The following is a 427975-nucleotide window of genomic DNA, read 5'->3' as shown; positions in this document are numbered from 1 at the left end:
CCAAGAACAAGTCTTTCTGAATTCTCATTTCTGAGATTTAATTCTGGATCTGCATCCACGTGATCCTTCCCCTTTTGAGGCCCGAGACCATCCCTGCTCTGCTGTGATCCAGCCCTCCATCCCACATGCTCTTTCTCTGAAGAAAGCCCCGCTCACTCCATGGAATTAAACACCCAGGAGACTTTCCCAAAATAAGCTCAGGGCTGTTATTATGCAGCTTTAAAAGGTTCATTGCAGTAATAAAACGGGGCTGACCTGTCCTGCTGATGTCACCCTCCCAGGAACAGCAGGCTGGTTCCATCTCTCAGCACCATCTGATTTTCCTGCTAAGAAGGAGAAATAAATTGCAGCCCCCCCTGCTCGTGCTGTGCCGTGCTGGGAGGGGATGAGGGAACGTCCCCGGGGTGTGTGGGGGCCACACGTGGGGTTTTCTGTGCCCAACAGCACCGGGGTCCCCCCTGCCCCACTCACTGCAGCTCACACAGTGATCTGGAACAGAAATAACTCCTCCAGCATGGAGAGGAACCGAGCAATAATGGAAATAATAAATAATAATAACAAGGCATTTTGACTCCTTCCCTCTGCACTGTTCCAGGAGAGTGTGGTGTTCCCCTCAGCGCTGCTGCTCTGCACGTGGAGCCACACCAGGCTGAATTCTGCTCTTTTTAGCTGCAAACTCTGGGCTTTGCCTGCTCCTCCCTTGTTGTTTTTTACTGTATGTTCCCATTTTCCAAGGACAGCCCCCATAACTGCTGCATGTGGAATGCAGAGAATATGGCTTTTATTTCCCCCTACGAGTGTTGATAATCATGATAATCATGCTCAAACTTTTATCACTGCTGGGCTGTGGTACAAAAGTACAAAAGCCAGGTACAGTTCTTGCTCTCAGGGGATTGCTTTCTTCTTCCCTTAGTTGACGTAATTCTACCTTATTTTACTTTTTTCATTATTTAGTGCACTCTGAGTCACGTCATATTAAAGGCAGGATCTTCATGGCCACGCTGATTTCACAAAAGCTGAGGATCCAGATCCCCCAGCACTTTGAAACGTCAGGATGAACATCCCAACAGCTCCTTCCTCTGAGGAAACTGTTATATTTATTAATATAAATATACACTGCGAGTGCAGTCCCCCAGGTGTGCAGAGGGACTGACAGACACAAACAACCCTGACCTGTCACCCTCAGGGGAGCACGGTGCTGGAGCAGAGGGGAAATCATCCCAGAGCATTCCTGTTCCCATAGAAGAGTGAGTTCTAACGCTTCCCACTCCATCAGATCCTGCTGTGTAGAAGGCACCAAATCCTCCCGGCGCCGTGGGAAGTGATGTCTCCCCTCCCTGCCCGCAGGGATCTGGAGCTGTGGATCCCCAGCCCTGTGTGTGCACAGGAGGCAGCGGGAGCAGGGCAGCCTCCCCTGGTGCCGTGATTCACATCCTCAGGAAGGGACCTCATCCTCCCCAGGAGCTGCTCGGGGCAGGGGGAGCCGGGAGCAGCCGCGGGACTCGAGCTGGAGATGCGGGAGTCGGGACAAAGAGCCCAGGAACCTTCCCAGCAAAATCGCTCACCCGAAATACCGGGGCACAGGACAGCTCCAGCCCCGCAGCCTCACCACACACCACAGCCAGCCCCAAAGCCCAGCAAAGAGACACAAACCCCAAAGCCAGGCGGAATTCTCCCATTTCCTAGGAAAGCTCTGCCTCCACACCTGCCGGGGTGTGTGGGAGCGCCCGGCGAGCGCTGCAGCCTCACCCCGCCCTGAGGGGGGATGCTGCTCCCCTGCTGCCCGCACCGCCTGCCTCTGGAGAATTCAAAAAGCCTGGAGAACAGATTTGTCCCTTTTTTAAAAAATTTCTTTTTTCTTCGGGACCCAAATCTGCCGCAGGAAACAGGTGGAGGAAAAGTCCAGCTGTAATTAGATATAAAGGTGGCTCAGCAGCCTCCACATCCGTTTGTCGTCCTGTTCTCGCCCAGCATGTCAGGAGGGACAAGGCAGGGACAGGGATCCTGCAGCAGGGACAGGGATCCTGGAGCAGGGACGGGGATCCTGGAGCAAGGACAGGGATCCTGGAGCAGGGACAGGGATGCTGGAGCAGGGACGCGGATCCTGGAGCAAGGACAGGGATGCTGGAGCAGGGACAGGGATCCTGCAGCAGGGACAGGGATGCTGCAGCAGGGACAGGGATCCTGGAGCAGGGACAGGGATGCTGGAGCAGGGACGCGGATCCTGGAGCAAGGACAGGGATCCTGCAGCAGGGACAGGGATCCTGGAGCAGGGACAGGGATGCTGGAGCAGGGACAGGGATGCTGGAGCAGGGACGGGGATCCTGGAGCAAGGACAGGGATCCTGCAGCAGGGACATGGATGCTGCAGCAGGGACAGGGATCCTGCAGCAGGGACAGGGACACTGGGATCGCGGGCTGGGGCATCCCCGGCTGGGGTCGGGGCATCCCGCTGGGGACGGGGCTCTGCCCCGGGTTCCGCGGGGACACCGGGGACGGACGGGGTGACAGGCACCCCCCGCGGAGGGGTGGCATCAGCTGCTCTGGTTTTTCCCTTTCTGCTTTCACAGCTTTCGCATGTTCCACGTCCTCCGTGCAGCGAGGATGGAGCGGGGAGAGAGATGCTGCGTTCATGTGAGGAGAGACCCAGTTCCCCACCCACCGGCGGCAGGAGATCCTTCACAGCCGCCGCTGGGCGAGAAAAAGCCCAAATGTTGGAGCCTGAGCTTACATAAAATAAACCCCGGAGTGGCCGGAGCGAGGGGACAGCCCGGGGACAGGAGACAGTCCAGGGACACCGGGACAGACCAGGGACACCCGCAGGGTCATGGGGACAGCCCGGGGACACGGGGACAGCCGCAAGGACACAGGGGCTGTACACCCTTTGCTCCCTGCAGGAGGGACAGAGGGACACGGGGAGGCTCAGGCTCTTCGGGTGCTCGCATGGCTCAACACATGCCAAACATGTTAGGCTATTTAAATATTTCATATTCCTGGCTGCTGGCTTTCAGGGAGAACAAATTAATTCTGTTTTATGTACCCAGGAACGGCCCACATCAAACCGCCTTCCTGCACAGTTGGTTGAGCAAAGTTTGTGGTGAAATCCTTGGGGCTTTGTTGCTTGGTTCCCAAACCATCTGATCAATAACTGGTTTCCATGTCCTGTAACTTTACAGGAAGATGTTGTTATTCCTTGCTATTGATCCAACTTTTTGGTTTCCCTCTGTGCTCCTCCCTGGGTTGGTGCATGGTGAGGTCAGGGTGCTGGCAGGGGCAGAGTGGCACTGCCACCTCCCCATGTCTCACCAGGGTGCAGAGAGGAGCTTCAGGCTTGCGACAGCCAGGCACCAGCACAAAGAGTCAAGGACAACACCCAATTTTTATGCTGGATAAAAAAGCAAGACTCAAACTCAACAGCAACAAGACTGAACTGGTGCTCAATGAAGAGAGGGCTCCAGGGAGAGCTCAGAGCCCCTGAAGCGCCTGTGGGATTTCCAGGAGAGCTGGAGTGGGGCTTGGGACAAGGGATGGAGGGACAGGACACAGGGAATGGCTTCCACTGCCAGAGGGCAGGGATGGATGGGATATTGGGAAGGAATTCCTGGCTGGGAGGGTGGGGAGGGACTGGGATGGAATTCCCAGAGCAGCTATGGGTGCTCCTGGATCCCTGGCAGTGTCCAAGGTCAGGCTTGACGGGGTTTGGAGCAGCCTGGCGACACAGCCCGGCTCTGGAGACAGAGCCAAGGGGAAGCAGGAGAGCAGCAGAGCCACCAAGAGAGCAGCAGAGCCACCAGGAGAGCAGCAGAGCCACCAAGCTCTGCCATCGCCTGGCCGGGCTGCAGCACCTGCCCCCTCCGGGCTGCACAATAATTTTGCTTGTGCCGTGGCAAACTCCAGCTGCTCTCCTCCAGGAGCTGAATTTCTCTGCAGCTTCCTTCTCCCGAGGGATGGCTGGTTTTATATCCATCGTTCATCACAGCGCTCAGAAAAATCATCTCATAATGAATTCTTCACCCAGCCCTTCCAGGAGCCTCATTTAAATAACAACGAGGCTCATTAACGGCGCAGGGCTGATCCCTGCACAATGATTTCTTCATTAAGCTTTGCCTGGGAGGGTTTTCCTCCCAGCCGAGCCTGTAATCCCTTCCCTCCCAGCTCTGCTGCTCCGTGCTCCCGGATCCCATCGGGTCCAGCTCTGGGGCAGGGATGTGCCGGCTGCTCGTTTTCTCAAGAACCCGATTACCTGAGTGTCCCAAATGCTGGGATGTGGAAATCCCCACGTGGATGTTCCTGTGTGGTTTTGGCCTTTGGCCACTCCCAGCTTATCCCGGCCTGGCCCTCGGTGCGTAAATCCCTGCACGCAGATGCTGCACAGAAAATCGGGCTTGATTCAAGCGAGCCCGGGGCTCATTCCGTTCGTGCCCTTGTGGGTTCGTGCCCTTTTAGGTTTGCCCCTGTGGGTTCGTGCCCCTGTGGGTTCGTGCCCCCGTGGATTTGTGCCCCCGTGGATTTGTTCCCCTGTGGCACCGCGCTCTGCTCCTGTCCCCAGCAGCTCCAGCCCCGCTGCTCCGGGCATTTCCCAGCACAAAGGCTCCCGCGATGGGGCACAGACCCCGTGGACGTGTCTAGGGTTCTCTGTTTCTCACTTCCTTTATCTCCTGTATTACCCACTGGTGATTATTCCAGCGCGAGGGCGGGCAGGGAGTGTCCCCCTGGTGTCCCCCGGCCACCCTCTGCAGTGCCACAGCGCATCGAGTCCCTTCAGCTCCTCACCGGGAGGAAAAACTACGAAAAAAAAAAATTGCAGACAGAGGACAACCTACCTGTCATGAATTTCCAGAAATATTTTGAAAAGGGTTTCATGAAAAAAAAAAAAAAAATAAAGCGCCCCCCCTAAAGACTTGGGGCTTAACCGGTTTAGAAACCAGAATAATTTTTGAATGACTCGGGCTGGTTTTGCAGCGGTGCCTCGGCTGTTCCTGGGTTCCTTGGCCCCGAGGGCAGCCCTGGGGCAGCAGGGGGAAGGATGCTGTCCCCCTGTCCCCTGGTGTGTCCCCCTGTCCCCTAGTGTGTCCCCCTGTCCGCTGGGGTCCTGCCGCAGCAGGGATGGGGAGCCCGGCGCTGGAGTGGGAATTTTCTGCAGTAAATCTCAGCAGGTTCTCTTACTCCACGAGCCGCGAGGTTTATTTATCCCCCCCTCACGCTTGCTCATCTGTGTTTGTCAGCCAGATCGTACCGGTTGCCATCTGCAGGAAGCTGTAAATTGTTTTCTGGCCTTTCCTTCTCCACTGCAGCTCCTGCAGCTCCTTCCTGCTCCTCTCGGATCCGCAGCACCGGGAGCAGGCAGTGCCTGACCCCGGCCCGGCATCTCCAGGGGGGCACAAAGCCCCCGAGAATCTCCTGTGTCCAGAGTTTTTCCTTGGCACCAGGCCCAGCCCGGGGCTGTGGTGTGCTCAGGTGAGCCCCTGTCACTCTGCTGGCAGTGACACACGGCGGGGGCTCGGAGTTCCCAGCTTTCCCTCGCTATTCCTTCTCCCAAGCTCCCCAGTTGCTTCTGCACCCCAGGACAACCTGTGAGATGTCACCCGGGCCCCCCAGGCATCCTCCCTGCTCCAGGAACAGGGAGAGTGAATTGTCTGTAACCCCAAATCATCCTGGGTCCCATCCATCAGGCCACGCGAGCTCTTTTATTAACAAACATTTGGGCACTAAGGGCCATCCCCTCACCCCACCCCTGCTCATTCCAGACGGAATTTCCTCCTCTGGAAGGACTCGCTGGGCTGGCAGTAGGGACTCGGATGTCATTAAATCCCGCTGCTCTTTCCGCTGGGAAAGGAGCGCTCCAGGGGAATTCCCTCCCCGGGGGGACCTCCCATCCCCGGGATCCCGCAGCCGTGGGACCCCCGCCCGTGTCCGGGGTGGCCCCGGGCAGCCGCGCTCCCTCCGCTCCGCCCGGCTCGGGATGTCACCGTTCCCACGGCAACGGGAGGGCTGCAAAAAATAATTAAAAAAAAAAACAAGGACGAAAGGACCTGAGGGAAGAGCGCGGAGTGGGAGAGGGGGCTGGGAGAAGGGCAGCCCTGGGGGGTTCAGTGTCCAGAGGCCACCCCCGCCCCAAAGAGACGTCCCGGGCCGGGGGATGCTCAGGGCGAACCACGGCGGGGACCAAACGGGGACCCTGCGGCCACGCACCGGCCCAGGAGGAAGGGACGCGGGCCCGGGAGCGTCGCGGCACTGCTGGGGCAGGGGACAGCCACGGCCCCGGCACCGCCCGGTGTCACCCCCTGAAATCCATCCCGAGAGGGGGAGCGGCCCTGGCAGCACAGCATCCCCCGCACGGCCTCCCCGGGTCTCCTTTGGCTGAACCCCGGCACGGCCGAGCTGCCAAACGCCTCGGGTGCTGCCCGACACCGGCACCGCGCTACGGCCAGCAGCGCAGCCCCGGCCGCACCGAGGTGCCAAATCCTCCTCCTCAGCAGCCCGAGGATCCCTTCCTCCGCCCCGCGCTCCTCTCCACAGTGTTGATCATTCTGATGGAGCATTTGTTTTAATTTCCCAAATGAGGAAGCAATCTTGTAAATATTGTGCGGTAATTAAAATGGCTATTTATTGTGCGGCGTTCTGGCTGCTGCCAGCGCAGAGCTCGATCAGCGCTCCCCTTCCGAGCCCTCTGCGGCAGCCGCCCCGCGCTCCCCACGGCTCCGCGCCGGCTCTGGCGCTGCCACGGCGGTGCCACCCAGCTGCCACAGCGGTGCCACCGAACTGCCACTCCTGCGGTGCCACCCAGCTGCCACGGCGGTGCCACCGAGCTGCCAGAGCGGTGCCACTGAGCTGCCACAGCGGTGCTACCCGGCTGTTACACCTGTGGTGTCACCGAGCTGCCACAGCGGTGCCACCGAGCTGGCACTCCCGCACTGCTGGTGACAAACAGCTGAGGAGCGCGGTGAGGAGCGAGAGGATCCCCGATGTCACCCCGGACTGCCACTCTCACTGTATTTGCATGAGCACAAACGAGCTCTCTGAGGCTTTCCCTGCTGTGGTTTCTGTCTGTTATTTCTTCTTCACAAACATTCAAAGTGGTTAAAAGCCGAAAAAAACCCATAACGTTTGCAAGTAAATGTCTGTGTAAATCCATTCTAAAACCCCTTTAAAATGTAAATCCTCGGGCTGGAGCAGTGCTGGGCACTGAAAGCCTTCGGAGATGGGGGAAGCCAGGCTGGATGTCGGGATCCAGGCATCCCCCGGGGACACCTCTGTGCCAGCTCCTCTCCGGGGAGCCCGAGTGGGTGGCCGATGGCAATGAGAGGAATTGAAAGATCGGTGGAGTGAGTAGAAGGAGAAGTGGGGTGGAACAGGGGGAAAACCCCTCTTCCCACATTTCCTTTCCACCAGCCTCCCTCCAGGGCCTTTCCTGCCCTGCTGCAGGGAGCAGCTGTGGGACCAACTGGCCTGGCCCCAGCGCTGAGCTGGGAATGTCCCCAGGAAACATCTCCAGGTCTCTGGCAGGAGCTTTGCAAGTGGTGGGGAGGGTCCATAGGGCTCTTTGCAGCGATGGGGCTGCCCTGGCCCTGGACCTTGTTCTGGGGGACCACAGCAGGGACAGTGCTGGGGCTGCACGGGACCAGGGAGGTGGCACAGGGCTGGGGGACATGGGACAGTGCTGGGGGACGTGGGGCACTGTTGAGGGATGTGGGGCAGTGCTGTGGGATGTGGGGCATTGCTGGGGGACGTGGGACAGTGCTGGGGGACGTGGGGCAGTACTGGGGGACATGGGGCAGTGCTGGGGGACATGGGGCAGTGCTGGGGGACGTGGGACAGTGCTGGGGGACGTGGGACAGTGCTGGGGGACGTGGGGCAGTGCTGTGGGATGTGGGGCATTGCTGGGGGACATGGGACACTGCTGAGGGATGTGGGACAGTGCTGTGGGATGTGGGGCAGTGCTGGGGGACGTGGGACACTGCTGAGGGATGTGGGGCAGTACTGGGGGATGTGGGGCAGTGCTGGGGCACATGAAGCAGTGCTGGGGGATGTGGGGCAGTACTGGGGGACATGGGGCAGTGCTGGGGGACGTGGGGCATTGCTGGGAGATGTGGGGCAGTGCTGGGGGATTTGCCATGGGAGCAAGGGACACGGTCCAGCAGCGAGGGCCATGTCACGGTGTTGAGGCCATGGCACACCCCTGGGGGGTGGCACAGCGGTGAGGGACGCTGCCCAGCCTCGGGGCCGGAGCCCATCCCCGCTCCTGCTCTCCCCAGAATCCCATCCCCACTCCCACTCCTCCGTGCTCGCTCCCAGCTCCTCCAGGCAGCTGCCAGCTCACGCGCAGAGCTGGCTCCGCGCGTCATCGCCACCTCCGCTGTCCCCCGTGCCGCGCCCACGCAGCCACCCAGCCCCTCCTGGCCCGAGGAGCACCCTTGAAGCCCCCTGGCACCAGCCTGGCCACGGGCTGGGAGCTCCCAGGGCTGGCACAGACCCCAGAGGGGAGCTCGGGGTTCGCCCCCTGCAGCCGCTGCGGCTCTGCCTGATGGGCACAACGAGCTAAAAGGGTGAATTCGCCTTTTCTTTCAGGCTGTAATTTCTCCAGCTGCAGAAAACCTTTGGAGCTGAGCAACAGGAGAATTCTCAGCTGCCCTCACGGGGCACGTTATAAAAATGTTCATCCATCCCACCCCCCAGCACATGCTCAGTGTGCTGCCTTTGCTCCGGAGCTGCTATTTTAAGACCAGGCTTTGGGGGACCCCACTGCCAGACCCTTCCGACCCTGCTGAGGGGCGGATTTGGAAGGGAAAACGTTGGGAGCTGATCCTTTCCCAGACTGCAGATGAGAGCTGGTGAGCAGCAGGCACAGGGAAGAGCCTGGCATTGTTCTGCAGCACTCTGATTGTTTTTCCTGTGCGCCCAAAGTGCTGGCACCAGGCACAGCTGGTGGCACCTGGGCGTCTCTCCCAAGTGCCCTGAGCTCATCTCAGTTTTCCATCACACAGGGCTGAGTGTTGGTGCCTCACCAGCCCCTCATCTCAGCAATGAGCAAACCATGACTGCCTGTGGCATCAGGACCTGCACCACCCGAGCAGCACCTCCATCCCTACAGGAGCCCTTCCCATCCCAACAGGCACCAAGAACCTGGAAAACACCAGGCAACATCCCAGCAGATCCATGTGCCGATAAAAACTCAGAGCAGACCCATGTCCAGGCCTGATGCAAACCTAATTGAATGGGAATGAGATGTATTTTATGTCCTTAAAGCACATTAAGTGCTTGGAAGTTAATTGGTATTTAATTAGCATAAATCAAGCACTTTAATAATACTCAAGGAAAAACAACGTGGTGTTACAGAAGCTTTATCAAAAGTCACCCTGAGAAACTGAAGATGAATGTGCCCAACACATCAGCACATGAGGCCATGCACTGTCCCCTGCTGTCCCCCTGCTGTCCCCTGCACCCAGGGACTACAGGCAGTGGCACCTCTGCCCTGGAGGGACCTGCTGAGCCCCCCCCCTCTGCACCTCTGGGGAGCTGCCTTGAAACCGGGGTGCAGCAGGGAGATGGGGTGGGGGATGGACCTGGGATGCAGGATGGATTTGGGATGCAGGATGGATTTGGGATTCAGGAGGGCTCTGGGATGCAGGAGGGCTGTGGGATGCAGGAGGGCTGTGGGATGCAGGATGGATTTGGGATGCAGGATGGATTTGGGATGCAGGAGGGCTCTGGGATGCAGGATGGATTTGGGATGCAGGAGGGCTCTGGGATACAGGATGGATTTGGGATGCAGGATGGATTTGGGATGCAGGAGGGCTCTGGGATACAGGAGGGCTCCGGGATCCAGGATGGATTTGGGATGCAGGATGGATTTGGGATGCAGGAGGGCTTTGGGATGCAGGATGGATTTGGGATGCAGGAGGGCTCTGGGATGCAGGATGGATTTGGGATGCAGGAGGGCTCTGGGATACAGGAGGGATTTGGGATGCAGGATGGATTGGGGATGCAGGATGGATTTGGGATGCAGGAGGGCTCTGGGATGCAGGATGTATTTGGGATACAGGAGGGCTCCGGGATGCAGGATGGATTGGGGATGCAGGATGGATTTGGGATGCAGGAGGGCTCTGGGATGCAGGATGGATTTGGGATGCAGGATGGATTGGGGATGCAGGATGGATTTGGGATGCAGGATGGATTTGGGATGCAGGAGGGCTCTGGGATGCAGGATGTATTTGGGATACAGGAGGGCTCCGGGATGCAGGATGGATTGGGGATGCAGGAGGGCTTTGGGATGCAGGAGGGCTCTGGGATGCAGGATGTATTTGGGATGCAGGAAGGCTCTGGGATGCAGGATGTATTTGGGATACAGGAGGGCTCCGGGATGCAGGATGGATTGGGGATGCAGGATGGATTTGGGATGCAGGAGGGCTCTGGGATGCAGGCAGCACCCGCGGTGCAGAGCCTGCCGGCTGCAGGAGGCTGCCAGTGCAGAGGCAGACGCAGCCGAGCGCGGTTCCTGCGGGGCCGAGCATCCTCTCGAAAGGGGAAGGTGGGAGCCCCGTCACGGCCCGGGGGCCCCAGCCCCGCTCCCCCCTCTGCGCCCCGAGCAGAGGCGGGGACACGCTGGGGTCCCCACGGGCTCCCTTTGGGGAGGAAACAGCGATTCTGCTCCGTGTTTGCTTCGGCATTTTTTTGTGGCGTTGCCATGACAACCGTCCCAGTGACATCTTCATGCTATTTGTCTCTTTCTGGGGGTTGCAGCGTTCTCCTCCCCGAATGAGCAGCTGCCGGTTCCCGGCTCACCTGGAGCCGCCCGGGTTTCTCGGCTCCTGCCCGGCCCGGGGAGCTGCCCCCCGCCCCGAGCCAGGGATGCTCCATGCCCGGTTCCCTCACCCCAGCACCTCTGCAGCATTGTCCTCCCCCAAAAACACATCTCTGCGTGCTGTACCCGTGTGTGTGTGTCACCTCGGGCATGGGAAAGCAGAGAACGAGCTGAAAATAGAGAGGTGACATTGGCAGTGCCCTGCCAGCCCCACGGGGACAGCGGGGAGCAGGGAACTGCCCTGTCACAGCAGCTGTGAGAGCCACCAGCAGAGACAGGGGGAGGCGGCTGCCTGGCCCGGGGCACCTCCAGACCCGCTGCAGCCGGAGCCAGCCCCAGCTCCTGCCCGGGAAAGGTGCTAGAACCCTGCTCAGGGCAGCCAGGTCCTGTCCCCTCCTGTCCCGCTCCTGTCCCAGCCTGTCCCACTCCTGTCCCCCTCCTCTCTCCCTTCTGTCCCCCTCCTGTCCCCTCCTGTCCCCTCCTGTCCCCTCCTGCCCCCAGCCCCATCCCTGCCCTGCTGCCCTGGAGCTCGGCGGGGTGGGCAGCCCAGTTTTGGGGCACAGCTCTCCCAGCCCAGCCCCTGCCCCAATTCACCTCCGAGCCACGCTGAGGAGGGCTAGGGCAGCAACAGGCATTTCCCAAGTTAAAATTTCACAAAATTCGGAGTGACTTAACCCCGGGAGCAGAGGGGTTTCTGTCTGGCGCTGGCAGTGACTGCCGTGTGCCAGCGCAGCCCCCGGGCGGGGCTCGCAGCCCGTGAACCCCCCCAGGGGCGGCTGGAGGCCGCAGGATGAGTCAGGGCAGCGCTGCAGGAGGGGATGGATGCCCAGCTGACGCACAGCTGCTGTGCTGGCTCCTCTCCCCCTGCCCACACAGCTCCATCCTCCCCTTCCGCTGACTCTCCTGCCTCTGGCAGCCCCCAGCACTCCTCCTCTGGCAGGGCAGGGGTGGCCCACCCTGGCACTGGGTGAGTGCCTCACCCCCTTGTCCTCCTGATGCCTGGAGGGACCACAGACAGGACTGTCCCCAAAGCTCCCGTCTCCTGTCACCCCCTGAGGCAGCACCGTGGGGCAGGAGCTGCTTGGCCAGCTGGAGTGGGGGGCAATGTGCCCACCCAGAGGGGCTCCCTGGCTCTGTGGGTGCCCAGGCACAGCTCTGGGGTCAGATCCTGTGCGTGGCAGTGCCAGAGGAGCCTGGGGCAGCACAGACACCGGCAGAGGATGCTCCTGGTGAGCCGGTGCCATGGCAGGGGCTGGCAGAGCCCTGGCACCGTGGCTTGGCTGGGAGGTTCCAGTTTCCATCCTCCTCCCTCCAGCAGCAGAGGAACCAGGGCTGGCCCACGGGTGCCAGGGAGATGCTGAGGGGTCCAGGATGAAGGGGCAGGGCAGGGGCAGGAGGTGCCACACGGGCTGTGCTGCCCACGGACGGGGCTCTGTGCCCACTGTCACTTCAGGAACAGGCGGGTGGCCTGGTCACCCATCAGGAGCCTTTGGGGAGGGAAAAGAGACAGAAATTCAGGTCAGTGTTTCTGCCATGGCAGGGATACAACAAGGACACGGGGACAGCACTTTCCAAAGGCACAGGCTGGACCTTTGCTGCCATCCTGTCCCCATGGGAAGGAGTCTCCAGCCCTTGGACACCCCTTTGGAAAAGCATCTGCTTGGAGGAGGCAGCAGCACAGGGACAAAGGGAGGCTCAGCCTGCAGGGTCCCCCAGGCAGTGTCACTGCAGGTGTCACATACCTGAGCAGCGCCCCGACCAGCAGGGCAGCCACCGTGGGCCCTGCCCAGTACACCCAGTGGTAGTCCCAGTAGTTTGCCACGACAGCTGGCCCAAAGGCTCGGGCTGGGTTCATGCAGGCTCCAGACACACCACCCCTGGAAGGGGAACAGAGTGGCTGTGCCATCCCAGGGGGACACGGGAGCAGCCCCTGTCCCCTCAGTGCTGGGATGGAGCAATCAGTGGGGTGGGGCAGCAGCTTCCCCATCCCACGGCTCCTTCCCAGGGCTCTGGCCTGTCCCATCCCATCCCATCCCATCCCATCCCATCCCATCCCATCCCATCCCATCCCATCCCATCCCATCCCATCCCATCCCATCCCACCCAGGACCTGGGCTCTGTCTCCGCCCTGGTGCAGGGTGCAGCTGTTTGGGCTGGGATTTGGGGTGCCCCCACATAGGCTGCTCAGAGCTGCCCCCAGCTCCACCCCACAGCCCCTGGTCCCCCCTGAGCCCCTGCCTGGTGCCAGCAGCCCCTGGAGCCGTGGCCCTGTGTGGCTCTGCCTGTCCCCAGGGACAGAGACAGAGGGGACACGCAGCTCACCCCGCCAGGACGCCCACGGTGACGGCGAGGCCGACGCACAGCGGGGCCAGCGGGGTCCTGGTCCTGCCATTGATGGTTCCCATGCAGACCACCAGCAGCAGGAAGGAGCTCAGCACAATCTCAGCCACCAGGGCAGCAGGGACCTGCTCGTCAGCCGTGATGGCACCGAGGGCTCCCCCGCTGGCGTTCCTGAAGCTCTCACTCGGTGCCACAGCCTGTGGGGAGAGCCACGGTGCCCAGCGTGCTCCAGGCTGTGCCCTGGGCCAGCAGATGGGCTCGCTGTGGGGGCAGCGTGGGCGGCAGGAGGGTTAAAGAGGAGCTAAACTCAGCACTTGGGGAGGGAAGCCAGCCCCAAGCGCCTGGCAAGCACAGAGCTGTCAGGGAAGGCTTTGGGCACATCCTGGGATCATGAGCTGGGCACTGCTCGGGGGCTGTGAGACCCCCAGGCTGCCCAGGGGGCCGTGGTGGCCAAATGGGAAAGGGTAGCACTGAACCCAAATGGCCCAGAGGGCTCAGGGCTGGGGGAACCTTGGCATGGGGAAATGCCCTGTGTGAACATGGCAGCTCTGCAGAGGCACCCTGAGACCTTGTGTGCCTCGTTAGTGGGCACAGCAAACCTCTGGAGAGCAGCTTGGGACAGTGAGCCTGGCCCAGAGCACACAGCAGCCTGGGGAGCCCAGGCCAGCTCTGGTAGGGCAGGGGCAGTCCCTGTGCCCAGCCCTGGGCAGTCCCTGGCAGTCCTTGGGCAGTCCCTGTGCCCAATTCTGGCAGTCCCTGTGCAGTCCCTGTGCCCAGCTCTGGCAGTCCCTGTCCCCCAGCCCTGTGCAGTCCCTGTGCAGTCCCTGTGCAGTCCCTGTCCCCCAGCCCTGTGCAGTCCCTGTCCCCAACCCTGTGCAGTCCCTGTCCCCCAGCCCTGTGCAGTCCCTGTGACCCTTCTTTGCCAGTCCCTGTCCCCACGCTCTGTGCAGTCCCTGTCCCCCAGCCCTGTGCAGTCCCTGTCCCCCAGCTCTGGCAGTCCCTGTCCCCCAGCTCTGGCAGTCCCTGCCCCCAGCCCTGCACGGGGACACCCCCAGGCCCGTACCTTTGCCAGGCCAGCTCCGATCATCCCTCCACAGAGCTGGGAGAGCCAGTAAGGGATGAGCATGGCCACGTGGAGCCCCCTGACCAGGCACACGCCCAGGGACACGGCGGGGTTGAAGTGGCCTCCGCTGCGAGGAGAGAGGAGCATCAGCAGGGGTCAGCCCAGCACGGGGCTCCCTCACCATGGCCTGGGCCCACCGATGCTTTTGCAGTCCTTCCATGGTGCAGAAGAGCAGGATCCAGCTGTTTCCCCCCTCTCTGGGCACTCCTGCAGCGCTGGCAGGGCAGTGTGAGGGGCAGGACCTGGGGATGGGGCACTGGGTGCTCCCAGGATCGGCTGCAGCACTGCCAGGGCAGCTGTGGGCAGAAGGGTCCCACAGAGCTGCAGGAATTGCTGTGGGGCTGGCAGCCAGGCTGGCAGGACACACATCCCCCAGGGGACAGGGACCAGGGCAGGGCAGCTGGGCCAGGCCCTCAGCTCCAGACCTAAATCCTTCACCTCAAAAAGCACAAGCAAGACAGACACAGAGACCCTCTAATTAAAACTGATTACCATGAGACACAGGTTAATGAACAGGTTTCATAACTGATCAGCCTGATAATTGCTGGTGATGAGTCAGAGAGTCTGGGAACGATAACCACATCTGACTGCTCACTGGGATTAAACCCAGCAGGAGAGCAGGGAGCTGTGCCTGGGCTGGACAGGGCTCCACTGCCCACAGCCCAGGCTGGAGGGAGACTGGGGGCTGGGGGAGGACCTGGCTGCACACAAACCCCACCTGGGGCAGGACCTGGCTGCAAACAAACCCCACCTGGGGCTGGGGCAGGACCTGGCTGCACACAAACCCCACCTGGGGCTGGGGAACCCCTCCTGAGCAGGGCTCCTCTCCAGCCTCCCTGGGCACATCCCTTCCCTGTGAGGGTGGGCAGGCCCTGGCACAGGGTGCCCAGAGCAGCTGTGGCTGCCCCTGAATCCCTGGCAGTGTCCCAAGCCAGGCTGGACAGGGCTTGGAGCAGCCTGGGACAGTGGAAGGTGTCCCTGCCATGGCAAAGGTAGAATTTGGGATTTAAGGTCCATTCTAATCCAAATAATTTCACCAGGATTCTGTGTGCATTTAGGCTAAACCATCCTGTGCAGGATCCTGGCTCCTCCTGGTTTCAGAGCAAATGGGGGACCCCCAAGACCCTCTCTGCAGCCCCTCACCACAAAGCCCCCCTGTCCTGCTGCCCTGGTTTCACCATGCCAGGGTTTGGGGTGCAGGAGGGATATCTCAGCTCTGCCAGCACCATGGGGCAGGAGTCCCCACTGCACAAACCTCACCCTGGGCTGTTTTCTCTCCTATCAGACAATGATAAATTATCAACCCCATTGCTCTGGACTCTGGGGTTTGCCCATGATCTTGGCCAAGCCTCCTGGGACAGCCTGAGAATCCCATCCCTGGGCTGTGTGGAGCTGACACAAGGGAAGGGAAGGAAATTCCCCAGGGACTCTTTCAGCTTCTTCCTTGGGGATAAATCCATATCTCAGCGCCACACAACATCCTTTTTAATGAGCACTTTTGTCTAAATGTTGCTTTTGAGTAATTGAAACCCCATTTTTTTTCCACCTGAGAATACCCAGAGGAGGAGCACAGTTGGGTCAAAATGCTTTGCTCTGACATCTTTGTGAAAGGAATCAGTTTCACAGAGAATCATAAAATCACAGTGTTTGTGCTGGAAGGGCTCTTAAATATCTCCTAGTTCTAGCTCCCAGAAGAGAATGTTCCTGCTTCAGTTTGACCATTTTCACTAAAAGGGGCTAAAAATTGAAACATTGCAATCCAAAGCCATGTGAACACCCCCAAACCCACGGTGTTACAGGTGCCCCAAAGATGCCACCAGCGCTGCCAGCACCCCCAGTGTGCCACACTGCCAAAGAGGGGCTCCATGGCAAGGCAGGGGGGCTGCAGGCACCAGGATTTGGGCAGGGAGGGCCTGAAGGCAGCAGCAGAAGCAGCAGCATCAGCAGCAGCAGCAGCAGCATCATCTCCCCAGGTGCAGCTGGTGTCCCCTAAAAGCTTTGCCAACCCTCTGTTGGATGCACTGAATTAGACAAGGCACAAATACTATGATTACTATGAAGACAATTAGTACATACATCTTATTTTTAAAAGTTATTTTTATAATGGTGTCTGGCTTAGTTAATGAGACAGATTATTTAACTACGATTCTTTTTCGCCTTTGGTTATATTTTTTTTTCAATTATTATATGCTCTTATCATAGATACCGAATGATTAGAAAGGTTTATGCAGCACATTCCACCAAAACCTTTGCATTTATGTTCATGCACCAACAAAAGCTTTCAGGGTTCCAACATCCCTTACCTGATACCTCTTATGCGTAGATACTGAATTATCAGAAAGGTTTGTGCAGCACATTCCACCAAAACCTTTGCATTTACGTTCATGCACCAACAAAAGCCATCAGGGTTCCAGCTCCCCTTACCTGATGTCCCCCAGGACGGCCACGGTGACGCCCAGGGCCAGCCCGTGTGCCAGGGCAGGCTGCAGCCTCCCCGTGCCCTCTGAGTCCTGCAGCACAGCCAGGCAGCCCATGAAGGTGAAGAGGGCAGTGCCCAGCAGCTCTGCCAGGCAGGGCTGCACGTGGCGCTCGTACCAGTGCGGCCGGGACGGTTTCTGGGTCACCTCCATGTCCAGCACCAGGCAGGGACCAGCCATGGGCACAGCAGGAGCCAGCCCAGCTGGGGGATGCTGGATGGGCAGGACCCAGAGCTCTCAGCAGGGTCCCCAGCAGGCTGCCAGGCTCCCCCTGAGTGTCTGAAGAGGCAGCTCTAGATGGGAGGCTCTAAATACAGATTGGATTTGCATTGCTAAGAAAAAAAAAGGGGTCATAAAAGCTGTCGGGCCGGCCCCCAGGGATATCAAAGCTCGTTATCACGGCCAAGCCTTGGTTCAAGGCTTGGGGGATTTTTCCTTGGGTTTTTCCTGCTGTTGATGGTGTAGCTTTAGAGGATTCTGCCAAGATTCAGGATGTGGTTCCTGCCATGCACACCTGGAGTGTGGCACCTGTGCCCAGCCCTGGGGTCTCTGTGCCTGCTGGAGCTGATGCTGCCATCCCAGCATCCCAGACTGATTCAGTTGGAAGGGACCTCTGAGAAACTGGGCATCCAGTGCCACCCCCTGGGCAGGGACACCTTCCACTGTCCCCACCCAGCCTGGCCTTGGGCACTGCCAGGGACCCAGGGGCAGCCACAGCTGCTCTGGGCCCCCTGTGCCAGGGCCTGCCCACGCTGTGAGTGAAGACCATCAGTAACAATTCCTCTAAACCTCAGCCCACACCCTGCCTGGAGATCCCAGTGCTGGGGGATCACGTCCCTCTTGCACTGCTCTCAAATAAAGATGTGGGCCAGGGGGCCAAGGGATCCACCAGCCACTCCAAAAGCTGGCATTGATCAAACATTGATTAAATCTCCCTAAATCCTGCTCATCCCAGCAGGGATCACTGCCTGGCACAGATTCTGACAACCCACAGCTCCCAGCACGAGCAGCAAGGGTTCCCTTGCTGGAGGGAACTGGGGAACCCAAGGGAGGGGCTGTAACTGGGGCTGGAGGAATCCAGATGTAAGTGATCTTTGGAGTATTGATTGCCAGGGATTGGTGGAACACATCCCCAGTGCCCAGGTGATCCCAGTGCAGCTCCTGGAGCAGCAGGAATGTGCCCACGATGCAGGCAGGGATCAGCCCAGCCCTGCAGGGATGGGCCCTGCAGCCTTGAGCAACCTCCTGCAGCACAAAGCTCCTGTTTGTGGTGGCTGATTGAGGATTGGGGTTTATAGGAACTCTTCTCCCTCGTAAGCAGGGTAAAGAACGCCACGGTGGTTTATGATGTTGTCACAAGGCACTGGGGATGGGAAGGAAATTTCCACTTGCTGTCTCTGCACAGACAAGGGTCAGGTAGGATCCCAGTAAAGGCACCTCTCAACGAGCCTCCATCAGCCCTCTGCCCCTCCCAAGAGCTTGCTTCCTACAGCCAAGAGGTCTTGGCACCAGCTTAGAGGTATCACTGGGATGTGCAGGGTGAGGGCTGTGTTTGCCTGGTCTTTGGGGTCCCCATGAACCCCTGGGGCTGTGGGACAGGGAAATACCTGATTCAATCCTGTCAGCTCACAGGGCACCATCTCCCAGGGCCAGCTTCCAACAGGTGGAATCCATCTGTCACCAGGGCTCCCAGCATGACCAGCAAGTTCCTCTGGGAAAAAAATTAACTTGGGCAGAAGGAATCCAGATTTCATTTATTTTTGGGGTGCTTATGATGAGAGATTAATGTAACACATATCCAGATTTCAGCTGGTCCTTCCTTGCAGCAGCTCCCACGGCGCCACGCAGGTGTCCCAAATCCCAAACCCCAAATTCCAGATCCCCAGTGCCAGCAGCAGCATGGGTGAGCCCCAGGACACCTCCCTGGGCAGGGAAGAGGCAGCAGGGTGGCCAGGGCAGGGTGCTGCTGGCACAGGAGCCCTGCTGAGGGTGGTGCCACCCTGTCCCTGCTCTGTCTCCCAGCACAGTGGTGGCCTCAGAGCACAGGAAGGTCACAGCTCCAGCACAAGGATTAACCCCTGTCCTTGGCTTTTAAACATTTACCATTCTTGAGGGAGCAGGGATGTTTGCCTGAGCCTTGCAGAGGAAATGCTCCACATTCAAAGGCATTGATCATTCCTGAGCACAGGCCTGAAACAGGATAAAACCAAAGCACAGCCCTGAGGGAAGGCTTTCCCTTTGGTGGGAGCCTCAGCCTCACACACTGCCTGGTGTTCAGAGGTGCCAGGCACATTCATTTCTCTTTTAATGCCCTTCTCTGAGCATTAATGCCCCTCAGGGAGATGAAATCCTCGGCACCAAGGTTTGCTCAATGAGACACACGGAGACTCTGCCCGTGGGAAAAGGCGTGGGGATGAGAACAGATAAATCTGTTCGTATCAGCAGACACTTATTTTTGTCCTTGTTTGGGCTTGCACCGATTTGTTAGATAAGTGACAATAGCAACTGTGTCAATTAGTACAGGAAGTGGTGGCACCAAACAAGCCAGGGCTTCCAAAAATACTTTTCAGGAACCACAGAGAACGTTTTCCTCATGCATGTACCTGTGCAGGAAGGCCAGAACAGCCCTCCTCTATCCACCCCCTGTGTTTCACTCCTCTCATTTCACTGTGCAGATCTGCCACCTTTCCTTTGCTTTTCCACACAAACCAAAGCACCCAAATGAGGGTCTGTAGAGAAAACCAGACTAGGGGGTTGGATGATCTTGAACGTCCCTTCCAACCCAAAGCAGGCTGGGATTTTAAACCCAACCACCTAAACTCCAAAAAACCCTTGGGCAGATGCTAAAGAACATCATCAAATAGTGTTAACACTCAGAATCCCAGACCTTTTGGGTTGGGACACTGAAACCCACCTGTTCCAGGGTCTCCCCACCCTCCCAAGGAAGAATCTCATCCTAAAATCTAATCCAAGCCTCCTCTCTGTCAGTTTGAAACCATTCCCCTTTTTCCTGTCACTCCATGCTCTTGAAATGCTTCAAGTGCTCTCTGTGAATTGGTGCTGGTACATTTTAAAGACCAGAATTCCAGCTGGTATATCTAAAAAAGCTGTGACAAAGTATTCTGGTGCTGCACAACGTGGTGCTCTGAGGAAACACCCCAGCAAACCCAGCACGGGGGTCAGCTCTTTTAAAGAGCCATAAAGAAGCAGAGCAGCTCCTCTGACACTGCCTTATCTCCTGTGTTTATCTTGGAGTCCCCAGATTACACAACTGGAGCTGAAAGAGAACTTGCAGAATGATTTGCAGCTCGTAGCTGTGGCACAGGTGAGGTGACCTCTGCCCCTTCACAGAGCCCACGTTGTGTAAGTTTTCCTCCCAGTCACTGCCTCAGTGCAGATGGAAATTTCCAGGGATCCTGAATGCAGACTGAGCTGGGGAACAGGGACAGATCTGTCAGTTCTGCACGCCCAGACTGGTGTTTGAGCAGGGAAAATAACCCTCCAAGTAGGATGAAGCCATTTAGACCTTAATTCTGGTATTTCACATTAATTCTGGTGGTTAGCATTAAAACCCAGCAAGCTCCCTCAGAAGGGATGGATGCTCCTGGTCCCACACAGCCCTGCACATCTTCTCTGCAATGATCTGGCCCCTGGCTGTCCTGTCAGCCCATCCACATTTCCACCCTCAATAATCACACTCTCCTGTGCCCCAGCAGCCCAGGGACCTGAAAAATTATGTAAACTCAAAAAGGGGAGCTGCTAACTCTGCAGAGGGGCTGAAACACTGCACTGAGCCAACCACTGCCTTTCATTCAGCTGCTAAAGATGGGCAAGCCCTGCCAGGAACTAAATAATTTAACTTCCTGGAAGGCAACTTCTTTTTTCCATCTTTGAAGAGTGAGCAGGGATGCTCAGGGATGGATGGGTAATGTAAATGGAACACAGCTGCAGGGCTGGGCCATCACCCAAAGCAAGGAGCAACAGCCAGCACTGAGTGGGGACAGCCAGAGGAGCTCCTGGTGAACAATCAGTGCCAGGCAGCTCCCAGCAGGGACCACTGCCTCATTCTGCCATGGACACAGGACCCAGCCTCCTCCTCAGCAAAGCCTCCCATCCCATTCCCCATTCTGGGGAACCCATCCTGGGCAGGGCTCCTCTCCAGCCTCCCTGGGAGGTGGGCAGGCCCTGGCACAGGGCACCAGAGATCCCGTGGAAGTGTCCCAGGCCAGCTTGGACAGGGCTTGGACCACCTTGGGACAGTGGAATTGTCCCTGCCATGGCAGGGGTGGCACTGGATGGGCTTTAAAGGCTCCTTACGATCCAAACCATTCTCTGACTCTCAGGGATGAGTTCTGTCACCCAATCCCCAGGAGAAAGGCCAGGCTGGAGCAGGAGGGAGAGGCAGAGACCAGGGGCAGCTGCAGGGATCACACATCCCACAGCAGCAGAAGGCAGAGCCTGGAATTTCTCCTGCCTGGAAAAGCCTCCTGAGCCAGCAGCTGCTGCTCCAGCAGCACCCTCCACATCCAAACACTCCCTGGAGAGAGGGGGAAGATTTATTTCTCTACTTCAGTCAGCACAACCCTGAGCACTGGGCTGCCCACCCTGTCCTCCCCCAGAGGATCCAGGGATCCCAGTTCCTTTGATCCTGCTGGAACCCTGGAGCACAAGGTGACCCAATTTCCTCACCACTGCTGCCAACACCCAGGAGACACTGGGAGAGTTTTGCAGGAGTGATTTCCCTTCTCCCAGCTGGATGCTGAAGGGCTGGGAATGGAAAGGCAAACTGAGGCACTGTGGTTTCTCACCCCACTGCAGCAGCTCTGCTCCAGGGCCACATTTTCCCTTTGGGGGAGCAAATTACACAAAACAGAACTGATGAGCACCAGGTCTGCCTCATGCTAGCATTATTCCCAAACACAAAGGGATGAAATTGTGATTAAAAAGACACAAAAGACTGATGGAGCCCAGGACATCTCTGCAATGAGCCATACTCTAACCTGCTGAGATGAAAAGCTCAGGGGGAGCTTCCCAGGTGGGAGCAGCTCCAAAGGAACAGATTTGGATGTTGCAGGGCAGGAACAGCTCCAGCTTGACTCCCACAGAAAGATGCTACAGGAGGAACATGGTCCCAAAGGGGGTCTGGCCAAAATTAAACTGATAGTAGAGATAGGCTTTCATGCAACTCTGAATTCCTCTCTTAATTTCCAAGAAATGAGCAGGGCAGTGCTGCTGCCTCTGGCATTAGTGACTGCTCAGGAAGGCTCCTGCAGTGCAGAGGGGCTGTGGGGCTGGGGCTGGGGTTTGGGTTCATTGTTAATCCCTGAAGGAAAGGTCATTTCACAGGAGAATATTTGGGTTGAAGGGACCTCAAAGCCCATCCCTGCCACAGGCAGGGACACTTCCACTGTCCCAGGCTGCCCCAAGCCCTGTCCAGCCTGGCCTTGGGCACTTCCAGGGGCAGCCACAGCTTTCCTGGGCCTGCCAGCAGCTGCTTTAAAAAAATACTCCTGGGTGAGAAATTGGGTGAGAGAAAAAATGTCACAAAACCAGATAGAAACCGCTCATTTCTAGCAAGTAAAATGAGACAAATTATAAATACTAAACATTTATTATTTTTCTCATAGGAAGGTTGCAAGATTCAATTTCAAACAACAGGACAAGGGCTTTCATTGCTGTTGGGGTTTTGTTTTGCTTCTTTTAAGGGGAAAGAGAGAAGGAGGAACTGGTGTAAAGATACTACCAAAAGCAGTGCAAATTGAGATTAATTTCTTTCTTCAGCATCCCAGTGCTGAAACCACAAGCTAAGCCCTTCCCAGTTAAATTGAGTTTATTTTCCAGTTCCTTGTACCTCAGTGAACACAGTCAGGGCTCTCCTTCCCCTTCCCCTTCCCCTCCAAGAGCACCCAGCAGTGACAACCTTGCATGGCACTGAAGCCTGGAGAGGCCAACACAGTGACACTTCATCCAAATGAGACCTGAACAGAACAAAAATGCACAGAATTCCCTCCCTGCTCAGCCAGTGCTGCAGCTCCCCAGGCTGTGTCACAAACACTGTTACACATCCACAAAAACACAGACAGGGAAACCAAAGAATCCAAGAACACTTCACTGTCAGTTTGAAACTAAGGAAGGCAAGCTTGAAACAGGAGTTACTGACACCTTGTGCAAGTCCTGCTGACAAAAAATATTCCTTGGAAGCACCCAAAGGCACCAGGCCTGTGCCAGCAGCAGCAGCAGGAGCTGTCCCAGCCACAGCCCAGGGCTGCCTCCTGCAAATCCCATCCCTTCCACGTCCTGCCTGAGCCAAGGCAGTCACAGGGCTCCCAGGGCTCCCCTCCCTGCAGCACTCAGAAGTCAATGTTTGCCAGACCTGTGTGAAGAGAAAGAGGGATTTGGGGGAAGAAATTATTTATTTATATATACATATTTATATATACATATTTATATATATATATTTATTCTTACCCTCCCCTCACTGAAACCAGCTCAGTTATATACAACAAGAAAGATGCTTTGAGAGTTTGTTTCATTTTTAAAAAATTTAAACAAAAGGGATTTGGTGTGAGGAAAGTAGGAAAAGGTTGGGCTGTACTTTTTTAACCCTTTTTTTGATTGTGATGCAGCAATTAATTTGAGGAAGTCAATTTGCAGGAGCTCTGGAGCTATTCATGGCAGAAGGAACCTCAGGGTCTGCCCATGAAATCATGAAGACAAAGCAGGGGAAAATGCCACTAATGAGGGTAGTAGATTCACAGTGGATAAAACAACCCTGCCTTAGATTAAGGCATATCCATGCCATGTCCATTGGACAGTTGATTATCACCTCTGAGATCACTGTCTTTTGTAACTTTGAAGACACCTTGCTGGTGGAGGTTAGGTTTTTCTTTTGCTCCTTCTTACCTATGAAATTTTTCCCATGAGTTGCTGGGAAACTGCTGGTACTGATGGGTACTTGAGAAAACAAAGGTTTGGCTGGGCCCAGGTAAAAGGAGGCAGGGGCAGCTGCTGGCTCTGCCCCAGAGCTTTGTGAAGCAAAGTCTCCCCTCCATCCCTTCCTGTCTCAGCCAAACAGGCTGGCACAGAGTCCCTGGTTCTGTTTGTTATAATCCCATAGCTGTTGTTGTTTTATTTGCCTTGTTATACATACTAGTAAAGAACTGCTATTTCTATCCTCCTATCTTTGCCTGAGAGCCCCTTAATTTCAAAATGTAAATAAATCTGAGGGAGAAGGTTTACATTCTCCAATCCACTGCCTTCCCTAGCAGACACCTCTCTTTAAACCAAGACACCTGCATCCCTCAAGATCAGCACCCCAAACTGTCCTAAATCCTTCTCTAATCCCAGCACAGATCCTCAAAACAGGGGCTGCTATGAACAGGGGAACTTTTGGGCCTTAGCTCCTCTAAAAATAAGTTGTTTTAGTCACCACTTTTTAGCCTGAAGAAATCCAGTGCAGAACATGGGTTTTGGGCTCAGAACTCTGCAGGATTCAGGAGAGCACCACCACAAGGCAGCAGCTCAGTCACAGCAGCAGCAATGGGGTACTGAAGAGCTCCTTTTACCAGCTTTTATATCAAAATTTCTTATTACCAGCTGTCAGAGGCTTTGCTGCCCAACCAGGCTGCAGAGACCAAATCTATTCCCATTTGCTGAGGAGCAGTCAATAAAATAACAGCAATAAAATCTGCTCTTGGTACTCTGTCAGGAGCAGGGAAAGGGCAGAGAGGATGAAGAAATTATACAAGTGGCAGGCAGAGGTTTTCTGGAAAGACTGAAGTCCCTGAAATTGCAGCCACAAGTTGAGACAAAGTGTGACTGCAACAGAGCTGTCCTAATCTGGGCAGACACAGGCTGTGGCCATCCATCCTCCAGCCAAAAAATTCCCCTCATTTTATCACTTCTTGAACAGCAGCAACATCCAAATGCTAGAGAAAGCCTAAATCAAGTCTCTCTCTTTCACAGAAATTCCAGCCCAGAAGAGACAGAATTTTAAGAACAAAAGGAACATGTATAAAAGTTCATGTCAGAGGGAATATTTTTCCCCAGGGAGAAAGCAGTGTGGAAAACTTCAGTGTCAGATGGCTGCAAATGGGGACAGTGCAGAGAAGCCTGGGATAAGTAATACAAATTTATTTTTGTGTTGTCAGGACACTGTGCCTTCATATACCATGTGCCCATATGGCACTTCCCATGCATGGGATTTGTAAACCTTTCAATTAGCACTGATGGGATAAAGCAGGCTGTTATTTAAAGTAACCCATACGGCATCTTCTGGAGGAAAAATTCCAGCTCCCCTCTACTGGACAGGCTCCCCCTTGGATGCCCATAAAGCCCCCAAAGGCTGTGGAGGGACAATCCCCAGCTGGGAGGTGTTTCTGGACCTCTGAGTACAGCTGGTGTGACATCCCAGCCCTCCCACAGGACATTTCCAGGGCAGGATCACCCCCAGGTGCTGGAGAGCCTTACCCAGGTTGCTGCTGTCCTTGGAAGCCCAGCAGATGCAGTAGTGCTGCATCAGTTGTTCAAACAGTTCCTTTTCATCCAGGAATTCAAGGGCTTCTATTCTGTAGGGATAAAAGAATAGTCAGGATTTGAGCTGGACTCTCAGCAGAATTGTTACTGAACTGTTCACTCCATGGGAGTGAAAACCATGGCCAGAAAGGCAGTTACCCCTCCAGGGAATAATTAGAATAATTACAGGTAATTATCCATGATGCCACCACTGCTCTCATCCCTGTCAATGCATGGAACAAGTGACACACAGGCTTTCAACTCTTCATCCCTGCAATTCCCTGTTCCAGGGCTCATCTGTGTAACTCCTCACAATACCTGGGCTGCTGCTGAGGATCTAAAGGGGCAAAAGTTCCTAAATGCACTCCCAGGTGTGAAGGGCTGCAGAGGAACACTCTGGGAAAGACTTTTCTAAAGAAAAAGCATTTTCCTCACTGATACTGGAGGACAGAGTTTACATAACCCTGTTTCCTGGCATGTGGAACAAGTGCAAGGAGCTGAACAGATCCAAGGTAGCCAAAAATGCTGCAGAGAAAGCACGAGCTCTGTGTCTCCACCAGTGCCATATGGTCCCACCACACATCCCTGTTCCTATTTAAACCACCTCTGATTGCTACTCTCACCTGTTCAGTTCCAGGCTTTGAGAAACCCCCATACAGGAATATTTTGACCAAGGTAACTTGCTCAGCTAATTCCAGCTATGAATGACTCACAGCAATTCACATTTCACATTATATCCCTAAGAAGTTATTCCTTAAAATTTCCCACTGTTTAGCATTTAATGCAGAAATGTTAACAAAATCCATGCAGATTAGTGACTGTTAATAGCCTTTAGTCCCTGCTCTGTGCTCTGAGGTTTGCAGACCCAGCAGTCTCCCCCTCATGATTTCAACGTGTCGTGGTTTAACCCCAGGCAAAATTTTCACAAGGAACATCTTGGGGACCACAAAAAGTCAACACAGAATCTTTGCAGCATCTTCCATCTGCAAATTTCTGTCATGAGATGCCTTCTGTCACACCCAAATAAGCCATCACTACTTCCAGTCTGCTCCTGGCAGCGTTCACCCTCTGGATCATCAATGCAGGCACTACCCTGGAGGCTCTGCAGAGCTTCAGGCTCAGGAATTTGTGTCTCCCTGGGCAGCACCTGCCTGCAGCCTCCTGTCACACCAGGGACACATGGATGGGAAAGAGCCAGAAATGGCATCTGAGGATGACTCTGGGGTCCCAGGTGGTACCTTCTGACATCAGCCTGTGGCAGGAAGCTGTACACCTTCATCATATCGATGGCACGGGCGTCCTCCCAGCCATTCGCCAGCAGTCGCTCCCTCTGGAAAACAAAGGGCAGCACAGCTCTGACAGCATTCCAGGGAAAATCCAGAGCACAGCTTCTTCCCCTCAGGATTTCACTGGGCAGCTGATTGACCTGTCCTCTGAAGAGCTCCCAAGCTCTTCTCTAAATGTCTGCTGCTGATCTCTGCAGGGCCAGGCAGGGCTGGGCTCTGACCAGGAGGTTTTGTGCAACCACTGACATTCAGCTATCAAAGACAAGCTCTGGGGTGACCTAACTGTGACCTGCCAGGACCTGAAGGAGCCAACAAGAAACGTGGAGAGACTGTTTACAAGGAATGGAGGGAGAGGACACAGGGAATGGCTTCCACTGCCAGAGGGCAGGGCTGGATGGGATTCTGGGCAGGAACTGTTCCCTGAGAGGGTGGGCAGGCCCTGGCACAGGGTGCCCAGAGAAGCTGTGGCTGCCCCTGGCAGTGCCCAAGACCAGGTTGGATGGGGCTTGGAGCACCTTGGGACAGTGGAAGGTGTCCCTGCCATGGCAGGGGTGGCACTGGATGGTCTCTCCAGCCCCTTCCACTCCAAACCATGCCCCCAACAGAGGGCTCAGAGACTGCCCCACGCTGCCCTGCTCCCTGCTGAGCCCCACAGGGCACACTCAGAACTCAGAGCCAGGTTGGCAAAGCCCAGTCTCAGCCCCCCAGCTCTGTGGCCTCACCTGGGAGTCCAGGGAGCTGCAGAGCTCCACCCCAGCCAGGTTGCACTGCCGGCGCTGCAGGTTCTCGATCATGATCTGCCCGAAGCGATCCCCCATGTTCACCTTGGGGACACAAGAGACAAAAGGGTTCCTTCCCCCTGCCCACCACAGCAGAACCATGGGGAAAAGCAGGAGCCTGCTCAAACCCTGTGATTGCCTAAGTCACAAAATGCTCAGGATGTCAGGGAGTGGCACATCCTCACAGCAGCTCTCACTCCCCACTGCCTCCTCCTCCTCCTCAGGAGCAGCCCCAGTGCCAGGGGACACTGCCACTGCCCTCATGGGCACCAGAACTGCCTCTGCTTCCAGCTCTCAGCAACTTCCTTCAGCTCTCCAGCAGTGATTTACAGCTTGGAAGATCCTCTTACTGATTCCTGGAGGCACCCAGCTCCCCCAAGGCAATGCTTTACTTCCACAGGGAGAACCAGAGTTCCTGCTGATGTGATTTTTGCTCCACTTTGCCAAAGAACACAGAGGTAATTATGTAATGTTATACACCCAGAGCCAGCACTCAGCATCATTGCTTTTCCCTCTGCTTCAGCTAAATCAATATTCTATGGTTTTTTCCACGTATGGATTAAGTCTCAATTATTTTGCTTCAACATAGTTCAGAAATTGTCTTTCAGAATAGCTGCATTTTCTCTACAATGAGCTAACCAAGCTCCAAGTTAAAACACATTACTACAGAAATTCAGCAGAAACTGCTGTTTCTACAAAAGGACATGGCCCACTCTCATTCCTCAACAACTCCCACCTACGAGAGCCATTTTAATGGCAACAATGCAGGTCTAAAAATGCCCCTTTGCTTTTACCTGCTCATAATTGATAACCATGGCCACAGGGAAGGTGCTTGCTGCCCACCTGAGCAGGTTTGCAGACTGCTGGGGGGTCATGTAAACCAGCACACACTCGGCCACCAGCAGCGTTGGCAAACTGCAAAACAAAACCAAAGCAGAACATGATTTCCAGCAAAGGAACAAGAAAAATCTGCTAAGGATTGTGAGCAAGCAAGTCACTTCATGTTCCCTGAATTTCCTGAAAGAGCTCCATTTTTTATCAACTAAACACTGAAGATTGAATGAAATCTCTTCACCACATTGACTAAACTGGGCTTTCTGGCAGCTGAGAATTAATGAACCACAGGAGACTCCTGTGGTTGTGAACCAGAGATTTTAGGGATCAACCTCCCCAAAGGCAGCCCTGAGCACAGAACAGAGTGCATTCTGTGACAGCAGGAACTGAGGTGTGTTAAAATTCCCTTTGCAGGACAATTGTGCCCTGTTCACACAGCTCACACTCTTGTAGAGATCAGCGAAATCAGGCATTAATTACAAACTGGAAAAAAAGTTCTCTTTAAAAAAAGTTCTGAGAAGAATTTTAATTAGACAAATTTGTTCAGTATCTGTAAAAACAAATCTTCATATATTATTATCTAACAAAATGTAATCTATAGTTTGCACGTTGCCTCTTCCCCCTCCATCCACAAAACAACAAAAATAGACATCGACACAAGTGATTTTCTTCACAATTATTGAGTTTGCTTTTAATTGCTGGAATGAAAGGGGAAAAAAAGTCACTAGAAACAGGAGAAATTCCACAAGGAGCAGCAATGTAGGCAAGCAAGGCAACATTTCAGAGGATGGAAGTGTAAAGAATTAAATGGCAATTTGATGCATTCTGCTTCCCCATATGCTCTCTCCCACCCAGCCAGATCGCTGCTATTTATATTGCTTACATTTGAAAGGTCTGTCCATCATCCACTCAGAAACTCAACTCCTGCCCCCCCAAAGCCTCATGCTGAACGAGAAAACCCCAGTGGAGCTCTGGGATTCAGAGCCCAAGGACTCCATTGCAGTCCAACCAAAAGGTTTAGGGAACAACAGGGGGTTAAGAGGAGGCCACAGAAAGTAATGACAGAGATAAAACTCAGAAATCACAGAATCCTGGGATGGTTTGGGTTGGGAGGGATCAGAGAGCACCCAGTGCCATGGGCAGGAACACCTTCCACCATCCCAGCTCCAAGCCCTGTCCAACCTGGCCTTGGACAAGCAAGGGCTTCCATAAGCCCCCATTAAAAAAAACCCAATTAGAACTCTATATATCTTACTATATATATCAATATATATCTCAAAACCCTATAATCTTACTGTACATCCAGGCCATGTTTCTTTAGCTTTTCCTCCAGGTCTGCTGAGCAGCGGAGATCTGCTCCTACTATGGAATACCGACTGGAGTCCAGGCTGTGGGAATCTGCAAGGCAAACATTTGGAGACACTAATGGTACCAATGAGAGAGCTGCTGGAGCTGGGAATAAAAAAAACTACACAGGAGCACAGGAACTGGGAGCCAAAGTTCAGTCTGTTACACCCAACTGTGAGCAGCAAACTCCTTTTTTAAAAGATGCATTTTCCCTTCCTGGCTGTGTTTTGCAGAGCTCCATCACCAGCAGACCCTGCACTGAGCTCCTCTCCCTCTGCAGCCACACTGAAGCAGAGAGGTTATCCCAGCTGTTACCATGGTTTCCAGGAATGCAGAGAGAAGAAAAATGGGAAGATTAAAGGCAGGATTTTTGTTTTGTTTGGAGAGTCTTCTTAGATGGCCCAATGTATGTACATAGGAACTACACAAAAGTACATCAATTTCTGAAAAATGAAGCTAAGTGACAATATTTCAAATATTAACATCAGATATAGCTATATAAATTAACTATATATGTATTTATATAATAAATATGGGGAACAGACACAGACTTGGGGCCAAAAAAATGTTATGATTTAGCCTTTTGGTATGATTTAGTGGTGGTATTTAAGGAAAGAATCAAATTAGAGAAGGTATTCTGAGCAACAGATATTCCCCTGGGATAAAACAGAATCCTGTGGATTCCTGTGGATGCTTCCCAGCACGAAGGAGGGACAAACCCCAGAGGCCAAGGAGCCTCTGGCACAGCTGGCACAGCTGGCAGGAAGCAGCAGAGCCCCCTGCCATCAATAATTCTGACACCCAGCAGCAATGAATGCACCCAGAGGAGCCCAGTGCCCACAGGAGGCACTTCCCAAGTGCTCCATCAAACCCAGTCAGAGCCAAAGTCCTGCAGGAACACTGGGATGGCTCTGGAATGCCTCAGCTTTTCTGGAGGGCACTCTAAATCTCCCTGGGCAGCCCTTCCAGTGCCTGGCCAACCCTTCCATGGAGAAATCCCTCCTGATGTCCAGCCTGAGCCTCCCCTGGCACAGCCTGAGTGAAGAGACGAGTAAATCCAAGTGGCTAAAGGGACAGAATGAAAGGGGTTTCCATTTCAGGAGAGTGGAACAAAAAAACTGGGGATAAGTGTGGGTTTTCCCAATTATCACATCAAGCAGTGAACCTCTGCTTAGTTTTCAAGTGACCAGCTCCTTGAAAGTAGCACTAGCCACAATAGCTGCCATTCCAGCAACACTTGGGACCAGATCCAGGAATCAGGAACAGTTCAGAAAGAGAGTTATAAGGCAAGAAAAGAGAAAAAAAAAAAAAAAAAGTTGTGCAGTATGTTGAATGATTCAACATTTTGAGTCAAGCCTTTTTCCATGTGCATGTTCTGTAATAGCTTTACTACTTCCCACACCCTTCTATTTAAGTGATTACATCAAGGCCATGATAATGGCATCAAAAAAAGCCACCCAAAAACCCCACCACACACAGGGAAGTGTTTAAATAGGGCTTGGTTTCTGTCCATGGATACGGCACAGCGAGCGTCAGCCACCACAATTAGTAGGGAATTAATGCCAGCTCCCTGTCCAGCTCTGGAGCCTTGGACACACAAATACAGCAAGAAAGAACAGAAATAAAAGCCAGAAATAAACCACAAAACTTTTTAAGTGATCCAGGAGAGATGGAGCACAGACTCCAAGGAGGAAGTAAACGTGCCTTTGCTCACACCACATTAATTCAATATTTTTGTCATAAAACCCTGAATTGGTTTGGATTGGAAGGGACCATAAGGACCATGCAGTGCCACCCTTGCCATGGGCAGGGACACCTTCCACTGTCCCAGGCTGCTCCAACCTGGCCTTGGACACTTCCAGGGATCCAGGAGCAGCCACAGCTCTCTGGGAACCTGTGCCAGGGCCTGCCCACCCTCCCAGGGAAGGATTTCTCCTCAGGGAAGGATTTCTCCTGAGTACCTCACCTCAATTTCCCCCTTCTCAGTCTGATCAGACTTAACCACGCAAACTTCAACTGCTCCATCATCTTCCCCTTAGGGAGCAAACAATCCCTGACTGCAGGGCAGTGGCAGGGACAGCTGGAACTGCCACTGTCCCCAGCCTGGAGGACAGAAATCCACCCACAAACATCCCCAAAACTGCTGGGCCATGGTCTGGCACCAACTCCTACCTTACTGCAGAGCTGGAGATTCTTGGGGCTGTGCTGTGCAGGGATGTTCCCTGTGGGTCTCTTCCCACTCAGGACATTCTGTGCAGTATCAAAGTGAGCAATCTGCTGCCTTGCTGCAAATGGATTTTACAATTCCTGCCCATCCATAGGGCAGCTGGGAAAAGAAAATCAAGTTCCAGCCTGGCAGCACGACCACGTGGTCCCCATTGATTTCTTCTGAGAAACAAGAGTTTGTTTTAACTGAATTGATTTTTTGTGTGTGTTTAAACCCCTCTGCTCATTCTTACTGCAGTGCTGTGACTCAGACCAGCTGCCCTAATGCTGGCACAGCCACTTGGTGGCTTAGACCACTGAAAATCCCAAATTCCGGGCACTAATCCCTACCCAGGCACCACCACCTCATGTTTTTAGTGAGGTTGTCCTGGAGATTTGTGTGATGCTTACACCCAGCCATGTACAAAGATCCTCTCTGTACTTGGCTGGAATGAAGGTTTGAGAAGCACCAAACACAGATTTCATTGGAGAAATACAAGGGAGGGGATGGAGAAGGGGAGAAGGACGAGCCCTCACCCGGGCTCTCCTGGCCCAGGCACAGGGCTCAGCTCTCCAGGAATAATCAATAGAGAATGCTCTGCCCTGGGCACACACTTGTGTGTTTATTTTCCATGACTTTGGCACAGAGGTAACAACACAAGTGGTTCAAATTTCGCTGTCACAGAACAAGATAAGCTTGTAGTAACTGAGCAGTAGCAGGAGCTGCTTATAGCTGCCTTTTGACCTCAGCACATTGAATCTTTTCCTCCCAGCACTGTTGGGAGAAGCAATTGCAGGGCTGGAGGGAGGCCCCAGGCCCTCCCTGCTGCTGGGGCAGCACTGCAGCCTCCAGGCACACCCAGCTCTTCCTCTGCCACTTGCCTCTCTTACTCTCTTCTCACATTAGTGCAACAATTTCCTGGAGGTTTTCCAAGAGACAGCATGCAGATACTATTGACTCAAAGTGATTTCATTAGGATTTTCATCCTAAGGTACCTCTCTGGCAGCTTCACAAAGCAGCAGCCCCTGCAGCCTGCTCTGCATGCTGCTCTCCCCCAGCCCAGCAGGGCAGTGCCACACACTCAGCCTGTCCTGCAAGCTCAGGGCCAGCCCCTGCAGGTCCCCCTGACACCCACACTGGGTCACAAGGAAGTCTGGGGATGGAGGAGGCTGAAACAACCAAGGGCCCAAGCTGGCCCAGGACAGAAGGTGTGAGAGGCACACAAAGGAACAGTTCACCAGGTGCAGTTTGTACCTGCCAAGGTCACAGAGGTGCAGCGCTGCCCTCCCAGCATGAGCAGCACCCACCAGGTAGTGCCAGTGAACTTGGAGAGCAATGTCTGGGTGTTGCCACAGGGATGTCCCTGGGGCTGTCCAGTCACCCCCTGCATTCCTGGGCACCAGCTCTGTCCTGGCCCTGCTGGACAGTGCCCAGCTGCCCTGGTGCCAGTGAAGCTGTGCCAGCACAGGTGTGTGCCAGCAGCAGCTTTGTGCCATCACAACACTCAGGGTGAGTAGAAAAGCAGTGAGAGAACCTGAATTGTGTCAATCCACACCAGCACAACTCAGAACCAAAATCCCAAACAAACTAAACTAATCACTGCTGGTGCACCAGAGACAGAAGTGTGAACTGGTGTGGGGAGGCAGGCACAGAGAGGGACAGCATTCTGAAATCCTGCTCCACATCCCCACAGAAATGTGTAACATTTCCCCACCTGGCAGTGCTGCTCCCCTGTGCCAGGGAGTATTCCCAGGATACTGCACAGCCTAACAGCAGAACCAGGTCAGACCAAAGGTCTCCCCAGGATGATACCCAGCCTTCCAGAGGCCAAGAGCAGCTCCAAAGGGAAAAGTCTAAGAGAGGAAACACCTACCAACACTGGCATTTAAGTTGTTCTCTAGCTTTTTCTCAAAAACACTTAAAATTGCTTTGTATTTCTAGACCATTACTGAGCTCATGCTTTCATCCATCTATTTATTCTAATACCCAGATCCTGCAGGAAGGCAGCAATAATCATTTACATGTGAGGCACAAACTGTTTTTCCCCCCATGTGCATCACTTTCTATTAATCCACATTGAAATCATCATCAAGTCACTAATTTCACAAGATACTTCTACAGTTCTTTACCACTCTTCAGAGTTTGGATTTGCCAACAAGCTGCCACTTACTAATCACTATTTTCCCAATTTTTTCTTAGTGTTGAACAACAACATACCCTCAAGCACAGATCTCCATCTCCTCCATAACAAAAATTAACAACATATGCTCGCCCTCCATCCCAGCTCTCATCCATATGAGAACCATTCCTTCCCCACAACCACTGTGCCATTTCTCTGGCACACTTTAGCATGGGACACAGTCAAAACACATCTTGAAATCCAAGCACTGTACTGATGTCCTTTTCCAATAGATGTGTGGGCTTAGAGAGCTCCAACAGATCTGGGAAGCACAACTTACCTTTCCAAAAGCCATGGTGGCTCTTTCTCAACACATCCTGTGATCCCTGTGCTCCACTAAGTGTGTCTGTCAGGGCTCCTGTGATTTGTTCAGCACAGACATCAGTCCTAGTGCCTTGGGGTTCTCTGCATTTCCCCTGGAGCCCACCTGAGTCACAGCCACCTTCCAGCTGGAGACAGCTGAGAGGGCACAGACTCAGCAGCTGAGTAAATTCCTTGTCAAGTGAAGACCCTTTAGATCTGTAAGAACTCTCTGCTCATCTGTTTGATTTATCACTTATTCCAGCACCTCTTCTGCTGGCACTCCCTCACACAGCAGTTCCACTCATTGATCCTCAAACCAGAGCTCACAGGGATCTCACCTGTGCCTGGGGGCAGCTCAAATTGGAATTCCACAAACCTCCACATGTCCTGGACATGCTGCTGCATCCCAAAGACCTTGGAGCAGCAGAGCTACACCAGCAGGGTTGTGACTGAAGTTTTAACACCCAGCACTGAGAAGGATCCAGAGCAGCAGCTCCAGAGAAACCAGTCTCACCAGCACAGCCCAGTGCTGTTCACTGGCTGTGAACAGATTACAGCAGTGCAGGCTGCAAGGTCTGCAGGTGTTTTGCTGCTCCAGGTGTACCTGCAGCTCTTCAGGAACACAGAGCCAGGGGTGCCTCTGGGACACTGCAGAACTCCCTGGGCTCAGGTGTGCCCCAGGAGGGCCTGCCTGGACTGGGACCCACGGTCCCCAAGAGCCTTTTTCTCACCTGGGGCTCTGGGCTTTCATCTTTGGAGGCCTGAGGGTACAGGGAGAACTCTGCCCTTCAAAGGACAGGGCTGGGAAGTGAAGAGCCAGGCATGTGCAGCAATAAAACCTGCAGAATGTGCCAGGGGCCTGGGCTAGCACTGTGCCCATGGAAGGGGACACAGGTGGGCACACAGGGTCACACTGCTCACACAGAGCAGCTCTGTGCTGGATGTGGAATTACTGCCCCTCCTAAATTGTCCAAGGCAGCTGCAACACCTCAGCATCTGCAGAGAACACAAACTCAATGGAACCCAAGGAACTGTCCAAAAGTAAAAAGGTTTTCAAGTGCAGTCCTGACACAAACACACAATTATAGAATGGCTTGGGCTGGGAGGGACCCTAGAGATCACCCAGTGCCACCCCTGCCATGGCAGGGACACCTTCCACTGTCCCAGGCTGCTCCAAACCCTGTCCAGCCTGGCCTTGGACACTGCCAGGGATGGGGAATCCACAACCTTCTGCTCCATAATAAAGTCAGAAATCAAGACAGTACAATCACACCATACCACCTGAAATTATTATCCTTTGAATACCAAAATGTAACAAACAGCATTGGCTCATGAGCTTGGACTGTGCAGGCTGTGTTTCTGCTGTGGAAAGTCTGCTAAATGTAAAGATCTGTGTTCTTAATGAGACAGAAAGCAGATAAACACTCAACAGATATTTTCATCCAGTATCCATGCCTCTCTGTAGCACTTTTTCCTTTCCTGTGACAGAAAAGGAGCTACATATGAGAGAAAAAGAAAAAAACCCAACAACTTTCTGCCAGAACAAAACCATTTAAAGAGAAGACATTTCTAACATGACACAGAACAAATGGGCAGGAGTCTGTAAGAGAAGAAAAAAGCCTCTTTTCCCTCCCAATTCTCTGTCCAAACACCATTTCAAACATTAAAAGCCTGCCCACATAGCAGAACAAAATGATCAGAAAAGTTTTAAAAGTGCTGCAGTACATCACTGACTGAGTTTGAAGATGACTCACCTATTAGAAGAGAGTCCCCTGAATGGGATTCCATAATTGGTTTTGACAGGGGAGGTTTTGATCTGTGGGAAGAAGGAAGAAGCATCTCAGAGCAGTTAAGCCTGTTTAACAGTGTGCTTAGATTTTTTTCTTAACATATATATATATATGTGTGTGTGTGTCTGTGTGTGAGTGTGTGTGTGCCAAAAGCAGCTGAGGGAATGTCTCTGCCCTCTGCTGGAAAGGAAAACCTTTGCAAGTTTGAAGTTGGTGAAGTTGGAGCTGAGTTTTATACACAATTTATTCAAGTTTTGAGAGAATCTTTCAAGAGAAATCCAGGTACTCTATAAAGTGTCCTCAACAAGCCTTAATGGATGCATTCCAACAGGATATTCCCATGCAGCAGCAGCTGTTCTGCCTCCAGCTGAACAGGCACATCTGGGAATTCAGTGCTGTCTTCAACAGTAAGAGAAGATTTCATCACCTCTAATTGTCAGGAGAGTTTCCCTGCACACAGCAAGCTCTGCTGGGCTCCCTAAAGCAATCACACATCACCTTCTCCAGCCTGGGACCCTGCAGAGCCTGCCTGCAAAATGAACCTTTATTCTACTTACAGCCCTGCAATGGTTTGGGAAGGACATTAAATCCCACCCAGTGCCACCCCTGCCTGTTTAGGGACACCTCCCACTGTCCCAGGCTGCCCCAAGCCCCATCCAGCCCAGCCTGGGACACTGCCAGGGATCCAGGGGCAGCCACAGCTGCTCTGGGCACCCTGTGCCAGGGCCTGCCCACCCTCCCATCCCAGAACATGCAGAGTTTCTCAGCAGAGATGAAACTCAGCAGAGTTTCTCAGGCCAGCTAAACACAGGCCTCTCACTTACTTGATATTATGGATTTTTCTTGCAACAATCATTGGAAAATCCACTTCAAAATATTTTTTAGGGAGAAGATTTTCATCCTGGGAATTGGAGGAAGACACTAGAATTAGGGACATTCAAGTTTCACTTGTACAGGACAAGACAGAACCTCCAATCCAGAACATATCTGGTTTGGCTTATGCTGGCATTTGTAACAGTGGTACAATATTGTCCCACAGCTTAAAACCCTAAAATCCAACAAAAAGCAGCTGAGAGACATCAGAATGCTCTCTAAGAATTAAAGAAATTATTTAACATTTTATGTAATCACAGAATCCGAGGATAGCTGGGGTTGGAAGGGACTTTGGAGCTCACCCAGTCCAACCCCTCCCCAGGCAGGGTCACCCAGAGCAGGCACAGAACCTGTCCAGGGTGGGTTGGGATGTGTCCTGAGAGGAGAAGGACTCTGATCCCAAACACCAGATCCCCAAACACACTCCAACCATGTTCTGGGGATGTGGGAGAGCACAGCACCAGGACACTGCCACAGCATTCACCATGATTTCCAGCACAGCCTTCCAAGGTAAGAACCAGGAATGTTTTGCACAGGTTCTTCCAGGCAGTGACCACATTCCAGCTCTCCTCCAGCCCACAGCCAGAGCACAAGCACAGCCTGCCTGCACTACAAGAGGGGAAAGCTCTTCATGCCATGTTGGCACAATTTCCCAGCCTGCTGGAGAAGCTGTGCCAAGGCTCTCCCTGTGCAGCAGTCCCTTTGTGATGGATGCTGCTGCCTGTTCTGGCTGTCAACCCGTGGGTTTCTGAGCTGGAACCAGCACTCAGAGCACTCAACACCCCAGTACCTGGCTCCCAGCTTCTGCACATTCATTACACCACACCTGCTCTCTGCAAGGAAAAATAATTGGAATTACAGGCCCCACTTCAGCTGTTAAAATCACTGTTAGAAAACAGGGTACTGGCAGAGCTTTTACAGGAATGCACATAAGATAAAAGCTTCACATCTCAGAAAAAAAATAATCAGAATTGTGTCCCTTCCACTGATGGAATACAATGAATTGTGACCAAGCAAAATGCTCCTCAGGCTTCCCCCCAGAACCCAAAATTAGCAATGTAAATGCTAATGAGAAGACAATTCACACAGGTGAATTCACACAGAATGATACCATCATAAAACACCTGAATAACCGAATTTCTGTGAATTCACACACACAAACACTCCCACACATGGAACAGGCTGCCCACAGCAGCTCTGGCTGCTCCTGGATCCCTGGCAGTGTCCAAGGCCAGGCTGGATGGGGCTTGGAGTACCCTGGGACAGAGGAAGGCGTCCCTGCCCACAGCAGAGGGTGGGACTGGATGATTTTCCAGATTCCCTCCAATCCAAACCACTCTGTGATTCCATGATTTACATAAACAAACTCACAACTGGAATCCCAGTGGGGAAAGTGTGGCAGCAGGCCAGGGAGTGACCCTGCTCCTGCTCTCATCCTGGTGAGGCACAGCTGCAGGGCTCCAGGAAAGACAAGGAGCTGCTGGAGAGGGTCCAGCAGAGGCCACAGAGATGGTTTGGGAGCATCTCTGATGAGGAGAGGCTGCAGGAGCTGGGCCTGGTCAGTCTGGAGAAGGGAAGGCTGAGAGGGGATCCCCTCAATCCATACAAATCCCACCAGGGGTGTCAGAGGATGGTGCCAGACTCTGCTCAGTGACAGGACCAGGAGCAGTGGCCAGAAACTAAAACACAACAAGTTCCACCCCGACATGAGGAAGAACCTCTTTCATGACAGAGGGAGGAGCAGAGCCCTGACATGGCAGAGCCTGGAACAGCTGCCCAGGGAGGTGTGGAGTCTCCTCAGGAGACATCCCAAACCCACCTGGGCACGTTCCTGTGTCACCTGCTGCAGGTGACCCTGCCTGGGAAGGGGGCTGGTCTGGATGAGCTCCAAAGGTCCCTTCCAAGCCCAGCTATCCTGGGATTGTGTGAGAGCTCCTGCTGAGCTGCCCCCTGCCCTGTGTGACACAGCCAGCCTGGAGGAGCCCAGAGCAGCCTCCCAGCCCCTGCCCCAGCCAGGCTGTCCCTGCAGCTCTCATTACCTTCAGTCTCCAGAACAGGGTGTCCATGCCAGCCCCAAGATTAACAATCTGACAGTTGCACTCTGTCTTCTCCAGGAAAGCCTTGATCAGGTAACTGACCCCGTGCACACGAGCATAATAACCTGCAACACACACAAACCCTGGGGAGTTATTGCTGTCACATAATACTCCATGTTTAACACTCATGGACATCTTTAGGCAGTCTGTAGGAAGAATACTGCCCTCTTTTTAACATACCTAAGGGCTTTTGGTTTTCTTTTCTAATTACAAACAAAACCTCATGCACTGATAAAACTCAGCTCCTTGGGTAAATAGAATTTTTAGTGAAGTTCCAGCTCAAGCCCAACAGAATAATTCTACACTTGCAGAGGCCCAACTGTCCTGGGCCAAACCAACATTTCTGACTGCTTTGAGGAGATCTCTACACTGGGACACACAGAAACAGCCCACTCAGAACACAGAAAGCAAAGGAAGAGAGTTTTGATTCACAGATTGATATTTGAAAGATCAAATACAGCATGGAATTACTGCTGTGAAGAAACCCTGTCTCATTGTCTGACACACTCCCTCCCCTCCCAGTGTGCAGGGGTTTTGTCAGGACAGGTGAGGTATCCCCACTCCTGTTCCAACTTGCCTCTGTTGATCTCAGGTGCTTTCCTTTCTTTGGCTTGTCTCACAAAATATTGGATGTAAGGGTCCTTCCAGTAGCCAACACTGACAGCAAACCTGTGCAGCAGCAAGGAAAAGAGAGAATTATGAAATAAGGCCATGAGAATTTACCCTAAAAGATACACAGGCTGGAAAGGTCCCTCTGGCCTGGGTGTGCACATGCAGACATGGTTTAAAAACCTGCTCCATGTGTGGAACTATTTGAATTAAAAGATAATATAAAATTTAGTTAGAAATTTTAACTGTTGCCATATTCAACAGGCATCTTTTTAATGGCTTCTTCACTATTGGACAAAATTTTGTGAGCAAAAACCCAAATCTCAAATATTCCCTCCTGGGGGGACCCAGAAGATGAACTGTCTGTCTCCAGCTCCTCAGACACACAGATCAGGCTTTACTTCAACACAGTTATATGACAAGGTGTTCACACTTGTTTCATAGCTCCTACACATCAGTTTAGCACAGTGTTACTCTGTTTTAACAGAGCTTACAAGTTTTACAATTGATTCCAAATAGGAAAACTCTCCAGTCAAACTCAACCACCCAAGGATCTGCCCGACTAACCAGCAAGAACAGAGGTTAAATTAATATCCAGGCACAACAGAGCAATGAAACTCATCCCCTGGCAGAGCCCGTCCTGCAGGGGGAGAAGGAAGGTGAAAAACACACAACACCCCGACGGTTCTTGGCTGAGATATCAAAACCCACCCAGCGTCATTAGCTGTGGGCGCTGGTTTGTAGCCAAGGCCCGGGCAGGGTTTAGCGCACGGGGGAGGTTCGGGAAGCAGAGCGGATCCCCGGTGCTCGGAGCATCCCCGTCCCGACCCCAACTCGGGGGTTCACCCGCGCACACACCGGGACCAGCTCCGAGCGGGACCCCAGCCGGGCCACAGGCACGGAGCCACCGGGACAGCCCGAGCCTCGCCCCCGCCCTGCCCAGCCCCGTGCGGAGCGACACCGGCGGGCGCGCCCCGGCCCGGCTCCGGTACCGTTTGCAGACAGACGCGTCCTCGCAGGTTCCCCGCACCGCCTCGTCCGCCTCGTCGGGGCCGGCAGCGGCCGCCATGGAGCGCGCGGGGCCCGGCCGCTGCCGCCGCGCTATGGCCCGCCCCCCGCCGCCCCTCATTGGGCAGCGCCCGGCGGAGCGCGGCTGCCATTGGTCCGTGCGCTCATCGCTATGCGCAGCGCCCAATGAGAGCGCGCGGGGCGCAGCGCCCCGCCCAGGAAGCGGCGGCGGCAGCGCAAGGCGAACCGGGAGCTGTAGTCCAGGAGCCGCTCCGCGGCACCAGCGCGGGATGCGGGGTTGGGGCTCTCCGCGGACGGGCGATCCCTCCCGGGAGCGCGGTCCGACTGCCCCTCATAGACCAGCAGCACGCGGCGGCACCGGGACAGCGGCGCGGGAGGAGCCGCGGCCCCGAGCAGCGGCGCCATTCGCGCTGCGGGCGGGACATCCGGGCCGGGCTCCGGTCACGTGCGCCGCGGACGGAGGGGCGGGGCCGGAAGCGGCGGGGGCCGGGCCGGGCCGGGCCGGGCCGGCGGGCGGTGCTGGGGCGGAGGCGGCGGCGGCGGGGCCGGGGGCGGCCGGGGCAGAGCGGCGGGGCCCGGGCAGCCCGGGGCAGCGGCCGCCGCCATGAAGAAGCAGTTCAACCGCATGAAGCAGCTGGCCAACCAGACCGTGGGCAGGTGGGCGGCGGCGCCTCGGGCGGGTCGGGGCGCGGGGGGCTCCGCTCCGCGGTCGCGGCCCCGTTCGGGGGCCGAAGGCTCGGTGGGATCGCGGGGAACGCGAGGGGCGGCGGCGTTGGGGGCTCTGCCTCGCCGGGGGTCCCGGAGCCCTCGGGGGTCCCGCAGCGCCATTTGCATCGGGCGCTCTCGGCTGCGCTTCGGCGGCTTTCGCTTCCTTTCTTTGAGTATTTGCTTTATTTCTCGCTTTCTCTTACATCTCAGAAGACTTCGGAGAGCGCCTTCTCCAGGACTTCATGTGCCTTTCCTAGACTTAATTTTAACAAAGCTAACAGGAGCCCTGTAGGTATAATTGCCACCAGTTTCCAGCTGTCGGAGTCCGGGAAGATTTTTAACTCGGTTTAGGTAGTAACAAATCTGTGCCCAGACAGGGAAGTGTCCTGCAGCAGCAGCAGCTGTCTCTGAGCTAAACATGCAAATGTCACCGCACTGCTTTTCTAGCAGAAGTCAGTGCTTCCCTGCAGGAACTTCCTTCTGCTTTCAGTAGAGATTTAAGCTGAAAATCAGTTCCTGTATTGAGAATAAAAAATTGGAAGTCTGCACTGATACTGAAAGGATAAACTTATTATCTGAGTTTATGACTTGGTGTCCTCTTTTCCAATAACTCCCTTTATGGGGTGTTTATTTTCCTTGGAGCCCACACAACCCAGGGCAGGTGTGCCAGCTAATAAAGCCCAAGGAGGAGATTTTTAATAGGTTTGTTTTGCTATTAAAGAGGGAACAACTTCCCAACCAACCTCCACTCGTTCCCATTTCATATGAATCAATGGATTTTTTATGTTGTTGGAGGGATTATTGGCATTGCCTGTTTGCACGTGTCAGCCCCACAGCTCCAAATCCTGAGTGGAATTTGGAGTAATCCGGGTTGTACTGAGCAGGATCAGCAGCTTGGGGTGCTTTGTGCTCCCAGGGGCAGCGGTGAGTGGAATGTGGAGCAGTGATGAGGTGTGGGTGGGGAGGCTGCCACTGACCTTTGGCCTCTGGTGCAGGTGAGGGCTGCGGGGAGCTCGGGTGTGGTGTCTGGGCAGGTTCCTGTCACACACCTGTGCCCTGGCAGCCCAGGCATGCACACATGGCTTCCATTGAATGCCCACACTGCTGTCACTGGTTCTCATTAAAAACTGTATAAATGACACTGAGCCATTTGGTCTTATATGTTTGATTTTCATTAATTGTGATGTTTCATCTTGCTCAAATTTCATGTGCTAGTGAAGCATTCCTGTAGTCACCAGCAGCTGATTTTGTTACAAAAAGTAAAATCTCATAGTAGGGATGGATTTCAACAGGTTTCACTTTCAGGTATCAGGGCTGAGGCTCTCAAGTTTGGTTTTGAGAAGCACTGCAGGACTCACAGAAGACATGGCAGACACTCAGCAGGATCTCACAGGCAATGCTATACATTCTGTTGAGTTGTATTTTGTTCTGTTGAGTTGGTGCACTCATTCATTAGTTTTTTTCTCTGGGACCGAATGAGAAGACGAGTCCTGCTCAGGAGGATCCCTGTGGTTGTGTGGATGCCTGGAGAGGTGATGGCTCCTGGACCGTGGGGAGCCTGCAGGGGAGGAGCTGCTCTCCAGGAGAAGCAGTGCTGGAGATCTGTTCAGGATCTGTGCTGGGGTCACATCCCCTGGGGTGATCCCTGCCTGGCTGCTGTGTTCCTGGTGCTGTGTTTGGGAGGGGTTTCTCCTGCTCTGCTTTTCCCTCTCTCAGAGGTTGCTGGGTGTGGGAGAGCAGCCACGTTCCCCTGAGGTCAGCAGGGCTGGGCATGTGTCAGCACCAGGGTTGTTGCCTTAATGAGGCAGGAATGGCACTGCCCTTCTTCCAACCAGCTTCCAGGGGTGCCATCCTTGGACCCCAAACATCACCTGGCATCAGGGGAGTGACACCTTCATATGGGAAATTACAAAAGATGGGCAAGAGCTCCATCAAAGCCAAGCAACAGCATTTATGAGAAGTCTGAGTCCACAGATGGAATTATATGGAGTTATGAAATACATGTAGGAAACTAATTAAAGAGGGGATTAGCTCAGTGGAACAGGATTCCACAATAATTAATAGATGTGTTAAATATTTTGCATCAATTATCTCATGGATGTTCTTGGCTGCCTTAAGTGTTCAATCTGCTGCTGAGGACTTTATATTTCATATATTGGACAGATTTGTTGTCAGTGCTGCTGAGAGGAGCAGCACAAGCTCTGGGAAACCTAAAAAAGTGAAGTATCAGAGCTTGGGCCAGATGACTGAGGCACAACTTGGCACTGGAGGTGGCATCACAACGTTCTCAGGGCAGTGTTAGCTGGAGGAGGGAACTGGGAGTCCCAGTGTGTGCTGGTGCTCATGGCATCCTAAAGGCCCTCCCATCCAGTCAGGATAATTCCCAAAGAGCAGGGCTGGGACCTGAGGTGAGCAGAGGAAGGGCTTGCCAGGAAATCATTAGTTGAGCTGAATTAATGCATTGCCACAAAGTGGCATCTTGCCCACAGCAGGCACAGGGCTGATCATCCAGAGAAACAAACTCAGAGCTGACTTTATCTTCAGCTACATCCTGAATCCAGCTGCAAACAGCTGGGGAGCTTTAGTATGGATAAAAAAAATTAGTTGGGGGGGGAGTGGAGAAGAAAGGGATGACTTTAATTCTGAACTTCATGAATTTCAGGTGGCCTGTGATTCCTTAGAGGGCATGTGCTGGGATTGCTTTTCATGGGATTTCTGTTCTAATTCCTCTAAACCTTCATTTCTTTGGATGCCCAGGGCTTGTACCCACTGGGAACAGCTCTGTGTGTGCTTGGCCTGGGCACAGAGCCCTAGGCATGGCAGCTGGGGGCTGGTTTAGGACATGCTGTCTCACAGATTTGGGGAGGTGAGCTTGTACTCCTTGAACAGATCCTCACTCCAGCACAGCACCTGAGTGTTAGGCTCAGGAATTCAAATGTTATGTTTGATGTTAGCAAAGTAATTCTTCACGTATCTACAAGGGCTTGTCTTGGTTTCCATACCCTTTTGTAAATTACAAAGGAGACAGATTTGATTAGAAGCTTGGGAATATTCTCCTTTATGGCTGCAGTCATCCCTAATGAAAATAAATGTTCAGAGCTATTGTCATCAAAGCTTTGCACTGATACACTAATAAGCATTTGAACTACAGAGCTGAGTAATTTCCATGAGGAATGAGCCCATGGAGAGGTCTGGATCGTGCTGTTGGTTTACAGAGCTCAGGTTGGTAATTAATGACATTTCAGGCTGTGACAATCTCCATGAGTTGAGCTTCCAGCCTCTGGGGACCAACTGCTGCTGTTGTTGTTGCCATCAGGTTCTTTCTTCATCCTTTAGGTGCAATCCCTGAGTACCATTCTGACTAAAAATGATTCCAGACAACTGCTGGGGAGGTTTGGGTCTGCTGAAGTCACCCAAGATCAGACAGGTGGATTTTCTTACTGCTTTTGCTGGGAGAGATACTCGATCTGCCCTGAGGCTCTTGCAGTAATTTAAGCCAGGGACAGGCAGCTCTGACTAATTAGAAATCTGGAAGAGCCCACAGAGTGCCTCAGAAGGCTCTGGTTTTGTGCAAGAAGCTGACTTGCTGTAGCTTCTGTGCTTGTTTCCCACTGCTCAAACACAGCTCCTTGTGTACAAATAGGTTTTTCCAGGCCCTGTACTCATGGCATTGCTGTGACTCACCAGGAGTTTTGGAACATGACTTTTAATAGCTCATGTCCTGCATAAAAGTTACTGTGCTGAACTATATTTAGTTTTCTTCAAGCCCCTTGGCAATGTGCGAGTCTTGAGTTGGAACTGGAGTTGTAGCATAATTATTATATTAAAGCAAGTTATGTTAAAATGCCTGTTATCAAAATATTGTACAAGGAGGAGCTGCCTGCTTTTATCTGTACATGGAAAACCTGCTGGAAAGCAATAATTTCTAGTAATACTTCATGGAAAATGTGGATGGTCCAAATAATTCCTTTCTTTTTTCCTGCTAAAGCACTATCCATTGAGTCTTCTCTTTCCCAGAGTTGTTCTGTGTATTATTACTTAAGGAAGGTTTTTCAGCTTCTTCATGTTGTGTTGAAAGTACTTTGAAACTTGTTTTTTCGAGTGTCCAGCACGGTAAAACAAGAGTGCATCCATCTCTCTCAATGCTTCTATCAATATAACATTAACCCTACAGTGCCTTTTAATATAAAAGAATTTCTTCTTTAATGTTTTTTTCTGGTTTTGTGAGGGGGAAAAAATTTAGTATGACCCCAGTACATGAAAATTTCTGGCTCAGCCAAACATCCTTTAATAGAAGTTAAATCTGCTGGGTGTTATTTATTTGCACTGCTTGTTGTGTTTGGCAGAGATATTTGAAAAAGTGGTAAACAGTGTTGAAATATTTCATATTTACTGGGAGGTTGCAGGTTGGCATTTGTCTCCATCAGAACGCTCATGAAAAGAAAAATCTCATTTCAGTGTTTATAATCGTTATCTTAAGCATTTCCTGTTTATCTCCAAATGAAGTTCCAGGTCTCTAATTAGGAAATTGCATTAGATCTTTCTGGATGGCAGCTGAATCCAATGATGGGTTTCAAGGAGTCTGAGTGGATTTAATTAGGGGCATGTTTAATTAGGGGGATGCTGTTCCTGAGCAGGGGCAGGGTTTGGGGCTGCAGGTCAGGCACTGGTGGGGAATGGCAGCCCAGGGATCAGTCAGAATAAACATTTGTGGCTGGGGGATGGGGAGCATGGCTGGAGCTGCCTGGGCTGAAGGGACCTGGAGAATATTCCTTACCTGGCTGCCCTGGGGGTTCTGCACAGACCCAAAACTCAGCAATGTGGAGTTTCCATGCAAGGAAAGAGCTCAGTTACCCCAGCAGGGTCAGCAGAGTCTCTCTGTTGGTATCAGTGCATTTATCAGTTTCCTGCACCCTTTGGGGATCTCTGACACAATGTAATGGCTTGTGCAGCTTGGGAGTTGGATTTTTCTGCCAGGACAAACTTCCAATTTTAGAAAAACAGGCAGCTATTATGTGTTCTGTTTGGGGCTGCTGCTTGTGGCAAGACTTGGCACTGGTGGGGGTTTTGGGACTGTATTATCACAGTCATAAACCAGAGATTATAGAAATAATTCCAGAAATGGATGTTATAAACTGGATCCAAGCTGTGATCTAGATTGAATTTTGTGAGCATATCTATTAATCTCATTGATTAATGTTGCCTTCAAAGCAGTTTGCTGAATCCAAAGGAAAATCACCTTTAAAATCCCCTGAATTTACTGAAGGTGAGGGCTTTGTAGTGAGTTTATTCCCCTGTTCAGTCTCAGTGAGGAGCTTGGCAGCTGGGGAGACCCTTGAGGCTGAACTGGATTGCTCAGCTGCAACCCCTGCTAGGATCAGAGGTTCTGGCTGTGAACAGGAAAGAAAACAACATAATCTGGCCTAGTTCTGGTGTTTCCTTTAGGTTTTGTAAAGGCAGTGAGTTTATCAGGATCTCTTAATTCCTCATAGGCCAAGGTGATCTCATGTTTAAAGTCCAGGTCATCAAGAATCCTGAATATTAGGCATTAAGAAATTACGTTGTGTTTTTGAGAAACTTCTTTCTCGTGCCCTTACAAGGGCAGCACCAGGTTTGAAATCAATGAGTAAAAAGTTGCTCAGCCCTGAGTTTACAAGCCTCATTGCTTGTGATCTGCTTCCAGACCACATGAAACCTGGGAATGCCTTGCCTGGGCTGCCTGTGCCCTGCCCAGGTCCAGAAGCGTTGACGTGGGCAGGGTGTGATGCCCAGGGATCCCGTGGGTGGCATTTCCCACCTGTGTGCTCCCAGCTCTGAGCTGGCTTCTGACAGCACCAGCTCTGCCCAGTGTCCCACCTAACCTGTCCTGTGGCAGTGGCAAGCCATTCCCTGTGTCCTGTTCACTCCTTGGGAACATCTCCCCATCTTCCTTGTCAGCTGTTTCAGGTGCTGGAAGGCCACAATTAGGTCACCCCAAAGCTTCTCTTTCCCAGAGAAAACTAAACAACAAGTTAAATTTTGTTGATGTGAATAATAAACGTTGTGAATTCCAGTAGGAACCAGCTAAAGCCAGTTGGTGAAAAGAGAAAAGTAACTATATAACTCTGTGTCCCACTTGTGTGTCAGGTGCTGAGTGGGCAGTGGGTAAAATACTTGAGATTTTTGTTGCAGAAAAAGAAATGAAAAGATTCCAGGCTGAGGGATTGAGGTAGTATTAATTGCCTTCTTGCATGTGTGTGTCCTCTTCTCCTTTGACTCTGCTGGAGCTGCTGCTTGATGAAACAGATGAGAGGGCTGATAAAATATTCACAATCCAGACAGACACCGTGGCATCTGCTCTGGCTGGATCAGCTCGGGCTCGCTGTTCTGCCGGGGGTCAGGGCTGTGTGAGGATAAAGGGAGCCTCTGTCTCGAGAGAGCCTGGTCTTACAGTGCCTTAAAATGAAGAATCAAGTGTCCTGTTTCTGTGCAGGTGACTCTCAGGTGGTTTCAGGAGGGTTTGGGGTGAAGGGCAGTGCCAAAGCTGGCACAGCATGCTGGTGTCACAGCAGGTAACCAGAGCCTGGCTCACCATTCCCAGCCAGAGCTGCCCGGGGCAAGCAGAGGGAGCTGCAGGAGAGGGAAGGATATTGTCCATAGGGGTGAGGTGCATCCAGGGTGCAGCTTTTGGTGTCTGACATAACAGCAGGACAGGGAGGTAAAAGTGTACCTAAATCTGCTTTAGTGGCAGCAGCTCAGCTGAAGGTGCTTTTTTTCCTCGTGATATTTATTCATATAAACAAAGTAATTCCCGTCACAGATGATTCTTTGATTCTGACTTGAACTGATGGAGGTTCTTCAGAGTGAGTAACTTTAATATCAGGTTATGCCCAGAGTCAAAATCTTGAAATAGTAATGATTTGATCTGCTATAATAGCCAGCAGTGATGTAACAGTCTGTTTCAGCCTGATGCTGTAATGGGATACACTTGGAATTGAAGAAAGCAAATGTATTTCTTAGACACTTGCATGGTATTTTTAGGTTATGATAATGGATCTGTGGCCAGAGCTGCTTGTTAGAGGTCATTGTGTTAGCAGTGATGAAATGACAAATAACAGGATCTTTTTAGGAAGGGGTTAAATAAAAAGTTGTCTGTGTGTTAGAAGTGTTTTCTAATATTCTGCACAGATTCTAGAAAGGAAGGAATTGTAGCTTAAATGAAGTAGCTACAGTTTTTGGCATTTAGGAGAACCTCCAGCCCATGATACTGGGCCTTGTTTAAGGCAGCAGCTGGCCATGGCACAGCTCTGATCTGGAACTGTGGAAGTTGGATTAAACACCAGTTAAACTAGGTAAGGAAGTCTGATGTGATAATTTGGAATCAAGTGCCTTACAGCAGTTGGTGACATACCAAGTGATCTGCACAGATTACTCTGCTGGATCCCTCATTTTTCAGGCTGTTTGACTGCTGTAAGCACCAGTCTTAACCTCTGTCTCTTCCAACCCAAACCTTTCCAGGATTCTGTGGTTTTGATTAAAATCCATTCCTTAGGAACAAAACAGCCTCAGAACCTTGGAGTTTGAAGTTGCTATTCCATGGCTGATCCATAGGACAGTCGGGATTCTTGTGCAACTTCTCCTTGGCCAGAGCTGCTTCTCACCAGGAAACAGCTCCTCCAGGCTGGGCCAGCTGGGTGAGGTCACAGTGCTGCTCTGCCCGAGGTGGAGCCTGTTTTCCTGGACAGGGATTGTTGTCTGGAGCTAATTGCACTGCAGAGTGACAGGGACATCCTGGAGTGACTGCAGGGGAGTGAATCAAAGGGGTGCAGAATGGCCACATGGCCTTTGGGTCAGAAGGATCAATAGAGGAGGTTTTCCTTCTGTCTTGCAAATTGTCCTGTGCTCCACATCACTGTACTGAAATTTTTGTACACATAACCTCAGTGATCCCAGTCATCAGATCTTGATTCTCAAGATCCCAGTGATGCTTCCAGAGTGAAATTTAAAATTAATTAAAGGATTAAGTGATAGTTTGTACCACTGAATATTGCACAGACAAGGTAGGTCACTGGTGAGAGCTGTTGATGCTGTTGTACACACAGGTAACCCTTCCTCCATGTTTAAAGCTGAGAAAGCTACTTTAGCCAGTGACAGGAAAATTAATTTCAGAGGTGGGCTGGTTTTATAAGATAAATTGTCCTACAGGCAGTTTTAAAAGTCACAGCTGAGATATGGCTGTGGAAAGCACAGCAGTTATTCAAACACAGACTCTTCACATATATAAATATCAAGCAAATGTTAGGAAATATCAATCCCCAGATTAAAAATTCTATTTTCTGTAGGAAATGAAGCTGATAAAATACTGATATTCTCACACAGAGAAATCAGTGTGTGAGCTGAGCTTGCAGCTTCTGTTTGGGTTGAGCATTCAGCTGCTCTGCCCTGCTGCAAAGCGATTTCACACGCAGATTAAGTGTTCTGAGCTGCTGGTTTTTGTAGGAACAGAGCAGCGAGCTAAAGTAATCCTGCTTTTGTACCAGCAGGTCCAGGCGTGTGTTGAAGTGCAGGATCATAAACCTGGATTAGAGCAAGGCTCCTGATTCCTGGTCAGAAATGCAGTGATTGAACTTTCAGTTTGGTGCTGGCAGAGCAGAGCAGCCGTGCAGGGTGGGGATGGCCCAGCTCTGAGTGCTGGATGCTCTCCTGTGCTCTGTGTGTGCTGTGTCCAGGCAACAGCAGAGCAGGAGCCGTGGCCAGGCCGGGATCCTGGGCTGCTCCTGCAGAAACTCAACCAAGGGCTCAGCCATGAATTGTTAATCGCGGCCACGTCAGGAAATCAGCGCAAAGGCTGCTTGTGAAATCCTGGCCAGAGGGAATAATCCCTGGTTTGTCCCCAGCTGATTTTATATAACTTCAGATCCCTGAATTCCCTTACAGCCTTTTTTTTGCTGTTATTTCAATGATTCCAGCTCCTTTTTGCAGCCTGACTTTCTATTCCTGCTTCATTGTTCTGCCTTTTCTGCATTTCCTTGTTTTGCTTCTTGTGTTGATTCAGTTTGGTTCCTTCTCCAAGACTTTCTCTTGCCAGTTTTGTGAATCCTCAAACTTAAAATCAGATCAGGCTGGGCAATACATTAAAAGAGATAAATGTTACCTTTGGTGAAATAATCACTTCTGGACTGGAGCTTTTTGACACTTATGCAAGACTGAAGCCATTGAATCCCTGGGTGTCCTGTGCCAGGGCCTCACCCCCTTCACAGGGAGGATTTTTTAATATCTGATTTAAACCTACTTGCTGTCAGTGTGAAGCTGTTCCCCCTTGTCTTGTCAAAGTTGGAAAAAAGCAACCAATTATGCAAAAAACACCCAGGGTTTGTTCAGCAGTTCAGTGAATTTTGTTCATTCCTGTAGGGCATATTTTTCCTATTCAGACATGTCTGTCCTGTAAAAAGCTTGTCTATGGAAAAGGCAGTGCTGCTTTTTGGGGTCCTTTCCAGCAACTGACAACACAAGACTTCTGGGAAAAGAAATCATGGAGCTTAAAAATGTCTTGAGTTGCTGCTAATCCACCTGTCTCATAGCTGGAGTGGAAATCAGGATCTGTTTGGAAGCTCAGGAGATGTTGGAGGGTGTTTTGGTAATTTTTAAATTCCCTTTTCACATGTGGAGGAGTTTCCATGTCAGCAGGTGGTTTGGCAAGGGGACTGCACTCACTTGGATGTGCAAGCTGCCAAAGCCACACTCAGGGAATATCCCTGAGCCCTCCTGTTCTGCAGAGCCCTGGGCTGTGCTGAGAGCTCACCCTGCTTCTGAGCTGCCCTGCTCTGCTTCCCAGCCCCTGGGGCTCACACCTCTGCTGAGTGACTGGGAATGCCTTTTCTGCCAGCCAGGAGGGTGCTGGGCCAGGCCAGCCCTTGGAGCTGCTGAGTAGGATGCTCCTGTCAGGCCAGGGAGATGCAGCAGGAGGACACAGCCACTTCTGTCAGGAGCTCTGCCAGCTGATGTCACCTCATGGGAATGAAATGCCCCAGGGTGCAGTTTCCAGATCAGTTTGAGCTGATCTCAAGCAGCTGCTGTTGCTGAAAGGGACAGATTTCCCTGTCCCTATCCAGTACTGGTGCCACTTCCCCAGCCCAAGGAGAAGCCAAGGCAACTGGGAACCAGTTTCTTTTATGGGATATATTGCAGGGAGGGCTGTGAGGACATACAGCTGATATTTGGGAAGGGGAGTGTTTCAGGCACTGAAACTTCCTTCCTGGAAGGAGGAATTGTAGGGAATGGAGCAAGGGGGAGTCCAGCACCTGCTGTGTGCCCTGGGTTTGGCACAGGATGATGGGGCTGGCACTGACCTGGGTGCCCGGGGGGGCTCAGGTGAGCAGCCCTGGGCAGGTGCTGGCCCCAAGGTGCTGCAGGATCATGTCTTGCTCCTGGTGCCCAGGTTAAATTTCACCTGGAGCTGCTGCTGTGGCCCAAAGCACAGGAATCCCTGTTCTTGCAGCACCACTGTTGTGTTGGAAAATTACACCTGGCATTCAGAAATAACAATTCAGGAATTATTTAGGTTGCTTTCTGCTGGACTGGGTCTTATAGCAGAACTGCACCCAGCTAATTTTACATAAATAGTTCTGCTTAAGTAAGAGGTGGTTGCTTGCTTGGGAGGGAGGGAGAGACCTTGTGTGAGAATAAAATTTAAATGTAAATAAATACCTGGCAGTTAAATATTAAAAGCAGTTACCAAGACATGGTGTGGAAGGTGTTTGTGTACTTTTTTAAAATAAATTATGTTAATAAACTGACATGTTTGGAAAGCTCAAGTTCTGTAGTAAAGTATACCATAATAAATGTAGATTGTAATACTTCAGGGGGAAAAAGCAAAGCATAGGAAATACATCATCATTTGATAAGCTCCACCAGAAACTTTTTAAAAAAGTTTTTCTCAGGTTCTTTGGGATTTTTTTGGTCACTAATTTATGACAGCTTGTCATAGGAGATTTTTCTTTGGGGAACAGAACATGAGACCGCTACTGGATTTGACCTTGCCTGGATTTTAGCAGTTAGAATGTTAATCCCCTGCAGCAGCACTTTGCCTTTCCTTCAGAAGCTATTAATAGTTTCACCAATCAAATGCACTTTTAAAAAGAAGTCACATTGAAAAACCCCAAACCTCTGTCAGGCAAATAACAAAGTCAAAAAAACCCAAAATGGGAGAGCTTTAATAGCTGTGACTTGGTCCCTGGTGTGAAATAGCAGGTTAGCAGTCAATGTTTGATTTGCTGGGGTAGCAGGTGATTGTAAGCACTGAATTGTAAATTTTTGTTTGTACCCAGGAAGCTTTCAAGCTGTTGGACTCATCAGGCTGCTCAATGAAACATTGCTTCCTTCCCTCCTACAAAACTGCTGTAAATGGCCTTCTACTTTTAGACCACAATTGTATTTTTTTGCCTGTAGAAAGTTCAGCTTAAATTCATCTCAAATTTGCAGTGCTGTGGCTCAGAGTGATCTCTGCAGCCCTGTTAGCCTGGAGCTGACAGTGCTTTTGTTGAAGTGCAACATGCTTGGTGGAATTCTCAAGATGTGATATTAAAACCACTCAGTGTTTTTAGGAGGAGCTGTGCAGGGCTGTGCTGCACTGCCTGTCCCTCTGAGAGTGGCCTGAAAATAGGATTTGGCTTGAGCTGTTTGTTCTCCAGAGCTAAATTTACAGCCTTGCTCCAGAGCCCAGCCTTGGATCCATTTCACAGAGGCAGGAATTTCAATCCCCTCCTGTGAGGAGGCTGTCATGGGTTTCCCTGCTCTCCTTCCAAGATGCTGCTGATGTCCCTGCAGCCTGCTCTGCCTCCTCAGAGCAGCTCCACAGCCAGGGCTGAGGTGGAAGAGATCAAAGCTGAGCTTGGAGAGCAAGTGCCCAGGCACAGTGTGATGGGGAACTCAGTGGAGATCATGAACAAGGAAGGCAAAGCAGCAGAAATCTTTCTTTATCTGCTCACTGAGACCTGAACTGTGGTTGTGCAGATCTGAGCTGGATCACTGAAATTCTTAAAGCACTTCTCAAGGACTGGAAGCACAGGGTGAGTTCCAAAACAGCAGCCTTTGGTGGGATTTCTGCATCACTGAAACATCTGTGGGTCATCAGATTTACAATTAAATCGATTGTAATGCATGTACAAAAGCTTACATTTTTAATTCAGGTAAAAAATGAGGATAGGAGGCAAACTAAAAGTCGTGCTGATGGCTGGTAGTGTGTGTGTTCCCTAAATACTAATACTGAAAGTGAGTGGTGACTAACACCTGACAGTGTTCTCTGAGTTATTTTTGAACATTTGAAACACACTTCAAAATATTGATGCTTACCTTGAGTCATGCTGGTTTCCTTTCAAAAATCAGCCTAAGGTCAAACAGGCAGGAGTGGCTTGGTGGTCCTGAAACACCTTGGAGTTGGATTTTCTGTGGAGTTTGTCTCGGTGAGTGTTAGAAAAGCAAACCTTTTTAAAGGGAAAATTGTCATCTAATTCTAGATTCCTTGTTTTGGAGCAGAGCTGCTGATTCTTTCATTTTTCCTGGCAGCAAGTGCTGCCTATTGTATGTGGGAAACAGGCAGGATGTGCTGCCAGCCCGCCAAGGTGCTCGGTGTTACCTCAGTGAGCTCAGCTGCTTACTCCTGGTAACAAACACAGCCTTTGTTTGAGGAGAAGCCACCCAGCAGGCAAGGCTGCCTTGAATTCTGTCTCCAGTTTGGGGTGGATGTCTCCTTGCTTCCAGTGAAACCTTTCCAGGGTTGTGGACTTGTCCCTGCCCTGCCATGGCATCACCCCCGCCCAGCTGCTGGGTGAGTCAGGCTTGGTTTCCACGGTGACATTTCAACTGAGTCACTTCTTCTGCTGGCAGTGGCCAAGTTTTTATGGCTCATGTGTCAGGTTTGCTCTCGTTCCTTCCTGGTCAGCCTCTCAGGAGTGTGGATTTCATGGAATCCTGGAATGGTTTGAGTTGGAAGGGAATTTAAACCCATGGCAGGGATGCCTTCCACTGTCCCAGGCTGCTCTGAGCCCCATCCAGCCTGGCCTTGGGCACTGCCAGGGATCCAGGGACAGCCACAGCTGCTCTGGGCACCCTCCCAGGAGCAATTCCTTCCCTGTATCCCATCCATCCCTGCCCTCTGGCACTGGGAAGCCATTCCCTGTGTACAAAGTCTCTTGCAGTGGTTCTGTATCTTTGTCCTGCCTTGGAGATCAGCCCTGCTTCAGTACTGATGGCAGGACCAGGGGGCTCTCAGATACTGTTAGATGAATAATTATTTATTTTAAATCCCTGGTGGCAGGTTTAATAGACCCTCTTTATTTTATACATGGGAATGTAAATTCTTTCCTGATGGAAGATAAACACGTTTATCTCAGGAATTCCCATCTGCTCTTTCAAGATGTACAGGGAAGACTTTTGGCCTGGAAGTGTGAAGGAGCTGCAGAATGACCAAGTGATGGGATGAGTTTGTAACCTGTGGGGTGGGAGCTGTTCTGCCCACCCTGCCTGGGCTGAGCCAGGCTTTGTGCTGCAGCAGAGCCCTGTGGCTCCACTGGGCTTCAGGCTAGGTCAGAAAGAAGGGAAAAAGTAAAGGGAATTAAAAGGAATTACACCATAAAACACTCTGACAGGAGTTCAATTAGGAGCATATGGAATGCATTTTTAAAATGTCACTGCAAGCCAAAGTATTGTGATTAACATGTCTAGAATAAAAAAAATACAGTCTTTCTCTGTAAAACCAATTGGCTTTTTGCTTGCAGTGAGTTAAGGCCATGCCACCCTCAAGTAGGAAATGGCACCAGCATTTCTGTTCCATATCCTGTTTCATACTAAGTACTGTATTTGCTGCCTTGGAAAGAAAATTTGCTTGAAGAAGCAACAGTTTTGTTTAAAATGACACTTTCTTAGTGTCCTGGGACCATGGAAGGCAGTGCTGGCTCTGCTCAGGGTTTTGGCTGGAGCTGTGCTGTGCTCAGAGCCTGCCCTTTGCTGCCTGCTCCCAGCCTGGAGCTGTGTCAGGGAGGCTGTTTGTGCAAAGGGTGAGCTGGGGGAGCTGATCTGGCTGAGCAGCAGCTGTTTCTGGATTTGTTATGTAGTTACTTGTACCAGGGGTGGTGTCCATGCAGGAGAGGGGCAGTGCAGCCGTGGGGAGAGCACATGAAACTCTGCACAGTGGGCAGGATGTTGTGCTAATTGTGGGAAAGTTCTGATTGCAGAGAATTCAGTAGTTTTATCCCCTTTTGTCATTAAGAGGATTATTAGAGCCATAACAAATGATGGCTCACTTGTGTTTTTACAATCAGTCTTTTAAAATGCACTGCTGAATTAGGACCTCAGTTGATCCATGTCAAGGTTCTGGTGGTGTAGCAGAGAATCTTCAGTTCTCAGAAACTCCTTTCCCAGGGGAGCAGCTCTGTTCTGCTCCAGTGGAGCACTGCCAGGCTGGCAGATATTTCACATTTGGGCAGCTGTTGTGCTGTTGCTGTGCTAGGTGAGGTGCCAGCCCTGTGTGCCCCAATCCAACATTCCCAGGCTGCTGCCTGTGCCCTGCTCTGCCCCATCTGCCAGCACCACCTCTGGGACTGCCACCTCTGTCACCAGAGGTGTGGTGAGGCTCCAGGTCCCTGTTCCCCTGTGGCTCCTGCCCTCCCCAGGCACAGGGACAGCTCCTGCAGGACCATCCCAGGGCAGGGTGTGCTGCCCCCATTAGCAGTGCCTTGGAGGGACCTCATTTTGCAACCCAGATTTAACAGTTTGGACTGTGTGGAGTTCAGCCCTGGGAATGTAAACAGCCCTGGCTGCTGCAGCCTGGCCTTCAGAGGCTCAGCCTGGGCTGGGCTGGGCTCAGGGTGTCCCATGGGGGAAGGAAACTCCAGTGCAGGGTCTCCAGGCTGGTAGCCAGTGACCAGCACTCTGGGCTTGGGGAAGCCCTTGGGAGCACTGCAGCTCAGGCTTCCAGTTCTGGATTCCAGAAGGATTTCTTCATTCCTTCAATTAGATAAGCTACAAATAAGCCCTAACAAGGGCTGAGGACAGAAGTTTATCAGTGAAAAAGAAAATCTGTTATTTTTTAGAAGTTTGCTTGCTTCCCTGATTAGTTGGCAGAAGGAATAAGCATCCCTCGAAGCTGCAGTTGGATGTAAACTTCAAACTGGTCATACCTGTAATTCCAGGGGAGACAGAGGTGAATTCCAAGGGAGACAGAGGTTAATTCTGAAGCAGCCAGGTTCCTTTGATGGTTTGCTGCTTTCCCCTGTGCAGAGAGGAGGTGGCTGTGCTGCTATCACAGGCTTGTGTTTTCTCTTTCATGGTTGTGATCACTGAAAAACAACATTATTTAGTGGCTCTTTCTTGGCTTCCTTATTAAAGGTGGAATGTGGGCCTGCAGGAAGGGTGAGGTCTTCCCTCCCTGCACTTCCGAACCTGACATCATCACCAGGGGCTGCTGTGGCTCTGCCTGGCCTGGCCAAGTCCTGCTGCCACCCAGGGCTGGGGACAGCATCCCACAGGGACATCTGGATCATCCAGCTGGGGCTTTAGTGCTGGAGAAACCAGTGTGCAAAGAGTGCTGAAGAAAAATGAGTAAAATTATTTTGCACTTCACATAATGATCCCTAGTATGTGGGTAACCACACTTAAACTGGGAGTGCTCTGCTAGCACTGAGCCATCATTGCTTTTCACTCCAATGGATAGAATGTCCCAGGAAAGAGGGAGGGAAGGAGAGGTCAAACTTTGTATTACTCTGAAGTTATATGGAATCTCTATTTTAATATTTGAGGGAGTTTGAATTAAAGTTGTGGCTACACCAGAATGGGTTTTGCAGGGATAAAAAATATATATAAATAATAAGTATAAATAATTGCTCTCTAACAGGATGTAATTTCCATCAGAGAAAATATTTCTGTTAGGGTGGGAGAAAAGTTTATCAATCTTGTCTGTGTTTTCCTCAACAAATAAATATTCCAGTGCTGTCAGAGTGTTTCAGTTGCCTTTGTCTGAGTCTGGCTGAGGTTTTGAGCTTTTACTTTATTCTGGCATTTAATTATTAAACACCTTATGGTTCACAACTAGTTCAAGCAGATAATGTGCTGTAAAATTGAATTCAAATAAATTCTTTAAAAACACCAAACCAAAGCTGGAGGAATCTTGTCCTTGGAGGCTCTTGGCACGTTCAGCTGCTGAGGCCTGAGCAGGAACACGAGCTTTCCGTGCGTGCCCAGGTTTGCTGTGGTTATTTGACAGATTGCAGGATCTGATAAATCTGGAGTAGCTGAGGGACTCTGGCAGCAGCAGGGGAAACTCTCTGAACAGGAAAAGAGTGTCCTGGAATCCCTCCAAGTGCTCCATGGTGTAGATGTGTAGTAAGGGTGAGCAGCAGAGAGGGAGAACGCAGGGTGAACTGAATTTATCTTTATTTTATAGGCTTGGCAAAGGGAGAATCAATCACTGTTACAGCCAAAGAGCCAACAACAAAAACCTGTGTCAACATGAAACAATTAAAAGTTTGTGTAAACTGGGATGACAAAAGGTGTGGAAGTGTGTACAGACAGGAGCATGGCTGTGGAAGCAGTCAGGGGTTTTCTACTGAAGGCAGAATAGATTTCTATTTAGAATTAGAATAGAATTTCTATTTCCTGGGAATACCATTCACTTCTGATGAGCTTTTCAAGTGCCAAGCCCTCTGGTTTAATATTGTGGGGTTCAGCAAGATGAGGTGATGGGAGGTTTCTGGTGAAGGCTGTGTGTGTGGAGGGGGGTTAAGGGAATCTCCAGGCTGCCATTCCCACTGCTCTGCAGTGCTCCAGTTCCAGGAGATGCTGGTGGCTCTCCTGCTCTTCTCATGGTTTTATATTCCTTAATATTCAGGTGCATTGATTCCAGCTGGCTTTGGGTTAGTCCATGTGCTGTTGGAAATACCATGTGGAGTTTGGTGCAATGGATTTGTGCTGTGTGCTGGGCATTCCAGGGGTGTCAGGGCTCCCTGTGCTGGGAGCCAGGGCTGCCTGTGACATGGTGAACATGCTGGTGTTTGCAGCAGTGGCAGGAATGGGGTTAGAGCTTGGAGCTGAGCAGGTTTTGTTGAGGAAATCTGTCTGACAATGGTCTTTTTTCCTCCCTTAGGGCTGAGAGGACAGAGGTGCTCAGTGAAGACCTGTTGCAGGTATTGTAATGTGCTTCATATGTATTTTTTTTAATGTGGTGATGTGTGAGCCTTCTGAGGTTTGTGGGGGGGGAAATACTGCACATGTCAGGGATGGAACTCTGGATGTCTCTGACTTTTTGGCACATGAAAAAAACAGGGCTACATTTTGAGTAGAAAAACTCAGTTACTTCTGTTTGTGAGCCCAATCACGTGGCTTGGTGCAGTGGAGGAGGAACCATTTTTGTTTTTAATGAGATGAACAGACCTGATAAGCCCAGAAACCATTGGTGCTGATGACTTGCCAGTCTGAGGAGCATGAAGAAACCCTGGCTGGGCAAAGCTGGTTTCTGTCCTCACTGCTTTCACCTGAACAGGTCAACTGGGCCTTAAGAGAAGTGGCACAGAAATCATTCCAAGTGCTCACTAATAAAGTCTGTTATTGCTTTAAGTAAGGGTACAAATGTTTCTTGTTTAGCTGTGATACTTGTTCTCAGATTTGTCATGCTGACATCGATTTGTTTGCAGACTTGTCATCTTTGTGCAAATTTATCATCTCATCAAACACGACTCTCATGGTGGAATTCAAACTGCAACTGTCACATTAGCAAGGGTGACTGATTCCATGGAGCAAATTTGCCTGCAGACTTGTCCTACATAGTTCCTCTGGTTTCTTTATGAAAAAGAGCACAAATTGATGAGGGAAGACAGACTGGCTGCTCCTGGGACCTCCAGTGTGATGGTCATTTCTGATTAATTGCAAAAAAAAGGCATCTGATCCTGCTGGAGGTCAGGGGCTGTAGATGGAGCAGGGAAGTCAAGCAGATGATGGAAGAGCTTCTGGTTCAGAGCTCTGCAGCTGCTCAGCTTCAGGTTCAGGGAGTGTGTCAGCCTTCAGACATGGATTCAGCACAAATACATGGAACTACAGAGTCCCAGACTGGTTTGGGTTGGAGCCCAAACAAGCCCAGTGCCCTGAAGTGGCAGGGACACTTCCACTGTCCCAGGCTGCTCCAAGCCCCATGTCCAGCCTGTCCTGGGACACTTCCAGGGATCCAGGGACAGCCACAGCTTCTCAGAGCAGCCTGTGCCAGTGTAATGCTGACCTGAAACATTTCACCCCGATTTCAGGGGGTTGCTTTATTTAAACTAAAAACTCCCTGGTTTGACAGTTCTGTTCTTAATTTCTGGGATTTTTGCAGCTCAGTGACACAAAGGATGTTAAACACCTTGATAGCCTCTGAGAGCCCATCTGGTTTCTTGCTCTGCTGCAGAATAGTAACAAGAAGTGAAAGCCAAAAGCTCTGCTGCTCGTTGCCAAAAAAATTTTGCAAGCAAGGCTTTCCCAGGCCCTGAGCAGCCTGGCTACACCCAAGTGGAAGAATTTACTCACTTGTTTGTTTGCTCTTGGGGGCTTGTGCAGGGGCAGGAGGCTCTTATCTAACCCAAGAGTTTGGAAATGTGGTGCTGCTCACTTCACAATCATGGTTCACTCTTGGGCTTTTTGATATTGGGCTCCAGCTTTGCCACAGGATTGTTGCAGCTTTTTTTGTTCTGTTTTCTGAAGGGTCGTGCTCCATTTCAAGTGTCTGTTCAATGTGTTTCATCTGAAGACAAGGGCTATAATTCAGTGCTCCAGAGGCCTTTACAATAGCCCTGCTTTCTGGCAGATAATAAAGCAATTGTGTGATGTTCTGTATTCTGGGGATGGCCTGAGGGGACAGACAGCATGGCCTGTGGGTCACATTGTCACTTCAGAGGTGGCTTGAAGGAGATTAATGCCCCTTGTGGTTTTCTTGCCATCTTTGCACTAGAAAGCAGATGAGAGAGCAGAGGGTGTGACTGTGAAGTTTTGGGGTCGTGTTCTCCTGCCAGTCCTGCCCTGGCTCAGGTTCAGGGTGCCTGGAAGGAGCTTTGGGAATGTGTGAGCTGCAGACCTGAGCCAGCAGCAGGGCTCTGGGATGTGCCAGGGTTTCAGTGTCCCCCAGCAGCAGGGCTCTGGGATGTGCCAGGGTCTCAGTGTCCCCCAGCTCCAGGGCTCTGGGATGTGCCAGGGTCTCAGTGTCCCTCCAGGGTGTCACCTTGTTTCAGCTGTGGGAAAACCCTGTGCTCAGTCTTAGGGATTTGAACTACCTGACCATGCAAAAATTGAATTCTTTTGTAACAAGGGCATGGCTTAGAATGTGGGTGATGTTTCCATCAGTGAGGCTGGGCAGGCCCTGGCACAGGGTACCCCTGGATCCCTGGCAGTGCCCAGGGACAGGCTGGACAGGGCTTGGAGCACCCTGAGATCATTTTAGGTGTCCCTGCCATGGCAGGGCTGGCACTGGATGGGCTTTAGGGTCCTTTCCAACCCAACCCATTCCAGAATTTCATTTTGATGATAACAAAAGAGAAGTGAAATAATCCTAGCTGTAACAATAGACCACAAACAACACCTGCTTGTTCATTGATCTCCAAATGGATTTTTTCCACCTGGACCTAATTTTGAATTTGTTGCTCCATGCTCTGTAGATAAAAGGCAGAGCCTTGAGCTCTCAGAGCAATCTCTGGGCAGTTTCTCTGCAGCTTGTTCTACCCTAACAGATTTTTATTGAGTTTTTTGAGCACGTCAACTTGGGTTCATTTTACCCTCCTGAAAATATAATAAAAGTGATTTTAGAGCTGTATCGAAAACTGGAATCTGTTCAGATTATTTCTACAGATGAAATCTGCTTTTTTTCCCCTTGCTTTTTAAATAGAATCCATTCCAAAGGGCCTCCTGTTATTCTTGGTGAGTCATCAAAATGCAGATAAACAGCATTCTTTGGGTGCTGTGCACAGAGAGCACAGTGCCATGAGCAGTTCTGTCCCACTGCTCATCACTTTGTTTGTTTTTGGTGTTCTTTGAAATAAAATAGTCCAAATTCCTTGCTTAAAATCCCTTAAAAGAACAGTTTATTGTGTATATATTTGTCCTGTTCACAGGCTGTGTATTAAGCCATGTTTGAATTAGATGCTGATAAACAGAACTCTTGTTTGGGCTTTGACTCCTATTTTTTAATGCTATATCCCATTAGAATCCCAGTAGTGTCTCCCTAAAAGTACTGTTTTGCTCAGCATGTGGGAGCTTTGTCCTTGTATTCAACTGCCAGGGAAGGACATGCAGGAGGAGCCTGGAGTACAGGTTTGTGCAGTGGGAAGGAGCTGTCAGATGTGTCTTCAGCACCTACATTACAAGGTCACAGTGAAAATTACAGGTTTCCCCACAGTTTTCTCCCAAAATTAGTGGCTTAGATACCTGCATGTGCCATTCATCTCAGATGGCAAGTGTCACCCTGATTGCCTTCTGCTGAGATGCCAGGCAGGGCAATGTTTTTTCCTTTTCCCACCTTCAGTGCCGTGAGCTCTGACTGAATTTCTGTGCCACTGAAGAAAAAACCAATTTCAATCTCCCCCCGAGCATTTTTGCTGTCAGGCACTTCTGCTAAGCAGCTGCACTTCTTGTAAGCTGGAGAATTTGAGAAATCTGCAACCCAGAGGGATGTGTGGTACAGGGGGGGAAGGTTTTCTGCTGAGGCCAGGGAAATAACTTCTGGTTTTTGTGTTGTTTTGTGTCCCTCCCCCGGGGCTGCCAGATCGAGAGGAGGCTGGACACGGTGAGGTCCGTGTGCCACCTGGCCCAGAAGAGGCTGATAGGCTGTCTGCAGGGCCAGCATGGCACTGACCCTGACAAGAGACACGTGAGTACCTGTGTCATGTGGCTGGCTGTGTGTCTGTCTGTGTGTCTGTGTGCCCTGGCTGCCACCCTGCTGCTCCTGCCACTGCAGCTCAGCTCTCACAGGGCACCAGAGCTCTCAGAGCAGCTCACTGCTGGGACCCTGGTGGAACACCAGTGAAATGCCAGTGGAACTTCAGTGGAACCTCAGTGAAATATATCAGTGCAAGCCCAGTGAAACACTAGTGAAACCCCAGTGGAACTGCAGTGAAACCCCAATGAAACACCAGTGCAACTCCAATGGAACCCCAGTGCAACCCCAATGAAGCACCAGTGGAGCCCCAGTGGAGAACAGTGAAACCCTAGTGAATCCCCACTGAAATCCCAGTGGAGCCCTAGTGAATCCCCACTGAAATCTCAGTGGAGCCCTAGTGAATCCCCACTGAAATCCCAGTGGAGCCCTAGTGAATCCCCACTGAAATCCCAATGGAACCCTAGTGAATCCCCACTGAAATCCCAGTGGAGCCCTAGTGAATCCCCACTGAAATCCCAGTGAAACCCTAGTGAATCCCCACTGAAATCCCAGGGGAGCCCTAGTGAATCCCCAGTGAAGCTCCAGTGGAACCCCATCAGCAGCACAGCTCAGGCTGGGAGCACCCCAGCAGTGCCAGGACACTTTGTGTCCCTGCAGTGTTGGAGCTGTTGGAGCTCTCCTGACACCCAACTGGGGAAGAGAATCTGCAGCTCTGACCCAGCTCCTCACATCTGGAGTTGCCCTTGGACACTGACACCGCCCCCTGGCTAGAAATGGTTTTCTGTACATATTTGATTTCTGGCCCTCCTTAGCAAAGCCACAGGTGTATTTTCTTAAGGCATCAGAGCCAGAAATAATTCACATTGACACTTTCTCCCTTTATTGAGTAGCACAGACCTGAGAGCAGGGCACACAGGGAGAGAGATGTGACAAGCTGCTTGCTTAAATCACAGCTTAAAGCTGTTTATCTCTTCTTGGCAGTAGTTGAGATTTGCTTTGGGCCATCATTCCAGCTAAAACTCAGAAGAAAGTGCTTTTCAGAGTGTCTGAGAACAGGAGTCTTGGGGCTTGAAACTTTTTGTGACTTGGCATTTTCTTTGAGTCCAAGAATGAGCTGTGTTTGTGTAATAGAAACCATATGGAAGAGCAGCAAAACCTTAGAGGGGATGTGCTGGGGAAGCTGGAAAGAGTGAGCAGCACTAAGCTAAGCTCTGTTCCTTCTGTTCCATAGAAAAAACTTCCTCTAACAGCTCTGGCTCAGAATATGCAAGAAGGATCCATCCAGCTGAGTGATGAAACTCTGCTGGGGTAAGTGTTTGCCTTTTTTCCCTGACTTGCTGTCTGACATCTTATTGCCTGCAGGGCTCTAATTAGGGCCTCTGAGTGCACAAAGGCTGGTTTCAATCTAATAAAACTTAATATTTCTAGATTCTTTCTTTAATCCAAAGGGAGAAGCAGTGAGCAAGCAGTTTTTCTGGAATGATTTGGGGACAAGTTTTAGGCTGAATTGCATTCCAGAGGATTCTGATTCTCTGCTGTCATAAAAACTTTTAAAATGGTTTTTTTTTCCTTTTGGGTTAGTAGAATTATCATCTCCATTTGAAGTTTAAAATGTTGTGTATTCTACAATTAAACTGCCTTTTTATTTTAAACTGCATTCTGCAGGTTTGAATTGATTACTTAAAATAATATTAATTTGTATTAATGGCTCCTAGTTCAAGGTAGCCCCAGTTTATCTATCCTGGCAAAGAGTTATTAGCAGTTTACAGGAAAGTGGCTGAAACAAGTGAACCTCCATGTGCTGAATTCCTGGAGCCAAGTAGGTTTTTCATTGCAGGTGGGAATTCTTATGGAGACAGTGCAGAATGACCTTAGAAACCTTTGAGAACGTTTCTGAGCCACTGCAGGAGATTTAAACCTGGATAAAATCTTACAGAATAGGGGTTTTCCTTATAACCAGCATAAATTGAAGGTCAGGCCATGGGTTTAGAGCCTGAGACTGCTGGGAATGGGATTGCTGGGAATTGAGGTGTTAAGACCTTCACATTAAAGGGGCTTAGGAGAAAATGAAATACTACATTGAGCAACTTTTCCTGCCTCTGTGAGATGGGCTTGGAAATAAATACTGCCTTCTGTGGCCTCAGGGCTGGTATAATCACCTGCATGTCTGAAAGCCTCCAAAGTGTTGTCATGGCTCAGGAATTCACAAGACAAAGGTTTAATAACACCACTTGCCCATCCCAGGTTTCTCCAGGAGAGCACAGAGCAGTTGGGTTCAGGCCATGAAGGGATGCTTTGCTTTCCAGAGCTCTGCTCTGCCTTGAATCCTTCTTCTGCAGTAAGTGGAAACTCCCATTACAATATCCTGTGATTCTTGCAGGAAAATGCTGGATACCTGTGGGGATGCAGAGAATAAACTGGCAATGGAGCTCTCCCAGCATGAAGTGCAGATTGAGAGAGAAGTTATAGACCCACTGTGCCTGCTGACAGAGGTGAGACAGCTCAGCCTGAGAGGAGAAACACATCTGCATTGATGCAAAAACTGAACAAAAGTGGTTTATCTCAGTGCTGGTATTAAAAAACTGCTTTAGGGAGCCCTGTGTTAGTGGTGGAAAGAGGGTATGAAACCTACAACATGTAATTTGTTACAAAGCAGAATTTAAAATTCAATGTAAGCCCCTAATTCTCATTTCAGACAGAGATCCCAAACATTCAGAAGCAGAGGAAGCAGCTGGCAAAGCTGGTGCTGGACTGGGATTCTGCAAGGGGAAGGTAGGAGAGCATGTGAACTCCTTGTTGGCATCTCATGGCACCTGCTCTGATCTGCTGCTTGCTGCTGAAATGCTGCTGTGAGCAGGCAGTAGGTGAAAAAAGACAAACTTACATTTAAGTTATACCAGAAGTGTAACTGCTAGATCCAAACAGAATCAAGATTTTGGAGTTCTTACATTCCTGGATACAATTGGAAAAATGTTGGAAACTCATCCAGTTTCCAGTTCATACAAGTGTTTAACTTAAATAAGGAATCACTGAAATTTCCAGCTTAAAGAGGGAGCAGGAATCTCTGTGTAACCACAGCAAGGGCTTTTACAGCCCTGTGTGGAACCATCTCACTGGGAGGGTCCTGGGTTGTTCATCTCACCCTTGAGTGCCTTTAAATGGTTTTACACTGTCCTGAGAATTGGTGGAGCCATTTTCAGCATGTTCTACACCCATGTAACAGACTGGGGCAGATGCAGGATTCCTGGTGATTTTTATAGCTGCTGCTGGATTATGTCAGCATGTCATGAATAGTTTTGAACCTTTTAGTTCTGTTGGAAAACCTCTGGAAGTGTGGGTTTGTTTCCTGTTGAAAGACACCAATTCCAAGGAGGCCATAAATGCAGATCCATGTGCAATACTGATTTTCACCAAATGAAACTTTTCTTCCCCAGATATAACCAAGCCCACAAGACTTCAGGAACAAATTTCCAAGTGCATCCTTCGAAAATAGAATCTCTTAAAGAAGAAATGGATGAAGCTGGAAATAAAGTAGAGCAGTGCAAGGTGAGGACAGGATGAGTGTCCCTTCTACACCTCCCATGGAATTGCCCAATTGTGCAGCTGCAAATCATGTGGCTGTGACAGTGTCTGTCCTGGGGATATTTTCATGCCAGCTGATCTCTGGATTGCTTTAGTTCAATGAGGAACTCCATCCAGGCTGTTTCTAAGTTGGGTATTTAACATTTTTTTCAGTTTCAGTGTGAGCCAACCATGTCCTGGCCATGAATGAATGTTCAGGGTGTCTGGGTGCTCCAGGCCATGGAACAGCTGTGCACTAGGAGGCACTGGAGGAAAATGAAGCTGGGCCATCCCAGGAGCTGTCACAGCTCTGAGCAGTTCCCATTCATTTTCACTTCTCAACAGCAAATGCTCCACTGAGTACTGAGAACTGAAACCATTTTTATTAGTACTTGTCCTTGAGTGCTATAAATAACTGGACTGAATGGCAGTATGTTCTTGGCTGAAGGGGCAACTGCTTTACTGGATAAACCAGAGTTGATTTTGAAATCGTTTTGCTTAAAGAACACTTGGAGCAGAACAGGTGCATTAGAGCTTCTTAGTTCAAACTTCCTGCAGTCTAAATAGACCCAATAAATCTGTCTGTCTGTACCATTTGAGGTGAGTAAATGTGCTCTCCTGCCTCTTTCCCAAAGGACCAGCTGGCTGCAGACATGTACAGCTTCGTGTCCAAGGAGGGCGAGTACGCTCGCTGCTTTGTCACGGTGAGTGTTGGCACTGGGCTCTGCTGCAGCACAGCTGGGCACACACACTCAGTTCTCAGAGATGACATTTTGTGTGCTAAACCTTTAGTCTTGTCTTATGTGCCATTCAGAAGCTAATGCTCTTTTTGTTTTTAAAATGTGGCTTCTGTTCTCAGTTATTAGAAGCACAAGCAGATTACCATAGAAAAGCATTAGCAGTCATAGAAAAGGTCCTACCCGAAATTCAAGCCCATCAAGGTAAAGTAACCTGTGCTCTGGCTGATGCTTCTCCTTGCCTGTGCCACCTATGCACAATATTCTCCTCCTCTATCTTGATTCTCTTGCATGCAGACTGATTTAATAAGGCCATTTTGATCTGCTTAACAATTTTACATTCCCAAGCATAATTCCATCTTCGTTCTCCGGAGTTCTCCAGCCATATTTAACACACTAATAAAATATTAATTAAGGATCTCTCTGATACCCAGGAGGGTAAAGGAAGGATTTTTCTGTTTGCTCACCTGTTTTTCTTGTGCCCTTTTTCTGGCTTTTCAGGCCAATGAAAGTGTCGTTGTGATTTGGTTCTTGAGTGATTACAGGTGACTATCAGGAAAACTCCATGGATTTTAAGGAGCTTGATTTCTTTTTTCACCCTCATTTTGTGCAGTCCTCTTTCCCAGTGTGCACTGCATGCTGGGAAATGAAGAGTTTGGGTTCTTGTGCTGATTATCAGCTGTTAAAAAAGTGAATTGTGCAGCTTAGTTTCTTCCCTAAGAAGAACTGGAACTGCTGCTAAGCTTCCATGTCAGGGGATTTCAGGTGCATCACTGATGACTTGAGATGAAGATGCACTGTGTTTTGGAAACTACTCTCCGAAATACTGGCTGTGCTGTCCCTGAATCTTTGGAGAAATAGGTGAACAGAGTCTGAGGGAAAATTCAGTCTGAGCTGAGGAAGGCTCAGGTATCTTCAGGTGATGAAGGTTGTAAAAGATGTAAACCAATTCAAGACATAAATCAGTAGGAGCATTGTGGAAAATGCTGTGGGATGTCTGTACTCAGTGTGGGACAGGAGGGAATGCAGAGGTGATGCTGGGACAGCAGCAGGGCTGTGCAGAAGGTTCTTTGTGGATATGGCTGCTTGAAATTTGTTATTGTGTGGAAGGTTTGTGCAGAGCAGCTGAATGTTTCAGAACAGCCTGGCCTGCCTAAAAGGTGGCCTGGAGCTGTGGTGGCCAAGGGGCTGAATGGGGGGAATTCCTTACCTTATGTTTCTAGCTGCAGTGTAAATTAGAATCCCATAAAGGTTTGGGGTGGAAGGGACCCTAAAACCATCCACTGCCACCCCTGCCCTGGGCAGGGACACCTTCCATGAGCTCAGGGTGTTCCAGGCCCTGTCCAGCCTGGCCTGGGACACTTCCAGGGATGGGAGCTGGGGCTTTGAACAACTACTGAGGTTTCTTGTCCTACTGTTTGCTGTAATTTGCAAAGGTTGGGAAATGCCATGTGCATCTCATGGTGTGGTAATGAATGAGAGGGACTAAAACCTGACATGGGAGGTGATTGATGTGGTTTTGTAAAGAAAAGGGATGAATTAAATCCTTTGCAGAAACTCTTTGCCTTCAGAGCACTCTTTGAAGTCCTCTGAAGTTTTTGTCTTTCTTGGCCTCTTTTCCACATGAAAGAAATAACACATCTATACTAACAATAACCTTTTACATCTGCATTTTTTCAGTTAAAGTAGCAGAAATGGGTCAGAACATAAATTGTAGGAAAGAAGAAATTCACATTCAATTTGGAGAAATTTGGACCAATCAGAGTTAAACAAGAATTGAAGAATTAAATTGAAAATTTGAATGTTACAATGCTGGGCTGTTACCATGGTAGTTCTGATGTGATACACTGGGGCTGTTAACATCCATTGTAATTTGCTGATTTAAGGAATAAACTTTTTAATTACAGCTCAGTTTTTATTCACCATAAATACAGTTTAAAAAAATCAGCTTAGGTCATGCAGTCTGGACAAAATTTACTCAGATTCTTGCAGACTGGACCCAAATCAGTGGTACTGGAATGTGCAGCCTTGTGCTGGCACTTGTTGAGGTTTGTTACTTATAATTCCAGTTATACACATAATTTGTATGTGATATTCTTTTCAAAAAGATGCAGAAGTATTTTTTTTTTTCTTGACCACCAGCAGCTTCATTTTCTCTTTGCTCATGATCCAAGGGACTTTACCAATCAAGGGCTATAAAACTCCTGCTGTAGTCTGAACGTTTCTGTGCTGTACTAGAGGCTTTCTTCTCTTCTTGGCTGGGCTGTAATTCAGGGGTTTGGTAGTTATCCTGCTCAGTGTTTTGATACTCTCCAACTTAGACAAATGGACTGAAAAACCAGCTTTTGGAACTCCCCTGGAGGAGCATCTGAAGCGCAGCGGGCGGGAAATCGCGGTTCCGATCGAAGCCTGTGTCATGATGCTCCTGGAAACAGGGATGAGAGAGGAGGTGAGTAATTCCAGATCTCCCAGGAAGGGGAGGGAAAGGGCCCAGTGCAGCTCATGAGCTGCTGCCTGTTTGTTGATGTTGCTTAACCAATTTCTTCATTAAGTAGTTGGTAAATGTTTTGCGACAGAATAACCTCAGCACTGTGTGAAAGATGCACATATAGTGAGAATTAGGGATGGGCCAGAACTGAGCCATGGTCAGGGGGCAGTCACAGGACACAGGAGGGGCCAGCTGAGCCCTGTCAGGGGAATGCACCAAAGCTGGAATGTCCTGAAAGAGGCTGTTGTAAAACTGGAGCTGCTCCATGCTTGTGCCAGTGTGTGGTTACCAATCAATTCCTTTTTACTTCTGTTGTGCAGGGCTTGTTCAGAATTGCTGCTGGAGCCTCCAAGTTAAAAAAGCTGAAAGCTGCCCTGGACTGTTCCACTTCCCAGCTTGATGAGTTTTACTCAGATCCCCATGCTGTTGCAGGTATTGGGAGTGTTTTGAATCCAAATCAGATGTAAATTGATAGAACACAACTTTGTGCTGTTCAGGTGCTGATCTCCACAGTTTAACTGGGAGAAGTGACAGTCAGTTGAAAGTTCAGTGCACAGTTTGACACAGGAAAGTGTGGGGTGCCTGTGCTGATCACACCTGATGGATTTGTGACAATGGTGTGTAAAATTCAGGTGATCATAATGACCCAGCTGTCACATCTCTCATGATAAGAATGTTAACATTCAGGTCAAGGTAGATTAGAGCCATGTGTAGACCTTCACTAGATCTTATAAGTCCTTTGTCCTGAAGAGATGATTCACAGTTTTATAGCATATTGCACTAATTACTGACAGACCCTTTGTGTTAAAATCTGAGCTGTTCCACTGTGCAAGTGTCAGGTCTTGCCGCTTTCCCCGGTACTTGGAATTTATTGCACAGATAAGACTGCAAATGTGAAGGCAGAATTTTCCCAGAAGTCTGAAAGCAGTGGCTGAGGAGCCAACCTGTCCCTGTCTGCATTGCAGGTGCCTTGAAATCCTATTTAAGGGAGCTGCCAGAGCCTCTCATGACCTACAGCCTGTATGAGGAGTGGACACAAGCTGCAAAGTAAGCATGCTACAAATAGCTAGAGAGGAAGTCATGCTGCATATTTATATTCCATTTGATTCTTCATTAATGAGTTCAAAAGAAACAGCCAAGCTCACACAGTTATTTATTATTTCATTAACAGGTATTTCATGTAACAACTTATTTTAAATAATAAATAGTTTAATACAAATTGCACAAAATGTGGTGAAATATCTAATTTGTTTAACTGTTAGGGCTGCTCCAGGCTGCTGGCTGCACAGTATTGATGCTCAAGCAGTTTTGTTGCAAGTAGAGATAATTCAGGGATCTGACAAGCAGGTTACTGAGTACAAAATATTTATTTGGCATAAATGGAAGTTTATACCATCATCTCTTTGTCACTGCAGAAACAACTAATTTCTGCCCTGAAAGTGAATGTGACATTTTTTGTCCTTTTAGTATTCAGGACCAGGATAAGAAGCTCCAAGAGTTGTGGAGGATTTGTAACAGATTACCTGAGCATTACCGAGTTAACTTCAGGTAGGTGTGGGCATCTCTCAGCTCAGCAGCTTTGCACCTCAAAGCCAGTCAAACTGAACTCTAATCCAGGTGTGCTTTTCTTGGCCAAAATCAGTGAGATTTATAAAAATATTTCTTACTCCATGCACAGGTGGTGTCCTCAAATTCCCTGCTGTCAGGAAATAGTGATGCACAGAGCCTTTCTATTTATGGCTCATGCTCTGCTCTTTGCTGTTGTTTCCAGATGTAAAAATCACCTGGATCTATTCTTAAACATCTCATTTTTCCTTTTAGTTTTGTGTTTTGGAGATGAACCAGAGCAAAACCAGCTCTGGTGATTCCTAGAAGCATGGAATTTCCATTACAGGATGTGAAACTAGCTGCAACTAAGTGTTTTTCTCTGGAAGTATAATATTTTTCTGGTTCTCTTTTGCTAAGATGAGAGCTTTTCTTTGCTACCCAGTTCAACTTCTATGATTCAGGAGCAGAGGCTTTGGGCAGCTGCCAGGCAAGAAGGCTGCTCATCTCATTTCCATGTTATTGGGAGCTCTCTTTACAAGTTCTGGAATTCTTATTTACTTGCTTTCAACAAGAAATGCTCATGGTTCCTGCTGTTTAATGATTTTTTTTTTTTCCTTTTTGAAGGTATTTAATCAAATTTTTAGCCAAGCTTGCCCAGAACAGTGATGTTAACAAAATGACACCAAGCAACATCGCCATAGTCTTGGGCCCCAACTTGTTGTGGGCAAAGAATGAAGGGTGAGTACTTTTAAAAAGCTACAAAGCAGAACTGGGTGAGGCTGTAGAATTGATAGGTTTAAATCCTTCAGTCTATTCACAGCAAGAAACTGTTTACCTAAAAATTATTTCAAGTGTTTTTTCAGCCCATGCTTCCAGGTTCTCTGAGGCAGGAAGGGTTTTAGGGGTGTTTCCAAAAGCTGTGACTGTTACTGACTAGTCTGGAGTCCAGCACAGTTGCTTTTTTTCTGGTACTGAGGAGTTGATCCATCATGTCTATCCTAAGTTGTTATTTAGGTAGTCAGAATTGATTTTCATTTTCTTGCTTTGATGGAGCACTGAAGAAAATGTTCTTCAAATCTCTCCTGCAGATCCCTTGCTGAAATGGCAGCAGCCACTTCAGTGCATGTGGTAGCAGTTATTGAGCCCATTATTCAGCATGCAGACTGGTTCTTCCCTGGAGGTGAGTTCCTCCTCAGCTCAGCAATTTTACATCACCCTGCAGGTCACCCTCAGTGCCTTGTGCAGTGAGGCCCCCCTTGGATGTGTGTCTGAGGAGGCATTCTGTCTGTCCCTCTTGCAGATGAAGATTTCAATGTGTCTGGGGCATTTGTGGCTGTTCCTGCTGTTAATTCCAATCACTTGTCACACACTGGGAATGACTTTGAATGTGGCACCCTGGAGAGGAAGAGGCCTCTGAGCATGACTGTGATGGAAGGGGATTTGCTGAAGAAGGAGAGGTAGGTATAATTCTCAGTTTAGGGGTCCATTACAGCCCTCTTCCAGTGAGGCTTCAATCAGACACCTTCACTGGTGTCAGGAGAGGAATTTCATGGAAATGCTGTAGGTAACAATGGTGATTTATTTCCTGTTGTTGCAGCCTGAGGATGGCTCAAAGGTAATGTGCTGTTACTTCCTTCCAGTTACACCCCATGCATGATAAATCCCAAGCAGATACTGCTGCTCCCAGTTTCCATTCTGGTACAGATTGGGGGTGGTCTGAGATTCACTGGAACAGAAGTGTCTGCAGTGGCATCTCTCAGTCTCTAACTCCTGGTATTCCATGGCTTCTCTTTCAAAGCCCATAAGCTGAGGTGGTGTTACCTGGTGCCTTCATGATAAGACTTCTGAGTTGATGATGGTACAGTATTGCCACAGCAAGCATAGAATGCTAAAAAACCCCAGTAAAACGTGCTGTGTCCCATATAACATGTAGTGTAACGTTCATTCTTATCACTCATCATGAGTATTCAAATGATGTGCTTGTTTTTAGCTGTTGATGCAAATGTTGTTACTTGTTAGCTGTGACCAGCCACATGCAAATTTGTCAGCACTCACAGAGGAAGAAGAAAATCAGTTGAAGATTCAAGTGTTTAACACAACAAGAATAAAATAATTTCTAGAATGAATGTGCTGTATGTATTCTAAAATCTGTTAGAGTTGGGGTCTGTTTCTCCACTGTTCTCCTTGGAACACAAATAGAATGATTTGGCTTGGAAAGGACTGTGAAGATCTCTCATTCCAGCCCCCAAATCACAGCCTGTATCCAGTAGCTTTTTTTGAATCCCTTCTGCAACTTAGTGTGTGATAGAAACAAAATTCATGTGGCAAAGTACATTTAGTGAGGAGCTGCTGTGGTGTGTAAGGAAACGTCTGTATTTCCATGTGAGATTCTGAGTGCTCTGACCTCATTGTCATCAGTGTTTGTCTCCAAATGTAATTGAGTAGTTTGTTCACTGACGTTTAGCTTATCCTCCTGTGGGGATAAGCCAAATCCTGTTGCATGTCTTAACATTGCTGGTGTTCTGCAGGCAGTGGAAGCTTTAACCTCGTGGTGTTGTGCAGCCAGCGGAGCTTTCCTCGTCGCTGCTTTGCATGTCGGGGTTGGTCTGGGGGTGGGACCCCCAGAGTCCTGCTGCCACAGCACCTGGGGGTGCTGCTGCTGTGTTCACTCTCTCTTCTCTCTGTAGCTTTGGTGTGAAGGTGCTGGACTTCCCCTCGACCCCGCGGCGGTGTGGCACTGTAAACAGAAAGCTCACATCCCCCGCCTTCCAGCCGCCGCTGCCGCCCTGCGAGCCCCCGGGCGGGGCGGAGCAGCCCTGCCCGCCTGCGGGGGCTGAGCCCGGCCCCGGGGCCGGCCCTGCTCCCTCTGCTGCCCCCCCAGAGCAGCCCCAGGCTCCAGGCACTGAGGATGCCAGGTAAGAGGCACAGCTCGCGCTGGCAGCGGCTTGGCAGCGGCTCTGGCAGCAAACTGGGCATCCCTGCCCAGGGATGTGCCCTGGCACGTGTGGGCAGCATCTCCAGCAGCAAACCGGGCATCCCTGCCCAGGGATGTGCCCTGGCACGTGTGGGCAGCATCTCCAGCAGCAAACTGGGCATCCCTGCCCAGGGATGTGCCCTGGCACGTGTGGGCAGCATCTCCAGCAGCAAACTGGGCATCCCTGCCCAGGGATGTGCCCTGGCACGTGTGGGCAGCATCTCCAGCAGCAAACTGGGCACATCTGCCCATGGGATGTACCCTGGCAGGTGTGGACAGCAGGAGCTCTCCTGTCATGTTCACAGTTCCAGAACTGGGCTTCTGAAATAACACACATGATTCTGGGTGTTCCAAAATTGGTCTTATAACATCCATTGCTCTGGGTGTTCCAGAATTGGTGTTACAACATCCATGGTTTGGATGTTCCAGAATTGATCTTATAACATCTATGGTTCTGAGTGTTCCAGAATTTGGCTTCTGAAATAACACACATGATTCTGGGTGTTCCAGAATTCATCTTCTAAGATGACATACATAGTTCTGTATGTCATATTGCATTTATGTCATAAACTCTGTTCTGGAGTTTATCTTCCAAGATAGTAGAATTCTTAGGGGAAAAAAATGATGATGAAAAATGCAAATATGGACTCTATTTCTACAGCCCACACTGACCTTCCCAAGTTATGTTCTAGAGATGTGCACACAGGTGATACCAGTTTGCTGCTGAAGCAAAACCTACAGTGGCAATGCCAGAAACCTGTTGGTCTTGTTTGTTGTTTCTTGTACACGTTATCTGGCTATGTCTTGTTTTGTTTATTTGTCTGCAGCAAGTGTTAGTGTTGAGCAGACTTGCATTCAGTTTATCATATTTCAGGATTAGTTTCTTTAGGACAAGGAGGTACACAGGCTCTTTGCTGTTTAATTTCTCTTGAAACTCTGTGGTTTTGTCCCTGGACTCCAAAGCTATTTGCAGCAGCCTGACTTCCTCCAGTGAGGTGGAAGCAGCACTTTGCTCTCAGCTCCTCAGTGGTCTGAGAGCTGTGACAAACCACGTGTGAAGCCTGCAGTGCTGCCAAATGTCAGCCTTGGAGTCTCAGGGTGAAACCCCACCGTGGGGTTTGATGCAGCACTGACTCTTGGGCACAGAGCTTGTTCTCAGGTGATATGTCTACAAAACCAGCTCGTTTGGAAATCCCCTGCAGACCAGTATTTCCTCCACAGATGGCTTCTGTGGCAGAGGCAGCTGAAACAGAGCCTTGGGGGTCGTGTCTGAAAGTTGCATGTAAAATCTGCACAGCCTCTGTGCAAGCACTCACAATTTATTAACAGCATCTGGAGAAGTGGGGATTGCAGAGTGCCAGTGAGTAAAGTCAGTCCTTTTGGGGACTGAGTTGCTGCAGGTGACTCTGTGTGTGGAGCAGTAGAGAAGCCTGCAGGTGCACAGCCAGGAGGGGACCCTGCCCAGAACCACCTCAGGCTCATCTCCATCATCACCCAGCACTGCCACAGCTTCACACTGAGCCTCAAATGCCACACCCACATGGTTTTGAGCACTTCAGGGGCTGTGACTCCACCACCTCCCTGGGCACCTGTGCCAGGGCTTGACAACGCATTCCATGAAAATTGTGTTCAGATATCTGATCCACATGGGGCAGCTCCACTGAGCCAGGCAAGGCACGTGACAAGCACCTCTAACGTGAACTTTTTCATTTGCAGTACCTCGAAATCCAAGGACAGCACATCTGCAGCCACTCCTCCTCCGGTGAGGAACGGCCAGGCCAGCCCTGCCTCAGCCCCCAGCACCTCCCAGCTCTCTGTCACCCAGCCCCAGAACGCTGCTGGCCCCAGTCCCCACGCCCTGAGGAGAGGTGTGTGTTTATTTGCTTTTCAAGCCACTGTGTTCCAAGCCTTGACGCAGTGCAAAATGCTGCTAAAATAACTTTATCAGCATCTCTGCCCTTACACAGACAGCAGTTTAGTCTGTTGGCTTGTCCCCAAGGCCTGGCTGTAAAGCAGCTGTGACTTTTGGACTCTGAATGGTGATAGTGTCACCAGTGCTGTTTAACAAGCTCTCAAAAGCTATTGATCGGTAAATGCTTGGATTTGACAATGCACTGTTTTATTTTGATAACATACATGTGGATTTTTTGTGCCTCTAATTGTTTTCTTTGGGAGCTTGGTTTGGAATCACAGAATTACAAAATGGTTTGGGTTGGAAGGGACCTTAAAACTCATCTTGTTCCATCCTCTGTCCTGGGCAGGGACACCTTCCACTATCCCAGGCTGCTCCAGCCTGGCCTGGGACACTTTCAGGGATCCAGGGACAGCCACAGCTGCTCTGGGCACCCTTTGCCAGGCCTGCCCACCCTCACAGAGAACAATTCCTAGCCCCACTCTCTGTCAGTGGGACGACATTCCCTGTGTCACTGCATGTCCCTGTAACCCCCCAGTCTCTGATGCTGGACTCTCTCCTCTTCTCTCCACAGCTGTGAAGAAGCCAGCACCAGCCCCCCCTAAACCAGCCAACCCCCCCCCGGGGCAGCCAGGAAGCCAAAGCTCTTCCCCAGCTGCTCAGCCACCTTCTGTCTCTCCAAAACCCCCAGCCAGAAGTTCTTCTCCTCCTGCTCAGCACGCAAACCAAGGAGCAGCCCAGACCTCCTCCCCTTCGCAGGTTTCCGCACCTCGGAGATATTCCAGCAGCCTGTCCCCAATCCAAGCTCCCAGCCACCCACCCCCCCAGCCCCCAGCACAGGCAACTCCTCCCCTGCAGCCCAAAGGCAGCAGCCAAGCATCTCCCGGCGAGCAGGGAGCCGAGCAGCCCTGCCCCCTGTCCCTGTCCCAGGCGCAGACCCCCACTCCCCCCGACACGCCCCCGCTGGGGAAGCACGCGGGTGCCGCCCCGGCCGTGCCCCCCGAGCCCTGCCCGGCGCCCGGCCTGGCTCAGAGCGGCACCCTGCCCCGGCCCCGGCCCGTGCCCAAGCCCAGGAACCGGCCCAGCGTGCCGCCCCCGCCCCACCCTCCAGCTGCTGCCGACGGCGCTGCAAACCCCGCGCCTACAGCCTCCAAAATCGTCACAGGTGAGCGCCTCCTCCCTCCTGCCGGCAGCTGGGAGTCGTGGGGGGAGCCTGGAAAGCACAGATCACAGTTAAAATAGCTCATTTCCAGTCAAATGCCCACCCAGCTGCTCTGCACACGAGGGTGTCGTTCCTGGGGCTGGAGTGTTTGGGGACAAGTGGAGATGAACTTTTGTTGGTTTTTTTTTTTTCCTGTTTGGAAGCTGAACACTGTGACTGCAGCTCACTGTGGCTGTCTCCAGCTCAGCATCTTGGCAGTCAATTCTGCTTGTACATCTGTTGCCAAAAAGCAAATATTTAGAGGAGGAAGATGTAGCCAAGGATGGTGGATTTCAGCACATACTGAGATAAGAAAAGGGCACACGTGGTCACTGACACGTGTTCTAGTAGGCAAAACATGCAGGGAATGTTTTACCTTATGAGAGCAGAGCCTTCTGATGTGCATTTAAGTTGAGCATCCAGAAGCTGAAGAATCACCTGTATTAAACTCTTAGGTCAATATTTATAGAGCCTCACATGTTTTAAAACAATCATGAAGAAAAACTTTCGTCTTCTCACAGAAACTTCATGAAGCTTGTAGTTACCAATTTGATTGGGACAATGTTTCTTTAATAGAAATAGTTAATACAGTTTATTTTTTTTAAATGTAATTGCTGAGGCCATTCAAAACCAGCAGATTATGGAATGTTTTCCTGCTGAGTCACTGCTTATTCTGGGAAATTCTGAAGGAAGAGATACTGAATGTGGGAGACTAATGCTTTTAAATCTACTTATAATTAATAATGGTCAAAATTTCCCATGACACTGCAGCTTCTCTAGAATTACACTAATGTATTGGAATGCAGAGTATCAATTCTGTTGCCTAACAGCTGTACCCCAATGCCTTCACAGGTGGGGATGGTTACTGCGAATAAGGTTTGTACTCACAGAAACTGCAACTGCAGCTAAACTGCTCCTGTTTGTAGCTTGAGTTTGGACATGTGCTTGGAACTGTGCTCTGCCAGCCCTGTGTGCCCATCCCTGCACAGAGCTGTGCTCTGCCAGCCCTGTGTGCCCATCCCTGCACACGACTGTGCTCTGCCAGCCCTGTGTGCCCATCCCTGCACAGAGCTGTGCTCTGCCAGCCCTGTGTGCCCATCCCTACATAGGAACTGTGCTCTGCCAGCCCTGTGTGCCCATCCCTGCACAGGACTGTGCTCTGCCAGCCCTGTGTGCCCATCCCTGCACAGAGCTGTGCTCTGCCAGCCCTGTGTGCCCATCCCTGCACACGACTGTGCTCTGCCAGCCCTGTGTGCCCATCCCTGCACACAGCTGTGCTCTGCCAGCCCTGTGTGCCCATCCCTGCACAGAGCTGTGCTCTGCCAGCCCTGTGTGCCCATCCCTACATAGGAACTGTGCTCTGCCAGCCCTGTGTGCCCATCCCTGCACAGGACTGTGCTCTGCCAGCCCTGTGTGCCCATCCCTGCACAGAGCTGTGCTCTGCCAGCCCTGTGTGCCCATCCCTGCACACAACTGTACTCTGCCAGCCCTGTGTGCCCATCCCTGCACAGGACTGTGCTCTGCCAGCCCTGTGTGCCCATCCCTGCACACAACTGCTCTGCCAGCCCTGTGTGCCCATCCCTGCACAGAGCTGTGCTCTGCCAGCCCTGTGTGCCCATCCCTGCACAGGACTGAGCTTTGGGGTTTTTGGTAATTGGAGGAAGAGGTTGCCCAGAGAAGCTGACCCTGTATCCTGGGAGTGTCCAAGGCCAGGTTAGATGGGGCTTGGAGGAACCTGGGACAGTGGGAGGTGTCCCTGCCCATTATGGGATTCCATGATGAAACCAGCAGTAAATGAGCTGCTTAAGCAACTAAAAAGTAGCTTGGTTTTTTAAAATCACTGACTTCTGATTGTGCTTTTGTCAGTATATTTAAAATTCCCAGGCTGAAGTCAGGAGTGAGTCTGGGCTCTGAATCTTGACAGCACTTTACAATGAAGTTAACAGCAGCAGCTGTGTAATGAGTCAAACTTCAAGGAAACAATCTGAATTTCCAAGTGTTTCATAGTTTCACCATATTTATTTTCATTTTAGAGTTTTTTTGGTTCTGAGGGAATTGCTTCAATGGTAGCAGACAGGGAGGGTTTGTTTTACCCCAGTGTGATGGGAGAAATCCTTGTTTTGTAATTAACATCCAGCTGGGACTGCTTCATTAGAATTGGGCAGGGCAAGCAGCTGCCAGAGGGGCCTGCAGAGCAGAGCTGATAGCCCAGGTGTGTGCTGCAAACACAGCAAAACTGGGAAAGGAAAGGAAAGCTGCTGAGGCAGGATTCTCTCCAAAGCTGCTTGAAGGGACCTGGAAGTTCCAGCCTGTTTAGCTAAAATCCCCTTGGGGAGGGGTTCAGTGACACTCAGGCTCACCTGCAGCAGCACACTCCATGGTGAAGCATCACCTTCTCCAGATCAATGTGTTTTGAAAGGATTTATAATCTGAATTAACACCACCACCTGTCACATGAGAGTGTCTGCTCTAATATTCACACCTGCACATACAAGCACTTACAGACCCACTAATTCACAATGTGCAACTGCTGTTTTTAATTTCAACCTTAACAAGTGGAATGAGGGAACAAAACTCAAATAATCCCTGAACAGGAATTCCAAACTGTTCTCAGGGTACTGTTGACTCCTTTGTCCATGTACTGGACTTAAGTAATGCCTCAAATTCTACTTATGGTATTAAAGTAAGAAGCCCTAGAATATTCTAATCGAAGGTTTTATTAAATAATCCAGATGTTTGACCAGCATTCAGTAGGAACTGTATTGGCAAGTGCAATGGTAAGGAAAAGGCCCCTGATTGGCCGCCACTGTTGCTAATTGCTAATTGCTAATGATGTGTGTGCTAACCACTAACCCAGTGCCCTGCTGTGTGTGTCCCTCGGGCATGGCCAGAGAGGGGCTGCTGCTGCTGCTCCCATTAACCCACTAAAGCCTTGGAGAGCAGAATGGCAAGCTCTCAGTGTCTCCTGGCCACTCTCAGCCTGTGCTGTGTCCATGTACAGAAAATGCAGAGGCTCCTCCTGTGTGCAGTGTCACTGCCTGTCCTGTGTCACAAACGCTCCCTCCCCTGTCACAGTGTCCAGAGGAGCTGCTCCAGGGGCTTGGGCAGCTGGAATGTCCCTGCCCATGGCAGAGGGTGGGATGGGATGGGATTTAAGGTCCCTTCCAGCCCAGTTCTGGGATTCTGTGCCTTAACTTCCATCAGTGCCAGGCCAGAGCAGGATGGGGTTGGGGCTGCTCTGAGCAGGGTCCCAGGACACAGATCCCTGCAGCTGGGGGGTCTCAGGAGCAGGGGGGCTGCACTCAGGGGCTGCTGTCCCCTCTTGCAGCTCATTTAGCTCAGGAAGCTTCAACTTGAGTTTTCTGCAGTAACTTCTGGGTTAACTTCAGGATTTCATGCTTGAGTTATGAGTCCCAGTCTCTCTAGGATGCCTGTCTGCACCTCCTGTGCTTGAAAACAAGGCATTTATTTGGATTTTTTTGTTGATTCAAGTGATCTGAATTACTTCCTATGTGGAGCAGCTGCTGGACTGCAGTCAGGGATGTCATGGCATATTGTAAATCAGCTTTCCAAAATCCTGACAAGATTTTTAGTTACCTTTTTTTGAGCTGCTAGGGATTTTTCTGGTCTGATAATTCTAGCTGCCAGGGCAGACCAGAGATGCAGCATTTTGTGGTCCTTGGCTTCAACAAAATTCTCTCAGAAGAGGCAAAGACCATGACGTGCCCTGTTTACACACAGGAGAGAGGTTTAACCTGCACTTGGTGTAAATAACTTGACAAAGTTCTTCTGACACCATCCACGTTCCTGTTGCTTCTCAAAGTCACAGGTGCTGTTCCCTGGTGGATGATTTAGGTGCTAAATTACTTTGCTGAGTGTTTTGACATGAAAGCCCAGAGTAGCTCACCGGGGGCATTGAGGAATCAGATCCTAAATCACACTGTCCTCCCTCCTTCAGGAAGAAGTGGGGTCTGTTCCTGTGCCCAGGACTGGCCCAGGGTGTGTAGGAGGAGCAGTCTGAGCTGTTCAGTTGGGCTCAGCCCTTTGTGCCCACAGCTCTGTCCCAAGAGCCTTCGTTGATCTTTGCTTTCCCTTCTCTGTCTAAGGAAGTGCCCAGGAATTCCCGGGTGAATGAGTGAACGGCTGCTAAACTCGCTGTTCCCTTTTTGTGCAGACTCTAATTCCAGTATTCCAGAACCACTTGCAAACCCTCCTCCAGAGCTTCCTGCAGAGGCAGCGGGCAGAGAGCTGCACAACCACGTCCTGCTGGACATCGACACCGACACGGAGAGCACGGCGCTGTGAGCGGCTCCCCGCCTCCTCTCCTGGGGGAAAACCTCAGACCTGACAGGGAACAGCTTCTTCTGGCAACCTGGCACAGCTGGCCACAGCTGGGACTGGAGCCTCCTGGGGACACTCATCTCCAGCAGGGCTGAGCTTGGAGAAGACCTCTCCCAAAATCGAGCCCAACCTTTGGCCGAGCCCCGGGTTTCGCCCTCCGAAGAAGTTTAATGATCTGGGTCTGGACAACGGTTTTCAAGCTCTTGGATGGAAGGAAGGAAGGAAGGAAGGAAGGAATTTCTGCAGGAACTCGCCTAGGAAGCGTGGTCAGTGCTGATACAGGTGGTATTAGCAGAAATTCCAACAGAATAAGAAGCAGAACATTAGTTATTTAAAGTGCATGTCTGTATTAGGGAAATAATCCTTCTCTCAGCACGGTTAGAGGTTCTTTGTAGTTCTTAGCCCTACCAGGAGCTGCCTCCCAAGGGCCATTCCCTCTCGGATTTGCTGCAGATTCCCCTGAAGCCATGAACCAAACCCCTGCCCCAGTGCTGGTGGTGACTGCTGGTTCTCAGTCACCCTTTGGAACTGTGGATGCATCCAGTGCCTTGAAGGACTGTCATGCTGTAGGAGGAACTTCTGTCTCTTTAATCATTTCATTGCTACTTAGGATCAGTACTTACCCTGATTTCATAGTTATTTGTATTAACCTGCTTTGTTCATGTGCAACTGGCAACTGTTTCACGAGGAAACCGTGGAAATGGGGTTTGTGCTTTTGTTGAAAATGGTTGAATTTTGAAAGAACTTTGAAACAGCTGTTTGGATTCAGCAGTTGAGTGAACATTTATAAAATTAAAGATTGTTTTTTGTCAACTTAAGGCATCTTTATTCTAGTTTTGTTGCTTCTGCTGGGTCCTGAAGGTTACAGTGATCCCCTGGACTGTGTAGCTTGGTTTTTCCTTGAGGACTTCAGTGGGAACACTGTGGGACCTTCCTCTGTCACACCAGCCCTGTAACAAATCTTTGTAACTCTAAATTCGGTTTGATGAGCCACAGACTCCAGTCCTGTGACTGATTTTGATGTTTATCCCCCCACACTGTGCAGTGCCTCTCTCCCCCAGGGTTTCCAGCAGTGTTTCACATGCTCAGGAGGGATCCCCAAGTTCCAGTTCCCTTTATGTGGTTTAACCAGAATATTTTCTGGTTCTGTGGGCTGCTGCAGGTTTCCAGGTGTTCCTGCTGTCAGTGCTGCACACCCAGCTCTGTCAGCTCTGGGGGTGAGGTTTGCTGGGACCCCAGCAGCCCGGGGAGGGGGATCAGCTCTGCAGGGAGCGAGGGCAGGTGAGGGGCTCCAGGAGGAGCCTCCTGAACGTGGCCTCAGAGGTGTTGGCAGCCCCCCATCCCCACAGACTCCAGGCAGGCAGGCAGGGACCAGCTCTCACTCTTTAATGTTTCTGCAGCTGCACAAGGCCCCGGGGCCAGTGGTGGTCCCAGAACAGCTGTGGGTGCCCAGGCCATGCGGAGCAGCCCTGGGCACTTCTGCCCTGGCACTCGTGGTGGGTTGGGCTGGTTTAGGTCCTTCAGGTGCCCCCAGCTGCAGTTTTGGGGCAGTTTCCACGCTGGCTGCTGGTGTTGGTGTTGCCATTGGAGTGTCAGTGGTGGTAACTCAGCCAGAGCTCCCAGGCAGGCACAGGGGAAGGAGCTGAAGGGGCACAGCAGAGCCCAGACACAGCCCTGGGCTCTGCTCCAGGCACTGAGGTGTCACTCCTGTCCCTCAAAGCCAGAGGAGCTGAACCAAAGGGGACCCAAGCTGGTTACAGAGGCATAAATAGGAAGAGAATCCAGGCTTCCTGAATTCCAGGCAGTGCTCTAAGGCCAAAGAGCAAAATTAAATATTTAAAATAACCAAACCAACCTTCCTCAGCTGGTTGGTGCCAGGTGGGGTCTGACAGTGCCAAGTGCTCAGCCCTGGGCACAGCCAGGCCCTCATTAGAAACAAGGAAAATATTATGTCTTTAAAATGTCTTAAATAAAGAAATAAAATTTAGAAAGCGTTAAGAATTACATTAACCCTCTGCTAATCATTAATATTTACACCAATTAGGATTAGTTGATGTTGTGTGGGCTGGCAGCCCCCTGGCTATGCAAAGTAAGCCCAGAGGAAGACCCCAGCACACACACACAGGAGCAGGTTGATGTTCAGGATGTGTTTCACCAGGGGTTTCTCCTCCAGGGAGGCCACGGGCAGGGGCTCAGCCTTGGGCACGTTCTCAGCACCCTCCTGCCTGCGCTCCATCCCACAGAGCCACAGGAAGGTGCTCAGCAGCTTGGAGCTCCCCTTGGCCTCAGCTGCACCTGGAACAGCAGGAGAGCAGAGGGGTGAGCCAGGGACTGCCAGGAGTGCTCTGTGCAGGGCTTGGTGCACAAACACCAAAGGGCTCTGCACGAGCACTGCACTCCTTTTGGTCACTGTAGGACCAGCTCCATCCTCCCTGAAGCTCTGAGCTCAGCTTCTGCTCTTCCCAGCATTTCAAACCACAGTAACCATAAACTAGACCCAAAACCCACAATAAACCAAACCTAAGAACAGCTGTAGCTGCTTGGTGCCCCTCAGCCTCCTCTGCTCTAGTCCAGCCCTGCCACACCCCCAAACTGAACTGTGGGACACACATCATTTAATGCTCATGTCCAACAAGTGTGAGACTTCCCAGCAGCAGGACAGCTGCACTGTAACTCATTAACTCCACTCATTAACTCCCACCAGCTCGTTACAGATCAAAGGAACAGGCAGCAAGAGCTGCAATGTTACATAAACAGAGCCCTGAGCCTGGCAAGAACAGGATGGAATCAGCACAGGGAGTCTGCACAAGGCTGTGCCTGATACCAGGTACAGGCTGTAAAAAATGCTCATCCTCCTTCACTGATCTGCCAGGAACTCAGCCCAGGGCTCGGGCTTCTCCCTGCAGCTAGAGCTGATCAGAAAACACTGCTGAAAAACAGAAAGGGAATTTCATCAACATGATTGTGTTTTCCTCCACCTTCCCCTTTTCCAGTCAGTTCTGGCAGCAGGTGCCACGGCCAGTGGCCACAGGATGGTGTCCATGGTTCTGTATCCCATCCAGCTCCTTGCTTTCAAGCTTTTGTAATGCCATTGAGAGCTGGAAAAGAAGCTGAACTCCTGCTTAGGTAAAATACCAGGTGAACCCTTTTTCCCCTGGACAGGAGGAGATGGAGGTGAGACCTCACTGTGCTCTGCAGCTCCAAGGGACAGGACCCAGGGCACAGCTGGAGCTGACCCAGGGCAGGGTTAGGTTGGATTTTGGAAAGGTTTTTCCCCCAGAGGGTCCTGGGCACTGCCCAGGCTCCCAGGAAATGGGCACAGCCCTGAGGCTGCCAGAGCTGCAGGGCTGCCCAGGGTGGGATTTTGGGGTGTCTGTGCAGGGCCAGGAGCTGGGCTGGATGATCCCTGTGTGTCCCTCCCAGCTCAGCATATTCTCTATTCTTTAATTCCACATTTATTTCAGCACACCCCGAAGCTCCAGAACTCCAGAGGAAGGAGTTTTAACATCCCTTGTCTTGCAGGAGCTCCAGGGGCTGTGGGTGGGGGTCTCCACTGACCTTTGGCTCCATCAGCAGGGTTCTCAGCAGCGGGGCTCAGCTCGAGCTGCAGCGTGGCTGTGTCCTTGGCAGCAGGGCTGGGGATTGCTGCCAGCTCCTGCTTGGGCACAGGGTCCCCACGGGTGAACCAGGTGAGCCGGCTGATCTGAGGGCAGGGAGAGAGAGTGCTGAGGAAACTGCTGTTCTGGGGCTGCCTCAGCCAAAATCCACCCTGCTGGCTGGGGCAGCAGCCACGGGCTCTGCTCTGTGGGTTCTGTGGGTCAGGAAAAGCAGCTGCTTGTCCTCCACCCCAGCACGGTGGGTCTGTAAGGTCTGGACTGAGGGGACAGCTCAGTGTGGGCACAGACTGGCAGCAGGGCAGGAGGGAGCAAAAAGAACAGAAATTGTGGCCAGGGAGGGCTGGCTGGAAACGAGGGAGCTGAGAGAAGAGACAGCAGGTGAGGAACAGGGGTGTTTTCTTCAAATATCTAAAATATCATTATAGAGGGATGTTCTCAATGGCAGTGTGGATAGAGAGGGATGAGCACCACTTAAAACTGGAAAATTCAGGTTGGAGATGAGGAAAAGCTGTTACAGGGAGGGCAGGTGAGCTCTGGACTGATCACACAGCTCCAGGTATCTCCCTTGCTGGGGATCTCTGAGTTCAGGGTTAGTCCTGTCTCAAAGCAAGGGGATGGGCAGCTGTGAGAGCTCTGAGCCCCCCAGCCCCTCCTTTCTGCTCTCAGTGCCTTCCTGCAGCCTCAGCACCAGGACATCCACTGAAAATAGCCAAACTGGCACAAGCCTATTCCAGAGAGGTGCTTTCTGCACTGGGTTTCTCCTTTCTGTGAGTAAAAATGTTTCCTCACTAATTTAGTAAGAGAGGAATTTAAGCTGGAATTTCTTGGAAAATAAAGGAGAAAAGGTTAATTTGTCATGGATGAAACACAGAATCTGTGTTGGTAGAATCTACTGCTGACCAATCTCCAGGGTGGGATTTATGGGCAGCAAAGGGAGAGGTCACTGCCGCAGGTGTGACCACAGATGAAGAAGGAGCAGAGCCTTGCACCTGCAGCTGGATTCTGCCGGGGGTGCAGCGTGGGGCAGGGAGGGGGGCTCACGCACCATTTGGGGGGCCGGGGGCTCGGTGGCCAGGCTGACCACGAGCACGGTGAGGGTGGTGACGGCCCCCAGCACCATGGAGAAGTAGAGGTAGTGCATGTACTTGAGCACAGCGGGCCGGGCGTCGGGCTCGCCGCACTGCGGCTCGGGGTAGATGAAATCCAGCACCAGCCGCACCGCGCCCAGCAGCAGCCCCAGCAGCAGCCCCCAGAAGGCGCCCTGCGAAGGAAGGGAATGAACTGGTGCTGGAGCTGCTCTCAGCAGGGCTGCAGGGCTGCGCTGGGCTCGGCAGGGTCGGCACCTTCTCGTTGGCTCTCCTCCAGAAGCAGCCCAGGATGAACACCACGGCCACGGGCGGCTGCAGGTAGGAGCTGATGGACTGGATGTAGATGAAGAGCTGCCCGCCCTGGCCAGCCTGCACCAGGGGGATCCACAGGATGGACACCACGGTGAGCAGCAGCACAAACACCCTGGCGAGACAGAGGGCCCTGCTGTGAGCTCTGCTGCTCGCGGTGGGACTCTGCCCCCGGCCCCCAGCCCTGCTCTGCAGCCCTGCCTGTGCAGGGGGTGCCAGCTGTGCCCAGATGTGTCTGCACCTGGCTCTGAGCCAGCCCATCCCGTTCTCCCCACCTGCCCACGATCATCAGCTCCCACTCGGAGCAGCGAGGACGGAGGTGCTTCCAGAGGTCCATGGTGAAGATGGTGCTGGAGCTGTTGAAGATGGAGGTCAGGGAGGACATGAGGGCTGCGATCATCACTGACATCATCAGGCCCCTGAGCCCTGGCAAAAGGACAGGCAGAGCACCCTGAGCATCCCTCAGTGGCAGCATGGCCCCGAGGTCTCCTGCGGGCTAAAACTGGTTTTAGCTCCAGTTTCAAATGGCAGTGATCATGTTTGTCCCACACAAACCCCACTAAATGACAGATCCAGACTATTTTCCTCTCTGAACTTCCCTCCCAGCCTGTGGCTGCCATGTCCAACCCCACCAGGGCCAGAACCCTCACCAGGCTCTTACCTACAGGCAGGAGCTCCAGCACCAGCTTGGGATAAGCAATGTCAGAGCAGCCAGAGGGGTTGCCACAGATCTTTTTGCAGATTTCCGGCTCTGCACAAGCCACCAGATCTGAAACAAGCAGTGGGGAGTGAGAGGCAGCATTCCCAGCCACAGGACACCAGTGTCTCCTCTGCTGAATGGTGGAAACTGCTTTCTAAGGGAAATTCTGAGAGCTTGGGAGGATTCCAGCAAGTGACACAGGGCTGTCTCAGCACAGGGTGTCTGGGGCTGCTCTGCATCCTCCAACTCCTAACTGGAACAAAATTTCTTCATGTGTTAGGCATTTGATGCTTTGGAACCTCTCAACTTATTCAGGAAAGGCTTTTCCAGCTCAGTGGAGTTGGCACAGGCAGAGGGAGAGGAGAGATCTCTCCCTCAGCACTTACCTGGAAAGAGAACCCGGCTGATCATGCCTGGCATTACCATCATAAAGAGGGGCAAAATCTTCAAGTAGGAGGTCATCAAGGAGCCTCCTTTGGCGTGGGAGAGGTTTTTGGCAGCGAGGGACCTCTGAACAATGACCTAGGAATGAAGGAATGGGTTTGGTTGGCTGCCAGCAGCAGGAGCTGGCTGGGATGGAGCCACCCCGACTTTGATCTCCAGTGAACTCTGCGAGTCTCAGAGGGTGATCACAGAGCTTGGCTGTGCCTCTGGAGCTGGTGCTTTGGATCCTGGCTCCTCTCAGAAGCACAGGCACTGCTTTGAGCCTGGGAGGACACTGTGCCTCAGGGCCTGACCCTCACCTACCCCTGCCCAGGATTTTCCTTTCTTCCTGCACTGGGGACTTCCCTGAGCCTGTGGAGGAGCCTGGCCAAGGAGCAGGACAGAGCCTGAAATGGGCAGAGTTAAACAAGAGAGCAGAAAGCACAGCTGGAACAGCAGGAGGTGTTTTAGGGTTTGGGTCCCTGGCTCTGGTGGGGTCACAGGGAGGGATGGGAGCCAGACCTGGGAAAGGTAAAAGAAGAAACTCACAGGTGGTTCAGGAGCAGTGAAAGGATTAAGTTAAAAAGCAAGCAAACAAACAAAAGACTTCTTTGTAGACTGGGATTAACACACAAACACATTCTTACCCCTTTTTCCATGCAGATGATTACTGTGTGCATATCAGGTTTTCCTTCTTTAGGACTTAACCATCTGACATTACTGATGGTAAAATAAAATTTTACTGATGGTTCCCCTCAAAATCAGTCCAGGTGAGGTCACAAGCCCCAGGCTGGTAATTGGATTCACCTAAGCACAGGAACAAGACCCACCTGATCTGTGCACCAGTACCACAGGGATGGGATGGTCATTCCCACCAGGACTCCTGGCCAGGGCAGGTCAGAGCTCACAGGGTCCCGGAAAATGTGGAAAGCATCTTCCCTGGGCAGGCCACAGCTGCTGTTCTCCTTGCGGATGCTGGGAATGGCATCAAAGTATTTTGCCTGTAAACCTTCAAGGCCACCAACTTCAATAAAACCTGAAATGGGGCATGAGAAGCTGTTACTGCATCCCCCCAGGTCAGGACTGGTTCCAGTCTCTGGGTCACTGTGGGTGATGCTCCACAAGAATTCCTTCAAAATCAGAGCTCTTGATTCTCACACTGGGCTGGGAGGAGCAGGCACTGCTGGTGCAGCAGGAGCTGCCTCTGCTGTGGAATCACAGAATCCTGGCATGGTTTGGGTTGGAAGGGACCTTAGAGCCCATCCAATGCCACCCCTGCCATGGCAGGGACACCTTCACTGTCCCAGGCTGCTCCAGCCTGGCCTGGGACACTGCAGGGATCCAGGGGCAGCCAGAGCTGCTCTGGGCACCCTGTGCCACCTCCCAGGGAAGGATTTCTCCCTAATATTTAACTTGATGGTGCTTCTGTCACAGGTTAAGTGACCAACCCCCAGGAGAACACTCACTGAAGACCATGAGGGACAGGGCCCCGATGAGCATGATGAGAGTCTGCAGGGCATCAGTGTAGATCACAGCTGCCAGGCCACCTGGGAGGGCAGAGAGCACAAACTGGGATAAACTGGGTTTGTTCTGTCACAGCACTTCACACTTTGTTCCTGCCCAGCAGCACAAGCTGAGCCCTGAGCCTGGCCAGGGAGTTCTGTCCATGCTGGGGGCAGCTTTGGCCAATGACACTTTGGAATTTCTCAGGATTTGAGTCATCATGAGTCACCATTTTGTCACTAAAAGCCAAAAGCAGAAGTAGTTCTACGGGAAATACATGGAAAAGCTCTAAAACAAATCCCAAGCTGAAAAAGGAGGAGAAAAAAAAAAAAAAAAGGGTTGGGATTTTACATCACTGGGGGTGAGCAGTGGGAAAGGAATAACCTTTATTTGTTTGGGATTTCTGTGTGGCTGTTTTCCATTTGGCCACTCCTAAGCCCTGAAAGGGCGTCCAAGCCTGGAGTCTTTCCTCATTACAGGGCTCATTGTGGTGCAAATCCCTCACACCTCCGGAGAGCCCAGGAAAACAGGGAGAATGTACCCTGAAAATGCTTGGTCTGCACCCACCTGGGGTGGCCTCTGAGGAGGGTTCACTTACTCTCATCTGGCAATTTTTTCTAAAAAGGTGAGTTTGCAACTGCTTTCCCACCCCAATATCCCTACTCATGCCAAAACCAGGGTGCTGGGGAGGCAGGACAGTGCCAGGTGTGAGTCATGGGGTGCTGGAATGGCTTGGGCTGGAAGGGACCTTAAAGCCCATCCAGTGCCACCCTCCATGGGCAGGGACACCTCCCACTGCCCCAGGGTGCTGCTCCAAGCCCCAGTGTCCACCCTGGCCTGGGACACTTGAATGTCTCAGGTGACTGCCAGACCAGGGGCAGGGTCAGTGACAGGGTCAGGGTAGGGGCAGTGGGGCCAGTGGCAGGGACAGGGCAGTGACAGGGGCAGGGCAGTGGGGTCAGTGGCAGGGACAGGGCAGTGACAGGGGTGTCCCCAGCACGCACCAGCCACGGTGTACACGGCAGTGATGGCCAGCAGCCCGGCCACGGCGATGTACAGGTCCCAGTGCAGAGCCTGCTGGATGAACAGAGCCCCGGCGTACATGTCCACCTGCAGGGCACAGTACAGCACAGTGACAGCCTGCAGGGCACACAGTGACAGTCTGCAGGGCACACAGTGACAGCCTGCAGGACACAATACAGCACAGTCACAGCACAGTGACAGCACAGTGACAGCCTGCAGGGCACAGTACAGCACAGTCACAGCACAGTCACAGTCTGCAGGGCACACAGTGACAGCCTGCAGGACACAATACAGCACAGTCACAGCACAGTGACAGTCTGCAGGACAGCACAGTGACAGCACAGTGACAACCTGCAGGGCACAGTACAGCACAGAGACAGTCTGCAGGGCACACAGTGGCAGCCTGCAGGGCACAGTGACAGCACAGTGACAGCACAGTGACAGCACAGTGACAGCACAGAGACAGTCTGCAGGGCACACAGTGACAGCCTGCAGGGCACAGTGACAGCACAGTCACAGCACAGTCACAGCACAGTGACAGCCTACAGGGCACAGTGACAGCACAGTACAGCTCAGTCACAGCACAGTCACAGTCTGCAGGGCACACAGTGACAGCCTGCAGGGAACAGTGACAGCACAGTACAGCACAGTCACAGCACAGTGACAGCCTGCAGGGCACAGTACAGCACAGAGACAGTCTGCAGGACACAGTACAGAACAGTGACAGCACAGTGACACTCTGCAGGACACACAGTGACAGCCTGCAGGGCACACAGTGACAGCACAGTCACAGCACAGTCACAGTCTGCAGGACACACAGTGACAGCACAGTCACAGCACAGTGACAGTCTGCAGGACACACAGTGACAGCCTGCAGGGAACAGTGACAGCACAGTGACAGCACAGTCACAGCACAGTGGCAGCCTGCAGGGCACACAGTGACAGCACAGTGACAGCACAGTGACAGCCTGCAGGACTCACAGTGACAGCCTGCAGGGCACAGTGACAGCACAGTGACAGCCTGCAGGGCACAGTACAGCACAGAGACAGCACAGTCACAGTCTGCAGGGCACACAGTGACAGCCTGCAGGGCACAGTGACAGCACAGTCACAGCACAGTCACAGTCTGCAGGGCACACAGTGACAGCCTGCAGGGCACAGTACAGCACAGTCACAGCACAGTCACAGTCTGCAGGGCACACAGTGACAGCCTGCAGGGCACAGTACAGCACAGTCACAGTCTGCAGGGCACACAGTGACAGCCTGCAGGGCACAGTACAGCACAGTCACAGCACAGTCACAGTCTGCAGGGCACACAGTGACAGCCTGCAGGGCACAGTACAGCACAGTCACAGCACAGTCACAGTCTGCAGGGCACACAGTGACAGCACAGTGACAGCACAGTGACAACCTGCAGGACACACAGTGACAGCACAGTGACACCCTGCAGGGCAGCACAGTCCCAGCCCCTCCCAGTGTGAACCCCTTTACTGGGAACCAGCCTGGTTTGGACACAGCCCCCCAGTCCCCCACAGCATCTCCCCTCACAGCACATCCCCCTGCAGCCCCAGCTCGACCAGCACATCCTTCAGACAGTTTATCATTACTCTGGTCACAGGTGGGGGGTGACAGGGCTGCCACAAGATGGGGAGCACTGGGGTGGGCTGAGTTTCTCTCTTTCCCCAAGCCCCAGGGTGGGGGGGCTGGGCAGAGACTGGGGAACCTGCCCTGCAAACCCCCCCCCTGCCCAGCTCCTGGGCTGCCACAGCCCCAGCTCCCCCTGGGAATTGTCCCTACTGCCTGGGGACAGGGTGATCAGCAGGAAAAGTGTCCCCAGGGCTGGGCCCAGCCCTGCCCAACCAGCTCTGCAGCTACATGAAAATGCAGCGGGTTCAGAGAGCTCCAGGACAGGCAAAGGGAGGACAGACAGCTGTAAAAGCATTCAGGTGTAAAAGCACCCTGAGCACAGGGGCTGCACTGCCAGAGATCCCCTCCAATGGGCACTTCAGCCTCGGGGAGAAGCTGAGCCCTCCCCAGCACTGCCATCTGAACCTGGGGCTTGCATCCATTGCTACAGCCCTGCAGTGGGTTGGAATGGAAGGGATACTAAAGCCCACCCAGTGCCACCCCTGCCACCTCCCACTGTCCCAGGCTGTTCCAACCCCATCCAGCCTGGCCTTGGGCACTGCCAGGATCCAGGGGCAGCCACAGCTGCTCTGGCACCCTGTGCCTCACATCCCTCACAGAACAGCTCCTGCCCGACATCCCATCCCTGCCCTGAGGGAATCCATCCCTGTGTGCTGGCACTCCAAGCCCTTGTGAAGAGCTTAGGGAGGTTCAGAGGCAGGGTCAGACACGGTGTCCCACCCTGGCCCTGTGTGCAGGAACATCCAGCAGGGATGTCTGTCTGTTTTCACAGTCTGTGCCCGGGCTGGCAGTTAATGAACAGCCACCGAGCTCTTGTGCAAGGCTTGATTCAGTTATTTATTCAAACAGGTGCAATAAAGGAATGAAGATTTTTCTTCTAACCCTGTCCCAGCTACTCCATCCTTCCATAACAGCACCTGGTGTCTGCACAGCAATAAATGTGCAAGGGGGAGAAACTGGGGGGAGCTGCCAGGGGTGCAAAACTAACAACCACCTCATCCAGCCTCAGAGCCCCAGCTTTCCATCAGCTTTTGCTCAGGACACTGACACGAGCTTTACCTCCTGCTCTAACCAGCATTCAGGTGCTAACTGAACAGAAAACAAAAAGGAAGCTACTCCTTTTTGTGTAGGTTCTCAAAAAAAACCCAAAAAAAACAGTCTCTCTTCCTTGGGTGTTCTGGTCACAAACCCTTCTGTGCTCATCCAGGAAGAGCCACTCATTGCATTTCCCAGCCTCACTGCTCAGCACACATTTCCAAAGTGAATATTTTTTTTTTTTTTTTCCTACTTACAGATATTTTGGTGAAGATGTAGATGAACAAGTAGAGAATGGCCAGGAATATCTGAATTCTTTTGCCTCCGAAACGTCTCTGCAAATACTCAGGCATGGTTGTAACCTGTGGAGAGACACAGTGAGGGAAGAAGGGACAGTCCCTGGGTCATTCCCAGAGCTACCAGGGCTCCCCAGGGAGCTGGGGGGTGTTTGCAGTGGGACAGGAGCAGGAGGGCCCTGGGGGCTGCCCTGGGCTGGCATTTGGCTCTGCTCCTCACTCTTTAAGCTTTTAGCTTTCATATTTTCCCAGATTCTGCACTGCATTTGTGTGTGTCTCTGAACTTCATATAAAGTGTTACAAGTTCTCCTCACAGTCAGTCACACAAAACAATCCTTTTCCAGCCACCTTTACAACCTCAGGCCCAAAAAGTGGAAACATTGAGGAGAGAATCTGGGAGGATGGGACTGCAGAACCTGGAATTGGACAATTAACCCCAATACAGAAATGGATCAAAACTTATAAAAGTGTGAGAACTCATGACTCAGGGTCCATCTCGGGTGTAGCCCTGACCAGGCTCTTGTACTGCCCAAGGTGAATCTTTTGAAAGGATTTTAATAAATCCCCACTTTTTTCCTTTAACTCTGATCCAGGTCAGCCTCTCCAGGCATCACTGCCCAGCTGGCACAGCTGGCTCAGGACTTTCCATAAAGCACAGCTGGGGAGTCTCCATCCCCTGCCAGGACCTGGAGGGACTCTGCTCCCTGCAGGGGGTGGGAGCACTCTGAACAGGAGGGAGGGAATCCCACGGACACACAGCCCACACCTACCCCCGAGGCGATGTAGATGGGCAGGAAGAGCCAGGCCAGCACCAGGACACAGAACATCCCCTGTGAAGGGAGCGGAGGGTCAGGCCAGGGGATGGGAAGATGGGACGGGAAGACGGGGATGGGGTTGGCAATGGGACTGGGGATGCGGGGTGCCAGCAGCGGGAAGCAGAGCTCGGGATCTGCCGGGGCTGCGCCGGTGTCCCCGCAGGGCAGGGCAGGGCAGGGCTCCCGCTGGGAATGCCGCACTCACATTCCACTCGTAGGCTGTAGCAGCGATTCCCGAGGCAGCTCCCGAGCCCGCCAGGCCGATGAAGTGCCCGCTGCCCACGTTGCTGGCAAACAGGGACGCGCCCACCTGCGGAAAGGGAGAAATCAGGTCTGGCTCTGGCACGGGGCATCGTTCTCAGCTGTTCCCCATTCCTGGCTGCAGAGGACGTGAAATCCTTGTCAGCCTCTCTCATCTTCTTTTCCCTACAGGTTCAGTGACATGGGCACCTCTCTCCAGCCTCCTTCACCATTCACTGCCGATTTGTTTGGGACCATCCTGCTTCCAAAGCACCAAATCTCTTGTGAGTGAGCAGGGAAGGTGGGGGAGCAGGTTCTGGCATCAGCACCTACTGAGGGACCAGCCCAGCCCAGGCTCAGCACAAAGCTGTGTCCATGCTGGGGATCCCCAGGGAATTCTGGAAATCTCCAGAATCAGCCAGGTTTTGTGAGGCATTGGGCTGGTCCTCACCTTGCAGTCTCAAAGCCGATATGAAACTGGCAAAACACAGGAGCAGCTTTTGTTTGTTTGTCCTGTTCGGAGAAGCGTTTGCCAGCATGGGCAGGGGAGGACGGGGCTACTCACAGGCCACCAGACCATCTGTCCCCCGGCGAGGAAATAGCCCTTGACCGTGCTGCGCTGCGTCTTCCACATGGACTGCGGGCACAGAGAGGGCCGGGCTCAGGGTGCTGCCAGCAGGGACCCTGAGCTGTCACCAGGGGCTCCCTGAGGGACCCGTGCTCTTTGGAAATCCTGGGGGCTGAGGGATGTGCCCTGAGCCACACACAGAGCTCGCCATCGTGGAATTCCTGACGGAATGTTCCGTGTAACAGCAAACTCTCCGGGGCAGAAAGGAAGGGAAGCAGTTTTGGACAAGAACTGCTGAAACTCTGTGTTTTAGGAGTGTTCAGGAGGAATTCTGGGCATTGCTCGAGGGCTCCCCTTCCCCAGAGATGATCCATGCAGCACCCTGAGAGTCGTGCATCCCATCCAAAGGGAGCAGCTGCTCCCCTCTGCCTCCTGACAGCCAGGCTGGGCTTCTGCTGTCACAAAAGCCATGCCAAAGGATGTCCTTCTGCCTTAATTATATATAGACAATGTTAAAAATGTAAGGAATCTGCTGTCAGGACCCCTGTGGACAAGCACAGGTGATTTATAGGAGAGCAATTCCTTCCTGGATGAACAAAACATCATTGTTAGCAATATCTGTGCTCAGACAGCCTCTTCCTCACCAGGGCTCTCAAAAGCTTGGCTAGCACAGGCCTGGCCAGCCCTCCCCAGGGACACTGAGGACACTTCCCAGGCTGAGGAGAGGAGAAAGATCTGTAAATTCCTCCCTCCACTTGTTGAGTCCAGTGAAAAGCAGCTCGATTCCAGCCCCAGATAAGATTTTAAGCAGAGTCTGCTCACCCAGAGCCCCACGGCGAGGACGAAGAGGAAATAGAGCACGAGCACAGCGATGTCCACGGGCTCCAGCCCCTGCTGGGGGAACACATCCCACGAGGGGGTCACAGAGGCCGGGGGGAGGCTGGTGGGGTCCATGGCTTCCTGGGCAGGCTGAGCACTGCTGTGTGCTGATGCATATACCTGTGAAAGGATGGGGGAATGGCCAGGGACAGCCCCAACCAGCTGGGGACTGCTCTGGGAGGATTCCAGGCTCCTGAGCTCTGGGGAAGGCTCCTGTCTCTGTCCTGTGATGTGGAGGTGCTGCCAGCAGGCAGGCCAGGTGGGAAGGTGGGATTTTCTAACTGGTGAGAAATGAGGGCATTGGAGAGAAGGTGGAAACAGCTGGAACAGGCAGAGGGAAGGAGCAGAGCTGGGGGTTACAGCCTGGTGGTCCCAGGGTGGCAGCACTGCAGGACCAGCCCCAGTGAGGAGCTGCTGCCAGAAACATGTCCCTCACAGGCCAGCAGAAAGTCATGGCCCATGAACAGCCCCAGCAGTGCTGGCATTTTCCTCCTTTGCCTCCTCTGCAGAGCACCTGGGTCTCCTCCTAGCCAGGTAACTGTCCCTGCTCCTTATCAGGAACAGAGACTGTGTCACCAAGGAATATAAAAACCCATTTTCTTCTCCTGATGGTGAGGTGTGGCATCACTGCAGGCTCCCTGGAAGGGCTCCCTGGAGCATCCCCTGGTGCTGCCCCTTGGCAGAAGGGGCAGGATAGAGTCCAGGCAGGGAGGTTGGTTTGGTTTGAATTAATGCAGTGCCTTCCCAATTCCTCCTTCCCTCATCTCAGCCCCACTTCGAGAGCAGGACAGGAGGTGAGGAGCAGCCAAGGAACCCTCAGGGCCACACAGAGCAGGTTTGGGATGGTTCCTCTTACCCTGCAGAGGCGAGGAGAGGTTCCCCCGAGAGGAGCAGTCACAGCCTGGCACAGCCCTGCTGGCACCACACACCTGTGCCAGGTGGCTGCTGTCCCTGTCCTGCACGTCTGGCCAGCTCCCTTGGCCTCTCCTGCACTTGTAAGGGGACACTTATAGGCTGGCCCTGCCACAAGGTGCAGAAGGAGTGGCGAGGGTGCTGGGACACCCAGCACGGGTGACAGGCGGTCGGACGAGTTCTTCCCCTGAGCTCCTGGGCTGGGGCAGCCCCGGTCCCAAGGATTTCACAACACCTTTGTCCAGGTGTGGAGCTGCAGCTGACCCTGCCCTCAGCTCACCCAGAGTGTGACCAGCTACGCTCCTGCTGCCCAGGGGGTGAGCCAGGAGACTGGAGGGGCTGGAGTGTGAGGAGGGCAAGGCCTGCCCTGTGTCCTGCAGCACTGCTGGGCTCATCCATCTCCCGATAAATAAGGAGTTCCCAGCAGCAGGAACCATCTCAGCACCTGCCTCCCACAGCTGGGAGCTGCATCCTGACTCTGCAGCCCCCAGCACAACTCAGAGTCAGTAGAGAGCCATGGTGTGGTTGGAGGCAGGAGGCACCAGGCTGAGACTGGGGACACTCAGCACCTCAGCAGAGCCTTTTCCATGCTTTAGAACCCCCCTGGATCCCTCTGGATCCCCCGTGAGCTCCCTCCTGGCAGGGATGCAGGGCACTGATGACCAGACCGCTGCTATCTCACCTCTTAAAGGGCCAATGTGTCTTGGCTGCTGCCGAGTTTTTATTGGCACGTTTAACCTCTTAAGTAGGAAAGGAAAAACAGGGTTTGGTATGTCAGCCTGGGGAAGCTGCTCACCCCACTCCCACACCTCCAGCTTCCCCTGGCACCGCTGTTTCCTTCCATCCTGGGACACTTCCCACCTCAGGATCCCAGAATCACAGAATCGGGGAATCTCTTGTGCTGGGAGGTACCCACAGGGATCACCCGGGGTCACAGCGTGGGACAGGGACCGGCACTGTGTCTGTCTGTCTGTCCCAAAGCTGTGCGGACCGCAGTGTCTGTCTGTCTGTCTGTCTCTCCCCAGGTGTGCGGGCTCTGCAGCACCTGCCGTGCCCCGCAAAGGGAGGGGAGGCGGTGGCTGCCGCCCTGCCCTGCCCTGCCCTGCCCGGACATCCCCGCGCCGCCGCAGGTGCCGCTCCGGGACCGGAGAACGCCGCAGATTCCCCAGATCCCGCCTGCGCCCAGTGGAAATTTTGCCCGTTTTGTGAATTCAGCTCACAGCCCGCTGTCCCCCGGTGCCTGGCACAGGCGGCGGCGCTTTCCTCGCCAGAGATTGTGAGGAAGGAACATCCGTGGCATGGGAATGAAGCTGCTGGAGCCGGCCCTGTATCAGCGCGCCGGGGGACGCCGCACACACACGTGGCTCCCGATACCCCGGCTCTAAATTCCTCCTCGGGGGGTTTTTAAAGCATTCCCAGGTCCATCCACCTCCTCCAGCCACCGCCGGGGCCCAGGGCAGCCCAGCAGAGCCCGAACCCCACGGAGCTCCCGACTCGAGGTAGAAGCTGAAAGGGAACTTACTGCGCTCAGCTGGGTCTTATTCTGCTCCCCGCGCCGGGCACCAGCAGGGCTCTGCCAACTGACAGGCAGCTTAAATATTGCCAGAGAATCGGGGTTTGCCAGCGGAGCTGTTAACAGGGTCACAAGGAATGAGAAGGAATATTTATAGTCAAAGTTAAACTAATTGACCGAAGTTACTCTTTTGGTCTCCCGTGGCTCTGGTGAGCAGTGCATTATTTTCACTATCAGGGCTCCCGGGTCAAACTCCACGGAGTGCCATTCTCTTAAGCAATCTGTGCGGCGATACAAGGGACACAGAACAATAAAAAATCCGGGCTGATGTCCTCTGGAGCTGACAGCCCGTGGCACAGGGAGGAGCTGACAGCCAGTCCTGTCCCCGTGTTTGTGCCTGAGCCTCGCAGAGCGCAGGATCCATCCGTGGGCTGGGATTTGTAACACTCTGCTGAGGCTGGAGGTTAATCCCAGAACCGAGTCCCTCTCTGGGAACAGGCTGGAGCTTTGTCTTCAGCATCACCTGTCTGAAAACCCTGACAAACCATTAGGGCCAAAACACACAGAGGGTGATGCTGAAGAGGGACCTCACAGTGGCTGACAGGAGGCAGCCCATAAATCCCTGGGATTGAGGTGCACAGATCCCCAGCAGCACCACTGAGAAGCCCCTTACTGGGCAGGGGACCCATGATGGACAAAGGGCACTGTGCCCTCACAAGCCTAATCCATGTCCCAGCCTTGAAGTTACCAACAAGGATTTTACTGTAGGTGCCTGCTAAGCATGAGTTTTAACCTGCCAGGGGCAGGGTTCGCTGGGATATTGGGAATTAAATCTTCCCTGGGAGAGTGGGGAGGCCCTGGCACAGGGTGCCCAGAGAAGCTGTGGCTGTCTCACCCCTGGAAATGTCTAAGGCCAGGTTGATGGGGCTAGGAGCACCCTGGCACAGTGGAAGATGTCCCTGCCCACAGCAGAGGTTAGGGTTGGATGATCAAAGTCCCTTCCAGTGCAAATTTGATGATACCATGGGAAAAACAGTGTCTGTATTTCATCTCATTCTTTCCCGGTCACAGCTCTGATGAACAGAACTGTAGCTCTTTGAATCTTGCAATTGGAGATGCGTTGATTTGACCTGCTACGATTTGGAAACCCCAAATTTCCCTAAAGGTGGATCCTCAAGGGCTGCAAATGCAGCACCAGGTGTCTTGGTGCCACCTTTCCCCTGACTTACAGTCCCTCCAGCCTGAAGCTGAGATCTCTCTGTGTCCCTTTGGCATCTTTCATGGCACCTGGAGAATAATTACAGGTGGTGATTAGAGAGAGGGCTCCCAGGGGGTTCCACTTTGCCTTGGAGGTGCCTGGTACAAATGTGTCCAGCTGTGATCCACCCTGACTGTGCTCAAGCTGCTCATTTCCTCTCTGAGATCGTTCTTGCTCTGTTTCTTGCAGGAGAGAAGGAAATCCCTAAACCACCTGAGGTTTGGAATGCAATGTGGGATTTTCAGGGACCCTGTTTCCCGGTGTGTGTCAGAGGATGGAAGTGGCACCCGTGGAGCAGGAGCAGCCAGGGTTGCATTCCCTGCTCTTTCCTTCCCAAGGCCAGGCTTCCCTGAGAGGATGATCCCGTGGCCAGGGCTGACCCAGGAATTCTGTGTGAGGCTCAAAGGTGCCGGCTCTGGGCAGGAATTCCCTCATTCCTGCAAAAAAGTTACCAGAGCCCAGGAGAGCGGGACTGTGCAGGGAATGTGTGGGACGTGCTGAATGCAGGCTCTGGGACATCATTCCAGCTGGGAATGGGCTCAGCCCCAGCTGTGGGGCTGTGACTGGGTCCCTGGGGCTGGTGCGTGGGGCAGGAGGAGTTTGAGCACTTCAAATGGAATTCCAGGACCGCTGGAGGTCACCTAATGCACCCTCCCTGCTCCCTGGAGCATCCCTGGGAGCCCTGCAGGTGCTCAGTGTCTGCAGGGCGGGAGCTGCACGTGCCCAGCAAGGGACACTGTGGTGGCTCTGCACGGAGCTGGGACCCAGCTGAGCCACAGCACCTGTGGGGAGCTGCTCCCTGTCTGCTGTCACGGGAGATAAATCGCCCCGGGACATAAACAGCCCCAGCCAAGAATTCTTTTTCAGAGGGAAACAATTCACTGGTTCATACAGTTCATGAAATGTTTTCTTCTGAAGGCTGGAGTTAAAAATCCATACTATTTTAAGAATTTGCAGCTCATTTTGATCCTTCTAGCCTGGATGCTGTGGTGCAAGAAGGTTCTTCTCCAGGCCAGGCCCAGCCCAGCCAGGTGGGATCCTGCAGGTATCAGGGTCAATATTTATAAGTGTAGAAGTGCCAGATGTAGAATTCCTCACTCCATCAGCAGCAGCAATTCTGGACAGAAAACACAGTTCTCTGCAGGCAGGAGGCAGAAGGCAGTAGCTTTATTTTAGGGATAGCACATAGGCATTGGGTAGAGACTGAAATGCAAATATACATCGTCCCATTATCAAATCATATCACCAGAAGTTCTGGCTCTTTGAAAATATTCACATAAAAATACCAAAGGGATTGGTGTTCTAACTATTTCAGAAAGTTACAACATGTAGCAAAATCTATGTACAGCATCTTCTGTCAGACAGTTTCAAAAGAACCTCTGGTGGTTTAAATATTGGATATATTTAAAAAAGAAAAAAAAAAGAAAAAAAAAATTCAACGGAATGCAGTGTGCAACATCCAAAAGGGAAAGAGGAGCAGAGGGAGCGTGGCCCTGTCCTGGACCTCTGGGAACAAAAGGCTACCCACTACCTGGCACTTAAAGCTGTATAAACGGAGAACACTTGTGAAAATATACTTCACTTTCTACAGCAGGGTTTAAAAAAATACCAAAACCCGGAGATTTGAGGGTCGTAAGGTCTGCCATGAATAATGCACCGGTCGGTGATCGTGTCCTGGCTGCGGGAGGAGCCCTGGCTCTGGCGTTGTGTGCAGGGCTGACCTCCCGGGCGTTCGCTGCGGGCTCCAGCGCCGGGAGAGGCAGCGGGCGGGGGTCGGGGGCGCTCTGCACCAGGAGATGCTCACAAAGCTGTGCACGGTGGGGCTGAGCTCCAGGGAGCCCCGCAGGAGCAGGCACTGCCCAGGGAATGGTGTCCCTCCATCCCTGGGAATGCTGCAGCTCCATCCCGGGGAATGGTGTCCGTCCGTCCCTAGGAATGGTGTCCCTCCAAACCTGGGAATGGTGTCCCTCCATTCCTGGGAATGGTGTCCCTCCATCCCCGGGAATGCTGCACCTCCAAACCTGGGAATGGTGTCCCTCCATCCCTGGGAATGGTGTCCGTCCATCCCGGGGAATGGTATCCGTCCGTCCATCCCCGGGAATGGTGTCCCTCCAAACCTGGGAATGCTGCACCTCCAAACCTGGGAATGGTGTCCCTCCATCCCTGGGAATGGTGTCCGTCCATCCCGGGGAATGGTGTCCGTCCACCCCGGGGAATGGTGTCCCTCCATCCCTAGGAATGGTGTCCCTCCATCCCTGGGAATGGTGTCCCTCCAAACCTGGGAATGGTGTCCCTCCATCCCCGGGAATGGTGTCCCTCCATCCCTAGGAATGGTGTCCCTCCATCCCCGGGAATGGTGTCCTTACATCCCTGGGAATGCTGCACCTCCATCCCTGGGAATGCTGTCCCTCCATCCCTGGGAATGCTGTTCCTCCATCCCTGGGAGTGGTGTTCCTCCATCCCTGGGAATGCTGAACCTCCACCCCTGGGAATGCACAGGGGGAATCTGGGCAGCTGGGAGACAGGCGGGCCTTGGGGAGAGAAGGATGTGCATGGTGAGAGGTGTGTGTGCAAATCAGGAGGTGGATGTGGAAATCAGGTGATGGGTGTGCAAATCAAGGAGGTGGGTGTGCACATTGAAAGGTGGGTGTGCCCATCAGGAGGTGGCCACAGACACTTCTGGAGTTCCCTGGAATATTCACCATGAGAACTGCAGTGAAGGGACTCTGAGCACTCCAGACTGGAGCAGGGCAGGGGATGGGATTCCCACTGTGTGCCTTGGAGCAGCACTTGGGGCTGCAGAGCACTTCTGCTTGTTTTTAGGCTCTCTGCTTTGCAAGGAGGTATCAGAATGCTCAGGGCTGTCTGCTGGCGAGTCCCAATAACCTCGTGCTGATGGTGCTACGCTCTTGGGAAGGTTTCAAGACCCGTCAGCCTCTGGCACAGCTTTAAGCAGAGCTGCAGCCAGGAAGGAGCCATGAGCTGGGAAGGACCAGACCAAATCCATCCTTGGGACCACAGGGATGTGCCAGGAGGGTTCTGCAAGGTCCTGGTGCTTCCCATTGCCACTGGCTGGCAGTGGAAGGGAGCTGAAGCCCCCAGGCCACCTCCAGTGATCTCTGCTGCACTGTTACCCTCAGGTCAGGTGCAGCTCCAGCCCCATGTGCTCTGCCCAGGGCAGAAGGGCTTGGAGAGGGACTGGAGAGGACTCTGCAGCATCCTCAAGAGGACGGCCATCCTGCTCATCCCCCCATGCTCCTTTCCCTGCTGACCTGCTCTGGCTTCCCAGGGACTCTGGCTGGGCTGTCCCCCACCCCAAGGCTGCCTGGGCAGAGCCCCCCACGCTCGGGCAGTGGCTGTGGAGGTAGGGAAAGGTCTCCAGTGGCTGCTGATGCCACTTACAGGAGTTTGAGAAACATGGGATTTACCAAATGTATGCAAAAGCCTTGGCTCAGTGATCCCCTGGAAATGCAGGGTGCTAAGGAAGCTCTGCCAGGACCAGTGCAGGGCTTGTCTTCGTGTCACCCCCACGCCACCTCTGTCACCTGTGGCGCTTTCTCAGTGTCACCTGCCCCGACCCTCTGTCCGTGACTCTGCTGGCTGGTAGCAGGTGGCAGCAGCGTATTTACAACCAGACTGGACAGGAGCAAATTGCACTTTGTTGGCAAGGAATTGTTGCACCTCAGGTGGCCAGGGGCCATCACCAGGCGAGGGGAGAGGTCATCCTGGGGCTGCGCTGGCTCTCGCCCACCTGCACGTCACTGAGAGCCCGCTGTGGGACAGAAAGGGAGAGCTGAGTGTGGGGCTGCTGTGGCAGGAGCAAGGGCAGGTACTGGCACAGGGTGCCCAGAGCAGCTGTGGCTGCCCCTGGATCCCTGGAAGTGTCCCAGACCAAGCTGGACATTGGAGCACCTTGGGATAGTGGAAGGTGTCCCTGCCCATGGCAGGGGATGGAACATGGGGTGACCTTTAAGGTCCCTTCCAACCAAAACCATCCCAGGATTCTATGAACAAATGCATCACTCTCCCCTGGGGCTGGTGCTCCATCAGTGTCCCACCCTGGCCAGGTGATTTGTATGCTACAAGAAAAATTGCCTCTTACTCAGGTGCAGCTGCTCACAAAACCCCATCCTGCTCCCCACACTCACACACAAATAACACACCCCACTGAGATAACACACTGCCTTGGGAAGGTTCAACTCACCTCAAACTTGCTCATGAATTCTGCAAAAATGCCAAAGAAGGCTTCAGAAGTTGTCATTTTTGAGTCTTCCCCAAAGAAGGACAACACCTTGCTGAACTCCTCCATGGCCTTGTGCTGCAGGTCGTCCAGGGAGCGCATGGCAGGCTGGGCACTCTCCAGGAAGGACTGCAGGAATTGGCTTAAGGACAAAGAGCTGCTCCATGCTGATAGGGATCAGAATCCCTTATCAATCCCTTATCAAATGGCTGGGATCCAGCCCAGCTGGCAGCAGGGAGCTGCTGCTCAGGCACGTGGGGAGCTGCTGGCACATGGGGAGTGCTGGCAGGCTCAGCAGTCCCTGACAGCACAGGTCACAAGGACAGATGTCCCAGCACATTACCTGGGGCTGTGGCACACAGGGCCACCACCAAAACCTGCTCCCCATCCTGGCTGAGAGCAGGGGGAGCTTCCCAGCAGAGCTGAGCCGGTGCAGACACAGCCCTGGCTTTGCAAGGAGCCACCAAGGCAGAGGCAGGGTGGGGGATGTCCCCTCTCACAGAAGGATACAGTCATGACAATGGCAAACCTGTCCTCGGCGCTGGCTGGCATGCTGTGACACGCCTTCTGGATGTCACTCACCGTGCTGTGCAGGTCCTTCAGGTCAGCTGTCAGTGTCCTCTGGTTCACTGCAGGGGAAGAGCAGGGTGGGGACATGCAGGGCTGGGTTTGTTCCCGTGGCACACTGGGTCAGGGGGTCAGTCTGTCTGTCCACACTGCTCTGCACCAGTATCAACCAGACTGTGCTGCTGGGACCAGCAGGGCACCAGGAGCTCCTGGTGCTCACACCTAGAGAAGCCAGGAGTGTCAGAAGGAGCCTGGAGCAGGACAGGGAGCACACAGGACTCGTGGTGGTGGGCAGCCAGGTACCTGGGAGGGGACAGGAGGGACACAGGACAAAGAGGGGACACAGTGGCAGGAGTTTGGGCAGCTGGGAGCCTCCAGTGACGGAAGGGTTATTTGAGAGTTAGGCCAGATACAAATTCCAGCTGGGAGAGCTCCAGGTACAGACCTTCCTCAAGTGGAAATTTACAGCTCCAGGCCGGAATTTGCTCCTTTATTTATCCATGGCAGCACTAATTCCCAAGGGAATTGCTCACCAACAGCAGGGGATGGTGTGCAAGGGGAATGCAGCTCGTGATTTGTAGAGATTCAATGCATCATTTAAAATCACAGAATCGTTGAATCATTTAGGCTGGGAAAGCCCTTTAAGGTCATCCAGTCCAAGTGTTTCCTTAGCTCTGCCAAAGCCACCACTCACCCAAGCACTGTCCCCAAGTGCCACATCCACACAGCTTTTAAATCCCTCCAGGGATGGGGACTCCATCCCTGCCCTGGGCAGCATTTCCAGGAAGGCGTTTTCCCTAAAATCCCACCTGAGGCTCCCCTGGCCCATCCTGAGGCCATTCCCTCTCCTCCTGTCCCTGTTCCCTGGGAGCAGATCCCAAATCCCCCCTGGCTGTTCCCTCCTGTCAGGGAGTTGTGCAGAGCCACAAGGTCCCCCCTGCTCCCCCTTTTCTCCAGGCTGAGCCCCTTTCCCAGCTCCCTCAGGAATTCTCCAGCCCTTTCCCAGCCCTGTTCCCTTCCCTGGACACCCCCAGCCCCTCAGTGTCCTTGTGAGGGCCCAGAGCTGCCCCAGGACTGGAGGTTCCCCAGCAGTGCCAGCACAGGGATGGGCACTGCCCTGCTCCTGTGTCACACCCGAGCAGCCTCCTGTGACACCACCAGCACCAGCGGATGGAGAACAGCCCCAGCATGTGTGTGACTGGCTTTTATTGTAGAAAATTGAGCTGTAGGGTCCTTATTCAATGTGGCACAGCTGTGACTGAACTGTGACCCCTCCCCAAAGTGCTACACAGGTGCAATGCTGGCACCTGCACACCTGGATGGAGGCTGGGGCACCATCTCCTGGCACTTCCATTTCCTGGCCTCCTCTGCACTTCCAGAACTTGGGAATCAGGGTTTCAAGCCAGAAGGGAATACCAGGGAGGGGACAGAGCCTTGTGTAGGCACTGCCAAGTGTGGCAGTGTGGGGTGGGGGGCACCTCACTGTCACTGACACTAACGCTCTCCTCTTGCTCAGGACCATTCCTCACTCCTTCTGGCCCCATCCTGCTCCTGCCCAGGCTGACCCCAGACTCAAACCCAGCCCAGAGGCAGTGCAAGGACACACAGCTGCCTCTGGTCCTTTACCTTTGGCAGCGAGCGGCACCGTCGGGAGATCCTTGGCAAAGCCCAGGAGCTCTGGGAAGTGTTGGCTGAGGGATTTGGCAAGAATGTGCAGGAAGGTGGATTTCCCATCGACAGTCTTGGTTGTGTTCAGCTGCAGCAAAGCAGAACAGTGAGGAACCCCTGCAGAGGGATGGGGCTCACACACACTCGGGGTCAGTGTTAATCATTAAACTGGACATTGAATCTTCACACACCCAGGCCAGTGTGTGGAGATGCCCCTCCTGCAGGGCAGGGCTGTCCCCACCCCTCAGGAGTCCCACTGCAGCCCCTGTGGGTTCTCCCACCCACTCCTGGGCAGGATTCCCAGCACTGAAGCACCAAAGCAGAGTCTCTCCAAGATCCCCCCTGTGGATGCCCCTCCACCCCTCTGGCACCCCAGGGTCTCTGATGGGAAAAGCCTTGCTGGACACAAGGAGCTCCCAATCTCAGTGCCTCCTGGCTCTCCTGACCTCAGTGAGGAAGTTGATTTTAAATCCTGTTGTTTTGCTGGTCTTGGGCTGCCCGTTGTTCAGGTAATTTCCCATGGCCAGCACGAACTGCAAAGAGGAAACCAGGGAATGAGAGGCTGGGGACCTGCACCCGTGTCCTCCCATCTCCCAGCTCCTGGGACTCTGGAATTTCTGCTCACCACCCATTAATGTGCAGACAAACATTGTCTCCATGGATTTAAGGAATTGTTGGGGGGTCACTGGCCAGGAGCTACTAAGGACTTTCATCACTTATCTGGAAATGCCTTTGAGCACATGGCAGCCTCATTTGTCCCACCTGCTTTTTTTTTTTAAAGCAAAACCAAATGAATTAACAGCAATTTGGGACAGCTCATCTCAGGAGGGTCATGGAGGAACTGCAGTGGAATTTGTTCTGCGAGGTACAGCCCATTCCAGGACCCCAAAAACCCTTCCTCAGGGGGATGGGCAGTGTGGGGGTGTGCAGGGACCAGCCTGGAATGCTGCCCCAGTGTGGGACACATCACAGGGCTGGAGCTGCCCGTGGGTGCTCCCTGGGAATGCTGAGTGCCATGGGTGACTGTCACAAGGAGAAAGGACTGCTCTGACCTCCAGGATCTTTGCCAGCTTCTTGCTGCTTTTCAGCTCCAGGGAGGCCTTGCAGATGCATTCATAGCTGGCTTTGATCTCCTCAGTCTTCTCCTGCAGGGTGGTCTTGAAGTGCAGGCTGCGCAGGCGGATCTTGTACTCGGGTACCGACAGCATCTGGGGCACAAGGAGGGCAGGGTCAGCACCTCCAGGAGCCACAACCCCTCCCACATGGGGATGGAGTGGCTGGGAGTGGCTGGGCTGGTTTGCTGCCACGGGATGGGCACTTCCACACCAACATCCACGGGTGACTTTGTCAATAGGAAATAAATCCGAGTTGGGCGAAGTCACCATCACCACTGTCACTGTATTTTCACCAAGAGAAAATAAATCAGAGTTGGGCAAAGTCACTGTCAGCAGGGAGCAAACACGGTGGTGGCTCTGCAGTTCTAAACCAGCCACTGGGAGCTGCCAGAGCCGTCAGGAACCGAGCATCACTCCCCTGTCCCAATGCCACCAGCTCCTCCCATCCCCCAGGTGTGACACGGACAGGGCACACACAGAGCCAGGTGTGAGTGTCCTGCTGGCAGGGACAGGGCACACAGCATCCCCAGGTGTGAGTGTCCTGCTGGCAGGGACAGGGCACACACAGCTCCCCCAGGTGTGAGTGTCCTGCTGGCAGGGACAGGGCACACACAGCATCCCCAGGTGTGAGTGTCCTGCTGGCAGGGACAGGGCACACAGCATCCCCAGGTGTGAGTGTCCTGCTGGCAGGGACAGAGCACACACAGCATCCCCAGGTGTGAGTGTCCTGCTGGCAGGGACAGGGCACACACAGCATCCCCAGGTGTGAGTGTCCTGCTGGCAGTGACAGGGCACACACAGAGCCGGGTGTGAGTGTCCTGCTGGCAGGGACAGGGCACACACAGCATCCCCAGGTGTGAGTGTCCTGCTGGCAGTGACAGGGCACACACAGAGCCAGGTGTGAGTGTCCTGCTGGCAGGGACAGGGCACACACAGCATCCCCAGGTGTGAGTGTCCTGCTGGCAGGGACAGGGCACACACAGAGCCAGGTGTGAGTGTCCTGCTGGCAGTGACAGGGCACACACAGCATCCCCAGGTGTGAGTGTCCTGCTGGCAGGGACAGGGCACACACAGAGCCAGGTGTGAGTGTCCTGCTGGCAGGGACAGGGCACACACAGCTCCCCCAGGTGTGAGTGTCCTGCTGGCAGGGACAGGGCACACACAGCATCCCCAGGTGTGAGTGTCCTGCTGGCAGGGACAGGGCACACACAGAGCCAGGTGTGAGTGTCCTGCTGGCAGGGACAGGGCACACACAGCATCCCCAGGTGTGAGTGTCCTGCTGGCAGGGACAGGGCACACACAGCATCCCCAGGTGTGAGTGTCCTGCTGGCAGGGACAGGGCACACACAGAGCCAGGTGTGAGTGTCCTGCTGGCAGGGACAGGGCACACACAGCATCCCCAGGTGGGAGTGTCCTGCTGGCACACCCAGCCCCTCTCCCAGAGCTCCCCCTGCCCGAGCACCTGCAGCACGAACTGGTCGGGCTCGCTCAGCTTGCCCGGGTTCTCCTTGTAGCTCTGGAAGCGCTGCACCTCCTCCCCGTCCGGGGCGTAGAGCAGCAGCTGCTTGATGTGGGACGGCTCCAGGCGATCCGTCTCCATCGTCATCAGGATCTGCCGCAGCTCGATGTGCGACAGCTTCAGGTGTGCGATCAGGATGGCTGGAGGGAGGGAGGCACGGCACTGTCACTCGGGGGAAAGGAGGGGACAGCATGGGGACATCAGCCTGGGCTTTCCCCTCCCTGGGACCCCCAGAGGCTGCCTGGGGACCCCACGGGTGGCTCTGCTCCTGCAGCACCAGGGCACACCCCACCTGTGGAAGGAGCTGAATCCCTTTCAGGGCCTCCCTGGAAAATCACCTCTTAGATAAGAAATTGCTTCCTCAGAATGACTAATGCTAGAAACATCTCACCCCCTCTGCAGACCCCCTGTTATCTATTTGTGCTCTAATCAGTCCTTTCTCAATCCTTTAAGTAATTGGTCACTTCTTAGCTAAAACCTTTAAGTAGTTGGATAGTTTTCAATCCTTGATATCATTGGTTCATTTTCTAAGGCACCCTAACCCTGTAAAAGTCCCTTTAATACCTTATGTACTCAGACTGCTGCCAGACCCCTTCGTGGACAGAAATAAAGTTGCCTGCAGAACCTCTGGGCAGCTTTCTCAGATCTCTTTTTCTCTTAGCTGGCTAAGAAGGTCTTGCAAGCGAAGATGATTTCACAAAAGAGCTGACAGCCTAACCTTTAGGCATTGCTTGCATCTAAAGACCTCGTGGCTGCAGTCTGCCTGAAGCAGCCAGGAGAAGCTGTTCCACAGGGAACGTTTTACCCGTTTGTTGTGGCAGCCTGGGGCAAAACCCAAGCCCCGGCAGCTACAGCCAGTCCTGCTGCAGGCTGGGTGAGCCCTGGGACCAGCCCTGCTCCCACATCCATCCCCCATAGCCAGGGAGGGATCCCTGAGGGTCCCACCGAGCCCTCCCACCCTCCTCCCTACCAGCACTGCCCCACTTCACCCCTCCCCAGGACACTGAGGCACAGCCCATCTCCATCCTTCCCCAAAAAGTTCCCTCCTTCCCCCTGCCCAGGGCTGAACACAGCCTGGGGCAGCTCTGGGCTGCAGGAAAAGCCAATCCCAGCTGAGCTGTGCTCATGGGAGCATGCCCATGGGATTTAGCTCCCTTTACCTTTCCAGTTCTCTACACCCCTTTTGGGGGTACCTTCACCGTGAACTTCACTTACATGTGTTGTAGGCCTTTTTGTGGGACAAAATTTCAACCACGTCTTTCTTTTTAAAGTTTTCAGGCATGAGAGTTGGCTCTGGAAGAGAAACTGAAAGATTTAATGACGGGTAAGGACAGGCTCAGGCAGCTCCAGTGGGAAGAAAACTATCCTGCAAACAGTGAAACCATGAATGAAAGAGAGGAGAACGGATGCTTTGCACACAGCAATGGCTCCAGGAATCCTTGAATTCTGCAATTCAAAGATCTCCCCAATGGAGGACTCAGTTCTGAAAAAGGTAAAACAAGAGGTGAAGCACACAGAAAATCCCAGACTGCTCAGAAACATCCTAAAAACAGTGTCCCCTGAGATGAGTCCCATTTCATCCCACTGCCAGCTGGGCATCGAGGCCCTTGCAGGAGAGCTCAGACATCCCAATTCTTTACTGGAATGCCTCCCACCAGCATCACCAGCACTCCATACCCCCAGCCTGGACCTCACTCTGGGTTTGTGGCACCCAGAAACTTGGAGATCCCAATGGGTCTGTGGGAGATCCCAGCTGAACAGCAATGGGGGCTGCACAGCACAGAGCTCCAGACCCATCACAGCTCTTGGGGGACATCCCAAGATTATTTGTGTAAAAAGCAAAGTGCTGCTGGTGATGATTTCTTTGGACACAGGAATGTTTTCATGGCTTTTTCAGCATTTCCAGAGTTCTCAAGCACTGGAGTTGCAATTGGTGAAAGCCTCCAGCCGGGTTTCTGTGCCCAATGAAATGTGGAGAGGAAAGAGATCATGGCAGCAGAGATAATTAAGGGAGATCATGAAACCATCTCCACCTTAAAGATCCACTGTGCCACCAGCTACAAAATCCTGAGGATGAACAAATCCATGCCACGGGTGATGTCACAGACAGGCATTGCCTTGCTGCCCATCAAACCCCAGTTCCTCCCAGTTCCTCCCAGTTCCTCCCAGTTGGCACAAGCCTGTGCTGGTACCAGGACCTATTTTGGGATCAGTACTTACTCGTGGGCTTCTGAGTCCCAAAGTGCAGCTCCAGGTCAAGGTATTTGACCATGTCACTCAGCTTGTCATAATCTGAGTCTTCCCCAAGCTGTGGGAGAGGAGGAGTCAGGAGCTGTGCTGGCACAGGGGCAGCCCCACAGTGCCCACCTGTGCTGGCACATTCCCTGTCCCCACACTAAGCTCCATGCCCCCAAAAGAAACCAGGACAGGCTGGTGGCACTGTCCTGTGACTGCCCTGCAGATTCACTCAGCTCCTGACACAGCTGAAATCCTACAGATTCTGTCTTCACGTGCTCCTTAGACATGATCCCTTGGATGAAGGATAAAATGGAGCTTCAAGAATTTTTCTGCACACAGAAAAATCACTGTGAAGATTCCTGGAGTGCTGTGGAGAGGGACCTGAGGGATTTGAAGTGCTTGTGGGACTGGAAGATGATCCCACAGTTCCCCTCTGGCTGCTCAGGGCATGGAGAATATGGCACGGGGAGCGTGGCACATCCTGAACACTGGGAGAGGCTGGGAGTTAAACCCCAAGAAGGGATCACATCCACCTCAGAGCTCTGCACCACTTCATGTCAAAGGATTGTCATTCTTGTCTCAGCCCTCAGCTCTGCTGTCCCCTCCACTGCCCTGCCCACCCATCCTCATCCTTTCACTGACAAAATGCCCCACTATGGCAACCCCTCAGGGCAGGGAGGTGCTCCCCAGGATGCTGTAGACACAATCAGGATCTCAGATGATTTCCAGGGCCTCTCCCCACCCCAGCATTTTGCTCCAAACAACTGGAAGGACGAAATGAAGCCCTGCAGAGCCTCAGCACAGCTCACTGCTCCCCAGGGCGCGGCTGGGACCCCCCTGCCCCACCCCACTCCCCTCTCCCGGGCCGTACCTGCCCCCAGATGGTCCCTTCCGAGTTCTCCACCTGCTCCCAGCGCAGCCTCTTGACGCTCATGTGGTTGGAGTCGCTCCTGCGGTGCAGCAGCCCGCGGTGCAGGGGCGGCGCGCAGGGCACGGGCGGCGGCGGCGGCGGCGGCGGAGGGATGGGGTGCAGGTGGCTCACCAGGGACTTGGGCGCGGCTGCCACGCTGCCCTTGGTGGCCTCTGCCTTGGTGGGGCCGGTCTGGGGGTCGTGGAACTGCAGGGGGGGCGGCGGGGGCGGGGGGCTGAGCGGAGGAGGGGGGATGTGGTCCGAGAGAGTGGAGTAGGTCAGGGAGCTGCCCTCGTCGCTGCTGCTGATGTACTCGCTGCTGCTGACATCGTTGGTGACATAGCTGCCCTGGTCATCCTGGAAACTCATCTGGGTGGGCACAGAGCACAGGCCGAAGGTGGCACCTCGTCCTACGCCCAACATCCAGCACCTCGCTGAGTCCTGCCCCTCCTTGTCACCTGCAGAGCCCTACCACATGTCCCCTGAGCCCCAGCACGTGTCCCCTGAGCCCCAGCACATGTCTCCTGAGCCCAAACACTGTCCCCTGAGGCCCAGCACGTGTTTCCTGACCCCCAGCACGTGTCTCCTGAGCCCAAACACTGTCCTCTGAGTCACAGCATGTGTCCCTGGAGCCCCAGCACGTGTCCCCTGAGCCCCAGCACGTGTCCCCTAACCCCAGCACATGTCCCCTGACCCCCAGCATGTGTCCCTGGAGCCCCAGCACGTGTCCCCTGACCCTACCACGTGTCCCCTGACCCTACCACGTGTCCCTGGAACCCCAGCACGTGTCCCAGGGCGCCAATGACGAGGCTCTGAGCTCCCAGCCCGCGCCCACCTCCTCGTAGTCGTTCTCGGGGGTGAGGAAGTCGTCGCCGATGGTGACGCGGTGCCCCAGCTGCTCGCTGAGCGCGTCCAGGAACCGGTCGGTGTCGCGGCTGCGCGGGGGCCTGGAGAAGGTGAAGAGCTTCTTGCGCCGGGCCAGCGGCGAGTACTGGCGGTGCTTGGGCGACGGGGCCGGGCTGCTGTCCAGGCTGACGTAGGGGTTGGACTCGGTGCTGCACGGCGAGGCCACGCTGCTGTGCAGCCGGTAGTAGCACGGCTGGCTCGCCAGCGGCTCGCTCGGCCACGCCAGCCCCGGCTTGCGGCCACCTGCGGGACACAGCCACGGGTGATGGGGGCAGCCTGCAGCCCCTGGCCACCGGGGAGAGGAGCCACGGGGGAGGAGAGGGAGAAGAGATGGAGAGGACAAGGAGAGGACAACGAGAGGAAAACGAGAGGGCAATGAGAGGGCATCAAGAGAGCAACAAGAGGGCAAGGAGAAGAAAATGAGAAGAAAACGAGAGGAAAACAAGAGGAAAATGTGAAGACAAGAAGAAGAAAACAAGAGGAAAAGGAGAGGAAAACGAGAAGAAAATGAGAAGAAAACAAGACGACAAGGAGAAGAAAACAAGAGGAAAATGAGAGGAAAACGAGAAGAAAACGAGAACAAAATGAGAGGAAAACGAGAAAAAAATGAGAAGAAAATGTGAGGACAAGGAGAAGAAAACGAGAGGAAAACGAGAAGAAAGCGAGAAGAAAACGAGAGGAAAATGAGAGGAAAACGAGAAGAAAATGAGAAGAAAACAAGACAACAAGGAGAAGAAAACGAGAGGAAAACGAGAGGAAAACGAGAAGAAAACGAGAAGAAAATGAGAGGAAAACGAGAGGAAAACGAGAAGAAAATGAGAAGAAAACAAGAGGAAAACGAGAGGAAAACGAGAAGACAAGAAGAAAACAAGAGGACAAGGAGAGGACAAGGAGAGGAAAACGAGAAGAAAACAAGAGGACAACGAGAGGACAACAAGAGGACAATGAGAACGGCAAGGACAGCACGAGGAGAAGGAGCTCGCCAGGCAGAGGCTGCAGTGACAGCAGCTCGCTGTGATCCCATGGGATGCCCCATCCCACCCAGGCCACTGCTCTCCAGCAGCCACAGCTCTGCAGAGCCAGCACGGCTTACCAATAAAATGGCACCAAGAGGAGCTTGGCTTCTCCTCCAGCTGCCTGGCCAGCACCCCCATCTCACCTGAGATGCCCCAGGAGGTACCTGCAGCGTGTGGCAGCTCGGGGGCGGGGGGTGATGTCCTGTGCAGGGCAGCACTGCCCATCTTGCCAGCCAAGCCCCCGATCAGGCGGTTCTCCAGCTCCGCGTACACTGCCGACATCTGGGCAAGGACAGAGAGCTGCTGCCAAGCCCAGAGCGACCCCTCTGCACCTCCAGAGACCTGCCACGTCCTGGGGACAGGACAGTCCCCACAGACCGGGCTGACCAGAGCAGCTCTGGCTGCCCCTGGATCCCTGGGACTGTCCAAGGCCAGACTGGACATTGGGCTTGGAGCAGCCTGGGGCAGTGGGAGGTGTCCCTGCCCATGGCAGGGGTGGCACTGGATGGGCTTTAAGGTCCTTCTAACCCAAACCATTCTGAGACTCTCTGGCCCACCAGTGCTCATTTTCTACTCTTTAAAGGGGAGCTTCACCCCAGCCCAGGCTACTCTGCCTTGTCTGAGCCCCCACAAGAGCCTGTCACTGATGAGGCTGCAGGAAAACATTGGCAGCCATGAGCCTCATTAAAGGTGACTAATTGCCCAGGGAGGTGAGGGCTCAGGGGACACCATCAGTCCCCTGCAGGAATTCACCCACAGCCACACCAGTGCCTTTTCCCTGCTGCCCTGTGCTCACAGGAAAGGAACCAAAGTGCTTTCCTGTGGCCACACCACCCCACCCACGTGGGCAAAGCCCTGCCAGAGGTGTCCAATGCCCTGTCCCACCATTTTGGGGTTGGGTGTCTCCGGGAGGGACGTGCCATCACCAGCCTGCCTCTCTCCAGGGATCAGGCGAACGGGGACCTCCACGGTGTCACTGCCTGCAGGAGGGAGAGACAAACCAGTGACTCCTCTGTGCCCCCAGACCCGACCCACAAAGTGCCCCTGTCTCCTGCAGGGACCCAAAGTGACCTCCCTGCCCCAGCTCCCGGCTCTGGGGCTCCCCAGGGAGCACTGCAGGCTGGGTTTAAGATCAGCACCACAGTTCCAAGCTGCTCCACTCTTCCCTCGGGGCAGCTGAGGACAGGGCTGCTCCCCACAGCTGGCCAACATCTGCCCAGACACAGCTCCCCTCCAGCTGTCGGCTGCTCTCTGTGCTCTAATCCCCACCAGAAAAGCTCCTTGGAGCCAGGTTAGAGGATCTTCCCCCGGGAAATGTCTCAGACCCCCCTGACAGCTGAGGAGCACCATCAGGAGGGCCTTAGGGAGGTCATGGGGAGGTTGTGGTCAGGAGCACAGGTCAAGAGCAATGGGAACAGGCAGGTCTGTGTCCCCTGAAGGGAGGGAGGCTTTGTACCACAAATGGGGTTTGTCAAGAGTCTCAAAGTGGCCCTGAACCGTGATCTCCTTCCTCACATGGATTTCACAGATGTGGATTTCCCTGTTAATTTGATGGAATCTGAGAATGATCAGAGGGAAGCCATAAATTTTGCACTCCCAAAAGGGAGGGCCCAGACCAGCAGGACCAGTTCACATCTGAGTAATGGAAGGGGCTGGAAACAACATCCAGCCTTATGATCAAGTGGCCTCTTCTTGAATTGGTTCTTTCACTGTGGAATTGCTGCCCTTGGAGGTGTCCAAGGCACCCCTGGATGTGGCAACATATGCTCTGGTGAGGATCAGTCACAGGTTGGACTCGATGATCCTGAAGAGCTTTTCCAACCTAAATGATTCTGTGATTCTATAATTCTGTGATTCTATTTCTGAAAACATGAATTTCCAGCCACGCCTCAGTGCTGGCTCTACTCTGACCTCCACCTTTGCCTGCCATCTTTTCCCATCCTGTTCCTATTCAGGCATTGGTCAGGAATTTGACTTGGGGCAGAGCAGGACACCACAGGCACAACCCCCAGCCCCCAGTGACCCACCTGCTGCCCCCTCCTCGGGGCGGGGGGTGCGGAGGCTGCCCCGGCACAGGGAGGCCCCTCGGACGGAGCTGCGGTACCGCTCCTCAGCCTCTGCCTCGGCTGCAGCAGGAAACACCTGGGTGAGCCACAGCCCAGCCCTCCTCAGCCCAGCACAGGTACCCCCAGAGCTCCCCAGGGCTCCCTAGGCCCATGGCACTCACAGCTGCCGTTCCCAGGTATGGCATTCCCAGCTCGCTCCATCCCCAGGGAGCTGAGCAGGTTCCAGGTGGGCAGGGATGGATGCACAGAGATGGGGCATCCAATCCATCTTTCCAGCAGGACTGGCATCCACCAGCTCATGGCCCACATGGAACTCCACCCTGAGCTGGGCTGGCCCCAGTAAACCCTTCCTGCCCTCAAGGGAAAGGAAGGGAGTGGGGCCAGCCCTGGAACGCTGCCTGGAAGGAGCACATGGTCCATGCATCGTCCATGTGCAGCTCAGAGAGGCTCAGGCTCACAGCAGGATGGAGGGAGCAGAGGTATCTCTGAGTATCATCCATCTCTGAGGTACCTGACAGACAGCACTGGGACATGGCAGATCCCCAGAGTTTGGAAGCCCAGGGGAAGGACCAGCCCAAACCCAGAGATCTCTGGCCATGGTGCTTCCAGGCACAGACACACAGAATGGACCAGAGCAACCAAAACTGCTCATGCTCGAAGACTGCCCATTCACCTGAGACACTGAGAGGAGCCAGGGACCAGCCTGGAGCTGGGAACAGCCTGGCACAGGGAGATTTGCTCCTGTGCTTCCCTCCTGCCCCAGCTGGGGATTGATTCCTGCTCTGCACTCCTGAATGAGCTTTTAGGTTAGACACTCATTACAGAGCGTGAATTCTCGGGAATGCACAGCCCATGGCTGAGCTGTGATTCTGCACACACAAAGCAGAGGTGGCTGAGTGCAAATCCAGAGAGCAGATCCAGTGTGCAAGGAGCACAGGATCCCATGCACAACAGCACTTGGGGCTGTTTCTGTTTCCTACTAAAATCACTGTTGTTGCTCCAAAGGCCTCTCTTCAAGCAACACTTCTTTCACCTTTGCTGAGTTTAAAATTAACACATCTATGTGAGTAGCTGAGAATAGGAAAATTGGAAGTGATTAAGACTGCAAACAGAGAGATTAGGACATTTCCCTTCAAACCTGCTCTCCCCAGCCCATCTGTGCTGCCACAGAACCAGGTGAGGGTGATGGTGAGGGGAGAGGGGGACCAGGGACAGGGGGGATCACTGACTGCCTTTGTGTCTTTCTGGGAGAGCAGCACCACCTTTTCCAGCCATGGATGTTTCTGTCACATCCCAAGGGATGCTGTGTCACCCTTATTTTACCTCTCTGATCTGAATGCTGCCCTTAACCCAGCTGTTTCCTTCCTGGATTTCCTCACCTCTAACAACCTGAGCAGCTTCCAAAAACCTTTTCTCCCAGAGTCAGGTACCAGCTCTCCTCTCAATGCAGCTCCATTCCAAAACTCCCCCAGCACAATGGACTGAGCTCCCAGCACCTGTCAGGACACCAAGTGTCCATGCTGGAGCACAGGGACTCCCTCTCACCTGCCAAGGCCTTGTACCCCAGAAACCTGTCAATCTTTAGCTGGCAGTGCTCCTGCTCCTCGTAGGTCAGCAGCTGGTAGATAAACTGCCAGAGGACTTGCTTGGCTGGTGTGTCCAGCACCGGGTACACATCCACAATGAGAGTGTCAATGTTCCTGCAAAACAGGAGGAGAGGGCTGGGCAGTGAAAGCATCCCTCCAGCACAGCCCCTGCTCCTCCTCCTCCTCCTCCTCGCTGCTGTTTCCCAGCCTCGGCTTTGGCATGGACTGATTCCTTCACTGCAGAGGTGCAGGGATTAAAAACCACGTGTATGTGACACTGGGGACGTGGTCAGTGGTGGCCTCAGCAGTGCTGGGGGAATGGTAGGACTCGATGGTCTCAGAGGGCTTTTCCAGCCTAATGGATTCCATGATTTTATGAGTAAGAGGGGTGGGGGATCACCAGAAAGCAGAGAGAAGCCCTGGAAAGGCTTGAATTTCAGCAGATAAACAAGCTGAGGGAGAAATACACTGGGGAGGGTGGCTGGGCTGGCAGCTCCTGGGGCCAAAGTCTCCATCTGATTTTGGTGTAGAGGCGGGAAAGGGCTGTTGGGAATAGCAGGGCTGAGCACCCCATCCCACAAGGATAGAACAGCTTGAAACAGGATGAAATTCTGCCCTGGCACAGTGTGCCCAGAGAAGCTGAGGCTGCCCCTGGATCCCTGGAAGTGTCCCAGGCCAGGCTGGATGGGGTTGGAGCAGCCTGGGACATTAAGGTGTCCCTGCCCAGGACAGGGGGTGGAACAAGAAGTTTTTTAAGGTCCCTTCTAAACCAAATCATTCCATGATTCTGTGACAGCCTCTGATAAAACACTGCTGAAGACCAAGCAAGGGCAGGAAATGAGGTCACTGATGACATCTGGAGTGTGCCAGGGGATGTGGTTGGATCCCTGCACAGGACAGGGGGATGTGCTCCATGGCAGGATGAGGCCTCTGCCAGCCACAGCTTCCCGTGCAGCCACCAAGGAATGCTGCAGCCAAGACTGTGGGAACAGTGAGGAGACAAGGATGGAGCATGGAGAGATTTATTGAAAAAGGTGGAACAGGATCTGTGGCTGTCAGAGGCAGCCAGGTAGCAAGACAGCCTGCACTGGGGGTAAGGGATAAGAGGTGACCAAATTAACCTAAAGGAACCAAAAACTAAAGGATCTGCCCTGTCCCCAGGCAGGACACCTCGACTGAGAAGAGCTTGTGCACAGGGAACACCTGGGCTAGGGAACCTGGAGAGCACAGGGACAGCAGAGCCCCTGGGGGACAGCAGAGCCCCTGGGACAGCCTCCCTGCCCAGGTCTGCCTCTGCCTGGCACTGCCCCTGGCACGGGCACTGCTCCAGGCCAGGCCGCAGAGGCCAGTGGAGCTGGCAGCAGCAGCAGTTACCGATGTTGGAAGAAGCCCTCCAGAGCCTTGCAGACGCTGAAACGCTCGGGTGGGGTCAGCAGGTGCTCCAGCTGCTGTGTGAACGTCCTTCCTTGGATCTTGATGCTAGAGGGGAGAATCTCTGCAACCCACTGCAGGGAGGTGAGGGCTGAGGAGCTGCTCGGGGACTCAGCAGAGTCAGAGTCTGCAAAAAAAATATTCCATCTTTCCTTGGTTTCTTTTGAGGGCAGTGGAGCAGTCTGAGTGCCACTGGCTGTGTGCTTTGAAGTAGGGCGGGCTGGATGGGGTTTGGAAGAACCTGGTGTGGTGGCAGGAATCCCTGCCCAAGGCACAGGGGTGAAATGAGATCATCTTTAAGGTCCCTCACAATCCAAACCTTTGCAGGCTGCTGTGGCTCTGTGCAGCAGGGAGCTTCTGGGGTTGGTTTGAGTGCACCTGCCAACGAGTTGGGGCATCCCAGGGCTTCTAAAGTGGGGCTGTGGGGAATCACTGCTGCTCCAGAGGGAAGAGCCAGTCCCTGACTCCCAGGTCTGAGCTTTATGGAGCAGCATAAAAACAGGGACCCTGCAGCCCCCACAGAGCTCGGGGACTGCGCTGTGCCCTGGGCTCCTGCCCTCCACGGGCACCCAGACACCCTCAGCTCTCCTCCCCAGCAGCACCATCAATTATTGATCCCTGCAGCAGGAGAACAGTCCTGCACAGCCCCTGGAGCTGCAGGATTTGCGCAGCCACCATGGGTGCACGGGGTTGGATTACTGCAGACAAGGACAGGCACACACTGCACAGCAAGGACACTGGCAAGGGACACCAAGGACAGGCACACAGCAGGATGAGCCCTCCTGGAGAGCAGCCAGGCCTGAGATCCAGCCTGATCCCACAAAGCAAGGGGCCACGTGCCCTGGGGAGAGGAGCATCACCCCCCCAGGCAGCGTCCAACCTGCTCAGCCTGTGGAGGAGCTGGGCAATTCCCTCCTGCAGGAATTCGGAAGCTGGGCTGGGGGTTCTGCTCTCCAGACCCTCCTCCCTGCACTCTTACCGTTGGAGAAGTTGACAATGCCCTCTTCCACCACCAAGGTGGGCATTGCCCCGCTGCCCTGCAGCATCGACACCACCTTGTCGTGGGAGCAGTTCCTGCGGGCAGAGCAGTGAGCACACACAGCTTTATCTTGGAAAAGCCTCCTGGTGCTGCTCAGAGCCACAGGGGTTTGGGCCCCACTGTGATTCCCTGGATTCTCTCCCTCTTTGCTTGGTTTTCCCTGTGCTGCACAGGATGCTGCCCCATGAGTTATTCCCCACCAAGGAATAACCACGGGAATGCCTGTGGGCATTCCCTGAGGAGTGTCACAGAACAGGAAGGCAGAGTTGAGCTACATCCAGACCCAGAAAATTATTTTTCCTTTAAATGACAAAATGCTGCAGGTCTGTCCTCGCCTGTCCTAATTCTGCATGAAAAGAAAATGCAAGGTGAATATAAAGTGTAATTTTGTAGGTGAAAAAAAATCTTGGGATGTCCTTGGAGAAGGGTATGCGCCAGGCTGGGACAATGCCTGCCAAAAACACAGCTCAGAGGACAATCCTCAACTCAGTCTCTTTTTTTCTGGCAGTGCTGCATCAGCCAACAGTTCGCTGGATCAGCTGAAACGTGAGAACCTGAGCCCTGGCAGAAGCAGCATCAGTTTAACCTTTAAATATTCATCACTCTCTCTTGTCCTGTAGCCTCTCCAACCCTTTGCTCTTGGCTTTTATGCAGAAAGACACACCCGAGGACACGGGGGCTGCTGCTCTGCACAAGTCCCTCTGGTCCCATTGCTTTAGAGCACAAACAATACACAGAATTGACTTCTGGGTACACATGGGATTCCCACGTGGCTTTAGGCTTATGGTCCCGTTGTGGGAGTGATTCATGGGCTGGATGGGGCTCTGCTACTCCCTAAAGCAGAACCTCAGATGTTTAACACACACAGATTAACTCAGAGTGGCTGAAGTTGGGGTCTGGGGGTGGGCTGCACTCAGAACCCAGGTTATACAAACTGTCCTGCACAGAGAACTCAGAGGATGAGCAGGGAGGTAGAAAATGCTCCTCTTAGAGCCAGACTTTGTACAGAAGCACTAAAGGAGCTGTCCCCAGCTGTCCCCACAGGGCAAACCCCTGTGCATGGCAGCACCAGGGCCAGCACCTCCCATTTCCCCTGCCCCAGAGTGACCACAGAGTGACCTCAGCGTGTGCTCAGCCCCTGCCCCAGCCCTGGGTGCCCTGCACAGCCCCTACCTCATGTCCAGGCCGTTGAGGAACAGGATCCTGTCTCCAGCTTTGAGGGCAGCCTTCTCTGCTGGGCTCCCTAAGGACAAAGGGGTTCAGCTGCAGCACCTCTGGCTGGGATGGGGGTCCAGGGCCACCCCCAGGCAGGGCACCCCCTGCACCTGGCTCATCTGGGTGGGCTGGGACTGTCCACCCAGCTGGGTGCAGCACCCAGCCTGCACTGGGAACACTGGTGTCATTTCAGGATCGTCACTGAACACATTTCCCTCTTCTCAAAATAAGGAGTGATAAAACCAATCCAAATTATGCCAAAAATACTCATTATTCCACGGGAAAAACTCCATCACTGAGCCTTGGAAAAGTCCCTTTTGCTCTTTTCAAGCAAACACTTTAAGATTTCAAGTTCAGACCAGGGATCAGTAAGTGATGCCCCAAATCTCATGTTCTTACCTGGCAGGACAGACTCGATCCACACCGGGGCATGGCCACGGAGTGTGAAGCCAAAGCTCCTGTTGCCTTTATAAACTCGCACAGTTCTGTGGGTGAGAAAGGCAAACAGGACATCAGAGCAAAAGATCCAGCCCTTGCTTCCTTCCCCAGCCCCTCCACAACCCTGCTAGCCCAGGTTCTCCTGGGTGCTCAAGTCCCCAACGCTCCCAATGCCCCCACAAAGTCTCCTTTGATAGCAAAGTGTCTTTCAAATGTGGAATGTTAGATAAATATATAGATTTAAAGAATACATATGTATATATATATATATATATATATATATATATATATATATATTCTTTATATTCTATGTATAAAAGCTAAAAATCATCTGGTTCCAACTCCTCATTGCAGGGAGTTGGAACTTGATGATCTTTATGGGATCTTCCAACCCAAACCAGTCTGTGATTCTTTATTACAGAGAATTAGAGAGACAATGTGATTCAGGGACCAAAGGTCTCATAGGCTGATGAGGGAGGAATTCAATTCCTCTAGGAAATTTTGGAAGGAGCATTAGGAAATCTCCCTGCTGGGAGGCTGATTGAAGCTGGGAGTTGATCCCCAGCAGCATCACTGAGATCATTTCTAACCAGCAGGATCCTGTGCTGGGAGTGGATTTTGGACAAGTCACAGGGAAGATCAGCCTGGCAGGAAGGTGACAGGAGCTGGACACCCTGGACTGCCCAGGCCCTGCTCTGCTGATGTCTGGGGCAGGATCTGCAGGGCAGAGCTGTTGTGGTCTGGCCATCTGGGCATGGGAAGTGGGTTAATCCCTGTGCTCCAGGGATTGTCCCTCCTTCCTCCACAGCCTCAGACACCTCCTGGGGCCGGCCAGGGCCAGACACAGGAGAACCTGGAGAACCAGGGAATCTTAGGGCTGGAAAAGACCTTGAAGATTATGAAATCCAACTGTCACCCCCGTGTTCACCACTGACCATGTCCTCCAGTGCCGTATTCACCATTTCCTCATCACTTCCAGGATTTGGGACCCCACCACTGCCCTGGCAGCCTGTGACAATGCCTGGCTGTGAAGGAATTTTCCCTGCTATCCAAACCAAATCTCCCCTGCTGCAAATTGAGGCCATTTCCTCCCATCCTGTCACTTGTTACCTGGGGAAAGAGACCGAGCCCAACCTGGCTCCAACCTCCTTTCAGTCTGCTCTGTGCCCAGGTACCCCAAAGCCTGCCGGCACAGCTGGGTACCCCGAATCCTGCTGGCACAGCTCAGTACCCCAAATCCTGCTGGCACAGCTGGGTACCCTGAATCCTGCTGGCACATCTGGGTACCCTGAATCCTGCTGGCACAGCTGGGTATCCTGAATGCTGCTGGTACATCTGGATACCCCAAATCCTGCTGGCAGAGCGGGGTACCCCAAATCCTGCTGGCACAGCCTGCATCCCACCCAGCAAGGAGCAGACAACCCATCTCAGCCTACACGTGCCACTTCAGCTCCTCAGCTTGTCCCAGCTCTGCAGAGCTGAGGGGCACAGAGGGTGCCCCGGAGCTGGGACAAGGGGCACAAACCTGCCGAAACTTCCAGAGGGAGATGTCTTTGTTCATCCTGATCCCAGGAGAGTTTCACACCGAATGCCCCTCCCTTTTCCTGGTACCCCTCCCGCATTCCATTGCATTCCATTCCACAGACCCCCTGGCCCCAGGGCAGGTGTTACCTGCGGGCAGCCCCCGAGGCCACATTGCTGGTGACGAGCGAGGTGGTTTTGCGCAGGCTCTTGCTGAGCTCCTCGTGGCTGCGGGGCACGGAGCTGGCGCGGGTGGACACGAGCAGCCGCTCCTGGTGGTCCTCGCTGCGGCTGCGGCGCAGGCGGTTGCTGTGCTCGCTCTTGGAGCGGCACAGCTTGCTGATGAGGCTCTGCGACACCACCTCGTCAAAGCGCTGCCGGTGCTTCTTGGGGATGAAAATCCTGGGGAAACGAGGCCAGGGAGGAGGGTGAGGAGCGGGGCCAGGGCAGCTGTGGCACAGGGCTGGGCATGCATGGAAAGGCAAGATCTGAATTCGTGTGCGCTTGGCCTCAGTCCTTGCAGAGCTGCGAATGCCGGGGCTGGGGACACCCGGGGGATGCTGGGGACACCCAGAGGTGCTGGGGACACCCGGGGGATGCTGGGGACACTAGACACACCAGCTGTATCCCTTCTCCCATCCCCTGCACCCCTTCTCCCATCCCATGCAGAGCTCTGCTGGAGCAATGATGTCGGACCCCTCCTCCAGACCTGCTTCTTGCCCAGCACCTTCTGGGACCCCCAAAATGTCACTTCCCATCTCTTGCCCCAGACTTTGCTCTCCTGGGCTCCAGCCTTGAATATTCCCACGTTCCAGCTCCCTCCACTGCCAGGCAGGAGCCTGGTGCCCCCTGGGAGATGATGGTGCTGCAGGGACAGGCACGGTGGTGCCACAGGCGAGGGGACACCCCGGGAACTCGCTCTGTTTTGGGTCACCTCCCCTCTGCCTGGTAGGAGCAGCCAGGTGGCCTCTGTGACCCTGCAAGGACCCCCAGGACACTGAGGGGATGCACAGGGAGTGCACAGCAGGATCCCAGGAGGGAGGGAGGAGGCTGGGCCGGGGTGAGCTCCATAACCCTGGGACACACTTTATCTTTTCCTTTTCCTTCTGCCATGACAGCAGCCAGACCCCAACACCTGCTCAGCTTCCTCTACCCTCTGCTCGCACATTTAGGGTTTCTGGAGGAGCTGTCATCACTGAGTGTTTCTATAGCAACTCCTGCAGCTGCAGCCGCTCTCAGGCAGAACCATCTCTGGGGCTCGGCAGCGCGGCTTCGTTAGCGCCCGGCACCTCGCGGGGTGTGAGAATGCCGGTGTTAGCACAGCCCCGAGGGGTGTGAGCTCAGCCTGGGGAACACGTGTTCCACCGCAGCAGGAACTGGGCCAAACTGGTGCCAGAGCACCCGGAGGAAGCTGCTCCGAGGGGTGAGACACAGCTGGGGCTGGCAGGGGATCCCACAGGGCTCCCTCGGGCAGCTTCACCAAGGGAACACAAAATCCTGGGTGGAGACACGGGAGGAGAGGCCTCAAATCCCAAATCTACCGGGACCAGGACATCTCTATTTACCCCAGCCAAAGGCAGAACTCAAAACAAGAGTTGGTGCAGGCAGAAACAGACCACAAGCCACCCGAAGCTGGCAGATGCTCACGCAGAGCATCTGGTGACAACTTAAAAAAAAGTAACGCATTGGTGCAATTCACAGGCGATTTGTGACTAAGCAGCAACTAGAAAAGAGTGAAACTGTGCTAATAAATAGTTCACCCTGTGGGACAGGGGAGGATGTGGATCCCTCAAGCCTGTGCCCCAGGCTGGGCACCCACCAGGGAGAAGTCCAGGCAAAATGAGCACAATCCCATTTAATTGGCCAAATTACATTGTCTCTGCTCATTCCAGCAGAGCTGTCCCACTTTGCACGAGCCTCTGCTTCTCCACTGGGCAGAGGAGCTCAGCTCCAGACCCAGCCCAGGCTGCAGCACTGCTCTGGGACTGGCTGGGTGCTGGAGCACAGCAGTGCCCAGACAGGAGAGATCCGACTGACTGCTACAAACAATCCCACCAAAGCAGGCAAAGCAGCTCCCATGGCTGTTCCTGCAGTGTCCTGCCATCCCACAGGATAAACCTGCCTTTGTCCATTGCCACGGCACCAAGGAGCAGCAACCAGCTGGGGTTTCCCTGTCCCAGCAAACCCCACCAGGTTTCACAAAGCATGCATGTGCCCACTCAGTCCGTGGAGATCAAGCAGGGGGAGGCTCGTGCAGTGCTGGCCTCGTGCCTTCTGCTTCCTTCCCTCTTCCTCCTCGGGTGCTCCAGGACAGCCCTAGCTCTGTTGATGGGGATGGGATGGGAAAGGCTCTCCCATCCCTGAGCCCTGTGCCCGCTCCCATGCCCGGTGCCACTGAGCTCCAGGGCACCAGCTCTGGGTGTCCCCTCCTCTGCAGCAACTTCTGCACTCACTCGGGAGAACTCAGCCTGCTCCAAGACATGGATGTGAACTCAGGGCATTTTCCAGGCCAGGAAAGCTCCCACATGCTCCAGACTGCTTCACCTTCACGCCATCTCCAAAGCAGCCCGGCCAGGATGGTGGCAGAGTGCCACTGCCCTCAGGGGAGCCTTGGCATATTTGGTACCTCTCAGCCTGTGCCACGCTCCCATTCCACAGCTCCCAGGTGGTCACTGGCCGCCCTACCCTGCACAGACAGTCCCATTCCTGCAGCCCACCCTCGCTGGGAGCTGCTCCCCATTTCCCAGCCCTGTCCCACATGCAAACGTCCTGTGAGGGGCTGCCCCGGACGGTCCCAGCCAGGACGGGGCTCAGCGGGACAGGACGTGTCCCCTGGGGAGGGCAGCAGGGCGGGGGAAGCTGCCGCAAGTTTGCTCAGTTTGGAGCGAGGGGACACCGGGCCTCGCTCCATCACCCCCCCAGCCCCACATCCTCATCCCCCCGGGCTGGCCTTCAGTCCTGGAGACAAAGCAGTCCCAGGCGGGCTCTTCCCACGGCTCCCACCCCAATTCCCCGCCCGAGTTTCGCCCGCCTCCCCCAGCAGCCGCTGCCGCGGTGGGCACGGGGCACTGGCAGGGCTGTGCGGTGGCAGCGCTGTCCCGGGGGACACAGCAGGGTCCCCACAGCCCCCAGGGGCAGCAGAGCCATCCCAGGCATGCCCATGGGGCGCAAGGCTCTGCCAGCGCCCCCACGGGCGGGCACCCGCGGGGCAAGGGACACGTACCGAAAATGCCGGGAGAAACTCCGGTCCTTTCCCATTTGTCAGGGTGCGGCGGGAACAAAAGGGAGATGCTTCAGATCCTCATGCAGCTGAGCCCCCAGGCTCGGCTCACGCCCACGACAGCCCGAGCGCCAGCCGGTGCCGCCCCGCGTGTGGCACCCCCGCCGTGCCCGGGGAGCGCCGGCACCTCCGCCTGGCACCTCCGCCTGGCTCAGCCCCTCGGCCCTCCCGAGCCCAGCCCCAGCTGCAGCTTCAGCATCGGCCGAGAGCTCCAGCGCCAGTTCTGCCCCGGCTGCCCAGCTCTGCCCCGGCTCGCAGCCGCCAAACCCTCCCTCTTCCCCTAAAAACTGCCGCCGCTGTAATTTCCAGCTGGAACGATCTCGTAACAGAAAGGAGGGCACGGCTCGGAGCCCAACTCCGGGGGGGATGCCTCCCTGGTGCTAATTAGTTGACTTCTAAAGTGCTTGTGTTTAAATTACGTGCTGCAGTAAGGGGTAAGAAACCTTAAAGGCAAACGGCATCAGGGGTGCGGGTTTGGGGCGGGGAGGTGGAGCCGCCAAGATGCACCAGGATCAGGACCAGGACCAGAGTCACGGGCCCAAACCCCGCATGGACCATCCTTTACCCATCCTTTACCCATCCTTTACCCCCAGGGCAACGCAGCAGCGCTTTTCAGCAGGAATAAAAGAGAAAACTTCTTGTTTAAGTAACGCCATATTTAAGCACATCACTGGCGCTTGATGAAGAGGATGTGAAGCTTCCCAGAGCTGCCAACATCACACACAGTCTCCAGGTAGCAGCAAAGGAAGGACACATGAAAAATGTACGGTTTAGCCCCAAAACAACCAGCAAAGACCTGACCTTGAGTCTGTGGGTTGTGCGGAAAAACACGTCCCGGGGTGGATTAAAACACTGAGCTACACTTGGATTATATCTGAACTGCGCTGTGGAAACCACTGCCGGTCCTGAAAAGCTCTGTTGGTCTGGCTAAATGCTAAAATCTGGGAGAGAAAACTCTTACAGGCTTTACCCCCAGGACAGGAATTCTGCTGCTGAACCCCAGATTCGCGAGCCTCATCTACCCGTGCGTGTGGGACGGGGTGCCAGCCCCAGCAGCTCCCACAGCCCCGGGGGATGCGCGGCCGCCGGGACTCGCTCCAGCCCGGCAGCAGCACGGAGCTGTCATTCCGTTCCCGTTCTCCCCGTGCTGGGAGGCTCCACAATCACTCATCTGGCTGCAGATGTTTTGCAGATGGGACCATTGTCACCAGTTACCAGGAATGAAGGTGCTTTTCCGTCCGGGAGTGCAGGGAGCCGCTCACAGCCCTTCCCCTTTCGGTCCCTGGGGGGACCAAAACCCCCCGAGAGCTTTTGGAGAGGGTCACCCTCTCCTGACACATCACTGCTCCAGCTCCACTAACGATTTACCGAAGACAAATCACAGCAGATCCTGGCTGGGGGTCCCCTTCCCCATCAGCACCCCAGGGTGCCCTCAGCTGTCCCAAATCCAGTGTCCCTGTGCCCAAACCACTCTGTGCACCACGAGCTGGTGGCTTTGTCCTTGCCGTGGCAGGGACAGGCAGTCCCACAGCTCTGGGGACACAGAGACCTTCACAGAAACCCCCGGAAAGGCTTTTCCTGCAGCTCCATTATGATTTCCCTGTTTTCTTTTAGACATTGGAAAACATCCTAAGTAACCACTTCCCAAAATAAAAGTTGTGACTCCAGCAGGGTGCAGGTGGGCCAGGCTGATCCCATCTGCATCCCAGCCGGAGTTTGATTTGCCAAAGGAATTTAATCTCCTATCAGGAGATTTTGCACAGAGGCATTTTGGTCATGACCTATTTGAACTCCACCAATAAAATGGAATTCACTCCCAATTGTCTCACTGGTGACACGTTTTGTTCCCTGCTGCCCTAATTCCCTTTTTTTTTTTTTTTTTTTGGGCAGTTGAGCATATGCTGGGCCATCAGATTAGGGATTTTTTTTTTTAATGGAAGCAAACAAGAGCAGCTTTTCCTCCATTACCATCCTGTGATCCAGGTGGTTTTCCAGTGGGAATGCCAGGACTGTGGACAGGAGGAGAGTGTCCATGTCAGCATCAGGGACTTGGGGAGTCTCTCATGCTCCATCCACATCCAAAAGAGCTGGGAAGCTCCCCCCAGCCTTGGAGAAGTGAGTACATGGAGGGGGTTGAGAAGCAGGGAAGCAGCACAATCCATAATATATAAATCCTAATGGCTGAAATGAAATTTCTGATCCAGGGCCGGTCACAGATGGTTGGAGCAGTTTAATATGGGAACACGCCAGGCAGTTTTATTGCCGTGAAAAACAAGCTGAGACAAATAGATTGTGTTGGGAGCGTTATTAACACGGGCTCGGTGGAATTTCTCCCCTAGTAAAGGAGCCCCCGATGGGCAGCGATTTCAGCCGTGTCAGGGATCAGAGGTGGCTGCGATGGGAGCGGGCTCAGCCCAGCCCAGCCCAGCCCAGCCCAGCCCAGCCCAGCCCAGCCCAGCCCAGCCCAGCTCCCTCCTCGGCTTTTCCCTGGGAACAAACGGAGCGAAACCACAGCAGTGAAGAACAAACTGCCCCAAACTGCCCCAAACTGTCCTCCCTCAGCCCTGAAGCACAACACGACTTACAGGAGACCCAAGACAGCATCTCACAGTGCAAACAGAGCGAGTTTTCCCCTAAGGATGCATCAGGATCACACACATCCCCCATCAAGTCCAGGGTGACAGTACACTGGCTGTGTGACCATCAGCTGTTATTCCCAACACTGCGGGTCAGAGGAGAACTGAATTTCCCCCAAGTTCTACTGCAAACAGATGTTTTGAACCCAAACGGTGCTGCCGGGGGCTGGTGCATCCTTGGCACGGCACCACCGAGAAAACACACACTGCAAAGGAACACAGTGCCCGGGACGTGGCGGCGAGCGAATGCCACAGCCCTGGGTGAACCGAGGAGGGTCCCCCGTGTCCCGCTGGGCTCCGAGGGTCACTCCTGCCCCCAGAGCCCAGGGATGGACTGGGGGTGCAGGCGGCAGCTCTGTAGAACACGGGTGAGCAGCTCTGCCCTGGTTTAAAAGCAGCTCAGAAATCAGAGCAGCACCAAGGGACTTGACCCCCTGAGACCGCGGCCGGCCCAAAATGAAAATAACCCGTCCCGTCCCCAGCCCGAGCGGGGCACTGCCAGCCGCGGCACAGGGAGCAGAGGGGACAAAGCCCGCGGTGCCCGGGCCAGACCCGCGCTCCGGAATCACCCAAATTACAGCCTCCCCCTCCTGGCGGAGTCCGTGAGCGGAGCAGCTCCGAGGCAATACGGATGCTAAGAGTTAATTAACTTCCAGCACACCTTGTTTTCGCAGTGCCAGGGGCTGCCACATTCCGGAATTAACCTGATTTAAACCCATTTCCCTCCCTCCCAGGAAAGGTGCGCTCGTTACTCACCCGAGACAGCTCATCTTCCCCCCTTGCAGCCGGATTTCAGCATCCTTGGGCAGAACTACAACTGAGCACTTTGCCTACACACATCAGCCATATGGGAAGGGATGGAAGCAGGGAGGACCCGGCACAGCACGTGCATCATCCCCGCTATCCACAACCAAGCAGATGAAAAAAAAAAATGTCAGCAAATTAAAATCTGCAGGAGCTTAATTCTGGGCAAATGGGATGAAATCCATTTGAGATAAAAAAAAAAAATAAAAAAGTCCAGTAGTGGAAAAGCTCGGCTCGAGGACAGAGGAGACGTGGCTGCAGCCCCGGGAGGATCCGTGTGCTGAGCCGGGGGTCTGGGGTTACGCTGAGCCGCAGCACTTTGCAGCACGGTAAAGCCCGGGGGGAGCCCAGGGAGGGGACAGCAGGGGAGGGGACAGCAGAGGACAGCCGGCAGCAGCAACAGCACAAAAATAAATACAGCTGCTGCAGAGGGAAGATCCAATCAGGTCAGCGCGAGGGTCAGTGGGAGACGGGGACGTAGCGGTGTGACAGGGGACACACGGGCACTCACAGCCTGCCACCACGGTGTGCCCATGCCAGGGCTCAGCCGCCTGCCCGGGCGTGGAACAGCGGCAGGAACCCTTGCTGGCTTCACCCCAGCATCCATCCCAGTCTCTGGCCCATGGCACTGCCGTCCTGGGGCTCATCCCAACCCTCCGAGGGCTCCTCTCCTCCAGGCTCCTCAGGGCAAGCAGCCTGGGTGAGATCAGGACTGTCCCCTCCTCAGGAGGAAAGAGGCGCTGGAGAACTGGGCACAGCCTCACAGGGATGCCAAATGGGTACTCCCAGGGTCCCAAGTCCTTCCTGGACAGGAAGAACAGGATCAGGTCTGATGGGCTCTCCTGCCCAGGGTGGCTGCCCCGTGCCCCAGGACAGCACAATGACCACAGCAGCACCCCCACACTGCACCCACTCCAGAGCCAGTGCCAGAACCAGGACACCCCTGCATGAACCACCCCCACGGCCCTTCCCAGGCACAGACCCCACACCCCTCCTCAGAGGAGACAGAACAGTCTGAACCAGCTGGAATCACCCAAGGAATTCACAGCACCCTGAATCCAGAGCTCTTGGGAACTGCTCATCACCTTCAGTGAGAGTAAAAGCAGGGACAGCTCCTGCTTGGCAGCAAAGCCAACAGAGACCTCAGGATGAGCAGCTGGGATCACTGCCCCCAGCACCCACAGCTGGAAAACCTGATCTCCAAGGCACCTTTTTTATTTATTTTCTTGACTTCATTTCATTAAGATTAGACGGTAAATCTTTTCCCTGAGCTAAATATTTCATTTCCATTAAACCCAGATTAGCTGCCAGATCCACGGTGCCCCTTGCCCCAGCCCTGGTGTTAACCTTTCACACAAGGGCAGGGAGAAATCAGGAAATCAGGGCTTTGACCCTGTTTTGGGGAGCCACAACGTGGTGCTGCCCCTGACATCACAGGCAACACATGGGGCAAGCTCTGGATGGCAGCACCGGGTCCAGCCACGCTGTCCTCACTGGCACAGGGATTCTGGGATGGGGACATGCTGGGGGGAACCTGCTGTGCCCCCCACAGAGGGGCTTGGGTCCGGAAGAAGATTTGGACACTTATTCAAATCCCCTCTGTGGGGGGAAGTAATCCTGTATAATTCCCTAGGGATGATGATAAAGGAGATATCCGAGGCATTTGAGGTATTTTCATGGATCTTGCCAGGGGAAAGAATTTTCCTGAATTGTGAGTGGTGGGGGCTTATTTTTTGATTTAGTTTGGGGTGATGGCTCAGTGCCATCCATCCCTTCCCCCCAGCCCCAGCTGTTGGCAGGTTGGGTCCTTCCAGAACGCTCAGTGGGCACCTGGACAAGGTGACTGCGGGCAGCTGACAGTCCCCTCCGCTGCCTGGCCCTGCAGGGGTGTGTGCCTGGTGTCCCCAGGTGTGCAGAGTTCCGGGGGACCCACAGGCACAGCAGGGGGACACTGCATGGCCAGAGCCCCCAGCCCACTGCCCCCACCCTCCCCATGGCCAAGACCCCTCACGGGGACGTTGTTATGGAAACTGTAATATCTTGCAATTCCTCTGATTAAAGCAGGAATTGGAAAGCTGGGCCCGGAGCGAGGCCAGATGGAGACCTGATTCCCTAATGGCCATGGTCTCAGCCTGGCTGTAATCCCACCACGTGTCCCTGTGCCAGCACAGCTCCAGCCCCAGCTCTGAGCCAGCAGATCGGCCCCACTGGCAGCACCCCCGGGGCTCAGGGGCTCCAGAGGTGCCAGGGACCCTGAACCCAACAGAGCATTGCCAGGGCATCCCAGGATGAGTGACCACTCCCTGGCACCCCCAGCAGAGAGCCCCCCAGCCCCCCCACGGCCAGAGCTGCTGGCAGCCCTGGCCAGCACCAGCTCTCACCCAGCAGAACTCAGATTATTTTCTGGCCAGGCTTTTGGAGAATCTCCAGTGGCTCTGCAGCAAATCCGATCTCCCTTCCAAATCACAGCCAGGAATGAGAGCTGCATCCCCTGCTGCAGGCAGAGGCAGCGGGTGCAGGCTGCCCACATACTCTGGGCAGGAGGGCACAGGGGTGCTGGGCTAAGAGGCCACCAAGCTTGGAAAGCTGGCTGGCATCTTCCCTGCAGGATCCTCCCAGTCCCTCCCAACCTGCCCTGCTCAGCCCTGCTCCCCCAGCAGCAGCAGGCACAAGAAGATGAGGTCTGATGGCCCCAGGGCAGTGTGGAGGTGGCCATTCGATGGCCCAGGGCAGAGTGGAGGTGGCCATTCGTGATTTGATGGCCGCAGGGCAGTGTGGAGGTGGCCATTCGTGGTTTGATGGCCCCAGGGCAGTGTGCAGGTGGCCATTCGTGGTTTGATGGCCCCAGGGCAGAGTGGAGGGGGCCCCTCGTACCTGATGCTGTCGATCAGGTGCTGGTGGGACTCCTGGGTGAGCACCATGCACAGGGCATAGGCGAGGCACTCCACCCTCCTCTCGGCTGCGTACTGCTTCAGCACGGCGAACACCTTCTCCTTCAGCTCCGGCTGGTCCCCGAGGATGGCATCCACCTGCAGCGTGGGGACGGGAGGACAGGGGAGTGGCACTGAGCAGGAGAGTGTGGAACCACGGGCAGGGCCACTGCCACACGGAAAATGTGTCTCTGCCAAGGTGGAGGGAGCCAGGCAGGGAGGAGAGGGACACGTCAGACATCAGCCCATCACACAGCACTGCTCTGCTCTCACACACAGCCGTGGAACCGCTGCTCCAAACATTCCACCAGAACAGAGGCGGGACCCCAAACTCCCAAACTCTGCTGGGTCACAGCTGGGATGGGATCAGTCTGGAGTCTGCCTGGCAGAGGATGCTGCAATGGGCTTTTGGAGCTATTTAAGCTTTGTGCACCCTCCCTGGTCCGTCTGGGCAGCTCCCTCCTGCCCTTAGCTGCTGGGAATGGGGAGACAGAACATGAAGCTAATTACCATCGAGCCAATTATGCTGCAGGAGACCCTCCTCAATCACCTCCTCCCGCACTGGGGGGCTGCCCCTTGTCCTCAGGCAGTGGGAGCTGGCTCCTCACATGGACCTGTCGTGTGGGATGCAGGAACTCCCTGTGATCACCTCTCTGTCCTTGTGCGTGTTGGGTTTTCCTGAAAGGCGATGTTTTTGTGCTGCCAGCAGGTTTAACTGAAGGGTTTAACTGCAGGAAGGGGAGAGGAGCCCCTGATGCTCCCCTGGGGCACTGGGGGGGTGTGCAGGGCTCTGTGTGCACCCCTGTGGTGGTCCTGCCAGGGAGCCTGCAGGCATCACCTGCCTGGGGAAGGGGAAGAGCCATTCCTTCCAGGTGTCCCAGGGAGGCCAGCACTGGCACCAGGACCCTGGCAGAGCCCCCGGTGCCACTGGCCCTGCGCAGGCACTGCAGGGGCTCCTGGCAGTAGCAGCACTTCAAGGTTACCAAATCTGGGGCAGCCACAGCAGCAGTGTCCCCTGGGCTGGCTCATGAGCACAGGACTGACAGAGTGTGGTGTTCCTGGTGGGATGGATCCCAGAGGGCTGCTGTGAAATTTTTGCCTGGGCTGGGATTGCAGGGCTTGGGTGGGAATCACAGAATCACAGAATAATTCAGGTGGAAGAGACCTCCCAGATCCTCGAGTCCAGCCTGTGCCCCATCCCCACCTCCTCACCCAGCCTAGAGCACGGAGTGCCTTGTCCAGCCACCCCTTGGAAATATCCAGGGATGGAGACTCCACCACCATGGGGGTGCTGCCAGCCCTCCTGGAGTTCCCAGCGTGTCCCTGGGCACACAGGGGACAAGAGAAAACATTGAGACATTGCCCTGAAACTGAGACCGTGAGCACCTCCCTGGCTTCCCACGGTGCCCCCGGGCTGCCAGGACACTGGCATAGCCCAGCTCCAGCCCCAGTGCTACTGACATGGACACCGCTGTCTGCCAGGCAGGTGAGCCAGCCTGGGGCTCTGTCAAAGGAAGGAGGCTGGGAAAAGGTGACCCGTGGGCAGTGCAGGTGTGAAATACAAACCACTAGCACCCTCCGACCTTCCAGCCTGGCAGTGGGCGGGCAGCAGCACCTGGCTGCTCCACACAACCAGCAGCAGCTGGGGTTCCAGGAAAAGGAGAGGTAAAACACTCGCTGGGGTTAGTATTTTCTACATTTTACAGAAACAGAAGCCACTTCAAACATCTGCGCTGTGAATTCCCTCTGGAGAGGCATCTGCCAGCCGAGCTGTGCTCCAGGAGCACGTGGGCTCTGCATTCCTGCTCCTGGCCAGGCTGGTCCGGGCTGTCCTGGGTGGCTTTGTTGGGATGGAGAGGGAGGGGACAGAGGTGCTGATGGGGGTGCTCACAGCACCACAACAAACTTGCTCTCCTGTGATCATCCAGGAATCTTTTACTTGGCTTAATGTGACTTCAGAGATGGAGGCGGCATGGAACAACTGCCCCTCCTCATTAATCTCCTGTAATCAGCAGGTATCTGTTTCCCACGCCCACGAATCCAAACCTCAGTGGGTATTTGTGAATCTTTAATGGGGAAGATGACTGAGGGGATTCGCCTGATACCCACAAATCTCTTTATGGATGTCTTGTTCCTGTATTACCTTGGGATAAAAAAAAAAAAAAAAGAAAAAGAAAAAAAAGCCCTACCAGCCTGGTTATTTTCACAACAGCATTTTAAAAGGCTACTTTGAAATGGAAATTAGAAAGATTGAAAAAAACCAACTGTGATCAAATTTATAATTAGCACAAGAAGAAGTGTTTGGTAAAATACCCACTAGGAAGCTTTCAGGAGCACAATGAAGATGTAATCGCATTGATGTTTTCCCTTTCGCAACAAAATAAGAACTAAAATGTCTGCGGGGTGACAGGCTCAGACTTAGAAGGGACATCCAGGCACGCAGCAGAGCGGGATCTCCCTTGTGGGTTTCTCCACGCTCTTGTAGTGCAAGGGAATAAAAAAATCGGGGTGATCCCCAGGGAACCTCCAAGCCCTTTGCAGCATCCATCCGTTCTTTTGAAACTGTCCTGACAGAAGATGCTGTACACAGATTTTGCTACATGTTGTAACTTTCTGAAATAATTAATTACTAGGTGATTAACAGATTACCAGGAATTAACACCGGACCCCTCTCTGGGGTGCTCATGCCCCAGCCCCATGACCAAGCCGGGAGCATTCCCCATCCCTGCGCCAAGGCTGGAGGTGTGAACATCCAACCCGCTCAGCGCATCCCCCTCATCCCACACCTCGACCTCACCTTCCTGCTGAATTCCTGCGCTTTTTGCTTCCTGTCGCGGCTGGCGGTGCCGGCTCTGGGGTCCCGGGCGGTGTCCCCGCGCTGCGGCCGCAGCAGCGCCAGGCGCAGGGAGCGCCCTCGGCACGACCCGACCAGCGCGGCCGCCGCCTCCGGCAGCAGCACCGGGGTCCCGTCCACCTCCAGCACGTAATCCCCCGGCTCCAGCCCGCAGGCTGCCGCGGGCGACTCGGGGCTCACGCTGGCCACGCGCGGGGGGCTCTCGCTGGCCAGCTCGAAGCCGAAGCATCCCCGGGGTCCCGGCGGGATGCTGGCGTGCTGCAGCCGCGACACCACGCCGATGCTCGGGGGCACGTTGCCGCAGCGCCGGGCCAGCCCCAGCAGCGCCTCGCAGCCCAGCGAGGACACGGGCTGTCCCTCGATCTCCAGCACTTCGTCCCCAGGGCGCAGCCCCGCCAGCGCCGCGCTGCTGCCCTCCTGCACCCACAGGATGTAGCACGGCCCCGAGCCGCTTATCCGGAACCCGAAGGACTCGGGCCAGCCCTGGTTGGTGGCCGGCATGGCTGCGACTGGAAAAGAAGGAGGGAAAGAGAGGAGTTGTGATGGTTTTTCCATCCTTAGGGGTCGTTCCTATAGATGCCGTGTGGAGCCCATGGAGTGGGGGTAACAATGTGTGCTGTGTCCCCCTCACTGCGGGAAGAAACGCCCCAAAAACCTGTATTTCCTCTATATTTCCCTAAAACAACAGCTTTACTCTACCTTTGGCTGCTGGCGGTGCCATTGAGCAAGCCAAGTTGGCTGGGAAAGTTGGGGCTACATGAGGCACTCAAATGTGACCTGGCACAGCCCTGGTCTCACCCGTGGCACCCACCTACCCTCAGGAGCCTCATTTAGACATCTTCTTTTATTTATTTGTCTATCGAAATGATTAGTTATTTCTCTGACATGTTACATTAATGAATAGATGATCCAAGGACTTTACCCAGCCTGATTTTAACCAGCTCTCCTCAACACTTAGTATTTTAGCTGTTTGCAACTACAAAACTACTGTAAATTCATTCAAATTTGCCAGATCCTCTCAGATCTTCCTTGTGCCCTCTCAGTTCCGTGTATGAGTTGTCCTGATGGCAGCATCCCGAAATGGCAGGGTGATGCTTTTCAGCAGAACTTGTTTGTGGTTCACGTGAAGGGTTTGGACTGGCTCCATGGATGCTCAAGGAGACATCGGGCACATCAGCCCTGAACATCTGCAGGAGTTGTCTTTGCCCAAGGTAAACCCGGCCAGCTGATGTGCACAGTGCACTCGGATGCCCTTTCCATGCTGTGCTGTCCAGATGACCTCGCTGTGACCCCTTCCAACCCTCCCATTCCTTGGTTCTTTGATGTGTAAGTGCCTGCACTGTCTACTGACCCTCACTAAAATAATCCACGGGTGGTTTTCCTCTGCATTTGATCTCAGCTGTCTGTGAGGATGCTTTTTACCCCCGTGTTTATTCCATCTGTGTCACTGAACACACATTAAGCACTTACAAAAATGAAACTCAGACAGTTTTACCTGGGCAAATTATCTGACAGAGACTATGAGACTCAGAGGGGAAGAGCTGAGGGTGAAGCTCAGGGCAAGCCTGGCAGCAGCAGGATGAAACCCATCTGTGACCAAACCCCATCCCCGAGCTGAGCACAAGTTCTGACAGCTGCAGCAGGAGCCCAGTAAGCACTGGGGTGGTCCCAGTGCTGCTGCTCTGGGCTGTGCTCCAGGGAAAAGCCCGGCAGAGCAGCGGGGAGCCGCACCCCTTGCACCTCGCCGCCCCTCGGCTCCAGCACTTACAGAAGTCCGCGGCCATCCAGGCGAGCCGGGGGCTCTCACCGGCGGCAGGTTTGTCCCACCAAGGGCTCGAAGCTTTCTCGACTCTCCTCCATCACCCCTGGAAGTGCTTCCCATGTACCCACAGACCTCCCGGGAGCATCTTCCCAGCTGCCCCGTCCTCGCTGCAGCCCGCGGGGTTGGGGACCGGTCGGGGTGGGTGAAAGAGCTGCCGTGGCACCGGGACAGAGCGGGCAGGGGGTGGCTGCCCCTTCCCGGCCTTCTTACGGGAGCCCTGTGCCCTTCCAGCTGCTCCAGCTCAGCGCCAGACACGCACTAAGGTCTTTCTGGCCTTTTCGTTTCCTAATTAACTTTATTTCCATCGCACAGAGGAGCGCGGCTGACTAATTGCCGTGCTCGTCCTGGCTGAGCCTGGCGCTGACCTGAGCCTGCAGATCTGGGGGGAATTAGGAGCTGGAAGGAGGGAAAACAGATTAGTGCCCGTGGAGGGAAATCCTTTACCCACAGGGCAAATCCAAAGCGACAGCGCTGTGAGGAGCAGCAGGGACGGATCCGGGGGGACCTGGGCGTGCCGGGACCTCGCCAGCAGAGGTAGGTGAGATTTTGGGAGTACAACCCCCACGTGGTTTGCTGCACGGATTTGGGGGTCGAGGACTTTGGGGCTCACCAGGAGAGCTGTCCCCAGCCAGGCTGCTCTGTGTGTGGTGTCCTTGCAGCGGGGAGCAGCCGAGTGTTTGGTCACAGAGCCACCCGCGCTGGCACCGACTGTCCCTTAAGCTGCTATTTCTGATTTTCTCCTTGGCTTCCTCGGCACTGAGGGATCCCAGGGCTTAGCACGCTAAGAGGTTTTAGGGAATTACACGTCCTGCTGTGGCAGCAGCGGGAGGGGTGTCTGCATCTCTCCATGGACCAGGCAGTGATCCGGCTTCCCCTGGGCGTCGCGCTGCCGGCAGCGATGGATGGGGTGGGAAAACCTCCCGGGACACCTGAGGTAGTTGGCACAGGGCTGGGCACAGCCTTAGCAAGGAAAGCAGTGGGGACCCGCTCCGCAAAGTCTGAGGATGACCATGATGTGGCAAAGAGTCTTCCTCCTGCTCGGGACCTCTGTGGTCATGTCACTGCTTCAGGGGATTGAAACCCTCTTCTTCTTTCCCTTCCTGGTTCTCCTGTCCTCTGCAGCTCTTTTCTGGCAGATTCTCCTGCACAAATATCCTTCTGAGCAGCGATTCCTGGGCTTTGTGGCATCTGTCCTCCCATGATGACACTGACACAAACAACTCCTACAAACTCATGCATCTCCATCACAATTCCCTGCCCAAACCATCAAAACTGCAATTAATTCCCTTTTGTTTTCGTTTTTATTCAGCCAATGAGGTAATTGCTTCTTTCCCTCCATTTTTAACTGTCTCAAGCACTTTAAACTCTGATAGTGAATTTCAATCCTTGAAAGAACTGAGTTCTAGAATCCCAGGTGAATGGAGATTGTTTCCATTAAGACTTTCTGCCAGGCTTTGACCAGATGAGCCTTTCTAAGTGGTTTTCACAGTGCTTGGACTGAATGAGCTTCTTGCCTCTGAGTCTCAGCCTCTCTCCAGGTATTTGCTGGCTGGTTGTCCTTGAGCACAGCCTGTGGGGGCATCGGGAGTGGGCGAGTTCCTGGGCAGTGCTGGTGCCAGTCCTAGTGTGGTGGCCCTCGCTGCAGCTCCTGTCCTGGCTGTGCCCAAGGACGGTGGCACACAGACCCTGCCTGTTCCCCCCACACATAAATCCCCCGGAGTGCCCACCCCCAGCCCCTCCTGTGCCACCAGATTTGCCAGGTGACATCCAGTGACCCCAGCCAAGCTATTGCTGTACCTGCAGAAATTCTGCTGTCTCAGTAGGATGGGGGGAATTGGCTTTTTCCCTCCATCCTCCATCAGGACCCAAGTGTTTTGGGCTGCACTCCAAGACAGCTGTGCCCCAGGAATATTCTGGCTGCATTTCTCCCTCTCATGTCCTGTTTGGTGAACTGAGAGCCCAAGTGGGTGCACTGAGCTTACCAAGGGAAAAAAAAAAGAGATTCTTCCTGAAACTCAAGCTCCTGTCCTTCCTCCCACCAAGACGATTCATCTCCTCTTTGGCCGAAGCCCTTGGAGCATCCCTGGAATGCTTACCTGTGCTGCCCGAGCTCCAGCCAGCGGCACAGCGGGACCCAGAGCTGGCAAAACCATCCCAGCAGTTTGGGAGCCTTTGGATCGGTGACGCGACGAGTTTCTCTGGCAAATTCCAGGCAGGCACCGTAACCCAATCGGCCGCCGGCGGGCGGTTTCAGTTGTCAGCAGCGCGGAGGGACGGGCACGGCACAGCTTCCTGTGTGCTCCCACCGCAGCATCCTGCCCAGGTGGGGGCCGCCAGGTGCGGCAGCGAGCCCCCCTTACCTGGGACAGCATCACCCCTCACCGGGGAGAGCATCACCCATCACCTGGGACAGCATCACCCCCTCACCTGGGACAGCATCACCTTCCACCTGGGAGAGCATCACCCCTCACCTGGGACAGCATCACCCTCACCTGGGACAGCATCACCCCTCACCGGGGAGAGCATCACCCTCACCTGGGACAGCATCACCCCTCACCTGGGACAGCATCACCCCTCACCTGGGACAGCATCACCCCCTCACCTGGGACAGCATCACCCTCACCTAGGACAGCATCACCCCTCACCGGGGAGAGCATCACCCCTCACCTGGGACAGTATCACCCCCTCACCTGGGAGAGCATCACCTCCCACCTGGGAGAACATCATCCCTCATATGGGAGAGCATCACCCCTCACCTGGGACAGTATCACCCCCTCACCTGGGACAGCATCACCCCCTCACCTGGGACAGCATCACCACCTCACCTGGGACAGCATCACCACCTCACCTGGGACAGCATCACCCCTCACCTGGGACAGCATCACCACCTCACCTGGGACAGCATCACCCCTCACCTGGGACAGCATCACCCCTCACCTGGGACAGCATCACCACCTCACCTGGGACAGCATCACCCCTCACCGGGGAGAGGTTACAAGGGAATATCCTGCACAGAGCTCTGGGAAGGCACAAGAATTTTGCTTTGGAGACTTCACCAAAGGAATTAACGAAGGAATTTTTGGCGATTCCTAAGGCTGGGCAAGGGCAGTGGGTGATGCTCTGGGATGACGGAAGCAGCGCAGCAGCCGCAGGGGGCTCTCACGGTAACGAGAGTGGGACTCACAAGTGATCCGGGCGATGTTTGTTCGGCTGTGCCGTGCTCGGTTCCCCGCCGGTGCCGGTGCCGGTGCCGGTGCCGGTTCCGCCGCGGCGCCGGAGGGCGCTGGCCGCGCGGGCAGGCCCGGGCCGGGCCCGGCAGGCTGGGCCCAGCGGCGCCGCCTCCGCAGGGCCGCGGCTGCTCCCGACCGGCCCGCGTCACCCCCGGGCCGGGGAAGGGAATGGGGCTGCGGAAGGGCTGGGGGATTCCTGAGGGAGCTGGGAAAGGGGCTCAGCCCGGAGAAAAGGCGGTCGGGGCGGGGAATTGTGGCTGTGCACAGCTCCCTGGCAGCAGGGGCGCTGAGGAGGAATCGCGCCCTGCTCCAGGGAACGGACAGCAGGAGAGGAGCGGCCTCAGGGTGGGCGGCAGCAGCAGTTTCCTCACGGAAAAGGTGCTCAGGAATTGGGATTGCCCAGGGAGGTTTGGAGTGCCCATCCCTGGAGGTGCCCAAGGAAGGAATGTTTGGATGTGGCACTCACAGGGCTGGGACAGGGCACAGCTTGGGCTCGGTGGGCTTGGAGGTTTTTTCCAGCCTAAAGGATTTTGGGATTCTGTGTTTGTGCCTTGGCCATCACAGAGATACACGAAACACTGCCCTCAGTGCTGGGGCTGAGCTCAGGGAATGCCAGCCCTGCTGCAGGCACCAAGAGCTGCTCCTGTTCCATTCCAGGGCTCGGCATGGATTTCCTGACGCTCTTCCTGGTTTACCTGAGCCTTGTGCTCGCCCTCACTGCCCTGCTCTGCCTCTGCCAGGGAAGGAAGGAGAGTTTCCTCACCAGGAGCATCGACAGGGCAAGCCAGGTAAAGCTCTGGGCTTCCAGGTAGAGAGTGAACTTCCAGGGAATGGTCATGTCCTGTTCTGGTAATCTGCCCTGCTTCGTTGTGCTAAAATTAGTGCAACTGCTATATTTATTCTCAAAAAAAAAAAAAAAAAAAAAAAAAAAAAAAAGCTGGTGTGTGTGGTTAGAGTGATAATATATTTCATCCTGTTTGAATGTCTGCTCTCAAGGAAGTGGGATAAGAAGTAGAAATATTCTTCCTTTGAGATGATTAAATTCTGACCAAGCAGGTAATAAAAATCATTTTGGTCAAAATCACCCCAGCTCCTGTGGCTGTCTGCGGTGAGGATGGAGCTTCTGACTATGCCAGAAACACCTTCTTCAGTAACACCATAACACAACTTTGAAAAATTAAATAAGAATCAGGCCCTAGGAATTTGCAGTTTTGTGGCATTGGCTGCTGTCATCAAGAGGAAAAAGGTGGGGGAGGTTTGAGGATTAAAATAGGGAGAGATTTATAAGTGGTGGCAGATATTTTAGGGGAAGCTCTTTAATGTGTGTACTAATGCTGCAGGCTCTTGTTCACTAAGAAAGAGGCAGGAATGAAGAGATTTAAAAGAGGATTAAGAATTGGCATTTTATTGTAAAAACAGAGAATTGGAAAAGCACCAGTTCATTTTTCTGTCTGTTGGGCTGTGTCTGAATGAAAAGGAAAAAAAAAAAAAAAAAAAAAAAAAAAAGCTGCAATATTACTGGAAGGTAAAGAATGAGGGAATTATCACTTAAATTGTAAATTATATTTGATGCTGTTCACAGGAGTTCAGATAGACTTTTTTTATTACTGGTGTTATACTTTCTTTTGGTTTATAGACACACTGTGCTGAGAAATTGATTTTTCCCCCCATATCTTAATAGTTGCTGCTGTGATGTGTTTAAACAGCAGCAATTAAATTACTGCCGTGGTATGAAGCCACTGTCTGGAGGAATCTAATCAATACTTGTGCCTGGGAAATAAATACATGTGAATGTAATCAGTATTGTACCTGGGATATAAATACAGGCAAAGCTAAATGTAAGGTCACAATCTAAGATAAATTATTATAAGATAAGGACCAATACAATACAAAGCCCAGAATATCAGAAGGGTCTGAAGCTCTTAGAGAGCATCCAAAGGATGGACATGAGGGTAGTGAAGGACTGTGGAGGAGCAGCTGAGGGCACTTGGCATTAGCCTGCAGTGTGGTGAGGTTTCCTGCAGGTTCTTTTCTGTTGGGTTTTGTTTCCTCTTACAGCACACTTAAAAAAAAAAAGCTTTTTACAAAAACACTCGTCCCTCGAACTGCCGAGCTGAGACGTACCAGTTCACACCAAAATATTTAGCATCTTCTCAGCTCCACATATGCTTTTTGCCTCCTGGTCTTTCACATCTGAGGCAAGAAGCTCTCACTGCATATTTTCCTTGCACGTCAGCTAGAAATAGGCTCAGACTCTAATTCCTGTGCCGTGTTGCTATAGAGATCTGTGAGCTCGGAGTCAGACAATCCCACAGGCACAGCCCTGGCCGAGGCTGCACTCCATGAGCATGGGCAGGTTCCTTCCTCAGCACAGAGCTGTGCTTGAAAGGGCAATTAGACATGGAGCCATGGGGCTGCATCAGGGCTGGAGCTAGAGAAACTGGATTTTTTGGGGTTTGGCTGGCTCATGGGATTTTTTTTTTCCTCTCTTTTCTGGAGGCCACAGGCTTTATCGCTTTGCTTATCTCCCCTTGATCTGTCAGATGGGCTGATGGAGCATATTGTAGCTGGGGAATTGCTCAGTTCTATCCCCTGCTTAACCCAGCCCCTCCCCACACCCACCCTAAGCTCCTTAGAACTTTCACACATTAACCCAGATATGTTTGTTTGGGCCTGGGGGGCTCCCAGGAATATTGGAACCTCAGTCCCATGTGGAAAAGCCCAGGAGCATTCCTGCCAGGGATTGGAATTGCCCAGGGAGGGTTGGAGTCCCTATCCCTGGAGGTGTCCAGGGAAGGACTGGAGGTGGCACTCAGTGCTCTGGGCTGGGGATAAGGTGGGGATTTGGCACAGCGGGGACTCAAGGAACTGAAAGGGATTTTCCAACCTTAGTGATTCTGGGATTCTGTGTGTTATGGTTGGACTTTATGATCTTGAAGGTCACTTGCACTTCGATATGTGGTGAGAAGCTCAGATGCCCCTGAAAAGGAGCCTCCTCCCTGGTGCTGTGGCTGTGCAGGTCCAGAATTGAGGGATGAGGGACTTGTGCTTAAACCTGACCTTGCCCCAAGTGATGGCCAGGTAACACAGAGCTTCATTTCCCTCAGGTGTTGTCGCTGGTGATCCCCACCCAGCTCCAGAGGGTGACACACCAGGCAGTGCACAGGCTCTTCCACACGAGGTATTGCACTTTTATACCTTTGGCATTGTTTTTTACTCCTATTTCTGGTTACTGTTGGGATCTCCTGCCACCATCAGAGTTCTCAGTATTATCCTTAGATATTCTGTCTCCATTTGGGATACCTGTCAGGGATTACAGGTTCCCTCTGAGGTTTGCCATGCTGTTGTCTCTCCCTTCCTTGGTCATTGTTTGGAGGGTGGTACCCTGAAATGTTTGAACATATTGACAAATGAGGATAATGTGGCTCAGTAACAGATGTTGGTCACACTGGTGGGATCCTGCATCCCCACAGGAATTACCACAGCCTCCCTGGCAGCTGCAGATGGAGTCAGACAGACTCTCAGTCTTCATCCTCTCCCTCAAATCCCATTAGTCTCAGTCCAGCAGCCTGGATGTCCAGGTGGCTGAGGGGGAAGCTGCACACAGCTGCCAGTGTTCAGCCTGCTGGATTCAGGTGGATTTTGTATGTCTGTAAACTCTGGTGCCTCAGGAATGATTTAAATACCTTTTCTCTGGGGACAGCAGCTTGGTGTGAGAGTGACTTCAGGGCTGGAAATCTGCAGCTGTGTCGTGAGTGCTGGGCTGGTTTTGTGCCTGTTCTGCTGATGCTCTGCTCTAACACAGCCTGAGACAGAGAGGTGACACTCTCAGAGGTTCTGGGGGCACTGGGATTCTCCACATACACTGCAACTGGTGCTCATCACTGCCCACCTCCTACCACAGCTGGTTATATTATTGCAGAGTTTTTAAGATTATTTGGGGAGATTTTTCTTTGCTTTCAGAGTAGCAGATGTCTTCTGGCAGAATGTTTTGTGGCCTATTGCTGTGGCATATTTTGTCAGCAGCAAGCGATTATAAGACTTTGTACTAACAGGGAAAAAAATCCAAAGGACATGTGAATAAAGCAGGGAATTTAGCTGACATATTTAAAGGAGCATATGTGGGAAGAAGAGAAGGAGAAGCCAGCGGATGGAGAAAACACTATTAATATGCAATCCAAGCTGGCCTGAAAACCTAAAAGAGGTGTCTCCTTGCATTTGGAAAGTCTTTGATCACCTCTGAGTGTACTTGACCTGTTAATCAGGATGCTGAGTATTAAATAGACTGTCCCCTTTCCTTTGCAGGAGCTGTTTGTTTATGGTCCTGCACGTAGCCCTGCAGGCTGCAGTGTTTGGGGAGTACACCTGGGAAGTGTTTGTGTACTGCTGGGAGCTGCAGTTCCACCTCCTGCTGCTGCTCCTGCCCTACCTGCTGCTGGCTGGGAACCTGGGCTGCTTCCTGCTCTGCTCCCGGGCCGATCCTGGTGAGATCATGCTCGTGCTCTTTGAAAACAGAAAAAAGTGCTACAAATCCAATTTTTAAATTCTTTTTCTTGCCTCTTTCTCAGGTACAGTGACAAAATCCAACGCTGCATCCCTGGTTAAGGTTTATGCCTACGATGGGGTGTTGTTTCAGAAAGGCCTCGTGTGTCCCACGTGCACTGTGGAGAAGCCAGCCAGGTCCAAGCACTGCAGTAAGGATCTGAAATCCCTTGATAACTATGGCAGTAAGACTTTCCCAAAGGAGTTCTCCCCCAGGAGCTGCAGTTCCCTCTACAGCTGGTCTGTTACCAGCTTAGTGCTCACAGGGCTGTGTTCATTTTCCTGGGGTCCCAGGTCACAGCTGCATTTGCCCACCTATGGAGCTGGTTGGGTGCTGTTTCTTCTCACAGAAATTACCAGTTTTGAGGGATAATTCAGGGTCAGGAACAGCTGAGCTTGTGAGCAGCTGGAATTTAAATGAGAAATTATCACCTGTCAGGACCTCAGATCAGGAGTTTTCTGTTTCCTAGTCACAGAATGGTTTGGGCTGGGAGGGATCATTAAAGCCCATCTCATGTCACCCCCAGCCAGGGGCAGGGACACCTTCCCCTATCCCAGGGTGCTCCATGCCCTGTCCAGCCTGATCTGGAACACTGCTAGGGATGAGAAGTCCACCATCTCTTTTTATCATCTAAAATAAAGGAGGGAGCTACATTCTCAACCTTTCATGTGCTTTGCCAGGCAGAACTGTCAGAGAAACCAAAGTCTTGGAGCTGCAGTCTTGGTGAATAAGAGCAAATGGAATACCTTGTTTTTCTTAGGATACACAATTGAATTTATTTGCTTCAAAAGCTGCCAGCTAAACCCTGACTGCAACTCCCACATACCTTCAGCTTAAAAAAACATGTAAAGATCAAACTGTTTACTTAAGAATGAAGTGCCAAGACACCTGTTTTGCCCCTGCCTCCTCAAGGTGTGTGTGGGACGTGTGTGCATCGCTTTGACCACCACTGTGTGTGGGTCAACAACTGCATCGGGGCCTCCAACGCCGGCCTGTTCCTGCTGTACCTGCTGTCCCTGACAGCCACAGCTGGGGCCCTGGCTGCTGTCACTGCTGCTTTCCTCATCCACGTGCTGCTGCTCTCTGACATCATGCACAGCACCTACCTGGATGCCCAGGGACAGGAGCACCCCGTGGAGATTCCCTTCCTCGTGCAGGTCAGTCACAGAACTCACACAATCACTGGGTTGGAAGAGACCTTCAAGATCATTGAGTCTAACCCAGCCCAACATCTCAACTAGACCATGGCACCCAGTGCCACATCCAGTCTTTTTGTTAAACGGATGGATGGTGACTCCACCACCTCCCCAGGCTGACAATTCCAGTACTTGATCACTCTTTCTATAAAAATCTTTTTCCTAATATCCAGCCTACATTTCCCTTGATGCAGTTTGAGACTGTCAGTTGCTGCCTGATGAAAGAGACCAACCCCAGCTGACCACAGCCACCTTTCAGGGTGTTGTAGAGAGTGATAAAGTCACCCGAGTCTCCTTTCCTCCAGGCTGAACAACCCTAGCTCCCTCAGGGGTTCCTCACAGGGTTTGTGTCCCAAGTCTGTGCTATAATATGTTCATTCTCGCACTTTGTTGTCAGGAATGATGTCCTGTCCCCCCAGCATGCAGGGTTTTGGGACAGGCTGCAGGTTTTTAGCTGTTTTATACATACAATTAGATTTAGAAAACTGCCACTGCTGAATACTTTAAATTTTTTCTCACAGCACTTCCCATCCTACAGATTGCTGTCTCCAAGATCTGTCACTCAGATGTGGTTCATAGAGAAGGAATTTACATTCCAATGACCAGCTGATGTAATAAAGGTTAGGAATCAGCTGAGAGCCCCTGAGGTACCTTTGTGGAGGATTTAAAGCAGGACACAGCAGCCTGGAATGCAGATACAATCCCACATGGATGTGCTTGTGCAGTGCTCGTGGGATTCAACCCTCCCATATTTTAACTTACTTTTCTCTTTCTCTGCAGCACCTCTTCTTGACTTTCCCTAGGATTGTCTTCATGCTGGGGTTTGTCATCCTGCTCACACTGGTCCTGGGGGGATATTGCTCCTTCAGTCTGTATTTGGCCCTCACCAACCAAACCACCAATGAATGGTACAAATCCCGAAGACTTGGGGGCTCCTCCCATCTCCCCTCGCAGCCTCAGGACAGACCCCTCATCTACAAAAACATTTATTCTAAAGGGATCTGGAAGAATTTAAAGGAAATCTTTAATCCTTCTACAGTGTTGGAAAGGAAGAAGAAAACATGAAGATATGATTGTTTCTGTGGGCATTTTAAAATATTTTCTAAGACTTCAGTTCAGCAGTGGGTTTGGCTGCCCCAGACAGATTTTGGAACAAGATTACTGCAGAATTCACAGATTGGTGCCTCAGCAGAGCTCCCTCCCTCCATGAGACTCAGGGCAAACTCAGTCCTGGCCCATCTTCCCAAAGTGAATCTTCCTCTTTGGGAAGGGCTAACACAGAGCTCCTGTGAATTTTGAGGGAGCAGCATCTTTTTGTGAGTATCTTTCTTTGAGAAACAATTAATACATGACTGTTAACAATGACTACAACAGATTGTGTGTATTTAGCTGAGAAAATTATTTCTGGCAGGATCTTACCTGCAGAAACCATGCCCTACTGCAGCTTTGGAGCATTAACTTCAGGAAGGAAATTAAAGTGTCCCTATTCTCCTCTCGTTCCAGAAATTCTTCTGTTTGAGTATAATAGAAGAGAAATTGGAAAAAAAAATATAGTAAGAACTTTAAATAATTTTATTTTTAAAAATGTATTTATTTACATGCCAAATCTGTACAATATGCAATTAAAAATCCATATATGGTTCAAAAAAACCAAATTCCTATACAATATGGCTTTCCAGCCTCGAGGCTGGCTCTCAGAGCAGCCTGGCTGGCATTGCAGGGTACAATGATGTATTCATAGACCAGTACATAAGGCTACTTGTCCAGGATATCAAAGAAAAGAGAAATACTGCAGTACCATGCCTTGGGAGGCCTGAAGGAGTGAGGTTAAAGGCATGAGAGTGTTTCAGTGGTGCTCAACACACACCACAACTTAGGTTTGGTTTTCTCAACTTGTTTTAAATGCATATATTTAAATAATCCCTTGTGAGACCCCACATATTTGCTGCACTTTCTGAATCCTTTAAAAAACCAGAGCACTGCTGTCCCGTGGGCAGAGTGGGCTGATTCCCAAAGGATCTTCCTTAGTTTGAGGCTGCTGTACAGAACACTGAGTGCCACTTGGGACCTGCCAATCTCCTCAGTGTGATCAGGCAGAGGCTTTAACTCCTGCTATTGGTTTTAGGCTGAGAACACCTTGGACCTGTCCTATCTTGTTTTAGGCCTGCCCTATCCCATTCCAGGCCCGCCTTGTCCTGTTTTAGGCCTGCACTACCGCGTTTTGGGCCTGTCCTGTCCCATTTTAGGCCTGCCCTATCCTAAGCCTGCCCTATCCAGTTTTAGGCCTGCACCACCCCGTTTTAGGCCTGGCCCGTCCTGTTTCAGGGCTGCCCTGTCCTGTTTTAGCCCTGTCCCGTTTTGGGCCCACACTATCCTGTTTTAGCCCTGTCCCGTTTTGGGCCCACACTATCCTGTTTTAGCCCTGTCCTGTTTTGGGCCTGCACTATCCTGTTTTAGCCCTGTCCTGTCCCGTTTTGGGCCTGCACTATCCCACGCAGCCACTTCCCTCCAGAAGGTTCCCCTCGCACTCTGGGCAGCCCCAGCGCCCAGGCCAGCCCCCGCCTGGAGCAGCCAGAGCTGTGCAGCTGCCGCCCCTCACACGATGACGGTCTGCACCTCCAGCTCGCCCTCCTGCGCGGCGATCACGAACTCCCCCGCGTGCTCCATGATCTCGATGTCCTCGGACGCCACCATGGTGACGGTGGCCTCCTGCGCGGCCAGCCCGCCCTCGGTGGCCAGCACGGCGCCGTCGCCGATGGCCGAGGCCAGGGTCATGGCCACCTGCTCGGTGAGGCTCTCGGGCGTGGCGATGGTGATGGTGTCGGCGGCGTCGGCGGCCGCGGCGCCCTCGGCCACGGTGACATTCTGCACGATGATCTGGTGGCCCGAGTTGGCCTGGTTCACGATCTGCTGCACCACCTTCATGATGTGGCTGTCGACCTGCGAGGGGACAGGGGGCTGCACTGACCTTGCCAACCACGGGGCAGTGACAGGAGCAGCTCTGCGTGCCCAGGCTGCTCCAGGTTTCAGGAAAAAACCCCTCCTGTCACTGAAGGGCTGCTTTACCTCATGTCTTGTTCCCTCTATTATTTCAGTAGCTTCGCTGGTCTCCATGTCTTCAGTAGAAGTCTGAAAGACAAAGTAAGATGATTCTCTTTTTAGGTTCTTATGAAAAGAATTTTATCACTAAGATATAATTCACTAAGACCTTTTACACAAGTCATTCTGTTTCCCCCACATGGAGTAGCTACTCCAAAGACAACTCCTTGACGTTCCCTCCCAATCCCATTATCAGGAACTACTTAAAATGAATGCACAATGTTCACAAATAACTGAAAAAGAATGTCCTCCTTCAGCAGGATTTGGCCAAGCAGCAGATTTTTCTCCTACTGGAGAAAAACTACAGCAGCACTCAATAACTGAGCTGTGTTACCCTGCTGGGATGAGAACTGGCTCTGTGTGATGGAGGGGAGAAAATGAAATCCAGAATTCATTGCTTTTGGCAGCCTCTGTTAGAAACAGATTATCTGGGACAAGTAAGAGAAATAGAAATGGGAGAAAATAGGAGGGAAACAAGCTTGTGAGGACCTAAAATCTGATGTGGTCAGAAGTGTCAGGCTCAGCCTCCTGCTGAACCACTGTTAGTCTCCCCTTGTCCTTTTCCTGGCATACACAATACTTTGGGAGGGTGGGGAAGCTCCAAGTGCTTTCCTTCCAAACAAGGCAAATCTCACTACCTCCTGGGGCCATGCAGGCAGGTCAGAGCCTGTTTTACTTTCTCCCAAAAGCCTGAAGCAGGAACATGAACAACTGCATAGTTTTTCCTGCCCAAATCCTGTGCTAAATTCCCAAAGAGCAGGTTGGCTGTCCCTTCTCACCTCAATGATGTATTCCTGGGTGTCTGCCACCACCGAGGAGAACTCCACCAGCACTGTGTGCGGATCTTCCGAAAGGACCGTGGCTGCCAAATTGTCAGCAGACTGACTCTCCTCTGACACTATCACTTCTTCCACATCTTTCATGGCAAGGAGGCAGCCACCTGCATGGAATTCCAGAAAAACATCATTTATTGTGGCCATCTCCAACAGTAACTGAAAGATGCTATGCAGCACCAGCAAGGGGATGCCATGGACAAGTGACCAGTGTCACCTGAGGAGCTCTTGGCCCACCAGGACAAGGCAAGGAACAGCCCACAAGAGCCCACATGACATCAGGAGCAGAGCAGTTCTCCAGTGCAATTTCAAACACCATGTGGGTAAATTCAGGTGGTAAAACCACTCAGGGTTTCCAAGCCGTGTGTGAAGAACATACAGGAAGAATTCGGGTATATTTTAAATCACTGATCTCTTCTGCTGATACATCTCAGTATCTGCTACAAATTCCATTTTTTCTTCCAGTAAACTTGTATTATTCCTTTGGAATAACACCCTCAGCACTACCTGAAGAAATCTGGAAATCCCTGCTTAGGAGCTAAAGGAGCAGCAAATCCAGTGCAACTAATCCCACCAAACCAGATTATTGGTGAGAACTTCACTCAGACATTTCCCTCCCAGAACATCTCCACTTCCATGCAGGCTACTAGACCCAGCCTCAGCACCATTCCCACCCAGGCCAGGGTCAGCCTGCCCAAATGCAAGCCCAGAGCAGGCTCTCCCAGGGCAGCCCTGCTCACCTTTGGTTTTGAGGTGCCTGTTGAGGGTGCCGTGCTCGGCGAAGCCGCGCCCGCACTTGTAGCACTTGAAGGGCTTTTCGCCGGTGTGGTGGCGGATGTGGCGCACCAGGGAGCCCTTCTCCCGGAACCCCCGGCTGCAGAACTGGCACACGTAGGGCTTGTCCTCCAGGTGGGTACGGAAATGCACCTGCTGGGCGTTCTGCACGCACAGGGAGGCAAGGGAAGGGCTCAGAAAGGACACAGGTGACTCGTGGGCACAGGGTGTCAGCTCCCAGGGTGGAACACGATGTCTTTTATAGGACACAAGGCTGATTTTCTTGGGTGGTGGTTTAGGAATGGTACTCCCAAGTCAGTGCTCTCACCAAAACCCTTCAACTCATGAGCCACTCCCCCCCTCCCTTGTCCCCTCCCCTTGCAGTGGGCTGGAGAGGAGAACTGGGGAAACAAAAGGTGAAGATCATGGTCTGAGTTAAGAACAAATTACCAGAAACAAGATAAAACAACACTACTGATGACAGAGGTACAAGAAAGAGGTGAGCAATTCACCTGCCCTGGTAACAGACAGAAGGAACCCCTTTCCCCCACACCAGAATGTTCTGACAATGCACCCTCCTGGCTATTGCAAAAATTAACCACATCCTGGCCAGAACCAGGACACTGTTATTACATATTTGTTCAACACATGAAGGAACAGTTTCTTCAGAAATGTGATGGTTTTACAAAGATTGTCCTTCTTTTGCCACTAAACCAAAACATCTTTCTGGAATTTCAGATCACAGAATCACTGAATGGTTTAAGCTGTAAAGAACCTTAAGGAACATCTTGTTCCACCCCTCTGCCATGGGCAGGGACACTTCTCACTATCCCAGATTGCTGCAAGCCCCATCCAACCTGGCCTTGGACACCTCCAGCGATGGAAGAGGCATCCATAAGAGGCAGGCAAGCTGGCACTTGCTCTTTGAGGAGCAAAGCCTCCAGCCTCTGCCAAAGCCTGGCTCTGGGGAGGTTCTGTAGGGGGCCCACCTTGGTCTTGTAGCGCTTGCCGCACTTGGGGCAGGCGTAGGGCCGCTCGTCCGAGTGCACGCGCCGGTGCCCCTTGACATGGGCAATGGTCTTGTAGAGCTTCCCGCACTCCCCGCAGCGGAACCGCCGCTCATTCACGTGCACCTCCTGGTGCTTCTTCAGCAGGTAGCCCTTGGTGAACTCCTTGCCACACTCCTCACACTTGAAAGGTTTGTATTCTAGAGTGAGAGAGAGAAAAATGTGTGGTTGATCCAGGGCAACCCGCAGCACAAGGATCTGGTACAGGTGTAAGTGAATGGTTACAAAAAACAACCTGGAGGAGAGGAATTGTATTGTCAACCACATGTGTGGGCTTTCACAGAACCCCAAAATAGCTGGGGCCTCTGCTCATCATCCAGACCAGCCCCCTTCCCAGGCAGGGTCACCTGCAGCAGGTGACACAGGAACGTGCCCAGGTGGTTTTGGGATGTCTCCTGAGGAGACTCCACACCTCCCTGGGCAGCTGTTCCAGGCTCTGCCATGTCAGGGCTCTGCTCCTCCCTCTGTCATGAAAGAGGTTCTTCCTCATGTCGGGGTGGAACTTGTTGTGTTTTAGTTTCTGGCCACTGCTCCTGGTCCTGTCACTGAGCAGAGTCTGGCACCATCCTCTGACACCCCTGGTGGGATTTGTATGGATTGAGGGGATCCCCTCTCAGCCTTCCCTTCTCCAGACTGACCAGGCCCAGCTCCTGCAGCCTCTCCTCATCAGAGGAGCTGTACATGGCTGAGGTCACTGAGCCAGCAGCACTTTACCTGTGTGACTCTTGCTGTGAGTTTCCAGGGCAGCAGCTTCATTGAAGGCTTCATTACAGTGAGAGCAATTGTAACGTTTGTACCCATTGGTTCTTTCTGCAGCTGTCTGCTGGAGAGAAAATGGGAAAACAATTTGTTTTCGTTTTCTTGTTCTGATGTGTCCAGTTAGGATCACTACCCAAATTCCCAATTAAACACTCCAGCTTTGACAGGAAAGAGAGCTCTGTTGTGGAAAGAGACAGCAGGTGTGTGAAGTACCACTTCCCTTAAATCACACTGGCACAATGTAACCAAAACCTGACACGAAGCCAAAGGCACAGCAGAGACAGGTGTGCTGCCCACAACCAAATACAGACAAGGAAGGTTAAAAAATTAATCTGTTGATAAAATATAAACATACAGACTCTGCTCCTTCCAGTTTAGCACATTGCTCCTCACATGGCTCCTCTTCTACTTCTACCCCTTTGTTTTCCAGCTCTTCTGGAGCAGCTGCTGCAGGTTCATCTGGCTTCTGCACCTCCTCCACAGCCACTCTCTCAATGACAATTCCTGAATTCCTCATGGCCTGCCTCAGCAGGTTCTCACTGTTCACATCTCCCTCACAGGGCAGCTCCTCAGGATGTGGCTGCTGAAGAAACAAAGAGGAAGTCTAGCACAGCAAATCCACAATTTTTTACAGCAACACTGCTGCAAGGGTCACTCTCTCTGGGTGTCCAGTGCTGTGCTAAGGGGTTGAAAGATCAACCACGGAATACCTTGGGCTGAGGAGGAAGATGAGGTGGATCTGTACTCTGACAACCCAAGGGGTGACAAGCACACACAGAAAGCAACCAAGGGAACCACTTCATTCCACACTCAGATTCACTGACAGTGCCCAAGAGGTGAAACGCTCTTTGCATAAAGCACATGGAGGAAGTTTGAGACAATTAACTCACATCTGGCTCCAGGGGTTTTGCATCCACCACAGGAAGTTCCTGCATCTGGACATGGACTTCGTGGAGCACGTTGCCTTTTGCATCTGTCACGAGGTGGATGACAGGGGAGGCCTCGATGGATTCGCTCGCTATCGAGGACACTGTGTCTGTGTTGGAGCTGCAGGATCCTGCAAGGGATGAACCACAGGGGGAAATGCACCCCTCAGCAACTCCCTGTGCCCTAAAATAATCTGCCTTAGAGCACAAGGTGCCTGTTAACACCACCTTTGTACCACATTCTCAAGCATTTCTGAGTTCACACCCAGCTTCAAGGTAATAGGTTTGCTCTATAAATTGCTTCTTTTTCTGGTATAAAAAATATGAACTCAAAACCATGGGAATACTTTTTACCATAAATAAGAATTGTGGAATGGCTTGGGTTGGAAGGGATCTTACAAGTTATCCAACCCCCTGCCATGGGCAGGGACACCTTCCACCATCTCAAGCTGATTCAAGCCTTGTCCAATCTGGCCCCAGACACTTCCAGGGATGGGGCAGCCACAGCTGCTCTGGGCACCCTGTGCCAGAAGGAATTTCTATTCCAAGTGCTGTGAGGGTTTGGCTTTATCAGACAGGAGGCAGGTCCTGGCAGCATCACTGACCTGAAGGCAGATCATCTTTGTTGACAACTATTTCTTTGGTCATGTTGAAGCGGATTTTTTCAGTGCAAGGTGTCAGAGATTTAAGGTGCCGAGTTAAAGCTCCTGATTCCCGGAAGCTTTTCCCACATTTCTTGCATTTGTAAGGTCTTTCATCTGGAAATGACAAGAATCAAAACAACCATATTAAAGCCAGCACTGCCAGGATCAGCATTGTGTGACAGGCTGAAGAACGTATTCAGCTTTCTATAGCACAGGAGTGTGCCTATCCCAGAACCTTCCACTGCCTCCCACCACCCCAAATGCTGGGGAGCTCAGTGGTCTTAGCTCAGCAAAACATGGGAAACAGCAAGGAATTCCACTGGAAGGCAAATGGATAACCACAGATAGCTCCAGGAACAAGGAACTCTTATTCTGGAGAACTCTTACCCGTGTGCCGCCGATGGTGTCGGATCAGAGACCCCTTTGTCCTAAAGGAAGTCCCACAGAGTTTACACTCATAGTCCTTCCTGCTGCTGTGAGTGATCATGTGAGCTTTGAGGATGCTGGCCTAGGGAAAGAATTTCCTTTAAGAAACGTTCCAAGTAGTTTAAAGATTTTACATTTTAGCTGTGAAGAACAACAAGGCTCATTGTAAAAGCAGAACTTCCCTCTGGGAAGTGTGGCAGGCAGTAAAGCCCACTGTTACTAAGTCTGGGATCTCTCAGTTTACAGCCAGCCTAAAAGGCTCCCTAACCCACAGCAGCAGAGGGGATACTCACAGTTTTAAATGTCTTCTGGCACAGCTCACACACGTATCGCCCCTCCTTGTTCACCTGCAGCTTCACCTTGATCAGCTCGGTGGAAATGTCCTGCTCCTGCTCCTCGGGGCTGCCCTGCTCCTCACTGACCTCCCCATCCACGTGGCCATTGGGGTTCTCAAACACATGGTCTCCTGCTACAATGACCTCTTTGATGTGCCCACTGCCTGGGAAAAGGGGGGGAGATAGTTGGCTTCTTTACAGGACAGAGCTTTACCCAAAAGGTCATCTACTGTTTCAGCATTTCATGCCGGAAGAAGGAAAAAGAGATATTTTAAACCTGCAACCTTATCATTATGGCAGCATAAAATGGGCACTTCAGGAATAGAGTTGAACATCTAATTTGTATTAATTACTTATATTAATTAAGATGAAGGAAGGTATATTTAGAATAGATATTGCAAAGAAATTGTTCCCTGTGAGGGTGGGAGACCCTGGCAGGGTGCCCAGAGAAGCTGTGGCTGCCCCTGGATCCCTGGAAGCGTCCAAGGCCAGGCTGGATGGGGCTTGGAGCAGCCTGGGACAGTGGAAGGTGTCCCTGCCATGGCAGGGGTGGCACTGGGTGGGCTTTAAGGTCCCTCCCAACCCACTCCATGACTATTCCATGACCTGATAGGGGAGGATTGCAGAGCTAACCCAGGGCTGCCTCCCAGAGCTCTGTGGGAACAGCCTGCCCCAAGTCCCAGTGACACAGAGGTGTCACCCACCCAACTACAACCCAAAGCCATCAGAAGAGGATACAGGTGAAGGAACAGACCCCCAGACTGCCCCCAGGGGTGCCAAGGAAGCACCCCAGAGCTCACCTACGATGGCCGAGGCGTTGCTGATCTCCTCCGCTATGGAAGATGCCTCAACAACAATGTGAGCAACAGTTATGGACTCCTCGACAGCAGGAACCACCTGCTGGCACAGAGCACAGAGTTTCAGCTTGCAGGTTCTGCTTGTCCAAGCACACTGCTCCCTCCCCTCCAACCCAACAGACCGTAGCATCCTAATTCTATCCAGCCCCGGCTCGGAGAAGCCGCTGTCACCTTTTGTCCTTCCTGGCCGAGGAGCCCGGCGAGCGCGTCGGGAGGGCGCTGGCAGCCCTTCTGCAGCTTGTGCTGCACGAATTCCTGCAGGGAGCTGAACTCCGACTGGCAGCGCCCGCACTTGTGCACGTCATCCTCATCTGCGGGGGAAAACGGCGTCAGCGGGGCCGGGACACGGCGCAGGGGATGCGGGAGGGGTCAGGGTGAGGGGAGCGCGCTGTGCTCGGTGTATTCCCCACTCGCGCTCCGCCCCAGCGCAGCGGGCACAGATCACACCCAGCCGGGCTGCAGCAGCTCCACGGCCTCTCCCGGCACCGCGGCACACCCAGCCCCGGAGCGGGGCGACCCCGGCCAGGCACACCGAGACCCCGCCGCCTCCCGCCCCGCCGGCAGCACCGGCCCGGAGCCCTCCCCCAGCGGGCCGCGCCGCCCCCAGGCCTGGCAGTGCCGGCAGGGCCCTGCGAGGCCGGTACCTTGCTCGCCGAAGGGCGGCGGGAGGCCGATGAGGGCGGCGGGGGGCGCGGGGGGCCCGCAGCCCGCGGCCGCCGCGCCCCGGCCCGGCTCGGCCGCTCCTGCCGTAAGCGCCGCCGGCCCCGCGCCCGTTGCCATCGCGGCCCCCGTGTCGCAACGCGCCGCAAGATGGCGGCTTTACGGCCGTGTCGTCATAACAACGGGACGGGGCTCGGCGGGGAAAGCGCCCACGGCGCGGGGGTTCCGGGCGGTGTCGGAGCGCGGTGTCTCTGCTCCCCCCGGTGCCGGCCGAGCCCCGAGCCCCGGCGGAGCGGAGCCCGGGCAGTTACCGACGAGTTACGGCCGAGTTGTCCAACGCGTTACCGAGAGAGCCCCGGGACGCCCCGGCCAATAGCAGCGCGCGTGGGGCGGACCCTCGGCCAGGACGGCCAATGAGAGCGCAGCGCGCCGGGCGCCATCGACGGCGACGCGCGGGAGGACGAGGGGGACACCGGGCGCCGGCTGTCGGCGGAGGGGCGTGGCCGCCGGCACCGCCGCCCAATAGGGACACGGTCCGCGCGGAGCGCCACCAATGGGGAGGCGCGGGGATCGCGCGCGGGGGGCGGTGTGGCCAATGGGGCGCTCGGGCGCGGCGGGGCGGCCATGGCAGACGCGATGGCGGCGGACGGCCCGCGGCGCTGCCGGCGGCTGGAGGGCGAGGCGGCGCGGACCGTGCTCGCCAACGCCGACACGCTGCTCTTCGACTGCGACGGCGTCCTGTGGCGGGGCGAGGCGGCCGTGAGCGGTGCGGCGGAGACGCTGGGCCGGCTGGCGGCGGCGGGCAAGCGGCTGTGCTACGTGACCAACAACAGCGGGCGGACGCGCGCGGCCTACACCGAGAAGCTGCGGCGCCTCGGCTTCCCGCCCGCCGAGCCCCGGCACATCTTCAGCTCGGCCTTCTGCGCCGCCCGCTACCTGCGGCAGGCGCTGCCGCCCGGCGCCGCCGCCTACGTGCTGGGCAGCCCCGCGCTGGCCGCCGAGCTGGAGGCCGTGGGCATCCCGCACCTCGGCCCCGGGCCCGCCGCCCTGCCCGGCCCCGCGCCCAAGGACTGGGTGCAGGCGCCGCTCGACCCCGCCGTGCGCGCCGTGCTCGTGGGCTTCGACGAGCACTTCAGCTACGCCAAGCTGTGCCAGGCGCTGCGCTACCTCCTGCGCGGCGGCCCCGACTGCCTCCTGGTCGGCACCAACCGCGACCACCGGCTGCCGCTCGAGGGCGGCGCCGGCATCCCCGGTGCGCGGGGCGGGGGGGTGAGGGGGTGCTCCTGGGCCTGGGGGGGTCTCCGTGCTCAGCCCCGCGGCTCATTCCGCCTCGGTGTTGTGGTGATAAAATACAAGAAGTTCCACCTCAGCCTAAGGAAGAGCTTCTTCCCGTAGGGAGTGGCAGAGTGCTGGAGCAGCTGCCCGGGGAGGTCATGGAGTCTCCGTCTCTGGAGGCGTTCCAAACTCGTCTGAACACGTTCGTGTGTCACCTAATCCAGGTGACTCTGCCTTGTAGGGGGGTTGGACTGGATGATCTTTACAGATCCCCTCCAGCTCCAGCTATCTTGGGATTCCTTGAGGCAGCCTGGGCATGCCAGAGCCTTTCCTCTACAGTACCCCTGCAAGAGAGAGAATCCTTATTGATCCTTACCTTGCCAATAGGAGTTCCCTTTTGACGCTGCGGGATGGAATTCCAACCTGCTGGCGGGCTTTATGCACCCACTCTCCTGGGACCGAGCCTTGCCTCTGCCTGTAGAGCTGAGGCACTGCACTCCCGGTGTCCTGAGGACGCCGACAGCCTCCTCCCCTAACCCCTGCTGCTGTTCCCGCAGGGACGGGATGCCTGGTGAAGGCCGTGGAGACGGCGGCGCAGCGCGAGGCCTTCATCGTGGGCAAGCCCAACCGCTTCATGTTCGACTGCGTGGCCGGCGAGTTCCAGGTGGACCCTGCTCGCACCATCATGGTCGGGGACCGGCTGGACACGGACATCCTGATGGGCAATGAGTGCGGCCTGACCACGCTGCTCACCCTGACCGGGGTCACGGCGCTGGACGAGGTGCGGGGCCACCAGGACAGTGGCTGTCCTGCCAGGCACAGCCTGGTCCCGGATTTCTACGTCGACAGCATCGCCGACCTGCTCCCGGCACTGGGGGAGTGACAGGGCCCGGGCACAGCCCTGGGCAGCAGCCTGGGACAGTAACGTGCGCACTAGGTACTCCCCGGAGTTAGACCCCTTAGCTTGTCTCCTCTCTGTCCTCTCAGTATGATTCTGTTTACATCTCAGTCTGAAATGCACTTTGGAACAAAGGGGGCACTACAGTGGCACCCGGGGCTGGGGCTTGGGGCTGGGTTTAATGAGAAATGCATCGATCCAATGTCCGTGGTGCTCCACGGCACAGGGTGCTCTGGGCTGAGCTGGGGAAGTGGGGCTGGTTGATCTGAGCAGAAGGATCATGTCCTGGCCAGGCTGGGCCATGGCTCAGCCTGGTTTGTTCAGGGAAACAACTCTTGGGATGTGCAGTAACTCTGGTTGTGTTTGGAAACACTTGTGGAGATGGTGTTTGCCTTTGGGGTGATTCTTTTTCCCTGTTCAGGGGCACAGCCCCATGTCAGGTCACACAAATTCATCTCCTTCGTTTGACCACTGCACATTGCACTTGAGATGCAGACTGGGATGATCCCACAAAATTCCAGCCCTTGGCTGCTGCACACAGTGTCTGTCCAAGATTGAGTGTGTGTAAAGTGCATGTACACACAGGCACTCCCTGAGCATAAAGATAGAACAGAATATATTTAAATTATAAATAGAGTCTATGATAATATATCTTGTTTCCCAGGAGGGAGGATGAGAGGAATGCACTTCACTGATTTAATTCTCCTAAACCATTGCATTTGGTAAAGTAGGGTGTCTGTAGCCACCCAGGACTGTCCTTCACTCCTGCTGCTTCCCAGAAATACCTGGATCGATGCGTGCCGAGCTCCTGCACTTCCCTCAGCATCAACGAGCCACTTGCCTTGGCTTTAGCTGCACAATCCCAATTCCTGCCCAGTCCATGGGTGCATGGACAGTTGTCCACAGGGAACCCTGTGGTTCTGGCTGTGTGTGACAATAGCTCGTGCTTCCTTCCCATCCCTGAAGTTCAGATCTTCCATGTGTGCTGGCAGGGGCCAGGCATGGTGGGTGGTGAGGAGAAGCTGGCTTGCTCAGGGATGATTCCATTTGATCTCCAGGTGGGATTGGGCAGTGAGGGGCTCACCACAGGGTGGTTTTTGTGCTGCCTGAATCCCACAGTGAAAGCTTTTGCGTTACAGAATTAATTGAAAATTATATATGCAAATAACACGCTTTTATTCCATAGATTCCAGTATCTACAGTTCAATTTAAGCACTGGTTTTCCTTCCTGTCCAGCTGAGGAGCTCGGGCAGTGCTGATGCCATTTCCTGCCTGGTAACTTGTCACCTTGTTTGTACAGCAATAACCCTGCAGTCAGAGGGTCTCAGTGTTCCCAGGGCATTGCTGAACTTCTGAAAGGCTGTTTGTTTGTAATTTGGAGTTGTGGAAGGAAGTGTGGATAATCTCCTCCCTGCTCCTGTCTCCAGACGAAGGACTGCAAAGAGGCAGAACTTGCCCTTGATCTGGATAACAGGGAAATGGACATTATGGACTCACTGCAGGTTGTGTCTGGTTTTAACTGTGTGGGTTTGGATTCAGTCTCTGTATCTGGTGCTTTTTGTGTCAGGATATGTCAGGAAAAGGCCAGGAGAGAGCCCAGCATCCCTCAGGCAGCTCTGTCCCTGCTGAGAGCTCTTGCTGGCAAGGGAGCCATTGCCTGGGCTCAGGGATGCTGGAATGTGCTGGTGGCGGTGTCAGTCGTGCTTCAAGTTCTGTTCTGACTTCCAAACGGTTCTTAATCCTCTACTTGAATTCCCATTAAACTCTCAAACCTGCTCTCCCCAGCCTTGTCTCATTGTGTGGTCTCATCTCCATGAGCTTTGGTGCAGCTGTACACTGGGAATCCTGGGAGTCAGGGATACAGTTTGGGAAAGGACCTCAAAAACCCATCCAGTCCAGCCCCAACAACTCCCACTGTCCCAGCCTGCTCCAAGCCCTGTCCAGCCTGGCCTTGGACACTTCAGGGATCCAGGGGCAGCCACAGCAGCTCTGGGCACCCTGTGCCAGGGCCTGCCCACCCTCACAGGGAAGTTTCTTTCCACCATCTAATCCAACCCTCTGGTAGTGAAGCCATTCCCCTTTGTCCTGCCCATGCCCTCAGCCAAAGTCCCTCTCCTTCTTTCTTGGGGCTCCCTTTGCCCAGGTTGTTCAGCCCTTGGCTGTGCTTGATAGGAAAATCCAAAACCTGCCTTTTCCCTGGATAGATATCACATGAAGGAATTCTTAGCTTTTCCTTGCCTCCACACCTTTGTTATGTCTGGCTGGCAGGTCTGGAACATTTTGGGGGCTCCTGGATTGCTCAGGATCTGAGTGCTCAGGGAATGCTGCTCCTACAGGGAGTTTTTCAGGACAGGGCACAGGTGTCCCAGCCCAGGCTTGGGACAGCAGGATCAATACCTGGCTCCAGCCCACGGAGCTCCGGCAGCACCGAATTCCTGTTGAAATGTGGGAATTGCTGCTGCCACAAGGGCAGCTGTCCTCTGGTCATTTGATCTCTCAAAGAGCCTCACCTGGGCCCGTGTTGGCACACAAGTGCACACAAAGGCCCCAATTGTGGCTCCTGCCCATCCCTGGGGTGAGCAGGAAGAGCCGTGCCGGGCACTGACAGCAGCGCTCAACTCCTGCTCCAGCCTCAGGTTCCCCCCTCCTGCAGAGCCCCGTGGCTGGGAGGGACAGGTATTTATGTCCCACAGACACACACTGAGGTTTCCCAGGCGTGCCTGGAGCCGGGATCATGCCCAGTCTGTGCATGGGCAGGAGGCAGAGCAGCAGCAGCAGCCAGGTCCTCGCCTGAAGGGGAGGATGGAAGGTGGGGACGGTGCCAGCCATGCTGCCCCTGCAGTGAGTATTCCCTGTTCCTGCAGTGAATATTCTCTGTTCCTGCAGTGATATTCCCTGTTCCAGCAGCTCCTGGGCAAAGGCTGGCTCTGTCCTTCCTCTGGGACTTGACTTTGGACAAGGGTGTGACAGGACAAGGGGAATGACTTCCCACTGCCAGAGGGCAGGGATAGGAATTCCAGGCTGTGAGGGTGGGGAGGCCCTGGCACAGGTACCCAGAGAAGCTGTGGCTGCCCCTGGATCCCTGGAAGTGTCCAAGGCCAGGCTGGACAGGGATGGAGCAGCCTGGGACAGTGGAAGGAGCTGCTGGAGTTCTTTATCTTCCCCTTTCCTAGCAGAGAGAATTCCATTGATTATTGAAAACCTGCAGTTACTGCAGGGCTGGGGCTCTGCTCTGCTGGAATTGATAGGATTTCAGATATGTGCAGTTTTTACTCACTGCTTTTCTGGGGGAATGATCTGGAAGTTCCCTGTTTCCAATAAAGATCCATAGCTGTCCCAAGGCTGGATGAGCCCATCCTCGTGCAGCTGGAGCACATGTAATCCTGGGCATGGATTGAATTTCTCTGTCCTTCAGAGGAATGAGAAACAGGTTATTTTTTAAATGTGGTCTGTATTGGAGATTATTGAAAGCACATTTTCTGCTTCGTAAAAATCCTATTATGTGCCATGAATTTAAATTTAATTGCCTCAATGTAAGAATTAAAGTAAATTAACAGAGCAAATAGAAATGTCACAGCACTGCCAAGCTCTTTTCCTTGGTCTCATTGAGAACAATTTAGCAAGAAAATCCAGCACAGCCAAGCACAGAGAAAGGAACAGCAGCAGGGTCACTTCACACGGGGTCTGATTCCAATGCTGATGGTCCCACTGGGGATTTCTGCTGCAAACCAAAATAATTTAATTTGTTGTTCCCTGTGTCTGGAAAGCTGCTGCTCCAGCCTTGCCCTGGGGGCTATGCAGCTTTCCTGGCTGTAGCAGTGCTGGTAACCAGGATGCTGGATCTGGAATTCCAGTGCTGTGGGATAAAGGCTCCGTTATTCCAGGTGCTGCAATGGTTTGGCAGCTCTGCACTCCAAACAGTTTGCACAAGGATTTGTGTCATGAGCTGGAAGCATGTTTGATGAAGAATTGGCAGAAGAGCCAATTTTAACTCCTGTTCCTCCTTCTTTTGCCCTGGCTCCCAGGACAGGAGGGCCACAGCACACCTCCCAGCTCCCTCCAGGACCTTCTGGATCATCTTGTCCGTTGCCTTGTTGTTTTTTGCAGTTGTTGGTGTCATTGTTGTGGGGGTTCTCAGCTTCTCCCCCAGCTCTGCTCAGGTAAGGGATCCTGATCTGGGCAGGAAGCCTCCTCCTGCCTACAGCCTTGAGCTGTGTGGGAAGCAGTTCCCAGGAGGGATGGTTGGGCTGGATCAGTCCCAGACAATGCAGGAAGGTGCAGATGGGGCAGGGAGGTGGCAGAGGCTGGGAGTCCCCTGGCCCTTTCCTCCAGCACCTGCTGCCTTTGGCATGAGGAGCACTGGAGGTGAGGATGGAGTCATGGATCATCATTCCCCTGGGTCAGAGCCTCCTCCTCTCCACTGCTGAATCAGACAAGGAGCAGAGGCCAGCACAGGGCCAGCTGGGGATGCTGTTGGTGGGAGATGCTGCACACACAAGCACAGAGCAGCTGATGGTGGGTGCTGCCCTCCCACTCTTCGTGCCCAGGCTGGCTCCCAGCTCATCAGAGTGACACTCCAGGGCCAGCAGGACCTGCTGAGGAACCAGACAGCCGTGGTGGACAAGGCCAGGAGAACCATCACCTACTACATCACCTCCCAGAGCAACCTGAGCGCCGTGGTGCTGTATGACAGCAGGAACGTGAGTGCTGGGGGATCCCTACCTCCTCAGCCCTGTTTGCTGCCTCTCTGCAGCTTTAGTCATGAAACACGGAGCAGGGGAAAGGAGAATGTCCATTTCAGGGGTTTCCTGGGACAGGGGTGGGTGTGTGCTGCCTGCTCCACATCAGGGGCACATCTGTCCACAGGGCTTCGTGTGCTACAAGCCACTGGAGCAGCGAGCCTGCTACCTGAGGAGGATGGAGCCCTGGGACCTGCAGACCCTGCAGATGCCTCTCAACTCCTCTGAGCACAGTGTGAGCAGCTGCTGCAGCATTCCTGGGATAGCTGGGGGATGGACTGAGCTTTGCACAGAGTTGCTGGACATTGTCCCTGTGTGGATTAGCAGGGGATCCAAGGATCCAGGGCAGGGCTCTCCCAGCTGAGGGGAGCAGTGGCAGCCCCTGCTCTGAGGGATTCATTGCTCCCAGGAGCAGAGCTGTGCCCCCAGGCTGGGCTCTGAGCCAGCTCTGAGCAGCAGCTCCCGGGTTTATCCATACCCTGACTCCTGTGGGAAGCAGCTGAGCTGCAGGCTGGGGCAGGGGGATGTGTTCCATGGAGGTGAATAGCAGGGCTCCTGCAGGAGCTGCTCCCACTGGATTCTGTTACCTGCTCAAAAATCTGGGGGAGGAAAAACAAAGGGGATTTGTTACCAACTCCCAGGGAAGAAAGTTGGAGGCAGTCATGTATAGGGACCCTCAGAACAAAATGTCAGTGGATGCCTGTGCAGGGCCAGATTCCATTTCCAGAAGACAGAAAGCCACATTTTTCTATGCCCCTGCCATCTGCTATCCATTTCCTCAGTAGCTCTTTGGTCCTCACCTTACTCCCAGAGAAGTGTAGGAACACAGGCTCACAAAGGGGATGCAGGGAAAGCACCTGCCCAGCCCTGAGGCTCCTAAATGGAAGTAAAACTTGGTAGTGCTGGGGTTGCCAGCAGCCCACAGGCAAAAAATGAGATCTAGCAGCCTCATTCTGGGAGCTGAGACAGCTGGCAGGAGAAACCTGCTGGAGTACAGAGCATTCCTGGGGTGTCTTGGGAGCCACAGCAGGGCTGTGGGGCTGGAGGGCCAAAGTGCCTTGGGAGGAACTAACAGGGACATTTCTTTCAGACTGAGCAGCTGCTGCAGCACAACAACCAGACCAAGTTCTACCGGGAGTTCCTGGGCATTGTGGCAGGGGAGCAGGTGGAGCCCAGGGGCCTGGGGGAGGCTGTGCAGACCCTGTGTGAGCACACATCCATCTTCTGGGTGCGGAGAGGGCAGGGTAAGTGGGGCAGCTCCCTCAGCAGGGGAAGCAAGAGCTTTTCTAGCACCTCTAAGAGGATCAGGCTCTGCTGCACAACAGCTGATGCAATCCAGGACAGGCTGCCAAGGTCCAGGACAGGGACTGGTGACCTCTAGTGCAAAATCAGACCATTGTTCACCATCCCAGAGTGCTGGCCCCTACCCACGCCATCGTGAGCCATGGCACTGGGATGGGCCCTGAGCCTCTGCACCAGCCAGCACACAGAGCTGTCCCCTGAGACACCACTGGTTAATCCCTGTCACCTTCATCCTCAGCCAAAGCAGCCTGCTGAGCTGTCAGCCTGCTGTCTCACTCCAGCTTTAATAAGAGGCTTTCCCCGTGCTCAGCTCCCTGGGGACTCTGTAGCTGCAGGACCAAAGCATCCCTGGGGCCCCTGCAGCTGCAGGACCAAAGCACTGCTCTCACTGCTGTCCTTGCTCGTTGGCAGGCCCGAGGAGGCAGCGCCTCATCTACCTGTGCATTGACATCTGCTTCCCCAGCAACATCTGTGTGTCCATCTGCTTCTATTACCTGCCTGAGTAAGTGCTGCAGCCAGGCCGCCCTCTCTGCCTCACACTTGAACTGGATTCCTGAAAAACCTCCGACTTCCACGAGGAAGGGAACACCTACAACATCCCCAGGGCTTCCTGCTGATTCCATGCTGCAGGTCAGGAGAGTTCAGAGAAGCAGGATGAGGAAAGTTTAGAGAAACAGGAGGGCTCTGCTCAGCACTGACACTGCAGCTCTGCTCCAGGGCTGCACCTTGTCTGTAGGAATTAGGAGACCCAGGCCTAGAGGAATCCCAAGAAGCAGCTGGAGTTTTGGGGCTCCCAGGCTGTGTTCAATACAGGTGGTTGCTGTTACATCTGGGGGGTGGTTGGCTTTAGGAGAGCAGCTCTCCAAGTCACTCTGTGAAACACTTTGAATAAAGGGATTGCAAACTGAGACAAGAGCTGCTTTTCCTCTTTGCTCAGCCTCTCCCATCTCTTGCCAAGGCTGACTTTTATTTACTTCCCACTCTGGGGTACAATAACATCCAAAGCTGTCAGCAGTCGATGCCCCAGGGATTCCTGCAGCTGAACTGTACCTGTGTCCCTGCAGTGGGGTCGTGCCTCCCTCTCCCATTCCCGCTCTCAGAGGCCACACATGTTTCAGCAATGTCCTGCGTGCAGCTGAAGCCTGCTCTCACTCCAGGCAGCTGCAGCTGCTCCTGTCAGAGCCCCAGCCCTCTCCTGTGGGAGGGGATGGGTACAGTGCATGTCCCAGGCTCTGGAGAGGGTCTGGCAAGGCAAGGGGAAACAAGCAGAGGTCCTGTCCTTGCCACACGTGCCGTTATCCCAACACGCTGTCATTGAAGGCCAGGCAGACCACAGCTTTCTGGTGGCCACTGTATTCCCTTTTGATCTCTCCTGTCTCCACACACCACAGTCTGGCCAGGTTATCAGAGGAAGCTGGAACAGAGTGAAATGAAAAGTGGGATATACATTAACTTTTAAGTTTCTTTTTTACTATTATTTACTATTATTATTATTTTTATTATTATTACTATTATTATTTATTATTATTTTTTCTTGCTTTATTCAGCCACCCTTAAGGCTGGTGATGACCAGTAAGGCAGAGCAGCTCAGTACATTTCTCTGTATGTGGAGTTTAATAGTTTTGGAGATCAGTGAGTGTGGAAATGTGCTGCCTCACCTGTGACAATGTACTGGGAGTCCCCAGAGAAGGCACAGTCCCACATCCAGCCCCGGGATGTCTCCCCAGGGTTGTTGCTCTTAATGCTTAGCTCTGTCATCAGGGAGAAGTTTGAAGTCCTCCAGATCTTGCATGTCTGATCTGCAGAACAGGTGGCCAAGAGCCTGGAAGGAGATATGTGAGGCAACCTCATCAGTCACTGTCCCCCTGTGGGCCTCTGGTTACCACAGACCTGGGCCAGGGCCAGTGATGGCCTGGAGACCTGCTCCCATTGCAATCAGATCTCCTTATACCTGCACTGTCTGATTTAGGAGATTCCAGCTGAACAGACTCTGTGAAGGAGCTCACACTGCAGCAGTTGGATCCCAGCTGTAGAACAGCTCATGGCTGTAAACCTTGCTGAGTTCAGTGGGACACACACCCCTGATAGCAACCCCGTGGTGCCACATCCCCTGCCTCCCGTCCCGCTCCTCCCTGGGAACCTGCAGCGTGGAGCCAGCAACAGCCACAGCTGGGACACAGCTGGAAGCACAGCTGGAGGCACAGCTGGAGGCACAGCTCGGCCCTGCCTCCCGTGTTTGCCCTGGGAGGGAGGTGAGGGGCTCCACACTCACGTGGAGTCGGGGCTGAACTTGCACTGCAGCGCGTAGCGGTTGTGTGCCGGGATCTTGGTCTTGGGGATCAGCTGTGTCACCTCCTCACCGATCCCACCCGTCAGGTTCCACACGTAGCAGTTTCCCTGCAGAGACACAGGGGATCTGTGTCCAGGCTGGGTCCCCACCCAAGCCCAGCCCAGCTCCCCCCCAAGCAGGGCTCACCGAGCTGTTCACGGCTGCCATGTAACTGGCGTCGGGGTCGATGTGCACCGAGTTCACCGACACCTCGGGCTCGGGGATCAGCTGCTCGTTGTGGTCAGTCTTCAGGTCCCAGATGTGGATGGCCCCGCTCTGGTCACCCACGATCAGCTCTGCCTGCAGGGACACATGGCCTGGAGCTGGCACCACTGCAGCCCTGCTCTGGGTTTAAGGATCAAGGTCCTGTCCTGCCTCTTCTCTCCCCAGCTCAGGGCTGGTTCACACCCTGGCTGTCCCAGCCGACACCCATGACACTCAGCAAAAGGCTGTTTCCCTCCCCAGAAGGGTTTGCTGATTTGCTGAAGCCCAGAGCGAACAGAGCTGTCCCAGTTCCAGGGCTGTGGCACAGCTACAGCTCCACAGGAGCCAAGTGGTTTTCAGCACGTCTGAGAGGCAGCATTAAAGGGAACGTTGGCCACTGAACAACTGAAGCACTCAAGAGTGCAGATACCTGAAAAAACACAAGCTGAAGTGGGTTTTTCTCTCTCTCTCCCCTTCTCAGAGGAAGGACAAGAGCCAAGGGCAGGAGTCCTGGCTCTCATCCCATGCTCAGAGCAGACAATGCTGGCATGTCTCCACTCAAATCAGGCCTTTATCGACAGCCCTGTGCTGGCCACAATTTTAGCAGAATCCCTAGAGGAGATCAGGTCATCAGGCACAGCTAATCCTGTCCCTGGGAGCAGAGGCTGGTCCTGAGGAGACAAACACCACTCAATACATTTATCTGACTGCACAGAAGTCTTTTCTGGGCTCCTCAACCCTCAGCCCCCTCTCAGCAGCTGTAAATGCTGAGTACAGAGTTTTCATGGCTTTACTCAGGCCATGGGGAATCTCTGGATAATTGGATCAGCATCTCTGCAGAGGGAACTGCAGAGCCATGGAACTGTCCAAACAAATGCTGCCATCTTTGGTCTAATTAACCACCTTCTGCTCACAAAGCAACGCTCTGCACCTCAGCAGCATCTCGGTCAGGGATTATTTCCCATCTAAGACCTATGTTCAGCAATATTCCTCTAACATAACACACTCCCACAGCACTGACACTAAAAAAGCATTTGGATAGTCTGGTCCAAATAACCCATCTCAAATTTAGTCTGAAGTTCCTGATTTGCAAAATCAAACATTTGCCAAATGAAAAGCAAGAGAACATTTCCATTACTCAGGACTTCACAGAGGTTTGCAAGACCCTGTCTGCAGGCAAAACCACAGCCCTGCAAGCCCAGCTAGGCCATTAACACTGATTGATCCCTATTGATTTCCCTGCTCCTGCTCTCCCTTCAGCCTCTTTGAGAGCCCCCACACTTCCTCTGCTCAGCAACAGCTGCTGAACCCACTGGTGAACATCAACCAAACCTGACCTGAAAGGAATCACGGCCAAAGGCCCCAGGATGCTTTTCCTTGTGGCAGTGGTGTCACCCTCAAGCTACCCAGCTGCCCCCATTCTTCCAGCTTTGCTCCCATCACATCCCCAGGGGTGTTCAGGGACAGAGCCTCAGCCAAGGGTGTGTTTCCTCCGATGGGGTGAGCACAGTGCAGCCCCTGTGCTGTCCCTCTGCAACAGCCACCAGGTCATCAGCACAAACACATCCTGTGAAGCCCCCAAGCCATGTCCTATTGTACCCCATCTCCTGCAGCCCCTCAGGTTTACCCAGAGAGCCACAGGAACAGGATGCCCAGAGAAGCTGTGGCTACCCCTGAATCCCTGGAAGTGTCCAAGGCCAGGCTGGATGGGCCTTGGAGCACCCTGGGATAGTGGAAGGTGTCCATGGCAGGGAGTGGAATGGGATGAGCTTTAAGCTGTTCCACAGGATTGTCTGAGCTGGGATTCTCCAGACGAGGCAGCTTCCTCACCTGGTTGGGGTGCAGGCAGACGCAGTTGATGGGAGCGTTCACCTGGAAAATGCGCTGGCACTGCAGGTTCCGGGACCTGTGACAGAGCAAGGGAGGAGCGCTCAGGGCTGTGACATCGGCCCCACAGACCGGGAGTGCTGCCGCCCGGGGGAACCCCCCAGTGCCCACCTGAGGTCCCAGATCCGGGCCATGCAATCCTCCCCGCCCGTGTACATCCAGCGCCCGTCCTCGTGGAACCCCACCGAGGTGATGTTCTTGCTCACGCCGTCGTAGTTGATGACGGGGTTGGGGTTGTTGGAGTTGAGGTCGTACATGCGGATGTGCTGGTACCCTGCGAGCACCGGGCAGCGGCTGAGCACCGGCGCGGTGCCCGGTGTGCCCGGCGGGGCAGCAGCGCTCACCTGCGGCCGCGATCATGCTCCGGTCCGGGGTGATCTCCAGGGCGTTCACCTGCTGCGGGCGCCGTTAAGGTCGGTACGGAGCCAGCAGCGGGCCCGAACGCGGGAGCGGCCCCAGCGGCCGGGGCGGCGGCGAAGGAAGGATACGGAGTCCTGGTGCTGCACCGTGCGGGTGCAGATGCCGCTGTGCGCCTGCCAGAACCGCACCGTGTGGTCGTAGCCGGCCGTGGCCAGGATGACCGGGTCGCTGCCCACCGTGCCCTGCGCCGCGTTCATGGTGCCGCCGCTCCCGGAGCCGCCGCGCCCCGCCCGCGTTCCGGGGACTCCCCAAAGCCTGCGGGGTCTCTCTCACGCCGCAGGCTCTCGGCTCGGCCCGCGGGTCTCCCTCACCCCGTATCCCCCCGGTCCCGGCCCCGGTCCCGGCCCCGGTCCCCTCAAGTTCCCGGCTCTGCGCGTGCGCGCGGCGCCTCCCGAGCATGCAGCCGCCCCGGGCCGCGTCCTGCGGGAGTGCGCATGCGCGGCAGCGCGGCGGAGGGACGGACCATGGCCGGGGTGTGGGGGGAGCGATGGGCGAGACCATGGCGGGCGGGAAGGGGGAGAGCGCCTTCGCAGCGGTGCCACCAGGGGGCGCAGTGCTGGAGTCGGGACACGGGACACGGGACACGGGACACGGGACACGGGACACGGGACACGGGACATGGGACAGGGGACAGGGGACGTGGGACAAGGGAACAGGGAACATGGGACAGGGAATATGGGATGAGGACACGGGACACGGGACATGGGACACGAGACATGGGACATGGGACATAGGATATGGGATATGGGACACGAGACAGGAGACACGGGATATGGGACATGGGACATGAGATATAGGATATGGGATATGGGACACGAAACACGGGACATGAGATATAGGATGTGGGATATGGGATACAGGACACGGGATATGGGACATGGGACACACATTGAGCACACGCTGGGCACAGGACGTGGGACACGGGACACACGCGGGGCACCGGGTACAGAGCACACACCGAGCATCTCCGGGTGGGGGCGGGCACTGGGCACACACCGAGCCCGAACGGGCACTGGGAAGCGACACCGGGCACGCACCGGGCACGGCGGAGCCGCCCCAGGAGCCGCCCCTTGTGCCGGTGCCGCCCGGGGCAGGGCGGACGGCGGCTCCGCGCTGTGCCGGTGCCCGCCGCCGTGCGCGTGTGGCACTGGGGCGCTGGGCACGGTGCCCGCCGTGCGCCGAGGGTGGCGGGGCCCGGTGCCTTCCTCCTCACTTGCCGCACCGGCAGGCACCGGGCCCTTTAAGAGCGGCGGCGGCGGCGGCCGTGCCCGTGCCCGTCGTGCCCGTGCCCGTGCCCGTGCCCGTGCCCGTGCCCGTGCCCGCTCCCGGCGGTGCCCGCGGCCGCCCCGCACCTGCCGGTAAGGGCCGGGGGAGCGGGGGATGCTCGGGCCGGGGGATGCCGGAGCCGCGCAGGGATGGCCGGCGCCGCGGTGGGAAGCGGTGCCGGGAGGATGCGGGGGGATGCTCGGAGGGATGAAGGGCTGCGGTTCCCCAGGGAAGCCCGGGGAGGATGCAGGGATGCTCGGAAGGATGCAGGGATGCTCGGGAGGACGCAGGTGTGCCAGGAGCCGCAGGGATGCCAAGCAGAGCCTGGAGGGTGCCGTGGAGCACGGGAATGCCCAAGGGATGTCCTTGGTGTGGGGCGTTGTGGGGTGTGCCGGGTTTGCGGGGCGTGGGTGGTGCCCCGCAGCACAGAGGGATGAGTGGGCCGTGGAAAGGGTCCCTTGCGCCCAGGGGCTGCTCCGTGTGTGCTCCAGTACCCCGGGAGGGAACGGGATGAGACTGCCCAGGGATGAGGGAACAGCCTCGTCCTGCTGTGGGGCTGTAGCCCCACAGGGAGCCTGCAACCTCCCCCGGCTGTGGGGCTGCAGCCCTGTGTGCTCTGGCGAGGGGCAGCCCATCCTGGGGGGGTGGCACAGGCTGGCAGCAGGGGACGGTCGTGGCCAGGCTGGCCGTGGAAGGCTCTGGAAGCACGTGAGCGCGCGCACGTGCGTGTGAGCGCGCACTCGAAGCGCGCCCGGGGCAGCATCGCTCCCCGTGGCTGCGCTGTCGGTTGTGCCGGGGCGCGGGGGATTGGCATGGAAACAGTGCCGGGGAGCACCGGAGCGGAGCTGCGGGCAGCCGGGGGGCACCCGAAACTGTCGCTGGCACTCCGTGGAACGCAGTGGCACCTGCCAGCCCCGGGACACTCGGCTCCCTCCTCCTCCCAATCACGGCCCAGACATCTCCTGGCTCAGGTTTGGGTTTGCTTGCTTCCATCCTCCTCTCCTCGGGGCTCTGGAAGGTAAGCGGGGAGCTGGGCTGGATGCAGGGGGCTGGCAGTGGGTTTTCCGAGGCTGCCGCCCCTCCTCGCCCCGCTGCCGGCGGAAGGGTGAGTCAGCCTGGCCGCTTGTGCGGAGCCGCGGGCACCTCCGAGCCTCCCGCGGCCGTGCCAGCGCCGTCCCCCAGAGATGTGACGTTAATAAACACGAGGTGCAGGGTTAGAGGGGCGGCATCCATCAGCTGAGCCTTGGCTGCCCAGGGATGTCCCCGTGGCGCAGGGAGGTGGCTCCTGGTCGCCCCTTGGGACTCCCCCCGCTGCGCCCATCCCGCCTGCCCTCGCCCTGGCTGTGCCCGGGAGCTCCAGCCCTGGGAACCTGCCCTATTTAAATAAGATAACGTGCATTAAAAACACCGAATCCTGGCGAGCTGACAGCGTCTGTCTAAATATTTATCCCTGTTCCGATCAGGCGCTGTGTTCCCATGACAGCGCCATTAGCACTTGGCATATTTATGGCCTTCCTGGGTGCTGGGCTCCCCATGTTGCGTGCCCAGGGGCCACTGACCCCCCTTCTGTGTCCCCTCTGAGCGCCCAGTGGTGACCCCTGGGCTGGCAGCCATCTCCAGCCTGGCACAGGGCTGTGCGGGAGCTGCCAGGAATATCCCCAGCTGGGCACGGCAGGGAGCGGGTACCACATTTGTCCCCCGCAGCACAGGAGCTGCAGTGCCACGAGGTCCATGCAGGGAAGGAGCGTGGGGAGCACCCTGCTTCCCAAAAACCAGCTCCCGCTCCTCCTCCTGCCCACGGGCACCGAGGGACTGGGTACCCGGGGGCAGCGGGCGGTGCGGATGGAGCGGGGATGCTCCAGCTCCGTCCTGCGCACCGCTGTGCTGCCCTGGCCTTGCTGGGCGTCGTGCTCTGGCACAGCCCGTCCTGCTGCCCGGGGGGTCCCGGGCGCTGCACCCCTCGGCAGCGTGTCGGGAGGGATTAGGGCTGTGTCGGGAAAAGGGCTCACTCGGAGCCCGAGGCTCAGCGCGGCTTTCCCGGTGTCACCGCTCTGGCAACACAAACAAAACCCTCGCGATCAGCTGAGCCGCTTGGGCACCCGCAGCTGCCAAAATCCGCTTTTCACTTCCCCGATCTGCCGGCGCTGAATTTAACCCTGAGCTCGGGTGTGTTTGGGTGGCAGCTCACCAGAAGTGCTGCACGGCGGCTGCGCTGCCCTGCCCGGGCCTCACCGAACACACCAGAACCGGAGAACCAGGAGAAAGAAAGGGCAGGAGTGATGCCAGCGTGTGGCTCACTGGAGGATCTGTGGGTGCCAAGGGTGTCCGGGCTGCCACCCTCACCCCGCCAGTGCCGTGGCTGTGCCGGTGCCATCCCCGGAGCATCCCGGTGCTGGCATGTGCCTGGGTGGCTCCCAATCACCTCTTCCCTACCCGCAGGGATGCACCGTGATGCCAGCCCATCCAGCCGCCCTGTGACACGGCCCCTGGCTCGGGAGTGACCCGCGGTGGGGACCGGCTCTGCAGTCACCGCCCTGTTTGCTCCGGCCCCGGCCTCACCCGTGCAGGCAGAGGGAGAGGCGGAGCTGGCCGCTGGCCCCACGCTGGGGCACACGAGGTAGGAGGGACACGGGGCACTGCCACGCACGTCCCCGATGGGCACCAGGCTGGCCACAGGGGCTGCCCCCATGTCGCCTTTCTCTGGGTCTCGTGCTGCCCTGGGCAGGGGAGCAGGGCACGGTAGGTGGGTCTGGCTGGGCTCAGCTGTGATTGGGGTCCCTCTGGCCACTGCTGGCCGTGGAGTAGCAGACCCGTGTGTGTCCCCAGAGATCCCAGACATGGCCTTCCAGCGGAGCCACCGGCTGAACCTGCTGCGCCTCGTCGTGCTGCTCCTCGTGGCCTTGGCCGGCATCAAGTTCCTCTTCCGTGACAGGTGAGGTACCCCAGGGGGGTCGGGGTCTGTGGCACCCCCTGGGCTGTGCTTCTGTGGTGCCTGGTGCTGGGGGCAGCTGGTGTCCCCATAACCCCATGGACATGCCACCCCTGCTCCATTCCCTGCAGCTTTACCCTGGAGCTGCACAAGCACGTCAGCAAGGACAGCGGGTTCTGGGGGGACACAGGTGACATCGTCCAGGACATCATCCCCCAGAGCCAGATTCTGGAGGTTCCTGCAGCAAAGATAATTGCCCTGAAGCAAAAGCAGCAGGTCCCCAGGGATGTCAGTGCCACCGAGATGAGGCTGGTCCACCTGGACCTCAAGGGAGCTGCGCCCAGAGTCTCCTACCTGGAGCAGGTGAGGATGCCCAGGGGCAGGGAGGGGATGGCGCAGCCAGGGCCCTGCTGACACCTGGACTGTGCCATCCCCACCACTGAGCCCGCCCTGCCCACCCTGCAGGTGTTCCCCCTCCTGTCCCAGCTGGGGGCCAACGGCGTCCTCATGGAGTACGAGGACATGTTCCCCTTCAAGGGGGAGCTGGAAATCCTCAGGTCCCCGTATGCTTACAGGTGAGCAGGCTCGCACAGGGCTGTGTGCCCAGCTGGCTGTGGGGCTTGTGGCCCCTGCAGGTGCCAGTGTGCTAGGGGCTGGGTGTGACCCACCTGGCCCCGTGCCCATGATAACCACGGTCAGAGTGCCAGGCGGTGCTGCTGGGCAGACCAGCTTCCTGCCTTGACACGCCAAAGTTTGTGCCCCTCAGTAAAGTGCACACGTGTGTGGGGCCATGTGGGCAGAGTGCCAGAGGAGGGGGGAGGAGAGCAAAGTGTCCCCATGCTCTGCCCTCTGCCCTGGCATTCCCTGCTGAGTCTGTCCCTGCCCTCCCAGCGAGGAGGACATCGAACAGATCCAACAGCTGGCGGAGCAACACAAGCTGGAGGTGGTTCCCCTGGTGCAGACCTTTGGCCATGTGGAGGTAGAGGCTCCCAGTCCTGCTGCCCATCCCAGATCACAGGGGTTCACCCTGGACACCCCCCTAATGGTTCCTCCCCACAGTTCATCCTCAAGCACGAGAAGTATCAGCATCTGCGGGAGGTTGAGCGCTTCCCCAACAGCTTCAACCCCCACGTCCCCGAGACCCTGGCCCTGCTCAAGAGCATCCTGTCCCAGGTGATCGAGAAGCACCGCCGCTCCACCTGGATCCACATCGGCGCAGATGAGGTGGGCAGGGGCTGTGCAGGGACCACCACCCTCACCCCAGGCACTGGGGGTGCTCCCAGGGCTGCTGAGCATCTCCCTTCCCCCAAGTCCAGGTTTTCCATCTCGGGGAGGGGATGGACTCCAAGAACTGGATGAGCCACAACAAGGGAGACGTGGGAACCATGTACCTGAATCACATCAAGGAGGTTCTGGGCTTCCTCACGGCGCAGTACTGGGGGCTGCGGGTGCTCATGTGGGACGACATGCTGAGGAAGATCAGCGTGGGAGCCCTGCGGGGTGAGGGGACAGGGACAGCCGTGGTGGCACTTGTGCCAGGCTCCTCACCCTGTGTCCACCCTGGCAGGCGTTTTTCCCAGTTCCAGCAGGAGCCCATGCCTTGCCCTGTGGGTCTCAGGGAGGCACGAGGAGCCCGTGGCTCCTTCCTGCTGCTGGCACCAACGTCCCCTCGCTGCTCTTCCCGCAGAGTCCGGGATAGCGAAGCACGTCTCACCCGTGGTGTGGTTCTACGCGCCCGACTTCGAGGCTGAGCAGATCGGTAAGGTGACGTGCCAAGCTCCTGGGGGTGGTGGGGGGACACCCCCTGAGCCCCCCGAGCCTCCTGGGGACAGTGGCACTGGTGGCTCACGCCTGTCTCGCTGCAGTGCCGTTCCTCACCAAGTACGTGGAGAGCGGCTTCGAGGCGGTTTGGTTCGCCAGCGCCTTCAAGGGCACCACGGGGCCAGCGCAGGCCTGGACCCCGCTGAGCTACCACCTGAAAAACCACCTGAGCTGGCTGAAGGTGATGCAGGCTGTGCCACGGCTGGCCCCGCTGCGCTTGCAGGGCGTCGTGCTCACCGGCTGGCAGAGGTGAGGGCTGGTGGGACCCTCCCGGTGCCCACAGAGCCATGCTGGCACGGTGCAGAGGTGGTGGCTGTCCCTGTCCTGCAGGTACGATCACTACTCAGTGCTCTGCGAGCTGCTGCCAGTCAGCATCCCCTCGCTGGCCATCTGCCTGCAGACCCTGGTGAACGGTGAGCCCCCCAGCCCAGCTCTCACCTCCCACTGCCTGCCACACCTCGTCCTGCTGGGCAGGGCACTGGGAGGAGGTGGGAGGCAGAGGAGGGAGAGCTTCAGCTCACTCAGTTTTGGGGGTGTGGTGAAGCTGGGGTGAGCCTGATGGTGAGGTATCCCAAGCTCTTCTGTCTCTTTTCTTACCCTCTCAGGGGGCTTCACAGAAGAGGCAAAGAGGAAAGTCCTGGATGTGCTGGGCTTGGAGAGCGTGCAGCTGGAGCAGAGCACCTGGTGTGTGGCACGTGGTGGGGGCAGTTGCATCAGAAGGGATGCACTGGAGGGAAGTGGGCTTGGGCACTCAAATGCCCTGGTCCCACACACAGTCCAGTGCACCCCACTGGATGGGGCCATCCTCACTTTCCCCTCCCTTCTCCCAGCGAGGGCAGGGGAGCGTTCCCTGGGGTGGAGATCTACCACATGGTGGAGCAGGTGAATGGGCACCTGAAGGAGAGCATCCTTAAGGCACTGGAGGAGGAGAGGTAACAGGCAGGGGGAGCAGTGGGATTGGTGCCTCTGGCCAGGTTTTTCTGTGGGAGGGACATGCACAGCTCCCCACCCTCGGTGGCCCCTGTGCCCCCAAGTCCCTCGTGCCTCTCCAGTGCCATCAAGGGCTGGTTCAGCCCCTACCATCGGAAGCGCCAGTTTGGGAACCCCCGCAACATGGAGAGCTTTGGCAGCAAAGTGCTGAAGTACGTGGGGAGCTGGGGGCTGGGAGGAGTCTGCATGGGGCTGGGAGGGGTCCCGGGCTGTGACAGGAGGGAGCTGGACCCCTGCTCTCTCCCCTCCAGGCTCCACGATGACTGGGAGAGCTTTGTCCGTGACCTGCATGCCCAGCTGGACAGGATCTACTTCCCTGACACAGTGGAGGAGTGGATGGAGGAGAACGTCAACCCCTACCTGGACCAGCTGCGGGACCTGGTGCGGGATTACCGGGCCATCATCCGCCTCAATGGCCGGCCCAAGGCCACCTAGGGCTGCAGCCCCCGGCTCCTGCTGCCCCCTGGCTGGGCTTTGGGGGCCACCATCGTGTGTCTGTTTGCTGGTGACAGCGCTGCTGCTGCTGTTTGCACTGTACAGAGCCCCTGCACTCCCCCCTCCACAATAAAGTATTTTCGTACATATTGCTGCTTGCTGAGGGAGGCCACGGCTCTGCTCCTCCCTGCGCAGGGAGAGGGAGCTGGGCTGGTGTGGAGGGCTGGGACCTATCCTGTGACAGCCCCTGGGCCTCTGCTCAGGCTCTGATGGAGCTGGAGGGGTTGGCGGCCACAGGGCAGAATGTGACAGAGCTCTTGGGAACACTCGTGTGCCTCGTGCTGGCCTCGAGGGCGGCCGTGCCCTCCGTGGGCAGGATCCAGCTTGTGGCTGCTGCGTGCTGCATGCCCAGGGCTGGGGCTGGCATCTGGGATGGAGCAGGGACAGAGGAACATGCAGGCGCCCTGCCAGGCTCCCACCAGCACTCACTCCCCAACCCTGTGCGGGTTTTCAGTCTCTGTGAGTCTCTGGTCGCTGGGAGGGGTGTGAGCACAGCGGTGGCTTCTTCAGCCTCCAAACTCTGCCTTCATCTCTTCCTTCTCTGTTTTTCCAGCACCCAGGACCCCTGTGCTCCCAGCCCCCCCCTGCCCCCCGAGTGCAGGCAGAGGCTCTGCTGTGCTCCTTTCCCATCGGAAAGGCAGCTGTGCAGGGGGATCTCTGCGTGGGATGAGCCCTCCTGCTGCTAGGGCTGTCTCCAGTTCCCACAGTCAGGTTTCCACTGTTGCCCACAGTGCCCATCCTAAACCCTCCGTGCCCCAGGCTCTGCCCGTTCCGGGTGCTGGTTTCGCTCGGCGTGTGCAGGGCAGGAACGGGGACATTTCACTGCACATTCTTCTACTCTGCAAAGACCAACCCGACTTGGCAAGAGCCCGAGGGATCCGCAGGAACGCCGGGCTGGAGCTCCTCCCGCAAAACCCGGCTGAGGAGGGGAGGAGGGACCCCACCGCCCCACACCCTGGCGCTGCTGCCCCGTGTCGTGTCCCGGACACAGAGCTCCCGGTGCCCGGCGGGGCCGTGGGGGCAGGAGCTGCCCCGTGCCGTGTCTGTGCTGTGTCTGAGTGTGGGGGCCCAGCAGGAGGGAGCCGTGGGGCACAAAGGGACCTTTGTTGAGGCTCTTCGTTTGTGATCAGGTGGTGGCAGATGTGAAGGAAGCCCCCGACCCGTGCGGAGCGCCAGCCCCAGCCCCCAGCCCCGGGAGCCCGGCCGCGGCTCAGGGCCCCGTGCAGAGCCCGGCTGCGGGATTAGAGGGCAGATTAGACGGCGTTCCGTGCTGGCAACCCAAATGTCCTGGATTGGAAAGTGGGGGTGGGGAGAGGAGACGCACCCTACCATCCCTGAGGGGGGTCAGCCCGGAGATGGGGGCTGGGGGCTGTGCAGGGTCCCTTGGGCTCCAGCTCGGGGGGCACGGAGCAGCACGGGGCGAGCCGGGGACATCAGGGCACAGCTGGGCTCCCTCCTCCACCTTCCCGTGTGCCACGGGCGCTCACACGGGGCTGCAGCTCCCGGTCCCCGAACACTGAACCCACCGATGGCTGCACCCCTCAGCGCTCAGCGCTGTGGTGGCCAGCTGGCTACCAGCCTTCTGGCCCCATGTCCCCCAACCCCGGCTTGCTGGAGCCGGGACTCCAGGAGGCTTTTAGCTAGGAACTTGTCCGGGAGGGCCGAAATTTGGGTTGATTTCATGCGGGTGATGTCCGTGCCCTGCCCTGTCCCCGTGATGGGGACATTAGCGGTTTGTCCATCACTGGCCCCATTTCCTATCGGGTGTCTCAGCTTCCTCAGCCCTCGGACCAGGCGGGAACCCTCCGCAACTTAATGTCTCGGTCATTTCAGCCTTACAAGTGAAAGGGACGAATGTCACCGGCCATAGTGTCAATAAAAGTGGAAAATGACGCGGTAATGAGAGCTTTTTTAACAGGAATGGAAAGGCTGCTCCTGCCCGGTTCCCGTTACCGGCACCGCAGGCTGCTGAGATGGCCAGGCGGGACGGGGAGCAGCACCCCAGAGCCGGCCTGGGGAGCACGGGGTGCCCCGGGAGGGGGTCTGCTGGACCCCCGCTGGATCCTCCCCGAGGAGGAAAAGGCCCCAAGCAGGGCAGCCGTGTTCCCCCCCGTCCCCTCCGGCCGCTGAGACCCTCCAGCTCGTTCCACGCCACGACTGCGAGGCGGCTCCCACCGGGGAGTCCCCCGGGCCCCGCACCGGGGAGGGGGATCCCCGCGCTCCGCCCGCAGCACCGGGCGGCCCCCGCCCTCTCCTCCTCCTCCTCCTCCTCCTTCTGCTGCTCGTCTTCCTCCTCCTCCTCTTCCTCCTCTCCCGCGCTGCCCCCCGCGCTCCCGGTGCGGCCCCCCCGGCCCGCCGCGCCCCGCCCCGGGCGCCCGCCGCCGCCGCCGCCCCCGCCCCCGCCTCCGGAGCGGGCGGGCTGGGCGGGGGGGCTGCACCGTGCCGAGCCGAGCCGTGCCGAGCCGCGCCGAGCCGCCCCCCGCAGCCCCCCGCCCCTCGCCGCGCCGCGCCGCGGAGGATGCTCGGGCCGTGAGCCCGCAGCCGGCAGCCCCGGCGCGGCGCAGCCATGGGCAAGGACCAGGAGCTGGTGCAGGCGGTGAAGGCGGAGGACATCGCGGCCGTGCAGAAGCTGCTGCAGAGGCCCAAGCCCGGCAAAGCCAGTGAGTGCGGCGGCGGCGGGGCCGGGCGGGGGGCGGCGGTGCGGGGGGACACTCGCAGGGGGGGCACACACGGGCACCGCCGTCGCAGCAGCGGGCGCGGCGGATCGGGGCCGCATCCTAGCGCTGCTCCCGGGGCCCGGCCGCGATGCCGCCCTGCCCGCCCCGGAGCATCCCCGGCCCTTCCTCGGCTCGTCGCAGGCGGGCGGGGACCGTAGACGTGCTGAGAACCCCCGGCGGGTCCCCGGGAGGGGCGGGGGGCGCTGCCCGGCGCGGGTCTGAACGTGCCGGCGGGGCTCGGAGCATCCGCGGCCGCTGCGAAGGGTCCCCTCGCCGGTCCCGGGGCACCCCCGGTGCAGTCGGGGTCCGGCTGGTCTGCCCTTGCCCTGCACCCAGGAGCAACTCCTGACCCCCCGGGAGCCGGGCCCGGTGCTCCCGGGGGTTTGGGCAGGGTTTGCGGCCGGGCAGCGCCGGGCGCATCTGCGTGTGCGTGCAGCGAGTGTGCCCGGCCGGGGCGGGCGAGCGGCGGGGCTCGCTGCCCGCACACCTCTGCGTGTGTCCGCGCTGCCGCGGGTGCGTGTGCGGCTGTGTTTGGGTGCGTGGGGTGTTTGCGTGGCGGTGTGTACCCTGGCATCTGTGTGTTTGGCTGGGCTGTTGGTGTTTCTCGCTGAGGGGGTGTTTGGATGTCGCTCCGTGGGTATCTCCCGGTGCATCCCTGCGGCTGGGCTGTGCGCGGCTCCGAGGGTGCGTGGCCAGGTGTGAGGCTGCGGGGGCGTGCGTGTGGCTGTCCGTGTGCGTCTCCGGGTGTACGTGTGTGTAGCTCCATGAGTATCTACTCGCTGTAGGATGTAACTGCTCCGTCGAGGCGTTCCGCCCGGGACTGAATAATTCATGGTGCTGATGCAGCCGCAGGTTTCAGGCCTGGTGCCGGGGACGAACTGGGCGGCTGGGGACCATCCCTGGGTACGACAGGGACCACGGGGAGCACTGATGTGCCTCTAGGTTGTCAGACACACAGTCCCTCCATGGCTGTGCCCACTGTCCCTCTCTCCAGGGTGGGCACCTCCCAAATGTGGGCACCCCCCTTTCCCTGGTGCTGTGCAGGACTGGTGAGGTGTCCCCTGTCCCTGGTCATGCAGGGCTGTTTCTGGCCAAGCAGGGCCAGCACGGTGCCCCATGCCCTGGTGCTGAGCAGGGTTGGCATGGCGTTCCCCACGTCCCTGCTCTGGTGTTGCATCCACCGTGTCCACGGTGGGGCCAGTGTTTCCCTGTGCCATGAAGGGCTGGCGTGGTGTCCCCGTGTCCCCAGTGCCATTGTTGCTGTCAATTGCTGCAGGGCAAGAAGAACCTCCAGCTCAGAGCTCACTTCATCCCAGCCCACTCCAGATGCTGCTGCTGCCGTGGCCTCTTGGGGCAGCATGTGGGTATGGGGACAACGCCTGGCCTGTGCCCACACACCCCTCTCCAGTCCCTGCTGGCCTGGGCACACAGCTGGCGTTGCTGTGGCAACAACCAGAGGTGCCTGAGTGCCACCACCTTCTCCTGCATCCCTGTCCTTCCCAGTGCTCTGCTGCATCTCCCACTGCTGAGCCCTGTGGATACCAGGCAGGATGGCCACGGGGGCCAGCAGTGCTCCCTGGGCCAGGATCACAGGTTTGGGACAAGGAACACCCAGAGGGGCTGAGCCTGGTGTTGGGGTTGGATGCTCTCCCCCTTCCCTTGCTGGGCTGCCCACCTCCAGCTGTGCTGGATGCCAGTGCCAGGCTTATCTGGGGCCATTTCCCCACTGGACCCGACTCTCCCGTTTGGCAGCGGCGCCACATGTGTGGCAGTGGGTGCTGTGTACCCAAGCACCCATGCACAAGCACCTCTGGCCATGGCAGTGGAGCTGGAGCGGTGCATGGAGTGGGAGAGCACCGAGCAGGGCTGTCCCCACGCCGCGCTGTCCCCACGCCGCGCTGTCCCCAGGCTGTGCTGTCCCCACGCCGCGCTCTCCCCACGTCCCCTCCAAGTTCCGGTCCCACGCATGCCTGCGGCGCTCCCCAGCAAGATTTGTAACTTAGCTCTGTTATCTGGATAATATCCGATTCATGTGGGGTTTAATAAATGAGATTTTAAAAATCCTTGCGTGAATTAGCGCGGGTTGCCATGGTGACATGGGGCCCCGTTTGGTGTGAGTGCGGGTTTGGGGGCCCGGGCCGGCCGCAGCGCGCACCGCGCCTGCTTCCCGGGCATCCATAATTGATGAGGTTGTCTGAAAGTTGCGCAAATCAGATGCAGGGATTTGGCAGCAAACTGTTTCCCTCCCTGTCCCCTCCTTCTCGGTGCTACCTCGAAGAAATGTGGTGACTTGGCGTTTTCCCCTTGGCTCCAGCGCCATGGGACGGGACGGGACGGGACGGGACGGGATGGGACGGGATGGGATGGGATGGGATGGGATGGGGTGGGGTGGGAGCATGGGGTGTCTTCAGGAGCACCATGCCCACTGTGCCATCCCTGTCCCGGGCACCTGAGGCTTCGGGCAGTGGGAGATGAGCCATGCTATGCCATGCCATGCTGTGCCATGGTGTGCCGTGGTGTGCTGTGCAGAGGATCCACAGTTCCTTGGCTGTGGAGTGTTGGAGGGAGCTGACTCCTTCCCTGTGAGGTCAGTGCTGCCAGTGGCTCCTCCAGGTTGGAAATGGCTCCTGTGTGGTGCTGCTGGTGCTGAGGGTGGGACCTCAAGCCAAGGGTCGAATCCTCTACTCCGGTTTCTCCTCCAGCCAGGCTGGGGGACTCTGTAAAGCATTTCCACACATGGCAGCTTCATGTGGCCAAGGAGATGTCCCGGCACGTGGCCCTGCAGTGCCAGGACAAAGTTGGCAGGAACTGGCTGTGTGGGTGGAATCCAGGGCCATGTCCTGTGGGACTGTGCTGCCCACCCCATATCTGGTCCTCAGTGCCATCCTGGTCCCACAGGTTGCCATCAGGACTCTGTCCTGGTGTGATGTTGGAGCTCTGGGTGCCTCACTCAGGTTAGCCACGCTGTCTGGCTGGGATCAGGAGCACAAAGCTCTGCACCCCCTGTGTCCTGCCACGTCAGGGTAACCTGAGTAACCCAGCCCAGCCTGGCCCCACTGCCCAGGGTGCTGGTGCTGAGGGCTGGACAGCTCTCAGTGTGTCCCCACTCTGGGCAGGAGAGCCCCATTCCTGCCCTGCCACTTGTGCAGGGCTCTGCATCCTGCCCTGCACATCACTGGCACCTCAGGCCTTGTCCCATCAGTCCTGACCCTGCTGCCACGTGCAGGGAGCAGGTCCTGCCCTGCCTAGGAAGGGACCTCAAAGCTCAGCAAGAGCCCCCAATGTCCTGCTGTCCCTGGGGAACCATCCTGGGATGTGAGTGGAGCTGCACTGGTTGGGTGGGGATGTTCCTTCACCGGTGCTCCAGGATTTGGGAACAGTGGGAAGCAGAGCCAGAGCACCTGGGGACATGAGCTCTGAGCAGGGCCTCACCAGCTGCCTCCTGCCCTCCGGTGAGTCCTCCTGCACAGCGGCCAGTTAATTCTGGGTTTTCTTGCCTGCATTTGATTGCATTCATAATCTGCTCTGATAACAGTATTTAATAAAACCGGGCTAATATGGCGCAGTTAGGAAATGTCTTTGACATTTTACAATTCAATTTCCATGCAGTAAAAGGCAGGGCAGATGCAAATCCAATTGTGGTGCAGTGCCCAGGGCACACGTGGCCGGCAGCCACCGGAGCTGCCCGGTTCCTCTGGCCCTCGGGGAGAGCAGGAGCCTTCCCCGGGAGGCAGCCACCCTTGATGGCTCCTGCTGCTGCTCCCTGAGCACGGACACTGGGCAAAACCTCCTTGCTGACAGAGAAACCCAGGCAGAGGTGAGCAGATGATGCTCACTGGAGTGCTGGAGCCCCTGGGTGCTGCTGGCCTCTGGAGCCATCGGTGCTGGGCAGGATGTCTGGAGTGGAGGGAAGGGGTTGTGGGGCCAGATCCTGTGGCAGCTTGGCCAAAGAGGTTCTGGGACCCCGTGCATCTCCCATCCCGTGGCTAGGCGCTGCTCCCACGCCTCCCCCGATCCCCTTGGCAGGGATGAAGGGGCGGGATGCCAAGGGGGCGGGCTGGGACGCGCGGCTGATGCCAGCAAGGGGAGATGCCGGTGCATCCCAGGCGTGTCCCAGGCACTGCCGTGCTCCCAGCACTGCTGACAGGCAGGGTCCTGTCAGGAACCAGCAGCTCGGGCTGCTGCTCCACTCATCCACATGTCAGTGGGTCCCTCACAAACTTCTTGGGGTTTCCAGCCCGCGGGTGAAGCCTCGCTCCCAGCAGGACTTGGCAGGCGGGTGCGGGCTGCTGTGTGCCAAGTTTCCTTCCAGAGGGGCACGATTGCTCAGCTTGGGGTGGCTTCTCATTATTTTACATTTCTTGCCTCTGTGGCTGGGCTGAGTTGTGCGTGCAAAGCCTCCCACGCCCCCCTGCCCCAGCATAGCCCCCGTGTCCAGACTGGCTGCAGGGACGCTGCCCAGCAGGGACCCGGGGCTGTTGGCCACTGCCATCGAGGAGCAGCAGGGCTGCGGGCCGGCGGCTCCGTTCCCAGCTCCCTCACTGGCCTGGATTTCCTCTCAGCAGTCCCAAATTCACCTGGCTTGACACCAAGCAGCCCTTTGGCAGCCCCCCGTGCGGGGCTCTCCCAGCTCTGGCTGTTTGCTGCATGAGGACCTTGCTGCCCCTGTGCTGGGGGGTGACACTGTGGGGGACGTGGCAGGGCCAGGCTGCACCCAAGGGTGACAGTGCTGGTGCTGAGCAGCTCTGAGTGCTGTGGGTGCCCTGAGCTTCTCTCCACAGCCCTCCCAGCCACTGCCAGCCCATCGTGGTTTCCAGTAGCCAGGCTGGCGTCTGGCTCCTCTCCTTCCCTCTGCACTGTTTAACCCTTCCTTCCCCTTCTCAGCTGCTGAGAATGGCTGTGATCTTGCCCTGCCCATCTTGCTATGCCCCCAGGTGCCCCCAGTCCCCTCCCACTCCTCACATGCAGCAGCAGTGCCTGGGGATGGAGGCTCTGTGGTGCTGCGCCAAGGCCTGGATGGGCCCCAAAGCAGTGGTGGGTGCTCAGTGCACACATTCCTGGGCTCATGGCATGTGGGAGCTGTGGCAGTGCTGGTGGGGTGAGTGCTGGAGGGGAGCACCCAGCTCTTGGGTGATACCTGAGGTTGTTTCCCACAGCGCTGTCTGTCCTGGTGCTGCTGCTGGGTGCTGTGTGCTGGGAATGAAGCTCAGCACTGTTGGGAGAATGCTGGAGAAAATCTGCTGATATTTAATGACTGATGCTGGTTCTGCTGGGCCAGGCTCCCATGGATGAGGGAGAGGCGTTGGGAAGCAAAACTCATGAGTGCCTTCATGGACACTGTTGTTCTGTCACTGCTTTGTGTCCTGTCCCTGGCCAAGTGTCCTGCAAGAGTGGGCCATGCCCAGCAGGTCACCAAGCCAGTGAGATGTCACCTCTGCCCTGGCTCACCATCCTGTCCCACATCTGGGGCACGTGGGACTTGCCCCCCTGGTTCCCTCTTCCCAGAGGGACAGGGCCAGTGCAGCCCATCTGGGACAGGAGTGATGCCACCCCTGGGCTGGCTCACTGCACCAGGCTGAGAGGGATCTTTAAACTCTAATGAAATGTTAATAGTATTTTCCAACTCAATACGGGAGTAGAAAATGAGGTGTTTAATGCCGGGCTCTGCAGCGACAGGAGCAATCAGCCTGAGGAATGGGAAGCTGGGATGCAGAGCTGGCCTCAGCTCGGCCTGACAGCCCCGTGCTGCCGGGACTGCTGCACTGATGGATGGGTGCTGGTGCTGGCACGAGCCATCCGGTGGGGCAGCACGGTGCTGGGAGGGCATGGAGAGCGGCTGGCTGGCAGTGCCAGCTCTGCCCGGCTCTCCTTGGGTGTCCCCACCAAGGTCACTGCCGGCCCGGAGAGCGCCGAGCAGATGGAGGTGACTGCGGGGCTGGGGTGGCCCGGGGCACAGCAGGGTGAAGGGACCCCAGCGCTGTGCCCTGCCATGGTCTGTGTCAGCTGGAGACGGACCAGGCTGGAGATGGTGCCCAAGCAGCCACCACAGGCTCAGCTTTTTGGAGCTCCGCCCTCGTGTGCCCCTCTGTATCCCTGTGCATCCATCCCCGTGCACGCGTGTGCATCCGTGTGCGTGCCTTAGCCCCGCGCATCCCTGTGCACGCGTGTGCCCCGTGTGCCCCGTGTGCCCCCGGCCTCTCCGCTGCCCGCTCCGGCCATGCCTCCTGCCCCCGGGGCCGGGCCCTGGGCACGGCCGGCTCGATCAGCAGCAGCCGCTGATCCCTTCCAGATGTGGCTGCCGGAGCCGCCTCCTCGAGAGGCCCCGCGGGTTCCCGGCCCGCGGGAGCCGCTGGAGCAGAGACAAAGCAGCGGCCGCCCGGCTCCTGCATTGCAGCTGGGCTGTTTACGGCAGTCGCGCTCCTCGCAGCCCTGCAGCTCCGCAGCAGCCCCGCTCCCCGTGTGCCATCAGCGTCTGCCTGAGGCTCGCTCCTGCTCGGCCCTGCACCGCCCCTGCCAGCCCCCTCCCTGTGCCCGCCGTGCCGGGGACACTGGGGACACTGGTGATACTGGGGATACTGGGGACACTGGAACGGGTCCTCAAGCCCTGTGCCACCCCAGCAGCGCTACCAGCCCGCCGGGAGCAGCTCCCTGTGCTCCCTGTGCTCCTGGATGATGCAGGGCATCGCCTGGCTGCACATCCCCGCTGTCCACCCACCCTGGCGGTCACTGGCACACCGCTGAGCTGCCCATGCCTGTGCCCATCCTGCCCCTCCATTCCTGCCGGGGACGCAGCCATGAAGCAGAAGGTGGGCACGGTGCAGTGGCCGTGGACAAACGATGGCTTTGAAGGCATCACGTTAAAATAGAGCCCGGGGCCGGTTTAGCCGCGCATGGCTGGGAGCTCAGAGCCGGCGCTGCTGCAGCTCCCGGTGCCTCTGATGGATCTGGGCCGCCTGCACACAGATGTGCACACGTTCAGGGCACACCAGGAGCTGATCTGGGCCATTTGCACACAGATGTGCACATGTGTGCTCACACTCAGGGCACACCAGGAGCTCCCACCACTTCCCAGTGCTGCTGCACCTCGCTGGGTTCATGGGAGGCTGGTGATCACCACTGTGTCTTGGTTAATGATGTTTTAAGGTGCACAAGGCTCCTGGTCCCGCCCTGCAGCCAACATGGACAGGGTCCATCCTCCCAGGGATCCCTGGTCCCACAGAGGAGGTGAGAAAGGGGAGCTGCTGGGGAGGATGAGGATGAGGATGAGGATGAGGATGAGGATGAGGATGAAGCACAGGATGGTCTCTGCCCCAGGGTGGAGGTGAGTAGTGTGTGTTCACCTCTCTCTGCACCCGTGTCCCAGGGAGGTGCAGTGCCAGCCGTGCTGGGATGGATGGATGGGCAGACACAGGTGACAGTGTCCCTGAGCAGCCACATCCCTGTCCCTGCCATGCCAGCCTCGCTGTACCAGCAGTGGCTCCTTCCAGCCAGGGTGATTACTGAAAATTACCTGTTTGCCACAGGCTGGCAATTAGGGCTCCCTGTAAGCGACACCAACATTCATTTCCTCGGAGACGAGTGTGGGCGTGCGGCTGGCACCGGGCACGGCGGGCGGCTGCGACGCTCCGTGCTGATCCCACGGAGCTGAGCACACCTTGTGTCCCACCCGTGGGGTAGAGGGAACACATCCCTGCTCTGCACAAGCTCCTGCCCGTCCCTGCTGCCGCTTCCCTGCATTCTGGGCTGAGGCACCAGGGATGTGTGGTACTCGGGGGGCTGGGACTGCCCCAAAGGGGTCTGGCTGGTGCAGCGTGGCTTGGCTGGCTCCACAGTACTACAAAGGTCAGGTGAGGATATGACTTGGGAGTACAGGAGAGAGTGGGGATCTCCACAGCAGCTGCTGCTGGGTGCTGGATCCCCTGGACAGCTCCAGCCCTGGTGGGTCGGCTCAGCCCTGGGTACACCCACATCCCCTGTCCTCGCCTGCCCCAGCAGCCCACAGCGTCAGCCCCGCGCCATCCCACGGGACTGAAAACTTTCCTTTTTGTAAAAATAAAAGCATCACAGTGGAGTCCCTGCTGCCTCTTGAAAGCTGCATTTAAGCTGCTTCCTGCAGCCCCAGGGGACAGCGCTGTGTGGTGACTCAGGCTGCCAGAGCCCAGCCAGCCTCCAGTGCAGATTTCTCTGCTCCTTGGAGAAGGCTCTGCCAGGGATGGGCACCTGTACATGTGCTGGGCACATGGGTGGCATCCCCCAAAAGTGCCTTGGGATTTGGGGAATGGCTGGTGGTGGGCAGTGCTGTGATGGGCAGTAGACATGGGCAGTGGGTATCCATGCGTGGTGGACACTGGGAGGTCCAGCTGTGGTGAGAGATCGATGTCCAGCTGTGACAGGCAGTGGATATCCAGCTGTGATGGGACACCGGGGTGTCCAGCTGTGACAGGCAGTGGATATCCAGCTGTGATGGGACACTGGGGTGTCCAGCTGTGACAAGCAGTAGTTACCCAGCTGTGCTGTGTACTGCTCTGCAACGGCTCTATCCCATCCCAGCCACCTCTTAGCCCCAGGCAATCCCTTTCCCTGTACAACGAGCTTCCCGGTGCATTATTTATACAGTCCGGATCGATCGGAAGATGATAACGGCTTCATTAGCATCTGAACATCGCGCCGGCCTCAGCGCCTGACACGACCTTGGCTGCAGGAGTACAAGCTTTTCCCTGTCAGGACCAGCTCCCCGGTGTCACCGTCATCACCAGACCCAGCCGGGGCTGCTGTGGCTGCCTCAGTGGGGTCCCCATGTCGCTGTGGGGACCCCATCCTCGCAGCGAGGAATGAGACGCCCCCATGCCCGGGCTCCTCGTGCAGTGCCCGTTGTTTTCGTGGCGCTCGTTAGCAGGGATATAATTAAGAGCAGCTATTTTGGATGCTTCCTTTATCCGGCAGCTCCCAGCGATGCCGCTGCAGGATCCTCCCCCCTGTCTCTGAAATAGGCGCTTGTCTTGAATGTCTTCCCTGTGGATATTCACTGCTTGTGGGGTCCTGTTGTGTTTGGTGGGGGGGCACACGCAGGCATCCGACTGCCCACGTGAGCTGGGGAGCGGGGAAGCAGCAGGAACGGGGCTGGAGGGGAGTGGGATCACTGCAGAGGGGTGATGGAAGGGGTGGAGAGAAGGATTTTGGTGGGGTTCTCCTGTCTCATCCACTGCCGCCATGCTGAGGAGGGGGCAGCAATGCTTTCCCCTCATTAAGGAGATGTTGATTTAGCGGAGGCTGGAGCCATCTGCTTGGAGCAGCCGCCTGCTCCCTGCTGGGGGGAGCTGGGTGGGGATGTGCTTCGTCAGCGGGGGCTTGGCCAGGAGCCCCCGCGCCCCGGCCGGGCATCGATCGCTGCTGGCGCTGCGCTGGCTGCAGACGCAGGGGCTGGCGCATCGGCACGTCACGGGGTGCTGGGAAGGGAGAGGAGCCCCCTGGGGAGTCCCACCATGTGGGGCCAGGATCTTGGACACGTGTGCAGGGAAGGGATGAGGCAGCCGGGCACAGGGATTTCACTGCAACGTAGATTGGGGTGCTGTGCTGGGGTCTCATCACGGCATACACCGGCCATGGGGTGTATGCCATGGGCACAGCTGTCTGCGGGCAGCGTGTTCTGGGACACCTGCAGCAGTGATGGGCACAGAGGTCTCCCCATGGCATGTACTGGGATTCCTGCTTGGGCATGTGGGTCTCCACGTGGCAATGCAGTGCCCAGAGCTGTGTTTGGGCACGGGGGTCTCCTCATGGCCTGCTCCAGGATGCCCAAAGCAGCTGCCAGCACGGTGCCAGGAGCCGAGCTGCCGTGTCCCTGGCCCCTGGGGTCGGGCAGAGCGGGGTCCCCGTGCCCAGGCCCTGCACGTGCCCGTGGCTCGTGCCCTGGTGCTGCGGGGCCAGCGCGGCGGGGCCGGCGAGGAGCTCTGCACACGCAGCGCCAGCTCAACCCAAGCGTGCATCCAGCTCCTGCCGTCGCCCTGTTTAAGGGGAGGCATCTCTGGGAGCAGTGGCAGGGCCACTCCCCGCGGCGCTGTTTACTCTGGCAGGCGCTGTTTGTAGCTGGTGTCGATGGCAGATGCCGCAGATCCTGGGGCACACCAGGGCCATGGGTGACAGCCAGACCCAGTGGTGCCCAGTCGTACCTGTGCCCCCCTTTCCTGAGGCTGGCATCGTGGTCCTGCCCCAAGGTGTTTGTGGGGTGCAAACTGCTCTGAGAGCTGTGGAGAGCTGGGCCATGAGACACCAGAGGAGCCCTGTGATGGCACAGCCAGCACCTGAGCAGCCCATGGGGAGCCAAGAGGTGGCATTGGGGTGTCCCAAGGATGGTGGTGGGGCTCAGGTTGTGAGCCACCTTCCTGATGGCATCTGATTCTGCATGGAGAGGGCAGGATGGTGACTGCAGGTGCTCGGTGGTCCCTGCCACCCCTTCAGTGATGCCAGCAGAGAGGACAGCCAGGAACACACTGGGTGCCCGCTGGCCATGAAGAAGCTCTGCTCTCCTCCCCACTCTGCCCATGTCCTCTTTTAGCCGATATCTTTAATTGGAAGCACTCAGAATCCTTTCTCTCTCCCTCATTAGTAGAAGAGTTTTCCTTGTACTTCCCAGCCATTAATGAGCTCTCCTGGCTCTTGCTGCCCCCAGACAGGCTGCAAATAACACTGTGGACCTGGTGACCAGGGCACCCATCGTTCTCTCCTGCTCTGGGAACTGGGGTTTTTCTGAGACCCCAGTTGGGCTGCATGCCCCAGCAGCCTTTGGCATGCTGACGGCCACTTCCAGAGCTTTAAGGAAAGTCAAACCACTGCATGGCTGGAAGTCACTGACTAAGCACTTGGCACGGGCAGTGATGGAAGTGCTAAACAGATTTTGGCAGCCGCAGCCTCTCCTGCAGGTGCAGGGAGGAAAATTTGCCGCTATGGTGTGTTGGGGTGATGGATGCCGAGGGTGACACGTGCCTGGGGATCACCAACAGCATCACCACTGCACCCTGATTCCTGAGCATTGCCCCATCCCAGCCCCTCACTGGGATCACCGTGGGAAAGGCCAGGCACTGCAGAGCTGTGACAGGTCTGTCCATCTGCAGGGACCCATCAGCCGGAGCGGGGCCCGGCTCGGGGCCGGAGAGCGCAGCCAGAGCCGGGCACGGCGCCGCTCCTGCGCCCACCGGCTCCCTTTGTCCCCTGGCCCTTGGCATCCCTGGGGGCAAAGCTCTGCCCCTTCTCCTGGGAGCTGGCTCTTGGCACGGGGCGGCAGCGGAAGCGGCGCTGGGCTCCTCTCCACCGCAGCTGAATGGAACCTTTGTTGGGGACGCTGGCGGCAGCACGGGGCTGGCGGGGACTGGGTCAGTGCCGGTGTCACAGGGGCTCTGCCCACCAGCAGTGTCCAGCTCTTCCCAGAGGAACACGGGGATGCTATGGCAGGGATGGGATTTGGGGGTTCTGTGGTGTTCCTGTCCCTCCCTACACCCTGGGGACCCCATGGTGTCCCCATCCCTCCCCGTGCACTCTGCAGTGCCCCTTCTGATCCCACTGGCACTGCACCTGGGAGGAGAGCCTGGGGAGCTGGTGGCTGCAGGGTGGTTGCTGTGGCTGACAGAGTCTGTCCTCTGCAGTTCTCACCTGTCACACGGGGCTGTGTCAGCATTACAAATGTCCTGCAGCTTGGACAATTGGGCAGCCCTGGAGTGCAGGAGAGAGCCAGTGTTGGGTGCCAGAGCTTCTGTCCTGGCCACTCCTGGCCCATCTGTGCTGCCTGGCCTGGGCAGGGCTGGCTCAGCCTGGCACCACTCCCCAGGCTTGAGGGTCAGGGCTGGACACAGCCGCCCTTCCTGCTGCTCCTGGGCTGTGGCACAGCCCTTGTGTCCAATAACTCAATAAACACAGGGACACTAACAAGGGGACATGGTAGAGGGCGAGAGAGCAAGGCCAAGGCATGCAGGGAGTTTCTCTGCCCCACATTCCCCTTACCTGCCTGAAGCAGCCCTTTCCAGCCAGCTTCTCCCAACAACACTTTGTCCCTGGCTTTGAGAGACTTTGTCCATTCTCCCTGCCAGGCCATGAAGCCTTTGGGTCCTCTCCCAAGGACTCAGGGCCCTGGTGGAGCTGTGTTCACTGTGTTTGGCTCAGGGTTTGTTGTGTGGGTCCCCCACTCAGGGCTCTGCCCACCCTCCTGGGTGCTGCTCCCACCCTCCCTCTTCCTTCTCCTCCTGCTCCTGCTCCCGCTGTGGGAAGAGCAGCTCACTGGAAAGCCTGAGTGGCATTTTTCGGGTAAATCTTATGTAAATCTGGCTCCATCCTTCCTCGTGCTGCTAATTGGATTGCCCCAGAGTGGTTTAATTTCCCAGAAGCATGGGGAGGGGTAGTGCTGGGGGGCTGGGGGTGCAGGGGAACGTGCTGAGCTCTGCCTGGTGGGGCTCCATGGGGCTGTTCCAGAGCCAGGGGAGAATGGGCAGAACCTGGTGCCAGGAGGGGCCCCTGGGCTCTGCCACCTTCAGCAGAGACCCCCACCCTGAGCTCCTGCCTGCAGGTTCAGGCAGCAGCTGTGGAGCTGCAGGGAGCCCCAGCCTTGGTGGGGAGGGAAACCTGGAGCTGCCACCACCTCACCTCCACAGTGTGCCCTGTGTCCCTGCCCCAGCCACCTCCTCTAACACCCTGTCCCCTTCCCTCCCTTCCAGAGCTCCTCGGATCGGCAAAGAGAGTCAATGTCAACTTCCAGGACACTGATGGGTGAGTGGGAGCCCCAAGGCCCGGTGTGGGTGCTGTGGGGTGCGTGCCAGGGTGCTGTGAGCAGGGGTGCACATGCTGTGTGTCTGGGTGGGAATGCCAGGCTCTCCGAGCTGCCAGCTCCAGTGCCAGAGCTCTGGCCCCCATTAGCCCATGTGGCTGAGCCCTGCCTGCACCCAGAGCAGCCATGGACAGCAGAGGAGGCAGAGGCAGGGCTCTGTGGCTCTGAGGCAGCCCTGTGGGGCTCCCCGGCGCCTGGCGGGGTCACGGCTCTCCACACATCCAGCAGCGGAAAGGGGCCGCAGATCACCCCTGCTAATCACACTAATGAGGCTGCAGGGAGGCTGCTGTGGGAGTGCTGCTTGTGGGGCTGTCCCCAGCTCCCCCTGCCCCGTGATCCTGCTTGAGCAGGGCAGCAGCACGGTGCCACTTGTCCCCTGGGGATGGCTCTGCTCTGGCCAGGGTAATGCCAGAGAGAGCAGCAGTTGGTCAGGAATGGGAATGTGCCCTGGGGGCAGATGGCCACAGCAGCCCTCCTCGTCCTTGTCACCAGGGTGGTGGCAGTGGGCATCCCCTGGTACCTGCCAGCTCATCGCTGTGCAAGGGGACATCAGCCCAGGGGCACCTGGTGCTCTGCAGAGCCAGCAGGTCACAGGAGAGCTGAACATCACAGCAGGGCTGGGAGCTGCAGGCAGGGCCCTGCTCGTACCCTACTTCTGGAAGGCTCAGGGGCTGCAGGAGCAAAAGGGGAGCAGCCTCCAGCCTCCAGCACTGCTCCTGGAAAGGATCCCCTGGGAAGGCACGGGCAGCCCAAGGCTGCAGCCGGGTGAGCTCTGCTCTGTGAGAGCTCAGCCAGCCCCGTGCCTCAGTTTCCCCATCCCTGCAGTGCTGGCTCCTGGCTGGGGGTGCTGTGGCCGAGCACCGTGGTGGTGTCCCTGTGCTGGCCGCAGGGCCAGTGCCCTGCTCGTGGCCGAGGTGCCCCCTGGGCCATGAGGAGCCCGAGGGGAGGCCCCGAGGCAGCCCTGGGGCAGGCTGCGATCTGCACCATCTTGAGCGGATTCGAGCAGGGCGCTGGAGCGGAAGATGTTGACATTTCGCAGGCAGACGTTGGGGATCGGCCTCCTGTGCCGGCTGTCTGCTCACATCGCCGCTCCCCGCCGGGGATGGCGGGCGGCAGCTCCGGGGGACGCGGCGGCTGCAGCGGGCTCCCCACGGGACGCGTCCCCCCTCAGGGACAGGGAGGTTGTCAGCCCACACCTGCCCCTCGGCCAGCCTCAGAGTGTCCCGGGGGCTGCACAGCCCGCTCCATGCTCTGGTGACACCGGGGTGGCCCCGGGGACGGGATGGGGACGCTGTGCAGGGCCAGGGCCCGGGGCAGCATTGCAATGGGTGCCAGCGCAGTCGCACGGAGGATGCCGCTGCCGGGAGCACAAGTAGGTCAGCTCCTGGCCTGCTTCCCAGGCGGGAGCCTCCAGCTCCGGGAGCTGTGAGAGCAGAGCGGGTGCGGGGCCGGGGGCTTTCCCCACCCCACAGCCAGCCCCGCACTGGGCAAGGGCAGCGCTGCCATCTGTGTGCACGGCTGCGCTGCTGGGGCCAGCCCGGGGGAAGTGGGTCAGTGGGGAGGGGGCTCCCCGGCACCCCAACCCTCCGTGGGACACCCCTGTGCCTGCCTTGCCCACCCCTTCACACCAGTGCGGTCTCAGCATTCCCATTCCTGCCCCGAAAGCCCACAGAGGGATGTCTTTCCCGGGTACATGCACGCACGGAGGGCAGAGAGGTGTCCCGAGGTGCAGGTTTGAGGCCGTGGTGCTGGGCAGGGGTGGCAGGGCTGCAGAGGGGACTGTGGCCCCTGACACCAGCCCTGTCCCCAGGTTCTCGGCTCTGCACCATGCGGCGCTTAACGGCAACACAGAGCTCATCTCGCTGCTGCTGGAGGCACAGGCTGCCGTGGACATCAAGGACAACAAAGGCGAGTCCCCAGCTCCTTGCCCTGCCCTGTAACCCCCCCCCAGGCACAAAGAAGGCTCATTCATGGCTTCCTGCCCCTGCAGGCATGCGGCCCCTGCACTATGCAGCTTGGCAGGGCAAGAAGGAGCCCATGAAAATGGTGCTGAAGGCAGGTTCCTCTGTGAACATCCCTTCGGACGAGGGCCAGATCCCCCTGCACCTGGCGGCACAGCACGGCCACTACGACGTGGTACGGAGAGGCACGGGGCTGGCGGGGGGCGGCGCCACCCTCCACCCCTGCCCTCACCGGGTCGGGGTCTCGCTTGTCCCCAGTCGGAGATGCTGCTGCAGCACCAGTCCAACCCCTGCATCATGGACAACTCGGGGAAGACGCCCCTGGACCTGGCGTGCGAGTTTGGCCGGGTCGGGGTAAGTTCTCGCGGGGCTGGGTGTCCCCAGAGGAGCACTGGGAGGGGACAGGGGCACTGGGAGGTCCCCGGGGGTGCTGGAGCAGCTGGAGTGGCACAGGGATGGCCAGCGCTGGGGATGTGTGGTGCCAACACTGCTGGCAGGAGGGGAGGAGGGGGCCGGGGAGCCGCCCTTGCAGCCCTGCTCCGTCTGTGTTTGCTGAGCCAGGTGGTCCAACTGCTCCTGAACAGCAACATGTGCGCGGCACTGCTGGAGCCCAAACCGGGGGACACCACCGACCCCAACGGCACCAGCCCCCTGCACCTGGCCGCCAAGAACGGCCACATCGACATCATCCGGTGGGTGCCGTGGGCAGGGGGGGCGCTGCCAGCGCCCCCTGTGCCCCGCTGACCCCGCTGTCCCCCGCAGGCTCCTGCTGCAGGCTGGCATCGACATCAACCGGCAGACCAAGGCGGGCACGGCGCTGCACGAGGCTGCTCTCTGCGGCAAAACCGACGTGGTGCGGCTGCTGTTGGATGTAAGGGGCCCCCTCGGCACCCCCAGATGTCCCCAGGCACCCCCAACCCTGGGGTTGGGGGCTCAGAGCAGCTTGTGCAGCTCTCGCAGGGAGCAGAGCTGAGGGTCCTGGAGGGGGCACTCCAAGGGGTGAGGGTCACAAAGGGCGGCACACAGGAAGGTTCTGAGAGCTGTGCCCTCCAGCTACTGGTCTCCTGGTGGTCTAGGGAGTCCCAGTGGGGGGCAGGATGGGGACCAGCCTCCTCCCAATCCCTCTCGGTGCCATTGCAGAGCGGGATCAACGCCCACGTCAGGAACACCTACAACCAGACGGCTCTGGACATCGTCAACCAGTTCACCACCAGCCAGGCCAGCAAGGAGATCAAGCAGATGCTGCGGGGTAGGGGGTTGGGGGGCACAGAGTGGCCGTGCTGGCACGAGGACGCCGGGCTGGGGGTGCCAACCCCCGCGGGGTGAGCGGCTGGTGACGCTCCCGCTCTGCCCCGCAGACGCCTCTGCAGCGCTGCAGGTCCGGGCCGTCAAGGACTATTGCAACAACTACGACCTGACCAGCCTCAACGTGAAAGCCGGGGATGTGATCACCGTGAGTGTGGCCGGGGGGGCCGGGGACACCCTGGTGTCAGCGCTGGCCCCTGGCCCGGCCCCTGACCCTGCCCTCCCGCAGGTGCTGGAGCAGCACGCGGACGGGCGCTGGAAGGGCTGCATCCACGACAACCGCACCGGCAACGACCGCGTGGGATACTTCCCCTCCAGCCTGGTGGAGGCCATAAGCAAACGAACAGGCAAATAATCCCCCCCCTGCACCCCCAGCCCTGGGCAGCCCCGGCTTGGTTTGGGGGGAGCGGGGTGTTGGGGGGTGCAGCGGTGAGGACAGAGCAGGGTGACGCCCTTCATGCATGTGGGGTCGGTGTCCCTGCTGTGTGCATGGGGACGGTGCCTGCACGTGTGTGGGGTCAGTGTCCTCATTGTGCCTGTGGGGCCGGCGTTCCCATCGAGTCTGCAGGGTCTGTGTTCCCGTTGTGTCTGTGGAGTCGATGCCCGTGCGGTGCTTTGGGGGTTGGCAGCCCTGGGCTGTTCGAGGGTCAGCCCTGGCTGCCCTTGGGCTGGGGGAGGTGTTTGAGGTGCCTGCAGATGGGTGCATGAGGAGACCCAGGTGTGTCACTGTGGTTTGGGACGACGGGCACAGCAGGGGGGTTGCAGGAGCTGGTGCTTAGGGACTGGGCACCAGTGCCAGGGAGGCGATGCTGCCACACAGAGACTGTCTTTGCAGCCAGGGGCCATCTCAGGGATCGGCCCTTGCTCCCCTGGCCTGTGGCTGCCTGTCCCCATCCTCATTCCCATTGTCACCCCTTTAGGCCCCTGGTGGGGTGTGCAGCCCTGGGCTGTGCCCTCTGCCAAGAGTGTCCCAATGGGGCTGGTGCTTCTGCAGGCAGCACTGAAAGGCTTCACATCAACCATCTCACCCCAGCCCTGGGAGCAGCTCCTGGGGCAGCCACACTCTGGGGACACAGGCAGAGAATGGTGGCACTTGAAAAATATCTCAAGGGAGTGGCAGCACAAGTGGCTGCCAGGCAATCCACAGTGGCCCTGGAGGCGCCGGATGCTGGACAGGCAAGGGCAGAGCCACCCTCTGGGTATGGGGATGTACCAGAGATGCCATCCATGGCTCCTGGGCATTGCTCCGTGGCTCCTGGGCAGTGTTCCGTGGCTCCTGGGCTGCAGCTGGCCCACAGCAGTGTTAGCCAGGCTGTGGGGCTCTGTAGCCACTCTGCTGGCTCGCTGGGGCAGCAGTGTGGGGTGCAGGCTCTGTGCCATGGCTCAGCCAGCTGGACACGGGGGTGCCGATGCTGCAGCCCCAGCCCAGCCCTGCCGGCAGCCCCACAGCCCTGGGGTGGCCCTGGGGGAGCAGGACCCGGCAGCCTGGCTGGGACACGCCCAGGAGCTGACGCGTGGGGCTGTGGCAGTGTCGGCGTCGGAGCCGCGGGATGTGTTCGTGTGTCCGTACCCTGCGCCGGGCTGTGTGTGCTGAGCTCCTGCTGCTGCTCCTCGCCTCGGCTCCGCATCGGTTGGGTCTCAGTTCTGCCTTCTCCACATCCCTTTGGTCGCTTTTTTGATTTGCTCCCTTTTCCCCCCCTTCTTTTCTTTCATTTTTTTCCTTTTTTTTTTTTTTTTTTTTTTTTTTTTTTTTTTTGGTGGCTCCGAGCGTGTCTCTATTATTTTGATTCTTTTCATTTTGTCTCTTGTTATGTTTTATTATCAGGTTCATGGGAGACTGTAACAATCCCCCAACACTTCCAAAAGATCCCGCTCCCGGCTTACGGGGCTGCTGTGCTAAACGGTGACGCCTCGTCCCATCCGTTCCATTCCCTGCCTCCACCTCCACCTCCACCACCACATTCCCATCAGACTCTTTTCAGTTCCTTTGGCTATCACAGGCTCTCCCCTAGCAGTGCCGACGAGCCGCGTTACGGACAAGGTAGTTCACCGCTCGCTTCGTGCTCTCCATGGATTTTCCTTTCTTTTCCTTTAAAGCTGTGTTGTTCTCTCTCTGCTCGGCCTCTCCCCTCACCGGGGGGCTGCAGGGTGTGTGTGTGTGTGTGCATGCAGCGTGTGCATGCGCCTGCATGAGTGCAGTGGGGGGCACACGGGTGGCACACTCGTGCCATCGCCGCCCGCTCCAGCGCCGCTGTGTGCCCAGGGCACAGCCTGCCCTCCCCACCCTCGTGTCCCCGTGCTCCTGGCTGGGTTTGTGGGCACTCCCAAAGCACTCACAGCCCTGTGCCAGGCAGGGCTGGCAGCACGGTGCCACAGCTCCGTGCCATGCTCACAGGGACCCTCTGCCAGGCAGAGCCTCCTTGCAGGGCCCAGTCTGAGCAGGTCATGCAGAGCTGAAGGGGCTGTGGCACTGGGGGCTTTCCCAGGGGATGCTCTTGGGGCTGGCTCAGCGCAGGCAGAGCCCAGCTGAGCCCTGGGGACCCTCCAGGACACAGGCAGGTGATGGATGCTGCAGGTCTGTGCGTCGACAGCACTCGGGCAGGGCGGTTGCAGGGATGCAGTCCTCGATGCCTGGGGCCAGGGGTCTTTGCATGCCCTGGTGGCAGTGGCTAAGGTTGTGCTGGGGAGCACCGGGTGGCCATGCTGGCACTGGGGACAAGGGAGCACTTCTTCTTCCCCAGGACTTTCTCTCCTGGAGGGGTCACACGGAGCTGCACAAGCCCACGTTCCTCTTGGTGTGATCAACCATGGCATGTGCAGCTCAGGGATGTCCCAGCCTCATTTGGTGGGGTCATTTGTCCCCTGCTGTGCTCCTGCAGTGACTTTATCACCTTGTTTCACCTATTCCCTGCTATGGTTGGTGCTGTAGGAGCAAGCAGCTCCATGAACAGAACTGGCCTGGTTGGCAGTGGGGTACACACTGCTGTGTGGCAGGGTGGCAGTAGCCCATGCTGGTGGCAGGGTGGCAGGACAATGGTGGAGCCAGGGTGGGGCCGTGGCAGCATTGGCCTTGCTGATAGGCCTGTTGTCCATCTCATCTGATGCTGTTTTCCCCCCTGGGCTCAGAGCTGGGTGTCCTTGATGCAAGTGGGACCTGGCAGAGGTGGTCACCACAGTGGGCTGGTGAGGAGCCGGGCCCAGGGGTGACTCTCAAGCTGTGCCCCAGAGGAGGTCCAGTGGATGCACTGCTGTGTCCCCTGTGTGTCACCAGGTGTCAGTACCCGGTGCCTGGCCCTCCATGGCCCAGATGGGTGTAGGCAGCTGCAGAGACATGGCCAGCACTGCCTGGGACAGGGGACAGTAGGATGGGGACCCTGCTCCCCACTGCTTGAGTTGCCCTTTGCTCCCTGCATTGGGTCACATCCCCATCCTGTCCTATGAAGGGATGACACGATCCCTGTCCCTTGTCCAGGCCCAGCCTGGGTACTGGAACATCCCACCCTGGGTCTGTCCCTGGCAGCAGGGAGGGGATGCTCTGCACAGTGGGGGCCCAGGGCTGGTCACTGTCAGCTCTGCCAGCTTGGGGTGGGACAGGGCCCTCGGATGGCTCTGGCATCCTGGGCACGGACACAGCCGGGGTCCCCACACCTTCCCTGTGGGGTTGTTCCCACGTGCAGCAGTGCCAGTCCCGGGCCGTGGCCACCTGCCCCGCGCCACACCCGTGCGAGCCGAGCGCAGAGCCCGAGCCCCGCGCCTGACGGCCGCTCTCTCTGCTCTGCCACCAAGGGTCCCGCGGGGCCGACATGAGCCCATCCCACCTGTCACCGTCGCAGGGCGGATCGGCCGCGCCCGCCCCCGCCGAGGAGATCTGGGTGCTGCGGAAACCCTTCGCAGGTACGGCCAGCTGGCACCGGCTGGCACGCGGGGCACTGCCAGGGCGCGGTGCCCCTCTCCGCGGGGCTCAGAGCCCTGACAGCCTCTCCTCTCCGCGCAGGTGGTGACCGCAGCAGCCTGGGCAGCACGGGCAGCGTGGCCTCAGCGCGCAGCTCGGGGAGCGGGCAGAGCGCGGGCAGCGGGGCGCACGCCCTGCACGCCGGCTCCGAAGGTGTCAAGGTAAGGCGAGCCCCGAGGCGGCCGAGCCAGCTGCTCTTGGCTGCAGTCCTGCAGCGTTTGCTGCCTGCCCTGACCTCAGCTGGGATTGGCGCTTGACTGAGTGCTGTGCAGCCTCATCCATACCTTGTGTGCCGTCAGCTACGCTGTCACCGGCAGTGGCCACCAGCGTGTCCCCTCCACCTGGCCCCTGAGTGCTGCCTCGGCCTGGGCTCAGCCCCCGGCAAAACATTTCACAGGTCCATCCCAGGCTGCTGTGCCACGTCTCTGCTGCCGCTTGCAGGGACTTCTGCACTGTGCTCTGCACTGCCCTGCCCTGCACATGGTGGCTGCTGCCACCAGCATGGCACACTGCAACCAGCACCATGCACTGCTGCAACTGGCATGGCACACTGCCAGCATGCACTGCTGCCACCAGCACTGCACAGCACACTGCACTGCACGGCACACTGCCACCATGCACTGCTGCAACTGGCATGGCACACTGCCAGCATGCACTGCTGCCGCCAGCATGCACTGCTGCCACCAGCATGGCACACTGCCAGCATGCACTGCTGCCACCAGCACTGCACAGCACACTGCACTGCACAGCACACTGCCAGCATGCACTGCTGCCACCAGCACTGCACGGCACACTGCACTGCACGGCACACTGCCACCAGCACCATGCACTGCTGCCGCCGGCACACTGCACTGCACTGCACATGCTGCTCCATCAGTGCACTGCTGCCACCAGCACTGCACATCGCACTGCACACTGCCCCGATGCCCCTGGCACAAGAGCCCTGCGCTGTCCCTTTCCCCAGTGATGGCACTCACCAGCCCACCCACCTCAGCACCCGCCAGCCCGCGTCCCCTGGCACCCTGCCTGCCATGCCCACATGCTCCTGAGCCACACCATGCTGCCAGCCGGGGGTCTCCGTCTTGTGGGCACAGGGCACCCCACAGCCCGTGCCGGCAGCCTGGGCTGGGCGTGTGCCAGGCTGGATTTGGGGTGCGGCGGTGCCGTGGGCTCCTGCTGCCGGCAAAGCACCATCTGCTGCTCCCGCGGCTCCCGCTCTCCCCGCTGCTGCCGAAATCTGCTGCAACCCTCCCTGCCCACCCTCGCCCGAGCTGGCGGCACCCGCAGCACCTGCAGCACCCGCAGAATCCACGGTACCCGCGACACTGGCGACATCCGCGACATCCGTGACACGCACCCCCGGCCCGCCGGCCCCCTCCGCCCGCCTCACTCCTGCCTGCTCTCCCCCCTTCCCGGGGTGTTTTTCAGCTGCTGGCAACGGTCCTTTCCCAGAAGGCTTCTGCGCAAGAGTCTGCCGTGGGCGATGGGCCGGCCAAGGCGCAGGACATCCCCGCAGGTGCGTGCTGCGGCCGCCCGGCTGCCGGAGCAGGAGGAGCCCTGGCCGTGCCGTGGATCCAGGGATTTGTCTTTTTTTTTATTGCCACGGCACCCGTCGCCAGAAGAAAAACGTGTGGGTAAAAAATGACTCTCTCGCCTTTCGGCTGCTGCCAGGCCTTCTCCTGCCTCGGTTAGTGGGGGCCCGTGGGGGGCGGGGGGCGGCATGGGGCGGGCAGGGGGGGCACCGCTGCTCCCCGGCCCCTTCCTTTCCCTGGCCCCCCGCCAGCCCCGCTGGAACCCGAGCGGGGGTCCCCATCCCCCCACCGCCGTCTGGGGGGCTGCGGGGAGCATGGCCACGCCACGGGGGTGCCCACGCTACGGGAGTGGCACGTGCCTGGGAATTGGGGGGACAGACGGGAGATGCACACGTGGGGGTGGGCGCAGGGGGACGCCCGGAGCTGCTCGGGCTGCGGGGAGGGGAGGGGGCAGCGGGCAGAGAGACCTGGGGAGGGGGATGCGCTCAGGGGAGGGGGCGCGCACATGGAGGGGGGTGGGCACGCGGGGAGGGGGGTGCAGACGTTGCCAGGGAGAGGGGGAAACATGCTGGAGAGATGCAGACGCAAGTGGGATGCAGACGTGAGGGAGATGCACACGGCAGAGGGATGCACATGTGAGGAGGATGCCCACGCGAGTGGGATGCAGATGCCCGAAGGATGCACACACAAGGAGGATGCACACACACACACACACACACACACACGGTAGACGCAATTGCTGGTGGGGGGGAAGAGGCTTTTCTTGTCTATCCTGATCAGAAACATGAGGCTAAAATTTCAGGGCAGCCCTCCTTACCTTGGAGGGTGGGCACCAAGGGATGAACAGCTCGCCTAAGCCTCCCTGGCTGGTGGCAAGGCCAGAGGGGTGGGGCCAGAGGGTTTTGGGCAGAGGGACCCCTCTGGCTGCTGCCTGGGCACCGGGGACTCGTTTTGGAGGAGAGGACTGGCTGAGCCCCTCTGTTCGGGGCTGTGCTGGGTGCAGCAGCTCGCCTGCCCCTCCCCGAGGAGCAGCACCCACTCCAGGGCACCGCGGGGTGCTCCGGGCTGCTGTGCTGGGGGAGGGATGTTACTTTCCTGTGCCTGCCTTGGCCCTGCCAACCCGGGGTGTGGCTGTGGCATCCCGCCCAGGACAGGGCTGGGCTCTCCCTTCCACCTGGCCAGAGCCAGGGCAGCTCCGGCCCCGCTGACCGCTGCCCCTCCGGCAGGTTCGTCGCGGTCGCAGAGCGTGGCCAGCTCCCCCTACGCCCCCCAGCCCCCCGCCGAGCCCCAGCTGAAGAAAATGGAGCCACCGTCAGAGGGGAAGGTGAGCGGGGTGCTGTGGGGAGCATGTGGTGGGGACAGCCTGGGGGACACCTGCAGGAGTGGCGGGTCCCCATCCATGTGTCCCTCTCACCCCAGAGCTCGGAGGCCGTGTACCAGTGGCTCTGCAAGTTCCAGCTGCAGCTCTACGCGCCCAACTTCATCAACGCCGGCTACGACATCACCACCATCAGCCGGATGACGCCGGAGGTGGGGCCGGGGGCGGTGGGAGGGAGGCACGGCCGGAGCAGGGCGGCGCTGACCCCCCTCTCTGCCCCAGGACCTCACGGCCATCGGGGTCACCAAGCCGGGGCACAGGAAGAAGATCGCCTCCGAGATCAACAACCTCAACATCCCCGAGTGGCTGCCCGAGTACAAACCGGTGAGGGCTGTGCAGGGCCAGGGGGACAAAAGCCATATCCATGGTGGCAACGAGTCCCCTCCTCCCTTCCAGGGTGGGGTGGCACTGGACAAGGGTGGGAGCTGGCTCCATAGTCCCAGAGCTGCCCATGTCCCCTCTGGACAGCTCCCCAGGGAGCATCAGGCTGGTGCCAGCTGTCATCCATGTGGGTGGCACTGTGTCCCCTGACGTCCCTCCTGCCCCAATGTCTGGGCACAGTGAGAGGCTTCCCATGGGAACAGGGATGGGAATAGCCCAGGATGTTTGTGGGGCACAGGGACAGCACAGGACGAGGATGGTCCCCTGGGGCTGTGATCCCCCAGCAAGATGTGTGCCGTGGGTGCTGGGGTGGTGGGGCCAGACCCTGCTGCCAGCTGGTGCTGAGCCGTGCCCTGCACCCCACCCCAGGCCAACCTGGCCCTGTGGCTCTCCATGATCGGCCTGTCCCAGTACTACAAGGTGCTGGTGGAGAACGGCTACGAGAACATCGACTTCATCACCGACATCACCTGGGAGGACCTGCAGGAGATCGGCATCACCAAGCTGGGTAAGGCCCCGCGCGCGGCGCTGGCTGCGCCGGCCTCGGCGGTGACACTGATGGCATGTGCCGCCCCCAGGCCACCAGAAGAAGCTGATGCTGGCGGTGAAGAAGCTGGCGGAGCTGCAGCGCGCCGAGCTGGGCAAGTACGAGCCGGGCACGCTGAAGAGGAAAGCGTCGGGACCATGCCCAGAGGTGCTCACCATCGAGTCCCCGCCGCCGGAGCCGCCCGAGTGCCAGTCGCCCAAGATGAGCACGTTCCAGGACAGCGAGCTCAGCAGCGAGCTGCAGGTGGCCATGACGGGCGAAGGCCCCGAGGAGCCCCCCGAGAAGGCGGCGAACCCCGCGGCCCCCGGTTACCGCTCGCCGCCGGCGCTGGGCGGCCGCGCCCGGCTCATGAGCAGCTCGCAGGAGCTGCTGGGGGACGGCCCGAGGGGCCCCCCCGCCGCCGCCATCTCCAAGAGCCAGGAGTACCTGGCCGAGGGGGCCGGGGAGAGCCCCCCCGCGCCGCCCAAGGAGAGCCGCCCGCCCCGGCACGGCCACCCCGTGAAGCGTGCCAGCGTGCCCCCGGTGCCCGGCAAGCCCCGGCAGCCCTCCCGGCCTCCGCGGGGCAGCTGACACCGCCGCAGACCCCCGGCAAAGCACGACCCTCGTCCCCGCAAGGCCCGGCGGCTCCTCACGCCACCGCCAAGGTGAAGCCCACCCCGCAGCTGCTGCCGCCCGGCGAGCGCCCGGCATCGCCCCGCTCCCTGCCCCAGTCGCCCACGCACCGCGGCTTCGCCTATGTCCTGCCGCAGCCCACCGAGGGCGAGGCGGCGCCGCCGGGGGTGCCCGTGCTGCCCGTCTCGGTGCCCGTGCTGTGCCTGCCGCCGGCGGGCGAGGGCGAGGAGGAGCCGGGCAGGCCGAAGAAGAGGGCGCACAGCTTGAACCGCTACGCAGCCTCCGACAGCGAGCAGGAGCGGGACGAGCTGCTGGTGCCGGACGCGGGGCCCTACGCCACGGTCCAGCGCCGCGTGGGCCGCAGCCACTCGGTGCGGGCACCCGCCGGCGGCGACAAGAATGTCAACCGCAGCCAGTCCTTCGCCGTGCGCCCCAAGAAGAAGGGACCCCCGCCGCCCCCTCCCAAGCGCTCCAGCTCTGCCATCTCCAGCGCCGGCATGGCCGAGGACTTCCCCAAGGAGGGTGAGGGCGAGGCGGCCGTGGGACCCCCGAGCGCCGAGGGCGAGAGCCGCCGGGAGCAGCGGCGGGCGAGCGACCTGGGCGGCAGCGTGGACACGGGCAGCGCCGGCAGCGTGCGCAGCATCGCGGCCATGCTGGAGATGTCCTCCATCGGCGGCGGGGCTCGAGCGCTGGCGCTGCAGAAGCCGCATGTGGCAGCCGGGCCGGGGCCAGCGCCGGCTAAAGCGCCCGAGGGCTATTACCTACAGCCCGGTCCTCCCCCGGGCAGCCCCGACCGCGCCCGCGTGGCCACCGTCCTGGCCACCGTGAAGCATAAGGAGGCCATCGGGCTGGACGGGGAGGTGGTGAACCGGCGCCGGACCATCAGCGGCCCGGTCACCGGGCTGGTGGCAGCCGCCCGCCGCGAGCGCGCCGACAGCGTGCGGTCGGAGGCGGCCGCCGACGGCCCCGGCGAGCGGCTGCGGGTGGAACGCGGCGGCTCCCCCGATGGCATCCCCTTCGCCGAGGACGGAACCCTCACCATCAAGCAGCGGCCGCGGCCCCTGGGGCCGGCCCGGGGGGACACGGGCGAGGGGCTGTCCCCAGCGCACCGCCACGGGGACCTGGCCAAGGTGGAGGCCAGCGCCACGCTCAAGCGGCGGATCCGGGCCAGGCAGAGCCAGCAGGACGGCGTCCGCTTCGTCCTCACCGAGTCCGACACCGTCAAGCGCCGGCCCAAAGCCAAGGACAAGGAGGCGGCGCTGGAGCCGGCCACGCTGGCCGTGTACCAGAACGGCACCGGCACCGTGAAGCGGCGGCCGGCCTCGGAGCTGAGCGGGGCTGAGCCGCCGCCCACCCCTCCGCTCGCCGTCCGCCCCGACGGCCCCGAGTTCGCCCCGCCGCCCGCAGAGCCCAAGAAGCCCTTCAAGCCGCCGGTGTCCCCCAAGCCTGTGCTGACGCAGCCGCCTCAGAAGATGCCTGGGCCGCCGGTGCCCGTCCCCAAAAAGGTGCCCATCCCAAGCCCCGGTAGCCCAGGTAGGTGCCCCACTTGCCCTGTAGGGCGAACGCCGGGGGTCCCAGCCGGTCCCGCCGCGCTCCTGCCCCTCTCCCTTCTCTCCGCAGAGGTGAAGCGGGTCCATGGCACGCCGCCCCCGGTGTCCCCCAAGCCCACGCCGCCCCCCACGGCACCCAAGCCCCCCAAGCCCCACGCCGCCATCCAGTCGGTGAGCGCCAGCTCCACGCCCGCCCCGTCGCCGGCCCGGCAGCTGAGCCCCGCGGCCAAGCCCTCCAGCACGCCGCCCTCGCTCTGCTCCAGCCCCGCCAAGCCCCTGTCGCCCGGGGCGCAGCCCCAGCAGGTGCCCGTGAAGCCGCCCCGCTCCACCATCGCCAGCCCGTCCGTGGACAGCGCCGGCCCCGAGCTGGCGCAGCAGAAGCTGGAGGAGACCAGCGCGTCCCTGGCCGCTGCGCTGCAGGCTGTGGAGGAGAAGATCAAGCAGGAGGACAGTCAGGCGGCAGAGTAAGGGGGTGCAGCGGGGGTGGTGGGGCCCGGGGAGGGGGTGAGGCCACTCGGCTGTGACACCACGGTGCGAGTGGGATGGTGCTGGGGAGCATCAGGGGACCCTGGCTGGAACCGCGCTGGGGAGGTGACACTGAAGGACATCGTGCTGGAGCAGCATGTGGGTGGCCTGGGGCCTGTCTTGGAGAGAGGACACTGGGGACATGGAGCCAGAACGCTGTGCCATGGCACTGGGGACACAGTGCAAAGGGACAGGAGGGCCGTGCCACGGGGTGGAGGGAACTGTGCCGTGTCCCCGTCCCATGCACTGCCCTGACTCGTCTCTGTCACTCCCCAGCTCGGCCGTGGAGTCAAAGAGCACCGTGAGCATCCTGGACGACATCGGCAGCATGTTCGACGACCTGGCAGACCAGCTGGATGCCATGCTGGAGTGAGGGGCGCCAGGGCCCCGAGAACCTCAGGGCTTACGTGGGCACAAGGGCACAACGATCCACGACCCCCCGGCCCCGCCGCGCTCTCCCCGTCCCCTTTGTACAGCCGTCCCCTCCCGGACATCCCGTCCCTCGGGGTTTGCACAAAGAAGAAGATACCTCAGGATTGTGCTCACGGACTCGGCGCCGGCTCCGGCAGGACTCCCTTTTGCAGAAGCAAAAAAAAAAAACAAAACAGAAAACAAAAACCACAGAAATAAAACCCAACAGAAGAAACAAAGCAACACGCTCCGGACCGAAGCGTGGCCGGGGCTCCGGGGGGCTCCCGAGTGCCCTGCCAGCCCCGGCGCCGCGGGTCTCTGTGACCCCGATGTAGCACAAGCCCTGCCCGGCGCGGTGGCTCCGCCAGCCGCGTGTCACCGATGGCGTTTGCTGGTGGCGGGCAAATGCACTTGGGTTTCTTTGCTCCGTTTTTAATTTTGATTTTTAAACTTTGTTTTCTTTCTCGGTCGGCGTTGGCGGGGGCGGGCAAGGCTGGCGGTGGCCTTGGGGGGCAGCGGGACGTGCCCCTGCCCGGCCCCTCCCCGCCCCGGGGACAGGACGGTGATAAGCTATTAAAAAAAAAAAAAAAAGTATTAATTTATTGGAGGGGAAAAAAAAAAATAAAAAAAAAGATATAAAGCAGATTTCCCCCAACCCCAAAATAATAAAAAGAAAGAAACTTTAACAAATATATATTTAAAAGATTTAAAAATATTAGCAATTATATATAAAGCAGTTTAAAAGAAATCAAGAGAAAACTGGATTTTAGCTTGAGAAAAACTATTAGATTATACTAAGCTGTGTGTCTTGTGGCAAACTCATTCTAAGAGTAGCACAATATTTACCTTTTCTCTGGGTGGAAGGTACGTGCGAGCGGTTCTGGTCGGGTTTTCCGTTGGGATTCAGTGTCGCGTCTTTCTTTTTCCACCGTTACGAACTCAAAGGATGTGCCTTGTTTTATGGAGGTTTTTGTTAATTCTTAACCACTGGAGGTGTTTCCTTTCTTTTGGAGTGTCTTCGGGGTTTGGTTTGGTTTCTTTTTATTGCTTTTGTTGTCGGTCTGTCTGGGTGCGTGTGGGTGTGCGTGGGTGTGCACGCGGGGTGCGTGTCTCGGTGCGGGATGCACCGCTGTATATTCCTGTACAAACTGGAGTTGGAGTCTGGTTCAGTCGCTTGAGTCCTGATGAATGCATTTTTTGCTTGTGGTTTCCAAACAAAAGTGTTGCTGTTCCTTTCTTTTCTCGAGACGTGGAGTGGTCTCTTCCCTCCTTCCCTCTCCCTCCCTGCCCTGTCTCCCCCGTCTCTCCCGTTGTGGTCGCTGATCCAGATGTTGTTTGGCACAACTTTGAAATTTTTTTTTGGAAAAAAAAAAAAACAAACAACAAAACACAAAAAAAAAGACTTTAAAAATAATTTAAAAAAATAAATAAATCACCCGCCTGAAAATATCTGTTGAAAAGAAAAAAAATATGTATCTAAAAAAAAAATCCATAAAGTTCTACATGATGGATATATACATATATATATTTTTTATGATTAAGTTATGGACTCTGTATCGTATCCCATCTGTCCAGCTCTGCATCTTGGTGCTGCTCCCTGCTCTTCTGTGCTTAGATTTCACCTCTACTCGTCTTTATTCTTCCTATTCTGAATTGTAGATGGCTCGTGGTGCTGTGAAGACGTTTGCTCCTATACCAAGTCTGGCAACAAATATTTAAACAAAAATAAAAAAATAAAACCCCTGCTGGGCTGCCACCACTGTTTGTGTCCCCAAGCCCTCCTTATGATGTGCTGGGTGTTTGTGCTGCACGGCCCCAGGGCACCCCTGGGTGCCTCTCTGGGGTACTGGGGCCTGGCTGGGACCTGTCCCCAGTGAGATGCCTGGACCCTACACCCCAGTTTTCATCCCATGGGGCCAGTGCTGGCTGCTGGCTCCCTGCAATAACTCACACCAGGCAGGAACAACTCTTTCTGCTTTTATTGTCAATGAAGAAATAATCAAATCTATATTACAATCTTAAAAACAGTAGAAAATGTGAGTAAAAATGCAACAGAGGCTTTTTGTCTTTAATGTGGAGACCATTATTACAGGGTGGTGAACAATGGGCTTGTGGAACTTGATTTGAGAACTAGCTGTGGCATAAAAATCGTACCTGGCTACTCAAGGAAACACCTCTTCCCAGATGGATTGGCCTGGTGCCTTGGCAGTAAAATTAAATACTAGAGACAGAAAGGGGTCAGGTGCCCACCCAGGGTACGACCTAAAGCTCAGTCCTGCCACGGACAGGGGCCCAGCCTCCCGCTGTCCCCACCAGGACAGGCTCTGTCCAGTCCTGGCACTGGCCTGGCCCTGAGCCCCGAGGCCCAGTGTCACCCCAGCCCCAGCCTGGGGGTGTCCCCAGCTGGGGGGACTCAGGCAGAGGAAGGCACGGGCACTGGAACAGCTTCCTCTTTTCCAAACATCTGGGGCAGATCTGGAGTGTCCATGGGGCAGAGCTGTCCGGAGAGCCGGCCCAGGGGCAGCAGCAGCAGGCAGTGGTCGGTGCAGGAGGAGCTGCAGCAGTCATTTCAGTGGTGTGGTCACCCACAGGCCGATGGAGGGGAGAGTTTTTGGTCTTTCAGTGTGCAGGACTCGTGTGACGCTCTCGTTAGCACGTCCAGACCTGTGGACAGACAACAGCATGGCAAGCAGTGATTCCTGAGCAGCACTGTGGGCTTCTCCTCAGCCCCCAGGAGCTTCCCTCTGGGCTGCCAGCATCCACAACTGTCAGGAGGGAAACTTCCCACCCGTGGAGAACCATCCCTTTGTTTCAAAGAATCCCAGAATCATTAAACTTGGAAATGACCTCAAAGATCATCGAATCCAACCTGTGACTGATCCCCCTATCTTGTCACCCAGCCCAGAGCACTGAGTGACACTTCAGTCATCTTCTGGACACCTCCAGGGATGACTCCACCACCTCCCTGGACAGCCCCTTCCTTAGAAACTCTTTCCTTGAAGAAATTCTTCCTGATGTCCAACCTGAACCTGCCCTGGCTCAGCTTGAGGTTTTGCCCTCGTCTGGCCACTTGCTCTCTGGGAGCAGAGCTCAACCCTTACCTGCCTCCTAACTCATTTAATGCCTTAATTCCAGCACTGGAAGAGCCCAAACCATGCAGGAGAAGGCTGAGCAAACCCACCTTTACAGTGCTGTCCACAGCGCCAGAAAAGAGGCGGCCGCGGGACACGGCGAGGGCGGTGACACTGCCCTGGTGGCGCAGCAGGGTCTGGGTGCAGATCATGTTGTCCATGCTCCACACCTGTGGGGACACGGGGAGCATGAGCTGAGCACAGCCCAGAGGGCCAGGGATGCTGCATGTGACACACAGGTGACACACAGGTGACACACAGGTGACACACGTACCCTGAGCGAGCGGTCGTAGGACGCGCTGAACACTTTGGTTTGATCGGGCGTGGAGATGACGGCAAGGGCGTAGACTGTCCCCACGTGCCCGGTCAGTGTGCGGACCTGCTCCTTGGTCTCGATGTCCCAGACCTGCAGGGAGAGCTGGGCTTGGGCACTGCACTGGGCTGAGGCCACCCAGCTCCCCTCTGAGAGGTGCTGCTGCCTCCATGCACGGCGCCAGGGTGGGTGCTGTGCCCGAGGGGATGGGCAGAGCCAGGTGCTGTGCCCTAGGGATGGGGACAGCCCTGTGCCCATCCCCGCGCCCTGTGCCCATCCCCATGCCCTGTGCCCATCCCCACGCCCTGTGCCCATCCCCACACCCTGTGCCCATCCCCACACCCCTGTGCCCATCCCCACACCCTGTGCCCATCCCCATGCCCCTGTGCCCATCCCCACAGCCCTGTGCCCATGCCCCTGTGCCCATCCCCACACCCCTGTGCCCATGCCCTGTGCCCATCCCCACACCCCTGTGCCCATCCCCATGCCCTGTGCCCATCCCCACAGCCCTGTGCCCATCCCAGCTGGTCCATACGTGGATGAGGTTCTCGTAGGTGCCGCACACGATGTGGTGGTTGGTGACGGCGATGGAGTACACGCTGCCTCCCGACGTCTGCAGCACGTGCACACACTCCAGGTTCCTGATGTCCCAGATCTGAGAGAGATTGAGCAGAGGCAGGATGAGACCCTTCTCCAGAGGGGAGATCCCTTGCAGCCATTCTGCCACGCACAGAGTCAGCCTGGCTCCCCCTGTGCCCAGATCACACCTTTAGGACAAACCTATCAAGCTGGGAATGCTCTGCACTGAAGAGCAAATCCCTGTTTTCTTATTTAGCTGCCCAACTTTAAATATCCAGGCTGGAAATGTTGTATACTCTACAAATGTGCACACACAGCCTAGTCCTTGATAGCACTAAAACCCAAGGCAGACAAATTAACAGAGATTCATTAACACTGAGAAGGGCAACTTCCAATTTTCCTGTGTCCCCCCAGATGCTGAGAGGTGAACTATTCATCAAAATCTGAGCTAGCACAGAGGAGGGAGGGCACTGGGAACCCTCATATGGATTTATGGTAACTCTGCAGCCAGACAGTGACCTTCCCCCGTTATCAGCAGGAGTGTCAGTGCAGATAAGGCTGCAGCAGCCACGAGGCGCCATGGCTGAGGCCCCAGTTTATCCCAGTGAGTTTATCCCAGTGAGCCTCCCCAGCAGCTCCCGAGGCCCAGCCTGCAGAGATGGAATCAGCACAGGAAAATCCCACGTGTCAGCAGTGCTCTCACATCCCAGCAGCTGCCTCTGGTGCTGCTGCCCCAGTGCAGAGCACAGAGAGGAACAGGGAGAGGTGGCTCAGGGTGTCAGCAGTGCCAGGCTCCCACCTTGATGGTCTGGTAAGATCCACTGTAGAGATAGTTCTGGGAAGCCACCAGCGCTCGAACCCAGTGGTTGAGACCTGTCAGCTCCTTCTTCAGCTTGAGCTCAGTACCCACAATATCCCACACCTGTGGAAAGCAGGGACACACACACCGGGAGGAATCTCAGTGGGGCTGGGCAAGACACGGGCAGCAATGCCCACCCTCCCTGCCCACCCTCACAGCTCCTGTGGGAATCCTTGTGCCACCTCTCCTGTCTGATGGGAATTGCCTGATCCTACTGACTTGCTGATAAAACCCAGTAACTGCTGAGGAAGCACATTCCCTGAGGGAGCCAGCCTGGAGCCTGCATTATTGCTGGCAGAGACCCTTCCCTAGCAGAGACAAGGGCTGCCAAACCTAAACCACAGCTGCAGCAAGGAACTGCCCTGCAGTCCCACAAAGCTCCTCTCCCACCCCTGGCACACAGGGACTGGCAGATCTCACTCCCCCCACTCTGAGGCTGCTTGGCTCACGGGCAGAAGTGACCGGGAATGACAAACCCAAAAGGCCCCAAATCCTCCTTGTGCTATGTGGCTGCTCCAGCCTTAAGCCCTCTCCAGAGCTGAACCACTCCAGGCCCCAGAGAAAGAAAAGAGCACAGTCCTCTTACAGATGGACGGGCCCATAAGCTGTCTCACCAGGAGCTGGAAGCAGAACCATGGGAATCTAGCCAAGGCTTTAAAGGGCAGCCTGAAAAGCTGCTCCTGATTTCTGCATGTTTTAGGTAGGGAATGCAGACTCAAGATCCTTTGGAGGCAGTTTCAAAACAGGCAGCCTGAATCTCCAGCCAGTTCTGGAGCTCAGACACAATTCCCAATGGTCTGGGCAGGTCTCTTGGGAGCCTGAGGACATACACGCTCAGGAACTGCCAGGATACCCCAGTTGCAGCCTCAGGTTTACAGAGTTGGAAGAAATACAGTGTTTTTGCAGCCAGAGAACAGCTCTCCCTTGAGCACAGAGCATGGGCTAAACCTCTGCAGTGCTGGCTGCTCTGTGGCTCAGGAGACCTTAGCAACAAGGTCACCTATAGGTGAAAATGCCACTTCCTTCCTCTTTGGACACTTCTGCCTCAGAGTTCGTACTCCTGATCCCCAAAGCAGCCCCAGAGGAGCCCTGGAGCTGCACCTTGATGGCTTTGAGGGAGCCACTGAAGAGCATGTTGTGTGAGGAGACCAAAGTACAAACAGGATTGTCGTGTGCTCGGATCGTGTTCACCTTCTGCAGGTTTTGAATATCCCAGACCTGCAAACAAGAATCATGGAATGGTTTAGGTGGGAAAAGCCCTCTAAGATCAGGGGGGTCACCCTGCCCCAGCTCAGAGCAGCAGCCTCCTGCTCCTAGGCAGGAGCTGGGAGTGGGAAATCCAGCCCACAGGAACCCCCAGGAGTGGATACAGCACAGGAGGGTTATCAGCCCCCCAGCCCTGGCAGAGGAGGGACAGTCCCTGCTGCAGAGCAGGCTGTGGGTGCCCTGTACTCACAATGATGGTGCAGTCAGCAGAGCCACTGTACAGCTTGTTCCTGCAATGACACCAGGACACAACAATGACAGCAGGGTCACCAAGGGCTAGCACCACATGCAGGGTCCCCAGGGACAGGTGCCCCTCCTCACTCACCCCTGGATGCAGAGAGCCAGCACAATTCCATCATGACCCTCCAGGGTCTTTTGGCACTTGTATGTGGTACAGGTATCCCACACCTAACAGAACACACAAGGCAGAGGCTGAAGCCTGGGCAGGATGTCAGCACCCAGAGGAGGAAACAGGCTGGCTGTCCCCTGGGCACTGCCTGTCACCTGGGCACTGCCTCTGTCACCTGGGCACTGCCTCTGTCACCTGGGCACTGCCTGCCAGCCTGGAGGCTTGGCTAGCACAGGGAATGGACTGCAAAGGGTCAGGCTGAAGCTAAGGAGACACAGGCCAGCAGCAGGAATCAGCTGCTCCAGCTCTGCCTCCCTCAGCCCAGGCCAACACAACACACTGAGACAAAGGAGCAGCTCTCAGGCTCCTGCTTTGGCACTTCCCACCCCATCCCAGGGCTCCAGTGGCACAGCACAGCTTCTTCTGCCACTTCTGCAAAGGCTTTTCCCCTGAGTACACACTGCTCTCTCAAGAGAAACATGGGAATGCCCAGAGCAGCCAGGACAGGGGAGAAATCTGCTTTCCTTCCCTAACATACAGCAATATCCATTTCCTTCCATGTGGCTCTAAAGCCAAGGAAACTAAACCAAAGCTGTGCTCCTGGCAGGGTTAGCCATGGCAGCTCATAGAGGTCCCCAGCCTGGCCAGCAGCCACCAGCAGCCACCACAGTGACACTGGGAAGGGCTGTGGAGGCTGCACCGGGGCAGTGCTGTCAGTTTGAGTTACTGAAAACAGGACAAAGAAAAACAAACATGCCATAAAACAGGGAAAGGACACATTGGATCAGGGACAAATGTTTTGTTCTAAGATGACTTTTTATAACAAAGGAACATAAAATCAGAAGCTGAAATAGTCCTAAATACCCTAAATGTCACATAAAGCAAAATTCCAGCAGCTGCAGGAATGAGATTCTAATCAGGGCTTTGCAAAGATCTCTGTTTGTCTCTCAGTTTCACTAGCACATAATGTTTCCTTGCAGAGAATTTTGTCCAACTATAATCACAAAAAATCATTTGATTCTTTGAAGGAAACTTTAGGAAGTGACATCCCCCCACCCTAAAAATGAACTCAGCTTTTGTTCCATTTGTGGGGAACAAATGCAGAAGGTGCATGGAGAAGGAAGCTCTTACCTTAATGGTTTTGTCTGAGGAGCCACTGAAGAGCAGGTCTCCTATGGAGTACACACACAAACACCACACGGGGCCCTGGTGGCCCACAAAGGTCCCCTTGCACTTGAAGATCTGCTGAGGATCATAGGCTGCAAACAGGAGAGGCAGGTGAGGGAGGGACAGCAGTGCTGCTGCTCTGCACAGCTGTGACAGCAGCCAGGAGGGCTCCCTGGGCATCCCCCACACCCAGCCCAAGGCAGTGGGGACCATACTCACATCCAAGGATGCCCATGTTGAGCCGAGCATTGATGTGGGACAGCTCATCCTGAAAAACACAACAAGCTGTGTGAGCTGTGGAGCCATCCAGGCCAGCCTGCCCTGGACATGGCTTTAGGGCTGTCCCCTCCACTGCTACAACCCCTCTTGCCTTCTTGATTCCCAGAGCCCTTCCTCAGCAGCCCACTCATCCTCTGACGAGAGGTCTCTGCTCTACTCTGTGACTGCCACATCCCTCTGTCACCTCCCTCCAGAGACCACAGGGCTGTGACAGCACCTCAGACCTGCACTAAACTCTTAACTATTCAGAGAGGCCCAGAAATACCTCTCAGAATATGCTGTCCTCACTCTGCAATTCACCACACTGCTTGGATCTGCTTATCTCCCTGCTTTCTGCAGGCAGGGAGGAGGGGACAATGCCCCTACAAAAGGCCTAGGCTTTGGAGCAGAAGGCTCTCCCCAGTGCAGAAGCCCAGCTAGGAGCAGAGCCAGGCAACTCCAGCCCAGGGCCCATCCTCACGTTCAGCATGGAGGCGTCCCTGCGGAATTCCATCAGGTCCTCGCTCAGCTTGCTCTGGTTCTCATCCAGCACATCTGCAAGAGAGGGACAGGCCCACAGTCACTGCAGAGCCACTGATGGCACCCCAGGGAACAGGCAGAGGGCACCCACTGCCACTGCTGATTGCAGCACAGCAGGGCAAGCAACCCTGAAATGCAGCACCCACAGAGCTGCCCTGTCCCTACAGCTCTGAGCTCATCTGGTGCACGCTCACCAAACTTCAGCTCCAGGTTCTTCTCCAGCTGGTCGATTTTCTCGGAGAGCTTGCCCAGCATGGAGCGCAGGAAGGCGATCTCCTGGTCCTTCTGGGCCATGGCCACCTGCATCTCGTGGAAGCGATCGTCCGTCTGCTGCAGGAACTCCTTCAGACCCTCGAACTTGCACGTCTCCAGGTGGGTCTCGTAGGTGTCCTGGTTCCCTATGAACGTGCACCTGAAGGGAAGGCAGATGCTGGCTGGAGCAGGGCTCATGTGGAGATTCCTTGCTCAGGGGAGCTCCAAGGCCTGTGTGGGTCCCCAGCTGTCCTTCAAAGGGTGGACTGATCATCTTGAAAGTTCTTCCCAATTTTAATGATTCTGTGATCCTGCTGGGAGAGGCAACTGCAGGACAAGACAGCCCAGGAACTCCTATTCTTCCAGCCAGGGCGTTGGCCCCAAACTGGACTCTCTGTCTGGGAAGTTGCAAGGAAAAGCAGATCTTGGGCAGGAGACAGAATGTGGCATCAGTTTGTTGTGTTTACCAGGAGCCATCAAAACCAGTGGAAAAAACTGCAGCTGACCTCAGCAGATGCTGACTTGGGCCTGCAGCATGGCACAGAGTCAGGGCTGCTCTGCCAGGACTTGCCTTGCTCTGCCTCTGCCAGGACATGGCTTAGGACCATGGAATCACAGAATTGTTGAGGGTGGAATAGGCTTCTAAGACCATTGAGTCCATTAATTCCCCCAAGGCCACCACTAACCCAAGAGCCACACCTAGATGGCATTTAAATCCCTCAGGGATGGGGACTGCACCACTGCCCTGTGCCAGAGCTGGAAGAACTTTCTGTGAACTCTCTTCCTGCAACAGTAAACCCAAGCAGGGGCTGCCCTGGGCTCGGGTGACAGGGAATCCTCTGAGTTGGATCAGCACTTCCCTTGCCCTGGGACAAGGCCTGGCTGCCAAGACACTGCCATGGTGCTCAAATTACTCCTGTCCTCATCCTCCTCTCTTCATGCTCTGACTCTCCTCCAGCTGTTCTGCCTGTGCACTCACCCTCCTCCTCCCCTGGGCACTGTGACCTGCCTGTTCCCTCCTAGAGGCTATGGGGCTGCCTCCTGCAATCCCTGAACCCCCCAGCTCAGCCTCAGGCCAGTGCACAGCACTGGGGAGAGCTGCTCAGAGGCCAGCCCAAGGCTGCAGCAGCCAAAAAGCAGCTCAGTAATGAGCTCAGTGCAGCTTCCCCAGCCAAAAGCATCAGCTCCTTACCCATATTTGGAGTGGGGACACTTGATGTGCTCACACTCCTTCAGGTGAGCCTCCAGGTTCATTTTGAGGAGGGGAGGGCAGCTGGGGTTGTTGGGGCAGCGCACAGGCCTGTAATCACAGCTGCTCTCATGATCCCTGTCCAGGGGAGAAGCAAAGGCAGGGAAAATCAGCAACAAGCAAAATTAATGGGAACAACACAGATTGTCAGGAGAGGGGCAAACCAGCCCTGTGAGGCTGTCAGATGATCCAAAGCCTCCTGTTCTGAGACTGCAATTCCAGCCTTACATTCTCATTTGGTCAGAAAATTGAGAGTAATGATAGGCAACATTTTCACAGGGCACATCTACTTCTGCAGCTGATGGCTGAGCCTTCAGGCAGCCTTCAACAACAAGCAATGGACAGGGAAAAGAGGGAATGCATTTAGGGTGGGGAAGGAGAGAGATTTCAAATTCATAGGATATAACTAAGGTTATTCCTCTAACAAAAAGAACCCCAAGTTCTCTACTTGACCAGGGCTCTGGAGTTTCATCCCAGATATGAGGGGGGATGTACAATGCACACCCTGTCCCAGTGCTGGCATTCAGGAAGCAGAAAAAAAAAAAACATTAAAAAAAAAAAACCACACAAGAAAAAAAGCCAAATAACAAAAAAAAAAAAACCCCTCAAACATCATCCTTCCCCCGACACCAGCCCATCCGAACTGTCCCCTGCAGCCACCCTGCCCGTGCCCCTGGCACAGCTGTGCAGGGCAGCTCGGGCAGGCCAGGCTGGCCCAGCCCTTTGCCCTTTCCCTGGAGAGGCTGCAGGCTGGCAGGAGCACTCACTTCCTGGCACTCAGCTTGATGGTGAAGGGGCAGCCCCGGGGGTCCACCTCGAAGGCGGTGGGCTTGCTGCTGGCGGCGGGCCGGCAGCCGTACTTGCAGTGGATGAACAGCTCCCCGATCTGCTCGGCCACCGCGATGTTGTTCACCACCACCGTCAGCTTGGCGTTGTCCACGGGGCACTTCTCTGCAGGCAGGGAAGGGTGGCACATCAGTGAGGGCTGACACAGGACAGGAGCATTTCCAAGTGCCCCTGAGTGGAAATGGTGTTTTTTTGCTTTCCCTGGTCAAGTCAGAACTCCCAGGTGAGTGGCCGTGGGAAGATCCAGGAATATTCACCCAAGGTTTACAGTCTTTGGTTTGTCTTGGGGCTTGGAAAAGTTACAGTTTATGACAATCCCTAATGATTTGAGGGAGCTGCCAATGAAAGAAGCCCACACTGATTCAGACTGCCTTGTGCTGGCTGAAGGGTGAGTGTGCACAGGCAGTGAGCCCAAATCACCAGATGTCCCAGCCATAACCTGCTCCTCACCCAGGCCTGGGCTCAGCTCCTGCAACCACTGAAACCCAGAATCCTTTAGGCTGGAAAAGATCTCCAAGATCACCAAGTCCAAGCCTTGGACAGATCACCACCTTGTCAACTGAGCTCTGCCACATCCAGCTGTTCATGGAACACTCCAGGCATGGGGAATACAATTGCAAAGCCTTTTGCTACATATCTGTGGGTTGGGGCTGATATAGCAGAGCACAGTGAGAGGATTAACATGCAAAGCAGAGGGACCTCCTGCATATGGAAAACAAAAATCTTAAGGCAGAAAGAGCTGCTGCTTTGCAGGACTCCCCAGGGAGCCTCCTCAGGGCTCACTGTTCTGGTAATGCCAATGGCTTGGCTCTGTGCTGAACAACAGCTTGCCAAGAGGGGCACAGGCCCGTGCCAAAAAAAGTCTTTTTTTGCAGCCAGAGTCCAACCCAAGTGGGAGCTGGTTAGCCCAGGCCAGCAGCCAGGGGCTTGGGCTCTCCCAGGGTTCTGGAAGAGCTGGCTGAGCTAAAGCAGCTCAGGGGGGTTCAGTCAGGGGTCAGAGCTCTGGCACTGAGGGATGGGGGAGAAGGGGTTGATGCCAAATGTGGCCCCCGGCTCTTTATCCAGGCAGCCACAGAAAGCTTTCAGTTTGAAATCAGTGGGTCAACTCTGGGCGAGACATGTATTATCCTAGGATTATCCATTGCATTTTCCAGGATCTGAGAACATCCTGTGCCCAGGAGGAGGGCCCAGCCTTCTCTGCAGTGCCCATGCTCCAGAGTGCACCATCAGCCCCCAGCCCCTCACTGCTGCAGTGGCACGTCTGACTGACAGCTTGCTTTAAACCCTTTGGACATTTTTCTGCAGGTTTCTCTTTAGGTGAAAGCAAATAAACCAGAAAATAGCACTGTTTTGGCTGCAGCACACAAGAGCAGTTCTGTACTCACCAGATGTTAAGGCACATCTCCTGCAAAACGTGTGCTGTGGAGACAGAGAGGAACAGCAGCGTCAGCGTAAAACGAGAGCTGGCAAATTATCCCCTGTGGCTACTGATGGGAAAGGTGGGAGATACCAAAGCCTGTGGCTCAGGAGCCTCAGCAGCTGTTCTGCCTGTTTTAGCTCAGCACCAGAGGGCAAACTCCAGCTGCTTGCTCAGGCAGCTGAGGGTGAAGCACAGGTCCTGCTCCTGAGAGCACTGAACACAGTTTGGAGCTTTGATGTTCTCTCTGCTCAGGATCAGACCACGATCATGGTGCAAGCCAAAGCCAGGGCCGTGTTCTGCCAGACTCTGATATTCATGGGATCACTGAATCCTGGAATGGTTTGGGTTGGATCTTAGAGATCATCGAGTTCCAATTCCTTGTTATGGGCAGCACACCTTCCACCAGACCAGCGCTCAGAGCTCCACCCAGCCTGCTCTTCAACACGTCTTTCCCACCCTCCACATCAGCACAGGGTTTCTCTACTTCACCCTCCACTGTAGCCCATGTCTCATTTCCCTGGAAGCCCTGGAGGGAAGGGGAAGCCTGGCCTCTCCCTGTCCTTGCCCAGACACCCCATCCCATCCATCCCTCTGGAGCCCTCTTAAGGCAGCAGAAGCTGCTCTGTCCTGCTTCCAGGCAGATGGAACAGCTGCTTTGTAAGCCCATTAAATGCTCTGTAAATTTGAGCACTTTAAATAGCTCCCCTCTCCGTTCTGACAGTTTAACTTGACAAAGCAGCAAACACAATCTAACACACTAATGAACATAAAGGCTGCAGCATTTCACTGGTCCTGATCCTGCCCTGTGCATTCCCTGGAGCCTCCTCAGCCACATTCCCTGGCCACAGAGCCAGCTCTTGGCAGGGCTCTGAGTCCCCCTCTGGAGCTGTTATCTGCTGCCCTGCTCCCATGGCCTTTTCCTGCCCGGCACAGCTGCACTGAGCTCCCTCCAGAGCTGCCAGAGCAGGACTGCAGATGAAGCCAGGCTGCTTCCTGCACTGGGGTTTTTTCCACATTAACCAGTAAATCTCAGTGTCTCTGTGCAGAGCTGCTTACTGGAATGCTGCAGCCAAACTACACCAGCTTCCAGCACTTGGGGAATAGCACCCTCAGTGCAATAAACAATCCTGAGCTCTGCTGCTGTTGCTACAGCCCCATCCTGGTGATCAGAAGCACGTCAGAAGCATTAGAGCCATCTCAAAGCCATCTTTTTTCACAAGTAGCACAGAAGCAGGAATAATATACAGCTTCTATTAAATCCCAGTAAAATGGAATCCAGAAGAATATTCATAATATTCTGTGCCTTTCATTCGAGGATCTCAAATCCCTTTGCAAACATTAAGTAAATGAAGCTTCAAGCCATTCTTGTTTTATAAGCAACACTTCCTTCACAACTGAAGCACAGCCATTCCTGGGGTGCCCAGGAGCTCCTGCAGAGCCCTTCCAGAGGAGTTTTGGACCTCATGGAAGCCACAAGAAGAGACTGAAGATAGCCAGGACAGGGGGGCTGACAGTTCAGCTCTCCTGGGAAAAGCCATCCCATTTTAAGCAAGCCTTAATTTGCTTGACAGTCTCCAGGAGAGACAGGGGACAGTCCAGGCTTGGCTCTGGCTCACCCAGGATATTTTGGGGAGCCCTGTCTTACCCCACAGGTTGTGATGACGGGATCCTTAAACACACTGCAGCACAGCTGGCAGCACAGCTTCACGGACGGCTGCTCTGCAAACACCAGGGGCTCCTGCAGGGCACACACAGGGACAGACAGCCTGGGTTAGTCCAAACCAAGAGCCTGCAGCTCTGCAGGAGGAATAACACAATCCCCCATGGTGAGCCTCAGGGAGCCTGGGACACGAGGGTTTCATCATCTCAATGTAAATTCTGTCTGGATCTGCTGAGTGCCAGTAGGGGAAGAATGAACTTGGCAATGGCTGGAGACCCTCAGCTCATCACAAACTGGGGGCCACCAGCATCTGGCAGGATCAGCACCTGACAGCAAACTGCACAGACCAACTTCTTTGCCAATGATTCAAGCCACCAGAACTGCACTGGCTGGGACTTTGGCTGGCCTGAGCATAGAGTTGTCAAAATTGTACTAAGCCTGAACTTAACAGCAATTTTAAAGCAGCCTGCTCTCTTGTGTTTTTGAAGCATTCTGAAAGAAGGGCTCCTTCACTCCTTAAAAAGCAGAAACAAAGCTATTTCTGCTGCAATGGGCCTATCTCTCCAGTATGGTTTACCAAATAGGACAGCCAGCACAGGGCTCCAAGCACGTCCTCCCAGAGCACCACAGCTCTCCATGCTCACATTTCAGAGCATTTCCAATCAATCTCTGCAGTTCTCTCTGTCTTTTCATCCTGTGCTGCTCTCAGAAATGCAAACACAGCCCCCTGGGTTCCCAAATATGAAACACACTCTTATCCCAGATCAGTGGCAGAACGCTGCCTGACCTTTCATTCATCCAGTTTGGAGTTGGTTACTGGGTCACAGCTAATCTCAGTTTAAAAGTATCCTTCCCCAGCATGTAGACAATTCCTTACACCCTCCCGGGGCTTACAATCAAGTCTGTGGGGTGCCACGCAGCCCTGAATGGGGATGGGGCTCCCAATCCATGGGGAATTGTATTTCTCTTGCTGCCTGGGGCCAGACCACCAGCCTGAGCCTTGCAACCCGCCCTGCTCTGCTGCAGGGCCAGGGAATCACACAGGACTTTGCAAAGACTTACAGTTTTTCTGGGAAGCAGAAAAGCCTCCCCATTGTCCTCTCTTTCCAGGCAGGGAAATGGTACATGAGGAAGCAAAGTCAGTAGTGTAAACAAAATTAAAAGCAGGAGTCTGAGCCAGGCACCGCACAAAATCTGCCCGTGAGAGCTCTGTGTACTCACGACAGTTTACTAAGTTACTCTTTTGACAATGAGCTTCCTAATCCTGCTCCTTGAGACAATCCCAAATACCTACCGGCTCCTCCTCTTCCTCATGGAGTGAGAACGTGGAGCGCAGGGACATGTTGGACTCGGAGTGCAAGGAGCGGACGGAGATAGCGGAGTCGGAGCGGCGCGGGGTGCTGATGGGAGGCTGCGGACAGAGAGCACCTCTGGTCAGTGCAAACAACTCCCAAACTCCAGGAAAAGCCTTCACGTTCAGTTTTCCCCCTCCATAACGCTCAGCTGCTCCACTCCCAGCTGCATTGAGTGGCTCTGCTGCTGTGTGCCCTTCCCTGTACCGTGCCCAAGACAGGAATCACTCGGGTTTAACTCCCTAAGCCAGGCTGACTCCAAATTCCAAGCACATCACTTTCTCCAAGGTGCATTCCCTGCACACTTACCGTGCACACCCGCAAAGCAACGGCCTGGAAGAATTAATCCTTCATGGAAAGCTCTGTAAATCTCCCCCAGACTGCTCCAGCTCCTGCAATGTCTCTAATCTCTGCTGCAGCACTTGTTGTTGCACTCACTATCTAACTTCTGCCAAATTTCTTTGCGTAAGTGTGGAGACTTCCTTCTATTGAATTCTCTGTGAGCCCGGCTCTGCCGCTTCCTGCTCGGGAGGGGAGAGTGGAGCAGACACCCCGTGCACCTATCCAGAGAGATCCTCTGCCTACAGCAGCCTTGGGATTGGCTTTGAGGGAATGCTGCTGCTGGAGGATTAGCTAGCAGCACGTCTCCCAGGGTGGAATATCAACTACCAGCACGTAGCCAAGGTGCCACTCGATGTCAGAGCACCACTGGACACTGCAGACCATGGCGAGACTGGATTTGAGGATCCAGTGCAACTGGGAGTGCAGCCACTTGGGGTTATTCTGGAAGAGATGCTGCTGGTGGACTGGAAAAAGTGCAGAGAGGAGGAATAAAAGTCTTCAAGGAGCAGAACGGATGCTTTGACAAAGAAATGGAAGAATGAAGCCAGAAGCTTCAGACACGGCATGATGGATGAGCATCTGCACGTGCTCCATTCTCCAAGGCTTGGCTGTAGCCTCTGTCAGACTCTAGCACTGAGGAGTGTTGGCTGGTATGAACTCTGGAGAACGCTGGCTGCCCACTGGAAAAGGGACTCCTTGGGCCAGGCCTGGCACTGCCCAGGGAACAGGGAAAGCTGCACAGACCAGACTCTGCTGAGCTCCTGTCCTGCACCTTGTGGGAAAAACGCTTTTCCTCGTGTTCCATCTGAGCCTTGGGAGCTGCATTCTGTGTGTCTGCCCTGGCTGAAAGGGGGGTAACATCAGACCCAAACACAGACAAAGGCAATGCAGAAGGGCAGTGGGGCCAGCAGGAAATTTAGCAATGAAAGCTGCAAGATGAGGTGCAGAGGCTGCTGCCCTCCCCAGAGGCAAAGCACGCTGCAGTCCCAGTGCAGCCTGGCTGGGCTGCAGGAGCAGCAGACCAGGATCCTGCTGGCTCCTCACACTGCTCTGCTGCTTCATTTTTATGATCCTGGGCTCCAAGGAACTCAGAAATGCTGCATCTGCTTAGAAGCCAAAGCATAAATGTCTTTCTCTTAAAGACAGCATATTTATTGACTATATACATAAACCTTAAGGAAGAATGGCTATAATGAGATAAATCCATTTTATGTGTATCCATTAATTTTATTATTTTCCTCCACTAGTAGCAGAAATTATTAAAATAACCAGAATGACTGTGCATAGTTCCCACTCTGGAAGTGAGAGGGGGTGAGGGCAGGCTCTGCAGGGAGGCAGGTTTGTCACCAGCAACGTCCAGTGAGGATCACCAACAGAGAGGGGGGAGCTGCAGCATTCCCAGGAGGCAAGGGTGTGAGACACAGAAGGTTTGTGTAAGACTGTGGGCTCAGCTCCCTGTGCCCTGGTTTGGATAATGCTGGTGTTGAGTGCACAGCAGAGAAGGAGATGTGCTGAGAAGGATCCCTCAGTCCCCCTGGGCTGTGGGGACAACACAGAATGGCAGAGGGTGTGCTGGCAGTTCCAGACCCTCTGGGTATCTGCAGACTTGGTTCGGCCAAGCAAACAAGGATAAAACTCAAGAGACCTCATTTCTGCACTAAACATCAGGCACACCTTCAAACAGCCCAAGGATGAAGCACTCAAACATCAGATGGAAGATGGAGAGTTTTTTGCTGGCAATTCATTCCAGCCTCTGGCTCAGAGGTGAAGCTCCCTGTAAACAACAGGACAGCCAGGCAGCCTCCATCCATAGTATCCAATTGTTCCAATATTCAGCTGCAATCTTTGGCTGCATCACCTCAGCCACAGGAGCAGCCTCCAGGTGGAGGCTCCAGCACAGCACTGGTTCCAGCTCCATCAAGCACAGCAAGGTGGGAAGCTATGGCACTGTGTCCAGGAAGGATGACAGCAGCCACTCAGTAATCCCTGCCCTGCACACAGAACACACTGCTCTGATTTTGTTTCATTAACAGCAGCTTTACAAGGAAAGAAAAAGGGGTGGTAGAGGTCACAGGAGGGATCTGACTCGTCTCCAACTGTCTCTCTGATGGCTGAGAAGCCCTTGGCAGCTTCTGGAGGAGGAAAAACTCAGTGATGAGGAAGGGAAATCCCAGATTATTTCTTGACAAAGCAAATGAGGCTTCCTAAGAGGGTTAGTGAGTCTGCCTGGAGCAGCAGGCAGAGCAGGACCGAGGCGGTTCTGGTTTGTCAGCACCTCACGCTGCTTCCTGAACCACTCATTAATCCTCTCACTATTTTTGCTAAAGAATATTTAACACTCCAGGGAAAGTGGGCTGAGGCTGTCCAAGAGGATTGAAGCTGGCTCCCAGCAGAGATCTCCCCCATTCTTGGCTGCATAGCCCAGCTCATGCCAAGTGGGGTTTTCAAAGGAGTCAGGGAGTTTCTTTATCAGACCTGGCTAAATGAAATATTCACAGCATCCCCTCCTCTGGAAAAATCCTCCCCTCTGCCCTGTGAGAACTGCCCAGCTTGTGAAAAGGGCCCTGTGAGTCCAGCACTCAGCCCACAGGGTCTGTGCTGACAGCCAGGGGTGGCCTGGACACTGGCCCAGCTCGTGGGTCAGTGGTGGGCTGGAGAGCAGCATTTGCCAAGGACACCAGGCAAATTTTCAAAGGACTTGTTAGAAAAAAGACCAACAATAAACAAAACCCCCCACGGGCTCACATAAAACACAGCAAGATCTCTGAGCAACAGAAGGAACTTTATAGGATGCTGACAATAAAAATCTTTGCAATCTGGTGTCAAATTTGTTTTAAGAAGTGCTGCAGCTCCACACTATTGCTGACCCCAGTCTCTTAACTCCAGCAGCAATGATCCATTTATGCCTGGCTTGGAAATTGGGTCTTGTAACCTGACTAAGTATATAAGTGCTTAAATTGAAGTTTGCTACTAGAATGTTTAGATCTGAACAGAGTTTGTGGTTGTGAGATGTGGCTGGAGCACCAGGGACAAGAGAAGGTCCAGCCTTGGAGCTCTCCATCCTTTCATCGAGGTTTGCTTTGCTGTTGCTGTTCTTGATTTAATTGATTTAGCTAATCTAATTTCTCTCCAAGCAGCTAACTCTGGAGCCTGTTGAATCACTAAATTTCCCAAAAAGAACTCACTCAGAAGTGAGTGAGAAAATTGGATACAAAATTGGGAACTGCTTTGCTACCGAGATATTGGGAGACATGGGAATGGTTTGTGTGGGAAGCCCAGCACAGCCCATGTTGTCCAACATCCCACTCTGCAGGTTCCAAACCCGCTCCCTGTGGTCAGAGGCCCCATCTGGAGGTGGGAATAGGAATGGATTCTATGCAGAGCCAGCTGGGATCCATCCAACACGGAGAGTGCCTGGCCTCAGTCACAGCCCAGACATCCCTGGCAGGACTTGCTTCCTCCTGAGCTCCCTGCTGTCCCAGGAGCCAGGTACACCCTCCCAAAGAGGCTCTGGGATTTGTAGTTCCCAGGTTTTGGACCCATATAACCATTTCAAGGAGTGTGAAAAGCAGCAGGAGCATCTCCAGCCTAAAGCCACAGGTCAGATTGAGCTGCTTCCCCACGGCACCAACATCAGGAGCAGCCAGGAATGCTGAGGCTGGTCCTGCCTCTGGGCACACATAACACAGACAATGATGAGGGAGGCAGAGCAGCCCAGACACTTCTCATTTCACTTCTGATCAGCTAAGCCAGTCAGGAGGGTCCTGACAACACCTACCATGCCATCATCCTCATCCCGTGGGGAGTAGGTGAGGGTGCTGGAGGAGGACGGGGTCCGACGGTGCTGCTTGAAAGTATTGGTCCCGTCAGCTTTACAGGGAGTTAAAAACAAAAACAAGCATTTAGGCTCCTCAGAAACATCTTCAAATATGGGACAGCCTCTGTAGCTCTAAGTGTTCCTTAGAAAAGGAAAATACTAGGGATTCTCCAATGCTGGCTCATGACTGCGTGTATCAGCACAGGTAGAACAATCCTGATCTCTGAGGGCTTGCTCAGAAAAGAGCACAGGTAATATCCTGTCAGGTCAACAGGTTAAAAATACTATTAAAAGGAAACTTTATACTCCCACATATCTCAGTCACCAATAAAAATTGCCTGGATACAGGGAGGTCTGGATGTCCCTGAGGCACAGGAGAGCCATGCTAAATTAAATATGAAATATTTGTGTAGAGATCATGTAACCAGCTCTTATATGTATAAAAGTCTGAATGTAAATATTCAGGAGTCCAAAACCATCCAGAGTCCAGGACAAATGTAATCCAAACATTTTTCTCAGGCAGATGTTAATTTCCTTATCAAAATCAGCATCAAGTCTTTTTGTGTCTATTAAAGGAAGGTTATTTGCACTCCAAAATGAAACCAGCCTCTTCCTACATTCACCCCACATGCCAGGGCTCCCCTCACTTGCTGAGCTTTGGGGAACAAGGCACAGGAATTGTAAATGAGCAGGGACATTTGCATCCCCTCCTGTCTGAGCTAAAAATGGCCACGGGGTTTTACCAAAGCTCCAGAGTGACTCACAGTCAGGCACAGAAGGAAGATTGAATTTTCAGCATTGGTGGTGATTGTCACAGGGATCAATAAGATTTGGTGCTTTGCTCAGTATCAAACTCTGCTGTACTACTTTGTTTTCAGCAAGGTGGTACTGCTCAGTCTGCCTGAGGAGAGAAAATTCCTGTGCCTGCTCATTTCCATTGTGCCAGGACACTTGGGCTGCACACCAAACCCAGCTCCTCAACACCTGGTTAATGACCAGAGAGATTCTCCTAACAGCTTTATGATCTGTAAAACAACACCAACCACTCTGGCATCACACACAGTACACATGAAATACTCACCCTTTGTGATGGTGGTCACAGCAGAGAAGGCTGGTCCAAAAGTTGTTTCCATTCTTGTCTGAAATATTGAAAAAAATGAATGTCAGAGCATTTAAAGCCTTCACACTCTGCCTGAGCTGAGCATAAATATGGCATACATATTCCCAGCTTTTATCTGTGAATAGTGAGATTTTAAGTGGCATAATACCCTATTTCAAAAGAAAGGATGAGACACAGGAAGCAGCCCTGTCCCCTGCTGTGGCCTTACCCCGTTGGTGTTTTCAGAAGTAGTGATGTTTGTTGTGCCACTGGAGAAACGATTGTAGCGAGCGTTCTTGTTTGAGCTCATAATCTAGGCCAGCATCTGTTAGTCATGGGAAGCTTGCTCTGTGGAAGAAGAATACAAAGGGGGTTAGGCTTGTTGTGGGTATTTTCCTGGGCTCAGAGAACACTCTCCTGCAGCACAAAGCCCTAACTCACATAAACCTGGATTTTCAGAAGCAAGAGGTGAGGACAAAGTCAGATTCCTTCAAATTGTTCCTGGGTGAGTGCTCAGCATTTTAAAAATATATTATTATCTTTTAATAAGAGCCTCATTTCTCTCTCTCCACTGTTTCATTAGGCTCAAGTTTGCAAAGTCAAGAATTCCACAATAATCTGCAGAAACACATGGACTTTGCTTTCTTTAACCTCTGCTGAAACCTGATAGTGCTTCAGGGCACAATTATGCTGCTGTCCCAGCAAATCTGACAAGATGCTCTCAGTCTCCTTCAGAGCCAGGACACCCTCAGGAAGGAGCTGCAGCTTCTCTGCCATCACACAGAGGTGCTTGTGGCTCAGGAAGGATTTTCCCTCAGAGAGAACAAAGCTCAGCCTGGCACTGGGGAGGTGAAATGTCTCACGAGTTTCTAGCAATTTTTCTCTTATCTGGGAGTGACAAATCCTAAATCTCCAAGCTCTTTATAAAACACCACTGTGATTTCTCCACTTTACAGAAAGGGACACTGAGGCTCAGAGAGAGACATGATCCCAGCTGTGACCTGGGATTTGTGCAGGGATTCCCACTTCCCTGGAGAGCCCTGGCACACAGGGCTGGGCACATCCTGCACACACATTTTAAACACTGCAAAGGTGACACCAAGCTGTCCTCAGCCAAGGCTCTGCTCAGGGCCTGACACAGCACTTCTGGTGCTCCCTGCAGCTCTGGATCCAACAGATCCACATCCTGTCAGGCAGCCAGGAACACCAGCAGCAGCAGCAGAATCCTTAGCAGGGAATTGTTGCTCAGGTCTAAACACTGAGAACGGTCAAAAATTATAAAAAAACCAGAATTCTGAAGAAAAACCAACCAAACAGAAACCCTGAAACCAAACCCAAAACCATCTGAAAAGCAGGGATCTGGGTAATGTTTTCCACACACGTGACAGCACTGTCCTGGCTGCTTGCAAATGCCAGATCCCTGAGGAGATGCTGAGCACAGAGTCTGGAGTTGTCTCAAAAGCAGCAGGAATGAAGCAGAGCTGTGCTGCAGCATCAGGGAGACCTGCAGAGTTCAAAGCTGGGCTCCAGCAAGCCAGAAGTTTGGCTTAGGCCATCAGATCCTTTTATTCCTGTCTGTGTTCCTGAGGGCAGAGAGAGGGTGGGAGGTGGCAGAGGGCAGACAAAGGGTTTGGGCCACTGGCCCCAGGACATGTGAGCCCCTGACTCAGCCTCTCTCCCCCTGGCAGCCTTGGATGGGCCACTGGAGCTCTCAGCCTCCTCCCAGAAGAAATTCCCCTCTTCTGTAGAACCCTGAAGATTCCCCTCTTCAACTACAAAGCCTGAAGATGAGAGGTCTCCAGCTGGGGTCTCCAGATGATGCAGTGCTGATAAATTAAGCAAAGCAAGTATTTCCATGAGTGATGGCACAAACTGCTGCATTTCCTGGGATTTCCCATCTCAAGGCTGCATAATCTCATGTCCAATAACACATGTATCCCTAAAATTCCCCTCTCCACAGGTTCCCTACATCTAGCAATACAGCTGGGCTCACCACACTCTCCTGGAAAAGGGATTCAGCACTCTGCTCCTCCCATTATTGGATGGAAATAGAGAAATATTCAAATTTCCAGGGATATGAATCCACACAACACCTACACAGACACCCTTTATCCTGCACTACTCAAAGGCAGGAGCAGGGATATACTCCCACTTCATCAGCCAAGGCAGCTAAGGTTAAGGGAATCTTGCATATCAAATATTCCTATTGGGGTTTAGGGCAAACAGTCATTCTCAGATGGAAAGAGAGGAAAGCCACCCTGATGGAGGATCACAGGCTGTCTGGAGAGTCAGGAAGAGCTTTGTTCCCTCTCATTTTCAGGGTATGTATCACCTTCAGATGAAACAGATGGAGACTCAAGCAATGGAAACACTCAGAGACAGGGAAAACAAAAATGGGGATAAACTAACAGCGTGAGGAGTTCTGTGATATCATTAAAGGCTGGATCAGATGTGCCACAAGCAGTGACTGCAGCCACTCAAGCCCTGCCTGAGAACCTCCAACAAATCCACAGTGGGGAAGGGAATGTGAAATACAGGGATTTTCCACTCAATGGTTATAAACATGACCTGTGCCTGCAGCTTGGCTGAGCAAGGTACCTGCAGCAGCAGCAGGGAGCCTGCTCCTGTCTGCTCCAGCAGAGACCAGAGGAATGTGAGCAATGGAAAAAATGTCGAGCAGAATATCAGCCAGGCTGCACAACACCACAGCAATATCTGATTTCAGCCCAAACCTCTGCACCCACCACACACAGGAGCACCTCAGCAGAGCAGATGTCTCTCCAGAGCACTGTCTGACAAGCCCCTCACACTTTCCTTTCCATCTGAGAACCTTTTCCAAATGATATGAAAGAATTTAAAACGAGGCAGAAAAGAGATGATGGTATCAACATTAATATCAGCTTCTACAGCACTTGCAAAAATCTCTGCACCTCTGCTTGGCATCTGAACCCTGCCAGCTACACTGCCCTGTGCTCCCAGGCCTGGAGGATGAGTGTCCCTCTTGGCTGGCTGGTGTTGGGAACCCAGCCTGTGATCCAGATTCTGCTTGCCTGGACTCAATTTTTAAAATTTTTTTAACGTGCAACATCAGAGTTTTTGACAAAGCAAACAAAGAGGGGGGAAACCTCCCCTGGAAAAAGGAAGCTGTGGGGACCCAATATTCAGTAAATCCTACAGCTGATTATAACCAGATGTGAGGGGGGGCAGGGATAGGTTTCAGCATGTGCACATTACAGGGATCAACTCAAGGCTTTTCAGACTCACTGAGAAGAAAAGCCTTAAAATCCTACTGTAGTAATCCAGGCAAGAAAAAACTCAACCACCAGTAGCTGCAGAGGGAAGCAGAGCTCCTTCTCCCCAGTGCTGAGGGGAGATCCAGCATCAGCCACACACCACCCTGTGACTGCACCTCAGAGCTGGGAGAACCAGGACCAGCCAGGCTTGGCTAATTCTCCCTCTCTGCCCACTGAAGCCCTCTCCAAGGAAATTCACCCCCAAGGAAACTGCTGGGCTGGCAAATCGTGCCACAGCAGGACAGAGGGAAAGGCAGGCAGGGTTATCCTGGAGCAGCCTCTGGCTGACTGAACTTCCTTATCTCACAGCTTGGGTATTTATGGCGTAAGACACGAGCTCCTGTTCCTCTTACAACACTGCACTCACAACAAGCAGGGTTACACTTCCTCCAGAGAATTGGCACATCCCCAAGGAAGCTCTCTGACAAAAGCACCCACAGCTGGGGATAAGGACAAGGCATGAAGGTGCCAAGGGCACAGGGTGTTTGTGGGCTAATTAAATACATTAATTAACTACTCTGTGACCATCAGCACCTCAGGTGCACCTCACCCTGATGAGGACTATCAGCATCTGGTCTGACCTGTACAGCACAGGCTGCAAGAATGCAGAGCTACTGCAGGTCCCTGAGGCAGACACCTCCCCATGGACACTGGACCCCACTGGTCACTCCCCAGCCCAGGGAACTCCAGGCCAGGGTTCCCCAGCACCACTGCTGAGTCAGCTTGTTGCAGCTCCTGGCTGAAGATGGTGAATAAAAACCAGAAGTGAAATCACCATGTCTGCAGGGGACACTAAGCTCTTCCCAGCAGTCAACACCAGCTGGTGGTGAAGAACTTATGAAAAACTCCATAAAACTAAGAAGACAAAGAGGCTGTAGACAAGCTAAAATCTAAAAGACCTGACCCAGCAGGACATTTCCTACACTCTTCAGATGTCAGCCAGTGCAGGAAGGACATAAAACACGAAGAGAAGTTCAGCCTTCCTGACAGGATGTGGCACCTCCACCTGATTAATCCGTGGAACAGTCCTTTTACTGTTTATAAGTTTTTCTTATAAGTCACATGAGCTTTTCTGAGTGTCTTACAGTGAGACCATAATTGTACTGAGCTGTCATCAATAAAATAAAAGGGATATTTTTAATTGCTGCTACTTTTACCAGCGCTGCACTGACTGCAGGACTGAGAGAGCACATTCAACAGCTGTTTGAACACTGCCATGCCTTTGAACACATGGAGTTCAGAAAGGAAAAGTATTTCATATGGTGTTTTTCCTAAAGGATAATGAAGCCTTGGGATAGAAGAATATTTGCAATATTTCATGTTAAAACCTGAAGCTGTAAATTTCAAATGTTCCCACAGCTGAATCAAAAGTGATTGCCCTGGTGAAATGAAGCACCTCAATTTTCCCAGAAAAATAAAATTAAATTAGAAGTTAGAATAGAGGCCAATATTCGGTGCTGTTCCATGACACAAAAGCTACATTTGAAGCTTTATTTCCATTTCAGGTTACCTGGGAGGATCCACCTACAACACTATTTTTGTTATGCAGCCCAGTTCTGACCCTACAACTGAAATTGTCCTGTGTGGGCTCAGCACCCCCTCAGTCACTGCTGGGCAGCAGCAGGCACATTCACAGCTCTGCCAGACAAGGATCTTAATCAAAAGGTGCTTCAAAAGTTGTGTGCTGTGCCTCTCACAGCTTGTGCTCTTCCACATCCTCCCTCAAAGAACAGACCCCTTCCGAAACCATCACATTGTTAAATTGTGGGTTTGGTGAAGGAGAAAGAATAAAACCCCAGCCAAGCCCCAAAACCAACAACATCCTCCCCCTCCAAGGCAAAAATCTCAGTCCTGCTGCAGCTCCTCAGGAGGGAATGGCCAACTCTGAGCATGGCAGATCCTGATGAAAGATATCACACTTCAGAAGCTGAGAACAGCCAGCACTCAACCACAACTCACTGCTGCTCCTCAGACATGTCTGGCAGAGAGAACAAACTGGCTGCCCATGGGGTCAGCTGTGCTGCAAATCTGAGGGACACAGGGGATTGCAACTCAACTGAAAACCCCTGAAGTCATGGCAGGACAGCAGCAAAGACTGGATGATGGAGAAACTTGGCCTCTGTTCTTCCAAGGAAACCTGAGGAATTTTGTCTCACCTGGATTCTGCTCTCCTGGAGTCCTGCTAGACTCAAAACAATCAAAGCTCCTCTCTCCTTTATTCCCCATTCCTGAGGCCTTTTCCAACTGCTTTGCCTTATGGTTGGCTGCACTGCATCCTCAGGAAAGCTGTAACCACCCCACCACACCATGGGACTCTTCCAGATTACAGTCATAGGAAACCTGAGCCCATAGCCATGACTCAAGAAGCACAAAGTATCACTTCCACCCCCAGTTCCCCCCAACATCCTCCAAAGTTTTGACACCTCATGACAAACACTCTTCTCTGCCCTCTGGATGCAACTAGAACGCTTGAAAGATCCAGCTGAAATGCATCATCTCCTTCAGAAAAAAACAAACCAATCAACCAAAAACACATCCAGCAAATTCCAGTCACCTGCATTTTTTTTTTACAGTTTCCTTGGACTTTGCCACTGAGAAAAAGCAGGAGGCACCTGTAGACACCAACACTCATCAATCAAATTAGTGATGCTGGGAATAACAGCACCAAATCCTTGATTCCCAAAGAAATCAGGAGATGTGAACACTTCCACCATGCAAATCCACTGACAGCTTTGAGAGAGAAGCACCACTCAGTGTCCCAGAACTCCCAAACCTCATGGATTAAACTCTCCCCAGGGTGACTCAGAACTCCAGGGGAGGCAGCGGGACATTGCCCCTCCTCACTAACTTGTCTTTTGTGCTCACAACTCTGCCTAAGCAATAGAGGATTTCCCACTTCAGAAACACCAGAACAACCCCAGGACACGCTGGCTGGGTTGCTGCAATCGAGCATTCCACGCCCTAGCAAAGGTCACTGTGAAGGATCATAAATGAGCGGCACAGAGCTCCAGCTGCTGGACACGCCACGGGTACCCCCTTCCAAACGGGCGCTGCACTCCGGGTACCTCCTGCTCTGCACTGAGGGATGAAAACAATTCCTCCCTCGCTGCTGAGGGGGAGCAGCTTCCCCGGGAATGCTGCTGACATCCTGACACCCGGAGCAAACACTTCTCCCTGGAGGAAACTCACCCCTGGCCATCGCGGAGCGGCAGAGCCCGGCAAGATGCCACCACCATGCCCAGCTCCTGAGCCGTGCACAGGCTTCTCCTCGGCCAAAGTGCCTCTTCCGCTACGTGTGTGCGTGTGTGGATCGCTCCCCAGTGATGTAAACACAAAGGCATGCGGAGCAGTGGGCGATATGTAAATCCAGCTGGAAAATCCCACAGCTCAGCCAATCTCCACGCTGCCTCCCAGCTTTGCCCCGGCTGCTCCGGGTTCAGTTTAGTGCAGGAAAAACAAGCCTCTCTTAGCTCACTTCCCCTGATCAGAGAAAGCTCCAGAGACAGAAAAGTCCTTCGTTTGTTTTAAGGAGAGTTTGAGTTTCTCATCCTCTTTTACAGTTCCCAAACTATTCAGAATTCTGAATAACAAACAGCAACACACTCTTTGCCTGGAGAGGCAATCCAGGGAAATCCCGTTAACCAAGAACAGTCACAAAGGCAGAGCTGGGGAGCAGGACTCGTCCGAAACACAGACACTGATGGTGGTGACAGGACATCCCGTCCCACAGCTCTCCCAGGCACAGGCACTGAGGCTCCAGCCCCCAGGACACCTTGTTAAAAGCAGGAAGGTGAAGCTCCAAGCTCAGGCTGTGTTCAAGGCAGAGCAGGAGCAGCCTGAATGGGTAATTTGGGGTGCTGCTGCTTTAGGCTCCTGAGCTCAAAGAAAGTTGTCACGTATCCCTGTGAGCAACCAGCTGCCTCCCTCCTTGTCCCAGCTGTCCCTACAATCCCTGATCCTTGTCCCAGCTGTCCCTACACCCCCTGATCCAGCCCAGGGGCACAGGGAAGTGCTGGTGTGTACCCCACCACGCCCAAGACAAAGAGGAACAGGCAGGGAAGTGACAGCAAAGGGACCAAAACCCGGGAGGGAAGAGCTCCAACAGACTGAACATGAACATGAACGTAATCTGAGTACTGGAACCGAGGAAGGATCTTCTGTCCAATGCACTCCTCTCCTGTCACACCTGGGCTTGGCTGATAACCCGTGAGAAAGGTACAGTCACACTCCAGGAAATCCTACAGGCAGAGCCAGCAGGGCTTGGAAGGTCCCTGGGAACAGGGGAATGCTCAGCCCCTGAGGTGACCCCTCTGGCCCCACTGAGGCTGCAAGGTTTGGGTTTCCCACTTCCACAGGGTAAAGACCCTGTTTCCTCAGGCAGTGTCACCTGCACACAAACCAAACCCCAGCACTGGAGCTTTCTGGCTGGATTCAGCCTGTCCCTTCCCTGCTCCAGACAGGGGACCCCAGGACTTGGAGGGAATCCAGGAGACTGCAGACAGTACCTGCTCCTGCAGTTTCCTACATGATCTTAGGAATTTCCCTTGCCAGGGGAGGGGCAGGCTGGACATCAGGTGGAATTTCTTTATGGAAGGGGCTGTCAGGAATTGGAAAAGGCTGCCCAGAGAGGTTTGGAGTCCCCATCCCTGGGGATGTCCAAGGAATGCCCGGATGTGGCACTCAGTGCTCTGGGCTGGGATCAGACACAGGGTGGACTCAACGGTCTTGAAGGTCTTTTCCAACCTAAACAATTCTGGAATTCTGTGATCTCACACTACTTTCACTCATCAAGGGCTTTCTGGAACCATCCTTCACCCACAAACCCTCTCCTGCAAGCCCCACCATCCTCGCTGTGGCTGGAAGCTGAAACCACTGGCAGACAAACACTCGAGGCCAAAATGCAGCAGCTGTTTAAGAGGAACCCGACTGCTCAGTGCAGCCTGAAAACACATCGCTGGGGGGAAAACACACAGGGAGGCAAAATTAGAGTGCTGGGATTGAAACAAAGACAGAGCAACGTTGCCAAAGTGGAAAAAACAACTGCTTGGTCACAGTTCTTACCACAGCTATGCCCCGGCAGGGACAACAGCCTGGACCTGGCGCGCTATGGACACGCCAAACCCAGCTCTTGTAACACTCACCAGCCCCAGACGCTGTCTCTGACCCCAAAAAGGAAGCTGAGGGAAATCCTGCCCGCTGCCCTTCCCAGCACAGCAACTCCAGAATCCGGCAGGAGCAAAGCGTTTGACAGTGTCTGTCACCGGGACAGAGCCCAAGGGAGCGTTTGAAATGAGGAGGGCACGGCACAGTCACAACCCACAGCCCGCTGCCTGACCCAGACCCGCAAATGTTCTGGGGCAGCTCAGACCTACCCCCAGATATCCCACATTTTGTGTATTGTGAACCCAAAGCCCAGGGCAATGAGGTTACTGGGAGGGAAGGAGAGAACCAGCAGCAACACGTGCTGCGGTCGGACAAGGAATGGAGCAGAAAACGGCAAAACTAAACAGAAAAAGGCAAAGCTAAGCAGAGTCTGCGATGAGACCCGGCGAACACACCGGGAGGGCAGCGGGGCCGGTGAGCGAGACCTGAGCGGGATTCACCGGGGACGGAAGAGCGCAGATGATGCTCGAGCTGCTCGGAGCGCCCCAACAGAGCCGCTGGCATCCCGGGCACAGCGGGCGGCGGGCACGGGGCAGCCCCGGGAGCCTCCGCCGGCACCTCCCCGGCCCCCCAGCGCCCCCGGCCCGGCCCGGCCCGTCCCGTCACGGAGCCGCCCGGCGCGGCCCGCCCGGCTCCCCCCGGCCCGCCCGTACCTCCCAGCAGCGGCGGCGGCCGCAGCGCCGGTGCCCGGTCCCGGCACATCGCGGCCGGGCCTGCTTCCCTCTGCCGCCCGGCCCGGAAGAGCCGCGCCCAGCACTCCTCGGGACTTGTAGTCCCGTGCGGCGCTTCCTGCCCGCGCCGCCGAGCCGCTTGGACTACAACTCCCAACATCACCCGCTGGCAGTCACTCCATGCTACAACCACAGTCGCTACTGGTTCGGGCCGGCCTCCTGCAGTGACCAATCAAAAGGCGGTAGCTGCCGCCTCGGGCCACGCTGCGCTGCGCGTCGCCATTGGCAGGGAGGAGAGCGGCGACCAATTAGCGCTGGGAGAGGCGGGGCGACGGTCACGCCAACCACTGGCGATTGGCTGTGCCCACAGTAGCCTGACCAATAGCGGCGTCGCAGAGGCCATAAAAAATGCAGCGTGGAGCACGTGCGTTCTTTTTAGCCAGAGGTACGGGACGGGACGGGCGGGAGCGGGGCTGATAGCGGGGATATTACAGAGGGCGGGCCGCTGATGATTCACATTCAACTTTCTGACACCTCGTCTGAGGGCGGCGGGCGGCCGCAGCCCCTGCTGAGCAGCCACGGCTGAGGCCCGCGGTAGCCGCGGCCTGGCTGCGCGGCGGGCGGGCTCCTCCCCTCACGCGCTGCCTTCTCCCCTCAGGCTCGGCGCGAACCGGCCGCGACCTGCGGCTCGGCGGTGGCGGCGTCCCGGAGCCTCCGTGCCCCATCCGCGGCGTTCCGGGCCGCTAAAACGCGGAGTCTCTGTTCTGGTGTTTGCGGTAAGTGGGGCTGAGCCCCCTGGGGAAATGCTCCTGCTTGCAACGAGGCGGCTCTTGAAGCACAAAGAAGCAGCTGTGGAATGCGCTGGAGGAAAGAATTCACCGGTTTTTGCACTCCCTCGTGGGTTAGTTCAAGGTGAATATCCTAGCAAGATGGTGGGTGCAGTTAATGAAACGATTTACATTATTCTAGTGCTACAGTGTGTAGGTGAAGAATTTAAATATTTTTTGCTTAGTTCCGTGGAAAATAATTCCTGTATTCAATGACTAAATATATGCTATATATTAAATATACTAAAATAACTCATAAGTTACTCCTATAATGTTTTCTCAGTCTCAAGACCAGCCTTATTTATAAATGATTTACTGCTGTATTTCTGCTTTGGCTTCCATACAAAGCAAATTTTGTAGCTTGCAGATGAATAAAGATTTAAAAAGTCTGGGTTTTGCTTCTGTTTATCAGTTTCCATGGTAACATGTAACTCCACAGACTGACTGAAAATGATGTGTGGGTGCCCAGTGGAACTGGAGTGCATTGAAATTTGCTGCACTTTGCTCAGCCCCGCTCCCTTCCTTGGAATCTTGGAGCCACTTTGGTTGGAAAAGTCCAGCCATTGTTCCACATCCACGTGGCTGTTCCATCCCTTTGGGGATGGGGACTCCAGCACTGCCCTGTCAGCTGTGCCAGGGCTGGACAGCCCTTTTTTGGGGGGGAGAAATTCTCCTAATATCCAGTTTAAACTGCATCACACCCTGGTTCTGCCATGTGGATCCAGATGCTTTCAAGGCTGAGCTAAAATACTGGAATGACTGACAGTGCTGTGTGTTTAGACAATCAAAACACCACTATAGCCACGGAGATTATTAAAAAATTTTATTAACAGGAATGAACCAAAAGCTGTAAACGAGAGCCAGCAGAAATGGGATGTTGCAGGTGAGGCCGAGACCTCGCACATGGCTGGGTGCACTGAGCAATTAACTCGAATAATTAGCGCTGCACTGAGCAATTCCACGTGGTGGCAGCAAAGGCCCGTGGAAAAATCCCAAATGGCCGTGGGGAGGAGCTTTGGGGCCAGCCCAGTGTGCAGGCACTGGGGAGAGGGGCTGAGCCTGCTCCAAGTTTAGTTCTAAACCACAAACATGGCTGTGAGCCTCTGCTGTAGCAGAGTCTGCTCCTCACAGGCAGGCTGGGAGTGCTCCAAAGGGAAACATTTACATTCATCATTTAAAGGGGTTTTTAGTGGGTTTAGACCTACACTGAGCAAGAAGTGAGCAGTTGTCAGCTTTGTAACCCACACAGATGCCAGTCTGAGGGAGAGGGAAGGTAGCAACCTGACATTAGGAATCTTAATCCATTAGAAATCCTAACTTTTGCTTTTAGGGAGGCTCCTTGTCACCTCGGGACGGGGCTGCTGCTGCTCCAAGGGCAGGATGAGGAAAAGTGGAGCTGCCTGGCTGTTCCCTGCCTCTGCCAGGCTGGTCCTGCCCCACACAAAACCGAATTACAGAGGAGGTCCTGACAGCCTCCCCATCACAGAGCTCACCTGGCAGCAGGGTTTGCCAGGAATGCAAATGTTCCTGCAGGAATGGGTTTTCCACAGCTGATTTTAAAATTTCAATCAGACAGTTTTAAGACTTGTCTCTCTCCTAAAATATTCTTTAATATCCTTTTTCACCCTGTGAAGCTGTAGCTGTTAGTGTTGCTGTAGCTCTCTGAGCATGTGGGAGCTGCAGAGGCTCCTTGTGCCCTTCAAGAAGGTGGTACTGGAACCAAAATCCCAGGAAAAATGAGGGGCAGGGGCATCTGAGTCAGCAGCTGGGGGGGCTGGTGCAGGCTGGAGGGCAAAGGATGAGTTTCTCTCTTTCATTTGGAGAAGCCACCGAGGCTCAGTGCAGTGGGCACCTGCTGATGTGTGCGTGGAGTTTTCAAAGGGAATAATTGCCAAAGGCCAAACACTTCATCCAGATTCAAATTTGTACTGAGAAGTGCAGCTTGACAAAAAAACAGCCAAAAGCCTGACACAGACCAAAGGGGTGAGGAGGCCCTTGAAGAGAGCTGGCAGGAGTCTGCAGCCTGTAAAATCACTGCCTGCAGCTTCCCCCCAGCTCTCTGCGGTGAAAAGAAAGAGCTGCCCAAGAGAACTTTGAAGATATCAAAGCGTTGTTGCAGTCTGAAAACACCATCACACTTACAGGAAGGTATTTAGAATAAGCTGCAATACATTAGGTTTCTTCTCAAAGTACTAGAAAGGGTGGAAGGAGGAGAAGCAGAGCCTTTCCCAAAGGGATGAACATTCAGAAATCTGTACACAGCCAGGCGGGCAGGAGCTCACTCGGGCAGCCAAGCTCTGCCTTTGCAGGGAACAGGAGAATCCCTCACTGTGGAAGCGTGTCCCACCTCACAGGGATGGACAGACAGGAGAAAGTAACTACAGAAATGGCTGCCTTCAAACACACCTTTCCTGCACACCCCAGGCCAGGGCTCTCAGCTGAATTCCAGGTACACAGGGAAAGAAAAGGGAATTCAGGACTTTTTCCTACCCAGAAAAAAATCAGGACATTTTTCCTCCTAGGTGGGGAGAAGGTGTTGGTTCCCTTGTGTCACACCCTGGCTCTCACAAAGGTTACAGCAGTCTCACAGAGCAGGCACAGGAGAGCCCAGCCCCTTCCCAAACACCCACCTCCCACCTGTGAGCTGGGCAGGAATGCTGGCCAGGGGAGCCGGAGCAGATGGATGTGACGGGGCTGCAGAATCCCAGAGAGCTTTTCCCGCTGCTCCTGTGCCCTGGTCCCAGCCGGCCTTCGGGGCAGACACAGACACGACAGACAGACATGCACACACTGCCCACGGGCCTGAGTCTCTGTACAAACACACGTTAGGACCTGCAGCAGCCCGAGCCTCGCACTTCCTTCTTCACGTAGTCGTGGAGCTTGAATTTGGGCTCGTTGGGCAGCTTCATGGACCTGTGCTTCAGCTCCCTGGGAAAGAGAAAGATGCTGTTCTTATGCTGCTGCTTCTGGCAGGGAGAGGATTTTGTCTGGAAGGAGCCAGAGAGGGAGGCTGGACAAGGGCATGGAGCAACAGGACAGAGGGGAATGGCTTTCCACTGACAGGGCAGGGATAGATGGGATGTTGAGAAGGAATTCTTTGTGTGAGCATAGTGAGGCCCTGGCACAGATTTCCAGAGCAGCTGTGGCTGCCCCTGGGTCCCTGGAAATGTCCAAAGCCAGACTGGACAGGACTTGGAGCACCCTGGGATGGTGGAAGGTGTCCCTGCCATGGCGGGGGATGGAACTGGATGGGCTTTAAGGTCCCTTCCAACCCAAACCATCCCAGGATTCCATGATTCCAAGCTGCCTTGCCCAGCTCAGTTGATCTCAGCACAGCCTGGACACTGCTAAAGCTCCTCCTGGTGACAAGGCCCCTGCTCTGGTCACTTACTTTGCAATGGCTGTGAACGCTAACTCCACGTTGAGGCCGCTCTTTGCGCTGGTCTCCATGAAGGGCACTCCATACTCCTGTGGGATGAGACAGCAGTGGCAGGAGTGGCACCAGGGGTGTTCCCAGGGCTCTCAGGGAGTAATTTTGAGGACAAAGAAACAAGAGGTGTTAGTAGAAAGCAGAAGAACAGGCGAGGAGAAAGGGGAGAGCATGACAAGGGAGAAAAAGCCAACTGTTCCATGTGTATTTGGGGTCAGGCTGGTCTCCAGGTGACCATTTCCTGTGCACATCCTCAGGGACATCCTCAGGTACCTTACTTACCTTGGCAAGTTTTTCTCCATCTTCCCTTTTCACCACTCTGTCCTGGGCTGAATCCACCTGCAACAGGAATGGCCAAGAGCAGTTTGTTGTGATTGGGAAGGTCACCAGCATGTACCTCCCTGTCCCTTTATGCCCTGCCAAGGCTCCCCTGCCTGTGGCTGCAGTGTGGGAGGAAGAGGAGGCTCTGGCAAAGCCCTGGGGCCAGGCTCACCTTGTTTCCCAGTAACATGAGGACCACATCCTGCTGTGCATATTCATGGATCTCTGTCAGCCAAGCCTGGAGGGACACAGCCAAAGAGAGGGGTTGGCAACGGCTCCAGGAGGAGAGGAATGGGAATGGGAATGATGGGGAGCTGCCCCAGTCCCGGCATTGCTGCCATCCCAAGCAATGCTGGCGATGTTCCCTCTCAACAAGGGGGTACCCTGGGGTGCCCCAGAGCCCTGGGGGAACCACTTTGGCTGCTACCAGATCCCCATTTCCCAGGGTAACAGCAGCCCTCTGACCCCGCCCTCCCCACCCACTCCATCTGCCCAGGGGTGCTTGTAGGGCTTTGACCCCAATTCCCCCTCAGTTGGGATGTTCAGACTGAGCCTCCTTTCAGAGGACAAGACTGAGGGTTGGCTCTGGCATGTGCCCTGTGCCCCTGTCCTGCACGTGCACACTGCTCTCAGCAGGCACCTGAACCTGCCTTCCTGAGCCCTGGGGTGGCTTCCCTGCCCTCTAATCCAGCCTAATCCAATCAAACCTGCTCTAATGCCCAGAATTTGCTACTTCCTGCAGCAAGGGCTGTAATAATACAGCGTTAATTGGCCGGAGCAGTGAATCCATCAGCTTTTATTTGCTGTGAAAGGGAAAACCTCCTCTGCCTGTCCCCTGCCTGTCCTTGCAGGTAACCACAGCCCTTCTGCAAGTGACCACAGCTCCCACCTGCAGCACACAGCTACTGAAGGAACCCACAACCACAACCCAGCCAGCTAGATGTGAGAGACAACAGGAGGGGCCAGGGATGCTGCTGTACCTGGATGTTGTCAAAGGACGCTTTGTTGGTGACATCGTAGAGCAGGAGCAGGGCTGTGGAGAGAGGACAGGCTGTCAGTGCCTGTGCCAAACTGAGCCCATGGCTCAGAGCACCCTGCTCAGAGCACCTGTGGCAGGGCACAGCTGGGGACATGAGGTCCCTGGGAGATACACAACACACGGAAATCCAGCGCAGCAACACTGCTGGTGTTTGCAGAGCCTCCTCCATCCACGGCAGCTGCTTCCCATGGAAGACCACTCCAGTGATTGCTGGCTCACTTGGCCTGGAGTGGCAGCTCAGGGCCCCCAAGAGATGCAGGAAGGGGCTCCCCAGGAGCAGAAGGGGCTGTGCTTACCGTGGGCATCCCGGTAGTAGGCGTGGGTGACGCTGCGGAAGCGCTCCTGCCCGGCTGTGTCCCAGATCTGGAAGCAGACAGGAGCACAGGGATCACACCTGACCAGAACCCACCCAAACCAGCCCAAACTGCATGTCCAGCCCCAAGAAGCTTCTCCAGCTTTTGCTCCCAGGGACATCAATAGGAAAAATGACCGGAGCAATAAATATGGAATCAGCCTCTTCCTGCTCTTTGGCGTGGGGACACAACATGTCCAAGGGCTCCCAACACAGCCATTAATGGGAAAATCCATGGAGCAGATGGATGCATGGGGACCCACTAATGTGATTTATCAGTCCTTAATGCAGCAGGAGGTTTGTAGAGTGCACGCTGCTGCCTGGGGCATCTGTGTTATGGAACTCTGGGCAAAGGGCTCAGAGAAACTGTCTGGTCTGAGGGGCTGGAGCAGCTCTGGCTGCAGGGGCTGGGATGGGATCACTGTGGCCAGAACAGCCCCCAGCCCTGAGCAGGCTCCTGCCAAGGGGACAGAGCAGCCAGAAGGGTCCATAAGGCTGTCCCAGGGCAGAAGTCACGACCACAAAGGATAGAAGCGGGGCCCCATTTTAGGGGTGCTCCTCTGCTTTGTCCTGTGAGGGGCTTTGTCCATCTCTGAACACCCAGGGCAGCAAGGGACATGCTTCCAGGGACATGGGGACATACCTGCAGCTTCACCTTCACCCCATCCACTGTCAGCACCTTGTTCTGAAAGAGAATGGAAAGGGTGGTGAGGAGTGAGAGCAGCTGCAGAACGCCAAGGGAGACATAGCCAGCCCCCATCCCAGTCAGTGTTCCCCCAAACCCTCAGGCTGAACCCTTCTCCTGCTTCTTAAACTCCCATCCATTGGTCCCAGCACCTGCAGAGCTGTTTTCACCATGGCCCAGACAGAGGATCTCTCCCTGTATCAGCACAAGTTGCATCTATTTGGGTACCTAAAGCCTGGCAATGCCACACTCAGCTCAGGCTGGAGACCTCTGGCCATAAACTATTGAGCACCAGCATCCCACCTTAATGGCTTCAAAATACAGTGTCAGCCACTCCACATCCAGCCAGCAAATTAAAAATAACTCCTGTGCCTGCCTCTTGGACCTGTTTTTCTTCTGGTTTCTCTCTCAGGATGTTTTCCCCCATTTTGCTTGGTTTTAGGAAAGGAGGAACTAAAAAGGAGAGGGAGCAGTGTCCCTCTACACTGGGTTCCCCCAAAGCCAACAGGATATTTTGTGTGGAAGGATGCCCTGGCAGAGCTGGGAGCTGTGTGGGAGCCCCTCAGGGTGGCTGTGCCAGCCTGGGAGGGCAGGAGATGGATCCTGACCGTGACCATCCCAGCAATCTGCACCAGCCTCTCCAAACAGAAAAGGAATGCAAGCCTACAGCCCAGAGGTCCCAGGGGAAGGAGCAGAGAAGAGATTAATTTGCTCACCAGATCCATAGAAATTAGCACAGCAATCAGTGGGACGTGCTGGAAACACGGCCAGGGAACAGCGCACCAGTGGGATGAGGCAGCTGGTGGCTGCTCTGGTGATAATTTAAATCCCATTTCCTCCATTTGCTCTGGAGCTGGTTTGGGATGCTCCCATCTCCTACATCACATGGCCATGGATGGCTGAAGCTGCTGTGACCCCAGCTGGGCTCTGCTGGCTCAGCCTTGGCTCATCCACCCCCAGCACTGGATACAACACCAGTCACTCCAGTGCCACCAAACCCCCCCAGGAATCCATGCCAGGATCCATCCCACACCGCTCAGCACCACCACCCCTTCAGGTGCTGGTGAGGCTCTTCATTGATAGTTTTAATGAGGGCAGAGGGTGCATCTCATCTCCTGCACATCTACACAAGGATCCGGCGAGGAGGAGAGGGCAGGAGGGAGCCGGAGCTGAATCCTCCTCCTGCTCAGGCAGGCGCAGGAAGACGGCCGAGGTTTATAAATACCTTCAAAGGCAGCGACTGAGACGGGGGAGAGAAGTGATTCACAGCCCTGGAGCTGTAAAAATAGGCAGCCAGGGACTGGGATGGGGGAGCTGGGAAGTACTTGGGGAAAAGCCGGGGCTTGGGGAGCCGGCCAGGGGTTTAGGGCTCCCTGCATGGGAGCTGAGCTTTTCCCAGGATGTGACACCGGGCTCCTGAAAGGTTTGAAGTGCCTAAAACTCAGTTTCCTCACTGCCACAAAGTGCTCCCCGGACCTTGGTGCCTTCTGCTGGCTCCCAAGTGAGCAGGGACAGAGCCACAGCCATGGCAAACAGAGCTGAGCTGCACCTCCACCTCACCCCAGAGCATGGGGGACAGCCCTGTCCTAACCTGTGCCACAGGTGGGACAGGGCAGGTTTGTGCTCTGCAGGAGATCCACTCTCTGAGCTTACCCTGCTCTCCAAAAACCTGGCTCCTATGTGCTGGACTCATCCTGCAGCTCATCCCACAGGCTCTGCGCTGGCACAATGCCATTCCAAACACCATTCCCAGGTGCCAATGCCCCTGCCAGGGACTGTGCCAGGGATCATGCCAGGGACTGTCAGGGGCTGCAGAGAAAGGCAAAGGCTCTGTGTTTCACCATCAGCTCCAGCTTTTGGCACAAGGGGATGAGGACACTTGGTGTGATGGATGGTGACAAGGGACAAGGACACAATGAGCATCACGTTAAAACCAGCACCAAACAGGTGCCTTCTCCATGGCCACCTGAGCACCTCCAGCTCAGAGCAGTGTGTGGCTGTGCCCAAGGACATGGCCATGTCCCCGGTGTGGCCGGGCTCCAAGGTGACAGAACACCGTGGGTGGCAGGGAGGGAGAACATGGCCCCAGCCCTGAGCATGGATCATCCAGGCCAAAGCCACCTTGAAGCATCTGGTGAGCAGCCAAAAAAGCTGAAGCTCCAAAGGTGCCCCACATGCACTGACCTCCACTGCAGGAGTTAATTAACAGGGAGCCAGCAGCAACAGGAGCCACACTAATTACGAGTGACCTATATTTTAGGGAGGTAAATGCTTAAACCTAATTAAAGTCTGCACGGGGATCCAGGTGCTGCTGGACCAGCCTGGGGAAAAAATTGATTTTCTGAGGATTGTGTGTGGAACAGAGCAGGGTTCCACGGTGAGAAGCTGTAGAAGTGCTCCTGCAGGCAGGAGGTCCAGCCAGAGCAAGCCAGAGCATCACTCCTGCCTGCATCCCTGCCTGCATCCCAAAGAAGTTTGCCCAGAGAAGTTGTGGCAGGAGCTGGGTGGGAAAGGGCTGGAGTTGCTGCCAGCAGCACACACCAGTGTGCTTCAGATGCCCAAGTCTTCCCCATACCACAGCTAAGTGACTTTTCAGCTTCTAGTTTTGTTTTTTTTCAAAGGAGATGCCTCAATTCCCTCCTGTCAGCCCTTCCAAGGCACAGCTGGGGGCTGAGCTCCTAATAAGCATCCAAAGACAAAAGACGCCGTGTGTCAAAGCACTGAGACGTGAAATGTGCTGCCAGCCCTGCCGGCAAGGGGAGGGGCTGTGCTGCTCAGGGCTCCTCGCTCATCTCGCCCTGTTTGTTAGAACAGAGGTAGCGCTCCCAGCAAGCCTCCTGCCACAATTTGGAAAACCATCCCTGCACCTCAGCTCTGCTGCTGCCCTTCCCAATTTCAGTTTTTGTGTCCTTTTTCCTGGGGCGGTGCAAACGTTATTGAAATCTCGTCTAGCAGGGGCTGCAGTGGAATGCCTGCAGTGCCTGGGGTGGACAAACAGGATGCTCCCAAGTTAAATATTCTTCAGGACATCAGATAAACAAAGTTGGAACCTTGCAGATGCAGGAAAAATTAAATTACCAAGTGCAGATGGTCCTCAATTAAGAGCAGCATTATCACACACCGAGGCCCCGCTGGCTGCAGCCCTGGCACGATCCCACAGCCACGAGTGCCCGGGAGCAGCAGAAGGGAGGGAGGGGAAGGTGATGGAGCAAAACGTGCACAGACCACGCTCCCACACAGATCCAGCACTCTGCCTGCACAGCAGCTGCAGGATGGGCAAATGCCAGAGCCCGGATCACAGTGCCCAAAAATCCCACCAGGAGCAACTGGCACATCCCCAGGTGTCTGAGCCCACGCCACTGCAGCTGCAGCTGCAGCACACCCCAGGATCAGCATCATCGACCAGCCAGCCCCTCCCAGCTCTTACACGCATGAACTCATTAATTAAAGCCTTTAAAGTTAAATTGGATACATGGATCAATTTGCTTCGCAATTAACTGGACAAATGGGAAGCTGCTCGCTGGCACCGTTCAGGCTTCAACCAGGGGACCCCCACCCTGGCTCCTGTGACTGGTGCTGCCCAGGACTGCCCACCCAAGCACCCCCCTGCACAGGGGGGTTCCACCAAGGAAAAGAAGCCCCTCAAATGTCATTACTGGGCCTTGGAGGCATCTTCTGTAGCTGAGGGGAGAAAAATTCCTGTCAAAACATGTATAAATGGCATTAGTGACTACAGATCAAAGCGGGCGCAGGCTCTGGGGCAGCACAGAGTTAATTAGTGCCAGTAATGAGCTGTGGGACTGACAGTGCAGCCACCCAGAAATGTCATTAGGTTGTGGTGTCAGCGGGCCAGGCCACCCGGGAGGAGGGATTGATTGGGTTATCCTTTATTTCAGGAAGCCAAGAGACACCCAGCAGTGCAGGACTGGTGAAGGGATGCTGGAGCACCCCAGCCCCATGCCAAGGCAAAACCAGGAGCCAAATTCCCACCTGGCAAAACCCAGAGAGCCCCTGAGAGCACAAACACTCCTGTGCCAGGAGGAAATGGGATGAGTTGTGATATAGCAGACACACAAATAACCACCACCTCCAACGGCGGCTGCAAAAATAGATCAAGGATCGATATGGAAATCTGCCCAAAACAGCAGGACACTGCATTAAATTTGCTCGTTAAAACCCTGAGGTTTTTCCCAGACATGCGCAGCCAGGGAGCTGCTCCTGGTGGCTCAGCATCTCTCCAGGCACAGCACCTGGCTCAGGGACATCCCAGGCCAGGATCCAGGAGCAGCCCCACTTAGTGCTCCAAAATCCTGGTCCCTCCAAATCCCAGCAGCGCTTGACCCTGCTCCAGCCGTGCTGTGTGGGGCTGGGGGATGTTCCAGGCACTGGGGTTCACAATCAGTATTCCTCTTCCTCCTCCTCATCTGTGCCATCACCAGAGATACTCGTGAGCAGCCCAGGGGAGATCCAGGTGGCCAAAACACCCCAGCACGGTTCCTTTGCCTTTCCCATAAATCTTCCCTTCAGAGAAAAATCCCAACCACTCGTCTTCCAGGGCAGGTGATGAATTCCTCAGCAGCTCTGTGCATTTGCACTGTGCAGCTAAAAATAGAAACTTCTGCCTTGGGATGTTTTCCTCCCCAGGCCTTGCACACTCCTGCCTGCAGCCGCTCCAGCGCCGGTGCCAAGATCCTTTCAGAGCCCACAACGTGCTCTGGCTGCTCAGCTCCTGCTCAGTTCCTTGGCAGGTCCCAGGAAATGCAGATTAACACCACAGGCCCTCACAGCACACAGTGCTTCCAGCCTGCTCTGGTGCCAGAGCCACCCCACAGCCCTTGCAGGAGTCACCCTGCCCTGTCCCCTCTGCCACGTCTGACCCTACAGAGATGTCCCCTGGTCTCCAGCTGGGCACAGCCCCTTCCCCACAGCACCCAGCAGCTGCCCCAGGGATGTCAGCAGCACCAGCCTTTGTCCAGAGCCCTGTTCACTACATGAAATCCCAATTAACATCTCCCTGGCTGCCAGCCCTGCCGAGATAAGAGTCCAGGCTCTTGTTCGAGCAGACACACTGAAGAATTAAGTGACTTATCATCTTCTAGTCACATCAGTCTGCAAATAAAAGCGCTTTCTGGCAAGAGGAGAATCCTGTCTTAGGGGCAGATTAGAGGTAAGAGGATCTGCTTAGGATCATACATTTTAAATTCAGCCCTGCTCTGCTTCTTGGCATCGCCCGCAGCATTCACAGTCCCGGGTGGGGATCTGCTCCCTCCCAGCCTGGCTGCTCCATGAAACCAGCAAAGTCCTGGGATGATCCCTGGAAGGTTCCTTGAGGGAGTCACAGGCAGATGAGACTCAATGCTCTCCAGCCCAGCAGGGCTGCTCAGGCTCATCCCAGCCAGAGGGAGACGGGGCTGTGCCAGGCTTTGAGGTGTCCCCACAGTGTGGGGGTGAGCCTGAGCCCCAATCCCACAGGCAGACAGGGAAACCCACCCTGAGAATTCCTCAGGGTTGGATCTGCTACAACCACCCTGGAGACCAGAGGCACCAGAAAGCAACAGCCAGCAGGAAAGCTGCAGCCCATCCCTGCAGCTCCAACACACAGAATGGGACCCTCCCCACCCAGGAATGGTCTGCACAGCTCCCCCACCACCCTGGGCTGCAGCACTCACCCCTTCCATCTCTTTTTCCCCTACTTATTAAAGAAGGGATATTTTTAAAAATATCCCTGCTTACTTCTAAACCAAGAAGCCTTGGAAACAAAGGGGGCAGAGATGGCTCACACAGATCTGTGCCAATACTGGGAATAAGTAACGTGGTGCTCAACGTATTTATCTTCATTTTCCTCATCAAGGCCATGCCACGCTGCAAAGCTGAACAGGGATCTCCATGCAGCATTTATTGCTTTATCATTTCTCATCTGAAGCAAACATGGCCCTGTCAGTGCCACAGAGATGAAAAATGGCTCATCAGGTCCACTTAGACAGGGAATCATTTATCTGGGGACAAATAAAGCCTAGCAGCACTTTTCTGACCTTAAAGATCTTTTCCAACCTAAACGATTCTAGGATTTGCTTCAGTGACTGCAGCCAGCCCTGAGCCGAAAACTCGCCTGAAGTTTCTGAGAAGACTTTACAATCCAATTATAAAAAAACCAGGGCTGAACATCCAGCAGCAAACATTCTGTCAGCACCCAGCAGTAACACAGCAGCGTCTGCAGACAGCACTGCAAACAGCATCATTAAAGAGCACTTCTCATCCCTAAAGAAAATGAAATCCCCAAAGACCTGACAAAGGAATCTGCAGCTTTTTATCCCAAAGACTCCCATCCTTCACCCACATCCAAGGCAGGCAGACAGCTCCCAAAAACTGCTGTGCAGCAAACCTGAGCCCAGGTTCTTCGAACGATTCAAGGAAAGAAGAGTGACTGAACAGCTCTAATGAGATTTTCTGATGGCTGTACAAGTCCAGCCGGCCTCCAGGACTGGCATCATCAGGTCCCAGTGCTCCCTGGTACCACAGCCCATCTCTGCATGGGCTGAAACACAGGGCAGGACCCTCTTCAGACCCTGCTCCCCAAAATCCAGCAGAGCTTTCTGAGGTTTCACCTTCTCCTCACTAACCATAGTGGTTCCACTTTGCCACGGGTAGCAATGCCACCATGGTCCTGCCTGGCCATCTGCCCCTTGTGCAAGAACAATCCTGAAATCCCCCTGGGACAGAGCTGAGGACACAGGGGCTGAGCTCCTTGCCCCATCACTCCTCTGCCAGTGCTGGGGTGGCCACTCAGGTGCACCCACAGGTGGCACAGGGCAGAATCCACAGCACAGGAGCGTCCCCAGCTCAGGGCTCTGCCAGCGCAGGCACCGTGCACTCAAAGCTTTGATCTTTGCAAAGCTTTTCCTTCTCCCTGGCAGCAGTCCCAGCTCTCCCATTTTCTGCTCTACTAGAGCAGGCTCTTCCCCAGGTTTGGGCACCACTGAAAGCCCAGGAGATGCAGAGGTGCTGAGGAACTGCAGCATGCAGTCACCGGCACGTCCACGCCAGAACCACCCCATCAGTCAAACCAGTTTGGCCAACCCAAGTCCACCATTTGTTCTCCCCATATGGGGCTCTGGAGCAGAGCTGCAAGCCAGGAATGTGCTGGGAAATCACCCCAGGGAGGCAAAACACCCCAAATCCTTCACTGTGGGTGCTGGAGGTCTGGGCAGCAGTGCAGCTCCTGGGAAGCTGTTCCACAACATTGCCAACCCTTTTATAAACAAAACCGAACCAAAACCCACACATGATCTCCTTGATTTTTTTTTTTTTGTTGCACATTTGGGAAGCCCAGCCTCAGCCAAGAAGTCCAGCTGGAGCAGCCAGGTCCCAGGAGAGGATTTCCACCTCTGCACTGGGCTGTGGGGCTGATCCCTGGAGACTCAGCCCTCCCAGAGCTGCTCTGCTCCTGCTGCTCTCCCCCAGCTGTCGGGAACAATCCGACCTCACGTGTGTATTATTCAGGAGGGAAAAACACATCACATCTGCCAGGCATTAACGCTTGCTTGGGAACAAAGTTATTTTCGGCACTGTTGAGCACTTCTCCCATTAATTCATGCACATTGATAAGTGCAGCTCATGAATGGGTTGAAAGAAGTTTGGTCTGAGCCACAAAGCCACTTGCTGAGCCCCAGCCTTGCCAGAGGCCACCTGGATGTGTCACCCCGATGCAAAGGGGTCTGGGGAGCAGCCCCACAGAGCAGGACCCCCTCTCCAAGCTCAGCTCAGCTCCTTGGCACTGACTGAACAGGCACTGACTACAGGGGGGCACTACAGGACACAGGGCTCTCAGGGCTCACATCCCCACCAGCTGGCACAGCTGCCAGCCCTTCACCAGGGCTGTGGGGGCTGCCCAGCACCGCTGCCAAATCCGGGCTCAGAGCTAACAATCAGCACCAGGAGCAGCAACAATCCCTCAGCTCTTCCTCTGAGGAAAACGGGGCCATGCAGAGCCCAGGGGTCACAGCTCCCAGAGCTGAGTGTGCTCAACACCAGGGAAAAAAGATGAAGCAATGGAAGCCTGAACATCTGGCTGCACGAGCTGCAGGAAGGGCTCCCTGTGCTCCCAAGAAAGGGTCTGGACTGACCCTGCACTGCCCAGGGCACCGTGGATGGATGCTCATCCAGGGACTGTTCCCTTCAAGGGTCTCCACTTCGAACCCCCAGCAGTGAGGCTGGGCTGAATTATTCATCCACACTTGCAGCTGTGTTTTTCTTAATCATCAGCTCCAAGGAAGCAGTAAGGCACGGAGGCACCGGTGGGACCAGCTGCTGCTGAGTGGCACGAGAAGCAAATCCAACAATTTCTACCAAATTCAGCATCCAAAACAGGGCAAGGTCCTCAGTGGGGTCTATACTCCTCAGACAGGCTGAGTTTGCCCAGGTGCCTTCAGCAGCCTCCTGCACTTGGCTTTGGGGGGAAAAAGATTGTGAGCAGGGATCTTTGACAGGGATCACGAACAGGGAGATGCTCCAAGGTTGGGAACACAGGACCCACAGCCAGGTCTCTCTGGGGGGACGTGCCAGGCACTGGGGCCAGTCCAACTCAGTCCTTTGAGCAGGAGCAGCAGCGCTGGCGTGGGGCAGGACCCCCAGCTCCTCCCCAGCCTGGCACACATCACACACAGGGCTTGTGGCCATGGTGCAGAGGCTCTTCCCCAGTAACAGCGTTAATGCCACAGAGCCTTCGCTGGGATCGTTGCCGTGGTGATGCTGCGCAGGCAAAGCTGGAAAAGCCAAAGCCTCCATTTCCCCAGTGTGTCACTGAGCCTGGGAACATCGAAGCTTGGCAGGCAGGAGCAAAAAGTCCCGAGACACAGGCAGATGGCACAGGGTGAGGTGGATGCCACGGCTTCGTGGCCTCTGACCCAGGGAGCTGGGCACGGCTCCAACCACTCCCCTCCTTTCCATAAATTACACGGAAAAAACGCACACAAAATGGAACAAAACCTGTCCAGGTGTTCACACCAGACCCAGCCACATCCTCAGAGACGTGCCAATGGCTCTATGGCACCTAGAAAATGATCCTTCCTGCCTGCTGACCTCCTGTGGGTAGAACTGACTCGGCCCCGCCACACCAACATCTTCCTCAGGCTCAGGGGCATCACTGGGATCCCCAAAGCACCCATTAAACTCCCCCTCACCCTGGGACAACCACGGCCCAGGGCAATGGACATCACCCTCTAAAGGTGAAGCACCACCAGCTCCCAGTTCACATTAGTTATGATCAGGGAAAAACACTTTTTCCCAGTGGAGGCATAAAGATGAATTATTTGCTGTTGCTTCCGAGAGATTCGCCAATGCCTCGGGGCAATGACTCGGTGCTGAGCCAGGATTAAAAATACTGTATATCCCTGGTACACAAACAAAGCTGTGTGAGCTCCAGGCTCTGCTGGGCTCCCGAGCCAGGGCAGCTCCAGCACCCTGGGATGGAGCCAGAAGCCATACAGGCTCTGCCCATGGTGCCAACAACAAAATATTTTGCTTCCAAAGGCTCTGCAGGTAAAGCCCTCAATCTCTCAATCCCCCATTGCCATAGGAACAGTGTGTGCCCCTTCACCATCCAAGGACAGGGACACACCACATTGCAGCTCTCTCCACCCCAAACACAGCTCTGATCTGCCTGGATGAGGGTGGTTTTTTGATTGCTGCCCTGCCTTTGGCCACGGTGATGCTCAGTGCCACCATCACAGGGTCCAGCAGAGCCCCATGGATGGGACTGACCCCGTGGCTCAGGCTCTTTGGGGAAAGGGGAAAAGGGAAAGGAATTTTCCAGGGAAAACAACACACAGCAAGCAGCTGGTGAGCTCAGCCAGAGTCATCTCCTGCCACTGCAGCACTGCCAAACCCGGGACTGCACCTCACCCTTCCCCACAGAGATCCACATCCACCCCAGGAATAACCCCAAGCCTGCTGGGAGCAATAATTAATTAACAAAACGAGGCAGTGGCTCAGCAGAGAGGCAGCAAGGGCTCAGGGGACCACAGGAGCTCAGCAGGGCAGGGCCATAGGGCAGGGATGCCCCAAGTGCCCATCCTGGGGACAGTGGGGGGGTTAGAGACACCCCAAAACCCACCTGTCCCCCTTTCCTGGGCGCCCTCCCTCTGCTTTCAAAGAACAACCCAGTTCTGCACACAGCTGAGTTCAATATTTTATCACAAATAAAAGATGAAAGTGAAATTAAGCCAAATGTATTCCATTAAATATTGAAACCATTTAGACTTACTCTGGCCCCATTTAAATGTTTTACTGACTATAAAACACTCCCTCACAGGTCCTGGCACCGGGAGCAGATCCAGCCCGGCTCAGATCCATGGCAGTGGATGCTCCAGTGCCCAAATTGGCCTCTCCAGAGCCAATTTCCCACCTGGCAGGAGCCAGAGAGGAGCCAACACAGCACAGCCGTGTGCCCACAGCCTTCCCCAGCCCGAGCTTGTGCTGACCCTGCTCCTTCCCAGTGATGCTACCAAGCTGGGGCAGGGATCCTACCCACACCCTGTGGGTATTCCCTGCAGGAATTGATTTCCCAGATGAGTTTCCTATGGTTCCCATCCTCTGTAGGGGTTTTGGGCTCCCACACAGCTCTAACCAGGAGGATACAGAGGTAGGTTATGCTGGGCACCTTCACAACTCCCTCCTTTCACCAGCAGCTCCCAAATTTGTGCTTTCCTTGCCTGTGTCCTGGCACTGCAGTCCTGAGCAGCCCAGGCCTCCTGCTCTCCCCCTGAGCTAATTAAACCCGTTATTCCAACCACCCCAGCTGGGACACCAGCTATCACCAGGCACCAGGAGGCCACCAAGCCCCAGCAGGGCTGCAGGAGCCGGGAGACACTCCAGATGCATTTCACAAGCCCCACATCCCCAGCGCTGTCATGTCAGCTGGAATGGACACAAAATCCCACATCCAAAATATTCTGGGTGGTATTTCTGACACTAAGGAGGTGGAGAAGGCATCTTCCCACCATCCTGCAGAGAGGATTAGCTGGTAAAGAGTTTTCTTAACCAGGATCTGAGGCTGGCTGTCACTCCAGCTGCTCAAGCACTTTGCTTTGAAGACATTCATCTTCTTCCTGTGCCTTCCCCAAGGCAGGAATGGAGTCCCTTGTCCACTGGGATCACTGCCTGCACAGGGGGTTTGCATCTTCCTGCAGTGCTGCACAACTGGGGGTTTTATTTCCCACAAGCAGGAGGCAAAGGAGGATGAACAAAGCCCGGGAGCTGCGAGGAGCGGGCGCAGCACGGGCACCGCTCGCAGCATCTCTTGGCAACTGAGCCCTGCATGCAAATGACAGGCACCACTGCAAAGCTGAGAGTGTCCCCTGCAAGGAGGGAGCAGCCACGGCAAGAACAGCAGGGCTTCCCGTGGAAAATGGGTATTTACTGCCCTGAGAGCCCGTCCTGGGAGCGGGGAACAGGCACTGGCAGCTGTGGAGGAGCTGAGTCCTCAGAGGCACAAGGGGTGCAATCCCAGCACTGAGCAGTGCTGCCCTCCCTGCCAGGATCTGCCTCCCCATGCTGGATTTGGGCACAGCTGGCCCCTACAGCACCAGTGACAGCATCGTCTGCACACCCTGGAGTCAGGCAGAAGGGGTGGGAGCATCACAGGAATCATCAGAGACTCCTGGAATGGTTTGGGTTGGAAGGGATTTCAAAGACCAGCCAGGTCCAACCCCCTGCCAAGGGCAGGGACACCTTCCACTAGACCAGGTTCCTCCAAATCCCACAAGGACAATCCAGCTTGTCCTTGAACACTTGCAGGGATGGAGATCTGCTCTGGGCAAATTGAGCCCAGCTCTTCACACAGTGAGAAATGCAAAAATATGAAATCAGTTACTGGCTGCTATTAAAATTCATCCAGCAATGGGAGCTGCAGAATAAACTGATTTTCAGACAAAGAGCTGCTGGAAACACACAGAAACATGAAATGGTTTGGGTTGGAAGGGACCTCAAAGGTCATCCAGTTCCAAGCATTTGCCATGGGCACACTCAAGGTGGGAGCACAGGCATCCCCTGCCCACTCCTGCCCCACCTTCCCCATCCTGGCTGTACCTCTGTTGCCACTGGCATGGGCCCATGAAGGGGAATTGGTCCAAGCAACTTGGCAGCACCAAGATGTTTCTCCCAGGAAAAAGCCACTTCCCTCCAGAGCTCCAGCCCTGTGGACCAACCTAAACCCACCCCCCTGCAGCAAACCCCATCCTGACCCCACTCAGCAAAGGAGAGACTAAACACTCTGCCCAGTGCCTGAGCTCCTTCCCTCCAACATCCAGGGCTAATTTTACACAGAAAGATGCTGAAATTAATTTATTTCCATTTCTTTCTTCTGGCCTTAGCAGCTCCCCTCCCACTTTTTCCAGATTGATCCATCAGAAAATGAGCCCTGCTAATGCTCTGTGCCAACCGCTGAGATAAAAGCCAGCCCTTGGCTTCCAGGAGGCTCCAGCCCTTCCAAGGGAGGCACCAGGCAAAGGCTGGGAGAGCAGGGATGTGGGATGGGATGAGGGTGGGATGTGGGTGGGATGTGGGCACCTGCTGGGGAGCAGAGCATCGCCCCAAGGGCAGGGATGTGGGTGCCCACTGGGGACCAGCAGATGCTCAGGGCATCCACGGCCCTCTCCCAGCACATGCACACTCAGGAGCAGCCTGGGTGAATTCAAGCCGTGGTCACTGCTCCTCTGCACACCCTGCAGGGCTGGAGCAAAGGTTTCCATCCTCCTGCAAAGCTCAGCTCGCTGCAGGAGCTGGGGGCAGCCCATGGAAAGTGAACACACACAAACATGATAAAAAATAAGCAGAGATGCAACGAATCTCCCGTGTAGAAAAAGCACTGCTGATTCCACCCCTGAGCAGCACAGGGCTGGGTGTAATCAGGAGTCCTTAGAGCTCAGGGCCACCGGTGGCAGGTTTTATTTACAGCACGTCCCAGATAAACCACAGCACAGCCAAGGCTGGAGCAGAGACGGAGCCTCCCGAGGGGCTGGGGAGCAGCTGAGCCCCCTCACAGCACTGTGAACCTGTGGACATCAAAGCTGAGCCTTCAAAGGAAATCTCCCCTGTGCCCACTGCCTCCCTGGAAGCCTGGAGCTGTGCCCAGGCACCGAGGCTGGCTCCCTCCTGCTCCTCCTCACAGCAGCACCTGAGCTCCAGGACGATGCTGCTTTGCTTTTGCTCCCTGTCCTTGGGGCAGCAACGGAGGAGTGACACCCCTGGGAGAACACCAAGAGAAACCACCCTGCTCTGAACTCCACCAGAAAGTTCCATCCCCCTGATTAACACAGGAACCATCACCCCTGCTAATGCAAAGAAGCTCATTAGCACCTCTCTTCCCAGGGAGAAAAGGCTCATCCTTAATTTTTTTTCCTTTTATGTTCTTCTCCTTTCAGGTCCAATTAGTACAAAGATCTTCCCTTGCCCAGCCCTGCAAAGCTCGGGGCTGTGAGGACCCGGGTGTCACTGGGGACAGGGACACGTGTGGCTTCTCTGCTTTGGTGAGACCTCCCTCCCATCACTCGGCTGTCACGACAGGACACAAGTCCCGCTGGCTGCGCAGCTTCAGTTTCTGTCGAGGTTTCTGCAGCGTTGCCAAAATTACAAGAAGAGGCAGCTCCTTCCGTGGCACTGAGAAAATCGGGATTCACACCCCTGAGCACTAAACCTGCTCTTTTCCAGGAGCCCCTTCTCCCTGGAACCCGAACACATGAAGTCAGGAAGGCACACACAGCCTGCCCTGCCCTCACCAGTGGGGATCTGTGGGGAGAGACCCCCCCAGGCAGAGGCACCTGCCAGGATTCCCCAGACGAGACCCCATGCCATGGCTCAGCACAGCTCAGGGAGGGCGATAATTAAGCCCCTCGTTATCTGGCAATGAAACCTTGAAGGTGTGATCCAGATGCTGAAGGCAGAGAGGGGTTTGTCCCCCAGCCTGAGTGGAAGCAACTCAGGAGCTCACACAGAGGTTTCTGCTCTCTCTGGGAGCAGGACCCTCACCCAGGGCTCTGCCTCGATGGCACAGTGGGGGCTCCCCCAGCTCTGCACCCCCAGCCAAACCCTCAGCTCAGGGACACCCTGGTCCTGTCCCAGCTGAACTGGGAATCATCCCCAGGAGCTAAAGATGCTCCCTCAGCAAACCAAATTTTTCCAGGACAACACTGAGGACTCAGCACCTCCAAAGCTCGAAGACAACAGGTGCCATTTTGATGCCTTTTTTTAATATTACAATCATCTTTATTTCCCCAGCATCAATGTTTTGTTTTCCAAACACATTGAGACCAACATCCTTCTTTGTTTAACAGATGATAATAAACAAACACGTCGTGGGAGGTTCTCCCTTACATAAAACAGTAGGAGGGAACAAACCTCAGGGGCCATTAGGAATAGTAATGCCAGATTAATTTTAAATGGATTTCTATTCATTTACATTCACTCCAGCCTATGTGATCCATTAGCCATAGCTTTGGGTGCATCTAATGGTTTGACATCCTTGAAAATGTGCAATGGATCCTGGAGCCCACTGGGAGCAGGGGATGGGGAGAGGAGGAAGCTGGGCTGGCACAGGGGCTGCCCCAGTGTGGCTCCAGCCCATTCCAGAGCACTTGCAGGGACCAGATGGCGTTAGGAAAAGTGGAGATGGTCCCCAGGACAGTGCCAGGAGCTGGGCAGCTCTGTCCCTGTGGTTCCCTGAGCCAGGATGGGCCCCAGGGACCCAAACAAGGTCGTGCGTGCACAGCAGCGCAGCTGCCACACGGGCTGGCCTTGGGGAGCTCCCTGCAAGCTCTGCTGCCAGCAAGGCTCAGGGTCTGGCACAAACCCTGCCAAAACCCCACAGAACCCCCCAAAACAAACCCCTGTGCTCGCTCAGCACCTCTCACAGCGGCCCAAGAGAACACAGCAAAGCCCAGAGACACCTTCCCACCGCTGCCACCTCGCCAACAGCCCGCAGCCAGCAAACCCCCTGCCAAGCTCCAGGGCTGTGGAGAGAAGGAGCTGTGCTACGACAGTTCCGTGATTAAAAAGTCACAAATTAAAACCAGCAGAAGCCTCCAGTGTTGGCACCCCAGAGCATCATCTGCATCACGGCGCCCACGGCGAGAGGGACGATTACCAAACAGGATTATCCTGGTGGGAACGGAGAGGCACATCAAAAAACTATTTCCACGTCCCCCCAAAATTATGAATACCTTACAAGGATGATAATAATGAGTTTTAGGGCATACACGTGATCTCCCCCACTGTATAATCTGCCCATTTCACAGACATGTAGCTCTAGCAGCTCTATTAGAGAAGTAAATTAACCCTAATTTGATTGCTTCTCAGTAGCAGTCATTTCAGCACTCTAATCAATAAGTCACAGGGTTTTATGGCTGCCCTCTGTATCAATCACTGCAATCAGTAATAAAACGCTTTTATGTGAAGAACACCTGAAACACCCTGTAATTACCTTTGTATAAAATTACAGGCTTCAATTTACCCATTTCACCTGCAGCAGCCCCCAGCCTCGCTAGGCACGGAACATCCCTTCCTTCCTTAGGGCTCTCTGAGCTGCCCTTCACCCCTTCCCAATGTCACTGCACCAGCGAGTTATTACTCACACCCCAGCCAAGCAGCAGGTTACAAGAGACACTCATCTCCCAGAAATCCTCCAAGGAAAGTGAAGATCTGAGATCCTGCTGGGAAAAAGGTGTTGGGAAGATGCAACGGTGGTGTGGCATTCACAGCACCCACCACAGCACCCAAACAGAGCCAAATCATCACACAGGTATGGCACAGGCAGTGCCCTGGGAGCAGGGCAGGGACACAGCACTGCCCAGACATCCTGGGAGGTGACAAGCTCACACTTTGGAGGGAGCAGGTGGCAGGGGGACTGGTGAGGGACAGGGAGCAGCTGATCCCAGTGCCAGAGAGCCAAGCCAGACTTGGCTGCTGCTTTGGTGGCAAAAAACTGCCCCATGCCCTGCACAGATGCTGTACAGGCTCTTTGGTGCCACCTCTGTAAAGTCACCATTCCTGTTGCTCTGCTGTCCCACCCCACGGCTGGGGATCCCCTTTGCCAGAGCCTGATGAACTACAGAGACCCCAGGCAGCCCCTCCAGCAAGGGACTGACGGGGAAACACGGCCAAGAAAAGGTTACAAGGGCCCCAGCTGGTACTCAGATGTTCCTGCCTGGCACAGGATGCTCTGGGCACGCTGGGGCACTGCAGGGCAGGAATGATGCCCTTTCTTCCTCCCAGTCCAGCTGTGTGGAGCAGGTTCCCACTGCCCTCTCTGGAGCAGCACAGCTCCAACCACTGCCCCCGTGACTCTCATGGCATTGGGATGCTCCAGTTCCTCCCAGCCAAACTGAGACCTCAGAGATCACTCAGCACAACATCTCCACATCAGCACCCCAAAGCTGTGTTCAGGACATTCTTCCAGGGCATTTTGCTTTATATCAGTTTTGGAAAGAAATATATCAACAAAAAAATGTACAACTCTTTAAAACACTGAAACTGCCTGAGGGAAATGTTTTCATGGGCAGATGTGAGGCCTCAGTTGTTACAGGAATTATTCCCAGGACCCTGAGCAGAGGACCCACTCCCCAACCCTGCACAAAGCCGTAACAAAGATGCTGCTGCTGCTGCTGCTGCTGCTGTCACACCCCGAGCGCCCTGGCTGGAGCTGACACAGCTGGTGAGGTTTAAATCCTGGGAGCAACGTTTAGTTACTCCTCTGCAAAATCCATCCCTCACCTGCCAGACCCCCGAGGCCCAGGCACTTACCCTGAAGTCGATTCCCACCGTGGAAATGAAGCTGCCGGCGAGGAAGGCGCCGTCCTTGAAGCGCACCAGCAGGCAGGTCTTGCCGACCCCCGAGTCACCCACCAGCATCACCTGCAGGGAGAGAAGGATGTCAGGCTCCAGGTTGTGGGGTGCACTCTGCCCTCACCTTCAGCAGGACCCACACTGCCCAGGGCTACCCTGCCAGTCCTCCATGGATGCCCAGGGAGCAGCTCCCAGTGCCACCTGCCTCAGTTTCCCCTCCCTGGGCACAGACAGGGCAAGCAGCTCCCTGCCACAAAGCAACCACAGCAGAGCTGAGGCAGCTCCCAAATGCAGCTCCCCAAAAGCTCTGTCCACACAACAGCCCTGCTGCCCCCCAGGGCACCCACCCTGCTCCCCTCGGCGGGATGGCACCAGGAAAGAAATCCGGGACCAGGGAGCCGGGCTGTGCCAGCTCCTTCCACACCTGCCGTGCCAGGTTCCCTCTGTCCCAAGGCTCTGCCATCAGCCTTCCACGAGCCATTAACCCGTGACAGGATTTAAATGGCTTTACAGCAGGGACTGCCCTGGGTCACACCGAACCCTCCCAGGAGCTGCCAGCAGTGGCAAATGCCACCACCCCTGTGCAGCCCAGCCCTGAGAGGCAGCAGCAGCCCCAGCTGCAGGTGCAGATCGTTCTGGCACTGCCAAGGAGGGCAGGATCTGCCCACAGTGCCCCACACCCTCAGCAGAGCCCCACGCTGGGGCCCCACAGGCGCACCAGGCACCGAGCCCTGGCATAGCGGGGTGAGGGCAGCCAGAGCCCATGGGAGTATCAAGGGAAGGGGGGGGAAATGTCATTTTAGTACAAAATATTGGGTTTTTTTTTTAATTCCAGACATCTTTTTGGAATAGGTGACCCTCAACAGCCGCTTCTCCCCACTCAGCACCAGCAAAGCCTCACCCTGGCACACAGAGTGCCCAGGACCAGGACCTAGCCCTGTGCCCAGGACTTGGCCACTGCACCAGTCAGAGATCGAGAACCTCAGGAGAGGGGAAGGAGAAAGTTTAATAACCAGGTTTTTACTGGATACAAATCAATTTCTGTCTGCCACTGGTTCAAAATCAGCCAGACCATTAGCTGACGTTTTTTCTACCCGGTGCATTTGGGCTTATCCGAGACCCATCTGGCTGACCCTGGTGCCATGGGGACGATTTCTTAGAGAAAGCCTCAGCCTGGGCAGGCAGAGGTGAGCTCCAGGAGCCGAGGACCAGTGCAAACACAGAGCTGGCTCCATTTTAGGCAAGCTGTTGAACCATTAATGCAGCTGTATCAGGACCTACTGAAGCAACCAAACACATTTCTGGAACGTCCCTCTCCAACCCCACATCCCAAACCTCAACACCCCGACTGCCGCACCGACTGCCACAGGCACTGAGCTCTCACACCACACACCGAGGTGGGATTTGCACAGCAAACCCGCGCTCTCCAGGCTCCATCCCCCGGCTCGGCTACCGAGATCCGTGTTAGAAACACACAGGGGTTTCACCGAGCCGCGGGCTCAGCCGAAATCACTAAATGAGCCCCAAAATCGCGATGTGAGCCCTAAAATCAACAAATGAGCTCCAAGCTGGGCTTACATCGGGTCGCATGATGAAGTGGGGAAGAAGCAAATACATTTGCTCCGTGACTCGCTTGCCAGGGTCTGAAGCAGCGAGAAGCCATCTGAGCCCGAAAGGCTGGGGACATCTCAGCAGCAGCCGGAGCACATCCGATGCCCCTCGAGGGGTGCCATCACCCCGCTCACATCCCCGCTTTTCCGGAGGTTAACGCGGATCCGGGAGGTTACAGCAACTCCCCGGAGCAGCCTTTGGCCGCCACTTGCACAAGTCCCGCAGCAGCAGCTCCGCTACCGGGGGCTCTGCGAGCGCAGCCCCCGCCGAGCGAGACCCCGACCGGGCGGCTGCGGAGCGGCGGGATGCTGGGGCGGGAGAGAGGGAAGCAGGGATGCAGGGATGCAGGGATAAGGGATGCAGGGATGCCCGCCTGGGAACTTCGGGGACGCAACCCCCAGCTCCGCACCCGCCTGACCCCGCACTCCCGCATCCCTCCCCTCTGCCCTCTCCGCTCCCGCACCTTGAAGGCGAGATCGTAGAACTCCCCGCTGCTGCTCAGCGAGGGCCGCCCGGCCGCCGCCGCGCCGCCGTTGCGGGGCAGCTCGGGAGCGGCGGCGGCAGCGGAGGCGCCCCGGGGGGCGGCGGCGGCTCGGCCGGTGCCCTGTGCGGCGGGAGGCAGCGCGGCCGAGGGCGCGGCACCGCCGCCCTTGCTGCGAGCCGCCTTCTTGCGCGACATCCCGGGGCCGGCGCCGCGGCCGCGCCGGGGCTGGGGGGGCGCGGGAGCCGCCGCCGCCGCCGCCCCGCGCGGCCCCGCCCCGCGCGGCCCTCGGCCAATGGGAGAGCGTGGAGGGCGGGATGGGGGCGTGACCTCGAGGGTGGCCCCGCCCCTCGAGCCCCGCAGCGCCGGCACCGGGAGGAGCGGGGGGAACCGGGGAGAACGGGGGGGAGCGGGGGAACGGGGGTGAGCGGGGGAACGGGGGAACGAGAGGGAGCCGGGAGGCACCAGGGGGAACCGGGGGGGAACGGAGGAGCGGGGGGAACCGGCGGAGAACGGGGGAACGAGGAGGAACCGGGAGGCACCGGGGGGGGAACGAAGGAACCGGGAGGAGCAGGGGAACCGGGGGGGAACGGAGGAACCGGGAGGAGCGGGGGGAATGGGGGGGGGGGTGGACGGGGGGAGCGGGCACGGCGAACGCGGGGTGTGGAGGGGTCTGTACCCGCGCGAAGGGAGGCGAGGACGGGAGGCACCCCTCGCCGCGCTGCCCGCTCCCCACGCAGCCCCTGCCATCCCGCCCCGAGGAGCGGGGACCGCCGGGGCACCGGGAGGCGCCTCTGGTGGCTCGGCAGGAGCGAAGGGATCCCCGCAGCCCGGGGAGCAGCGTGCGGTGCCCATGGCAATGCCGCACACGCCAGCCCCGCGGGAGGGGTGCAGCTCCGCAGCGCAGATCCCGGTTTGGGATCCATCCCGCAGCCACCTCCATCCCTCTCACCCTGTTTGTCCTGTTTGCCACAGGCCAGCACGGTGTCGGGGAGGGCCACTCGAGGTAGCCACAGCTGCCAGCAGCATCCCTTGAGGGTGTAAGGGTGGAATCGGGTCCAGGCCATGGGGGGACTGGGTTCCCCCATTGTGTCTCAGCAACTGGTTTCAGCGAGCAACATTTGGCATCTCTCTCTGCTCACGAATGTCACCCGAGGCACTGGAGGTCTCTCAGCTGGAATAAATGTCTTTGGCTGTGTGACATGTTCCAGCAGCACGGCCTCAGCCTGGCTGGGAATGGAGGACTGGACAGGCACAGCAAAGCAGGAACATGGAATAAATCACTGTCAGGAGAAGCCAGGCAGGCACACGGTGAAGATGGAATAAGTGACAGCGCTGGCACAGGGAGTGACAGCTGACACGGCAGGGATCAGCATCCCAGAGAGCCCGGGGCCAGCACCAGAGCTCGGGTGACAGCCCAGCCATGGTGATGCTGAGGGGTCATTCTCACTGTGGGCATGGGTGAGGTTTTCCCTTTGAGGGCATTGAAATCTATGGTTAATCCCTATTTAAGGGCCCGTGGGAAGGAGGAGGAGCAGGCAGCAGAGTTCTGGTGGTTTTGACCATGGATAAGGGAGATGGGCCAGGTTAGGAGCTCCTGTGCAAAATTCCTGGGTGAGATTCCCCTCCCACCACCCCAAGTCCTGGGCATGGGCATGGCTGTGACAGGCTCCAGGGAATGCAGAGGAGCTCTGAGTCTGCAGCACTCCTCTGACACAGCTGAGGCTGAAGGAAAAGCTGTCACAGTAGAGGCTCATCATCCCACACCCTTGATCCCAACGATCCAGCCGGGAGATGGAAGAGCTGCCTCGGCAGAGCAGACTGGATGCCACGGTTTTGCACTATAATCTGATTTTCCAGGACAGCTGCAGTCAATAGAGGCTAAGGCTTCAGAACAAAGTGCAGTGCTGGAACCAGCTGTGGGCTGCAGGTTTTTAGCCAGTCCCTGTGCCATGACTGTGGTGCAGCTTTCCCTGGTGGTACCTGCCGGGAGGAAGGGGGTACAAAGCCCTTGCACCCCTGCACTTGGAGCACACCTGCCCTGCTGCACAAGGACTTTGCCCTGATCCCATCCCCAGCTGAAGAGGATGGAAATCTCCATCAGCAGCCCCGTGCCCCGGAGCAAACAAAGCCAGCTGTTTATGGCTGCAGCATCAGGGCAACGCTGGAGGAGATGGCTCCTTATCACCGGCAGCAGCTGGGAAACGCCCGGATAACTCTGCCTGTACCAAAGGTCCTGTGCTCCAGTGGCCACCGAGGGGCTGATCCCCCTGCCCCCAGCTCCCGAACTGAGCCTTGGCAGAACTCAGAGCACTGCAGCGAGGAGCATCTCCAGCAAGTTTCTCTCCTAGAGGAAAGGCGTGTGCAGAGACACAGCCTGCTCAGAATCGCAGTCACGCCTGGAGATGTTGCTCCTCATATAGTTACAGGAACTAATCAGATAACGGCAGCTGAACTAAGGGGGATATGTTTGCTAAAAATAGCTTAATGGAACAACAGACGCCTGGAGATACGGAGTGCCTCGGGGAAGCGGGGCTGTGGCATCTGGCAGGGCTCTGAGCGGGGCTAGCCAGCGCTCCATTGTTCTTAAAGGCAGAAAAGCAGCTTGACCCCATCAGGGTGGTCAACCCAAGAGGGCCGTTGTGCTGCTGTATAAATGTGAGTGCAGAGAGGCAGATGGTGCCACCTGTGCCACCTGTGCCAGCAGTCGTGGGGACGGCACCTGCCTTTTGCTCAGCCAGGGAACAGAGCTCTGCACAGGGCTGGAGACACCAGGAGCCCACCCGGGGCTGAGCGCCGTGCTCTGCCCAGCTGCTCTGCACAAACACTGCGCCTCAGGGCTTTCAATCCGCCTGTTTTCTTTGGCATGGAACCTCGCGGGGTTCTGTGTGCCAGAAGTTCCATGCCGTGCTCAAAGCCAAGCAAGATATTTCGGTGTGAGGCCATCCCTCCCTCCCTCCCTCCTCCTGTTGCTCCAGGTTGTGCCACAGCTTCCCCTGTGCTCCCTGGCTGCTCCGTGCCCCAGGCCTGCCGGGCTGTAGCCATCCCTGCCTCTCCTGGCAGCCCGGGAGCCTGCCCAGCCTGCTCTCCTCCTGGTCCCAGCTCCCGGTGCCAGCTCAGAGGGAGCAGAGCCGTCTCCAGCAGGCAGCCTGCAAGGACGAGCTATTCCCACCAGGCACCATGTCAGCTGTGCCAGCTTGGAAGATATTCATCTTCCTTGCATGGTGACTGCAGGAAGAATGGTGCAGGCTCTTTCCATGTGCTGCTCGTGCTGTCACCTGCTGCAGTGCCACCAGCCAAGGGTTGGGGGCTTCTCTGTCTGTGCTGGGTGCTGGTGAAGCTTTGCCACAAATCCTGGGGTCAGTTTTGGGCCCTTCATGACATGGAGGTGCTGGAGCATATCCAGAGAAGGGAACAGGGCTGTGCAAGGGGCTGGAGCCCCAGAAGCAGATCCCAGCTCCCTGCCAGGGTGGGTGAGGGCTCTGCTGCTTTGGGAAGGGCCCAGCCCACACAGCACAAGCAGGCACCGTTCCCTCCCTCGCCAGTTATTGTTCTTCCCTCCCCATCGCTCACTTACCTCTGAACACTTCAATCTCATCGCCTTTGTCAGTGTCGCTGGCTTTTAATTGAAATTCCTCAGACATCTCCTCATCAGCACAGCCCATCAGTGAGTTTTGTGTGGGAAGTCATTGTTTTCCTTCTGCAGCTGTGAAAGTTAAATTCCAGTGTTTTGCTCGGGGACTGCTTTTGTCTCTTCCCTTTCTTACACTGCCAAGCCCAATCTTACAATCGAAACCTCTTTCTTTTGTCTGGATATTTTATTTTCCATCTTTCCTCTGTGGAGTCCCTCTGGTTCCATCTCAGGCTCCTCCACTTCTCTGGCCCATCCTGAGGGGCAGCTCCCACCTGTGGCTCCCTCCAGCTATGGCCAAGGTTTTCTTTGCAAAGCTCTCAGGAGGTTTGGAGAGCCTGGCCTGTTACTAACTCTTTATTTCTTGGTGTTCAAATCCATAAGAGCAGCATCCAGTTCCCCAGGAGGGTTTGGACACCGTGGAGCTGGGCACACATGGAGGTTTCAGCAGGTGCAGCCCAGGGGCAGAGCCCTGAGCCCTCCTTCCCCCACCAAACTGCCCCATTAGCACCTTCTCCTCTCCAAAGAAAAAGGCAGGCAATTAAAATGTCTTTTCCAGCAAGCTCTACCCCAACAATGCTCAAGAGGAAGACCCACACTGGCAGCAAAACCTGGGCAGCAGGAGGGTGGGATGGGGTCTCTGCCCCAGTGCCAAGCCAAGGGGGTTTGGTCCCCTCCTCTGGAGCAGAGCTTTTCTCTAATGCCTGGCATGTCCCCATGGGCATCCCCAGGGAACCTCGGTGCTGCCCTGGGCCCCCACTGCCCCCTCCCACACATAAAAGGGTGATTGTGCCAGGTCCTAATGAGCCTGCACTGGGCTGAGGACAGGAAATTAATTTTCCTTGTGCCAAGACCGACACGAGCCAAGGTTTCAGGAGCAGAGGGCCGAGTGCAGGGAAGTCCCAGGTCAGCAGTCACCCACGAGGACTTTGAGACAGGATGAAGAGCTGGATGTTCAAAAGGCCTTTGAAACAGAGGGAGGGCAGAGCAAATGCCCAGACTCCCTAATATGTGGTATTTTCAGGCTATTTTGTATATTTTAGAAGCTTTTCAGACATGCTTCAGCAGCACTAAATATTTTAGGAATATAACGTTTCACCTTAGAAATATCTGAGGTATTTTGTAGCTGTACACAAATATATCTCAAGACAGGGAAGCGTTAGACTGTGGTTGTAATTTCAAAAGCAAGGGTGTAAATATCACAGGTGCCTCTGTTAACTGTGCACACTTGGCCATTTCCATCCCAGAATGATTTGCACCAGCCAGACCACGGCTGGAGCACAAATCCAACCAGTGGTCTTGAGCCTGGCACTGCCTGGAGCCACCACAGCTGAGCCCAAGGAGCTGGAACAAATAAATCCCTGAAAACCCTAATCTTTGGAAATTAGTTTGGCACTGCAGAGCTCAAGAGCTCCCACGGGCCAGCCCTGGGATGTGAGCAGTGCTCTGGGCCCTTGTAAAACAATAAACAGTGGTAATGAGCAGCATGGAAATGTGCAGAGGCTCGTAAAGCTGCTGCTCTGGAGAGTAAGTCACCCGCTAAGGACCGGCTGGGAGAAGCTCCCAATGGATCAGGGGATGTGTGGCTGCTGTGGCAGCACAGGCTGAGGGTCTGTCTGTGGGCACATCCCGTGGGAGAAAGGAGGAAAAGCAAATCCAGGTCCTGAGCGAGCAGCAGGACCCTCTGATGAGGATCTGGGCTTCTGCTTGCCAGGGGACATGGAAATGAGTGCCCACAGTGTGTCCAGACATTCATCAGCGCTAATTGGTGGCAGATGGATGATGAGACAGTGGTGGGATTCATCAGTCTCAGGATCAACAGCTTTTGTCTTTCTGCTCTGGCACACCTGAGGTGACATTCCCAACCCGAGCGTGAACGCTGCTCCAGATAATTAACAATCTGGGGGATGACGATGATGATGTTTGTTACTGTTTTTCAAGGAAGGCTGGACATTTCCTCTCACCAATAATCTAGTGAGCTTGGGCAATTAGTTTTTATTTCCAAATGACAATGTGTGAGCAGCAAGGCCAGCCCAGAGCCAGGAACTTCCAGGCACTCAGAACTCTGAAGCTCAGCTTCCTAATTTCTAATTTATCCCTGCTCTCTGTCAGCCGTTCCCCCTTGTCCTTTAAAAGCCGTGTGGATGCGGCACTTGGGGACATGGGTTAGAGATGGCATTGGTTCTGCTGGGGGAGCAGCTGGACTGGGTGGGCTTAGAGGCTTTTCCCAACCGATCGGATTCTGTAATTCCGAGATTCCGGGCTGGCTCCGAGTCTGTTCCCGGTCTCTATCCCGGAGGCGGTGCTAGAGGGCGCCCAGGGCCCGTGAACCGGCGCCGGCAGCGGGCTCAGCCCGCCGGGAGCTCTGCTGCCCTCGGTGAGGACTGGAGCAGCGGGACCGGAATACGGGAGCAAGCAGGAGCCAGGACTGGCTGATGGAGATGGTCCCTGTGCGGATCACAGGCACCGCAGTGTCATTGCCCCATCCCTGGGGGGATTTAACAGTGGATGTGGCACTTGGGGACGCGGGTTAGTGGTGGGCTTGGCAATGCTGGGGGAATGGTTGGACTCGGTGGTCTTAGAGCTCTTTTCCAACCTGAATAATTCCATGGTTCTACGATCACACAAGAAAGGGGAGCACAAAATGCAGCCACAGAGCAACAACCTGCAGAGATGGACGCAGGCACTTCCTCCCAGGAGAAACAGGGACCCTCAGCTTCTCTGGGACCCCGGTATCCCACTCCCGACTGGAGAGCTCTTCCCAGACACTCACTGAGCACAAGCCGTGCTACTTCCACCAGGTGAGAGTTATTTCTAAGCGGGGGAATAACAACAAATGGAGCTGTTAATACAGCCAGACATAAATACAGCTGCTCTCCAAGAGCCCACAGCTCTTGGCAAGGGAGCAGAGAGGTCAGGAGGGGCATTTCCCTGCCTTTTGTAAGCCCCACATGAGGTACAGTGGGTGTGTGTTGCTGGGGCAGAAGGTTCCCTGTTCTGGCTCCAATCCAATTTCCAGCTGCACAGTTTCCCCTCCATGGGCCATGAAAACACCTGGACAAGAAGGTGCCTGCACTGACTGCTCATGGACCTACACCAAACTGTGCAGAAATGTGCATAATTTCATTTTCAGAAATGGGTGCTGCAGATGGGCTGCACAGGGTTCCAGGGCTGTCCAAAACCATCTGCAGTGTTTTTGGGATCTGGAGACAGCAGGGACATTCCTGGTCAGCCACAGCTGTGTCACGTTTTGCTGAGCATGGTGTGTCTGGGATGTGCTGGGTGCCTGCATGCAGGACTGGGAGGATGGGGGAGAATCAACAACCTCTTCACTGCAGTTTTAATTCTGCTTCAAGTAAACAGTGTTGAGAAACTCTCCTGTTCCCGCCAGTGGGAGGAACCAGCAGAATCCCTTCCCCACAACAAGCCATTCCCAGCCTTGCAGTGAGCAGCAGCCTTCCAACCCCAGAGTGCATTTTCCATTTCCATCATTTTCTCCAGCTGCTGTTTTAAAACCCAGCTCCGAGACAAGACTTTCCTCCAAGATGAAAAAAGTGTAATTTGATGTGAACAAATTATTTTCTCACTGTTATATGAAGGTTTGCTCTCTCCTTGCACACTTGCTCAAACATTTCCTTGCTCATTGCCCTCATTACAGCTTGGCAGCCCTGGATTTTGGGGGAGAGCCCCTAACTTCATTCCATCAACTGGTTTCCATTAGCCAGCTAATCTACTGATTACAATCCACACACAGGATATTTTCTCCTTGCTGTTATCTGAAAAAATATGGGCATCAGTACAAAAGAAAGAGGAAAAAACCCTACAAAAAGCAATTTACAATTGAGGGAGCGGAAATAAATATATCGTAGTCACATGAGGAAGTAGTAACCATGCAGCTATTTTGGGCACAATACATCATGCAAAGGATGATGTGTCTTTCAAGCACATTTCAAGTCCAAAATTCAAGGCACAAAATGTTTTTGGAAAGTAAATTCTCACATACATTAAGCAGCGTGCCAAGGAGTGGGGTTGGATGCTGTCAGGCTTTGCATTTCAGGTTTGTTCTGAGTTTGCATACAGGAAGCCAGAGCCTCAGCAGGACGATCCCATAGCCAAACCACACAGGTGCTGATGGATTCTGTTGGATCAGGACAATCCTGGATCAATCCCACTGGGTAGAGCCAGAGGTGGGGTCTTTTCCAACTTAAATGATTCTGGGATTCATAACCTACAGTGGATGCTCACCCACTTGCTGAAGGGTCAGTCCCTAGAAAATCCCACATACCCAAAATCACAAGAGCCTTCAAAAATCCTACATGATTCAAACCCAAACCATCACCTTGGCTAACCCTTCTCTGTCCTGGTTAAACACAGCACATGTGAAACACCGACAAACCAGGGTGCAACAATCAGCTGTTCCACCCTTTCCAAGTGGGGCTGGGGTTGGTTTTGGGGAGATGCCCTCTGTAATGAAGCTTCCTTTGGTTGTATGGTGATTTTATTTTAGTTATATTTTTTAATCACTTCAAATCAGAAATAATTCAGCTCCCCGAGGAGCTGTTGTGGGATGATGGATTGATCTCACCAGGTGTGAGCCACAGCCAGTGCCCGGGGCCAGTGCAGGATGAAAGTGACATTGAAACCTGACAAATTTGCTGCGTTTGCTGGTAAAAAAAAAAAAATAAATTGCACTGGCAAGTATATTGTTCTTCCTCTCTCTTCAAGGTACCCGAGTTCCCTGCTGTGCTGGAGGTGTGTCATACACCCCGCACCCGCAGCTCTGCCTGCATGCCACATCCCACATCCCTGGGAATGAGCACCAGCCATGGGAACGGGGTGCGAGAGCTCTCGGGGAGGCAATTGTGCGACAATTCCCTGGCCATTGTCTGCCCTGCCCGCTGTCTGAGCTGTCCCCCACTGGGATAACCCTTGTTTGCCGGGATTCTCCTGTCCCGGGGATGCTCACGTTCCCGCTGCTGCCTGGGATGCTTCTGTGCTCAGGTTGCCCGTAATCCCGGGATGGTCCCACGGGACCCTCGTTCTCCTGGGATGCTCCTGCCCCCTGGGACCTTCGTGTCCCACGGGATCCTCGTTCTCCTGGGATGTTCCTGTCCCCCTGGGACCTTCGTGTCCCACGGGATCCTCGTTCTCCTGGGATGTTCCTGTCCCCCGGGACCTTCGTGTCCCACGGGGTCCCCGTTCTCCTGGGATGTTCCTGTCCCCCGGGACCTTCGTGTCCCACGGGATCCTCGTTCTCCTGGGATGTTCCTGTCCCCCGGGACCTTCGTGTCCCACGGGGTCCCCGTTCTCCTGGGATGTTCCTGTCCCCCGGGACCTTCGTGCCCCACGGGATCCCCGTTCTCCTGGGACACCTTTTTGTCCCGCGCCATCCCCCTGCTCCCGGGACACCCATTTCCCACAGGATGCCCCTATTCCTAGGACACCTCTACGCCATGGCATCATGCCGGGACACTCTTGTTCCCCGAGATCCCCCCTGCCCAGAGGACACCCCTTTCCCACAGGATGCCCCTGTTACCAGGACACCCCTTCCCCATGACATCCCTCTATTCCTAGGACACCCCTTCCCCATGGCATCATGCCAGGACACTCTTGTCCCCCGAGGTCCCCCTTGTCCCGAGGACACCCCTTTCCCACAGGATCCCCCTGTTTCCCACGCGCTGTCCCAATGCCCCCCTTACCCGCTGCCCTCCCGGCGGGAGCGGGGCTGCAGCGGGGGCGGCCCGGCGCGGAGCGGGGCTGGAGCGGGGCCGTGTTTCCGCCGGCCGGGAGGCGGAGCGGGGGCGGCCGCGGCCGGGCGGAGCAGCAGCAGCAGCAGCAGCAGGAGCAGGAGCAGGAGGAGCAGCAGAGCCGAGCGGCGCCGGGCCGGGCCGGGGCTGTCAGCGCGGCGAGCGGGGCCCCCTCAGCAAGGCCGGGCCATGGCGGGCGAGCGCTGAGGCGGCGGAGCGCGCGGCCGGGGCGGGCGGCCGGGGCGGCGGGGCCATGCCATGCCCGTAGGGAGAGATGCCTTGGGGAAATGGAGACACTGGAGCACAGCGCAAACATGGCGCCCCCGCGGCGCGGCTGCCGCTGCCGGGATGGTGCCTGCTCTGCTCGCTGCTGTGCGGGGGGCTCGCCGCGACCCCGGCCCCCGCCTGCCGGCCCTGCGCCCCGGGCTGTGCCTGCGCCGCGCCCGCCTGCGCCGTCAACTGCTCGGCCCGCGGCGTGGAGCGCCCGGGGCCCGCCGTGCCCATCGCCGCCACCGCGCTGTGAGTACCGGGCACGGCACGGGGCCGGGGATGCGGGGAGCGGCGGGCGGGCCCGGGGATCGGCCCGCACCGGGGCGCGGAGAACCGCGGGGTCCCGCCGGCGGGGATGGAGCGGGAGGTTCCGTCTGCGGAGTTTGGTTCGGTGCCGGGGGAGTTTGGTTTGGGAGGTTCCGTGTGGGGAGTTTGGTTTGGTGCCGGGGAATTTGTTTTGGGAGGTTCCGTGTGGGGAGTTTGGTTCGGGAGGTTCCGTGTGGGGAGTTCGGTTCGGTGCCGGGGTGCCGGGGAGGTTTGGTTCGGGAGGTTCTCTGTGGGGTGGTTTGGTTCAGGAGGTTCTGTGTGGAGAATTTGGGTCGGGAGGTTGCGTGAGTGGAGTTTGGTTCGGTGCCGGGGAATTTGGTTCGGGAGGTTCTGTACGGGGCAGTTTGGTTTGGGAGGTTCCATGAGCGGAGTTTGATTTGGTGCCGGGGAATTTGGTTTGGGAGGTTCTCTGCGGACAGTTTGGTTTGGGAGGTTCCATGTGGAGCAGTTTGGTTCAGGAGGTTCTGTGTGGACAATTTGGGTCGGGATGTTGCGTGTGTGGAATTTGGTTTGGTGCCGGGGGAGTTCGGTTTGGGAGGCTCTGTGAGTGGAATTTGGTTTGGTGCTGGGGAATTTGGTTCGGGAAGTTCCATGCCAGGGAATTTGGCTCGGGAGCTTTCTTGATGGAGGTTTTGGTTCGGGAAGTTCTTGGGGAATAACAGGAGGAGAGTGTGGGGGAACAAGCGGTTGGATGGGGGTTAAACACTCTTTAACAAATCCAAAACATGAAACTGATAAGTAACAAACATTTCTGGGTGGAAGCCTGCGATGGGATGACAGATGTGTTTGTGCCTCGATGCTGGGGCTGTTCTGGGTAGTCAGTCAGGCGTGTTCCATGCAGGGGCACTGCAGTGGTCCATGTGCTCTGTCACTGGAATAAACTCACTGTGTGACGCAAAAAACAGACGTAGGGGAAAAGTTTGGTTTTCCATTGGGAGCCACTTTTCAGTTCTTGACGAGACAAAAGCGCCGAGTGATTAATGTAAGAGAGATGACGTGGGGCCCAACGTGGTGGATAAATCTCACATGAACTAATTTCTGCTGATGTTTCACTGCATTGAGTCTGCTTTTCTATTTGGATATTCTTAACTAAGCGTCCACTTTTTAGAATCAATACAGAGATACTGCAGAAGTTGTGGAGTACCTCAGTTAATGTACATTGTAGGTTTTGCAGACCGTGTCTGGACCAACTTCAGGAAAATGGTCACATCTTTAAATCCAGAAGCCAAGGTGTTTTCCAACTCTTTTCTTGCTAGATATATTTAGACTTTTGTAAACAAAACAGCCATTGTTTGTTGCAGAAAGTCCCTAACTGGAAAAGACTGGTTTTTATTAAAGAGGTTCTGGATTTCTGTTATCTGTTGTTGGTTTGGGATGGGGATTTGCAGCTCCTGAGGCTGATCACTGGTCACTGTACAGCAGCCTCCTGAAGGCTGTGATGATCGCTCCTTCGTTTGGCTTTTTGAGGATCTGGGGCTATTACAATGTGTTTCTGTGGATGTTAATTTTGGTAGTAAGTGTCTGAGATTGTGTTATTGTTGTTCAGAAGCGCTGAGCTGTAAAAGCTCCCAGAATGTTTTGGATTAGATGTTGTGCAGTGACAGATGGAAGTGGGACATAAACCTCACGCAGGTGAACAAAACCATGGGAAGGGGAAATCTGCTGGAGTGCTGGATGATGTTAGTGGCACTGTTCTGATTCCAGACGTGTTTGTGCAGGGCACAGAGCTCGTGTTTGGAGTTCAGGCTGTAGAGTCACCTTTGTCATCTGGAAATGTGTGCTGGTCCTGTTCTGAGGGCTGTGGTAAGATGTGCTGAAGTGGGTTTCTTTCAAGTTTACTGCCCTGTTTGGCCTCCTGGTGATGGCAGAGAATGCAGGTGCACCCTCTTGTTATAATGGTGAAGAGTTTATTACAGATTCATTCCAGTTGGGGTGGAAGGGACTCTGGCTCATGGCTCAGTGAGGTTTTGCGAGTGGCATTGCCTAATAATTTCACAGTCCCTTTGTTGAACACGGACAGATAAATAACATTTGTATATTCTCTCATTAGAGGAAAAAATATTTTTTAATACCTCAACAACTCCTTTTTAAAAAATCAATTATTCTGAAATGAAAGCGGCCGAGTTCTGAAAATTCCCAACGCCAAAATTCCCGGACGTGGGGTTGCAGCTGCACTCAGCAACTGCAATTCCGTATTTCTGGCTTTAGAGATGAGGCCTAGGAAATTAATTCCTCTCGTATCCGACGTTTTAGACGGAGCAACTTGGAGGAAATAAATGCCAACTGCGGCCGCGCTGTTCCCAGGAGCACAGGGAAATGTCCCATCCAAAGAATCACTAAGGAAATGGGCTCTGCTGCTCGCAGACACCGCAAACCTTGCTGGGAGCAGTCTCCAGGCAGACCAAATGGGAATATTGGCCCCTTCCCATCTCCAGAGTCAGGTTCTTGAAGTGTAACACAAAGTCTGGCTGGAACCAGGAGCGAAGTCTGTTTTTCCGAATATTCCGCAGTGCGCAACGCGCAAAACTGAACTGGAGGAGCAGCGCGCTTCGAGTGGCAGCATTTGCACTTCTGAGCCCCTCCATGCCAGGAATGCTCTGATCCATCTCTTTTCAAGTGCTTTGCTCTCAGTGCTACCGGATTTTGTTGGCATTTATTTCAGCCTGAGCTGTTTCTTGAGCTTTCATCGCTCATTTCATCTCTCAACTGGAAATAAACCTCATTGAGGCTTTCCGACTTGCCCTGGCAAAAAACTGATTCTTTCTGACACGTCTTCGGTGTCATGGCAGGTTTGAAGTGGAAATTAGGATCTTGATGCAAAAGGATGAGAGTTGAAAGTTCCTTTATTTTCTTCTCATTAGCATGGAATAGTATTTGTGGATGGCTGAGAAGGAGAAGCTGGGATCAGAGGAGCTCTGCTATCGCCAGGCTCCTGCAGAAGCAGATTTGGGGGTCAGAACTTTCATCCAAAACCCAGCGGGGTTTCTTGTGGATTTGGCAGTGAGCCCTGGGGTTGCACTGCCCAGCCAGTGACTTCACCTAAATAAACCTTAAAATAAACAGATCCTATGATTCAGGAACCTGCAGTCTGGTATTTTAAATTTCAGGAGTCGGCAACGATTGGTAGATTTTAATATTATTACGTGATGCAGGAAAAGCCTTTTCAAGGCTTGAGGTGTCTTCAAAAGCTATCAGGGGAAAGAAATTTCCAGTTTAAATTAAAATCTAATTCAGGTAAACCCATAGGCAGTGTCTGTACAGTAGTGTCCAGCCACAAAAACAAAATAGCTCTATTGCTGTTCCTAGAAAAAATTGAGACAGCCTGGAATGTCATTCTTGTAGGAAGCCATATCCCAGCGAAAACAAGGCTGCGTTTCTCTTTTGTATGAAATTTTGGAGGGGGAAAAAGGCCCAAATGAGGTGCTAGATAAATATTTTGCCAGCGAGATTCTTTCAGCCTGTGGAAAGGACCAGTCCCATAAGCAGCTCGTAGCTATAGTTTGAATGTGAACAAGGAGGTGATTCTGTGGTGTTGTGTCAGAGCAGAACGGGCTGGGTTGTTCATTGTGCTCCTTCCTAAAGCTTCAGAGAAGTCTCAATGCTGTTCCCATGACTGAGAATCTTTTAAAAAATTAAAACTTTTTTTCTAGTGGTCTTTCAAAGTGTATTAAGAAAAACATCCAGCTCTGGAAGAACAGGCATCCTCAGAGAGGCGGATTTGAGGGTGCTCCTGCTCTGTGACAAAAGTTGCAATTGAATAATCCTGAGCAGCATCATCACGTCTCACTTTTGTGATTTGTGGTTTAGTGTGGCCAAACCTACTCACCCTGGTAGTGACAAAACCCTACAGGTTAAATAAAGAATTGTAATCAAACACCTTTGAGCCCCACAAGGCAGGACATGCTGCTGGTGGAACCTTCTGGGGTTTCTCTGACACCTGGTGTGCTTTTTCCTGTGCACTCTTAGCACTGATTTTTCCCTGTGTTTCCTGATACGTTTAAATGTCCTGGTGGTCTCCTGTTGCTTTTTCCTTATTGCAGTGAAAGTGAGGGCTGATCCTGCTCTTCTGCTGGCAAGCCCCTGGCAGGTCTCTTGTGTTTCACTCAGCTGCTTTCATTCTGCTCTCACAAAGAGTAGGTTTAAACAAAAACCACTCAGAAGGTAGAACTCATATGGTTTGTTAATGCTCCTCTGCCTTTTATCCCATTTAATGGGATTCCTTGTTTTATTTCTTGTCATGCCGTGTTTTCCACACTGTGGTTTCCATAATGCGTCTCGGTGTCATCCTTTCTCCGTTCCTCCAAGCTTTGTTGTCTTTTGATTGATTGTTGCAGTTCAGCTTGATTTTGTATTTTATATACTCCATATGTCCCCAAGCATTTATCTGAGTTGTAAGAAGTGAGTAACAAAGTGAGCAGGGGAAGAAGGACAGCTCAAGAGCAAAGCCGTGCATTGCAGTGCCAGGGTGGAGCGGGCTGGGAGCTGCTTGGATCTTGCTCTTAATGTGAGGAGAGTGCATGGAGCAGTGTGGGGAACAGGGTGGGTTTTGGGGAATACAGCACTTGTGACAACAGCACAGTTCTAGGCATTTGCTGTGAGGCTCAAAGAGAAAATTTCTCGTCTCTTCCCCAGTGGAAAATTGGCAGCTCCGCTCCCGGGCTGTGCTCACGGCGCTTTGCTGTTCAGAGGAATGGCTGCTGCTGCTGCTCAGCAGCCCACCCTTCTCTCCCCCCACATCAAACCACCCTCCTCTCCTTCCCTACCATCCCTCTCTTCTCTCCAGCCCTTGCTGAAATGTGGCTCCAAGGCTGGAAAGCCTCAGTGCCTGTGGAGTTGCCAGCCACGCTCCCCTTCAGCTGCATCGACCAGCTCTGCTGAAAGCCACTTGCCTGTCCCAAAGGAGGGTGACAGTATCCCACCAGACCTCTCCAGCCCTTATTTCCCAGCCTTCCTTTGCAGTAAAGAGTGAGCCTGTTTTTCATATAGAATCACTGTTCTTTACTTAGACACTGAAGCGAAGTTGGCATCTCTGTTTGCCAAAACTGAAAATGTCAATTGAAACATAATGTTAGTTTTTTGCTTTGCAAAGGGCACAAAAAGCAAAACTCATGTGATTGCTGCCATTCACGTTTATTTAAAGGATAGCTGTCATCAGGAGGAGTGTCAACAACGTGCAAGCTGTAGCATTTGCGGTGTATTTATAGGAACTGTGACCGGTAAAGAGATTCTGTCCTAGAATCACAGAATCCTGGAGTAGTTTGGGTGGGAAAGGACCTTAAAGAGCATCTCCATTTCACTTCTCTGCTATTGGCAGGGACATCCTCCTTTAGACTAGGCTGCTCCATGCCCCATCCAGCCTGACCTGGGACACTTCCAGGGATCCAGGGCAGCCACAGCTCCTCTGGGCACCCTGTGCCAGAGCCTCACCACCCTCACAGCCAGGAATTTTTTCTGTATATCAAACCTCAGTTTTTCCTCTTTCAGTGTGAACCCATTCCCACATATCCTGTCAGTATAGGTCCTGATGAACAGTCTCTCTCTGGCTTCCCTGTAGCCTTTTCAGGTGCTGGAAGGTGCTGTGAGTTCTCCATGCAACCTTCTCCTCTTCAGGCTGAACTTCTCCAACTTTCCAGCTCTTCCCTTTCCCTTGAAAGATAACATCCTTTTTGATAATGTGCACTTAAGCAAAACACAGATAATTAAAACAGTTCCTCAGCCATCTGCTTCTACTGCATTAACAGCAAAATAGTTGCCCCCAGGTTAGGAACAGGTAAATCTCTTTGGCTTCCTGGCATCAGGCCTTGGAAAAACCTCCCGGAGCTGAGCTCGGCAGTGAAGTTTCAGACGTGGCATATGGTCCTGTGTGATTCTGTTTAACCTGCTGTCATGTTGAATTCAATTAGCAGCAGTGCTCAGGCAGTGTGATAGGCTGGGTTGGTGACAGGACTCGATGTTCATTCACTGCATGGTAACAGATCTCCCACCTACAGCATTTCTGGGTGTTGGAGCGTGGCCCTGCTGTACCTGCAGGCTGGGGCCGTGGGTGCCCTCTGGCAGTGCAGGTTTGGGAGCTGGTGGATGCTCTTTTCTCACTGCAGATGCTCTGGAGGACCACGGGGCTGTGCTTGCTGTCCCTGCAGCCACAGCCTGCAGCAGCTCCATTCTCACAGCCTGCGGGACAGTCTGCCGTGACACTGAGTCTGGATCTGAGCCAGCCCGTTCCTATTCATCCAAAATTGTCCTGGCCACCACAGCATGGCCTTGTTTCTCCTGGTGACAGCTGGCAGCTTGTTGTGGGCCAGCCTGTGCAGGCAGCCCCTTGTGTGCTGGGCTCTGTGCGGTGCAGTTTGTGTGTCTGTGATGGGCTCACTGCTTTGGAAGGGACATTTCCAGGGTGGGGTTTGTAGCCCTCCCAGAGCCTGTGCCCATCTCCTTGGCCAGACCTTCTGGTCCTTCAGAGAGCTACAGGAGAGCTGGAGAGGGACTTGTGACAAGGGCATGGTGTGCCAGGACACAGGGAATGGCTGCCCACTGCCAGAGGGCAGGGCTGGATGGGATATTGAGAGGAAATTGTTCCCTCTAAAGTTGCCTAGAGAAGCTGGAAGTGTCCAAGGCCAGGCTGGACAGGGTTTGGAGTGACCTGGGACAGTGGAAGATGTCCAGGGTGGCACTGGATGGGCTTTAAGGTTCCTTTGAACCCAGACCATGGCTGATTCCCTGGTTCTTGCAGATCCCCCCAGCAATGGCCTCTTCACAGCTCCATTGCAACATCCCCTGGCAGCACCTCAGCCCTGGCAGGGACAGCACCTCGGCAGATCCAGAGGCAAAGCAGGAGTTTTTCTTGCAGGAACAGGCACTGGAGCCTCTCCCCGACCTGGGGGGCTCACATGGGGTCCTGTGCCCCCCTGTCCCAGCTGCTCTGCTCCGGCTGGGAATGGGTTAAGCAGGCTCTGTGTGCCTGGGGAGTGGCTCTGCAGAGAGGACCCAGGGTGTGGGCTGAGTCCTCCGGAGGGAGGAACCCGAGGAACAGCTAAGCCTGGGAAAGCAGAGCCCAGCCGGATCGTGTTGGCCAAAGCTGCGCGTTTCTGTCTCAAACCACGCCTCGGCAAGGGGGTGGAGTGAGGCCGGGCTGGAGTTGAGGATTTTGGTTTGTAGGGCAGGTTGGTGAAAGCATCTGGGGCTGTCCCGGGAGGTTCTTGCAGTGACACAGCCCCAGGGTGGTGAGCTGGGGGGATGATCCCTTGATCCCTAAAACTGTGATGGGAGCACGTGGATGGATCCCTTTGAGAGCTGGAGAAAAAAAACAATCACGTGATCCTTTTATACTTTTTTTTTTGGTGTGTATTTTTGTAGCACAAAAAATGCTGCTTGAGGAAGCACGGCAGAAATGCCTATTTTTGTACTTCCCCGTTCACCCGCTCGCCTCACAGCTGGCTGGGTGTGTGTTAGGGTTGAACGCAGCCTTTCCACGTGTGGCTTGGAAAATCCAGCTGTTCTATTCCTGCCTCTGCTGCTCCCAAATGCCACATTCCCAAGAGCAGGATGCCCATCCTGGCACAGGGATGTTTTTCTCTCCCGGGTTGCTCCTGTGCTGGCACTTCCATGAGCAGGAGGGAACCATTCAGCCACGCTCAGCAGCTGGTGCCAGACCCTCTGTGGGGTGATAAGAACAAGAATCACGGCCCTGTTCCATGCCACGTGCTCCCAGCACAGTTCATGTGCCACATTTCCTCTCCTGGGGCTTGGAGAGCTGAGGGAACAGCTGGAAACCACAATGGGATGCAGAGTGGAGCCTCTCAGAAAAGTGTTTCAGCCACATTCCCTCCTCTTTGCTGTGCTTTGTGCTCCCTCAGACACCCTGTGTTTTACCAAAAGAGGAGTGGGACAGGGTTTTTAGGGTGGTGACTGCCTTGTCACCCCCAGGCAGGTCCCAGGGGCACGGGGGACCTGTGAAAGGCTCTGAGCTCTGGCAGTGTGCTGCTGCTGGGAGTGCAGAGCTGGCCCTCAGCAGAGTTGGGTTTCACCCCTCCCCAGATGAAAAAAAAAAGGGTTGGAAAGCTTTGTGGAAAGAGTGAGCTTGCAAAGGAGGAGTTTGGATATGGGAAGAGCAATCAACTGGCACCTTCCATGTTTCCTATTGCTGTACCAGCTCTGGGATCTCCCAGGTTGGTGCAGGCACAGCAAAAGGGCAGCTCTTACCTGAGACCTACACGTGATCCAGGCAATCCTGCAGAAGCATCAGATTGGAATACGGGCACTTGCCTTTGAGATTGGCAGAGCTGCTGCCATTCAGTGATTTGTGTCCCCAGAAATGCCCTTTCACCTAAGCACAGCACAGTTAAAAAGAAATCTTCTCCTATTCCCTAAAGCCAAACACAGTGCTTATCTGAAATACAGTGCAGAGTGATTCCCTGGGAGAAGAGTTTCCATTGGAAAATATCTTGGCTTCTGCCCAAAGCTCTGTGAAGCAGTTGTAGAGGACAGCTCATTATTGCTACCTGGGTGATTTTCTGGAACAGGACTGTTAACATAAGCAGGAGTTGTTGAAGCCATTAGTCAGGATCCTGTCTCAGCTCCTTCACTACACAGCAAGAAGATTTCTCTGTCCTGCCAGACTCTGGAGATGACTGGAAGTAGAGAGCCACTGCCATGAGCAGAGTGGCGTTGGCCAGAGATTCATAAGTAATGAATTAAATCTGTGCAGACCAAAGGTTTCTATTGGAGTGTGGGAACATTATTTTACTCCTACAGAGGGAAAACATGAAGTCAGTGGCTTCATAGACTGAGCTCTGCGACCTCTGATTGCATGGATCTGTGCAAAGTTTGGATCAAAAAAATTAGTGTAGACAAAACTGAGGTGGGAAAACAAAAGCTAGAAGAGGCCAAGGGTTAGACTTCGTTAGTCTCTGAGTTGTGCTAAGAAAATTCACTGTAGCTGGTGTCTGTGGTGGATTGTGTTCCCACAGCAGTAAGGAGGGACTTCATTTAAGGAAAATGAAAAGGAAAGGTGCTTCTCCTGTGTGCAGGAAAGCTGTGTAGGGCACAGCAGAGATCAGGCAGCACTGTGGAGACAAAGCTTGAGCTCTCTGGGTGGCACTCGAGGTTCTGCTGGGCTGACTTAAGACAATTCCCAAGGTTTAATTGAGAGGGAGGACACACCCTGTTTTCTGCAGGGACTGCCAGGAGCATCACTGGTTCCTGAATCCGTGTTTCATACAACACAATAACTTCAGTAGCTCTACAGCTGGACCCCAGGCTCCCAAGCCCTCACTGTGCTCCCTCTTGTCCCTCCCTATATCCAGTAATTAACCATTACTTGGAAAGCTCAGTGCCTTTCCAATGCTTGCAGGACAGTGAGCTGTCAAGGTAGCAGTGCCACTGGCCTTGGGTGGTTGAATTTCTGATTACATGCACAGATTTCATCTGATCCAGGCACAAATATAAATGGCATTAACTTGGGTTTGCTTTGCTTTGCATGTAGTGGCCCATGCTGTGCAGCCAGTCTGGTGGGAATATTTCCCTCTGGCATAAGTTAGTCTTTGCAGCAATTAAAGGGTTAATTACAGCTGGCCATCAGATCTCTCAGACAAGCCAGCAGAGCCCACTGCTGTGCTCTGTCTTCCTGTGGATTAGCCAGACACATCCAAGTCCGTAGCTTGATCCCATAACTTCTGAGAGAACTGGGGGAGTTTGGAAATTGATCTCCCACTCCCACAGGACCCACAGCTTCCCCTTGAGCAGGATCACTCTGGCTGCTTGGGAAAGACATTGCATAATCATCAGAGGATCTTTTCATGGAATCACAGGATCATTCAGGTTGGAAAACACCCCCAAGTTCACTGAGTCCAACCTGTGGCCAGCTCCCCTTTTGAGGATGGGCAGCCCAGCTTTGCATCCTCCTCTCACAGGTGAGTGCTCTGATCACCACATCTCCTCTGCTGCTGCTCCCTTTCCTGGCTTGCTCTGCAGCTCCTGGAAGCTGCTGGATGCTGCAGCAGCCATGGAGGAGCTTGCCTGTGTCCTCCCCTCGGTGGTCAGGGCAGTGCAGTGCATACCTTGGTTTGGGAAGAAAGCCGAGCTACTGGGGGCAGTGTTGTCTAAGAGCTGGAACACGGAGGGGGAAGCAGGACTGCTGCTTTTGTTTTCAGTTTGACCCTGGTGCTGTGGGCTGGGCTGTCAGGGATTCCTCTGCATCCCTCTCCCTGACTGAGCCATGGGGCTGAGGTTTTGTTGCCTCTCAAGAGTATTGTCCTGGTTATTTATGGGAATTAGATGCTTGTGGAGTGCTTCAGTGCTTGGCTGCTGGATAAATGCCCTGGATTTGTGATTCCTGTTGCCCTGGTGCTCTGCTGTCCTTGTGAGGAGGCAGTAAAACATCCCATGGCAGCTTTTGGGAAGGTGAATCTTCAGGCTGAACATCGGGGCAGCAAAATAGAGAAAAGGACTCTTTGACAGGTTCATTGGTACCTTTGCTCCTGGCTTCCCACCCCTGCTTGGGATTCAGCCTCTTCTTCCTCATCCTCCAAACCAAACAGAACCTTGTGTTTGGGAGAACATCCTGAGTGGCAGGAGCCAGCATGGTCCCACTGTGCTCCTATAGCTGGAAAACCATTAATTCTGCTTTTAAAGCATCTGAAGAAGCAAAGTTTTGTTCTCTCCCCAACTTGTATTTTTTGTTCAGGGCAGAACCATCAGTTTCCCAAACAGAGACATCCCAGCCCCAGCTGGGAAGTAAATGTTGTGTCCAGTGCAAGGGAGCAGCTCCTGAGAGGAATGTGGTTTTATTTCAGTATTCCCACTGGAGTTTGAAATGGCAGGAGTGGCTTCAGTCTTCCTCCTGGCTGCAGCTCTGCTTGTGCACTTGTTTCTTTTAACTTCTTGGAGTCCTAATTCTGGCTGGCTCACAGGCTGTGGGACAGGAGAATCGTAGAATAACAGAAAAACCGCCCAAGATCATTTGGTCCAACCATTCCCCCAGCCCTGCTAAGGCTACCACAAATCATGTCCTCAGCCATTTCTTGGATACCTCCAGGGATGGTGACTCCACCACCTCCCTGTGCAGCCCCTTCCAATGCCTGACAACTCTGTCATGAAGAAATTCTTTCTGTTGTCCATCCTGAACCTCCCCTTCCTGCTTTTCAGCTGGGTAAGGGTATAGGAGTTCCATGCACAGAGTAAGGGAGGTGCCTGAGGTCACACAGGGAGTTTGTGTCCTCCCTGTGCTCTGAGGTGCAGCTGAGTGTGACAAACACGTGGCTTTGCACATGGAACTGTGTGATGTGGAGGTCCTGTGGTGTGAATGATGGGCTGGGGCTGCTCGTGGAGCATCTGCAGGGTGATGGAGCTGCATCCCTGTGCCATCCTGGTCCCAGGGGCAGCACAGCACGGCTGGGATGTGTTTTGGTTTGGAGTGGGAGTAGCAGCAGCTGGGCACTGCATCCCTGTGCCTGCCTGAACAGCTGCCCTGCTCCTGGTGTCCCTGCAGGTCCCTCTGTGGTGACCTCCAGGCTGCAGGATTCATTTGGTGTGACAAGGGGAGCACCATTTCATCCTGGACCTGAGCTGGGTTCTGGATTAATCATTACTGCACTTAATGGGTTGGAACTCAGAGGCAGAACCATCCACATCAGCTGAGGACTCTGCACAGCAGTCACTGGGGATCAGGTGCTGGCACAGCTCTGCTGCCCAGAACTGGGGCTCCCAGGAGCCGTGAGGGAATGGAGGCAATGGTTATTAGGTAGGATGGAGTTAATCATTCACTGAATTCCTCAGCTACAAACTCTCTCCTCAGTATTTTTTCTGGTGCTGTTGCTGGAAAGGAAATGGGGGTATGTGAAGCAAAACCACACTTAACAGCTCACAGTAGCCCTGGTGTGTGCAGGATTTCTTGCCTGGTGCTGAGGGTGGAGCTCCCCTCTGAGAGGAGATGCTTGGATGATCTGGTAGAGCTGAGCAGAGCTGGGATATTTGATATATCTGCACCTTTACCTTTGGATGCCTGGGCCAGGCCCTGGAGAAGGAAGTGTCTGAACTTTCACATGCCCAAGATTCAGGAAAGATCTATATTTTTCTCACATTAGTCAATCCCCAACAACTCAGACAAAAATGGGAGAACTTATCTTAATTAATAAAATAGTAAGGGTGCAATTACTTACATGAGTCCAGCTCTACCAGCCCAAACATGAGTCAGCTACCTCTCATAAATCTTGAGATTAAAGAGAAACAAAAGAAGGCCAGATGCTGGTGCTTTCTGTGTTTTGAGCCTGAACTCCCATGTAGGAAACATCTGGAAGCATCTGTATCTCTCACTGAGGAGATTCAGAGAAATAATAGATTTCAACAAAATAGAAGGGAGGGAAAAGGTAGAGATTATGATTTAAAGTCATGATTCCAGGAGGCAAGGGAGCCCACCACTTTTCATAGGACAAAGACTGAGTGTATTTTCTAATTCTATTTGGGGTAAGGATGTGTGATGTAGAGCCACATACTATAGGACCAGATACAGAATTTTTCACATGTGAGTGAAAAATAACCCATTCAGTGTTAGCCATGCTTCAGAATGTGTTAGCAGTTCAACAGTGGCCTTAAACACTGAGTGGGATCCAATTAAAACCCATAAAAGTGAGGAAGTCTGGACTTGGAGCCTGTTCTACCTGTGCATAGAGTAGCTGTGGCATAAGCAGCCTAGGAAGGTGTTGGGATTTCTTTGTACTCCACTAAACAGTTGTCATTTGTTTCCAAGGGTTTGATTTTATTGCTCCTCCTGTTTCACACAGCAGGAAATTAAAAAAAAAAAAAAAAAAGAGGAAAAAAAAAAAAAAAAAGAAAGAAAAGCAGCCCAACACACAAGAAACAGATGCAAATTTTTATTTGCTCAAATTCAGCTGAATGTAGGAGCTGGGGCTCCAAGTTCACAAAAGAAATGGCACAAATGCTTCACAAAAATGTCTTAATGTCTGATGATTTTGAATGTAATAAAAAGATGTGAAATCCATGCTCAGGCTTCTGAGGTGGTGATCTCAGAGGTCTTTTCTAACCATAGTGATTCTATGATTTGCCTTTTTGTTTTATAAGGGAACACCAGTCATGAGTACAAAATGCTTTCTGCAGTTACACCCAGGCTGAGCATGGACAAAAGATGATTATCTTGTTTCTAGTGCCTTCCCTTCCCTCTTCCCATCCCTGGAAGTATCCAAGGCCAGGTGGAATGGAGCTCTGAGCAACCTGGTCTCGTGGAAGGTGTCCCTGCCCATGGCAAGGGGTGGATCTGGTTGATTTTTAAGGTCCTTTCTGAGCCAAACCATTCTGTGATTCTACAATTCCCTTCCTCTGCTGTCAGCCTCAGCATCATCCCTCTACCCTGCAGGAGCTGGGGAGCTGCCCTCCCTGTGGAGCACCCAAAATGCCAGATGTGCTCCAGATGTGCTCCAGAGCCACCGCTTGCCCTGCTGGGGTGGAAGGAGGGTCTCAGCCCCCGTGGTCACTCTGTGGGTGCAGGCTGTGCTCTCCAGGGCTGCTCTGCTTGGGCAGGAGGCAGCTCTTGGAGTTCTCTTGGCAGGAGGGTGTGGAAAATGTTGGGAAGGAAGACTGGAGCTTAGGCAGTCAGCAGCTGTGTGTGCCTGGGGACAGCAGGGACTGGGAGTTCTGCTCCTCCATCCCCACGCCTGCCCTGCCCTGCTCCCCAGCTTGAGTTTGTTGGAAAACAGGAGCTCTCTGCTAGCCTTTGATAGATGGGATGGGACTGACACTCTGCTTATTGGGAAAAGCCTTGGGGTCTTTGTGTTCCTGACCCGAGGGACACAGAGCAGTGCCAGAGCAGTGCCAGAGCAGTGCCCAGCGTGGCACAACTGGGCAGCAATCCCAGCATGACTGAGCTGAAAAGGGACCTGTTTTGTCTTTTGGTGCATGACCCAGGAGCTTTTCTGACCACAGCTACCCCAGGCTTTGATTTTCCCATCCGTTTTCCCGACTCTGGGCTGGGTGACAAAGTGGGGGCAGGTCACTACTTGGGCTCGTTGTTGCAACCAGAGCAGAGCATGGATCAGCAGCATTGTAGAGAATTCAATTCTTGCCTTTTCCTCGTGTGCTGGTGGTGCTTGTGTCTGTGTGAAGCTGAGCTGAGATGCTGGATTGCAGCCCCAGAGCAGTGGCTCTGTGGGTTACATAACCCCCGTGCACAGAGCCTGCTGCAGTGAGGCGAGTCAGTAATGTCCCCTTGGATCCGAGAGGAAGAGGGGTGCTATGGAAACCTAACTTGTTATTATTATATGGGAACAAAATTTATTATTTTGCTCTTCTGCCTCAGTTTGTGATTACGCCATGGAGCAATTTTTAGCCTTGGCAAGAAGGTGGTTTAGCATAAGACCAAAGATGCAGCTTAACTCAGTGTCTGCTGCAAATCCTGAGAGCGATGCCGTGTCTGAGAGAGCTGGGCAGATTCTCCTTCTGCCAGCAGGACTGATTTATGAGTGTCATTCTTCTTGATGTTGCTGTGGTGTCTAAAGTTTACCAAAGATGTTTACCCAAACCTTGCAGAGGAGGGATCAGGCTGCACTTTCGTGTCCTGCTGATCCGAGCCTGCTTTGGGAGCCTCCCAGTCCCCACAGGGATTGAAGCAGAACGTGGCTGGTGCTGGGCACTGGGCACACTGCCTGCCCCATCTCCTTGGGGCACTCTGTCTGTACCATTTTATTTGTCTTGGCCTTGCCTTGGTGTTTCCTTGCTCTTCTTTCCCTTTTAAACAAAGCAAATTTGCTGGTGGTTTGCGCGCGCCGTGAACAGCCTCTTACACAATCACCCTCGTGGGTTTCTGGAGAATAGGGAAGAGTAATTTGGATTTAATCATTAAACTGAGGCACGGTCCAAGACAGTTGCTTGAACCTGAAGTGGAGCATCAGCCTCCCCAGAGGCTCCTCAGCCAGCACTGTGTGTGTTTGAGTTGCCCAGTGCCAGGGAGGGGGCTCAGCCTTGGGCTTCTGCTTTAACCAACGTGAACCGAAAGAGCAACAAAATCAATCTGTTTTACTGTAGGAAAAAAATCCATGAACTGTAAATCGATCTCTTTTTTAAGATGTCTGTGTCAGCTCCAGGGACATCTGTCCTGGTGGGTCTCTTATGGTTCATTTGCCCTTTCTTGGTGAGTTTTTCACTTTGTGATGTTTGGGTGTTGGACTTACCTGTTGTAGCAGTAAACACATGGAGTTCAGGTGAGTCAACACTGGGGAACTTTGGAAAAACCCCTGAGTTGAGGAAGATTTAAACTGACTAATTAAGAAAATATTTCTCAGAGGAAGAATCAGTAGCAGTGTTAGTCTCAGAATGTGCTTGTGTGGGGAGTAAGCAACAATTTTATATATTTTATATATTTAATATTGAACGTATTTACATATATTTACAAACATGTACATATTGAAATGTCTCTTGGCTGAAAAAGAAGAAAACCAGCACAAACAAGGCCCATGAAACCACCTCAGTCTTACTCCGAGTTCTCCAAAGGAATTGAGCATTCCAGCCTTGTTCTAGTCCCATACACTGGGGAATGGTCAGCTCTGGCTGGCTGAACCCCAGCCTGGGATGTCTCACCGGCCCCTGGCAATGGAGAAATCAAACAGGGGGCTTTGGGATGTGCCCAGTCCTTGTCAGTGTGATGAAGAAATCGGGGGAAAAGTGTCACAAAAACTGCAGGGAATAGCTGCTTACCAGAGAGATGGAATAATTAAAGAAAAGAGGTGGCTGTAGTAGAAGGAAGAATGCTGATTGTGAATCATCCATTGTCCGTGCCTTTCCTGCTGTAAAAGGTTGAATGGTCCAGGCTGTGTATTTGTGCTGGCAGTGAGAGATCTCTGCAATAACAGCCGTACCCTGTTTAGCTTTGCTACTATTTGGAGGATCTGTGCCAGGACTTATTGGAATCCCCCAGGCAGGCATTTAGAAGATTTTTTAAAATTGGTGGGGCTATGGGATCAGAAACCCTCGCTTGGTCTCCAGAGAAATTGGCTTTGTTGAAAAACAAAATCCACAGTAGGATGCTGAAGTGTGTGAGATGTTTTGTATGGCAGCGTTTAATGGGATCAGGAAAGGGATACTTCCCTGTAGTATTTGCAGGTATTAAATCATTAAGAAGATTAGCAGAGTTGCAAGACCTTTTTTTTTTTTTTTTCCTCTCTAGACAGTTTATTCCACATCATGATGTCCTTATAAAAGGATTAGAGGCATTGGTCCTGTGTGAGAAGGGAACAGGCACTGCAGTGATCCTCCCTTTAACAGATCCCCAACAGGACCTGTAGTCTGAAGTGAATGGAATTATCCTTGCTCTGATTCCTCAGAGAAAAGTCATAGAATCATGGACCCTTCCTGCCTGCAGTGTCAGGCTTGTGTCATTCCAGCTGTGTCACTGCTGAGGAGTCTCTTGAATCCTTGGTGTTTTAAGGGGCTTTTGGATCTCTTAATGTACAACGTGTGGGAGTGGGTGGATCCCTGGATGGGTCTGAGTGGTCAGGATGGGTCCAGAGGAGAACACTGAGCAGCTCCTGTGCACAGTGGTCCAGAAAGAACCAGAAATGTGCCTCACCTGCACGTGATCCGACTTGAGAGCACTCTGAGGAGTAGATTTAAATGGAATATTGGGAAGAAATTCCTCCCTGTGAAGGTGGAGAGGCCCTGGAAGTGTCCAAGGCCAGGCTGGACTGGGACAGTGGAAGGTGTCCCTGCCTATGGATTCTAGGATTCTTTGATCTTGTGCAGGGATCAAATGGTTTTCTGTCTCTTGTTTACAAAGTCTCCTAGAGGAGCAGCTGAGGCCCAAGCAAGCTGCTCCTTTTCCTCTGTACCTACTCTGGGGCCTCTGAACATCAGTGTTTTTGAAGCAGAAATATTCTGACTGCATCACAGAATACTTTCTAATACTTAAAGGAAGCAGCCCAACCACACACATTATTAATGCCAGAAACATGCAAATGGCTTTTGTACGGGAACCAGCAGCTCTATATTGGGTTCTAATTGGGTTTTGTTTTCAGAAGGAAGATATTTAAGGTTCTATACTGAACATGCTGCAAAAACACTGAGTGCAGAGCCCTCCAACCCAAACAACCGCATTTGAAAAAAGCTGGGGGAGCTGGAATTGGTGTCAGCAGCAGCACGGGGGGATTTGGGAAAGGCTGTCCTTTGGCCCCTTCAGGCCAGATCCCTGTGCTCTGTCTGTCCCTAGCTCTGGGGTCTGCCCTGCCCTCAGATTTACAGCACTGAACATCAACCACAGCTGCTGCTTAAGGAATTCCTTGAGTGTTTTTGTTCCAGTAGAGATTCGTGGGCCTGACTTTGAATTATGGAGCCTTTGTGCTAGAGAGATGTTTACAGCTAAAGGGTGACTTGGAAGCCCTTTCTCCCATGGAATCCTTGGAAACTCTGTTATCTCAAGCTTCAGGAAGAACTTCTGCACAGAGACCACCCAGGACTCAGAGCTACCTGTCACCAGAGCACCTCTGCTCCTCTGTGTTCCTGCAGGGACGCTGACATTTGGCACTCAGTGCCTGGGCTGAGCCCTCAGCACCTGCAAGGGCTGGATCCCCCAACAAAGCTGTAGAACAGCAAGATGGAGATGTCCTCATCAGCAAAATTTCTGGCTACATGTGTGGTATCTTCAGCCTGGTGGACAGCAGAGTTTTGCCCTTGTTTCTGCTGAGGGAGCATCTCCTGTGGGCCTGCAGGATTCTCCCTGGTACCGCTGGGCTTTTTTCACTCCTCCTCTTCTTGCTGCTGGTTGAGGCTGTTGAGTGTTTCCTTCCTTCTTCCCTGGATCTGTGTCTGGATCCATTGCTGGTGCTGCTCCTGCTTTCCTTCAGAGGCTTTTTTAAATTGTATTTTTAACATCAGTTGCATTATTACAGTATTTTGATCCTGCCAGTCAGTGATCACTGCACGAGGAGAGGACGATGTCCTTGTTCTGTCACCTGCCCACACCAGCTAACCAGTTTAACCAGCAGACCAGTTTAACCAGCACACCTATAGCTTCCCCTCTTCTTCAGACCACAGTGGGAAGCAGCTCCTTTTGCTGCTGTGACAGATGCTGCTTTTCAGAGGTGATGGAGGAATGCCCGTTGTCCTTGTCTCTCCTGCGATTTCCTTTTAAACATTGGACACCTGGAAGAAATGTGGTCCCCAAGCCTGAAGAGACTCAGAGAAGGGGATGTCAGTCCCCAGGGCAGCAGTGGGAGCCTGCTCTGTCCTGGCCCTGGGGGAGGGCAGGGGAGCTGGACAGTGGGAAGTGACCAGAGCAGAAATGGACAGTGGGATGTGGCTGAAGCAGAGCTGGACAGTGGGATGTGGCTGAAGCAGAGCTGGACAGTGGGAAGTGACCAGAACAGAACTGGACAGTGGGAAGTGACCAGAGCAGAACTGGGCAGTGGGAAGTGACCAGAACAGAACTGGACAGTGGGAAGTGGCCAGAGTGGAGCCACACTCCGGGCAGGAGCTGGCCCAGCGTTACATAACGCACCAGAGACACGTTCAAGTGATTAATTTGAGGCTCTGGCAGCCGCTTCCCTGTAATAATATTTTAAACATTACTTTTCCACTGGCCCTTGCCAGCGATCGTTATTTTGCGCTGTGGAGGCTGTAAAATTTCACTTCATGGATGGGTTTCACTCCCGTTACAGAATGTGTCTGGAATGTGCAGATGTTTCCTTCGGGGAATAGGGAGCCAATGGGCTCTAACACATCAGCCCTGTGGGGAGGACTCAACGTGCTAAGCAGCCCTATTCACAGAATCCCAAACAAACACACACAGAGCCCACGGAGCTGCACCCACGCCGGGCATGTGGCTCCCAGCCCTGGGCATGGAAACCCAGGCTGTGCTGGAGCTTAGGAAGGTTCTGGACTGGGGTGGTCACAGAGGGGTCCCTCAACACAGTCCCACATATTCCTGTTTTCTGGAAGAGCTGTGCAAACTTTGGCTGACTGGGTGCAGATAAGGTGGTTTGGAACAATGTGATCTCTGAGGTGCCTTCCAGCCCAAACCATTCTGGGGTCTGTTGGTTTTGAGCTAGAAGAGTGCGGGGTTAGATGGGATATTGGGAAGGAATTCTTGACTCAGAGGGTGGCAAGGCCCTGGCACAGATTCCCAGAGAAGCTGAAGCTGCCCCATCCCTGGAAGTGTCCAAGGCCAGGTTGGACAGGGCTTGGAGCAGCCTGAGACAGTGGAAAGTGTTGGGATTGGAACTGGATGAGCTTTAAGGTCCCTTCCAACCCAAACCATTCTGGGGTTCCATCATTAACCTCCCACAGGTATCCAAGGGTTGTACATCTCAAGGACAAAACAGCTGCTGTGGATGTGCCAGAATTAGAGAAACGGGAAGATGGGATTTAATTGCACAAAAAAATAGTTTGCATGGAGAGCAGAGAAGACTGAAAATTGTTTTTTATGGAACAGCTTCAAATTAAGTAGCTTCAAATTAAGGCTGTAACCATCCCTGAGGGATATGTGGTGGAGCTGGTCCTCTTTTAATAGGATGATACAGCAGAGCATTTATTTTTTTATTTCTCTAATTTTCTCTTTCCTTATCATCTTTACTGCAATGAAGGGGAGAGCAAAGCATTGGGGCATCAGGTCCTTAAAGAAAAGCCCTGTAAGGATCAGTCATGGACACAGGGAAAGCTGCAGAGGAACTTTGGAGGACAAGGACATGGGAGAATGGCTTCACAGCAGCACTGGGAGGATTAGATGGGATACTGGGGGGAAATTCATCCTGTGAGGGTGGTGGAACATTTTCAGGGCACATGTTACTCAGAGAAGCTGTGGATGCTCAAACCTCTGCCTCTGGCATTGTGAGAGCCTGAGTGAGAAGTGGAAGCTCTTATGGAAAATAGATGTACAAGATAGGAAAAAGAAATGTTATTTGTGATGAGCATGGGCTGAGCTCAGGCTCATTGAATCTCGATAAGCAAAATAATCTTAAGGAAAAGTCTGTGTCCAGCAAGGTTGAGAAGAGTAAAGAGTTTTTCAAGTATATTGGTAATTAAAGGAGTTAGATGATACTGGTCTGTTAATAGATGAAAATGGTCAAATTATCAATGAAAATACAGAAAAGGCAGGACTGCTCAGTAAATATTTCTGTTTTCTATTTGGAAAAAAGCCAAGTGATGTATTTGTATCATATGAGGATGATGAAACACTTTCCACTCCAACAGTAACCGAGGAGGATGTTAAACAGCTGCTATTAATGTTAGACCTTCTTAAACCAGCAAGTTCAGATATTTTGCATCCAAAAATTTTAAAAGATCTGGCTGAAGAGTCCTCTGGGCTATTAATGTTCACTTTTAATGGATTTTGGGGCCTTAGGGAGATTCCCAGGGACTGGATCAAAACAAACACGGTGCCGTGTTAACAGAAGGTAAATGGGGTGGTACAAACATTCATTAGCCCAATGTCCTGATTTTCTGTCCCAGGGAGAAACAGTGCTGTGCCTAGCATGGCATTAGCTAAAAATTAAAGGGGATGGTGTAATTAGTGGCAGTCAACATGGAAAATCCACTTATGGAAAATAGATCTCCCAGACCTCTGCCTTTAAAGTAACTTTGCAGATGGAGGAGCAGAAGATGCTGACGTTGGTGTAATACACATCTCATTTCTGCAAGAAGTCAGAATTTGCATTCTGAGTCAAAGTTTTGAGTTTGACCCAATGTCACATGTATTTGTCAGGAACTGGAATGAAAAAATCAACACTTCAGATATTAAAGGGATTGAACATTGGCTTCAGAATGTTTCATGGAACAATAGACTTGAAAACACCTTAAAGCCCATCCAATTCCAACCCCCTGTCATGGGAAGGGACATTTCCCTCTAGATCAGTTTGCTCCAAGCCCCATCCTGCCTTTAAGGTCCCTTGCAACCCAAACCTTTCCATGATTCTCAGTGTTTATGTGAGATGGGAACATCCTCTGGAAGGCTGGGAGCTGCCTGTTTGGCCTTGATGCAGGAATTGGTGGAATTCCATGATGTGCAGTGTGTCAGTTGTTGGGATGAACCATGGAAAGCAGCCCTCACATCAGGACTGCAGGGAAAACACAACTGGATTGTGCTGCAGCCATGGTTTGGGGCCATGAACGTGCTGCACTTTGCTTTTAGCTCCCAGCTCTCCTGCTCTGGGGATTTTCTGTCCCAGGCAGTGCCTGTGAACTCAGGGCTGTGCTCAGCATCACAGCAGCACCATTTACTTGGGACTATTTTTAAACACATCAAGTAATCTGACAGCCCCAAATCCATGAGTTTTCCCTCTGGGAGGAAGAAAGTAAGTCAAGAGGCTCATCAGCTCTCCAGCACTTTTTGTGCTGCAAAATCCTGCTCAAAGTTTGTCTCCATCCCTAGCAATGCTCTGCTAGGCCTGGACCTGAGTGGGTCTTCCTTTCTTTGTGTCCTTTTACCCATCAGTGTTTTCAGGGAACATCTCATGCTGGAGATGAAGGATGTTGATGAGAGTCTGAAGCAGGGAGCCTCTTAATTGAAATATTGTTGGTAAAACATGTTGGAGATGAAAATCAAGTGACAGACAGGGCTAAAATAGGCACAAAACTGTTTTTCTTCAGCAACCACCCAGGAATCTGGAAAAGCTGGAGGTGTTGGAGCGGGCTGTTAGCTGAAGGGTGAACAGATTAGGGCTGTCAGCTGTGAAGGGGAAAGGTTTGAGGAGCATTACCTGCCCTAGGAAGGGACAGTCCAGGTCTGGGGACAGAGGGAATGGGAGGCTGTGTCTGTGTCAGCACCAAGGTGGGTCCTGGCAGGTCTGTGTGGAGCCAGGCTGGTGCCAACCCCATCCATGTGCTCCATGAGCCTGCAGGCTGGGGAATTTAGGAACAGGACCTGGAGCTCAGACTTTTCAAAGGACTCAGGGGGAAATGGCCAAAACCCCCTTTTGCATTGGTCTGCTCAGCTTTGTGCTGCTCCAGCAGTGGGAGGTGCAAAGCAGGAGAGGGTCAGGGATGTGGTGACATTGTCCTTCAGCCACCCCAGAGACTTTCCTGTGGGAAAGTGATCCCCTGTTTTTTGCTGTGTTTTGCTGCTTGTGGCTTTGTTTTCCCTTAGTTTGTGCTGCCAGTGCCACACACTGACTGTTCCTGTGTGAGAAATGGGAGCATTATTTCCCAGCTGTTTGAAGAAATTACTTTTGATCTGATACTGCCTTATCAGTCTCACATTCTCTCAGCTGGGTTGTGCTCTGAATTGAGCTGGGAAGTGGCCTGAAGGTTTTTACAGATCTCCCTGTGTTTTGGAGGAGTCCCTGGTTTGTGTGTCTTATTTTGTGTCAGTGATGCCCAAATTGTTCCTCTGTTCCTTTTGGGATACAAAACACAGATACCCCAGAGAGTTTCCAAGGAACAGCCCATTCAGACTTGGTGTTTGCAGACAGGACGTGTTCTTTGGAGATGAATTCCTGGAGTTCTCTGTGTCCCTTGGCTCCAGCTCCCCTGTCAGCTCAGTGACAGATCCCTGTGATCAGTCCAGCATCATCCCGAGCCTCCTGCATCCTTTGAACCCTGCCTGTGGCTCATTTCTTGTGTACTGCAGAATTTACAGTGCTGGGACTAAATAGCATTGGGGTTTTATTGTTTCTCACATCCCTGGAGGACACCTGTCCAAGGAAAAGCCTCACTTATAAAATGAATACTAATTGAGTAATAAAAAACCAGGACACAAAGATTATCTACGCCATTCCCTGCCCCAGTGGTGACTTAATATCAATAATACCTAAATATTTATTGAAAACTCTTCACTTTGTGTAAGGAAGATTAAGCACTGAGTAGCTCAGCTGTGTAATCCCTAAATTACAGCTTCCAGAGGGCCCCCTTTTTATGGTAAAATCAAATGTTCCTGGGCTCCCAAAATGCTGACTTGGAAACGTGCTGGGTTTTCAGGAGACCAGAGCTGGCACTAGGATTGCTGTGTGTTGGCACACAGTGGCACAGGATGCGGGCAAAGATGTGTTTTGGGGCAAGAAACGTGGATCTGCATGGAAAGGGATCTGCGTGGAAAGGGATCTGCGTGGAAAGGGATCTGCGTGGAAAGCACTTGGCTTTGGGCTGCAGGCGTCTTAACAGGATCTGCTTGAGCTCTGCCACGTGTGCTAGGAAGATACTTGGATTTATCACATCTTTGGTTGCTTTGCAGACTTTCCATGAAACAAATGAGTGTTTGCAGGGCTGACATTTCCCTGGCTGGAGCTGCAGACAGCTCGTTTACGTGCGGCGCTAATTATGGACATCAGCTTGATTTCAGTGTTTGGGTTGCTGCTTTCCCAAGCTGGAGGTCTCTGCTGTTCCCATCCTTTGCTGTGGTGTCACAGGGCTGGGTGATGCTTGAGGTTTCTTCCTTGTTCTGTGCCACATGAAGTCACCTCTTGGCAGCAAGGGATGGACCACGGTCAGTGCTGGCTCCTGGTCACTTGGGTGGCTCAGAACTGGGAGGGGCCTCTCAGAACGGTGGCCATCCCTATATCCACCTCCCTGTCCCCCTGGAGCACCTTCCTGGCCTCCCCAGGCACCCCTGGTGACACCCCAGTGCCCCTCTCCTCTTTGGCTCTGTTGTTTGGGTGTTGGGAGAGCAGAGATGAAATCAGCTCAGTGTAAGAATAACTTGTAAGAGGAGGTGAGCTGTGGGTCCTGGATTTTGGGAGCCCCCTCACAGCCCCCAGGCTGGGGAGGAGAGGGATGGAGCACATGATGCCATGGCTCCAGGACAGCCCTGCCAGAGCATGACGTCACTGCATGAGGTAACACATCTCCTTTGTGCAGTGCCTCCATCCCTGCTCCGGCTGCACAGCCTTATTTGGGAAAGTCTGCGGGAAGCTGCTGGCTGCAGGGCTGTGAGGAGCTGCTCCTGGAGCCACAGCTGCTCTGCAGACAGCTCCCACCTGCAGGGAGGGCTTAGCCTGAGCTTGTTTGGGGTGCTCTGGCCATGGTTGGGATGCCCTGGCCAGGAAACGGTGCCCTGGCTGTTGTGAGGATGCCCTGGGTGAGGTTGGGACATCCTGACTTTAGTTGAGACATCCTGGCTATTGTGAGGATGCTCTGGCTGTGTTTAGGATTCCCTGAATGTGGTTGGGATGCTCTAGTTGTGGTTGGAATGCTCTGGGCATGGTTGGGACACCTTAGTCATGGTTGGGATGCCCTGGCCATGACAGGGGTGCCATGGCCATGGCTGGGACACCCTGGCTGTGACAGGGGTGCCCTGGCTATTGTGAAGATGTTCTGGCTGTGATGGGGATCCCCTGGCTGTGGCAGAGGTGCCCTGCATGTGCATCCTGCAGGTGTTTGCAGCCTCACCTCCTCTGTTTGCTCCAGGGGGGACAGTGTCACCTGAGGTGCCCTGAGCTCTCACCTCAGTCTTTTCCCTGCTTCTCAGGCTCTCTTCTCAGATCTGTGAAGAGCCTGTGGCCCCAACCTTGGATTTACTCCTGCAGATCCAAGGGTTTTGTTGTGCTGGTGCTCAGGGAGAGGCTTGAGCAGGATGAGGCAAGGCTCTCAGGTGAGGAAGGAGTGTTGCCTCATCCCCTTGCTCAGGGAGCCCACAGTGATGGAGTGACCTGCTCATGGTCCTGTAGGAGTTGGGAGAGACATCTGGGTCTGCTCCTGGCACTGCTGCCCTGCCAGGGCATATTGGGAGTGCTCTGCTCTCTTCAGGAGAGCACAGAGTGTTCAGAACATTGCAGAGATGCTCATCTTGCCTTGCATTTCATATCAACAATTAGGATTTTGCTGTAGGAAGAAAAACATTCCATTTTTAGATGAATTTTTGTGAAAAAGTCTTATGGGGCAAATTCCTTGGAGAGAGCCAAGGACTTGGGCCAGCATTTGAAACTCATAAATCCTAAATGAATAAATAAATTGTCATCATGCTGTGACAGCCTCGGGGAGATGAGGGTGCTCAGAGCTGTCTGCCACCAGTGAAAGACCCCTCTTGGTCCTGGGGGTGATGTGTGGTGGAGCTGGAATCCTTTTGCCTTGGAAAATCCCTGTTTCAGCATGACTGAAACAGTGACTTGGGGGATGAAGATCTCTGTGTGCCATTTCCCTCCTGTCTGTGTTGAAAGGCAGGGAGCTCATGGTGCAGGAGAGTTGTGAGGCTGTCCCTGCCTCTACTGCAGGACCACAGCATTGCTCCCTGTGCCCAGCACACAGGAAAATCCATGGTTTTTCAGATTTCCAGAACCATTTGTGGAAATAATCTCTGTCCTCACCTCTGCACATGAGTGCTGCTGCTTCTGCTGTGCTTCCTTGGAGAGCTGCAAGCCAAAAGACAAAGGTACAAAGGAATCTGATCAGCAAAACCCTGTAATTTTTCCTGGCTCAGGCAGGCAAAAGCACACAGAGTTTTTCCTGCTCTTTTCTGAACGTCTGTTCTGTGTGTCAGGCAGGATCAGCTCCATGCTGCCTTTTGTTCCTGGAGACAGGGAAGTGTTTGCCATGGCAACGTGGGAGGCAGCCTTTGGGCTGTGCAGGGCTTCTCTGGGGCACTTTGTGGATCTGGCAGGTGATGGAAGGCTCTGGAAGCTCTGGGTTTTGCTGTGTCTCACCAGCCACCTCACATGTCCCTGTGTCCCTTGTTCTTATGGCCACAGGGGGTGGGACGGTGCAGCCTGGTTTTTCACAGAGTCCTGGAATGGTGACCTTAAAGGGACCTTAAAGCCCATCCAGGGTTACTCCTTCCCGTGTTTAGGGACACCTCCCACTGTCCCAGGCTGTACCAAACCCCATCCAGCCTGGCCTGGGACACTTCCAGGGATCCAAGGGAGGCCACAACCTGTGTGATGGGATAAGAAATGGGAGCACTGCTGGGCTTTACTGGGAGCTGTCTTTCCCTGGCCCCTCTGGAGCTTTGCTGCCCCACAGAAACCTCAGCCCTGGTCGTGGTTTACAGCCCTGGAGCTTCTCTCCTGAGCCGTGCTCTGCCCCAGCCGTGCAGGCTCCTCTCGCTCAGACACTTCTCCATCTCTGGATGCTTTTCCCATTACTGTTCTGGCAGGGCTCCCTGCACCAAAAGGGCTGGGGAAGTTCTGCCCTCCCTCTACCGCCCTCCCTCCCTTTTTGTGAAATGGAGGCAGAGCGGGCCCACAAATGACATAATGAGAGCATGACATCAGGCTTGGCAGCGGGGCCGCCCATACTCTGCTGAACATTATATGTTCTGTGGAATGGGGGAGCAAAGAGCAGTGCCCAAAACCAGCCTGGCCACTGCAGTGTGCAGGAATAACCCCTGGGCTGGCACTGAGGGGGTTTCTGAGCAGCAGCAAGGGATGGAGTGGGTGGCACTGAGCCCTCCTGCTCCCTCCCTCTTCCACCAGCCAAGAAAGAAGCCAGTTCTTGATGCTTTTTCCCCCAGAATTCTCCAAGTCCATGGGCAGCAGGTTGGGCTGGTGGTGTCTGTGGTGGATCCATCCTCACCCTCTCTGTGAGGTGGGTGTGGGTATCCACAGCTCCAGAGAGGCTCAGGGATGCACCCAGCATCACACAGGGCTGGAGCAGGGCCGGAATGGAGCTGAAGGCTCCCAAGGCTCAGGTTGACGCCCTCATTACTAAATATTCCCTTATTTCCCGAAGCTTCACCTTCCTCACTAAGCCACCTCCCTTTTCCAGAAGTATTTGAATCTCTCTCTTTGCTGGGAAGTGGAACATGGCAGTGTGGGGAGCTCTCAGTAACACAATTCGTGTCCTGTACCGTAGCTGTTGGTGTGTTTTGGTGCCCCAATGTCCCACAGAATGACATTGCCTGGCTCCATTGTACAGTTTTTTACATTTACAGCTCCATTTGTAGAAATTGAGGCAGGACTGAGTAGCTGGGACTCGTGGCTGCCCTTTTCCAGGAGGCACAGCATGTTCCTAAAGTCCCCTGAGCCACAGGAAATGACATTTTTCTTTCTCCTCATGAGGAGGGCGTCAGGCTGTGTGTGCAGAGTATGTCAATGGAGAGCCTTGTTTGCTGCTGGCTTCAGCTCTGCCTTGAACCTGCTCTGAATTTCCTCCAGCCTGGCAGTGGGCTGGGAAAATACAGTCGTGGCAGTCTGTGGTACCGCCAGGCTGAGCTCTGTCCCACAGCCTTTGCCTTGGCTTCTATTGCTCAGTATTTCCTGGTTTGTTTTTTTATCTGCAGCCCAGCTTGGTTCACAGCCACCTCTCCCATGCCAGGAAGGCATGAAATGATTTCCATGAGCTCCCTGACTCCCAGCTGGAGGTGGCAGGCTCTGGATCCGTCACCATTCCTCACTTCTCCCAGCTGAGCTGTCAGCAGGAGCTCTGCTTCCCTTGCAGACCTCCAGGAGGTCAGGGAGGGTGAAAGCTGAGAGGTTTTCTAGCAGTTCCTCATGGGATCAGGAAGGCAAGGAAGTAGCAAGGGAATTGCCCTGGTTTGTAGGTACCAGTGGGTGCCTTTTCTGGGTGGAGCTCAGCAGTGCCTGTGGATGTGGGAGACAGGTGAGAGCCAAGGGCTTGGGATCCTTGGGCAGCAGCTGAAGGGACAAAGTGCCAGGGCTTGGGTTAATTGCAGCCTCCAGGGGTTCAGCCCCAGCTCTCCCCTGGGAATGCCAGTGGAGGAACATCTCTGCACGCTGGGCTGTGGGTCAGGGTGCTCAAGTGGGTGATCTCAGCTGGTCCCACCTGGTATCTGCTGGGCTGTGGAGTGTGCAGGATGCCAGCCAAGGTCCTTTATCAGCAGATAAAGGAGAGCAGGGCACAGGAGCCCTCTCCAGCCATGACACACCACAGTGCTGGCACCCCAAAGACAGGATCTGAGTGTCCTGACACCTCCCCAAGCTCCCCTTGCCCCATGCTCCCCCTGCAGCCAAGGAGGACCTTGGAAGAGGCTCTTGGAAATGGCAGAGCCCTGTTTTTGTAGCAGCTGAATGGTTTGTTTTGGAGGTTTTGCTTGTCTGGGCGAGGAGCAGGAAGGCATCTGAGCTGAAACTCCCATTTCCTTTCCTTGGACTTGAGGTGCTGCCTAAAAACTAAATGGGCAACTTCCAGGTATTTCAGAGGAGAAGGGAAATATTTGTACTGGTCTCCCTGTAAGGTGGCTGATTGGAGGTCTGGTCCTTCTGGTCCTTCCCCACGTGGGTGCAGAAGGGACAGAGGGGATCAATGTACACAAAATGCTCGAGGAGAGGTGGAGCTGAGCAAGGCTCTGTCCTGGCTGGGCTTCCAGTCCAGCTGTCCCTGTGCTTGTCGTCCAGGTGGGAGCTGGCAGCAGGTTTGGGGGTGACTTTGCTATCCCCTGTGCAGAGTGTGGCTCAGCCAGGGATGCTCTGTGCTCCTCCAGTGCTGTCCCAGCTGCTCTGAGACAGAGATCACTGTGTGATCGGATATTTTTGTTAACATCCTCTATGTATTTTGAACTTTTATTTTGCACATTTCTTGGATTTCTGTATTGGTGTTGCTGGTGAACTCTTGTGAATCCACTCTTAGCTTGGCAAAGAACTCCCAGACAGCAAAATCAGGGAAAATAAACCTTCTAAAGAGACATCCATCCCTGTTACTTATCCCCAGTTTCCTGGAATCGCACGTAATTTTCCTGCCAGTTTGGCAGAGTTCTTTTCATTTGGATAAATGAAGTTTAAATGTCAGATCAAACCAAGAAATACTTGATTAGGGGATAGAAATAACAGGTGAGGCAGCCAGGAGAAATGAGAGGCGGTATTTGTAGGAAAAAAGGTGAGAAAGGAGATGGCAGGAGAATGGCTCTGGTGGCAAAGTGTGTCCAGCCCTGTCCTCTCCTGGGAGCTCAGCCAGAAATCCATGAAGGATAAGAACCATCACATGGCCTTGGAGTGTTTTGATGCTGCTAAAAGAAAGTTTAGGCCAAAGGAGATTTTTCTGAAAATGAATAGTGAAGTTTATTGGGAGCAACTGGAGGCTGATGAGCAAAACTTTCGCTTCTTCTCTGACTGAAATTTAAATGTGGGGAGGAAGGTGATGGGTGAGGAGAGAGCTGGGCTGGACAGGGAGGGTTTGGTTTGGATGAACTGAAAGCTGTTGATGTTACTGGGAGCAACTGGAGATTTTTTTAAGCAGTGTTCCTTTTAGAATGATAATCTGTCCTGATTTCAAATGGAAAATATTCTTTGTTGCTTCTTCTTCCATTTTAAGCTTTTCCAAAGAGAGACAAAAAGATGTTTAAAACGTAGAGTTGACGCATCAATTGTGTAATTACTGATCGGGTTTTGGCACGAGGAGCACACTTGGAAGTTCATCATAAATTTTTCTCTGAGTTAATTACTGCTTGAGTCTAAAGTACTTCTTAATGACTTCTTTGAACATAGATTAGACTTGAATATCTTTTAAGAGGGTGCATCACGTGTGGCATGGTGTAATTGCTCCAGGTGTGCTGCAGAGTGGGAGCACATCCTGACACTCCTGGTCTATTTTACAGGTTATATGAGCAGCAAATGCTTTATGGTTTTGGGAAAGGTGTTTTCTTTGGCTGGGAGCAATGCTTTGCCTTCAGCACACCACGTTTCCAGTCGGGATTCTGGCTGGAGTTTGGAGAGAGGCTCTTCTGAGGTCTGGTAATGGAGGTGTGACAAAAGGGGGTTGAACAAAGGCTGAAAAATGTTTTGTTTTTTTTCTTTCCCTAGGGATCTTTCCAATAACAGCATCAGTGGTTTAGATGTTGAGCTGTTCAGAAACCTGACTTCACTGGCAAAGCTGTAAGTACTTGCTGTGCCCCCCAGTCCTCCAGTGCCCCCCAGCATGGCTGAGCTGGGCCCTGGCTGGTGCTGCACTGGTTTGCTTTGTTCTTGCTCCACCTCATCTCCTGAGCCCCACATGATCCTGTCCATGGGCTCCTTCCCTGAGGCCTTTAGCTGCTCAGTCTGGTCATTTGGGAGTTACTGGCATTTGGAATTGGGCAGGGTTTGACCCTCTGTACTGCTGGATGGAGAGGAGCTCAAGGCCGGAGAAGGAGAATTATCACAAGATGTCTGTTGGTACTGGAAGGGACCTTAAAGCCCTTGAAGTGCACCTTCCATTGTCCCAGGCTGCTCCAAACCCCATCCAGCATGGCCTTGGACATTTCCAGGGATCCAGGGGCAGCCACAGCTTCTCCTGCCACCCTCCTAGGGAAAAGCTGCAGTGAGGAGGAAATTGCTTCTAACATGATAAACTTCTCTCTCTTTTACAGAGATATAAGCCACAACCAGATTTCTACATTAGAAGATGGAATATTTGATAATTTATTTAATTTAAGTGAAATGTAAGTTCATGTTCTTTGTTTCCCAGTTCTTCAATTACATCTTTCCTTGAAACATCCCTTCCTTTCCAGGTGGGGTGGGAGGCTGTGCTGGCTTGGAGAGATGCTGGGCAGGTGCCCACCCAAGCAGCTGCTTTTAGGGGTGTCTCCATTTCCTTCCTCAAGCTGTGTCCTGCTCCTGGGTCCTGTTGTCCTTTAGTTTTGATTTTTTCCTGGTCTTTGCCTCTGTCTCTTCGGTATCTCCAGCCTCTGCTGCTGCCTTTTTGTCTTCCTGGCTTCTCTCCCACACCAGCTCTGCTGAGGTTCTTGTCTCTGACCATGCTCTGGGTCACACTGTCCTGTTTGCATGGTCACAGCCTGGGACTGGAGCATCCAGTGATTCCAGCAGCATGGTAGGTCCTGACTGAGGTGTCCAAGCCATTTATAGATGTTGTCCTTAAGTGATTCAAGTTTTTAGGTTTTGTGTTTTAATTGGAGTCTTTTGATGTTATTTGAAGGGAGGTGAGGGGAAGCCACACATTTTTAGGAGGGATCCCTGAAGTCACAGCACAAATGGCAGTTCTGCCTCTGGCTGAGCCAAAGGATTAACCCCATGTGAACCCCCTTGGCAAATGAGAGAAAAGCTCAGCCTCACATTGTCCCTGAGGACAGGACACAAGGAGCAGTCTCAGCTTTGCAGTTTGGCTCTGGAAAGACACAAAGGCCCAAGGTTGGGTTCCAGGGAGCCTGTCCCTGCTCAGCCTGGTGGCAAAGTGGTGCTTTCAGCCCCAGAGTCGGGGTTGAGCCCTGCAAACGCCCAGCCCTGCTGGCATCAGCTGCACACACAGCTCCAGCTCTGCCCTGCTCACAGCTGAGTGCCAAAGGCTGCAATTTGGATCGAGCTTAGCTGCAATTAAAGTGTCCCTCTTTTCACTGAACTGCCACATGGAAAAATTACCATTGACTTTGCATTTCTTTTTTTGACAGATCAATTTTATTCTCTTAGCTATTTTTTAATGGGGCTGTAAATAGTCTCCTGAGCAGGAGGCTACCCTCATACCCTGGGGCTCTTGCATGGCAGATTATTTTAAATATATGATTGTGTCTGTCATTTGCTTCTAATTGCAACAATTATTTGTAGAGTTAAAAAAGTACTTGGAGTACTTGCCTAATTCTAGCCTCTAGAAAAATCACGTTAATTATTGCTTGATTCCCTATTCATTAACTCCTCTCCCAGTTCCTCCAAAGCCTTTCGGTGGAGTGGCACAGATGGGAACAGGGAGGGCTCAGCACACTGCTGTAATTAAGGCTTAGCACATGTCACATTAATCCCTAACTTGTTCTGATCTCCGACAGAAACTTAAGTTGGAATCCATTTGTTTGTGACTGCAAACTGTCCTGGTTGCCCCGTTGGGTGGAAGACAGAAAAGTGAGAGTCCTGGAGGCGTCGGACACGAGGTGTGCCCACCCCCCCGAGGTGGCCAACCTGTCCCTCTTCGATGTCCTGTTGCTCAATGCCACCTGTGGTAAGGAAAGGCTGTGGGTGGGGGTGGCTGAATGGCAGTGATGGGCTCAGGGGCAGCTGGGTGACCCTGAGTGAGCAGTTCTACTCTAATTAAATGTTGGTCACACACTCTGTACACTGGTGCCTTAAGGACCAAGGCAGTCACACCAGGGCTGAGATTAGCCCTGTGCACAGGCCAGACACCACAGGACTCTGATTCTGTGACGTGCAGCTCAGGCTTTCATTCTCCCAGGGCTTGAACAGGCTGACCTCAAGCACTGAAAGCTCATGGGAGCCTGAGGACAGGCTGAGCAGGGTATTTGCAGGTGGCAGGGAGTGCTGAATGAGCACTGCCCTGATCTACAGCCACCTGCTCCAGGGGCATTTTACTGACTGCTTGGCCACGAGAAATGTCAGGCAGTGAGTCACTGGAAAAGAGTGAAAAGAAAGAAAACTAATCCTGCCTGGATGCTGGGTTATTCTGAAATAGGAGAGAGGGAGGGAGAGCTATGGCAGGCAGCAGACATCTCCTTTAATTTGGGAGCTGTGTGTGACAGAAGGATGCAGGGATGAGAACCCAGAACTGTGTGACAGGAAGATGCAGGGATGAGAACCCAGAGCTGGTGGGAGCCAGCTGAGCTGCCTGGTGAGGCACTGTGTTCCCCAGGACCAAAATCCAGGTGGTTGTTCTTCTTCCCCCAGCAAAGCTACCCCAGCTTGCAGCATCTTGCAGGCATTATCAAAAGGAAAAACACTTGGCGCTGTTACTGCTCTTGATAATTAGTTGTTCCCTCTTGAACTACTTTAAGCCAGTGTGGAAACAATAATGTGAGGCTGCCTTCTGGGTAATTCAGTGTGATGGGAGTAGGCTGGGACAGCCTGCCAGCTCCTGACAGTTCTCAGTGACCGGCAGGGGATGAAGAATGACCAGGCTGGTGGTGCAAAACAGAGCAGTTCCCGTGCCGTGCTCCTCTCGGGGGACTGTTCTTAGGAGAAGTAGCTCAGCATTTGCAGGAAGGCTGTGGAGGAAGCTGGACAGTTGGATGGGTTTGATCTGGGAAGATCACACGAGGCTGGAGCTGTTGAGATGTTTGGGGGAGATGTTGTAGCAACCAGCAGCAACAGCGGCGCAAGCGTGGCCGGGCCACGTGGGCAGAGGCTGAGAGAGAGGCCCTGCCTGGGTGTTTGTGGCAGGGAAATGTCCCACCCTGTGCAAGCACTCAAGGGAATGAGCTGTTCCTCTCAGCTTGGGGCTGTCGTGGCTCCGTGTCCATGCTTGTGTTGTTCCTGTGCATCCTTCCCATGGGCATCCCTGCACTCCCCTCCTTGGCCTGGGTCTGGCATTGCCCTTCTCTCCTTGGCCTGGGTCTGGCATTGCCCTTCTCTCCAGTACCACATTTTCCTGCAAGGAGGGAAACTCTTGCTGGCTCTCCCCATGGAGAAAGGTACCTCAGGGAGTGGGCCTGGTGGAGGGTCCATCGGTGTCTCCCCTGTGTCCCCAGTGTGCCACTGCCCAAGGGTGGTTCTGGATTTGCTGCTGGAGGTCCCAGGCAGCACGTGGTGAAACATTCCAGAATGATGAAGCATTCTGCACTGACCAAGCCATGGTACCACCAAAGGACTCCTTTCTGTCATGGTCTCACTTGGTAACAAGTCCTGTGGGCTCCTCTGAGTGTCAGACTCGGCGGCTCCATGTCCCCTGGGACTGTCAGCCTCTCCAAAGCCCTGTTTTATTTACTGAGTGCTGCTGCTCCATAAATCTGTGTGACTGGCTTGTTATTTCTGTCATCACTAATTAGCATAAAGAGTTTGGAAACTGTTGCTGGGGGATTAAAGACTTCCCAGGCAAGTCTCAGAAAGGAAATGCTCAGAGTAGAAGCTGAGCAGGAGAATTCCATTCCCAGGAGTGTGGGGTGGTTCCCTTGGAGGGTCTCACCAGTCCATGGCATCCCAGAGTCTGTTTTGCAAGAGGATCTTCTGTTCTGTCCTGCAGGAGCTCAGTACATCACGTGTCTGGCAGGCAACCACACCGAAGAAGCTGAGTTTGTCATCCTCTTCACATCTGTCCACCCTGGGAACCTCACTGAGGAGACCTGCAGTGCCCTCTGTTACTCCCAAGACCAGGAATATGGGGCTTTCAGCTCCCAGGGGCAGTGTTTGTGTGGAACTGCCCACGAGTCAAACTCTTCCTCCGGCTGTTTGCCATTTTGCACTGAGCATTTGTCTGGGCAGGGCTGTGCTGGCCCCTCACTCATCCCCTTGCCCTTCCAGGCACAGCTGCCTGTGTCTTTCACAGGACTCCAGCCCCAGTACAGCCTGAACCAACCTGTGCTCTTCAATGTCAGTATTCCCATTGCTGTCAGCACTTTACTGTGGGATTTTGGGGACCACAGCGAGGTTCTCAACACCACTGGACACACGGCTGTGCACAGCTACGCCTTACCCGGGCACTACAATGTCACTGCCACCATCCTCGTGGGCTCCAGGCTGCTGTCTGAGCAGGCAGAGATCGAGGTGGTGGCTCCACCCCAGCAGCTGGAACTGCAATGTCCTTCCTTGGTCGTGGCAAACGAGAGCCTGGACATCTGGATCCGCAACAGAGGCGGCACGGGGCTGGTGGTGCTCTACGGGATCACTGCAGAGCCTGGAGAGCTGGGCAGGGGTGAGCAGGGCTCCTGGGGGTGCTGGGAGGGTGCCATGCCTCCTGGGCCTCCCTTTGCCTCCCAATGAGGGGTGGCTCCTCTGGGCACTCTGGCTGAGCAGTGCTCTGCTCTTTAACACCAGTGGGATTTGTTGGCTGCAGGGCTGGGACATTCCTGGAGTCTCTCTGCCCAGAGGAGCTTGGGTGTGTGGCTTGTAGAGAGGACATCACCCTTGTGTTCTTTCTGCAGCAGTTCACCCCATGTGCCCCCCTGAGGGTTTGGTTTTCCCTGGAAACAACCACTGCTACCAGCTGGTGGTGGAGAAGGCGGAGTGGCTGGAGGCACAGCGGCACTGCCAGGAGCTTGGGAATGGGGACCTGGCTTTTGTCAGCAGCCCTGACATCCAGAGCTTCCTGGTAGCTCATGTCATCAGGTGAGTGAGGAGGGGAATGGTTGGCATCACTTAGGGACAGGTTTTGGGTTCCTGAGGGCACATCTACAGAGGGATCTGAGCATGAGGAGATGGTGGGGCTGAGGCTGCTGGACAAAGTAGAAAAGAGCAGAGCTCTAGCCCTTGCTGGGCTTGGCTTCTTTCTTTAAAGGCTGTGGAGGGAAGAAGAGGAATGGGGCAAAACAGCTGGAAATCACAACTGGGAATTGAGAAGTTGGAGGGCTTCTTGTACCCTGTGTTTGTGCCTGTGGATGCCTCTAAAATGTGAAAAGGGATCCTGTGCCCTTAGACACAGCTGCAGCCCAAAGCCCAGATCCTTTCCCCTTCTGTCTCTCACCCTGGGAAGCAGCAGTGCTTCTCTCCAGCAGCATCTGCTCCACCTCAGGACTGGGCTTTATAAACAGAGAGTGCTGCAAGTGTCAGCCTTTGATTAAATCCGCCCCTCTGAGTGCCCTTTCTCCAGCCAGTCATTCCGGGGAAGGGAGGACAAGCAGCAGAGCTCTCTGGGCCTGACAGCCCCTGTCAGCACTCCCAGCTGCAGCTGTGGGACAGGCTCCTCACAAACACATCCCAGAAAGCACAAGCAAGGAACAGCTGTGTGTGACGTGGGCTCTGAACTCCTTGCTCGAGGGCTGACAGCCCCTTCTTCCCTGACTTGTATCCCTGCCCTGTTCCCTTCACCCGGGGCTACAGCCTGGGATTGCTAACATGTGTTCCCTGCTCTGGGGAAGGGAGGCTGGCCCTCTGCACGGGCTGGGAGCTGCTCATGGGTGCTGGGATGTGGCAGGAATCGCGTGTGGAGCCGCCGGGCTGCGGTGCATGGAAATCATGAGAGCTCGGAGGGAATGAGGCTGTTCCCCAGCTGCTGCCCCACAGCCTCTGCTCCCCAGCCCCCTCCAGTCCTTGTATTTATTTTGCTAATCCCTGCAGATAAACATGAAGGAGGCAGCTCCAGGATGCAATTTCCCTGGTGATAAAAAGGCCGAGCTGCAGGATTTTGGAACGTGCAGCTTCCCATAGTTCCTTTTGGGAAGATGGCAGAAGCAGAAGCTGTTTCCCTTTACGGCACTGAGCAGGTCTCCTGTCCTTTGCTGCTGGTGTGGGATGGCATCTCCAGGAGCAGCATGTGCTGAGCTGGCCCTCCAGAGGATGGGACCATCCAGGGGGACCTCACTTTCTGGGCCGCACAGAGAGTCCTTTCAAGCCTCCCCAAGCTCGTTCTGCTCCTCCTGCCCCAGCAAGGCAGCTCAGTCCTTCCTCAGATGCAGAGAAGATCTCACATCTGCCTTCAAGAAAGGGTGTTCAGAGTCCTCCTGTTCCCCCTGCAGTGGAATGAGCTGGGCAGTGGGGCAGGGTGGGAGCCAGCCAGAAGCTCATCTTTTACTTATTCATTTCTTTCTTACTTTTTGATATTTTTTTTCTAATGACTTGCAGTTAGATCATAGCTGGAGTTAGAAAAGGAAAATCTCCACTGAGTTTTCCTGATGGCAGCAGGCAGGCTGTTTCCTACCCTGCTCTCCCTAATTCCCTGCCAGTGGTTCAGGAGCAGAACACAGCCCTTATTTATTTTTTAATCTCATTTGCAGTGAAAACTACTGATTCACGGAACAAGTTATTTTTGTCATCGTTTTTCAGCATGACCTCATGAATCATTTCATCTGGCATGAGCTTGGGGGTGGAGAGGCACCAGTTACCACCAGTTATCTCCCCAGTCTGCTCTGCAGGGCCGTGGTACCACCCTGGGAGCACACTGGGGCGTGGCAGGATTGATGCTCACCTGCAGGAGGGAGCGTGGAGAAGGGGCTGAGAGCTTGGGAGGGTGCAGGTTGTTAATATGGAGAAGCTAATGGAAGTTAATGTGGAACAAATGCCTCCCTTGCTGCTGGGTCCCATTAGAAACAGCTCTGCAGGCTCTTTGTGGCTCTGAGGGACCTCTCAGCACTTCCCACCAGGATCTCTGCTGGGATTCAGCCAGTTTCCAAATGGGACAGGGGCATTTCATCTCCTGAAAGGAGCCTGGCATTGTCCTGGGTGTGAGGGGTGCAGTGCTCCAGCCTCTGCCTGTCCCCTCTGGCTGCAGCTTTTCCATGGGGTCTCAGGAGCTCATCATCTCCAGGAGCTGCATCCAGGACAACTCCCAGACCTGGCACTTGAACTTTAATCCTGCACTAGGGCCAGTCCCACCTGCCCTGGAGAACTGGCTGGTGGTAAATCCCACAGGTCTGCACAGGAAAAGCCAAGTTTTCTCAGGCATTCAGTTCTGTGTGACCAGAGCATTCCTCATGACTCAAAACAGGCTTGGCAGAGTCTGGGAGCGTTGTTTGGTGACAGAGTGCTTTGCTCAGAGTGGGGCAAGGCTCAAATCAGCCTGGTCACAGAATCACGGAATGGTTTGGGTTGGGACGGATCTTAAAACTCATCCAGTTCCACCCCTTGCCATGGCAGGGACACCTTGCACTATCCCAGGTTGCTCCAAGCCCTGTCCAGCCTGCCTTGGACACTTCTAGGGATCCAGGGCAGCCACAGCTTGCCTGGGCACCCTGTGCCAGGGCCTCCCCACCTGAAGTTCTGATGGTAGAATGGATACTGAAACCCTTTAGTAATTAAAAGTCTCCATGAAATGCAGCCCATGTCATCCTGATAGAGCTGCTGTTATTATTTTTAGGGAGAACCATAAATGGCAACTGTCCCAGCTCTTTCTAATACTCATGATTTCCTGAAATTCCCCCCCCTCCCCCTTTCTTTCTTCTTCTTTTTTTTTTTTTTTTTTTTTTTTTTTTTTAAATTAATTTATTTTTTTTCCAGGAGCCTTGATGTCTGGATTGGATTCAACGATTTTGCAAGCTCTGGAGCACAGCAGAGAGGGGAAGGATTTAATCTGGAGAGCTGTCAGAACTGGCTGCCAGGAGAGCCCCATCCCTCCAACGCTGACCACTGTGTGCGGATGGGCCCCACGGGCCAGTGCAACACCGACCTGTGCATGGCCAAGCACAGCTACGTCTGCGAGTACAAGCCACAAGGTGGGCTCTGCCTGCCCTGCTGCTCCCAGGGGGGCAGGTGTCCCCTCACTGGCACTGCTGTGGGAAAACAGGGATGCCTCCAAGGCATCACCACAAAATGCAACAATATTACCAAACCCAACTTCAGCCTTAAAGGACTGGCTAACTCCAGTCTTTGCCATGAGCAGAAGGGAGACAGAGGAGCAAAGTTCTGAGGCAAAGCACTGGAAATAGCTTTTCCCTCTTATTTGAGCAATCTCTGCTGCTGCCAGGATCTGGGGCTGTGGTGCTGCCTTGGTGTCCTTCACTGTGTATTTTGGGAGATGTTAGGGTGGCTCAGAAGTTGATGAGGTGAGGTGTGATGTGCTGTGCAGGTTTGTGGCTATTCTGCTTTCCAAATCTTCCACACCAGTGTAGGAAGTAAGAAAGAGAAGTAGAATGGACATGAAATGGGAGATTTGTGTAAGAAGGAAAAGCCATGGCCAGAGAGGGCACTGGCCTGGTCAGAGGGGCAGCAGCAGCTGCCCAGTCCCCAGAGAGCCACCAGTGTTTGCCACTGTGGAAACCAGCTGGTCGTGGCCACATTTCCCAAGTAGTCCAGGGGCATAAGGAGGATGAGAAGGTGCACTTGTTGCTCAGAAATTCCAAGCAAATCATTAGTTGTTGTAAGGGAGAGTTACTTGCACGCTTCCTAGAACATTGCAGATGGAAGTGTTATTTGTGCTGGATGAGAAGGAAATCAAAGCACCTGTAAGGGGAAGGAAGGTACAGGATTATGGAGCTGCTGCTCTCCTGAGTGGTCCAAGCCCTGTGCAGCTTCACAGGCTGGAGAGAACGGCCTCACATCCTGCTGAGTCTCAAGGGTTCAGGTTCCAATATTTCCTTTGTCAACAGGAGTTCTCCTAAACGCCGAAAACTTCTTTGAGGGGGACGCTGAGTTGGGCGCGCACAGAGCCGTGAGGAACGTGAGCGAGGCTGAGCTGGCAGATCCGTGGCAGGCTGAGGAGGTGAGGGGGATTTGCTGCTGCTGCTGCTGCCCAGGGAGCCCTGGGGACACAGGCAGGTGAGAGCCATGCGTGTTCTGCAGGTGCTGGAGTTCCCGGAGCTGCCCTTCAGGCACCAGGGGTTCCTCACTGCCCTGGAGTTTGTGACACAGGAGCTGCACCAGCCCATCCAAGCCAGGTTCCAGGTGTACAGACTGATGGATGGAGAAGGTGAGGCTTCTTCTCAATGCCTGTGAGGTTGCTGGAGGTGACGCCATCAAACTGGGGCTGGCCTTGTGGCCCCTCTGGTCCTCTGACCCTTAAAGGCTCAGAGTTTTGGTTCTGTTTTTTGGGGAGACCAAAGTGCAGGATCTACAGCCTTTCAGAACTGGTTATCCTGGAGAAAATAACAGAGGGAGAAACCTCTCTTAATGCATGAGAATGTCAGTGTAAGGACCATGTGGAGAAGCTCATTAATCTTCTGAGCTGTACTTTTTACTTTGTGAAGACACATGTCAAATGGGAATGTGTTCTGGTCCATCTGGCCCCACGGGTTAACAAGGAAGAACATTTTCCTAAGCCCATTTCTTCCTGATGGATGAGATAATCTAAAAAGCCTTTTATTCGTTGTACAACAGCTCAACAGTCACAGTTTTGGCAACAATTAATTCTGCAGCAGAATGTTTGTTGTAGCCGCGGGGTTGGCTGGTTACAAAAGAATCTTTTTTGACACTGACAAGCTGATACTTTGACATGGAAACATTAACTTCAGAAAAGTTGCTTAATGTGTTTTCAATGTCAAGGCCAGCTCTTGCTTTCACTTGGACTCGCTTTTGCTGGAGCACAGATGCTTTCAGAGTGCAAATTGGTACGTTCTCACTGGAAAAGAGACAACTTTGGGTTTAATGATCTTGGTGGATTTTTCCAGTAAAACAGAACATTTATGTAGCAGCAGGATGTGCTGCAGTTGCAGCATTTACTAAGAGTGGAGCCATCATCAGAGGGGAAAAAATGGAGAATTTGGAGCAAAGAAGTGCATTAGTAGTCTTACTCGCCAGAGTGGCGATCACTGATTTCTCTTTCACTTCTCCAGACTACCAGGAGGAAAACAATGCTACAGAACCATTCCCCAGTGCCCAGGATGATGGGAACTGGACGCTGCTGGAATGTCCTCCTGGTTTCCAGTGGTGTCCTTTGACGAATTTGTGCTCACCCCACAACAACTGCTGCAATGGGACTGAGTGTGCCAACAGCTCCTTTGGCAGCAGCCCTGCTCCTGGGTCCCTGCAGCCCAACCACAGCCAGCCCAGCTTCGAGCTCCTCAAGGAGTTCCTCTTCATGGTACCAGCTGGCCCCTCTACCCAGTATCAGGTCAGTGTTTAGTGCTGTAACCAGTGAGTGGGTGGGGCAGTTTCCTCCTGAGGGTTTTGAGTAAGTTTGGGTTGTTCCCATGTGGCAGACGGGGACACTGGAGTCCATTGGAATGAAAGGATGTGCCCAGTGTCACACAGGCCATGGGCTCCCTGCAGTCCCTGTGCCGGGGTGCTGGGAGGTGTCCCTGCTCATGGCAGGGGGTGGAACAGGATGAGCTTTAAGGTCCCTTCCCACCCAAACCATTCCATGTTTCCATGAGAAGGCTGTGCAGATTCCATGGGCTATTCCCATGGCATTAACAAAGTATAGATGGAGCATAAAGCTGATTTCTCTGCTGGCACATTTGATTCACAGAGGGTGCAATGGTGAAGGGTCTCCCTGTGTTGTGTTGGCATCTGCACCTTTTCTGTTGGTTCCCACCTGGCAGGAAATCCGGCATTTTGCCCTGGCAGGAGTTGCGTGCTGATTGCTCTTAACGTGAGGCATTAATCCAAAACCCTCTCCTCTCTCTGCAGGTCTCATTCAGAGAAGAAAACATCTTTGTCAGGGCTGGGGACGTTTTCAGCATCCGGCACAATGCAGGATCAGGCTCGTTCCTCCAGTGCCACCCCAGTGCCACCTCCCTGGTCAGAAGGAGTTCCCCTGAGTGGGCACAGAGATCCCCCTGGACAAACAGCACGGTGTGCTCCGTGCGGGTGCGCTACGCCGAGGAGCAGCTGGTGCCAGTGCTCAGCCCCCACAACGCAGGGCTGGAGCGCCCTGGGCACTACAGCGTCCGAGCCAGCGTGGCCAACGGGCTCTTCAGTGCCAACCTGTCCTGCAGCTTCCGTGTGGCATCCCGCGTGTCCGGCCTGCGCGTCATCCACCCCGCCCCCCAGGGCTCCAGGGTCTACCTGCCCACCAACCACACCTCCCTGCTGCTCAAGCTGTCCTCGGGGGTCAACGCCACGGCCAGCTGGCTGGGGGACAACCACAGCGTGCCCTTCGTGGCCACCTGTCCGGCTGCCCTGGCCCACCTGTGTGCCAGGGAGAACAACGACACCTGGTTTGCTGTGGTGCAGCTGGGCAGCCTGGGGGAGGGTGTCAGCACCCACGTGCTGGTTGCAGAGAACTCGGTGAGCTCGCAGAACATCACGGTCACGGTGAAGGTGGAGGAGCCCATCCGAGGGCTGAGGGCCACCCCCGACCCCGAGAGCAGAGTCCTGCTGAACACACGGGTGGTGAGTGTTTGCCGCTGCTCTGAGCCCGTCCCTGTGGGTTGAGCCCTTTCCCTGTAGCTGGCAGGGTGTGTTTGCCCTGGGGGCAGTGGGGCAGGGGAGCTCTGCTTGCTGCTAAGCTGCCAGGCTGTGCTGCCCACACTGGTGCTCTCCAGCAGGAAGGCAGCTCAGCTGCACGGCCCCCCTGGACCCGCTGAGGTCCTGGGAGGGAACACTGCCTGTCCAGCTCCCCACGACCCCAAAGACATTAGGAAAGGCCAGTGTTTGCCTTGTTTTGCCTTGTCCAGGTTCCTTGAGGTGTTTAGATTTTGCTCTGCTAAATCCTTACATCAGCTGGCTGAAGCTGTAGGGATGTTTCACCCCTCTGAGTCTTGGAGTTCCTCTGGTGTTTGTAGTCTTGTTTTTTCCAGCCCCCCATTCCCAGAGCTACAGCCCTGGGAAGCTGCTCAGTAACTGCCCCAAATGCTCTGTACAAACTCTGGCTGCTTCTGGCAGATCCTGTGCCTGCACCTCTCGGTCTCACCCTTCCTGCTGCCACAGGCTGCTCAGGAGGCACTGTTGGAGTGAGGAGGGAGCTGCCCTGTCCAACCCCTTCAGTCTTTGGGTCAGGCACCATCCCTGGACGAGGGTCAGAGGCTCAGCTTACAGGTGTAGCTAAAGCCAGGCTGTTCCTGCAAAGATTTCAGAAAGTTTTTTAGTCAGCAAGAGAGACCTGATCAGAAGAGCAGAGTGCTGGGCTGTGGGAGCAGGGAGTGTGGGGTCTGCTCCCATATCTGCTGGGGAATTTTGGAGTCAGGGTCAGCATTTCTCCATCGGCAACAGAGCCACAGGTGATCTGTCACCTCTGTGCCATGCTCTGAGGGTATTGCAGGTGTGGGAACCTCCCAGTCTGGCTCTGCTCCCTCTCCAGTTCAGCTGGAGATCTCCGGGAAGTGCTGGGCATGCTTTTCTCTTGCACTAGTGTGAAATGTTCTCGTGCCTTTCAGAGCTACATCCCTGTGATGGAGGCTGGGTCAGATGTGACTTTCCGATGGACAGTAGATGATAAGCCATCTTTCACTTTTTACAATGTTGTCTTCAACGTTATCTACCAAAGCCCAGCTGTGTACAAGCTTTCGGTAAGCCAAGGCCTTTCCCATGACACCATTTCACCCCTGGGTTTCCATCTCATCCCACAAACTCCTCAGGAAAAGCAGCAGGGAGAGAAGGCAGAGTTGAGTTGAGGTTTTCACTGTGCTCGTCTGCTGTTTCTCACTGAGCTGCTCTTGCAAATGCAGATAGTTTCTTCTACTCTTACACTGCTCTGCTGTGTTCCTCCTCTTTGCTTTCTCCTCTTTTCTCCAAGCTCCCCTTTCTGTTAATGGGGTGTCTGTGTTTCCCCCTCCTCCCCAGCAGGAATTAGTGGGAAGCCCCTGCTCTGGCAGGCAGGAAATCTGGATTCAGAACCTGGCAGAGGCAGGATGCAACATAAGACTTCCACAGGCAGGACAAAGCTCCTCCCACGAGCTCCTGTGTTCTCTGTCCTGTTCTCTTTCTCCTGATGCAGACTGGAATGCTGGGTTCTGCCGTGGCCCCTGAAGGATGGAGCAGAGTCTGGGCCAGAGCAGCTGTCTGTTGTGGAACAGGAGTTGATCTCTGGCCAGAACATCTTTGTTTGTCCTGCCCTGCAGAGTCTGCTCTGCTGCAAGGTGCTGGATCTGCCCTCAGGGTGACTCCTGAGCAGACACCAGCCCAGCCCCAAGGCCACGCTCGCACTAATTTGCTTGGTGCAGCACTAATTTGCTGGGTGCATCACTAATTTGCTGGGTGAAGCACTGTGCTGAGGGCCTGGGCACACTCGCAGAGCTGCCAAGGTGCCATTAGCCTGGGGGGCTCTGGGCTCAGTGCAGCACATCCACACAAGCCCAGACACGAGCTGCTCTTACCTGCTGGGGTAGGAGGGTCTGTTCCAGTGGGTTTGAAGGACCCTTCTGCCAGCAGCTCCTGCAGGTGAGAAGGTGAAGATCCTCTGTCAGTGTTACATGCCTAGAAAATCGTGAGGATGCTGCTTTACTTCTGTTGTGTCTCTTCAGTCTCTTGCGTCCCTTTCCCTCCTCTGCCCAGCCTTGCTCTCCCTCCCTGTGCCCACCACACTGGGATCCTGGAGCTGCACTTGATGTGTGTTTGGTTTTATGAGCCCTCCCATCCCTGCTCTGTGCTTGAAGCCACTTTGCTGCCACTCTCCTGAGGAAATTGGGTGGCGCTTGTCCCCTTGGTGGCAGCAGGTGCCTGCAGGGCACATCGGAGCTGGCAATTTCAGAGCCAGAGGAACCTCAGGATGAGAAGCTCCTCTACTTGTCCTTGTGCTGTAGTCCCAGCCCTTCCTTGGACTGGCTGTAGTGGTGGACATGTGGCCACTCTGTCTGCTCTGCCCTGCTCACCTGCCTGGTGGTGCTTCTTCAGTCCAGCAAAGCCCCACTCGGAGGGCAGCAAGGACCCCAAACCCATTTTTGTCCCATTGTCCTTCCCAGCTCACCGCCTCCAACCACGTCAGCAACTTCACAGTCAACTACAACGTGACAGTGGAGATGATGAACAGGATGAGGAACCTGAGTGTGGTGGGTGCCCTGCCCGTGCTGCCCCAGAACAGCAGCGTGGAGTTCAGCGCCAGGGTTCACGTGGACTCGGCTGTGGAGGCTCTGTTCCTGTGAGTCCTTTGCTGCTTAGGATCTTTCTGTGCACCTCTTACCTCGTCTGCACAGTTTCTCTTCCCTGGGCCAGCTCTGCTGCTGTTTAGTTAGTGTGAAATCCCATGTGTATGGGAGTCAGTCACACACCTGTAATTCAGGCTGAAATCCTTTTCATTTAAAGGATTACAACTCTCCTTTAATTCGGGTTCTTCCTCTTCTTACCAGTTCTGTGCTCCTCTCAGCACAGTTCCTGCTTTGATACTTGGCATTCTGCTTCCTCTTGTTTTTTTGGAGAACTCTGCCCTGACCTGCAAGAGAAGCCAAGGTTCCTCTGGGATTTCTGTGATTCTCCTGTTGTGCAGTGTAACATGATTTGCCTGTTTCTCCAGGTGGGATTTTGGAGATGGTGTCCAGGAGACATACCTGTTCAAACCTCCCTACAACAAGTCTTTCCTGGTTCCTGATCCCAATGTCCATGAGGTTGTCATTGAGCACAACGTTTCACACATCTACCAAGACCCAGGTATGCTCAGCAAGGTTCTTTGGGGAAGTAGTGGCTCAGGCATTTTTGGTATGAGGGGTGTACAAGGTACTTTCCAAACAACCCAGCGCTTGGAAATCATTGCCTGATTCCTGAGCAAACAGCTGGAGTGACTGGAAGTGAAGTCTCCAGCAGTTGCCATCCTCTCTAACTCTGTTTCCCAGGGAAGTTTAGGCACGCTGTAAGAAGCAGGTCCACAGGTCCACCACACTCAACCCCTTTTTGGGCAGTCTCAGCAGAAGGACAAGGGGCAGGCGAGCTCTGAAGGTGGGAAGCGTGAGCAGCAGGAAGGGTCTGTTCTGTGCCAGAGCAGGAAGGAAATCTTTTCTCTCTACCCATTGGACTGGCTCCTTTCTTGGCATTTGGTCCCCATACATACAACCTGGTGTAATTCCTGCTGGTCCTGGGCTGGAGCAGGGCAGCCCAAAGTGTGCACAGCACAGGAGCAGAGTGTCCCCTGCAGCCCCTGTCACCCCACCACAGCACTGAGACACTGTTGACAGGCATGTCCTCACTCTGCCCTTGTTCTGCTCTCTCCCAATGCAGGAGAATACGCCCTGATGGTTGTTGTGTCCAACCAGTATGAGAATCTCACCCACCTGAGCCCAGTGCACGTCCACAGTTGCCTGATTGACGTGAAGGTGGAGGCAGAGGAGGATGTTCTGGTCGTGGGCCGGCCAGTCACCTTCCGAGCCACTCCCGTGCCGTCCCCGTACGGCGTCGTGTACACCTGGGACTTTGGGGACAGCTCCTCGCTGCTCACAGACACCCAGCCCACAGTGACCTACAGCTACCCCCACAGAGGGGTGTACAACGTCACCATGACTGCCAACAACACCGTGAGCAGCGTGGAGACCGTGGAGAGCTACCAGGTGTTCGAGGAGATAACGGGGCTGCGCGTGTCTGCCGCCGAGGCCGCGGAGCAGGGAGCAGCCGTCACCATCAACGCCTCCGTGCAGACTGGGGACAGCATCAGCTGGACATTCGACATGGGGGATGGGACAGTGCTCAGGAGTCAGGTGCCGGTGGTGGAACACGTGTACGTAAAGGATATCAACTGCACCGTGAACGTGACAGCTGTGAATCCTGTGAACTCTGTCTCCCAGGCGGTTTCTGTCCGAATATTTGTGCTGGAAGTACTCAAAATAGAGCCCACTTCTTGCATCCTGGAGCACCCAGACGTGCAGCTCACTGCCTATGTGACAGGGAATCCTGAGGAGTACATCTTTGACTGGACTTTTGGAGATGGCTCATCCAATGTCACCATCAGCGGGGACCCTGTGGTGATGCACAACTTCACCCGGAGCGGGACGTTCCCGCTCTCCCTGACCCTCTCCAGTAGCTTTAACAAGGCTCACTATTTCACCACTGTCTGTGTGGAGCCAGAGATCCTCAATGTCACCCTCCTCCCATCCAAGCACTTTGTGAGGCTCGGGGAAGAGACCTCCTTCCAGGTCAGTGCCCTGCCTCCCTACCAGTACCGCTACCGCTGGGATTTCGGCAACAACGAGTCCACCAGGTCGAGTGGGACTGAGGTGACCTACACCTACAAGAACACAGGGGTCTTCCTGGTCACAGTGACCGTCTCCAACAATGTCTCTTTCAACAACGACACGGCCTTTGTGGAGGTCCAGGAGCCTGTTGGGATAGCAAAGATTGAGTATAACGGGACAGATGTTCTGGAGCTGAACCAGATCTACCTGTTCTCTGCCAGCATGAATGGAACCAAAGTGAGTTACTGCTGGGACTTTGGGGATGGCACTGTCCAACCTGGGCAAGTGGCCACCCACTCCTACAACAGCACAGGCCACTACAGCATTATAATGGTGGGGCAGAACGACGTGAGCTCCAACGAGACCACCATCGACATCACCGTGAAACGGCGGCTCCTCGGCCTGACGGTCAATGCCAGCAGGACCGTGGTGCCACTGAACGGGTCGGTGAGCTTTGTGGCCACCCTGGTGGCTGGCACTGCCATCCGCTACTCGTGGATCCTCTGCGATCGCTGCACTCCCATCCAAGGCTCCTCCACCATTTCCTACACCTTCCGCTCCGTGGGCACCTTCAACGTCATCGTGACGGCCGAGAACAAGATCAGCTCGCTGCAGGACAGCATCTACGTCTACGTCCTGGAGCAGATCGAGGGCCTGCAGATGGCCAGCACTGACCTGGTGGAAGACATGTATTTCCCAACTAACAAAACACTCTATTTGCAGGCCGTGGTGAGAGAGGGCACAAACATCTCCTACAGCTGGGTGGTCCAACGGGACGGCAATGCTGTGCAGACCTTCACTGGGAAAACCTTCCCCTTGAGCATCCTGGAAGCTGGGAACTACACTGTCTACCTGAAGGCCACCAACATGCTGGGCTGTGCCACTGCTAACAGGACACTGGAGTTCATTGAAAGCCTTGGTGTCCTAAAGCCCTATGCCTTCCCCAACCCAGCTGCTATTAATGCCTCTGTGAACATAAGTGCCACCATAACCAGTGGCACTGGTGTCACGTACGTGTGGTACCTGGAGGATGGCTCCTCTCCTGTCACCTCTGAACCCTTTATTATACACTCCTTCCAAAGCCCTGGAATGATTGAGGTCATCGTTGGAGCGGAAAACAAGCTGAATTCAACCAATGCCACTGTTTCTGTCTGTGTAGAGGAGGTCATCGAGGGGCTGAGCATAGGGACAGCAGAGCTGGACTGTAGGTACGTGTCCTCAGGCTCCACGGTGGTCTTTGAGGGGGAGTTGCAGAGAGGGACTGAAGTGACCTGGCTGTGGCAGGTGCCAAATGGCACACTGGGTGGCCAGTCCGTGGCAGTCACATTCCCCACAGCAGGGTTGTACACCGTCCATCTGAACGCGTCCAACCACATCAGCTGGGCTCTGGCCAGCAGGAACATCTCGGTGCTGGACAGGATTCAAGGTCTCGAAGTTGTCGCCAGCAAGAAGGTGGTGGAGCCAGGGGAGCAGGTCACCTTTGAGATCAGGATGCTGTCAGGTACCTCTGTGAGTTACCTGGTGAGCATTAGTGGCGACTACTCGGTGGTGCTCAATGGCTCCAGGTACAGCCACGAGTTCTCCAAGAGCGGCGATTACCTGGTGACCGTGACTGTGCAGAACCAGATCAGCATCGCCCACGCCCAGGTGCTCATCTCTGTGCTGGAGCCCATCCAGGAGGTCAGGCTGCTGAACTGCTGTGAGCAGGGCATAGCCACGGGCACGGAGAAGAGCTTCAGTGCCCGCGTGGGCAGCGGCTCCCGCGTGTCCTTCTCCTGGCAGTTCTGCCTGTGGAAGGAGCGAGGTCGTTCCGTGGTTGCTGCCTCAGGAGACAGCGTTTCCTACGCTCCAGAAGCTGCAGGGCTGCTGGAGATCCACCTCACTGCCTTCAATGACTTGGGAAGTGTCAACATCACCAGAACCATGCAGGTGCAGGACCCCATAGTCGAGGTGTCCCTCAGTGCCACCAATGCCTTTGTCAACAGGACGGCGCTGTTTGAAGCCGTGGTGCTGCCCAGCAGCAGGAGCGTTGAGTTCTTGTGGAGCTTTGGGGATGGCTCTTCCACTCAAACCACCAGGGTTGCAGTGGCCAACTATTCTTACCTGAGCCCTGGCGATTACCTGGTGGAGGTGAACGCCACCAATCTCATCAGCTTCTTCATAGCCCAGGTCACTGTCACCGTCAAAGTCCTGGAGTGCGAGGAGCCCGAGGTGGAGCTGGCCCTGCCACCCCAGGTGGTTATGAAGAGATCCCAGAGGAACTACCTGGAGGCACAGATTGACCTCCGAGGGTGCATCAAGTACCAGACAGAGCACCTGTGGGAGATCTACCGAGCTCCCAGCTGCATGAACTTGGATGACTCCAGCAGGATCCGGCTGCCCAATGTCGACGTGAACAGGCCCCAGCTGGTTATCCCCAAGCTCGGCCTGGAAGTTGGGAGCTACTGTTTCATGTTTATTGTCTCCTTTGGAGACACCCCGCTGTCCAAGAGCATCTTTGCCAATGTGACTGTGATCCCCAGCAAGCTGGTCCCAATCATCGATGGGGGGTCCTACCGTGTCTGGTCCAACACTCAGGACTTAATCTTGGATGGGGAGAAATCCTACGACCCCAACTTGGATGATGGGGAACAGACCCCACTGTTGTACGAGTGGTCCTGCACATCCTCCTCCAAGGTAAGAGCAGCCTTGCACAGCCAGAGGGACCATTTGGGAGCTCCAGCTCCACCACAAATGTGTTCAGGGTGAAATGGTGCTGATGGAGGCTTTTGTGAGCATCTTTAACAGAGCTGCTCTAAAAGGAGGGTTGCAAAGGTTCAGTTCCAGCTCAGGATGATGGTACAGAAATTGGTGTGGGGTGTGGTCCAGTGCAGTGTCCCTGGGCAAGGCAGGAGGGCTGGCTCTGGAATGGGGCATGGGCATTGCTGCTTCCCTGGCACTTGGGTTCCTGGTGTCAGTGCTGCTGCTTTATGCACTGAGGGTGTTACGGAGCTGCTGATACAGCCTGGGAGCTCAGGACTCTGCTCCCTCTCCCATGAACAGTTAAATGTCTCTAATGCCATCAGGGGACAAAGTTAGACTTTGGAGAGGTCAAGTGACCACAGCTTGTAGTCACTGTCCTCACATGCTGAAGTGATCTGACCTTACACTGATGGATGGGCAAGGAAGAAGTGAAATCCTGATGGGAATCCACCTCAGCAGCATTTTTGATTGGATGTGTAACTCTTCTGCTTGTACAGTGTCACATTTTCTAGCTTTGTCTCAAAATAGCAAACGTGAAATATGTGGGGATTGGACCTTTTGGTTTAATGTGAGCTTTTAGTATTGTTTGGTAATGTTTATGGGGCATTTAATGAAGAATTCACTGCTGTAAACTACAAATTTGAAACTCAGATGAAATACAGGAGTATTCCAACTACTGTTTACTAACCTGAAGAGTAGGATAATGTGTTTTATTGTCTACACACACCCTGTTTCTCCCACCCCAGTGGTGGCACTGCACAGCAAGGTCTGTGACAGTGACTCTGTGTGGACCTGAATGTTTTGGCTGTGGACTAACCCGATGTGCACCCTTACCAAGGAGGGTTTGAAAGTTCTTTTCTCCTTGCAAGCAGAGCTCGGCTGCAGGGTGCTCTCTGAATTTCAGTGCCAAGGAAGGAATTGTCACAATTTCCAAAGCTCTGTTAGAGGCAGATGTGGAGTACACGTTCGACCTCACCGTCAGGAAGGAAGGGATGAGTCCTGAGGCCACCAACCAAACCGTACGTACCCATCACTGCTGGCACCTCCTCTGCCACCTCTGAGATACAGTCAGGGGATGCTTGGGTTGGAAGGACCTTAAAGCTAATTCAGTGCCACCCCTGCCATGGCAGGGACACCTTCCACTGTCCCAGGCTGCTCCAAGCCCTGTCCAGCCTGGCCTTGGACACTGCCAGGGATCTGGGCACGCTGTGCCAGGGCTCACCACCCTTCCAGGGAAGAATTAGTCCCTTTTCCCATGGAAATTTCTATAGGAGAAAGGAAACTTCTTTTCCCACTCTTTAGCAGTCTTCACTGCCACAGGCTCTTCCCTTGTTTTACCCAGACATCTTCCAGGGCTCAATTTTACTGTCAACAGCTCCTCTCTTCTCACCTTCCAAGTTGTTTTAGGGGAGGATTTTTCAGTGCACGTTGTTTGTGTCCCACGGATCCCAACGCTGAGCGCACCCGCTCGGTTCATGTCAGGAACATCCATCGTGGTGCAGTTGGCAATTGGAGATGGACTCAGGCTGGAAGTGGAAACTCTTACAGCCTGGGTTTGAAACCAGAGCTGCAGGATGAAAAGGGAAAAAATGAAATTGATAGTCTTTCAAGGACATTCCGTACTATCTGGTTTCCATGCAGGAGCACAAAACAATGCTTCCAGTGTGGCAGGAAATCTGCAAATACTGCTGGGATGGATGGGGCTCCAGCACAGTTCTGGGGAATAGTTATCCCTTTTTAAGAGTCTGCCATGTTAAACAATGTCTTCATTACTGTCTTGAATTCATAACACTCATTATGCCAGGGCAGAGGGCTCAGTCCAGTGCTGGACAAGCCCATTTTCTCAGGGATTAAAGGAATTTAGGCAGAATTTAGGGAGTCAGAGTTCAATTGCTGTTATGTCTGAGCCACCCATGCCTCTGGAGCTGTGTGAGTGCTCTGCCAGGAAGGTGTGGTGCATGTCTGGAGATGTGCACTTAGATTCCAGCTGAAAGCCTGGAACAACGTGCTGCTCCTTGGAAAAGGTGATTCTTCCATCCCCACCTGGCAGCACAAGCAGGATTTACTGGCAATTCAGCACCAGGGACCAGAGGGACATTTCAGAAGTCATTTATGGTGTTAAAAAGTGTAAATAAATCAATCCAGAATGATTTTGATCAGCCCAGCTTGGTATTGGGTGGCTCTTGCAAACCACTGACAGAACTGGGCAGTGTAAGAGGTGCAGCTTAAATGTGACCCCAAATCCTTTGGGAATCCCTTCCTACTGTTCCTTAGCACAGACTGGGCTCATGCAGAGCATCTCCTCCCTGCAGCACCAGGTGTGTCCTTACCTGTTATGTGTCTGTGTTTTGGTGTCAGACTTTCTGATGGAGCCTCTTGCCTCCCCAGGTGTTCATCAAGAGGGGAGGAGTCCCCATCGTGTCCCTGGAGTGTGTTTCCTGCAAGGCTCAGTCTGTCTACGAGGTCAGCAAGAGCTCCTACGTGTACCTGGAGGGCACCTGCCAGAACTGCCACAACGACTCCAAGCTTGGGGTAAAGTCACAAGGCTTTGCTTCACTTTTGGGGGGCTCTGGGAGAAGGGGCAGGCAGAGGGATGGAAAGAGCAAGAGAAGTGAAGTCCTAGCCCTCAATTGCTATAGAGACAAGGAGGGGAAGCAATCCCTGGCCACAAGCAGTGGCAGGTGGGTCTGGCTGAGTCCTTGTGGGGTCATTTCTAAGCCAAATCCAGGAGTGACCAGGTCTTTGCACACAAAAGCCCCTTTTTTTTTCCTTGGAAGAGATCTTTTTTCTCCCTGCTGGTTTGCATTTTGCCCGTTATTCTGGTGGTTCAAGCAGAGGTGGTTCAGTCTCTCCTCTTGTGCCCTCCTCTAATTCCAGCTTCCACTGTGGAGTGAAGCAGGTCTCAAAACTGGAAGTCTTGTTGCTCTCAGCAAGCCCAGCATGTCCTTGCCTGGCATTTTCTGTCTGGTTATCTCACTGTTTCTCCTGTTATCACAACTGTAGGTTTGTGCTATTAACAGTAACCACCCAGGCCATGTTCAGCTTGAAGCACATAAAACACAGTATCCCGTGGAGACTCCACCAGTCCTTCATTTATTTCCTGTGTTTTGTACTCTGTATTATGAAATATTCTGTTGGAGGGTGATGTAATCCCAGAAACTAAAGTAGATCTCACAGTGGAAATATTCCCACCAGACATTTTGGAAAGGTTCCAGTTCTTGTTGCTGTAGCACACAAGACTAAAGCTGAATTATCAACTGCAAATTTGGCAGACGCTCCCACTAGAAATCTGTTACTTTTTATAAAAGACTCAATCTGAAAACATTTTAAGGACATAACTTCAACTTTAAACCAAAGCTCTGGTGTCTTTCCCCTGTCCATCCCTGCAGAGGTGGGCAGCTCACAGCTTTAAGAACAAGTCCCTCATCCTGGACAAAACAACCACGTCCACCGGCGACACAGGGATGAACCTGGTGCTGAGGCAAGGAGCCCTGAGGGATGGTGAGGGCTACACCTTCACCCTGCACATCACAGACCTCACCACGGGGGAGGAGGGCTTTGCCTCCATCGACCTGCTGCCCAACCAGCCCCCCGTGGGGGGGTCCTGCCGCCTGTCCCCCGAGGGACCCATCAGGGCGCTGCTGACCAAGGTGCACTTCGAGTGTGCAGGTGAGAGCCCCTGCCAGCCCCCTGCTCCTCATTGCCAGCAGATGTTCTCCCCAAACTTCCACTCCTGGCCCAGGCTGGGCTCAGCAGTGCTCTGGACCATGAGCAGCTTTGTGTGCCCGAATTGTGGAGCTCTCAGGCAGGCAGCTGGAAAATTCCTAACTCACGTGGGTGAATGATGATATCCAGGCCAGGCCAGTTCTTGTGGAAGGGACTGGGTATTTCAGTGCAGGAAAAAAAAGATGGTGCCCAAACGTGAGTCACAGTATGTGGGAAGAATCAAAAGACAAAGCAGTGGGGCTGTCTCTGCCGTGTGGGCTGGATGTTCCCACCAGAGCCACCTTCCCAACCAGCTGCAGAGACAGCAGCAGTGAGCCCAGCTTTGGAAAAGTGGCCTGGCCGATGTCCCATAGCCTTGGGCCAAGGACTAAGTGCCTCTGGAAAGCAGATTTCCCCAAATGATCTGTGGTAGAGATTAGAGCTGTTTATTCACAGTGCTGGGAAGCCACGCTGGGAGGGGATGAACCCTGCTGCTTCCAGGGGGCTGGGCACCAAGCTGGGGGAGCAGCAGAAACCTATTCAGGGTGATGTGATTGTAACTTTGGTATGTTTTGAGCTATCTAGAATAATGCTGGAATCAGTTCCTCTTTGGAATGGTGGGAATTTCAGCTCTTAGTGATTGTTTTTATGCTGAAGTGATGGACACAGGACATAGTGGCACTGCTGGCACTTTGACTGGGGCTCACTGGCAAACACACAGTGATTTTCCCAACTGCCATGAAACTCCATAATTCCTGGGAGCTCCAAGGAAACCTTTGTGCAGGTTTCATCCCAGACCCAGTTGTTCCTGAGATGCTGAACTGCCGGAGGGCTGAGCCTGTCTAAAGTCAGGGCTTGCAGAAGTTTTTGTCAGTGCTGTTCCTGGTCCCAGCAGAGTTATTCCCACTTTTTATTTTGATAATGAATTTTTTATAATCCCTTTAAATGTCACAGGACCCAAACACCTAAGGAGAACCCCCTAAACATCACAAATTTCAGAGAGAACCAAGGCACCCATCCAGCCTGACAGAGTCCTTGAACTGTCCTCATTCTGGGGACAATCTGCCAGAGCAGGGGACCTTTGCTGGGACAGCAGCAAGAGCAGGTCCATAGAGCCATCAGAAAATCCTGGAATGATTTGAGTTGGAAGGGTCTTTAAAGACGAGGGACATCTCCCACTACTCCAGGCTGCTCCAAACCCCATCCATGCCGTGGGGCTGAGCAGGATGGGACCCCCAAGGGGTGGGAAGGGGCAGTGCCAGCTCCTTTGGGGCGCTGTCTGCAGCTCCCCCTGGCCCTGTCAGAGCGTGCTGGGGTGTCCTTGCAGGCTGGAGGGACACGGAGGACGAGGAGGGGCCGCTGGTGTACATGCTGCTGGCCTCGCGCCGCCGGCCCGGCCACTTCCACGAGTTCTGCGTCTACAAGGGCAGCAGGGCCGAGCACGGCGCCTTCCTCCCGCCCGGCTTCCACGAGAGCGGCTTCCAGGTGTCCGTGGCCGTGCTGGTGCAGGACCAGCTGGGAGCCACCGTGGTGGCTGTGAACAGGTAACAGGCTCCTGGCAGGCTGGGCTGTCCCTGTGTCCAGCCCCGGCTCCCAAATCCCTGCAGTTGTGCTGATCCTGGATGAGGGGTTGCCTCCTGGAAGAGGAAGGAAAGGGAGGGGAGGCTCAGCAGATGTGCACACAGAGAATTCCAGGCTTTGTGGGTCATTGCTTCCACAAAGCAATTTTCCCAGGAGTTAACTGCTTTAATGGAATCGTGGAATTGTTAAGTGGGAAAAGACTCCTGGGATCATGGAGTGGCAGGGCTGGGCCAGTGAGAAGCCAGGCTGCAGGTCCGGGGTGGGGCAAGTGCTGCTTTTGTGGGTCACCCACCTGCCTCCCCTCCTGTCCCTTCCCAGCCCAGTCTGCACCTCACCCAAATCCCTTTTCCTTGCAGCTCCATGGAAATCGGCCTCCCCGAGGGGTTCCCCAGCCTCTCCCACTGGCTCTACAACCAGACTGACACCGTACTCCAGGGCTTGGTCAAACAAGGGGACCCTCAGCAGGTCATTGAGTACTCCCTGGCCCTCATCACCATCTTAAATGAGGTAACACAGCTTGTTCTGCCCAAGAGGGGCCTCCAGAAGTCCTTGCAATCACCAGGAGAATTTTTGGGCCAGATTTTGTGCAGTGATCCCTGTAGGCAGGGCTGGAATTGGGGCTGTAGGGCTGTATTCCGGCTTTCCTGCCCAGGAGGAGGATGATCCCCCTGAGCACAGGCACCCTGCTTAGCTGGATAAGGACTGCACTCCAAGTACGAGTTAGCTGCTGAGTGCCAGGCTGTTCAGATAATTGCTTGGAGAGCAGAAGTGAAATTGAGGAAGCCCAGCTCATTAGATCCCTCTGGGGAGAAGCAGAGGCAGGAGATGTGGAGTGCAGAGAACAGGTGACTCCAGCTCAGCTCAGCAGCCTCTGAGACTGCTCTTCACTCTGTTACTTTCACTCCACCTCCCTCAACTCTTGCTGTTTTATTTCCCACCCCAGTACGAGCGATCCGTGCTGCTGGAGCCTGAGGCCGGGCAGGAATTCGAGCTCCGGACCTGGACTCGCAACAACATCACAGAGACCCTGAACTCTCTGAAGGTGAACACAGTGGATGACATCCAGCAGATCTCAGCTGCCCTGGCACAGTGCACGGTACGGCCCTGGCCCCACCCCTGAGCCTCCAGCTGCCCCTCAGTCCTTGCTGTGCTTGCCTGGCTCTCTCCACACACACACAGGGGGCAGGGCTCACTTGCTGGCATTGTCATTTCTGTGGTGATGTCCTGGGTGCTGCCAGCTCTGTGCTGCTCCTCTGGTGCCTGCCCTGGTTGGCAGCTGAAGGTGGAGTCTGCAGGAGAGGCCTCCACAGGATGGAGATTTGGAGAACTGTGGAATGGTTTGTATTGAAAAGGATCTCATCCTTTCCAGCTCCTGCCATGTTTAGGGACACCTTCCACTATCCCAGGTGCTCCAATCCCCAATGTCCATCCTGGCCTTGGACACTTCCAGGAATCCAGGGGCAGCCACAGCTTCTCTGGGTACCCTGTTCCAGGGCCTCCCCACCCTCACAGGGAGGAATTTCTTCCCAATATCCAATCTAATCTACCCTCTTTCACTTAAAGCTATTTCCCATTGTCTTGGCCTTCCATTCCTTGCCCCAAATCCCTCTTCAGCTCTCCTGGAGCCCCATGAGGCACTGGAAGGGGCTCTAAGGTCTTAGAGGCTTCTCTTTCCCAGGCTGGACACCCCCAGCTCCCCCAGAGCAGAGGGGCTCCAAAAACATTGGAATAAATTACTGGGGGAGTCACAGGATCTGTGAGGACAGGCTAGGCTCCCATCAAGAGTAACACAAGTGGAGCTGCTTTGGGCCAGGGACCAGTGCCCAGGTCTGATGCTCCTCCCAGCCCTGGTTCTACCCTAGAGGATGAGAAATCCCTCTCTGCTTTGCTGCTGCCTGGCAGCACCGTGATCCCCCATTCCCAGTTCTGGGGTTGGTGCCTGGTGGATTTAGGAGGGAGGAGAGCCCAGTTACATAATGCACTTACGCTCTGGTGCTCAGCCAGACTAGCTGAGCTCTAGCTCCTCCTCCCACCCTCTCTAATCTTTGCTTTGGGGGCTGGTCAGGTACCTTGGCCCTGGCTGTGCTTCCCCTGCAGCCAGGTCAGTGATGGGCAGGCACTGCATCCCACCCACAGAGTCCTGGTCTGCTCCCTTCCCTGCTTCTGAGCCTGCAAACCTCAAAAATCCCTTCTTTCTGTTCCCCTGTGCCTGGGGTTTGGGGTTCAGCACATCCCATTCCATACTGGACCAGTTGTTTCTGTCTCTCCCACCTCCTCCTGCCTCGTGACTTGATGTTGCTGTGGGAGCTTAGGTCTAGAAATAGAATTTTTATTCCATGGGAGAAGCTGACATTCCAGGATTACTTTCTGCTCTGGGCTGGAATGAAAAGCCTAGGAAAACAGTACTCCACAATTTCCCAAGTGGCTGAGACAAGTGGAGTTCACACATTCCTTTCTTGCAAAAGTGTCCATCAGAGCTGATAGATATTTGATTTTACCTACAAGGGAGAGGAAAAATCAGAATTAGTTTCTCCTGGAGGGATAAAAAAAGAATTTTGGATTTCTTGATCAATTCTCCTCCCTAAGTAGGAGCTGCCCTTGGATGGTTCCTCCCCATAACTCAGTTTCTTCCCCACCTCCCTGCTTCCTGTTTCCCATCCACACAGTCTGTCCTGACTTCTCAGGGCTTACAAATAAACCAGAAAAGGGGGAATTCAAGACCTGCAGATGCTGTTTTGATTCTTCACCAAAACATATGGTGAATCACGGCTGAATCCTATGATGATTAAAAGAAAAAAGATGAATAAGAGCAAGGAACGGGGTTGTAACAGCTTCCATGTGTTGCCTCAGTCCCTCCCATGCAGCCCTGGAGAGTGCAGGAAGCTCCAGGCCATGGCTGGAACATTTTGTTTCTTGGACACATCTGGGAGCAGAGGGAGGGACATCCATCATGCCTGAGTGGCAGGATTCCTCCCACAGCCTTCAGGAGGATTTGGACACTGAAATGGATTCAGTTGGGGCTGAATCCTGCTTCCATTGGAGCTCGTGGAGAGGATGGAGGGATCCCATCCAGCTCATCCTGGTTGGTTTCTGTGTGTGGTCCCAGAGGGGAGCTGTGCCTGGTCCTTATGAGTGCACACCAGGGAACAGGAATTTAAAATCACAGAATCTTGGCTTGGGTTGGAAGGATCAGGTTGGTCCAAGCCCTGTCCAACCTGGCCTTGAACAATTCCAGGGATGGAGCAGCCACAGCTTCTCTGGGCAACAATTTCCTCCCTTCATTCCTTTTCCCAACCCAAAAGCATCCTCTGCCTGCCTGTACACTGGCACTTGGAATGTCATGGGAGGGAGATGGAAGAGTCTTGGAGACACCAACAGGTTGCTGGCCACTCTCAGTGTGAGCAGGGCAGGCTCTGTCCCCTCTCCAGGGCAGGACAGGGCACGGGGCACTCCAGAGTGAAGAGGTCTCTCAGGACAAAGCCAGCTGGGCACTTCTTGGGGTGTTCCTGCTCTGTCACAGCCTGGTCCCTTTGCAGGTGGTGAGCAAGGAGCTGGTGTGCAAGTCCTGCCTGACAAGGACCCTGAACAAGCTGGAGACCATGATGACCATTCTGCAAGGGGAGACCACCCAGGGCACGGTGACACCGACCGGCATCGCCGACAACATCCTCAACATCACAGGTGGGCTCTGTCCTGGGGCTGGGACAGGGGCCAGGCCCAGGGGCAGGAGCAGTCTGAGGGGAGCTCCAAGGCTCCCTCCTCCTCTGCCATTTGGGCTTTGGCCCAAATTTTTAGGAAATTGCATCTGCCATTTGGAGTGTGGCATCCCAGCCCTCTCTTGTCCCTGCAATTTTCCCAGGGCTGTCCTGGCTTTGGCAACTGCTCTGCACATTTAAATCTGACAGTTGTTAATATAACTCATTAATACTCCTAATAAGCTCAGTAATACTCCTGAGGATTCTCTTTTTAGTAAACAGTGAGTAACAGCCGTGGCTTCCAGATGCTTGTATTCCTGGTTGGAGTCCAAGGAGGCTGTCAAACCTCACTGGGGCATCTGGGAGCATTGTGTGGAAATTTCCCCCGGGTGACCTTGGGGGAAGCAGAGACACCTTCTGTGCACCCCTTGTTACCTCTGCACTCCTTTCTGAGTGTTGTAGTGCAAAAGCTTAGGAACATATGTTTGTTTTATCCATTCCCTCCCTGTTTCTTGAGCTATGGTTCTCTTCACTGCACAGGAGAGAAATCAAGTGTGTTGTGATTAAGTATTCCTCACCAAACCTGGTAGATTAGAGAGGCTGCAGGAAGTGCTGACAGCTTTGCTTTTAGCTCTGGGCTATGAACACTGCAGTGGGGAAGGTCATGTGCAGAGGAACAGTGAGAAGGCAGCAAGGAAAGCCTTGTCTGACTGCTTTGGGAAGGTGTCAGGTGTTCTCCTGACTGGAGCACTTATCTAGGCTATTTACCACTTCCTCTTCATTTCTCTCCTGCCAGGTGACCTAATCCACCTTGTCAATACAGTTTCACAAGAATCCAAGCCCCAGGAGCTGCTTGCTGATTCCCACAATTTGCTGCTGGCTCCCAAAGCCTACAACCTGTCTTCCAGCCTGATGAGAATCCTCATGAAATCCCGGGTGCTGAACGAAGAGCCCCTCGAGCTGGTGGGAGGAGAAATTAAGGCCACAGGCAAGAGGTCTGACCCCTTTAACTTGCTCTGCTATGAAAACACACCAAACTGCCAGTTCTCCATCCCCCAGGCCTTCAACTCCACCCTTTCCAACCTGACTGATGTCATCCAAGTCATGTTCCAGGTGGACTCCAATCCCTTCCCTTTTGGGTACATCAGCAACTACACTGTGTCCACCAAGGTGGCCTCCATGGAGTTCCAGACACACAACGGGGTGCAGATCCCCATTGGGAGCCTGGACTCTGAAAAAGCCATCACTGTCATGGTCTCTAACAGCACGGAGCCCGAAAATCTCGTGGCTGGCACCGAGGTCATCGAGCCAAGAACCTCTGTGAACCTGATTGTCATCATGGAGAGCAACAACAGGGAAGCAGGACTGCACTTCCAGCTCACCTACAGAGTCCTCAATGGTAGGGCAGACAAATCCATCTCTTTGTTAGTCCTTCCTGTGGGAGAGGAGGGATGGGTGTGAGGGATGGTGATGTGGGAAGGAATGCTGGGTGTTCCACGCTGCATGGTTGAGGTTCTGGCTGTCCTGGACAATCTCCATGCCCAGTGTTATTCTTGCTTGGGGATTCTGGCCCTGAGAAGCCTTTTGCTTTTCCCAGCCCTTCTGTTGAGCCACATTAGCCCTGGCAGGCCTTGTCCAGTCCCTCTCCCAGGCTGGCCCAATGGTTTCCAGTGCTCAGGGATCCTCTGAGGTGCACATGAGAGAGCACAGTCTGGAGGAGGATCTCCCACAACTCACTGCATTCCTTTTTCCCTGAGCCCCAGTGCTGGCAGCAGACCTGTGGCAGAGTTTCCTAGGGGTTTTTAACCCTTTCTGTTCCTTCCCCTCTCCACAGAGCATTACCTGGCCAGTGAGCCTGAGCCCTTTATCATGGCCTATCTCCATCATGAGCCTGAGCCCAACGAGCACAACTGCTCTGCCTCCAAGAGAATCAGCCTGGATGCCCTGGCTGGAAGTGACCACAAGCTCTACACCTTCTTCACCTCACCCAGGTAAGAGAATCCTCCCTGGTAGTCCCTGTCAGCCTCAGGCTGTGCTGTGGATGCATGTGAGGGCTGCTCAGGTTGTCTGGGGAGCCCCTGAGTATCTGCACAGCCAAAGGATATAAATTACCCCACATTCACTGGACTTCTCCTGTTTGAGTGCATCCCTGCCCCTGTGGCTGGAAGCTTCCCCTGGGCACACCTCCAGCAGAATGGGGCTGGTGTCCCTTCAGGAGGTGGGGGAGTCACCTCCTTGCTCTTTCCCTTCTCCAGAACAGACGACCCCATCCAGAAATACTACCTGAACATCACCAACCACTTCAGCTGGTCGGCAGTGGAGGTGACCCTGGGGCTCTACACGTCCCTGTGCCAGTACTTCAGCGAGCAGGAGAAGCGCTGGAAGACAGAAGGAATTGTCCCCCTGGAGGAGACCAGGCCAGACCAGGCTGTGTGCTTGACCCAGCACCTCACAGCCTTTGGGGCCAGCCTCTTTGTGCCCCCAAACTCTGTCCAGTTCATCTTTCCCGTGAGTACAACACATGGCTGTCACACACAGAATGGGTTGTTGTCACCTGGAGCAAAGCCATAGGTTCCTCTTGGTTTCATGGCAGCATCACAGGCATCTGGGAGCCTTTGGGAGGTGCAGATGGGCACAGCTCAGGGGAAGCTGTGTCCCCTGCTTGGGAATCCTGGCTGCAAACAGACCTTTGCAGATGGCCTTAGTCCCTGGCCTGGACACCTTGCACTGTGTTCCCATCTTAGGGAGATGCCAAAGGTTCTTCCAGCTGTCACCCAGCACTGATCCCTCAGTCTCACCTGCCAGCTGCTCTCTGCTTCCCAGGGGCATCCAGCTCTGCCTCTCTGTGTCCCTGTGATGTGAGCAGGAGCAGGGAGCTCCTGGCAGCCGCTGCCGGCTCTCTGGGGCTGTGAGCGGCCAGGAAGGAGGCAGGGAATGAAACAGGATCCTCCTGGGGTTGCCTGTCAACTCTTCTCTCCTCTCCTCTCCTCTCCTCTCCTCTCCTCTCCTCTCCTCTCCTCTCCTCTCCTCTCCTCTCCTCTCCTCTCCAGGCTCCAGGCCCAGGGCTGAACTACATCGTGCTGCTGACGTGTGCTGTGTGCTTTGTCACCTACTCGGTGGCGGCGCTGATCGTGCACAAGCTGGACATGATCGACGTGAGCCGCGTGGGGGTGATTCCCTTCTGCGGCAAGAACGGCCTCTACAAATACGAGATCCTGGTGAAAACGGGCTGGGGCAGAGGGTCAGGTGAGCCCCGAGCCTGGGTCACAGGGGGGCACCTCAGCACGTCCTGCTCTGAGTGCTCCCTGCATTCAGCTCCAATCCAGGGCTCCCCACAGCGCTCCCAGATTTTATTGTGGGATGATGGGGCAGGTCAAGAGAACTGTTTGGGTTGGAAGGTTTCTCAAAAACCTTTTGGTTCCAAACTCCTGACGTGGGAGGGGACACCTTCCACTAGCCCAGGCTGTTCCACCACTGGCTGTCGTGGTGGGACAAGCAAATTGCTGCTGGAAGAAACCACCCAAGAGAGAAATTCCCCCATCCTCCCTTCCCTGACTGGGCTGTGGTTGCAGAGGCAGAGATTGTTCCTCACTTCTGAGCCTTTCCTGCCCTGTGGAAATGGATGCTGCTGCTGTCCTCCAGGACTCATCACTTTATTCTGAATCTTTCCCAGCAGCAGCAGGCACAAAGTTTGGCTATTCTTCAGGGGCTGGGTTTGTGGCTAGACTTGTCACAGGCAGGGCTGGGGTAGCAGCTACACCCCAGGTGAGCACCCCTGAGGGAGCCCCTTCCCTTCTGCAGGTACCACAGCCCACGTGGGCATCGCCCTGTACGGGGTGGACAACAAAAGTGGCCACAGACACCTGGATGGGGACAATGCCTTCCACCGCAACAGCCTGGACGTGTTCCAGATCGCCACCGAGCGCAGCCTGGGCAGCATCTGGCGCATCCGCATCTGGCACGACAACAAAGGTGGGACATGCAGGGGCACGGCCCCAGCCTGGACTGGGGCAGCTGGCTCCTAGTGAGCCACTGCATCGGGGTGTCAGGAAAATGAATCCACAAACACCAGAAGTTTATGTCCAAAAAGGAGACAGAGGAGTCCTTATACTTTATAAGGGAGAGGCCATGGGACATTCCTCTGGGATCACTCGAATTTTTGGAGGATGCAGCCTCCTTTTTATCCCAATTTCCCTGCCACATTTCCCTCTCTCTTGGTTGTTCCATTGGCTAAGATACAGACTTCCCAAACACCTGACACGTAAGATTCCCCTCTAATGTACAACCCTCCCTTTCATTTTTAATTCTTACGGAATTTATGATTTTCCCCCATGGTTTCTTTCATCTTTCAATATCCAGTTTCATTTATCAGCAAACTTACAGTTTGTTTGTAAAGGCAAATATATTTTTTCCCATTCATCTATCAGTGGAATCCTTCCCATTGTTTCTTTCATCTCTCAATGCTGGTTTTATCTACCAGCAGACTCATAGCTTGTTTGTAAAGACAAATCCCTCATTCCTCTCAGTGGGAACGTGGAGTCTCCCTCACAGATTGGCCAGGTCTGACACAGAGGATGCAACTGTGACCATGAATGTCCCCTCTGGGTGACCTGGCTGTGCCACGCTCCCCTCATGGGTGCTGTGCAGCGCCCATCGGTGACAATCGTGTCACTGTCCCACTGACAGTGCTCATGTGGCCCCCCTCAGCCCTGGGGGCTCACACAGGGAATGTGTGCCGTGAAATAATTCCTTTGTCTGCCCCCGTTCAGGCCTGAGCCCCTCGTGGTACCTGCAGCACGTCATCGTGCGGGACCTGCAGAGCAGCAAGAGTTATTTCTTCCTGGTGAACGATTGGCTGTCGGTGGAGAGTGAGGACAACGATGGCCTGGTGGAGAGGGAGGTGTTTGCTGCCAGTGAGTACCCCACATCCCCTGGGTCCTTCTCAACCCTACTCCCTCCTTTTCTCCAGGCTGAGCCCCTTTCCCAGCTCTCTCAGCTGCTCCTGGTGCTCCAGTTCTGTTCCCTTCTTTGGACACACTCCACCCCCTCCATATCTTTCTTCTTGTGAAGTTCCCAGAACTGACCCCAGGATTGGAGGTTCCTCATCAGTGCCCTGCACAGGGTTCAGGCACTGCCCTGGGGCTGTGGCCACACTGGTTTGGTGCAAGCTGGGTGCCACTGGCTTCTGCCCCTGTCACCACCAGATCCTTTCCTGCTGGGCAGCTTTTCCAGCCACTCATCCTCAAACCTGGAGCACTGCATGAGGAGGGACCCTGTGGATGGAGGGAGGCCACCCTGGAGTTCCTGAGACAGATGTGGCCAGCTCAGCCAGGTCCCCAGAGCACTGCAGCCCCCTGAGTGTGTCACTTTGTCCCCAGGTGAGAGCGAGCTGAGGAGCTTCTGGCGGATCTTCGTGGCGGAGCTGCAGCGCGGCTTCTTCGAGAAGCACGTGTGGCTGTCGCTGTGGGACCGCCCGCCCCGCTCCCGCTTCACCCGCGTCCAGAGGGCCACCTGCTGCTGCCTGCTCATCTTCCTCTTCCTCTGCGCCAACGCCGTCTGGTACGGCGCGGTGGGCAGCGTGCACCTCAGGTGTGTGATGGGCAGTGTGCACTGAGGTGTGTGATGGGCAGTGTGCACTGAGGTGTGTGATGGGCAGTGTGCACCTCAGGTGTGTGGTGGGCAGTGTGCACTGAGGTGTGTGATGGGCAGTGTGCACTCCAGGTGTGTGGTGGGCAGTGTGCACTGAGGTGTGTGATGGGCAGTGTGCACCTCAGGTGTGTGATGGGCAGCGTGCACCTCAGGTGTGTGGTGGGCAGTGTGCACTTGGGGTGTGTGGTGGGCAGCGTGCACCTCAGGTGTGTGATGGGCAGTGTGCACTGAGGTGTGTGATGGGCAGTGTGCACCTCAGGTGTGTGATGGGCAGTGTGCACTGAGGTGTGTGATGGGCAGTGTGCACCTCAGGTGTGTGATGGGCAGTGTGCACTGAGGTGTGTGATGGGCAGTGTGCACCTCAGGTGTGTGATGGGCAGCGTGCACCTCAGGTGTGTGATGGGCAGCGTGCACTGAGGTGTGTGATGGGCAGTGTGCACCTCAGGTATGTGATGGGCAATGTGCACCTCAGGTGTGTGATGGGCAGTGTGCACTGAGGTATGTGATGGGCAGCGTGCACCTCAGGTGTGTGATGGGCAGTGTGCACTGAGGTATGTGATGGGCAGTGTGCACCTCAGGTGTGTGATGGGCAGTGTGCACTGAGGTGTGTGATGGGCAGTGTCCACCTCAGGTGTGTGATGGGCAGTGTGCACCTCAGGTGTGTGATGGGCAGTGTGCACCTCAGGTGTGTGATGGGCAGTGTGCACTGAGGTGTGTGATGGGCAGTGTGCACTGAGGTATGTGATGGGCAGTGTGCACTTGGGGTGTGTGATGGGCAGTGTGCACCTCAGGTGTGTGATGGGCAGCGTGCACCTCAGGTGTGTGATGGGCAGCGTGCACTGAGGTGTGTGGTGGGCAGCGTGCACTGAGGTGTGTGGTGGGAGCATGCACCTCAGGTGTGTGATGGGCAGTGTGCACTGAGGTGTGTGATGGGCAGTGTGCACCTCAGGTGTGTGATGGGCAGTGTGCACCTCAGGTGTGTGATGGGCAGTGTGCACTGAGGTGTGTGATGGGCAGCGTGCACCTCAGGTGTGTGGTGGGCAGTGTGCACCTCAGGTGTGTGATGGGCAGCGTGCACCTCAGGTGTGTGATGGGCAGCGTGCACTGAGGTGTGTGGTGGGCAGTGTGCACCTCAGGTGTGTGATGGGCAGCGTGCACCTCAGGTGTGTGATGGGCAGTGTGCACCTCAGGTGTGTGATGGGCAGCGTGCACCTCAGGTGTGTGATGGGCAGCGTGCACTGAGGTGTGTGGTGGGCAGTGTGCACTGAGGTGTGTGGTGGGAGCATGCACCTCAGGTGTGTGATGGGCAGTGTGCACCTCAGGTGTGTGGTGGGCAGCGTGCACTGAGGTGTGTGGTGGGAGCATGCACCTCAGGTGTGTGATGGGCAGTGTGCACTGAGGTGTGTGATGGGCAGTGTGCACCTCAGGTGTGTGATGGGCAGTGTGCACCTCAGGTGTGTGATGGGCAGTGTGCACTGAGGTGTGTGATGGGCAGCGTGCACTTCAGGTGTGTGATGGGCAGCGTGCACCTCAGGTGTGTGATGGGCAGCGTGCACCTCAGGTGTGTGATGGGCAGTGTGCACTTGGGGTGTGTGATGGGCAGTGTGCACCTCAGGTGTGTGATGGGCAGTGTGCACCTCAGGTGTGTGATGGGCAGTGTGCACTGAGGTGTGTGGTGGGCAGTGTGCACTGAGGTGTGTGATGGGCAGTGTGCACTGAGGTGTGTGATGGGCAGCGTGCACTGAGGTGTGTGGTGGGCAGTGTGCACCTCAGGTGTGTGATGGGCAGCGTGCACCTCAGGTGTGTGATGGGCAGTGTGCACCTCAGGTGTGTGATGGGCAGTGTGCACTCCAGGTGTGTGATGGGCAGTGTGCACCTCAGGTGTGTGATGGGCAGTGTGCACTGAGGTGTGTGATGGGCAGTGTGCACCTCAGGTGTGTGATGGGCAGTGTGCACTGAGGTGTGTGATGGGCAGCGTGCACCTCAGGTGTGTGATGGGCAGTGTGCACCTCAGGTGTGTGATGGGCAGTGTGCACTGAGGTGTGTGATGGGCAGTGTGCACTCCAGGTGTGTGATGGGCAGCGTGCACCTCAGGTGTGTGGTGGGCAGTGTGCACCTCAGGTGTGTGGTGGGCAGTGTGCACTGAGGTGTGTGATGGGCAGCGTGCACTGAGGTGTGTGGTGGGAGCATGCACCTCAGGTGTGTGATGGGCAGTGTGCACTGAGGTGTGTGATGGGCAGTGTGCACCTCAGGTGTGTGATGGGCAGTGTGCACTGAGGTGTGTGCAGTTGTGGTGGGCAGTGTCCACCTCAGGTGTGTCCCCACCCTTCCTGGGGCCCTCCTGTCCCATTGGGGCAGGTCACATCTTCCAGTCACTGGGAAGAGCTTCCTTGGTTGTTCCTTGAGTCTGCCCTCCCCATTTTAAGGAGTCACAAACAATGAATGACCAAAGCCAGTCTGATTCTGGTTTTCAGGCTGATTTTCTCCTCTGCACATCTGGAATTCCTGCTTGTGCCTGCTTACCTGGGCACCCCAAGTGTCCCTGCTGACACCTGTTTCTGCCCCCTCTTGCTCCCCTGCAGCAACGTGGCCGTTTCCAGCCTGATCCCCGTCAGTGTGGACACGGTGGCTGTTGGCCTGGTGTCCAGTGTGGTGGTTTATCCTCTCTACCTGGTCATTTTATTTCTCTTCCGGATGGCTCGTGGCAAGGTAAGGAGGAGGGATGGTTGCACACTGCTCACATGGGTGGGAGGCCACCAGGTTTGCTTTTGGGAGGCTGAATTCTGCCTTTCCTGGGACCTCAATTCTCCAGCTGGGCTCTGCACTTGCCTGGTTGTGCTGCACCAGGGCCAGACCCTTCCCCAGCCTGTGCCCCCCTCCCTGAGCTCAGATCACTGCTGGCCTCTGTCAGTGCCCAGGCACCAAAAAGCAGATTTTAGAAGCTGTTGAGGCCTTTCCTCCCTCAGGATTTCAGTGTGTGTGACAGACACCCAAATGCCCAAGGCAGGAGCCCAGGAGCTGCTCAGTGGAGCCTCTCTAATGTCTGCCCAGGGCACAAGCTCAGCTGGCTGAGCAGAGCTGTGCTGAGGCAGCTGGGCAGGGTTTAGCTGGGGATTTACCGACTAGTTAAGCACAATTAGCAGCCCCATTAAGTATTGCAGCCAGCTGCTCGGGGACTGATGAGCAGCAAATGACTGATGCTGCTGAGAGCACACAGGAAAAGTTCAGACTTGGGAGCTTGTATCTGGGATGGCCCTGGGTGTGGCTACAGGTGTCTGGGAGGCAGTGGAGGATGGGCATGTGCCTGGTCTCGGTGGCAGTGTCACCTCTGTCCCTCCTGTGGTCCCTGCAGGTCTCCATCAGCCGCACAGTGACTCACTCAGACCAGCAGTCCCTGGAGATCGACAACTACCTGGACTCCTCCATCCTTGACAGCTCCTTCCCCACCTTCCCCGGGCTCCAGGCAGAGGTAACTGTTCCCTTCTCACAGCTGGGCAGGCTCCTGGGGCTGTGGGCCCAGGGCTGAGAGCAGCTCAGGGACTGCTGATGTTCAGTACCTTAACCAGGCACAAACCTGTGTCACCTCCCTGAGACCCTTCTGTTCCCCACAGGCCTTCTCTGAGCAAACCAAAACAGATCTGTTCCTGGAGGACTCCAAGAGGTGAGTGGGTTTCTGGAGATGGGGCCAGCAGGATTTGAGTCTGTGCTTTGCTGGGCTGGGCTTGACTCCTATAGTCCCAGTCGGTTCCTTTCTTCATGCTTCCCTCATTCCTGACCACCCCCATTCCTGTTTTCCCACAGTCTGGTGCCGTGGCCCTCCAGTGAGGCCCTGCTCAGCTGGCCAGACCTGCTGAGTGACCCCTCCATCATGGGCAACACCATCCAGAAGCTGAAGAGAGGCCGGGCCAGCCGCCACCTGGGGCTCGAGGCCCCGCTGGCCCCCGAGGAGGACACTTTGTCCCTTGGCATTCACCAGGGACAGCCCCGCTACTTCTCAGCCTCAGGTGAGCCCCCCAGCTCGGGGCAGGGCTGCTCCCAGCACCACTGGCTACCCCCTGGAGAGCAGGGGAGGAGGCTTGTGTCTGCTTAGTGGGGATTTTAGTCTGGGGCAGCAGAAATCCTGGTGGGCATCACACTGGTGAGTGGTCGCACCATGCCAGCAGACTGGGAGCCAGGAGAGGTGTGTTCCCATGGGAATGCTGCAAGCAACCAGCACTTCCTCCCTGGTTTCAAAGTCTGTTCTTGAGCCTCTGGAAGTGGCTGGAGAAGAACTTGACCTGAACCAGCAGTTCCCTGCCCAGCACTGTGGCTAAGCTGGGATAGACAAGGAGCAGGGAACGGCTGTCCCAAGGAGGACATCACCGTGACCCTTCTCCTCTTCCCAACTTCTGCACGTGGCTGAGCCATGCCCTGGATGGTGCTGGGTGCTGAGCTCCTGCCAACCCTATCTGTGCTCTCTCTTTCCCAGATGAGGATCTGATCCGGCAGATCCTGGCAGATGGAGCCAGCGGCATCTCCCACTCCCAGGACCTGGGGCCGTACATGAGGGCAGAAACAGATCTGATCTCAGGCCTGTGAGTGTTTGGGGAGCAGAGCCCCACGGGGCCAGAGCCTCCCAGCCCCTGCCCTCACACCCAGCTGAGCTGAGCTGGGTTTGGGACTCCCACTAAGCTGGGTTTGGGACACTTCCATGGGTCACTCTGTCCCTGCTGGCCATGGCTCCTGCAGCCTCCACAGCCACAGCTCCAGGAGGGCACTGCCACCCTTCCAGGAGCCACCTGGAACATCCATTAGAGCCACATCTGCGTCTGCAACGCTTGTGGACTGTGGGCTAAGTGCTAGGATGAGGGCTCTCTTCATGGCACTGATGGGAGGGAGAAGGGGATTCTACCCAAATCTCTGTTGTGTTACCGTGCCCAGGACACCCTGCTGGGCACCCTGACCACCAGGGCTGTCAGCCCAGCAGCCCAAGGGAAGGGAGGGAATATCAGGCCCTGTCCATGAGACACAGAGCAGTGTCTGATGCCTTGGGGACATGTGTGATGTCCCAGCACTGGTGGTGGCACTGGAATTGAGCCCCCTTGGTGCCAGCCTGCTCAGCACAGAGGCAGCAGTGGCACAGCTCTCAGCAGGCTCCCCCTGTGCCTGGCAGGTCCAGCGTGTTCGGGGACAAGGTGGAGACTGTCATGATGCAGAGGCTGAACGACAAAGGGCAGAATGTGGCACCTCTTCCCAGGGAAGTGAGCAGATCAGCCAGATCCACCTGGACAGGTACCAGGGCTGTGCCCCCGGGGTATGCAGGGACAGGGCCCATCCCACACTACAGCACTGTGGAGGCACAGTGGGGAAAATGGGAAATAAAATAGAAAAGCAGCCTTAGGAAGGGCTGCTCCCTGCCTGGGATATTGCTGTTATTTCCTGCCAGCTTCTCTTGGAGCCAGGGTCACAGTAAGGCCTGGGCCAGCACTTGTGCTGTGACAGTCCCTGCAGTGTCCCCTGATCCCTGCACCCTCTGCAACCACCACTCATAGAAACGTGTGGGGTGATCCCTCCAAACTCACCAGGGCTGGTGATTCTCTGCTGGGATGAGTGCTGAGCCCAGCCCTTCCTGTGCCCACGGGCAGCCTTTGCAGTGATGCTCACTGTGCTCTCCCTCTCCTGCTCCTGCCAGTTGCAGAGCAGGCGTTCAGGAAGCGCCTGCTGCCGCCCTGGTGCTCCCTGCTGGCCCACGCCATCAGCCTCCTGCTCTTCGCCACCTCCGCCGGCGTCTCCGTCTGGATCGGGGTGGGCTTCTCCTCCAGCGTGGCTCTCATGTGGCTCATCTCTGGGATTTTCAGCTTCCTGGCATCATTCCTGCTCTGGGAGCCCCTGAAGGTGAGCATGGCACCAGTGCAGTAGCACAGACCTGTATGTGGAATTAACAGCTGGAATTAACTTGTGCAGCTGCTAATCACAGTCATGGAATTGTTCAGGTTGGAAAAGCCCTTTAAAATTATCAAGTTCATCAAGGACCACTGTGTTCACCGTGTCCCCAAGTGCCACATCCATGTGGGTTTTGAACGCATGGTGAATGCACCACTGCCCTGGGCAGCCCCTTCCACAAAGAAATCAGCTCAGAGTGGACACTGTGTGCACTGAATGGTCTCTCCCACCCCCATATCCCTCAGGAAGGGTAGGATGTGGACACCAGCAGCAGTAGGAGAGGCAGGGTTGGTGGCACTTGGTTTTGAAGGTCCAGGTAGGAGCTGTGCTGTGCCAAGGGCCCCATGGGAGGTGCTGCTGGAAGGCTGAGGTGGCACAGCTCCCTGCAGGCTCAGTGCTCTCCCTGTGCCCCAGGTGCTGCTGGAGGCCCTCTATTTCTCCCTGGTTGCCAAGAGGCTGCACCCAGAGGAGGATGACACCTTGGTGGAGCAGCCCTGCGTGGAACACGTGTCCGAGAGGATCAGCAAAGTCCGGCCCCCGCAGGGATTTGCCCTCTTCCAGGCCAAGGAGGAGGCCAGGAAGGTCAAACTGCTGCACAGGATGCTCAAGGTGGGCCATCTCCTGCTGCCTGGTGGCCAGGGCTCGGACACATCTGAGTGTGGCTCCTCCCTGAGTGCATCGCTCCAGCTTCTGCTTCAGTTTCTCAATCTGTGTCTGATCCTATTGCATTGCTGTGGAAAGCACTGCTGTGCTGCAGGATTGGGATCCAGCCCTTCCATGCAATCCCATTTTTACTCTTTGCTTCCCAGAATTTTCTCATCTACATGATGTTCTTGTTGGTGGTCCTGCTCACCAACTATGGCGACGCCTCCCGCACCAGCCGAGCCTTCCTCCTGCAGAGCTCCATCAAACAGCAGCTGGGCAGCAGTGACTTCCTGCTCATCAAGAGGTACCTGCCAGCCCTGGGGGGCTCAGGGGGGTTGTCTCTTGGGCTTGTGCTCCACAGTCTGCCCCACAAGAGGTTCCTTGGTGCCCATGTGGAGCTGGGAGCTCCACAGCAGTGAGCGAGTCCTGTTTGTCTCTGTGGTTCTGCTGCTCCCCTGGAGAGCAGAGGGGCCTTTGGGGATTGAGAGGTTTAATTTCTCTGAGGTTTAGTGATTTCCCCAGTGGGAAGGGGCTGTGGGAGCTGATGTTGATCTTTCTGGAGCTGCTCTAAAGGACAAGAGTTTTTCTGTCTGCAGAATTTACAGTCACCAGTTGTAGCCATGACCAGGGTCATGGGAGTCAGAAATGACATCTTGTCTAGAGTCTCCTTTCCTTGCTCTGCACATGACTTTAACTGGATTAAATGTTCCCAGATGATTTTCCACACCCCTGGGAGCTGCCAGCAGCCTAGTCTGGCCCTGGGGATTGCTGGGCTGAGGGTGTGACACTGCAAAGCCCTGGGCTCTCAGTGCACATCAGTGTAGCTTATTCATTCCCCAAGGTCTCTGCACCCTTGACTCAGCAATCTCTCACCTTGCCCCCTGCAGGTCGGATCAGTTCTGGCTGTGGATGTCTCAGGTGTTCCTCCCTTACCTGTACAACAATGGCTCTGGCCAGGAGAGCCACAGCACCACGCTGGGCACGGCACGGCTGCGCCAGCTCCGCCTGCACACAGGTGGGAGGCAGGGCAGGGAGGGTGGCTCTGCTGTCACAGTGTGGGGTGACAGTCCTGGAGGGGTGAAATCAGCAGCTCTGGGTGTAGCACAGTGGTTCTGCTCTGCAGAGATGAACTGGGGCAGTGGATCGTGGAATCCTGGAATGGTTTGGGCTGGGAGGGGCCTTAAAGTCCATCCAGGGACACCTTTCACCATCCCAGGGTGCTCCAAGCCCCGTCCAGCCTGGCCTTGGACAATTCCAGGGGTCCAGGGGCAGCCACAGCTGCTCTGGGCACCCTGTGCCAGGGCCTCACCTCCCTCACAGGAAAGATTCCTTCCCAGTCTAACGCTGCCCTCTGGCAGTTTGAAGCCAGTGATGTATCCAGGGACCAGAGTGCTGGTCCACAGTTACCCAAGGCCAGTTGGGATGTCTCTGTTCTCCACTTGCACTCAGCTGATCCACTCTGACCTGGTGGCATGGACATACCATAACTCCTAAATTGGACAGCTCTCTATTTTTATTACTGATAGCAAACCTTTTCTGAATCCCTGACTTGTGCATGCCGATTCCCTCACCCTGGTGCACTCATGGGGATGAGCCTGGAGGGGTTGGGAGGGAAGGTGAGCTCTGTGCTGGGCTCACAGGGTGTTCTCATTCCAGCTGAGTGCCAGCAGAGTGCCCAGGACATCCTGCAGGCCATGGGCAGTGCCCAGAGGAGCTGCACTGACCAGCACAGCTTTGCCACTGCTGACTATGGAGTGGGCTGGGAGAGCACAGCCGGGAATGAGACGGCGGCGTGGGCACACTCAGCACCTGACCTGGCAGGGTAAGGGCTGCCCTGCCTGCTCTCACCCGTTCCCACCCCTGCTCCTCCTCCAGGAACCCTTACAGATCTCTCTAAGCTCTTTACAGGTGCCCTGAGTTGTTCCCAGCCCTCACCTCAGCCTCTGAGCCTGGCAAAGGGCAGATGGACACAGAAATTCCAAACAGCCTGAGCAGCAGCGTTGTGCTGTTCTGGAGGCAGAGGGTTCAGCTCTGCACAGACAGGGCAGGGAAACCCAGCAGCCCAGATTTCTGCTCAAGGAGGTGACAGGAGGTTGTCCTGCACCCTGGGCAGGACATAAATGACACTTGGTTTCTTTGGTTTGTCCCCATCTCCATGCAAGTCTGGGCCACCACAAGGCTCGGGGCTGCTCTGAGGTTGGGAACACTGAGGTGGATCAATGCACCCCTGTAATCTGTCTGGTGAAATAAATCCTGAGGGGCAGGATCTGCATCTGCACACTTGATCCTGGCCTCCTGTAGGAGAGCAAGCAGTGTCCTTCAGCCTCACCCACAGCTCCTCTTCCTCTGCAGGATCTGGTACTGGGGCTACATCTCCTTCTATGACAGCAGTGGCTATGTGCAGGAGCTGGGCCCGTCCCTGGAGGAGAGCCGTGCTCAGCTGGAATTCCTGCAGCAGCACACGTGGATCGACAACATGTGAGTGTGACAGGGCCAGAGGGAGTGTCCTGCTGTCACCTGGGCTCCTCAGGGGTGCTGCTCAGGGCACAGCATCCATGTCCCACCCAGCAGTGGCCCCAGAGCTGGTGCTGTCCCAGCCCCTGAGCTGCTGCTGTCCCTCTGCAGGAGCCGGGCAGTGTTTGTGGAGCTGCTGCAGTACAACCCCAGCGTGGACCTGCACGTGGCTGTCACCCTGCGCCTGGAGTTCCCTGGGGCTGGCCAGGCCATCGCCGCTGTCACCATCAGCCCCTTCCCCCTGCTGCGGCTCAGCGGGGGCGTCACCCTGCAGCTCCTCATGATGGTCAGTGTGGGGCCTCCCCTGCACCCTGTGCCCTCTGCAGGGGGGCTCTGGGCCCCTCACCCAGGCTGGTCACTCCAGCTGCTCTGCCTGAGGCCGCTTGTCCCCACTTCTGTCACCCTGCCTGGGTGTGGTGCCACCCTGCCCCAGGGGCACTGGGTGTAGGCACTGGGGAGCTTGAGGAGGGGCTGGGGCTGTGCATGAGTGAGGAAGACAGGGCAGGATGCAGGAGGTGCTCCAGGTGTGCGGTGGTGGAGCTTGGCCTGGGTTGGGGGGGATTTTGCTGTCACCCAGTCCAGCACAGCAGTCGGGGCTTGTCCTCTCATCTCCTGGTAACCTGTCCATTCCTCCTCTCCTGGTTATCTCTCCATAACCTGTCTCCTGGTGACCTCTCTGTTCCTCCCCCAGGTTTTCCTTATGCTGTTTGTGGTTTACTTCGTGGTCTCAGAGTCTCTGGCCATCAAGAAGGAAGGCAGAGCCTACTTCACCCTGTGGGACAACTACAGCCAGTGGGTTTTCATCCTGCTCACCACGTGCACGGTGCTGGTGCACCTCAGCCAGGCCACCCTGGCTGACCAGCAGTGGCTCAGGTACCTCAGCAACCGCAGGGGCTTCACCAACTTCTACCAGGTGGCTTTCCTGAGCTCTGTCTTCAGCAGCCTGGCCGCGTCCCTCCTCTTCCTCCTGACCGTGCAGGTACGCTTGGGCTGGGGGAGCAGCTCGTGGCCCTCCTGTGCATAGCCCTGCCAGGGGAGGAGGCCACACTGTGTCGGCTGTGCACTTTGGGTCTCTGGGCCCTCCATTCCCTTGGGGAATTCAGCCAAGTGTGGCTGATGGGATGATTCTGCAGACTGGGGTGTTTGTGCTCTGCTGTGTCTGTAACTCCCTGCTCTCCCCTCCCAGGCTGCCCAGCAGCTGCGCTTCGTCCGGCAGTGGTCAGTGTTTGGGAAGACCTTCCAGAAGTCCATGAAGGAGCTGATGGCTGCAGGGGTGGCCTTTGCTCTCCTCCTCCTGGCCTATGCCCAGCTCGGCTTCCTGGTAACCACCCCTGTCCCCCTCCCTCACAGAAGGGCTGCTGGTGGCCCTGCTGCCCCTTTTCCTTCACCATGGCATGGCATGAGCAGAGCCTCTGGGTCCCCTGTGCCCATCCTGCTGCCTGCACTTCTGGCCAGGGGCTGTCCCAGCCCATTTGTGGCCACCCCTCAGGGCCCGTGTGGGAGGGGATATTGAGGGTCAGGGGAATGCTTTGCTGCTGTTCCCTGCTCATCACATCTCCTCTGTCCCTGCACAGCTCTTCTCCTCCTCGTCCGAGTCCTTCCGCAGCGTGGGCAGCAGCCTGCTGCTGCTGCTGGCCCTCCTGCGGGGCAGCGCCAGCCTGCGGCCCTGCCTGCCCGAGGCCTCGGGGCTCTGCTGCCTCTTCTGCAGCAGCTACATCGTGCTGGAGGTGTGGCTGCTGCTGCGGCTGCTGGCGGCGGTGCTGCTCCACAGCTACCGCGAGATGCGCTTCGAGCTCTACCGGCCCGCCTTCGAGCCCCAGGACTACGAGATGGTCGAGCTGTTCGTGCGCAGGCTCAAGATGTGGATGGGCTTCAGCAAAGCCAAGGAGGTGAGGGCAGCCTGGGGGCTCTGTGAAAAAGGGGCCCGGTGGCACAGGGCAGCATCCACCATCCTGAGCCTTTCCCTGCAGCCACGTTCCTCTGGCAGGCAAGGGCTGGAGCAGTGGCCACCCCTGGGGGCCCAAGAGAGATGGGGAGCTGTACAGACATCAGCTGGAATTCTCAGTCCCTCAGTGGCTTTATCTGGGGTCCAGCCCATGCCTGCCACACCAGGACTAGCTGGGAGCTGCTGGGAATGTTCCCACTTCCCAGCTCCTGCCCTAACCCTGCCCCTTTCTCCTCTTCCCTCCCAGTTCCGGCACAAAGTGAGGTTCGAGGGGATGGAGCCGCTGCCCTCCCGAGACTCCAGCGACTCCAAATCCTTCCGGGGCCCCACTCCCAGCGCTGCCTCCGACAGCTCCAGAGCCTCCACGTCCTCCAGCCAGCTGGACGGGCTGAGCCTGGTGCTGAGCGCCCGCGACAGCCTGGAGGTGGACGCTGACATCCAGCGCCTCCTCTCGCTCTTCGAGATGCTGCTGGCGCAGTTCGACCGCGTCAACCGGGTGACGGAGGACGTGTCCCGCATCGAGCACCTGCTGGAGTTCTCCCGCAGCCGCCGCGCCCGCAGGAGGCACCGCGGGCCCGAGGGGGGCTGCTCGGAGCGGGGCCCGTCCCCGGAGGGGCCGGACGCGGAGCCGCCGTCCCTGTGCCGCGCCGGTGCCGGGGCCGTGCCGGGCCGGCTGCTGCGGGCCAGCCGGGGGCTCAGCGCGGCCACGGGGGCACCGGGCAAGGCGTGCGCGGCCAGGAGGAAACGGCCCCTGCGGGCCAAGAACAGGGTGCACCCCACGGTGAAGTAGCGGGTGCAGGAGCGGTACCGGGTGCAGGAGCGGTACCGGGTGCAGGAGCGGTACCGGGTGCAGGAGCGATGCCCTGGCGGCGCTTTGCCGAGGGTGGGCTGTGCCCGCCCGGAGCTGCCGCGGCGGCTGGGCCGGCCGGGCACGGGGGCTCTCCTGCCACGCCGCTGGCACGGCCACCAGAAGCTCCAGAAGCCGGGAGCATTCCGGTGGTGAGGATGGAAGGGGAGGAGGCCGAGCCTTTCTCCCATGAGCAGGTGCAGGAGATCCCCGCTGGCTCACAGGGAGCAGCTGTGGGTGTTCCATGCCCCCGGCTGTAACTGGCCACAGGTGGGGCTGGGGTGGGCACAGGGGGACGGGACAAAGCTCCCCCCCTTCCCTGCTGGCTGTGCCGGATGGGAAAGGGAGAGGAGAGCCCCAGGCCTTGAAGGTTTAAACCAAGTCTTGGATTTTTGTCGACCAGATGCACTGTGGAGGAAAGCGACAGCTTTTGAGAAGGTATTTAACCCACCTTGGTTTTTTAAGCATAAATAGATATATAGAGAAATGCTATCTACACCCAGAGCAGTTAATTTCCAGTATTGGCTACTTTTATCCTCCAGAAATTGGTACTATTATTTGTATTTAAAGAAATCCAATATTTAAAACAAAGGACATTGCAGCGAGCTGGGGACGAAGAGACCCCTGGGCTGCCTCAAACACCTCCCAGTGTGGGGTTCCCAACTCCCAGTGTGGGGTCCTGGGGTTCCCAAACTCCCAGTGTGGGGTTCCCAACGTGCTGGTGTCACTGTGGTCCCCACCTGTCCTGTCCCCCCGCCGTGGCCCCGGGGTGCAGGCGCCGCTGGCTGCTTGGCTTCTCTAACCCAAGGAATGTATTGCCCTAAGTATATGTATTTTTATTTTTCTTTTTGTTTACTTGTTCCTATGTACTGCCCAGCACTTTAAACAAGGCTTTCCTCGGCTACCAGTGACACGTGCGAGCTAAGAACGGGATAATATATCACAAAAGCAGTATTTTGTTTGTTTAAATCATAAACTGAAATGGGCAGGGAGGAGGGGAGTGCAGCCCCAGCTCAGGCAGCTGTGCCAGCACCTTCCCTGAGCACAAAGGAGGCAGGTGAAGCCCTGAGGGAGATCTTTTTGGGGTCCCTCCAGCCCTGCCAGCTGGGATTCACCATGTGCTGGGCTACAGCTGCTGGGCTACAGCTGGCCTGTGCCATGGAGCCCCCCAGATCACAGCCTGGGGGTGCCTGAAGCCCCCCCAGGGGCTGCCCTCCCCTCCTCAGCCCCATTTCAACTTTATGGCTATTGTAAGTAATTTATATGGGGTTTGTTTGGTTTTTAAATGTATATATTTTTGTATGTTTGCTATATTTTCATAGCATCGGTACCGTGTTTGAAACATGTAGATAGGAGACAGAACACTATTGTCAGAGTTATTTAAAGGATGTATTAAGTGCTTCTTCCTGGGAATGTCCCGTGTATATAAGGATTGGGTGTCTGTGTGTGTGTGGTGTGTGTGCTCTCCTGGGCTGGCTCGGGGCAGTGGCCACAGGTGGATGGGGAAAAGTCCCCAGAGGGCTCCTCTGTGTGTTCCAGAACCTGCTCCATGCTCTGGACAGGTGAGAAGCTGGAATGGAAGGCTGAAGGGGGCAGAGCTGCAGGGCAGGGGAGACTTTCCAGGTGGGAGCACTTGCACTGCTCCATCCCCTCCTGAGCCTCCCCTGCAGCCCAGCTGTGCTGGGTACTTGTGGAGATTTCATTCCAGCATCTGTGTGCTCCCTTGGGGTTGCAGGAGACTCTGGCTGCTCTGGGATGCCTTTGGGACAGGTGTAAGTTAACTTTGGAAAACTCAGGTGCTGTGCAGGACAGATGTTGTTAGAAACGTTGTGAAGGGATGAGGGCAGGAGAAGATGAGTGAGGTGGTGCTTGGTCAGCGTGGAGGTGTTGGGAGAGCAGAGGGCACAGAGGGTAGAAATGCAATCCTGGTCACCAGGACAGGGTGGGAGAGGGCAGAGAAGGGCCCAGAGGGCAGGAGTGGGACAGGGAGGTGGCTGGAGCAGGGAGAACCAGCAGCTGCAGGCTGAGCCCGGGGCTGGGACCAGGTGCTGGTCAGCTTTGTGCTCAGAAAAAAACCCTGGTTTTCAAGTTAGAGATAGAAAGCTATTTGCCTTGGATTTTTTTGTTCCTCTAACTTCCCAGGCAGCACAGCACCAGGCTCAGCTCTGGCACATGTCCATGGCTCCTTTTTGGTGACAGGGACAGTGCCAGAGCTGTGTCCCCAAATCAAGGCAGTAAGAGAAGTGGTGAGGAGCCCCAGAGACCTGGGATATCCTCAGGGCTGGAGCCCCTCCAGCTCCAAAGCTCCTTTCCCCACACACCTGCCCTGACACAGCCCCTCTCACCTGTGTGACAGACCCAGCCACCCCAAGGGCTCTGTGGGAATATTCAATGTTTGAAGTGTCCCAAATGAACCAAGCAGGTCTTGGAAGTCTCTTGAAGAGCCAAAAAGTTCAGTTCCTGTTACAAAGGTCAGTTCTCAGCTGGAGTGCACTCATTAGAAGAGGTTGTGAGTAGGAGGGAAGGAGACAGAGGCAGGAGGGGCCAGCAGGCCCCATATGTTTTTGAGCAGCCATTCCTAAGCTAAGGGGCAGCTGGAACAAAGATGCTCCCCAAATCCATCTGGATTTTTGTTCCCCAGTGCCTGTTCCTTGCCCTGTGTGTGAGTGTGACTCGGTGTGTGTGTGACTTTACCAAGTGCTCCTCCTGCTCAGAGAGGAGCAGAAACGGGATCAGACAACTGCCCTACTTCCCTGAAGTATGGAGAGCAGCTCTGCCACCCACAGTTGTTGAAAAGCCCAGCCCTGCGTGGTGGGCAGCACCCACAGCTTCCAGCACTCCAGTTCTCAGTGCAGCAGCTCCTGTGCCAGCTCCAGCAGCGTCCCAGGGTCCTCTCCATGGCCCAGCTCAGGCTCAGTCATGGACTGCACCCTCACAGCAATAAACTTGACTCAAAGCCCATAAATCCCCCTGAATGTATATTTTTCTGTCTGTAGTCACCGAGAGATGGTGCCTTATTTATTGCCTTGAATCTCACAATGATGTATCAGGATCAAGCTGCTGAAATGAAAAATGAAACCCCCATCCATTTGTTCCAAGGGAGAGGGAGGGACTTCTGTAAGTGCCTTATTTTTTCTATTTTTTTTTTTTTTTTTTTTTTTTTTTTTAATAACGATTGTGACCAAAATGCCAACGGTTCCTGTCTGGTCAGCATTTCACTGCAAACAAAAATGGTGTATTTTGTAACTGTGGGGATGTTTCTTACAAAGTGACAAAGTCAAATAAACACTGACTGCTAAAACCTGGCTCAGGTGGTTTTGTCATGCTCCAGACACTCCTCTCCACCCCACCCTCATTCTCTCTGCATCCATAATTTTAATTAATTACTACACTTTCTTTTATCCTCTATCCTGTCAGGGCTGATGTTAATGAATGAGCTCACTGGGGGTGGCACAAGGACAAGGCTGACAGAAAAGTCCCCTCCCAGCAGAGGGAATATCCCCAGGGAATATCCCAGTCCAGGGACTGGAACACAGCCAGGAATCCCTGTGGGGTGGGAGGTGGTTCCATGAGCAGCACAGGCTGGGAAAGGAAACCAGGGAAGGAGGAAGGATTTACACGAGAAGGAAAGACTTGAACTTTGCCAGCACATCAAGATCAGACAAATACTTTATTTCCTTTACAACTCAAACACTCGAACACAACGGACACTTGGTGTTCCCACACACCTGCACAGGTGAGGGCTGTCCCTCTGTCCCCTCACCTGTCCCTTCACAGTCCCACGTGCACATTGCACTTGTCTTCATTCCCAAATCCACGCTTCCCCCTCATGGACACAGCAGGAGATGAAGTTCTCACAGTATAGTCCAGCTTACAAGGTGCCTCCCAGTTGGGTGGTGTAGTGTGTGGTGCCCTCCTTGCCTCAGGAAGGGCTGCAAATCCCATTCCAGCTGTGCCCACCTGCCCTGGAAGCTCCAACTGAACTGCTTCAGTCTCCCCTGAGAGCTTCCCTGTCAGGGAATAAGCAAAACTTGTGGGGAGACAATGCCCCAAGACTTGTCAGCAGTCAAAAATGGATTTATCAGGTGCATGGGGAAGGATGAGACACCCCAGCATTCCTGCAACCAGGGGAAGTTCTGCAGATGGCAAAAATGAAGACAAACCTTGGGAACTTAAGCAGCAGAGAGAACCCAAATTAACTCTTTGCAGATCTGGCAGCTGAACAAGTCAGAGCCTGTAGAGTCCAAGTGCTGACAAACCCCGGGGTTCAGGGAGGAGCTGGGATTCTGGGGTGCTCAGAAATAGCAACAGGATTTTCAATATTTCATACTTCATTCCCAATAAAGTCCTCAAAAATCCCACAATTGCTGTACCTTCTTCACTGAGGATCTGCACACTATCATCCTTTGTCTGCTTCCACCAGAAGCTGGTATGGAAGGAGTCCAAAGAAAGGTTCTGCAGGGAAGTTTCCCAACAGAGCAGCTTTGAAACAGCTCAAAATAAACCAAACCAGGTTGGTCCTCTGGGAGGTTCTGCTGGGTATCCAGTGTCATCCTCAGGGGCACCCAAAGCTCCTGGCAGGTTCAGTGCCAAGTCCACATGCAAGGAGCAGGCAGGCTCCAGCTCCCCATCCCTGTGTCCATGCAGTGCAGGGAGCAGCAGGCAGGGAACACAACTCCATGGCCTCAGTGCCCCAGCAGGGACACCCCGAGCCCGGCCCTACACGAACTCGGTGAAGTCGTCCACGGAGGAGATCAGCCTCTTCCTCTGCCCTGTCTCATAGCTGGGAGGGGGGTCCTGGGCCACCTGGGGAGGGGGCTTTGTGGGGGCAGAGGGGTGCAGCTGCAGGGGAAGGCCAGGGCTCTGGTACTGGGTCTCTTCACGGAGCTGAAAGGCAAGGGAGAGCAGGTGAGCTCCATTCTCCCCAAAACTCTTCTGAATCTCCATCTGGGCAGGGCAGGCTACCAGGACACTGTGGGAGTGCCACTCTGTGTCCAGGTATTGGACATCAGCAGGAATTTCTCCATGGAAAGGGTGGTCAGGCACTGGAAGGGGCTGCCCAGGGAGGTTTGGAGTCCCCATCACTGGAGGTGTCCAAAGAAGGTGAAACTCAGAGCTCTGGGATGGGGACAAGGTGGGGATCAGGCACAGCTGGGACTGGATGGTCTGGGAGGGCTTTTCCAACACCAGCGATTCTGGGATTCCAGGATTAAGCTTCCCAAAGCCCTTACTGCCAGTTTCTTTGACATTACCAGAAGAGAACTGGATGATCCTTAAGGTCCCTTCCAACACAAACTGTGATTTCATGACCAGGTGGATTCTAATCTCCGTACACACAGCCCTCCTCTCCCTCAGCAAGCTCTGCCAGCTGCTTTTGCTGCCTCAGTGCAGTAAGAGCCGGGCTCAGCCAAGGCCAGTCCCCCCAGAGCAGCTGCACTCACCCGGTGCCGCAGCCTCTTGATGTGGCGCAGCCTGGCGATCCACTTGGAGGGGTAGGTGTCCGTGGGGTTGGACCTGCTGTGGTGCACCTGGGAAGCCATCTGGGGTGGGAAGGGTGGGGACAAGCAGAGAAAGACAGGAGCCACACTAACGTAACCACAACAATAAAATTAATCCTGTTTTTCAGTGCAGTTTGACAGCAACTGCAATCCAGCTCTGAGTTAGGACTGTTCAGGTGCCAACTCTGGCTTCAAGGTCAAGTAGAGAAGTTGTTTCTTTGCTTCAGCAGGCCCTGCCTGTTTTTTGGGAGCTGGGGATGGGCCAAGGCAGCAGCTGGAAGTCAGGGAGCTGGGGGTACTCACATTGGCATGCAGGGCCATCTGACGGGCCACGAAGGGCAGGTTCTTGTCAGAGATGATCTTGGCAACACTCGTGTCCACCAGACCCTCCATGTCTTCAGTTAAAGAAAAAAATTATTGTAAGACAGTTAAGAAGCAGCAAAAAGTTGCCAGTAACTAAATATCTAAATCAAATAAAACTGAGGAATTTTATCAGCCAAGTCCCCACAAGCTCCACAGCTCCCACTCTAACAGAACATGCTCTGCAGTTTAACACAACTGGTTCCCAAATTCTGGCTGCTCCATAAAGGTTTGGGGAGAGTCTGCTGGGCTCTCACATGAACCAAAGTGTGAGCCAAAACCACCCAGAAGTGCCCCTTTGGTGAAACAACTGCACTAGCACTGCTGAAGCCTCTCTGTCCTGCAGCATTCCCAAGCAGCTGCTGGAGGGATCTGCTGGCTCTGGGTCCTGAGCTTGAACACAACACGAGCAGGGCAAACCCAGATGGAACTGGGCAAACTGGTTTCAGAGAGTTTCTCCTGGGAAGTTTTAACTCTGGAAACACAAACCCCCAGCCCAGCAAAGGCTGAGGAATTCCCACCTTTCCGACACTGCAGCGTCACCAGGTTACAGTCATAGTCCAGGGGGGTGATGATCACATGCACAAAATTGAACTGCCCCTGAGGAGAAGCCAATGCAAGAGTCAGAAACATTTCCCTGGCAGCATTGTGGTTTGTGAATGCCATAAACACACACCAGTGAACCAAGCACAGCCAACAGCTCCCCCCAAAATCCCCACAGTTTTTAGGGTAACACCCACACACATGAAGGTTTAGAACCCTGTGCTCCTGCTGTAACACACCCAGGAGGAAAATCCCCTACCTTTATTGTGCCCAGTTTAAAATCCTCTCCAGAATCATTGTAAACAATGGAAACAAAATCATTCCCCAGGTGCCTCTTCTTGTCACAGCGGTATTTATCCAAATCCTTTGTGGGCATCAGAGTAGCAATGTGGAAAATGGCTGGAGAGGGAAAACAGAGATCCTTAGGCTGGGCTGGGAAGCAGCAATGGTCACATGCCAGTAAGAAAAATACAAACTGTGCTCCCTTGATAGGGTTTGTCACTGTTAGTGACAGGTGAATCCAGTCTCACTGGATGCTGCAGAGGTCCCTGGAGAGCAGTCAGTGGGAAGGACCACAGCACCACAGGGAGGAGACCCTGGGCCAGGGAGGAAAGAGGCAAAAGAGCTTAAACCAGGCCTTGCCCTAACTGGGCTCTGCAGAGCCTCTGCAGCCACCCCATGGAACTGTACTCCATGAGATAAGCACAGAGCTGTGTGGAAAAATTTGGGAAGTTCACCACATCCAGCTGGATCCTGGATGATTTCTGCACTGCTTGGTGCTGCAGGGGCTGGGTGACACTGCAGTGACATGAGCCATGGCCACAGCAGTGACAGCCCCTGCTCTGAACTGCCCTTCAGAGAAGCACAGCAATATTGTCACCAACCTCAGTGAACAGCCTTTACAGCAGCTGGGGACAGCCAGCTAAAGTGCTAAACCAAACCTTTAAAGAGCTGATCATGTCACAGATTTACAGAGCAGATCATTTCAGGGCAGATCATTATCAAACTGGTGTGATTTTTTTTTTTTTTTTTTGCTAAGGCAGGAATGTTTCAGCCTGAACTTTTAGCATGTGGCTTGTAGAGGTCCCAGAGAGAACAGGAGGGGATCAGAGCTCAGGACACTCTCACGACCTCCCTGGGAAGGAACCAGTGCAAAGGCAGCTCAGCTGAGGAGACACCAAGCATCCTTCCAGCTCACCTTGCATGATGTCATCGTGCCAGCAGTAGGTGAACTGCCCATCCTCCCCACACACATCCAGGCCACCCAGGTAGATCTTGTCTGGCTGGCAGTCCTTGAGCTCGATGAGCTTGCCCAGGCCCGTGAGGAACTCGGTGTAGCGATAGGAGCCGTGCTCGTTGGACAGGATGGCGATCTCGTTGTTGCTCTGGGGACAGGGACATGTCCCATGTCACACTCAGTGCCAATGCCAGCAGCACTGCACCAGCACCACAGATCCCTGCCTGGCATTACGTGACTGCCCTCACAGAAAGGTCTCATGCAGGCGCTGATTTTTAGCACAGGAAACTAAGGAAAAGCAAATCCCACAGGAGAACCCCACAGCTGCAGAGGTTCCAACACTCCATCAGGATTCAGGGCCCTGCACACACTCACCTGGCCCTCCCCAACGTAGAGCACTGCAATCTTGTGTGTGTCATAGGATGGGATCTGATCCAGGAGCTGCACCGACCTCTCAAACGTCTGCAACCAGAACAGGGACCCCAGCTGAGCTGCTGGGAGCTGTCCCTGCCCAGGGAGGTCCCTCCCAGCAAAAACCATCCCAGCATTCTGGGAACTTTAAAAAATCCCCTCCACAACCCCAATTCAGAGACCTCCCACCCATGGCACTGCTGGTAGGAAACACCTTTAAACTGCAGCACCTGAGATGAATGTTTGTAACTATCATCTACATTCCAAGAAGGTAATGAAGTTAAAAAAATTAAGGATTTATACATCTGCTTGCCTACCTCATTTGGCAACAGGAGGGGCTTGTTGTTTTCATCACCAAAGAAGGGGGAGTGGTACAACTGTAAAAACACAAAGCTGAAGGAGAGAGGGAGGGAAAAGTCTGTTACCATAAAAAGTCAGTTTTGATCTGTTGGAGGTAAGAACATTGTGTACAGCAGAAAAATGGGAGGAATTAAAATGCTAACAGGCTATTATTCATATTTTAGAGACACTCTGAGTGCCTGGACTACCTGCAGTTTGCAATAGACCCCTGTCAGAAAAACAATGATGTGTCAAACAGCAGCAGGCACACAAATTCCCTGTTCAAAGGCATGGAATGGAGGAGCAGGAATGCCCTCCACAGCTCTGGGGGCATTTCTAGACACATGGGGGCTCTCAGACACATGATTGTACTGACATATGTGTGTGCCCTCAATCAGGCAAAAATTGTCTCATCATGCAATTTTGCACAGCTAACAATATCCCAGGTTCAAAAAGCAACTATTACAACTCTGCCTTCTAAAGCTTTTGTACATTCTATTTCTTGAAATGCAAAACCAGCAATCCATCCTGTTCACAACAAAATTAACCCTGGGTAACCTGTGGTCAAACCACAGCCCCTAAATTAAGTACATTAAGTACAGGAGGAAACTGTGCTTAATCCATCCCTTTCTTTCAACATTTGGGAGTTCTGTTTCGTAACTCCAAAATTCATTTGGTCCAAAATTCAACAGGTCAATATCAGCTCCTAAATATAGCAGAATTTAAACAAAAAATAAAAACTTAATTAAAAAAAAAAAAAAGTGATAATTGATAAAAGATTTATGTTAATCATAGAAGTTTTGGAGTTTCTATAAACCAGAAAGAAGAAACTTATCTTGATCCATGCGTTATCTAAAGGGAAATATATGATTAAAGTAATTCTGTTTTAAATCCCCATCACGAATATTATGTTTTCTAAGTAAGTTTACAAAACAAGGCTTTTCCACAGCCTGAAAGATTTTGCAAAATCAGATTTCCTGCCTTTGTGTAATCAATTGCAGCCTATCTACTGAGACCAGACTTCCCAACTTCTGCCATTCCTTTTCTACCAAGACCAGATGGTTATCTATGAGACTTGACAAATCGTCCAGAGATTTCATGTTGCCTAGAAGTCCCATGGATGTTTTTCAACCACCACTGCTTACCTGGCAAAATTATAACAAAAAAATAACAATTATTGATTACAACAAGAAAACCAGACTATAAAAGGAGCTGCAAACAGAAGTTTGGCAGAGCACGGAGTGAGCAGTGACCACTCACGCTCCCCAGCGCTGCATTGCTCTGTCTATATAAAATAAAACAATCTAAATTTTGCTGAATATCGAGACTTTTGTTTCTCATTTACCACATAATTAATTTTTCGATCAGATGCTCTGCAGACCCCCCGAGGGAGCCCTGCTGGAGCCGCGCAGGGGCCCTGCACCCACCTGGGGTTTATCCCGGGCACCTTCTCGGCGTTGGACGCCGCCGCCCGGCCCTTGAAGGCGTCTCTGTCGATCCTCTTGCCGCGCCGGGACGGGGCGGAGTCGGAGATGGTGTATCCGCGGGGCCGGTGGCCCGAGGGCGAGCGCGGGGAGCTGCCGGCCCCGCCGGCGGAGCCCGGCCCGGCCGCGCCGCCCTCGCCCCGGCCCGGCCAGCCGCCCCCCAGCCCTTCCCCTTCCAGGTTCCCCGACTGCGACTTGGACTTGACGTCGGTGCTGAGCCTGCGGGGCGCCTCGCGGCCGCCGGCGTCCTTGAGCACCTCCTGCAGGGTCTGCAGCTCCGGGGACGAGCTGGACTTGCTGAGGGGCTGCGAGGGCTGGAAGGAGAGCTCCTCCAGGGCGCGGCCCTCCTCCCGCCCGATGGGGATCGCGCCCTCCGCCAGCTCCTCCGACCGCACCGACTTCTCCTCCTGGCTGGACGTGGAGGAGGACTGCCAATCAAAAAATTGAGAAAAGATTAACAGTTTTTGTGGCCATTACAGGCCCAGGGAGAATCTTAAAGGGTTTTTCCAGTCTGGCTTTCTCAGGCCCGGCTGGGATTTTTCCCAAGCTAGAGCCTCTTTCTCTACTCTAAACACAAGAACAGGAACTATAACAAAGATAAACACCTGCTGGATCCGTGAGAAAGCCTGGGACAAGAAGTGTTTTCTTCTCTAACCAATGAACTGTATTTTGTTATGCATGAAGTGTCTTATTTAAAGCAATGGCTTCCTTCAATAAATTGCTCTTTCTTGTTCTTTCTTGCACCATGCAAGAGAGCGCCATGTTACTGTGTCCTTTCGCCTCTCCATAACCCATATACAGTAACACTTGGAGGTTCCACCGAGATCAACAAGTTTTACAGTTTGGGTTGGGATATAGAACAGCTCATCCTGCGGTTGCTCCAAGCCCCAGTGTCCAACCAGGCCTGGGATCCAGGGGCAGCCACGGTTCCTCTGGGCCTCCCCACCCTCACAGGGAAGGATTCCTTCCAAAATGATCCAAAATGACAGCCAGGCTCAAGGCACCCCAACACTTCCAAGGAAAGGCGAGCGGGAAGGAGCACAAAGCAATGTGTTTTATCCCTGGTAAAATGGGGATTTTCACCCCAGTCTCCCCCAGCGCCATCAGTGTTTGTGAGGGCACCATGAGGGAATCCATGGCCAATCCCCTCCCTGCTCGCCCAGTGTGATAATTGATAAAAGATTCCTGTTAATTATAGAAGTATTGGGGTTTGTATAAACCAGAATACTTAAGTCTGAAATAAAGAATGACACTAGAGAAAATATTATTAAATCAATCTGTTTTAAATCTCCCTGTTATGACTATTATGTTTTCTAAATAAGTTGTATCCACTAACAGTTTGCAAAACAAGACTTTCACACAGCCCAACAGATTTTGCAAAATCAGATTTCCTGCCTTTGTGTAATCAATTGCAGCCTATCTACTGAGACCAGACTTCTGCCATTCCTTATCTACCAAGACCAGATGGCTATCTATGAGACTTCATGTCACCCAGAAGTCCCACAGATGGTTTTTGACCACCACTGCTTACCTGGTAAAATTATGGCAACAAAAAAATAACAATTATTGATTGCTACAAGAAAACCAGACTATAAAAGAAGCTGTAAAACCGAAGTTAGGCAGAGCGTGACGTGGGCAGTGACCCCTCACGTTCCCCAGCGCTGCGTTGCTCTGTCTGTATGAAATAAAGCAATCTAAATTTTGAATCATTTGTGAATATCGAGACTTTTGTCTCCCATTTACAGCACCCAGGCTCTGCCCTTACCCTGCTGTAGGAATCCCGGCCTTTCCCAAACCTCTCCTCGCCCAGGACGTGCTCGGAACACGAGGTCTCGGCGTCCTCGCTCTCGGGGGATCCCGCGGGGGACTCGGCCTCCCTGAGCTCCATGTCCCCGGCGCTGCCCTCCTCCAGCACCACGGCGGATTCTACGGAGACACGGGCACGGGAGCTGTGCAGAGGGGACACCAGGGCCCTCCACTCCTCTCCTCTCCTCTCAAGCACCAGCCTTTTCCCTACGGGATCTCAATGGAAGGCCATGCGCAAAGGAGTGCCCTGGCATCTCTTGGCACGTCAGACTCGCTCCTTTTTTCCAGGGAATAAATCACTCTCACCCTCCCAGCCTGCCTCGGGCCAAGGAAGTGCAGCTGCTTTTTTTCCAATTGTTGCTGATGGACAAGCAGGGCACGGGATGAAGAAAGGGACCCTTGGTTACCAGGACAGACAGAACTACAGAGATGTAGGAAAGGATGGATAAAAGCTCACTGGAGACATCAGCTCTGTGCAAGCGTGCAACAAAGGGAGCTTTTCTTGTACTGGAATGCAATGCTCCCGTGCCTTGAGGCCTACGAGGACATAAGAAAATTTTCCTAGGAGCCATTTCCTTGCAGTTTGGCAGCTTTCCTAGAATGTCCCAGAACAATTCAGCCCTGAACATGTGGAAGGACGAGTGACACGGGCACTGCTGGCATCTGCTCAGACACACAGGGAGTGGAACCACACTGACAAAAAAAGCTCTGTGGAAGCCCTGCCTAGGTGGAGGATTTAACCTTGGATCTGCTCCAGGCACTGACCACTTTGGGCTGACCAAAGGCTCCTCCTGGCCTTGCTTTTTGTCCTGAGGAAAAGGCTGGAGAACAGGAGGCTTCCCATTATGCACACAAGGGACTGGAAGACCAATCTGAAAGGCCAAGATTTGTTTTCCAAAATAATAACAATAATAGTAATAAAACAAAAAATTAGCACACACAAAAATATAAAAGAAAATCAGCAAAATTAAAAAAAAAAAAATACAAAGGAAAAAAAATCACTAAAGCAGCTTTTCCTGGATTGATTTCAGCTCGCAGGACCAAAGTTATTTCAAAGAAGCAATTAAGAGTTAGCATTGCACACACAAACCTTCTAAACAATACAAAACAAACCAAAAGGAACCAAAACAACGTGCTGATCTGGTTAGCTGTCCAAGCCAGAACACACCTGCAGATACCCAGTGCTTCCAAGCTCCCTCCTACACCACTGCCAAGATGGCTGGTGCTTTGAAACAGCCCAAGCACTAATTATTCTTTAGGTGGGAAGAGAATAACAGGAGCAGAGGGAAGTACAGAAAAATACTGAACTGCAGCAGCTTTGTGTTGCTTTGAGAGGCCTCTGACAGCAAGCAGCAGCAGCTCAGAACACCCCACTGCTCTACTGGGAGTTTTCCAGTGAAGGAAAGAGGCAGAAAGACATTTGAACCCTCTAATTAAAATCACAAAGCATTGCAAGTTATCAAAGCAATGCAGGTGTTGTGCTCATAAGGTGTGTAATTTGATCTCCATTTAATTATGAAATCAATTTTACTGAAGTGGAGAAAGATTTTACATTATTACAGAGCCTCTAAAAGGTAGAATTTAGCACATTTTCTGCTGAAATACATTTTTTTTATTTAAAAATCTCTCAACCAGCCTCCATGCTGGCTGAACTTTATCCATATATCAAATATATACAAATTATCATCTGCTTTTATCTTTCTGTGCCCAATTCTGGCAGATCCCTGTGGGTTAAGCAGCTCCAAGGGGAGCCTGTCCTGCAGCACAAGCTGCTCTCCTCACAACTGGGAGCTTTTCCACTGAGCAGAACACAAAGCCAATTGGAAAATGAAGCTGAAAATGAAGAATTAATTAACCCAGCCACGTTTTGACAGGTCATTTAACACTGGCCTCATGACTCACAAGTGACCCCAGCTAAAAGCAAAGTTGCTTTAAGGAATTGTCTGCACTTGCAAATGTTGGATCTGGCTTGGACTTCTTCATGCTAGTCAAGATCCCATTTGTTGAGAGTGATGAGACTGGGGACAGACAGGAGACATGGAAGGGGAAAATGAGGGATGAGGGATACATTTTCTATGAATCAGAGGTGTTCTTCTATGGCAATATTGTTTGGTTGGTTTTTTCCTTAAAGATATATAAATATACCTGCCCAGGATATGCTCCTGTGCAACTTCCCTTGACAACTGGACTGGTACATGGAAGAGAAAGAGGCCACTGCAAAGGGAAATCAAGTGAGCAGCTACATCAAAAGGAAGGAGAGACTATATGAAAAAAATATAAAAAAATTAAAAAGCACAGAGTTTAAAATGTAACCAAGAGCCTAGTTTAAAACAAACAAATAAATAAATGAAACAAAGGAAAGAACAAGCTGGGATAAGCTCACCAGATGCCAAAGGGATACTTTAAGGGCACAAGGTCTTAACACAAATAAGGAGGAAAAAACACATCCAACAGTGCAGGCTCCAACTGCTCCCTTTGCAGAATGCATTTTGTGAGGCTTAGGAACAGAAAATCCCTTCCTGATATCCCAGCACACACAGGAAACCAGGCTGAGCCTTTCCTGACCTGCACAAGGTCACTTTTAAACCCACAGAAGAGCCTGAAAAATCCGGGTAAAGGCTCATAGAGGTTTAACCTCTAAAGAGACAGAACAGGCACTTGAGAGTCTGGCAGCAAAAACTTCTTCCAGTCACTGGTCAGCCAGCTCCAGCAAGTCTGGTTAACAAGGATGTGGCCAAAATTACTCTGAGACTGTCACAGGAGTGGCATTCAGGTGGTGTGGGTTCAGCTCTCCACTTAGCTCCATATACCACAAAATTTTAGAGTCACAAAAGTGTTTATGGAAAATAATTTTTTGTTTGTAAGAAGTGATGATTTGATTTTTATTCCAATTTTTCATTCACATGTTTTGAAATACTAAAACATACCCTGCACTGCTTAAAGCTGAAAACTGGCATTTTTACCAGATTTTCAGACAATCCATCCCATTTTTCCCCAGCTAAGCCTGGTCTGCTGGTACCATGCTCAATTCTGATGGTTCCTGCAGTGCTCAGAGCCTCAGTGTTGGATATCACTGACAAGACCTCGAGCAGGGACTGCAGAAAGCTTTAAACATTGCAGCTGTTGGTCAACACCAATCTCTCAGAATCAACAGCTTTTTAAGAGGAACTAGCACCACATTAAATAGAGTGAAAATCCTTGGCCACTGTGTTAAAAATCAGGCCAGCAGATGAAACTCAAGTGGTTCAACTGCAGGCTGAACAATCCTTTTCAGAGGTGGGTAAACCCAACAGGATTTGCATTCTGCTGTAAAAGCCAGAGGCAACCAACTCCTCCTGGCTGGCAAGGTTTGGAGCAGGCCATGCCCCAGGAACCTGACACACACTCCCAAAATCAAGACAAATGGAAATGGAAACACTGCATGGAAAGATCCATCCACAAGTGGGATGCCCAGATCAGCCCCAAACAAGTGGGAGAGGGAACAGATCCATGACTTTGTTCATTTTCATTTGGGGAACACACCAAACACACGACTCCTCCAAAGCAGCTCCCCTACAACTCCTCCTCTTCCCCCATGAGCCAGCAGAAGCAAGGAGGAAGGAAATTTTTCACTTCTGGGGACAAGAACTGATTCCCTTTGTCACTGCTGGCCCCCCATGCTCCCAGCTGCTCCAGCAGCCCTGCAGGAGGCAGCAGAGCCCCGAGCTGTCCCGCCCTGCCAGCAGCCCCCACCTGTGTTGGAGCGCTGCAGCAGCGAGGGCTTGGCCGTGCCCGTGGCCAGGCTGGAGGAGGGCACGGACAGGGATTTGTACAGAGCTGTCTCCCGGTGCTCCTTGAAGCGCTCTGCAGCCATCAGGGCGTTGGAGAGCTCCTGCAGGGGCATGTTGTTGATGTCTGAGGAGAAGGGGCTCAGCGGGTTCTCCAGGCTCATCAGCCAGCTCGTGTTGCCTGCACCACACAATGGGGGATGTGGTCAGTACTCCCAGCCATCCCAGCTCCACTTGAAAATTTATCTGCATCTAATTGTTTTGGAATTTGCAGATACAAAATCCGAACAGAACAAGTTCTTGGTTGTTCTGTAGAATAACTTGATTAATTTGCTGCTCCCCAGTGCCCTGCACTTCACCCCAAGCTCCTCAAAACCCATCCCTGGTATCTCACTGCTGCAGCAGATCCAAAACTCTCAAGTGTCCTAATTAATACCAGGTCAGTCATTTTCTCATGAAACAGGTAACTCCTCCTAATCTCATGGAACACATTGGTGTTCAAGCATTTTCACCTTGAACAGATTGTTATTCCTTTCCTGTGAGTAAACACAACTGTGCTGCCCAGATTTGTGGCTGCCCCTGGATCCCTGGGAGTGTCCCAGGCCAGGCTGGATGGGGTTTGGAGCACTCTGGGACAGTGGAAGGTGTCCCTGCCATGGCAGGGCTGGCTCTGGATGGCCTTTAAGGTCCCTTCCAACCCAACCCATTCCACGGTTCTGTAGTTCCAAAAGGCAGTAAGCCATGAACAGATCCACTTACAAATACGGATTTTCCAATATAACCCATTTTTCCATAATCCATTTAAATTACTCCAAATATGGATCCATTGAAATATGTTTTTTTTTCTCTGGTTCCCCCCAGGATCCCACCCACACTCAGGTACCCACCTGTGGGCCTGCGCACCAGGATCTCTGCCCAGCCCTGGGTCAGCAGTGGCACATAGGCTGCCAAGTTGGCTTTTTCCTTCTGCAGGTCTGTCTGTGGAGCAGGACTGGCCTTGTCTGGGCGGGCTGCAGGAGCAGCAGGGCCCTGTGTCCCTTGGGAAGCTGAGCCACTGGGAAAATGGGAGGCTGAGCTGTCTAAGGCACCAACACGTAAGGCATGGCCACCTGGCAGGACAGACACAATCCAAGGGAGAGACATGCTCAGTTAGCCCCAAAAATATCTCAAGAATGAGGCTTTTAAGCTCCTCTAGCAGCTGAATAGAAAATATCCTGATTTTATTTCCCTTGCCATTACAATTACTATTGTTAATATTATTTTATTTTAATTATTAAACTGGTTTTCTCTCAATCCACGAATTTTCTTATTTTTCCCCTTCCAATTCTCTCCTCCATCCCCTCATGGGGGAGAAAGTGAGCACCTGGGTGGGCTTAAACCACAAAGAGAATTTGATGGTCCTTGTGCTCCTTATAAACCAATTTATGTGATCACCAAAGCTCTCCTGCAAACAGAGGGGAGCAGGAGGAGAACAGCTCCTGCTCCTCATTAAACACCAGAGAGCTCCAGATCCCAAATTAGCTCAGACACAGGAGGCAGCTGGACCTGGGAGAGCCCAGGATGGGAACTCACCCGACATGGATCGGACTCTGCTGCGGGAGCTCCTGCAAACCTGCTGCCCAGCCTGGGATTCCAGCTTGGCTGGAGCCTCCTTGGTCTGCCTCACTTGCAGAACAGGGTCAGAGCTGTAGGAAAGGAGATACTGGTGATGTTGAGGGAGGAATCAGCCATGCTGGACAAATAAAACATTCCTGTTATGCCAAGAGGAAACACTACAAAGGTGTAGCAGTGGTTTAGGTTACTTAGTCAGGTGGAGATTTCTAGAAATGGGAGCAACACCTACCTTGATTCTGGGGTGCTCTGGAAATCTCCAGAGTCCAGACCAAGCAGGGACCTTGTCCCTGTTCCAACACTTGTAGTGATGGTCACCAGCTTGTTACCAACCAGCCATGTCTTGGTCCTTCCTCCAGCCAGCAAAAACTCACCCACAGGAGACCTGGAACACAATGGGGGTGAAGATTCCTCAGGAGGCAGAGACCAGAGCTAGTGCTGGAGGTGCTGCCTCCTCTCCTTTACACAGCTTTTGTGCCACTCCCCATGGCTGCCAACACCCCTTTTATTCACCAGGATGATGGATGAGATAATCCTGGGATTATCCTGCAAGGACATGGAGCAAAGCTCTGCTCCCAGACCTTCAGGGCATCTCCTCCAGACTGGGCCAGGATGAGGCAAAGGATGCTTCTCTCCAGTAGATTTGACAGAACCACAGAATGGTTTGGGGTGGGAGGAACCTTAAAGTCCATCCAGTGCTACCCCTGCCACGGGCAGGGACACCTTCCACTGTCTGGTTGCTCCAAGCCCCGTTCAACTGGCCTGGAACACTTCCAGGGATGGGACATCCTCTGGGAAATCCATTCCAGAATCTCACCACCCTCACAGGAAAAACCACCCTTCCCAATACCTGCCCTCTGGCAGTGGGAAGCCATTCCATGTCCTGTTCCTCCGTCCCTTGCCCCAAGTCCTTCTCCAGCTCTCCTGGAGCCCCTTTAGACACAGGAAAGGGGCTCCAAGGCCTCTCCACTTCCAGTCTTCCCTCACCTCACCTCCTCTGTAGCCAAGGCAAGGCTTCAGGAAAGCCTTCAGATCCTGAGCCTGCCAGAATCCCAACATTTTTCCCCTGATGAAGTGAAACATGAACCCAGATCCCACCCACGTGTCCCTGGTCCCTGTCTGACCTCTTGGGCACCGCGGTGAAGTTGGAGAAGACGTATCGAGCCATCATGTCCAGGCAGGTCTCTGTCAGCTCCAGGTGCAGGTTTTTCAAGTTGTCATCAGCCTGAGCCATGGAGTTCTCATCTGCAGAGCCCAGGCTCGAGCTGGTGATGGATGTCTGGATGCGGCTGCAAGAGAAAGTGCCCAGGTGACAGCTCAGGTGGCACCAGGTCCCTGTCCCCACCCACGGGGGATGCAGCCCCTGCTGTGCATGCACGTGCCAGCCATCAAACCCAGGCCTTGGGAAACAGATTTTGGGACCAGCCTCGTGTTGTGCTTCCCAGGTTGGCGTTGCAGGATGTGTGTTTTCTCTGGAGGGGCTCCAGCTGGCCAGGCCAGTGCTCTCTGATATTGGTGGCCCATGGGCAAGTGCACCAAGCAAGGAGTGAGTGGCAGCTTTGAGTTCCTAATCTATGTGAGGGCAAGCATCCCATGAGCAGCACCAGCTTCCCAGGCAGCAGGTTGCCCATGAGCCAGAAACTGGGGCACTCCAGACTTCACTTTACAATCCTGTGGTTTGCTTTTTTCTCTGTTGCATCTCTTCCATATATTGTTTTTTTCCCCTCCAAATTCAATAGCTAGGTAAAACCTAATTTAACTTGAAACAGGAAAAAAAATTGCACTCTGAACAGGAAATTGGCACAAGAACAGAGAGAAGGTCTTTCTTCTAATCAGCAAAGCAGTTTAAAACCATTTCTGTTTTAGGCTGGACTGGACTATTTTATAAAGACAACTCCTTATGTCATTGTAATACAAACTAAGCTGAGGTACAGCCAACATTTTTATCATGTGGCAACTTCTTTGGCTTCATTAAGAGCAATTATCTGAACTTTTCATTGCTACCATGTACATAGAAATGCAAGAGAAGAAAATCCCCTCATGATTAATGAGGAAATCAGAGAATCTTGGGAGGGTTTGGGGTGGAAGGGACCTTAAAGCCCATCCAGTACCAGAGTGCTCCAAGCCCCATCCAACCTGGCCTGGGACACTGCCAGGGATCCAGGGGCAGCCACAGCTTCTCTGGGCACCCTGTGCCAGGGCCTCCCACCCTCCCAGGGAAGGATCTCTCCCATAACATGAAGTGTCAGAACTATAATCGCAATTCAGTCACTTCACCCTCTCTCCCCTAAACACCATATAGGGCCAAAATAATAAGCAAAAAAACCCAAATCAAGTTCAACTGACAGCAATCCTACATGTTAAGGCACAAATCTTCAGGTTCAACAGTTTAACACTTAAGGGAAGTGATCCAGAAATGTTTTTAAAAACTGGCATTGATTATTTCACATCTTTCATTGGAGCAGATCAATGCTTGCCATCAAAACCTGTCAATCAGTCTCTGAAATCCAATCTTGTTTTCCTCAGTTGTGAAAGCAGCAATTCATAAGGGCTAAGCACACCCACCCCTCACTGCTCTCTGGAAAGACAAATCCAGGTTTTTCATGGCACCATTCTTGACACCAGAACACTCCATCAGCTCCTTCAGAAGAACAAATCCTAAACTGAGGCCAGAACTATTCCTCCTAGATTGAAAGGAGGGCTCTCCATAACTCTGCAGAGCTTCTAGAGCTTCTCCTGAAGCAAATTCCTGCTTGGGAGGCTCAAGTTTTATTGAGTTGTACCCAGGATTGTCACTTGTGCAGAATGCAAACTTTTTCCTTTTTTTGTGCGTTTTTTTGTTTGTTTGTTGGTTGGTTTGGGGTTTTTTCCCCTTCCCCTTTACTGTGCAAACAGAATCTTTCATTGCTAAAGCAGCAGAGAACGTGGTAAAGTGACCACAGCCACCCAGGGTGTGACGTGGCCTGGGGAAGCCTCGGGATTCTTTCCCAAAACCTTCGCCCGTGGCTGAGGCTGGTTTTTGATGGGATAACCAAGTCATGCAAGCATCCCACATGCAAATCCACCCTGCTTCCACCCTCCCTTGCAGCAAAACCTCCAAGGGCCCAGCTGCTCTTGGACTGTCCCCATTCAAAGTGCCTCTACCTGCGGACCACATGTTCAGACACACTGATGCTGCGGGATCGGAAGGCATCAACTGCAGAGGGTTCTTTCAGCTCTTTCACTGGAGGAGAGTTATTCAAGCCTTGCTTTGCATTTTTGGCTAGTCTTAAACTACTATGTGGAGAAGCACCAAGCCCCAAAAGAGGTCACAGAAGGGAGGAAACCATTGTAGGGATGTAGGTTGAAAGGTCACAGTCACAGGGTCAATATTGGGGGATCCCGGAGGGTGATGGAAAATAAAACAAATGCCAAAAAAAAAAAAAAAAAAAAAAGGAAACAAAAAAAAATTAAAACACACAAACAAGCAGAGCTGAAAGCATTAAAAAGACAAACCACATTTTGAAAACAAGATTTTAAATGTGCTACAAAACAAATGAAATTAGTACAAGTTAAAAGAAAAAAACTGGTTGAAATGAGAGTTGGAATACTGGGCTGTTCAGCAAAGGCAAGGGCACCTGAGGGCTCCCTGGGCACAAATTCCTCAAGGCTGAGGAGCTTTGTGCAGTTCAACCCTCTCTTGTGCTGCCCCAACTCACCATGACTCGACACCTGAGGGCTTGCACAGCTCCTACAATGCTTTACCTGGGCTAGGTCACAGCAGTTTTTAATAAGAGACAGGAACCACGTCACCCATCTCTGTCCCCACTAAGCCTGGCCCAAAGCTGAGCTTTCCCCCCAGTCACAACAGAGCCAGGGGCTCCCAGAGATGCCCTCAGCCCAGCTCGAGGCCCTGGGGACACTGAGCCCCCTGTTCCAGACCCTGCCTCACTGCAGAGCCAACCAACACCCCCTGGGGATGCTCCTGTGCCACCCCAGCTGCCTCAGCCCGGCCTCCAGGGAACCCCCTGGGCTCTGAGCTGGCACAGAAATCAAATTTCTGTTCACACTGGCAAGTGCCAGGCACACGTGGGAGATGACAGCAATTAAGATCCAGGAGGCACTTTAATTAGTCACTGAGATGCATGCCAGGCTCGGGGCTAATTTGGGCAGAACAGTTGGTCCAGCAGCTCCCATCCCCAGGGATAAAATGCAGGCACTAATTTAACCCTTCTGGCTGTTTCTAAACACAGTTTATCTGCCATCATTCTCTTGGTGAGCTCTTACATCTCAGATTGCCACCTGGAGAGAGCAGAATTTCTTTGTCCTTCTCCCAACAACCTTTCCCAGATAACTTTTGTCCACAACTGCTGCAGGGAGCACAGGCTCATGCTCAGGGATCATCAGCTACACCAACATCAGGACATCAGCAGCTCTGGGAAACTGCTGGGATCATCATCCCTTGGAACACCCAGTACCTCAGCTATGGCAGGGAAACTCTCTTTGGGCTTCAGGAGTGAAAACCAAGCCCAAAAGCTTCTCAGGCAAGGAAACTGGAATCTGCTCCAGGCCTTTTCTCTGTGCCCTGGCCAGAATCTGTGCCCCAGCCAGACCCAGAGGCAGTGGCATCCTGCAATTCCAGTGCTTTGGGCACTGCCTGAGTACAGCCACACTCCTCAGCAGAGATTTCTGTGGACAGTGATCCAGCAAAAGCCTTTAAGAGACAGTAGTATTCCAACCTGGTAGAATTTAACAGGTTTTTTTAGGGGGGAAAAAAAGGAAAAAAAAAAAAAAAAGATTAGTTGGAATTCTAATTGGAGAGATGAGTGTCAAAAAGCTCCTCTTCCAAGTTTCTGGATGAAAGAGGAGGAGATGGGAGAGATGAAACACAACACAAGGTTTACAGCTGCAGCAGTAGGGCAGGGATGGTGTTTCTGCATTGCAAGGCTCTGCTGCAGCCTTGCAGGTGAAGTAGAGGCACTTTCCCCAGGGCTCAGATGCCACCATGTGCTCACTGCTCACAACACTGAAGCAAGTTAAGTGAACCAATTTAGGTAATCCCTGCAGGTAAAAGGACATTGGAGAAACTCTAAATGCCTTCCAAGGAATATCATCCTCCCCTGACAAATGTTACTTTGAATGACTGCTGGCAAGAAACACTGTGACTTCTGAAGGCTTTGCCTAAAACTGTCATGATGGCTTAAAAAAAAAAAAAAAAAAAAAAAAAAAAAGGTATGAAGACACCCAGACAGACAGAAAGCAGCTGTGTGCCAGGCAGTGCACTGGCCTGACTGGGAACACCATGGAAAAACACAACACTAATTTATCCAGGTGGTTGATCACAACCATTTCTCTAGCAATCATCTGGAAATGACTGGTTACAGATCAATCATCAAAAGGAGTTCACACAACCCATATGAACATGGGATTCTGTTATCTCTGGTATCACCCTCTCCTGTTATCTCTGCTAACACTGTACTGACACTCCCCAACCTGACACTACTGCTGATTTTCAGAAGTGAACACCAGAAAGGGCCCTGGTGGGGCCAGGCCTGCAGGACAGGATCCCAGCCTCTCCCCAAGCTCAGTCTTTGACCTAAAGAGGTTTACTTTGCTTGCTTACTGCACTGCCACACTGGGATCACTGCACCCAGCCCCCTGCAGGGACACGCAGGGAAGGGGTGAGTGACAGGGACACCAAACCCTGCTGGGGTCAAACAGAATTTACCTCTTTGGCCTCTCATTGAGGCTGGTGCTGCGAGCCCTGAAGCTGTCCTTCTCTGGGGTGTCATCAAAGGACAGCAGCACGTTGGAGCGCAGGCCCTGCCATGGGACAAGAGGTGACAACATGAAGCTCAAAGTCTGTGTCTTGGATACATCCTGCTTTGCAAGCCAAAAGTATGGATTCTGTCACCAGCTGTTAAACCAGGTGGGACAGTGATCCTTATCTCCATGGGAGATATCTGCTGTTAATGGGCCATCTGTTAAAAACAGGTGGGGCAGTGTTCTTTATCTTTTCCACAGCCCATCCTCCCTCCAGGAGATATCTTCTGTTAATGGCCATTGAGTCCCAGTGCATGACTGATAACATTACATCATCCCATTGGGAGATGCTCCAGCCAGGGGGAGGAGCCAAGCCGTTCTCACCTAGATAAAAACCGAGATTTGGAACACCAAAGCAGCCTTTTCCACTGGATCCCAGAGGAAAACTGGACCCTTCCACAGCATCCCTGGACCTTCAGAGGAAACTGCTTCAACTGAACCATATCTGTCACTGCAGGAGGATTTAATGGGACTGCAACCAACACCCTGACTGATGGGGTGTCAGGTTGTGTTCTGTCTCTCTCAGTGTTTTGGGTTTGTTTTTTTTAAATTTTTTTTGGGTAATACTGTATTTCTATTTCAATTTTTCCTAGTAAGGAACTGTTATACCTATTCCCATATCTTTGCCTGAGAGCCCCTTAATTTCAAAATTGTAATAATTTGGAAGGAGGGGGTTGATATTTTCCATTTCAAGAGAGGGTCCTGCCTTTCTTAGCAGACATTTGTCCTTCAAACCAAGACAGTCTGCAACCAGCGGCCAAAGAACGAGAATTCACAGAGATGCTGACAAGAAAACTAGGATTCTGCTTGCTTCAAAGAGAACCTTTGAAGGTCTCAGATCAGGTTTTAAGCTGTCAGTTCTCCTGAGTGCTGGTGGGCTGAGCAGTGCCATTACCTTGGTGATGTAGGGGACAAAGTCCTTGCGGAAGGGCAGGCGGCAGCGGATGAACCACATGGCGATCACGTGGTGGGCTAGGCACACGATGTACTGGTTAAACCTGCAACAGCAGAGAAACCCACAGCTCAGCCTGGCACACACAGCTGCTCCTTACCTGCTCAAAGTGCAAAGGAAAAAAACCCTTCAAAAATTCTGTTCATGAAGAACAGCTTTTTGTCCAAGGTGATGATAAGCTAGAATTGTATCATGGAATTACAAAATGGTTTGGGTGGGAAGGGATCTTAGAGATCATTCAGTTCCACCCCCAGGGACACCTTCTACTATCCCAGGGTGCTCCAAGCCCTGTTCAACCTGGCCTTGGTCAGATCCAGCCACAGCTTCTCTGGGCATCCTGTGCCAGGGCCTGCCCACATTCCCAGGGCAGAAATATCCGTTCTTCAGGAAAAGCCTGATGCCACCAGAATGAGCAACATCCTATGAATAACCTTGAGCCAAAAAACTACAAAAGAAGGCTTTCCAAGCTCTCAATTTCCCAGATGAGACAGAAGCACATTGCTGTGGCCTTACTTGGAGGGGTTTGTGTAGGGCAGGGAGATGGCGAAGACACTGGCGTACTGCTCTGCCGCGAAGTTCCGGTACAGGTGAGGCAGCCTGGCCAGAGCTGCAACAGTCCAACAGCAAAAGCAGCACAGGTGAGGCCTCAACATAACCCTTCAACATCCTAACTCTGTTTAATTTCTCATTTTTTGTTTTTTTTTGTGAATGATCACTGATATGGAAGTTAAAATCACATCATACAAGGAGAAGATTTCCATATGGCTGCATGACACAGAGTGTTTCTCTCTTCAGTGCAAGAGCTTCATACAGAAAATTTGTAACAAATGAGCTGATGGAACATTTATAACCTGAGCAAGGGCATCACAGCGCATTCCATATGACCAACACCATCAACCCCCCCTCATATTCCACACAAAAATCCCAACTACAGAAACAGGGAAGAAAACATCACGACTTACTCGACAGAAATTCCAGCAGAGGGATTGCCATGTTGGCTGTGGCAGAAATGTGGGTGAGTTTGACGATGAGGACGGGCAGTGCCTTGATGATGATGTCGGGCATCTCCACGCTGCAGACTGACAGTGCCACCACGCACTGGTTGGCACAGCGGTAGATGAGCCCGTGCTCCAGGCAGTACACGATCTCACGCTGGAGAGCAGAGAAACACTCACCAAAGAACACCCTGAGACACCTCCTGAGTCCTGCCAGCACCCCAGAATACCCTGCAAGGCACCCCTGCTGCAACTAACACTGAGCTTTAAATATTCCTTCACATACCCCAGGCCAAACTTTTATTGGGGACTCGAGTTAAGTAGGTAGTTGAGATGTTAAGTTTCTGATTTAACATAAATGTTGTGTTTAGAAGGGTCTTACTGCAGAGGATAAAGTTACAGTGACCTATCAGGGGGGACAGGTGAGGAGTGAACCCACAGTTAATCCTACATGGGGTCAGCAAAGTGTTTTTTCAGCCCAAATTCAGCAGATGCAGCATTTCCCAACAGCAAAGGGAACTGTTACCTTGCACTTCTGTTTCCTAAAGAGCTCACAGACCAAACAATGCTCTGCAGGCTCTGCCCTCCCTACACCCTTTCACCTCCATTACCTGCTTGGCTTTGTCCAGGTAATTGTGGTAAGATATCAGTGCTGTCAGCACGGGGACCACAGCCAGGTGCAAATCCGTGCGGGAAAAGCCTTCGGGCGTCCCGTGGAGCCTGTCCGTGGTCTTCTTGTCTGTGAGCTGACACATCACACAGCCAGTCACTAAAACACCCTCTGAAAGGCAGCAGAAGGCACTGCCCACAGCCCCCCTTGCCTGTATATTCATATACATTCATTAAGAACACTCATTATTACCTGTTCTGTACCTACCAGCCTGCTAATCATTAAAATATTCATCTGAAGACAGAAAAACCCACTCAAAAATCCCCTTCAAGCAATTCCCAAGCAAACCAAGGAGCTGGGGACTGTGCCTCAGTGGCATTACCATGTAGCTCAGTGCAGAGGCCAGCTGGTCTATGTTGCAAGGAGAAGTTAAAAATAGCACTTTATAGCGCAGGGATTCGGGTAATTTGTTGAGAACCAACTTCAGCACCTTCCAGTCTGTCTCCTGCAAAGACAGAAAATGTTGAGGTTGAAAATTTTTGCAGGATTTCACTAGAGTTTGGAAGGAAGATCAATCAAGTTGCAGACAATGTGTCATTTCCTAGGCAGATGTAGGTCTTGTCGTGGTTGATACAGAAAAAGAAGTGGCATTTAGCTGTCACAAGTTTCTTCCTGTCTGTCACCCAGCTCTAGGTGCAATATTGGCACCACAAACTGGAAGAGAAATTATATTGAGATCTGACAGCCAGAATTCAATTCTCCTAAGCACCAGCACCAATTAACTCTCAGAGCAAGCACAGAACTGTGTCCAATGCCACACTCAGGAACAATTTCTATTTACAGTTCATTGGTGATGAAACATTCACAAATCCTCAAAACACCTCACAAACTTGCAGTGGGAAAGGCTTTAATTCCAAATGCCCTTTCAGAGACAGGATGGCTTACTGGATCTTATTTAACAAGCACAGCTTTAGCCCTTGCCTGGTCTGAAGCAGTGCAATGAAAGCTGTGCTTATTTTCTCAAGAGCTGGGCTGCTGCTCCCACTGGTGGCTGTGAAGCTGCACAATCACACCCAGATCTTGAGCAGGAGTAGAAATTGCTTTTCAGGCTTTATTTAAGTACTCTGGGCTGAAATTTGACAGACAGCTGGTGCCAGGAGGGGACAGAAAGATGCCAAGAGTGGACACACAGATGCCAGGAAGGGACAGAGGGATGCAAGGAGAGGACACAAAGATGCCAGGAGGGTTCATACCTGCTTCAAACACTGCAGGAGGACCCCAAAGACCATGGAGTAGGGCAGGTGTCCCACTCGGACAGTGGCACCTTGGGAAGGCACACTGGGGCTGCCTGAAGGTGGGGACAGGGTGCCAGGGGGCTTTTTCTCAGAAGTCCTTTTCTCTGCCTCTCTGCAACACAGAAAGAGAGAAAAGTATGTGTCATTTCTATAGCTTATTCATGTGACCTACAGCACTACCCTATTTGGGAGCCAGGTTAAAGATTGAATAATAGAATCTGCATTTTCAATTTAAAAAAGCACAGGATTGCCCAGCAGACACACAGCAATGAGCCACTTTGGTCAAGTGAAGGATTTTCCTATCTGATTTAGGAAGTTATCTTTTGGGGTGTGTTACACAACTTTATACAAGGTACAAAATTGAAACTAGCCAGATTTGTACAAATCATCAAATCAAAATTCAGTGTGGAACTGGTTTGAAGCAAAAAATTGCACATTTTTTGGGGAAGTTTTGTGAGCACGCACTTAAATTTCATGTGTGAGAGCTCTGCAGATAAGTGATTTGTAAGAACAATTCACCAATGAGTTACTGGTTCAGACAATCCTAGACTGGTCTAGGAAGATTTAGAAAAACTGCAGATTGCTACTGATGGAGCTTTAAGCTCAGTGAGAACACAATTTAGTTTGGAAAACAGCTTTTTAAAAATAAAAAATAAATTAAGAAGTGTTCAAGGCCAGGTTGGACGGAGCTTGGAGCATCCTGGGGAAGTGGAAGGTGTCCCTGCCCATGGCAGGGGTGGCAGTGGATGAGCTCCAGGATCCCTTCCAACCCAAACCACCTTGTGATTCTTTTGCTGAAGACAATGAGGAACCTACACAAAATCACACAGGCAGTAGGGGCTGAACCTCACTGCTCCATCCTTGTTGGAAAGGCCGAGGCGGTGCAGGGAGTCAGCTCGGAGCATCAGCAGGAAATCAAACACCTGCAACAGGGAGGACAGGAGTCACCCAAACCCCAAGCCACTGCAACACTCCCCCACCTCTACATGAGATTTTTTGCAGGAGCAAAAAGATTTTTAAGAGATGCCATGGCTTGTTCTGCAGGAGGTTGGTGTCACACTGCATTTACATACCCGTGTGAGCCAAGAAACATTTCCTTCTACTTCTTGCAAGCTCTGGAGCACCCAGTCCCCACCTGCCACCCAGAAATCCCAGAGGATTGTGCAGCTATGGCCCTGGGAGCAGAGGGAGCTCCTACCTGCAGCCTGATGCTGCTGGCCACGGGGAGGCTGTAGGAGTAGTGGTAGTGGCGCTGGACGTGCTGGATCAGCATCTCGTACACCCGCGTGGCGTGGCTGGAGGGCAAACTGTACAGCTTGGTCTGCAGGCACAGAAACACAGCCCAGCCCCAGGGCTCTGTCACAAACCTGGGGCTGCACTGCCAGTTCCAGCAGAAAGGCAGCAAGAACTTCATCCTCAACAGAACATGGACAGGTGGCTCTGGAAGGAAGCTCTGCAAAAACTCCAGAGCAGCAGCTCCAGAGGCTGCTCTTCACCACAGCCCAGGACATGCTGCCCAAACACAACAGATCTATTAAATCTAGTCAAGGTTATGAACTCCTCCTTCCTGCTAATTTATGGCTACATCCTCCCTCCCCACAGGCAAATCTGAGTTGTACAATGGGAGTTAAGTACAACACTTAGCAAACAGTCCCACAGTGCTCAAACTCAAAGGATTGACCAAAACAAGAGTTAAAATATTAAATAGCTAAACAAAAGAATATTTAATAGTGAGAGAAGTGTTATCTAAAAAGCCAAGTCCAGCAGAAGAGTATTATGAACAATCTGTGTTTAATGCTCTGCAGCATTTACCTGAAGAATTATCAGGAGCCCAAGAACTGCTGTCTTGACATCCTCCAGAGAAGCTGAGTATGACAGCAAGTCCCTCTCTTCCAGTTCTGAAGGAGATGACAGAGAATGTGCAGCCACCTTTGAAAGAGAAATGCAACACATGGTTTAAACCTGCAGCACATCCTTTCTCTGTTTGCATGCTGGAAGGAGAGGGAAGCCTCAGGAAGTCATCCTTGCTGGAAAAGCTGCCAGCCCTGCAGGTTTCCTTACCCTCTCTATGATATCCAGCAGGCTGTTGAAGTGATGAGTGTTGCAGCCTTCAGCCAGGTCCACCAGCAGCTGAGTGGCCAATTTTCTGACCTGATGGTCTTTATCCTCTGGGATGTGAGCCAGCTGGGAGATCACCACCAGGTTTATCAGCTCTTCCTGCAAGAGCACAGACCTTCCTAAGCTGTCAGATGTTCACCACATTACAGAAAGAATTGCAAACAAAAGAACTCAGCAACTCTGGAACCAGGCTTGCTCCTTCACTGTTTCATTCCTTCATCTCCTCTTCCATCCAACAAATATTTGTCTGCCATCCCTCCAGGTATTTGTGAGTTTTATTGAAATTTTCAGTGCTTTGGTTTTTGTCTGTCCTATAGATTTGACAGCCCAGGCTCAAACAGCCAAGGGATTTCTAGACCTTGGTTTTTGAGAGAGGAAACACCAACAGCTTCATGTCTTCATAAATCTTGAAGGAATCCAGGGAGCATCTCTGCCCCTTCCTGCCCTCTGGCACTTTGGGCACATCCTGAGGAGCTCAAGATATCCCTGGAGCTCTTCCCCAATTCCTCTCTCACAGTTTCCATCTTGGACAGCAATTAAACTGCAAGCACCAAGACCAGTCACTGCTCAATATGTCCAGTCCCCATCCTTTTACGAAGCTTTTAAATCAGCTTTGCACCTCTCAAATCGTCTGCCAATTCTTCCAAAACAAAATGGACTTGGAATTAATGGCCTCAAACAGGGAAGGCAAGACAAAACCAGTTCTGCCCTCAAAACCCTCAGCTCCCACTGCAAGTTGCACACTCCTATACCAAGCTAAGGACAAATAATGGCAAATCCCCCCACAAGCATCCCAAACAGTGTGGGTGAGATTTAGAGCCCAGGGCTGAGCCTTCCCCACAGGCAGAGAGGACCTGAAAAAATGTGAAATTGGTAAATGGAAAATGTGTCCCACCAAAGGCTTTCCCACCCACCTGAGTCCTCAGCTGGGACCCCCAGGACAACACCCACCTCATAGAACTGTCTGTTGATGCTCAGCACAAAGGACAGCACATCCAGAATTTTAATCCTAACAGCACTACGGCTCTCATTCCTAAAACAGGAAAAGCAAATCCAAAGTGAAAAAAAAAATAGAGCTGTTGGTATTTAGGGAAGGGAGAAAAGTAAAACTAAAGGAAAATAAGAAACTTTTTCAGAGTTGGAACAGTAACTGTGAGAGATCAGCTGAGCCCTCAGTTAATGTCTCCATATCTGAAATCAGATTCATGAACAATTGGAAATTCAAATCCTAATTCAGCTTTTACTCCTTCTGCAGACCTGTAATTGCAGCTTTCCCATTTCCAATCCAAACTAGGAAGCACATGTCAGAAGAACAAGTGCTCTGGTGAGCAAATTTAAAACCAAACACATGGCACTGAGGAAGAGCTGCTCTTTGGCAGCATTTCACAGAGGAGACAGAAGTTTGTTATTGCTCTGTGTTGATGTTTCAGAGCACAGAATCCCTTAGGGAGCACCATTCAAAACCAGATAACTGGAATACTGGATAACCATATGCAACCCTAATGCTTAACAGGAAAATCTTGTTTGGTGTCAGAACTACAAAGTGCTGTGGAGTGGAACACAACTGCCTAAGTTAATTGGAATAGTTTTGAATGGAAAGAAAAAGAAAAAAGCAGCATAAAGAACTCAGTGGAAAGCTTTTCTTACTTCAAATAAGTCCTTTCATGTGCTGTGCCCTGGGACTACCACACTTGTCAGCTAACTTAGAACTTCAGAACATTAGAACTTCAGAAAACAAAATTATCTATCATGACAAGGTGGCAAGAAATACTTGAAAGTGCTTCTTAAAAGTAAGAAGTTCCCAAAGTTATGATTTCCTACCTGAAGAACCTCTCCATTAAGAGCTGCAGGTTGTGAATCCAGCCATCTTTGGCAGGGTGGATGGACTGAGCTCTGTATGTTATCAGGTTTAACACAGAAGATTCCTTTATGGAAAAACCAAAAAATGTTTTCAGTGTATAAGCAAACATAATAAATCCATTCCTCCAACCCCCTCCATGGGAATAAGGCTCATGGAAGTCCTGGCTGGGATTTTCTGACCATTTCCTATTTCAGGACTCTCAAATTTCAGCTGTAACAAAAGAGAGTCAAAACGAGGACAATAATAAAGCCTTACTGGTCTCTGATCAGCACATCTTTCCACCAGCTCAAAAAATCTCTCTTCAGAGCCATGAAAATCATTCTGGTCACAGAGTTCTTCTACTGTGGTCAAAAGATCATGGACAATGGACTTCAGCTCTTGGCTCTCCAGAACCTAAAAAGAGACAAAACCATTCCTGAAAGAGTCCCACCTTGCCAAAAAGTGCTAATGTTAAATCCAAACAGAAAACTCAGAGAACCGCAGTGGTGAGAACTGGGCTAAGCCCTCCTCAGCTTCAATTTCCCTGCAGTGCACAAACAGATCAATTTGGAAAACAATTTCTGGCAAAGCCTTGGGACTGGAAGCACACCCAGGCAGGCCCAAGATGCACCTGCAGCTGCTGCAGCAGTCTCTCCATGATGTCCAGGAGGATGTCCCAGGTGACAGCCTGCAGCTCCTTCCCGTATTTCTTGATCAGGCGTGTGATGGACAGAACGATCTCGTAGGACACGACTGCGTTGGGACAGGTCATGGCCTGGAAGCCAAAGCACTTCAGTCAGTGAGCACTTGGGCAGCAGAGCCCAGAAACCCTCTGCATTCCAATGCCTGTTAATCAGGGAATGAGCCTGGAAGCCTGAGATAAATCCATCCAAGTCTGTGCACACAAAACACACAGCACAGAACCACTTTCTCAAGAGCAGTTCTGCTCTCCTGTGAGCAGCTGTAGCTCAGATGGCAGACACAGCCCCATCCTACAGGCACACAGGGGGATTAAAGCCAGTAATTCCTGCTTCAGGCACTCAGATGAGGAGATTCTGAGAGCTCTGGGGCTGCCCCTGAAGACACCCTCCCTCACTTTTTGTACCACCCACTGGGAAGAGTGAAAGTTGTTGCTTTGTATTTTATTTTTTAAGCTAAAGTACCCACAATGTAGGTATTTGCTAGAAAGGATGCTGACTTTCCTCGTCTGGCCAAAGATATTCAAGGAGGAGGCCTCAGCTACAGACATAAATTCTCTTGTTTTACTTGTTTTACCATTTCTCCCTGCTTCACCCCACACCCAATTTCTCCCTCTCATCCTCCAGGCCTAGAAAGATCTCTTTGGTGTAGGAGGCCAAGTTTTTGGTCTAAATTTGTCCAAGAGATTAAAAAGTTCCCCCAGCATGCCAGCCTACCTTGAGGAATGAAGGCAGCACTGAAGTTGGGGAGTTCCTGAGGGAATTGAGGCGATGAGCCCCCCACAAAGCCATCCCAACAAAGAACACAGCTCCTCTCAGCAGGGCTGCATCTGCCATGTAGGATCTAAGGACAGGGGGAAGGGAACATCAGACCTTGCCACAATTACTTCAGCATACAAAGTCAATATTCAGGAATATTCACTGTCCCAACAGGAATTCCCAGCTGTTACACATAAGAGCCTTGCACAGCAATGGGCAAACATGAAAAGCAGAAAATCATTCACCACAACTTTAAACAGAGGCAAATTAAATTCAGAAATGCCCCAAATGAGCACTTCAGCAGCATAACTAGAAAGGGAATTCAGTTCTGAGCACCAGGGCCTTCAGCTTGTTCTACTGAGGCTGGTGACTCCTCATCTGTCTCACTGGGACCTTACTGAATTCCTTGGATTTGCTGGATCCTCCTCCTTTACCTGTCCTCCATGATCCTGCACATGTTGTAGATGGCACTGTGTCCCAAGTGAGTTCCCAGGAGGTTGCGCATGAGCTGCAAATCCAGAGAGAACACCTCAATCCCCAGCTGTTACAACACTCAGCAGCCTAACATGGATTTCACTGGCCATGCTTCTGGAGGAAATGTGTCCTGCCTTTCCCAAGCCAGGACAGAAGCCTGTCACACCAGCTGAAACCAGGGGAGAATCCCATGGATGTGACACGACTTGCACTACTGAGATGCTGATCCCTCACTGCTTCAACAATTTTTAATTTACTCTTAAAACCAAGCTGAAACTGGTGGAAGACGTGCACAGGTATGTCTGACACTTCACCCAGGAGGGAATTCGTTCATTCAAGCAGAGGTTCTGACCTTCCAGCAGGGCTCACAGAGCTCCTTCACGTTGATGGTGCGGCACAGGGTGATGATGAACACGGGCAGGTTCTCCGAGGGCAGGCAGTTGTAACAAACAACTGCATCCAGGACTTGCAAGGAAATCTTTGGGAAAGGGACAGACAAAATGGTTGGACACATCCCTGTGAATCAACCAAGTCAAATCCTCACCTGGCACACCCAGGAAATCTCCTGGAAGTCAAAAGGGATGATGATATTTTTGGTTTTGTTGTTTGTTTGGTTTTTTTTCTTTTTAAAAAGCATTGTCAATTTACTTATCAAATTAATTAATTCTCTGTTTGCTCTGGAATAAATTATTGGTGTATCAGATATACTGGCTTACAAATAACATAATATTGCATCAGCTCTCTTGAAAGATGAGAATAAACCCAGAGTCTGATGATCTGATTTTATTTGTAAAAGTTACTGTTTCAAAGAACTTCAAAGAGTTCTGCAGTACTAAAACTCAGATCACTGACCTCTATGTCCATAGATGATGAGGTCTGAATGCACAAGAGGCAGATCTTACTGTTAAGAAAGAACATTTAATTAGAATTGTTTGCTCCACATGTTTTTTGGCAAATTACAAAGAGCCAGAACAGTCAGGTTAATTGCCATGTTATTTAACTCCTCATTGCCCTTCCTGTGGCAATGTTGGTGACACCCCACGGGACACTGAGCACTGTAATCTCTTTTATAGAATTAAAGAGAGACTTAAATGCAGCCCAGGTAATGCAACAGACCCTTGTGAGACAAAGCAATGCAAACAGGGAATGGGAAAAACACATTTAAATGTTAAACTAAAACAGATTTGAGCACACAAGAACTGAAAATCAAATATTTGTCAAAAACTACCTGGGACAAAAAAGATCCAGCTGGGGATGAAAAATATCCCAGCTAGTGCATATTGATCTGCAACTTTGTCTGTAATTTACCAGGAATAACCAGGCAGGAGTTAAAAAATACAACTTACTGGACCATGTCAGCTACGTAGTCTTCCAGATAGCAGCTATTGAATTTCACCAGATTCACCAAAACCAGGAGGAACTCAGAAGTCAACCCAACATCCATCCACTGTAGCACAAAATCAGCTAAAAAAAGGAAAAAACCCTGTTACAATACACCTTCTACCCAGGAATGACACCACTAACATTTTTCTGTTAGCACTGGATGTCTCTGATTTATTCCCACCAAACTGAAGAGGGGCTGGGAAATGCTCACCCAGCTCCTCCTCCAAGTAGGTGATGTATCGTCCGTTCTCTGTCAGAGCCTTGAACACCTCCAGCCGTTCATGCACATCTTCATTGGAGGGGTAGTCCTTAATAACCTTAAAAAAATGGGCTCTGAGGATGCCTAATCTCTCACCCTTGAAATAAAAAAAGGAAAGGAGTTAAGGCCTGTCTACCTGAGTAATCTTCGTGCTTGAAATTATTTTTTTGTTAAATCAATGCCTACTCTCTTCATAAGCATCCACCCCTGCTTTCTCAGAACACTGAAAATGACAACTTTGGGCTGATTCAGCTCCATGTTTGTGCAACACGTTGGGAAATCTGAAGAATTTGTGTGTGCTGAACTTGGCCAGGCTAGAAATGTCTCACAAAAAACCCCTTGCATACCTGAAACATCAAAACCAGCTGCAAACTGGGACTAGGAGGTCTGGGCAAAGACCACGTCCAATCTGCTGAATTATGCTGAACTTAACCCAAAGTATTTCCCCTTTCTCAAGAGTATTACCTCAAACCAGAACAGCTTTCTATGAGTTGTATGAAACGTTTTGCTACGAGGTCAAACCAAGACTTCAAAGGAAAATGCTTCCTCTTCTCATTTATGAGACACAACCAAAATTACAAATATGAAGATTTTGTAGAGAAGAGCTCCCTGGTGCTTTTGCCATTTGCCCCCTGCACAAAGGCCAGTTTAGGTGAGTGTTCCCTGCCCCGTGGGGTTGCTGTCACCTGTCCCTGCACGATGGACTTGAGCAGGTGGAGCACGGCGTGCCTGGCCTCGGCGGGACGCTCCGGCTGCAGCATGTCAGCCACCACCTTCCACACGGCCTCCACGGCGTGCTGGGAACAAACAAACCCAAAAACCAAACCAAAAGTGTGAGGCAGGAAAGCTCAGCTCCTCCTGGGATCCCCAGCCAGCAGCTCCCAATGAATTCTGGCAATTCATGATTAAGTTGCAGGGGTTTCATGTCTGGAGTTGTCTGTTCTGAGGGACACTCACAGATCAAGCCCAGCAGACACCAAATCCAGCCCTACACCCCAGGAACTGGAATTCCTCATTCCACACTCACTTCAAGTGGGAATATTTGTGCAGGAGCCTTCACCCAGCTACAAGATGAGTTCAAAACCAATTGGGGGCTGCTTATTACCAAGGCAGGAGGAGATAAGAAAACCCCTCTAAATATCATCTCCTATGAACTACCCTGAATATCCCCAGCTGTCTCCTTCCAGGAAGCCCAAAAGCTCCATCCCCTCTTCTCCAGAGCTGGAAGGTTGGGCAGACTAATTTCCTTTTACAGCACAAAGCAGCCTCTAGGATCACCCATTTTAAAAAGCTTTCTAAACAATAGGAGTCTCTTAAGATAGTCTGAGAGCTGCTACTTAAATTTTCATCCTTCCAATACTCACTGAACACTTTGGAACTCACCTCTTCAATTTTTTTGGTTTTTGCCACTTCACAAATTTGACTGATTGCTCGTATCCTGTTACTCAATCCACACTCTATGCTCAGTTCCTGGAAAGAAATGGAGAAATAAGCTAACAGTTTATCTGACCAGAAACACTTATCCATTTCTCCAAGGGGAGAAGGAATTCTGGTCTCCTTCTCCCTTTTTTTTTTTTTTGCATTTTCCTCCTTGTGTGCCAACTACATTTCTACAGACTTGTGGTACCAATTACTGGAATCAATTATTTTATTTTTCATCTCCACAGAACCATAAGGTTTTCATAAAACAGAAACAGTTGCAAGCTTGTGGAAACTGCCACCACAGAAACTTCACCAAGCTCAGACTGTAAAAAAAGAGAGGACAGGGAAATACCCTGTAACCCAACATAACAAGTATCTCCAAAGTACTCAAAGAGTAAGTAACTCAAATGCTGGAGCTGCAAAGTAGGTGAGTTCTACATCCAGTTAACTAGTGAATGAGTTGAGAGATCAGGAAACGGAATGCATGCCCAAAAACCCAGGAAAGGAGCAAGCCCTCCTGATCCCCTCAGCTGAGGTACCCCAGGCACCACCCCCACTCCACTCTGTTCTCACACCTTGAGTATTTCTGCAGTGATGATAAACTCTGTCTGCTTGCCCTCCGACGACTTTGAACTTCCCCGGGATGTTCCCAGCCCCAGGAGGTTCCTGAACTTCTCCTTCAGCCCGGAGTCCTTGCTCTGAGGCTTTGCCATTGCTGCCAAGCGCTGAGCCCTGCAGACACACAACAGGGGGATACTTCAGCAGGAAAACCCCAATAACAGCATCACACCGGGGCTTTCCCAAAGAGCTCAGGTGTCTCCAGCCTTTTCAAACATGGGACAAAGCCCAACACTGAGGGAGCTCGTGCTGCTCCTGCCTTCAGCACCCACATCCTACAGCTCCCCACGGAATACAGGGCTCCCTCTCCTAGGAGCTCTGAATGCTCCCTGATTTTTGCAGTATATCCACGTGCACACACTTTTTGGAGGATGTGAGCTTGTTCCCAAAGCAAAGGCCAAACACACCGTGCTGTGCCATCGATGTGGAAGAGAGGAAGGATTTACAAATCTGAGTGCTGGAACATCCAAGCTGCCACAGCAAGAGAAAGATGCGGCAAAGACAAGGATGGCCATTACAACAATGACCTCCAGAAAGTGTCCCACTGGCCCTTGGGGACCTGACCCCTTGACATGACCCTGCACAACCTCAGGTCCCTCCGTCCCCATGGACATCGCACATCTTGGGCACAGCAATCCCAGGGATGCACCACAGAGCCTGTCCCTGCATCCCAGGGGACACAGCATGGACACCAGCCCAGTGTCACCAGGAGACATGCCATGGACACCAGCCCAGTGTCACCAGGGGACACAGCATAGACACCAGCCCACCACCCTTGGGGACACACACAGCCCCTAGCCCCCTGTCCCCAGGGACACACAAGCAATGGCACATTGTCCCCCTGCCACCCCCAAATAAGCCAGAATATGCCACATCCCATCCCCAAGCCAGGACACAATTGCATAGCCCAGATCTCAAACACAGCAGGAGTCACAGCACAAACCCCAAACACAATGGGGGTCACAGCACAGACCCCAAACACAGTGGGGGTCACAGCACAGACCCCAAACACAATGGGGGTCACAGCACAACCCCCCCAAACACAACGGAGTCATACTTCAGACCACAAACACAGCGGGGGTCACACCCCAGACCCCACAAACACACAGCGGGGACAGCACAGCCCCACAAACACAGCGGGGGTCACACCCCAGACCCCACAAACACACAGCGGGGACAGCACAGCCCCTCAAGCACAGCGCGGCCCCTCGCAGTGCGGGTCCCCCGTCACTCACCCCGAGCCCGGCCCGGCCCGGCCCGGCCCCGCCGCCCCCGGCCCGCTCCGCTCGGGGCCCGGTGCCGGCACCGCCCCCGCGCAAGCCCCGCCCGTTCCGGCTGCCCCGCGTCCCGCCGGGCCCGGTAGTTCCCGGTAGTTTTCCCGGTAGTTCCCGGGGCCGCCATGAGCGCGGCCCGGCCCCGGCCCGCGGCCTGCGCGGCCCTGAGGCGGCTGCGCTCGGCCCGGGGCGGCGGGGGTACGGACTGGGGTGGGGATCGGGATGGGGGTACGGGAAAGGGAATGGGGGTACGGACTGGGGTGGGGATCGGGATGGGGGTACGGGAAAGGGAATGGGGGTACGGACTGGGGTGGGGATCGGGATGGGGGTACGGGAAAGGGAATGGGGGTACGGACTGGGGTGGGGATCGGGATGGGGGTACGGGAAAGGGAATGGGGGTACGGACTGGGATGGGGATGAGGGTACGGACAGGGATGGGGGTACGGAACAGGGATGGGGTACGGAATGGGGATGGGGATACAGGATGGGGGATCGGGGTACGGACAGGGATGGGGTACGGGATAGGGGTGGAGAATATGGACATGGAATGGAGTGCGGGAAAGGAGATGGGGTATGGAGATGGTACAGACAAGGATGGGGTACGGGATAGGGGGTACAGACAGGGAATGGGGTACGGGATAGGGATGGGGGTATGGGAAAGGAGGTATGGATAGGGATGGGGTATGGGAAAGGGGATGGGGGTACGGGATAGGAGATCAGGGTACAGACGGGGATGCGGGTATGGGATAGCGGATCGGGGTACAGTCAGGGATATGGACAGGGAATGGAGGTACAGACAGAGGATGGGGGTATGGTAAAGGGAATGGGGTAAAGATAGCTGATGGGGGTATGGTAAAGAGAATGGAGTACAGACAGGGAATGGGGAAAGGGATGAGGGTACGGACAGGATCGAGAGTATGAGAGATGGATCGTGGCTTCCTGGGGGCGTGGGAAGAGGGGATGGGGACACGGGGTGTGGGGGAGAGGGGAAATTGCTGATTCTGGGAAGGGGGGAATTGGGGCTGTGCTGGGCACAGGGAGCAGCTGGGGCTGCACCAAGGGCCTGGCCTCGCTGTGGTCAGGGGCTGGGTGTCCTTGTCACATCCTCCCCTGGGCTAGGCGTAGCCTCACCTGTGTTTGGGACACGTGTCCCCATGGTGTGACATATGACCCCACTGTTGTCACCTGTTGCCACTTGTCTCCCAGGTCCTCCCTCCCTCCCTCGCCCTATGCTGGCTCTGCTTGGGACTAGGGCGTGTGCAGTATTTGGGTTGGGACTCAGGGGAGGGAACTCACCCTGGTCAGGGTCCCCTGGGTGCTTGGTGGGGCTGTCACTGAGCTCTGTATGGGGTGGAGGCATCTTTCCTCAATGCTGGAATCTCTGCCATCCTATGCAGGGAGCCAGATCCAGGGCACACCCAGCATCCCGAGGCAGAGCAGGAAGAGGAAGAGCCTTGCCATTGCCTATGAGGGGGATGGGGCCGAGCCCCCGAGGGCGCCCTGGGAGCCACGGGACTGGCGGGAGCAGCTGGAGCGCATCCGGGAGATGAGGAGCAGCAGGGATGCTCCCGTGGATGAGATGGGAGTGCACAAGTGCTATGACAGCAGTGCACCTCCACAGGTAACAGCATCCACAGGGAGCAGCATTCACGGGTAATAGCATCCGCAGGTAACAGCATTTCCACACATAACAGCATCCACAGGTAACATCATCCTGCTACCAGCTCCAGCAGGCGCAAGAAAACAGCTTCCCTCATCCTCCTGCTGCCCCTGGGTCTGTCCCACTTGGAATGTTTCCAGGACAGAAACTGGATCATGGCTCTGGGCTGGGATTGGTCCCAGAGGATGTGATGAATTTGAGGGGCAGTGCTGCCTTATGGAGGAAGGTGCTGCCAGGGCATGAAGCCATGATCCTTTTTTCCTTAAAAATCTCTGTAGGAGTCCAAGGGAAGTATCCAGCAAAGTGGCTGTGGAATGCAGAGGAACATGGGAAGCACTCATGGGCAGGCTTGGAGGAGCAGTGGAGTGGGAATATGGGGATCATAGAATCTCAGAATTGTTAGGGTGACTTTGGAGACCAGCTAATCCAACCCCATGGACTTGGAGCAGCTCTGGATTGGGAATGTGGGGAGAGGAGCAGCAGGACCTGCTGGGCTCTGAGGGAGGGGTCAGGAGGACACAGTTGGACAGTCTTGGCGCATGGAATGCTGTCCTTGCTGTTGGCATCCTGCCCTGGGCTGGGATCCCTGGGGAGAAGATGAGCTCTGACCCCAGCCCCAGAGCTGTCACACGCTCTCAGCCACGTGGGCTGGCAGCTGAGGCACCGTGGTGCACCACTCGGAAATAGCTTCTCTTCCCTGGGGAAAAGGGGCTCTTGCTTCCAAGAAAAAGTGGATGTTGCAACCCTCAGCTCCTCACACTATTCCTTTGTACCCTGAGATTTTCCTGCTTCCACGCACTCAGGGATTTTTCCTGGTGCACCTGTGGTTTTGTAAACTTTGTAGTTGAGCTGGAGGGAGGATTGTGTCTCATGTTATCCTGGGTCATTTTGGGTTAGTTGCATCATCCTCCTCACTCTGGTGTGGCAGAATCACATCTGGGGAGAAAGAATTGGGAAATAGGAGGTGATGGCCTGGATAAACCCTTCGTGGCAGCAGCAGAGGAATTCCTGGGATTTGTCCTTCCTCTCCCAGTCTCTGTCATCCCAGTTCTTCAGATTTGGTTCCCTGAGGAGCTCACTGGAGCCAGACACCCAGTTCCTACTGTAACCTAGTGGGAAAGGGTTGGGATTTTTGAAGGCAGCTTAGAACAGAAGTTGCATGAAAAATCATTTTGGTGTTTTAAAAAGCTGCTTAGAATAGAAGATAAATGAAAAATCATTGGGCATTTGTCCTTGTGCATCCTATGGGTCTCCTGAGAATGCCATCCTCAGGAAAAGCTTTGTCCAGCCCTTTGTGGCATCTTTGGAGTAGATCCTAGCAGACAGAGATGTGTCTGTGAGACCCCTGCCCTCCCACAGGTACTGACAGCTGAGCTTGAAGGGGTTTCTTTTCTCCCTTCATTGTGTGGTGGATTTAAGTTTATGGATTATTCCTGTTGCAGCCTTCCAGTCTCTTGGAGGCTGATAGGGCTGAAGGGTGGGAGCACACCCTGCATTGAGGGAAGTGCTGGATCCTCCAGATCCTCCCAGGGTGCCTGAGTGTCCCTTTGTCCCCAGGTGATGCGCTACCAGGTGCTGCTGGCCCTGATGCTGTCCAGCCAGACCAAGGACCAGGTGACGAGCGCTGCCATGCTGCGCCTGCGCCGGCGCGGCCTCACCGTGGACAGCGTGCTGCAGATGGATGAGGACACCCTGGCACAGATCATTTATCCCGTGGGCTTCTGGAGGGTGAGTGTGGGATCACCACACAGGAAACCCCTGTGCCCTTCTTGTGGCCAGCTCTCCCCTGGAGTCAGGCTAAAAGGTGGATTTTACACCAATTTTGGCACTTTGTTTTGCCAGCAAGGTGGGGTTCTCGGCTGCAGGGCCTGGAGTGTGCAGGGAGGTTGGAGCTCCCAGCATTTTGATTTCAACTAGAAGTCAAGGCTCTGAGTCCTGCACAGCTGCCATGTGTGGCCTCACCTGTAACACACACTCAGGAATGCTTGGTTTTCTGGGCTATGTCTGTTTTCCCTGTGGTGGAGGGCAGCTTGGATTGTGTGTCTTCCAGAACAAGGTGAAGTACATCAAGCAGACCACAGCCATCCTGAAGCAGAAGTACGGGGGTGACATCCCGAGCACTGTGGAGGAGCTGGTGCAGCTGCCAGGAGTTGGGCCCAAAATGGCCCATTTGGCCATGCACATTGCCTGGGATAGCGTGGCTGGCATAGGTAACTTGGACCCTGCTTTTCCCATCCCTCTCCTAAATCCCAATCCATTCCCCAGGCAGAGGGGAAGCACTGCAGCCCCAGCCCCCAGGAGCCTGGTGACATCCCTTTGGTTCAGTCCTCTGCAGAGTGTTTTGGTGGGGGAACGATGTGACCCTCAGCCACTCACTCAGTGAGGTGGAGGATTTAGGCAGCTGCTGTTTCTCCCCAGATTTAGCAGATAGCAGAAATTCCCAAGGGAAGTCACTGCCCTGGGGAGCTGGTGTCAGATGGGGCTGGACCATCACCTGCAGGGCCCCTGGGGACAGATTAGCATTCCAAAAGAATGTGCTGCTTGATGGAAGAGCCTGGGAAAGGCAGGATGAGCGAGTGGGCGGGAGCTGGATCCTGCAGCCCCTCTGGTGACCATCAGCTGGACAGGCCGTGGCCCCTGCCCTGCATCCAGCAGCCCTTGGGCTCTGTTGTTCTCCTTCTATGGGGGAGGGAAGTCCAGAGGCAGCCAAACCAGCCAAGTGTTTTCCAAAGAATTGTGTGCTCGGTTTTGATTTGGGAGGCAAGGCTTAGTCTTCCTGTTTACAGCAATTTCCTGGGTTTTGCCCAATTAGCCCCAGAGACAGGTTTATCACTGCTGATCTAACAATAATACACTTTGCATTCAGAGCTTTTGAGCTCAAAGCACATTATAAACACTGCTCTAAGCCTCCCAAGCCCTCTCTGCTGGTGGGTATTATGAAATGTGTTTTCCATGCGGGCAGAGGAAGGGGCAGAGATCACGATTTGCGTAACTTCAGCTGAAACTCCAGGAGGATGAGAATGTGCAGAGGGAGCAGGGCCAGGCTCTGTGCCTGTTCCACAGAGCAGGGGAGCCTTGGGAGGGAGGCTGGCTGGGCTGTGTGAACCTGGGGAGAGACACCCACCCAAATGCTTTTGGCTCCGGGCCTGGGAAGAAAATGTTTGTGTTTGGAGTGAGCCTCCACTCCCGTTCCACCCTGCTGCTCCCCTGCCCTGGGCCTGGTGGCTGTCACAGGCAGCTTTGGCTCTGCTCTCTCCGCTCAGGTGTGCCTGCCCCACCTAAACTCTGGGCTCTCCCTCCCCAGCTGTGGACACCCACGTGCACAGGATCTCAAACAGGCTCAAGTGGGTGAAGAAGGAGACCAAGTACCCCGAGGAGACTCGGGTGGCACTGGAGGAGTGGCTGCCCAGGTGAGCCCTGAGCCCCTGCTTGCTGCAGGAACCATGTCTGCACAAAGTCCTGCTTGGGGCAGTTTCAGGGACTGCAGTTTGGCTCCTCCCTCTTTCCAGGGTTGCAGTAGCTGCAGGTGTTTCCCCTCTGCCAGAGCTACAGCAGCAGCATCTCACCTGGCTGGTGTTTCTGTTGCTGTCAGATGGATCAGTCACCACCAGTGGAGCTCTTGATCCCTGATTTTTGCCTTACCAAGTTTACCATGATCCAAAACAGATGCTTTTCCACACAGGGCCTTGCTGAGCCCAGTGGCCACAGCAGCATCAGCCCAGGGCTGGATCCTGGCCCTCACTGGTGATTCATTTTCAGTATCAAACAGCAGCTGGCACGTACACAGGCACATCTCTACACCTGGCACGTGTCTGAGCACAGGCACTGCTCCCCCAGCTCAGCAGGACCAGGAAAGCTTGGGAGGGCTGTTCCTAGCAGGGAGCAGGAAGGGCTGGGACTCACCTCCAGGGAAAGCCAGGAGGAACAGGCAGAAGGGGAAAGGGATCCCATTAACAGCACAGGTTGTTCCTCACTCCTTCCAAGCAGCTGCATGGCAACACTGCTGTTTCTCCTCTCACCAGGGACCTCTGGAAGGAGATAAACTGGCTCCTGGTGGGCTTTGGGCAGCAGACCTGCCTGCCTGTGAACCCTCGCTGCAGCCAGTGCCTCAACCAAGACATTTGCCCAGCTGCCAAGAAACTCTGAGGGATCATCCAGCCTCTGGAAAACCACAAAGCTGCTTGGGCTGAGCCCTGCTAAAGCTGGGCCTGGCACAGGGCAGGCAGTGTGACTGCAGGGGACAGGAGCCTGCTGCACCAGCTCCAGAAAACAGCCACTGGCAAGGGCTCAGCTCTCCAGAGGAAAAAGGGGCTTTGAGAGGCAGCAATCCTGCTGGGCCAGAGCTGAAGGCTCCAGCTGGGTGAATGGCTGAGCACAGCCCAGCTGTGCCACACTGAGTCACTGGAGAGAAAAGCTTTGTCCTCAGGGACGTGCTGCTGCTTGTAAATACTCATTTAATAAAGGTGGTGAGGGTTTTTTTGCACCCACGAGGTTTGCTGGCATTTGTGTGACATTGGCTGAGGGGAGGAGGACGTGGGTGACCTCAAGCAAGGCTGAACCATGGCAACCAGCCCTGCCCTGCCACACAACCAGGTGTGCTGCCAGCAGGACAAGAGCTGTGCCAGGGGACATCCAGGGTGGGCAGCAGGAGGAATTTCTGCATGGAAAAGGTTGTTCAGCAGGGGACGGGGCTGCCCAGGAAGGTGGTGGACCCATGGAAAGCCTGGGCATGGCACTCAGTGCTCTGGGCTGGGGACAAGGTGGGGAAGGGGCACAGGTTGAACTCAGTGATCCTGGAGATCTTTTCCAACCTTGGTGATCCTGGGATTCTGAGGTGCAGCTGAAGCCTTCCCAAGCCAGGAGCAGAGGGAATGAGTGACCTCTGTGTCCTGGCAGCAGGACAGGGGGTGATGCACAGCAGGGCCACTCTGTGTGTGCCACAGGGGTTCCAGCAGCCACGGGAGCCAGGCTGTGTCCCCAGGAGCTGACACAGGGACACCACCACCCCTGCGTTTTGTTCTTCAAAGAAAGGGCAGTGCCGACTTCATTGTGGAGCTTCAAAGGCGTAATTCCAGCTCCTCTTTAAAGAGGCCAGGGAGGAAGCAAAGTTTACAATGTGCTAAAGGGCTGCGATTCCGCTCCGGGCTCCCTCCCTGAGCAGCTGAGGAAGGAGCAGATAAGTGCTGGGTACATGGCAAACCAAGTTTATTACTGACATTACCGTGTACATGGTGGGTTTGCAATGCTGCTGACAGCCTTAGACTTTATTGATTTTTCTTTTCCAAGTTAAATGTACAGGAACTGAATAATTACTTCTGAGCTACAAGATGTCAGGAATGCAGTAATGCTTCAACCAGGAGCAGTTTCCACCGACTAAGAGATTAAGATTGATTAAGATTTTCAATCTTCCCAACACGGATTTGCACACCTGATTTCTTTTGATCTACATTCAAAACTACACAAGGTTTTGTTTTTGTTTTTTCTCCCCCCTTCAACTGCAGCAGTGCTAGATGAGAAATGGGGTGTTTACACCAGGTCTGTGTTCTCTGACCTCCATCAGTGTCCTGGAAATGCTCTGCCCTGTGCAGCCTGGGCACTGCCGGGCACAGGAAGCAACGTGCACACCATGGAAAAGAAGGAATCCTTCCAAACACTACCCAGAGAGAGAAGACAGTATTTTGGGGGCCAAAAAGAGACCAGGTAATTCGAAGTGCGATGGGGAAGAGGTGTCTTTGTTAATGGCAGAGCCCCGAGGGCAGGCAGCCTCTCCACATCCCCCATCACTCCAAACACCTGCACCAATTCCTCTCCAAAATCATTATTTTCAACCTGTTCAGCCCATCAACAATCCTAAAAGATAACTTTCCTAAAGAGAACTCATCTCCACACCCCTGAGGCTCTCCACACTCTCCTGCCAGCAGCATAAGGCCACAGGCAGCAGCTTCTCCCCAGGGAAGCCAAACACCTTGTGCTGAGCCCCAGCCTGCTGCTGAGGAGAGCAGAGAATGGGATAAGGCACCTTTTAGCTCCAGAATTTGGAAATTCCTTAGGAAATCCGTGCAGAGCCGTTCCCACATCCCAAGCACACTGACCACCCAAGGGTTTTATCCCAGGAGGGCTGGAGTGAGGCAGGGCACAGCCACAGCTCTGTGTTCACACCTCATCCACGGCCAGCTGAGCGCTGCCCTTTGCCTTTTCAGCTGGGAAAAGTGGCTTTGTATTCCCAGTCCCTTCCCACAGCAGGGCTGGGATTGCTGCTGGAGCCTGGCAGGGAGTGGGACAGCCCCAGCCCTGCCCTGGGAACTCAGCTCTGCAGCTCAGCTGAGCCTCCCTCACTCACACAGCCAAAGGCAGCAATAAAGAGCTTAAATGGACTTAATCTGTAATGCTTTAAAGATACACTCTGAATGCTGAGAGTGGGGCTTTGGAGGAGGCCACAGGAAGCCAAAGGTGCTGCTCACGCCATCACAGCAGTGCCTGCTCCATCTCCAGCCCCTTTTGGAGGATGTTCTTCCAATAGTGACACTCCCAGGCTGGGGACACCAAGCCCCAGCCCCACTGCCCAGCACCGAGCCTCAGTCACAGCTGCATCCCTGTGCTCCTCCTGGAAGCAGATGTTGGGTCATCCCCGCTGCTACGTCTGGCCAAAGGGTTTCTGTAGCATCTCGTGGTTCTCCTCTTCGTGCTCCTTGGGGCAGGACTGGCTCTGCTGCCTCCTTCCCCTGCCACATCCACACTGCAGGTGGGGAGAGCTGTGCCCTTTGCGTTTGGGCTTTGCTTTTAAACCCCACCCTCTCCCCTCTGCAGAGCTGTTGGGGTGAAAAATGAGCTTTTACTGCCTGGGGCAGGAGCTGCTGATGGGGGGGAGGTTCCTAAATAACTGGAAACACATGGAACTTCACTTAAAAAAAAAAAAAAGACCAACAAAAACAAACCAACAAAACAAACGTTTTTGCTTCAATAGCAAAGCCAACGAACAATTTCCAGCCACAGTCCATTTTCCCATGGTGGGAGCAGCTGATGCTGGATATGGGGAGCTGGGGAGGGGGTCCCTGGCACCCCCCACCACGAGCCATGAGATGTTTCCACAGGGGCACAGAGCATCCCACAGGGCTCAGTCTGGGACACCCACAAAGCCAAAACACCCCACATAAAAAGTGTAAAAAAAAAAAAAAAAAAAAAGTAACAGATGCCTAAATGATGCAAGTAAGAAACAAGAGTTAAAATTCTTCCAGTCCTTTCTCATAGGAACAGGGGACGGTGGGCAGCCAGAGCCAGGCTCAAGAGCAAGCAAGAAAAAGAGCTTTGGTCACATTTGTCTTATGAGAATCGCTGGTGAGTAACAATAATAATAATAACAATAATAATAAAAAATAAAAATAAAAAGGACTTTAAAATACGCCTTGTAAAAGCAACCAGTGAAGAGCAGAGCACAAAGCATCTCCCGTGGGCACCGAGGACGGGGCGTAGGCACCTCCGGAAGGTCCGGGCTGGGCGGGGAGCGGGCGCGGCTCCAGCGGGGCTCAGAAGTTGCTGAAAATCTCCCGTTTCTTGTTCCAGTCCATCTGCGGCGCTCGCTTCTTCACACGCTTGGCCCTCACCTTCTCCTTGGCCTCGGCAGCTGTGGGGCTCAGGCTCAGCCCACTCTCCTCAAACGGGTCCTTCTTGTCCGGGTCTCCGTCCTGCGTGGCGGGGACAGAGCTGTCAGTGCTGCAGTGCAACCCCACCGCCCCTCCCATGCCCCTGAGCTTGGAAAACCCTCCAGGACTGCTGGGAAGGATCAGGATTTGACAGCAAATATGTGTAACAGAAAGATCTTTGAATGTAGAGGCTGAAGAAGGAATAGAAATGAAAGCGAGTTTTGATGTAGAAGAAAAGAATTGCTGAGCCAGTTTTACTGGGTAACCAAGAAGGCAAAGAGCAGGTGAGTTGGAAGAGGCTTTTATGACTTAGAGCAAAGGATAAATCCACCTCAAATAAAAGATGTTTTACCAAACAAAAAGATTTTCACAGACAAACAAAAATGCCATGTTGCAAGTAGAGAAAAGATCTCAGAATTTTCCACTGCAAGAAAACTGAAAAACAATTTCTAGTTTAAACTGTAACATACAAACTGTTTGTGATTGGAAAATAGTAACATGAATATGGTAATGATAGCAGTTAGGAGAGGCTATAGGTAATAGTAAAGGTGTTGATTGGTTGCAATGTAATAAGATGCACAGCAGAGAAAGGAATATAATGCTTTGTAACATGAACAGAACAGAGCTCCAGAACACACAGAATGCCTACAGCCAGCAGCTCCAGGCTCACCCACGACCCACAACTGCTGTAATTTAGTGCTGTCACATTCCCATTCCCAAATGTCCTGGGGCAGGGGACAGCACAGCAGAGACCCCACAGAGCACCTGCTCCATGCATAGCACAACCTTGTGCTAAAGGTAAATTGTTGGGCACTTTGCAAATCCCCTACTTCTTAATACAAATCCTCACCTCTTATTTTTAAAAGAGGAAACAACCTGCTTAGTCATTAATGCCTGAAAATGCCAATCTATGCCTTGTGTTGACTTTTGGTTGCCACTTCACCTTGCCCAACAAGTTTTGTCCCTTTCCAGTGCTGAGCCACACTACAAAAACCCCTTCAGCCCAGCCTGCAACCAGAAACAACTCCCCTCCTTTAAACTCTATGATAAATGCTCCAAACTAAAAATAAAATTGGCTTTTTAAAAATTGTAGCCTGCCCTGGTACTGCAAGCAGCACTTGAGCCTCACAGTTCTGCTCCTCATGGATCCCCAGCCTTGCTGTAGCTCATCAGTGAAATCACACCTCAGATCCCAAATCCTGCAGACATCCCTTCACCTCCCAAATTATGCAAGCAGGAATCACTGCCCTAAAAGGGGCCAGTGAACACCCACAGTGCAAGAGATGAGAGAAAAGCCTGGATTTTGGTTGCTGGGTGGGCACAAATGAACCCAAGCCTGGGAGATAAATTGAAAACTCATCAATGCAAAGCCCTGTGTAAAAGGGACAGGGAGTGTTTGGGGTTTTTACCTCAGATTCCTTCCCAGGACTCTGCAGGTCGCTGTGAGATGAAGATGTGGATCCTCCATTCAGCTGGAGAAAAGGAAAATGTCAGTGTGGTTTGTGCCAGACAGAGTTAAGCACAGTAAATCCCCAGGTACAGCAATGCTGGGCTGCTCCAGGGGTGGAATGGAGCCTGGGGTGGTGGTCCTGCCCAGGGGACCCTGCACACACAGGAGCTCCCAGCAGGACTGGGACACTGCCACCTCCTCCTCTCTCCCTGGGATTAAATGAGGCTGAAATTGGCCTTTTTCAACCTCTAAATTAAAGCTCTAGTAGGGAATAATTAAAACAGACAGCAGCAGTAAAGCTGAGCTAAATGAGCCTTGGGGATTTGGGCATCCAGGCTCACCTGGCACAGGTGGGAGCCAGGGAAGGACCCTGATCCCTCCTGCTCACTCCAACACATCCCTCCAGGCTGCTGCTCTGGGCTATTGATGCCTTGGGTTTTAGCTTTTATATTCCTCAGAATCTCTGCTGCTTAGTGTGTAACTCTGAAATTTCATGTTAGGTGTTAGTAAGTTCTCTTCAAAGGGTAGTTGGACAAAACAATTCCTTTCTAGCTAGAGAATCAAGGATAACTGGTACCCAAAAAGCAGAAACAATGGCAAAGGGAAGGGGGCAAACCAGGGGGCTGAGACTACATAGCCTGGGGCTGTGGTTGGATAATTGACCCCAAAATGCAGATGAACCAAAACTGATAAAAGTGTAAAACTCATGACTGGGATCCATCCTGGTTTTGATTTGGGTGTAGCCCCAGCTGAGCTCTTGCACTGCCCCAGGTGAATCCTTTCAATAAATTCCTATTTTATCCCTTTTGCTCTGCTCCAGCTCAGCCTTCCCAGGCATCACTGTCACCAGGGGCAGGTGAGGACTCACCTGAGTCTGTGCAGATCCGTTTGTCATGGGCTGGGGCACCACACCTGCACAGAATAAAGCCAGAGAGCACAGTGAGAGCCCTCAGCTGGGATTGCTGCCCTGCAGAGCATCCCCCAGCACCTGCCAGCCCACCCCTCCCTACCCCACCAGCCCATCCTGTCCCTTCAGCCTTTCCCCTCTCTCTGTGCCCTTCTAGCACCACATCCTTGCCAAACCCCCCAAATTCACTCCATTTCACCCTTTTGATCAGAGGAAAACACTTGCCAGGAAAAGAACCACATAATCTCCTTCTACAGGCACTATCTGCAGCATACTCCTTTCTTTTTTTTTTTTTTTTTTCTTGACCATTAGTTTGTTCTCAGAAGTTCTTTAATCAAAAATTTTAAAAGTCAACTCAAAAATCTTATCATGGTGTTGTCACAACAGTGTCTGGCACAGAACCCTCTCTCCAGGCACTCTGGAATTTTTTTTTTTTTGCTCACTTCCAATGATTAACAATAGCCCACACAATGGCAAATTTTATGCATTTAAGCTGCCAGTCACCACGATCAAGTCATTGCCCCAGGCATTACCATGTCTCACTGCCCCAGACTAACAGATGTGTTAATTGGGACAGGATTAATAACTGAATTATGTCAAGCATGGATGCTTTCCCTAGGGACTGACTGGGGGCTGCATCACTGCAGACTGCAGGGATTTCTGGGGCAAAGCAGAAAAATAAACCTGAATTGTGATTTTGAGAGTGTGCTGGTGCAAAAACCCCCGTGTGGCTTTGGGATCCTTAAATATTTTATTGTGAATGTTGGATTCTTGTTCAGAGCAGGATAAGCTCTGAGCAATGGGCTCACACAGAAGTGATGTTTATGTCTCTGGTATCACAAGCAGCTAAATTTCAAATTAAATTAAAAACAAGATGACAAGGAATAGAAAAGTGGGACTTTTCTGGACTTCAAAAACAAATTAGCCATATCTAGAAATACTTAATCAAAAAGCCACTCATTGGCTTAAAGGTTGAGGTGCTCAGGATGAGCTGCAAGGCTTGGAAAGTGTCAGTCTGAGGTCAAAGCAGTTTATTTATGATTATGATTATGATTATGATTATGATTATGATTATGATTATTATTGCTGTTGTTATTATCTCTTACCCTGCAAAGAGCAGAATTTACCAGAGCCCTTTGGCACCAAGGCAGGTGCCAGGCAGACCCAACTCCTGCTCCCTGGTGGATGCAGGGCCTGGAGCACCCAGCCACCCTGCCCAGGGCTCTGTCCCCTCCCAGAACAAGGGCTCCTTTATGGCAGTGCCAGCACAAAGCTGGCTCCTCCTCGGAGCATCTGACACCCTGTGGCTCCCCAGCATTGTCTGACCCATTTCTGGGGACAAATCTGCCCATTGAGCATCCTGGGAATCAGATAAGGAACAGCTGTGCTGGGAAACAGAGCTGCCCATTGAGCTGGGGACAGGCCAGGCTGGGAGCTGCAGTGGGGCAGGTTGGGGAGTGGATGAGCAGCTTTCCCTGCCAGGTTTCAGCAGAAAAAAAAAAAAACCAACAAAACATTTCCTGCACTGGCCCTGCTGTGATCAGCCAGCGTGGAGCCCTTCCCTCGGCACAGGGACTCTGCAGGTGCCCACAGGCTCCTCCAGTGGAGCAAAGAGCAATCAGGGAATCAGAGAATCGTGGAGTAACTCTCAAAGCTCATCCAGTCCCACTTTCTATCAGAACAGGCTGCTCCAAGCCCTGCTCAGCCTGGCTTTGAAGGCTCCCCCAAAAATCCCACCACGCCTCAGTGCCCCGGCGGCAGCGAGTTCCAGAGTTAATTATTCACCGTGTGAAGGCAACCGTGTGTTTTTTTGGCTGGGTGAGGGTGTATTCTCACTGTTTATAAATAGCTGGGTGGTGCTCAGGAAACTACTGAGGGATGAGACAGGAGGGAAATGTGACTGTGAGATCCCACCCGTGAGTCACCCTGGCACGGGAAGGTCTCACCTTTGCTGTGCTCCTCCGTGGGGGTCACCCCCAGCTTCTTGAAGTACTCGTCTGTCTCGGGGTCCACCACCAGCAGCCTGGCCTCGCTGTCCCTGGATTTGATGTGGGACACCACCTCCGAGTGCCGCAGCCCCTCCACGTTGATCCCGTTCACCTGCAGAGCCGCGCACTCACAACCCACTCCTGCCTCCCACGCCCCCCTCCTTCCCTCCCTAAAGGCAGGGATTTCCCTTTTTTTGTTCCTGTTGGGATGATAGGAAGGCTACAGGCTTTTTCCTTCCCCCTCTTCAGCCAGCCATGGGCTCCTAAATCCTCCCACCTGTCTGCATCCCAAAGACATCCATAGGAAACCCTGCCTGCCCTCTGTGGTGCTGTCAAACCCAGCTTTCCCCTTGGATGTGCCCAGGAATCCCACAGTGGGCACAGACAGTGGGGCTGGGTGGATCCAGTGCCACCCTTCGTCCCTCTGGGATGGAGAACCGTGGATTTTGGTGCCCTGATGGGCAAGTCCCTGTGCCTGGTGCATGGATTCATCTCTCCCTCCCCTGCCTGGGAGCCAGGACCTACAGGGAATGTGATCCTGCTCCCAATTGTTCCCTGCAGAGAGGGACAATGGTGACTCAGGACATTGTTGGGTGGGAATGAATCACCCTTTGTCCCCCCAGAATGACCCCACAGCCTGGGCACGACCCAGTGCTCGTCCTCATCCAAAGGGACACGGACACTGCAGAGCCTGAGCCCCAAATTCTGGGATCCCTGCAGGGAACCAGGCTCCCCCTTCTCCTCAGGGCACAGCTGGCATGGAAAGAAACCCCTTGCAGGCTCTGCCCCTCATTCCAGGTGCTGCCAGCTCACAGCCCTGCTCCATCCCTGTCCTGCCACCCCAGCTCACCCCAATCCATGCCCAGGGCTCACCCCTGGCTGAGCCCAGCACTGCTCTCCCCCCACTCTGGCACAGGGCTGGGGGGCATCAAATATTTATCCCAGCCCCAAAGAGCAGGCAGGGAGGGGATCAGGTTTCTGAGCTCACCAGCTCACCCCAAGCTGCTTTGTGTGTGCCAGGCCCTGGGCCAAGCCCATAAATAAATAACACGACCCCTGGATGTGACACCAGGCAGCCACTGCCACCCGTGCCCCGGCCCCACGCTGCTCCCAGCATTAAACTTTCAGCTGCTGGGAAGAGGCAGCAGCTCCCACTGCCTGGGGAATCATTATTTATAGGCCTGGAAAGCAGGAGAGTGCTCTGCTCTCAGGGTTTTCCCAGCTCACACTCTTCCAGGGCTGCAAATCCCATTCCTGCTCTGAGCCACACTCGGTGCCCATGGGGTGGTTTTGGGGTTCAACCTACTGGGACACAGCCCAAGCAGGGGGTTTCCATGTGCTCCCACAGAGAAAGGGGTGATGGCTGCTGGGTCATTCCCTGCCTATCCCTTCTCCAGGAAAAAACACAGCACACAAAGAGAGGGCAATTCCCAGCCTCATCCAAAGTTTTTGGCCCCATCTTGGACAAAAAGCGCACCTGGTAACCAGCAAGATGCTTCCAAGAATACAAAATTATGAAAGACTGGGGGAAAAGTATCTTAAAATCTCTGCAAAGCCTCTTCCCTGTTTTTCCAAGCACTCCCTTGGCAGGGGAAATCAGCTCAGCACCAACCTGGCTTTACGCCCACAGTCACCTGCCCAACCCTCCTGGTGCCAGCCAGAGCCAGCACAGCACCTTGGGGACATGGCTCAGTGCGGGGGGAATGGCTGCACTCAGTCTTGGGGGGGCTGGAAAATCCCAAATTTCCACCCTGCAACTGCAGCCAGAGCTCACAAATGCCCAAACGGCAGGAGAGGAAGCAGCGCAAAGCCGGAGCAGCTTTAGGACTGGGATTGGAGGAACACAGGGGGATCAGATGGGACAGGCCGTGGGGTGGGGGCTGTGCCAGGCTGCCCAGGTGCCAGCCCTGCTGCTCTACCTCCACCAGGCGGTCCTGGGGCCGCAGCCCCGCCCGGGCTGCGGGCGAGTCGGGATCCACCGAGCGGATGAACTGCCCCGGCCGCGACTTCTCGCTGTGCAGGTTGAAGCCGTAGCCACTGGGGCCTTTCTTCAGGTGGCACAGACGTGGGCACAGCTCCTTCTGTCCGTTGACATCCTGATCGGTGGGGGAGACAAGGTGGGGGTTAATTTACAGCCCTGGGGTGGCTCTCAGGCAGATGAGACCATAAATAAAGTGCCGTGTCTGCCCCCCTGCCCTCGGCGTGGGGACAGGTTAACAAATGCACTTCCTCTCATTGAGTCTATTTTCGAAACCCAATTGTCCAAAACCACTCCAGAAAAATGAAAACAAAACAAAAAAAATGCATTTCCTTCACCAGGAGTGGTTCAGATGAATCCACCCATAGGCTGGACCACCCCCCCAGCAACAGCTGAGCCCCAGCCCCAGCCAGAGAGGAACCAAAGCCCAGTTTTGCTTTGCCCAGGCTCACCCAGACCTGGGATTAACCTCAGTCAGGTATTTCAGGCAGTGCCACACCCCTGGTCTCAGTGACACCAGCATCACCCACTGCTGCCATCCCTTCCCAGCGAGGAGGGACCAGGATGATGAACCCCGAGCTCCAAGAGCTCCCTGCAGCTCAGGAAGGCTGAGCTTGGCAGGATGAGCAGCACAGGGGCACCTGAGGAGTTTAGTGCTTCTCCTCCTGCCATGGAAAATGCTTTATGGCTCCTTGGGGCAGCCAGGGAGCAACAAACCCTGGTTTTATCCAGGTCCCGTTAATTCCCTCGGATGCTGCTCCCACCAGGCAGCTCCAGCTCATGGCACATCCCTGCAAAAGGCACCTCAGAGATTCAGGGTGTTCATTTCCACCCATGGTTTAAGGAAAACATCTCCCCTGGATGAGTTTCCACCTTCCCTCAGCAGGCTCCCTGCCTGCCCACAGGCTGGATCTGTCTGGGATCACATTCACAGGGAAATCTCTTACAGCCTTGGCCTCCAAATTAAAAATCCAGGCAGCAATTTCCTCCTCCTCCTTCCCCTCTTGGCCAAAAGACACTGTGAAACACCAAACCTCCCAACCCCTTCATCCCCTCCAGGAGGGATTTTACAGAGAACAAAGTGGGGGCACACAGAGTGATCACTACCAGGGATCCCTGTGCTGGGGGATGGAATTTGCACAGAATTCCAGATGTGGTGGAAGGGACCTTAAGGATCACCTAGTTCCAGTCCTCTACCATGGGCAGGGACATCTTCCACTGTCCCAGGATGCTCCAAGACCCATCCAACCTGGCCTGGGACACTTCCAGGGATCCAGGGGCAGCCACAGCTTCTCTGGGCAATTTTGGCGGTGGCTGCAATGCCCAGGGGGGACAGAGGTGGGTCAGGGTTCAGCACCAGCCTGACCAGCTCAATCCCAGCATCCAGTAAGAAACAGGGATGCAAAATGACCAACCTTTGCACGCAGAATGGTTCAGGTGGGAAAGAACCACTGAAGGTCATCTAAATCCAATCTCCCTGTTCAAGCAGAATTCCCCAGAGCCCATCACTCAGGATTGTGTCTTTCCTCTGGCACAGGAGGAAAAATTCCAACTGAATTCCTCAAATGCTGCTCACACAGAAAGGTCACCCCCAGCAGTGCCCATCACAGACATCAGAGCACACTCAGAACTGCTGCAAACTGCTCCTGAATTTTAGAGATTTCCTCAGCAAATGAGTTTTTTATTAAAAACCAGCTCGTGCTGTTGACATCTCAATCCCACATGGGTTCTTAAAGGGAAAAATTATCAGTGAACAACCCAAACCAGAATGGGGCTCCCAAAACCCTCCTGTACCTGCTGCACACCCCAGGGCAGCCCTGCACCCCCATCCTCTCCCTGCTGCACTTTTCCCATGGCCCCAGAGCAGGCAGTTCACCCTATCTGCAAACATTTCCAGCCTGCCTCAAAGTTCTCCAAAAACTGGAGAAAACAGGAAATGATTCAAGCAGCCCAAAAGGGTCGAGCTGGTGTGACCTTAGAGGACACACAGGGCTCTGCGTGGCAGGGCAAGGGGAACGTGTCTGGGGTCACCAAAGTGGATCTGGGATCACCAAAACCCATCTGGGATCACCTGCTGGGGTTTATTTTTAAAACCATCTTCCCCCTGCTCCATTTGTACAGGGTCAGAGCTCCTGCAGCAGTGTGAAAACACAGAGAAATCACTGAGAATTGCACCAAACAAATCTGTGCTGGGGGTGCTGTCCCAGCGTGGGGATGCCCTGGGGACAGCCTGGCAGGGTGAGTCCCTCCTCCTCCAGGGCATCCCCTGGGATCAGCAGTGAAATCAAATTACTCACTAAATAAACCACACAGGGCAAAGCTTTGCTGCAGGATCCCTTTGGCTGGGAGGGTGCTGCCCTGTGCCATGTCCTACGTGGGCTTGTGCTGCTTTCACTGCAGAATCTTGAATTTAAAGCCCTTAACTGGAATGAATTCAAGACATTTATTCTTAAATATATACACATAAAAAAATAATCCCAATTCAGCATCTGTTGTGGGCAGAAATCCACGGGGAAAACTGCTTATCCTCCAGCAGAGATGATCCAGGGCTTTTGCTGGGCTCTTAAACCTCCCAGCTAAAGCAATCCTTGGCTGCTGGAAAAAACAGGTTTTGGAGCTGAGCTCTGCAAAGCCCCTGTCTGGGATTAAGCAGAGCTCAGCCCCCAGGACACGGAGCCGCCGCCTCTCCTGCCAGCTCCGCTCTCCGCTTTCTTTTTGACCCGTGCCAGCGTTTCCCTGCCTGTGTTCTGGGAAGATATTTCCTGAGCTCCCGGGGGAATTTGGCCTTTGTGCAAGCCCAGCTCCCTGGAGCAGCAGCAGGGTTTATCTGGGCTTCCCAGGGAGCAGCAGGGCTCCGGAGGAGCTGCGCCGCCTCTCACAGCCGAGCGCTCAAAGCCACTCTGGATTGAGTTACACTCACATGGATGCTGCAAAGCAACAAAATTCAACTCCCTTTTTTTCGTCTTAGAAAGCCAAAAATTGCCCACACACACTAAAAAAAAAAATAAATTGCAAAATGAGGCTTTTTTTGGTTTTTTGTTTTTTTTTCCTCCAGGAATCCAGGCTCTTTCAGTGGCTGCTGATTTTATGAGCTGGATTGAGCAGGGCACACTCCATCCCTGGCTGTGCCATCCCCAGGAATGTCTGTGCAGGTAAATGCTGCCTGGATGATGAACTGCACTCCCAGCCCATCCCTGGAGCTGCAGCTTGGGGCAAACCAGCAGCATTTCACCAGGACAAAGGTTTCGGAAGCGCTGCTCAAGCTGGTCCATTTAAAAATGCACAAACAAGACATTAAATAACAATGAAATGCTTTCAGTAAAATTAAAAAAAAACTGATTGGGTGTTGCCAGCTCTCACAATCTCATGGCAACTCTTCACAGCACCTGATTTCTTATTTCCCTTTGAGTTTCCAGCGCTGCTGATGGGAACTGGGGTCCCTCAGGGCCACCCCTTGGCACGTGGGGGTCACCAGGGGACACTCTGGGGCTCACTGGGGCTTTCCAGAGACAAGCCCCAGCTCCCTGGGGCTCCCCAGAGATGCCCCTTGGCCCATGGGGTGCCCCAGGACTGGTCCCTGCAGTGAGCAGGACCCTTCCCGTGTCCCACACCTGGGGCTGCTGTCACCAGTGTCACCAGCTCTGATTAATGAGGGGTTTCCACAACATTAATTAGCACATGGCACGATCAAGGAAACCAGAATCCCCTCCCAGAAGCACCGAAAGGAACCAAAGTCCCCTCCTGGGTTTTGAGGGGAGCTCTGTTGTCCACCTACCCGTATAGAAAGCTCAACACCACGAGGGTGCCAGAGCCCCTGCTGCTGTCACTGCTGACCCTGAGGCACAGCCCAGGACAGGGATGTCCCCTGCTCCCCACAGTGTCACCACTGTCCAAAGGACAGACTCACAAAACCAACCTGCACCTTCTCACCACCCCCAGCCCGACCCTGAGCAGGATAAAAAGGACATTTCAAACCCAAAAATCTGCAGGAATATCCACACTCTCTCCATACCCAGGATGCCACACTGGAGCCCAGGATTGTCTCCAGCCCCTCTGCCCCACAAACTCATGCCCACAATGGGCTAAACCACCTTGAGAGACACAGTTTAGGGTTTTATTCCAGGAATAAAACACCAGAGCCAGCGTGGACATTGGGTTCTCCAGGAGAGGAGGAGGAGGGAGAGGAGAGCAGACACACACAGAGCTACTCTAGAGGCTGAGGTCAGGCTGGTACCATCTGCCCTGGGATCCTGCTGGGTCCTGCAGTGCCTTGGCCACGATGTCCCCAAGCCCTCAGCATGGGGGCCACCCCACACCTGTCCCCAGGCTGGGGGGACACTCTCAGCCAGGAGGGAAGGGCAGGAGCTCCAGCCCAGAGTGGGGATCTGCTGGAACTCCACCAAGCTCATCTCCTGGGTGTGCTGCTTGTAATCACCAGGATCAGGGTGATTATGACCCTAATCAGCTCAGCCCTGCCTGGACCACCTCACCCTGCTCCCAGCACCAGCCTGTGCCCCCGTGCCCATCCCAGCTCTGCCAAACAGGCTCCAGTCACCCCTGCTGGGAATGCAGCACCTGGATGCACTCCAGGCTCTGGATCACCCAGGACAGGTCAAACCTTTCCATCCCTGCTTGGCAGGGCTGGACAAAACCCAGGCAGCAGCATTCCTGCCTAATTTACATTGTTAACAGCCTTTAAGTCAGCTGTCATGGTGTTTCCTCTCCTTTTCCATGTGGTTACAGTCAGAAAATTGTTCCTTTGCTCCCTCCAAAACAAACCTCAGCAGCAGAACCCACCAGGCCTCGGGCTCCTGCCCTGCCCTGGGGACACCCTGGGACATGGAGATGTCCTGAGGGGACAGAGAGCAGTGCTCAGAGCCTTGGTGTCCATCCCCCATCCCCTGCACTTTGGATTCTGCAGTGCAGGCACAGAGGGATGCAGGGCAGGGGATGCACAGGGGTTGTGCAGCAGAAATGCAGGATCCTGACCCAAATCCAACCCCCAGCAGGCAGAGGAGTGAGGGGCAATGCTGGGAGCCTGGGGAGAGCTGAGGAAGGGCAGCAAGTGATGGAGGAAAGGGGCCCAGGGACCACTGCACCAGCAGAACAAGGGGCCCATTGACACCCCCTGCCAGGGCACCCTCCCTTGGCAGTACTGGTTATACTGGGAGCTGAGCCCAGCCTCGGGCAAGCTTTAATTGCCACTGTTATTACCAGAGTAGTGCTGGAAGCTCCAAGGCTGCTGCCTGTGCTCTGATTTAGGGATGCACTTAACTTTAAGCAGATATTTGTCACCAGGCTGGGAAGGGGAGGGGTGAAACCTCGCTGTTTTCCACACTGCAAAGATGAGGAAAGCTGGGAGAAGCAGGAGCCCTTCCCTGTGGCTGCCAGCAATGCCCCAGCCCTGCCTGCCATGAGAACCAGGAGGTTTTGGGATGGTGCCATGGCTGGAGCAGGATCCTGCCTCCATTCCCTGCTGTGCCAGGGATCCTCCTCCTGCTCCAGCAGGGCTGGGCTCCCTTCCCCTTCCCCTAGGAATTACTCTATTTTCCCATTAAAACAGCACCAGAATGGAGACCATTGTAGCCCTGCATCCCCCAGGGCCAGGGAAACTCGGTGACACTTGGAGGAGGGGACAGCAAATGCCAAAGGAGCTCAAAACCTGCTCAGGGAGTGGGGCTGAGAGGGCACAGCAAATGCCAAAGGAGCTCAAAACCTGCTCAGGGAGTGGGGCTGAGAGGGCACAGCAAATGCCAAAGGAGATGAAAACCTGCTCAGAGAGTGGGGCTGAGAGGGCACAGCAGCTCTGCCCACAGCCCAGGGCTGGGGGAGCAGAGCAGGGATGCTCCGGGGGCATCCCGAGCCCTGGCTGGTTCTCAGCTCCATGCTGGGATGCTGCAGCCCCCTGCACCCTGCTGGGGAGGGCTCAGGGATCATTCCATCCCTCCCTCCCACACACATCTCCCCCAGCTCCATCCCCCTGGCTGCAGTCAGCCAGCACTGAGCAGGCTCAAACTCCAGATGTTGGTGAAATGCTATAAATAACAGAGGGGGAGGGGAGACAGGGCTGGTGGGACGCCAGGCTCACCAAACACAAGCAGATGTTCCTCCCCTTCCCCATAGGCCCAGAGATGGGGCTGGGCTGGGAGGTGGCAGCTCCAGCACCCAGAGACCCCCCCCAGGCAGAGGTTTCCCACCAGCCAGGAATAAATCCTTGGGCAGGACCAGCAAAGAACCTGTTGCCATTTTCATGCAGCCATAACTCTAATTATGTGTGCCTGAGGAGGGGTTTCAGCTCCAACATAAATGGTCAAAAGATGAAAACCTCACATCCAACACAGACCTGACAGTCAGTTCACTCAGTGAACTCTTCTCCCCAACCTCTCCCACATTCACATCCCAGCAGGACAAAGTTTCAGATGCTCCCAGGGACTGCAGTGCCCGTGCTCATCTCCACCCCAGAGAAAAGGATGAGCTCAAATGTGGCTGAGCTGCCACCAAAGAGCTTTTGGCAGAGCCTATGATCACCCCAACATCAGCAGAGTCACCTTCAGTATCCCCAGGAGGTGCTGCAGGCTCCAGAGGGTGACAAACTGTCACAGCCCTGTGTCACCACCAGGCCCCTCATCTGCCTGCCCCCAGCACAAGCTGCAGCTTATTTCAGTCCCTTACTCCAATTATTTAAATTGCTCAAGGTAGGTTTGAGTGATATAAAAAACCAGGTATTTATTTTAAGGGTAGCAGACACTGAGGGTTGTGCTGCTCCCCCAGCATCCTCCTGCCAGCCTGGGGGCTGCCCCAGCACACACCCAGTGCCCTTTGGGTGCATCCCTGCCTCCCTTGGGATGCATCCCAGTGCCTTCTCTGCCAGCAGGCAGCAGCTGAGGATGGCAGGGACACATTCCAGTTAGCAATGGAACATGTCCAGCCATGGCCAAGCTGCAGCTGAGAGGGCAATTTGGATATTGCTGGGGTTTTTCTGATGACAGTCCCTGCGAGGAGGAGGAAGAGGAGGATCAGCCATGCCATAGAAAACCCAGACTCACAGCACAGCTCCTTCCAGCCCTGGAGGGGAAGGATGCCACAGTTGGCATCCTCAGCAGGGTCCTGCTGGCCCCAGAGACACTTGCCCTGAGCCCTGCAGCCCTCTTGGTCACAGCTGAGGGGACAGTGGTGCCAGAGAGGTGCAAAAATAATCACAAAATTAATGAGCCTCTTCACCATCCCATGTCACCACAGCAGCAGCAAGAAAAGTTTTGCACCTTCCCTGTGCCCTCCACCAAGCTCAGCCCCAAGCCTGCTCCTTGCCAGGGGAGCAGAGCTGTGCCAGCACCCAGCCAGAGGGTTGTTATCCCGAGAAAGTGCCAGGCAGGAGAAAACAAGAGCAGGAAGGATGTGGAGGGTGGGGAGGCGCAGCCGGCGGTGACAGCAGTGCCAGGCTGTGGGATGGCACCACTCCCACCCTGGCACTGGGAACAGCAGCTCCCTCTCTGCTCCCAGCAGGGCTCACCTCCACCCAACCTCCTGCCAAAGAAATCAGAGCCTGACCTTCCCCAGGGCTGCTCTGGGGTAAGCCTGGATTTGCCCCTCTGCGACATCCCCGGCGCTGCAGCTTTGCAGAAATCCCTGAGCACAAAGGGGCCTCTCAGGACAGAGCCCTGGCCTGCTTGGCTCGTGTCCCCAGTGGGGACAAGCCCAGTGAGGTCCCTGGTGGGCACATCCCCGCTGTGGGGACAGCAGCTCTGCCCAGCCCTACAGGCTGCAGCTGATGGCACCTCCAAGGGAGCTGTCCCACCGTCGAGCCGGGGAATTTCTCAGCCACAAGCCACGGGAAGCAGCATTTTTTCCCCTCTTTTTGAGCAGACTCAGACAGCAGAGGCACCCACGCTCTCCCCCCGGGCAGGGCTGGAGCCAGCAGCAGCAGCACAGGCTTGGCTGGAGCAGGGAGCAGCTGGGCCAGCCCAGGGAGAGAGGGAGGGAGGGTGGAGGGGGCTGAAACCGCCACGTGCACGTGTTTTCATGGAGAGAAACGACTTTTCCAGCAGGGTCTGCCAAGGGAACTCACAGCCAGGATAGCAGAGACTCCTCTGCTCCACGGGGATCAGCTCCAGCATGATGTGGGGCAGCACTGTGGGTCCTGGCAGGCTGGGATTTGTGCAAGGGGAAAAGCATGGGGTTTTCATTCTGGATGGAAAGGGATCTCAGCAGATCCAGAGGGATCTGTTTCCCACTGGGTGGGAGGGAAGAGAGCATCAGTCACTGAGCAGGGCTGGAGCTGCTGGAACAGGGGGAAAAGTCCTTCCCACGCTCAGCATGAACCCCCAGGCCAGAGCAGGGATGGCTCTGCACAATGGGAAGGCAGGGGGAGATGCTGGGAAGGAAATTCCCCAGTCCCACAGCGTTCCCTTCCCTCCACTGCAGCACAGAGCTCGTGCCCCACTCTGTGACACCCCAGATCAGAGAGCTGCCACATCCCAAACAGAGCCCCCTGCACCAGGGCTGGGCACCTCCAGGCTCTGCCCTTCAGCCTCCCCAGCTGCTTCTGGAGGCCAAGCCTTGAGCAATCACCAAACACTCTGGAGCTGGCCCCATTCCTTGCCTGCAGTGACCCTGGGTCATCAGCAGGAATCCAGTCCTGCAGCTTTGTGCTCCTACGGACTCTCCTGGCACACAGGACTCCCAGGAAAACCCCTGGAGGTGGAGGGGGCTCCAGGGAACACCTCCCACCCCCACACACCCCGGGACAGGGAGGCTTCTTGGGAAAGGAAATGTGTCTTCCCAAGGGCTGAGGTTTTTCCTGCTTTTCCCTGTGCCAGGGCTGTAGGACTGGGGTCACCACGGCCACACCAACCCCACCAGGGCCAGCACCAGCTGCTCCAAGCACCAGGAACTGCCCTGAGAGACTGATTTTCAGGGGCAGGGTGCAACCCCAGTGCCCTGCAGAGAGCCAGCTGTTAGTCAAGGCATCTCACACAGAATGGGGAAAACTATTCTGCACCACAGACCAGCAAGGACACAAATCCTGGTTCCCTCCACGAGCCCCCACCCCAGAGGAAGAGGTTGTGGTTGTCCCTTCAAATGGTAATAAATTTCTAGTTTACCTTTCTCAATTTATCAATGAAATGCTTCATATACACAAAGCAGGACCACTTCCAGGACCATTATTTAAACTGTAAAATTTAATTCAAGCCAAAATTTCTTTTGTATATATCGGAAAAAAACATTATTTTTCTATAAGCTCAATTTTTAAGGCTCAAATTTAGTTTTCATATTTAATAATTGAATGAAAATTCCATGTTTTTCCTCTTGCACAAATCCCAGCCTGCCAGGACCCACAGTGCTGCCCCACATCATCCTGGAGCTGTAAATTTAATATTCCTTTGTTTTCATTTTTATTAATTCTCTCTCTTATTTCAGCAGGTCTCCTTTAACCTGACTGTGTGCTGTATCATAATTTTAAGTATTTTTTACTGTATCTAGCACTGATCTCTCACTGAAAAACTCAGAGAGGGCTCTGTTTTCAGACTCCATGGGTGCCAGGCTCAGCCTTGCAGAGCCCAGTAAAGCACATGCAGGGTGGGAAGGCAGGCAGGAGCCACCCTGCTGTTAATTTGGGGTTGGGTTTCTCCTCCTGCTCTGCCAGCCAGCCCAGCTGGGAGCGAGGGGTGTGCTGCACACACACAGGGGGACAGATCTGCACCCCCAGCCCGGCCCCTGCCCAGGCAGGGGAGAGAACAGGCGCTGCTCTGTGAGTGTTGGGCCCAGGGAAGTTCAATAGTTTACTCCCAATATTTGTCTTGGCCGGGCAGCCCAGCTCGCTGGAGGAAATGGGGCAGGGGGAGGGCTCCAAACATCCTCTGCATTCCTTGTAACCAGAGCAAAGCAGGGCACCCGTGCTCAGGGTCACCCCGTAGCAGCCCTTTTGTGTTCAGAAATCCTGCAAGAAACATCCAGGGGTGCAATTTTCCAGACAGCAGCAGGGAGCTGAGGTGGGGGGGTCAGTCCCAGACATGTAAAGTACTCCCTTCTCCCAAAAAAAACCCCAAGTCACAGCTTCTGCACAAAATCTGCTGATCTGGGCACAGCAGCCAAAGCCTCCAGTTCTGCTGGGGTTCCCCTTGACCTCCCCCTGCAAAACCCAACCCTGCTGTCACTGCCCCCATTGCACAATGCTGGCACCAGCTCCATCCCAGCACACAGGGGATCAAACTGAGAAACTGGGAATCAAACTGGGAAATTGGGAATCAAACTGGGAAACACAAACATGGGACCAAACCCAGACCGACACAATCAGGGCTCCTTCCACCCAGCTCCAAAAATGCCTTTTTTAAACCAAGCTCCTTAAAAAAGGGGGCCACAGATGATGCCCCTTGCCAGGGAGCTGAGCTTATCTGCAGCTGGGCAGGGCTGGAGCAGATAAGGGGCTGGGGTGGCTGTGGGGACACACGGGGAGGATCTGCTGTGATAACCCCAGAGCCAGCTGCTCCTGCTGATAAACCTGGGGTGAAGGGGGTGCCAGTGCCAGTCCTGGCCTCTGGGCACGCTGCCATGCTGTGGTGAGGGGAACACAGAGCCCTGAGAAAGAGGGAACAGCCCCAGAATGGTGCTCACAAAACCAAAATGGGATGTGGGTGCCCAGCAGAACCCAGCAGATCAGAGCAGGGAACTCTTCCAGGCAAAGCCGACTACTCACCCGCTTAGAACTAATTAGGGCTTGTCTTAATTAAATCCTGCTAACCACGAGCAACCCCAAGGCCAGAATTAACTGATTTACCTGGGATGGCCTCTGGCTGCTGGTCTGGGAGGAAGGAGCCAGCCCTGTGCTGGACACAGCCAGGCAGGAGCTGCCAGGGGTTGGGAAGAGCCCCTGCCCAGGGAATGCCAGCTCAGCCAGGTGCCAGGGCTGGAGCTCAGCCTGCCAAGGCTGGAGCAGAGGGATCAGCCCTCCCTCCACCCTCTGTGCTGCTCGTGTCTTTAAGGGGATTAACCCCTGTAATTCCATGAGAGGGTTTAATCACACAACACCCCTGGGAGCAGCGGGGCTCTGGCTGGGGTTGGGGAGGCAGTGACCCCACTTGCAGCAGATGGGGGTGGAGAGGCCCAGGAACACACCTGGAATACACCTGGAATACACCTCACTGCTCCTGGCCCCACTCCTTCCTCAAGCATCCCTGGAACAGCTCAGTGCCAGGCTGGACACCCTCCCAAGGGAAAGAGCCACAGCCAGGCAGCCCAAATTGTGCAGCCTTGAGAAGAGAAGGCTCCAGGGAGAGCTCAGAGCCCCTTCCAGAGCCTAAAGGAGCTCCAGGAGAGCTGGAGAGAGACTTTGGACAAGGGATGGAGGCACAGGACACAGGGAATGGCTTCCTCTAGCCAGAGGGCCGGGCTGGATGGGATTCTGGGCAGGAATTGTTCCCAGCTGTGGCTGCCCCTGGATCCCTGGCAGTGCCCAAGGCCAGGCTGGATGGGGTTTGGAGCACTCTGGGATGGTGCAAGGTGTCCCTGCCATGGATTAACTGGCCTGCTCCTTCCAACCCAAACCATTCCAGAATTCTCTGCCCACTGAGCAGCCTCTCACACCTTCACAGCACTGGAACCTGCAGGGAATTGTCTTTCTGCCCTTCCCAGCACTCATAAAACTATTAAAATTTGGCTTTCACAGGCTCACCACTAACAAACATCCCACACCAGCTTATTGTACCTGGAAACAAACTCCTGCAAAGGTTTAGTGGGAAAAGAGAGACACTGAGCCAACAAAATCCAGCTCCACGTCTGGATATGGTCTGAATGTGCACAATAATGGAACCAAAACATTCAGGAGTCCAGACAAAACGTAATGAAATTAAATTACAATATGGATCTTGCCAGAAGGAATTATGTCAACAGCTTGAGGTTCAGTTCCTTATTTATAGAGACCTGTGGAAGCCTCTACCAATTAAGTTTAATTTTTGCTCTCTCATATCCCAGCCTGGAATCTCCCACCACCAGTGCCTGTAAAGTCTCCATATCCAGAGGCAGAGCAAAGGACTGGGAGACAAAACCAGCTCAGAACAGCCCTTCACTTACACCCTGAGCTCTTTTCCAGTGCTGGGTGTATCGTCCCCCCTCACAGCCTTGCTCCCCAAGACTGGACAGGAGGGCAGAATAATCAACACAGAAGTGATGCCACATTGTCAGGGCTGTGAGCACTCAAGGAATGGTGTTTTATGGGTTAAAAGGAGCTCTTCAGGAACTCTTCTTCAAGTCAGGTGTACCTGGAAGCCTTGGTCCCCTCCACTTTGCTCCAAATGTTTCCATTCCCCAGGAGCAATACCACAACTCCAGCACCTTCCAGGTGGGAGCAGGGCTGGCCAGGAGGAGTTGGGATTCCCCCACACCCACAGCACCACCCCAGGCACCAGCAGGTCCAGATCCAAGCCCTGGGGATGATTCCTCCATCCACACTGCACAGCAGTGCTGGGACAGCCCTGGATAAACAGCTGGGAATGTGCAGCACAACTCACTCAAGGCTCAGGAATAAACAGAAAATATAAAAAAAAAAAAACAAAAAACCAACAAAACCAACCCCAAACCCAATATTGTTTTAAGGTTTCCTCTGCCATGTCAAGCCCACGAGGCCAAGCAGGCTGGAGCAGCTCCAGGGGATGGAGCAGAGGCACAGCAGAGGCTCTGTGCAGCTGCCAGGGCACACGCAGAAGGATTTTAATTTATTCCAAACCATTTAATAGTTCTGCTATTGAACAGAGCCATCGACAGCTGGCTGGGAGCCCACGAGTGAGCGGGGTTTGAAGGAAAGCTGCTGGAGCCCATGGGGCTGGGGAGAGCTGCACTGACAGCAGCTCCCATTTAATATCAGCTTCCCAATCGTTCCGAGGGAAAGTTTTTGATTACTCGAGGATGCAGAAGGGATCGGCACCGGCTGGACCACCCGCAGCATCCCCGGGTGCTTCGGCAGCATCAGCGCCGGGTCTGGGGTGGGAGCAGCATCCCGTCCCTTCCCAGGGAGCTGGGGGGTCCCGGGGTGACCCCAGCGTCCCCTCGGGGGACGTGTGGCTGCGGGAACAAAGGCTCTTGGCAGGGCACGGCTCCTCCCGATGCTAATCTGCCTTCTCGCCTCCCACCCGCTTTGTGTTTCACTAAAAATACCGCGGCGGAGGAAGTTCGTGCCGCGGGGTGGATGCTCTCCTCCCCGGGAGGGGCTTCCTGCGCTGCCCCGGCACGAAAATAGCCCCCAGCCCTGTCCCCAGCCTTGTCCCTCCTGTCCCCAGCCCCGCTCCTCCTGTCCCTACCAAAGGAAGCTCTCTTGCCATCCCCGGGTTCCCTCACCCCGCATCCCCGGGGAAATGTCTCGTTCCCAGCAGGACTTGGCTCGGATCCCTGCCAGCGCCGTGGTGATGCCCAGCACACGCTGCTCACGCCGACAGAGCTCCACAAACCCCAGTGCCAGCCCCAAACCCAGCAGGGAACGGGGTGGATGCTCAAGGGTCAGGCACGCGGGGCTTTGGGGTGCGGAGCCTCCTCCCAGCCCCAAACCCCGAAATCACCACGGAGCCCCGGAACGGTGTGGATGTCCATTTCATTGGAACACACCGCACTTATCCCAGGCTGCTCCAAACCCATCCAACCCGGCCCTGGACACTCCCAGGGATGAGGATTTGCATCTCCACGTGCCCCCGGCTCCATTGCCGAGGTGCCGAGCTGCAGATGCCACCCCCAGGCCGGTGACACGCGATGCCAGAGCCCGGCGACATCAATAATGCAGCGGGGTCACAGCAGCGTCCCCAGAGCCGCGCCCGACTGCTGCTGCTGCTTTGGGATTGCAGCTAATCCCGAAGGTGAGGGATCCCCGTGCCACCCCCGGCTGAGATCCCACGGAATGCAGAGCCCCCCTGGCCACGGGGGTGCCCACGGCACGGATTTTGGGCTTGGCAGAGGCTCTGCAGGCACCTCCAGCCAGCCCTCATTCCCTGGGGAGCTCCAGGCTTTGCAAAATTGGGGGGTTTTTTTAAAGTAGAAATGAGCAGAGCTCCCAGGGTGGCACATCCCTGCTGCCCCCAGGGGCACAAACACAGCTTCCCTCGGCTCTGTGCCCTCTCAGACCCAAGACATCATCCCCTCCAAAAACATCATCCCCCCAAAAAAAACCACCATCCCCAAGCTGCTGTGGGAAGGGCAGGGAATGCACCAGGACACAGCCACAGCTCCTGGGGCTCTGTGCCCAAGGGTTTCCCCAAATCCTTCCCTGCACAGCAGGAATCTCACCAGGGCTGAGCTTTGCCATCCTTCCCATCGCCCTCCTGCAGATCTGAGCCTGCCCCAGGGACTGGAAGATGCTGCAGGGAAGTGCTTTAATTCAAACCATCCACTTATTTATTTTTTTAAATTGCATAATTGCTGCAGACATTTCTGCTCATGTTTGGTTTTATTACATCTTTGTGGTTATTCTACAAGCCCTAAATTTTGGGCCTCAACTGAGTTGGCAAAGTGCTCCAAAAACATCTGTCCTGAGTTACTCCCCCTGCAGCGCTGTGGCAGAAGACATCACAACACAAGGGAGAAACCAAAGAAAATTCTTACTCCTGGCCCAAAGAGAAGGGTAAATATTTATTGCCTCGAGGTCAGCACTGACCCTACACCTGGCCCCAACAGGGTCCAGCCCTCATCCTTCAGAGAGCAGCACAGCTGGAGGCTCAGGAGCTGCCACCACCCCCGTGTCACCTCCTGCTGCCTCCAGCAATCCTAAGGTGACACATCCCTCCCCACACAGCACAGTTAACAACCAGCCACTCATCCCCCACCCTCATAAAAATTCCCAGACTCAACAGGCTTGAATCCAGCAGCTCCAAGCCCTGGGTTTGTTCTCCAAAGGATAAACTTTGGAGAAGTTTATCCTTCACAAAGGTTGTAAAGGTCTCTTTGCACACCCACCCCCTGCAGACCAGAGCATGAAGGAAGGGAATTGCATCACCCTCAACGCCTCTCTGGCTTTGCTGCTGTTCTTGTTTCTCCTACAAACACACCTGGAGAAGGCAGCAAGTCCCAAGGACAGCCCTAATGGCCACAACGGGGTCCCAGTGCCAGCACATCCCTCCCAGTGCCCAGCAGGAATGGGACAGCAGAGCCACAGTCCCTGCAAAGGTGCTGCCAGCCCTGCCCACCATGGAATGACCAGCAGCACCCAGGTCCTGGCAGCTCTGCAGCTCACCTGCCTTTTACACCATTTAATCACAGCCACCATGGCCCAAAGGCACCTTTGCCATTAAAGCAGCTGACACCCAGCACCCAGAGCAGCCCCCAGCCCAGGACAGGCTGCTGGAGCCCAGCAGGGCACAGCCAGAGCCCTGGGATGCAGGAAACAGCCTGCTGGCCACCAGAACCTGCTGGGGACAGGGGAGCACCTGGCATGGACACGTCCCCTGCCAGGGGACAGCGTGGGACAAACCCCCCCAGCCCAGCAGACACAGCAATGGGCACAATTCTGTGGGACAGGGCAAGGCAGGCACACAGGGCACGAGTCCTGGGGACAGCAGAGCTGTGACAGCCACAGCTGCTGGCTGCCAGCCCTGCTGGGCTGGATTTTAAACACATGCTGAATTATTCATGGCATCACTGAGGTTCCTGGAGCACGAGGTGCTGGGCACCAGGTCCCTGCTGGGGTGACCTCCCCACCCATGGCTGCTCCAGGGGGGAGGTCACCCCTCTTGGGGAGTAAATCTAGGGCAGCACTGGGGGGTGGCAGGGCTGTGCCCACCCTCCCTGCTCCATCACAACCACCACAGTTCCCTCCTTGTTTTGTTTCAGTTGCTCTTCTCTTCAGGCTGCCCTGAACAACCCCGGCCTCAAATCCAGGAAAACTCCAGCTTTTGTATAAACAAAGGCTGCTGACAAAAATGCAGCTCCCTGGGAGCAGCCTGGAGCATCAGCCCCAGTTCCCACAGGGGCAGGTTGGGGCCACAGGTCTGCAGGGGGCAGGGAGCTGCTTTCTCTCCTTTACTGAACACCTCCAGGAAAGCTCAGAAAAGCCCTAAATCTGGCTGGGGACAAATCTCTGAGTGTATCCCAGCTGTCACAGCCCCATTGCAGCAGTAGAAATCTCCCAAAAACCCCCCCACACTCAGGAGCTGCACATTCCAGTGCCTGTGATCTACTGGATTAGGGTCAGGCTGGAGCTGCCCCACAGGGGGACACAGTGCAGGGGGCTGAGCAGGGCAGAAATTGGGGTCCACCACCTCTCACCCACCATGCCCTGGCCTCCTGCTGCTTTGGGAACCAGCAACAGGGACACACCAACCACACCAAGGGCCTGGAGCAGGTTTTACCACCTCGAACCAAGGCAAGGCACAGGAACAGGATGCAGGTCCTGCTGCTCCAGCCACCCCTGACCTCACCCCAGAATCACACACAGAGAAGTGACCTTGGCCAGGCCAGCTGGCAGTGCCCAGCTCTCCTGAGAGCTGCCAAGGCAGGACCAAACCACCCCAGTGTGCTCAGCAGCCCATACCCATACGGGAGGAATCACCCCTGGAACCAGTTCCAGAACATCAGCCCTGCCTCCAGCACAATGAATGCCCAGGAAAAGCCCCTCTGGGTGGAACGGGGGCTCTCCTCCCCACTCCCAGCCCAGCCCTGCTCTCCCTGTCCCACCCTCTCCTTGGAGCCCAAAGGCAGGAAAGGACCGTCCTGTTCCCCGGGCTGACTTCCCGTCAGCTCCTGCTGCTGGATCCCGACCAGCACACGGAACAGAGCAGGGCAGGAAATGCCCCGTTTGGAAAGTCACCCCCTCCTTGGGAATGGCTCCTGTCCCAGGGGGCTCCCACCCCCAGGGGAAACGCAGCCACCCTCACACAGGCCTTCCAACAGCTTCAAATCCATAAGGAACAATGAAACAGTGCCTGCAAGCCTGCCCCTGGCAGCCCCAGGGGAGGAGGATCCCTCTCTGCAACATTCCAAACAGCTCCAGAGGGAAGGGCCAGAGGTGAGAGCCCCTCTCCTGCCTCCCACCAGCATCGCCCTGATCTGCTCAGGGGATTTCTGCACCAGGGCACAACACAGTCCTGACCTCCCTGTGGGTGCCCTTCTGGCAGCCCAGTGGCCGCTTCTGGGCCAGCACTCAGCCACCACTGCCACTCTGAGGGGACAGAGACCGAGCTGGCACCGCAGCCCCTGCAGAGCCCCCAGGGACGAGGAGGAGGATGAGGAGGAGGATGAGGATGCCCAAAGCAGCTCCGTGCTGCAGAGGCTGTTGAGCTGCACAGAGCAGCCAGCACAGCAGAGGGGGGACACGCATGGGAGGGGACAGATGGCCGTGGAGTGGCCACCCAGCTCCTGCCACGTTCCCAGCTGCAGCAGGGGCAGCCCGGAGCCAGCCCCGCTATCAGCCCGGCACAAGCCTGCGCCGTCCCCGCAGCCATGGAAACTGGACCTTCTCCACCCCAAATTCCTCCCCTTTTGGAAAGGAGTTTACCAATAAAAGGCACTTAATGCTGAAGCACAGGCCAGACCCAGGCTGCTCGAAAAGAGCCAATTTCCTTCCTATTTCAGCAAAAAGCTGTGAACACGCTCGCCCCAGATGTTCCCTCCCTCCTGCAAATAATGGAGGGAGAGAAGCCCATTCATGAGCTCCAGCTTGGCCACAGCCCTGCTCTGGGCAGGCTGAGATCCAGGCTGGGACACCAACCTCGGCTGAGGCACTATGGGGTCACTCACACAGCCCCCACAGCCCTCCCAGCAGCTCAGGAGCCCCTCGGGGCGCTGGAGGGGAGGGAATGCACAGCCCCCAGCAGCCAGCGCTGCTTGGAGTGAGAAATCCCAAAGGGCTCCCCAAGCTGCCTGCCACACACAGAAGGTTTTTCTGATTGCTCAAAGAGGAAAGAGACCCCAGGGGGGTCCTCACCTTCCTGCTGCCGTGCGAGGAGAAGCTGTGGGAATGCCTCTGCAGGCTGCCCCCGCTCAGGTCCAGCTGTGGCTTCCAGACGTCGCCGTTGTCGCTGGCCAGCCCCTTGCCGGGGGGCAGGGCAGGGCTGAGCAGGATGCCGTTGTGCACCATGTCCTCGGTGCAGGTGAGCCGCAGGCTGCACAGGTACTCGTCCGTCTCCTTGTCCACCACCAGCAGCCGCGTCTCCGTCTCCACCGCCTTGATGCGCTGCACCACCTGGGGGGGACAGGGACAGCTCAGCAGGAGCCCAGGGGACACTCAGGGGTGGCAGGAGATGTGCCCACAGCTGCCAGGTCTGGTATAGGTTTGTGCTTCCAGCTGCTGGGATGGGGCAGAAAGGGCAAGACGGCAGCTTTGGGAGATGGCTGGGGATGCTCTGCCAGCCACACAGCAGCTCTGCCCAGACCAGCCAGGATCACCCTCCCAGCTGCCTGGGATCACCTCTGCTCAGTCAAGAGCTTCCAGAGGCTGGCACTGCCCCTGGAGCATCAGCAGCCCTCTGCCTGGCACTGTCCCACCACGCAAACGCCTCCTTTCCTCACGCCAGGGAGTCCCTACTCCCATATCCAGGGCAGGGCGTGTGCTGGGGGCACAGGAAGGCTCCAAGCACCAATGTGGGCAGCCCAGTGCTGGACATCCTCCCCACACCATTGTGCAGGCCAGGGGCAGAGCTAGGAAGGACACAGCCCAATCCATGCATCCATCCCCAGGCTGTGCTGGGGACCAGCAGAAAGGGGAGCCAGTGCTGGGAGTGGGAGATGGGCTCATCCCTGGGGGGATCCAGCTCCAGGCAGGGCTGTCCTGCTGTGCCTGGCTCCTTGACTGGGATCAGTGACTGGCAGAGACTCTGACAGTGGGGAGAGCCAGGAGGAGCTGATCCCACAGCCAAGCAGGGGGTAAATCCTATCAGAGTGGGCTGGAAACAGGGAAAATCCAGAATACCCACAGGGAAACCACCTCCAGACTTGCTGCTGATGGCACCTCCTCCCTGCACAGGCCTTCATCCCAAGGAGGAGGAGGGGTGGCAGTGCTGCTCAGCCACCCTCCCCAGCCATGGGGTGGCCCTGAACACCCCAGATGTGCTGGGACCTCCCCAAAAGCAGCCCAGGGCTCCTTGCAGGGCCCCTGCTCTGATCTAGGTCACAGTGGCCAGACACGCCAAGGTTAGAGCGACAAACGAGCCTAATACGCAATTAGCCAGCGTTTATTTACTCCCTGCAAGCTCCACTCAAGGTCAACAGAGCCGGTATCTGCAAACAAGAGAAAAAAAACCAGCCTGCAAGAAATGTACAGGCTGCAGACAAGGCTGAACTAACTCACCACTGCAGCTTTGTCTGCACGGCAGCGATCCTGAGCTCCCACCCATAACCAGCCTGGAGGGTGCTGATCCATCCAGCCCATAAAATCCATCTGCTCCCGTTCAGATCCGTTTACATCTGCCATCAGACAGTGCTAGGGACACCTCTCCCAGAGGGGACCTGGCAGAGCAGCCAAGGCACGGCAGCAAAGATGCAGATGGGGAATGTGCTGGCCCTGCAGTGACATCCCCCAGACCCTGCAGCTGGGGTGCTCCAGGCAGCACAGGAATCACAGGGGTCCCACAGACTGCAGAGAAACTCAGAGGATTCACAGAAGGGTCCAAAGCTGGCGTGGAGCAGTGCTGGGCTCACCCCACAGCCACAGCCAGAGCAGTGATGGAGCAAAGGAGCCACGAGTGCCGGGGGCCGAGCCAGCCAGGGATGGAGAGTGGCACAGAGCAGCCTCTTGCCCCCTCCCCACGAGCAGGATGAGCAGAAGGGGCTGTGAGGAGCCCCCCAAGGCAGCAGGTTTCCCTGGGGACAGAGCAGAGCTGGGAGGCAAAGCAGCAGCCCCCAGCGAGGTCCTGCCCAGCACCGTACCCGCTTGCGAGCCATGCTCCCAGCCCGGAGTCCTGCAGGGTTCTGCAGACAATGCAGCCTGTCCTGCACATCTGGGACCTGCTCAGCACCCGAGCCAGCCCCACCATTTCCGCAGCTCCGCCCAAGCAGACTTTCACCCCCGGCAGAGCCGGCCGGGCCCTTCCACCCTCGCCAAACAACAGCCCAGAAGGACTCACGGTGCCAGCAGCAGCTCCTGCAGAGGTGCCCGTGCCCTGCTGCATGATGCCAGGCTCCCTGGGCACCAGGAGGCTTCCCCTGGGCACCAGCTGTGGCTCTGCCCGGTTCTGAGGAACCCAGGATGGAAGTCTGAGACGTGAAACGCCCCGAGAACACGCTCTGCCTTCGCTCCTTGGGCAAGGCCAAAGAAAAAAACCAACAGAACAAAGACAAAAATGCTGCCAGCTTCAGCTGGAAACACAGTTACACCCAAACAGCAAGGCCTTCTCTGCTGCAGGCTCCTGTGCACATGGAGAAGTGTTACTTCTTCAAGGTTGGGCAAGGGGCAGCACGAGGAAGGGTCACAGCGAGGTGGCTGCTCCAAGCCGTGGTGTCACCCTTCCCACTGCCCATCAGTGCTGGGCAGCCTTTGGGGCAAGGAAAAGGCTCTTGTGGTGTGGAGGCAGCAAAAAGGGTGATCCCACATCAGGAGGGTCACCCCTGCTCCCACCACTTGTGCTCTCAGAGATCCCAGTGCCATGGCAGCCAGAGAGAGGCACCGAGCTCTGTGACACCCTGGATGGGACATGCTGTTCCAATCACTGCCCTGCAGCAGGGAGCAAGTGCCAGCCACAAAAAAAAAAAAAAAAAGTATTAAAAAATAAAAATAAAATTTAAAAAAATAAGGAAGAAAGAGAAATTTCCCCCTCCCATTTCTCTTGACCTAGTGGGAAGCCCCAGCATGTTTCAAAGACACAGCTGGCTCTGCTATCACCCGTCCCCAGCAGCCCAGAGCCAGCAGGGAGCTCTGGTGGCTTCCAAGGCACCACAGGAACACAGCTCTCTTTCCTGCCCTGCCACATCAAAGACAGGGATCCTCCTTCAAGGGGTCCGAAATGGCATTCAGGACAAACATCAACTTTCACATGGCTGGCTCAGATCATCAAAACAAGCTCAGTTAGCCAGGAAACCCCACCAGGCTCACACAGAGGAGTCCAGGGGGTTTCACTGGAGTCACCTGGAAGGCTCAGCTGCACCTTCAGGACAGCAACATCCACACCTGGGGGTGAAATCTGGGAACACACAGCCCCCCAAAACGCTGCACATCCCAGCTCTGCCCCCATGCAGCGCTGGCAGCGGGGCTGAGCAGATGTTTTAAGTTACTAAAACACTAAATCCTGCAGAGCCCCGTGAGCCACGAGGCAAATTGTGCCCCTGCCAGGCTCCGAGTGTCCGGCAAGCCTGGAGCAGCCTGAACCTCACTGCTAGTTGTTTGTTTTTTTGTTCTCATTGCTTGTTTTTTTCCGCATTTCTTGGGGTTTTTTTTAGACTAAATTGTTTGAAAAATGCAAGTTTCAGTTTTGCAAGCAGAAAATGCCACAGCCTGAAGCAGCTTCTGTGGGAGAGCAGAGAAGCAGCACCCTTGGACCTGCCCAGGAAGAGCCACACTCCCCTCGGAGCCCTATCGCTCTCTGGCCAGCCCAACTGCTGAACATCTGCACCGCTCGATCTGGAGATTTTCAGGCATCTTCCTACACTCCGGGCTGCATAAGCAGGAGCAGCTCGCCCCAATCAGCCAAGAAAACCCACAGCAGAGCCGGAAATAAAGCCCGGGTCTCCCCATTCCTTTCCACCACAGATTGCATAACGCGGCACAGCCGAGCCCTGCCCAGCCCCGCACACCTCCGGCTTCCCCACCTCGCCACGATCGCCGCGTCCTGCGCCCACCCGCACGGAGCTGCAAAACCACCAGACCCGCAGGGATGGCACTGGATGGCTGGCACTGGACCTTTAAGGTCCTTTCCAACTCAAACCGTTCCAAGCATCTGGGCGAGCACCCACCCCACCGCCGTGCCCACCGCGCTGCCCACCCAGGCCGGGGATGCTCCAGCAGGGATATTTTGGGTGGAACCCCCCGGCAGCGAGGCCGGAGCCGGGCACAGCCCGCGGTGCCCGGGGCCGCTGTCCCCGCTGCATCCCGCACCTGGTGATGTGTCTCCTGCTCCACGTTGAGCCCGTTCACCTCCACGACGCGGTCCCCGGCGCGGAGCCCCGCAGCCTCGGCGGGCGAGCCGGGCTCCACTTTGCGGATGAACTGGCCGCTCTTGCCCTTCTCGCCGTGCAGGTGGAAGCCGTAGCCGCTCTCGCCCTTGAGCATTCGGCACAGCCGCGGTTTCAGCTGGTCCTTGGCCATGGCCGGCGGCGGAGCGGCGCTGGGCGGCGCGGGGCCGCTTTTATGGGCGGCCCGGGGCGGGCGGCGAGGGGCGGGTCGGGACCGGGAACGGGGCCGGGATCGGGGCCGGGATCGGGGCTGGGGTTGGGGCTGCGGCCGGCGGTGGGAGCGGGGCAGCAGCGGGGCTCGGAGCCGGGGCTGGGGCGATGCGCAGCTCGGCCATGCTGCGGCTGCCCCGCGGCACCGGGAGCGCGGCGGGCGGGGACGGGAGCGACGGGAGGGACGGGAGGGGACGGGGCGGAGCCGCACACAGGGACGGGGAGGGACCGGCACCGGCACCGGGACCGGCACCGGGACCGACAGCAGGACCGACATCGGCACCAGCATCAGGACCGGCATCGGCACCGGTATCGGCATCGGGACTGGGCCCGGCACCGGCACCGCAGCGGCACCAGCGGCTGATGGAGCCCTGGGCACAAACCCGTCCGCTTTGGATCCCTTCTGGCACAGGGTGCCCGGAGCAGATGTGGCTGCCGCTGGATCCCTGGAAGTGTCCCAGGCAGGCTGGATGAGCTTGGAGCAGCCCGAGACAGTGGGAGGTGTCCCTGCCCATGGCAGGGGTGGCACTGGGTGGGTGGCACAGGGTGGGTGACACTGTATGGGTGGCACTGGACCCTTAAGTCCGTTAAGGTCCTTTCCAACCCAAACCATTCCAGGGTTTGGTGAGTCCCGGTGGGGAAAGGCTCCCACTCCATCCTGGCTGATCCTTGGAGAGGCCACCTGGGTTTCACCTTGACTGAATCATTGCTTAATGAAATACAAAGATCCCCATCTTCACCTTTTTGCATTCCTCATCTTCATTTCCTTGAAACCTTTCACAAGGAGGACACGACCCAGAGCAGCTGTCACAGTGGTGGCACTGAGTGTCACATTCCTCCAGCACAGCTTCTCAGGCCCTCCTCTGCAGTTCCTCCTTTCCTACCAGATTTTATAGTGCAGAAGCAAACACAGCAACCAGCTGGAGGCTGGAAATGAAAGACTCCAGAAATTAATACTGATTTATTTTTAATGTGTAGCTTGCTTTTAAAACCCTACTTCTACTGCAGTTATACATAAAATCACCCTTTAAAAAAATCCTGGGACCAAAAAGATGCTTGGGGACTGTATCCTGAAAAATCACCTCATTCCCTGCAGGCAGGGAGCTGCAGACCAGGAGGGGCACTGGCTGCTGTCCCTTGGGGTGTCACTGTGGGGTGGGAATGGGCTCAGCCCCTGGCTCCAGACACATTGGCAGCCAGGAGGTCCCACCAAAGGAAAATGTGATGTCCCACCATGACAATGTGATGTCCCCCCAAGGGATGACATTTTAGTCCCACAATGTTTTGCCTCCTCCACTCCCTGTGTCAGTCCAGAAGCACCAACCTCAGCACAAAATCCTGGATGACACAAGAGGAGAGCTGAGAAACTCTGAGATTTTATTTGCTGTACAACACAACTGCTCCCTTGAGCCTCTTTGTGGAGTCCTGAAGCTTTTTATCAGGCTAGAGGAGTGCGAATAATTGATTTTTCCACTCACTGGCTAAACCAAAATACTGGAGGGAAGGGGGGAGGAGAAGGAATTGTTTCAAGTTTATTTGAACCAAAAAGTTTTTCTTTTGATTCGGTGCAATAAAAACATGGTGGGAGAAAATCTTTCGGGTGGTCAGAGTGAATATTTTAACCCTGTAGAATATAATTTTTAAAGTATTGGGAGCATGAAAATTAAAAAAAAAAATAAAAAAGGGAAAATTTTCAAAAAAGGAGGGAAACAGTTGTTTGAATTATTTTTTAAATGCTCTTTTCAAAGCACAATCATTTTCTCAAGTGTTTACTGGATATATTGATTTTTTTCAACCTCAGTGTCTCCAAAAGTCATTCTTTCCTCAAAAAACCCCATCTATTTATTGTAGAGAATGTAGGGGACTTGGTAGAGCCCTGACTCAGCACTGGATCTTTGCCTGAGCACCTCGTGAGCCTAAAATAAAACATTCATTTAATGATCCCTCTACTTTAGGGGCTGTGGTTGTGCCTCTGGGCTGTGCTGTCTGTCCTGGGACACACCTTGGTGCATCCCTTGGCATGGAGGTGAATCACAGGGAAATTCTGCATTTTTTCACTGCAGCTGATGGAGAAGGAGCTGGAAGGAACACTAAAATACATTGTGCAAAGGTGCATCCTAGCAAGGTACAAAATCCCTTTGGTTCTTCCCATCCTGCCTTTTCCCATCCTCCCAAGTCTCATTGAAAATAAAATGAGGGAGCACAGAGAGGTTCCTGCACCCTGGAATGGGTAAATCCAGCAGATCCTGCTCAGGCAGAATGTTTCCATTTAAATTTCTATGTGTTTTGATTTGGGCAGACATTTAAGTCCAGACTGGGCCTGCCTGGAAGCACAGGGACCTGTGAGTTCAGTGGCTTGGAAAGGTTTGGGAGCTTTTTTGGGTCAACATCTGCTTCCAATTCCCTCCCTGCACTTGGTTGAGGACGGAATCCCCCCCATGTCCTGCTCCGTTTGCTTTGGGCCTGATGCTGCTGCAACACTAATCCAAAATGCAGATGCTGGGAAAACTTTCCCAGTTGTGGAAATCAGAGTCACCCTCCAGGCTGCCTGGCAGCTCCAAGTGGGGATTTTGGGGAGCCCACAAGGTCCATCATCATTCAGAACCTGGGAAACCCTCAGCTGATCCCCCAAGCTGCTCAGTCGGGTTTGTTCCTCCCCTGGGAGGGTGAGGAGCTCTTGGAGGAGGAGGAGGATGGTTGATGATGGAGTTGCTGGGCTGTGCCAGAGTTTCCAGAGGGCTGGGAGGTTTTCTGGGTCTCTTCTGCACTGAGATATGAGCCCTGTGCCTCACTCAGGGCTCCATGAGTGGCTTTGGGCAGATTTTGGCTTCTCCATGTCCCCTCTCAGCCCATCCCTCTCCTGGGATGTCAGTCACTCCCTTGAGCTCAGGGCTGGATACCTCTCCTGGCTCTCCTGGTTCCTTCCCAGCTGTGGGAGCAGCTGGCAGGGAGCTGCTCTTCCTCCACTCCTCCTCCTCAGTGTCTATCCACACCCAACTTTCCACCCCGGGCTGCACTTCCCAGGGCAGGTTTCACCTTCTGCTGGGAGTGCAGGAGCTGTGCCCCAGCTCAGGGATGCTCCTGGAGCTGGATGGTCCCTGCTGGAGCTGCAGAGCCTTTCCCACTGCAGTGATCAGCTCTAAGTGGGAGTAAATGAAGTCTTGGGATTTCCCACTGGCTCGGAGGCTCCGTGCTCATTCCTCCCTTGTTTCACCATCACTCAGTGTGGGGCTGCTGGGCCTGGCTGCTCCCAGGGGATGATTTCAAAGGGGATGATTTATTTGTGCTGCCAGAGGAGCCAGGAATGAGAGGAGAGCTCATAAAAAAACACCATCTCATTTTCCCTGAGCCTCTGTGTGTGGCACTATTGAGCTGTAAACATTTCCCAGGTTAGATTGATAGGGATAGAAGGAGAACTGATCATTAGGAGGATTAATTAAAGGTTTAGTGGGTTGTGAAAGTCCAGAAAGTTCAGCCACACTGCTGAGAGCTGGGAGATCTGTCTTGCACAACCTGGCAGCTCCTTTTTTATCTGCAGGAGGTGGCAGAGCTGAGGGAGCTGAGCTGGTCCTGCTGGGTGCTGTGCAGGCTTGGAGCTGGCCACGGGCCCAGCCAGGCTGGCCACACCTGAGGCTTCCACGGGGGGAATTCCAGAGATACTGCTCCCACACCCAGCACGAGGCACTCTGCTCCACACCCAGAGTTCCCGTGGGACAGACACCACTGCCTCTGCCAGGCAGGACAGCAGGACAACACCTTTCCCTGGGAGAGCTGGCACCTGTCTGCTGTCTGCAGGAAAACCCCGTGGATCATGCAGCTCCAGAGGCTTCCTGAGGAGGCTGGGGCTGGCACAGCTCATCCCCTGAGCTGGTGCTGCTGCTGGTGCCACGCTGGCAATGTCACCCTGCCTGCCACATGGATGTCAGAGCAGCGCTGGCTCTGGGGCCCTCTGCCCCTGCCAGCCTCAGCAGCATCCATCTCCAGGGGCAACCAGTCCTGAAGCATCCATCCCCACAAGTACCCCTGCTCCTGGTGGCACAGGTCCCCTCTGCTGGTGGCACAGGTCCCCTCTGTTCCCAATGGCACAGGTCCCCTCTGCTGGTGGCACAGGTCCCCTCTGTTCCCAGTGGCACAGGTCCCCTCTGCTGGTGGCACAGGTCCCCTCTGTTCCCAGTGGCACAGGTCCCCTCTGCTGGTGGCACAGGTCACTTCTGTCCCTGTCCCCTCTGCTCCTGGTGGCACGTGCCCCTGGCTGCCCCAAAGCAGAGTGGGCGCTCCCTGAGCACAGCCCTGTGTACCCTCAACGTGGGGGTGGCACCTCCAGGCTGGCAGGGCCTGGGGACACCAGGGCCTGCAGGAGGGTCCTGATCCAGAATTTCCCCCTGGGCTCCCCAGGAACAGCTGCTGCAGCTGGGCTGGGCACATCTGTGTGGGGTCTCTAAGCCATTGACATTTGTCAGTGCTCTGGACACCCTGGAGACAGAGGTCCTGTCACCTCCTAATCCTGCAGCTCCTACCCCAAATCTCCAGTCCCCATGGGTTCCCTGGCTGGTGTCAGTGGAAGGTGTGGACAGGAGGGATGGGGTCCCTGGCAGAGCCCAGCCCAGCACCAGGTCCTGCAGCCCAGGGCTCCCCACAGGGACCATCCAGGACAGGCAGCTCTGTGCAGGGGATTCCCATCCACAGCCAGAGATGTGCTCAGCCCTGGCCTGCATCCCTGAGGAGCAGCTTCTGAGCAGGGCTGACGATGGAGGAAATTCCTTGGGGAGTTTTCTTCCTCCTGGTACCGCAGGGAGCATTGTGTGAGCTCACAGCAGCTCCCCCGGGCCAGCCAGTTCCTGTCCCAGCCTCTGCCCTTCCCAAAGCTCCCACCAGCTGCTGCTGCTCCCCTGGGAGAGGCCAGGGAGCCGGGAAGGAAAGGGAGCTGCCCCGGGCTGGGGTGGGACATCTTCCTGGTCACTGGGATTCACCCACCACTGGCCCTGCCTGGGCAACTTGGGCATCCCCAGCCCCTCCTGGGAGCACAGAGTGCCAAGGCAGCCTGGGGGAAGGAGATCCAGCCCCAGAGCCTGGTGTGCTGCACAGGCACCATGAGCAGCCTCACCCCTGGGCTGCCCAAACCCACACACGGACAAGAGAGTCAGAGCATCTCTCCCTTCCAGGACCTTTTCCCTCGGCTGGAGAGGTTCCCTGCTCTGCAAGGGTGCAGGGATGGGGGCATGGTGGTGGCAGGGCTCATCCTCCCCTCGTGGTGGCCACAAGAGGGCATGGGAAAGCCACTGGCTGCCACTGCACTGCTGGCACTCCTGTCACCTCCTGTCCACCCCACAGCTCCGGGACGAGGCAGGAGGGAAGGGATGGCTTGTGCCACTGGCACCTGGGGATTTCTGAGCCCCCACCAATCCCAAAGTGCTGCTGGGAATTGACCCCCTCTGCTGCAGTTTTCCTTGCAAAGCTGGAGGATCAGGGAGCCCCAGGACCCTGAATGGGGCCAGGAGCTGATGTGCTGCTGCAGCTCTGGGCCTGTCCATGCTCCTCTCTAAAGCTTTTGTCCCTTCACTTTGCTGCCAGCTGCAAATCCCAGATGCTGGCATTCCCTCTGAGCATCCCTGTGGCTGTGTTTCATTTTGGAGCATTCTCAGGGGCCTGATCAGGGAGTACCTGTGGCCCAAGCTGTGGGATCCCCATGGTCTGAGCACATAGCCCCTTGGAGAGAGGGGATGTGATGGGGAGGAGCAAGGGGAATGTGGGATCTCCCTCAGGATCAGCTTTAGAAGGGATCAAATTAACATCCATTAGGGATGGCTGGGTCCTGCCCTGAGGTGGAACAGTAATTAATTGCCTTTTTTAAGCCTTTTAAGCTTCCTTGCTTTTTATTT

At 54.3% G+C, this 427975-nt stretch overlaps 19 protein-coding genes and 1 non-coding gene across 45 annotated transcripts; 10 read left to right on the top strand and 10 right to left on the bottom strand.

Moving 5' to 3' along the window:
* The first annotated feature begins 9252 nt into the window (after positions 1 to 9252).
* Positions 9253 to 11209, top strand: LOC130259205 (trophinin-like). 3 transcript variants are annotated; one of them, XM_056503254.1, is made up of 3 exons: positions 9253 to 10206; positions 10261 to 10296; positions 10405 to 11209. In XM_056503254.1, the coding sequence occupies exons 1-3, from the start codon at positions 9370 to 9372 to the stop codon at positions 10756 to 10758; spliced, it is 1227 nt and encodes a 408-aa protein (XP_056359229.1). In that variant the 5' UTR covers positions 9253 to 9369; the 3' UTR covers positions 10759 to 11209. The 3 variants fall into 3 exon arrangements, 2 of the variants coding, with proteins under 2 accessions (XP_056359229.1, XP_056359230.1); XM_056503255.1 differs by lacking the exon at positions 10261 to 10296; XR_008841596.1 differs by lacking the exons at positions 9253 to 10206; positions 10261 to 10296 and adding an exon at positions 10316 to 10332.
* A 113-nt stretch (positions 11210 to 11322) lies between these two features.
* Positions 11323 to 17038, bottom strand: AQP8 (aquaporin 8). The gene is made up of 5 exons (XM_056503238.1): positions 16688 to 17038; positions 14204 to 14330; positions 13123 to 13337; positions 12543 to 12677; positions 11323 to 12287 (listed from the first exon to the last, which is right to left on the bottom strand). The coding sequence occupies exons 1-5, from the start codon at positions 16918 to 16920 to the stop codon at positions 12245 to 12247; spliced, it is 753 nt and encodes a 250-aa protein (XP_056359213.1). The 5' UTR covers positions 16921 to 17038; the 3' UTR covers positions 11323 to 12244.
* A 5294-nt stretch (positions 17039 to 22332) lies between these two features.
* On the bottom strand, positions 22333 to 41001 carry LCMT1 (leucine carboxyl methyltransferase 1). Its single transcript, XM_056503520.1, has 11 exons — positions 40549 to 41001; positions 39525 to 39616; positions 38891 to 39012; positions 36803 to 36879; positions 35943 to 36004; positions 29449 to 29551; positions 28114 to 28234; positions 27263 to 27364; positions 26493 to 26584; positions 25210 to 25307; positions 22333 to 23113 (listed from the first exon to the last, which is right to left on the bottom strand). Exons 1-11 carry the CDS (start codon positions 40683 to 40685, stop codon positions 23091 to 23093), a joined length of 1029 nt encoding a protein of 342 aa, XP_056359495.1. The 5' UTR covers positions 40686 to 41001; the 3' UTR covers positions 22333 to 23090.
* A 75-nt stretch (positions 41002 to 41076) lies between these two features.
* Positions 41077 to 81739, top strand: ARHGAP17 (Rho GTPase activating protein 17). 7 transcript variants are annotated; one of them, XM_056503147.1, is made up of 22 exons: positions 41077 to 41242; positions 58410 to 58449; positions 62046 to 62150; positions 63391 to 63467; positions 64540 to 64651; positions 64855 to 64931; positions 65594 to 65705; positions 66356 to 66424; positions 66580 to 66661; positions 68779 to 68906; positions 69266 to 69377; positions 69911 to 69992; positions 70413 to 70493; positions 71118 to 71231; positions 71582 to 71673; positions 71794 to 71950; positions 73181 to 73408; positions 75184 to 75335; positions 75954 to 76544; positions 77433 to 77456; positions 79313 to 79357; positions 80755 to 80843. In XM_056503147.1, exons 1-20 carry the CDS (start codon positions 41190 to 41192, stop codon positions 77453 to 77455), a joined length of 2487 nt encoding a protein of 828 aa, XP_056359122.1. In that variant the 5' UTR covers positions 41077 to 41189; the 3' UTR covers position 77456; positions 79313 to 79357; positions 80755 to 80843. The 7 variants fall into 7 exon arrangements, with proteins under 7 accessions (XP_056359122.1, XP_056359125.1, XP_056359123.1 ...); XM_056503150.1 differs by lacking the exon at positions 77433 to 77456; XM_056503148.1 differs by lacking the exon at positions 79313 to 79357 and having other exon boundaries at positions 80755 to 80835.
* Positions 81740 to 82284: 545 nt separating this feature from the next.
* Positions 82285 to 97684, bottom strand: SLC5A11 (solute carrier family 5 member 11). The gene is made up of 16 exons (XM_056503152.1): positions 97499 to 97684; positions 95008 to 95184; positions 94183 to 94254; positions 93583 to 93687; positions 93333 to 93392; positions 92524 to 92628; positions 89566 to 89671; positions 88525 to 88605; positions 87889 to 88094; positions 87022 to 87157; positions 86597 to 86704; positions 86211 to 86361; positions 85882 to 86050; positions 85584 to 85799; positions 84480 to 84624; positions 82285 to 83216 (listed from the first exon to the last, which is right to left on the bottom strand). Exons 2-16 carry the CDS (start codon positions 95137 to 95139, stop codon positions 83002 to 83004), a joined length of 2007 nt encoding a protein of 668 aa, XP_056359127.1. The 5' UTR covers positions 95140 to 95184; positions 97499 to 97684; the 3' UTR covers positions 82285 to 83001.
* Positions 97685 to 101372: 3688 nt separating this feature from the next.
* GRID2IP (Grid2 interacting protein) lies at positions 101373 to 135227 on the bottom strand. The gene is made up of 22 exons (XM_056503143.1): positions 134670 to 135227; positions 131817 to 131971; positions 122373 to 122624; positions 120663 to 120748; positions 120222 to 120291; positions 118989 to 119083; positions 117953 to 118136; positions 116538 to 116692; positions 114954 to 115052; positions 113812 to 113906; positions 113091 to 113208; positions 111840 to 112153; positions 110966 to 111373; positions 110077 to 110164; positions 109072 to 109149; positions 107800 to 107996; positions 106275 to 106430; positions 105669 to 105755; positions 105181 to 105310; positions 103498 to 103616; positions 102952 to 103116; positions 101373 to 102519 (listed from the first exon to the last, which is right to left on the bottom strand). Exons 1-22 carry the CDS (start codon positions 135225 to 135227, stop codon positions 102448 to 102450), a joined length of 3681 nt encoding a protein of 1226 aa, XP_056359118.1. The 3' UTR covers positions 101373 to 102447.
* Positions 135228 to 139856: 4629 nt separating this feature from the next.
* ZDHHC4 (zinc finger DHHC-type palmitoyltransferase 4) lies at positions 139857 to 147172 on the top strand. The gene is made up of 7 exons (XM_056503005.1): positions 139857 to 140156; positions 140436 to 140566; positions 142886 to 142959; positions 144084 to 144262; positions 144347 to 144472; positions 145234 to 145478; positions 146298 to 147172. Exons 2-7 carry the CDS (start codon positions 140444 to 140446, stop codon positions 146580 to 146582), a joined length of 1032 nt encoding a protein of 343 aa, XP_056358980.1. The 5' UTR covers positions 139857 to 140156; positions 140436 to 140443; the 3' UTR covers positions 146583 to 147172.
* Positions 147067 to 156255, bottom strand: E4F1 (E4F transcription factor 1). Of its 4 annotated transcripts, none has more exons than XM_056503003.1 (14): positions 155882 to 156255; positions 155409 to 155548; positions 155181 to 155277; positions 154339 to 154544; positions 154007 to 154127; positions 153581 to 153733; positions 152940 to 153106; positions 152405 to 152629; positions 152005 to 152113; positions 151213 to 151430; positions 150190 to 150388; positions 149396 to 149556; positions 148584 to 148646; positions 147067 to 148457 (listed from the first exon to the last, which is right to left on the bottom strand). In XM_056503003.1, the coding sequence occupies exons 1-14, from the start codon at positions 156015 to 156017 to the stop codon at positions 148113 to 148115; spliced, it is 2340 nt and encodes a 779-aa protein (XP_056358978.1). In that variant the 5' UTR covers positions 156018 to 156255; the 3' UTR covers positions 147067 to 148112. The 4 variants fall into 4 exon arrangements, with proteins under 4 accessions (XP_056358978.1, XP_056358979.1, XP_056358976.1 ...); XM_056503004.1 differs by having other exon boundaries at positions 152005 to 152110; XM_056503001.1 differs by having other exon boundaries at positions 152405 to 152632; positions 155882 to 156254.
* A 228-nt stretch (positions 156256 to 156483) lies between these two features.
* Positions 156484 to 159854, top strand: PGP (phosphoglycolate phosphatase). Its single transcript, XM_056503006.1, has 2 exons — positions 156484 to 157149; positions 157730 to 159854. The coding sequence occupies exons 1-2, from the start codon at positions 156522 to 156524 to the stop codon at positions 158053 to 158055; spliced, it is 954 nt and encodes a 317-aa protein (XP_056358981.1). The 5' UTR covers positions 156484 to 156521; the 3' UTR covers positions 158056 to 159854.
* A 195-nt stretch (positions 159855 to 160049) lies between these two features.
* BRICD5 (BRICHOS domain containing 5) lies at positions 160050 to 164978 on the top strand. The gene is made up of 6 exons (XM_056502999.1): positions 160050 to 160911; positions 162096 to 162230; positions 162618 to 162770; positions 162937 to 163044; positions 163900 to 164053; positions 164523 to 164978. Exons 1-6 carry the CDS (start codon positions 160753 to 160755, stop codon positions 164615 to 164617), a joined length of 804 nt encoding a protein of 267 aa, XP_056358974.1. The 5' UTR covers positions 160050 to 160752; the 3' UTR covers positions 164618 to 164978.
* Positions 164979 to 165028: 50 nt separating this feature from the next.
* MLST8 (MTOR associated protein, LST8 homolog) lies at positions 165029 to 169334 on the bottom strand. Its single transcript, XM_056502998.1, has 8 exons — positions 169020 to 169334; positions 168876 to 168927; positions 168643 to 168805; positions 168475 to 168550; positions 166588 to 166740; positions 166384 to 166508; positions 165770 to 165933; positions 165029 to 165525 (listed from the first exon to the last, which is right to left on the bottom strand). Exons 1-8 carry the CDS (start codon positions 169146 to 169148, stop codon positions 165407 to 165409), a joined length of 981 nt encoding a protein of 326 aa, XP_056358973.1. The 5' UTR covers positions 169149 to 169334; the 3' UTR covers positions 165029 to 165406.
* Positions 169335 to 169990: 656 nt separating this feature from the next.
* On the top strand, positions 169991 to 176539 carry LOC130259070 (hexosaminidase D-like). Of its 5 annotated transcripts, XM_056502997.1 has the most exons (16): positions 170249 to 170309; positions 172401 to 172525; positions 172657 to 172834; positions 173044 to 173149; positions 173278 to 173509; positions 173612 to 173721; positions 174038 to 174125; positions 174206 to 174370; positions 174463 to 174646; positions 174834 to 174905; positions 175012 to 175216; positions 175298 to 175380; positions 175573 to 175651; positions 175798 to 175899; positions 176020 to 176109; positions 176209 to 176539. In XM_056502997.1, exons 4-16 carry the CDS (start codon positions 173055 to 173057, stop codon positions 176390 to 176392), a joined length of 1689 nt encoding a protein of 562 aa, XP_056358972.1. In that variant the 5' UTR covers positions 170249 to 170309; positions 172401 to 172525; positions 172657 to 172834; positions 173044 to 173054; the 3' UTR covers positions 176393 to 176539. The 5 variants fall into 5 exon arrangements, with proteins under 5 accessions (XP_056358968.1, XP_056358972.1, XP_056358970.1 ...); XM_056502993.1 differs by lacking the exon at positions 172401 to 172525 and having other exon boundaries at positions 169991 to 170309; XM_056502995.1 differs by lacking the exons at positions 170249 to 170309; positions 172401 to 172525 and adding an exon at positions 170754 to 171188.
* Positions 176540 to 179018: 2479 nt separating this feature from the next.
* On the top strand, positions 179019 to 207872 carry CASKIN1 (CASK interacting protein 1). The gene is given in 22 exon segments (XM_056503225.1): positions 179019 to 179112; positions 191871 to 191922; positions 193791 to 193888; positions 193971 to 194116; positions 194200 to 194295; positions 194503 to 194633; positions 194704 to 194812; positions 195082 to 195190; positions 195300 to 195394; positions 195476 to 195593; positions 197072 to 197287; positions 199033 to 199140; positions 199241 to 199359; positions 200627 to 200714; positions 201957 to 202054; positions 202150 to 202260; positions 202331 to 202432; positions 202859 to 202997; positions 203068 to 203580; positions 203583 to 205181; positions 205269 to 205662; positions 206000 to 207872. Coding segments are annotated over 22 exon segments (4632 nt in total). The 3' UTR covers positions 206097 to 207872.
* A 226-nt stretch (positions 207873 to 208098) lies between these two features.
* Positions 208099 to 235896, bottom strand: TRAF7 (TNF receptor associated factor 7). Of its 3 annotated transcripts, none has more exons than XM_056503258.1 (21): positions 235743 to 235896; positions 226863 to 226981; positions 226616 to 226673; positions 225496 to 225587; positions 221318 to 221434; positions 220009 to 220101; positions 218329 to 218362; positions 216865 to 217048; positions 216041 to 216175; positions 214791 to 215008; positions 214538 to 214611; positions 214018 to 214066; positions 213763 to 213890; positions 212608 to 212690; positions 212473 to 212512; positions 212118 to 212234; positions 210957 to 211079; positions 210114 to 210233; positions 209540 to 209671; positions 209316 to 209435; positions 208099 to 208798 (listed from the first exon to the last, which is right to left on the bottom strand). In XM_056503258.1, exons 2-21 carry the CDS (start codon positions 226941 to 226943, stop codon positions 208784 to 208786), a joined length of 2013 nt encoding a protein of 670 aa, XP_056359233.1. In that variant the 5' UTR covers positions 226944 to 226981; positions 235743 to 235896; the 3' UTR covers positions 208099 to 208783. The 3 variants fall into 3 exon arrangements, with proteins under 3 accessions (XP_056359233.1, XP_056359234.1, XP_056359235.1); XM_056503259.1 differs by lacking the exon at positions 235743 to 235896 and adding an exon at positions 233116 to 233353; XM_056503260.1 differs by lacking the exons at positions 225496 to 225587; positions 226616 to 226673; positions 226863 to 226981; positions 235743 to 235896 and adding an exon at positions 221685 to 221779.
* A 364-nt stretch (positions 235897 to 236260) lies between these two features.
* LOC130259512 (small nucleolar RNA SNORD60) lies at positions 236261 to 236351 on the top strand. Its single transcript, XR_008841652.1, has one exon. It is a non-coding gene; the product is annotated as a small nucleolar RNA SNORD60 (small nucleolar RNA).
* Positions 236352 to 237395: 1044 nt separating this feature from the next.
* RAB26 (RAB26, member RAS oncogene family) lies at positions 237396 to 261572 on the bottom strand. Its single transcript, XM_056503678.1, has 9 exons — positions 261322 to 261572; positions 259206 to 259316; positions 242373 to 242414; positions 241674 to 241740; positions 241319 to 241371; positions 240511 to 240576; positions 240300 to 240356; positions 239979 to 240055; positions 237396 to 239515 (listed from the first exon to the last, which is right to left on the bottom strand). Exons 1-9 carry the CDS (start codon positions 261535 to 261537, stop codon positions 239413 to 239415), a joined length of 792 nt encoding a protein of 263 aa, XP_056359653.1. The 5' UTR covers positions 261538 to 261572; the 3' UTR covers positions 237396 to 239412.
* A 9286-nt stretch (positions 261573 to 270858) lies between these two features.
* PKD1 (polycystin 1, transient receptor potential channel interacting) lies at positions 270859 to 349798 on the top strand. Of its 3 annotated transcripts, none has more exons than XM_056503842.1 (47): positions 270859 to 271236; positions 300927 to 300998; positions 301472 to 301543; positions 302876 to 303045; positions 305017 to 305685; positions 305918 to 306098; positions 308922 to 309136; positions 310010 to 310122; positions 310203 to 310329; positions 311192 to 311469; positions 311988 to 312692; positions 313676 to 313807; positions 315200 to 315375; positions 315748 to 315881; positions 316446 to 320068; positions 321007 to 321153; positions 322523 to 322666; positions 323524 to 323803; positions 325167 to 325383; positions 325777 to 325927; positions 326364 to 326516; positions 328957 to 329101; positions 329912 to 330514; positions 330950 to 331106; positions 331371 to 331623; positions 332166 to 332361; positions 332917 to 333087; positions 333885 to 334028; positions 334494 to 334704; positions 337347 to 337473; positions 338117 to 338233; positions 338376 to 338425; positions 338566 to 338768; positions 339233 to 339338; positions 339917 to 340035; positions 340436 to 340638; positions 341101 to 341295; positions 341496 to 341635; positions 342219 to 342346; positions 342988 to 343153; positions 343684 to 343809; positions 343957 to 344131; positions 344537 to 344824; positions 345032 to 345166; positions 345420 to 345734; positions 346038 to 346571; positions 346608 to 349798. In XM_056503842.1, exons 1-47 carry the CDS (start codon positions 270992 to 270994, stop codon positions 346791 to 346793), a joined length of 13197 nt encoding a protein of 4398 aa, XP_056359817.1. In that variant the 5' UTR covers positions 270859 to 270991; the 3' UTR covers positions 346794 to 349798. The 3 variants fall into 3 exon arrangements, with proteins under 3 accessions (XP_056359817.1, XP_056359818.1, XP_056359816.1); XM_056503843.1 differs by having other exon boundaries at positions 305915 to 306098; positions 346626 to 349798; XM_056503841.1 differs by having other exon boundaries at positions 305915 to 306098.
* Positions 349799 to 350288: 490 nt separating this feature from the next.
* Positions 350289 to 384216, bottom strand: TSC2 (TSC complex subunit 2). 6 transcript variants are annotated; one of them, XM_056503849.1, is made up of 42 exons: positions 384154 to 384216; positions 382876 to 383032; positions 382262 to 382348; positions 381565 to 381675; positions 380831 to 380975; positions 380583 to 380700; positions 380089 to 380137; positions 379589 to 379714; positions 379197 to 379270; positions 378721 to 378847; positions 377937 to 378080; positions 377582 to 377719; positions 377287 to 377390; positions 376417 to 376498; positions 375409 to 375564; positions 375160 to 375276; positions 374546 to 374668; positions 374164 to 374270; positions 373306 to 373459; positions 372435 to 372557; positions 372054 to 372188; positions 371410 to 371599; positions 370961 to 371054; positions 370391 to 370493; positions 369401 to 369495; positions 366838 to 366969; positions 364818 to 364982; positions 363926 to 364078; positions 363655 to 363767; positions 362970 to 363191; positions 362048 to 362263; positions 360461 to 360529; positions 358275 to 358435; positions 356453 to 356937; positions 355004 to 355079; positions 354651 to 354737; positions 354237 to 354423; positions 353298 to 353437; positions 353017 to 353095; positions 352439 to 352530; positions 352079 to 352177; positions 350289 to 351524 (listed from the first exon to the last, which is right to left on the bottom strand). In XM_056503849.1, the coding sequence occupies exons 2-42, from the start codon at positions 383011 to 383013 to the stop codon at positions 351357 to 351359; spliced, it is 5484 nt and encodes a 1827-aa protein (XP_056359824.1). In that variant the 5' UTR covers positions 383014 to 383032; positions 384154 to 384216; the 3' UTR covers positions 350289 to 351356. The 6 variants fall into 6 exon arrangements, with proteins under 6 accessions (XP_056359824.1, XP_056359819.1, XP_056359820.1 ...); XM_056503844.1 differs by having other exon boundaries at positions 366838 to 366966; XM_056503845.1 differs by lacking the exon at positions 360461 to 360529.
* A 31-nt stretch (positions 384217 to 384247) lies between these two features.
* Positions 384248 to 390335, top strand: NTHL1 (nth like DNA glycosylase 1). 2 transcript variants are annotated; one of them, XR_008841651.1, is made up of 6 exons: positions 384248 to 384390; positions 385590 to 385813; positions 387410 to 387580; positions 387903 to 388062; positions 389116 to 389262; positions 389875 to 389960. XR_008841651.1 is itself a non-coding variant. In XM_056503851.1 (6 exons), exons 1-6 carry the CDS (start codon positions 384318 to 384320, stop codon positions 389996 to 389998), a joined length of 858 nt encoding a protein of 285 aa, XP_056359826.1. In that variant the 5' UTR covers positions 384248 to 384317; the 3' UTR covers positions 389999 to 390335. The 2 variants fall into 2 exon arrangements, 1 of the variants encoding a protein (XP_056359826.1); XM_056503851.1 differs by having other exon boundaries at positions 389157 to 389262; positions 389875 to 390335.
* A 705-nt stretch (positions 390336 to 391040) lies between these two features.
* Positions 391041 to 422259, bottom strand: NHERF2 (NHERF family PDZ scaffold protein 2). The gene is made up of 7 exons (XM_056503177.1): positions 421810 to 422259; positions 417709 to 417966; positions 399757 to 399933; positions 397796 to 397949; positions 395811 to 395854; positions 394902 to 394964; positions 391041 to 393534 (listed from the first exon to the last, which is right to left on the bottom strand). The coding sequence occupies exons 1-7, from the start codon at positions 422017 to 422019 to the stop codon at positions 393376 to 393378; spliced, it is 1065 nt and encodes a 354-aa protein (XP_056359152.1). The 5' UTR covers positions 422020 to 422259; the 3' UTR covers positions 391041 to 393375.
* Positions 422260 to 427975: the final 5716 nt, after the last annotated feature.

The sequence above is a fragment of the Oenanthe melanoleuca genome, chromosome 14 (assembly GCF_029582105.1).
Source record: "Oenanthe melanoleuca isolate GR-GAL-2019-014 chromosome 14, OMel1.0, whole genome shotgun sequence".
NCBI classification, from domain to species: Eukaryota; Metazoa; Chordata; class Aves; order Passeriformes; family Muscicapidae; genus Oenanthe; species Oenanthe melanoleuca.
Note: the sequence above shows the minus strand (reverse complement) of the source record. Positions and strands in the feature narration are given on the sequence as shown.

Excerpts from the sequence above, each read along its gene's own strand:
- PGP (XM_056503006.1), top strand. The coding sequence starts at position 156,522 with ATGGCAGACGCGATGGCGGCGGACGGCCCGCGGCGCTGCCGGCGGCTG. Across the intron at positions 157,150-157,729 it reads GGGCGGCGCCGGCATCCCCG|GGACGGGATGCCTGGTGAAG; the intron begins GTGCGCGGGGCG and ends CTGTTCCCGCAG.
- MLST8 (XM_056502998.1), bottom strand. The coding sequence starts at position 169,148 with ATGAACGCGGCGCAGGGCACGGTGGGCAGCGACCCGGTCATCCTGGCC. Across the intron at positions 168,806-168,875 it reads GAGCATGATCGCGGCCGCAG|GGTACCAGCACATCCGCATG; the intron begins GTGAGCGCTGCT and ends CGGTGCTCGCAG. Across the intron at positions 165,526-165,769 it reads CTCCCAGTACATTGTCACAG|CTTCCTCTGATAACCTGGCC; the intron begins GTGAGGCAGCAC and ends ACTCTGTTCCAG.
- PKD1 (XM_056503841.1), top strand. The coding sequence starts at position 270,992 with ATGCCTTGGGGAAATGGAGACACTGGAGCACAGCGCAAACATGGCGCC. Across the intron at positions 303,046-305,016 it reads GTTGCTCAATGCCACCTGTG|GAGCTCAGTACATCACGTGT; the intron begins GTAAGGAAAGGC and ends TCTGTCCTGCAG. Across the intron at positions 309,137-310,009 it reads CTGCGAGTACAAGCCACAAG|GAGTTCTCCTAAACGCCGAA; the intron begins GTGGGCTCTGCC and ends CTTTGTCAACAG.
- ARHGAP17 (XM_056503145.1), top strand. The coding sequence starts at position 41,190 with ATGAAGAAGCAGTTCAACCGCATGAAGCAGCTGGCCAACCAGACCGTG. Across the intron at positions 58,450-62,045 it reads TCAGTGAAGACCTGTTGCAG|ATCGAGAGGAGGCTGGACAC; the intron begins GTATTGTAATGT and ends CGGGGCTGCCAG. Across the intron at positions 64,652-64,854 it reads CACTGTGCCTGCTGACAGAG|ACAGAGATCCCAAACATTCA; the intron begins GTGAGACAGCTC and ends TTCTCATTTCAG.
- NHERF2 (XM_056503177.1), bottom strand. The coding sequence starts at position 422,019 with ATGGCCAAGGACCAGCTGAAACCGCGGCTGTGCCGAATGCTCAAGGGC. Across the intron at positions 417,967-421,809 it reads AGCAGGAGACACATCACCAG|GTGGTGCAGCGCATCAAGGC; the intron begins GTGCGGGATGCA and ends TGTCCCCCCCAG. Across the intron at positions 399,934-417,708 it reads CCTCGCACGGCAGCAGGAAG|GATGTCAACGGACAGAAGGA; the intron begins GTGAGGACCCCC and ends CCCACCGATCAG.
- BRICD5 (XM_056502999.1), top strand. The coding sequence starts at position 160,753 with ATGTCCCACAGACACACACTGAGGTTTCCCAGGCGTGCCTGGAGCCGG. Across the intron at positions 160,912-162,095 it reads CCAGCCATGCTGCCCCTGCA|GACAGGAGGGCCACAGCACA; the intron begins GTGAGTATTCCC and ends CCTGGCTCCCAG. Across the intron at positions 162,771-162,936 it reads TGCTGTATGACAGCAGGAAC|GGCTTCGTGTGCTACAAGCC; the intron begins GTGAGTGCTGGG and ends ATCTGTCCACAG.
- ZDHHC4 (XM_056503005.1), top strand. The coding sequence starts at position 140,444 with ATGGATTTCCTGACGCTCTTCCTGGTTTACCTGAGCCTTGTGCTCGCC. Across the intron at positions 140,567-142,885 it reads GCATCGACAGGGCAAGCCAG|GTGTTGTCGCTGGTGATCCC; the intron begins GTAAAGCTCTGG and ends CATTTCCCTCAG. Across the intron at positions 145,479-146,297 it reads AGATTCCCTTCCTCGTGCAG|CACCTCTTCTTGACTTTCCC; the intron begins GTCAGTCACAGA and ends CTTTCTCTGCAG.
- LOC130259070 (XM_056502993.1), top strand. The coding sequence starts at position 173,055 with ATGGCCTTCCAGCGGAGCCACCGGCTGAACCTGCTGCGCCTCGTCGTG. Across the intron at positions 174,126-174,205 it reads AGACCTTTGGCCATGTGGAG|TTCATCCTCAAGCACGAGAA; the intron begins GTAGAGGCTCCC and ends TCCTCCCCACAG. Across the intron at positions 174,906-175,011 it reads CTTCGAGGCTGAGCAGATCG|TGCCGTTCCTCACCAAGTAC; the intron begins GTAAGGTGACGT and ends GTCTCGCTGCAG.
- RAB26 (XM_056503678.1), bottom strand. The coding sequence starts at position 261,537 with ATGTCGCGCAAGAAGGCGGCTCGCAGCAAGGGCGGCGGTGCCGCGCCC. Across the intron at positions 240,577-241,318 it reads CGTCCTTTGACAACATCCAG|GCTTGGCTGACAGAGATCCA; the intron begins GTACAGCAGCAT and ends GTGTCCCTCCAG. Across the intron at positions 239,516-239,978 it reads GCGTTCACAGCCATTGCAAA|GGAGCTGAAGCACAGGTCCA; the intron begins GTAAGTGACCAG and ends TCTCTTTCCCAG.
- TSC2 (XM_056503849.1), bottom strand. The coding sequence starts at position 383,013 with ATGGCAAAGCCTCAGAGCAAGGACTCCGGGCTGAAGGAGAAGTTCAGG. Across the intron at positions 382,349-382,875 it reads TCACTGCAGAAATACTCAAG|GAACTGAGCATAGAGTGTGG; the intron begins GTGTGAGAACAG and ends ATTTCTTTCCAG. Across the intron at positions 380,138-380,582 it reads TACGTAGCTGACATGGTCCA|TAAGATCTGCCTCTTGTGCA; the intron begins GTAAGTTGTATT and ends CTTTCTTAACAG.
- NTHL1 (XM_056503851.1), top strand. The coding sequence starts at position 384,318 with ATGAGCGCGGCCCGGCCCCGGCCCGCGGCCTGCGCGGCCCTGAGGCGG. Across the intron at positions 384,391-385,589 it reads CTCGGCCCGGGGCGGCGGGG|GGAGCCAGATCCAGGGCACA; the intron begins GTACGGACTGGG and ends CATCCTATGCAG. Across the intron at positions 385,814-387,409 it reads ACAGCAGTGCACCTCCACAG|GTGATGCGCTACCAGGTGCT; the intron begins GTAACAGCATCC and ends CTTTGTCCCCAG.
- TRAF7 (XM_056503258.1), bottom strand. The coding sequence starts at position 226,943 with ATGAGCTCAAACAAGAACGCTCGCTACAATCGTTTCTCCAGTGGCACA. Across the intron at positions 220,102-221,317 it reads ATGAGGAAGAGGAGGAGCCG|GAGCCCCTGGTGTTTGCAGA; the intron begins GTAGGTATTTGG and ends TGTGCCCTGCAG. Across the intron at positions 214,067-214,537 it reads GGGACGCCTCCATGCTGAAC|GATGAGCTGTCCCACATCAA; the intron begins GTGAGGATGGGC and ends TGTGTTTTTCAG.
- LCMT1 (XM_056503520.1), bottom strand. The coding sequence starts at position 40,685 with ATGAGGGGCGGCGGGGGGCGGGCCATAGCGCGGCGGCAGCGGCCGGGC. Across the intron at positions 28,235-29,448 it reads AAACATGGCCTGGATGTACA|TTTGCCAACGCTGCTGGTGG; the intron begins GTAAGATTATAG and ends TTTGTTTTGCAG. Across the intron at positions 23,114-25,209 it reads CAAGGACAGCAGCAACCTGG|GTCTGGCAAACATTGACTTC; the intron begins GTAAGGCTCTCC and ends CTCTTCACACAG.
- E4F1 (XM_056503001.1), bottom strand. The coding sequence starts at position 156,017 with ATGGCAACGGGCGCGGGGCCGGCGGCGCTTACGGCAGGAGCGGCCGAG. Across the intron at positions 154,545-155,180 it reads CAACGCCTCGGCCATCGTAG|GCAGTGGGCACATCAAAGAG; the intron begins GTGAGCTCTGGG and ends CCCTTTTCCCAG. Across the intron at positions 148,458-148,583 it reads TAGAGGGAACAAGACATGAG|GTCGACAGCCACATCATGAA; the intron begins GTAAAGCAGCCC and ends GTCCCCTCGCAG.
- AQP8 (XM_056503238.1), bottom strand. The coding sequence starts at position 16,920 with ATGGCTGGTCCCTGCCTGGTGCTGGACATGGAGGTGACCCAGAAACCG. Across the intron at positions 14,331-16,687 it reads GCCGTCCTGGGGGACATCAG|CGGAGGCCACTTCAACCCCG; the intron begins GTAAGGGGAGCT and ends CTCTCCTCGCAG. Across the intron at positions 12,678-13,122 it reads ACCGTGGGCGTCCTGGCGGG|GGGTGGTGTGTCTGGAGCCT; the intron begins GTGAGCTGCGTG and ends TTCCCCTTCCAG.
- GRID2IP (XM_056503143.1), bottom strand. The coding sequence starts at position 135,227 with ATGCCGGCCACCAACCAGGGCTGGCCCGAGTCCTTCGGGTTCCGGATA. Across the intron at positions 120,749-122,372 it reads GCCTCGGGGGCTGCCCGCAG|AACTGTGCGAGTTTATAAAG; the intron begins GTAACACCTGCC and ends TCTCACCCACAG. Across the intron at positions 103,617-105,180 it reads GGTGCCGCTCGCTGCCAAAG|TGAACCAGAGGACACTGACA; the intron begins GTAAAGGACCAG and ends CTTCCCCTGCAG.
- SLC5A11 (XM_056503152.1), bottom strand. The coding sequence starts at position 95,139 with ATGGACCCCACCAGCCTCCCCCCGGCCTCTGTGACCCCCTCGTGGGAT. Across the intron at positions 85,800-85,881 it reads GGAGGAGAGCCAACGAGAAG|GGCGCCTTCTGGGGGCTGCT; the intron begins GTGCCGACCCTG and ends CTTCCTTCGCAG. Across the intron at positions 84,625-85,583 it reads AGCCCCCGGCCCCCCAAATG|ATCAGCCGGCTCACCTGGTT; the intron begins GTGCGTGAGCCC and ends CCCTGCCCTCAG.
- LOC130259205 (XM_056503254.1), top strand. The coding sequence starts at position 9,370 with ATGAATGTGCCCAACACATCAGCACATGAGGCCATGCACTGTCCCCTG. Across the intron at positions 10,207-10,260 it reads AGGGCTCTGGGATGCAGGAT|GGCTTTGGGATGCAGGAGGG; the intron begins GTATTTGGGATA and ends GGGATGCAGGAG. Across the intron at positions 10,297-10,404 it reads AGGGCTCTGGGATGCAGGAT|GGCTCTGGGATGCAGGCAGC; the intron begins GTATTTGGGATG and ends GGGATGCAGGAG.